The sequence below is a fragment of the Delphinapterus leucas genome, chromosome 16 (assembly GCF_059928025.1).
Source record: "Delphinapterus leucas isolate spDelLeu-1000000601 "Yukka" chromosome 16, BTC_Dleu_Yukka2, whole genome shotgun sequence".
In the NCBI taxonomy this organism is placed as follows: Eukaryota; Metazoa; Chordata; class Mammalia; order Artiodactyla; family Monodontidae; genus Delphinapterus; species Delphinapterus leucas.
The window spans coordinates 49,569,620-50,038,231 of NC_143144.1; the positions used below are offsets into that span (position 1 = coordinate 49,569,620).

General features: G+C 38.5%; 2 protein-coding genes and 1 long non-coding RNA gene across 11 annotated transcripts; 2 read left to right on the forward strand and 1 right to left on the reverse strand.

Annotated features, from left to right (window-relative positions):
- Positions 1 to 21,944: 21,944 nt before the first annotated feature.
- On the forward strand, positions 21,945 to 390,226 carry LOC149747281 (uncharacterized). The gene is made up of 5 exons (XR_016388110.1): positions 21,945 to 22,336; positions 39,295 to 39,432; positions 161,729 to 161,804; positions 304,081 to 304,167; positions 381,688 to 390,226. It is a non-coding gene; the product is annotated as an uncharacterized LOC149747281 (long non-coding RNA).
- Positions 96,877 to 419,377, reverse strand: RNLS (renalase, FAD dependent amine oxidase). 9 transcript variants are annotated; one of them, XR_016388107.1, is made up of 13 exons: positions 419,147 to 419,371; positions 418,158 to 418,263; positions 417,410 to 417,552; positions 409,414 to 409,572; positions 237,368 to 237,424; positions 204,511 to 204,684; positions 175,551 to 175,726; positions 120,911 to 121,027; positions 120,358 to 120,442; positions 119,604 to 119,703; positions 115,288 to 116,365; positions 106,960 to 115,119; positions 96,877 to 105,634 (listed from the first exon to the last, which is right to left on the reverse strand). XR_016388107.1 is itself a non-coding variant. In XM_089897869.1 (9 exons), the coding sequence occupies exons 1-9, from the start codon at positions 419,262 to 419,264 to the stop codon at positions 152,759 to 152,761; spliced, it is 1,131 nt and encodes a 376-aa protein (XP_089753995.1). In that variant the 5' UTR covers positions 419,265 to 419,374; the 3' UTR covers positions 149,876 to 152,758. The 9 variants fall into 9 exon arrangements, 6 of the variants coding, with proteins under 6 accessions (XP_089753995.1, XP_089753999.1, XP_089753998.1 ...); XR_016388109.1 differs by having other exon boundaries at positions 96,880 to 105,634; positions 115,288 to 115,695; XR_016388108.1 differs by lacking the exon at positions 96,877 to 105,634 and having other exon boundaries at positions 105,746 to 115,119; positions 115,288 to 119,703.
- Positions 419,378 to 437,288: 17,911 nt separating this feature from the next.
- LOC111172637 (gastric triacylglycerol lipase) lies at positions 437,289 to 450,924 on the forward strand. The gene is made up of 9 exons (XM_022569544.3): positions 437,289 to 437,390; positions 437,599 to 437,716; positions 438,251 to 438,449; positions 439,548 to 439,657; positions 443,806 to 443,942; positions 445,730 to 445,876; positions 446,845 to 446,916; positions 447,325 to 447,396; positions 450,428 to 450,924. The coding sequence occupies exons 1-9, from the start codon at positions 437,289 to 437,291 to the stop codon at positions 450,662 to 450,664; spliced, it is 1,194 nt and encodes a 397-aa protein (XP_022425252.3). The 3' UTR covers positions 450,665 to 450,924.
- The last annotated feature ends 17,688 nt before the right edge of the window (positions 450,925 to 468,612 follow it).

Sequence of the window (468,612 nt, forward strand, 5' to 3'; positions counted from 1 at the left end):
AAGGTTCCAGCTGAAGGAAATTGTCTTGGCTAATGTTAGGCATGTAGGAGAGGTAATATATAGCATGTTGGCTTCAGAATGATGGATTTGAATCTTGAATGTGGAAGTGCATCACTTCCTCTTTGAGATCTCTCTGCCAGAACACTGGGGTATGGGAAACTTCAAAAGAGTGGAATCTATGCTATACAGAGAGTCAGGAGAAGCAGGATCTAATCTCTACTCTGTCCCTAATTAATTCATTCAGTATCTGTAAGGTCCTGGATAAAAACTTTTTGAGTATCCTGATAAAGCTCACATGGATTTATTGTAGGAAAGTAACAAGGGATGCTTTAGTACTTGCAAGGAAAAGGACATCAAACTCTTCCCGGAGATCGTCTTATCTGTTGGTTAAAACATGTTGGCAATGTCTGGGGCCACCAATGCCAAGCCAGCTTGTTCAGGAGACTGAGGGATTTAGTAATGGGAAGACTTGATGACAGGTACTGTGGAGCATGGTGTGAGTGTCAGGAAACTTGAGTCCTGGCGTGGCTCATCTGCCCTATTATTGGGACTTGAACATCTCAAGTATCTTCCCTGACTTTTAGGGAAGTATTGATATCTTCAACCATCAGGGGAGTTAGCTGGTTTTGTGGTATCTGTGGATTTCTTCCAGCTTGGGCATTTGGTGGTTCTCTGATTTTTTCTGAGGAAGTTCCAGTCTCTGCATTTATTTCCACATGGAATTTTCATGGTCTTGAATGGACCAGCTCCTGGAATCTCATCATAAATAACTGTCTGTTAAGGTGACTCCCCTGTGCTATTTTGATCATACTGCTGAAGTGTAGTTGGGATGGCATATGTTATCATGTATTGCCAAGTGGAAACAGAGGAAGAAAAAGACAGCATTCATATTTCATTCAGGTTTCCATAAGGGGTTACACACAGTCCAATGAGTGAAGGGCTTGGAGAACTGGGGGCATTAGGTAATGGTAGAAGGTCTCTTTTTGTGAAATAAACAGGGTGTCAATAGGATATTCAAAGGTTAGGAAGTTGGAAATAAAGAAAAGTTGCAGGCAGTCCAGGTAGAAGACCTATGTCTCCTACTTTGTTGAAAATAAATTTTGGTTGATTCTTAGCTCAGCAGGAGAAACCTAAATCATCCCACTGACAGGATTCAGGAGATTTCGTGTCACGTGAATGTCTATTACTTTTCAGAGATCGTGTTCAGCATTTGACTCCTGCATTTTGCCTTGGTGGGCATATGCACCTTATAAATATTATCATTTTCAGGAACAAAGAAGCCCCTCGTGATGTATGAGATGCTTACATAAGTAGACACTCTGCGCTTGCTGGTTGCATGATTGAATCAATATTATGAAAACTCCCCTTTCATTATGTTCTTCATTGCCATTATGATTTTTTCCTCATATGATTAGATTTTATTCAAGTCTCAGGGTTGTTTTAGAACGGAAAACAACCCTGAGACTTTTCAACCAGCTTTGTTTAAGAAAGGTGAGTGTGGAAGATTGGGATAGGGAAGTGAGGAGGGGTCACTTTGTCCCAGCTAGATCCTTCTCTCTGAAGAGGATTTTTTGGATGTAGAATTAATTAGGCCTTTAGAGCAGAACAAGTACATCTTCTTCTGCCCTTGTTTTCTACCTTCTGTTTCCATGAAACCAGCTCGCTAGTCCCAACCACAAGCTCTAAGATTTAAGAGCTGGTGTGGAATTTGTAAACATCCCATCTTGAAGATGTTCTTCTAGGTTGCAAGAGCTCAGTTCAATGAAGAACACAACTTCCAAACAGCTTTTCTGGGTTCTTGTGACAACCTCCCACCTGTGGGAGGAGTTTGTATTCATACACTGAGCCTTCTCTACAGGCTCGGGTGGCAGGTCACATTATTCCTTGGCCAAGGCAGTAGTTTCTTCCCACAATTAGTACAACTAAACCATAATAGTAAGAGGCTTAGATAATTGTGGTTCATGTACCTGTGGTTTGTCTTTCTGGTTCGCAGCCAGGGAATCCCTGGGATTTACCAAATATTCTATGTAGAAATTAGTTGCTGATATAGGGGAATGAAGATTACATACTGTGATGGTTAATTTAACGTGTCAATTCAAGTGGGCTAAGGGATGCTTAGATGGTGGTAAAACATTATTTCTGAACGTGTCTGTGAGGATGTTTGGGAAGGAGAAACACATGTGAATCAGTAGACTGGGTAAAGAAGATCTCTCCCATCAACGTGAGTGGGTATCACCCAATCCTTTGAAGGCCTTAACAGAACCAGAAGGTGGAGGAAGGAAGAATTTTCTCTCTGTTTGAATTAGGATATCCATCTTCTCCTGCCCTTGGGCATTAGCACTGTCAGTTCTCAAGCCTTTGAACTCAGACTAGGATTTACACCATTGGCTCTTCTGGTTCTCAGGCCTTTGGGTTTGGACTGGAATTACACCAGCAGCTATCCTGGGCCTCCAGCTTGCAGACAGCAGATGGTGGGACTTCTCAGCCTCTGTAATCATGTGAGCCAATCCCTCAGAATAAATCTCTTTCTATATATCTATATATATCCTATTGGTTCTGTTTCTCTGGAGAATCCTAATTAATTCACATACTAAAGCTTTTTAAAATTACTACTACTGAGAACAATCAAATCCTTTGATTAATGCACAAGCATTTATCTTCTCAGCATGTAAAATGTGTCAGGCACTGGGGATACCTCCAGATTAAAGAAATGGCCCCTTATCTCAAAGCACTCTCTCTGGTGGGTCAGATTAATAAGCAAACCCCAAAGTACAATAGTGCAATAGTGTCAACAGGGAAAAGACCTGAAAAAGGCATCCCAAACTGAGGGCAACACGTGCAAAGAGCACAGCCCTAAAAAGAACATACCTTTGTAAGAACCACAAATAGTATGGGATGGCAAATGTACAGTGCATGTGTGTATTTAGGGGTAAGGTTGAATGAATAAGTGGTGAGGGATGAAGTTGGAGAGGGAAGAAGAGGCCGAGTCACAAAGGCCCTGCCTCGTGTACCATTTGAAGGAGTTTGATCTTTATCCTTTACTGATAAGGTGGGGAAGCATCCAAAGATTTTAAGCATGAGAATGACATTCACTCAGTAATTCAGCAGATATTACCAGGTACTGACTATGTGCCGTGTGGTTTTAGGTCCTGAGTTTACAGCAGTAGAGACTGCTGGGCTCGTGGCAGACACTATATGATGTGCATTTGAGAAGAAACTGTGTGGCAGCAACATGGGGGGTAGATTGGGCTTAGGCCAAGTGAGAAGTGAGAATCCTAGGCTCATTGTTTTACCTGCATGGAGACTGTCTGGGATGTGTTGATTGTTATTTTCAGCAGCCCCCAGAGTAGGACAGTAGCTTATTTGCAGTACTTAAAAAATTTTTTGAAACACTGTGACCTGGGTAGGTGCTCATGAGAAGTCTGATGAATCAGCAAGCAGGACATTTATAGAAATAAAAGTCACAGTTTTTATATAATAGGTGACTGAAAGATAGAAACACAAGCAAGACAGAAGTTGTACAAAGAATCTGGGAAGTGACCTTAGGACATACCTTCACTTAGGAAAGTGAAGGCAGGGAAGAGGTTATATAGCCAGCTGCCCGCCTGGGAAATGGAGTCTAAGCCCACTGGGGAATTCGGGGAGACAGTGTAGAACACAACTGTCTCAACTAAAGGGCTAGGAGGCTGGAGTGTTTATTTCACCAACTCCTAGCCTCTCAGTGGGTAAGGGCTGCTTGCAAGGACATCAACTTCCAGTTTGCCCTGTTCATGGACTAACCATACTCCTAAGGCCAGAGGGTCCAGGTGATCATGGTGATGAGGTGGATGCTAAGGAGGGGCAGCGATGGCATCTGTTGTGGGAATGAATAATTCTGGGGTGCTTTTCATTCATTCATTCATTCATAGGTACCGTACTCTGTATTTGCAATAATATGTATAAAACAACAATCCTAAGGATTAGATTAGGTTAGTGGTTCTCAACTGGGCAATTTAGCCCTTCAGGGGACATTAGCCAAAGTCTGGAATCATTTTTGGTTGTCACAGCTGGGCTGGGGAGAGTGCTACTAGTATCTAATAGGTAGGTCAGGGGTGCTGTTAAACATTCTATAATGCACAGCACAGACCCCACCCCTACACTGCTGTCCCAACCCCACAAAAACATATCCAGTCTGAAATGTAAGAAGTGCTGAGATTGAGAAACTCTGGGTTATATTACTGCTATTTCAGAAATAAGAACTCCAAGTTTCAGAGAAATTGAATAACATTTTTGGGCTTATAAACCCAGTGCATGGCCCAGCCAGGATTTGAATCAAGGTTTATCTGCTTCCAAAGCCCGCGCTTTTTGATTTATGTTGGTTTGCCTTCCAGAGAGAAATTGAGAGAGAGAGAGAGAGAGAGAGAGAGAGGGTGGGGGGGACTCGAATACCAGAGGCTCACTGAAAAAAGCCTCAGCATCAGTACTGGCCATGTCTTTTGGCCCAAGACTTCAAAGAAGCCTGGAGCTGGCTGGAACTGGAGGGAGGTGGGGAGAGAGAACACCTTTCCCATCTCTCCCTGGCTTCTCTTTCCTGGGCAAGTTGGGGCAGGCTCGGTGGGCACAGATCCCAGAACTGCATACCAGGGCTGGCAAGGCGCCCTTAGCTGGAAGCCCTGACTCCTTCCCAATGCACAAGGACGCCCTTCTCTGCCAAAGCTGGCTGGTGGTTCTTTCTGGAATGGCAACTCTCCCCATCCCCCTAGACTTGGGACAATCTTCTGGCAAGCATATGTATTGAAGAGTTACAGGTGGTGCAGACACGGTTTGGAAGAAATCCCAGCTGGGCCTCCTCCCAGGAGTCTTCTGATCACTCACCAGATAACTCTAGCTGTTTGCAGAATCCCAGGAATCTTCACTGCTCCAGGAAAGCAGCTTCAAGGGCAGCAAGAGCTTCTGAGAAGCTAGAATAATTCTGGAAGCTGAAACCGATTTGTCCTTTTGTCTCCTTCGGTTAGGACTATTTTTGCAGTACCACTAAGTTGTCCATTTTTTTTCCTTATGGTGGGAATGAATACAAAAATTAAGAGGGAAAAAAATTAAGGAGTGGGAAATATGGAGGAAAGAAGGAAGGCTCGAAACCTGGTGACTTGATCCAGGTACTTCCATGTCTCTGAAATTGACCTCTTTCTTTTTTGGGACGTGAAGTATACATTGTTTTTCTTTAGGCATAGGATATAGGCTCTTTTCAAGAACTTTCAGCTCTGTAGTGTCAAGTCTTCTGGTTTCCAGACCTACATCCTGCCCTAGGGGGAATTCACATCTATCACACATGCTGTTCCTGGTCTGTTTAATCAAACTTTCATTTGATGTTGGTTGGAATTTCACATGTGGATCAAGTATAGAAAAATTAAATGATTCCAGCAGCTTTAGTCTAAAGGGAATCATTAACCTTTGGCATCAAATAAAAATTTAAAACCTAGGACATCTCAGTAATATGCTTTTGGAGGCATCGAGTAGTAGCTAGTTTACTTGCTTATTCATTGTTTCATTTCTTGCACTTACTTGCCAAGTAGTCATTGAGTACTTAGCATGTGGAAGGCTCTTAGTAGAGGCTGCAGGGATATTAAGGTACGTATGATCAAGTTCTTTCTTGTCCTTGAGAGCTTAAAATATAATGGGAAAGGAGAGATAAAAAGCTATCTCACATTGCAGGATATAAATGCGATAAGAAAAGTATGAGAAAGTGCAGTGATTCTTTTCTGTTCTACGCTATGAAACAACTCTGGCATGGTGATGAGGCAGCAAACGTAGGCTACCTTTTTAAGAAAATAGGTCCTGCAGAGGAAGAGAAAAGAATCTTTTAGTCTGAGGGGTAAAGTTTGGGGAACATATGTTGAGAGGGTTTGGTTCCCAAATAATTGAAGTTGCCTTAATAACTTCTCATCCTATTCTCCCATAGGAGGCTCTTTAAAGCAGCTAACTTGTACTACATGTCACTGAACTCAAACTGTGGCCTGTGGACCACTGCTGGTGTGCAAACTGTTACCACTCCATGATGAGCTAAGTACAGAAATTGATGGTAATTGTTTAGAAACAGTTCGGCAATTTGACAGTAATTTAAGATTATTGATTCAACTCTAAAAAATTGGGGCCTGTATTTTACATATCTTTAAAAAATTTTACTTTCTAGTAGTTTATTTTTATTGTACTTTTCAAAAGTATCGATCTGTAACACATTGGAAATAAAATAATAAAAAGAGCTATTCCTTACCATCGATCGTTTGAGAAGCACCGTATAAGTGATTGCTACATCTGTCTTCCCACTAGACTATACGCTTCTTCAGGGCAGGAGCTGTATTTTCCATCTCTATTTTATTCATTTCCTCTCTGATATTTATTATTTCCTTCCTTCTGCTGACTTTAGGCTTTGTTTGTTCTTTTTCTAAGTCTTTTAGGGGGTAGTTTAGGTTGTTTGTTTGAGATTTTTCTTTTTCTTTTTTTAACATCTTTTTTGGAGTATAATTGCTTTACAATGGCGTGTTAGTTTCTGCTTTATAACAACGTGAATCAGCAATACATATACATATATCCCCATGAGATTTTTCTTGTTTTTTGAGGAAGGGCTGTATTGCTATGAACTTCCAAGAACTGCTTGTGCTGCATCCCATAGATTTTGTTCGGTTGTGTTTTAGGAGCTGTATTTTTCATGTTTGTGTTTCAGTCCCAAGCCTCTGAGTAGGTGCTCCTTAATTATCAGTCGAGTGAAATGGAAACGTATATGGGATTTGTATCAGTCATCTGTGCATTGCTTTCAACCTTTAAAAAGCCTATTTGCATTTTTCAGCTTGAATCAGCTCTTGCATTCGTACATTCATTACCTGTGAAAGCAGTGCTCAATGTGATTGTCCTAGTGAGACTTTTAACCTTCAGGGCTGCTGTTCTAGATTTTAGTGTTCTATTACTCTGCGAACGTGTGTTCCCTCACCATATCCATGTCCTCCATGAGCCTAAAGACCAAGTCCTTTCCACCCCTATTCTTTCTCCCTCACCTTCCAAACTTAGTATACTGATTGAACCTTTCCCTGTTTTATATTTTTCTTAAAAGGCAGAAACAGAAACTTTTTATAATGCCCACTGTTTTACTGACTTTTCATTCGTTCATTCCATCGATTCATTTATTCCACCACTTATCCCCCAAACATTTATTAAATACCTAAGATGTGCTTGACACTGTGCTAGCCACTGAGGGTACAAATAATAAACAATCTTCCCACTTTTTAGGATTTACAGTCTAGTAGGGGAGAGAGGCCTATAAATACAGAAGCATTCTAAGGAATGAAAGGTACTGGGATGGACAGCTATACAAGACACAGAAGAATCACAACATTCCAAGTGGTCTGTTCTAAGGTGGAATCCAGGAGCGGCACCACAGAAGAGGTGTTTCCTGAGTTGAGGTGTGAATGTGAGAAGGTGCTTGTCAAGGAGAGGCCCTGTTGGCAGAGAGCACTCGGGGAAGATGGATGGTAGAGGGACTGAGATCACAGACTCTGTGCCTGGTGCAAATTCTGACTATGCCACGTCAAGCTGTGTGACTTGGGCAAGTTAGTTATCTGAGCTGGCACACAGGTTCCTTCTAAGTCAGAAGGGAATACTAAGAGCCGCAGCTTCAAAGAGCTCTTGTGAGTTTTAAAGGAATATATACATATATACACATATATGTGTGTATATATACACATATGTATATAAAGTGCTTTTAACAACATGCGTTTAGGGAATTCCATACATTTTGAAATGAAGTTTTGAGGGGAACAACAAACCAAACAAGCCAGTAGAGTTTCACCAGAGCTCATATCATGTGGAGCTTTCTATATAGGCTAAAGAGTTTCCACTTTATCCTGAAGATTATGTGGGGTTACTGAAGACTCTTAGCAGGGAGTAATATGATCAGATGTGTGTTTTAGAGGGTTACTTTGGCTCAGAATATGGAACAGAGTGTGCAATACCAGAATTAGCAAAATCACTTTGGAGACTACAGCAATCTTCCTGATGAGACGTTATAAAAACATGGAAAGGGAGAGGGGATGGATTTGGCCAATAACACTGAGATCAAACCAAAAGGACTGAGTGATGAATTGCATGATGGGAGAGGGTAAGGCATGACTCTCCTAGAACCTGACATGATGGGTAGTTGGGAGGTAGGGCATGGTAGCTTTCACAGAGATAGGGGCTACCAAAGGGCCAGCTTTGATGGAAAGGTGATGAATAAGTTTGTACCAGATATGCCTTATTCACAAATTTATAACAAATATTAAAGTTAATTAGTGATAGCAATGAGGATTATGTCCTTCAGTGCTTCATAAGAATTATGCCAAGCACTTACTATGCATTAATCTTATTTAATTTTCTCAGCAAATATCCCCATTCTTCAGATGAAAACACTGAGGCTCAGACTGGTGAAGTAACTTGCTACAGGTCTTATAGCTAGTGAGTAGAGGAGCAGGGATATGGTCACTCCTCTGGGTGCCTACAGAGACTGCATTTTTATGCCATTACTTAGAAATTGGAGTAAATAGTAGGCGAGTTGGAATTTAGGGAAAATGTCAACTTCCCAAATGGCTCTATCTTTCAGAAGTACTTATTTTATTTTGTCCTAGCTTTCAAAAGCCTGTAGAGACAAGGCAGAGGAAACACCCAGAAATGTTCCCTGTGCCCCAGAGTCTCTGAGCTACTTGGGGGTGGTGCTGGCTCTTCCCTGTGGTTTTATAATGCATTTTCCTCTCCCAGCCTATGTTGAGACTGCTCCAAACAAATGGCAGGTCTGTTATCCTTCCACTAATGGGTAAATTTGTCGACTTACTCTATCTTGACAATTGTCTTGCAAGAAACTTCTAAAAATTTAATTATTGGGAATGTTTAGTCACTGAAAAGAATTTCAAAGGGAATTTAAAAACAAATAAACAGATCCTGTCTTACCTACCCAATAAGATGTAGTGGGGGCCCAATGAGATGATATGTTAACTTTTGAAAATTACATGCATTTATTCAAATAAATATAGAATATGTTATTAGATCTTGACTCTTGTGCCTTATAAGCAAGGGCATCTTAATGCAGTCGCTCTGAAGGAAGTTAAAGGAATAAAGTCTGGGCAGAGATGCTGCAGAGGAGGGACGTATAGTGGGTGTGTTGTTGATCAGACACAGCAGATTTCTAGTTCTGTGACCTTGGGCTAATTTTCTAATACCTCGAAGCCTCGGTTTCTTTATCTGAAAGACGGGGATACTCATAGAAGCTCCTTCTAGGGTTACTGGGACTATTGTATAAGCTAATATGGTACTTAGTATAGGAACTGCCACAGAGTCAAAGCAGCAAAAATAATAGCTATTGTATTCTTTTTCTTTTTTTTATTTTTATCAGGAATATAGGTTTATTTCATTAAAAAACAAAAGAAAACAGATTCATCCCCCCAAAGAGTACTGTATCCTTTAAAGCGGCAGCAATCACAAGGCACATATGTACAAAATACCTCAAGCAAAATAGAAACTAAACATTGAAAAATATATGTTATTTAAAAAGATGTTGAAGACCATTTGTTAATATGAACATATATTATAAGATGACATTTTAAATATAATTTTATAATTAATATAATGAATGAAAAGTCAGTGACTCTTCTATTATTTTTCTTGATCACCATCTTGATCTACCTGATAATTTCACCGGACCAGCTGGGTGAGCTCTTACTTGTCAGCTGCTCTGTGGCACAACTGTTCTGATAGAAGGCCAGGAGGCCGCCTGGTTGCTGACCAGGGATTTTCTTTTGCCCATTAAAGTGCTATCATGTTCTTTATGCAAACCATAAACACACTGGCAGGAAGGAGGCCCTCCCCCAGGAGGTTGCCATGCGTCTGGTTTCCTGCAGCAGTGGCTCAAGAGGCAAAGGAGTGGTTTCACCTTACTTAGGGAGAAAAGATTCTGCTGAGTTTCTAAGTCGGGAATTCCCCCAATTGGCCAGAGTGCTGTCCCTTTCATCACCCATGTTCTCAGGTTCTTCTGAGAAAAAAGAAAAAGAAAAAGAAAAACTAAAAAGGAAAAGGAAAGAGCTCAACTCCTCTCTTGTCCCAGATCGCTTCTTTAATTGGCTGGTTTGAACGTGGCCCCGAGTACCCAGTGGCCGCGTTAGGGTTCAATGACTTGATCAGCTGTTTGCACTAGCACTTGTCCTAGTTATTCGATACTTTTTGCTGTAGGTCAAAGTGACTAGACATTCTGGTTTTGCAGGGACTGTCCCTAGTGACATGGCTCCGAGTGTTCCTTTTTAGCCACCGTATAATGTAATGTGGCCCCTTAGTATTCCCCTAGCCTCACACAGACTGGAGACATGAAGTGATTGCTCTTGCAATATGTTCATTGGAAGGATTAAATATCACCCTTCTTTCTTTCTTTAAACAGAGGCTGGAATTAAAATGGAGAAGGTCCAGGGTAGCTTGTAATTGCAATCTGAAAAAACTGGGGACTCAAAAACCAAACAGCAATGTAATTTCTGTAGAAGAGGAGGCACAGATTTGGCTCAACGAGTTTGGAGAGGCAGGAGAGCGGCTTATTAGAGCAAATTGGAAATTAAGAATCAAACCCCCTCAGGAAAGTGGGTCCAAGCCAGTGTTAAGAAGAAAATTAATCAGAGGAAAGCCCTCAGATCAAGGCAAAGAAAGTGGCTCATGAAATAGAGAGTTCCAGCCTTGACACTCACTACAAAGTTTTGAGTAAACACTGTAACTGGATCTTTGCTGATGGTTTTCAATTTGACTTCCTACATTTTAAATGTATTATTAGCCAATGGAATTCTAACACTCTAGGATCAGAAGGGATGTTGGTGGTCATCTAGTCTAACTCCCAGATGAGGATATTTTGAAAGTGTGTGTACAGGCTGGGCTGTAACTGTGTCCCCATCCATGGTTATTATAATGAGATCTAGAGGATTACACTGGAAATTCTTTGTCCATTTGCAAAATTTAAATTGTTCTTGATTAGGTTGCTTCCCAGAACCTTTTTATATCATTTAGAATAAGATAAACTATGGTGGGGAAAGGTGCTTGAATGTTATCGTTGGGCTGCCTGCCTGCCTTTGAGATGTGGCAGTTTAAATGGTTTAGTTGTGGGCAAAGTGGGCACCTGCCATTTTAGAAAATGTGTGGCAGGGGGTCGGGGACATCTGACTTAGCCAAGATATTCATGGTCATCAGAAGCTCACAAGATGTTGAATTAACTGGTAATCACTGTGTAATTTCTGATACACTTCCTTGGGATTTTTGTATCTGATATCATAGGAAGAAAGAATCACAGCCTAATAATAACAATAATGAAAGTTATTATTACAGCAGCTACTTTTACTGAGTGCTTACCAAGTGCCAAACACTGTTCTAAGTGTGTGTGTGTGTGTATATACGCACACACACACACACACACACTTTGTATATATTTATGTAATTACTTGTTTAATACCCACTATGGGTACTGCTTTTCACATCTTGTTGAAGAAATCGTTCTCTACTCTAAGGTCGCAAAGATCGTTTTTATTTTCTTCTGAAAGCTTTATAGTTTTGTCTTGCACATTTAGCTCTATAATCCTCCTGGAGTTGACATTTACATACAGTGTGAGTTAGGGGTCCATCGGCAATTTTCTCCACAAATACCCAATTGTCCCATTACAATTTATTGAAAGACCATCCTTTTCCCACTAGTCTTCAGTGCCACCTCTCATACATTAGATCTATATATGCATGTGTCTATTTCTGAGTTCTACTGTTTTGTAGTTTTATTTATGTATCCTTGGGCCAATACTACCCTCTCTTAGTTACTATAGTATATGTAGTTACTACACTGTCTTTAAATTACGGCTTGGTAACCGGTAGAGCTAATTCTCTCACCTTGTTTTTCTTCTTTAAGAGTGTTTTTGCTCTTCTTTTCCCTTTGCATTTCCATATAAATTTTAGAATCAGCTAGTTAAAACCATAAAAATAGCTTGTTGAGATTTTTATTGGAATAACAATGACTTTTAGAGCAATGTGGGAACTGACGTTTTTTAATAAGTTCTCCCATTCATGAACATGGACCATCTCTCTTTTCTTTAATGACTCTCTCAGTAAAGATTCCTAGTTTTCCCCATAGTAGTCTCACGCATTTTTACCAGATTTATTCTTAGGAAATTGATGTTTTTGATGCTGTTATAAATGGTATCTTTCAGAAATTTTATTTTCTAGTTTTTATTGGTGGACTGTAATAATACAAATGATTTTTGTGTATTGATTTTGTATCCTATTATTCATTCTTACAATTTAATGCAGTTTCTTTTAGGCTTTCTATGTTCAGAATGATATCATAAGTTGTTTCCATATTGTGGCTATCGTGAATAATGTCTCAGTGAACATGGGAGGGCAAGTATCTCAACGAGATAGTGATTTCATTTACTTTGGATGTATATCCAGCAGAGGAATTACTGGATCATATGGCAGTTCTATTTTTAATTTTTTGAGAAACCCCAATACGGTTTTCCATAGCGGCTGCATGAATTTACATTCCCACTGACAGTGTGCAAGGAAGGCTCTGCACTTTGACTTTTAACTATCTCACCCACAAATCCACCACAACTCCAGTATGGATTTACAGCTTTTACTTTACATTTGGCAAATGCCTTAGGATTAAGCAACTTTGAACGTTGGGCTTATCTCTTTGGGTTCTGCCTTATCCCAGCTGTTGTCCCAGGAATTTGTTACTTTTTTTGTTTGTTCTTTAATACTTCTCTTTTTTTTTTTTAACATCTTTATTGGAGTATAATTGCTTTACAATGGTGTGTTAGTTTCTGCTTTATAACAAAGTGAATCAGCTATACATATTCATATATCCCCATATCTCCTCCCTCTTGCGTCTCCCTCCCACCCTCCCTATCCCACGACTCTAGGTGGTCACAAAGCACTGAGCTGATCTCCTTGTGCTATGCTGCTGCTTCCCACTAGCTATTTTACATTTGTTAGTATATGTAAGTCCATGCCGCTCTCTCACTTCGTCCCAGCTTACCCTTTCCCCCTCTCCGTGTCCTCAAGTCCATTCTCTACGTCTGCATCTTTATTCCTGTCCTGCCCCTAGGTTCTTCAGAACCACTTTTTTTTCTTCCTTTTTTAGATTCCATATATATGTGGTAGCATACGGTATTTATTTTTCACTTTCTGACTTACTTCACTCTGTATGACAGTCTCTAGGTCCATCCACCTCACCATAAATAACTCAATTTTGTTTCTTTTTTATGGCTGAGTAATAGTCCATTGTATATATATATATATATATATATATATACGTGTCACATTTTCTTTATCCATGCATCTGTCTATGGACACTTAGGTTACTTCCATGTCCTGGCTATTGTAAATAGAGCTGCAATGAACATTGTAGTACATGACTCTTTTTGAATTATGGTTTTCTCAGGGTATATGCTCACTAGTGGGAGTGGTGGGTCATATAGTAGTTCTATTTTTAGTTTTTCAAGGAACCTCCATACTGTTCTCCATAGTGGCTGTGTCAATTTACATTCCCATCAACAGTGCAAGAGGGTTCCATTTTCTCCACACCCTTTCCAGCATTTATTGTTTGTAGATTTTTTGATGATGGCCGTTCTGACCGGCGTGAGGTGATACCTCATTGTAGTTTTGACTTGCATTTCTCTAATGATTAGTGACGTTGAGCATCCTTTCACGTGTTTGTTGGCAATCTGTATGTCTTCTTTGGAGAAATGTCTATTTAGGTCTTCTGCCCATTTTTCGATTGGGTTGTTTGCTTTTTTGATATTGAGCTGCATGAGCTGCTTGTAAGTTTTGGAGATTAATCCTTTGTCATTTGCTTCATTTGGAAATATTTTCTCCCATTCTGTGGGTTGTCTTTTCATCTTGTTTACAGTTTCCTTTGCTGTGCAAAAGATTTTAAGTTTCATTAGGTCCCATTTGTTTATTTTTGCTTGTATTTCCATTTCTCTAGGAGATGGGTCTAAAAGGATCTTGCTGTGATTTATGTCATAGAGTGTTCTGCCTATGTTTTCCTCTAAGAGTTTTACAGTGTCTGGCCTTATATTTAGGTCTTTGATCCATTTTGAGTTTATTTTTTTGTATGGTGTTAGGGAGTGTTCTAATTTCATTCTTTTACATGTAGCTGTCCAGTTTTCCCAGCACCACTTATTGAAGAGACTTTTTCTCCATTGTATATTCTTGCCTCCTTTAACAAAAATAAGGTGACTGTATGTGTGTGGGTTTATCTCTGGGCTTTCTATCCTGTTTCATTGATCTATATTTCTGTTTTTGTGTCAGTACCATACTCTCTTGATTACTGTAGCTTTGTATTATAGTCTGAAGTCTTGGAGCCTGATTCCTCCAGCTCCATTTTTCTTTCTCATATTGCTTTGGCTATTCAGGTTCTTTTGTGTTTCCATACACATTGCGAAATTTTTTGTTCTAGTTCTGTGAAAAATGCCATTGGTAGTTTGATAGAGATTGCATTGAATCTGTAGATTGCTTTCGGTAGTATAGTCATTTTCACAATGTTGATTCTTCCAATCCAAGAACATGGTATATTTCTCCATCTGTTTGTATCATCTTTAATCAGTGTCTCATAGTTTTCTGCGTACAGGTCTTTTCTCTCCCTAGGTAGGTTTATTCCTAAGTGTTTTATTCTTTTTGTTGCAATGGCAAATGGGAATGTTTCCTTAATTTCTCCTTCAGATTTTTCATCATTAGTGATAGGAATGCAAGAGATTTCTGTGTATTAATTTTGTATCCTGCTACTTTACCAAATTCATTGATTAGGTCTAGTAGTTTTCTGAGTCTGGAGTCTTTAGGATTCTCTATGTATAGTATCATGTCATCTGCAAACAGTGACAACTTTACTTCTTCTTTTCTGATTTGGAGTCCCTTTATTTTTATTTTTTCTCTGATTGCTGTGGCTAAAACTATGTTGAATAATAGTGGTGAGAGCGGACAGCCTTGTCTTGTTCCTGATCTTAGAGGAAATGGTTTCAGTTTTTCACCATTGAGAATGATGTTGCCTGTGGGTTTGTCATATATGGCCTTTATTATGTTGAGGTAAGTTCCCTCTATGCCTGCTTTCTGGAGGGTTTTTATCATAAATCCGTGTTCAATTTTGTTGAAAGCTTTTTCTGCATCTATTGAGATGATCGTATGGTTTTTCTCCTTCAATTTGTTCACATTGATCGATTTGCGTATACTGAAGAATCCTTGCCTTCCTGGGATAAACCCCACTTGATCATGGTATATGATCCTTTTAATGTGCTGTTGGATTCTGTTTGCTAGTATTTTGTTGAGGATTTTTGCATCTATGTTCATCAGTGATATTAGCCTGCAGTTTTCTCTCTTTGTGACATCTTTGTCTGGTTTTGGTATCAGGGTGATGGTGGCCTCGTAGAATGAGTTGGGAGTGTTCCTCCCTCTGCTATATTTTGGAAGAGTTTGAGAAGGATAGGTGTTAGTTCTTCTCTAAATGTTTGATAGAATTTGCCTGTGGAGCCATCTGGTCCTGAGCTTTTGTTGGTTGGAAGAGTTTTTTTTTTTTTTTTTTGAGGTACGTGGGCCTCTCACTGCTGTGGCCTTTCCCTCCATGGAGCACAGGCTCCGGACGTGCAGGCCCAGCAGCCATGGCTCACGGGCCCAGCCGCTCCATGGCACATGGGATCCTCCCAGGCTGGGGCACGAACCCGCGCCCCCTGCAGCAGCAGGCGGACTCTCAACCATTGCGCCACCAGGGAAGGCCTGTTGGAAGATTTTTAATCACAATTTCAATTTCAGTGCTTGTGACTGGTCTCTTTATATTTTCTATTTCTTCCTGGTTCAGTCTTGGAAGGTTGTGCTTTCCTAAGAATTTGTCCATTTCTTCCAGGTTGTCCCTTTTAGTGGCATATGGTTGCTTGCAGTGATCTCTCATGATCCTTTGTATTTCTGCAGTGTCAGTTGTTACTTCTTTTTTTCATTTCTAATTCTATTGATTTGAGTCTTATCCCTTTTTTTTATTCTTGATGAGTCTGGCTAATGGTTTGTCAATTTTGTTTATCTTCTCAAAGAACCAGCTTTTAGTTTTATTGATCTTTGTTATCTTTTCCTTCATTTTTTTTTCATTTATTTCTGATCTGATATTTATGATTTCTTTCCTTCTGCTAACTTTGGGGTTTTTCTTCTTTCTCCAATTGCTTTAGGTGTAATGTTAGGTTGTTTATCTGAGATGTTTCATGTTTCTTGAGGCAGAATTGTATTGCTATAAACTTCCCTCTTGGAACTGCTTTTGCTGTATCCCATAGGTTTTGGGTCGTGGTGCTTTCATTGTCATTTGTTTCTAGGTATTTTTTGATTTCTTCAGTGATCTCTTGGTTATTAAGTAGTGTATTGTTTAGCCTCCATGTGTTTGTATTTTTCACAGATTTTTTCCTGTAATTGATATCTAGTCTCATAGCATTGTGGTTGGAAAAGATACGTGATAAAATTTCAATTTTCTTAAATTTACCAAGACTTGATTTGTGACCCCAGATATGATCTATCCTGGAGAATGTTCCACGAGCACTTGAGAAGAAAGTGTATTCTGTTGTTTTTGGATAGAATGTCCTATAAATATCAGTTAAGTCCATCTTGATTAATGTATGATTTAAAGCTTGTGTTTCCTTATTTATTTTCATTTTGAATGATCTGTCCATTGGTGAAAGTGGGGTGTTAAAGTCCCCTACTATGATTGTGTTACTGTTGATTTCCCCCCCTTTTTTTTATTCAAACAGAAAGTCACAAAAATTATAATCATCCTCTTCAGTTCACTCAGTCCCATGTAATTAATTTTTTTTTCATCTTGATCTTTTGTTAGCACTTTTATGAATTCATCAGTTCTCCATTAGAGTTCTGAAAATGCCTATTCATTCAGTTCAGCAGTATAGTCAGTTACCAGAAACCTGTACTTGTCAGAGTCTTTTCCATGAATTCCTTGAAGATGAAACCCTTTTATAGGAATATATCTGCAAAAGCATCAGAATACACCCAGAACTGTCTGTAAATGACAAAAGACTTAAAAATGACCATGGTTAAAGATTTGATGAAAGTTCATAATAATGCAATTGACAAGGAAATTTAGTTATTTCTGAGATATACATTTTAAAGTAATAATTAGAATTATGACTTATTATACTTATAAGATTTTTAGAAATTTCATGTAATGTCTGAAACATTCATATTAACATATTTCCATACAAATAACCCAAAGAAAGTTTAGTATTAGTTGTTTTGTTTGTTTATTTTTCGATTTCCCCTTTTATGGCTGTTAGCATTTGCCTTATGTGTTGAGGTGCTCCTATGTTGGGTGCATAAATATTTACAATTGCTCTATCTTCTTCTTGGATCGATCCCTTGATCATTATGTAGTGGCCTTCTTTGTCTCTTGTAATAGTCTTTATTTTAAAGTCTATTTTGTCTGATATGAGAATTGCTAATCCCACTTTCTTTAGATTTCCATTTGCATGGAATATCCTTTTCCATCCCCTCACTTTCAGTCTGTATGTGTCCCTAGGTCTGAAGTGGGTTTCTTGTAGACAGCATATATATGGGTCTCGTGTTTGTATCCATTCAGCCAGTCTGTGTCTTTTGGTGGGAGCATTTAATCCATTTACATTTAAGGTAATTATTGATATGTATGTTCCTATTCCCATATTCTTAATTGTTTTGGGTTTGTTATTGTAGGTCTTTTCCTTCTCTTGTGTTTCCTGCCTAGAGAAGTTCCTTTAGCATTTGTTCTAGAGCTGGTTTGGTGGTGCTCAATTCTCTTAGCTTTTGTTTGTCTGTAAAGCTTTTAATTTCTCCATCAAATTCGAATGAGATCCTTGCTGGGTAGAGTAATCTTGGTTGTAGGTTTTTCCCTTTCATCACTTTAAATATGTCGTGCCGCTCCCTTCTGGCTTGCAGAGTTTCTGCTGAAAGATCAGCTGTTAACCTTATGGGGATTCCCTTGTATTTTATTTGCTGCTTTTCCCTTGCTGCTTTTAATATTTTTTCTTTGTATTTAATTTTTGATAGTTTGATTAATATGTGTCTCAGCATGTTTCTCCTTGGATTTATCCTGTTGGGACTCTCTGTGCTTCCTGGACTTGATTGAATATTTCCTATCCCATATTAGGGAAGTTTTCAACTATAATCTCTTCAAATATTTTCTCAGTCCCTTTCTTTTTCTCTTCTTCTTCTGGGATCACTATAATTCGAATGTTGGTGCGTTTAATGTTGTTCCAGAGGTCTCTGAGACTGTCCTCAATTCTTTTCATTCTTTTTTCTTTATTCTGCTCTGCAGTAGTTATTTCCACTATTTTATCTTCCAAGTCACTTATCCATTCTTCTGCCTCAGTTATTCTGCTACTGATTCCTTCTAGAGAATTTTTAATTTCATTTATTGTGTTGTTCATCATTGTTTGTTTGCTTTTTAGTTCTTCTAGGTGCTTGTTAAATGTTTCTTGTACTTTCTCCATTCTATTTCCAAGATTTTGGATCATCTTTACTATCATTACTCTGAACTCTTTTTCAGGTAGACTGCCTATTTCCTCTTCATTTGTTTGGTCTGGTGTGTTTTTACCTTGCTCCTTCACCTGCTGCATATTTCTCTGTCTTCCCATTTTGCTTAACTTACTGTGTTTGGGGTCTCCTTTTTGCAGGCTGCAGGTTTGTAGTTCCTGTTGTTTTTGCTGTCTGCCCCCAGTGGCTAAGGTTGGTTCAGTGTGTTGTGTAGGCTTCCTGGTTGAGGGGACTAGTGCCTGTGTTCTGGTGGATGAGGCTGGATCTTGTCTTTCTGGTAGGCAGGACTGCATCTGGTGGTGTGTTTTGGTGTGTCTGTGACCTTATTATGATTTTAGGCGGCCTCTCTGTAATGGATGGGGTCGTGTTCCTGTCTTGTAGTTGTTTGACATAGGGTGTCCAGCAGTGTAGCTTGCTGGTTGTTGAGTGCAGCTGGGTCTTAGTGTTGAGATGGAGATCTCGGGGAGAGCTTTCACTGTTTGATATTATGTGGATCCGGGAGGTTTCTGGTGGACCAATGTCCTGAACTTGGCTCTCCCACCTCAGGCACAGGCCTGACACACTGCTGGAGCACCAAGACCCTGTCAGCCACATGGCTGAGAAGAAAAGGGAGATAGAAAGAAAGAAAGAAAGAAAAAGAAGGAAAGAAAGAAGAAGGAAAGAAGATAGAAAGAGAAAAAAATAAAATAAAAAGAAATAAAGTTATTAAATAAAAAATAAAAAAATTATTAAAAATAAAAAAGTAATAAAGAAAAAGAAAAATGAAAGAAGAGAGCAACCAAACCAAAAAACAAATCCACCAATTATAACAAGTGCTAAAAACTATAGTAAAAAAACAAAAAATGGACAGACAGAACCCTAGCACACATGGTGAAAGCAAAGCTATACAGACAAAATCACACAAAGAAGCATACACATACACACTCACAAAAAGAGAAAAAGGAAAAAAAAATCTATGTATAAAAAAAATTTTTTAAAAAGGAAGAGAGCAACCAAATCAATAAACAAATCTACCAGTGATAATAAACTCTAATTACTAAACTAAGCTAAACATAAAACTAGAAACCTGTCAATTGCATACAGCAAACCCCAAGTCTACAGTTGATCCCATAGTCCACTGCCTCAATTTTGGGATGATTGGTTGTCTATTCAGGTATTCCAGAGATGCAGGGTACATCAAGTTGATTGCAGAGACTTAATCCGCTGCTCCTGAGGCTGCTGGGAGAAATTTCCCTTTCTCTCCTTTGTTCGCACAGCTCCCAGGGCTCAGCTTTGGATTTGGACCTGCCTCTAAGGGTAGGTCGCCTGAGGGCGTCTGTTCTTCGCTCAGACAGGACGGGGTTAAAGGAGCCGCTGATTCAGGGGCTCTGGCTCACTCAGCCCTGGGGGAGGGAGGGGCACGGAGGGCGGGGCGGGCCTGCGGCGGAGGCGGGCGTGACGTTGCACCAGCCTGAGGCGCGCCGTGCGTTCTCCCCGGGAAGTTGTCCCTGGATCCCGGGACCCTGGCAGTGGCGGGCTGCACAGGCTCCCCGGAAGGGAGTGTGGAGAGTGACCTGTGCTGGCACACAGGCTTCTTGGTGACGGCAGCAGCCGCCTTAGCGTCTCATGCCCGTCTCTGGGGTCCTTGCTGATAGCCGCGGCTCGCGCCCGTCTCTGGAGCTCCTTTAAGCGGCGCCTTTAATTCCCTCTCCTCGCGCACCAGGAAACAAAGAGGCAAGAAAAAGTCTCTTACCTCTTCGGCAGCTCCAGACTTTTTCCCGGACTCCCTCCTGGCTAGCCGTGGTGCACTAACCTACCCTGCAGGCTGTGTTCACGCCGCCAACCCCAGTCCTCTCCCGGAGCTCCGAAGCCCAAGCCTCAGCTCCCAGACCCCGCCCGCCCCGGCAGGTGAGCAGACAAGCCTCTGGGGCTGGTGAGTGCTGGTCGGCACCGATCCTCAGTGCGGGAATCTCTCCGCCTTGCCGTCCGTACCCTGTTGCTGCGCTCTCCTCCGCGGTTCCGAAGCTTTCCCCCTGTGCCACCCGCAATCTCCGCCCGCGAAGGGGCTTCTAGTGTGTGGGAACCTTTCCTCCTTCACGGCTCCCTCCCACTGGTGCAGGTCCCGTCCGTATCCTTTTGTCTCTGTTTATTCTTTTTTCTTTTGCCCTACCCAGGTACGTGGGGGGTTTCTTGCCTTTTGGGAGGTCTGAGGTCTTCTGCCAGCGTTCAGTGGGTGTTCTGTAGGAGTTGTTCCACATGTAGATGTATTTCTGATGTATTTGTGGGGAGGAAGGTGATCTCCACATCTTACTCCTCCGCCATCTTGAAGGCCTCCCTGTTCTTTAATACTTTTAATGGAACATTTTGTTTTAATGTTCTATCCAGTTTTAAAAATTGTTCTCAATAAGAAGATTGTTCTGTTGTATTGGTGTTCATCTAGTATTTTTTTTTTTTTTTTTTTTTTGCGGTACGCGGGCCTCTCACTGTTGCGGCCTCTCCCGTTGCGGAGCACAGGCTCCGGACGCGCAGGCTCAGCGGCCATGGCTCACGGGCCCAGCCGCTCCGCGGCATGTGGGATCTTCCCAGACTGGGGCACGAGCCCGTGTCCCCTGCATCAGCAGGTGGACTCTCAACCACTGCACCACCAGGGAAGCCCTCATCTAGTATTTTTTAACTTTATTCCTTTTCAGCAGTGGAGATATTTTTTTCAAATAAAGTCTTAGATGGATTCATAATATATAAAACACATAAAAAAAGAGCCATGCTTAAAATTACACAGGTATCATTGGGCCATCCATCTCCCAGAAGCCGTTTTCCTTGTGGCGTGAGGAATTGCTTTCTGCTTCCTGTTTGGACCCTGAGTGGTCTGTACCAGTTTGGTTCCATTATACCCTCACCTTCCACCTTAACGACCCTAACCAGCACCCCTTAGAGGGCTTGATATATTAAAATATTATCAGGACACTGCCAAAGGGAATCATAAGTATTATGATATATTGAAATTGCTTATCTAACAAATTAATACTGGTGAAAATGTCAAATATTGATTCTCCTCCTAAGTAAAAGGCCTGGATCTCATGCTCTTCAGCTACCTTGCTATGTCCTGTCTTAACTTTTGGTCACTATCCTTTTGCTGCTATGAATCCTGTTCATTGTCCTTTGCCATCAGAAAAGTGGATTTACACACCTTGTCAAACATGTCCTTGTTGCCCTTCCTTCCTTCCTTCCTTTTAGTACTTTATTGATTTTTGCCGGTAGTCGAACAAACTAGTTGTAAACTAGGAAGTATCCTAAGTTCTCTGAGGCTCTACTCTAACAGAGCTGGTGAATAGGAATCTTTACAAGATGGTGAGTTGGCCATTTGAAACTCTTCCTCAGTGATGGAGTTAGAGGGGCAGGGAGGAAAGCACATGAACCCTGACCCAGAGTAGTTGGTGGCTAGGACCTATTTTCAATTACGTGAAATCAGAAGTAGAGTTACCGGACATTCTTGCTTTATGAAGTGGGAATGCCCTATGCTTTTTGCTTCAAAAGTTGGGTGGAATCCAGGTGCATGTGTAGGAATCTTCAGTAATCCATTAGAACATAATTTATTCATATTTTTCTCCCTCTCAAGCCATTTAGGGAGAAGAAAGCTTTGGTTTATTTCTCCTTTAAGTGAGGAAGATAAAAATGAAACCAACAAAACCAAACAAGTGTCTGAAATCCAGTCACTGAAATGACAACTTAGAGTTTTGCAAATGGAACAAGTCTTTGCATGGATATGAGAACTTGGCTCTGGAATTAAGACTGAGGGGTAAGCTGATGAGTTCCTAATCATATATATATATGGAGTAGCATTTCTTAGGCCAACTTTTTCACGCTCATGCACTGCTAGCAAAGAAGTTATTGTCAAGCTTTACTTTCAAAGTTTGTATTGTGAAAGCAATGTATTTTGTTTTCTAAATAGAACATTGTATTATAATATCGAATGTGCTTTTTCGAAATACTGTTCCTTGCCCCTACCCCCATATTGTCCCCCACTCTCCCTCTCCCTCTTCTTAAGGGTCACCAAACAGCACAATTCAACTGCCCCGCTCATGATACTACGAATCTACAGCCAGTTCTGGCAAAGTGTCTCAGGGTATTTTTCAAGGAAGTTCAACAGCAAACTTTGCAATGTTAAATAAAGTAGGGGAAGGTTTGGTAATTCTTTAAAAATATAATGCAAATGCAGTGGTTTAATTTTCTCAATGAGACACTTTTTAAAAATTGTCACTGTGACACAAATTATGTTGTTTGAGATCCATGAGATTCAAATGGACTATTGATATCATTATGATTTTTGACTGAGCAAAATCTTTCATTTAGCTCTCCCAAGCCATAGAAGATTCTAATTTTTTGTATTATGTCTAGTGGCTAGAAAAATAGATCATAGGAAAATGCGGGAAAAGGATACAGAGGCAAATTTTTCCTAAGTCAAGAAATATGCCAAAACAAGAATTCTTCACAACTCCTGAGCGCCTAATATAGACCTGGGTGTTTAGGTGATGTTTAGTAAATATGTTTAGACCAGCAATTGAAATTTCCTGTATAGCCTTATATATTTGAGGACTAGTCTTGCTGTTTTGTGGGGAAGATGTCAGATGAGGTAGCAGAGACACAGAGAAAAGTGGAATAATATAGATGTTGGTTTTAAATGTCATCTTCTGCCTCTTATTATGTGATCTTGGAAAAATTACTTCCCTCCTGAGCCTCAATTTTTTCATCTGTAAAATAGAAATTATAATACCTTGCGACATTATTATAAGGATTAGAAAGAGTATGTGTATAGACAACAAGGATTGCCGTATGGCAAGGGGAACTATGTTCGATATCTTGTAATAACCTATAATGGAAAAGAACTGGAAAAAGGAATATATATATATATATATATATATATATATATATAACTGAATCACTTTGCTGTACACCTGAAACTAGCACAATATTGTAGATCAGCTATACTACAATAAAAAATAACTAATAATAATAAATAAAATTTAAAAAAGAAACAGTATATGTAAAGTGCTCACCCATACTTGTCCCCCATTAAGTGGCAGGCACTATTATTATTGGTTAAAAAAAAAAAAAAAGAACAACAATATTAACTACAAAATTCTTTCATTGGGGAAAGGTTTCCCTGAGCTAACTCCCTCCTAAATCCCTACAGCAGAGTCTGGCTTCACCCCAAATTTCAAAAACATGTAGCCTTGGTGTGAACTCTGGACCCAGTCCCTTTTCTGTAATCTTCATAGACCCCAAGTTCATCTGACCCCAGAGTGCCTTAGTCAAAGGGGAATTAATGGGACATTTGGCCAAAAATTCTGAATGGAGATCTTCCGGGCACAGAACATTCTGGAACCCACAGTGTTTTATATCCTCTTCTCACAGTGGCTGGGGTCAAAGCAAAGCTGGAGGGAAAACTGTCTAAGGAGACCTGGACCCAAAAAAGGCCAAGAGTTTTAAATTCTGAATCTGTGTTGTGAACAGTATGTATTGGCATCCTATTTAGATTCCTTTTGGCACATTGGCTGGTCTTATTAGCAATAAAGTCAATTTAAAACAAATGAAACAAATTTTAGCAGTTGAAAAGTAATTCTTTGAAAAACCTTACTTTAATGATTTTAATATTACTTTTTAATGTTATTATATTAATTTTATATGCTATAGCTCAAGTGAGAGCAGTTGTCCCATTTAAAATTTGATCATCTTATTTGCAAATACAATTTTTAAAAACATTGAGAGTCATATAATTGGTAGAAGTATTTTCTGTTAAATTCCCTGGGTGTTTGTGGGGGGTATTTTCTTAAATTGTCTTAGAGGGGAAGTACTTTCTTTTATTCATCTTTGGATCAACAGAACCTATTTAGCATAGCGACTGATATACAAAAGATAATAAATAAAAGTTTGTTGAATAAATGGAAGAGCAAACCAATGAAGTTTGTTTCCAGCATAAAGTGGTGGAAAGAACATTCCACAGAAACCCAGAAGACCTCCATTTTGGCCTTGGCTTTATCACAAATTTTCTGTGTGACTTAGACAAGTGACTTAACCTCTCTGAGGCAGACTCGTCTGACATCGAGGCAAAGTAGTGTAATAATACTTATCTCATAGGGTTGTTCTGCTTGACTCATAAGACTGGCATGGGGTGCAGATGAAATAGTGAATGTGCTTTATAAACCAGAGTGCATGACACAAATGATGATTAAAAAATATATATAGAACTCTTTGCCATTTCTTAAATTCTCAGTCAAGATACCCACTAGTTTCTGAGAGGCCAGTCGCGTTGGGAATAGCTGATGTTCTCACTTAGGCTGTGTCATATAATGACGTAAATAATAGTAATAATATTGATAATGACTATCATTAATTGAGCAGTTATTACAAGCTACGTCTTGTGCTAGACATGGCACATTATTTTTAATCTTCACAAAAGCCCTGTAAGACAGGAGTTATTATTGTCTTTATTTTACAGACAAGAAAATGGGGGCTTAAGTCATATCCATCACTTGGTCTGTCTGACACCAATATTCATACCCTTTCCACTAGGCCATAATGCCCTTTACAAAAAGTTTTACCAGGTTTTGAGCTCCACTGTGATATGGGTTTCTTAACATAGCAGATTTCACTGAATCCTCACCACAACCAAAGGGGTAGGGTATTATTATTATCATCCTCATTCAACAGATGACAAAACTGAGGCCTAGAGAGGCTAGGTAACCAGGTCTGTCTGATTCCAAAGTGTGGCTATATTTACACAGTGCTAGAATTTGTGATTTTTTGTGTGTGTGTGATTATGTAGAAACACACAGTGGGATGCACCTAATTCTCTATTGTCTGAAAGAATGTAGTCATAATGTGTAACATTTCTCCCCTAGCAGGTGACCTTTTTCTTTGTAGAAAGAAGTTAAGGGTAGCATGGCTTCAGGGGAAACCTTTCTGTACAAGACAGAAAAGAACTTGAAAATAATCTCAGTGGAATTCAAGGAGGACGCTTGCCCTCCAAATTTTGTGCTGTCTCTCTGATTTGGGGAAATGCTCCTGTTAGGAATCTTCTTACCCAAGTAACTGCAGAATTCATACCCAGACTCCAGTGCTGCTAGCATGCGGGGTGGGACCCACGTCCTGCCGATCCCAAGCTCCCAGCAGAGTCATTCGTTTGGAGGGGAGGGAACACAGAACAAATGGGCTTGGTCTGAGTGCGGTTCTTTCCTTTTTGCTGCAGTGGTGTCTGGCATTCTGTGGAAGCAGCAGCAGAAGCGACAGCTTCCTAGGGGGTCTTAACATGCAGTTCCTGATGCAGAAGTGGCTTCGGGGCTGGTGGAAGGGTCCTACAGCAGGGATTGAGCAGAGTTCCTCCCTTTCAGTGCTTGGATTTTCTCATCCTGGTCTTGGGCAATGCTATTGGATGCCTAACCTTGATCGGCTTTTCTAACACCCCAGATCTTCTGTGAGCCTTTAAAAAAATAAAATTCAAAATATCTTCCTCCTGATTAAATGAGCCAGGTAGATTCTGTTTCTGGCAAATAAAACTCATGCCAGATTCAGTAGTCACGAAGTTTAGTGAGTAGGAGGGCTTGGCCACCTCAAGAGACTTTTGCCGTGGCTGTGCTCTGAGCAGAACGTCAGATCTGTCTTCTCCACTGTTCTGTGGCACCAAGTAAGGGGAACCCAAGCCCTGTATTTCTCAGAGTGCTTCTGATGCCGTGGTGTGCTGGAGCCTGCTTGTACTGGCTTCTGAAAGCCGAGTGTTAAAGTTTCAGGAATTTTATGAGTCTGTTGACAACACTGATAGCTTGAAATCAACTATGTTGGGAGTATTTATATTACAGAAATGAGCAAATGCTACAAATCAGGCCTCCCTCACTTCCCAGTAGGTTAAACATTTACCAGCCTATCACTGTCCCACTGTCTGGTAATTCTGTACACTTTGCTGCAAGATAGTTTGTGAAATGTCCTGCCCAGCCTCATTCAATGTTGATAGCTTTCTACGACTTTTACTAGGAATCAACCTCAAATCAGAAAACATGCCTTGTAAGAACTTTGCCAGCGTTGTTTCCTAAACCCAGAGAACCCTTCCATTGCTCTTCTGCCTGGCAAACTTCAAGAGCAAGAACCAATATCACCCTTTTTTTAGTCTTAACTGACTCCCCGGACGGAATCAATTATTCCTTCTTCTGAGCATGCCCCCCTCCCCCTTTAGCACTTGGCATATGAAGGCACTCACCTCATTATTGTTCTTTTTAAAACATTACATGATGCTTATACATGTCACGCTCTTTCCTAAGACATTCTAGTGCCTTAGATATATTCACTTACTAAATTCATATAACTGCCCAACAAGGGAAGTATAATTATTGGGCCTATTTTATAGACGGGAAAACAGAGGCACAGAGAGTTAGGTAATTTGTCCATGATCACACATCTTAGAATTTACATAGTCTGGCTTATGGTCTGTGTTCTAAGTACTCTTGTTTTTATGTAGCTGCCTTCCCGGGAGGTTGTAAAAGTTTATTGTTTGTCTTTTTGTTTAAGTGCATTTTGACGGCAAGATCTGAGCCTTACCCATTTTTGGATCTATAGTTCCAAGGACAGAACGTGCTACCACTAGGCACTGTGCACTCAACCCATATGCAGTAGAGGAGGGGATACATCAGCCCCTTCCTCCTTTTGAAGATTCCTACGTGGATGCACAATTCAAAAGATGGATAGGAATAGAGCTGCTCGGGAAGAAAAACGGCCCTGTGGACTTTATCATGCTTCTTGAGGCAGCTTCGTGGGCATCACTGTGGACCCTTAGGCTCTGACCACACCGTTGTGCGTATTACTGCGTTGGACCATTGATCCCAAGTTTCCATCTAGAAAATAAGGTCTCAGTTCCTGCTGCTGTTAGTGCTGAAGTTTTAGTGCTATTAGTGCTAGTGTTAGGGCTGTGATCTAGGGAGGGGTCGGACCAAAACAGAACAGAGAAGGAAAGCCATTTAAGAACAAAGAGATCCTCACTTCAAGGATAACCAGTTGCTTTCGACTGTGGGAGGTACCTTCAGGAACATTAGGATGGGAGAAGGGGAGACTGAGCTGAGATTTGGAAGGATGGAGCTCCACTCGCTAGAACACCATATTTGCTTGGTTGCACGAGCAGCAGAGGGCACCTCCCTCCCCTGCCACCAAAGCAACAGGCTATCTCCGATTAGGCCTTTCAAATGGCAGTTCCCACCCCCGCCCCCCCCCCGCCTTGGACTCCTCTTCTGGATGGGACACACTGCTCATCACCCATGATCCCACTCAAATGTCATTGCCTCGGGGAAGTCTTCTCTTTCCTCCCTGTGCAACACCTACTGCGTAGATGATCAGGGACTTTGTGGAATCCATAAAAGCATCTAGGACTATGGCTGATACAGCCAGCGCTCAGTAATTGCCTCCTGAATACGTGAGTTAAGGCCAAGAAAGAAAGGGATTGAGGAGGCTCTTCCTGTGATGACTTCAAAGAAACCATTCTGTTCTTTACTTGCATAAAGTAAATTTCTCCACCTGCTTATGGTCTTGGGGACATAGCCATATGTGCTCCTTTGAAAGCTCGCTCCCATCTCCCATCACATCTTTTTTTTTTTTTTTCCTGGCAGAAGATAACTGGGCTGTGGGAGATGAAGTCAGGCTTGACCCCAGTGTGAAGTGTGGGTCATGTGTCAGGGGGGAATGTTAATTGTCCTCCCTCTGTTGTCCCACCTCTCCAGGCACATCTCTGTTTATGCCATGACAGTTTCTTTACACAGCCAGGGCAGCGTTTGCCATCCAGGAAGCTGTGGAGAAGAGCATATATCCCAGTATGCACCAAGTCCAAACGAAGCATGCCAAGGGACAACAAGTGATAGCCCCAGGGGCAAATTTCTGGTCAATTTGGTCTGTAATTAGGCCAAGTTATTTCCTAATTCCACCTCTGGGGTGTCTCTAGGGAACAGTAGTTGCCTCCCATGGCTCTGTTGGGCATTCTCTGTTCTTCCTGGACAGCCCTGGGGTGCAGACTCTGAAGGAGACTGAGGATGGACACAGCCTATACAAGCACTCAGCTCACTGTTTAGTCTCAGTAATAGTAACCACGTGGTGCTGCAGAGGCCCTGCCATGCCTGGAGGGCTTGGGCCCTATTCTTATTCAACCAGATCTCTGGCTACAGCCAGGCTGAAAGTGGCATGGCCTGCTTAGTAACCCTCAATATCCTCTTATGGGATTCTCTGACTCAGAACTCAGACAGGATGTGATCTCAGCTTCTCGCATACCTTCACACACATGGGCACGGTCCTTTGTTTCCTCCAGTTTCAATTGGGGTGGGAAGAAATGCTAAACATGTGTGTGTGTAAGACAAAGAGGAATTTCTTGGGGAGGATCTTTGAAGAGACACTTGGCTACCTCTAGAGGATTGCTTTTCCTTCTTGACTTATTGCCCTATTTTCCAGCTGTCAGCCTTTTACCCAAGAGTCACTACCCAGTAGGCACCTGGCTGGTCTCCCTTCCTTCAGTGTCTTAACTCCTTGACTGCACAGAGGTGCCAGAGCCACTGTACTCAAGCACCGTTCCATCACATCCAGCTCTTTCTATCAAACCAAGTCCTCCCTTCCTCATCCATTCTGGTCAACAAAGTTGTCCATCAGCTTACCTGCATTCCCACCTTCCCTACCTCTTATCGTTCTTTCCTTTAGCTTCTCTGCTGCCAGCTGGTCGGTTTCCTTGTAGTTTATCCCATATCCTGTCAGTTCCCCCAAACTAGTGTTGAAGTTTATCCTTACTGGAAAGGACGTGTGCTTCAAAAGACCCTGAAAATACAACCATCATCACCATCAACACTATCATTACCATCTATTAGCACATCCTTTACATCAGGCACTATGCTGAGGGCTTTACATGAATTAATCCATTTAATCCTCACGATAATCCTATGATTATCCTCATTTTACAAATGAGAAAACTGAGGATCAAAAAGATTGAGTGACTTGTCAAAGGCCTCAAGTGTGCTAAGCTTATACCACATCAAGGATTTGAACTTAGATTTGTCTGATATCAAAGCCAGAACTCTTAATAATGATAACGTACAGTCTCCCATTGATCCCATGCTTTCTTACCTTGAATTCACTCTGAGTTTATGTATGTAGTTTAGGGTCCATCCTTGGGCATTTGGGTATTGGAGACAAGGAGGAATTTTTTTAGATCGGATGGTCCAACACCTTTTTTCAGTAGTTGAGAAAACTGAAGATTAGAGGGGCAAAAAAGCTTGTCAGAGAGTCTGAAGTAGGTTAATGGAAGAACCAGAACCTGGTCCCAGGTCTCCTGACTGAGGCACGTTCAGTGCTGGTTCCAGTACGGCACATAGCATCCTTTTGTGTTTTTGAAAATTCGTTCTCCATAGATTTCAAAATTATACATCTTTCCTACTCAATTATAGTACTAGTTAATTAAGGATAGAAGCCATATTTCACACTTTAAAAATATATTTCCAGTCTTATGTGAGATGTGGAAACGAAGTGGTTTGCGTGGTGGGCACTGAATGGAAAATAAGATGCTGGCAGTGCCTGACACATAGTCTGCTCAGTAAGTACTTTTCAAGTGAATGAGTGGATGAATGAAACGGTGTCAGGAACACTATAGTTGAATTTGAGCTGGGGGGTGTTTCCAGGAATATGGATGAAGTTTTGCAACAAAGGAAAAGCACCCAGCTTTGAATGCTGCTGACAAGCTGGTCTTTAAAGAAAATTACAACACATGTGTATGAAGAGATGAGTCATTGGAGAAGGGTTATTGAACCTGACAGGCATGGTGAAGAGAACAGCAGTGGTCTCTGACTGCTCAACAAATATGCTGAACATCTGCTTGGCATCATTGAGAGCATCTTTGCCTGCTGGCCAATGGGATGTGCCCCTGCATCAAGTGGTGGCCTCTCATGTTTGGCATTGTTCATCCAGGGCTCTGAAAGATGTGGTTACTGCAGTGGGTAAAGTGCCAGGTGTTTTGGCACTTTAAATGAATCACTTGAGCATCTTTTTAAAAGGCTGATTCTAATTTAATAGGTCTTGGGTATAGTCTAAGATTCTGTATTTCTTACAAGCTACCAGGTAATGCTGATGCTGCTGGTCTGAGAAATACTTTGAGTAACACAGTTCTAGGTGCTCCATGGAAAAATACTAGAGAATGCAACAAGTGAAAGTAGCTCTCGTTCACTTCTCAGCATTCTCCTCTGATCAAGGATCCCCACTCTGGACCAGCTTTCCAGCAGTGGGCTGGCCTCCTGGTGGGTTGGTTATGATGCCTCCTTGGGGTATGATTGGATTTAGGAGTCATAGAGACATTATGGGAATGCAAATCAAAGAAGCATCAAAGCTCATACTTCCTAGAGGTTTACACCTAAAATCCATGCAAGGAAGATCTAAGTCACTTAGAGATTCCTCTTCATTTCTAGGGCCTAGCACATAGTAGGCCATCCTACTAAAAATGCCAAATGAATGAACAAAAGAAAATGGAGGAGGCTTTGATAAGAAAAATCTAGAGTCATACTACACTAAAATTAACTTTATTTATAGGATTAAGAACTGTGCCAGAAAGTCAAATAAACAAAAATGGATGTTTCAAGAACCGTACCTTAACTCTCAGGCTTATTACTTATGGAAAAAATTCTAAGTCCTCACTCAGAGCCTATTTGTGCTTTTTTATTTTTAAATAAAAGAGTGAAATAGTTTATTATCAATATAAAGAGTGATGTGATATCTCACCTTTCGTAAGATTTTATAGTCTGCAGTTCACTTTAAAAATAGCTTTATTGAGATATAATTCACATATCATAAAATTTACCCTTTAAAAGTGTTATTTGTACTTATTTTACAACCTATTTTACAGAGCATGGCTGTCTTTAGTAGATGAGAAAAGGCAAGTTAAAGGGGTTCGGAGAGAACAGGAGACAGATAAAGGCAGGCAAAGGAAAAAGTGCTCATGGTAAGAGAGAAGGCAAAAATAATATTGAGAGAAGGCAAAAATAATATTAAAAGAAGCACAGAGATGTACCAGGAAATCCTGATAATCTGGAACTGTTTAGTTTGGTGGAAACCCCTTTATACTATGCTTCAAAATATCCCAAGAGGATGACTGTATACAAGCTGGGATAATAATGGATATTCGTGGTGATGTCCTTGAGTTGTCAAGGAGATGTTGAGTTATACTCAATGTACTCTGCTTAGAAAGCCCAGATAGCTGTGATCCATTAACAGATTTTCATTACAAGGGTGATAGAAATATATTTTTTAAAGTTTTGGGTGCTTTGAGGAGTAAGTCCTCAGCTCTCTCCACAATGAGTCAGTCCATGGGGATTCCAGAAAGTCAGTGTTTTTTGGTATGAACTTCAAAGCTCAGCCACATGCACTTGGCCCTGCTGGCTCATGAGAGGAAGTCTTCACCAGCACCACGTGTGTGATCAAGGGCATCCAGGCTTCCATGGTGGCGCATCTTCCTCCCATGGACACCATCCTTCCCTCCCATTTTGGACCGGACTGTCTCCTGAGATCCTCCTGATCTTAAAACTTAAACCTTTCTGAATGGGAATCAGAATGGTCCTGCGTCTGAGATGCAAAGAAAATGCTGGAAGATTTTCTGTCAAATTTTCCTTTGGTTTAAAAATCTGAAACTCATTTGCTCCTCTGACCCATCCCCAGATGCCACGGGAAGCAAGCACATGGATACACAATGCCAGGTTGCCACTGTCTTCAGTGCTCTTATTTTTGATTGTGCAGAAAGCTTCCTATTCTTTTTCTTTGAGGGGCTACACCATTGCAGTGTTAGGCAAGTCATTTTCTGAGCTTTGGTTTCCTCACCTGTAACATGAGGATGGTAATACCTGTCCTGGGCACCTCACAGGGTTAGCGTGAGGTTTATGGATAATTTTAAAAAGTAGGTCAAACATATTGAGTGCTTACTATTTTTTTCAGGCACCATGTGAAAGGCTTGGCATATATTATCTCACTTAATCCTTACATTAATGCTTGGAAGTCAATAGTTTTATTATCCCCGTTTAACTGATAAGGATATTTTAGCTCATAGAGGTGACTGGCCTAAGATCACCGTGGCTAAGAACTGGTGGAGCCTAAATTTGAAGATGGGCCCTCTGATTCCAGAAATTAAGTGGGATAATGCCTACAAAAGTGTTTTGGAAGCTGAAGAGGTCTTAGAAAGATATGAAGCTAATTCTGTCTAGGATTATTCTACAGGACCACATTGGAGTCCACCTCCCACCTTCATCTTCCTAACTTGGCCTTCCTACCTGGCCCTCTTTCCACACCACAGTGGACTTTAGAAGCTTCACAGCTTCTTATGCTGCTTTTTTCTGATGATTCTGGACCACAGACGTCTTTGGCTATAGGATCCTGGAGATCATTGCTGGGATTTGAGTCTTCGACATCACTGATACTTGATATATCACTTGTGTTGGCCTGAATCCTCACTGGGGAGACATGCTTCCCCTGATCTTTGGAAAGGAAGCATCCAAACTGTTTTCTCCTTTATCATTGGGAAATGCAGCCACTTTGCTTCAAGGATCAAAATGACTCAGATGACACCTCGCACAGATCCCCAGTGGCTGCTGTCTTTCTCTTCCCTTCCCTGTGCCCCATCTCATATGGAAAACTGCTGCCCGATCCTCTTAGGGAGGAAGGACCGTGCTGACGAGGGCCCCTTAGGGTTGTTGGAATAGTTTCAGGATTTGTGAATATTTCATCTCTGGACTGCCCTTTTATTGCAAAATGTCTGTTTCCTAGGGTATGCTTGCTCTACACAAGGAAAAAAATCCTCAGCCTCAGGTTTCTTCCTGGCTACTTCTGTTTCTTCCCATGGTCAATTCTAGTCATCTTTGCCCTGGTGTGTGACTCAGTCTAAGAGCATCTCAGTCTTAATCAAGTTTATCTAGCTTGTAAACATATATTACTTTTTTTCCTACTATATCTCACACAGACTCTCCCAAACTCTTAGCATGATTTTCTATTTAGGCTCAGAGCCACAGTCAAGTTTACAATCAAGGGCATTGATTGATTCCTCTTCTAGCCCTTCTGGACTTCCACCAACCCAAACCTCTGATGCTATCAGTCCTTTACCAACCATCACCCATGGAAGCCTCCATTGCTAGAGGATCTTTCTGACTGCCACGGCCAATTCCTCTTGCATCACCGCCTTGATAGGATGCCATCAGATCTATACCTTCACCATTTCCCTTCCAAGCCCACCATTCCACGTTCTGTTCCCTCCTTCTTTTAACTTGATATTTGCTTTTCAGACAAAGGTTAGGGAGAGCTGGTGGTGAGCACACAGCTGCAACCATGGAAGAAAGCAAGGCATCTAGATGATAGCATTACTTTTTCTCTAATCAATAATTCATTTGGAGCCAGAGTGTTTGAGGAAATGGAGACTCGGCCTGACATAGCCCTTCACAAACAAAAGAAAATGAGCAGAAGTCTAAAACAAAATACAGTTTGGGACATGGACCAAACAAAATGAAAACATCTTCAGCGTGATAAAGACTGTGTAAACATCTTTATGTTTCAATGGGATTGCTTTTGCAAAATGCAGGAGTATGGCTTATATTTTCTTTTGAAATGTATCTGTGTTATGTAAATACAGCAACCGTGGCTTTTGACTTGTCCTTGTATGAACGGAAGCACCCTAAAATCTTACATATTTTTAATGCTGCAATTTAATGGAGGGCAAAGGCTTAGGGCACGGTATCACAGCAAATAAAATGACCAGCAGAGGAGATTATTCTTCTTACAGATGAGGATAGGTCTTATCTTCCTCTGGAGAGGGCCACCATGATCAGGAATTTCAGGAATGATTAACTGGCTTCAAAGGTCCAGGGTGCCCATGTAACACTTGGGCCCCTTCTCCGTAAATGCATTGTTTGTTCCCCATCAGGCCTGTTCCTTGCTTTTTCTGCTCTCTCTCCCATGCCCTAATTTTAGTCACTTCATACTCATGTTTAGTTGCTAAACCTTGGCCCTTTTCATGTTCCTCCCATGACAGGTGACCATCTCAGCCGTCCCCATGAGTCACCCCTAGGTGAATCCACCAGTTTCCCCACAGAATGGTCCACGGCTGGGTCCCATTTCACCAGCCTTGCTCCTAGGCCCTGCGTCATCAAGGCCAAAGCCTGGTCTGCTCTCTGAAGCCTCAGAGCCCCAGCCTGAGGTCTCAGGGACCTGTGCGTAGCTCCTCTTCCTCAACCCATCCCAACTGGATCCCCAACACCCCTCTGCCCATCTTTGTTCTGGAGGTTCATTCCCTTCCTTTACCCCCTCCCCCTCCTTTTAGTTTTTTTCTAGAAAAAGTAAAACTGCCTTTGTTCACAGACAACATTGCCTATGAGGAAATTATGCTTTTAAAACATTTTTTTAAAATTTAACTATAGTTCATTAACAATATTGTGTTATTTTCAGGTATACAGCTTCAGATTCTTTTCCATTATAGGTTATTATAAGATATTAGGTATGGTTCCCTGTGCTCTACAGTAAATCCTTGTTGTTTATTATACATAGAGTAGCATGTCCCTCCCCCTCCCTTTTCCCCTTTGATAAATATAAGTTTTTTTCTATGTCTGTGAGTCTTTTACGGCTTTGTAAATAAGCTGATTTATATTATTGTTTTAGATTCGACATATAAGTGATAGTATATAGTATTTGTCTTTCTCTGTCTGACTTAACTTCACTTAGTACGACAATCTCTAGGTCCATCCATGTTGCTGCAAATGGCATTATTTCATTCTTTCATATGGCTGAGTAATGGTCGATTTTGTGTATATATATATATTTATTTATATATATACACACACACCACATCTTGTTTATCCATTCCTTTGTTGATGGATGCTTAGGTTGCTTCCATGTCTTGGCTATTGTGTATAGTGCTGCTATGAACACTGGGGTGCATGTATCTTTTGGAATTAGAATTTTCATCTTTTCTGGATATATGCCCAGGAGTGGTATTGCTGGATCACATAGTAGCTCTGTATTTAGTTTTTTAAGGAACCTCCATACTGTTCTCCATAGTGGCTGCATCAATTTACATTCCCACCAACAGTATAGGAGGGTTCCCTTTTCTCCACACTCTCTCCAGCCTTTATTATTTATAGACTTCTTGATGATGGCCATTCTGACTGGTGGGAGGTGATACCTCACTGTAGTTTTGATTTGCATTTCTCTGATAATTAGCGATGTGGAGTGTTTTTTCATGTGCCTGTTGGCCATCTGTATGTCTTCTTTACCCCTGATTTTTTTTTTTTTTAATATAGAAGGTTTTCCCAGAGTTGTGGGCAGGATTTCTCACACTGCTAACTCTCTCTTTGTCCTTCTATTTTCCTTTGTGTGTCTGACTCTCAAAGTCCTACAGATGCCCCTTACCTTGTATGAAATATCTGCTGTGAAGTAGTGTTGTCACTTTATAGTAAATAAAAACAATTTTTTTCTGTGACTGTATGAAGGGGCCAGAGCTTGAAATTCAGGAAACACCTAGAACCTGAGAACTGTAGCCTCAATGGGGAAGGGGATATAGAAGAATGGGGGAACAGAGTTAGACTTAACGCTCCCCTTCTCCGAGTGCCCCCCACCTTGCTTTGTTTCCTCTTCCAGCTCTCCTCCGTTATCACTAATATTCCAGCCTGTAGTTTCTAAAGAGCCACCACCTCCAGCTCTCCATGCAGTGCAGACCCTGGCCCAGCCCCAGGCAAAATCAGAGCCCTTTCTAAAAAGCAAATGCAGGTTAATTTTCACAGCAGGGGAGAAAAAAATTAAAAAATTAATTAATTATTGTTCTATCGAAATTTCTACTTTCAAAGATAAAGATTTCTTTGATTATGCATTCTTGAGAAAGCATTTGCTAAGACAGGCTGCTGTTTATGAAACAGAGAGTTTGCAGACCATGAGGACCAATCTTCCCTTATGGATGACCATGAGAATGGCAGGACATGTTATTTAAGGAACACAAAACAAAAATTAAAAAAAAGCTTTTGGAGGTAGAGACATATATTAAAGCAGTCTGTCAGTTGTTCTCCCTACTGTAGAAGTGTAGAGTTTAAAGTGTGTTTTACACACATACCTGCACACAAGCAATCAGCTGTCCCTCCTCTTTGTGGCCACGGGAGCCATTGGCCTTGGGTTCTCTCTGTAGGACCACAAGTTGGCCATTTCGTTTGGGGGTGGGGATTGGGGTGTTTTCTTGCAGGGGGAAAAGGATCTCATATCAAGTGTTGTATATTCTAAATTTTCAATTGCCTTCACTAGAAGTGGCACACTTCTGACCGTTTGGATGACTTAAGAACTTTGGCAAGGCTGCTCTGCATATATTTTTAGTCACATTCATCGTGAATATTCCCATACGTAGAGATAAGTTTGAAACAAAGTATTTTGTCATTCAGTGGCTCAGTGACACTCTCTTGACCAAGTTTGTCTGCGACCTACATATGTATTCTTTCTTTGGCCTTGACTCTTTTTGGCATCTAGATTTAGCTATTGGCTCTGCAGATTCTAATAATAATTTAGATCAAATTTTAGTTTACTTCTTTATTATATATTTGGGAACTGCTAAGAAAATAACCTATTCATAGCAAGATCCACGTACAAGATCATATATGTAGTGTTTAGTTTGCCGCCTACTTCTCTTCAAACAAAGTGATATCCAAAGGTACCATGCTTCATCCCAGTGACAGATGCCTTTTCAAACTCCAATTTGACAAAGAAAACTTTTTTTTAAAATATAAAAACAACCAAAACCAAAAAATCAATAGCTCATACTTTCTTGCCGTGCTGTCGTGTAGAAGTGATTGAACAGATATTGTTCATAGTGAGGTGGTTTGATTCTTCTCCTGCTGAGGATCCTCTGTCAGGCAGGAAAATCCTCTGATTTTCTTTTTGGCTTTCTTTGGCACAGTGCCATAGTTCATCAAAACAGAAGACTGTGATCAAAATAATGCTGGAGTTTTAAGGAAGATATTTCATTATATCTTTTACAGTGCAAAAAATAATTTTTGAATCACAGATGATGGAGCAAGAAAATTAGCAAAATAAAAATAAACAGACATGTGGTTCTCAAATAGCAGATTACTGTTCAGGAGCATTCCTGAGTAGGGTTTCTAACTATCTCAGGAAAAACTCAGGGTACAGGACTGAAGGCCACAGTCGTGGACACCCTAGGCATGGTTGCTCCAAATAAATTATGGATTTTGCCTAAGGCAGTGACCCTCTATCCTAGCATTATCCGAATTACATCTGTACAACATTATTCCTACAAGATGAGTAAAGTTTCTATGGTCGAAGGTATTTGAGACAAATTCACAAAGCTGTTAGCAGTCAGGACTCATTTAAAATGTTGTTTAACCCAGTATTTCTCAAAGCCACTCCCCACCCCTCTTTTCCCATATCAGACCTATTATTATCCTATGGAGGTAGAGCCCCACTGATGATACTTTGGGAAAAGGCTGTAACTCTTTACTCCTTGGCTCTCTTGTGTGGGTCCTGCAACCTGCATGGACCACCTGGTTGTTTTTATGAAGAGGGGTGTTCTTAAGGCCAGACAACTTTCTTACAATTTGATTCTTACAGTTTTGATTCTTCTGCTCATTGGCCACATGATATTTATCATTTGTCACTGAAACAAAGGGGAAGAAAAGTGGAAGATGCCCTGATGCTACTAAAGCATTGTGGCATCCTCATCAAATCACTGGGCATTCCATTCGCTCTTTCTTCAACAGTGGAATTCGGTGGCTGAACACCAGATTCTCTCCCTTCCCCATGGATTCTCCCAGCTCTGAGCTGCTGTGATTCTGAGGCACTGTTTCAGATTCCTCCTGCCCTGCCCCACCAGCAACCCCACATCCTTATACCCAGGAAGCATCTCTCTAGGGATTTACAGTCTGGCAAACTTTTTTTTCTTGGAATCTTCAATAACTGGTTAGAGGAGGTCAGTGGGCCCTCTGCAAGTCTTTAGAGAGCTCCAGTGAACATATTTTTGTTGGATTTCTGTCTTTAGCCTGCAATTTTCTGAGCAATCTTTCTTCTCTGCACCCGAGGCTTAAAGTTCATTTCCATGATATAAGTGGGCCACCAACCCAGGTGCAATGTCATCAGGTGTCAAAGTGCATATTTCTTCCAGACTGTAGCTGAGTTCGTTATTCAAGGTTATATCTCAAATAAAATGAAGGAAAGAAAAAGAAAATCTCACGGCCATCTCAGCTACTGTCTGGAAGTGAGATTTTCTTTCTTTTTCTTTCCTTCATTTTGTTTGAAATATAACCTTGAATAATTTCTATCCCAATTTGATTTCAAATAAATTGCATACATATAGAAAATGTGAAAAATCATACACACACACGTACACATGAATGCATTCATGGAGGAAACTAAAAATTACCCATAATTTCATGACCCGGGAATAATAACAGTTGACTTAAGGTCTTTACCTTTCATATAGCTCCGTATATATGCAAGAGTGTGCTTCTGCCAGGGACGTGGGGTCCCGCTTGCTCTCAATCATGCAGCAAGTGTAGGGGTAGGTCTACAGGAGGTCCATGGGGAGGCTGGGTGGTTAAATTATGCTGGTTAGGAGTTCAGGATTAAGAAATTTGTTTACCAGCAGATGTAAACCACCATAATGAGAATTAGTTTTTGCTCAGACTTGCAGCAAGAAGGATGAGAGCTGAGTCTTCATCTGCCTTCCTCTTCTAGGTTGTCTCCAACCCGGTTCAGAAGTCAGCAGGAAAGAAGATTGTTGTTTATGGTCCCCTGGAACTCCACCATCTCTAACTCTAACTCTCCATCTCACCTTGAGTCTTGTTGGACTGGCTGAACTGAGGACCAGGTGCAGTAAGTGCTAAAAATGCGACCCTCACCCCACCTCTTCCTTCCCTTGGAGTCTATTTGCACATTATAATGCAAGGGGAATTTTGTTTTATTATGGTGAGGAAGGAGAGTTTGGATTGATGGAGAGAGCAAAAAAGCTGGTATGAATAATATAGTGTCTTATCCCTGCCCACCTTTTACTGGATTTGAACGTTTATGGTTAGAGGGATGAGGGTCCCAAATCACAGAACCATTCAAGAGAGACTGTCAATTTCTGGGCCAACCAGAGCTGCTTTGGGCCCTAGTGACAAAGTGTGGTCCACAATTGGAGAGGAGGACATTTTTTCAAGCTCTGGCTCAAACCCGGCCGTAGTTTGGCACTCTGAGGATTGGAAGTGAATCCTGGGCACAGATGATGGGGTTTTGACTGTGAGCAATGGTGACAATGATGTTTCATGGTCAGAGGGCATTGACAAGTAGACCAGCATGCTGAATGCTGGGAGGATGCTGATGGTGGGATACATGAGACACTATTTTGGAAACTTCCTAAAATTATGGGGGAATATTTTAAGAGGGTCTAATTTCTAGGTGTTATCCTGGTAAGGATCTGGGTTGTGACAGCCATCCATTTATCTGATAAATATTGTTGAATGCATACTATAAGCCAGATATTCTTCTAGGTTCTAAGGTATCAAGGTGAACAAGGCAGAAAAAGTGCCCTTTCCCCAAGGAAATCAGACTCTAATAGGAGAGTTAGGGAGATAAATTGATGATGGTGTTGGTGATGATTACTTTTATTTGTCTGGTAAGGTCTGGGACATATATATGTGTTTCTGTGTGTATTATATATGTGTGTGTATATATATATATATATAGTACATATACCCATATGGATTACAAAAATTTATTTTTGAATTTTATTATTTTTTTTATACAGCAGGTTCTTATTAGTTATCTATTTTGTACATATTGGTGTATATATGTCAATCCCATATGGATTGGCCATTGCAGCGGGAGAGGCTGCAGTTCTCCTCAAGCCATGTAGAAGGGCCAGTGGCTGCCACAGTGCTCATGGTAGCAAAGCTGTGCAGGGTCTTGCGGTTGAATAGGAAGAGCAACTCTCTCATCTACGTGACTTGCCTTCTCCGCAAAAGTTCCCGAGGCAGTGTTCCTTGGGCCCCAGAGTGTCTCAGAGTTTAGTGAAATTACTTTCTGTTTTCCCTTCTACCCTCCCTCTTCCTGGGCCTCAGATATGACTCTAAGGACTGGATGGGGATGGATGTTAGATAATAACCTTCATTCTGCCTCAGCATCTCTATACCCCTTGAAGGTGCAAGCCTTTATTCCTAGGCTAACCTTGACCTGCCTGGTTTCTTCCCTCTGGCTGAGCTGCTTCCCAGGATGCTTTTCAGCCTCTCTCACCACCCTCAACCTGAACTTCTGTACCACTCGACCAGTGTCCCCAGACAAGCCCGGCTCTTTCTGATCCCCAGCAGGGAGCACAGCTCCAGTTCTCTTGCAGCCGGCTCTACCAGTGCTCCAAATATACCAGACCTTCCTGAACCCCCAGCAGTAAACATAGCATGGCAAGATGATCTCCCTGCTCTGATGATCTTAATAGTATTCATATTAATTTATATGTCCCCGATTGTTTCCTTAAGCTAAAATTCCTCGAAGTGAAATCTCTAGGCCCAAGGCTATGAACATTTTTAAGGATTTTGATACCTATTGCCGCATTTGGCCAGACATCAGGCTTGCTTTAGTATCAAACGTGTAGAGAATACAGACCCTGTTCTGTTTTGAGCAGAAGGGCATCTAGTGCACAGAAATTATATAAAACTGTTAGCATCAGTCCTCTCTTTGGTAGAGTAACTCAGTCACCAAAACGAACAACCCTCAAAAGCTCAGGGTCATTGGGGGAAAAAGTCACAAGCAAGTCTCTTATTTTTCTCCTTCCTACTCAACCGCCACCCCCTCTGCCCCACCCCAGTGGTCACATGGTGTCACAGGGCTTTGGTCCAGCCAGGTGGGAGGGCTGTTCTCTGACAGCCTGGGAGAGATGGGCTCAGTTATTTGTGCCAGACACACTCTGAGGGGCAGAGTCACTGTTCCGTGAATAGTCTGGAACTGGCGCTTTCATAGGACAGGGCTGCTGAAGGATTCCTGCGTGTCCCATCAAAGGACCAGGCCCTTTGAATTTCTTCATCTTTCTGGAAGCATTTGCTAGAGGTGTCCTCTGGAAATAGCACACATGGCCTGAGAATGGAGTCTGCTGATTGGAGGGGAGCATGGCTATCATGGGCCCTACTTGGGCTGGAAGTCCTGCCTGCTGTGGTGACCAACTCTCCTGGTTCACTCAGGACAGTCCTGGTTTTAGTACTGAGAGTCCAGGCAAACTGGGGCAGCTGGTCACCCTGTTCCCAGATAAGTGCCAGGCCCAAAATTTCCACCTTTGGGAGACTAACAAGTTAGACAATTGGAAGGTAGAGATAATGACTCTGGGGCAGTCTGGTTAAAATGTGGTGACAATAATTGGAGGCTGGAAACCAGAAGCCCTGCGCTGAGTTCCTCTCTTCTTCTTGTGAGTTCTGAGATCTTGGGGAGTTAACACTCTTCCCTGTGTTTCATTTTTTTTCACCGAGTAGTAAGCTTGCCCTGCCTGCCTCACAGAATGCCTGCGAGGATCATGCGTGAGGTTGCCCAAGAAAGCACGCTGTAAACTGGAAGAGCTGGGCCAGCATAACGTGCTTTTATTGTTCTAAGGAATTTATGGTTAATGACACGTGAGTCTCAGTGGTGATTGATTCTATTTTTTCTGAATTCCATTTCTCAGCCTCACATTTAGTTCAGGGTAAATGAACACACATGTCAAACGTCATAGACCGACTGGAGCAGAGTCTGAGTTGGTGGCGAGAGGGTGAGTTTCTAGCAGAGCTGCAGCGAACCTTGCAGAGCAGCTCTGAAGGCATCCCGTGAAAAGGCGGGGTCATTACTTCCGGTGCCTCTGGGCACCTCCACCATCTGTGGGTCTTCTACCCTCTGCTGTCTCAAAGAAGGGAGGATGAGTTTGGGGTGAAGGTGGATTGAAGATTAGTTTGACTCTGTCAGTCACAGAACAAGCTTTTCCAAAGATCCATCAGTAAATGACTCGAGAACGGCAAAAGGAGATGGGCTGCCTTTTTCCCTTCTCTTCTTTATTTTTTCCATTTTGTAAGAGCCCAATTTAGTGAAATGGGTCTTTAGTGGGTTGTGTTTTAAATGAGACACTCTGTGGAGCACAAAACATGGTGGGCCATGTGAATTGCTTTTTGTGTTCCGAGTTTTGGGTGCCCACATTTGCCTGACTGCAGTTCACTGCTCGAGAGAGAGGCATAGCATGGAAAATGCTGTAGGCACTACAGAGGGCCCATTATCTCAAAATAATTCTTCCCTTTGAGAAAGTCACCGCAGCCAGGCTGGGGGCACAGAACAGATGTGGCTCCTAGTCAAGAATACTTAGAACCCAAAGCAGAAATCCAACTATGGGAAGAGCTGACACCCAGGACGAAAGGCCATTGTTGGCATGGTCCTTACTGAGCTGTAGTGTCTAGCCCCTTGAAATGCAAATGCTGTTGTTTGCAGCACAAAAGCACTGATTTTCCCTTCAACAGAGCTTGTACTATTAAAATAGCATGTCTTGTGTGTAGTTGCCGCACATTCTTTCCATTTTTTTGTTTTCCTGTGTGAGTCAGAATGCAGATTCTCGACTAGACCAAAAAGAAAGCAAGCCATCTCATTTACATGGGCACGGAGTATCCACATCTGGATAGAGTTAGAGTGAGCGGGAATTATTTGCAGCATTTAAATATAGGCGTGCAGAGCTGCTTTCTCTTGACCATATGAGGCATTCACATATAATTCCATGAAAGAAAAAACGTAAAAAGTCTACTTCTTATTAAAAGGGGCTGTTACCAGGGTGATTCAGCCATTACACGAATGGACCCAAACTTACAGGAACTGACCCAAACCTGGAGGCAGACAATGAGTGGCATGAGGCCACCAGACTCTCACCACCCCTCGGATGCCCAGAGTTATACATCATTGTTGGAGGCATGCTAGAACCCACCATGTCTGTGCCAGGATGCTTGCAGGATCTGAGTTCTGTCCTACTTGGAATTCCCAAGCCTGGTAGTGAGCTACAGATGCTGGGAAAGCCGGATGGAAATCATTGATCATATCAGGCCCCATGCTGGATGAATCTTGGGCATATTAATGCCAGCACCGACAGACATGTTTTCAGTTCAAATGGGGAAAGAGAGACTACGAATAGCAGACACCCAGGTACCAGGAAAGAGAATATAAATAGCTGGCATAGGCACTAGAAAGACAAGGGGAAAGATAAATGGTTGCCTTCTGAAACTGGCGCTCATCAATACCTCATTACTGGTATCTAAGGAAGAACTGTATGGATTTTACAACTGAGCAGATACCTTCATCAGTGTGTGGATGGTGGTGATATTGCTAAAGACCTTAGTGAGGAAATTGGTAGACAAATATAGAAGATTATATCGTTAGAGGGCTAACTAGGCAGAAAATAAGTATCATTTCGTGGACTTGTTCTCAAAATGACTCACAAAGTGTTAAGACAAAGCTCAGCTCTATGGATTTGCTGAATCCCACTTTCTCTATGTTAGATTTGTGTCAGGTGCCATCTGGTAGAATTTTAGGCATCTGACCTTGACTTTGATATCCTTCCCTGGGTCCCCAATAGTCTTTTGAAGCATTATGGTAATGTTATTGTCTTTACAGGTGACTCCGTCAGAATTCCTTTTAGGGAGGGTATCTATCTTTATTTAGGAAAAATTCTTGGTGCTGTCAGTGATGAAAGTGAGACTTTGAGGGCATAGGTTCAAAGGGCCGAAGGAAACGGAAGAGAGAGCGGACCTGCTCTACCCTGGACACAGGCTGAAGAATGAGAGAGTGGTGATGGAGGAGGGAGCAGAGAGGGTGAGGAGAGAGAAGACCATGAGATTGGAAAAGGCTCCAGCCCTGCGGTTGTTGGGTGGCAGGAAGATAAGAAGAGCAATGTCTACTATCCAATTTGAAGTTGCTGTTGCTGCCGTGATGGAAATCTTGCCTCCCCAAAGCCATGGCTTCATAAAGTCAACCTCCCAGATGCAAATTGACTGAGTGAAGGCATTTGGGGGATCAATGAACTGGTTGAGTTTGATAAAATAATGAGTTGGGAGATAACGCATTAGCTGTGGAAATAGGAATTTGGAAGCAGAGGTACAGTAAAGGCTGTTAGTTCATTCTTAATATCCATTCTTTCTCTTTCCTATCATTAAAAAAACCTGCTGAGCTTTAGCTGGGAGCATTGTTATCCAGGTAGAGACTACATTCCTAAGCCTTTGTTAAAAGTTATGTATGAACATGTGATTAATGGATGGCTAATGGGTGGGGTAGAAATACTATGTATTATTTCTAGGTTGTGCCTTTTTTTTTTTTTTTTTTTTTTTTTTGCGGTACGCGGGCCTCTCACTGTTGTGGCCTCTCCCATTGCAGAGCACAGGCTCCGGACGCGCACGCTCAGCGGCCATGGCTCATGGGCCCAGCCGCTCCGCGGCATGTGGGATCCTCCCAGACCGGGGCACAAACCCGTGTCCCCTGCATCGGCAGGCGGACTCTCAACCACTGCGCCACCAGGGAAGCCCTAGGTTGTGCCTTTAAAAGGAATGAACATGCACTTCCCTGACTCTTTCCTCATTTTTGTTGGCTAGTAAGTGTTGGAAGAGTTGGAACACCCATCTCAGACCCAAATAGGGGAGTCCCACATTAAGGATGATAGCACTGTTCTGCTCGTCCTGGATTGTCAGTGTCTGGACTGTTGTATGAGAGAGAAATCCAATCTGAGACATCGTCAGTTGCAGAAGTCCTATTACTCAAGAAGAAAAACGCACATAGCCAATTAAGCGACGGCACAATGTGAAGATGCTGTTGATTATAAGACACATTCCCACTTCAGGATTGCTTAACAGTGAAAAGAATTTTATTTTAAAATTGTTGAAATGTGATAAATCTGTCTTGTTTAAGCCACCGCGCTTTGGGTTTTGTTGTGACAGCAGCTTATGCTATATCCTACCCAATACAGAATGTGCTATCAGAAGGGGCGCTGCCATAACAAAGCCAAAAATAAGTGGCTAGTGATCAGATAGCAGGAGGCAAAGAAAAACATTGCAAACTAGGAATCTGGTGACTCGTGTTATGCCGTGGCAGAATATTTGGGAAAATTGTCTACAGTGAAACCTTGGAAGATAAAATGGTTGGTGATAGATCCAGAAATTTTAGTGAAACTGGTTGGGAAAACTCAGAATGTTGATGTGTTCAACCAACCTTTCGCTACTTCTAGATTGATGACCTCAGGCTAATTACAAAAAGTGACTCATATTCTAAAGGGGCAGCTTTGGCAGGTGATAATATAATAGCCCCCAGACTTCCCAATCACATCCCAGGAAGACTTCTCATCCAGATAGTGGGAAGCGATTCAGAAGCCAAAATCTGATGAAGGGTTTTCTATCCCACTGAAACATATTGTTTCAGATGATTTCAAGGGAGCTAAAATTAGAGACACAGAGAGAGAGAGAGACAGGGGTGGAGCACAAAGATGAGTATAAGATCAGTTAAAAAAACCCCACAACTCTGGATGAGTTCTTTGGCCATAGTTACATATGCACGGAATCAACTGGAACCAAACAGCCAAAAGCATGTAATTCTTCCATTCCTCAAAACAGCCCTAATCCCCCAAATACGTCCCAAGCAGGAAGTGAATTACAAAAGCTGTACAGCTCCCAAGGAAGGTCTGCTCTTCGACACTCGTTTCAGAATAACAGAGAAGGAAGAACTTCTTAGTGGGCAGAAGCAGGATCAAACCAAGGACATTTATTCGGTCAGGGGAGGGGAACTTTGCTCATTGCTGTGGACAAGTGGCTGCTGTGTTTTTCCATTTTCCCTTTTCCTAATGGGAGTTTTAAATTGCAGTCTGTTAGTTTCTACTCTACCACTGTACATAGGGTGAGTGTGTGTGTATGAAAGAGGCAGATAGAACTTTAGCGGAACCCGAGGAGCTACATCTTGACCATGGAAAAGATTGCTCCTATTGGATAGAGCCCAGACTTGGAGCTAGAAACAGCAACCAGATGGGACATTAGGCTGAATCCCTCAGGGATGGGGCAAGTCCCAAGCTATTTGTGGGAAGAAGGGTGTGAGTGGATGTTGGAGTGGTTGGAGATGGGGACCGGGGCATAGACTGCTGGCTGTCCTCCATCATCCATTCTCTCCTCACTTGACTCATAGAATGTCCTTTTTGCAGTTAGACCTATGACAGCCTAGGTAACAAATGCAATTCCAAGCCTCTTTTGCAGCCAATTGTGCAATGCAATAAGTTCTAGGTAATGAGATGCGAGCAGACATTATATGTACCACTTCTACATCATGACTTTGTAAGGCATGAGCATGTCATTTCCCTCTTCCTGCTGCCTGGGATGCCGACGTGGTGGCAGGAACTGGACTAGTCACCTTGAACTCAAGCACATGCATTGAAAATGGCAGAGTGGCTTTACCTTCCTTATTCTGGCAACCTCTGGACCATTACTTGAGAGAGGATATACTTCTACTTCGTTTAAGCCACTGCTGTTTTGAGCCTTTTTATTATAGCAGCTGAGACTGAACCCCAAGAAACAGAATCAGTAACCAAGAGCATGCCCAGCCCGTGAATTCACAGAAATCTTCGGAAGGGCTTCTGCACTAGAGATTCAAGCCAAATCTTATCTATATCTCAAGGGGCAGATGAGGAGAGAAGATAAAATCTAAATCTCCTGTGGGCCTTCCATTTCCCAGAACAGCCCAGAAAACCCAGACAGGAAGTGGAAATGCTAATATTGCCTTAGCAGCTGAAAACTGGAGGCAACGTGACCTTCACTCTCGGCTCAAAGATGAGGGTAATTTTTATATGCTAAGTGTCATCAGGCCCCTTTCTGCCTCTATTGCTTATAAGCCAGTATTTTACTTCTGTCAGGGAGAGGCAAATAGGTCATTTTTCTTTCCTCACAGAAAATTTTATCCAATAGTTTTTAAACGAAGAGAAATGCAAAAAGATATTTTACTGCTAAATTTGTCAGTCACTGGACAAAACTGAGAAAGTTCTGTTATGGTTTTCTTGCGAGATCTTACACAAAACAATAATTAACATCTTGGGATGCTTGGAGCAGTCTATGTACGTCACCAGGATGCTGTAGCCACAAGTAAAATGGAAAATGTAACTTGCTTTGCTGACTCCAGTCAGGCTTTGATAAGGGCGACTGAAGTAAGTCTGAGCATATGGCCGTTAACTAAATGCTGATCCAATTGCTTATTTTCCCCTCGAGGGAAGCAGGAGTGACTTGATGGTTAGGGGCAGCAGTGGGACTGGAGCGTGGTCTCCCAACATCCAACTCACGGTTCTGCCTCACTCGGTCCCTTTAGAACTTCCACTGGGGACCTTATCAGGGGAGAGACAGTGTAGGACTCCCACTGAGATTTTCAGCAGATTGCTTGAGAGCTCTGAGTTGAAGTTTGTGATATCCACCCCTCCTTTTTATTTATTTATTTATTTTTAAAAATTTATTTATTTATTTTTGGCTGTGTTGGGTCTTTGTTGCTGCGCGCAGGCTTTCTCTAGTTGCGGTGAGCAGGGGCTACTCTTCGTTGCAGTGCACGGGCTTCTCATTGTGGTGGCTTCTCTTGTTGCGGAGCATGGGCACTACGCATGCAGGCTTCAGTAGTTGTGGCACACGGGCTCAGGAGTTGTGGCTCGCAGGCTTTAGAGTGCAGGCTCAGTAGTTGTGGCGCATGGGCTTAGTTGCTCCGTGGCATGTGGGATCTTCCCGGACCAGGGCTCGAACCCGTGACCCCTGCATTTGCAGTCAGATTCTTAACCACTGTGCCACCGGGGAAGCCCCACCCCTCCTTTTTGGAAGAAGCTTCCTCTCTTGAAGGTAGGTAGCCTTCTAGGCATTGAACAGATATTTATAGAGCATCAACTATGAGTCAGGTCCTATGGTAGGTGCTGAAGATACAGCAGCAAGAATCAGACAAAAATCTCTGCCCTCTGGAACTTAAGAGTAAACACAATAGATAAATTATATAGAATGTTAAACATGCAGTAGAAGAAAAGAAAACAGACAAGAGGGATGAGCAGTGCCAGGCTGCGGGTGGAGGCATAATTTTAAATTGGGTGATCAGGGTGGGCTTCCCTGAGAAGTTATTATTCCTGCAAAGTCCTGGAGGAAGTAAGGGAGTGGAGTGTGCCACTATTTCAATGAGGAAACCCCTGGTTGAGGGGAAAAGCCAACTCAAAGGCCCTGAGGCAGAAGGGGGCCTGGCTAGTTAGCAGAACTTTAACTTCTTGCACGCTTTATAAATGGTCATGACTCTCTTAAGGATGCTTTCTTTTCTTTTTCCTTTTCTTTTCTTTTCTTTCCTTTTCTTTTTCTCTTCTCTTATCCTCTTTCTTCCTCCCTCCCTCCCTCTCCCTCTCTTTCCCTCTTTCTTTGACTGATAATATCCTAAATAGTACTGCTGCCTCCTTTACATGGTTCTCTTACAAGTGCTATTACTATCACATATCAGACAGTGTTCCAAATGCTTTATATGTTTAATTCACTTAAACCTCACAACAGTTCTAAGAAGTAGGTAATATTATTATATTCATTTTACAAATTGGGGCACACTGAGGTTAAATAACTGGCCCATGGTACAGCAGGTAGTAAAGATGAGACAAGATTTGGACCCAAGGATCTTGGAACCCTAGGATTTTGGTAGGAAAGAACATACTTTTTTATCATAATGTTATAAGATGCTCCACCAGTCTGCTACTTATTGGACATAGTCTGCAGTCGAGTTTGAGTTGAGGTCAAAGGTCTTTGCTAGGTCTTCTAAGAATTAAGCCCACACTTGCTGACTGATTCTAGGTATGATCCCCGGGGTGGAAGTGGATCTTCCATAAACAGGAATAGTTGCTGAAGGGGAAAAACCCTCTGTTTTTCTTTAGAACAAAAACATCCAAGTTTCATGGGAATGCACCACATGATTTTTGTGAATTGAAGTCAATTTGGCACCAACAGAAATAACCTTAGGAACAAAGTTTGTATACAGTGTGTTCTTACGGAAACCACAGTTAGAATGTAGAGTAAACTGTTAAAGATAGACTCTTCTTTCTGGAATTGCATTAGCTGTCTTTGGGTGGGGACAGCAAATTGTTTCGTTTATAAGCTTTGTACATCAAAAGCTAGATCTGCTTACACTTTAAAAACCAAAAGGAGGAGAAAGACTTATTTTTAGCTATCTGAAATTTAAACCAAACCCAACATTGACATATGGAAGTCTCAGGCTACACCATGTCAGAAAATTTCTCAGAGATGACATTGAACAATAATATATTATTGCAGCTGTAGAAAGTCAGTGAGGCTCTTCTCTTATAACTTGGTTTAATGGCTACTGGGCCACTGGGATAAAGATATTGGATGTCTCAGAGTTAGGGCCGGCTGTGTGGGATTGGGGTTGTCATACGGGAACTGAGTTGAGTCCCATGAGAATGGGAATATCACTGGATCTAGGAGAAACATTTTCTCGCGTTTTGGGTGGGTCAGTCAGCTGGCCAAAGGGCTATATACTGCATTCAGCTTGTAAGAGAAAGGTTTAATTTTTAAGTTGTGTGTGTATGGGGGGCGGTGGTGGGTAGAGGATATACTTAAGCATTTTAGGTAAGTTTGAAAATATATGTTAACCTTAAAAAATTCACCAGTAATCGTCAGCCTCAAAAACCACTCAACATTTTTGCCTAGACCTTTCCACCTAGATAGATATATAAATATTGAATAGTTGTAGAGATAGGAACAGATACATAGACATATCAAACTATAGATTATTTTTACTCTATAAAAATGAATGAAACCATCCATACTGTTGAGCAGCCTGTTTTTTTTTAAATGTTTTTCAATATTTCACTTAGCATTTTTCCATGCCATTAGATATTTTTCAGCACCATTACTTTTATTGATACTCTGTTTAAGTCCATGCACGTTCCATGCATTACTCAACTAATACCTATTTTGGTAGGCCCCCAAAGATCAACATGACCTTATCTCTGGAATCTGTGACTATGTTAAATTACATGACAAAACGAATTTTACAGATGGAATTAGGGTTCCCAACTTTCAGATAGAGGGATTATCTTGGATTATTGGGTGGGCCGACTGTAATCTCAGAGCAAGAGGGAGGGAGAAGCACAGGTCATAGTGATGTGATATGAGAAGGACTGGTCCCACTGTTACTGCCTTTGAAGATGGAGGATGGGGGCCATGTGGCTGGTCTCTAGAAGTTGGGAATGGCTCTCAGCTGAGAGCCAGCAAGAAAATGGGGATTCCATCCTACTATTGCAAGAAAACAGGGACCTATTCTCCCCTACAACCTCCATAAGAGAATGCAGCCCTGCTGACACCTTGATTTTTAGCTCAATGAGACTTGAAGCAGAGAACCAGCCAAGCCCACTGCACCTCCTGAATTGTGAGACAATAAATTTGTGTTGTTTTCACCCACTGAGTCTATTGTAATCCATTATAACAGCAGTAGGAAACCACTACACCACTTGTATTTCTAGGTCATTTTCAATTTTTCACTAATGAAATAATGCTGCAGTGAACATCCTTCTAACTAAACCTTGAGGTACCTCTGATTATTTCCTTAGGATATGTTCATTGAAAGGGAACTACTGGGTCAGTGGTATATAAAAATTTCAGGCTTTTGATGTGCAATAAGAACCTTGTCAAGTTTAAAGAGCATGCTTTTCTGATTGGGTATGGAGCAAAGGGCTAAAGGAAGCCACCGTTCTTTTCAGCTATTGGTTCCAGCTGTTGGTTTCCAGTGTATACAAGTATAACTCTTTTCTTAGCTGGTCACAGCAGCCTTTGTGTTTTCTGTGCAGATTGAAATACCTGCTGCCTTAGTGGCATAATGGCCAACTCAAGAGATGTTTGAGAAGGTCTCTATGGTGAAGCTGCTCCTTAAATTTGGAACATTAGTCCAAGTGCATCAGACCGAAGTTTGGAATCAAAACGGAACTTGCTTTGCTCTTCAAATACCACTTATGCTGGCATTAGGGAAGGGTTGGGGGGGTAAGTCAAATATCCATTACTGGGCAAACAACTTGAAGTATGTTTCTTTTCTGGGGTTCTCTCCATACATATTAGTCAGAGTTGGTCATAGGCTAACTGCCTCTTTTATGAGCCTCAAGGGTAGCTGCCCTCAGATACGTTCAACCACATCAGAACTCAGAATTGTCATTTGGGAGGTTGTTCATCTGGATGAAGAATTTAGGAAAAAAAAATCCCCCCAAGGTCACTGGATGTACCTCAGCCATGGTCCCAGGACTAAGCCAGCACTCATCTTTCATGTTTGGGATAGCTTAAAGTTTAAATCAGCATTTGATTTCAGATCACGTATTTAACATTTTGGCTGTTTATTCTTTTCTGGAGGCACACACTGATCACACTTTTTTTTTTTTTGGATACAGAATGCACGGGGATAAAACTTTAGAACTAAGCTATTTTCGTATCTGAAATAATTCACAGTAAATAATGTAGTAGCCACATAAAAATTTTTCATTTTATAAAAGGACCCATTTCAGTATTCTTTTAAACAATACTGAAAGTCTCTGGGGAATCTATTGGGTTGGCCAAAAAGTTCATTCGGATTTTTTCCATAAGCTGTAACATCACACTTAATTTACAAAACTCAGAACCTATATATAAGTAGTGTATAGTGGGGGTACATCTCTCTCTTTTTCTATCTATTTCTGTCTCTCTCTGTCCGTGTGTGTGTGTGTGTAATTTTTTTTTAACATCCTTATTGGAGTATAATTGCTTTACAATGGTGTGTTAGTTTCTGCTTTATAACAAAGTGAATCAGCTATACATATACATATATCCCCATATCCCCTCCCTCTTTTGTCTCCCTCCCACCCTCCCTATCCCACCCCTCTAGGTGGTCACAAAGCACCAGGCTGATCTCCCTGTGCTACACGGCTGCTTCCCATTAGCTATCTATTTTACATTTGGTAGTGTATATATGTCCGTGCCACTCTCTCACTTCATCCCAGCTTACCCTTCTCCCTCCCCTTGTCCTCAAGTCCATTCTCTACGTCTGCATCTTTATTCCTGTCCTGCCCCTAGGTTCATCAGACCGATATTTTTAGATTCCCTATGTATGTGTTAGCATATGGTATTTGCTTTTCTCTTTCTGACTTACTTCACTCCGTATGACAGACTCTAGGTCCATCCACTTCACTACAAATAACTCAGTTTTGTTTCTTTTTATGGCTGAGTGATATTCCATTGTATATATGTGCCACATCTTCTTTATCCATTCGTCTGTCGATGAACACCTAGGTTGCTTCCATGTCCTGGCTATTGTACATAGAGCTACAACAAACATTGTGGTACATGACTCTTTTTGAATTATGGTTTTCTCAGGGTATATGCCCAGTAGTGGGATTGCTGGGTCATATGGTAGTTCTATTTTTAGTTTTTTAAGGAACCTCCATACTGTTCTCCACAGTGGTTGTATCAGTTTACATTCCCACCAACAGTGCAAGAGGGTTCCCTTTTCTCCACACCCTCTCCAGCATTTATTGTTTGTAGATTTTTTGATGATGGCCGTTCTGACCAGCGTGAGGTGATACCTCATTGTAGTTTTGACTTTCATTTCTCTAATGATTAGTGATGTTGAGAATCCTTTCATGTGTTTGTTGGCAATCTGTATATCTTCTTTGGAGAAATGTCTGTTTAGGTCTTCTGCCCATTTTTCCATTGGGTTGTTTGTTTTTTTGATATTGAGCTGCTTGAGCTGCTTGTAAATTTTGGAGATAAATCCTTTGTCAGTTGCTTCATTTGCAAATATTTTCTCCCATTCTGAGGGTTGTCTTTTCGTCTTGTTTATGGTTTCCTTTGCTGTGCAAAGGCTTTTAAGCTTCATTAGTCCCATTTGTTTATTTTTGTTTTTATTTCCATTTCTCTAGGAGGTGGGTCAAAAAGGATCTTGCTGTGATTTATGTCATAGAGTGTTCTGCCTATGTTTTCCTCTAAGAGTTTTGTCTGGCCTTACATTTAGGTCTCTAATCCATTTTGAGTTTATTTTTGTGTATGGTGTTAGGGAGTGTTCTAATTTCATTCTTTTACATGTAGCTGTCCAGTTTTCCCAGCACCACTTATTGAAGAGACTGTATTTTCTCCCTTGTATAATCTTGCCTCCTTTATCAAAAATAAGGTGACCATATATGCATGGGTTTATCTCTTGGCTTTCTATACTGTTCCATTGATCTATATTTCTGTTTTTGTGCCAGTATCATACTGTCTTGATTACTGTAGCTTTGTAATATAGTCTTGTGTGTGTGATTTTAACTTCCCATGATGTAGGATAAGTATTGCTTTTGCCACACCAGAAACTCATTTCTGAGAAGTAACTTTATCAACAGTGAACGTTTTTGTTATTTTTTAATTGGGACTCCAGCAAGTGAGTGCCCTCGGAAATGATACCATTAGCAAGTTCAGTGTGGAAAGGCAGCCTAGTAGAGTGGCAAGAACACAGACTTGGATTTGGACAGACTAGCTTTGAATCCTACATCCGTTAAGTTGCTCAGATACTAGTTGAGGGTATACTGTAAAGTTCTTACTATTTATGAATGTCACATCGAGCTAATCTAGTGATATGGATTCAAATAGCAATCAGTAATGTATCTAAGTTTATCTGTAAAGCTCAACATTCTGGAAGTCTCTGTTGCAACCATACATCTGCCTTGAGAAGTCTCTCTCTGTGGCCCTGAAGCCCTCCAGGTCTCCCACCAGGGTACCAATGCTCAGAGGCTGTGGAGAAAAGGCAGAGTGTTTTCAATGACTCCATGTTCTTTGTGGATGGGTGCCCTCTCCTTGTTCAGTCTTGAGACTATGGAGATAAGGGAAGAACTAGGCTTTTAAAATCTCCTGTTGCTCTGCCTTTCCTTCAGCATCAGCTGATCAGCAATATAGTCAATGAGGCCAAGGTTGTATAATAAATAATAGAGACAGAGTTTGTCAAAGAGCTCATAAATTCAGACTGGATGTGCCATCAAAAATGTATTAGAGAAGGAAGGGATCTAGAAGTACTGGTTTTGCCATTAATATCACTCACATTCATTAATTAATCATTTGTCTCTATCAGTTTCACCTTTTAAGTCCCTATCATCTCCACTCCATTGGTCACTAAGATATATGATCATTTTACCTTTGAAATATCTCTCATTCTATCCCTTTCTCTTCATTCTCACTGTCACTGGACTAGCTTCGATCTCATTTAAAATATTACTCCCTTAATGGTCTTCTTTCCTCTTTTATATTATTCTTTCAATCCATTCTTAATACTGGCAAGTTTATTTTGTTAAAACACAGATTAGACAACATGCTCTCTCTGCCTCAAAGCTTCTAAAGCATCTCCTTCTACATAACATATTCCAAACTCCTCACCCTGGTCCTCAGTATTTCCCATGATGTGGTTCCAACTTACTTTTCACATCTTATTTTGTCACATAAGGACTCAATGTAAATTGAGTGTTGTTTTCTTTACTCATTGGTCACATTCTTTGACTAAGCCCTATGATTCAATCAAATATGTTGATGTTAGTGCTATCCTAGATATTTTGAGACCTGTTATGTAATAAGTTAGAGAAAAAAGAAATGTCAGGCTTAAGCTAGCAATGAGAGGTCATTTAAAAAAATACAGTATTAAGTCTGCATCATTGGGCTCCAAAACCAATAAAAATTTAATCAACATCCTTGGAAATAAAAAAGGTGCATTGAAAAACATAGCCAAAAATATCTCCTGGTCTCGATTTTACTAATCAGTTTTAGTGGAACAGTCTTTTCTTACCAAGGGTCTGTTAATATTTCCAGGAAACAAGTCTCCAAGCTCTTCTTTCCTGGGAAGTATTGCTGAACTGTGAATTTCTAATGTAACAAGTCCGGAGATTATAAGTGAAGACCAGAGAAGATAAGGAAAGTCACAGTTTGAGGAATCCCAAAGTAAATAAATAAAATTAGATCAGCTGTTAAAATGAAATGAGAACATTCACCAGCTTGGTTGGCAAACACAAAGGCAGAGGGTTTAAGCAGACTTGAAAAAAAGCCATCACTTTTTAATAAACGAGCAGATACTAGGAACTTAAATAAGGGGTTCTGGGGGCTGCAGGCAATGGAAGCAGTTATGTTAGATCATGTATTTCAGCAGAAGAGTCACAGTAAAATCTGCTAATCCCATATTTTTAAACCATCAGGATGGAGTTAACATCTTCCATAAATGATATAATGTATAAATGCATAGCCAAGCACTCACACCTCACTATTAAATTCACATAACACCCTCCCTTTCCTCAAAGAACATGTATTTTACACATGTCATGTCTGTTCATCTCTTGCCTCATTATGAAAACCCAGAGGAAAAATGATGAGTGACTCAGTCAAGGTCACAGCCTGATGACAGTGCTTAGGAGCTGGAAGGGAACCCAAGACACCCCATCTAGTGCCATACACATGAATTTACACTGCTGGGTACGGCAATCACATGCATGTTTAAGTGATATCAGTGCTAAATGGTAACAAATGTAATGCTTCCCACTTAGGATATGTTCTTGGCTACCTCTATTGGAAAATATTATATGGAGATTTCTCCATGGTAAAAAAAAAAAAAAAAATTTTTTTTTTTGAGCAGTTTAAACAAAAAGGAACAAGATCTGAAGTCCAGAATATTCCCATGCCCATTTTTCCAAGGGTGGCAGTGGCTCTAGCAACCTCGCTTTACAGATGCTCTTAGGTGTGAAAGCAGAATTGCACAGTTCAGGTATTTTTTCTAGAGAGAATTATCAAATTCACGCAAGCAAAACCACGTCCTGCAACAGAAAGTAATGCCACATCACAAATTGCTTGAAAAAGAACAAAACTCTTTTTACAACATTGTGCACTCAAGTCTCATAGCTGCGTAACCACGTTGTCCCCGGAGCTGGGAAATGTGTAGGCACCGCAAGAGCTGGCAACAGGCCAGCACATCGGAGCCTGATCCTTTTACAGGCTGAGAAACACTGAAGTCTGCTATGAAGGCTCTTCAAAAAGAAAGAGGACTTGAGCATCCCAGGAAGGTAAAGGGACTCCGGAGGAATTTGTTGTGGGTATGAACTAATCAGTTCTTAGCACTGATCAGTCTATATAACAAGTTAAGAGGGGGCTGGAGAAAACCTCCTGAGGAGAATGAGGGGGTTAGCCTTCAACTTCCCCCAGCATACATTCTGATGGAGGCAGATGAGGGTGAGAGGGTGAAACAGATGTTTACTCCTCATTGTAGATACACGTGCTCCCCACATCTCAGCCCCCCTGCAGGTAGATGGCCCATAGGCTGAAACATTTGAAAGCTGATACAAATGAACTTATTTACAAAACAGAAATAGACTCACAGACATAGAAAACAAATTTATGGTTACCAAAGGAGAAAGTGTGGAGGAGATAAATTAGGAATTTGGGATAAACGTATACACACTACTATATATAAAATAGTATAGCACAGGGAACTACATTCAATATCTTGTAATAATCTATAATGGAAAAGAATCTGAAAAAGAATATATATATATATATATATATATATATTATAGAATCACTTTGCTGTACACCTGAAACATTCATTGTAAATCAACTATACTTCTATAAAAAAATTAAAATAAAAAATTTAAATAATTTTTAAAAAGCTGATATGCTTCCTTGAGCTTTCTCTTCCATTGCCATGGTGACCTTAAAACTATGTGTTCCCAGTTTCATAGCTATGGGATGCAAGCAGACTGAGTCTTAGGCTGCCTTGGAGGACCCTTGTACAGGCAGGCAGAGGCCTTGTGGGACTGAGAAGTAAGCCTTTCTGGGCTAAACCACTGAGATTTAGGGAAGTGTTTGTTATCACAGCACAACCTAGCTTATTCAGTCTAAAGCACACAGGACTGAGATAACTTTCTTGTTGTAAGGGAACTTGAATAATTATGACTAATATCTCACTTTTTTTTCTGATCTGTTTCTCACCTTCTCACTCTTAGGACACAGGGTTAAGTTTGTAAAATCTTGGCCAGTCCTTTCACATGGACAATAAGATGTACGTTTGGTATTAAATTTGCATAAAAACAAACATGCACCCTTGCAATACTGGCCCTGAAATATTGGGTGTGCCTCTATTGGTCACAGGCCTTTTTCTTTACTTGAAAATAAATCCTCTGCTGTTTCTTTATCTTAAAGTCTTTTAAAATGCACTTCAATTTGCTTGACATTCTGTGGATTTCACTTTTTCTTTTCGATAAATTATTCATCCATGGCATCTTTGAAAACATCCCTTCTCACCATGGCAGCATTAGGGACTTTTTTTTTTACTAAGCTGTTAATATGACATTTCTGAGGTCAGATGTATTCTACTACAATATCTATTTTTTAAAATCAGACTTTACAAGCAGAGTATTATATCAAAGGTGACTGTCAAGCAGAGATTGTGCTTACATGGCTTTTCCCTCTGGACCAAACCCTAAAAGGCACTAGAGCTACAAGGTCGCACTATGTAAGAGGTCCACACAATACAACCAGTGGCTGAAGTCTCACATAATTAAAGTCTCAACACTAATTTGTATTCCTTTTTGGATTTATTTAAAAATGAATTAGTTAGCTTTTTAGAAAGCCAACTCCAAATTCTAGGAAATACACAAAAGAGACAATTATTACAACAGTCACCAGCTGAACAATATAAGTAGAATAATTTAGAATTCATTGTTCATTTGACCTTTATTTTGCTAGTTAAAATGATCACACTTTTGGAGTCTCTTCTTAGTTGCTCTATGAAAGCAAAACTGTACCTTTTCCTGGTGCCAGAGTCTCGCTTTTAGATTTGAATAACCCCCTAAAATGATGTCGATAGAAACTTTTCTTTGCTGGTAGTCAACAGACATGAGTTCTAGTTCTTAAACTGAGTGTTTGATGATGACTAAGTGATTATCTGAAATTCAGTTTCATCATCTCCCAAGTTTTCTTAGTTCTAATATTCTCAGCTTTCAGGGTAGTGATGTACATTCCAAGGACACAAAGAAAACCACCTATATGTATGTATGTATGTATCTATCTAGATGAATGTGTGTGGATAGAGAGAGATAAAATAATATACATTTTTAAAAACATTTCAGATATGACTTTAAAAGCTTTTAAGGGAGGTTAACATTTGACTACCATTTTCTTAAGTCCTTCACTTTATAATTATTTACATTTTTCACTTGTGATTTTGAAGTGTCAATAACATGAGTATAACATGTCAGTAACATCCTTACATTCTATGTATTTTAGGTTGACCAACAAAGAAAAGTAACAATTTGGGTCTCTAAGGGGTTGTAGTAATAATTTTGCTATAGAGAAAACTTGTGATGAGATTTAACCTGAAACTATGAACATTACTCTTCCAAGACAATGGAAGTATATGGAAGGAGGGAAGGAAGGAAGGAAATTTCCATTAGGCTGGATGGGAAGCTTCCTGATGTCAGGGACTGATTCTTGGTTTTATTCCCCCACATTCACAGAGCCTTGCACTGTGCTTGGTGCATAGCAGGCAGTCAGTAAATATTTGTTGACTGAATGACAATTTCATAGTGACTGACTGGAGCAAAAGTTTTGGCATCGAAACAATCAATGACTGATTTTAAATTGTTCATCTCTTGACCAGGCATGCAATGCAGCGAAGTACTGGGGGATAGACGTTTATGGCATCTATGTTGTTCTTAGGGTGTAAGAGATGATTTTCTGTTTATTCTTTTATAAAGTTTTTGTATTTTCACACTTATGTTTTTAGGACCTGGAAACCTAGGGATATGGTAGGAGCCTGCTATTTTTCTTTTTTTTTTTTTAACATCTTTATTGGAGTATAATTGCTTTACAATGGTGTGTTAGTTTCTGCTTTATAACAAAGTGAATCAGTTATACATATACATATATCCCCGTATCTCCTCCCTCTTGCATCTCCCTCCCTCCCACCCCTCTAGGTGGTCACAAAGCACCAGGCTGGTCTCCCTGTGCTATGCGGCTGCTCCCCACTAGCTATCTATTTAACGTTTGGTAGCGTATATATGTCCATGCCACTCTCTCACTTCGTCCCAGCTTACCCTTCCCTCTCCCCGTGTCCTCAAGTCCATTCTCTAGTAGGTCTGTGTCTTTGTTCCCATCTTGCCCCTAGGTTCTTCACGACCCTTTTTTTTTTAAGATTACATATATATGTGTTAGCGTATGGTATTTGTTTTCCTCTTTCTGACTTACTTCACTCTGTTTATTCTTTGCACCTTTACAGGTGTCCCAATCAAGCGCGATGGGCATATTTAAAATACTGACTGCCTGCGCCTTTAACACGGCACCCCGCACTCCCCACATTCAAAGTACCGTAAGGATGCCGATGTCTGTCTCCTTCTGTGGGCCAGGGATGAACAAATGTTATCAGGAATGATTTCACACAAAGGCAGAGGGATAAGGGCCTCTGCCCTGGGATCGGCCCTAAGTTTTGAGGTTCCCGTTCTGTGGGACTCTTTCTTCAACTTCTCTGACCTGCTCTGGACCTTTCCTGCTTCCATTTTAGATACTAAACTCCTCAAGATGCATTTGTCTCCCTGGGTTTTCCACCCATCCTCTGCTCTGACATAGAGGGGAAGTGCCTCATTTTCTCTTTCTCTCTCTTTCTCTCTCCCTCCCCCTGGGCTTTTCACTCAGCATCTGCTCTGATCTTGGTGACCCGACTGAGACTTGAGCCATGTCTCCCTGACCCAAGCAGACAAGACAAACATAGGCAGAGCCATTAGAGACTCAGGCACATAAAGGGGAGGTCTGTGTGGATTACAGAGATTAGGGAAGATTTTTCAAAGGAAGTGGAATTTCAAGGGTGGATTAACTGTTTTCCCTCTTGCTCCTGTTCCAAATGTTGTGTGAACCCACGCGTAGTAAAATGGGACCTCTTCTGTATGCTAGAATATTGAGGTTTTCTACTTTCCATATATTATAAGGTTTTTCTGTTTCCCTTGTATGCTATAAACATTTTGTGATTTGAATGGGTTGGGCATAGGATTCTTTTTTTTTTTTTAACATCTTTATGGATGTATAACTGCTTTACAATGTTGTGATAGTTTCTGCTGTATGACAAAGTGAATCAGCTATACGTATACATATATCCCCATATCCCCTCCCTCTTTTGTCTCCCTCCCACCCTCCCTATCCCACCCCTCTAGGTGGTCACAAAGCACCAGGCTGATCTCCCTGTGCTGCGCGGCTGCTTCCCACTAGCTATCTGTTTTACATTTGGTAGTGTATATATGTCCATGCCACTCTCTCACTTCGTCCCAGCTTACCCTCCCCCTCCCCGTGTCCTCAAGTCCATTCTCTACATTTGCATCTTTATTCCTGTCCTGCCCCTAGGTTCATCAGAACGATTTTTTTTTTTAGATTCCCTATGTATGTGTTAGCATACGGTATTTGTTTTTCTCTTTCTGACTTACTTCACTCTGTATGACAGACTCTAGGTCCATCCACTTCACTACAAATAACTCAATTTTGTTTCCTTTTATGGCTGAGTAATATTCCATTGTATATATGTGCCACATCTTCTTTATGCATTCATCTGTCAGTGGACGCTTAGGTTGCTTCCATGTCCTGGCTATTGTAAATAGTGCTGCAATGAACATTGTGGTACATGACTCTTTTTGAATTATGGTTTTCTCAGGGTATATGCCCAGTAGTGGGATTGCTGGGTCATATGGTAGTTCTATTTTTAGTTTTTTAAGGAACCTCCATACTGTTCTCCACAGTGGTTGTATCAGTTTACATTCCCACCAACAGTGCAAGAGGGTTCCCTTTTCTCCACACCCTCTCCAGCATTTATTGTTTGTAGATTTTTTGATGATGGCCGTTCTGACCAGCGTGAGGTGATACCTCATCGTAGTTTTGATTTGCATTTCTCTAATGATTAGTGATGTTGAGCATCCTTTCATGTGTTTGTTGGCAATCTGTATATCTTCTTTGGAGAAATGTCTGTTTAGGTCTTCTGCCCATTTTTCGATTGGGTTCTTTGCTTTTTTGATATTGAGCTGCATGAGCTGCTTGTATATTTTGGAGATAAATCCTTTGTCCGTTGCTTCATTTGCAAATATTTTCTCCCATTCTGAGGGTTTTCTTTTCATCTTATGGTTTCCTTTGCTGTGCAAAAGCTTTTAAGTTTCATTAGGTCCTATTTGTTTATTTTTGTCTTTATTTCCATTACTCTGGGAGGTGGGTCAAAAAAGATCTTTCTGTTATTTATGTCAAAGAGTGTTCTTCCTATGTTTTCCTCTAAGAGTTTTATAGTGTCTGGCCTTACAGTTAGGTCTTTAATCCATTTGAGTTTATTTTTGTGTATGGTGCTAGGAAGTGTTCTAATATCATTCTTTTACATGTAGCTGTCCAGTTTTTCCAGCACCACTTATTGAAGAGGCTGTCTTTTCTCCATTGTATATTCTTGCCTCGTTTATCAAAGATAAGGTGACCATAGGTGTGTGGGTTTATCTCTGGGCTTTCTATACAGTTCCATTGATCTATATTTCTGTTTTTGTGCCAGTACCGTACTGTCTTGACTACTGTAGCTTTGTAGGATAGTCTGAAGTCCGGGAGCCTGATTCCTCCAGCTCTGCTTTTCTTTCTCAAGATTGTTTTGGCTATTCGGGGTCTTTTGTGTTTCCATACAAATTGTGAAATTTTTTGTTCTAGTTCTGTGAAAAATGCCATTGGTAGTTTGATAGGGATTGCATTGAATCTGTAGATTGCTTTGGGTAGTATAATCATTTTCACAATGTTGATTCTCTAACCCAAGAACATGGTATATCTCTCCATCTGTTTGTATCATCTTTAACTTGTTTCATCAGTGTCTTATAGTTTTCTGCATACAGGTCTTTTGTCTTAGGTAGATTTATTCCTAACTATTTTATTATTTTTGTTGCAATGGTAAATGGGAGTGTTTCCTTAATTTCTCTTTCAGATTTTTCATCATTAGTGTATAGGAATGCAAGAGATTTCTGTGCATTAATTTTGTATCTTGCGACTTTACCAAATTCACTGATTATCTCTAGTAGTTTTCTGGTAGCATCTTTAGGATCCTCTATGTATAGGATCATGTCATCTGCAAACAGTGACAGCTTTACTTCTTCTTTTCTGATTTGGATTCCTTTTATTTCTTTTTCTTCTCTGATTGCTGTGGCTAAAACTTCCAAAACTATGTTGAATAATAGTGGTGAGAGTGGACAAGCTTGTCTTGTTCCTGATCTTAGAGGAAATGGTTTCAGTTTTTCACCATTGAGAATGATGTTGGCTGTGGGTTTGTCATATATGGCCTTTATCATGTTGAGGTAAGTTCCCTCTATGCCTACTTTCTGGAGGGTTTTTATCATAAATGCGTGTTCAATCTATTGAGATGATCATATGGTTTTTCTCCTTCAATTTGTTAATATGGTGTATCGCATTCATTGATTTGTGTATATTGAAGAATCCTTGCCTTTCTGGGATAAACCCCACTTGATCATGGTGTATGATCCTTTTAATGTGCTGTTGGATTCTGTTTGCTAGTATTTTGTTGAGGATTTTTACATCTATATTCATCAGTGATATTGGCCTGTAGTTTTCTCTCTTTGTGACATCTTTGTCTGGTTTTGGTATCAGGGTGATGGTGGCCTCATAGAATGAGTTTGGGAGTGTTCCTCCCTCTGCTATATTTTGGAAGAGTTTCAGAAGGATAAGTGTTAACTCTTCTCTAAATGTTTGATAGAATTACCCTGTGAAGCCATCTGGTCCTGGGCTTTTGTTTGTTGGAAGATTTTTAATCACAATTTCAATTTCAGTGCTTGAGATTGGTCTCTTTATATTTTCTATTTTTCCTTGTTCAGTCTCAGAAGGTTGTGCTTGTCTAAGAATTTGTCCATTTCTTCCAGGTTGTTCATTTTATTGGCATATAGTTGCTTGTAGTAATCTCCCATGATCCTTTGTATTTCTGCTGTGTCAGTTGTTACTTCTCCTTTTTCATTTCTATTTCTGTTGATTTGAGTCTTCTCCCTTTTTTTCTTGATGAGTCTGGCTAGTAGTTTATCAATTTTGTTTATCTTCTCAAAGAACCATCTTTTAGTTGTATGGATTTTTGCTATTGTTTTCTTCATTTCTTTTTCATTTATTTCTGATCTGATCTTTATGATTTCTTTCCTTCTGCTAGCTTTGGAGATTTTTGTTCTTCTTTTTCTAATTGCTTTAGGTGTAAGGTTAGGTTGTTTATTTGAGATTTTTCTTGTTTCTTGAAGTAGGTTTGTATTGCTATAAACTTCCCTCTTAGAACTGCTTTTGCTTGCATCCCATAGGTTTTGGGTTGTCATGTTTTCATTGTCATTAGTTTCTAGGTATTTTTTTATTTCCCCTTTGGTTTCATCAGTGATCTCTTGGTTATTTAGTAGCGTATTGTTTAGCCTCCATGTATTTGTATTTTTTACAGTTCTTTTTCCTGTAATTAATATCTACTCTCATAGTGTTGCAGTCATGTTCCATGTGTTGGTTTGAAAACTCACACTGTGGAGCCTTGTTGCCTGGATGACACAGGCAAATTTCCTTCCCTGCTCCCCCTGCTCCCTCACTGTGTATCTCCACTGCAAAATAAACCCATCCTATCTGCCTCTTACGTATGATTCAAGGATGACATGAACTAATATTTTGTAAAGTGTTTAGAACCGTCCCCAGTACATGGTAAGTGCTTGTTGGATACCTCAGTGCCCATGAAATGTTGGTAGGTGTACTATTATAGAAGAAATAAATAAAAATATCTCCAAGTAAATAAATTCGTTTGGAAAATCTGGGTTGATCAAAGTAAAACACATTTTTTTTTCCTTTAGTACTTAAAACATTTAGTGTGCTGCTCTGCAGGAGGATTTTGAAACTTCCTTGGAGACTGTGGAAGGCATAAGGTATTATTTGGAATTTCCCAAGCTTACTTGACTATGGAGTTGTTTTCATGAAACACTTGCTATGGTCTCAAGGAACTCAAGTGCATCTCACGGAACACAATTTGAAATGTGGCTCCAGATACATGGAATTAGCGCCCCAGCTGTTCAGCCTTCATCAAAGGTCTCCTCTGTTGGTCTGGTCCTCAGACTCTTCTTATCCAGGGGGATGCCTGCCACTTGCTGTGTTGTCTTCTCTTCATTCTTTTCATATTTGTATAAAATCTGCCTTTTGTATCTATACTTTTACTTGAATAACTACTTGCCAATTTTAAAGATTGAGAATAGCTTAGATGGAGGCACCCTGTTGAAGGAAGCAACCAAACATCAGTCTCTACTGACATGGAGTTAAAGAGACTGCCTCAGCCCAATTACATGGCCCAGTGAACTTATCTCTAACTATCCCCAACCTGATAGCAAAGTGCTGGCTTTGTTAAGAAGGAAAGGTGGTCTGTGAGCTCCTGGGATTAATAAGAGTCGGAAATCTGGCTCCATGATGCTTAGGATGGTGGTGTTTTTGTATAAGCTAGAAATTCTTCTCCCCATACTCCTGCTATGACCTGCAAACAGCCCAATGCTCTTACCTGTCACCCAGCTCAATATTCAACAGGCCCCCCAGAAAGCCGAGTCTGCAGCTATAAAACGGATACTGAGCAGGAGGTAAAGGTGTGGGGCTAGACCTCCCCAAAGTCATATGGCTATTAACTCTGCCCAAGAACTGTTTAGAGCCCAAAGGATTGGATTAGGGGGAATTCCCTGGCGGTTCAGTAGTGGTGGGGCTCTGCACTCTCACTGCCGAGGGCTCGGGTTCCATCTCTGGTTGAGGAACTAAGATCCCACAAGCCGTGTGGCATGGCCAAAAAAAAAAAAAGATTAGATTAGGGATTAGAGCCTCCTAGGATCTAGGACTCAGGTGGCCCCTTATTACATCCAGAATAAAGTCCCGTATATTAGCCAAGCAGTCAAAACTTTCCCAAAGTGGGCCAACCTCACTTCTCTCCCTCACATATCAATGGGACCTTCATCTTCACTCTTCTGGGATCACCACCCCCACCATCAACACCCAGTACTTTGTTGGCTCTGAATCATTGCTTGAATAACCTTGTTTCTATGTCTTTGGTCAAACTCAGGCTTATTTTTAAGACCAAACTAAAAACTATCATACCTGCTTTCCCAATTCTTCTTCCTATGCCCACCTACCCCCTGCCCATCAGGAGATTCAAGATTCCCTGTTCTATTTACTGCGGTTTCATATGCTCCATTTTGAGTCCATTTCTCTCTACATCATGGCTCTTGGCGTCAACATGATCTCCACTCATAGAAAATAATTTATTTGAGGGCAGGGACTGTGTGGTTTTACCCATGTCTCTAGCCACATCTGAACAAGTTTAAAAATATCTGCTAAAATCAATCATTTAGAATCACTGATCTACTATGTTGTGGTTTCCTTTGTGTCAAAATTCAACATGCATATGTCTACGGGGAGCCATTTATTTTTCTTTGACTTAATCTCCTTTGGGCTAATTGTTTTGCAGGCACAGGTGATTTTCTTTATTCTTCTAAGCTTACTAAATATAAAACAGTGTTTAAATGCCTAAGAATGGCATTCAAGACCCTCTACTGTCTGGGCTCAATATACCTTTTGAGCACATGGAGAAGGGGTGTAAACTCTCCACATTCCCTTTGAAGAATCGCTGGGTCTAAAGCAGAGTTTCTCCATCTCGGCATGGTTACCATTTTGTGTGGGGTCACTTTGTTGTCGATGGCTGTCCTGTGCATTTCAGGAAGTTTAGCAGCATCTCTGTCTCTACCCACCAAATGCAGTAGCACCCTTCCTAACTACCCCCTCCTCCTGAGATTGGGATAACCAAACATATCTCCAGACATTGTCACTACTGGTTGAGGATCACTGATCTAGAGGTCTCCAATGTTTTACTCTGAATCTTGGGATAAAATGGCTCATGTCTACCTGTCTAACAACTCAGGTGATATCTTGCTCATCTTGAGCCAAACTGGGAATGAATGTCACCAGGGTTAGGCAAATGGTTTCTGAAAAGCAGGAACAGGCAATGTACTGTCATTCACTGGTACAGGCAGAAATAGGCCATGATCCAAGTGACATAGGGGTAAACCAAAGAAAACCAGAGAGGAAGTTAGATCAGCATTTTTGAGTCCTGTTCATCATGAACCACATCTTTTGGAGAGAGGATTATAAACGGAGATTGCTGGGCTATTCTCTGGACCTACTCTATTGAAATTTGGATTTTTCACAACTCCCAAGGGGATTCTTATACACCCAAGAGTTTGAGAACCAGTGTATTAGACAACAGTGCTTATTTATTTATCTTAAAAAATATTTATTTTTTAAATAACTAGGGACAGCGTATTAATAGCACACACAGAAAATGGAACTTGGCCTCAATATAATAAAAAATATTGTACCTTAACTTTGTTTTCTTCCTTTCTTTTTTTTTTTCTCTCTCTCTTAACTTAACTGCCTCCTAATACAATCCATATGTCCTGGAAAAAAGAAATCATCCTCGCCAGAATGTGAGGTTGGTCAGGCACACTTGAGTGAGTCTATCCACCCCGACACCTGGTGTGTGTTGGATCCAAGTTCCCTTCTGCACAATGTGGGCACCCAGTGCCCTTGCCACTCCCTTTTCCAATCTGCTTGGTCTGTGCTTCTTCTTTTTTCTGACCCAGGAAGAGATATCTTTGAGACTTAGAAGGAAAAAGAAAAAGCTCAGATAAGGTGCTCTTTGGCAAAAGAATAGGATAAAATGCATTCTGATTGCTTCTAAATGAGTTATCTGATTTGGGTCTGTGTTTTTATAAGCAAAGCCCCAAACTCTTAGCCCCCAGTTCCCCAGATGTAGTGCAACTAAAGTCACAGCAGCTCAGATTGTAACTACTTTCTGTAACTACCTTTGTCTTTCTTTGCTACCTTCCCTTGCCTGGTATCAGTGCCAGGCCCACTGTAGGAAATCTGTAACTCCTTGATGATTGGAATTCAGGGCTGCACAAACCCTGTAGGCCCTCTAGTTCGGGGCAAAAAGACACCTGGATGTTGGATTTTCCTACAGTCTGTAAGAGATGGGGAGCAGGGGGGTACCCAGACACTGCATGGACCCCTAGAAAGTGTTTTCCTAGTGTCCTTGCTCCCTGGGAACTGAAATAATCGGTATTGTGGTGCTTATCTGAATAAGACAGAAAAACAGAAAGTGATGCCGGGGGAGATCTCTATTGAAAAGACACAGCAATCCAGTTTTCTATTGGAACTGTAGCTCCCTAGTTCAAAAACAACCCCGTCATTAGAACTGCAGAGCCAACACAAGGAAATGTAAATACAGCGATATCCAGTAATGGGATACCACCAGAGGCTGACCCTGACTTCGGCAATAAAACCTGGCCCCAGTCCTTTCAGATTTATGTTTCTAGGGTCTTTCCTTTTTTGTTTCATTAGCATGCTTGTTCCTATTTGTCAAGCAGTTAGGCTGGTGTCTGGGTGTTTGCAGGTTATAGGGGTGTAGATAAAACATCAAACGGGGACTCTGAGACCCCAATGTAGAAGAACACATTTTCCACAGCCGTTTACCAAATGTTACTTTTATAGATGGTTGAAACTTGAGACTGGAAGGATCTCTCTTTTTAGCCAGGCTTGCCTAATATTCTGGCATCCTACAATTTTGTATACATTTTAAGGAAAAGGAAAAGGAAAAGGAAAGTGGGGCGGTGGGAGGGTTTGTCTTTCATTATCTCCCTTGGAGAAGTGAGGAAATGTGTTTTATTCATAGGCAAATTTTTCTGGCAAATCTTTTAAAAGTTAGTGGGATTTTATAGATCCTCTCTGCCCACTCCACCCCCTCTATGTCAGCCACTCCCCATTAAAGTCAGAAAATGTCTTTAGTAGACAGAATTATTGGCCTTGATTCTTGTCCACACCGTTTACTGTGTGGCTTTGTAGTCCTTCCCACAAAAGGCAGAGTGAACTTTTCCACTGCTGTTGACTTACTTTGGCCAATGGAGTGTGGGTGACAGGGAACATGTTCCAGTTCTGCACTTGTGCCTTAAGAAGCATCATTGCTCCCATCTCTATGTGAAGAGATTTCCCCAGGGAGCTGCTACCCCTCTACCTGAGGCCTGGATGAATGCATAGGTAACCTGCAGTCCAGAACCAAGTGCAGCTGGATCTAGAGCCACTTAGCTGAGCCCAGCCGAGATGAGCCAATACCCAGCTGACCTGTAGACCTCTGAGCAAGAGTAAATGATTATTGCTTTAATCTGCTGAATTTTGGAGTGAATTACTTATTAAGCAATGACCTTAGTCCCTTTATCTCTGCAGTTCATGCATTAATTCTCAGCTTAGTGTGTTTAAGGGCGAATGGATAATTTTTTCTGGCCCCTTCAAAATGCTGCAAGAGCTGGTTCTATATGTTGGCTTTGGTGACAACATGTTGTTAGCAACCTGCTCCTCTTTTAATGAAGAATGACTCAGGGGAAGGGACTACAGCTTCCAATCTCTATGTCCACAGCATTGAGCTTGTGCAGGAGACAGTCCAGTCTTGGAATTAAGTCAAGCTTCTGCCACTTAATCACTGGGTAACTTTGAGCCCATGAACCTCTCTGAATCTCCATTTTGCCATCCGTTGAGGTAGTTGGGAGAAAGGAGAGACAATGTACATAAAGTGCTCCACGTCGTAAGTGTTAAATAAATAACAGCTATTAAGTTTGTGGAATAAATCAATGAATGCTGTTTCTTATCAATGTTGGTGACCCTTTATAAGGTACCTACCTCTTACTTCCTGCCAAATAGGGCTCCTTCCCTGAGTTCTTTCCAGCGCCTGTCTGTCTGGGTCTGATATTGCATGTCAGCACCGTGTCTTCCTTCCCTAGTCCCTACTCAGTAAACTCCTTCATAGTGGTGTCAAGCAGTAGACTTAGCTTTTCTGGTCAGTGGGTCCTGGTCAGCAGCAGCAACAATGATAATAATAGACATTGAATGTTTACTAGGTGCCAATGCTTTGCAGACAAGGCACACCCCACTGCAGAGACAAGCAGGAGCCAAAGCAGGGTTGTGGGTCCCTCACCTCTCATTTAGATTGCCTCCATTTTTGGTGAGAAGCACTGGGAAGGGACGACATCCCCGATGACCTAAACAAGACGGCGTCACCCAAAAAGAATTCAAACTGGAAGAGATTGAGACATCATTCACTGACATGTTTAAAATCTTCCCTTCCCAACTACCCAGTGCAGTGGGGGAACTCCTGAGGAATATTAGATCAGAAATGAAAAAATTAAGAAACTACATCTCCTCTGCACACCTGAAGAGCAGTATGAGTGTGTGTGAGTCCATGATGTGGTAATAATAGTAACAATAACAGTATAAACACATACCAAGTGTTCACTTCATGCTGAATACTCTGCAGGCATAGTCTTATTTAACCCTCAACAAGCAGCCCTGCCAGGCAGACCTTTCTATTGTGGTCTTTTCCTTACTTCTGAAGACACTGAGTTGCAGCTAAGCTTAGTTATTGGTCCAAGGTGTCCTGGCTGGAAAGTGATGCAGTTCCCAGCCTGGGTGACTCCAGAGCCCAGATGCCTCAGGATTCCAGCATGCTGCCCCCTTATTGCTGTAGCATTTTGTGTCTATGTCCCAAATTCATCCATTCATTCCTTGTGCCATACTTATAGGACAAATGGTGCCATTCCATTTCTTTTCCATAGCAATGCTTAAAGAGAGCATTTAGTTTCTATTGAGCACTGATTTCTTTTCTCTTGGGAGCTCAAATACTCTTAAGACTGAGAAGGAACTAAAGGGAGCATTTGTTGTAGTAGATTATTCATGGTAAAGAATTTGCTGCACCCAGAGCAACAAAGATCCATTTGTGTGCAGACTGCAAGGGTGGCATCTGTGTCACACTGAATACCATAAGCAGAGCACTGAGAAATGAGCTTCTCCCCAGGCCCCATGGAGTGGTCCTCAGTAACGATGCTTTGTAGATTGAGTTTCTGGATACTTCTTAGCCCTTCCCCTGCTGTTCTTTCTGAAGCAGCCAAGAACTCAGCAGTATCAAAGCTAAAAGTCAATTACACTAAAATGAGTCTTTTTTTGCTTGTTTTTAAAACTTAAAAAATTTTTTTCACAGATATCAGTTTCTAGTTTAATATAGCTTTTGGTCTGGAAACAGTGTCTTCATGAACCTGAGCTTCCTCAGCACTCAGCTTCTTGTCTGAGTATGAAGAACAATCATTGGATATCCAAAACAGCCCTCTAGTTTTAAGAAAGCTGAATCTTTGCAGCTTTGTGAAAGAACAAACTTTTTTTATTTTTGGAGTCATTGCCATTGGGTAGATTTAATCATGTTGGAAATTGATTTTTTGTTTACATGCTGACTGTGGCAGATTGAAGATAGCTTGACACTTTCTGATTCTCCTCCCATGGAGCAGAGGGTTCTAGTTCTCCACCCGAATCTGCACTGGCTTATGATGTTTTGACCAATAAAATACGTGGAGGTGATGCTGTGCCAGCTCTGGGCTTTGCATTTAAGAGGACCAGCACCTACAGACTTGGTCTGTTGGAACACCAAGGCCCCGTGTGGAAAGTCTGGCTGCCCTGAGGCTGCTAGGCTGTGGGAAGCAGGAGGCACACGAGTGTCTGGAGGGTGAGTTGCCAAGTAAGGAGTGAGAGAGAGACAGAGAGAGATGGAGGGAGGGAGGGAGAGAGAAAGAGAGAGAGTGAGCGAGCAGAGCACCGAGGCATCTATTAGGTGGGTGAGAATCTCAGAATCTCAGAAATGGATCGTCCAGCCCCAGCTGGAATCAGAGATGAACCACCAGGCTGAACTCTTCCTAAATTCTTGACCCACAAAATTGGGAGCAAAATGAAAAGGTTGCTTTTAGCCACAACATTTTGGAGTAGTTTGTTACACAGTAATAGATAACCAGCTTTTCAACTGCTGATGATCATCGTAGCGAATCCTAAGAAATTTCTAAGGCGTGTCTTGGATATACTATCGTTCTTTGGATGTTAGAGCTGGAAGGGGTCAAAGACATCATCAGTTCCAATACCTTTATTTCACAGAAGAAACTGAAATCCATAGATGTTAAAACAGCAGGGCTGATAGCCTCTTAGTGGTAGAGCAAGGGTGTTAACCGCTGTTCTAGCAGCCTTGTGACAACTTTCCCAGATAAGACTGTTTTTTGGTCATCAAATTTCTTATGAGGATATTTACTGCTGCCACTAAATTCAGAATCTCTCATCACCCTCTTCCCTTCTCCCAGTGCCTGCGCTCCATGGCAGGGCTCCCCCCGAGGGGCCATAGTCTAGTCTGGGTACCCAGAAACCTACCTTTCTTCTTCCTCCACCTCATCCAGGAGCAGAGCTTATTCAACGTCAGATGTAGACAGAAAGGACACTGTGATTCACATTGTCAAGTTTCCCTCCTTCAGAACAGGAACCTGGGCTGTTCCCCTGAAAGCCAAGAAAGGGCAAACCCGAGGACAGCAGGATGAGGGCAGGCTGCTATGTTATCTGCCTCGTGACTGGGTGCCTGGATCCCTCAGGTTCGTCCCTCACTTTTCCACAGCTGCTCATGTGTCGCAAGTCAAAGCCCTGGATCCCACCCCCGCCACGCCGGCCCACACAGCTGTGTTTCTGTGGCCATGTGCTCTGTCCCGAAGTTAACCATGTCGCTTTTAAGTTCACAGGGAAGGGGCAGCTCACAGGAGACGCAGTTCAGCTGACTTCCCTCAGTTTAAACTGCTCTTGGTGGAGAAACCCCTGAAGAAAAAATCTTTCTGGTATTCTCTGTCATTGTTCTAGCTGAGATCCAGAATAAAGCAGTCTCCACTACACTTGCCCCAGCCTTACTCAATGAAAAGGGACTCTACCTTTCAGAGACTAAACAGTTTCCAAAACTGGAAAAAAAAAACCCAGCTGTGCAAATGATGGGGCTCAGGCTTAGTGGGAAAATTGGGGAAAATAGTTAAAAGTTATCCCCCCAATGAACAGAAGGAAAGAAAAAAAATATAAAGAGAGAAAAACATAAACCTTAGACTGGCATTTTCAGAGTGGTTCAAGGACCATTTGCACTGGAATGACATGGGATGCTTGTTAAAAATAAAGATTCCAGAGCTCCATTCTGGACCCCCTGAATCGGGCTCTCTGGGGGTGGAAATATAAATTTTCAGCAGCTCTCCAGGTGGTTCTTGTGCTCACTGAAGTTTGAGAATAGCTGCATTAGATTTATTTTACAAACAAATTTCATGAAACATTTTCTGAGAAGTCCATGCAAATTTTAGCTCTGATTTACTCCTCCCTTCCTAATGCTTGCATGTGCATGTGTGTATATGTGCGCGTGTGCGCGCACGCACGTTTTATAAACCTGTAATGGGGATGGGGGAAAGGCGTGGAGGCAGACTAATTTAAATCTCTCTATGTGTGGTTTTTAGACCTCAAGACTCACCCCCCTCCACTTTGCCTTATCTTCTCCCTTTAACATTTTTTTTATGCATGAAACATTCCCCGCTTCGGGTTTTCTGGCCACAAGGGAAATTCCCAGGTGCAAGAACCTACAGTCCGCAGCCTCAGGAAAGACTCTGATGTGGATCTTTGAAGGTGGAGGAACTTAAATATTAAAGGATCCACCAGGTGCCAATAGAGCTGAGCGGGAGTCCCAAAGGGGAATTTGTTTTCAACATAAATACTAATAATATAGTAATTGTGAAGCGAATATTTTGTAGTGTGTGGAGTGCTCTGATCAGCCCTGCCCTTGCTCTCTTGTGGGATGTCAGGGTGGATGAGGCAAAATAGGAAAATACGGGAAAGTGGTGACCTGGGGGATTTGTGCTGAGCGTGCATTCCTTTCTGTCCTTCACCCCTGACAATTTTTAGTTCCAGGCCTCATCCTCATTAACCCTGCAGTAAAGGAGCCTTCTGCAAGTGGTCCTTCACGTTGCAGAATAAAAAACCTAGAATTGATTACACAATTGGAAAGGCATCTGGTAAAAACACCTTTCATTCCTTAGACATAATGAAATAGCCAAATATTGCTTAAATGTATCCATTTTTCAAGATGGAGCTGGAATGCCAGATTCTCCATGAAGCACTTACTGCATTACAAATAGTATTATTATATTGTTAGCTTTTTATAGTTTATGTTGTTATACTATTATATATATAATATATATATTATATACATAGTTTGTAGTAATATTATTATACTGATTAATATTTTAACATTAACTATATTTTATAGAGATATAATAATATGCTAGTTTTAGTATGCTAGTAGTGTTATTACCCTGTATATTAATACCTATAGCAATATTACTATTATCAAGTTGAAATAATAGTAGCTGGGTAATAGAAACAGCTGCAACAATAAAGGCTAACATTTATTGAGCACTGACCAGGCGTTATGTCCAGCCACAAGCATTATCTCATCTAATGTTAACCACCATCCTATGAAGTGGATACTCCAAGTACTCTCACTTTGCATATGAGGAAGTGAAGTTTCTCCCAGCCAGAAAATAGCGAGACAGCGATTTGAACCCAGAGTCCATTTTCCCAATTAAGAGATCACCCCTCCCCACTCCTTGGGTCCAGACCATGATCTGCACTTTTGCTGGAACACTTGATCACCGTCTGCCTCTCTTTATAATGATTTATGAGTTTCCAGCTCCTGGAGGGCAGAATGCGATTTATCTCTGAAAGCTTCAGAGCCCTTAGCCCTGTGCCCTGAACACACAGATAAGTGCTGTTCAAATGCCTGTCTGAATCGGTTAAAATTCCACGCTCCCAACAGGGTCAGGCTTGCTGATGACAGTGGCAGCCCGTCCTCTCCTGTGTGCAGCACCAGGAGAGCACTGATTGCTTACAACTTATTTCTAGTGACAGCAGAAGGTATTTCCTTCATGATTTCTATGCTCGTTTCATTCAGCAAGGACCAAGGCAACTGTTACCCAAGCATTCACAAAGCGTCAATCAGGTTTAAGATGAGTTCCATTAAACTATACAATAATAATGAGAATAGTGATCATTGAGCGCTTACCACGGGCTGAGAACTATGCTAAACCCTCTGCAAAATTAATCTCGTAATCCTTATTGAGGTAGATATTATTATCTTTTTTCCATAGACGAAAGTTGAATAACATGCCCATAGCCAGCCAGCTGGTGAGTTGCAGTGTTTTGATTTGAAATCCTGTTTGACTCCAAAGTCTATACTTTTAATCATTTAATCACTATTCTAATCAACCTATTCTTCCCTTCCTTCTTTCTTTCCTTCTTCCAAAAATATTTAACGAATGCTTCTTCTGCACTGGGCCTGTGTCAGGTGGGTAATGCAAAGGTGAGCCGATAAGACATGGTCCCTTCCCTAACAGGGTATTAGGAGAAATCAGAGGTGAAATAAATAATTATAAAATATGGTGGTTAATGCTCTGATAGAATCTACAGTGTTCTGACAACAGATGCATAACAGCCATGACAGCAGCCTGGGTACCTGCTCAGTTCTTGAAGCTCATTGAAGCTTCACAGCATCCGTTTGGGCTGCGTGTCAGTAGCCCCCTTTGTATGTGACGATGCTGAATTTCAGAGAGGGCAGAGTAATTGCTCAAGGCCACACAGACAGCAAGTGGCAAACTTGCTATAAATTCCAAAGCTTGTGCTTTCCTTACCAGACAAAGTCACCCGGAACTAATATAAAGTAAACTAACCTGAAACGGCTGCCTTTCTCCATAGTGGGCAATGTGTTTTCTACTAAATAAAATGAAGTTAAATTTTTTCCTAGCCAAACTGTCATCCCTCCACATACTTCAGAAAAACAATGTCCAAAATTCCTGCTTTTTGATAATTCTTTCTGTGAGGATATGAAGGAAACCCATAAGATAACAGATCTCATAATTTCTTCAAGTTCTGCCGTAATGGAGTTTGCTAGGAAAGTTATTCCTCAGTTCATGTTTATTCAGATTTTAAACCTTCCCTACCTTGGATTAAAAGAAAGAAGCAGTAGCTTCATTTTGGGCCATGATGAACTGATCAAGGACCAGTAGTACTAAAGGCTGAAAAAAAAATACAGAGAAATATGAAGGTCCTTGGAATACGAGGTACTTGATCGCTGGTGCAAATTTAAGGATGTGAGGTTCCATGGGGTACTCGGGCCTGAACTGTTGATACACTGGAAGTTTCGAGGCATTTAACCTCTTGCTGGTCGTCTGAATTTTCTTCTTCTTTTTTTGTAAAATAAGCACAACAGCATGGAATGGCTTCAGAGGAAGGATTAACTGTCCTAGTGCTTTGAGAATACCACATATGCCCTGGAAGAGGAGATGAAAGGGGTTCAGAGGCAATATTCTCCTGTAAGGGCAATGGAAAACTTTCACTTCTCTGACAATGCTTTTGACAGGAGTTCAGGACTGCTTTTGAACCATTACTGAAACAATCAACAGAGTAGCAGAGTCACCTATGTAAGTTTTGCAAGTTTTACAGTCATTGGTCCAAATCGGCATCTCAGCTGTAATAGAAATTTTATGCGTGTACGGAGCACTGGGGCTCAATAGTTGTCTTTGCTCCTTTTGAGTTCCTGACATTTAATGCTGTAGTGGTTTCAGAGGGTCCAACAAAGCTTTTTCCCAATAGAAGTCTCTGCTAGCTTCCCGCTGTCCCTCGCCTGTGGTCTGCCCATCCACCCAGAGACATTCGTAAGCCCCAGCACTCTCAGGACATATCACACATTCTGAACTGCACCCTGAATTTTCGTGGTATCTGATTACATTTTAAAAAACTGTTCTCGTGAACAGTATTTGGATGTGAGACAGCTAATTTCCTGCATCATGTGTGGATTTCCAGAACAATGCCAGAGGGGCTAAGAACACTCTTTCTCTGTTAACGATACAAAAATGTTTTTAGCATCTGCCCAGGGCCAGAATTTTATCTTCTCCAACATATTAAAAACACTACGCCGGAGAGCCTGTGTTAAAGAAAGAGCATTTAATTAGTCAAGTGCTTTTGAAATCATCTTTTTGAGTTCTGAGATAGCATTGAAGAATAAAGGGCCCCAAGTGGCACTGACCCTGATTACTTGAAAGCAAAATTTAAGCGGAAAAGTCTGGTTTTCCTCTGCCCCTTTTCTTTTAACCCCCTTCTCTCCACGATTTACTCATTAGTTAAAGGTCAGCAATAGTTGGCTGATGTGGTAGACTGTTAATACATTGTGCTAGTGAAGGTCATTTTCATCTGACCAGTGTCCAAGCTAGTTCAGATTCAGAACTAAGCCATCATTTACTGTTTTTCTCATTACTCTCTAAAAGTATTCAGACATCCAATATTTTTTTAAAAAGAAGGCATTGATCTTCTGTGTAAGGAAAAGACAACCCTGAGTGAGGCTTATCACAATTTCTTGTGAGAGATGATGTGTTGTGAAAAAGTTCAGCAAGGGATTTGTTAGCCTTGCATGATATAAAATTTGGGATCTGAGGGATCATGCTATAAGTAAGAGGTTATAAACAGGTGACCCACAGGCTACATGGAACCCATAGATGTGCTTTGTTTGGTCTGCAGAGAACTTTCATCCAGCCTTTTAAAATGGGAAGAAAGAAAATATAGGAGAACATCATTATGACCTTGGGCTAGCCAAAAATTTCCTAGATAGAACACCAAAATCATGACCCATGGAAAAAAAACAGAAGTTTTTTTTCTGGCAAAATTAAAAACTTATGTTTTTGGAAGACACTGTTACGAGAATGAAAAATGAGTCATGTACTGGGAGAAAATATTTGAAAATCACATATCTGATAAAGGACATGTATAGAGATTACATAAAGAACTCTCGAAACTCAATAATACAAAAATAAAAACCCAATATAAATGGGTAGAAGATTAAATAGACACTTCACCAAAGAAGGTATATGGACAGCAAGAAAACACATAAAAAGGTATTCAACTGAAGTGGTCGTTAGGGGAATGCAAATTAAAACCACAGTGAGATATTACTTCACAGCTATTAAAATGGCTAAAATTTTTTTTAAAAAATGGCTAAAATTAAAAAGACTGGCCATACCAAGTGTTAGCAAGCATGCAGAGCAATGGAACTCTCATACACTGCTGGTAGGAATGTAAAGTGGTAACAGTCATTCTGGAAACAGTTTGGTAGTTTCCTAAAAGGTTAAATATTTAGCATATACATATATGCTTATAAAGTTGTATATTTTATTTTTATTTTATTTTTTTAGTGAAGTATAGTTGATTTATAATATGTCAGTTTCAGGTGTACAACATAGTGATTCAATATTTTTACAGATTATACTCCATTTAAAGTTATTACAGAATAATGGCTATATTTCCCTGTGCTGTATAATATATCCGCTTATTTATTTTATACAGAGTAGTTTATATCTCTTACTCCCTATCTTGCCCCTCCCTCGTCCCCTCACTGGTAACAACTAGTTACCTCCAGCCCTCTATAGCTATGTGAGCCTGTTTCTGTTTTGTTATAGACATTCATTTGTTTTATTTTTTAGATTCCACATATAAGTGATAACATACAGTATTTGTCTCTCTCTGTCTGACTTACTTCACTTAGCATAATACTCTCTGGGTCCATCCACATTGCTGCAAATGGCAGTTTTTCATTCTTTTTTATGGCTGAGTAATATTCCATTATATATACTTACCACATCTTCCATTCATTTGACGTGCTTATCAAGTTGTATATTTTAAATATGTGCAATTTATTATTTGTCAATTATATTGCAATATAGCTGTTAAAAGTTGGCATATTACATCTAAATTTTTTGGATATTGGGTTTCACTTACAAACTAAACAGGACACCAACAGGCTAGAGCAGGGGAGCCATGGCTTTCATTTGACAGGATGTCTCTCTTGTGTTCACTGTGAACTAAACTAGTTCTGCTTCACTTATTGAGGTTGCCTGCTCGGCCTTCGCAGGCTTTCAACTCTAGATCCCTAGGCTGCCATGCCTCTTGCAGGCATCTGAGTTTGCACATGTTCTCCTTGCTCCCCAGATTAAGTCCCCTTTAGATAAGTTTTTCAAGTGTAAGCCTGGTGTCAAAGATCACTAAGACAGAAGAGAATTAGGGAATTTTTGAGGCTGAAACACTTGTCTTGGGTCCCACCTGCAACCTGAGACAATTGTTCCCTTACCTGCTCAGGAGGCTGATTTCACCTCTTCAGCTCGTAAATAACGGTGGTCAGTATCAATCAAAGGAATGCTTTATTAAAAGAAAAGAAGAATTGATAAGGCATTTCTGTCTTCCATAGCTAAAATCACAGGGCTTAAAAGTTGAGCAGGGCATTTCCCAGTATGACACTCTGTCAGTCCTTGGATGAAGAGTCTCTTCATGCTGGGACTCGATTGGCCTGACAGTGTCCCACAGTCCCCATTGCTGCTTCTAGGGTACCTGTTTGCTTCACTAGAGCCTCTGACAAATCGCCTTGTGTTCCCTAGATTTTGGCACAGGGAACTCAGGAATCTCTGTGCTGATCTGAGCGATAGTTAGAACCCTTCCAGAACTCAGAGCCAGATTAGGACTTCCCTTTTTTTTGAGCTCTATGCCTTCTGTTTATGGCTCAGCTGCCTCAGCAGACTTGGAGACCCCAGAATGGGGTCATCGTGTCTGCTCAGCCGGATACAGCTCAGTCCTTTGATGTCAGAACTTGGTCTAGACCACAGGTTAACAGCACACTAAGTGACTGAAACTCCCTCGTGACTGAAACTCCCTCGAATCCCAGTGTGCTTTCCATCTGTCTACAGTGGAATTCTGTAACACTTCCTCAAGGGACCACTTCCTATTTACTCGGGTGCTGATTTACTCCTGGGTTTCTCTTTCAGAAGAGTCTCAGGCCTTTGCCATCTTTGGGTATTCATTCCTCATGGAGCCTACCTTCAAGTTTCTACATCCTTATTTTTCTTTTTTAAGAGCTGATCTTGCCATGTTGGCTAAAAGGAAATTTCCCATCATTTTGAAAATCAAAGCCCTGCAGTAATCTCGGTTTTCATTAGGCATCTGCCTCCATCTAAAATCTGCCTTCTTTAAATTAAGGGATTTCATCTGAGACTGGAGAACATCCTTGACTTTCTGTTTCTATCAAAACATGTATAAATGCTGCCTATCTAAAGAAGTGTATGATATTTCTACAAGTGCAAATGGTGTAACACAAAGCTTGGAGACTGGAAGTGAAAAGGGAGTAACTCAGCTTGAATCCGTTTCTGGCCAGATGAAATTTAGAAGACACCCCTTTTGTTATTATTATTTTATTCTTTTTGAGTGAATAGCTCTAGTCCCTTTGAAATGAGTGTCAGTTGGTAAGCAGAAGCATGCATGAGTACACTCTCTGTTCCACACTCGTGGAGGGACAAAACAGTGGTCTAACTAAAGCTTAAATTGTGAGAATGTATACACAGAGTCAGATATGATGGCTTTAAATTAATCACGATGGTGGCCACGTCATATTTTTCAATAAAGGGGCCAGCTTCCACTTTCTGAAACATGTCTGGAACTCTTCTTTTTTGCTAGTTTTTGTAAAACCTGCATTGGACTATTTTGAAGGTCCTCAAGAATGTAAAACTCTTTTTTTTTTAAGAGTTTGACTTTGGGATCTGTTATGGGTTGAATAGTGAACCCTCAAAATTCACATCCACCTGGAACCTCAGAACGTGATCTTATGTGGAAATAGGGTATTTGCAGTATAGTTAAATTAAGAAGAGGTCATAGTAAATTAGGGTGGGCCCTAAACCGTATCAAACGGGAGTCATTATAAGGAGAGTAGAAGAGACACAGAGACAGAGATGCACAGGGAGGATGCCATGTGATGATGAAGGCAGAGATTGGAGAGCTATGTCTACAAGCCGAGGGACATCAAGGATTATTAGGGACCATCAGAGCTAGGAAGAGGCAAAGAAGGATCCTCCCCTAGAGCCTTTAGAGAGAGAGCATGGCCTTGCTTCTGAAACGTTGATTTTGGACTTAGCCTCCAGAACTGTGAGAGGATTTCTGTTGTTCAAGCCACCCAGTGTGTAGCACTGGGTGACAGCAGCCCTAGGAAACTAATATGGGAACTAAGTTGGATGTCTGAAGGAGTAATCAAGCTGAGTAATTCTGCTGCTAGTCAGAAAAACTCCATGATTACCTAACAAGACTGTTTTTATCCTATCGATCTAAAACTGAACTTAGATGACGCAAGGAATGGCTGCCTTTGGTGGCCAGCACGCTAAGACTGGCGCTTTTTAGCATTATATCATTGATCCTCCTAAAACTGTAGTGTAATAGCTTATTTCCATTTTACAAGAGTAAAAAATCTAAGGAGTTGATAGGTTAGGAAACTTGACTATGCTCGTGCAGCTGGTGATGGTCAGAATTCAAAGTTTATGCTTCTTTAACTACATCACCCTACATCGCAATGTCTGAAGAAGCCTTCCAAAAATGTTTGAGCAATAGACACATCTCTGAACTAATTGTACCATACCCCAAGGTGATGGATTTGCAGAACAGCTCTCTTGAACAGTAAGTTCTGGTATTTTTGTTTAAAAGATTCCCTGTCATTACTTTATAACCACACCTTATCTATATTATGTTGAATTCTTTGCCTGCCTAACTTATATTATCACTCCCTGAGGAGGGACTGGGACTTCTTTTCCATCTTGCACAGAACTGAAGAAGCTGTCAACGCTTAGTAAATACTCAGTATCCAAGCCAGCACAGTGATCCCTACAAATTATGACCCTCGGGCTAGAAGACAAAAAAAAAAAATATCCTGTTGTGCAATTTTCCACTCTTTTAGTAATCTTAACAGTGTGGGTCATGTTAGTCCTAGTTTAATATTATAATCCAAATAACATTTGACTGAATACAGAGTGAGGCTAGGGGATCACCTAGGCCATGTATTCTAAGACAATTCATGGTAGCCGGCTGGGCTGTTTTGACCTTTCCAGTATTTGCAGACTGGCTGGTCTTTCTGTCCCTCCTCTGCCTACATGGCACATACCACGCACATAATATTAGAACAATGGTAACATTTTAATTTTTTTCTTCTTTTTTAATCTTGTGGAGAAGGACCAGCTGAGCCTTGTGGGTTGGGTACGTTGAGGACCAGCTTACATGTTTGCTGGCATTCCAATCCGAGAGGAGTCGGGCTTAAGTGTGTCCATGTCCTCTCCTCAACTGTGAATCTTTGTCATTCTCTGTCCCCAAAGAAATTGGCTCACCCCATGTAGAAGGGGTTATTTACAAACTGCCTTCAAGACTTCACATTTCCCTTTTTCTGTGTGTGAGTGTGTCTGGGTGAGGCATGTGCTGGTGTTCATGACGTGGCACAGAGGGAGGATGGCCTATGTTTGGTGCTAAGGGCGACCTTTCAGTTGAGCTCAATCTGAAAATCCTCAAATATTAATAACTCCTCTAAGAAGCATTTCTAGACTATGCACTTGATTTCATGCCTCCTTCTTTTAAACCTTTCTTTTTCTGAAATGAAACCTTTGACTTCTTTCCCTTCATTCCCCAACCTTCCCTTCCTATAGAATCAGTTGTACCTATTTTTTTCTTGTGAATATCAATTTCATTGTCTCTTGTTTTGTCACACTTTGTATTCAGAATTGTTTAATAATTAGTTGCTTTCAAGGTAAAATTCAGAAGCCTTGGCTTATCCTTCGAGGCCTACCACAATCCTCAATCCCCTCCTAACTTGCTTGTATAAAATTCATTCATTCATCCATCCATCCATCCATCCATCCACTGAGCAAAACTTTGTCGAATATCTAACAAGTGTCAAACATTGTACTATGTGTGGATAACAGAGTGGCAACACAGAGAAGACTGGTCCTTCTTCTCATGCAGCTTATAGGCTAGTAGCAAAATGGAACAATGAACATGATCATGCAGTGCAACAAGCTCTATGATAGAAAGCACGGGGGGCTATCAGAGAACATAGGAGAGACATAGAACCTGGACGCTGAGGCCAAGGGACTCTACAGAGGAAGTGCTATCTAGGCTGAAATCTGACCTGTAAATAGGAGTCAGCCAGGTGAGAGCCAGGGGAAAAGTTTTCTTGGTGAGAAATACCATGTCTGAAGCCCAGAGGTGAGACCATAGCACACTTGGGAATTGAAAGAGGTTCAGTGTAGCTGGAGGGCAGAGTGGCGTAGGGCTGGAAGGTCAGGATTGGGGGCAGAAAACAGATCCTGCTGGACTTGAAAACCTAGTGAGTTGGGACTTTGATCTAAGGTCAGTGAGGAACCACTTTAAACCCTTTTAAACAGGTGAGAAAACTGATAAGATTTATCTTTAAAAAGATTATTCTTGCTCCCTTGAGGACAGTGGATCAGAAGAGTGCAAGATAAAGGGACTGGAAACCCAACTGCAGGCTACAATCCAGACAAGAGATAATTGTAGGAACCAGGAGTAGAGAGAGCAAGAGATGTAGACAGATTAGAGATGTTTAGATGTCAGGCGGGTCCCAAATATGTCACACGATTGCACTCACACTCTATGTTCCCTGCCAGGTAAGCCTTGCTCCTTCTATCCACAGATTCAAGTTCTACTACACTGAGGCTCTCTCTATGTGAAGTCTTCTCTAATTTTCAACCCCAGTACCTGTATGAATGCTTGCAGGATTTTTTTCTCTGCACCCCCTTATTTCACAAAGAAAATTAATTTACAATGTCAGTTCTTGTTTCCTTAGCATATTTATTTTCTCAAGCGGATGGCGAGCAATATGGGTGGAAATCATGTTGATACATCTCTTTACCTTCCTCCCCCTCAGTATTTCCCACTTCATCTTGTGCAGGTGGATGAACCATAACATAAATATCTGTCCTGTTGACCAACTGTGTTGCTACTCCACTTCCAAAAATTCTCCAGGTGGTTCTCCTTCAGGTTTCACGTCAGACGACACAACCAACCAATCTAGTAGTTCGGTCATTCATTTATTCATTACCTTGTGCTTTTATTCATTCACTCAGCATATACTTATTAAATGCACTATTCGAGAGCTGACCTTTTACTAAACTATCCATTTCATTTGGGGTACTGTGCTTTTTATCACAGAGCCAGACCACTTCTCCTGTTTGCCATAAAAAATGAGGATTAAATGTACTGGAAATGTTTTTCTGCTGTAAGCATAGCTGAGCCCATGGTACCCAGATGAGCCATCTTATGGCATGGGAAGGAGCTAAGGTGCGACTGATTCCTTTGGCTTCCTAGATGGAGCGCTAGCCTTCTGTAGTTAGCAAATGTCTTGCCCAAGGGACTTAAACCTTGGTGTTGGAATGTGTTAATTCTGAGTTAAGCCTGTCTTGATTTTTAAACTGTTTCTAATGTTTACCCAGTAGAAGTCAGAATTAAATGGCACCAGATACTCCAAAATGCATGAATCAGAAGAATGTTAGAGCCCTAAGTCAAAGTTCTTAACATAAAGAAAAATTTTGCCTTTTGCCCCTGCTGCCCGCCCAGCTCTCCGTCTGCCATCACCTTGCACTCCATATGCTGCCAGGAACAGGCACCGGACTCACTGTGGTTTGGTAGTGAAGCTTCTGAGTTCCAAGATTCTTCTGAACTGTGCTTGCTGTGATTTTTATGCTAGCATTGAATCAAAGATCTTTTTTGGCAAAGAATTTGCCATATATGATTAAAAATAATTTAGGGGGCAGGATTTCTACCAGGAATTGAACAAACAATGTACTGTCTTATGCTGGTTCCAAATTCCTAATGCATCTGCTTTGTACAGTCCCTGTTTCATAAAACTACAATTCCTCATTTGTCTGAGTTCTTTCTGCTTGTGTGCTAGCAGAGTCACACCCCTTTATTTTTGGACCTAAAGGCACCTTCCCAAGTTTGGGAAAGCCTCTTACTTGAAGTCACAGAAGCCCTAAATAATGCAGTTGTTGCAAGCTTCCTTGTTCAACATTTAGCAAGCTACCCCATCGCTTTTCCCGATCAGGGCAGATGTTGTAAAACGGCTGACTCCTCAGCCAGTTGGCTGAAGAGACCTCCCAGTCCCTGATCCATTTTCCTGCCAGAGCCACCAGCTTGGAGTTTGATACCTTTCCTAGTTTCTCTCTAGAAACTCCCCAGTTGAACAGATGTGGCCACACAGCAGAAATCAGATGTTTTAGATGTTTAATTATTTTTATCTGAAGGTGCATCCTGAGTTTGTGAATCAACCTGTAGAAATCTCTAGGTTCAACACGCTTTTGTTCTGGGCCTCAATCTCTCAGCTACGATCCTAGAGGTTTTCCTGATATGCTGATGCCTCATTTAAACTTAGATATTTCTTGATTTTGTTTGTTTTTGATACCAGATCTTTATAGCGTTAGGTCACTTTAGCTGGCACGTAACAAAATCCTAGCCTAAACTGGCTTGAACAAAAAGGCAATTTATTGGCTTACCTAACCCGGAAAGTTCAAGGAGGAAGGTAGGGCGCAGGTTGATTCAGGGCTCACAGGGGATTCTCAGGACTCAGTTTCTCTCCATTTCTGGGCTCTGCCTCCTGCTAGCTGCTTTCGTCCCATGTTTCATGTGCAGGAGTAGTAGCAGTTGGCAGTAGTATTGTAGATACATCCTCTAATTTTCAGGTCCTGTGGAAAAAAGTGTCCCAAGATGTTCAATAAAATTCTGAACCTATCATTAACCAGAGTTTTTTTCACATACTCATCCTGAACCCATCACTTTGGCTAGGCTTAAGCTGGTTAGTGTAGAACATCCTGATGTGGTAGTCCTGGTAAAGAGTCCTAAACACAACAAAACAGAAGAACTACCCACCTCAACTCCCAGCTGGAGTGGGGAGCCTCTTTTTCTCTTTCCTTTACCCGCAAAGAATCCAGGTTGGCTTTAAAGGAGAGCCGACCCTCTAAAACCACTTAAGACCCAGTTATCAAGGTCTGAATGAACCATCATTATAAACATGTATATATTATTTTTACATTAATTGTCACTACTTTGCTTTTCTGTTTCTTTATTGTGGCAGAATTTGTTTTTCAGTTTTCTTTTCAGTTTTAGCTTTAGTTTTCTTTCCATTATGCCATATTTTAAAAATGGGGTAGTCTAGACTACATTTCCAAAATCCTTCTTTTAGAAAGTTCATTTGTCACTTTAGATGCCATTTGTAGAGGCTGAACAAATGAGTAGAATATATTAGCTTTTATCTTTTAATAAAGATTATGTAAAATTCAACTGTTAAAGAGATCTGCTAGCATTATTTTAAATGTGACATTTTGTCTGAATTGAGACTAAGCAGAGATTAGCATAAAAAAATCCTATAAAAGTGTTTGAGAAATTTGACTTAGTCAAGGTACTTTATATTGGCCTCCACACAATTGACCCAGAGCATTCTTCTTCCATCTCTTTGCTCCCCTCATCCTTATATGCTGGTCTAAGAGAACACCAAAACTTATCCATGGTAGTTATTCTTAATTTTGTTTTATAGGCCTAAAATTCCAGTTATACCACACACATGAAATTTAAATAGAAATTTAAATAGAAGTGAGAAAACTCCTACTGCCTCTATTATTATTATTATTACAATTGTTATTACTAATAATTATACTAATGATGGCTACCAATTATTGATTGCCGACTCTGTGCTAGTGACCAGAGAAGGTACTAAGATTCATAATTTAATTGAATATCGTCAACAACCTATGAGATAGGTAACACAACCAGTAAGTTACAAGCCTTGAGAGTTAAATACAAGTCTGCCTAATTTCAAAGCTCACGATTTTTGTTTGGCTCCTGTTAACTGATAGACTAGTCTTTAGGTCTATGCAACAGAAATAACGTTGCCTTGGGAAGTCCTTTTCCCTGGCCCTGATTGACCCATTCTGGAGAGAGGCTTCATTCACTTGGATGGCAGATAATGTGTCCTATGTGGCTGCTCTTCACATTTAGACCCTTCATTATGTCAGTCCTCACACAGGCAAGCCATCTGTACATTTTGCTATTTGATCATTACTTTGTTATGTTTGGTAAGGAAGAGATTAAGGATCTTGCTTAAGATGAGTCGGAAATGGTTGTAGTGTTCACAAAAGCTACATATTTCTATCTTGTGTCTTAATTGCTGGATAAACAGGGATGAATCAATCCATTCCTGGACTTCAGCACACTGTTATGGCCAGCAAGAATTCCATTAACAGTAGGCTCGAAGTACCAAGGCATCAGATGGGAAAGGCTCTTCAAGGAGAGTAGCTTTGCTCAAACTGCCTTAAGCAAACAAGGGAGTTCGTTCGGCTAACATCATTGCCAAGTTCAGCAGCGTCAACTTCAGGCATAGCTAGGTCTAGGGGCTCAAAGAATGTCATCAGACATCTGGGTCTCTCTACCTCTCGTCTCTGCTGTCCTCTCTTGACTTAGTACTCCAGATGACAGGAGGGCCCAGAGAGGCCTCACACTCACATTCTATCAGCTTTCAAATCTGGCACAAAGACAGTATCTCTTTCCTAAGAGTACTAGCCAAAATCCTGAGAATGACACTTCGGCTTGGCTTGGGTAATACACCCACCTCCTAAGTCAGTTACTGAAACTGAGGGAAAGAACTGGCCGGGCCTTTGTTGTATACTGTCCTCTGGAGCATGGGAGTGGGTTGAATCCCTCCAGAACCATAAATTCTGGAAATGTGTAGAACGATGGTTTTCCAAAAGAAAGTCAGGAAGAAGGGAAACCAAAGCAAGAAACCAACCAGCCAAACAACAGCAGCCATAAAAACGCAGGTGTCCATCATACTTCTTCTAGAACACAATTTCTCTATCTGGAAATAAATCCAATGTCAGAATCCTGAGCTGCTCGGTACCCACTGCTGGAGGGAAGCAGGCAGAGAAAGATGTGTTATGTGGGCTGCTGCCCAAGCATTAGTTAGGGTAACAGAGATGGACTCTGTGCATTCTAGTGACCCAGGAGGCCTGGAGGCTACAGTAACTAAGATGAGAGTGTGTTCCAACTGGGAATGTTTTCCAGTTAGGGGGATGGGTGAGAGAGAGCAAGATCTGTCCTGAGGAAAAACAGATTTATGTTCAAACATCCATTTGGGGTGATGATTAAACAAGACATTTAGAACACTTCCAAGCCCCTGCTGGGCTGTGCTCTTAAGATGTGACATTTGGGAGATAACACCCACTGTTACTAGTGCCCAGAAAATAAGGATGAAGTGGCAAAAAGTACATCAAACAATACAGGACAGTCAGGAACAGGAGTGATGTGGTGGCACTGAGTTAATTAGAGGGCTTTTGGAAGGGTGTGGATTCATAGAGTTGGCGGAAATCGCTTTTTCATCAGTTGAGTAAAAATATTAAAAAGATTTGGATTTATGTTTCAACATTTTCAATAAAAAAGAAAGATAACAACCCCCCCCTCCCAAATCGTGTCTTCCCACTGGTAGAAAGTGATCCTCACTCTATGAGTGGTATTTGATATAGAAAGCCAAGAAACCTTTGGTTCAGAGTAGGGGATACTAGGAACATAGTAATAAATAATAGAATAAATTACAGGCCATCCAGGAAAATAAAATAGATGGCCTCAGCTATAAAGAGAAACCCAAGTTAAGAAGCTGCTCTTGGAGTAGAGTAGTTATAGATCAAATAAAAATTCTTATGACTTTTTTAAACTCAGAAATTTAATTCAGTTGGATGTTAGAGAAAAACTCTTGTTGCTTTCAAATTTTAAAAAGGGGGAGAAAAAAATAAAAAGGTACCCTATTTTCTGGTTTCCTGTACTGTGAATAGTGCCAGAGATCTGGGCTCCAGGGCTAATGGATGCCACCTGGAATGGGTGCCCAGGCCACTTACAACCAGCCCTCAGCAGGGACTAAAGTCAGCACCTCCTCCATCCTCAAGTGGATGTCGGCTAAAGCAACCAGCCCTGTGCCTGTCAAAATATAAGCTAAGGATGGCGAATGGGATTAGAGCAGGAGCATAAGACCTTAGATGTTCCCAAGAAAAATGAATCGTATAAGGCCTGGCCTTGGGTGATCTGCAGCACATTAATCCCGCCTTTCCACAGTGGTGGGCGGGCTGCTGGCGATGTGGGCTGTAGATGGGAAGCACACTTTCCTGGGGTTTTGTTCTATTCTCCAGGCTCCTCTTAGGCACCAGAAGTATTCATTTCCTGGCACACGTGGGGATTTGGAATGCGGGTGTCCAATTCGCTCTTTGGACAGCTTGGACAGCTGGCTGGGCCCTGGAATATTTGAAAGGGCCAGTGGGAACCCACTGTTATGCGAGATTATGCCTGACCCAGCCGTCCTGTCTTTCTGACTCTGCAACACAATCATGGCCCTCAATTGACCTCTCCTTCCTCGATTCTCCTACTTCTGACCATTCCAAACGTTGCTGCCAGATACGTCTTCTTAAATCACCATTTAAAGTTGTGAACCCTTGTCTCGAAGGTTGGCAGGGACTCTTCTTTGTTTCCAGGAGAGTTTTGAATATCTCCATCTCAGTCAGGCCAGTGTCCCAACCCCAGCATCCTTCAAACACTCTGCTCATGCCTCCCTCCAAATCTTTGCCCATCTCTTCCCCTGGGCTGGAATGTTCCCTTGCACCCCTCACCCCCCTGCATCTACCTGCCCTGTCCAGACCACCCCAACTCTCAGGGTTTTCGTCAATAGATTGCTTACATTGTACAGTATCGACACAGCTCTTTGGACAATTAATTGTGCCCTTTTTCTCTTTTTATTTTTAGCACATTTTTATATACTTACGTTGATGAGACTATCAATTTCTTCCTCTCTTGTATCTCCCAGAGCAATGATCACACAGGAGATATTTTAAAATTATTGAGTAAATGAATACATAACTGAGGGGCATTGATAGCACTAAAAAATTCTTGTGATTCAAGTAAAACAGGTTAGAAAAATTACAGCCTACCCCCAACCTTGCTATTTCAAAATCTGAATTTGATCTACTAGTAGGTCAGTGTGCCCTTTGTACCACTTGTTTTAATTTGCAGCAAAAAAAGATACTAGAAACATCTTTCATCAGCAGAATATTTCTACTGTCCATCCTTTACTTAGAAACCTCTAGTGATTTTTTATCAGTACAACATTAATAACAAGCTAGCCCCTCGAGTTCTCTGTTCTCCCGACTCCTTGCTTTGATCGGCTCCCGCAAGCTCATCTGGTTCCTACCTCATTCCACGTCCTGGTTCCAGCCTCATTTTCAAGGAGGCTTGAGCAGCCAGTCTTTGCCCCTTCCCCCTCCCAGTCAGATGGCTGCCTTCCCTGCCCCCTGGGCAAAGAACTACGGCCTTCTGAAGTTTTATCTTTTTTTTTTTTTAATTTTTTTTTTATTTGTCTACTAGCTCCCTAGGTTATTTCAACCATTTTCATGGATTTATTTTATAAACTTATTTATTTTATTTTTGGCTGTGTTGGGTCTTCGTTGCTGCGTGCGGGCTTTCTCTAGCTGCGGTGAGTGGGGGCTACTCTTTGTTGCGGTGCGCGGGCTTCTCATTGCGGTGGCTTCTCCTGTTGCGGAGCACGGGCTCTGGGCGTGTGAGCTCAGTAGTTGTGGCTCACGGACTCTAGAGTGCAGGCTCAGTAGTTGTGGTGCACGGGCTTAGTTGCTCCGCGGCATGTGGGATCTTCCTGGTCCAGGGCTCGAACCTGTGTCCCTGCATTGGTAGGCGGATTCTCCACCACTGTGCCACCAGGGAAGCCCCATGAAGGTTTTTTTTTTTTTTTTTTTTTTGTGGTACGCATGCCTCTCACTGTTGTGGCCTCTCCCGTTGCGGAGCACAGGCTCCGGACGCGCAGGCCCAGTGGCCATGGCTGACGGGCCCAGCCGCTCCGCGGCATGTGGGATCTTCCTGGACCGGGGCACGAACCCATGTCCCCTGCATCAGCAGGTGGACTCTCAACCGCTGTGCCACCAGGGAAGCCCCCCCTCACCCCCATGAACTTTTATCTTTAAAGCTGTGTAAAAGCTCCTCTAAAGCTGGAGTACCAAAGTGGGGGAGGTTCAGAAATCTGATTTACCATTCGGTGTCTATGACTTGTTGAGATTAAAAAAATAAACAAAAGCAGGCATATTTGAAACATTAAAGACACATCAATTACTTCCAGCTTGTGCTATTTCCTTTTGAACTCTCATCTTGTGAATGTTATTGTCTCCCTGCTCCTGAGTGCCTTTGTCCCCTTCTTGGGTCTGAGCCCACCCTTCAAGGGAATCTCCCCCAGGGAACAGGAAGCCAGGGAAAGTGTAGCCGTCCCTGAACCAAGCTGGCGCCCTGATGGCTTAGCAAACCTTGCCTGCCACTCCCTTCCTACTGACAGAGCTGGCTCTCCACATGAATGTTGGAAATCAGAGCCACGGGTGGATGGAGCATCTTGACTTCCATGGCGGCCAAGCAGCCTAAGCCCTCCACCTGACGGTCCCTGATTCACAGGTGAGGGGGCCGAAAGCCCAGAAAGAGAATAGTGCTGGTGACAGCAATTGATATGCATGAGCAGAGGCTGGAATGCATCCCTAGGTCTCATTTTCGCCTTTGGTTATCCCTTGTTTGAAAATCTGCTTTCATTCGCTTGGAGTCAACTTCAGGAAGAAGGGGAGCCTTACAGGATCTCTGGATGGTCAGGGTCAAATCTTCAGGGGGGACTTAGCCCAGGGACAGCTGAGGTCAAGTGCTGAATTCTATGATCTTCCCTGGGACTTCAGTCTCGGCCAGGACAGTACCCAACTCGTAGTGGACTTGAGCATCTGTGAGAAATGCAAAGGTTGAAAGAACATTATTGTTTAAAGGGACCTGAGAAGCCAGTCTTCTTACATAGATGAAAAACCTGGGGCCCAACACGTATGTAAAATCCTTCTTGGATTTTCTTATTCATTCATTCATGTATTCTGCAAAGATTTATTTAGTGCTTACTGCATGCAAGGCAGAGGGTCCAAGGTCCCTATGCTTGTTTGTAGCACAACTGAGACCAGCACTCAGGGATCCTCATTCCTGGCCCAGTATTGCAGTATTGTTTTCCGTACAAAATGTCATAAGCCAGCATGTTAATTAGTTACTTGGCCATTCATCAAGCTCCTACTAAATTCTAAGCACTTGTGTGTGACATAATTATTTCAATCAATTTTATACCATCCTGGAAGATGCATGATGAGGAAACCGAGGCTCTGAGAGGTAGCACACCATGTTGGGATCCTGCACTAGTAAGCGGTAGAGTTGGGATTCAGTTGGGAGTCCATTTGACTACAAAGTCCAGGCTCCATTTTCACCACGGGGCGTTAGCTTCTCAATTGCTTCCAATACTCCATGCTCTAACGGGGTCGACCTCACTCCCCACCAAGGGGATCCCCTCCTTTTTACCAGCAGACCTTTGGGAATGCAGTTTCCCTGATGGGCATGCCCTCCTTTCTTCCTCTCTCCCTTATTCTCACTTCTCCCTTGGGGCTCACACCTTGATTAGCTCATACTTCAGGAATGTTTAGAAATGATGAAATCTGGCCACCAACTTTTAACTTAGCTGAGCTTACTGTTTGGAGAGCCATCATTCCTTCAAATGTGTTTTATTTTGTCAGGTTTTACTGACAAGCCCAGGTCAGACTGGCAAACAGGATCGCTACATAAACGTTTGTCAGTGGCCCTTTAGAAAATGGAGGAAGACCTTGACCTGTCTTCTGTCCTCTTGTCTGGAACAAATTGCTACTTGCCTGGGGGAGGGTTATTTGCGATTATTCAGCCAAGTCAGGGAATGCTCTGAATAATCAGATATTCTGATGAATAGGGTTAGATTACACGGATCATCAGCTTTCAGAGAATTAGAATGAAATGCACTTAACACAGATACTGTACTAAGCACAGTATACTTTTCTTGCTGGGTTTGGTGCTGATCCTGTGAGCACCGGTTATCACTGTCAGGAGTTGAGGTGTTACGGAAAGAGCCCTAGAAACCAGGTAAGTAACCTGCTAAGTGATTCCGAGGCATTCCATCTCTCTTTTCTGAGTCCTGTTTCCTCCTCTATAAAACAAACATGTTGGATTAGATTCAGTTTGGTATACATGTTGCATGCGTGCCTTCATACTCTGCTCCTGGGCCCGTGTCAGACATCACTAATCAACTGAGGCACTTTTTCCTTTGATCACTGACAGCCTCAGGATTCCTTTACACCCAATGTTCCAGCAGCAACCCTCAGTGGACTGGAGTTGGCACATGAAATGAAGTCTATTTGCTATGGTTGAACTAGATGATCTCTAGGGTCTCAGCTTTTATAAGTTGCCTGGAGCAAGTGCATGGTGGGTAGAAAGCTGGATGGTGGATAGTTTGTGGTATTATCAAGCATTAAGTATTTGACCACTCAACTGAGATTTTTTTTTCCCCCCTCAATCCACTGAGACCTAGGCTAATGTGGCTACTGAAAGCTATGGCAGGAATCGTATCTAAAATCCTGGGTGGGTAGGTCCGAGTGACTGGTGACAAGAGAGGTCTGGTCAGCTTGGCTCAATGCCTAAGGCTCAAGTCAGCTGTTAACTTCTCTTGGAGCCCCCCTCATAGAAATAGGCAAAAGTCATTAAGCCCACATCTGAGTTCCCTCTGCCCGCAGCACTAGGCTGGGATGTGTCATTCTATGTTATGGTTAGTGCGATGTGAAATACAAAACTCCTAGTGGATTATAAGCTTCTTGGAGTCAGGGAGGAGCTTCTAGTTATCTTTTGGATTCACAGATAACAGACTGTTTAACCTCTGACAGGTTACTTAACCTCTCTCTGCCTCGGTTCTTAATTTATTAAACAGGGAAATAATAATAGTATATACTTCTGGGGTTCATGGTGCCCATCAGATGAGATCATCGATGTAAGCACTTAGAAGGCCACCTGATATATTCTTGTTGTATTATTATTGTTATAAAATCACAGCCTAGCACAACGCCTGATGAACACAGCCCCTGATGTATGTTGACTGGTTGACTTTTTAAATGACCATCAGAGGTGAACATGCACCTTTGGAGGGACTCATCCAAGAACCGTCAGGGACCTGGATATGACAGGATCTGTCCACAAGACAGTGGGGAACTGAACAGGGCAGATTTTAGTACAAAGGGTCTGAATCCATCTGCCTTTAAGGCAACCAGAAACTGCTGAAGGGAGTCACATGACAAGGGAGGAAGCTCTGCTCAGTTTTCTGGGCTCAGGAAATTTTTATTCTTTTAACTAGAATCTTCTATATATATATATATATATATATATATATATATATATATATATATAATTTTTTTTTTTTTTGGTACGCAGGCCTCTCACTGTTGTGGCTTCTCCCGTTGCGGAGCACAGGCTCTGGACGCGCAGGCTCAGCGGCCAAGGCTCATGGGCCCAGCCGCTCCACGGCATGTGGGATCTTCCCGGACCGGGGCACGAACCCGTGTCCCCTGCATCAGCAGGCGGACTCTCAACCACTGCGCCACCAGGGAAGCCCTAGAATCTTCTATCTTTTGAAGCATATTCACAAATCATAAAAGTACTTTTGTGAGAACACATCATTCTTATCTCATTGTGTCCTCAAACAAACTTGTGAGTTCAGGCCCAAGGCACTCACCCCTACATGACTAATGAGGGGAGGCTGAGGCCCAGAAAGGTTATGTGACTTTCCTAAGGACACACAGCTTGTATGGGAGGCACAGAGCCTATGCTCAGACTCCCATCTCCACAATCTCCTCTATTCTCTCTCCTTCCTGTTCTCTCCAGAAGCATAGTTCAGTTTTAGGTTTCCCAGCAGTTTATTTTTCTAAATAGCATTGAGAAAAGGCAATTTTATTAATATATTAATATAAAGAATGAGTTGATGAGTGCCTTTTATCTTCCTCAAATCCTCCAACCAAAATATTTCCACAAAAGGAGTCTACAAAACATGCTTGAGCATGATTGGAAAAAGAGGAGCGGAACAGCATCTAATGCTTAATGAAATGTATAAGGGATAGAACTGGGCTTTTATTTGAAACGCAATGTTCATTTTGCTGCCAAATAAAATAAAACAAGTATGAAACAAGAACAAACCACTGTTGGACGTGTTTCCCTAAAGACTTGGACACAATGTGAAACCAGGAATTTATATGTTGCCTTTTTAAAAAAAAATAAAGGAACATGTACCTTTTGAGTAGACATGACTTTTAGTTTTCTTTTCCATGGTGGGACTAATTTTGCAAGAGACCAAAATCGATTCATCCCTCATTCCTCCTGGAGACCAGGACATACAATAAACCCATTTTCCAAAATGGCACCCCACCATGACTTGAGATGAGTGGGGCTGGGTTTGGACACTTGAGAGCCCCCATTCTCATCATCCTATGGCTTCCCTGATTAAGATGAGGTGACCCCAAGGGGAGCCATAGCTGGCTAAGCCAACGAGATCTCTTTCTTTAGATATTTTCAATTGCAGAGAGGAGGATTCCAGCTGGTGTAAATACTTGGTAGGGAGAACATGGAGATCGGAGCTAAGATAGCTACACTGGGCCACGTTCAAAATGAGCATGCAGAGAAAAAAGGTGAGTAGAGAAAGAGAGAAAAATGGAGTAGAGACAAAAAGCGTAGTGAAGGTATGAGAAGATATGAGAAAGACTGTGTAGGTCTTGAGAAACAGAGGGACAATTTTTCGAACCCAGATTCCAACTCCAGTCTAGGAGGTCTGGCTGGACTTCTTGTCCTAAGAGTCCATAAGTTTCCATAAGTTGCCCTCATGTCTTGGCAGAGTATGATATTCTATTTGTTGGGTAAAATATTCATTAAATAACCCTCCTTCTTCCTTGGGCTACTTTGAGTGGGTTTTTGCTCCTTACATCCAGAGGCTTTGGTTGGTATCATACAGCTTTCTCTAGCTGACGTACAGGTTGGTGGGGTTCATTCCAATGATCAGGTGAGGGTTTTTTCCTCTCTTTCTTTAATGTGATGTTTTATTGTACATTTAACATGTTCCAGAATCTGTGCAAAATATTTCACTGCATGATCTCATTTAAGTCACACAACAATTGAGGTTAGTACATACAATTTAGTACACACAATAATCAGCAATAAATACTACTTTAACCCAGTTTTATAGAGTAGAAAACTAAGGATAAGGGAAAGAACAACTGGGCTTCCCTGGTGGCGCAGTGGTTGAGAGTCCGCCTGCCGATGCAGGGGACACGGGCTCATGCCCCGGTCCGGGAAGATCCCACATGCCACGGAGCGGCGAGACCTGTGAGCCGTGGCCGCTGAGCGCGTCCGGAGCCTGTGCTCTGCAACGGGAGAGGCCACAGCAGTGAGAGGCCCACGTACCGCAAAAAAAAAACAAAAAAAAAAGAGTAAGGACAACTGGTCTGACCCAAGGTCATGCAGGTAGTACCTGGCAGAGCTACTAATAAAACCTAGAACTGGGCAGGTCATTTAACATTTCTTTGCTTCAGTTCCCTAACTGTAAAATGGGGACAACAGTATTTACAAAGAAGAAATGTTTTGAGATCTAAAGTCAAGAGGTAAAGATATAAAAGTGTCTAACATGGTGCCTGACACTCAGTGCTCAATGAATCTTTGTTTAAAATAACAATAAGGCCAGGGTTCTTAACTGAATTTCACAGATGGGCTCCAGATCTGTTTACTCCCCACCAGGTTACATGCGAATTTTATGTATATGACTATGTCCACTCTTTTTTTTTTTGCTCCTGGAGAGAGTGTTTGCTTTCAACAGTTTTCACCTAGGTCGGTGCTGCCTCAACCCCACTCCCAAAGTGAAAAATATATACTTTATAGGAAGATTAAGATCCTCCTTTGCTTCCAGTCATTACTCACTCAACTCCAAGAAGGAAGAGTTTTGCAGAGTCACGGTGAGCTAGGTGGAGTTTTTGTGTGATAAGGAAACAAAAAAAATGCTCGACTTCTACTTGGGAGTCCTGGCCCTTTTGCTTATATTCCACACTGCTTCTCTCACTTGGTGATCTGTGTGGCTAAAACTGTTAACACTGGGCTGTCTTGTATTGGGGAGATATTTGAGGAGAGGTGGGGTCTCTTAGGCCTCCCCATCCCAGGCAAAATAAATCCTCACAGGTACGTAGGTCTGAGCCCACATGTTGGGAGATTGGGGCCAAATCCTCAGGGGGTAATAAGTCTTCCTTTGTCAGCTCTCCTTATCACGCCCTTATTGTTGGTAGCTTTTCAGCAGGAGAGAATTTGAGGTCAAGATCCCATCTGATATTTCTCTGCCTCTCAATAAAATAGTTTAGCAATTTCTTATCATCCTTTGTGATTACGCACACATACACGCACATAATAGCAAAGTCTCAGGTGGAAGGTTTCCATCCATTTGACTGACTTTAGTTGATAAAGATCTAGATAACTTTATTTTCTATTATAGCTTCAAAATTTGGGAAAGTAATTCCATGAATAAAATCAGCCATTTTGTCTCTTTTTAACATATAACCCAAATAAGAGCACAGAATATTTATTGAGCACTCATTTTATGCCAGTAACTAAACTAGTGTGTTACATGCATTCTCTTTAATTCCTAACCACCCTATGAGATTGGATATATTATTATTTCCACCTGTAGACTAAGAAGCCATGCCTTGAAGAGGATACAGAACATCTCCAAAGTTACCTGATGGGTATTTGACTGGAAACTACAGTGACTAAACTGTCACTGGTGTGCTTCATGCTATGGTAGGAAGTGTGTGATGTGTGAGTGGAATCCCATCTGTGAGGACATTTGGGTTTAATTTTCGTGTCTCTCATAGCTGGAAAAATCAATTCTCAGTTTCTCCACCCAACAAATCAGGTATCCTGATACCTGCCTCCTCCTACATCAAAGATGAGGCCTCTCCCTGAGTGTGCACACATGCTCCCCAAAGACAAAAAGTTATCCAGTTTAGTTTTTACAATCCAGATTCTTAGAGATCAGCCAGCAATGTCATACTCTCTGAACTTAGTAGGAAAGAAAATCCAAATTTGTTACTGTCTATGGAGCCAGCAAGTATTAGAAATTAAAGTTTTACGAACATCCTCTATCTTCTTAGTTCTCTACTATTACACTGTAGAATTGTTGTATTGGTCGGCTGGAGCTGCCATAACAAAATATCATAGACTGGGTGGCTTAGACGATAGACATTTATTTCTCACAGTTCTGGAGGTTGCGAAGTTCAAGATCAATGTACTGGCCAATGTGGTTCCTGGTGAGGGCCTTCTTCCTGGTTTGCAGATGGCCACCTTCTTGCTGTATCTTCACATGGCAGAGAGAGGGAAGTCTCTCACTCTTCCTCTTTTTCTACAGCCACTGATCCCATCATGACCTCATTTAACTCTAGTTATCTCCCAAAGACCTCCCAAATAATATCTCTAAATTGAGGGTTAGGGCTTCGACATATGAATTTTGGAGGGCCACAACTCAGAACACAGCAATTGTAGTTTAAAACAACTGGGGACCAACAGAGGGTTAATAACATTATTTTACTGAGTAACTAATTATTTAAAATTAATTAAATTTCAGTATTTAACACAAAAATAGACTAAAGGAAGGTCCTTTAAATGCACTTAGCTATGCAAAATACACTGGTGTCTTATTTTTTTTCATCCCACTATGGACTGACAAAACTTTGTCATAAAGTGAATTTTGTAAACCATTGCTGTTGAAAGGTTTTGTATGACTTTACAGTTGAAGAGACAGAAAATTTGCTTTATTTAAAAAAAGTGTTTTGGAGTTCAACTAATTTGTGCAGAAAGTTTTCCTAATTTTTGAACTGTTGGAATTCTGCTCTGAGGCACTGCTTAGTGGCAAAGAAGTTGGGAACACTCAGTCATTGACAGACATTATAATTTAAGATATGTTTATTCAGCCCAAAGTCAAGGACATCAAAGTGGACAATTTTAGCTCTTTATCTGTGCATGGTTCATATAACCCTTGGTTATCCAGTGTAAAATGTTAATTTTAATCTTCAACAAATAATACTAGATAAATAGAATATCAATCTTTGATAAGTAAAACTAGACTCAGAGGTATTAACCCCTGCAAGTAATGTCTACCCCAACTAACTATATATCTCTGGATACAGTTGGAGAAGAATTTCAGCTATTTAAGATTCATAAGGTCCCAGCTCCAGCTGGGACTTCAAATCATGTTTCCAGAACACAAGAACACTTGATAAAGTTGGAGAGAAAAATTTTTTGAAAATATGTCACCAGGCAGCTTGGGAGTGATTTAACAGAACCATCCTACAGGGTATGAATTTAACCTTTGATCTCTGAAATGGAGGTCAGCAAATTTGTTTTTACTCTGCATCTCTTATAATCGACTCAGTGTCTGGGTAAATCAGTTTCTAAAGAGGAGGCTGTGTTTGCAGATAAGTGATACTTTCACCCTCCAATTTTTAACCACTTAACCCTCTCTTCCCTGAATTAAATTCTACTGCTATTCTCAACTTTTTGTGGGAAGGGAATCTAAAAACTTAAGATGCCATATATTAGAAAGAGGAAAATGCCATACTGCTGCCTGCAAAAGAAATAAAATGTCCGACAGAATGTTTTAGGGAATTTTTTTTCCTTCTAGGAGATGAACACATGAAAAGATACTGGTTTTTACCTATCAGTTCACCTGAAGTCTTCTTGCTAATAATCTAGGACTGGCAAAGTATAGCCCATGGGTTAAATCCAACCCATTGCCTGTTTTTGTAAATAAAGTTTTATTGGAACACAAACACACTCATTCACTTAGGTATTACCTCTGGCTGCTTTTGTGTTACAATGACAGACTTGAGTTGTTGCAGCAGAGATCATATGTCTCACAAAGTCTAAAATATTTGCTCTCGGGGCCTTAACACAAAATGTTTGCCAACCACTGCTTCAAATCAAAGAAAGAGGCTTGGAGTGGTGACATTATGAAAATACATCCTTAGCCCAGATACGCCAATGGCTTGGGGGTAAATGAAGATGGACATCGGTGTTCATCCAAATATTCACTTTGCAGAAACAGTCTGAGAATGACATTAAGGTGATGAAAAGAACAATAGTTGGGGGTGCATCCTAATGAGGTATAGACATAGTGACTAAAATTATTCCTCTGATTCTCCAGCAGTCTATCTAATAAAAATATGCTACGGTGGAGATGAACCCAGAATCTTCAGCTAATGTCAGCCATTTGGGAATAAGAGTTCCTTCTCTGCAGCAGATGTGTGGCTCAAAGTTCACCACGAGTGCACTCACAGAGAGAGCACAGCATGTGCTGTTCAGCGAGGGACCAGCACTGGCCTGTCAATGGAATAACTAATTTCGTTAAAGGACTTGGGGAAACAGTGGGGGTTGGGAGCTAGGCTAGAACTGGGAAAAAACAATTTTAACCCTTTCTGGGAATGACTGTTTTACTTCTTAAATAGTGATGATTCTGTCCAAGAAATGCCTATTGAATTTAAACCAGAAGAATGCCATGCGCTCTGTAGCCGTCCTTGCCAGTCATCCTACATGGCTAGCTGCCAGGAGGTTGACACACAAAGGCGATTGTTGCATGCATGGTTATTTCAGTCATAGACACTCGTCATTCCTTGAAATTGCTCCACTCTGAGGATTCTAAACTCCAACCTCCTCTTGCCCATCTTAGAAGTCAAGTGCATGGGCTGACGTGAGTGGACTCCCTCGATTTCCTCCTCCAGCCCAAACTGCCAGGTATTCATCCTGGGTCTGGATTTTCACTTCTCTCTTGGAAGAAGAAGGGCAGAGACCCACCTCTGGGCTTGAGCATTGCCATGTTCTCTGCCCTCTTTGAGACGTTGCTTTGTCATCTGCAGGTGCTTCCTTTCTAATGACTCTTTCTGTTTCCCTAACTAATATGCTTGGGTCTCACTTGCCCTAAAAATAAGAAAAACCAAAACCAAAACCATCCTTTCTTGAACTTAATGATTTTCTTTTGCCATTTTCCTGGCTTTCTTCCTTTTCACTATCCGTAGCAAGGATAGGACTAGGTCATGCTGTAATAACACACAGCCCCTACATCTCAGCGGCTTTCCACAACCACCCAACTTCTGTAAGGATGTACCTACACTGCTGCCACCTACTTCCTCTGTCCACTCACTGTCGTCCCCACCCACATCTTCTAAAACCTGGCTTTTGTCGCCATCACTCCACTAAAACTACATTTTGTTGTTGTTTTTAAATTTTTTTTTTCTTAAAATGGTCTCTTTGTTATCTCGCTAACCATATTTTCCCTGCTATTTCCTCCTTGGTTTCTTTGTAGAATTTGACCCAGACTTTAATCCCCTTCTTCCTGAAGCCTGTTCTTAGCTTGCATGATAGTGTTTGCAGGATTTTCCAACTTTCCCATGTCCTTTCTATACACTTTTTCTCTGTCTCCTTCACTCATTTCTCCTGCTCAGTGGAGGTTGTCCAGGCAGCTCAGACTCTTCTCTGCACTCTTTCTGTGCTCTCCCTGGGGCTTTATTTAGCCTTTAGCTTGGAGCATGGAACTCCTAGCTAATCCATCCATTCATCCCTCCCTCCATCCATCCATCCATCCCTTTTTCCAGATCTTGAACTACATTTGAAACTTTCGCTTGGATTACACTTGCAAATTAATGTAAATTCACAGCCTCTCTGTTAAACCAGCCCTTCTCCTTCCTGTTCATGGAACTGTATCAGTTAAAATGCTGTGGCTACAAGTGATGGAATATCCCAACTCAACTAGTCTAAAATATAAGAAAATTTATTATCTTAAGTAATGGGAAGTCTAGGGGCTTCTTTTGGCACTGACCTGCTCTGTGGCTCCTTTCCTGGTAGGGAGACTATTATAACATCCCTAATGATCATATTCACATACATTGGCCTCCAGAAAGAGAAGCCAAGTTTACTTTGTGTGTGTGTGTGTGTGTGTGTGTGTGTGTGTGTGTGTGTTTTAGAGCAATGAAATCTGTTCCAGAAGTCTCCCTAGCAGTCTTCCTTTTTGGTTGTTTAAAAAAATTAATAACAGCTTTATTGAGATATCCTTTGCATAGCATATAATTCGTACAATTCAGTGTTTTTTAGTACATCCACAGAACTGTGCAGCCATCACCACAATCAATTTTAGAACACTTTCATTGCCTCCAAAGAAAGCCTGTATCCATTAACAATCACTTTCTGTCCGCCTCTCCCCAAAGCCCCTGACAGGCACTAACCTACTTTCTGCCTTTACGATTTGCTGATTCTAAACATTTTGCTCAAATGGAATCACACAATATGTGGCTTTTTGCATCTGGCTCCTTTCACTTATCATAATGTTTTGAGGCCCATCCATGTTGGGCCTCCATGAATCAGTATCTCATTCTTTTTTATTGCGGAATAATAGTATTCCACTGTATGGACATACCACGTTTGTTTATTCGTTCCCTAATTGATGAACATTTGGGCTGTTTCCACTCCTTTGTTTCTATTTGCCAAGAATTTCGCCATATGCTCATGCCTAATCCAATCACTGGGAAGAAAATGGAGCCACGTGGATGTCTTGGACAAATCAATACCCACCCCCTGGGGCTGAGGATAAGTGCATCTTCTCTTAAGCAGTGGCCACTTAGAGAAGGGTGAATATTGGAACAAAATTGGAGGAGGGGAAGAGAGATGGGGAATGTGGGATAGACAAAAAACAGGGTCTGCTAAAGGCAACAATCAATACATTTTTAGTCCGAAAACTGGCTCGCTCTTCTTCCTGACCAGTGATCGCCAGTTGGTAGCCAAGCTTGTATGTTTGATCTCTGCAGTTCCCTCTCTCTCCCCCCTCTCCCCGTCCCCTCCTTTGCTGGGTGTCCCCTCCCCTGCCCCTTCATTCTCCTATTCTCATCTGTCTTTTTCTAACAACCCCCTGCTTACACCAGTCCTTCTCTTGTACCCTTTTTCCCCTCCAGTCCATCTTACACATCTTGGTGAGAGTACTCTTTTCTCACCAGCATTCATCTACTAGGAATAATGTCTCAGCCCCTGCTCAAAAGTCTTCTGCAGCTCCCTTGCCTATAAAACCAAGTCCAAATTTATCACTCTCACAGTTAAGGTCAGCCTCATAATAACTTTATTTATCTTCTAAGTTACAAATCCCTTTTTCTATTTATGAAAGTCCTACCCACTCTTTAAGACATCTCAAATAATAAGAGCTAACATTTGTTAAACTGTGGTTATGGTTACGTCTCAGCACTGTTCTAATAGTTATGGAGATAATTCCATTGATTGCTCCTAAGAGGTCTATGAGATCCCTCTCTCCCTGCCTCGCCTTCTCACTCTCTCCCCCTCTCTTTTTCTCCCTCTCCCTCCCTCTTCTCCTTCTTCCTCTCGCTCTCTTATTCCCACTTCTTCACCTAGACTTCCTGACCCCCAATACATTTTTGTGGTGACCTAATTCATATCCGTTTGGTGATGTGATCATTGGCTTCAGAGGGGTTCAGTCTACCAGACTGAATGGGGCAGGGTGCTGAAGGAGAGTGATGGCGTCATCCTTCAAATGAGTTATCCTTTCCAGGTGTACAGGGCTTAACGGCCTTCTAGAATCTGCATTCCCAGACTTCCAAGTCCCAGGCTTGAGTAGACTCAATTCTAGGTGTCACCTGTCATGTGTGACATGCCAAAGAGATACAATAATAACAACAGTTAATATTAAAGGAGCATCTACTATGTGTCAGGCACGATGACGAGCACTGTACATGCTCCAGTCTCATGTCACCCTCACGTCAACACTGTGAGTTCCTTCATTTTACAGATGTGGAGACTGGGGCCCAGAGAGGTTAAGCAATTTGCCCCGATGTGTCCCAGGCAGGGCGTGGCAGAGCCAGAATTCCAAACCAAGTCCACTTGACTCCAAACTCTTTCCTCTTTACCTCTCAGCCCCTCCACACTGCCTCCACAGTTGGCAAGCCTGATTGGATCGCAGTCTGCAAGCAATTAGCGAAAGCAGCTCTCCGGCAAATCTAAGAAACAAGCCAATCTGTAAAAGGGGAGGGGAAAGCCATCTTAGAAGAGAGAGCTTTTTTCCTCCCCAGCTGGTTGAGGGGGAGCAGTTTGCCACAGGCTGCTGAGGGCAAGGAAGGGGCGGAATGTTCACTGAATGTTCATTTTCCCAATTGTTTTTCTATGACATTGAGCTCACACTCCAGGGAAAATGCAGGGCCTGAACTGAAATGTCGTCCAAAGCCATTCAGCCAGGGCTTTAAAAGAATCTTTTGTTGGTGAAAATCCCTTTACTGTCCTGACTCTCCCTGGGCTTAAGGTTGCTTGATAAAGTACAGGATAATCAGTTCAATTTGAATTTCAGATAAACAACAAATATTGTTTTATTATAAGTATGTCCCATGCAATATTTGGGACATACTTATACTAAAACATTGTTCATTGTTTATCTGAAATTCTAACTGACCCAGGTGTCCTGTATTTATCTTGGTAAATCTGCCAACCCTGCCTGAACTTCAGGGAGAAGCCTGTTCCCTTCTGCCCTGATGGCTGACCAGAATCCGACAGGTTATGTCAGAATCTAAGGACGCATTCTGGAAGCTGCATGCTTATGCTTATTCTATGTTGTCCCTTTAAGGAAACTTAAAAAAAAATGATGTAGGCTTTGTATATAATAATGACAATCAATAAGACTAATAATCCTTTCAGGATCTGGGAAATGCCTGGAGGGTTTGGGGAAATCAACTTTCCACTCAAGTTTTTGGAAGCTTCTCAGTGTAATTTGTATTTAATAAAGAGCAGCAGCATCGCTGCCACAGCATCTTGGGAGAGCATCCCACAGAGGAAGTGGGAGAAGGCCCTCACTTCACTGGAGCGGAGGCCTCTTCCTCGGTATTAGGGCTGAATTCCAAGCTCAGCAAGACCAAGCGACAATGGAGGACCGGGTACAGGAGAGGGAAACGGGAGGATGGAGAAGGAAAAGGGGGCGGGAGAGGGAAGAGGCTTCGGTGCAAATTCAACATCGGTTTCTCTCTTGCGATGCTCCCCGCTTCCCTCTTAGTGATAAATCTGAGAGCACATTCTTGGCATTGAGACTCTCCTACTTGGACCCTTCTCTTTTCTTGGTTCCTGGCACAGTGAACTTGGCCATTTGCTGCAGTGATGGACCATTCCAGGGAGTGCCCCTTCTAACCAGCAGCAGCCCAGCTGTCAGAGCAGCCTCTTCAAAAGGGAAGACACCCTGGGAGGGAGAGTGTTTGCCAAGCAACTAAGTGGCCATGTTTCCAGGTGTTTAGTGTATGTATGTGGGTGTGCGCAGCAGCGAATACAAGAAGCCATTGTGTTCTGCACGCTGAAGCTGGCCAAGAGCCTGGTAGCCAGGGTGGGTCACGATTCACTGCAGCTCAACACATTTTTATTGAGCTTCTAAGTCCAATGCCCTGTGCTCAGCCTGTAGAAAATGTAAAGATAAGACTGATCCCTGCTTTCAAGGGACTCAAAATCTAATTGGGGATCAGGCAAAGAGACAGTAACATGACATGCAGAGCAGGGAAAGTATCCTCACAGGGGTAAAAGCCAAAGTTTTTAAGATGTTCGAGAGAGTGAAAACATTTGCATGGAAGAGAGATCAGGAAAGATGCAATGGAGGAGGTGGCATTCAAAACGAGCCTTGCTGGATGGGTGAGATTTCATTAAGTCGGGCATGGAGAAGATATATTTGAAAACTGGTGTTTTATTGTATTTCATATGGAAATAAATTCATTCTTAACAGATCTAAAATGAATTCCACTAACAGTAAGCACGGTCATACCAGGGGTAGTATTCAAAGCAGACTGGCTTGACCAATTTTATTATAATGTTTTCTCCTCTTGGAGTAGCCTTGGTGGTATCAATAACTGACATGGTTGGCTAGAACAAAACACCAAGCCCACGTGCCAGACGCGGTGCTGTGTGGTTTGTATACCGTATCTCAATACGACGAATGAATGGCAGCCTCCTGAATAATATTATCATCTCAATTGCAAGATTAAGAATATGGTCAAGGGCTTCCCTGGTGGCGCAGTGGTTGAGAGCCCGCCTGCCGATGCAGGGGACACGGGTTCGTGCCCCAGTCCGGGGAGGATCCCACATGCCGCGGAGCGGCTAGGCCCGTGAGCCATGGCCGCTGAGCCTGCGCGTCCGGAGCCTGTGCTTCGCAACGGGAGAGGCCACAACAGTGAGAGGCCTGTCTACTGCAAACAAAAAACCAAAAAGAATATGGTCAAGATGGACCTAAAGATGATCATACTAAGTGAAGTAAGTCAGAAAGAGAAAGACAAATATCATATGATATCAGTTATATGTGGAACCTAAAATATGATACAAATGAACTTATTTACAAAGCAGAAACTGACTCACAGACATAGAAAACAAACTTATGGTTATGAAAGGGGAAAAGGAGGAAAAGGGAGTGGGGGAGGGATAAATTAGGACTTTGGGAGTAGCAGATACACACTACTATATACAAAATAGATAAACAAGCTCTTACTGTATAGCACAGGGAGCTATATTCAATATCCTGTAATAAACCATAATGAAAAAGAGTATATATATATATATATCTGAATCACTTTGCTGTACACCAGAAACTAAGATAACATTATAAATCAACTATACTTCAATTTTAAAAAAAAGAATATGATCAAGTCAATTTATACAAATCCATCCCATCCACCCATCCACTCAGATTCAGGTATTCTTCCATTGACATTAAAAAGCAATTTCTCTATTATTTTTCTTCCTTCAAGTTTTTTTCATTGAGATACAATTTTTGGCAATGTGTAGATTCAGTAAAAATGACCAATATGGGTTAATAGATAGCTAATTTTCTCTATTTTTAAATTTATATTGTAAAAGTATTGCACAGGTGGAATCCTATTTGTAATGCATTTCAGTAAAACACAGGTTTTGGTTTTGGGAGTTATGTGCCCTTTTGAGCTCTTGTTATCACTGTGGGCTGCTGTATGTATAAATATAGCACATTTATATTAATTAAGAAATCAGGTATAGTAAGTTTTTGGTAGTTCCTGATCAATATTTGTCCACCTCTTTAGAAATTTTTGAACTTTCAGTAGAGTAGGTGATGATTGCTACTGAACACATATATTATACTTTAATACCTTAATAAGATATAGGAAGGTTTCTAATATATTTTAAGGAAACTGTGGTATAACATTGTTTGAACGTGGCTGGGTTTTGCTTAATTGTGGCATAAAGTTCTAGAAAAGAAAGGCCCTGGCTCCTTTAAGAAAGAGGTGGAGAGTTTTGGCAGCCTGTAAAAACTGTTGGCACACTCCTTGGAGCAGAAGCCACTTTCCAAGTCAATGAAGTCTTGATAAAGGAAGGAGAAGTAGAGCTCTGAGCTGGCTTTATGGGGGCCTAAGTAACCATTTCCCGATTTAGAAAAAAAAAATTTCACAGGGAAACAATATCATATAGGCCTTGATCGTTTAGCTTTCTTTATAGCTAATCATCTTCAAGGGATCAAAAGAGTTTTTCATTTTTTCTTTTAACTTACCAGCAAAAGGAAAGGATACCCTTGAAAGTAGCCCTCCAGATATATTGATGAGGGTGGGTACCAAGGTAGATGGTTGCCTTCTCGCAGGAGGGCTCAGCACAGAGGCTAGTCAGAGAGACAGTGGTACAAATCAGGCTCTGCGAAGATCTCAGGCAAGTGACTTGTTCCCTTCACATTTGAATTTCCCCATCCAGTAAACTGGCCTCCTGCTGCTACTTCATAGGGCTGATAGGAGAATGTATTTTCTTGACAGATAGGTATTGGGCACCTCTCGTGTATCAGCCCTCCTCAAATAAAAGAGACAGCTCCTGCCTCCATGGAGTGATTAAATGAGACGATGCCTTCAGAGTCCACCGAAAGGAGCCAGTACCTGCTGTGGGGAGGCTATTTTCCCAATGATAAGACGTGCAAGTGAATGTAAAGACCCATTTCCCAGACTTCTATTGGAAGAATATCCCGATCTGAAGCACTGATAAGAAGAGTGATACTTAGAAGTTCTAGAGTTTAGGTAGACTCCCAGAATGAGCTTTCCTTAGGCCTGGAAGTACAATGGCATTGGGCAAAGTGGGGGAAAGATCCCCAAATTATATTTCTAGGGTTGGAATTTATTTTTCCTTTCAACTTTCTTATAATGACGTACTTGTTATGTGTACGAGTCATTAGCTAATAAGTGGTTAAATCACGTATGTGGATATTTTAACAGAGTTTCTTCCTTCCTTCCTTCCTTTTTCCTCACTTGCTCTCTCTCTCTTTCCCTTCCCCCTCCCTTCCTTTCTTTCTTAATACAAAAAGCATCAAGACTAGATCTTGTACTCTAAAAAAACCTGATTAGCTCATCTACCGAGCATCTCTCATAACTAAGGATCCTCAGAAATGGCTGTCATGGGCCTACTAGAAATTAATCAACATCTCTGTCAACAGAAAACGTCACTGCAGTGTTGCAATATTTGTATAGTTGCTGTCTTATTTTACTGCATAAAACACATTATTCCCTCTTAAATACTGGTGTCTAAACCTAACTTGAGACCACAGAAAAGGTCTTCTGAAAAATATTTCTTCTAAGTACGGTCTATAAAAAAGTAGCAGAGAATGACGCTTTTTGTGTACTGCAACTTCAGCTGTCATATGGTACAGACCAGACTGTATTTTTAATATCTATTAATGAACAAATTGATCTGTCAACAAACAGTTGTTGAGTATGTACTTTGTGCAGAAACTCATGTTGGATCCTGAGGGGGTTACCTCCAAAATTTACGTAAACGAGAAATAAGACAGAATTTTCCCTTTGGGGACCATGAAGTTGGGAAGATCACAAAAAGTTAATTAACAACTCAAAGCCAAGTGATAGTTGTCCCCTCCAAAAATGACAAAGCAGAGAGCATTGAGAAGGCTTTGTCAGGGAAGTTGTTCTTCAAACACAGGTAGGGTTTAGGCAATTCATTTTCTAAAGCTTGTATAATGACAAACCAGGGACAAATGTCTTCCTAGCAACCTCAGCTGCCATGTGCTACAAAACAGACTGTATTTCTCATATTTATCAGCTAACAAATTCCTCAGTCAACAAGCATTCCTTGAGTATCTGCTTTGTACAAGAACCAATGCTGGATCTTTTAAACTTGTTTTTTAATTTTGGAACTTAATGAATTTCAGAACATATGTGTTGAATATTTGGAGGACAGATTTTTTCAACCTCTGTAATGTTCTGGGAGAAGTTGAGTTCAGCTTCCAAGAGCCAGCCTCCTCCCCCACTTCCCAGAGCCTCTGAGGCGATGCATTCAGCATCCCCCAGAGCACAGATCACTTGAAAGCCCAAAGTGTAAGAATGATGACATGCTGCTGAGCCCTTCTCCACTCACAAGCACTTTGCGTCTGAGTGAAAGGGAAGTTGAGGCTAGGAGACGGATGAATCTTGAGGGGCTACTTCCTTAAACTTCAAAGCAAGCAAAGTTCCAGGCATCAGACAATGGAATTACTTTAGTTTAGAAGGAACTCGATGCGCAATAACCTGGTAACTCCCGAAGTGAAAATACGGACTTGCTCCTTGTTCATTCCCAGGTCCACGGATCCAAGCCATGAATGAAGAGTGCTTGGCTCATTAAGAAGGACAGATCTGGGGGTGTGCTGTGGAGCCACCCAGTTTTCTGAGGCTGGGAGTGGGTTACACAAAGGGCCACAGAGTGAGAAAGGACGATGTTTGGAAATAGTTTTCTGCTTCCAGTGCTAAGATTGCAAGCGTTTTCTTAGCCCTGTGGAATTCCTCTAACAGCCTGGGGATTTCTAGGCTTCTGAGAAGCTTGAGGTGGTTGTTAACCTAATACACAGTCGAAGGGAGCCAAGACAGCCTCCCTATGCCAGCCGTGTGGTCGGATGTCTTCGTAAAAGGCTCTTTAAAATCCGGGGTGTAAGGGAATCCTTCTCTCCTGAACTAGGGCCTCTGAAACTGGCTCAGTGGTTCTTATCCTCATCTTCCTGCTTGCTTTGCTGAAGCACAGTGTAAGCAAATAAATAACAACCAATTGCTTAATGATTTTCATAAGGGTCCGTGTTTTCAAGGCAAGGGGCTCTCCTGAAATGTTTGATCTACTCCATATGACTCTGTTTTCCAAATGGCCGGCACATGTCGAGGCCTGCTGTCCTCTGGGTTACAGGAAGACGCCTTTGATGGGTTAACCACAGAGTAACTGAACTCTTTTTCAAGTCCCTTTCAAAAGTTCCTTTGTCCTGCTGTGGATCCTGCCCCTTGGATGGTTTCAGCAGGAGATTGCTCCTGGCAAAGGGTTCTAGTACCTTCTCCCTCTGATCTGGGTTTGGTCCTTAGGTAATACAGTCTGTAATCTGGTGTCCCAAATGTTTAAGCACCAGGCAGTTATGAAATAATTACCAAACTCTAGATGTTGGGTCACTCATACTTTTCTGGCACTTTCCACCCAACTCCACACCTGAATGAATTTCCTTAAAGCCCAATGAAGTCATTGTCATTCTCGTAGGGAAGCCCTGATCTCACTCTTAACAAAACTTGTTGGCAGCTGCCTGATGCTGCCTTCTGTAGGTTGTGACTGCTTTCAAGGTGGCCCTCCGTGCTCTATAGTCTTGTCCACTGGGTCCACTGCATCCAGCCTGGGAAAAGAATGAACAGTGGGATGTTTAACCAATGATTTCCTCACACTTTGCATATACATAGGAAAGTGGTGATCTAGTTTGGTTTATTTCTATAGATTTTGATATGATTCAGATCACAGCATACTGAGTGGGACATACATAGATATTAACAAGTTGGGAGGGAAAATTGAAGAAATGAAGAGGGAAGAAAAAGGCAATTCTTGTAGCTGCCAGCATGTGGACACAGTGCTTCGGGCACATGGGAATCCTTGAGGACCAAAGTATTACATTCTGTGATTTTCTATACAAATTAAATCTGTTGTGAACAAAGCTTAACTTTTAATTCAAAAATGTAATAATTGTTTATAAAAACATAACGGAATATATGATAGAGCAGGATTTAAGAAAAATGAAAATATCTTTCCCTCTTTGCTCTGTTTTCAATGTTAAAAATATTTGTATCGCTAATATTACCATTATTAGGTACTTCTTAACCCTAGATTAACTATGTACTTCCAAGGTAGGCTTTATTTTTTCTTGCCTGCTGTGCTGCTGGGTACCCCACAGCCTCAGCTTCTTACTCATTCATACAGTCTGTAAACTGCTGGTAGCTTTGGCCTGATTCAGTAGGTGTTTATCAAGTGGCGACTTTGCCAGGCCCAGCTCCAACGTGGGCTTCAAAAGCAGGTAGTGCTTTTCTCTCTCTCTCTGTCCTGCTATTAATTGAAATCCAGTGATGGCAAAAGCTCTTTTTCAGGCTGCTGAGTAGCTCTCTTAGTTATTTTACCCTCATGCAAGAGGACTTGCTAATTTCAGACAAATCTTCAAACTGCATTTTCAGTTTTGAGTAATTGAATTACCATCCACACAGCCACCTAGTGCAGAAAGCCAGGAGTCATAATGAACTCCTGTCTCCTCATTACGACCCTCCTCCCACGCCCAGTCAGTCAGCAGCTTCTATCGGTCTTCCTCCTAACTATGGCTGAAATCTGCTCTCCCCTCTGCCTCTACCATCAGGACTTTCCTCCAGCCTCTGAAGGCTGTGTCTCATACCTGGATTTGTCATGATGACCTCATAATTGTTCTCTTTGCCTCCATTCTCTTTCCTCTTCTCATCCACTCATTTCCTTTTTTGTACAAAGCTTAGATTGTCTTTACCTGAATTAAAATTTATTAATGAATAAGTCATGGAGCTATGATTCATACCAGTTGGCAAAGATTTTTTTAAAAATTATGAACAGGTGTCGAATTTCCCTGAATGTTTCCCATTATGAATTGTAATATGTCAATGTGATAAATTATATGATTGATTTTCTAATGTTAAACAATTCTTGCATGCCATGTAAAATATACTTTATATGACATTTATATATACACACTCATTTCGGATTTCTTGCTTACATTTATTCAGTATTTCTGCTTCTTTGTCCATATGTGAGATTGATTCTTATTTTGTCCTTCTCTGGCTTTGACATCAGGATTATAATGACTTTATAAAACACGTTGGCAAGTTTTCTCTCATTTTCTATTCCCTAGAATGGTTATTTGTGAGGGGTTATTATTTCTTCCTTGAAGTTTTGGGAAAAAATTGTCCACGTACTCCTCTGGAGCTAGTAGTCTTTGTGGTGTACTTTTGACTGTGGAGTTAATTTTTTCCCCTTACTGGTTATGGGTTTATTCAGTGTCAATTTCTTCTCAAGTTTATTTCCATAATTTATGCTGTCTAAAAATTGTATGGTGTATCTAAGGTTTCAAATATATTGCTCTGAAGTTGTTCACGTGATTCCCTTATGATTTTTAAATATTTACTTTTTTCTGCTTCAATGTCCCTGTTCATATCTAGTACTGTTTAGTTCTGCCTCTTAAAAAAAAACCAATCATGCAGGAGTTTGTCTATTTAATTACTTTTTTGAAACAACTGGCTTTTCATTTTGTTGATCAGATGACCAACCATTCATTCTTGACAGCACCGCAAGAGTAATTTTTTGGAAACTCAAATCCACTTTTGAAAACCCATCAGTGGCTCACCACACCACATTCTAGACCCAGCCTCCTAACTACTTCGCCAGTTCATCTCTCCACACTTAGCCTGTCTGCTCTCTCCTCCAGCAATATCAGATTCCTTCTGGGCCCCAAAATGTCAGCTCATTTCATGCTCTGTGCCTTTGTACAGAGTTTTCTTTTTTCCTCCATTATGCACTTAGTCAAAGTCTTTAAATTCCAGCTCAAGTTTTCCTCCTTTGTGAAGCTTTTCCTCACCTTTTCCTTCTCTCTCTAGGTAATTACGTCCCCTCTACCCTATTTCTGTGCCTTGTACCTGTTCCTATTTTTCATCTCTCATACTGTTTCGTTAATGTGTCTGCTTCCACTTCTGGACCGTGAGATCCCTGAGGGCAGGTGCAATCCATTTTTCATCTTTATTATTACTAGCACTTTTTTTTTTGGAATATTTGAATTCTATTTTTTTTATTTTTTTATACAGCGGGTTCTAATTAGTTACCTATTTTATACATATTAGTGTATATATGTCAATCCCAATCTCCCAATTCATCACACCCCTCCTCCCCCCCTTGGTGTCCATACATTTGTTCTCTACATCTGTGTATTACTAGCACTTTTAACTTGTTTTTCCTATCCCCATATCTTTCCTGTTTTCAAAAAGAAAGAGAAAAATGTAGAGAAAAGATGATATTATGTCTTTTTCCTCTACTTTAAGAGAGGTTGGCATCCACATCCTCCAACTTATTTGCTAACTAAATTAATTTCCCTCTTCCTGCTTTGTCGATGTGCACTTAGCACCGAGTCACCTGTGTACTAACATCTTTAACCTTCTAACTTTTCAAACCAATATTTTCCTCTTATAAGACCCAAACTATTTTATGTCTGGACATCTCAATGCATTTGAAATATCGGGGTATATATTGTCTTCCTCACAGAGAGTTTATTTACGAATATATGCACTATTTAATTAAAAGCGATGGATGCTAGTGTTTCACGACCAACCCCACTACCTTCATATTTAGGCAAAATATGGCAAGTAGGTAATTCAAAGAAAGCTCTGCTTCAGCTCATAGTTTTTCTTATCTAGGAACTTACACTTTACAGTAGTCGACCCAGATATGAATACACAAAATAAGATGCTATTTTAAAAAGGCAGTTAAGTGGTTCTGAAACATGGGAGTTAGAAACCTAGACTTGAATCCCAGTTCTACCACTTACACATCAAGCAAAGAACTATAATCAGTTCTAGCACCATCATACCCCCCAGGTACTTGTGAGGGTTAAATCATATAATGTGGGGGAAATGCCTTGCCCAGTGCCAGGAACCCAGCACAGTGATACTCGCTACCTTTTAACTGGCATGATAAAAAATCACCAATACACCTACCGTGCAAATGACAATTTCACATTTACAGCATTATTACGGAGGCATTCAGCATCAGCCTAATGAAAGAAAATCCTACTTTCCTGGAGGCTGTGCTTGCTTTCTGAACTTTTGGGCCTGGAGCAATACCTTTTGCTAACCCATTTTAGTTTCATTGTTTTAGTCAAAGGACAATTAATCAGACACTGGGATTTGGGAGTCTGGAGTCCCATTTTGAGCACGCACAGTCTGGTGACCTTGAACAATGAGTGGAATGATGCTGTTTTGGGAACATTTTTTTGCATTGCGCGGAAGGCAAAGCATTCGTCCTCTCCCTCCTTTCTTGCCTGCTCAGCACTAACTTGTCAGGACATCGATGTTTTAATTCACAAGAAAAATCCAATTCATGTAATATCTTTATCCCTCTATGAACTGTGGGGGAAAGGCAAGTAACCAAGCCTAAATGTTCAGCCAAAAGCATTTGCCAATATCCCTTTAAAGTAATAACCTCTCCGCAAGGCCAGCAGCCCTTTAACTGACACCTCATTTTGCGGCTGGAAAGAAAACCTTTTCTGCACTCTCTGCTCCACCTAAACTGCTCGGGAGCTGCAAGTCACTTTGTTTCTCCAGTCACCCTCGGCAGCTACATGCACCTTACCCGTCCCTTCACTGTCTAAGTCACGGGCTGAGGAAAAGTCCCCGTGGGAAGCGTGGATAGCCAGCAGCTGCGTTGGCCTGGCCAACTGAACTTCAGCTTGCTCGTTGGCTCAGCCCCAGGACTGATAAAGCCTTTGCTAAGCTTTAGATTTCCCAGGCTTTTGTGAGCAAAACGAAAGACTGCTTTCGTCTGTCCCGATGGCCCCTCCGTGTTCTTTGGGCCTGTTAACTCTTGTCTTGGGTAGCAAGAGAGTGAGGGGGACTGGGCCCGCTGTAGGGTCCACAGGCTTCCAGCCTTCTTCAAGTTGTCATTCCAGTGACACACACCAGATCTGAGTAGGACAGAGCTGCCCAGGGGGCCGCCCACCCCTCCTCCCCCTCCTTCCTCAGCCAAGAGGGCAGCCAGATCTCTTGTCAGCCCGATGGCATGACAGGGCTCGGGGGTGGGGGGGGATGAAGGGGGGCTATTAGGAGACGAGACCCATGCAGCATGAGCCTCGGGTCCAGCCCACACTCCTCCAGGGAGCGTAGCAATAAGCAGAAGGGTGCAGACAAGCCCATCTCTTGGGTTTGTTCAAAATGATTTCCTTCCAGCCATTGTTTTTGGAATGCTTTGCTGCGTTTCTTTAGAGTGGGCAGATGGCAGGATCCTGGAGGTGTAAAACAGCTACAAAAAACAAGATGATTCAAACAGAAGGAATATGTATAAACCCTGCTGGATCATCCTGATATTAATCAGGAGAATTGGCGCTTTTTTTTTTTTTTGGTTTCTTTTCCAGGATGTTTAAAGTTTTCACCGCCCCCTGCCCTTTTGAAAAAGAAGAACACAATGTATAAATAGGCCACTTTTAGGGCTTTGGCTGGGAAAACTGGTGTCGTTTTTTGTACTCAGCTTATTTTGAGGATGAGCCCAGTTGAAAGACTTTAGAATAAGACCACTTGCTTTGAGTCGATGGAGGAAAGCGAAAATGGAACCCCCATAGAGGCAAGCTGAAGCTGGGCAGCCAGGGCTGGTGCCATCCAAAATACAGGAACCGTGCCTGAAAGAGATAATTTCAAGTTGAGCTGTGGTTTACCACAGTGTCCTCGTGATCAGTCGAGTGGTCAGATGTCAGGGGTGACTGAAAATAAGTTCATTTTCCCACAGTGAAAGAAAAAAGAAAAGAAAAAAAAAAGAGCAGCTTTGCGCATACGAAACCAATACTTGCATATTTCAGAGTTTGGCTGGAGCAGGCTTGAAAATGTACCATCATCCTTGTGACTTTTGCGAAGACAGCTGAGGAAAAAACAACAGTTATTTGCTTTTGATTAGCCTAACAGTTTACCCACCCCACTCCCCCCTTTTCTTCCCTTAATGATCACAAGTAGTCTTTCCTGGTGTGATTGCTCTGTCCCATCGTTCGTTCTATTCGGAAGATCTTCCGGGAGCGAGGGTTACGCATTTATGTCACGACATTGCCGGTGGGGAGAAGAGAAGGAGTCTCAGACTGATCTCAAGTTGAAGGCTTTGGTGATCATGTGCAGCCAGACCTTCCTCCTTCCATCTCTGGCGCAGCCTGGCTTTAGGGTGGCAGCTGCCGAGGCATCTTTTCCTGCTGGGTGTGTGCAGGAGGACTCTGGGAATCAAAGCGTTAAAGTGTCATCTGCAATGGGAGAGATGGCTTAACCACAAATACATCCTGTGCTGGTCTAGTTATGTGTTACTGTGTGTGTGTGTGTGTGTGTGTGTGTGTGTGTGTGTGTACTTTTTTTTTTTTCCATTTCAAAACTCTTCTCTTTCATGAGCTCGTATCCTAAAATGTCTCCTTTCTAATTCAGTAAGAGGGATTCCATCCACAGTTCACCGCTCAGAACAGGGTGCTTTCTCCCATCACATCTGCCAGAGAAGCACTGAAAATCTCAAAGGTGAAAACACAGAACATCAAATCATTGACTGGAAGACCAAAGGCTTGATTTGGAAATCACACACCAGGCAACCGGAAATCCCACTGTCCTGGTGCCTCTTCTTTCTCTTTGTCTTTTCGCTCATAATGCATGCATCCTGACCTGATCTCACCGAGCCAGCAGCACCTTGAGCAATTCAGTGGCTGTAAAATCCCTTGCCGACTTTGTTTTGGCTGCAATTGCAACGCACATATGGGAGAATTAAGCTAAAACATCACAGAGCTAATAGCGTGCCTCTGTGCAGTGGTAGCAGATCAGTAGAAAAAGGTGACATCATGGATATTCCAGAACTTCAGGTCTGCAGTGCGAAGCGGCTTCCCTGCTGTACATCAGAGTCCAAACCTGGATCGGAGACAAAAACAACTCTCTCTTCTCATAAATATCTGCTCTGGAGCTCAAAACATATTCTAAGTGCAATGGCTCAGAAATTGTCCCTTTCCTTGGAGACCCATCTGATTTTCCGAATCCAGTCACAGACTTTTTAATAGCATGTCATGAACCTCTCAGCTCATTATTTCTCTTCAAAGGCCTCTGGTTTGCCAGCTTAGAGCCTGTGACGTGTTTGATGATGTGCTGTACCATAAATAAATGCATATAGTACATGCTAAAGTCCATCCTTCACTACTCTGGCTTTCCCACCAGGAATACTGCCATGTAATCAGGGTTGTGTGATTTGCAGCAATTCCTCTGGATTGGTCTTTTTTTTTTTTTTTTTTTTCTTTTAAACACACCCAGTGTGTAATGTAGGTAATAGAACAGATTTATCACGTTTATCTAAATCCCATTTTTTCTCTTCCTGTTCCTTCCCCTCTTCCCCCACCCCCCTCTCGTGTTTAGGACATTGGAAGTAAAGAGGGTAGGAATATAGACAGGCCCCCTAAACCAGCAATCACAGCTTTAACCATTCCTTACTGCAGGAAACCGACAGATTGGATAATTTACCATGTCTCTAATGCGCAGTGTTCCCTCGGATGTTTTGAAGTTGTGAGCAGACAACCATTTTACATGTGTAACCAGCCATGAAGGTTAGCATACAGAGTGGAGGTTATTGTTGTAATCAAATAAAGCTCACAGAAGCTAATCTGACATGTGTTTTGACTAATTTTTGATTGCATGGTAATTAGGCAAAAATGGTAAGCGATTGACCCAAATAACTGTCATTTGTATTGTTTTGTTGCAAATAATGTGACATTAAAATGGTTTTGGGAAGCGGGGGCGGGGGCAGGGACATAGGAACACATGAATCCTACTCTCAGTCAGACTCCTTTTCCTGCAGTCACAGAGGGAAATAGACGGGGAGGGAACAAGGGTGTGCAAAGGATCTTTTTCTTAATACCTGGGGCTGTGGACACAAAGCCCATTGCATGGCCCAAGGAAGCATCGCCAGAAAAACTGCCTTGGCTTGGGCTCCATGCTGTCCCAGGACTAGGACCCAAACAGTTCAGGTCTTGCTTATTGGCTGTGGACTACATCACCTGGGATCTTGTTAGAAATGTAGAATCTTGCAACTCCTCACTCCCCACCCAGACCCCTCAACCCTGCCACAGCTGAACGTAGATTATAATAAGATCTTTGCTGATTTCTATGCCCACTCAAGTCTAGGAAACACAGGCCCAGTCAACTTACTCTGTCTTCCTTCCCTAGATCAGTGGTTATCAAAGTGTGGTCCCTGGATCAGCAACATCATCAATACCTGCAAACTTGTTAGGAATGCACATTCCTAGGCCCCAACACAGACCTACTGAATCAGGAACGGAGGGCAGGGCCAGCATTCTGTGGTTTAAAAGGCCCTTTGTGTGACTCTGAGGCCATTAACGTTTGAGAAGGACTACTCTCGGCCAAGAGTTCTCAAGCTTTCAGATGCACTCAGATCACTTAGGGACTTTGAAACCTTCTGATGCTCAGGCTGATTCCAGGATCAATTGAATCAGAAGCTCCAGGGCTGAGCCCCTGGCATTAGCGGTGTTTAAAACTTCCCCGATGTAGAGCCAAGTTTGCGCGCCAGTGCTTCTGAAACTTCGGCGACCTGGTAAAAATACAGAGCTCCAGGCTCTCTCCTAGTGCAGTGATCCTGGGCTTCAGGTGATGAAACCGAAGTCTGAGAATGCTTCACCACTGCTTCTCAAAATGTGGTCCAGAAACTAGCCAGACCAGCACCCAGCCACCTGGTGGGAGCTTGCTGGAAATGTAATTTTCCTGACCCCGCTGCAAAGTACTGATTGGAAATCTCCAGGATGACGCCCAGATGACGCCTGAGTGATTCTGGTGCACACTGATGATTGAGAGTCACTAGTCTAGACCACCTTCCCTAATGTGCTTGTTTTCCAGGCTGAGCTTATCAGTGCTGGCCTCGTGAAAGAAAGACTGCTGAGAAACAAGAGGAGCTACCCAAGAACAGGTGTATTTATCCTCTTCCTACATGGCCCTTTCTTTAAGAAATGTGGTCCGTCCAGTGTCTTTGATTTTGACCAACGGTGCTCATAAAGAGTGGGGTAAGAAGAGTCATGGACTTCTTCTGAACATTAGAGGCAATGCCACTTTCCAGTTTTCCAGTATCTCTAAAGAGAAGTCATTTGAGTGTTTCCCATGTCCTCACATCCACAGCCAGGACAAGCTCACACACTGTTATTTAATTAATTTAGTACTCATTGAGATGCTACCAAACATGCTCTGAAGCGGTGGAGTTTGGTATCATGGCAGAGATGGTTTTAAGCACAGAAGTAACTCAAATAATCATGTAATTACAATCATGATGAGCACCACAAAGGAGAAATACAGGGGGCCATTAGAGGGCGTAATGCAGGCCCTAACTCACTTTTGAGTGGCCTGTGTAAAGCTGGGACCTGAAGGGTGAGGAATTACCCGAGCAAAGGAGCCGGAAAGCGAGGCTAGAGGAAAGATGTGTGCAAAGGTCCTGAGCTCGGGAAGAGCTTGATGAGTTCAAGGAGGTGAAGGAAGGTGAATACAGCCGGAGTGAGGAGAGCAAAGGGAGACAGTGGAAGGAGAGATGAGGCTGGAGCGGGCCAGGGGCTGGTTGATTCAAGGCTCTGATAAAAGACTGGGGATTTAATTCTAAGAAAAGACTGAAATGTACACAGGTGATCAAGCGTAGCTATGGTACACCCAACAGAACTACTTGGCCTCCTCTGTGGTAACAGAGAAGGCTCCCCTGATTGAGTGGCATGTGAGTTGAATTTGATGGATGAGTAGAAGGTAGCCTGGTGACGAAGGGCAAAGTGGGTGCTAAACAGAGGCAACAGCATATCCGAAGGCCTCGAGGTAGGAAGAACATGGTGAGTTTGTAGAAATGAATAGCAGAGCTGGACAGGCCTGGCATGGAGTCCCCAGCCTGCCATTTACTGTGTGACCTTGGGCCAGCTATCGTCGCTGAACCTCAGTCTTCTCATCTGTAAAAGTGGGGCAGTAATAGCACCTACCTCGTAGAGTTGCAGTGAGGATTAGGTGAAGTGTGTTAAAACAGTGGCACACAGTAAGTGTGCTTGTCAGCGCTCTGCAGAGAAACAGAACCAATAAGATAGATAGATGGATAGAGAGAGATTTATTATAGGGATTGGCTTACGTCCTTATGGAGGCCAGAAAGTCCCACGATCTGCCATCTGCAAGCTGGAGACCCAGGAAAGCTGGCGGAACAATTCAGTCCACGTCCAAAGGCCTGAGAACTGGAGAGGCAATAGTGTGAGTCCCCATCTGAGCCTGAAAGCCCGAAAACCAGGAGGACTGATGTCCGAGGGCCGGAGAAGTTGGATGTCTCAGCTTAAGCGAAGACAGGGGATGTGCCCTTCCTCCACCTTTTTGTTCTGTTCAGGCCCTCAACAGACTGAACGATGCCCATCTGAGGGCAACAAGGGCGCAGTTCTTTCCTCAGTCCTCTGATTCAAATGCTAACCCTTTCCAGAAACACTCCCACATACTGTTTTACCAGTTATCTGGGCATCCCTTAGCCCAGTCAAGTTGATCTATAAAGCTAAGCATCACAAGAAGTTCTTGTGGTAGGCAGCATCATTGACCCACTCAAAGATGTCTGTATCCCAATCCCCAGAGCCTGAGGGTATGTTATGTGACATGGCAAGAAGGAGAAGACGTTTCCTAACTGCTGACCTTAAAGTGAGATTACCCTAAGTACCTGGGTGGGCCCGATGTAAATTACAAGGGTCCTTTGAATGTGGGAGAGGGAGGCAGGATTGTCACTGTCAGAGTGATGTGATGTGAGAAGTTTCCACCTGCCCTTGCTGGCTTGTCAGATGAAGAGGCCACTAGGCAAGGCATGCAGGCAGCCTCTGGAAGCTGTAAAGGGTAAGACAACAGAGTCTCACCTGCAGCCTCAAGAAAGCAACATAGTCCTCCTGATACCTTGATGTCAGCCCAGTGACACCCATTTCAGACTTCTGACTTCCAGAACTGTAAGATAAGAAATTTGTGTTTAAAGACAACCTCAGAGCAGTCAGTCCGCTTACACGGTGGCTCAGGGCTCCCAACGAGAGTGTTCCATCTAGTATCAGGCAGAAGCTCCCTTTTGTGTCCTAGCTTCTGAAGTTACACAGCATCACACTCCTCCTACTCTGTTCACTGAAACAGTCACAAGTTCACCCAGATTCAAACAGGGTTGGTGGCGGGGGGTGGGGGGGGTGGCAGGGACACATCCCTCAATGGGAGAAAGGTCAAAGAACTTGGGGGTCATGTTTTAAAACCACCCATTCCTGGGTTAGCGATTTACAATAGGAAACTGCTCCATTTTCCTTACTTAGAATGTTTTCTGTTTTCCTGGTTGGACCCTGAACGTTCAGTGCAGTTATGTCCTCTACTAAAATTCTGTAAATTCCCCTGATTAAAATTGGTCGCTCCCACCTTTGTGCTACCGTGACTCACCATAACATTTGGAGAAGCTGTTCTAATCACGTACATGTTTCTCTCCCTCACTAGTCCATGGGCTCCTGGAGGAACTGAGTCTTATTTATCTGAGACTCTTTCATTCTTAGCACACACCTGGAACATAGTAGACAATAATATTTGTTGAGTGAATTAATGCATATTTTCCTCTAACTCCACGGATCACCAAAATCATTTTGCACTCAACACCTGGAGAAAATTGGTTGGAGGCTTCCACAGAGCTTTGTAAAGATTTTGACCCCTGATACTAAGCAGAGGTCATGAACTCAAGGGCCAGCAGGGCCTGGCATGTGTCTGAGTGAGTCAGGCAGTTATAGAGGAGACCAGGGGTGAGGGGGGCTGTGGCCAGTGTTCTCCTGTCTAAACAGGCTACCCCGTAGACAGCCCTTGTCAATTCATGCTGTCAGTGAGTGAGACTGTGGCTTGGTGTTTCAAGAACTTCTGATTTTGTAGAAGAAGCTAGAATCTTAACTTGTATATAATAATCTCCTGATTTTTAAGTCTTATGAAGTAATTCAAAAATTTAAAAACTGCTGTGTGGGCCAACACTCTGCCAGCCAAACCAAATGTAACCTTTGGCTGAGACCACACATCTGTGTCCTCTGATTTAAAGTTCCCTGGGAGTGATCCACAGATAACTTCATTAACCCAAACTTTAATGGCTTGAGATCATCATCCTAAAAATACAGTTTGTGAAAGAGGCATGTAAGTTTGTTAACTGGTTAGACTCTGTAACAAAACAGACAGTAATCTCAGAGCGTAAAAGAGCAAACTGCACATTGATTTGCTCCATTCTGCCAACCTTGATTGTTTTAAAAGCTGTAACCCTAAAATTCATGATAATTTTATCTGTTGAGGTCGAAATATTTCCTCCGTGTTTTGCCTTTGATCAAAATGCTTGCATAGTCAGAGAGAAGGTATAGATTGCTATCTAGAGATTAGATTACCCTTCCATGATTACCCAGAACCAAAAACGTAAATTCCAGGTTATAAAAGGAGAGCACTGGACTGGAAGTCCGGATAACTGCCTTCTAGTCCTTGCACTTGCCAGTGCATCATACACAATGCCCAGCATGAGGTAGGCACTCAGTAATATCTGCATGAATTTATACATGAAAGAATGAGCAGCAGCGGAATTTTGGACAATTCATCTCAACTGGTGTGTCCCTCAGTTTCCTTATGTGTACAATGAGAAATCTGAAACGGTTATTATTATTCATTTTTTTTGCGGTACGCGGGCCTCTCACTGTTCTGGCCTCTCCCGTTGCGGAGCACAGGCTCCGGACGCGCAGGCTCAGCGGCCATGGCTCATGGGCCTAGCCGCTCCGCGGCACGTTGGATCTTCCCGGACCGGGGCCCGAACCCGTGTCCCCTGCATCGGCAGGCAGACCCTCAACCACTGCGCCACCAGGGAAGCCCTTTCCCTGTTCGTCTTGACAGAGATGAGGTTGCTAGTCAACAATCGTCAGATAAAAATCAGCCAGTGAGTTTCTACTCGTAAGCAGCAGCTGGGTCACCTGGCCTGCCCAGTACCTCTTCCTTTACTTCTTTCCTCCACCCCGGACGCTTTCCCACCTCCCCTCTCTTCTCTCTCTGGTCTTGCAGGAGTTATTTATCCCACTCCCCCTGCTCCCTGGCACACAGTAGGTATTCTACATATTCAATGAATTATTCAGATTGACTTGACCAGTTTGTTCTGGCAGAAAGTTCTCTAAACCGCCTATCAGAAAGTCAGATTTGGTAATAATTCCTGGAAGAAGGAAAGCTTTTGTTTTCATTTCTGAGTGTCCAGCTCCTCACGCCATCCAGCTCTCCATGGAGATGTATAGGCTTGTGCTACTTTGGCAAACTCAGCTCACCACTGGGCTTCATGATATGTGGTGGGTCAGAGGCTGTGGCTGGAGGGTCTAGGGCTACAGTTTTTTTTCCCATCTCCCTCTGCCCACATCCTTAATTTCCTTTAGGACTCCTCAGATCTAGTCTTTGCTCTCGGAAACCTTCTCTGACCCTTCAAGATCCTGTTAAGTTTCTGTCGATGCACTAAATCCTTTGTCCTTAATCCCACGAGCATTTATCATCTTGTTCTGTCATTGCTTCTGTAGGTATCTTTTTCCCTTAATGGACTGTAGACACCTTGGGGCTGGACTGAGTCTTATTCACCATTTTATACTCAGCTCCTAGTGCACTCCTGGGCACAGAGTAGGTGCTCAATTAATTGATGACCTTACTGAATAGATGCCTCTTTCATAAATGTGTTAGGTAGATAACTTTGCATGTCTACACTCCATAGGACACAGAGGCCTCAGGCTACAGATAAACACTGCTGAAATTGCAGAAGTTGGTGATATTAAGGGTTTCAGTTAAGACAGTAGTTGTGGACTTATGGTTACCAGGGGATAAGTGGGGGAGGGATAAATTGGGAGACTGGGACTGACACATACACACTACTATATGTAAAATAGATAACTAATAAGGACCTACTGTATAGCACAGGGACCTCTACTCAATACACTGTAAAGGCCTATATGGGAAAAGAATCTAAAAAAAGAGTTGATATATTTATATGTATAACTAATTCACTTTGCTGTACACCTGAAACTAACACAGCATTGTCAATCAGTTATACTCCAATAAAAATTTTTTTAAAAAGAGACAATAGTTGTGGAAACAGAAAGGAAGTGTCTCTAGCTTGATCTTCTAATTTGGGCCTTGAATACTCGCTCCTTAGGGGGCAGTGAATTTCTCTGGAGCTCTGGCCTTATATAGTTTTGCTGAAGATAAAAGCAGAGTTTAAGGAAACATTTGGGCAATGTCTCAGGGCAGCCAACTTGAGCAATTTCAAAAACAATGTTTCTACTCTGCAGCTCGGGCTGTGGATGTGATTTGCCCACTGCATTTCAGAGCCTGGGGCACTGTCCAGGCAGGAGTCTCAGGGGTCTGTCTCTGGGGTAGGAGTGAAGCTCTCACAATGCTCTCAATGTTGCTTCATGAGTCTTTGGCTTTAACATGACAGTGACCATCTGTCCTGCCCAGTCCTTGGGGGAAACGCTAGGGGCAGCAGCACACTGACATTCAGGCTGAGGAAGCAGGGTGTCAAAGCCGAAATGGAGAGACTTTTCCAGGGTTATCCTCACTGCGTCCAGGGGTGGGACCTGGGGACAGAGTGCCAGATGGGCCCGGAAGCTGCTGGGGTGAGCGTGGGCATATTTGTTTCTATAGAAATGTTTCTAGAGGTCTGTAGGGCCTTTAGAAGTTGGCACCAGTCTTGCCCTGAAAACCATGTGGTGCGTTTCACAATGTTTCTGATGCCTTTTTATTTACCAAAGGAGTTTTCTGGTAGCTGCCCTGTCTTGGGCCTGAAATTCACTGATGTCCTGTGAAAATACGATGGAGACTTCAGAATTCTAAGCCAGGCATCTGCCTTTCCAGGAAGAGAGGGTCTGGTCACAGTATTCATACACCGTGAGGAATAAGAAGCTTGTCTCCAGTGCCCTTGGCACGTCCCTGCTCCCTCCCTTCTCTTCCCCAGGCCTGGATCTGTCCCCTGGGGCCTGGCTCTGAAGCCAGTTGTCAACTAATCCTTGCTAAGGTGTTAGGTGGCAACTGGCTCAAGGGTTAGGAGCTTTCCGCATTAAACAAAGTTTTGTTACTAAATTAAGGGGCATTAAAAAAATCATCACTGCAACATAAAGACAATTATTTCTTTACGATCCCTTTAGATCTTTACATTTATAAGTGAATCTAGTTATGCTTACAACTGCAACATAAAGACAATTTATAAGTGAATCTTACATTCACTTTACATTTATAAGTGAATCTAGTTATGCTTACAACATGTATGCAATATTTGTGTTTTTTTTTCACACAGAAGGACATTTCATACATTTCTTCACATTTCTAAATGCCCCATTTTCATCATCATAGTAGTTTGAAGGTACCTTTTATAGCAGCTGTACATCTCATGATGATTTCTAACCCCCATACCTGACTGCCCTCCCTCTCTGCCAGCATCCCTACCAATAAAGTGGGCCCCAGGTAGAGGAGGCCATCGTATAGCTGTGACCTATGCCTGACCTACGCCTGAGCCCTGCCGTGGCTGAGTGAGCAGGGCTAGAGCCAGATTCAAGGTGAGTCCGTCAGAGTCTTTCCCCAGAAACGTGAAATTAAGGCCAGGAAAAAAGACCTGTGTAGGTCTCTTTTTAGGGACCTGAATCTGCAATATGTCAGCTCAGGAGCTGAGAGGTGGGTTTTCTCCACCAATGACGTGGACCTGAGAAGAGAAGAAGCCGAGAGGAGAATAGAGCAAATGTGCAGACCAGGAAAGAGGTATCCTGAGGCCCAGGTACATTCCCGCCCTTGGTTTCTGTGAGACACACCTGTTATTTTTTTTATTAAGCCAGGTTCATTCTTTTTTTTTTTTTTTAAGAAGATGTTGGAGTTTATTAATTAATTAATTTATTTTTGCTGAGTTGGGTCTTCGTTTCTGTGCGAGGGCTTTCTCTAGTTGTGGCAAGTGGGGTCTACTCTTCATCGCGGTGCGCGGGCCTCTCACTGTCACGGCCTCTCTTGTTGCGGAGCACAGGCTCCAGATGCGCAGGCTCAGTAGTTGTGGCTCATGGGCCTAGTTGCTCTGCGGCATGTGGGATCTTCCCAGACCAGGGCTCGAACCCGTGTCCCCTGCGTTGGCAGGCAGATTCTCAACCACTCTGCCACCAGGGAAGCCCCAGGTTCATTCTTAATCATTTGCAAGTGAAAGAGTCCAAACTAAGTGTAGTAATGATATTATTGACTACATGGAGCATTTGCCATGGGCCAGCTACTCTACTCACACTGGCTCGTTTAATCCCTTCAGCTACCTAATGAGTTAGCTCAGAGATGTTTAGTCATTTTCCCAGGATAGTACACCTTGGTGAATTATGGACCAGGATTTGAACCCTGATCTGTCTGGTGCTACAGTCTTTGGTTTTAACTATTACCTTAAGTGACCTCCTAAGGTAAGTGTGTCATCCCGGAGGTGGGATGAATAGAAGGAAGAACCAAAATGCCCTCAGGAATACATTTCAAACACTCTACTTACAGAAAGAAGACATTTTGAGGCAGAAGCCCCTCCCTGCTCAGCCCCCTCAAACAACTCCATGCAGATGGCACTGCTCTTCCTGTGTCCTAGCTCCTGGCTGTCCTCGCCTGGACTTTGGTACCTTTGAGAGGGCTACCCTCTCTCCAACAGCAAGAGAAACCTGTGTTGAGTCAGTTCCCTGCATACAGGTGCTATCCATGTGTGGATTATCTAGGGTACATTTGCAAGGGTTCTCCTCATGCCATCAACCCCACACCAGAACCACCTTTCCTTGCCTCTGGGTGGTATATTCTTAAGCTGTTCAAACTAGTGCCCATCCCTCGTGCATTTATTCACTATCTACAAAATGTCAGTTGGCCCCAGTCTCTGGGCCTGTCCTAATATTGGGAGTACAAACAGGACAAATTAAACGCTATCTCTGCTTCCTTAGAGATCACAATGGCATCTGAAGACACTGCCTAACAAAATCACACATTCATACCAGATGTGAGGCACCCACAGGCTGTCTTGGGAGCTCAGTGAAGGGAGTAACTCTGTCTGAGGAACTAGGGAAGGCTTAATGGAGAAATGGACTTTGGAGGCCATGAGCTTTTGTACTAACCTAAGCAAAGCAAATTCACAAGTTGTGGTCCACTGTGATCAATCATCTGTTGGGAACCCATAGTGAGTTGCAAGGCTGTGTCTCCCCTTGTCTCCCTTCAAGGGCACCATGATCTCAGGAACTGACAGGATGGGTTTCAAAGCCCCATAATGCACTAAGGATTTCTAGCCAATCATCCAGGAGTATTGCCTCAGCAAAGAGAGAGTGTTTGAGTGAAGCCCTGGCTTCATAGTTCTCCTGAACAGTAGTACATCTCTTCAGAAACATCCATCCAGTGGAGGGGGAGGATGGTCCTCCCATGCTTGACATCTTCAACGATGGCAACTAGGAATCATGAGTATGTGCAGAATTTCTCTTCCTCCAGGATGGGTACAGGGGAGCAAAGTATAGCTGCACCAGAAAGGGCAGAAAATAAGAGTTTCAGGAAATTCAGACAAAACGAGCCCGTTGGGACTTTTTTTTTTTAATTCCAGGCAAATGACTGGATCAGAATACAGTCAGTGTTCCAGTGTAAAGACTCTCCCTTCTGGCTATTGATCTTGCAGTAATTCCGAAAGCTCTTTGCAGGGAAATGGTCACTCTTTCCCTTTACATAACGTTCATAAACGTGCAGGCAAATTAAATGTGTCATAGATGAAATTACCAACCAGAGTACCACCCGGCTGTCTCATGTGAGCTTGGTTTATGTATCCAGCGTTCTCCAGCGAGCATCACAAATCCACATAATGTTCCTGAGTGCTAAATCTGGAGCTCTGATTTAGCTGACAGATGTTTAAAATCACTTTTAGTTGGACAACTCCCTGAGGAGGACACAGCTGCAGATGTGGAAGAGCGCAAGTTCTTCCAGTTAAGGTCGGCGGGAACTCAGCCTGAAAGCCTTCCGTCTCCATCTGCCTTTTTCAGACAGGATAATACGGGCGAAGGAACATGTTCAGGCTGATTCCACCCACCTTTGGCCAAACCTCATCCCCTTGTTGAACTGTTGCCAAGATAGATGCAGAAGTTGCTTTTGGGCGAAGTATGGGTGCTCCAGGCAGCCTTAAATGAGTACAGAGGGGGCTACTAGCTCCTTCTAAGCAGGCACAATGCCACGTTTTGGAGCCTGCTTTGCCCTTCTGGTGGCATCTTAGGCCTGCAAATGAGTACGATTCTGGGATTTTGCACTTCAGGATCAGTTATTTAGATGTCGACGTCTCTGGGTAGGTTGAAGTCCCTGTGCTGAAGGAGGATGGAGAGGAAGATGGTGCCATTCTTCTTCACTCCCTCCTCCGCCATCCCAAACAGTTCCTCCTTCGTTTTTAAAAAACAACAAATTTAAAATTATCCTAGAAATTTCTTTGCAGAATCACATATTTTAGACTTGTCTCAAGACTCAGACTGAAATGGATTTGTTTAAAAAAAAAATTGTCTGTGTATTTGATGTGGGAGACTAGTGACCTTTGGTATTTTGTGTTAAAAAAAAAATGTTTGATGTCTAAAATTTCCCTACTGAGCTTGCATTGTTTCTGGTCCCCTTCCGTGATTTTTCCATCCTCCATCATTCTCCACATTCAAAATCAGTTCTTTATTTACTCAACAGAGGTTTTGACATAGTTATGAACTCACTCTGATGGCAGCCTCAAATCAATGTAAATCACATTATAATGTCAAAATTGATGTGATGTGAGAGTAAGTTAAACGATTGTAAACCAATTTTAGGACAGAGCCCAAGAGACACTCTTACACTGTCAGGAGAGTGGCAGGAAGGGATTAGTGGATGGATCTGCTGCATTCAGGGATTTTGCACTTCAGGATCAGTTATTTAGATGTCCCTGTGTGTACCAAGACTTCACTCCCGATTTAAAGTTCTTGTAAAGTCATCTTTAGACACCACAAAATACCCTCAGCAGAAATTGAGGGGCAGCTGGCTAGGGTGACAGAGTGGGTTTGGTTCATAATTTTTATGCACAAGGATGAACACATATTATGTCAAGTGGGTGAGAAACTGGGAACATACCAAACTCAACAAGTGCCAATTAATCCTGGGAGCCTTGTTTGTAACTGGTTAGGCTGAGAGGCCTGGAGCTAGGAAGATGGATTCAGGCATGAGATGAGTAGGGGATGCAGCAATAGACTCTAGGGTCAATGACGGAACCTCAGATGGATTCCTGTGCTAAAAATTATCAAAATCACACTTCCTGACTTCCTGGAGAACGTGCATTTTACTACATGACTCGGTCTATGATATTATCTTAGAAACCATGGATTTTCATCGTCTGGAGTGAAAGTGGGAGATTATATACCAATCCATTGCCATGGATAACTTTGGGAAGGTGGGATTGGAAGAAGAATGAGGAAGGTGATTCATCTCAAAATCAGATCTGTACTGTTTGGTTTGTTACAACAAACACTGATTCTTTTACCTAAAAAAATCCAATAGAATAATTAAATCACACATGCATAAACACACATTCCTCCTCCCAAAAGAAATTTCATTGGATGAAGAGTCAGGAGACTTTACAATTGCCTAGGCAAATTCTTTGACCTCATCTCTCAGGAATCATAGTATTTCTGAGAGAATAAAATGCATCAGCTGATATGGATAGTACTTTGAGAAGTTGAAAGGGAGTCTGGAATGTAAAATGTTACTGTCATTATTCTTGGTAGGACATAAAGGGTAGTTTATAAATATCATTGACTGACTGTGACTTTAACGGTAATTACTGTAAGAGAGTCTTTTAGGCATACATTTTCAGAGGACTTTGGACACCGAAGATAAATGTTTAAAACTATGCATTCTGGATCCTATTAAATAAAACCTAATTTGACTTGTAGAAAGAACAGTCTTTAAAGTCATGTTTGCACCCTGACTTCATAACTCATTTGTTTTGATACCTTTGAGTAAATTAGTTAATTTCTCTGAGCCTCAGTTTCCATGGCTATAAACAGAGGATATAATAATGCCTTTCTCCTAGGGCCATAGTGAGAAATACATGAGATAATTAATATTAACTGTGTAGCCCTGATATGTATGCTAACCAGGACTGCTCATTTCCATGCAAAGCACAATTATTATTTGATGATGGCAAATGGTCATTCTTCTCTTTTACAAGTGGACAGACTGAAATAATGGGGAAAGTGATAAACTCAAAGCTGCAAGGTGAGTTAAGGTGATGGTTAGTAATAAATCCCAGGCCTAAGATTTGGCCATTAGGTCATAATAGGAACCATTTGATCAAATTCTGTAGAGGTACTCCTACCTTGGAGTGTTAGGGGCTTGTGATGTCTGGATGTTGGAAGAGACAGGCTCATCCCTTCGCCAGAGACCTGGGGATCCTTGGCACAGAGGTCATGAGGAAGTGGGGGAAATAAAGTGCAGTCTCTGTTGCTCTGTTACCGATAAGCACAAATCTCTCAAGCTGAAGAGCACTGTGGATGCCCCTAGTTTCCCGCACATGGGAAGGAGGTAGGGGAGAACTTGCTTAGATATCCCCTGAAGGAATAGCTGCTCTACCAATTCCTGACAATGGCTGGAAGCTGGAAAGGAAGCAACAATTGGGATGCTCAGTGTGGAAGAAGATTGATTGCTTTTCTCCTTCTCTATTCCTTAGTGGTCTGGAAGACAAGCTCTAACATTATACCTAGCAGAGTTCGAATCCTCACTCTGCCACCTACCACCTGGGTGACCTTAACTCATTTATAAAAAGAGGATAATATTAGACCCTCTTGGTATTAGTCAGAAAAGGCTAAGTCATGCTGCAGTAACAAGTACAAAATATCAGTGATTTAAAACCACAGAGATCTATTTCTCACCCATACTGTATGTCCAGTGTGGGTCAGCAGAGGGTGACTGAAGCTTCCCCACCTTATGATGTTGCCTGTTCAACACAAGACTTTAGGGCCCACCACTGCAGGGGAAAAGAGTACCTGTTCTTGGGTAATTCTATGTGGAGGTGACATATATCACTTCTGCTTAAATTTCATTGGCCAAAGCAGGTCATGTGGCCATGTCTAAATTTAAGAAGAGAACCAGAAGCCTTGGTGAGCACTGGTAGTATCCACCCCTACCACACCCTCCCTTTAGGATTGTTGTAGGGATTGAATGTTACTGATATTGTTACAGTATTTTTAGTACCCACTAGAGCCTAGGCAGTAAGTGATTAAAACGATGACCAACATTGGGTCTCTGACTTTAAGCAGTTCAGAGTTAAATGGAGGGAATAAAATTAAACCAAGAGCCAAAATAAAATGTGGCAAGTGCTAAAAGCCCTGAGAACTGTGCATTGAGAGAATAGAAAAGTGATCAAACTAATCCTTTCTGGATGAATGGGTGGGGAATGTGCAGTCTTCGTGGGAAGTTTCACTGTGAAGGTGACACCTGTGAATTTTGATAAATGAAGGAGTTCCTATGGTGGTGAATAGGAAGAAAGGCAATCCAGATGGAGAAAGCAGCCTACACAAAGGCTCAGAGCAGAGGGAGTTGTTAGGGACTGAATGTTTGTGTCCCCCTCCCAAAATTCATGTGTTGAAATCTAATTCCCAAGGGGAGGATATTTGGAGGTGGGGCCATTGGGAGGTGATTAGGCCATGAAGGTGGAGCCCTCATGAATGGAATTAGTGCCCCCTCTTTCCACCTTGTGAGGATACAGCAAGAAGTCGGCTGTTTGCAACCTGGAAGAGGGCTCTCATCAGAACCCAACCATGCTGGCACCTTTATCTCAGACTTCCAGCCTCTGGAACTATGAAAAATAAATTTCCTTTGTTTATAAGCCACCAACTTATGGTATTTCATTACAGCAGCCTGAGCTGAGACAAGAGCACATAGTGAGTACTTTCTGGGAAATATAAAGAAGAAGGGTTCACACTGGGGAAGTGCAGGAGATGATGGTGATGGGTAGGCAGAGCCCAGACCAATGAAAACCTTGCATGTGTACGTCATAGATAGAAATTTTTCTAAAAAAAGATCACAGGATTACTGATCCTGTGCCCAATGGTATGTCTTAACCATGGGGCAGCATGGGGCCGTGGAAAGTCCTCTATCCTAGCCCCATAATCAGTTCAATTAGTTTTCTGAATGAATGATGCTCATTAGCTCTGTGACTTTTGGTATTTCAGGGTCTCACTGCCTTCATCTGTAAATGAAGGGGGTTTGAACTACATAAATTTTGAGCTTCCTTCAAACATTGAAGTTCGAGGAACGTGACTCAGATATGCACTCTCCATGGTGCTTCAGCCCCAGGAATACTGCCAAGCCAGTTTGACCAGATAATCTGACACAACCTCTCTAGTTTCCTCAGGCACGGTTCCTGGTTGGCGACCCGTTTTCAGGGGAAGCACAACTTTCTGGTATGGGTAATTTGATAATGACGAAAGAAGTATAAAACTTATGATAAATATGTAAATTCAGGCACTGCCAAGCTTATTTTTTGGGTTTCAGCAATTGCAACCCAGGGAAAAAAAATGTCTTTCTAATCAATTAAATCACATATTTCAAGGTCTTGTATGTCTCAGAACTGCTGACTCGACTTGAAATATAGTTTTGATCTTGCACTGTTCACAGGTGCCTAAAGGGGATTCTGATCAAGGCATTAAGTCTGTGACTTACAGAGCATCTAGCCTTATATTTGGTACTTTATCAAGACATTGTAATTATTGTACTTCATTCTGGCCTCTGTGGAGTCTGCCTGCATTAACGTCTGATTGACCTAGGCTGTTGGAAGCCCTCTGGCGTAATGGTTAAGAACGCAGCTTTCAGAGACAAACTGTTTAATTTCTCAGGGTTTCGGTTTCCTCATCTGAAAAGTTTCTAACAAGCAATGAGAAAATTGCTTAGAGCAGTGCCTGTCACCTCTAGTAATGTTAGTTATAATAATTATTACTAAGAAATTGAAAGTGAGGCAGATCAATAGAGATACAAGGATAACGTGGAGAGAACCTGAGCAGGTGGGGTATGACTCAGATGCAGAGGAATTATATGGTGGTTGGGAAGGGAGCAGGTGGGGTCTCTAAGCACTCAGAACAGCTTTGTTTTCCAAAGTAAATCCTAAAATCCTAATCCAACCAGATTTTCATATATTTGCATTTGAAGAATAATTATTCTTCACGGTAACATTGTTGGCAATAATGGCATTATCACAATCAAAGCGGATTTACTGGGAAGGTAATGGAGCTTAAGCTTCAGCCTCCCTCACCTGCATGGACCCCTTCTAAGGCCCTGCATTGAATTTTGTTTTCATATACATTTTTCTTTTTCTTAAAGAGGGCTGCCTCCCGCCAAACTTGTAAGCTCAGGGTCCCCCAAAGTCTGAATCAGCCCTGATCACAATGACTGGGAGATAGGGAAGTGTGGTTAAGGGTCCAGGCTCTGGACTCAGAATGGCCTGGGTTCAAGTCTCAGCTCAGCCTTTTGCTCCCTGGGTTAGTTCAGGCAAAAAAGTTAAGCACACTGAGACTAGATATCCTCATTTCTCCAAAGAGGATTATAAAAATACTACCTTCTTGGTAGGGTTGGTCTAAATATTAAATGGGATCATGCAGAAGTGCACAATTAATATTGGATACTGTAACTGGTTTATCTTCCCTTTTGAGTAAGAGGGGGGTCTGAGTTTACTTGAGTAGAGAATTGGTCTGTCATCCCATTAGGGTTTGCATCATGCAATACTTTTCTTTGAATCCCTTTTCCCTCATCTCTCAGGCATCCAATGGCTCAGGTTAGAGAAATTCACATAGAAGACATCATAAAAATTGTAGAAATGATTGTCATTTGTTGGGCTTTCTGATATGGGGCATTTTATTGACAGAAGATGGGCTGGTAAAATCTGGTGTGTGTAGCATTCCGAATGCTTTTTTTATGAGGCTGGTTAAGACAGGTGACTGTGAGCCGTGAGGTCCCTTGAATGGGCAGACAAGTCACTTCCCAGGATAGCTCACCGTCTCTGATGACAAAGATCTGCTTCTCTGCAGTCTCCCTTGAGAAGGTGAACGTTGAATTTGTAGCAGATTTGTGCAAAAAAGCCCTGTGGGGAAAGAAACACGGGCCAGTGGAAAGGACTCTCAAGGCTTATGCTCTTCAGAGCTTTGGAACTCAAATGGGAATGTCTGGGTCACTGATGATGCTGCTCCCGAAATAACTCCCCTGATTGCTGGCCGGAACAGAGGGCTTTTCCCCTTTATGATTAACACAGCATGTTGGATGCCCAGCAGTCCCAGAATACTTTGCACTCTTGGCATTCCAATTCTGTTCCTTTTTAAAGTGGTGAAATTATCCTCTTTCAACCAGGCCAACAGTCTAGAAGTTGCGAGTGAGACCTGGTCCTCCAGACGGAAAGATCCTATTCTGGTTTTGATGGTTTTATCATGTCACAGTTCAGACCCCTACTTTCAAGGCAATCTTCTTTCTTTTAACTACACACCCCACACACCTTATGCCAAACTGACTTCCACTTTTAACATCCCCGCAATGCCATATGTGGCTGCCAGGAGGGGTACCACTCGGATCTGCCTTCCGGACAACCTGCTGCGAGGGAGGTAGTTGGCTGGTGGTCAGTTGCTGAACTGAACAGATTGGGGACACTGGAGTTGGGCCGTTTCTGCCTGAGCCCTTTCTTCCTCTACCAGGCAGGCGGTCTTTGCTCTGGTGCCCTGGTGCTCACAGGGCCAGCCTGAGATAATCTCAAGGTTGCACTACCCAGTCTTCCTCCTTCCTTCTCTCCTTTCAAGGTGTCAGACCAGCATCGTTGTCTGAAAGCTCTCTACACCTGCTTCTGCTCCTTGTACTCTTTGCCCTTCACAGGCATTTTCCCTTCTACGTCTCATGGGATCTCAGTGTCTGCTTTTCAGAATGCCAAACTGATAGGTCACAAATTCTGTGTTTAATGAATTAAAAATTTCACAGAGTGAAGACCCCGGTAGTTTGGCAGATGTTTGAAGATACATTGCTGCCAACCCAAGAAACCACATAGAAGCGACGCTGCAAAACACAAGAAGTGGTTGGGTTCCTGAAGGAAAACACTACCCATACGTACACTAACCCTAAGTAGGGAGAATGTGTAACCTACACATTGTAGACATTTGAACAATATAGTCAGACCTCCACATTTTGGGTTTGGGTACATTTTAAAAAGATGCCTAATGAGGGAAGGGAGGCATGAGAAGGAGTGACGAGGAAGAGGGGAACAGAATCTGGAAACGGAGACGGAGAAGGGCAGACAGGACCAATGTCTTTGTAAGGGGTTCAGAGGCCACACTTGGAAAGGATGAGAGCCTGCCAGGGCTGGCTCTTCTCAGGGAAATCTGGATCTTAAATATCTTGGGAAGGAAGGAATTCTATGTGCTTATCATCATAGGGAGAAACTTTGCTGTAAGATTTGCTCATAAGCAGAAAAGGGTCTATGAATGGTTGGCAGTGGTCAAAGGATGCACTACAGGTTTACACTTTGTTTTAGTATGTGCTTTTCACAGACTTTTGAACTTTATTTTGATTTTTCTATTAAAGCAACCCTAATTGGATCTCTTTTTTACCTGCCACCAGTTCTAGGTTGGATTATTTCAATATCTAACTTCACCGTCTAGGGGACTATTGACAGTTTGGGTGGAACTATTCTTTGTTGGGCAGAATAGGTCTGCACCTTTCAGCCTGTGTCCACTAAATGCCAGTGGTGCCCCTGCCAACCAGTCATTGTGACAATGGAGAACTTTCCATACATTTCCAAATGCCCTCCCCTGCTTCAGGGATGTGGTACCGTGTCTGGTTGAGAAAAAAGCAATTGCCACTGACTAGATATGGCCCTAGTATGAAAAGGGGTGGGGAGGAGGTTGGCCCTATAGCTCCCACATGTTGTATATCTCTCTCACTTCATTGAAAGTTCCTTAAGGACAAGGACAACATATGTCACTTCTGTCCTTAGTGCTGACACAGTGCCTACCACATAATAGGTGGTCATAGGCCATGGGGTCAGGCACATTGGGGTTTAAATTCCATATCTGCCACTTTCAAGCTATTTTACTTTTTATTTTATTTTATTTCATTTTTTGGCCACGCTGTGCAGCATGTGGGATCTTAGTTCCCCGACCAGGGATCAAACCCATGCCCCCTGCAGTGGAAGCACAGAGTCTTAACCGCTGGACAGCCAGGGAAGTCCCAATGCCACTTTCAAGCTATTATCACATTGGCCATCTCAGTGTTCTTATCTGTAAAATGGAGATAATAATAGTGCCAATGAGCTGATGCGTGGAAAGCTGTAGATATAGTGCCTAGGGGAAAAAATCTTCAGTAAGTAGGAATTACCGTGCTACTAGGAATAAGCAATGTTGGTGGACTAAACATATATACATCAGAAAAAGCAACAATTCTTCCTTTCTAGGAATAGTGCCATGGTCATTGCATAAATTAGAACCTGTTATGTTCCAAGTGACGTAACCTGAGTCAGGTTGGTTTAAGCCAAATAAGAATTTATTGATTCACATAACTAAAAAGGCCAGGGAGGGATTCGGGCTCAAATGATGGCTTCAGTTCATCTCCATTTCTTGGCTCTACCTTCTAGTGTGTTGGCTTTATTCTTGACCTTCCTGTGGGAGTCCTGGCAGCTTCCTAGACCTGCCCTCTACAGTGGCATGGCTACAGAAGCTCTGGTGTCAGATCTTCTCAAATCCAAGTCCAGTGGAAAACTCTTGCAAGGTCCCAAGCTTCAGTCTGATGGAATGAGTTTATTTCATATTTATTTTACCTCGGTCCAGTTTCTGTGGCCAACACAGCGTGAAGCACTGATTAAGTCAGGCATAGTGGTGATGCCCCATCTTGGACCACATGGACTGAGGATAGGAAAAGAGAAGGTATCCAAAAGAAGTCTTTGGAAAGAAAGGCAATAGGTGTTAGGGAGACAATTGACAAATGTTCACTGGAGTCAGCAAATTGTTGGAGTCCACAATAAAAGATCAGTGAAACACAAGGAGGCATATCCTCTTTGGGGGAAAAAGCAAAATCCAGGTGAATCAAACCTATCAGATTTCTTTGGCAACTTTAAAGAATATTTTATAACCATGAGATTGAATAAAATGTTTTCATGCACAAGACTCTAGTTTAGCATTCACAAGGAGTGGGTGTGAATTGACAGTTCTCTGAACAAAGGAGTATTTACAATGGGATTCCTGAGAGCAGGTTCTTTACATGCGAACAGAATTAGTATACTAAACTAATGTCCTGTGCATGAAAGAGTTTTATTAGTTTTTTCTCCCTTAATTTCATACTTTTTTATTGCTTGTCTGTTGCGGTGGCAGAAAACCAAAGCGACAGTGACATTAACTAGTTCTGAGTGGTCATTCTCACCCATCATCAAACCAAGGCCTGGGCGAGCTCACTTCTAGAGGGTGGATTTGCTGAAATAGGACACTTGGGGTTCACAAGGTTTAGATAAGCCATTTGGACGACTGCCCCATGGTGGGTCAAGGACAGAAGTCACAAATTCTGAGGGGCATCTGCCACAGGGTCACAAAGTTCCAGAATCAGCCAGCAAGGATCTGAGAAGTCCTTCTTAGTCATGGTTTAAACTGTACTTTGAGGAACTCTCAGAGGAACCCAGGGGGAGTCCTGTTTCCACCTGAAGGCTGCTCTTCCTGTATGTGATTCATTTATTTACAAGACAATAGAAGATTTTGTCTGAATAACAACTTCCATGACTAAAGCATACTTGGAAATCCACTTATTTCACCCAAATCCTTTATATTCTGAGAAGAGGACCCAGAAGCCTTCTAAACTTTGAGGCCATTTTAGGTTATGGGAGAGAGATGACCTCTTTGACAAGAGGAGAGAGGGGTAAAAAACAAAAAACCCAATGACATCTATGTCTTCGTATATAATCTCTATCAATTAATTGACCTTTGTACTGCCTGGTGATTCTAAAAACCAAGAGATGCAAATTCCATCTGTTTGAATCCCTCCTGTGGTCAAGGTCTCCTTCCTACTAGACTCAGGGTCAGGTTTGTCTTCCAGCTTCTCTCCACACCTTTTATTCTGAAGATTTAGCTGACTTTGCCTCAGTCTTCAGGCCAGACACTCCAAGAGCAATTCGGGGCCACTCCCTGGCTGTTAGATACTGGCTTCCTTTAGCCTCAGTTGCTGTCTTGTGCCTCTGAGGTTTCTAAACCAAAAGTGGTAGCCAGGAGTGTCTTTGCTGTGACACTGTCTCGAGAGGGGACCCCATGCTTCCGTCTGCTCAGTGCTTCCCTCCAAGAGCAACTTGAGTCCGATTCTTCTCAGCATCCTCGGAGAAGGTTGCACAGTCCTTGTCAGCTAGCAAACACTCTGTAATGTTTGCTGATTTGCATCCATAAGTGAAATCTACCAGGGAAGAAGGCCCTTGTGAGATCCTGAGGTTCACTTTTTTGCTAGTTAGTGAGAGAACACATTTTTCAAATACTAATATCTCACACTGGATGGGAGATAGGCACCGTCCCAACTCCCAGGCAAATACCTTTTCAGGGTGACCCTTGCAGAGCCCGAGGAATGAGCTCATTTCTCAGAAGGGGGTTCTTCACCTAAACAACAGACCCTTGCTTTGGGGAATAGAACAAGAAATTCCTTTGAGATTTCTCTTCTCACGCTTCTAGAGAGCCGGTCTTCTGCAGGCGGAGATGGCTTCCAGGCTGTTCATACATAAACTGTGGCTGGCAGGCTGGTGGCCTTTTTGATATTCTGAGGTCTAGCAAAGATTTAGCTCCAAGGGGTCACCAAGAGGTCATGGTCTCCATGATTTCCTCTGTTATTTATCTTTGGCTTGTGGTACTGGAGCCTGCTTTTGATAGAGGGCATTTCTACCACAACTGCACAGAATCAAGAATTTCAGTGCTTTGGTTTGAGGTGGGGAAGGGTTGGCTTCTAAGGCTGTGAACATGTCACCGAGTGTATCTGAGAGTATCTCATTCTGCCCTTTTCTGATGAGCAAATTCATTTTGGGGGGTTTACCAACAGCAATTCCCAGACTCGGGTCAGGAAAGGAATCGTCCTGGTGAGGTCAGCAGTTTTTAGTTTGAGTAATTCCATTTTTCAGTTCCTTAAGAGATACTCCTCTTGCCACGAGACGGAGATGAAAACAGCATTTCTCAGGCCTCCGCACTGCTGGTGACTCACCTATGACCGCCCTCAGTGCAGCCAGGGGACCATTTATGCTGAACTAGCCTTTGGATTTCTCTTCTCAGTGACAACAAAACTCGCGTGGCCAGCTCACAAGTCAACCGCAGGAGCACCCCTGGTCTGGTCAGTTCAGCAGGCTCTCAGGTCCCTGAGAGGACTCCTCAGTGCATTTCATATGGGTTTGCTAACCCCACCCTATTTCATTTTGATTTAAGACAACCGTTCTCTCTCATCTGGGTCAGAAAGTATGGGCTGCATAGGATTTCAACCAGACACAAGGGGCCTGAATTGAACACCCAGTATTTTGGCCTGGAAAATTGGTTATGTTATGCCCTGTGTTCTTGTTCCCCCCAAAAGCATCTCAGCAAGTGGCAGCATTTGGTCTCAGAAGTTCCTTTCTTGCGGTGGCTCTACCTCTGCCACAGAGTGCCAGGACAGACAGTGTGCTGTGCTATGCTGGGTCCTTCAAAGAAAACGATGTGACATGCTGGAGACATTGCCATCTGTGGGAGACTGCAGCTCTGGGCTCTATGCAGAAGGAAAAGGAAGTGCCATGACGTCAGGAATATGGCCAGTGAGTCAAATTCCCAGAGCAGCCTGATGCTTCTCAAGGCAGTGGATGTGCCCCAGCATCTCAGCACACCCAGATTTGGATTAAGGGAGAACTGTTGGGTTCAGGGGCTAGAGAGGAAAAGAGAAGTGATATATTTTGTATATCATTTTCCAGCAGTGGTCTTCTACATGAAACCCAGTTTACTTAGTGACCCAGGGCATGCAAGCAAAAGTTTTATGAAATAATAGTGCCTCTTACTGTGTGTCAGCCTTCTTATTTTCTCTTTCTGTTTTTTTCTCTTTTTCTTTTTTCTGTTCTTTTAATTTAAAAACATCTTGGCTCACTAAATTGCTATTATAAACTACTATGGGTCAAAGCCCATATTTTGGAAAGCAGCACTGCATTAGTGTATATAAGCAACATCTCAGGAAATTTTATATAATATGGATCCCTGGGCCCTTCTCCAGAGATTCTAATGCACTCAGTCTTGGGTCCTCCAAATCTGCATTTTATGTTAACCCAACTCTAACGTGACCAGTGTGAGGGCAGGAAAGTGTTTGGATCTCTGGTATATATCCCGTGGTTTGAATACAGAGCCTAGTACAGAACAGGCCCTTGATCAATGTTGGTTGAATAAACGAATGAATGCAAAAGCATGCCTAGTGATTTAGATTTAAGTGGCCTAGGGATTACCATTGTGTTTGCTTTGTCTTTTAATTATCTTTTTTGGGGGGGCAGGGGGTTAACAGTTTATTTTAATAAAATTTCAAGCTTACTGAAAAGATTCAAAAATAGGACAGAGATGTCCATTTATCTTTTACTTAAATTTCTAGTTTAGCTACATTTGCGTTTTCTCATCACCTTATCTAATTTTTTTTTTTCTTCTGAACCATGTGAAAGTTAGTCGTAGACAAAAAATTCCCCTGTACTACTAAATACTTCAGCATGTATTTTTCTAAGAAGAAGAACATTCTCTTACTCGGGTTACAACGTGAGGGGCCCCTAGATTGGAGGTTAAGTGCCGAAATTATTAAACACTGGGCAGTGGTGATCTTCACGTGACTCCGTTCTCCATCCCAGCCCCATCCAGCATACTTCCCTTTTTATCTGTACTACTCTCCTTGGTTTTATAATGTAAATAATCAGACAATCTCCAGACTTTTGAGTCTCAGACTTGCTTTGAGTTCCCACACTGGAAGCAACCTTAAATCTTCTAATCTGCGGATTCTCCAGTGCAGAAATTATCTAGCCGCCTCTGAAACCACTGGAGACATTTAAAGAAAATGCAAATTTCCAAAGCTCAGCCTTGGAGCTTCAATTCAGATAGGTGGGGGGTTGTGTGGCCCAGAAATCTGTGTTCTGCCTCCTCAAGCCCCGTCTCCCTTGCCTTCCCCCAGCTGGTGATGGCTCAGCCAGAGCTGAGAAGCACAGCTCCTGTGACTTCTCCCCACGGTAGAATACTCTACTTAGTGATCACATTTCTCAGAATGGCAGAGAGAAGCCCCCAGAGGTCTGCTGCACATGGGAAAGTTCTGCTTCTTAGAAATTTCTTTCTCATATCAGCTTCAGTTGCTTTTCTAATGCTACTGGTCTTGGTTCTGCCCTCTGAAGTACCTTAAAACAAGGTCAATAGGCAGCCTGTCTGCTCCTTGTAAAAATACAGAAAAAGTATAAAAATCACTCAAAATCTCACCACCTTGAGAACTTTGTTAAGATTTTTATATTTTCCTATAGCCTTCATATGTGTTTATATATAATTTATATATATAAACGCATATTACACACACCTTATGTTTTAATAGAATGAAGATCTTAATACATTGTGGTTCTACTGTTACATATTTTGGGTTTTCTCTCTTAACATTATATCATAGAACTATTCGAAAGTATGCTTTGAGAGCACATTTTCAAATGACTGCATTAAATTCCACTGTTTTGATCTATTGGAATTTATTCAACCATTTCCTATTAATGTTTATGTAGGTTGTTTCCAGTTTTTCACTATCCTAACTAATGCTTAAGTAAACATATTACAAATTATTGTCTGCATCCTTGATTATTTCTTTAAGCTAGATTCCTAGAAGTATAATATTGAGTCAAAAAACATGCTTAAAAAATGTGATATATATTGCCAACTTACTATGCAGAGGTTGTGAAAATTTTAACTTCGAACAGTTTTGATCTCTTTTTAGAAGTTAGTAATTTTTTAAAGATGTCAATTTGGTAGGTTAAAACTTGCATTTTGCTGTGGTTTCTAACCTACATTCCTTTGTTTACTCATGAGGCTGGACATGATTTTTATCTATTTGTATATATATATCTATAAACATACATATATACACACATATACACATGTATATACACATATATACACACACACATATACACACACACATATATAAACACATACATATATACACACATATATATAAACACATACATATATACACACATGTATATATAAACACATACATATATACACACATATATACACATATATACACATATATATAGATAGATTACTTACCAGGCAGAGCATATTCGTGTGTGTGTGTGTGTGTGTGTGTGTGTGTGTGTATTTTTCCCATTTTGGGGGGCCATTTCTGTTAAATAGGATGTTAAGGGGTAAAGAAATAGACTGAATCTATTTTTCTGCTGGAGAAAGGGGGCCTCATGCTTCTCTTGTAGGTTTGTAAATACCCTCCTACCCTCTTTTTTACATGTAATAAATATCAATTTATTCTTCTCTTTTTTAACACTGTGGTAAAATATGCACAACGTAAAATTTACCATTTTAAAGTGTACAGTTCGGTGGCATTAAGTAAGTTCACGTTATTCTGCAAGCATCATCAGCGTCCATCTCCAGAATTTTCCCATCCTCCCTAACTGAAACTCTGTACCTATTAGACACTAACTCCCCAGCCCCTGACAACTACCATACTACTTTCTGTCTCTATGAATTTGACTCTAGGAAACCTACATAAGTGGAATTGTGCATTTATCCTTCTGTGACTGGCTTATTTCAGTTAGCATGACGTCTTCAAGGTTCATCCATGTTGTAGCATGTGTCAGAATTTCCTTCCTTTTTTAAGGATACGTAATATTCCATTGTGTGTATATACTACATTTTGTTGATGCGTTCATCTGTTGATGGAAGCAACTTGGGTTGCTTCCACCTTCTGGCAATTGTGAGTAATGCTGCTATGAATATGGGTGTACAAATATCTATTCAAGTCCCCGCTTTCACTTCTTTTGGGTATATACCCAGAAGTACGATTGCTGGATCATATGGTAATTCTCTTTAAATTTTTTGGGAGCCATCATGCCATTTCCCACAGTGGCTGTACCATTTTATATTCCCACCAGTAATACACAAAGGTTTCAATTTCTCCACATCCTCACCAACACTTTTTATTTTCTGGAGTTTTTTTGGTTTGTTTTTGTTTTTTTTAGTTTTGTTTGTTTGTTTGTTGTTTGATAATAGCCATCTAATGGCTTGGAGGTGGTGTCTCATTGTAGTTCTTTTCTCTTTAATCAAATAAAATATGACAGCCTGCCCTGATTTCCAGCAGCTAGATGGGAAATTCAATCTCAGTCATTTGGAGGGGGAGTCTCCCTACTTCCTAGAATCATACCAGTGCTTGGTGCCAGGAAATTAGAGGACTGTCACGTAATATCAAGGTCACCAGAATTGCCTGTGATAGCTCCTTGTCTACACCCTTCATGGCTCTTTGCTTCCAGGGAACATGTGTAGACTTGAAATGCGTTGGGTTCTGGCGCCATAGTGGTCTTGCTACCTCCTTGGGGATCTGCTACTAAGCAGGCTCCCCAGTCTCTTACCGCATCCCAACCTGGATGTACCCATTTTAATTATGGGAAAATTTCATCAGTTGCCTTCAAGGTATTCTTCACAATATTTCTTTTTTATTAATTTTCAAATTATTAAAAACATACAGAGTAGAAAAAATATATAACGGATTCCCTTGAACTCACAATTTTAATACATTTTAACATTATGCCTTATAAAAACTCTTGCACAAGTGTACAAAGAGACATGAGCAGGACATTTATTATAACAATGTTTGCAAGAGTAAAAAATTAAAGCAACTTAATGTCCATCAATAGGAAATGGCCAAATATATATATATATATATATATATATATATATATATATATAAAACAATTTCTTTATCCATTCATTCACTGATGGACACTTAGATTGTTTCCATATCTTGGATTGTAAATAATGCTGCAATGAACATGGGGCTGCATATATCTTTTCAGTTTAGTGCTTTTAATACTTCAAAAGCTATTTAAAATTTTTTTAATTCTTAAAAAATTTGAGCCAAAGTTTTAACATTTGTTAATAAGTTTTCTCTATATTAGGGATATTAATACTTTTACTATGAGCCATTTACAAGTGTTTTTTCATAATTGGTCTGTAAACTTTTAGTTTTGTTTTCTGGGGGTTTTGAATATTTACCTAAATTTTCCTTTCTTTTTTAAAGAGAAAATATATATTTGTTTATATTTGCCTCTTTAATCCATCTAGAAATTATTGTAATATATGGTATAAGAATAGTATCACATTTGATTTCTTTTTTCTTTCTTTCTTTCTTCTTTTTTAACCAAATAGTCAATTTTCCTTAAATCATTTGTTAAATAATTCTTCCTTTCTCATTAGTTTTGTAATGCTTCCTTTATCACACTAAGTGCTTTTATAGCCATTATTTCCATTGATTTGTGTCAGTTCTAGAATCAATAGTGAATTGTTTTATTTATCTAATTTTACAATATGTCTTAATAGCTAAGTTCAATGCTTATGACCTGCTTGCTCATAAACTTATCAGTTACATTCACCTGTCAGTTTTTTCCAGACGAACTTTAGAATTATTTTTTCATATTAACAAAATCCCATTGTGATCATGTTTAATCTATAGATTAATTAGAGGAAAATGGAAAAATTCATAATATTCAGTATTCCCCTTCAGGGACATGGTATATATTTCTACTTATTCAAATTTTTTAAAATATCATTAAAAATTTTTAAATGTTTGCTTGTATAAATTCTGTATATATCTTCCTGGAGATATTCCTTTGTATTCTATGTTGTTTGTTAATAAAAATATATAAAGATATATTTGCATCGATTATTATGGCATACAGAAAAATTATTGAGCTTTGAGTATTTATAATTCAGCCTCTCTAGTAGTGACTAGAAGCGTCTTATTAATTCTAAAAGTTAGTTCACCTGAGTTTTCTAGGAGTATAATCATATTGACAACAATTAGTAACCGTTTTGCCTTTCTTTTCCAATGTTCACATCTCTTAACTATGTTCCATGCCTTAATGCATTCCCTAGGAATTTCAAAAACATCGATGCAAGGATCTTTGATGTCTTCCCAATTTAATGTAGATGATTCTAGTAATTTGTTCTTAATTGTGATGTCTGTTATAGTTTTAAAATAGTTTTTTTTTTTTTTTTTTTTTTTTGCGGTACGCGGGCCTCTCACTGCTGTGGCCTCTCCCGTTGCGGAGCACAGGCTCCGGACGCGCAGGCTCAGCGGCCATGGCTCAACGGGCCCAGCCGCTCCGCGGCATGTGGGATCTTCCCGGACCGGGTCACGAACCCACGTCCCCTGCATCGGCAGGCGGACTCTCAACCACTGCGCCACCAGGGAAGCCCTAAAATAGTTTTTATCCCTCTAAGATAGCATCCTCCTTTTATGAGTTTACCATAGGTTTTATCAGTAATATATGTTAATTTTATGACAATTTTTAGCATCTGTTGAAATAATTATAAGGTTTTCATTATTGCTACTATCAATATAGTTTATTAAATGAACAGATATCCTGGTTATAGGCACATTCTTTTAGCTCTTTCCTCTAATATAGAGCTAATTTGTCAGAGTGCTGTTCACCCCAGATAATAAACTTTTCTCAATGAAGTGACACGTGCCAGTTTTTGTTTTCTCCACAATGGCCTCTGTATCATTGACACTTTATTTTTTGACAATCTTTTGGTTTGCAGTAAATAGTTTAACTGTTTTCCAAAGGGTAAATAAACATGGTTTATTTGAATGGTTAAAATATACTGTGTGAGTTTGAAGTTGGTGACTTGTCTTGTAGAAGTGGGTCCTATACTAGATCTAACTCTTGTCACCTTTAAATCAATTCTAATAAAAAGAATACCAAGAAAATAAAAATGTGAGCCAAGAAACCCTGAAAACATGTTGTTGGGAGGTGATAAACCAGAATGCAGAACATACTGCCACAGGAGCTATGCTGATTGTTTACACAGGGAAAAGCATCAATGTCCTCCCCTCCCCACTCTGGCACATGTGTGCATCACAAACACACCAACTACACAGAGAGGGCCCACTTAAGTATTATATTTCTAGGATTCTTTCTCTTGGATTTTTTTAGAATGTAGTGCTCATTTTCACTTAAGCTTTCCTTTTTTCAATCATTTAACCATTCAACAAAAACTTATTCAGTGTCTACTATGTGACCTACTCTGTGCTAGGTTTTGGGGATATATTTTAGACAAGTTAGACATGATTCTTGTCTTTATGGAACTTACATATTAATAAGTAAGACTTGAAAGCTTTTTCATTTTCATTTTTTTGTCTCTTGTCAGACTTCATAAGCTGTTAGTTTTTCATTTCTTTTGCTACATCTTTTAATTATATAACACAGCTTCCTAATTGCTGATGGTCTGAATGTTCTTGGATTATTCATTCAATATGTGACAGGCACTGTTCTGGGTACTGAGGATTCCAAAGTGAAGAAAAAAAGACAAGAAACTCTGTCCCCATAGAGCTTACTACATTCTAAAGAAATCCTGATTCCAAGGCTTTGCAAGATTCATTCAACTTTAATATGCCATGTATACCAGAGGCACTTAAAAAAAAAGAAAAAAGAAGTGAACCAAGCATTCAGGAAAGACAGAAATGCAGAAGTTGATGCAAGAAAGGATTTCTAGTTAATAATGATTTAAATTGAAATTCAGTTAACCTCCCTCTCCAGGTAATTCAATTGTCTAGTTTTTAACAAATTTCAATATATATGACTCCAGCTTTTCATAAAAAACACAAAAGACTCATCAGGCTTCTTTAGTCTGGTGCATTTCTTTGCTCAAATTTTTGGCTTCATAGGCAGAAATCTTTAAACAAGAGGCAAAATGATAAGTGAAATACAGGTGTTTATTAGGCAGTTTCAAATGGTAGAGCAGCTCTCCCATATTCTCCTTGCCTCCAAAAAGGACTTCCCAAATAGTGGGAGGCAGCACAAAGTAGGGACTTTCTGAGATCACCTATTGACTGAATAGAGACCAAACAGGGAGAATGTAGGTACTGTTGTAATTATCTCCTCTACTGAGGATAAGGTTGGTACATTTTTCTTCTATGGGATAATTCTGTATCAGCAATGTTTTACTTTGGTACTTGATGCAATTAAAATAAGAAATGTTCATTAGTTGAATCCATTCATTCATTGGATCAACAGATGTTTACGGAGTACCTCCTATGCGCCCGGCCCTGTGCTTCTGTGGATCTTGCAGTTTTGGTGGCAAGTAGATATTGAACCAGTTAGTACAATACGCACGTGATTGGTATCACAAGAGTGGGGAGACTAGATTGGCGGAGGAAAAACAGGATCCTGTGCAAGGTATGTTAAGGAGCATTACAATAAACCATAAAGCATTTATTCATTCATTCACTCAAGGGTCAGTAAGAATTTCTGAGGAAAAATGACTCTAAGGCCAAACTTACAGTGGCACTTCAATACAGTCCCCACTGAGTTTAATGACTAATGAACTGGCTTCCTAGCGAGATTTAAAGCTACCTAGAGGTGCAGTGATGGTTATGAGAGGGAATGATTTTCCTAAGTCGTATTTCTCTAAAAATAATAGTAATAATAACAGCTCACATTTGTTATTTTCTGTGTGCAGAGCACGATGCTAAGCACTTTACATAGTATATTCCATAACACTCAGAATAACGCTAAGGCAGGTAAACTCAGTATCCCCATTTTATAGATGAAGCTTCTGAGGCTCAGAGACGTAAGAAACTGGTCCAAGATTACACATCTAGAAAGCGGTAGGTTCGGGATGTCATAGAACTTACCAGGAGTTGGGCTTTTTAAAATGAAGGCCAGGGACAGGAAATGAATCTGCATACCTAGCCAAACATGTCAAGAATGTGAAATAACTCCCTCCCAGTTTTCACAGCGTTTCAGAGAGTTAAGTAAATAATCTTCAGCAGAATCCAATCCAAGCGTGCAGTTCTTTGCGTTCAGCACACATACTTGCCGAGGAGAAGACACCGTTCATTGCAGAGGATGCTTCTAGTTTACTTCACCCCTACTCCTGGTAATGACCTAGCCCTGGTTTCTCTTCAAGGACCACTTTAGAGCAAACCCCCCTTTCCCCAAGCGTCTACTTACCAAAAAAAAGAAAAAAGAAAGTGGCCCACAGCTGGGTTCAGGTAGCCCCTGCTGTTCTGTTTCATGAAAGTTTTGAAGAAACCTAGAGCTGTTACCGAGTTTCACCATCATTTAATCGATGGACAAACTCTCCTTACTATCAACTCTCCTACTTGTCCTACGCAAATGCAGAGGAAACTGGCCTTCGCAGGGGCCTCAGAGGCACCAGGAGGATCTGCTTATACTTTCTTCCTCCCTTTTCTTCTTTCCCTTCATCATCACTACCATCATCGCTATCATTTATTAAGCACTTACTGTGTGTCCAGTACTCTCTTAAGGTTTTATATATATTTAAGCCTCAGAACAATCTTATGAGGCAGCTACCACTAACTCAGTTTTCAGTGATGAAGGAGGCTGTGAGGCTATTTAACTGCAAGGTCACACAATGAGGAGCAAAAGTCTGGATTAAAACACAGATCTGTTTAACTCCAGGGGATGTGTTTTTAAGTGCCAAGCGGTACTGCTCCTCTTAAAGGACTTACAATGGGGCAGAGGATCACGGAACAATGGACCGGATGTGTGGATCTAAGTTATGCCTATATTTACATAAAGCAATAGGATGGAGATTTAGATGTTATTAATCTGAGGTCCATAGACCCTCGGGTGTTTAAAAATAGATTTTGGAGGGTTTGTAACCCCCTAAAACAGGAGTCAGCAAATTTTTTCTTAAAAGACGAGGCAGGAACTATTTTAGGCTTTGTAGGTTTTATGGTCTCTGTTGCAAACACCCCTCGCTACTGTTGTAGTGCAAAAACAGCCACAGATGATACACAAACAAGTGGGCAAGGCTATGTTCCAATAAAACTTTATTTACAAAAACAGGCAGCTAGCCAGCAGGCTCTATGTGCATCGTTACTTTTGTTGCTGTTATTAGGAGAAAATCTTATAGCTTTCCATAGCTTCTCTAGTAGGTTCAAAATCCAAGATGGCTAAGAACTGGTCTAAATGGTCTCCAAGTTGCTCTAAATTTAGACATTCCAGGATTCTATGATTCTGCATGCCTTTTCAATTAACACACTCTTTAGAAATTCTTTTTCCTTAGTAGGTTCATTTGATGGATTCTGCTGTGAACTCTTAAGTGGACTATAATTACTGTCTGTTGAGAAGGAAACACAGGACACAGTACCATTTCAACCCTCCCTGGCTTACCTGGCTGAAACACAAGGACATTCCAGACTGGATTATAGCAGCTCAGTCCTGAACTAGCTAGTCTGAGGTTTGCCAAGGCTTTTTCCTTTTCCCAGAGACTACATTCTGTGTTTCACTGAGCCTTCTCCACAGAAAGTATTCACTTATCCTGACCACTCTGATACACAGTTTGGATTCCTAGAGTCAGCCAGGTCTGCCCAGCTATGGTGTGGAGGGGAGGGATGCTGTCGGAAGTGTTTTCTTGATGGATCTCTGCTTCTGTTTGGAGACCCTCTCTCTTCCAAGGAAACATGGTTCTTTCTCTTAGGATTCCCAGTTTCATGAGATACAGCATCTTATTTACTATGTGCGATTCCACCAACATGTACCTTTACCATGCCTCCCACTCTATGGGACTTGTCTTCCCCTAACTAGCATCTTTAGGTGGAGATGGCTAATTATATTCCATTGTGTCCACCACAGAGTCTGATACCATGATTTGCATATATATTTTAGGTTATTAGCACTGAGATCCCTGAAAGCTACACATAGTTTTGAATTCTTGCATTACTTTTGAAAAATCAAAATAATGATTATCCTATCAACTTGAATAAAATGCAGCATTGGCTGCTTTAAATTTTAGAGAAAAGAGATTATATTAAAGCAAAAAAATTACAAATGCTATGAGTCATAATGTGATTGCATTTATATTCCAGATTTCTGAGAAGGGACACAGGATAAGAAGTAGGAGGGAAAAATAAGAGGGGAGAAAGAAATGGTAGAAACTAATAGAGGAGAGAATGAAACAAAGGGAATAGAGAGACAAAGAGGAATACAGAAGGAAACACTGAATGCAGAGGAAGCCTGTTTGCTAACCAACTACTGCTTGGTTGAAATTCAGTGTCATTAGGATACAGCCATTTTTCACAGCAAGTGCCCCCCAAAGAAGGAAATAAACCAGCAAATGAAAATGACGGGAATGTAAATCACTTAGCTAGTACTTACGGAGACTTTATTCTATATTAGATCCCTGTATACATCACATCAGGATTAGTGTTAGCTCTCTGAAATGAAACATCAATAAGAGGACCACATGGTGCTGACTGCACCTCCAACTAATATTTCAGTTCAGCTTTAATTATCATGTTCATCTGGCACCGGCATGGTGCCATGTAAATAGAAATGGGTCATGGGAGGCCTGGGTTCTTGTCCTGCATTTGATGATGTGACCTTGGTTGGCTAATCTCTGTGCCTCAGTTTCCTCATTTGTCAAATGTGAATAAGAATTCTCTGCTCTGTTTATTTCACAAGATGTTAGGAGGATGGAAATATATATATATATATATATATATATATATATGTATAAAATGCCAGATAAATGTAAAATTGACCTTGTTCTTTTTACTTAACAAGGTAGTAAGTAGGCGGAGGGGTGGTGATGGTGGCATTCTGCACAGAAGACTTGGTGACTCAATGACGTGTCTTCGTTTCTCTCAGTAATATCTGGTCTGGGATTATTACTGCTTTCTCGATGTTTTTAGGCATACTTTTCCCCTTCAGAAATGCCAGAGGTGAAAAATACTATTTGACTGCTATAATTTGTCACCCTCGCTGCCTGAGCAAGATGTGTATAGACAGTTTAGTAATTAAGCTTTTCAACCCTGCATCATAAAGTTTTATTCCAGCAAAGTCTATATTTATCAGCTAACAAGTATTAAATCATCCCACTGCTCAAGCCGTTTCTCACTTGAATATGCTCCTTTCAAAACAGAGCAGATTTCCTTGGCTGGTTTAATAAAAGTTCTTGTTTGGCAGTACTGTGGTGCTGTGTGGTCCTGTGGAGCTGACATACATACACCTTGGTAACTCTGCCAAAAGGTGCTGACCCCTATTTCTCAGGGGACTTAGCTGCCTTTGCCCTGGGTCATTTAGGGCATCCTGGCCATCTGAGGCTTGATGGCTTCTAGCACAAGATATTCCCATATCCATTTCAATTTCTAAAGAGGAAGAGGTAAATGAAAATAGAGAAACAAACTTTTGAAACATTTTCTTTCCTGATTTGAGCATCAGGGAATTGGTCCGTTTCTATCAGAGATGGATCTAAATGTAAAATGAATTTTCAAAATGATTAAATTAGCAAAGTAACAATGATCTACATACTAAGCAGGGTTGAGTGCATTCTCGTATTGCCATAGTCTTCTTTAAGCAGATGCACAATTATTAGGGAAACGCACTTCGAATGAATAGATATTAAAAGTCGTCAGTAATGGCTTAGAATAATTTCTGTAGGTAACCCACTCCACCTTATAAATCATTTTCTCTCTCTTCTTGCGAGTATATACACTCATGAGATGAATATAACACTGCTTTTAAATCTTCAGTATGCTTTCACTCAAATGGCTCCAGAATTATATTAGTTAAAAACAGAATAGTTACTTAATATATTTGAATGTACTATTTTACCATATTTTAAGGGTATAACCAGAATAAAGACAAATGTTAATCAAATATAGGCCAAAATGATGAAAGAAATCTCAATATTTTTATCATATCATGCCAGAGATCACAGTAATTTCCCTTTTCCTTTCTATGCTTTCAAAAATAAGTGATGTTAACCACATGTAGGCATTTCAGTTTTCCATGAATTGATTGCTGATAGGAGATGTATAATGACATTTCATAGAATCACAAAACCCACTCTGTAGTTACATAAACAAATTCTGCCTGTGCCTGTGTGTGTGTATGTATGATAGTGGGCACGTAAGTGTGAGATTTTAAATACTACCAAGCTAAGGAGTCTTTGGTTGAACTTTTCTCAGTTTGAGAGGCTGCAACAATTTCTTTCCTTTCAAAATGGCAAAACGGAACTCACCATTTCACTTTCCAAATTAGCAACAGGTAGCTTGTTTGGAAGGCTGGGGATCAATTTCTCTCCAGCCAGCAAGTCATGGGGTTGTCACTGAAGCATGTGGGTGATATGCTGAACCGCTAAGTTGGCAAATATTGAACTGTTTTAAGTGCATCTATTTTCTGGTTCAGTAAATTTTTTTGTATTAAATTCATTAAACTTGACAGAGTCTAAATGCCACAGCACATACTGCAGAGGACATAAAAGTAACAGCACTAGCCACAGGAGACAGCAAAAGGTAAAGATCAATATAATTTCTCTCAGTTTCTCTTTAATTTTTATCTTTCCTATTAAGACTGGATTTTTTTTTCCCTAAGGTTAAAAAGTACTGTGTGACTTGGAAAGTCAAGTTGAATCTGGTTATTTTCTGAAAATTTGAAGAGACATTTCTTTGTCAGTCAAGTTGCCCTCCAAACTGCGTTCTTAGAGATGATGACATATGTGACCTACAATTCAGGATCATTTAATAACTTGGAAGAGAAATGAGAAACAAAAATTACACTCTGTTATCCACAGTTTGGAGGAATCTTGTAGTTTGGCAATTTGTAAAAATACTGAATCAAGGACATACTTGAAGATTTATAATGAGGCCTTGATAATGATTATTCTTCACTTGGGATTGAAATTTTCAAAAGAATAATAAAGGTTTCTGAACATGAACTGTTACTTTGATTTGACATAATTTGGGGGGAGAGTCATTTGTTTTTCTTAAGCACTACTTTGCCTCCGACAAGGAGTAGACATGGCAATTCAGAAAAGTGGAGAAAAGTATAAAGTACAAGGAATTTCATTCTAGCATGAGTTGTAACTATTGAAACTATAAAATTGATTTTTTACTCCATATGAAAAATAACAATCAGTAAAGAACAATTTTCCGGTAATTTCTCTCAACAAAATATAAAACAAAATAATCAATGACAGAAAATTGTGAAAACCCCAAAGTACATGTAAAAAAATAAGAATACAGGTACTAAATATGATTCTTTAAAGCTTCCAGAACACATAAGGCAGAAGTGATGCAGCCATCAAAGTTGGACTGAGTAAATCCATCCCCTCCACACACAAGAAAAGGTTTGAGGTGAAGAGTCATTTGACCAGGAGAGTTGGCAGCAGCATTTGTAACCTGAAAATGTTAAAAAAATAATTGAAATTGACATTCTGTGCTCTGTTGTGCTGTCACGTCAATGTCTACCTGGGGAACGTTTCTCTACCTGGAGAGATCAAGGTGTTTCACAATGAGCAATGGAAAACTAAGCCAAGGCCCCTTGGCTAAGTTAAGGATTAAGTGCAAACAATATACATTCACAGTTTGACTAGCAAGGCTACATCACAATTTATAAAGTTCCAGATTAGTGCTAATTGTCATTCAGCTTGAAATTTTTCACCATGTGGAGGAAAAAAAAAGTGAGGACCTCCTCCTTCCTCTACGAATGAAAACATTTTCCTAAACCAATCAGTCACAAGGGCAAGGACTACTTTTCCTTTATTCCCACTAATTAGAACACCATATCCTTTTATTGTCAATTATGTACTGACTTTCAATCTTGGTAAAGAAGATAGCCTGAAAACATAGAATATTTCCAACTAGTTCCATAAATTGCTCCTTTCTGCAAATGTAACCATATCTGGTCTCCCTGGAAGAGCTGAAGAATTGCATGATTCTCGCCCAAGTGTTTACATTGAAATTTTTAAATGTTTACTTTTTCAGTTATTTGATAAGATAACCAGAAGTGTATTGAACTTCAAAATTAATAGGTCATGATCTGCTAAATTAGTTGAGAGTACAGTTAATCTTTTCATTAGGGAGAACAAAATTCATGAAATCATTCACCTATTATTGAGGACCTGCTATGTGCCAGACAAGGTAGATTCAAAAGAGATTTAAAGGGTCATGTCCTTAAGGAGTTTCCAGTTCAGCATGACTGCTGGCATATAAGTGTCTAAGGCCTAAGACAGAGTGAAAGGCAATGTGCTATAAGAACACATGGGAGGAGGCCAGCACACCTGACAGAGGACAGAGAAAGCTTCAAAGGGGCATGACTGGTCACTTCATGTGAGTTCTGATGGACACATAAAAGTTTGCCAGGGGAGGAAACAGGTATAGGGCTTTCCAAGGAGAAGGAGAAGCGTGTGTAAACATCACAGTCTATGGGTACTGTTTCGGAATCTGTGGGGCAGGTCACAGTGTGTGTGTGTGTGTGTGTGTGTGTGTGCGTGTGCGTGTGTGTGTGTGTGTGTGTGTGTGTGTTGGGGGAGAGGGCTGACAGGAGGAAGGGACATAACTGAGAGGCAAAATAAGAGGAATATTGTGTTTCAAATTTTAAAAACACAAAATTTATAAATAAAGTCTATTAAGAATTTAGAATTTACTATATATGCACCAAAAGTAGGGAGAATCAGCTGAAGTCTGGGACTTATTTTATTTTGTAGAACCAGGTTTATAATATTTGAAATGATGAAAAAGGTATAGAGGTTATTTCCTGGAAAAATTATTCTCTAAATTGGAATGTATGTTGCTAACAAGCATTCACAGCAAGTGGAATGAGCTGGAGATGAATGTATTTATCTTGGACACTGGTGGTTTGGCTACTGAAGCACCAAAAACTCCCTAAAAAACCAAATTACACAAAGCTATTATAAAGGCAATCTCACTTGGGACTACTTTCCCGCACAACTTCAGGGGGCGCCATTCACATAGACTACAACGTGGCAGTTCTGGTCTCCTTTATACAGTGTTTTCATGAAGAGTAATAGAATAAGGCCCATGAGGATTTGCTTGTTTAAAAATCACACCAAAAAATCAAGAAATGTATAAATGCTATTTGGATTACGGAGCTGATTTAGGTTTTTGATAGGCTGAGTTAGTATACGCTTTTATAATTTTTTAAAACCAGAAAAACTTTGCATAGATATTTTTATTTATATGCCATATTTTGCTTTAAAAAAAAGAAGTGATACAATTATTTCCTTCTTGAATCACTTAAGATATGGACCTTTAAAGACCTGTATCAAATACAAATGTAAAATGTTAAAAGTATCCCCTCACTTTTCTGGAGGTCACTTGATAGCAATATCATCTATCATAGACATAGCAGATAATCTTTTAAGAAAATTAGGTCATAGTTTTAATTTATTATGTTGAATCATAATTTCTTTCCCCCCCAGCTTTATTGAAGTATAATTGACAAATAAAAATTGTATATATTTAAGATGTAAAACTTGATGTTGTATTATATGTATACATCACAAAATAATCACCATAGTCAAGGTAATTGATAAGATCTGCTCTCTTAGCAAATTTCAAGTGTACAATACAGTATAATTAACTATAGTCATGCTGCTGTACATTAGATTGCTAGAACTGATTCATCATATATAACTGAAACTTTGTACCCTTTGACCAACATCTCCTTATTTTCCCTTCCCACCAGTCCCTGGCGATCACCATTCTACTCTCTGCTTCTATGCATTTGACTATTTTAGATTCCACATGTAAGTGAGATCGTGCACTATTTGTCTTTCCATAGCCGATAACCTTGAAATGGGTAGAAAAGACCTTTGAGTGGCTGAAATAGATAGCACATAGTACAGACACTGAAGCACAGACTTGGGTGTTCAATCGGAGCTTTTTAATCTCCTGCTTTAGATGGAATTTAAACAAGTTGGATGATTTGATTTGTCGGTGAAACACTAAGGGAGAAAGGAAACTGCTGGGCTCCTATATATTAGCGATTTTAGAACATGACAATTCGTAGTCTGAAAGCAAGGGATGCTGTAGAAACACTCGAAAACCAGACAGGGCTGGGAAAAAGCCTGGCAGTCTGGGGTCATTTAGTGGAGGGCAAATAACTTTCTGGCTCTTAATAGTCCCCAAGGGTACTAGCTATTAGTCTTCCTGCAATCATTAATGCTCATGATGAAGGCCCCAATATTCCAGAATCAACTCTAATATGCATAAAGTATTAATTGTTGGCATTTCTTGAATGTTCACTGCATAGCAAATGCGTTACGCGCACACCCCACTTAATTCACACAGCAACCTATGAGGTAGTTGCTATTATTCTCATTTATAGCTGAGAAAGCTGAGACTCAGAAAGACTGTTACTTTCCTGAGGACAGAAAGCTCAGAGGTGAACAAACATTCAAACAAAGCAGAGCTCCTGAACTCGCCCCTCCAACCCCTTCAGAAATGTTTCCATAAAGACTTAATTTAAGTAAGATAAAACAAAAATGTTTAATAGTCATCTGGAAAATTCACATAAATGGGATAAATCATTCACACATATTCATATACATATACCTATATGTGTGTCTGTGTTTATACACACACATATATAAATCTCCATTTGTAGTAAAGTTTTGATCCATTCCAGCTGACATCCCTGTATGGATAAACCATGGCACTGTTAAACATTAGACAAGTATTAAGCAGGAGGTAGCTTAAGGAAAAAGGTTCTGCCTAGGGGTGAGGAGGTAATTCATCGGTGCTGTGTAATTTCATTTGATGAGTGCTAAGTGCCGGATGCCAGATCACATGGCTGGAAAACTGGGCCACTGATTAGCCAGTCTGCAGTTGGGATGAAATCAATCTTGCTGCATTTAGGTGGATTCGCCCATTTTACAATTACCCAATGAGGAAAATATGAAAACATGAAGGGTGTGTTGGCAACCTCCTTCACCCATGTGAAGCAGAGAGCCCTGCAGTGGAGCAGCACGTAATTGTCAAAGCCACAATCTCTCACAGTAATGCAGCCTTTGGCTATGCTTCCAGCCACAGTGAGGAACCACAGCTCAATGACTGTGTTTAAGAGAGATGTCAGGGCTGAAACAACCCCTTGGAAATCCAGGGTGCTTGGGCTCACCTGTGTGCCAGGGCGGGTAAGAAAGAACTCAGCCTGTAGCAGCTGATACCGTGGGTCGCTAATATAATGGTTCTATATACTTAGGTGGTGACTGGACTGGACATACAAATTCAAAGCAGAAAAAGCAGTTTTATAGCTAAGTGATTTAAACCCATGTGTGTCTTGTGACTCCTCTCCACCTGTAGAATAAACTGCAAACTCCTCAGCCCCCCACGGAAGGCCCTTCATAACCCAATCTTACCTCCATCCAAGCCTGCCCTCTTGCTGCTTCTCTCACTTTTGCCATGTGTCCTATCTACATTCAAACTAAGGTTCTTCAGGCACATCCTCCTTTGTTGTGCTTCTGTGACTTTGAACAAGTCATTCTGCTTAGTGATGTTGTATTGTTCCCTCTCTTTCCTGCCAAGTAATTTGCTTATCCTTTAAGAACTAGCACAAATGTCACCTGCTCAGAGGTCTTCTTGCTCTGCCAGGCAGGGTAACTGCCTTTTCAGCATGTTATTTATATCTATTATGTTACTTGCTATTTTGCACTGTAATTATGTCCATGCCTGTCTCCCTTCCTAGACTGCATGCTCTGAAAAGTGAGGACACTGTGATGCACTAATCTTTGTACCCAAGGCTGAAAATGGTGTCTAGCCCACATGAAGTGTGCAATAAATGTTTATTGAGTTTAAAAAAAGACAGAATATCGTACACATAGTTGATCAAATGGTGTTCATAGGGAACCAGCTACACAAGAAGTGTTGTTCAGTGGCTCCCACAGAGCTGGCAGAAGCTCAAATGGAAGAGCTATTGTATTTAGAAGGCTCTCAGTAACGATAAATGTCTCTGCGAACTGCTGTATGTGAATGTCTCCTATGTCATGTATTAAATTAAACTACATAAATTTGCTGATTCTGTAGGTCAGAAATGGTAAAATACTGTCAACTTTTATATGATTTAGCCTAATAGTTTCTTTTTATAATGATTATTAATTGTGAAAAGTCACACAAAAATAGTCCCTTGGGGGTGAGAATGAAATTAAAGATGAAAAGAAAGAGGGAGGCAGACAAGTAGGCTAAATGGGTATTTCCACAAAATTATAGTTGATGGTTAGCAAAAAAATTCAGTGACACACATGACAATGTACCTTCTTTCTTCCAAACCTATGTTGACAGCTAAAGCTTGTCCTTGGACTGTCAGAAGTCTACCCATAGAACAATCTCATTGATTTGGCCTACACGGTGGCTCCATTTTAGGGTGACCAGTTCTAGTTGGCCGTTCAGCCCATTTGTTTACTTTCTGAAATATGGCACTAGGTGATATTCAAGTGACCTAGGCAAGAGTTAAGGTCCCATAAGCTTTAATCCTAGCTGTGCAGCTAACTCGAGAGAACTCAGACAACCTACGATCAGGTGCTTGCTGCAGCTTGTTACGGATGTAGATTATACTGCATTTCACTGAAGCTAAGGCATCATCAATATTTTAAGTACCAATGAGAAATTTTTAAAAATGGTGTCAGCATGACACAAAGCTTCATTTTATACTTACTAGAGAAGTTCTTTTAGAATTATCTACATGGAGATCTTTTGCAAACTAAAAAGGAAATAAAAGAGGAATAAGTTGGCTAGCTTTTCCAGAATCTTCACATTCAGAGTTTGACTTCTGTGAAGTACTCTTTCACTAAGGGTGTCAATGTGCACGCTCTTCCCCACACAACCTGTCCTCCGTGCAGCCTTGAGTGCTGGCCATGCACCGTTTCTTACAAGGGTGCTCCACTGAATTGTCCTTTCTGGGGTTTTCCTCCAAGACGCTGATACCTGTTCTCCAAGTTCTGATTGTGCACTTTCTCTCCAGTGGGAAAGAAAGGTTTTTAGGGAGGAACCAAGGCTCATATTCTGTCCTCAAATGGTCCTTAAATTATTTGTTACTTTAAATATCAAGGGGTTGCGGTGGTGGTCCCACTGTTAGACCACTAAAAGTAACCAAATTCACATGTGTGAACACTACATCCTGACTGTCTCCTGGTGCATACCGATTTGATGGCATCTTACAATTGATAAAATACGGCAAATATTAAATAGGGTAAGAGAAGAAGTACTTGTTATGCATTTACTAACTTACTAGTTAGTAAATGCATAAGTAGGACAAAGATACTGAATGGTAGGATCCTTTAAGCAGGGCCTTTTCAGGCAAGCAGCATCTCAGTGTCAGGATTTCTAAGGTCTTCAGCATTGCTGGTTTAAACCCTCCATTTTCTCAATTCACCCAAATGAGCAGCCTCAGGTGAAACTGACAGAGATGGACTGGTTATCACAAAATCGATTTGTTCATTCACAAAGGTAAATTTACCGATTCCAGAACCGAATCTTGTTGTCTGCCCAGACCATTCATCTTAGTAGGCAAATTTCCTCAACTGTAACATAGATTATAGGGGTGACACATGTGCTGTATCTCCTGACAGACATCACTAATCAATTGTGGCATTCTTCTCCACTGAGCCCAGAAGTGGCCTCAGTGTCCTTCTCACTTCATCGCTTCAGGCAGCCACTACCAGTCAATTGGAGTTGGCACTTGAGAGGGATCCTATATACCAATCCTGGATTAGAAGATTGCAGAGCAAACACGTAATTAGAAATAAGAGAATTAAATATTCTTTACTGTTTTTTTCCCCGCTTTTCCTGTTAAGCCACGAGAGTCTGATGCATTGCCTTTGTCCAAAGCAGAGATATTTCAATGCCAAGAATTAGAATCACATCAGGAGCCATTTCCTCTAATGATGCTGGAAGCTCAATTCCAATTCCTTCTAATAACCTTCTAGTAACCTCCTTCTAGACCATTGCCCTTCCATGGGTCACATCGGGTCTTTGATTGCTGGGTGAAAATAAAATACATATATTTTGGCTACAGCCATAGTTCTATAAAGCTGTGTGTTACAAGTATCAGGGCCTGTAGGAAGATAGAGTTGGTGCAGGTAATTCAAAACCTAAAGAACTTTGAAAGCAGTAACAAAAACAATAAAGTGACTAGCAAGATTAATAACATTTTCCCAGCCTCTAAATCTAGGGACATCTTTGCAGCCTAAACTCTGGGGCTTATGCTTCCTCCTTTGAGATGTAATAGGTCCTGAGGGGAAGCTGCTTCTAAAAGAGACCAATTTGACCAAAATTAAAAATATCCAGGATATAGCCTTCTTCATCAGTCCATCATTTTACCAAAGGGGAAATGTTATTTCATCAGCACTTACACTTTTGCTGAAGAGCATAACATGGTGGAAAACCCAGTGGTTCTTGAGGCCTCTGTAGCGGCCACTATGGCACTAAAGGAAGAGACCTCTGGAGATTTTCAGTTTTTTTCTTAAGATTTTCATATTTGCTGAAGCAAATATTTGTCTGCTTGTGAGAAAACGTAAACATGTACAAAACCAATACGATTCCCCTGTGGTACTACTGCCCTCCTATTTCTCAATTGCATTTGAAAGAATTCACATTAAAAAAAACGCTCTGGTGTTGTAAAAGACTGTAGGTGATTTTATTGTTTGCATATGTTGCTCTACATTCTTCAGGGTCACTTTATTTAAACTTGGGTATGCCTGAGTCTTGACAGCAGATGGAGATGTCTAAACCATCACTTGTGCTTTTGATACACACACTACATCTTTTGAATCGGTTTTTAATCAATTCCAATGTCAGAGGGTGACTTTCCTTAAACTGTCCCTGGATTTCAAGGAAATCTTATTGTCTCCTAGTTGCACACTAACTTGATTGGGGTAAGCTCTGAGTAATAATATCGTTGTGTTGGCATTTCCCCTGTCCATTGTGTTTGTGAGGTACTGACCACACGGGCAATATGAATAGCTAGGAGGCCTGAGATGGTATGGAGCTGATTCATACATTTCCTCACTTCCTCTACTCTGCTGCCAATGTAAACCTGAACCCATGCCATAGTACATAAACAGCAGAAATGGAATATTTGGTTAACTTATTCTTTTAGAGCCCCTATGCAAAGGTCAAAGGTAGTGCTTCCCAAAAGTCAATCTATGGCAAGAAGAGAAAAAATAAGAATTATGAACTTTTAAATAGAGCAAAATGTATTCTGTTTATAAATTGTTATGAGGTGATACCTTTACTACATATTTTTGGGTGGGTTATTCTTTGCATTAAATTCTTGTAGCTATGTTTTACTTTTTAAATTCTTAATTGCAGAATAAAAAGATAGCAATATTATATTGGTTCCCAAAATAGTTAGAGGGATTTTACTAGTCCATGAAGTAAACACGCTTGGAACCACTGCTCTGGGGTGAGGTGCTTGATGTGGCTCAGAGCAGAGTCTCTGTCAGCCTGAGGAATGTTGCCCGTAAAAGAGGGGTTGGGGAGAAGCAAAGGTCGGCTTTGAAAAACTATCAGTAATCTCAGGTAACACTGGACAACCTAAGTTTGGACTTGGTGAGTGGATGAGTAATTTTAAAAAATGGAATAAAATCTTGTGCAAAACTTCCCAGAAACTTGCACAACCTCCCTTTTATACAAATATTAATCTAGATAGACCTAGAATCTGGGGTAAAACATTTTGTTTGTTTACCTGAAGCGAAATTTTCAGGTAGTAATCATAAAAGGTGTGGAGAAAAATAGGAATGGGGGAAAAAGACTTAATCAAATGTGGAATACATACCTACCTCCAAATTGCAAGTACCTAGAAGGTAAATGTGGTTTGTATTGATTCTCTGTTTACATCTTCCCATTCTTACCGTATTCCCAAGGCATTGATTATAAGCATCTATATATGCCTGTTTACAAAAACAGGGAGAAATGTAAATAAATGAAGGAGAGACCATAACTTATGCTGATGTCAATGGAAATGTTTGTTTACATATTTATAGATGGGGAACTAGTCCAGGCACTCTGAAAAAGATGAGACTGTAGTGTTGTGTCAATAGTGAAAAACACTACTGACCCCTAAGTAAATTTCTGTGATACAGGAAAGGGAGATATGAGAAATGACAGTTGAATACAGATTTTTTTTAACAGTACAAAATGTTTTCTATTGGTCAAATTAAAAATGTAATGTGTCTATCCCTTTCTGTTATTTTTTTTAAGGTCCCTCTGGAGTTTGATGAAAAGGCAGTAAGATGTCGTTGATTCCTCTACATTTAACTCACCAAATTACAACTTGGTAAGAGATATTTGATTTTTAAAAGCCTTTTGAGTCCTCAGAAATAGAAAGCTATGGGAACTGTGTTTTATTCATTCTTGTATTTCCAGCATCTCCATTTACATCTCCATTGTACATGGTTGGTATCGAATAAATGTTTGCTCAAAGGATGTACGTACATGGGCGAACAAAAAACTAATTCAAACTTTTGAAAGCTTTAAATTCTCAGTGTTCAAGTGGTCTTTAAATGTGGAGGAATTTTTTTCTCTATGAAAATAACTTCCCTTCGTTTCTCTGTCTCTGAATTTTTCTTTTTCCTTCTGTGTCATCACACCTCACCATTCTAACTCCTTTCTTGAGCAACTTCATTGTCCAGGAAACAACTCTTCTGGTGTCCATAATCCTTGTGCTGACACTTATGTCATCACTCCTGGAAAGCTGAATTCTCTATCTCTAGCTCACATTTTGTGGAGTCCAGGCAAAGGCACTAGGAATATTTGAATCAGTCTGAACTTCAGATAGGTAGTAAAGATGGTTTCATACCCAGATAATTCACCCTCATCTCATAAAATGCCATTGTATAAAGAATACCTTGAAAGGGGTATAAAATAGAACTAGATGAGTGTGTATGTGTGAATGCCTATGCATGTGTATAAAGGGATATACAGATGTCTGCCTTTATTTCAAAAGATGGAGACCACAGTGACACAGTCTATGCTATTTCCATAGATTATAGCTAAACTGCGCTGAGCCTGCACAGACATAAAGTCTAAATAATCCTTTAAATAACTTTTTCCCTCAGAGATGGTAAATACATTCTTGAAAACTACAGGTGTGACAAAGGATAAAAAACACAATTTTTCTGGATGACCTAGCCAATTTATGTCTAATTATTTTATCTTTTAAAAATTCTTTCTTAGAAGAGTCAACTCTCCATGTGCAGATTTTTGTGGCACAGCCAGAAATCACAGACATATGGAATATATTTGTTACATTCTTAAGAAAAGTGTTGATAAGGATTATTTCTTAACCATATACCGCATATTATTGAAGATAAGTGATACTCAGAACTGGGATAATAATGATACATTCAGGGTGCTGATGATACCATTTAATCTATTTTTAGGTATATTTCCTTAAAAAATATTGTACCTCTTTTGGTCACTTGTGTTTGAGGCTCTCAATCCTATATTATGTTATAGTACTTAAAATTCATAAAGAGCTTTATCAACACATGGTTGATTTCCTGCAGAGATGGTACATTTTAAATTGGTTCTTATGTGTTATGTGCATCATCTTATCTTGCCTCTGTTCTACTCATCTCTCTAGTGTTCTATTATATTTAACGGTGATTTCATAAACCCGTTTCTTTGTTGTGCTTTAGGGAAAGGTTTGCTTGTATTTTGGGCTTCTGGCTACAGAGCTCTGTATCTGGTACACAGAGAGCTGCTGTAAAATTACTATTGGTTGCAATACCCTAGGTGTGAAGAAAGTGATGTGGTTTGGTCAATTCTCAGTGTAGCTTTTCTCTTTATTGGTATTTGTCTATTCTATTTTAATAAAACATTGTGTAGATGCAGGCAGAATGTGCCACAAATCAATTCTATGATCCATGTAGCAGCTTTAGCGGGCTCGAACTGCAAAGGACATACTTTGCTGAAATTGTATATTCAATTGGTGATGTCTACATTGAATTCTTTTAGACCTATTCTGCCTTTTAAAGTCCTGAAAACACTGGAGCAGTCTACTTTGATGAGAACTTATTCAGAACAAGCACACAATAAAGAATGAGATACTGTTTTCTCTATAGTACTGTGGCAGTAATAATGGACAAAACAACAGTCATATTACATTTCCCTTTAAAGTTTTTAATTTAATAGAAAGTCGTTCTGTCCTTCAGCAAGTTTTAGTATATTCATTCATTAACTCTTCAAATATTTGTTGTGCTCCTGGTAGCTGCCGAGCACTGTATAAGGTGTGAGGGTACAAAAACCAGTTCCTACTTACAAGGTGATTTAACAGACTTGAATCCTTTTGTTTTCATCTAAATATAAATGTTGCATCACAATCTCTCAAAGGATCCAATTGCTTGGGCTCCAAGGATGTAGAGGGCCAAAAATGCTTTATATTTTGAGTTGAGAGAGAAACTTAAAAAAATAATAATAATAATCTTTCCTACTCAGCTGAGTCTAATCACTGCTTCTCCCCCACTTAAGTTAATAGCTGCTTAATTTCCCACTAATTCAATCCTTCTTCATCCCTTCTCCCACTCCCTTTCCCTTCTTCTTGACAACCCAGAAGCATGGCCATTATTTCTTTCTGGTCCTCATTCATGTTGAACAGACCCAATAGCTTTTTGGTTGGGTTCTGAAATTATGGCAAAAAGACTGCAGCCATTTTGATCTTCAGGTCTAGAAACAACCTTCTTTCTACTTTTAATACTGTGGAAATAAAAGGGTCAATGCTTGTGCTCCTCAGACAATAGTGGAGGTTAAAAAAACAAGTGGTTTTTAAAGTCAGATTAATTGAGGTATAATTTACATACAGTAAAATGCACTCTTTTTTATGTGTACTGTTCTATAAATTTTGACAACGTACACAGCTGTGTAACTACCACTATAAAACAATATAGAGAACATTCTCATCAGCCTCCCCCAAATTCCCTTGTGCCTCTTTTTTTAGTTAACCCCATTCACCCAGTCACAGCCCCTGGCGTGAGTGTTTTGTCCCTACAGTTTTGCCTATTCCAGAAAGTCATACAAATAGAATAATACAGTATGTAGCCTATGAGTCTGGATTCTTTCACGTAGATAATGCTTCTGAGATTTACTCATGTTTATTGCAAATATTATCAGTTTGTTCCATTTTATTTCAGTGTAGTTTTGCATTTATGGATGTGCAACAGTTTTGACCATTACCAGGTAATTAATATTTGAGATATTTCTAGTTTTTGCCTATTATTAATAAAGCTGCTACAAACATTCACATATAGTTTTGATGTGGATATATGACTTCATTTCTCTTGGGTAAATTCCTAAGAGTGGGGTTGCTGGGTCATATGGTAAGTGTATATTTAACTTTGTAAGACACTGTGAAACTCTTTTCCTAAGGGGCCATGCCCTGCTGCACTCCCACAGTGATACGTGAGAATTCCAGTTGCTCCACATCCCCGCCAGCATTTGGGGATGAATTTTTGATCTGAGCCATTCTAGTAGGTGTGCCATGGTATCTCATTGTCATTTTAATTTGCATTTCCCCAAGGACCAATGATGTTCAGCATATTTTTGTGTGCTTGCTTGCCATCCACATCTCTTCTTTTTTTTTGTGGGTGGTAAAATACACGTAACATGAAATTTATCATTAGTAGTCACTGGCAAACATTTATTTTCTGTCTCTATGAATGTGCTTATTCTGGATATTTCACATAAATGGAATCATTCAAGATGAGGCCTTTGTGTCTGGTTTCTTTCACTTAGCATAACATTTTCAAGGTTCACCCATTCTGTAGCATGTACCAACTTCATTGCTTTTTATGGCTGAATGATATTCCATCTTATACCACATTATATTTATCCATTCATCAGTTGGCTTGTTTCTACCTTTGGCTATTGTGAATCATGCTGTTGTGAACATTTGTTTATACAGTTTTATGTGAACACATGTTTTCAATTCTTTTGGGTTTATACCGAGTATTGGAATAGATTGATCATACTGTAATTCTATGTTTGTTTTATTGAGGAGCTACCAAACTGTTTTCCACAGTGGCTAAACCATTTTATATTCCCACCAGCAAGGTACGAGCATTCCAATTTCTCTATATCCTTACCAGCACTTATTTTTCGTTTTTTAAAAAAATTATAGCCATCTTAGTGGTTGTGAAATGGTATCTCATTTGGTTTTAGTTTGTGTTTCCTTAATGACTAATGATGTGGGCATCTTTTCATGTGCTTGTTGACCATTTGTATCTTCTTTGGAGAAATGTTTATTCAAGTCCTTTGCCCAGTTTTAAATTGAACGGTTTGGCTTTTTGCTATTGATTTATAAGAGTTCTTAATATATTCTGAATAGTAGACCCATATGAGACAAGTGATTCACAAATATTTTCTCCTATTCTAGGGTTCTTTTTTCACTTCCTTGCTAATCCTTCTGTGCACACAAGGTTTGAATTTTGATGAAGTCCAAATTACCTACTTTTTTTTCTTGTTACTTATGCTTTTGGTTTTATATTTAAGAAACCACTGCTGAATACAAGGTCATAAAGATTTACCACCTATGTTGTCTTCTAGGAGTTTTATGATTTTAGTTCACATATTTATGTTTTCAATCCATTTTAGGTGAATTTTTGCATGTGGTGTAAGGTAAGGGTCCAACTTCATTCTTTTGTATATGGATATCCTGTTGTTCCAGCACTATATGTTGAAGAGACTATTCCTTTTCCATTGAATGTTTTGGGGAACCTTGTTAGAAATCAACTCACCACAGGTATGGGTTTATTTCTGGGCTCTTGATTCTATTCCATGATCTATATGTCTATTCTTATGTGATTACCACACTGTTTTGATTATGGTAGCTTTGCAGTAAGTTTGGAAATCAGAAAGTGTAAGTCCTCCAACTTTATTCTTTTTCAAGATTGTTTTGGCTATTTGGGGTCCCTTGCAATTCCATGTGAATTTTTGGAGTAGCTTTTCCATTTCTGAAAAGGCCATTGGGATTTTGATAGACACTGTAATAAATCTGTAGGTTACTTTGGATAATATTGTCATCATAAAAATATTAAGTCTTGCGATCTATGAACATGAGATAACTTTTATTTATTTATTTAAGTCTTCTATAATTTCTTTCAGCAATGTTTTGTGGTTTCATTGTAGAACTCTTACACCTCCATGGTTAAATTCACACCTATCCTTTGTGAAGTGCTCTTTCAAATCTTTTGCCCCATTTTAAATGATTGGGCCATTTGTTCTCTTATTACTGATTTGTGAGTGTTCTTTATGTATTCTGGATACCAGTCTTTTATCAGATATATGTTTTTCCAAGTCTATGGCTTGTCTTTTCATTTTCTTAACACTGCCTTTCAAAGACATTTTTAAAATTTTGATCAAGCCCTTTTTATCAATTTATTTATTTATTTATTATTATTATTTTTTTGCGGTATGTGGGCCTCTCACTGTTGCGGCCTCTCCCGTTGCGGAGCACAGGCTCCGGACGTGCAGGCTCAGAGGCCATGGCTCACGGGACTAGCTGCTCCGCGGCATGTGGGATCTTCCAGGACTGGGGCACGAACCCGTGTCCCCTGCACCAGCAGGCAGACTCTCAACCACTGCGCCACCAGGGAAGCCCTATCAATTTATTCTTTTATGGTTTGTGCTTTTTGCATGCTATCTGAGAAATGTTTGCCAAACCAAAGATTGTAAAGATTTTCTCCTATGTTTTCATCTAGAAGTTTTATAGTTTAAGGTATTATATTTAGGTCTATGATCCATTTTTAGTTAATTTTTGTATACAGTGTGAAACTTGGACTTTTGAATGTAAAAGTGACATATTCAGTTTCTATTTTGCTGCTCACTCATTGCGTCATGTTAGGCAAACCAGTCAATTTGAACCTTAGTTTCCTCATTTAAACAAAGATGCTTCCTGATCTGTCAGAATTGTTGTGAGGATCAAATGAAAACAAGTATAAAAGTACTTTCTAAAATCAGAGTATAAACGTTAATTATTATTTCTGACAGCAGCCAACAGAATGATGGTAGAAGAATGTGTCATAATTGGAGGAAAGCCAGATCTCAATTACCATCAGTAGAGTGAGTGTTTAAAAGCACTAGATTTTAAATAGACCTGTGTTTGAATTACATATTTGCCACGTCCTAGTGGAAGAACCTCACACAAGGCACTGAGCTCTCAACTCCCCAACTTTCTGACCTATGCAATGGGGAAGAAGTATAAACCTTCACAGGGTAGAGATGAAGCGAGTTACATACAGAGCCTAGTGAGCTACACAGAGTAGGGGATTAATAAATGGCATTTTTGAGAGAGAGAGAGAGAGAGAGAGAGAGAATGATTATGCATATACACTGTCTAATAAAATGATGATGTAGATTGTCATGGTTTATATGAATGCTATAACATGATGGCAAGATCAAGATGAAAAACAAGAATGTATCTTGCACTCTCCTGCCTCTGGGAAAGTGTACACAATGTTAGAACATCATTCCAACATCATTCCCTTTGCCCCTCTGACTTAATCTTGTAGGATTTAGCTCAAATAACATGTTCGTTTAGGAAGCTATTTATTACCACTTTCTCCTCAAATCCGCTCTGTGTGCACACAGTCCATTGTGTATCCCTTTCTTAAAACAAACTGTACCATATCATGATTACCTGCTTATTGGTCAGCCTTACTGATTATATGGGAAGGTCCTTGAATGAAGGGAGCTGTCTCTGAGTCTTTAGAATCCAGTATAATGTCTGGCACATAGTAGGAACTCAATAAATGTATGCTAAATGAAAAGATGAATATATATTATTAATTTCTAATGTCGGTATAAATAGCGTTTGTTAACTGAACTTTTTAGTTCAGCTTGTTAGTTTTAGAGCATAATACTGATGTCTACTCTAAACAGACCAAGTGGACTTCCCTTTATGGGAAAGGGCCTATTTCTTTTAGGTTGTCCACACCTATATAATAACATCCATCATCCAGTTTTCAGTAGTAATACTGGGCACAGATGAATATATTTTGCATTTGTACAGGAAAAATGACACAGACTCCTTTTTAAAGTTTTCTGTAAAGTAATGCTGTTCAAAATAGCTTTTTTGAAAAAGTGTGATGCTGACTACGTGGCAGGGTAACTTCCTGTCATGAGTACTTGAAAAAAAAATGATTTAATTAAATTCATATGTGTTAAAGCATTGAATAGCTCATATAATATGGAATTTTATGAAAAGGGGAAATATCTGCCCATAAACTTCAATGAAACTGTGACTGAACATCCCTAATTCAACGATCAGAATTTCTCAGCTGATGATCTCATGCATATGTAGTTACCTCAGAATAAAGTGAAGCAACTGGCTAGTTCTGTGCCAGTGAGAAAGAGGTGAGAGATTACTCAAAGAAATGCTCAGGACTGACACCTGTTAGATTTCCTGCTCTTGGTAGATTGGGTCATGCCATAGTCCATAGATCCCAAAGGGCCTGTTTTGGCTCTCCATATTACCATAAACTTACAGTACATAGGCAAGAATGCTCTTGTGGCCATAATTTCATGCCAGGAAATTGTGACCCATGTCATAAATTGTGTTAAATTACCATACAAGATAGTTTCGGAATGAATGGCAAGAAGCTGAAAATCTATAAGCTGAAAAAAACTGACAAGAGTTCCTTGTCCTTGTGTCTACAGGGATACACCACTTTTATCTCATCTTGTCTGATGTTAACAGTCCCTATGGTATGACTTAGTGTCACAGCCCCTGGCATTGAGTCAGTCCTTCTGAAATATCCTTGTCCAGAACTATTTGTGTATGTGAAACAAAGAGAAAAGACAGAGACTCTGAAAAGAGAAGAGAGTAAGAAAAAATAAAAAAGTAGGACAGCATGTGGGCATGAAGAGAGGTACCAGAAAAGAGAGCAAGAGACACACAGAGCTCATCTACTAAGAAATAACCATGGAATCACTCCTCTCCTCCTCCTCTTGCTACCCCTATTTAATAATATTAATTGAGAACTTGCTTTGTGCTAGTTTTGTAGTAACTTGCTTTGTGCTAGTTTTTCTACTGTGTTCTCTCCTTTTATTCTGACCACAACCCTATGAGGGAGGTTCAGTTGTACCATTTACAGGTGGGGCCCTGAGGCTTAGAGTTACAGTCTAGCTTGCTCAAAGGCACAGGGAGAGCTGAGGTTTGAACTGAAGTCTGTCTGACTCCAAAGTCCAAGATCATAATCACACCACGTTATCAAAAATCCAGGAATTACAAGACACAAATATGGGAGAAAAGTCTTAGTGGCAGAATGACCAAAAGAGCATGATTTTATCCTAGAAATAAATTACAAAACAAAACATCTAATGTATTTAACTGATAAACACAACTGATTATTGTCTTTCAAAGCACTTATCCTAGAAGGCCTTATGGTTAAATCTGTAGTGATGCACTGGCGAAGGTCTTTTAGGGGTAGCAGCTTTTAGAATCAGCTTACTAGACACGTTAAAACAGATTAAATACAAAGAGCTATATTTCCTTAGTTCTATAAAAACATTTAAGAAAATTGTCAAGATTGGTCATCCATTTTATTAAAAAGATTTAAGTCCAAATGACTTTGGTTGTTTCTAAAACATTAAATTCAAGCTCAGCTTTCAAAGACCTGATTCAACTGATTACATGCTGAGGAATATGTGTCTGACTCTGAAAGAGATGCCTGATCTTGTTAAAATGAGGGTGTGGCTTATTAGGGTGACTGACTATGTTGAAGGGGGCAATCATTTGGATTCATAATTTTGGTATATTCATACAATCAATCAGCCCCTGCTTTTCAGTTTCAACCTGCCTAAGAGAAGAAAATGAGGATAAAATAGAAAATACATAAGAAAGAAAAGGAAAAGATGGAAATATCAGTTACCACCTGATCTTCCAATGCTGAAATCAGACACAGCTACCGGCCAGAAATTAATCTCATGAGGGAATAATGTAAGTACGTGGGTGACCTCAGGCTTTTCTGTGTACACATCCCCCTCCAGACACCAAACACAAACCTCTAAAGAAAATTCTGGCCTTAAGCTGTTGCACATTTCCTCTTTTCTCTTTTATTCCTTCTAACTCCTGGGCAGTACTATGTCAACCAAGGTAATCAACTGGGGAAGACCTGAGGAAGCCAAAATGGGGAATTTGCATTGAAAAGGATTTACTTATCTAAGAGGGGGAAAAAAAGAGATAGAGTCAAAAGTGAGGAATGTGAATGGGAGGCTGAAGAGAGGAAAGAAAAAAAGAGATAAGCCTGCATGGCTGATTATCAGGGAAAACTCTGTGGAAAACTAGAGTTAAGGGTGCAAAAAGATTTGAGGGAGCTTCTAGAAGTGGGATATATAAGGAATGAGAAGAGAAACTTCAAAAAGTACTGCTAAGGATGATGAATTTTGGATATTCTATAAAATTTCTATAAAAGATACTAGTAAAGATGAGAATTACTTTACATTCCTTTTGGTTGTTGAATTTTGTCTCTTAGACTACAACACAAGACTGGGCTAATGAGGGGTTCTTGATTTGTTTGGGTTATAGGAGTATAACATTTACAGCAGGTGTCCTTAATGCTGGATTCATGGGAGGACTTATAGGTTGCTTATATTGATAAATTTTCATAATTAGATGCAATTTTGTGTTTATGTGTACATGTATATTTTGAAAGGATGAGCATCTTCATATTCATAGCTTTGATCAGATTCTTAAAGAGTTCATCATCCTTCTCCTTAAAGAATATAAAAGGACTGCCATTGAGGAGAGAGAAAGTACAGTCTCAGGGCAAAAGACCAAGTGAAAAGAACGTAACTATAGAAGATAACTAATTTCTAACTTTACAGCAGAAGCTTAATAGTCTAATCCAAATCCATTTATTTTTGCCAAAGATACCAAGGTATTCATTTACCACCTGACTCTCCTCTGCCCATCAAACTCCTCTCTTGATCTCCTTGGTATTTGAAATAGATTCAGTGATTTTTAAAAAATAAAGTAATCCATGAATGTGCTAAGTGAGAGAAAAAGCCACTGAAATTTTCAGGAACTACAGAAAGATGGGGGAAAATCAGCATTAAACTCGCAAGCAAATCATACATTTATTATAGTTTGGGAAAGGCATCATGATAGACTTGAAACAAAGGAAGGCATAGCGAATAATAATGGTGAGAGTATTAGGGTTATCAAACTGATTAAGTGTCCCCTGTCAATGTACGTGGAAAGGTGTTATCAGTTATTACTCTTCTGCTGAATGGATTACTATATCATACTTGTTACAGAAATCTTAATTCAATGCATCACAGCCTAGGCATCAAGTTATATTAACTGGATAAACATTTAAATAATGGAAGGTGAATATCTGCAAAAGGGAGGAACTGAGAATCATGAAAAAAATGCCATTGCTTTGTTATGTTTGTTTGAACCACCTACTCAAGTGTTTTATTCAAACCCCAAATGGGAGGCACAGAGCAGCTCCCAAGTCTTTCAAACACGCCTTCTTTCTTGATCTGCCTCTTTCCTTAAAAGCAGCACCCACAAAAAAGCAGCGTTATCCTACTCAAGACAAAAAGTTTGACTTAGTGTCTTAGGAGAAGGCTTTCAGCAAAGATTAGTCTCTAGGATTCCATGGGCAGAGTATTAGACATGTCCTAGGCATTCGTTAAATGCTTATGGAATAAACGACTAACCAAATGAATAAATGAACAACCACGTTTCACCCCCCTGCTGCCCCTGTGGATATATGACATTAGGGGCAGCAGAAGGCACAAAGAGCATCATCAGGGAAACAGAAAACTGCCCCCCCAACAAAGTACTCCCTTACCTCTTTCAGAGAGCAGCCGCTTCCTAAAGTGGCTGCTCTGAAAGCTTTAAAGGGCTGGTGCTCTCCCCGGAGGTTTTATGACAGGAGTGGGAGATACTGCCTCATAAAGGAATCTACCAAAGAATTCTGGGGGAAAGAAGGGTGTGCTACACAGAAATAAGGCTCCCCCCACCAAGATGTCTACATCCTAACCCCTAGAACTTGTAAGTGTTAAATCTCAAGAAAGAGTTAAGGATACAGCTGGAATTAATGTTGCCAGTCACTGGACCCTGAGATGAGGAGAGTGTCCCAGATTATGCAGATGGGTCCCATGTAATCACAAGGGTCCTTTAAGGAAGACTGAGGCAGGAGAAAAGGTCAGAGTGATGCAATATGAGAAGGACTTGACCTGCTGTTGCTGACTTTAAAGATGGAGGAAGGGGTCTCAAGCCAAAGATTGGGGGCAGCTTCTAGAAGATGTAAATGGCCAGAAAATGGATTCTCTCTTAGAGCCTACAGAAAGAAACACAGCCCTGCCGACACTTTGATTTTAGCTGAGATCCTCATTGAGGGTCTCACTGAGACCCATCTTGAACCTCTGACCTCCAGAACTGTACGATAATAAATTTGTGTTGTTTTAAGCTTCCAAACTTGCAGTAATTTGTTACAGCAGCCATTCAAAACAGAGGGTCGGTGAAGAGGAGGGAAGGACCTGAGAGGCAGGTAGACTAGTTTTGTCATTACTAGCCATGGGACCTTAGGGAATTTATTTCATGTCTTTGAGGCTTTGTTTTTTCTCATCGCTGTAGTGGGTTAAAAATAGCAACCTCATAAGGCTACTTTTGATGTTAAATGAGATCACATCTTTGAATCCCCCAGCTCCAGGCCTGTTGCACTATGCAATGTGGGTGTTCATCATTGTGATCTCTCTTCCTTTTTTTCTTCTCTACCCTCCACAGTCACTGAGTGCCAGGATGCAGGGTAGGCAATACAAAAGAAGAGAAAAATAAAATGCATGGAGATGGAGAGTCCAGCCTGAGAGGCCTGGGATAGGGAATCCATACCACCCACTGCTTCCTGAGGCAGGGACCCCAGTCCTGTAGTCTATCTAGGATTTTATAAAATGAGGGTTTGAAGGGCTGTATCATTTGTTTGTCAGTGAGAAAGAAGGGAAGGAAGCGGGTGGAGAGGGAAGAACAGGAGAAGGTATGGGTGAAGCAGGACAGAGGAAGGAGGAAAAGGAATGAAGCGTGAGACCCAGGCTGGAAGAAATAAAGGGCAGGATTCTCCTGCAAGGGGAATCAGAGATGAGGGAAACTTCAAAATCAGTTGGCTGTTCTTTCTTTTTTGTCCCTCTTTCTACACCATTCTTCTCTTCAGTTTAAGCACTATATTAGACCATATTTATACACAAACATTCATGAATTCATTTCAGGTAGAGCTTGTGTCCTGGGATGGCAACGGAAAAGGGTGAATTGACATTTATGTTAAATTTCAAGGGTTAAGATGAACCTTTTAAAAACATTGGAGAAGCGTTCTCTTGGGAATAATAACTGAACACTAACTAGCTAAATGTTATTAAGTCTCTGGACCTGTCACTAATTAGCCTTTCTCCTAAGGTGATATGGGAGATCTCTCTCTCTCACTCTCTCTATTGAACAATGTAGGTAAGATCTCTGCTATAATGACGTTATGTTCTGTAGAATGTTGGTCAAGGTACTATGAATAGTGGAAAATACAAACCTCTAAATTTGAATGACATCTTATTCCCTTTCAGGCTTTGCAGCCAATGTAGATTTCATGACTTTAAATGTACTGGGATAATTTCAAGGGAGAACATCCAAATTGTAATAAAAATCATTGTTAGAGTTTGGATGTACTTCGTGTTCAAAGATTTTTTTTATTAAATTTTGTGATATTGCACAACTTTGACTAAGTCATTTTGTGGGCAAGTCAAATCTATTTCTACTAACACATTAAATTTTAGGAAATAAGTAGATTTTAACCCATCTTTTCAGTTTATTAATAAATTATTTTGAGGAAGTCACAAGAAGAAACTCAGAAACTATCATTTCTTCTAAAAGAATGTATATAAATTGCGAAGTGACTTGCTGTGTAATATATCTACCTTCAAATTATATCAACAAGATTATTTCTTTGTATTCTTTTTCAGGCCAATTTAAGATTAAGTTAAATAGCACTTAAAGACATTAGCTATTGAGATTTTAAAAATTGTTTTAAAAGGAAAAAGTAAAGTCTTTTAAAGTGACCATGATGTGTTTAAGTAAATATTTTCCCAGAAGGTTCAGTGTATAATTTAACTTGAGAAGAGATGGGTAAACACGTAGACCTGCTGCAATATTTTAGGAAGTAATTTACCATTTCCTCTGATTTTGGAAAGTCCTTTAAAATAAACAAAATCTGCTGCGATTTCTCACAACCACTTTTTCTAAAGGCTTCACAGCTTTGGTAATCAATAGTGCTGGTAAGTCAGGTAATCAATGTGCTCAGAAATCTTAGGAAAAAATAGACAAGTCACTGCTCCTTTTCTCTTTCTGTCCTTTGCTCCATTGTCCCCAGATGACTTCACAACTGAGTTTACAGATCAAAAGACTTTTTCTATGAATACTCACAAACTTCTGCTGGAGTATGCAGAGATTTTCAAAAAAGTCAATATTTACTTAGTGTAAAGAGATTTTAAGTTTGAACTAGGAGAGCGATCAGCAGGTTTATCTAACCCTGAAAAAACAGCTCAACTAGCTGTTGCAGGTATTCATCTTTCTCCCCCAAACAGCTCTACTGGCAGCAGTCAAAACCAAAGTGGGAACTTAATAAAAATGAAAATTGTGGTAGCAAAATACACTTACAAGGTTAATTCGACATATTGCAAAAATTTGGGAGGTTATAGTGGTTTCTATATAACCACAGTACTGATTTAGAAAAACCCCAGAGAAACAGCTGCATTTTGATATATAACCTGCCTTGCCTGCATAGGAAACCCCAGATCTTCAGGGTATGTAAGTCTTGAGATGCTAGAATTTGAACATAACATCGGGAAAAATTATTTGTATCTCTTATTGAGAAATAACGGGATAATAAAACCTGCATGTAAACTTCTTTATTAGGCAAACACATATTTGCTCCCAAGATCATGTTAATTTCTTTTACTAGCGAGTGTCAAAGGATGAGAAAAAGTAAAGTCAGGTCTGATTGAGAAAACTGCACATACCACTGGATTCTCCGATTACCTGTGAATGTCTCCATTTCTGGCATTTGGTGGCAACTGGCTGAGGCAAACCAGGCAAAATATTTTCCAGCTGCTGGAAGATTAACTCCTGCACATCTTCAGTGCTGTGTTCCAAGTATGTAACTCCAAATGAGACAGTGGTGTGAATCACAAGGGAAGGCCCGATTTCCGATGACTCTAGTGTAAGAGGAACATAAAGATACACCTTAAAGTGGGTAACATGTTAGTGTCTCTCAGCATTTCAATCCGGATTTAAGAGTTGATCACAATAATCAGACAATAAATGAAGGGAAAACAGATTCTAATCTTTGAAGCATAAAATTAGGCTACTTCTGAAATTCAAAATCAGGCTTCACTGATGTGGAGGACAGATTCAAGATGCATTTTAGAGAACACACTTTCAGGTCTTGTTAAAGAACCTGAAGGAAGGTAAAATGACCTAATATGTACTGCCTTGGGTATAATTAAATTTATTGGTATGTTTCTCTCTCTCAACCACTAAATCATAAGCTTATCAGGGCAGGAACATTTCTTTTTTTTTTTTTTATGTTAGGGGTAGGAGTTTATTAATTAATTAATTTATTTTTGTTGTGTTGGGTCTTCATTTCTGTGCGAGGGCTTTCTCTAGTTGTGGCAAGCGGGGGCCACTCTTCATCGCGGTGCGCGGGCCTCTCACTATCGTGGCCTCTCTTTTTGCGGAGCACAGGCTCCAGACGCGCAGGCTCAGTAGTTGAGGCTCACGGGCCTAGTTGCTCCGCGGCATGTGGGATCCTCCCAGACCAGGGCTCGAACCCATGTTCCCTGTATTAGCAGGCAGATTCTCAACCACTGCGCCACCAGGGAAGCCCAGGAACCATTTCTTATACATAGCCTATATTCGCTTTAAATTCTGAGAACGAAGTAGATGTTCATCTTCTTAATTTTATGTTAAATGGATTGCAAAAATATCTTGTTGAAATTATATAAATGCCAGAATACCTAAAAAAACACCTTTCTCAAAACAAGCTTGACCTCATAATGTTCTTCGTCTTTTAAGCAGCATTAAAAATAAAAGTCTGAAAAAAAAAGTCTGCTTCATTCATAACATGGAGATACTTTCCTTTTTTGTTTGCCATTGAATTTTTTTGGCTATATTTTCACAATGAAAAATAACAAGTGCTTCATATCTTTCACTCTTTAGTAGAATATAGAAAATTGAATAAAGTTTGACATTGAAAGCAAAGTGACTGAGGCATTAGAGAATACAACCTTGGAAGGAATGTTAACCAAGATTTCCTGTTATTATTTTTTGTTTAAATCATGCAGAAGAGAAAAGTTGAGGGAAAACAAAATAGATATGAAATGCATGAAATTATAATATGAAAGTTGGTGCTCCCCCCTGCTGAAAGAAGAAAATACTAAAATCTATAAGCTACTGACAGGGGTTGGGAAGACTGATACTGAAAATTCTTTAAATTGGGATTATGAAGTTCTTTTCAGGGTTGTTATAAAAGGCAACAATCTCTTTGAGATAGGTTTGTACATCTTTACACAGAAAAAGTAATTTTACACAGAACAAGCCACTTACTTGCTCTGTGTCCACTCAACCTCTTTACTTTGTGTGTATGTATGTAGAATGAGAATAAGTTAGCATCTACCACACTGTTCTGTGGTCTGGATTAAACGACATAATGTGTGTGCAGCGCTTAGCACAGTTTCTGGCACAGAGGAGGTGCTTAAAAAATGTAAGCTATGAGAATAAAAGCAATATATCAGATATACCCAAGGGAAAAGTTCTCCTGGTGTTGTCCAAATGATAGGTGTGAGTTAATTTTTTGTTAGAGTACTTCATTTTCCTGTTGCGCTCTGGCTTATGAATTTTACAGCAAAATACTGTAAAAGAATTTGGGTCTCTCTTCTGAGAGAAAATGCTGTGAGCACTTTAAAGTGGCGTGTTCTCAAACATTTTAATATATATGAAGTGGGAGATCTGACTTCAGAATCTGTGCTGTAAATGCAATGGTAAGAAGATTGTCCAGTTTTCACCTCACAGTAGCTGGAACAACTTGAAAGGGCAAAGAGAGGACCCTCTCTTTGAACCTTCAGTGTTTAACTTGCCAGTGTCTACTTTACTGGTACCACACGGGAGTGCAAAATCTCAAATCTTTCACTGAATACCACCACTGTGAGAAACCTACTGCATACTGCCTCAGGGAGTGTTATCTATGTTGTCAGTTAATACATTCAGGGAGGCTTGTTAACAGAAAGGGGTGGCAAAAAGGTCACCCCTCTTCCATGAGGTTCCCAACCTTCCCAGAGACAGAGAAAGCTACTGGGTCAGCATTCGGAAGCAGGAGAGTTGGGGTTCTGAGTTGACTTATCTATGGCAGTCTTCAAAGGGAAACAAACTCAGCTGTGTGTGTGAGGTTGCGCTGACCCAGCCATTTGTTCTAGTGGGGAGCTCCTATAATTGCTAAGGGTAGTGATGGTGCGTTGCCAGGTTTCTCCCATTTACATTAGCCATCCACTCCAAGGAGAGCAATAAAAAAGGAAATTTAAGACCAAAAATGAAACAGTTCTTTCATAACAATGAGAGAACAACCTGGCTACTTGTTTTTATTGGAATCAGACAAAAATTTTTGAGAATTTCAATTAAAATTTGAACAGCTGCAACCTAAGACAATGAGTTTTAAGGGAAAGACCCTCAACCCCAAAATTAAAGGGTATTTTCAGAAGCTAAAGTGCAAAAATACAAATAGCCAACTGGAGTTTAAACGTGACCAAGGCTTGGAACTAGAGCACTATAAAAAGCCACAAATATGTTAATAGGATTCAGAGCGTAAACTCAGTGTAATCATTTATTCCTTGGTTCCTGAGAACGTAATGATGTTATCTTTCTTTTTCTTTTCTTCATTCAGTTTAACAAGCACAGCACTTTGCTTTTGGCATTTTAAATGTAAAGTTCATAGTAAGTTGACAACTATTTCTGTATGTTGGGAGATCAATGGCTTCAGTCAGAAGATAAGTTATTTGAACCTTTGCATCCTTAATAGCCCAGTGGTCTTGGACAACTTAATCTCTTAGGCTCCACTGTCTTCCATCAATTAGAGGGGTGTAATACTACTTACCTTATAAGGCTGCCACGGGATTAAATGGGTTTGGAGATTAAATGGGTTTAGATACATAAAAGCCTTCTTCAAATATAAAGTGCTATACAAACATAAGGCACCCCTAGATAATATTTTTGTTTTGACCTCTGTGCTGTGGTAAGAACAGCTTTAGAAAGGGATGACAGAGTTGACTTCTCTGAAAGTATTAAGACTGATTCTTATATTAACACCCCAGGAAGAGTGGCAGACTATTCCTGGGTAGAGGCACAGCAGCTTTTTTTATTATGGTAAAATATATATAATATAAAATGTACCTTTTAAACCTATTTTAAGCGTACAGTTCTCTGGCATTAAGTACATTCACATTGTTCTGCAACCATCACCACCATCCATCACTAGAACTTTTAAAATCTTCCCAAATTGAAACTCTATAGGCATTAGAAAGTAATCCCTCACTCCCCACTTGCCCCAGCTCCTGTCAACCACCATTCTGTTTCTGTCCCTATTAATTTGACCACTCTAGGTACCTCATATAAGTGGAATCATACAATATTTGTCCTTTTGTAATGGGCTTATTTCACTTCTCTCCAAGGTTCATCCATGTTGTAACAGGGGTCAGAATTTCCTTCTTTTTTAAGGCCACATAATATTGCATTGTGTGTATATACCACATTTTGTCAATGCATTCACCTTTTGGATATTGTGAGTAATGCTGCTATGAACATGGGTGTACCATTATCTGTTCAAGTCTCTGCTTTCACTTCTTTTGGCTGTATACTCAGAAGTGAGATTGCTGGATCATACATTAATTCTATGTTTAAATTGTTGATCAATCACCATATCATTTCCCGCAGCAGTTGCATCATTTTTTCATTCCTACCAGCAATGCACAAAGGTGCTAATTTCTCCACACCCTTGCCAACACTCGGTATTTTATTTTTTTAAATAGCTATCCTAATGGGTATGAAATGGGCACTGCATTCTTTTTTTTTAGTCTACAGTTTTGGGTGGGGGTCAAGAAGTCAACTCAATTTGATTGCAGGTAATTCTTTCATATCTCGATGCTTATATTGTTTTCTTTTTGCCTTTGGTGTTCTGCAGTTTTACTTGAATATTTTGAGGTTTTAAGTTTCTTTTTGCTTACTTTCTTTAACTTCATTGTGTTTTCTGAACCTGAAGACTCATTTTTGTCATTAATTTTGGAAATTGTTCAGCCATTAGTTCTCTCTATTCTCCCTGTCTCGTAGATACAGTACTCTACTTAGAAATATGATAGATATTCTCATTCTATCTTCATGTGTCTTGATCTTTTTATAATGTTTTCCCTCTCTATGCTAGATTCCATGTAATTTCTTCTGATTTATCTTTCGGTTCACCATTCTCCCTATATATGTGTTTATTCTGATGTTTAATTTGTCCTTTTAATTTCAAATTTATTTTGTTTTTCATTTTAAAAAATTCTGTTTTTCAAATCTGCGTGATCAGTTTTGATAGCTTCTTTCTCCCTAGTCACATTGTCAGTACTCTCTTTTATTTCTTTAAACACAATCAATATACTATATCATCTTTAGTTATTTAAAAATCTGCAATCTTTAGGAGTTTGAGTGTTTTTGTAGACCTATAAATACACACCAATCTATTAACATTCTTCTATTAATATTAATAGATATATATTAATAAGTACATTTTTTCATATTAATAGGTGCAATCAATCGTTGTTGCTCATGATGGTGTGTTTCCTTGTGTCATACGTGATTTTTTTTTTTCTATTGTGAGCCATGTTCCTATGGTGACCCTAAAGTTCCTAGGAACTTTGTCTCAGAAATTCTTTGAGGCCTGAGTTTAAAGATTATTCCTTTGGAGAGTTACTTTCATTTCTGCCAGATACCTTGGAGGCAATACTGCATATGACTACTTTAACTGGATTTTTAGAACATACTAGAAGAATGCATTCTGGCACCAAATCTGCCTGAAGGTGGATATGTGGTTTGGCATTTCAGGGGAGACATTTTATTTCTTTTTTGTTTTTTTCCACACCACTTAAAGATAGGCAAGCATCCCCACTGTCTCCCTCTGCCAGATAGGATATAGCAGATACAGATAAGTTCTTTAAAGCCAAAGAAGTGTACGTGTCCATGTGAATAAAGTTTTAAATCTAAAAGAAACAGGCTAATTTTTCTTGGAAAAAAAGTTACCAAAATTAACTCAATATAAAAGAAATCAGTATAAACTAAAATACATAAAAGAAATTGAAAACACAGTCAATAAATATTTAAAACAAAAAAAGACTCCAGGTCTTAAGTGTTTTACTTGTGATTTGTTTAAAATTGTCAAGCTAGTATAATGTTGATTACAGACACACACATCACATTTACACATATAAACACACACCAAACTATAGATCATTCTTCTATTAATGTTAATAGGTATGTTCTTTCATATTAATAGGTACAATGAAAAGAAACATGCTAATCTCAACATGTATTTAAAAGGCATCCATTAACAATTAATATCAATTAATGGAAAAAAGATACAACATGAAAAAAAGTGACTTTCTCAAAATGAGACAGAATATCTTCCTTAAGCGGTTGGTCTATATCATACTTTACTATGAAATAATATAGATTTTTCACAGTAAAATCAGCATAAACCAAGGATGCTTAGTAATACCAATGATATTTAACATTGCTCTGGTTAATGTACTAAGATAAAAAATAAAATTTATAATTAATAGAAGGAAGGAAAATCATGATTTAAAATAATAAGCCAACATAAAATCCATCAAATTAATTTTTAAAATTTGATATTAAATTGATTTCCCTATATACCAACAATAACTGGTAAGAAAAAAGTAATTCTTAATTATTCTACAAGTTTTTTGGAATTTAAAAATTGATTCTAGGGCTTCCCTGGTGGCACAGTGGTTGAGAGTCCGCCTGCTGATGCAGGGGACGCGGGTTCGTGCCCCGGTCCGGGAAGATCCCACATGCTGCGGAGCAGCTGGGCCTGTGAGCCATGGCCGCTGAGCCTGCGCGTCCGGAGCCTGTGCTCCGCAACGGGAGAGGCCACAACAGTGAGAGGTCTGCGTACCGCAAAAAAAAAAAAAAAAAAAAAAAAAGATTCTAAAGGAAAAATAAGGCAATGAGAATATTAAAAATTAAAAAGAAAAGATCAGTGAATGGAGACTTATTTTGCCATATATTTAAATGCATTATAAAGACACGGCAGTCAAATCAGCCTAGTACTGGCTGACAGTAATAGTCAATGAATCAGAATACATCTCTCTGGAAAAAAGTCCTAAAAATATAGTAAGTATTTAGTATAGGACAACAAACTTAACAAAGCAATGGAGGAAGAATGCATTTTTACACTGTCTTAGAAAACTGGATATGTGGACAGTTTTAAATTAGAATATTCCCTTCCCACTTCTGACCCAAATTTGTCACCATTTCTGACTACCTTCTTCCAAAATTATATGAGGAATCTACACTCTACACTCATATAGCAAGCTCAAACTTACTGAGACATCCCTATTTACATGCAAATACTTCAGAGACATTTTCCATCTGTTAAACTTTGTTTTTAGCCATATCTATCAAGGGGCAGAAGTTGGGTTCCCCTAAAACCAGCTCTAGATTCAATTTCTGACAGGGAAGTAGAGGATTAAAGAAACTTAAGGAGTGGCAGACACTATAGCTGCAGACCAAGAGGATCAAAAAATGCGTAAAAATGTTTCTTTAATTACTGATTCAATCAAATGAGCATGTGGGTGTTTAGTGCAGTTTGGTACCAAGAGAAACTCGGTTAGGGCCTTTCAGAAGCTTACATCTTAGTGGGGGAAATGGCACCTAGGCAAAACAGTTAGAGAGCCATTATCTCTAACTGGTATGATCTTGACAGTGTGTGCAAATTAAGTTCAGGAAACAGATTCCTGGGAAGAGAGAAAAGGGACCAGGCGTTGAGAGCCACACAGTTTGAAGGGGTGGGTGGTCAGCTCTCTTTCCTCCTGGCAGTGGTATTGGTGGTTAAGTTTCCCTCTCCCTCCCAATGTGGAACTGGCTTAACTAGACTTGCCCTCTAGCCAGGAGAGCTCTTATTGTAATTTAACTCCTTCATATGGCTCCAGAGCCCAGCAGCAAATGTAATGGAGAGTAAGTCAGTCGCATCAGTAAGTCCAGCAAAAAAAAGTAACTCACTCTTGATGATGAAAGCATAGCAGAGGGAAAGGGAAGGAAAAAGAGTGGGGAGGGGAAAAGGAGATAGAGATGGAGAGATACGTGCTCCTGTTGTCTCTCTTTCCCCTTCCAACCCAAACAAGCATCTAACAGTCTGCCATTTGGCATTCCACCTCCTTGGCAGCGCGTCTGCTGTTCTGTGTGTCTGCTGCTGCTGGCCCTGAATCAGGAACTAGGCCTCACTATTCAGAGGGACCACCTGCAGGTTTTATTTGCTTTTTAATAACCATCTCAAACCTATTTCTTGTATATAAGTTACAGAAGCCAAAATTCACTTACAAGAGCCCTACTCATGTCCTGAGCAACTTCATTACCTCCAACTTTATCTGCAGGAGGGACTTCTCCATCACTGAGTTGGAAATACTAGCTTAAAAAAAAACTAATATACTTATTAGTTTCTTCTCTTCTTTTGGTCCTTGACTTGTTTATTCTAGGCCTGTGGCTACTAATATATCTAGGGATGTATGCATTTGCCATTTTAAATAGAGGCTAAGAAGGAAAGTTTTAAAACTGATACACATGTATGTTTGTAATCCTTGTTATCCCAGGCTACATATGTTTGGATTTCTTATGTTTAAAAAGACACACAGACATCCTCTAAACAATTCTGTATAAGGTAACCATTCTGATAGGCATTTAGTTAAATATAAACAAGTGTGTAAAACCCCACACGATGAATTGAAAATAAAATGAGAATTCCCCAAAAGTTCATTCTTCCAGTTTCAGAAGATGTTTCCCTATAGCTCCAGTATAAACAAATGTATACAAATTCAGGAAATAATCTTCCAGCAAACAATGGAAAACTGTTCACAGAAGAGTATGTTTGCCTTCTCCAGCCAGCTGAGAAAGTAAATAACATTCACCAGTAATCCAAACTACTTGAATAATAAACATGTTGCCTATTTCCTCAATACCTAAGAGGACTGAATGCCTGAGGCTTTGGGTTGGGGTCAGGAGGGTGGGAACAGGGGCTGGGATGAGCTACTGGGGATAATTCTACTGATTAGAGGGGCATGGCTCTTCTGTGGCAACAGTAGCTAAATTTTTGTTTTAGATCAACCCTCCCCCACTTTCAGCCCAGATAAAGGTGACGGAAGTTAAACTGATCAATTAATCCATTCCTAAGTGATTAATTTAGCAATGGGTACATAACTCAAGGCAGGCCAGTCAAGTCAGTGAGATTCAATTCCTGGACTAGTGTTGAGCTTTTGGGGAAACAGGTTCTTTTTTTGTAAGAATTGGCACTGAAATGCTTGGTACTATGAATGAACCCAATCCAGCAGAAGGTAGAGTCAAGAAATAGACAGAAACTAAGTCTTCATGATGTTGACTGAATTAATCCAGACATGTCTGGAGCTTTACTCCTGGATTTTTCAGTAACAATACCAATAAGTTCCACCCCCTCCTATTTTGGGGGGGAGGGGATAAGCGAACCAAATTGGGTTTTATGTCATTTGTAACCTAAACTAAGTTAAATGTGTGAAGATCTAGTACTAAGTCTAGCACATGTATGCTTGTTCCTACAAATGCGTTTCCTTTCTTTCTTCTTTTCTCCTCCTGTCTGCCCTTAATCTTACTTTATATCTCCAATATATAAAGAAAATTAGATTTTAGCAGTTTCTTTAGAAAACTTGACCAATAATTATGAAAAAAAAAAAACCCAAAGCAAAAAAACAACCTTCTTCTGGGCCTCAGTTTCTTCATATGTGAAGTAAGGGGTTATAAAAGTTTATTATCTTCAGATCCCTTTCAGCTTTAATTTTCTGTGACTATAAAATGGAGGTCCAGGTAGTGGTGACAATTTGAGAAGTAAAGCTCATCCTTTCTCTAACCACTCCGTGCTGTCACTAGGGCAGAAATTCCTGGTCCTCAAAGAAGAGACTAAAACTAAGAATCCATAGGACCTATGTGATGAAAATACTTCTCTTCATCTGAGCTTTCTAAGCCTTGAGTTTGCCCTAGATTTTAGGGCTTTAATTTCCATCCCATTTTTGAGTTTAAATCCAGTGAGCAATTTTGTAGTATGGTAAGAAAACACACTACATTGTTTAAGAATTCCTTGGTCTGGATTCAGCTCTGCTACTACCTAGAACAGTTCTTGACATACCACAGATACTCAATTCACACACTGAAACAGATAAAAATTCACAAATGTTACAGCTCTGTGGAAAATCATGTGTAACTAACAATGGTTAAATTAACATATCCAGGATTGAGAATATTTTTCTTTTTAAAGATATATTAAGTTGGAATCAAGTTTATTCTGAAAATAACATTACTTTTGCTTACGTGTATTTTGATATATGTGATCTTGAGTGTGAGAACGCTAGGCCTCTTGAGATTCCTAATAACTTGAGCTATCCTCATGAAGTGTGTCATGAGTATGAATAGCATTTGTCATGTGAGTGATGGTAGAAGAACTGGATTTCCAAGGTTCTTTCATTCCCAGGATTCTCAATGTTGGGCTGGTGGTAGAGGAAGGCACTGAGAATTTGGCTCACCCAAATCTGGGAAGCGGGTGAGCAGAACATGTAAAATTTCAAATAACACATTTGGTGTTATTATCTCATCTTTAGAAATGAATTTTAAAAGCCACTGTTAATTTAAATATACAAATGACAGAAAGTATAGGTTAAAGAAGAATATGAGAAAGAATCTAGTTTCCAGGTATCAATCAACCTCATTGTGTTCTAGGGTAGGTGCTGGGGCAAGAGATAAGTCTCCATGGGGAGCTTTTATTAGTCTCTCCAGCATAGAGATTTTTACTTTGATCAAAAAAGTATGATTCAGAGATAAACAAAGCTCAGGCTGAAGTCATCGTTTTATTTAATTTCTCTAAGCTTTACTTTCTTCACTTATAAAAACAGGGATAATAATATTTACCTCAGAGAGTTGTTGTAAAGATAAAATGTAAAAAACAAACAAACAAACATAAAAGCACTTAGCACAGTGCCTGTCTTAATAAAGATTATGGGTATGGAGTTTAAAAAGGTTGAACAACATTGTTCTGGCTTTTCTTTTCATTCTTTGTTATTTTTCAAACTCCTGACGTAAGCTGTTCTAAATTCAGGCTATAGAAAAGTTCTCTTTGCTTCCTACGTACAAATATATTGTAATAGAGGAGAAATACATTTTCTTATTTGTAATTTGAGACATAATTAGCACACATACAAGCAAATATGTATACACTGATATAGCAAGAGGGAAGAGGAGGGTGACTCAAGGCTGTGGGGCAGACTCATGTTTTCCCCCCAAACCCAGATATACATTTTGGAAATCAGAGCTCAAGACTCACAAGTATTTCTACATTATGGAGGGTCTTAGATAACATTTTCCCCCATGAGACTTCTTGATTATTCCAATCACATTTAGCTACTAAATTGGAAATTCCAGTTTTGTTTTTTTTTTTTCAAATAATTCTGACCTTTTCAGAGAAAGCAATTTCTTAAAGACTTCCATTATGGAAAACCAAGGAGGCAAGATTTCCAGATTCCATGACAAAGAAAAATCCTTGCAGATCAACAGAATCCCTGTGGCAGAGTGTCTCAGGAGGTTCTGTGTCAGGGAAGATTTCCACTTGGTCAAGAATTCATGTTTGAATCCATCCCTCTCCATCATTCCTTAGGCTCTTGCCTTTATTTGGAGGAAGCAGATCTGGTTTTGTGAGACAGATCTCTCCAGAGGAGTACCTTTAGGCAAGCTATACAAGCATCGCTCAGAGAGAATTGTGGGTTTGGTTCCAGACCACCACAAAAAAGTGAAGATCATAGTAAAGTGAGTCACATAAATTTTTTGTTTTCCCAGTGCATATAAAAGTTATGTTTACTCTATACCATGGTATTAAGTGCACAATAGCATTATGTCTAAAAATATGTACATATCTCAATTTTAAAAAATACCATATTACTAAAAAAATGTTAACCATCATCTAAGTCTTTAGCAAGTTGTAATCTTTTTGCTGGTGGAGGGCTTGGCCTCAATGCTGAAGGCTGCTGGCTGATCAGGGTGATGGCTGAAGGCTGGGGTGGCTGTGGCAGTTTCTTAAAATAAGACAACAGTGAAGTTTGCCACATCAATTGACTCTTCTTTTCATGAACGATTTTCTCTGCAGCATGCACTGCTGTTTGATAACATTTTACCCACAGTAGAACGTCTTTCCAAATTGAAGTTAATACTCTCAAACCCTGCTGCTGCTTTATCAACTATGTTTATGTACTATTCTAAATCCTTTGTTGTCATTTCAACAGTCTTCACAGCATCTTCACCAGGAGTAGATTCCATCTCAAGGAACTACTTTCTTTGCTCATCCATAAGAAGCAACTCCTCTAAGTTTTATCATTAGATTGCAGCAATTTAGTCAAATCTACGGCCACCACTTCTAATTCTAGTTCTTTTGCTATTTCTACCACATTTGCAGTTATTTCCTCCACTGAAGTATTGAAACCCTCAAAAACATCCACTATGGTTGGAATCAACTTCTTCCAAAGTCCTGTTGATGTTGATATTTTGACCTCTTTCCGTGAATTATGAATGTTCGTAATGGCATCTAGAATGGCAAATCCTTTCCAGAAGGTTTTCAATTTACTTTGCATAGATCCATTGGAGGAATCACTATCTATGGCAGCTGTAGTCTTACAAAATGTATTTCTTAAATAATAAAACTCAAAAGTCAAAATTACTTCTTGATCCATGGGATGCAGAATGGATGTTGTGTTAGCAGTCATGAAAACAACATTAATCTCATTGTACAGCTCCATCAGAGCTCTTGGGTGACCATATTCATTGTCAATGAGCAGTAATATTTTGAAAGGAATTTTTTTTTTCTGAGCTGTAGGTCTCAATAGTGAGCTTAAAATATTCAGTAAACCATGTTGTCAACAGATGTGCTGTCATCCAGGCTTCATTGTTCCATTTATAGAGCACAGGAAGAATAGATTTAGCATAATTCTCAGGGCCCTCGGATTTTCAGAATGGTAAGTGAGCATTGGCTTCACCTTCAAGTCACCATCTGGATTAGCCCCTAACAAGAGTCTGCCTGTCCTTTGAAATTTTGAAGCCAGGTATTGACTTCTCCTCTCTTGCTATGAAAGTCCTAGCTGGCATCTTCTTCCAATACAAAGCAGTTTCACCTACATTGAAAATCTGTTGGTTAGTGTAGCCACCTTCATTCATTGTCTCAGCTAGGTCTTCTGGATAACTTGCTACAGCTTCTGCATCAGCACCTGCTGCTTCACCTTGCACATTTATGTTACGGAGATGGCTTCCTTCCTTAAACTTCGTGAATCAACAACTTCTGCTAGCTTCAAACTTTTCTTCTGCAGCTTCCTCACTTCTCAGCCTCCATAGAATTGAAAAGAGTTAGGGCCTTGCTCTCGATTAGGCTTTGGCATACGAGAATGTTGTGGCTGGTTTGTACTTCTATCCAGACCACTAAAACTTTCGCCATATCAGAAGCAAGGCTATTTCACTTTCTTATCATTTGTATTCACTGAAGTAGCACTTTTCATTTCCTTCCAGAACTTTTCCTTTGCATTCACAACTTGGCTGACTGTTTGGTGCAAGAGGCCTACTTTTTGTGGCCTCTCCTGGCTTTTGACATGCCTTCCTCACTAAGCTTAATCAGTTTCAGATTTTGATTTAAAGTGAGAGATGTGTGGCTCTTCCTTTCCGTTGAACACTTAGAGGTCACTGTAGGTTTATTAATTGGCCTAATTTCAATATTGTTGTATTTCAGGGAATAGGGAGGCCTGGTGAGAGGGAGAGGGATGGGGGAATGGCCGTTGGGTGGAGCAGTCAGAACACACACAACATTTATGGATTAAGTTCACCGTCATATGGGCACAGTTTGTGGCACACCAAAGCAATTACAGTAGTACCATCAAAGATCACTGATCACAGATCACCATAACAAATATAATAATTATGAAAAAGTTTGAAAAATTATGAGAAGTACCAAAATGTGTCACAAAGACACAGAGTGAGCAAATGCTATTGGAAAAGATGGCACCGATAGACTTGCTTGACACAGGGTTGTCACAAACCTTCAATTTGTAAAAAGTAAAATATCTGCTAAGCACAATAAAGTGAAGTGCAATAAAATAAGGTATGTGCCCATATAAATAAGGAGGACAGACCCAGGAGACTGACTTCAAACTAGAGAACTGTCTCTACCTTCTTCAGTGCAGCAGATACGGCCTCAGAGCTTATTACTGTCCCTTTAAAACAAGGTATATTTTTATATCCCTGTAAGTGTAACTCAAGGATTACTAAAGACCTGACTAGGAATACTGACCAAATGAAAAGACAGTGTCCTACAGAGATATTGATACTTCAATTCCACAAACACTTGCAGAACTAAAATAACAAGGACACAAGAGAATATCAGATTAAACACTGTTGAAATTTCGCTGATAAGGAATTCTAACTTTTTATCATTATGCTGGAATATGTTTAAATATTCCCTGGCAAAGGTAAGCAGTAGAAGAGCCGTCTTATTCACCTGAACACCTGGAACAGTGTCTGGCCCATAGCTGAAATGCAATAAGTATTCGAGTGTATGACTGATGAATAACTTGTGGAGACAGACAATTTGGGGAGCAAAGAGAACATATAGATATTTCTTTTCTTATAAGGATCATTCCCTTACAGTCAAGTTTTGGACTATAATAGTTTACTTTTGAGAGGAAATGTACCATAGGATTCTTTTAAAATGACCAAAACTTATAGGTTATATAGAAAAACCATGGTCATAAAATGAAATTATTACAAAATGAGCATTTTCCTCTATTACACATTAAAAGTCTTTGTAGAAAAGTGTCTGGGGGAGACATGAGAGTAAGACCCTGTAGATTACTAACAAGTGAGAATATTAACATAAATGAGGTAAATTAAAATTTAAGAAAAGCTTTTTTAATTTGGTAAAATATATCAACTATAGTATACCAATATGTGTGGTTTATAGTACCTTCATATAGCCAATTTTGTTTAATATTAGGAAATATATTTGAACTATTTTTTACACTCTCTGGCAGAGATAGTTCACTCTCACTAAATAGTCCATGTGCTCCCTGACAATTCCTAGTCTATGTGGCAGTTAAGCTGGAGCCATATAACTAGTCTTGGTCAGTGGACATGAGGGGAAGTGAAGTGTGTTCCATTTAGTCCAAGGCTATTAAGAGCTATTATGTGCCTTCCATTTCTTTCTTACCTTCACGCTGACTTTAGGGGCTCATGCTTCAGTTAGCAAATCTACAAGATGAAGTAGAGATGCCCAACCTGCATGCGACTTTGCGTAAAAGCCACAATGTGTCAACCACAAATGCCTTTGTAGTACCAAGATTCTGAGGTATGCCTATGAATTACACATCCCTTATTTCAGGTGTAGAACTTTAAAAATGATATACCTTGGAGATCAATGGACTTAAAGCATTTCATATTTTAGATCTGAGCCCAAATTGTTATCTTTTGTTTTCCTCTGTCATGTTTTGATTAGATCTCATTAACTCATTATTCATTTAACACACATTTAATTGAGAAATTACTATATGTGAAGCACTGTGCCATGTGCTGGAGATACAAAGAGGAGCAAAGCAAATTCAGTCTCTCCACTCATGGACCTTACAATATGAAGGTGAAAGAGACATTAAACAAATGATTACACAAATCAGTGTGTAGTTACTGAAAATTAAAATATAAGGTGTTAAAGAAGAGTATAATAGGAAACCCTAATTAAATTAGGAATTCAGGAATGGCCTCTGTGGAAGTAACATTTAAACTGAGACAGTCTAGGCAGAGAGAACAAAATGGACCATGGTCTTGAGTGGGAAAAACCATGGCAGGAATGAGAGGTGTGACTGGAGAGCCAAGTAAGGAAGGGAGGAAGGAGCTAGTGAAATAGGCATGTGCTAGACCAGGGGCTGGCAAACTAATCTGGCCTCCACGTGTGTTGGTAAATAAAGCTTTTCTGGAAGATGGTCACACCCATTCCTTTATATAATGTTTATATCTTGTGTGACACCAGCAGAGCTAAGAAGCTGCAACAAGAGACCGTATGGCTCACAGAGTCTAAAGTATTGACTAGCTAGCCTTTATAGAAAAAGTTTGTGGCCCCTGTATGAGATCACTCAGGATCTTGTAGGTCATGATAAGGATCTGAGATTTAATCCTATACGCAAAGGGAAAGCAATAAAGGGCTTTAAGTGGGAAAGCGAATGGCATAAACAGATGTGTTTGAAGAAGATCATTCTGGCGATGTGACAAATGAACTGGAAAGGGGCAAGTATGGAGAGACTAGTTAAAGTAAGATGGTGCTTGGGTTGTGACAGCAGTGATGAAGAGAAGTGAGTTCAATGAAAGAGAAAAAAAAAGCAAGGATGATTCCTGATTTGGGGCTCAAGGAGCTAGGAGACTGGTAGCTCCATTTTTAGAAACAGAGAACAAGTTCTGAATTTCCAAGGCAGGCAATCAAGAGCCAGCGCTTCACATGTTAAGTTTGATTATATATATATATTTTTTAAAAAAAGGAATAAAATAACTCTGGCAATCATATTCTGAATTCTACTTGCTTCCCAGGGCTGGAATAATCTTTCCTCCAAGTTCCTTGCAGTAATTCCTTTAAAAATTCCATAGATTCTACCCATTTAGCGAATGGGGCCACATTTAGTGGGACTGCTTATATTTCAGGATCTGTTTGGGAGAAGTTTTTTTCTTTGGCTAAGACCTCCCAAGTTTTAGGAAAACATCTATTTATCATGAGACACAAGGAAATTTTCAGCCTGTTGCAGCTTTTATTGGCACTGCCAAAAGGAAAGATGGAAGAGTTTCAATAGTCCTTTAATTGGGCCTACCCAGGTCCCCAGAGCAGGGGATTTGTCCTGACTCGCACTTGGTGTTCCAGGCCTCGCTGGAGTTCTTCCACAGTGTGTAAGAAAGCCCTGGTTTTCTATGATGACAGTCAACTAAAATGTGCCACTTTCCCAACACTCACCAGCAATAAGCAGTCATCCCTTATTATACATCGTTATTCTGGCCGACTCAGCATCATGCCCTATATGAAATTTTGTGTGTTGAGTGGTATTATGATTGGACTCTTTTCCTGAAATTGGGCAAGCATACTGGTCTGCTCTAAGGATATCACTTTATCACTGTAGTTGCATAATTGGGTTCAGCTTTAGACTTTTAACTGCTCAAAAGGATACCATGACCAGAAGAAATATATCTCTGGGTTGGAGGATTTGGCCTAATATCAATACTTTGCTCTAGTTCATTTGGTGCATTAAAGAGAAAGTTTTGCCTTGACATTATAAAATGTTGAATTTGAAAGACTGAGACTAATCAGATGAAGTTTTATTTATGATGTGTCAAAATATTTCTGGTGCTTTTGATAGAGGAAATTTACTGGTTTACTGTAGACATTCTTATCTCCTTTACTAATAAGACCAGTGAAATTATCCTTCCTGTTATATTTTGACAGGAAAAAAAAATTGAATCTGGGTATTTTGGCCAAAGTTCTTAAATCAAAGGGACTATAATCCTTTTAACAATATCCTTTATGATATTGTGAGCTACTCCTAAGAAACCAATATTATGAATATAGATAGTGGAAAAGGGAACAAACAGGCATTTTATGTTTAATAAAAAAGAGTGGATTAGGTTCAAATGAGCCCAAGGTTCTAAAATGCCTTTCCTGACTCTTTTAAATAAGGATATAGAATATCAACAACAAAGAATTCACTAGGTATATGTATAATAGAAATCTATTTCAGTGAGGAAAACTATATTTTAAATTCAAGGATGCTTCATTCTTACAAACATGAATTTGGAATATTTTATACTGAAGAATTCCCCTAGTCCCACAGAGCAGTTATAAATATTAATGGAATTTCAATAGATTCTTTTCAGATTCCGATGTTTAATATTCATTCATATTATGCAGGGAATTCAAGGTCCTGTGCAGTACATGTAGATGCTTCTCATTATCTAAATGAGCACATATATGAAGTCTGTAGGGGCAATGATTATTAAAAATAGCAGGGTCCACATATGATCTTAAAGGGCATATCAAAGCCTTCTCAGCTCACTTAATAACAAGAAAGTCATTGGTAATAAAACCAAACGACTCTTTAGGCTAAATTGATTCAGTAATGTCACATCTGGGCAAAATGATGGATTGGTGATTCTGGACAGAGTTAAAAATGCTAACTGATATAAAGTATTTATGAAGCACAATGAAGCGATTTCCTGTGGTGAGATTCTGCAGTCACACTTTGAAACCTGCTCTTGAATTAGTCTCAGCTTTGATTTGCTGACAACTTACTTCATAGTATCTAACTCCTCTCGGATATGCTGGAGTGCAAATTTTGGGGGAATTATTCAAAAAGGGATTTGAGATTCCATAAAAAGAAAGAAGAACCACATTTAATTTAATGTTCTCTGAGTTTAACACCTTATTCGGGAAATGAGATATTGTTTAACTACCCTAACGTGTAAGTGTTTTTATTTTTAACAGAAGATAATATAATTTAACTAAACTTGCACTATTGGCATTATCCTTCCCTTTTTTCTTTCTCAAAATGAAAAAAAGTTTATATAGCTGATAGACTGAAACCATAAAATAATTTATGTGACAACAACTGTAAAGACAGAATTTACTATGTGCCTCCGGTGTGCTAGGCATGGGGCTAGGAGTTTTGGATATACTATTCAACCCTTATTACATTTCTGGGAGACACTATTAACCTTACAGTACAGATAAGTGAAGCTCAGAGAGACTGAGAAACTTAACTCATGGTTACAGAGCTATTAGGTTGAATCACATGAAAATGCTGGTATTTGAACATTTTAAATTACAAAGACAGCAATATAATATAGTTCAACCTAATTCTAAGTATAGAGTTATAATTTGAAACTAGGTTTGTGTGATTGCAAAGTCCATGGAACCATGGAACAGAACCATACTTGATAACACTGGTTATTTTTGACCATCCATGATAATAAAAACCAAATCATGAATTATACAATAAGGAATTCACCACTTACCAAGCTTGGGTTAATATGAACTCATCATTTGTGGCAGGGTTCCTATGCAAGATATCATTTTAATTCCATTGAGATACAAAAAAGAGATAACTGCTAAACCATGGAAGAGAAATGGCACATTTGCAGAGCTTCTCACATATTTTCTAAGTTAAATATCTCAGCTGGAGCACAGTTGTTCTTCAACCAAGTATTTAAAAAAATCTTTCACAAAAAGAATGGTGGGATCCTTTGAAGTGTAACCTTAGAAATCAAGGTCTGTGTTACAGGGCATCATTCAAAGCAGATGCATATTCCCTAGAGACCACGGTAAACTTGTTACCAAGAATACTTGGATCTCTTTGGGAAGACAGCTTGATAAAACTTCCAGGTCTTACTGGCAACACCTCTGATACTACGTAGTCAAGTATTCCCCATGTAATAGGCATGGGACAGGGTCTCCAAAAGAGGCTTCTGATCATTCTAATCGCCAATAGCTCACATGTGTTTTTTCAACAGCTTGCAGATTTGGCAACTAGAGAGCTCATTCATTTTATATGATTTAGAGGGCAGTAGTAACAGATACCTAGGTTGTCTTAGGGGTGAACAATTTGCTGACTACCATTACTTTTCCTTGCCTGCTAAGTGGGTGACCAGTGCTGAAGTATTAATTCTCAATGTTATTTCGGAACAAGGGAAGGGCATCTCAGAGCTGCATAAAGGATGACTGGCTCAGCAAATATTTCCTGAGCACCGAATACACACTCCTGTTATGCCACGATGTTAGAGTCTATCTCTTATATTTTCAATCTTAATGGAGATAAGAGGGATCAATTAATGGATCGCATGTGTGATAGCGGCATGTATTCCTGCTAAAGGAGAGAGCTCTAATCTGGAGAAAGCAGCAGCTCTGCAAACAGGGCATATCAACTCTTTAGCCCATGAGACATTCAGATTGATCTGAGGAAGAATTCTTGACAGTGAGAAAAATGGTGAAATCTTTTCTGAGGGAGCTCTAGGCAAAGGAAAGTTTCCATCTCTTTGGTATAGTGTTGTTGTGGTCCCAGATAAAAATGGACCAGAATGAAGACTTGTCAAGCTCTCATCCAGTTCAACAAGTCTTTACTGTCTCCCAGGACCTGAGGCTCACAAGCTGTCTGAGAGTTACACAGTTTTACAAGACTATTCTCAATCTGCAGAGGTTCTGAGATGCCTCCAGAATGATGAAAACCAGGCCCTTGTCTGGGAAGCAGAGCACAGCACATCATTTTGAGCCCTGGCTTAAAACCCAGGGTGTTGACAGCTTCACTTCAGGCTGCAGTAAGGACTTAACTTCAAGATACTTCAAAACGTTCAGTCCCATAGAGAGAGCATTTTCCCAATTTCCAGCTCCCTCAACAGATTGACCTGGTTACAGGTATTATGGAAACAGTAAGTTGAGCTTGCTCTACTTGAGGTCCAGCTGGTGAGGAGTTCTGTCTGCATTCAAAATAAGGTTCTCAAACAGATGTGAGGTTTCTCCATAGAGACAGCAGACTCCAAATCTCTGCACAGGAACTAATGTGAAGAAACCATAAAGTTCCTAATAATTTCACCCTAGATACTCCAAAAAGTGTCTGGACTACGTTGATTTACAAAATAGCTCTCCAATAAAAAGCACCCATCGATTTAAAACAATTGCTCAATCCAGAACTATACTGAGGTGGTAGGGACTTGTGGGAGGAGGGTCACAAAGTAAATTATATAGCAAACGAGTTACAAGTCTACATAGCAATCCCTCGGGTCAAGCCAGAGTCTCTACTACTCTATGTAGCATTCTCTTTCCTCTTTCCCTTCTCTGCTCCTCGCCCTCCCCTTAGTCTCAGAGTGTCTGAAATTTTTTCCTCAGTTAAGCAAGACAATTTAGCTCTCCTTATTCTCACTCTCAAACTGGCATCTAATCTCTCCTAGGTGCTTGGCAGACAGAAGAGCCATCACTTAAAGGGATCATAATTACAAATAGCAAAAATTAGACGTCATTACATTTAATACAGCAGTGCCTTCATTACACGATAGCTACATACCAAGTTACTTGACTTTTGTTAGTGAAGAGATCAGAGGGACTGTGGCAGTTCCTACCTGTGCACCTCTGCTGATTTTTCCCTCCTTGAGGTAGACTGGCCTTCCTCACCTCCTTACAAAGCCAACAGAGGGTTTTCCCTTGCTATTGCCTTTCTAAATTGGCAGCGATGATGGCAGCCTCTCAGTTTTTCTGTTGTTCTCATCTATACGCTGTAAATTTCAGATCCATACATTTATTCATCATAAACAGTCATCTGATTCTCATTCCCCTCTTCTCCCCCTAATAGTGGATCCAAACTACACTCAGTCACCAACACATCTGGCTCTTGTGTTCTGGAGGAACTCTTGGACAACCTGAAGATCTTTTGTAAATCTCAGCCTGACAGCCACACGTTTAGGCCAATACCACAAGTGAAAATACCACTCTCAGAGGGCAGGGCAGGCAGAACACAAAGGTGGAATGTTGGCACAAGAAGAGACTTGCAGATGTAATGTTCAAGACTCACTTCGTAGTGTGGATGCTCTATACATCTCCGGTTTGGAATTGTTCATAATTACAGAAATGCCAGGCAGCTGTAGACTCTAGACTTTCTTTATCCTTTTGCTCACTGCTTCTTGGACATTTCACAACTTATTTGTATTTATTAAACCTTTTAGCAGCCCCAGGAGAAAGTTAAATAATAGGCTATGCTAAAGTTTCTGATTTTTTCACGCATTTAAATGTTCCATAGTCCCCATTTTTCATTTCTTCACCTGAAGAAAGAAGATTATTAGATTCATGTTGACAAAAGGTCCCAGGTCTAAAGCATCCTTTTAAAAGATCATAATATCGTCATGAGGCAGCATGACTCTCCCCAGTTTTGATCATACATGTGAGCTGTTGCTCTCTATACTCAATGCGTCTATTTATATTTATGAGGACTCATACTTGACTCCAAGTCACTAGTCCAACAGAGCCTCATGTATCAGTTTCCTTCAGAATTTCTCATTTGAGTAGACTTCATAAATGTTATGTTTCATGAGGGCAGAAACTATGGAATCCTCATTTCCAAGCAGAGTGCCCAGCACACAGAAGCATCCAATACATATTTGTAAATAATTATTTGACCGAATAAACTGAGAATGGAAAACATATAAACAAAATATTTGTGAATTCAGTTTTTCTGAAGGAAACTTCCATAAGATATATATTTTTCCCAGTAATACACTCCTTAGGATATTTTCAAGGTTTATTTTTGATGTTACATATTTAGCTGCTTTTCCACTTCCCTCTGTCTCTGGCATTGATTTTCAGACTGAGTTCACTTGCTTGGCAAGTGGGAGGACAAGTGTTATCGTGGATGTAAATCTTTCCCATAGAGGATAGCTTGATAGGGAAACCAGAGGCTGAAAGGGATCTGTTTGTTTTTACTTTATGTGCAAATGTTCTCCTTACAAAATGGACTGAGTTATCTCATTTTCTAAAGAAAACCGATTTTTAAAAGTGGCAAATATTACGTGAAATAAGAGTAATCTGTTTTATAATTTGTGCCTATTACTTTAAATGACAACATATGATATTCATTTTTATGTATACATATGTACATATGTTTTATGTAAGTACATTTATACATTACAGACATACATATATATGTGTATATATATACGTATACACACACACACACATACACACATATATATTTTTTCCTTTCTGAGAGAGCAAGGAAAAAGATTTGATATTACAATCATGTAACGTTCTGTGGCATCACTGTAATAGTGAGATGGATATTTGTAATTAGCACTTGACTGCTGTTTATTAAATCGCCTTAACAGATTCATATGGACAGCGTCAGTTACATAATTGAATTACAAATGACTATGTCTATAACACAGAAAACCCAATATTATGAATTTTGTAACTGGTTACTGCTTGTTATTTTAAGATGATGATTGCTGTCTTATCTGAAAGCTCTGTTTCTGGAGTTGATATTTTAAAGAAATAGCTTGAACTGGAAACCTGACAGTTTTTCATCATCCCAGGTCTTTTCCTTTCCTTCTCTCTCCCTTGTCCCTTTTTCTTCTCCCTAGTCCTTTTTTGTTCAACTTATAAAATGTTACCTATCTGGATTGCATTTTCTGCAACTTTAAGGACAAATAATCGCACAATGTTTCAAATCCAAAAGCAGATATTCTGTGTGGTCAATTACATGGCTATCGCTTAGTTGGAATAATCATGTACTCGCCTAAGTGAAGACAAGGTGACTGGATTTATGGCCCCAGGCCCATCCCAGTTATTTACAGAATTTCATATTATGCTCCCATCTTTTATAAAGAGTTGATGTAACAAACAGTTATACGGAATAATCTTTCTGCATCTTTTGTAAAAGAGCCTTTAAAGGCATTATGCATTATATTAGTGTTTGTTACTCAAGGATCCTAACAATACAATCCTTGAACATATAAATTCCATGTGATGCAAAAGTTTGTTCACTTGTTTTCTTTTTGGATGAGTCGGATTGTTTTCTTTAATGAGATATTTAAAGCTATGTAATTATGGTCATTGGCCATCGCATTTCTAGAGTTGCAGATTGTATTAATCTCCTCAGATTGCTGCCTATTAGTGATTGTACTGATCATTAACACTCTTCTAGATGGTGAACAAGGAAGGATGCTAAAATTCTGACCAATCATTTTGAGGGTTACTTATACATTTTGTTTATTTAAGCCACCCTGACTCCTATCTGTCCTGGTAATGTAGGGTTGCATTCACTTAAGTCAGGCTTTTATATTTATGCCTTTTGCTTTGGAGAATATAATATCTGAATTAAAGACTGGAATTATTAATTATAATATTAGGCACCATAGATACTGACATTATTTACTAAGTGCTATGTGAAGCTCTTTATATGTTTAAATCATTTCATCTTCGACCCTTTAGAGTTGGTATTACTTTCCTCATTTTATTGATCAGTAAACAGAGAGTTTAAGTAATTTATCCAAGGTCACACAGCTAGTAAGTGGTAGAACTGAGTTCAATATAGGAAGTTTGACTCCTGGCCAGTCTGACTCCAAATTTAAGATGTTGGGAAGGATCTCAGAGATCTTGGGAGGTGTGTAAAACTATATATATATATATATATATATATATATATATATATATATATATATATAATTTTCCCCTCAGTTCCCGGCACAGAGGTCCTAAATCCCTTGGAATTTCCTGGGTGATAGAAGTGTCTTTTGTTCTAATGAGGTAACTCTTGGGGGACTCCTAGATAGCTTCAGGATAGGGGATAGGGGTTGGTCACCAGAAAGACCAAGCCATGATTAGAAGCTTAGAACTTTCAGCCCCACTCTCTATCCTCCACGAAGGGAGAGGGGCTAGAGTTGAGTTAATGACAGATCATGCCTACATGTTGAAGCCTCCATAAAAATCTCAATAGTATGGGGTTCAGAGGGCTTCTGGTGAACACATCCTTCCTGGAGGTGTCACACCCCAACTCCACAGGGACAGAATGTCCTGCACATGGGACCCTTCTGGACCTCCCTCTATGTACCTCTTCATCTGGCTGTTAATTTGTGTGCTATATCATATCCTTTATTATACAATAAATCGGTAAGTGTAAATAGGTGTTTCCCTGAGTTCTGTGAGCCATACTAGCAAATTATCAAACCCAAGGAGGGGTCATAGGAACACCAGTTTATAGTTGGTTAGTCAGAAGTACAGACGACAGCTTGAAACTTGCAATTGGTATCTGAAGTGGAGGCAGTCTTGTGGGGTTGGACCCTTTGCCTGTGGGATCTGCTGCTAACTCCTCAGAGATAGTGTCAGAACTGAATTGAATTGCAGGGCACCAAGCAGGGATTGCAGAATTCCTTGAGGTGTGGAAAATCCATACTTCTGGTGTCAGAAGTGTTGTGAGTGTGGTAGGAGTATGAGAGTAAAGGAGGAACACACAGGAGTGTTTTCCCTATACAGGAGATAAATGTCTTTCACTTGTCCCACTGCTCCCCATGCCCTCTGCATGACAGACATTGCCAATTGTTGGTAGAACCCTTTTCTACTGAGTCTAGACCCAGTCTTGGAATTGTTTCTAGTTTTTGCCCCAGGTGATGATTACCTGTTAAATGATTGGCACCTGTGTTGAAATCTATTTATCATCTATGTAGATCTAATCTGCCTCTTTCACAGAAGGACTTATGCTAAGTGCTCCAGCAGAAACTGGCTAGATGTTCACCAACCCACTTTTTATTCTTCCTACATGCACGGGTAGACTATGATTCCAGCTTTCCTTCCAAATAAGTATGGCCACATAACTGTTCTAATCAATAAAACGTGACCCCTCCTGATATGTACCATTTCTAAGTCTAACCCTAAAAATATCCTATGTGCTCTCCTCCATTCTTTTCTTCATCCACTTGTTTGATTCCTACGAGCACAGTGACTCTGTAAGCCCTGATAGAGTCAAAGGGTGGAAGGAGTCTGGGTCTCTGAATCACCTCTTTGATGAAACCTACCTTCCAGTCATAAACACCTGTTTGGGTCTTATGTGAAGAAGAAACAGACTTTTGTTATGTTCAGGCCATTAAAATTTTTTATTGTGTTTGTTACAAAACCTATTGTTACAAAACAAGGGTCATACAAGATCACATCATTAGCAAGTTTCAGAGCCAGAATTTGAATCTGAGTCTTTTAAAGTCCAAATTCTTCCCACAGTGATAATCTTATTGATAATTTAAAATATTATCCATGTTAATGATAATTCACATGACCTTATTTCAGACCTTATTTCAACCTACATTGTCTCCAGTTATAACCCTACCAAGTTTTGAGTTCATCTGCAAAAAGTCTTCTTCCACCTCTAAAAAAACTCAGTATCTTCCCACTGATGACTTCAGGACTAGACTTCCCCATCCTCTCATCTGGCTTACAATTCCTGCCCAAGTACAAAGCATAAACGGTGACATCAAGTCAGGCTTTCTTAAGTGTGTCCTGGGGAACAATTTCTGTGGGATGTTAGCAGGTTTGGTGCCTAAATAAAATATTCCATGGTCAAGTACATTTGGGAAATCCTAGATTAAATAAAATGAGAAGGTGTCCTCTCTATAGGAATATCTTTTAATAGGATAATATGCCCTGAGATTCTCTAAAATAGCGGTAAAGTCAGTAGCATTTTGCAAACTTATTGATGACAGAGCCCCTTCACAAAGAGCATATCAAGGAACTGATGTTCCGTTGAACACATTTTGGAAAGCACAAGCCTACGTGTATTGGGTCATACCCATAATCGCTGGTATGAATCTAATACATCTTGGAATTTAGCCCCTCTGCCCAAGGAGACTTTTGTTTCTGGTTTGTGTACTGTCTATTCCTGACATTTGACAAATAATTATTCCTTGACCTTTGTCTGGTTTGGGCTACTAATCCTGTATCCTCTGGCTCTCTTCAAGACTTGACAACAGACTTTATTTTGTGGACAGCTCTGCCACCCTTTGTCTGTCTTGTTGCTGCCCTACCTGACAGAACACAAATGTTTCCCTTCATTGATTGTGTGTATTTATAGTATTAATTCTTGTTTCAATAGAACACCCCAAATAAAGGATAGAGTTGGGTAGTGTTAGTAACATAAAGAGACAATTCTTACTGGCCTACTTAAATATCAATGTCAATAAAATACAGTGGAGTTACACTATATGGACATTTATATTATGTGAATTCAAGTAGATATACTTAGCACCCTGGCCCCAGATAGTGAGAAAAAATAGTTTAAATGCAAGGCAGTTAGTTAGATTTTATGTTAGGGAATGCCATTACTGGGGGTCTCTTACATTTTAAAACTTGCATAATCCAAAATTAATTTTTCATAAAACTGACGAAGGAAGGTATTTCTTTGCTGTCTGAAGTGGCACCACCATGGGCTGTAGCAAAAACATGGTTCCCAATTCACCTGGCCCTCAAGATTTAAAATTGTGTGATTGTTAATATAAAAAAAGATTCTTTTCGTATTTCTATTATTTCAAAAGCTGCCAATCTTGTGAGAATTTATTAATATTTTTATGTTGTACTCTTTCAAATTTGCATAACTCTGATTTTATAAATTGCTACTACATAGTGGTGTGGGTGCTTTCACTCACCATCCCACTCCATTTGCACAGCGATTTAATCTGTTAGGAGATATGACTGCTATTTCTTTCTTTCCTGTGTGCCTTTCATAGTAGAAGATATTACTGTCCCATAAATGCAAACCAACAATTTCATCTGGCCTCACCCGAAGAAACTGAAATCTATTGAATGCTCGCAAAATGCTATGCTGAATTTACTGAACATTATGTTAGTCTCCAAAATGTCACGTAGTTTTAAGATATTTTCAAAGATAATTTTGAATATACATGATTCTTCTCTTTCTGTGCCAACTTTACAATTTTATCTCTCACATAAGATGTGAATCTACTTGAAGATAATGGACATTATTTGTTGCCAACCCAGCATCCACTATTCCCTCCTTTCTTCCTAACAAACCCCTATTTTAGTCAGGTGTCTACCCTCATATGACTAAAGGGAAGATGATCCTGATACCAGTTCCAGGAGTAGATCTTGATTTGTCTAAGGTTTTAATGGTAGTCCCACCCCCCCTTGCCAGTGATTGGTTTCAGACTGGTTGAGTAACCCAGTTATGACCTATGAGATACAAGATAGTCAGTTGAGGGGTTTCTGGAAAGATTTCCTTAATTCTCAGAAAGGGACTGAGATAGTAATAGTCCGTCTTCTTCCTAAGCCATGTTGCTGGGTCTGGATGTGACTCCAATAGTCATTGCCATCTTGCTACCAGTCCTCTGAGGATGTCAACATTAAGAGTGGAAGAGAGCAGAGATGGATAAACCCTAGGTCCTTGAAGATGTTGCTCTGTTATTGAATCAATCAGTCATGAAGTCTCCCCAACTTCTTCCTTTTAGATAATATCATCAGTTAGCTTGGGCTGCCATAGATTGGATGGCTTAAACAAAAGAAATTTATTTCTCTCAGTTCCAAAGAAGGAAGTCCAAGATCCAGGTGCCAGCTGATTTGGTTTCTGTGAGGACTCTCTTCCTGGCTTGCAGACGGCCTGCCTTTTAACCTTCTCACTCTCCTCACATGGCCTTTCCTTGGTGTATGCCCAAGAATAGAGTTCTCTCTCTTTCTCTTCCTCATTTTATAAGGCCAGCCTTATAATTAGGATTCCACCCTATGACCTCATTTAACCTTAATTACCTCCTAAAAGCCCTGTCGCCAAATATAATCACATTGGGGGTTTAGGGCTTCAACATATGAATTTGGGGGGATACAATTCAGTCCATATCAGATAATATAACAAATGTCCATATGTTGTTTAAACAAGTTTAAATTGGTTTTTCTGTTATGTATTACTAAATATACCCTAACAGATGTCATATCTTATGAAGCAATACACAAAGGACAATGTCTAATTCATGACATATAACAGAAGATCAAGGGCTATTTTCCTTTTCTCAGAACAAAGCAGTTGTCGAGTTAAAAATGGTTAGTCCATTGCTGTTACAGGGCATTTCATGAACTGCTGATTGTACATATATGTGGTATCATGTTAACATAAACAGTCCAGCCCTTAGGGAGTTTTAAGTTATAAAAGAAACATTTTTCTAAGATCATGTGCTCTGATATAAAAACCATACTCTAGCCCAGTTGTATCATTATAAAGTTCTGGCAAGCCAAGAGACGTTAGTTGGTGATTTTATCAGGCAAGACGTCTAACTAATGCTTGATGAAACCATCACTGCACCATAAAACACCGTAACAAATTGCAGTGACTATTCCTTTCAAGAATTTAGTCATTTTAGATCATTAACGTTTATTTCACAAAAAGCAATTTCTTAGCAATCACTACAGTCCTACAAATAAGAATATACTTTCACCTTTGTGCATGAAATGAATCAGTTATGTTTATTCTTGCAATTCAAATCTAATTTTAATAACTATCTTCAACAAAGAAGGTGGAGTGTAGACTTTATCCCATTCTAGTACAGTTCATATGAAACGTTTTACCTATTATTTTAGTTGCATTGTACACAAAGTAATTTTATGTAGTTTTCCAGGTGAAAATTAAATAAATACAATTATATTGAAGTGAAGGATTTTCATAACATAGTAAAATTCACTTTTTATATCTAGCCTGGGAAGTGGAAAGAGCAGCACTCGTCAAATTTTAAAAACAAAACCAAACAAACAAAAGCAAACTCCACCAAGAAATAAATGATGAGAGATAAATTTGCATATAGATGGATCCATATTAAAGCAATAGAACTTGGGCCATTTTGAAATCTTAAACCTTCTGACACTATTTTCATAAACTCAGTAATACAAACCATGTGGTGAATGATTTTCTGAAAAACTTTGCTGGTTTCACTGTGTATTTTATTATTGGCCAAATGTGACATTAAATTTTATCCCCTGTGGCTTGGAGTTAAATGCTTGCTCTGTTCAGAATGGCAACACTCAATTAAACAGCATTTTTCATGATCTACACCCACCATTGTTACTGTATTTAAGGGAAATAATGGGGGTACTGACCTATATTGCGTTTCTTATTATCAATGGAGATGAAGCGAATGCAGGGATTACTGGTGATGTACTGCCCAGCCCAAGGGACATCAATCTTCGTGCCAGCTTCATAAAAGAGGCCCAGCGCGTAGCGAGAGGAGTAGCTCACAGACTCCAGTTGCTGCCTTTGGCATTCACTAATTACTGTGGAAGAAAAAGTACAGGGCATCAAACTTTAAATTATCATCTTTCCTTTTAGTACATCAAATACAAAACTCCTTTAAACCAGTTCCAACTGTTTCTACCGACTCCAGCTCACTTATGATGAATTTTGAAAGGTAATGTAAAATAGCATCAGCTCTCATTTCTTTGCAGAGCGATTACTGTCCTTGGCACACTTGTTTTCATCAAGCTGTAGGTCCAAAGTCTTTAGACTGGCATTTAAGTCTCTCAAAATCTGACACCAAGTTGCTTTTCTAGCTTTGTGTCCTAATTATTATCCTGGGACTGGCTGGCAACATTATAGATTCCATACACTGAGCAGGGTTTTTGCCAACACTTAACACAAGCATTTCACCCTATTTTAACAACCACCATATAAGGTAGAATATTATTCCCATGTTACCAGTGAGGAGACTAATGCTCCATCTCTTACGGACTTCTTAAAGTTCTTCCATGTCATACAGTCATTTGTTTGCCTGTCATCTTTCTGTCAGTGGACTATCATAGTTTCTTAAGCACAGGGACCATACCTTAGTCTTTTTTGTTATAGTCCTCTACCCTATTAATTACAGAAATACAAAGGAGGAAAGTATAAAGAGAGAGAAAGGCAAACACAGACATGCAAAGTTAGTTAAAATGTAGGAGGTAAATAATCAACAAATGGAAAGACTGGGAAAGTAATTAGGCAGGTTTGGGTTCAAATCCTGACTCTACCACTTACTGGGTAGGTGACCGTAGGCAAGCCACTTATTCTAATTACAGTCCTTTTGTCTTTAAGTGGCAAAAATAGTACAGGATGCATTAATCTGTTGTGAGGATTACATGAATAATGCACAGCACAGTGCTTGGCATATGATAAGTGTTCAGTAACCATTTTTTCTATTAGAGAGAGAAAAATATTTAGCAAAATGGGACAATGCTCCATCCTGGGATGAAGAACGAAAAGACTTCCCTCACGTTTTAATTTCCATCTCCAGTCTTCCTACCTTTAAGGGTCTCAGGAAGCTGCTTGTTCATGTACCACATTAATAATTTGGGTTTCAGAGAAGGCAATAGTTCTATTCTGAAGGCTTAAGTCAGGCCAGTTCAGAAATGGAGCATATGAAAAATTCTCATTTAATTGGTGAAAAATATCCTAATCTAAATCAGTAGGGATTGGCAAACCTCAAGGATGGGGGTAACTTTAGCTAAACCTTAGAGAAGTGGCTTTAGGAGGAAGAGAGAAAACATGAAGGATACTCAAATTATTTAAGCACAGTAATAATCCTACACATTATCACAGCATATTCTTGGCTACAAACTAAGACCTCATTTAATCTTCACAAAAGTCCTGCAAGATCTGCCATTCTAATTTTACATCTCTGTGAAGCTGAGATTCAGAGAGGTTAAGTAATTTTCCCTAGGTTACACAGCTTCCAAGTCTGTGCGGTCAGGATGAAGCTAGAATTCCCGCATCGGAGTCATGCCCGTCTTCTTTACTCCACACTTCCCCTCCTGATCTGTAAGTTAGTCTGAGCTTCAAAATGAACTTTAGCATTTCTTTCTATTCTGACATTAATGGTTATTTTGCACTCAGAAGTAAAAGCCATCATTCCCTTGAACCATCATTTTCTGTCTTAATAAAAGATTTATCTACTTGATGAACAAATGATCTTTTGACACTGGCCTTGTTACACTCAATGTATCCTGGGCTTCATTTTATTATTTACTCTACTTTTAGAGTTATGGGGCCTGATATTATGCTTACTGCTTTCTGAGCTGGAGGAGGTGAAGGAGACTAACACTAGCAGTTGAGCACGTATTGTGTATTTGGGGGGTTATCACTAAGTTTCCCATTTTTTCAATTAAAAAAAATAAACCTACAAAAGAGTGAAGTCAGTTATTTAGCAACTGAAAGGGCCTAAAACTCTTTTTTGAAAAAAAATTTTTTTTTCTTTTTACCAAAACCGAAGGGTCAACTAGGCTGACAACCAAACTGGACCTTTTCCTCCCCGCCACACACATTTGCACATTTAGCTAGTTTTTAGACAAGCTGCCAAGTGGCAAATCCCACTGGGAAGACTTTGAAAAGGTAATTGATATCTATATAGAAACAGAGGTTAACCTTAAACACCCTTGTCTGCTTCAGGGACTCTACAATTCATTCTGAGAACAGGGAGGTGAGACTTTTGACTCAAACAATCTCAAATTCTGAACATATTCATTTACAAAAAAATTTACCTTCAGGGCCCAGAAAGTTTATCATCGTTGCAGGACCTAACAAAATGGTTTTATTTTGTTTGAAAATTTTTTTAATGCAAAATGCTGGAGGGAGCAGCCCTAGGTCATGGATACATATATTTTGGCAAGAAAAATAATAGGTTCTTTACTATTGTGTATTCAAAAGGGCCATATATCCACAAAATAAGGCTCATATAAAAGTGCCTGATTCCAATATAATGAATCTTTACCAGGACGTCATCCTCATTTAATTCTGAACCACTAGGATTATATAATCTCTGTAATTATACACACACAAACACACATACATGTATTATATATATATATAAAACATGTATGTGTGTTTGTGTGTATAATAATATATTTTACTTATATAAATATATTTTATATATAATATAAAAATATATATAATATATTTTATATATATTTTATATAATAATATATTTTATGGCTATCTGATGTAAATAAAGTGGCTATAAATTGCATTGAATGGGGTAGCTTACATTCGTACTTCTGTCAGTTAGGAGGACTGTCCTTATCCCATTCTCCTTGTGCCTATGCCTGTGTGTGCACACATGTATGTACATGTGGGTATGGGGGAGGGGAAGAACAGAGGGAGAAAGGAAGAGGGGGGGAGAGCAAAACAGAAGACCGGAACTGTACTCCTCAATAACGTCAAGTGAGTAATTTCATTTTTTTGTTTTCTAATGTAATTTTATTCTTTTAGTCTCCTAACATATAAAAGAGGGCTAGACATACATATTCTGCCTTATTTCCTGTGTGGTTTGGTGATGATCTCATTCATTCGTCATTGCCTACTTTATGGTGCCAGGTATCGTTCTAGATGTGAGGGATATAATAAAGAAAGATAAAGTTCCCGCTGTCAGGTAGCTTACATACTAGTGGTAGAGAGACCAATTATCAATAAATAACTAAGTAAATGGTATGTCAGTTGGTGATAAGAACTATAAAGAAAATTAAAGCTGGGTAAAGGGATGAGAGTGACAGGTCTGCGTAGTGAGGCTACTTTAAATAGGCTGTCAGGGATATATGTCTCCTCTGAGGATTTTATTCTGATTGACAGGGGAACCATTCCTACTGGTTATAAGCCAAGGACAAATATGACCTGACTTCTGCTTTAAAAATTATCATTCTGGCTATAGGTGAAGACTGCAGGGATGCATGAGAGGAACTGGGGCAAACAGCTATTGCAGTAGTCTTAGATGGGAGGTAACAGTAGAGAAGGTCAGAAGTGGTTACATTTTGGATGTAATATATGTGTGTCTGTATGTGCATGTGTGTGTGTGTGTGTACACATATGCATGTATAAATACATACCTTTGAATTATATATATTTTATAAATATATATGTACATGTATTATATATATACGGATGGCACATACACACACATACATATATATAATGTAATTTTAATTGAGGTTTAATATAACTACAGAAAAATAGGCCTTGAATTTTCATAAAGTGAATGCACCAGTATAATCACCAGCCAGATTAAGAAACAGATCATTACCAGAACCCCAGAAGCTACCTTCTTCCTCCTTTACAGGTACTCCTTGCCAAGGGTAATCAATAATCCTGAATTCTAACACCATAGATTAGTTGAGCTGTTTCTGAATGTCACATAAGCAGAATGATGTTGTATGTACTCTTTGTGTCTGGCTTCTTTCACTCAATATCATGCTGGTGATATTTTAATTGCTGTTACACGTAGTTGTACTTAATTCTCCTTATGGGATAGTATTGCTTATATGTATCTATCCATTCTACTATTGATGTACATTTGGATTGTTTGCAGTTTTGGGTGATTACAGAGGTACTGTGAAGAACATATGTATGTGCTTCTCTTGGGTGTATACTAGTACAGGAATTCCTGGATCGTGGGGTTCCTTATGTTCAGCTCTGGTAGCTACTGCCAAATGGTTTTCTAAAGTGTACCAATTTGTGCTCCCACCAAGGGTGTATGAAAGTTTAGTTGCTCTACAACTCCATCCACATTTGCTACAATCTGCCTTTTTAATTTGGGATGTAGTGATATCCCATTGAGGTTTTAATTTGTGTTCCATGACGACTAATATTTGGAAGCTTTTCCATGTTTATCTGGATATTCTTTTATGAGTGCCTGTTCAAATCTTTGCTTATTTTTCTTCTGGGTTATCTGCCGTTTTCTTATTGCTACGTAGGAGTTCTTTATATATTCTGGATATGAGTCTTATATGTGAATTATAAAAGCTTTTTCCCCCTCAGTAGCCTGTCTTTTTACTCTCTTAATAGTGCGGTTTGATGAACAGAGTTTTAATTATAATTTAGTACAATTTACCATTTTTTCATTTATAGTTAGCCCATTTATGTTCTGTTTAAGGACTCTGCCTACTCCAGGGTCTTGAAGATATTCTCTTATTTATTTTCTCTCAGAGCTTTATTGGTTTACCTTTCATAGGATTTTGGATATATTTTGAAGATAAATCAGCCAGAATTCCTGTTGGCTTGAAAAGGTGGTGTGAAGGAAAGAGATCAAATGAGAATACATGGAACACTACTTCTCACCTACCCTAGTTAATAAACAACAACTTTGTTGTTCTATAATTTTAAAAGTTACAATATAAAAATAAGACACTACATTATAAGCAACTTGAGGAAAAAGACTGTGCCTCATGACCTTTGTGTGTCCAGATCCCAGGACAATGACTGATGCAATGTGGGCATTCCATAAATATTGATGAATACATGTCTATTTTAGAATATTTGGAAAGTACACATAGGTATAAAGAGGCAAAAGGGAAAATAATAAACACTATATTCTCATTATCGAAACAGCTATCAATATTTTGACACTTTTTCTTCAGTATTTTCCTGACTTTTTCCCTTAAACATGGCTGTGACCATATCGTACATACAATTTTATATACTGCATTTTACAAAATATCTCATTGTAAACATAATTTTTAATGCCCCCATACAATTTTAAGGAATGGATGTTGTGTAATTTGAATTTAACCGCTTCATTAATGTTGGACATTTGTTTCCTTTTTGGTCCCTTATAATTAAAGCTGTTATGTACATCTTTGTGCATAGATCTTTATTTACGTTTCTGATTATTTCCTTAAGACAGAATATTGGAAGTGGAATTACTGTTAAATTGACATTCAGAAAGATGCACCAATTTACACTTCCAACAACAGTGTATAAAAGACCCATTTCACTGTTTCCTTGCCTGTGATTATTACATTTTCTCTTGATAACTTAATAGGAAAAACAGATCTCATTTTAGTTTTAATATATATTTCTTTACCGACGAGACTAAACATTCTTTGTATATCTACTAGTGCACATAGTCTCTTTTGGAAAAAAATCTGTTCATGTTGTTCTGCTAATTGGTCTATTAAATTCTTCATGTTTTTAAGTTGATTTTTATCAATGGGTGATATATTATAGAGATTCTCCATTTACTCTACATTATAAAATTTTTCCTGTGTGCTGTTTATTTTTAGTATTGTATATGATATTATAATATTTATTTAGATAATCTGTTTTCTCCCCTTCCTTCCTTCCTCCCTCCCTCCATCCCTCTCTCTCTCTCTATCTTTCATCTTTCTTTCTTTCTTTCTTTCTTTCCTTCCTTCCTTCCTTCCTTCCTTCCTTCCTTTCTTCCTTCCTTTCTTTCTTTCTTTCTTTCTTCTTTCATTTCTGAAGGTCTGTGTTTTCATAAAAAAGTACTGCTCTCAACTGAATTTCTCCTTACCGAAGGCTGATGTTTTTTGGCATGACAATGAATATTTCAATATAGATAGTAAAACAAACACCTTTTAGCATTAAGTTGGCATTCATTATCAATATTGTAGTTCATGGTAAATGTTCACATTGATGGTCACTCTGTGCTAAAAGCAGTAATCTCCTTCTTAGAAGTTTTCTTGTTTATAGCCAGTTATAGAGGATTGCTAATTTCCCAATTTGCTACCATATATAAAGAATTTCAGCTCAGGGACAGTTGAAGTTAGGAAGTCAATTTGTATTATAATTATTTAAGCTCTGCATCAGGGGATACTGGCTGCTCTTGATTTGCTTATTATTGCTTATATCTTTTATACTGAATTCCAAGAATGTCAACAAGTTTTATGCACAAATTCAATTCCTAATATTAGACCATCTAGTTCTGTGGGTACATGAAGCCAATAGTATTTTAGCCAGAGTAGCTGGTTTCTCTTTACTCAAAGTGGTTGTAGAAATAGTGTTGAAAGGCCCATTTTCCATGAATAGTTCTCCTAGCAGGCCAGTAGAGTGTGAACTTTCACCATTCGTGAGTCACCGCTCTCGTGTACAAGCGTCCCAGAGCCAGTCTCATTTCACTTTACCTGGAATAAATTGAATGTTCACGTGGACTCTGTAGGTATAGAAGTCATAACTCCTGGAAGCACATTTTCAAAAATAGTTTTCTCAAGCAATAAATCTAAAGTTTATTGGGGACAGACTTCAGCAGTTATATCTATGTGGGATTTCCCCAGGGAAATATTTCTTTCATCCTGAGAAGTATCTCTGGAGTCAGAAAAATTTGGATTTGAGTTCTGGCTCTGACACAGAATCTGTGTGATCTTGGTCAAATTGCTTAATCCCTCTAAGCATCTGTTTTCCTATAAAATGAGAATGATAACAGTGCTGGCCTTAAAGGATTGTTAAGAAAATTAAATGAGATAATATCAAGTGCTTAGCACAACGCCTGGCAAATTAAGTGTATTGCAAAAACCCAACACTATAGCTCTTGAATTTAAAAGCCTTTAGAGGTGTCTATATGTGTAACATACTTTATAAAAAATTTTTAAAAAGCCTTTAGAGGCAACATCCTAAGTTTCAAGCATATCAGGATAATACTAAAGTTATCTCTTTGGTAAGTGGAGTATACATACTGGATACACTTCACTTTTCAGAGCACAGGGTAAAAAAAAACAAAGCTTTTCTTTGAAAAGTAAGGAGTATTAAAGATGCTAAAACCATTTCAGATAATAGTTTTTGAAAAGTAAAATAAATTATGGGCTTCCTTAGCTATCTAATTTAGAATGCTGACTGTTTCAAAGATTTATCTTTTGAAAGGAATGAAAACCCATATTTTGTGTCATTATTCTAGTATGTCGGCATTACATTTTCTTAATCCTAATCCTATCCCAGGATTATATAAAAATGAAAGGTTTCAAACAAATAGACTTCTCTGTATTGTCTTTTGGTCACTTAATAAAAATATACTGATTAAAAATTTTGGATTAAGCTGGTTTCATACTCACATGTTTAGGGAGAACGCTAATCATTATCTGAATACAAATTTTAACAGGTGCATCATTCCATCTAGTTGCTACATATTGCTGTTTTCTGGAAGTCATTAGAACACATTAAAAATCATAGGCATCTTAGGACAATTAAGTTCATATCTAGTAAGAGAAGGTTATCATGTTTCCCAAATTTTGTGGGATCCTAAAATCAATGCATTAAGTGGCATTAAAAAGGGAAGAAAAGAAAGATACTTCCTACTCGCACTTCACCAGATGAATCAGAAAGTGAAGGAAATGTAAGAATTTAGGTGCTGACGTTTATTTGTCCCAGTGGGCATTCCAGAGTTGTGAGGTATTTGAGGGGATAGATACTAAATGGCTGTCTGGGTCAATACTGCCTTAATGAGAACATTTGCACTTCTCACAATTGTAAAGTTTCCTTCCCCTCATTTTGGTGACCAGGTATACCACTAAAAATGTATTTGGTTTTTTGAAGTTCACAGGGTATTAATATGTTGGAATACTATGTAAATTTAAAGAAGTCATAAACTGCATTTATTGCCTTGGTAAAAAAAAAATTCCATAAAACACTGAGACATAAAGATACTAAAGTTTCTAAGATCCAATAACACTTAATTGATCGTGACTTTATCTTACTTTGTGGTAAAAATAAAAATAAACAAGGCATTATTTTAGGAGCAAGTTCTTAGGCTTCCATGATTAAATAGGCACGTCTGCTATAAAATGTCTCTGCAGTACTGTGAAAGCGAAAGCCCAAACTGTTAGTGCTGTTACCAGCACTGATGATGAATCAGGTTCCCTCCCCTCTCCCCAGTGATCCAGGAGGGATTTTTAGTCCCTGCTGTTTCCCATCTCTCTAATCATAAGGAACAATCTGTCAAGGACAAAAAAAACATTGTTTTCTCTCTGGTCTCTGTTTCTGCTTTCTTGCCACTCTGTGAAAAAGAGGACTTAGCTATACAGATGTGCCTGTAGTTGGCTCTTCATAAAGTCTTTGACTTTCTTGCAATCATATGAAGTCTCCGCTGTTTCACAAACTCACTACCCACCCTCCTCTTTCTCTGGATGGAGGTTCTGTGAAACTAAAATGATAGTCAATTTTTTCTATAGCAACTAGTTCTAACCATGGGATTAGAAAAATAAACATTTTTTAATGTAGAAGCTGTTTCCTGAAAGAACGTGGGATTATTTAACTCAAGCATTGTTTACTGTAAGTCCACTATGCATCCAGCACTATGCCAGTCACCATAAAATACCTCTTAACAAAACGCTTAGAAGACTAGGATAGATTTTGGACTGAGACATTAAATAATTTTACCCTGGTTATTATCAATTTTATCCCTGGGAACCTTCTTTTTGGATTGCAGAATAGAAATGTGATTGGCTTTTCCTGTTCTCTTTGCAGAACACGTACAGTAAGTCTGGAAACCACAATAATAAGGTTGGAAAATGCTTGCCTTGTTTCCATACATTCTAAATTTTTAGATTATTATGCCATCATTCTTATTGTAGGAAAAGTGCTGAGTTTCAGATGAGAAAGAATATAATAATAAAGCATTGTGTGTACTCTTATACAAAATGTCACAGAATATCATACATATTTTACAGCTGCTCTTCCCAGCCTATCCATTTAATTACTTTATGGCCATGCCACTCATGAGCAATATAGTCATTCTAAAATTCATAATAGTAAAAACTTTATTACATGTCACCTCATATTTTTATACAGATATATATTTTTATATTTATGGCTAGAGTTAATTTATACAGGGGCAATGACTTGGAGAATTAATATTGTAATTCAAAACTTTCATAGTTTTAGAAATTAGAAAGCAATATTTGCTGGGATCTGGAATCTTCAGCATTAAGGCAAAATGTCAGAGTCTGGTGGTGTGAGCTCTAGGACACTCGGAAATATGTTCACCTTGTACTTTCCAAATCCGCCAGCATCTTTTCTGTTTACATAATAACAACTCCCCACAATGCTTAGATAAAGCCAAAGCAAATAAAGTGGACTTGGGAAAAAAAAACTGTAAGTGGCACCAGACTTCATTTAGTGGAAGCCTACAGCATTTTACTTATTTTAAAACCAGCATACTCCCATAACTAACAAAAATCTCAATTTGATGAAAAGCACAATTGTTTTAAAAGCTTTTTTGTTAATTTACCGGTAAAATATTGTTCATTTTTCTTTGTTATCTTTGTTTTGTTCCCATTTAAGTTTTTACTGCCAGGTTTCAATCATTTCCCCCTATTTCTCATCTTACCTTCACATCACTGCGAATGTTTAACATGAAAGATTTGACAGAGGTTATCCTTAATTGAACACTTGCATTTCTGAGCCTCAGCAAAAACCTTTCTGTGTATAAATAAGTGCATATCAATATAATGTGATACACATATTTCTCCTTACTGAGCGTCAGTTTCCTCAATCTGTTAAGTAGTGGTATGACCTAGCTTAAAGGGTTGTTATGAAGATTAGAAATTTTGTTCTAAATATTATTTTTAAAAGTTTTAGAAGTTTTATATTCTAAATATTATAAAATTATATATACACTTGGCACAAAATAGGGACAAATAAAAAGTAATAATAACAAGTATTGTTCTTGTTCTTGTTGCAGGGAAAGGGATTAACAAGATAGCCTTAACTGATACAGAAAGGTACAGGAAAGTATAGGAAGATACAATTGTTAAAAGGACATTTAGAAGTGGGAGCAAGGAAGGAAGAATACAGAATTTTTCCTAGCTCATCTTTGGAAAGATATAACTTTTATAGCCAATTGTATAGCCTCAAGGTGTTTGCTTCTGATCTATAACTTAACTTCATTTAAGCACTATTTTATAAAATTTATTAAAAAAATATTTTACTAGGTATGGGTTTTTACTAGGTATCTGTTATTAATCAAAGTTAGTATATAATTTATATTAATACAGTTAACCAAAGTATCTCTATAGGCTGGAACACAGTAGGTAGTTTTCTTCCTTCTTATGACATATTCCAGACTCATGGTTCTACCATTTGTGGTCAGAAACATAAATTCCTCCTTTGCTTTCCTGTCCTCAAATACCTGTTTACTCTTTGCTTGCAGGTAAATGTGTACATCTGCTAGGGCATGATCTCCATGATGGGATGACAAATGGGATCTTATTGTATTATTTAAAGAGCAAATTCCAAAGATCAACTCTTTCTCCACACCTGTGTCTGCTTAGGGACATTAAAATGGAGCTAGTCTCATTGATTACAAGCAAATTTAGAGTAATATTATTGGATTACTTGCTGAAATCTTTTCAGACATATCTGGTTTCACCCTAGGTTATGGATATCTCATGTATATGAGAATTCAATGGTAGATCCTTTTTCCATGCTTCCACCTACCCACCTCACCCTCACCTCCAGCTTAGGCAGCAAACATGCTGTCCTGGTTAGATGGACACCTGATGGCTTACACTTGCCACCTCCTTTCCTCTACTACAAACCCAAATACCTCCTCCCACTAGTCCTCTTCCTCATCCAAGTTGTCCTGTAATCTCTTCTTAGGTTACCAAGTGCCTTCTCTTCTCTTCCTCTTTTATTCTATTTATGAACAAGACATGGGCCACTACCACAATAACAGAACAGAATAATTCCTTGAGCTCCATTTTCAATAAATTGAAATGGCTTTAATACTTGGTGATGGAAGGATAAGGAAAGCCACATGTTTTGTAGAGATATTAGAAGTAATAAACGATCTAACTTGTAAGAGTTCCCTGGAGCCCTCTTCTGAATCTCACAAATGACTCCATCTACCTCCTCATCTGGCTTTTTCTCAATAACCAGTGTCCAATATAAATAGAACAATTGTATTGTTCTCTATTTTATTTGAGCAAATGAATAGTATTTCTATTTTATTAATGGTAAATAAGTTTTTGTGGGCAAGACTGAGATAGCAGATTAGAACATTGTTGCTGTAAGAATACACATTCCTAATTCAAAACAACCAGATTACCAACAGAGAGTTTATAGACTAAGAACTGCCTGCAGTGGGAACTGATTTACGCTCTGGTTTCTCACTCAGTACCAATTTTACTATGCTAGGTTGTCCTCTTTGAAGATGCAGGGACATGGTACAAAAGGAGAAAATCAGAATAGTCAGCCCATAAAAAAGTTAATTCACCTCTATTTCGAGTAATGCATATTGAGAAATTGAATTGAATGATGCAGTGAATAAAATATTTATTTCTTATATGTAATATAGATGAATCAATGTCACTCTCAGAAATTTAACTTTTTAATTTGCTAGCTTGGTATTTGTATTTTACCAGCAAGTGCAAAAGAATAACCTATCATTCTCTTGCAAGTGTCAAAGAGATGATATTGAGGGGAAAGCAGCTCCAGCTATTACTCCAGGATGGCTGGAAAAAGCAGGCACTCTTCATTTTTCTTTGCTAGTCCCTGAACCCCCTGCCTTTATTTCTATGGTGCCAAGAACCAAAATCATGGTGGGATTATGAATTTGCATAACAGTATATACAGCAATCCAGTTGTATGAAATTAATGCAAATCTTCTGCTATGTACCGTGTAGTTAACTATACAATTAACATTATGTAAATATCACAGGTACAGTAAATAAACATAAAATCATACATTCACATTAATAATACTGAAAGAACACAGATGGCTTTGGTAAAGAACACAAAACATTTTCTTTTTGGAAAAAAATTTTCTTTGTTCTAATAGTCATGGTAAAAATACCACCCTATATGCTAATACACTTAACAGGTAAAAAAACAACATAATACTTTAAACTTCACCAGAAATAGCAACCCATTAGTTACAAATCATTTATTAAACTTAAGAAACTCTTTTATATAGGAAAATTCTCTTGAAGCAAAATGATATTTGTATGGCTTATTAAAATCATGAAATTATCTGCATGAGTTTCTTGCTTTCTTGAATACAATTCAAATAATTCTTTAAAAAGCTCAAATACAAAATAAGGTGTATTCTGCATGTTTCTCTCTCTCTTCCTCTCGCTCTCCTCTCACCCCTCTCTTCTCTCTCTCTCTCTCTCTCTCTCTCTCTCACACACACACACACACACACACACACACACACACACACCATTTTTGTTATTCACTTCTAAACTTAACTCCAACTATAAAATACGGGGAAAAAATGCAATTTTATGTTCAGTAGTGCATATGCTCTAATGTTGAAGAGTGAGTTAAATTAAGGACAGAGAATTTCTTTGCTTTTGTTTACTTAAATGTGAAAATGTATAGCTATTTAAGTGGAGTGTGCAAAATTAGTAATTTTTCATATTCTAATAAAATGGCCAGTTTTTTGGGGGTTTTTTTGCGGTACGCGGGCCTCTCACTGTTGTGGCCTCTCCCATCGCGGAGCACAGGCTCCGGACGCGCAGGCTCAGCGGCCATGGCTCACGGGCCGAGCTGCTCTGCGGCATGTGGGAACTTCCCGGACCGGGGCACGAACCCCTGTCCCCTGCATCGGCAGGCGGACTCTCAACCACTGCGCCACCAGGGAAGCCCCTAACTCTCTTTTTAAATTGAAGTATAGTTGATTTACAATATTGTGTTAGTTTCAGGTGTACAGCAAAGTGATTCAGTTTTATATATATATATATATATATATAGTAATAACCTATAATGGAAAATAACCTATAATGGAAAACAATCTTAATATTTATATATAATATATTATATATATTATATAATAATCTGAATATTTTATGCACATATTTATATATATATTCAGATTATTTTCCATTATAGGTTATTACAAGATTCTGAATTATGACCAACACTTCAATCCATCTTTAATTTATTATTTTATATGGTATGAAGTAGGGGAAATTGAGCTCCTTTGAAGTGGATAGTCAGTTGTCTTTATCATTTATTTAAATAATCCATTCTTTATCCACTGATTTGGAATGCCTCTTTTATCAACTAAATTCTTAAACATATGTCTATTTCTGGACTCTATTCTGACTCACTGATCAATTTGACCATTTCTATAAAAATGCCATTTTATTTTCATTTCTATAGCTTTTTGGTATGTCTTAACATCTGACAGAGCAAGTAACCTAGGCTGGTTTATTCCCCATGCCTCCTGACACTCCAAATTTCTTCGTGAATTTTAAACATTTCATCTTTCAGATGAATTGCAGAAACAACTTGCCAACTGTCTTAAGAAAATTGTTCTGAGTTTATAGATTAATGTGGGGTTAAATGACATTTATTGTATTGAGTTTCTTCTTGACCATGAATATGGTATACTTCCTTATTCATCCAAGTCATCTTTTAGGTCATTCAGTAAAGTTTTAGTGTTTTCTTCATCCAGTCATGTACAATCCCTTGTTTGATTTATTTCTAGGTAGTCTACTGTTTTTGTTATTCTTGAGGATAGAAGTTTTTTTTTAAGTATTATATTTTCTAATTGGTCATTGTTATAGTATAATAAAAATACTGAATTGTGTGTGTATTTATACATATATGTATCAAAATATATTTTATATTTCTTATATTTAGCTTTCTTTTCTTCTATTTACTACTTTATTAGTGTAATAGGTTTTCAGTTGATTCCCCTTGAATTTCCTCTTGAATTATAAATGACCATCATGTCATCTACAAATAATGATAGGATTACCTCTTCCTTTCCAAAATGTATATCTTCAATTTCTTTTCTTTGCATGATTGCATTGGCTAGTGTCTCCTTTACCAGTGCTTCTTGAACTTTAATGTGCATGAAAATCACATGAGGATCCTGTTAAAGTGCTGCTTCTGATTTTAATGAGCTGCCAAGTGATGTAGACCACATTTTGAGTGACCAAGTCCTCTACCCTGTTAAGTAGTAGTGATGATACTGGTCTCTGTGTCTTACTTATGACCTCAGTAAGAATTCTAATTATCTGCCCATTTATGTAGATGAACAAATTTAAATATATTAAGGACCTTGCCCATGTGGCAAATGTCAGAGCAAGGCTCAGCCCTAAGTGAGCAAGTTCAAAGCCTTTGTTCTTAATATTTACTCTACACTAACTTTCTGTGATAAAAGAAAGATTAGTATTTGTCTAACAGAGCCCGTTTTAAAATGCAGATCATGTATCTATCATCTACTTTAGAAAATTTTGCATCAAATTTTTAAATTAACTTTAACATTTAGTTACTTAGAACAGGGGTTGGTAAAAGATACCCCATGGCCCATATCTGACCCCTACCTGTTTTTGTATGGTCCTCCAGCTGAGAATAGTTTTAAAATTTTTAAATGATTGAAAAAATCAAAACAAAAATAATGTTTTGTGACAAACGAAAATATATGTATTCAAATGTTGGTATCCATAAATAAAGGTTTATTGGAATGAGCCATGCTCATTTTTTTACATATTGTTCATTGCTGCTTTCCTCCTACAGTGGCACAGTAAGTAGACTGGTTGTGACATAGTTGGTATATGTTGCTCTTATCACTTTGTGGTGCTGATTAGGTGCACTACAAACCACACTGATGTACTTATGATTTGACTTTAAGTGCCATGCTGTATTGTGACATCTTTTATTATTATTTTTAAATTACCACTGCATACTCATCATGTCCAAATAAGAAGAGAAATGTCAACTTCAAATGGCAAGTAGAGTGGTGTGTGGATGATTCTGTTATCAAATTAGATGGCAAAGCATTGTGCTTATTGTGGAATGATACTACTACAGCTATGCTAAAAAATATACTTAGGCAATACTAGATTTAAATACTAATCACAACTCGCAGGAAAGCAATTGGTCATAAAATCAAAGAATTTTAGATGGAATATCTCATCACAGCAGAATTTTTTTTCCTTTTTTTACAAAAATTAAAAGTGAAAATGAGCCTTCAACCAAAGCAAGTTTCTGACTGTCTCCTTTGCTTCCTAAGCAAGGAAAGCTATTTGCCGATGATGAGTAAATTAAATTGTGTTTGACTGCAACAGTTGAAGAAATTGTCTAGACAAATAAACTTGTTTAAGGCTTGGCTTTCCAGGGAGAACAGTTGCTTGAAGAGTTCAGAATATTGGGAGCAACATCAATAGTCAATTAAAAAACAAGGCAGGGACTTCCCTGGTGCTCCAGTGGTAAAGAATCAGCCTTCCATTGCAGGGGACACGGGTTTGATCCCTGGTAGGGGAACTAAGAGCCCACATGCTGTGGGGCAACTAAGCTCACATGCCGAAACTACACAGCCCACGCGCCCTGTAGCCTTCGCACCACAGCTAGAGAGAAGCCTGCACCGCAATGAAAGATCCTGCATACCTCAACTAAGACTCGACGCAGCCAAACAAATAAAGACAACAAATAAATATTTAAAAAAAAAAAAAACAACGCAAATGATTTTGGGTGGTTTTGCCTGGCTCTTGATGAATTGACATATGTTACTGATACTGCTGAGTTGTTATTTATTTAAAGAGTCAGTCCTGTCTTTGAAGATACTGAACAATTATCTTCTATGAACTGTCTGCATTATAAAAACTATAGGTGAGAATATTTTTGAAGAAATTGAGAGAACACTAATTCAGTATGACCTGAAGGAGAATCTTCTAAGATGTGTTCCAAATGATGGTGGTAAAAATATCGGTTTTTAAGCAGAAAAAAGGCTTAGTTATATAAATTTACAAAGCTTATGAACTTGTAAGGCATTTTAAACCTATGGATATTCATTGTATTATTCACAAGCCAGTGGTTTGTGGAAAATATTTAAATATACCATGTATAATTGAAACAGTGTTCATGGTGAGCTTCCTTTATTTTTGTAGACTTAACCATTATAAATTCTGTATTTGTCAGAATAGAATCTAAATCTGCTATTTCTATACTATATAGCAGATTAATTGCTGAGCAGTGGTAAATTTTTTGTGATTTTTTTTGAGGGCCAAGGTTGAAATTTTTGTAAATGGTATGTGCTACCATCAACTACTATCATTGGACATTGAATGGATTTGGAAATAAGCTTTTGTTGAAGAATTGATACTGCTTCTTAACAAATAAAACCTAAAATTACAAGGCAAATCAGCACTTAAAAGTAAAACTTATACTGTAGTCATTTCAACGACAATTAATGTTGTTTGAATCACATGTAATGTTAAGCTGCTTTATACACTTCTTGTGCTGTCAAAAGTTAAAGAAAGCAAGGCCTCCATTTCCACATAAATATGCACCAGATATATTTTCTGAGTTCAAACTACAGTTCCAGCGGCATTTTTTTGGACCTTGATGCAAGTGCAAATGAAATTTCCATATTTCAAAATCTACTTAACTGTGCAATCGAGGAGCTTCCACCTCCCCTTCAATTGGAAGTAATTAATTTAACGACATGCTAAAAGGCAAATATCAGGAGACAAATCGGATAGAATTCTTTAAATGCCTTCCAAGCAATGAATGTGCTCAATTAAAATCATATGCTCATAGACAGATATTACTATTTGGCAGTACCTATCTGTATGAAAAGACATTTTCAAAAATGAAACATGTAAAACCTCATTATGAATCAGCATTAACAGATGGACATGGGCAACTGATTCTGATGACAGGAAACACTAACTTTGAACCCCAATTAAGTGAAATGATATCCATCCTCCACAATAAAAGAATTCCCTTCTTCTCATTAGGAGACCTATATTACAGAAAATTGTATTCAGTTGTTATTATTAAATTTTCAGTTTAAAAAGAAAAGATTTGTGGAAATTTGTTCTTTCTCTTGTTATGAAACTGCCTAAATAATATGCTTGATTTTGTCTCTTGGCCTGCAAAGACCAATATATTTACTCTCTAGCCCTTACAGAAAAATGTTGCCAATCCCTGACCTAGAATATTCTCTTATGTCTCTTGTCACAAGTGCCAAGTAAAGATAATTCTCAAAATCATCTTATAAGCTCATGTGTGTTGAGTGCTCACTATGTACAAAGCTTTTTCCTTGTGAGAGAGGCACTATTATTTCCAGTTTATGGCATGGAGCCTTTCCTAACGTTGTGTACGCTAATAACTGAATTAACCATGATTAAAACCTGGTGTTCCTGGCTGCAAAGCCTAGGCTGTGTGACCTTGGGGAAATTACTTAACGTCTCTAAACCTCAGTTTCCACATCTGTAAAATGAAGATTATAACTACAGTATCACCTATATCATAGGGATGATTTAAGTATTACATTAATATATGGAAAGCCCTTAGAATAGCTCTAGTGGAGGGAGCTATTCTTTTAGCATGTCATTAAATTAATAACTTCAGTCAGAAATGGACTGAAGGTCCAATAACAGAAAAAAGATCAATAAAATAGTTTATTCTTTAGAAGGAGCTGATGGAGAATAATTCCCAATTCAGCTGGCAAATAGAGCTTTTCACTCATAGAATCTGTGCTATTGGCAGAGGTTTGTCAAGAAAAAAACCCTAATATGTTATAAACATGCAAAAATTAAACACTACATTTAAATCTGACTAATGCAGATATACTAAAGTCGTTGAGAAAGCCAGTTGGGGTCATACCTGGCTTATTCTAACCTTTGCTACTTATAAGCGGTGTGACCTTGGCCAAGTCACTCAACCTCTTTGATCCTCAGTATTCTCCTTTGTAAAATGTAGATTATAAGTAGTTTACCATTCAGGAATGATGTGAGGATTAAAAAAAAAATCATGCATCAAAGTACCTAATACAAGGCTTGGTATAAGAATGAACTCAGTAAATGCTAGTTCATTTCCCTTGGCCTTTCTAAACTGATCCAAAGCAAAACTAAACAACAACAAAATCAACCAAAGTGAAAAACTCCAAACAAAAAACCCCCATCTTATTGATTGGGTGTTGGAGGATTGGGAGACTATTGGGAAGGAAAAAAATGAAAAGACCCTGCTAGAGCTGCTAGATAAAATACAGGACATCCAGATAAATTTGAATTTCAGCTAAACGCCATTTTTTTTCTTTTTCTTTCTTTTTTTTTTTTTAGTATAGGTATACCCCAAATATTGCATAGGGCATACTTATGCTAAATAAATTATTAACTGTTTATCTAAAATTCAAATGTAACTGGGTGCCAGGTATTTTTATTTACTAAATCTGGCAGCCTAGACACGACAGAATTTAGTAAGAAGCCTCTTGCCCTGCACAGCCAACCACCCCCAGAATTCAAAAGAGCCGACTGTGTTTCCAAGTCTCTAACTGCAAAAGCTTCAAGGAAAATGTTGACCCCACCCTCTCTGTCTGTGCCAAGCAAAGGGCCCAGACGGGAACCCCCATGTGACCGATTCTGCCTCCTGCGCGCGGCTCCGTGGGAGCTGGAGCAGAGGCTGCTGGGAAAACCGTGGCAGCCGGCCCACTGTCCCCTTGGGTCCCTCTGCCCCAGGCTTTCCTTCGGGCGGGGCCCTGCGGTTACAGTGCGGTGACTCTTTGTCACTGCACCCCTGCCACGCCCCGCTTAGTCCACCTGGAGGTGGGGGCGGGGTGAGGGAGAGAGAAAACAGGTTGGAGGAGGAAAGAAAAGGCTTATCAATTTAACATTTTTCTTCGCTGGGTTGTGCTTTGCTGTTCTGGTCTGCAAAACTTTAATTATTACTTTGATGCAGGGTGGCTGCCGATTGCCAAGCCTGATTTAGTAGCCTGCTTGCACAAAGTCCGACAGAGATTGCTTTTGTTGCACTTTCGAACAGCTCGTGAAGGTGGCTCTTTTACGTTGAGGAGGAAACTCTGTGGTTAAACTGTAGCCTAGGTATTTTTAGAGCCGTTACCATGTTAACCGAATTTCGTACATTTCACCTGCAGGATATGCAGTAGCGCTTAGGGCCTTCCTTAAACTCTAACAAAAAATATGATTTAACAGTTATTAATGCTGTGCTTAGGACCAACTACATGGTATTAGAAAAGCTACTCACCGAATACGTGGGCTGCCTAAGAATTCCTTTTTGGACGGGTGGTACTATGCCATCAGGGAGTATTTTTTTCCTTGATACGGAATTATTTGAAGGAACCTAACCAAAAGGCTAAAACTGGTTAGCTCTAAAGGTCAGAGCCTGAAGGCAGTGACCCATTTGTTAATCATTAAGCTTTTCTAAGCCGGCTCTGACAGAATTCTGGCTTTCTGCCACTTCTCTGGTCATTTTAAGCTGCAAATTCTTGTACTGTTTCAGTTTTTAAGTAGGTAGCAAAGGTTATGAGAAAGACATCACTTGTTAGTTATTTTTCCTTATCAAACGTCTTTAGGGTTTTAGAAAGCAGAGCTGTTCTGTGTTAAGGGAATCTTCTTAACATCCCAGCTATACAGCATTTAAAGATGGACCAGCAGATCCTCTAAAAAGGGAGGGTTTCTAGCTATTATTCCCATGTTAATTAGCTTCCAAAGATAAACAGGAAGTGAAAGAACACCCACTTAGCCATTAGGTATTAGTTCCCAAATCACTGCTATCCATGGTTTTCTTCAATAATCCCACCACTGAAAGTTGAAGAAACAGGAGCATGATAAGCACAATGTGTTTATCATCTTCTGTCATCAGTTAAAAATTGTAAGAGCTTTAAAATATTGTGAATGTATTTCGTGAAGCCCAATGAGGTTCGAGTGATATGTTTTCACTCCCAAATTTAATGCCAGTTTATGCTCTAGTCTATCTGAATTAAAATTGATTTGTACACTGAAAGCTCCCATAAACAAAACTAAATTGTATGTAGCCAGGGGACATTAAGCTGCTAAAATACTTGCTACAATATTGAACATGGAATAGTTGTTCTTTATTTCTTAAGGGAAAAAAATACAGTCAAATCTTGCTTATCCATAACCCAAACTTCCGGAAGGCTTAAGTATTTGGAATTGCTCCAAACCCCGAACGGGGAGTGGGGAGAGGGATGCAGAGGAAAGACAGGAGCAGGGAGGGGGAGAACGGGCGAGGGAGAGGGAGAGTGGGGGAGAGAGAGGAGAGAGAGAGAGAGAGAGAGAGAGAGAGAGAGAGAATGAGAACCAGCAGAAAGCAAGCAAGTCAGCTTTTAGAAGTAGACCTGAAGCCCTAGCAACACTGAAAAGAGACCTGGAGGTTACATCTGATTGGCTTACCAGCCAGAAGGAATGGTGAGCTCTGATTGGCCGGTGATGATGTCTCCAAATAACCAGCCTTTTTCAGGAAAGCAATTTATGTAGCAGAAGGGACAAGAGACAGAAGAAGCAGGCAAGAAGAAAGGAAAGAGAACAGGGCAAAATGAATGGCAGATTATTTGTAGCAGAGATGATGACTGAGATTAAAATGAGAAAAAGAATAACACCTATTTATAGTACTGCTTACAAGTTTACAAAGTGCTTTTACATGTAATCATTGATATTGTCTTCTCAAAGACCTGCAGGGCTCCCAGAAGTTAAAAAGCATGCCCTAGGTAGCTCAGCTACTCAGAAAAATAGTGGCAGTTTTCTGGTCACAAATCAACACTTTTGGTGCCACACAGGTGTTGTGGAGATGATTTGAAGTTGTCCTGCAGGACAGAGAGTAGTAAATGCTCTGAATGTAGAAAAGGAATCAGAAGCCACATCAGCCTGCAGTTTAGTAGGAAAGGTAAATGGAGGTGGGGGGACGGTTCTCAAACCTCAGACCTTGAAAACGCAGACATAGGGATCATATCTTGGGTATTTGGAAGAGGAGACAATAGTGGTACAAATGAGACTTGTGTCTTAAGAGCTCAGAGGGCAGCTCTGAATCTATTTCAGTAGGGTGTATCACTGTCTTCTTGCACTTATCATGTAGAAATTGGGTACCTATTACTTCCCACCTCTTGCTTTGAAAGCCATTCCTTTCTCAGGCCTAGTAAATAGCATCCACATTTACCAGTTGCTCAAGCTAAAAACCTGAAAGTTATCTTTGTCTTTGTTTTGTCCCCATATCTAATTTATCCGCCATGTAGATTCAATTTCCAGAATGTATCTTGAATCAGGCTACTTCTTTCCATCTCTGCAGTCACCACCATTTTCTCCTCCTGGACCAGTGCAATACCTTCCTACTTGATTTCTCTAATTTCTTGCACCCCATCTTCTCCAACTTGTGTCCCCTTCCCTTCAAACCCATTCTCTGGATCATGACACCTTCATGCTTAAAATTTGCCCTGAGAATATAACTCAAAATCCTTGGTATGATTTGGCCCCAGTTTACTGTGCAACACTCTGCAAACTCACCACTGTAGCCACTGAGGCCTCATTTCAGTTATTAAAACATACTGCAGTCTTTCCAGCTGAAGAGCCTTCAGTACTGCTGCTCCCTATCTCCATATCATCAATGGCTGGCTCTTTCTCCTGTTTCACATAACCAACACAGATAGGGCTTCTCACACAACCTGTCTAAGTAAGACTTTCCCTTCCTTCTCAGTCATAGTACCTTTTTATTAACTTCTGGTGACTCCTGAAATTCCGTATGTTTTTATTTGATTCCTTGCTTATCATCTTCTTTTTATATGTCTTCCCCCTACTCGTCACCTAGCTCCATTAAGGCAAAGACCAAGTTGATTTCCCTCACCACTGTATCCCCAGAGCCCACAACAGAAGTATGTGGCAGGTAGTGTTTGCTGAATGAATGAATATCAGGGAATTAACATACCCTGTGTGCCATATCACCTATGCACTCATGGAGCCATGGGCACGGTACACTGTGTTTCCTGTTTGTGCCCTGTTATTTGTTAATTCCTGTTGGAGGTGTGAGCACTGATACAGCTGCCATCATTTGGGAAGTTTTGTGGAATCCCAACACCATGAATTCTGAAAAAGGGAATGGAATCCTATTTGGGTTGGGACTTGAAGGATATTATAAATTCATTCCCAAGGTCTATTAGTAGTAAACAATTGAAATCCATCCTGAAATTGGTGCTTTACCAAAGACAACTATTTTGTAGCATGTAGGAAAGTGTGAAATTGGTTTGCCTCCTAAGATCCATGTGCTGAAAGGCATTCATTCTTTTTTAGAGCTAGAAAAGTAGAGGTCCCCATTCCCCAACAGTCAAGAAAACTGCCATTTTCGTGACAATTTGTGGAGCTCACATTGGCCATGATAAAGCCTGTGTCTATTTTTGATTTGGAAAAGTTGTGCCTATAAATGATGAACACAATCTTAGCAAAATGAATCATTCTATAGAGATTTTAAAATCACAGTGGAATCAATGTCTTGGTCAATATATTGCTGCTTTAATTACATTCGTTTCAACATTCTGGTTTTGGGGACTTTCTTATCTGACCTACTGCAGGTCCCTTTGAAAATGAAGTTTACCATGGTGCCCTCTGGTGGAATCCAATCTGGACATTTTTAAAACTAAAGCCTTGCGCTTCCCTGGTGGCACAGTGGTTGAGAGTCCGCCTGCCGATGCAGGGGACGCGGGTTCGTGCCCCGGTCTGGGAAGATCCCACATGGCCACTGAGCCTGCGCGTCCGGAGCCTGTGCTCCGCAACGGGAGAGGCCACAACAGTGAGAGGCCTGCGTACCGCAAAAAAAAAAAAAAAAAAAAGAAAACTACAGCCTTATCTAGTGAAAATGCATCCCTCTATGTTAAAGAAAAGGAGCAATTCTAATCAAAAATGTCCACAAACTATAAGAAGGGTTCTGTTGCTATTGAGGGACTGCAAGAAATATATGTCTCAGAATATCTGTTTGTAAATTCAGGGATACAGACTGCAGGGGTTGCAAAGGAAAGGCCATTATATAAATGTATGTAATTCCAATTCCGTTAGAATGAAGGCTCGGAGCTACAGCATTTCACATCACCTGGCAACATGGAAGCTGACTAATTAGGTATTATATTCAGAAGGTCAAAAGAAAGTTGTAGATATTTCAGCACTTGCAACAATATTTATAAAAAAGTCATGAACCCAAAAGGGAAGTAGAATTTGGTTGCATTTTACTGAGAACCAGTGGAGATTCATTTCATAGGACTTTTGTTATTAGATTCCTCATCATAGGTGATAAAACCGTAACATGTCCATCAAAAATGGCAAAGGTTACAGTGTTGGTTCCTTGACACTGTTGTGACTGTGAAATTTAGTGACTCCTTCATAAAGCAGCTCTCACTTATCTCCACAAGGGGACAAAGTGAAGGTCTCTTGGAGACAATCTGGGTTACATATCACAGGAACCCTACTCAAGGCATCTGAGTACCAGCCAATTATAAAAAGATGTCAATGGAATTACAAAGCCTTTAGCTGAGGACTTAGGGTCTTAAGATGGAGGGAAACAGTGTTATTCCACATAAATCAGTTTTATATTTGTTCATCTGAATGTACTAAATAAAACTCTCATTTAAAATAAAAGTTAAAAAGGAAAAAGAAAACAAAGTGTTTGTGCATCTAATCCATCAAAGTGTCTGCAAATTATTTAGTGATTATTTCAGCATTCAGTATTCCTGAAAGGTAGAATGTAGGGCAGAGTAAACAGTGAATTGTGAATATAGCACACTTGTATTTGATCAGCTTGATGCTTTTCTTACTGGGGACCTTTCTTTGAAAGTTTGTGCATATCAGATTAAAACAAAAACAAAAACAGCTACTAAATCCTCTAAAGCAGTGATTTACAAAGGAGTGGTACTGCCCTCTAGGGGGTGTTTGGGAACCATTTTTGTCAGGAGGGTGTCTCAAAGTGTATAAATGATTATGTGGCTGTTACTGACATTCAGTTGGTAGTGACCAAGGATGTAAGGAGCAGTTCCACATCATGCTAGATTTTCCCACCAACCATTCATGTACATTAATAAAAAAACCACCTGTATGTAATTATCTAAGCCTAGGACCAAATTCAGTTTTACATAAAAACACCAATATGCAAGGTTTTAATATACACTGAATTTTTCGGAAATGTTAGTCCAATGTAAATTGAGGAAAGACTGTACTTTGTTTTGTTCGGAATTTTATAAAGAATTGTTCAGCATTTTTGAAAATTGTAATATCAATGGTTATATGTGGTATGTGAGTACTCTAAGAGCACAACCATAATCATTTCTGTTTGTAATATCCAATTCAAAATGATTGTACAAAGAGGTGTGTTTGACTCTTTCATTATATCTTCTAGTGTAGTTGTAGCCAAGCATTTTCTATTATTCATATGTTTGTTATATTATAATTAATTATATTGATAGTTTTGAAGTTATGTGTATTGGTAGGTTATATTATCCATCAATTTCATTTTAGGAAGTAAAGGGTACCATTAAACATTATTTGTTATTAAAAGAGTATGCTGGAACACTTGAAAGGATGCTCAACATCACTAATCATTAGAGAAATACAAATCAAAACTACAGTGAAGTATCACCTCACACCAGTCAGAATGGCCATCATCAAAAAATCTACAAATAATAAATGCTGGAGAGGGTGTGGAGAAAATGGAACCCTCTTGCACTGTTGGTGGGAATGTAAATTGATACAGCCACTATGAAGAACAGTATGGAGGTTCCTTAAAAAACTAAAAATAGAACTACCATATGACCCAGCAATCCCACTACTGGGCATATACCCTGAGAAAACCATAATTCAAAAAGAGTCATGTACCACAATGTCAATTTCAGCTCTATTTACAATAGTCAGGACATGGAAGCAACCTAAGTGTCCATCGACAGACGAATGGATAAAGAAGATGTGGCACATATATACAATGGAATATTACTCAGGCATAAAAAGAAATGAAATTGAGTTATTTGTAGTGAGGTGGATGGACCCACAGACTGTCATACAGAGTGAAGTAAGTCAGAAAGAGAAAAACAAATACCGTATGCTAACACATATATATGGAATCTAAAAAAAGAAAAAAAAATGGTTCTGAAGAACCTAGAGGCAGGGCAGGAATAAAGATGCAGACGTAGAGAATGGACTTGAGGACAAGGGGAGTGGGAAGGGTAAGCTGAGACGAAGTGACAGAGTGACATGGACATATATACACTACCAAATGTAAAATAGATAGCTAGTGGGAAGCAGCTGCATAGCACAGGAAGATCAGCTCGGTGCTTTGTGACCACCTAGAGTGGTGGGATAGGGAGGGTGGGAGGGAGACGCAAGAGGGAGGAGATATGGGGATATATGTATATGTATACCTGATTCACTTTGTTGTGAAGCAGAAACTAACACACCATTGTAAAGCAATTATGCTCCAATAAAGATGTTAAAAATATTAAAAATTAAAAAAAAATAAATTTAAAAAAAGTATGTTGGATAAAAAAATAAAATTAAATTAAATTAAACAAAAAAAGAGTATGTTGGGGTGATATTGAAAAATACCAGAATAAGGAACTCTAAAAACCCTCTCATCTATAAAAGCAATGAAAATACTGGCAAAAATTGTCAGAATAAACTTTTTTCAGAACTCTGGGAATTAACCACAGGCTTGCAGCAATCAGAGGAGCTTTTCTTCAAGGAAAATGGCTGAATATCAGTAAAAATAGATTAGTCTGATTTTACCTTGCTCTATTCCCATCACACCCCTTCCCAGCTCTGCAATAATCTTGAAAACCAAGAGCCTGCAATCATGGTAAAAACCAGCAGCCTGGCAACCAATGGAGGGCAATACAGGGTTAGAGTTCCTTCTAAGCTCCATTCCCAGAAAAATTGTCATTATTTGACCTGTCTGATAGTTACCTGGAACCACCAGAACACTGTCTATATTTAATTTGACTCAGAACTTACCCACTCACTGTAAACAGTCTTTTTCTCAGTAGAAATAGTTTTCTATTATTTGTAGAAAGAGGGGCAATTGTTTAACATTACAGCTGCGAGATGTGGTAGATAATAATTGGGGCAAATAACAGAAGCTTAAAATGAAAAGCTAGGGAAAGGCATGTGCATAGGGATATTTGAAGAGCACAGACATATTCCTAGTAATCCAGAAGGCCAAGCACATGCATAGAGATGTGACCATATCCAGGGCTAAGTTCAGAAAAGAGCTGAAAAGAATCTAAACTCTCACTTCTGCCTAACCTTGAGGCTCTGTGAAAACAGGAAGTAAAAGCTAAGGCAGAGCTGCTCACTGCCTGTTAGAGTGTTGAAGATTCTCCCAAACACACACAGAGCCTGGGGGGACTCATTGGTTCCAGGCATTTAAGGAAATCTTTGTCCAATCATAAGCCAAATGCTAAGCTAGCCAGCAGAAACTCCAGTGGCCACCCATGATGAAGAAATCAGACATTAAAAAAGTTAGTTTAGAAAAATCAACAAAACAAACAACAACTGAGACAAACCACTGGGAGGTGGGAGAATCTGATTTTTAAGAGTTGTCACATTATATTATTTAAAATGTAAGTTTTCAACACAAAATTAGGAGACATGCAAAGAAACAAAAAGTATGGCTCACATAGAGGACAAAGTCAGTCAATAGAATCTGTCCCTGAGAAAGCCCAGACACTGTACTTACTAGAAAAAGATTTAAATCAGCTATTTTAGTTGTGTTCAAAGAACTGAAGAAGATTATATCTGAAGAAATAAAGGAAAGCATAAGAATGACTTCTCACTAAATAGAGGAGATCAATAAAGAGACAGAAATTCTAAAACAGAGTCAAATGAAAATTCTGGAGTTGAGAAGTAAAATAATAGAAGTGAAATTTTCACTAGAGGGGCTCAGTAGAAGATTTGAGCAGGTAGAAGAAAGAATTAGCAAACTTGAAGATAGATCAACTGATATTATCAAGTCTAAGGAAGAGAAAGGTAAATGAATAAAGAAAAAATAAACAAAGCCTCAGAAACCTGGGAAACACTATCAAATTACCAACATATGTATAATGAGAATCACAGAAGGAGAGAGGAGAGAAAGGAGTAGAGAGAATATATAAAGAGATAATGTCAAAAACATTCCAAATTTGATGAAAACCTTTACACATCTAAGAAGCTCAACAAACTTGAAGGATAAAATCAAAAAGAGTCACACCTAAACACATCATAATAAAACTGCTGCAATACAAAGACGAAGAGAACTTTGAAGTGGCAAGAGAGAATGACTCATCATGTAAAAGGGATCCTCGATAATATTAGCAGCTGATATCTCATCAGAAACCATGAAGTAAGAATACAGTGTCAATGACATATTCAAAATGCTGAAAGAAAAGTACATCAACCAAGAATTAAATATTCAGCAAAACTATCCTTCAAAAATGAAGGTGAAATCAAGACATTTTCAGAAAAACAAAAAACTGAAAGAATCCATTGCTGGAAGACCTGCCCTATTAGTATGAGTAATACTAATACTTCAGAATAAAATGAAAGGTCACTAGACAGTAACTCAAATCCACATGAAGAAATAAAGAGCACTGGTAAAGATAACTATATAGGTAAATATAAAAGACAGTATAAAATATTTTTTGTTTGTAACACTTTATCTGATTTAAAAGACAGCTTTATAAAGCAATAAATTCTAAATCTGTGTTTATGTGCATGCAATGTAAAATGTAATTTGTATGACTGTAACAGCACAAAGTAAGGGGGAGAGAATGGAGCTATATAGGGACAAAAGTTTTGTGTACTAATGAAATTAAGCTGGTATTAATCCAAACTAGATTGTTATAAATTAAAATGTTAACTGTAAGCCCAGAGAAACCACTAAGAAGATAACTTTTAAAAACCATAGTAAAAGAAACAGCAAGGGAATTAAAATGGTACACTAGAAAATATCTACTTAATACAAAAGAAGGCAGTAATGGAGGAATCAAGAAACGAAAAAGACATTAGGAAACTAGTAGCAAAATGGCAGACGTGAATCCTACCACCTCAGTAATTACACTAAGTGTAAATGGCTTAAACATTCCAATTAAAAGCCCAAGATTGTCAGATGGTTAAAAAACCTGATCCAACTCTATGCTGTCTACAAGAGACACACTTTAGATTCAAAGACACAAACAGGTAGAAAGTTAAAGGATGCAAAAAGATATATTATGCAAAAATAGAACTGAAGTGGTTATACTAATACCAGAAAAAAGAGTTTAAGACAAAAACTGTTACTAAAGACAAAGAAGGATGTTTACAATAATAAACATATATGCATCTAACAGAGTACCAAAATACATGAAGCAAAACCTGCCAGAAGTGAATGGAGATATAATGGTAAGAGACATCAATCCCTCACTTTTAGTAATGTATAGAATAATCAGACAGGAGATCATTAAGGAAATAGAGGAAGTGAACAACACCATAAACTGATTAGACCTGAGAGACATACTGAACACTCCACCTAACGAAAGTGGAATAACACATTCTTCTCCAGTACACATGGAACATTCTCTAGGATAGACCTATGTTAGACAATAAAACAAATTTCAGTAAATTTAAAAGGATTGATGTCATACAAAGTATGGTCTCTGATCACAATAGAATAAAATTAGAGATCAATAACAGACAGAAATTCAGAAATATGTGTAAATTAAACAATGCACACCCGAATAACCAAAGACTCAAAGAAGAAATAAGGGAAATTAGAAAATACTTTTCCAGCTTTATGGGATGCAGATAAGCAGTGCTTAGAGGGAAATCTGTGTCTGTAAAGCCCTATATTAAAAAGAACAATGACCCCAAATCAATAAACTAATCTTCCACCTTAAGAAACTAGAAAAAGAAGAGCAAACTAAACCCAAAGAAAGAAGAAGGAAGAAAATGATGAATATTAGAGTGGAAATAAAATAGACAATAGAAAAATGACAGAGAAAATCAATGATCTACAGATTCAATATAATCTCTATCAAAATCTCAGCTGACTCCTTCAAAATTCATATGGGAATTCAAGGGACATAGACTAGCCAATGCAATCTTAAGGGAAAAAAAAAACAGACGATACACTTCCCAATTTCAAAACCTACTGTGGAGCTACAGTAATCAAGACAGTGTGGTACTGGCCATAAGACAGACATATAGATCAGTGAGATAGAACAGGGACTCCAGAAATCAATCCATATGTTATGACAAATTGATTTTGACAAGGTGCTAAGACCATTCAATGGGAGAAAGAATGGTCTTTTCAACAAATGGTGTTGGGGCAATCAGATATCCACATGCAAAAAAATGAAGTTGTGTTTTAATATAGGTTTTATTATTATTTAGGTATGGCAAGACCAACAGATCAGGAGATGATTGTAACAGATAGTTTGTTATACTCACAGATCCCAAGAGAAAGGGGCATGCTACATTATGGGGTACCAAACGAGGAAGCATCAAGTTCAGTCAGGAGGTAGAGGGAGAGGGGGAAATTGTGGGCAAGACCATTTATTGTGGTTTCTCTGGTAAGTAACAGGTAAACCAGGATAAACAGGTTTAGAACTGGCTAATTTGAATAATTTTAGCAGGCTCTGAGGCACAGGGGCTGTCCCTAAATTGTATGGTACATGGCCCTGGGGTAATTAAGACAGGTGAATAGTAGCCCAGAGTGTGAGAGCCTGATGAAAGATGTGGCTGAATGTATGGGCTTTGGATTGGTTGGTTTGCATTTGAAAGGAACACTCAGGGTTGAATTGTTTATTATCTCTAAGAATTGGCTAACCCTGGGTGGGGCAATTTTTCTAGGATCAGCAAGACCCCAGATGTTGAATCATCAGAATACAGAAAATAAAAGACATGGTTAATACAAATTGGACCCCTGTCTCACACCATACAAAAATTAACCCCAAACAGGTCAAAGACATAAATGTAAGAGCTAAAACAATAAAGTCTTAGGAGGAAACACAGGTATAAATCTTCATGACCTTGGCTTAGGCAATGGTTTGTTAGATGCTAATAGTGTAAGCAACTAAACTAACAATAGATAAGTTGGACTTCATCAAAATGAAAAACTTTTGTGCTTCAAAGGACACTATCAAGAAAGTGAAAAGATACACACAGAATGGTGAACTATTTGCATATCATATATGATAGACTTTTATCTTAAAAAAATAAAGAACTCTTATAATTCAATATAATAAGATAAATAACCCAGCAAAAAAGTGGACAAATGATCTGAGTAGACATTTTTTCCAAAGAAGATGTACAAATGACTAATAAGTATATGAAAATATGTCAACATCATTAGTCATTAGGGAAATGCAAATTTAAACCTCAATGGAATAATACCACTTCATACCTCCTAGGATGGTCATAAAAAAGGGACAATAACAAGCATTGACAAGGATGTAGCAGCACTGAAACCTTCATACTTTGCTGTTGGGAATGTAAAATGGTGAAATGCATTTGGAAACCAATTTGGCAGTTCTTAAAAAATTATACATAGTGTTAGATATGACTTAGCAATTCCACTTGTAGGTATGTACCCAAGACAATTGAAAATATATGTCTACACAAAAACTTGTATATGAATGTTCATAGCAGTATTATTCATAATGGCCAAAATATTGAAGCAATCAAAATGTGGATCAAGTGATGAATGATAAACAACTGATGAATGGAATATTATCCAGCCAGAAAAAAGAATGAAGTCATGCTACAACATGGATGATCCTTGAAAATATTACTAAATGAAAAACAGGCTGACACAAAAGTCCACAAATTGTATGATGCCACTTATATAAAATGTCTGGAATAGGTAAACACACAGAAACAGAAAGAAGATTAATAGTTGCCAGAGGTGGGAATGGGGAGTGACCATTAATGGGCATAGAGTTTCTTTTCAGAGTATGAAAATGTTCTGGAATTAGATTGAGGTGATGGTTGCAAGTCAAAACACAACCTTGTGAAGGTACTAAAAACACTAAATTGTAAACCTTAAAGGGTGAATTTTATGATATGTGAATTATATCTCAATTAAAAAAAGAGGACATTGGGTTGATATTAGTTTCCTATGGCTGCTGTAACAAATTACCCCAAGCTTGGTGGCTTATATAACAGAACTTTACTTTCTTACAGTTCTGGAGGCTACAGGTTTGAAATCAGTCTCGCTGGGCCAAAATCAAGTTGTTGGCAAGGCTGTGCTCTCTCCAGAGGCTCTAGGAGAGAAGCTGTTCCTTGCCTCTTTCAGGTTCTGGTGGCTGCCAACACAATGTTCCTTGACTTAAACTTGCATCACTCTAATCTCTGCCTCTGTGGTCACAGTGCCTCCTCCTCTTCTGTGTTTTGTGGTAAATCTGTCCCTGCATCTCTCTTATAAAGGCACTTGTGATTTGATTTAGGGTCCACCAGATAATTCAGGGTAACCCCTTCATCTAAAGACTTAACTTAAGCATGTCTGCAAAAATTCTTTTTCCTTATAACATTTACAAGTTCCAGGGATTAGAACCTGATATATTTAGGTGTCCATTATTCAGCATAATAAAGGGTTTGATTGAATTAGGAACCACCAATCTATAAGATCACAGCTCCTTAGAATGATGTAGCGGAATCCCAATTTTCCTCCACCCTCCCTTTGCAGCTTTATCTCTTCCCCTTGGATTCTCTGATCTAGCCACACTGAACTTTATGCCATGCTTTGTCATCCTTTCATGCCTTTGTGTATATTGCTCCCTCCATAAACATACTCTCCTCTCTTTGTCACACTCCCAATCTTTCAGGTCCTTATTAATGACCTCGCTGTAAATCCTTTCACAGCTTCTCTAAGAAAAAGTGACATCTCTATCCTCTTTACTGCTATAGCACTTCTATTTTGACACATATCACTTGGTATTTTATTAATCTGTTTACATATTTGGTTATCCTGCTAGACCATGTTTCTTAAAGCAGGGACAATATAATGTTAATCTACATATGTGTTAAGCAAAATGCTTGGCATATAAAAGGCATAAAAACACATGTATTTTGAATGAATGAGTTAACAGTTGATTATCAATGGTCATTGTAAGTACCCAAGTAATCGCTGCTCATTAAGAACAGGCTTGAATTAAATTTTACTCATTCAGGACTTTTGCTGCTTGTGGAAATATCCTGCTCTCTCAATTTTTGAGAGTTATCCCAATGGTTCTATGTGACCTAGATTTGTTTGGAAGAACATTTGATTTTTTTTACAAATATGGATATGTAAATCAAATTTCTCAGTGTGCTATTTAATATAATTTCTTGAATTTTACTTCTTGAATATTATCATATTTAAATAGCATTCAATCCTGTCCTTTAACAAAATGTTTTAATTTTCCTTCAGAAAACAAGAATTCAAATTATTCTAGATGTTAAATTCCAGGACTCCCCCCAACTTTTTTCCCTCTTTCCCCATCACCCAAAGACTACCATTGACTTGTAAGGTAAATTTTACCTTTAGGAGAGACATCAGTTAGCAGAAGTGTACTTCTGATTATTCTGAGAAAATAAACTGAAAAATCAATGCAACAAGAACATAAATAAAAATCAACATGCTTTCCATAAACCAGAAGGATATAAACTCTTTCTAAATATAGTAATACCAAATAATTTATCCATTCTCAGTAAATTAGCCATAATAAATATTGAGACAGGTTTTTTAATCATATATTTGGAATTTGGTCCCAGAAAATATTGGAATAGTTGGACAGAATTCAAATACCTTTAGCATTCACAGTCTCAGACTGTCAAAACACCACACACTGGAATGGGGGGGTCTAATTGAATGAATTCTCTAGTAAACTAAAAGTTAGGCAGAGATTCTTTTTTCCTGATAATTCAAGATTCTGCATTGCTCAAGTATCATGATTATCATGAGCAATTCTCTAACAGTTCTGCTATAGGATAAAAGGTGTCAGAGATATAATTGAATATGGCCAGGCCCTAGGAAATACCATATAAGATGGTGTTTTGCATCACCTTTTTGATGTTGATTTGCTTATTTTTTAAAAGATAATGCAGGGAGGATTCTGGGCAGATACAGCACAGAAGTAATTATGTTCTATAAAAATAAAACAAGTAGGGTAGGAAAATTAAAAGCCTGCAGACAACATCTCAAACAAAATGAAGTGACAAAGTATCACACAAATCCTCATACATGGCTGCTGAAACCGGGAGAGTGCTCTGCATAATCCAATTCATAGTTAGTGCAAAGCATCTGTGATTCATTAGATCTGAAGGTGATGGACCCATCTGGGCCATATAAATTCTCAAAATTAACAAACCAAAGCTACCTAATAAGACAGAGTCTCACACTGTAGAGAAAGTTCTGGGAGGAGAACCCATTGAACACACTGGAGCAAAAGGATAGAGGAAAGAAAAGGGCCAGTCAAAAGTGGGATAGAGAGCAGAGGAAGCAGATCTCAGAAAGTATGAGGACATATTTTTGATCACACCTTTCAAAAGAAGGAGCTTCTCAAAATCTATTTTGCCTCACACCTCCCTTCTCAAAGTATAGGAAATCTCATTCACTGAAACTAAGCAGAATAAAACTGTTCATACAATGTTCTGTTCATACTGTTCATACAACAATAAGACAAATGAGAAGAGGCAGAATAATTCCCCTACAGATGATACAAACAGGCCAGAGAGTTATATGATGGAAGTTCCAGAGGAAGAAAACCAGAGCAACGAATAGAACAAATACTAAACATAGTTTTTTTTAAAAAATATGATCAAAACTATATATTGAAAGAGTGCATCACGTCCCTGGAACAATCAACCAAGAACAGCCATTGCTGAGATATATTCAAGTAAAACTTTGGGACTTTAATCGTCTTAAAGCTAAAAGTTTCTTTAAAAAAATAAATCTTTTGAGTATCCAAACAAAAAGACCAAGTCAATTATAAAGAAAAGAAGCTCAGATTATTATCAGACTCTTTGATAGCAATATTTTATGCAGAAGACAATGGGGTATCACATTAAAACACTCAAAGGAAGAAAAATGTGAGCCACGGATTTTATAACCAGCCAAAATGATTTTCAAGTAAAAAGGCCATATACAAACTGTGATGAACATTTGAGAACTCAGAAAATATTAATTACCTACACTTTTACTGAGTAATGTCTAAGAGAAGAAGGTTTAGATAAGCAATTATTGAAGAGATATTGACACAAGTAATGATGAGCAGCCCACTAGTTAATGAATTGAATTTTCCTTAGAAATAATCTAGCCAATAGACTAAAATATCACATTTTAAAAAATCTCTAATGAATTAATGGATCTTGGCAATGATCATTAATAGTCGACAAGAGCTTACCTCCTGATAGAAGAATACGGTATCACTTACTAAGTGATCTTCTCTAAATATGAATCTGAGTATGATCTGAATATGATCAACCTTCTCTATCTACCCATCAATTTATAGGAAATACTGGCTTCACATGAACATGTTAAGTAACACCATGGAGAAGCATTCAGCAAAATGCAGACTGTAGAAACTATAAAGGATAAACAACCCCTGGTTTCCTCAACAAAAAAAAGGCAAGGGAGAAAAAGAAAGGATTAAAAGGAACTTAAGAGACATAAATCTATTGCTCATATTGCAATTGCAGTTATAGTGTAAACTCTTATTTTGATCTCGATCAAACACACAAACTGTTACGCATACACAGATATGAAAATTAGGGAAATATGAACATTGACTAGCTATTTGATAATATTAACTAATTATTGACAGGATAGTTGATATTTAGAAATTATTGTTAATATTTGTGGGTGTATTTAACTATTGTGTTTATGGCTTTAAAGAAATTCACACTGAAATACAGATAAAACAACAAGATGCCTGAGATTTCCATAAAATAATTGTGGGGGACATGGGGACCTAGATAAACAAGTATGACCATGTACTAATGATTGCTGAATCTGGATTCACTATTCTACACTCTCTACATTTATATACATTTGCAGATTTATATCATAAAAATTTAAAAATAAAAGTTCAGTGGGGAGAACCTATTTTGATTAATTGAAGAGTGCTTGTAGATTTTTTTTTTTTCTGGCTAACTGAAACACATAAAGTCTTCCAGTATAACATAGGATAGAATTCTAGTTTGTAATGCCTATACTATTCATTAGTAACATTGTGTAATTTACAATAAAAGCAATTTTCTATTAAATTCCTTCAAATTTACAATTTCCATACCTTTCTCATTTGGCAGTCTTACTTGGAAACTTTGTTAGTGTAACATAAGGCAGGTTTAAAGGCTTCAGTGAGTTGTAGAAAGGGCATGCAACCGAGAACCGTGTGACCTTGGTTTCTGCCCTGCCTCTGCCCCTGGGAATCTCTGTGACCTGGCACAAACTGTTTAACCATTCTAAGTCTTAGTTTCATCATCTGTATAATGGAGGAGTTGGACTTAACCTTTTCTGCAGTTCAGACCTCTGTTATCTCTATTTTTTTTTTTGGACATTTTATTCTGAAAAACTATGAAAGGATTTTCCTAAAAACAGGAAGGAGTTTAAAACTATTTTCTAAACCCTTAAGTCATGGGCCAAATAATATTCAAAATGGAACAGTAATTTACCCAGAGAAGGAAGCATAATTTTGAATTAGAGAAAGGGGAAAATTCAACTCAAGTTTAAAGAGAAAAATCTGAAGATCATAACAAATCCTGATCTTATCAGGAAGAAGCAAACTGGTGCTACAACGGAAAACTCAAGCTTGATAACACAAGGTACATAAGTAACATAGTAAAGAGAAACCATGAGGTAACCTGGACACTTAACTCAGCATCACCCCAATTCCATCTAGTTTATTCTTGGGTAATTTTAGTAAAATCCAGTATACTTGGGATTATCCAAAACACAAACATACAAGCATTGAAAGGGTTACGAAATAGGCAAAGCTAAGGGAACTAGGATCAGTTGGCCCAGGGAAAAGAATGCTGGAGTAGAGGGAAGCTATAATAACAACCTTCAAAAAGGCAAAGAAATATTATCCAGATGAAGATAAGGAGCTGTTTTAGTCAGCTGGGCAGAGTCAGGGCTTATATTACAGAAGAAAGAATTATAGTTAGGTTTAGGAAAAACTTCCTGGCACCTGGGAAATTGGAAATGTTTCTTCTCTGGAGATCTTTAAGCACCGGGAAGGCAACTGACTACCTTGAGATGATTTTAGTGTAGGCTTCTTGAAGTTGTGAGGATAACTAAATGATGCATGTCTAGTGATTTACTTCCAAATCTCATAGATGTGGGTGAAAATAATTGCTTTGGTGTGGACTGCAGATACAAATCTGGCAGACATAGATCAGGCCTCATTTCCTTCTCTGATTCTTTCAATTTCCTGCTCCCTTGAACTATCATAATTGTCAACATCAAAAAGTTCTTATTTAGCTTTAGGTGCACGTGGAATATGCCAGCCCACTGCCAATAAAAGAACGTAATCTCCATCCTCTTGAGTATCTAGTTCCTTTCCCCAAGAAAAAATGCAACATAGTCATAGGGATGTAATGTACAGCACAGCACAGAGCATACAGTCAATAATATTATATTAACTTTGTATGGGGTATAATCCATGAAAATATCAAATCATTATGTTGTACATGTGAAAAAAAACCTTTTGTTATAAAAATGCAACACAGAAAGGCTGGCTTATGGTTTTCATTGCTGATTTAGTTTGATTTGTGATTCTTTTTTCTACAGTTACACTCTCTTAGGTTCCTTTATGGCTGAGAGGGTAAGAAAAAGAGAGATGACTGTGTTATATATGACTGATGTGTTAGGAGAGAACAAATACTACTAGTGCAGAGGAGGAGAGGGGCATGAGAATTAAGATAATAGGTGATTGGACTTCCCTGGCGGTGCAGTGGTTGAGAGTCCACCTGCCGATGCAGGGGACGTGGGTTCGTGCCCCGGTCCAGGAGGATCCCACATGCCGCGGAGCGGCTGGGCCTATGAGCCATGGCCGCTGAGCCTGCACGTCCGGAGCCTGTGCTCCGCAACGGGAGAGGCCACAACAGTGAGAGGCCCGCGTACCGCAAAAAAAAAAAAGATAATAGGTGACATCATCATAAGAGGAAAATGGAGGGAAAATAGCAGGAGTTAGTGTAAATAAATGAAGAAAGGCCAACTTTAGCTTCTTTAGTAGGTCAACAAATATTTATTAAGTGCTAGGAACAAAATGCAAATGCACGGTTCTAGTCTTCATGGTGCCTGCCACTGCCCTGCTACAGCTGCTGGCCTAACTAAGGGGATCATAATTACTGGGGCTAAAAAGGACAGCCATGCCCCTGCTTTGAAAGTCATTTTTAGAGCACTCTGATTTCAGTTTTAGTATTTGACTCTGTAATACAGGGAAATCTGTTTTTTTGTGGGCAAAACATGAATGACATTGGTGACCTGACTTGCAGACTTGGTTAACACACAGCATTAAATGCTTCCATCTAAGGAAATAGCTATTAGTATGAACTTTGGCTCTTCTGTCCTCTCTACTGCTTTGCTGAATTTTTTTCATACTTGCCTTTACCTCTGCCCCCTACTTCCAGTGCTAGCTCAAAAAAGATGAAAGAAGAGGCCAGCTGTTAAAGAGATGTACACATATCACATAAATGCAGTTGTTTAATGTGTTTAAACTATACCTTCAGCACCTCAGGTAAGGGTGTCTGGAAAGTGGCCAAAATACATCTTAAAAAGATAATCGTGGTGACTTACAAGGAAAAGAGTTGTTCACTTAGATGTGAAAGTTTTTCTTTTCCATTTCTTTTTTCTTTAATCTGTAAGCATTATGCAGTGAGATGAAACTTCTCCCTTTCCACATTTTAGATACTGAATAATACTGAATTTTCAATTTGGTGTTTTACATAATGTAAATTTTTTATTTGGAAAATTCTTTTTGGCTTATTGTTCAATAGTTACTTTTATAACTTTCCTTGTTCCAAAAAGGATTTGAGTTGGCTTATTGGTAAATTATTTCTTTATGAAAAGTACGATTTGTTTTAATTGTGTGTGTGTGTGTGTGTGTGTGTGCATGCATGTATATGTGTGTTTTGATAATGCATTGAGGAGAAAAAACCATAGTGGAGACCCATTTCTGAGAATACAATTTAAATAAGTAAAATAAAATTCAATTTACAAAAACGTTACTTTACACCAAATTGTTCAACGGTTCAAGAAATTATCTACTATGTAAAATTATTTACACATATGGTATGGATAAAAACAAATAAGAATCTATACACAAGGTCATTTAGTCATTTGTTGAATGTTCACTGATACCACCATTTCCAATCAGAGGGATCAGGAATGACTTCTCAGTTTCAGGTATTGTTTGTGAACATTTTCAGAGTAATGCGATTAGGAAGTAATATAATTAGCCTTATTTTCCATTTGGGATCCAAAATCAGGAAAAAAAACATGTGCAAGAACACGCATCTCAAGGCATTTGAAATGCATTTCTCCACCCTATGCCGTAAGAACAAAGTTCATGTACTAATATTAGATGAATCACAATTCCTTTCTTACTTCTGCAAGAGCCATCACATATATGAATCATTAATTTCAGTTTCAAATGATTTAAATAGAGCCCAGAAAGATTTTATGAGTCATTAGAGCCTCTGACCTAGTGATTTTGTATCTCACTCTCCACTTTCTTATAAGAAATCAATTCTAGACTGCAGGCCATCTCCCCTATATCTGACAATGAATGTCACTTATGATATTCAAATGATTAAATAAAGCAACAGAGTCAAATTAATCACTTACTATGCATATAAAATGCCCTTTACTTTAAGCTTCCAAACTGAAGGAACTCTGTCAGTTAGTTGTTTGAAAAATTGCTGGTGGAGTTGAAATTCATTTTTGATAGCTGACAGCTTTTTGTTTTCAAAACTTTTTAGCTTTCGTTTTTTAAGAGAAATTACCTGGAAGTCTGTCAGCGCAGTAGCTCTGGGTTCTACACTCTAAAGAGCAGGCTTCACTTATTGATATTTGTCTTAATATCTACTGCCATATCAAAGGTCAGCAAACTTTTTCTGTAAAGGGACAGATCGTAAATATTTCAGACTTTGTGTGCCATACAGACTCTGTTGCAAGGACTCAACTTTGACATTATAGCATGAAAGCAGTCACAGACAATACATAAATGAATGTGTCTGTGTTCCAATACGACTTTATTTGCAGAAGCAGAAGCCTGGCTGGATTTGGCCCAAAAGCTGTAGTTTGCCAACTTTTGGTCTATATAATGGCAATATTCATGAAACAGTGGAGAATACAGGAAAGGTTCTATGCCAAATTTAAGGGCACAGGAGTAAAGATTCAAAGACTTTTTTCTCTTAAAATTTCTTTTTCCAGTGTTATTGAGATATAATTGGTATATAACATTGTATTAGTTTTAGGTGTACAACGCAGTGATTTGATATATGTATAAATTATGAGATGATTACCACAATAAGTTTAGCTAGTATTGGTTATGTTACATAGTTATAATTTTTTTTCTTATGATAACTTTTAAAATGTACTCTCTTAGCTTCTTTCAAATATACAATAAAGTATGTCAACTACAGTCACCATGCTGTACATTCCATCCCCAGGACTTAGTTATAACTAGAAATCTGTACCTTTTGATCACCTTCACTCATTTCACCCACACCCCACCATCCACCCTAGCAACCACTAATCTGTTCTCTGTATGTATGAGTTCAGGTATTTTAGATTCCACATATAAGTGCTCCCAATAATTTATGTATGAACATTTAATCACTGTTCCATGTTCTAGAACTTATATATACCCCTATTCATTCCTTGCTTTTGAAAAGGTAGAATTTGTTTCCTCACTGGACCATGGGGAAAATATATGTTGCACGTGTGTTTGTTGTTAGGCGGACTCTAATTCTGTTTCACACCACCTTCATCATTGATTTTGCAAATCTGCCTACTTACTCCTGGTTGATACATTTTCACATACATACTTCATACTGGCTCAAAGTCCATGCTTTGTTTTCTTTCCTTTTTTTTTTTTTTCACTTCCATTCCTGCCAAAACACTGAAACTCATTGTTTACGTAATTAGGTCAACAAACATGTATTGATCATTCTAGGTGCCAGGCCCTATGAAAAACATGGGACACAGATACAGTCCCTCATGGAGTGCATACTCAGTTAGGAAGACAAGCAAAATTAATAGGTAAAACACAATGTATGAATTAGATAATACTGAAGCATGTCAGAGGGAGAACTAAATCTGCTTTAAGAAAAATTTTAAAAGATGTAATGATGAGCTGAATTTGAAGAACACACAGAAGTTACCCAGGCAGAAAAGGAGGGAAAAGTCTTTCCAAGTAGAGCAAAAGTCATGTGCAGAGGCATAGAGGTGTGTGAGCATACAGAGTGCTCTGGAAACTACAGGTGGTTCCACATGGCCAAAATGAAGGGTGTGGGAGGCTGTTATGGTTAATGATGCTGGAGAGATGAACCTGGGTCACACCATGCTTAGGAGTCTGGACTTTGTTCCACTGAAGAATTTTAAGAAGGAATGTGGTATAATCAGATTTGCATTTCAGAATGTCTGCAAGTGAGAAATAAAATGGAATCAATGAGAGATGTAAGACAGGGGAACTGTTGAGAGGCCATTCAAATATTTCAGGGAGGAGACGAGAAGGACCTGAAGTAAGATAGTAGTAGTGCAGATGGAGGGAAGGGGAATGAAAATAGAACTCTTATGTTGATCTTATTATTCTAGTATGTACTAGGCATGATGCTTTACCTTCATGAAATCCTTACAACAATAAAATAAGGAGGATGTTGAATGAAACTACAAGCACCTCATTTTACAGACGAAGAAACTAACTTGGTTAAATAATTTGCTCGGGTTTACAAGACGACAAACATGAGATTTGCACTCCTATCTCTGTGGCTCCAAGCTCACTTTATAAAGTTTTAGGAAATACTACACTATTGATAAGAAGACCAGGGAAGGTGGGAGTTTTGACAAATAGAATGATCAATAATATCAAATGCCTCAACAGAAGTTAAAAGAAGAAAGACCTGAACAACATCCAAAGGATGAGAGAGTCATGGATGACCCTAGAGAAGGGTAGTTTCCTTGGAGCAAGGAGGCTTGAGATCAGATGGCACAGGGAAGAGAGATGAATGAGGGGTGAGGTGGTATGGGAAGAACCACTCTCTCAAGACACTTAGCAATAATGAAAATAATCTTAAATATTCTGTAGCTTCCCAATTACTCTCTGTAGATTATACCTCAAACTACTGAACTACTTGACATATAAAAATCTTTACCCATGCTTAGAAAGGTATCTGTTAAACAGTGGGTGCTCTCTAAGTGTCTGTGGAATGAATAAACTTTCTTCTTTACAACTGATTCTGAAGAAAAACTAGAAATATTTAAAGTCTATGTTTTGGGTTGCATGTATCTTTTTGAATTACGGTCTTCTCCAGGTATATGCCCAGCACTATTCATTGCAGCACTATTTACAATAGCCAGGACGTGAAAGCAAGCTAAATGTCCATCGACAGAGGAATGGATAAAGAAGATATGGTATGTATATACAATGGAATATTACTCAGCCATAAAAAGGAATGAAAAGTGCCATCTGCAGAGATGTAGATAGACCTAGAGACTGTCATACAGAGTGAAGTAGGTCAGAAAGAGAAAATCAAATATTGTATAATGTCGCTTATATGTGGAATCTAGAAAAATGGTACAGATGAACTTATTTGCAAAGTAGAAATACAGACACAGCTGTAGAGAATAAAGTTATGGATACCAAGGGGGGGGAAGGGGGGTAGGATGAACTGGAAGATTGGGGTTGACATATATACACTGCTATGTATAAAATAGATAACTAATGAGAACCTACTGTATAGCACAGGGAACTTTACTCAGTGCTCTGTGGTGACCTAAATGGGAAGGAAATCCAAAAAAGAGGGGATATATGTATATGTATAACTGATTCACTTTGCTATACAGCAAAAACGAATACAGCATTGTAAAGCAACTATACTCCAATAAAGTTAATTTAAAAAGTAAAATAAAGTCTATATTTTGGACACAGATCTGTTGATGATGTCCAGCCCCAGAGAAGAATATTCATTCACTACGGTGTTTGAGGAATCTCTTTGGTTCCTTTAAAGGGGGGAGAAAATGTCAACTCCTGTTATTAAGAAGAAAATATAAAGCCAGATCCTTCACCTGAGGTCACATAATGTACCACGGTGGAGGTTGAAGACAAAGATCGCCTGGTTCCCATTCAAATGCTTCCAGTTACAATGCTCCCAAATCCTTCTGCTCTGGCAGTGTCTTTTTCTTTCCTTGATCTTCTTCTTCTGCTCCACTCCCCTTCACTAATCTACATATTATGTTACACTTCTGGTAATAGCTTTTGCTGACCTGCAGTTTTTTCCTCACATACAAACTAGATCTCCATTCCCAACATTGCCTGACATTCACTCACTCATTCATTCTACAAATACTAAGTATCTGTGTACCAACATTGCTTTTGGCATTGTGAAAACAGCAGTGAATGGCAGTGTGTTCCCTTCCCTCACTTTAAAATGAGCCCACGTTTAAGGGTTTCCACCTACTTGGTGTTATACTGACTTGATCTTACATCAACCTGATCTCACACCATCTCTGCTTTGTATTTATGGTCTTCTTCCAAGTAGCTGACCAAACGTTCACTGCTCTATTTGGAGCTTGGCCCGAACTCTTAAGCATCACTGAGGTGAAATGGTGGGGGGCATATTTTCCATTTAACCTTAAGGGCCTCTTCCTTCCTCTTTCAGATAGCTCCTTTCGGTGCTTCAGTGGTTTTTTTGGTTGGCAAATCAGACTCTTTTGCTTTGTCTCCAATTCTCATGTTCAGATATGTTTCAGACAATTTATCTGGTCAGATCTGACCCATTCTATTTTCTATTCCTTTTGCAGACAGTTACAAAGTTTTCCCATGTCAATATCTTCTACTCATAATTTGAGTTTAATAGGTCAGCAACTGAGAATTCTGACCTTATTTTGATCTTCTCATTTTATATTTCATAACAAAGGAAAACAGTCTCCACAGTCACATCTATACCAAAATTAAAGATATAGAAAATACTTTCTATCTACAGAAATTAATACAAATAACATGTCATTTTCTTATTTAGGCTGATTCTATGTACACACACCTTCCACTTTAAAGAAACTGTAAGGAGTTTAGTTCTGTTAGTTTATTTTTTGATGTCTGGTTACCATGAAGCAAGTATTCTGAATCCATTTGGAAAGATACACAGAAGGCTTACAGTTGGGTCTTCTGTTAATCTAAGTTTGTCTTGAGAGACTGTATCATTACTACTCCAGGAGTGTAATAAAAAGCTTTCCATGAGCATCAGAAAAAAGGTGGTCAAAAAGTCTTAGAGCTGAAGGGACATTACCCAAACTCCCTAATTGTCTCTTCCCCCCTGGTAACCATAAGTTCATTCTCTAAGTCTGTGAGGGTGTTCCTGTTTTATAAGTTCATTTGTACCATTGCTTTTTAGATTCCACTTATAAGCGATATCATATGATATTTCTCTTTGTCTGACTTTACACACTGCTATATTTAGAATGGACAACCAACAGGGACCTACTGTATAGTACAGGGAACTCTGCTTAATATTATGTAACAACCTAAATGGGAAAAGAATTTTAAAAAGAATAGATACATGTATATGTATAACTGAATCACTTTTCTGTATACCTGAAACTATCATAACACTGTTAATCAACTATACTCCAATATAAAATAAAAAGTTTAAAAAAAGAGATAAGGAAATTCAAATTGCATAATTTTACATATGAGGAAACTGAAGCTGGAAATGATGAGGTTGTTATTTAAAGACTAGTTCAGGGCATAGTTTCCACTTCTTTTCTTTGCTCTACAACTGCTTACTTCATGGGATCTTAAAATGCTATATCTACATGTGTGTGCGTGTACATACCCCTCATCAGATTCTTGAAGAAGATTATGGTTACTATTTGAGACTTGATTTTAGAGGTTCAGCATTGACTATGATGCCTTCTTCTGTGAAATCGTGAAATATATGTGTGCATTTTGCTTACTGTATGAACAGGAAAATTAAAAAAGCAGAAAGGCTCTTTTGAAGTTTTAGTCAAATGCAGTCACTAGCAACTTTTTGGACCTTGTTAACTCTTATTTTAATGACATATAGGGTGGGGGTTAGGAGTTGTAAGTATTGAAAAGACTCCCTTGCTCAGAAATGACCCCTCCAATCAACCTGCCCATTAGGGATTCATTTAGTTAACCAAACTTATCTTTTAAATTGATTGTGATTAGCTCACCAGATTGCTTCTGTGCCTCTTAGATCTAGTGCAATGAGTACATTGAAGTTTGATTTTGGGTAGGGAGGAATGCTTTTGAGAAGGGCAGGCAGAAAATCAGGCTGTGGGTGGCTAGAACTCTGGGAGAAATGGATAGAAAGGAGACTGCAAAAGTACCCCAAATCTCTAGTTTTCGAGGCTGCCTCCGACCAAAGTACCAGATGGAAAGCACACAGATAGTAAAAAGTATGTGTGAACAGTTACTCAGATCATGCTCCGGGCATGGTTAAAAAGGTCCAACTTTGAACAAAGATATTCCATGGTGTTGGAAAGGCAACAGAAGATCAGGGTGAAAGTTCAAGAGCATATGGGCAAATGAACCCATAATAGATGGTTTTATGAGATGGTAAAATATTTATTTCTCTTTGCCTGTTAATGATGTCAGCTCTCACCTCTCTCCAAATAAATAATCCCGGCTGGAAATAACTAGAGCTCATTATGAAGCACAGAAAGGGTATATGGCATTTGAAAGCACTGGAATTCAAGAGTGCATAGGTTGTGTTTATGTTCAAAAGATAGATTTTGACTGGATTGCCTGGATTGATGGTATATCCAAAATCTCAACCATGCCATTTATTAGACTGAGTTGATTTGTACTTTTTTGAATGGCCTTTCCCCCCAATTCCATCAATAAGGTGACTACAGTGTCACTGGTTTCTGTGCCTATAGAAATACTTAAAGAATAAAAGTTGACTTCATATACATTTGTTGGTTATATGATTGAGCTAGTTACTTGATCTTTCTAAGCTTCAGTTTTACTATCTGTAAAATGAGAATAATAGTAGTCCTGTCTCACTGAGTTGCTGTAATTTCGTTAGGATTAAATGAGATGCACACATACAAACCTTAGAATAGAATCTGGCACATAGTAAGCACTCAGTTACTGTTAGCCCATTACACTCTATAAAGGTCATCTGTTCTTGTTCCCAGACGAGAATGTACGTGAATTGGCTAATCTGAAAATCAAGAACAGGTGGAAGAGAAGGACATACCAATAAGGTTTCAATGGCAACAGTTCTGGTCCTCAAAGTTTCCCCATCCTGTGGCTGACCTGACTTCTGCACTCTTCTGTAAATCTAACCTGTGGGGCTCCTCCTGCCTTCCTCTCCTTGGACCTTCAGTGTTCGGACCATGCTTAGCATGACAAAGCCTATTTCTGCCCTTCCATAACCCTGACCTTGATTTTTGTTTCTGTATTTGCATCAGAGCAACTCTATCTTATAAGTTGAGGCACATTAAAAACTCCCACTCTCTTTTCCTTAGAGAAAATGCTGCAGTGAATTCTAAGTAGGTGAAGGTTTCAAAATTATTCAGTTGCCACCTGATAACCTGACCTCATTTCTTCTCTTTGCTCTTAGAAGAGAAACATGAGAATTATGTTAAATTTGCAAGGTGTATTAAATTTTTTTTGATAACTTTTTTAAACTTTATTTCTACCTGTATTCTTCAAATGTTTTACAACAAGCCTGTGCCATTTTTTGTGATGTAAGAAAACCTTCATTGGCAAATATAATCATATTACCCTTCTGCTTAAATTTGATATGTCCTATGTCTCCTAGCTCCCACCTTGTTGAAAACTGGATAAAAAAACAATGGGGGCGATTTGACAAATATTCTTATGTCTCTTTATGGCAGTAGAGTTGCTGAAAGACCGACTGAATTCTTGGGAACCCAGGAAGTAGTGTATTGAAGCCCCAAGATTATCTTATCCCTGTTAACATCTGGGGCTTAATTGAGGGCAAAGATCATATCTTAAAGAATTTTATGTTTATTGTTTATAAACCAGATTCTCATCCTATATAGCTCTATGAGAATTTCCGCAAGGGAGGTTTCTGAATTCTTTCACAGATTTCCCTGTGGGAATTCTCACGGAATTATATAGGACGAGAATCTGGCCTTCCTAGGCTTTATGATATGTTTGGAGAGGGGAGTGGGAGCTCAGCTAGGTTATTTTTATTTTCTGCTGAATTCTTCTGGGGGAAGTTGTACTTTTTGAATCACGATTGTATGTGTTTTAAAATTTCCAAAGACTTTTAAACAGCAGGGTCTAAAGAATGCAGTATTGTTTAACAGCTTAAAACTTGGATTCGTACATGTGGTTTGAGAAGATATTTCCCAAACCTTTTAAATTGGTGTTTCTTCTTATATGCTTTCTATAAGTAGAAAATCTTGGTATAATATACCATATTTAACTTGGAATTTAGATTTAAAAGCCTTTGATTATTGAAGTAGTTATTTTTTTCACTGACAAGAGTCCAAATTTATGGTGAATTATTATTAGTAAAACTTTACATTAGAACAGCTGTAAATAGTCTACTATGTTAATATGACAGGCAAATTAACAAATAGTGTAACAGCGTGAAACATAATACAGCATGTTTCCCAAAAAGGTCAAAGTGCCAACAGTACTGAATAAAACGATCCTCTTGTTTCTTCAGATGACTTGAAGGCCAGCTCCTGAAATATGAATTGTAGCCCTTTAAATGTATACATTATTATGGCAATGCTGAGGACTTCAGCCATAATTTCAATATCTCCCCTGGAGAACAGGAACACAGAAAGTGCATTAAAAATGTTCTTCATTTTCACTTCATGAAATTTCAAGCTTAGGACCTCAGCAAATCATTTTCTCTGGAATCTTTATGAGTTTTGGCTTTTTGTTGCCCACATAACTTTATGTACTGTAGACAAATTCTTTTTAAGATGCAGATATGAACACAGTTTTATATTCATGTGTTGTATAATTACTCACTTTCCCTTTTAGAGTTAGTGATCTGAAGTGGATATCCATGGACTTTTAAAATACATGAAAATATCCTTAAAAAATGAAGCTAAGGTTCAGCAATCAACTAGTAAATTCAGAATGGAAACAATGAGTTTTTTTTTTTTTAATTCCTTGCTGGAGATGCAGAAATAGGTAGCCACCTTTTTGTCTTGATGAAGCTAATGATTCATCAGAATTTCCTTTATTTCATGGCTATATGTGCTAGATGCTTTCACATGTTATTTCATTTTCTTCTTGCAACAACCCTGGTAGGTAGGCATAATTAATCCTGCTTTACAGTTGAGGACATAAAGGTTCAGAGGTAAAAGGACTTTTCCCAGGTCACTCAACTGGTGTGTGGCATGTTTGAGAACTGAATCCAACTCTAACACTGAGCTCTGCTCACTATAACACTGCACAAAGCTTAGAGTATATTAGGGATTCCCTGGTGGTCCAGCAGTTAAGACCCTGTGCTTCCACTGCAGGGGGCATGGGTTCGATCCCTGGTTGGGGAAGTTCCACATGATGCATGGGGCAGCCAAAAAAAAAAGTTAGGTAGTTATTTTGGGGGGTATTTAGAAAGCATGCATTGTTAGTCCACCATATTGTGCCATGTCTGTGCACACTTATTTCATTAAGACATTATTGAAAATAGCAGTATGTCCTCAACTTTGGCCATCTAAAATGATGGTATTTGTTTCACCAAAGGCTTACAAAATCTGTCTTAAGGAATATCCTGAATGAATGGCTAAAAAGGCTCTCATTCAAGGTAAGAATCAAACATACACTCTCCATATTCTGTTTCCATTAGCAGGATTCTCATGGAATTGCACAAGCAGTTCAAGTGACCAGGATATTAAGTTGGTTAAAAATCTCCATCTACTAGTTCTTTTTTTTTTTTTTTAATCTTTGCACAAACTATTTTTAATCTTGAAAATAAGCTAATGCACTGATTCCCTACAGCCATCACTGTGACTTTTAAAGAGAAGATGTTCCTGAGTTGTCTGTCATGGTTTTTCTGGTAGCTGTTGCAAAGGGAGCCCCTTCAATTGAGCCACAATGTCAGCTCAAAAGTGCAGAGATATCTGGGGTGGGTACAGTGACAGGAGCCATGGTGAAGCCCAGTGTCCTATGGTTGTTATTAGGGTTTCATCCTGTAAGTGGTTTTAGTCCGAATTCTGGATTTAGAACCCTCCTTGCACTGTACCTCTTTCTTTGGAGATTTTGAGGCTCTTTCTAATTGACCTGATTTCTTCTTCTTCTTTTTCTTCTTCTCTCTCTCCTTCATTTTCTTCTTCTTCTCCTTCAGACTCCTTCTTTTTATTCTTCATCAATATTTCCTCTAGCTCTTTCTCCAGTTCTTTATTTCTTATTAAGGGTATAATGAAGTTTTTCATTCACATCATCAAACTTCTCCTCTGCTTGTCTGGCTCTGGTTTCAACCTCTATTAACTTCTCCTGCGTGCATTCAATTATACCCACTGCATCAAGATACTTTGGGGCAATGTACTTTCATTAGCTGATTCTCTCCGAGAAGACAATACATCTGTTCCAGATAGAGGTTGGGAATGGACATTTTCGTGTACTCCAATGATTTGAATGAATTTTTCCTTCTCTGTAGATGTTGAAGGGTTTCTCTTCTGCTTTCTCTTCTTCCTTTTCCTCCTCAAGTTTCTTGTTCTCCCTATTTTCTTCTTTATCCTCTTTAAGAAGCTTGTCTGCTTCAGGCTCAGTTAATTCTTTTACAGTGTCAATTCAGTGGACAAGAAAATGCTATGGCTACTTAGAGTCACAGAGTAGGAGCACTTAATCCAGATCTGGTATTGGGTGGGGGTGAAAGAGAAGGTTAATCAGGAAGGTTTCCTGGAGGACATAATGTCTGAGTTTCTTCACCATCTACTAGTTCTTGCTGAGCACTCTCAGGTATATGCATATACACCAAAGCATAAACTGCACATTGGGTTTATGTTCCTGGGCTAAGGAGTCTTTACAAATGTAATGGAGAACTTTAGGAGTGACGCACTGAGGCAGATAATCTATGAGACCTAGAGAAGGAGCCTTTATGGAAAGGTCTGTGTTCTTAAGCACATGGACGTCCCCTTAAAACAAATTTTCTTTTATTTTTTTCATCTTTAAAAAAAATTTTTTTTTGGAGTATAGTTGCTTTACAATGTTGTGTTAGTTTCCACTGTACAGCAAAGTGAATCAGCTATATGTATACATATATCCCCTCTTTTTTGGATTTCCTTCCCATTTAGGTCACCACAGAGCATTGAGTAGAGTTCCCTGTGCTATACAGTAGGTTCTCATTAGTTATCTATTTTATACATAGTATCAATAGTGTATATATGTCAATCCCAAGCTCCCAATTCATCCCACACCCCCCATTCCCCCTTTTTATCCATACTTTTGTTCTCTGCATCTGTGTCTATTTCTGCTTTGTAAATAAGATCGGCTATACCAATTTTTTCAGATTCCACATATATGCGTTAATATATGATATTTGTTTTTCTATTTCTGACTTACTTCACTCTGTATGACAGTCTCTTTCTAAATGACTTTACTCTAAGAGGCTGGCGGGCTTACTCTCTCATGCTGATCCCTGATGGCTGAGTCTCAGCTTAAGCAGAGCTGCTCAGACACCACATTGGCTGACCTCAAGGAACAGTGTCAGGGTTAGGGAGATTACTTAGGACTCCTTGTAAGTCTGGCAGTTACTTAGATTTTTTGCTAAAGTCTATTGCAGGGTGAATGTGGCTCAGAATAGGGCTTTAGCGGCCCCCTCTCAGCCACAGACATGCCATCTAAGTATATACAGTGCCTTTGATATGCAAATGGAATTTCAAGGAGGTCTCCTAGCTCTGCCTTCCAAGCAAACTGCTGCTTCTAAAACCTCTAAGCCCAGAACTGGCACTGTCAAATAGGGAACATAATGCAGGAATTCTGCCTGAGAGATCAGTCACATCGCTACTGCCAGAAGATACACGTAAGCGGTCTGTGGTGGGGCCGCTCACTCTCTCAGGATCTGAGGACTCCACTGACCATCCAGAACTCTCTCTAACCTCTTCATGGAGGGTTAAGAGGTGAGAGGAACAGAGGAAAAGAAGACTGGGCTCACACTTTCTTTTTCTCCAAGTCACTGTCTTTACTTTCCAGCATTAAACCTGTTCCTCCTTTTTATTTATTTTAAATTTAATTTAATTTAATTAATTTTTTATACAGCAGGTTCTTATCAGTTATCAATTTTATACACATTAGTGTATATATGTCAATCCCAATCTCCCAATTTATCCCACCACTACAAGCCCCCCGCCACCACTTTCCCCCCTTGGTGTCCATACGATTGTCCTCTACATCTGTCTCTCTATTTCTGCCTTGCAAATCAGTTCATCTGTACCATTTTTCTAGATTCCACATATATGCGTTAATATACGATATTTGTTTATCTATTTCTGACTTACTTCACTCTGTATGACAGTCTCTAGATCCATCCACATCTCTACAAATTACCCAGTATCGTTCCTTTTTATGGCTGAGTAATATTCCATTGTATATATGTACCACATCTTCTTTATCCATTCGTCTGTCGATGGGCATTTAGGTTGCTTCCATGACCTGGCTATTGTAAATAGTGCTGCAATGAACGTTGGGGTGCATGACTCTTTCTGAATTCTGGTTTTCTCTGGGTATATGCCCCATAGTGGGATTGCTGGGTCATATAGTAATTCTATTTTTAGTTTTTTAAGGAACTTCCATACTGTTCTCCATAGTGGCTGTATCAATTTACATTCCCACCAACAGTGCAAGAGGGTTCCCTTTTCTCCACACCCTCTCCAGCATTTGTTGTTAGTAGATTTTCTGATGATGCCCATTCTAACCTGTGTGAGGTGATACCTATTGTAATTTTGATTTGCATTTCTCTAATAATTAGTGAGGTCGAGCAGCTTTTCATGTGCTTCTTGGCCATCTGTATATCTTCGTTGGAGAAATGTCTATTTAGGTCTTCTGCCCATTTTTTGATTGGGTTGTTTTTTTTTTTAATATTGAGCTACACGATCTGTTTATGTATTTTCGAGATTAATCCTTTGTTCATGGATTCATTTGCAAATATTTTCTCCCATTCTGAGGGTTGTCTTTTCGTCTAGCTTGTAGTTTCCTCTGCAAAAGCTTTTAAGTTTCATTAGGTCCCATTTGTTTATTTTTGTTTTTATTTCCATTACCCTAGGAGGTGGGTCAAAAAAGATCTTGCTGTGATTTATGTCATAGAGTGTTCTTCCTATGCTTTCCTCTAAGAGTTTTACAGTGTCCGCTCTTACATTTAGGTCTCTAATCCAGTTAGAGTTTTTTGTGTGTATGGTGTTAGGGAGTGTCCTCATTTCATTCCTTTACATGTAGCTGTCCAGCTTTCCCAGCAGCACTTATTGAAGAGACTGTCTTTTCTCCATTGTATATCCTTGCCTCCTTTGTCATAGATTAGTTGACCATAGGTGCATGGGTTTATCTCTGGACTTTCTATCCTGTTCCATTGATCTATATTTCTGTTTTTGTGCCAGTACCATATTGTCTTGATTACTGTAGCTTTGTAGTATAGCCTGAAGTCAGGGAGTCTGATTCCTCCAGCTCTGTTTTTATCCCTCAAGACTGCTTTGGCTCTTCGGGGTCTTTTGTGTCTCCATACAAATTTTAAGATTTTTTTTGTTCTAGTTCTGTAAAAAATGCCACTGCTAATTTGATAGGGATCGCACTGAATCTGTAGACTGCTTTGGGTAGTACAGTCATTTTCACAATATTGATTCTTCCAATCCAAGAACATGGTATATCTCTCCATCTGTTTGTGTCATCTTTGATTTCTTTCATCAGTGTCTTATAGTTTTCTGAGTACAGGTCTTTTATCTCCTTAAGTAGGTTTATTCCTAGATATTTTATTCTTTTTGTTGCAATCGTGAATGGGATTGTTTCTGTAATTTCTCTTTCTGTTCTATCGTTGCTAGTGTATAGGAATGCAAGGGATTTCTGTGCATTAATTTTGTATCTTGCAACTTTATCAAATTCATTGATTAGCTCTAGAAGTTTTCTGGTGGCATCTTTAGGATCCTCTCTGTATAGTATCATGTCATCTGCAAACAGTGACAGTTTTACTTCTTCTTTTCCAATTTGTATTCCTTTTATCTCTTTTTCTTCTCTGATTGCCATGGCTAGGACTTCAAAAACTATGTTGAATAATAGTGGCGAGAGTGGACATTCTTGTCTTGTTCCTGATCTTAGAGGAAATGCTTTCAGTTTTTCACCATTGAGAATGATGTTGGCTCTGGGTTTGTCGTATATGGCCTTTATTATGTTGAGGCAGGTTCCCTCTATGCACACTTTCTGGAGAGTTTTTATCATAAATGGTGTTGAATTTTGTCAAAAGCTTTTTCTGCATCTATTGAGATGATCTTATGGATTTTCTTCTTCAATTTGTTAATATGGTGTATCACATTGATTGATTTAGGTATAATGAAGAATCCTTGCATCCCTGGGATAAATCCCACTTGATCATGGTGTATGATCCTTTTAATGTGTTGTTGGATTCTGTTTGCTAGTATTTTGTTGAGGAATTTTGCATCTATATTCATCAGTGATATTGGTCTGTAATTTTCTTTTTTCTGTAGTATCTTTCTCTGGTTTTGGTATCAGGGTGATGGTGGCCTCATAGAATTTGTTTGGGAGTGTTCCTTCCTCTGCAGTTCTTTGGAAGAGTTTGAGAGGGATGGGTGTTAGCTCTTCTCTAAATGTTTGATAGAATTCACCCGTGAAGCCATCTGGTCCTGGACTTTTGTTTGTTGGAAGATTTTTAATTGCAGTTTCAATTTCATTACTTGAGATTGGTCTGTTCATATTTTCTATTTCTTCCTGGTTCAGTCTTGGAAGCTTATACCGTTCTAAGAATTTATCCATTTCTTCCAGGTTGTCCATTTTATTGGCATAGAGTTGCTTGTAGTAGTCTCTTAAGATGTTTTGTATTTCTGCGGTGTCTGTTGTAACTTCTCCTTTTTCATTTCTAATTTTATTGATTTGAGTCCTCTCCCTCTTTTTCTTCATGGGTCTGGCTAAAGGTTTATCAATTTTGTTTGATAAGAACCAGCTCTCAAAGAACCAGCTTTTAGTTTTATTGATCTTTGCTATTGCTTTCTTTGTTTCTATTTCATTTATTTCTGCTCTGATCTTTATGATTTCTTTCCTTCTACTAACTTTGTGTTTTCTTCTCCTTTCTCTAGTTCCTTTAGGGGTAAGGTTAGATTGTTTATTTGAGATTTTTCTTTTTTCTTGAGGCTTGTACTGCTATAAACTTCCCTCTTAGAACTGCTTTTGCTGCATCCCATAAGTTTTGGTTCAACGTGTTTTCGTTGTCAGTTTTCTCTAGTTATTTTTTGATATCCTCTTTGATTTCTTCAGTGATCTCTTGGTTATTTAGTAGTGTATTGTTTAGCCTCCATGTGTCTGTGTTTTTTACCTTTTTCCCCCTCTAATGATTTCTAATCTCATAGCATTGCGGTCAGAAAAGACACTTGATATGATATCAATTTTCTTAAATTTTCTGAGGCTTGATTTGTGACCCAAGATGTGATCTATCCTGGAGAATGTTCCATGTGCACTTGAGAAGAAAGTGTAATCTGCTGTTTTGGGATGGAATGTCCTGTAAATATCAATAAAATATAGCTGTTTTATTGTGTCACTTAAAGCTTACGTTTCCTTATTAATTTCCTGTCTGGATGATCTGTCCATTGTGGTAAGTGAGGTGTTAAAGTCCCCCACTATTATTGTGTTACTTTTGATTTCCTCTTTTATAGCTGTTAGCAGTTGCCTTATGTATTGAGGTGCTCCTGTGTTGTGTGCGTATGTATTTATAATTGTTATATCTTCTTCTTGGTTTGATCCCTTGATCATTATGTAGTGTCCTTCCTTGTCTCTTGTAACATTCTTTATTTTAAAGTCTATTTTATCTGATATGAGTATTGCTACTCCAGCTTTCTTTTGATTTCCATTTGCATGGAATATCTTTTTCCATCCCCTCACTTTCAGTCTGTATGTGTTCCTAGGTCTGAAGTGGATCTCTTGTAGACAGCGTATATATGGATCTTGTTTTTGTATCCATTCAGCGAGCCTGTGTCTTTTGGTTGGAGCATTTAATCCATTCACATTTAAGGTAATTATCAATATGTATCTTCCTATTACCATTTTCTTAATTGTTATTGGTTTGTTTTTGTAGGTCCTTTTCTTCTCTTGTGTTTCCCACTTAGAGAAGTTCCTTTAGCATTTGCTGTAGAGCTGGTTTGGTGGTGCTGAATTCTCTTAGCTTTTGCTTGTCTGTAAAGCTTTTCATTTCTCTGTCAAATCTGAATGAAATCCTTCCTGGGTAGAGTAATCTTGGTTGCAGTTTCTTTCCTTTCATCACTTTAAATATATCGTGCTACTCCCTTCTGGCTTGTAGAGTTTCTACTGAGAAATCAGCTGTTAACCTTATGGGAGTTCCCTTGTATGTAATTTGTCATTTTTCCCTTGTTACTTCCAATAATTTTTCTTTGTCTTTAATTTTTGCCAATTTGATTACTATGTGTCTCAGCATGTTTCTCCTTGGGTTTATCCTGCCTGGGACTCTTTGTGCTTCCTGGACTTGGGTGGCTATTTCCTTTCCCATGTTAGGGAAGTTTTTGACTATAATCTATTCAAATATTTTTTTCGGGTCCTTTCTCTCTCTCTCCTCCTTCTGGGATCCCTTTAATGAAAATGTTGTTGAGTTTAATGTTGTCCCAGAGTTCTCCTAGGCTGTCTTCATTTCTCTTCATTCTTTTTTCTTTATTCTGTTCCATGGCAGTGAATTTCACCATTCTGTCTTCCAGGTCACTTATCTGTTCTTCTGTCTCAGTTATTCTGCTACTGATTCCTCTAGTGTATTTTTCATTTCAGTTATTGTATTGTTCATCTCTGTTTGTATGTTCTTTAATTCTTCTAGGTGTTTGTTCTTTAATTCTTCTAGGTCTTCATTAAACATTTCTTGCATCTTCTCAATCTTTGCCTCCATTCTTTTTCTGAGGTCCTGCATCATCTTCACTATCATTATTCTGAATTCTTTTTCTGGAAGGTTGCCTATCTCCACTTCATTTAGTTGTTTTTCTGGGGTTTTATCTTGTTCCTTCATCTGGTACATAGTCCTCTGCCTTTTCATTTTATCTGTCTTTCTGTGAATGTGGTTTTCATTCCTCAGGCTGCAGAATTGTAGTTATTCTTGCTTCTGCTGTCTCCCCTCTCTGTTCCTTCTTATTCTTTTGCCTTTTTAAAGATGTAGCAATCAGAAGGGGGAGAAAAGCCTACTAAAATACTCAGATGCCTTTTGAAAAAAGATTAATTTCTCCCTTTCCTAAATTGAAGAAGTGTTTTTCCCTTCCTTGAGATTCTGTCCTGTTGCACGTGTGCCACTTAATGGAAAGAGCATCAGATTTAGAGCCAGGGAAAGTCCTGGTGTGGCCTTAGCTAGATATGTGGTTTTATCATCATTTGGTCATTATTTCATCATTTGTAAAATGGCAGTTTAAACCTATCTCATTGGATTTTGGGGAGAATTAAATGAGATAATGTCTAATAAGAGTGCCTGGTATACAGTAGGCACTTATTTTATAGAGCCAATATTATTAGCCTGGAGAGGTAACTGAACTTTGCTTTTCCTCTAAGGATCCTCCCTTTTCTGAGTTTCAGGTGGACAGGAAGCATTATTAATGTTGCTGATGATATTTTACCCATATCTCGTGATTTTGTGCATTCTGCCCTTTCTGTGCAAAGGCCTACCCACTTAGAACAAAATGAAGCTACTTTTCATTTACTTCTGGAAGAAAAACAAAAGCCTTTGATCAAACTAGCAAGCATTAACAATTAAGGATCCAAATGACTTCTGGTTATATAAGCTTTAACAATAAGTCATTTGTAATATAGTCTTGTCTCTCATGCAGAAACTCTCCAGAAAGTCTCCACACCTTCAAAAAGTTTCCCACATGTGTTCCACTGCCATCTCCCTAGACTGTGCTGTCTACACACATCTGGAGTTGTGAAGTAGCCTCTTAATTAGATCCCCTGCCTCCAATCACCCTCCTTTCTAATCCATACTGTAGCTGATACAATATGTATTTGCCCCCATTACACATGAGATTAATCAAGATCTCCGATGACTGCCTTATTGCCTACAGAAGGAAATTCCAATTTCTTAGCCTGGCAGTTAAGTCTTCATACAACCTAGAAATAACTTTTTGTTTCAATATTTTTCCTGTTCTAGGCAGTCTGGTCCACTAGTTTGCCTCAACCATGTTTTCTCTGACCTTTGCTGCTGGCCACTCTTCTGCCCAGAATGTTCCTCATCTTCCCCTCCTCCTCCTTTAAGAAGACCTCACAAAAGCCCACACATCATTGTTCTGTTTACTGTTTGTTACACAAGGTCACACTGTATTGTAATTAATCTTTTATGTACATGTCTTTTCGCTTCATCTTGACTTGGTTCCTCAAAGGCAGGATTTTTTTTTTTTAATCTCTTTCTAAGCCCAACACTTCTACTGTCCTTCATACGTAGCTAACTCTTGATGAGAATAAAGCTCTGGAGGGAAAAGCTCTACCTTTATTTAATTAACTTCTGCTCTATTTGAAACAGTCACTTAAATATTAAATGATAGCTCCAAATATTAAAGGTGGTCTTCCTATAGGATGAATAAGAATGCGCTATTCCTTGCTATCTAATCTTGTTTTCTGCTAACCTTGCCTTACTCAACACGCTCATGATTTTAAAACTGTCTTATGTTGAAGGATGGGACATACGAATTAGAAGCCTAGAAGAAAAAAGTAGTTTCCAGGAGGTATATAATCTTACTTCAGATGGTTACTGTTTCAAAACAAATCTACAGCATATAGCAAGTCACTAAAAATATATATGGCCTTTTCAGTATTTCTTTCAAGGATTTGGAAATGGAGTTTTTTGATGGCCCGGATTTCCTTTAATGGAACATCTGTTGTTGAAGTGTGCTGCTTCCTTACACTTTCTTCCAGATATCCGGAAATTCTGAGCATTAACTAATTTAAGCTTCATCAGGGTTCTGTTTACTAATTGTCACTAAATGTCAGGACATATAGCTGATCTTTGGTTTGAAGTTGTTCCGATTTCATAATTTAGCATTCCTTAAGTGAGATGCTTGATAGAAATCCCACAAAAATAAGATAAAAAAGGCAAAGAAAGGAATGATTTCCTTTTTGTTTTGTTATGGCCATTTTTCCAATTAGGTAGATTTTTATAAAGGGGACACTTTTCAAAAATGCAAGGAACCTTGGTGATAAATCCCAAATCACAGAATACTGGTTCTGTTTTAAGGTAAGATATTTGTATTTTTTCATGCTTTCAGAACATTTTACATAAATCTAATTTCTATTTTCCCTAATAGCACTGTTGATGACCCTGAGTTGTAAAAAGACGGCATGATTATGCTTGCGTTGAGTTTGCATTTATGCTACACACATGCTGACATGCAACCTGTCAGCATTTTCCAGATCTCTTATGCCGTGAGGACATGCTCTATTTATTTGGGCCCAGGAGTATTATTAATAGGCACTGTGATGCAACCACTGCTCTTAACACTTCTTTAGAAACTAATTTTGTGGAAATGGACAAAGACTGACTTTGTTAAGGTTAATTACTTAGTATTTGCCACATCTGAAGGAACACTGACTGAGAGAGTTGCCTTATTGAACAAGGAGTGTGATCCTGAGGTTATGGATTTAAGACTCTCCTGAAATTAGCATTGCTTATAATTGTAATAGATTTAAGTCGTATACAACAATTTCAAACTGAGACTTGTAAATGCTCACAAAGCCTACTGATTGAATAAAAGGAATGAGATGACTGTATTGGCAATCTTGGTATTTATCTGTTAAACCTTATTTGTTGCTTAGTCTGTTTTCAGTCAACTGGGCTGTGCATCGGTATTGCACATTCTCCTCAATTCCTTGGGTTGTTGCATGTGAATTCCTGCTGGGATTGCAGTGCTGCCTACAGCAGGTATGGACTTTCCCCTGGAAATATTCTCAGCTATCCAACATAGGATGGCGTAGGATCAAGAGCACAGCTTGGCACATTGGTAAAGAGTCCAGGCTCTTGAGCCAGGTGGCCTGGTTTTGAATCTGGCTTGGCCACCCACTAAATGTGTGACCCCAGGCCAATTACCTGTCCCTCCTGTGTCTGTTTTCTCATCTGCCATGTAAGGCCTTGCCTGAACACCCCACCTCCTGCCCCAACCACCCATCATTCTCCTTTACCCTGTTTTATTTCCCTCCATTGCTTTTATTGCCACCTGGCACATATGTGTTTGTCTGTTTGTTTGTTTACTCTCTGACCCCCTCCACTGGAACTGAAGGTCCATGAGTGCTGGAACTTGTCTTGTTTACCCAATACATATAATCATGCTTGGCACACAACAAGTCAATCTACATAAGTTGATGGAAGGATGAATGGATGGAAAATGGAGATAGAAGATGGATGGGCAAAATGTCGGTTCTCTGTGATGCTCCTGGAAGACTGACTAGAGTAAGCAGAGAAAAACTGAAAGTTCATCATAGGAATAAAGGAAATAATCCAGGAATGGGAAGAGAGCTTCATACTAATGGAAAGAAGAAAGGGATAGATGGCATTAAAGCAGTTTCATGGAAGTGCATGAACAGTGAGTCTCTCAGATGCAGGCCATAAGAAAGGCAGCGTGCCAAACTGAACCGAGGGAGAGGTTCATTGGAGGAGATGGCTCTATGCCTAGCTGATGACTTGAGGCAGCCCACACCAGTCCTAAAGTGTTCTGTCGGATCCTAAAACAAATGGGACGTTATTCTTTCCTCAGTGGATATACAATCAAAGGCAATGTTAATAAGGTGATGAGTGAAGGAAGCTGCTGATCTAGCTCCATGCAATGCTGACACATTATCCAGGTGGTAATAGTCAGACAATGAATAGATATAAAAAATTTTAATGCAGGAATGCAGAGTAAGGAAAATGCATGGGACCAGATGCTCTTGGCAACTGGGGCAGAAGAAGTGTCCAGTGTCAAAGACAACCTTGGTCCTCGGCACGGATCAGCTATCATTGTGGCTGCTCTGAGATTTGGAGCAATGGTTGGTAATGCTTTTCCTTTCATCTACATTTGAGGAAGACTCATTGACCAGGATTTAAAATATGAACAAGAACTTACATGACCTTCCAGCATCCTGCTTATTTACAATTCTTTACACTGCTTTGGATTTGGTAGCTCCATGTATTGTGATAATCAGGATGCTCAAATATATTGCCACACACTGTAAATCTGGGTGATATCCACGCCACAGTCATTAGCACTATGTTCCTGACAGGTTTGAAGAGGAGGAGGGAACTGTGCATATAACACTTCACCCCCATCTACACCTTCCCCACATTTCTTCAGAACAGATGGCAGAGAGGCATTAGTTGGCTCATGTTTTGTTTTGAAATGTTTCATTGTAAAATAAACAATTCTGCAGTAGAGTTTTTATTTGTTAGCACATGCAACTAGATTTAAAGTTAAATGCCCTTACCCCACTATGCTTGCCCCAAAGCATGAATCAAACAAAAATAAAAAGATGCATCAAACCAAGTAAAAAGAAAGCACAGAATCAAAAGGAACTAATAAAGATGAAACTCTACCTGCAACTTACATCTTTGTCCTGATGTGTTTCAGCACATCGAATTTCCCTATTTACTGACAAATTAATGTTTTAATTGTGCTGAGTTAGTTTTATTTTGCATTGCTGTCTGATGGTATAGACCAAGTCACCCCAGTAGCAATTATTTATTTATTATTGCACCAAGCGGGAGGTGCAGTGCTAGGTATAGAAGGGTAAGACACGGCCATTGCTTTCAAGGGATTTAAAATCTGGTTAAGTATTTTAATTGAAAAATGATAACTAAAAATATGCAACAGTACATACTAAGTGACAGCTATTGGTTTAGACAGCAGCTGCTATAGTAGGTCAGAAGAAGGTGAAACAACATACACTTAGAATAACAGAGAAGGAAATGTTCACGTGAGATGTGAGCTGAGATTCATATAAGTAGAGAAGGAGACAAAGGCATTCCAGAAAGAAAGGACAGTGAGAGTAAAGAAAGGCACAGAGACAGGAAAACACAAATTATGTTGGGGGGTGGCGGACAATGAACTATGGCAGGAATGGTGACACTAGGGAGGTGGGAAGTCCCACAATAGAATACATGAGACTTTCCCTGAAAATTTAAAAGTTCCAGGATTACCCCAAAACTTACTTGGACATTTACTCTGTTGCTGAACAGAGGGCTAGCATACTATACTTTGAATGTGACTTCATTCATTCATTCATTCATTCAGTTATGTGGCAGTTTACTGAACATTTCTGGGTATGCATTAGGTGCTGTAGATACAGTGAAGTTAGGATATGGTCCTTTGACCTCAAGAAGATGACAGTTTAACGTGGAATACAGAGAAATGCATGTGAATTACAACCCAGGTTGAAAGTTGTAGCCAGGTCAAAATTGGAGTACCTTTGATAATTTACGAAAACCCTGTTTTAATGAACCCTCATGTGAGTAACGAGGAAGCCCAGGGAGGGACTCATCATTATACCTTCAACAGAGTACAATTGTACTGACAACATATGGGGCCAGTATGTTGTATATAGATAACACTTTGCCCTCCTTCTTTTATTATTGGGAAAAAAAAAGAAAAAGAGATCAAGGGGAAAAAAGTCCTCACAATAGAAAGTCAAGACCCCAGAATAAACAGGTGCTTTCAGAAGAGAAACAATGAATACAGTCTGTTACTCCTAATTGCTAGCATTTAATCATAGTTAGCGCTTATCGAACACATATTACTTTCCTGGCACTCTTCTAGGTGTTTTACATGTATTAACTTAATTATCACAGTAACTCCAGGAGACAGGTATTATTATTATCCTTTTTTATAGGTACCTAGTGATTAGATAAAGTTGCCCCAAGCACAAAGTCAATAAGAGGAGGAGCTAGGATTCAAACTCAGCTGTGTTCTTAAGCAGTATGCCCTACAGCTTTCTCACATGTGGGAAGATCCCACTGGGTAATGGTGGTGCAGGGGAAGTGGGGGGGGGGCGCTTCAGAAAGATATCAAATAAAGATCATTTAAACCCAAGGAAAGTTAGAATGGGCGGAGCAAATCGATGTGACAGCCCATAGTTTTTGCTTTGTTTTGTTTTTACATTTTCTCATTTTATAACACTGTAGTTAGAATTAAATGTAAACAGGGGATGGTCTCTTTTAGATAACTCATAATGGTATTTAATATTGATTGAACATCTATATGTGCCTGGTACTCCACACAGGTACCATTATTATCTCCATTTTACAACAACAACAATGAAAACTGAAGAGACTCCTATTACATAGAAAGAGGTTTGTTTAATCTTTATCACAATCTACACAGTTAGCAAGGACTGGAAGACAGGTGTGTCTGACTAGTCTTTACCATCACACTACATATTAATTATATGTCCAGGTTATCGGCCTTGTTGATTTGCTGGGTTTGCCTTTCATCCACTAATCTGTTAGGATGCCAAAAGCCCTGCTGTGCTGGAGTGGAGTTAGGACATGGCACTGAGCGGATAAGGGTAGCTGGCTCTTTATGGCATTTTAGAACCAGAAGAACTATTTGGGAACCATTTGGGATAATCCATACCTCTGCCTCTACCATAAGTGTGGAAAATTGTGGCCCTCTTTCCAATATCTAATATTTAAATATTTATCAATGAACTATTCTTTCTCTTAAAGTAAGAAATTTTACCTACCTGACACATTTTAAGTTATAAGTTCCAGAAACCGAACTGAAAATCACACCTTATTTCAAGTTCCAAAACAAAGAACCATAATCATCAAAAGTACAGGATTTGGAGGTTGCACTATTTCTATTAAATTTCTGATGCCCAAATAAGAATTTATTTACTGTTTGATCCAAATAAGGATACATGCCTCAACAAAGGTATAGAACAGAGAGAAATTAGTCATATTCTTAAATTCATTAAGGGGAAAGTTAAAAATTATGCTTATTGGGTGTCTCCTACATGTCTGTCATTTTACACATTTTACAGTAACTCATTTGGTTCTCACAATGACATGTATATTGTGAGCTCATTTTATATATGAAACACTTGAACTTCAGCATGGTTAAATAAATTCCTCCTGCCCAGGTCAAACAATTAACAAGTGGCAGAGGCAACTTAGACACACCTTGGTACGCTCTCTCTCCCTCTCTCTCTCTTTTTAACTACATTGGCCTCTACTAGGAGAAAGAAAAGAAACCAACTCTCTGTTCCTGCCAGCATTGTTATAAAGACTAAAAACACAACAATAGAGAAAGAATAGAGAGGTTTATAGGCAGAAATAATGCAAATCAAAAAGGATAAAAACTGTTGCTCGTGTCAGACAAAACATGTACATGAGGCACTGGAAGTAAAGTATTTTACTTCCAACCATAGTTTTCCAACCTCTTGCTCCCTTTCTGTTTCTCTGGATGCCACACACGTATGATACTAAATTTGTTTTCCAAGGGAAAGGACTAGGATTACTACTATTAAGAAAATATAATTTTGCATTTCTCTGGATAGCTTTATAAAATGCATCCCCCCTTCCAAATGTTAAATGCTTGGCTATAATGTGAAAGGCTCACTTTTTATTCATTTACATTTCTCAAATATTGTCTTTTGCAGTAAGTATAGTGGTCTAAATTTGATTCTGTTAAGGACACTACTTTGGCTTTCAAATGGTTTATCCGTGTCTAGAAGCACAATTGAAGAATAATCTGACTGAGACTGATAAGACTGCTCATGTGGTTTTGACCCTTAGAGAGGATAGTGGGTGGATATTATCCTTTCTACTTTGTGCCATTCTCAGAGGACAGTCACAGATGTGTAAACAAATGTGAAAGAGAAATAAAGGGGACAGCCAGATTGTCAGAGATCCATTACTTTACCCCTGGGGTATGTGGCTATTACAGAACTGGGGCAAATGCCAAGAGCACTGAATTCAAAGGGAGGCTCCCTGAAGTGAGTCATCTATTTAGACAACATCAGAGGAATATCGGGTCAGCTCCTACTGGGTGAAGAGGTTACACCATGGGCATTTGGTAGTCACTTTGGGAATTGCATTAATTTACAGCAACCTGAGTACAGAGTGGCAAAGTGTCATTAAAGGCTAAGGCAAATTTATTTCTATACAAGATAGAAAGGGCAGTTGGTCATGCATCTTTTCCCGTTAGCCATAGTTACAAACATGGACGGTAGCCATGATAGGTTTGAAAGATAAAGGATAGATATCTAGTTCACTAAGTAATATCCTGGTGTCTCGAGAGAGTTGATACTGTCATTAATCTTTTCTTCTAGCAAAAACTGGCTTCTTTTTAAAAATCAGGGACAAATTCACCATTCTGTATAGAAAGGCAAAGTGAGACAGTAGAAAAACAACCAGACTCCAAGATCAGGGAACTTGTGTTAGAGTCTGGCCCTACCACTTTCTAACAATGTAACCTTGGGTAAGTAACTGAATCTCTCTGAGCCTCAGTTTAGTCATGTGTAAGGTGGGCATAATAAGAGTATCCTCTTTATAAAAGTTGCTGTATAATTAAGATGATATATAGAAAGCCCATCTGTAACTTTAACAATGTTATGCAAAAGTCAGGCATTGCTGCTATATTTAAAAGTTAAAAAAGAAAAAGGATTCTTAGGCAACGTAAGTCAATTTCAGTTTCCTAAACAAGAATGTTGAATGAACCTTGAGTTCAAGTTGATCTGTCTTCCAGGGCTAAGAAGGACAAGGGTGGTTAGAGTCATTTGCTAAGCTCAAGTCCCATTCACTAATTTTTTCTTTTCTGGATTATGCTTTTGGTGTTATATCTAAGAAATCTTGGCCTAATTTCAAGCCACAAATATTTTCCTTGAAAAGTTTTTTATAATTTTAGGTTTTATATGTAGGTCTATAATCCACTTTGAGTGAATCTTTTATATGTTTTGAGATATAGACCAGAGTTCTTCTTTTCTATTCTTTTTAGTGTATAGCCATCCAACTGATCCAGCACAACTTGTTGGAAAGATTATCTTTTCTCCACTGAATTGCTTTTGAATCCTTCTCAAAAATCAATTGTCTATCATAGTATGAGTGTGTTTTGTGTTTGGTAATTGCAATCATTGTTGCTTTTGTTGTGGTCATCCATTTAAAATGCTTGGTGTCAGTTTATTTATCTCTTGTAAAAATAAAATACAGTGTGTGTGTGTGAAAAAAAAATCTATTGTCTATATGTGTGGAACTATTTCTATTCAGTTCCATTGACAAGCTTTCTATTTTCATGCCAATGTCACACTGTTTTGATTACTGCAGTTTTATGATATTCTTGAAATCAGGTAATGTTAGCTCTTCAACTTCATCCTTTTTCCAAGTCGTTTTTATTATCCTAGGTCCTTTGCATTTACACGTGAATTTCAGAATCAGTTTGTCAATTTCCACCAAAAATCGCACAGGGAATTTGATTGGGATTACATTAAATCTACAGATCAATGTAGGGAAAGTACCGAGTCTTCCAATCAATGAAAAAGGTGTATCTCTTTATTTACTTCGGTCTTTATGTCTGTCAGCAATGCTTTATAGTTTTCAGTGTATGGGTCTTGCATATCATTTGTCAGATATATCCTGAAGTGTTTTCTTTTTTATTTTTAATGTTACTGTATATGTAATTTTTAAAAAATTTGATTGCTTGTTGTCAGTATATAAAAATATAATTAATTTTTGCATATTGATCTTAGAGTCTGCAATCTTGCTAATAAACTCACTCTCTGTTTTTGTAGATTTTGGATTTTCTATCTAGATGCTTATATGATCCGTGAATAAAGACAGTTTTATACCTTCCTTTTAATTAATTAATTAATTAATTTTTGGCTGTGTTGGGTCTTCGTTTCTGTGCAAGGGCTTTCTCTAGTTGTGGCAAGCGGGGGCCACTCTTCATCGCGGTGCACGGGCCTCTCACTGTCGCGGTCTCTCTTGCTGCGGAGCACAGGCTCCAGACGCGCAGGCTCAGTAGTTGTGGCTCACGGGCCTAGTTGCTCTGCAGCATGTGGGATCTTCCCGGACCAGGGCTCGAACCCGTGTCCGCTGCATTGGCAGGCAGACTCTCAACCACTGAGCCACCAGGGAAGCCCTATACCTTCCTTTAAATTTAGATACTTCCTTCCAATCTAGATACTTCATATTTCTTTTTCTTGCCTAACTGCAGTGGCTAAACCCTGAGTATAATGCTGAATAAAAGTGATGACAGCAGTCATTTGGTCTTTTATTATGAAGTATGATATTGGCTGTAGGTTTTTCATAGACACCATCATCAGATTTAGGAAGTTCTCTTCTATTCCTGGTTAGCTAAGAGTTTTTATCAAGAATGGATATTGAATTTTGTGAAATGCTTTCTTTGCACCTATTGAGATGATCATAGATTTTTAAAAGTTTCTTAACATAGTGAATTACATTGATTTTTTGCAAGTTAAACCAACCCTGCATTCTGGAGATAATGCCCATTTGGTCATGATCCTTTTTTTTACAAAGTTGGATTCCATTTGCTATAATTTTGTTTAGAATGTTTGTTTCTATGTTCATAGGAATATTGGTCTGTAGTTTTCTTTCAATGTCTTTGTGTGGTTTTGGCATTGGGGTAATAATACTGGTCTCATAGAATGAGTTGGAAACTATTTCCTCAACTTCCATTTTCTGGAAGAATTATGTAGGATTGCTATTTATTTCTTATTGTTTGGTAGAATTTCCCCAGTGAAATTATCTGAGCCTGCAGTTTTCTTTATGAGAAGGTTTTAAACTGTAAATTCAATTTTTTAAGTAGATCTAGGGCTATTCAGGTTTTCTACTTCTTTTTGAGTGACCTTTGGTAGTTTGTTTCTTTCAAGAAATTTGTCCATTTCATCTAAGTTGTCACATTTACAGGCAGAAGTTATTCATAATATCTCTTTATTATCCTTTTAATATCTGTAAAATCTGTACTGATGTTACCACTCTAATTACTGATATTGGTAAAGTATGTCTTTCTTATTTTCATGATCAGTCTGGCTAAAGGTTTATTAATTTTATTTCATCTTCTCAATGAACCAACTTTTGGTTTCATTGATTTCTCTATTGTTTTTGTTTCCTATTTCATTAATTTCCACTTTGATCTTTATTATTTTCTTTCTTCTGCTAACTATGGCTTTATTTGTTCTTTGTTTTCTAGCCTCTTATAGTAGAAGTTGAGGTCACTAATTTTAGACCTTCTTCTTTACCAATTTAGGCATTTAGTGCTATACATTTCCTCCTAAAAACGGTTTTAATAGTATTTCACACATTCTGATATGTTGTATTTTTTCATTCAGTTCAAAATACTTTATAATTTCCCATTTGATTTTTCCCTTGATCCATGGACTATTCAGAATTGTGTTATGTAGTTTCCAAATATTTGAACAATTTTCAGAGATATTTCTGTTATTGATTTCTAATTTAATTCCACTGTAGTCAGAGAATACACTTTGGATTACTTGAATCCTTTTAAATTTACTGAAAATATTTTAATGGCCCAGAATGGGGTCTATCTCAGTAAATTTTCCATGTGCATGTGAAAAGAATGTATTTTGCTGTTGTTCACTGGAGTGTTCTATAAGTCAAGTAAAGTTGATTGATAAGTATTATTCAAGTGTACTACATCATTGATGATTTTTTGTCTCTCTGTTCCATACATTATTGACAAAGGGGCATTGATATCTCTGACAATTATTGTGGAGATCACCATTTCTCCTTGCAGCTCTACGAAGTTTTTTTTCCCCCTATGTATTTAGAAACTCTTTAGGTATATGTGCATTTAGGACTCTTTCGTCCTCTTGAATTGGCTCCTTTATCATTACGAAATAACCTTCCTTACCCTGTTAATATTTTTTGCTCTGAAATCTAATGTTAATATAGCCATTCAGCTTTTTTTGATTAGTGTTAGCATGGCATATATTTTTAAATCCTTTTTACTTTTAATATATATATGTCATTATATTTGAAGTGTGTTTCTTTTTGGCAGCATATGGTTGTGTCTTGATTTTTTTAATTCAATATAACAATCTCTGCTTTTAATTAGGGCATTTAAACAGTTTACATTTAATGTCATGATTGATATGGTTTGATTTAGGTCTTTCACCTGCTATTTGTTTTCTGTTTTTCTCATTTGTTCTTTGTTCTATTTTCTCTCTTTTCTTCTGGATTAAATGAATTTTTTTTTTTTATGATTCCTGTTTCATTTCTTTTGTTGGATTATGGGCTATAACTCTTGGTTTTGTTATTTTAGGGATTGTAAAGCACTTTTTAAAGTCAAAAGTTTTCACTTCAAATACCAAGGAGCATATAAATCTGACCCCCTTTAAAAAGTCTGTGGTATGTGTCTTGTCTTCAATTTTTGAAGAGGTACTGAAATGAATGGACTGAAAAGATCATGCTAAAATGAATGTCTGCAATTCATAATCTTTTAAATGGAGCCAAAATGCCAGAATACACTTTACTGCTTTTAAACCAAATTCATCATAGCCAGTACAGAGCTGAAGTGAGATTTTGGAACCAGCTGAAAATTCTTCTTTTTAAATAATATATAGCTCTTAGTGATGCCATGCTGAATTTCTTGATAAGTTCTGAATATCAGAAATTGTGTTTACCCAGGCAAAACATTAATACCTGACACTGAAAACAATGAACTAAAAAGTCATGTTAATCTAGTAGTCACAGAAAGGAAATTGTTATTTCAGTAAAATAAGGAGAAACACTAGATTCAATTTTACGTATCTTTGTGATTTTCTGCTGAACATACAGATAGGTGTGATGACTTGAGTTGGGGGCAGAACAGAGAAATTTCAAGAGTCCTGTGGTGTTAGTGAATCCTGAGACCCATATATTTATAAGGTGAACATCTTCATCTGAGGGATGAAAACTAGTATTAGAAAACCCCAGTGGTCCAGACTTGTTCTTCTGAGTATTGCTGGAGAAGCAAGGCAGTGTGGCATAAGCATGCAGATTCAGAGACAGATAACTGGAGTATGAGTTTTCCTTTCATCACACTTAATCTGTGTTTGTGTTACACAGGATGTCACTTAATTCTCAGAATGTTTCCTTATTCTAATAACTAAATATCACACTTTAGTTATAATCTAAAAATCATAATATTTACTTTACAATGATTTGATGAGCATTAAAAGAGGAAATTTTATAGACAGCTATGATAAATTAAGCAATAGCAAATGTAAAGTATTGTTTCTATTATTTTCTTCCTTTGTTTTACATTAGAGCAAAAACAGAAGTAAGGCAGTAGGGATGTAATGAATAAGATAAAATTCCCTTCTTGGAGCCCAGATATTCATCTCAATAGCCCTGTGAACATATGGCAGTTGTTGTTATTACTAGTATTATTAACAACAATAGCTAATGAGCTAATGAAGGGGAAAGAGTGGACTTAGATCAAACCTCTTTATGCAGAGGCAATGAAATTTCACTTCAGTGATGCCACTCATTGTTGATACCTAATGTTTTCTGCTTTCATACTCTCCTACCCAGAGTACAATGATCTAGGTAACAGTACCCAAATCAAAATAATGTAATGCCGTGTGCTTATAATTGTTTCATTACAGGCTCTCCATTTTTTCTCCAGTTGACAATAACAGTCTCTTAGAGGTCCTCAGTGCAATGTGGTTTGTGGTATTTGAAGTGTCTACTAGCACTATTAAAAATCAGCATGGGCTTCCCTGGTGGTACAGTGGTTGAGAATCTGCCTGCCAATGCAGGGGATATGGGTTCGAGCCCTGGTCTGGGAAGATCCCACATGCCGCGGAGCAACTAGGCCCATGAGCCACAACTACTGAGCCTGCGCGTCTGGAGCCTGTGCTCCGCAAAAAGAGAGGCCGCGATGGTGAGAGGCCCGCGCACCACGATGAAGAGTGTCTCCTGCTTGCCGCAACTAGAGAAAGCCCTCGCACTGAAACAAAGACCCAACACAGTCAAAAAAAAAAAAAAAAAAAAATCAGCATGGTCTACTAGACCCCCCAGTTGATTAGACTCTTCTGTAAACTTCTGATTTGTCAGTGTTTTCTCTTTGATACAACTAGTTATCTCTCTTTTATTTCCAAGTACATTGCAGAACTACCTTAAAATGAAGATGCAAAACTTTTGGAGCTTTGAGCCCATACTGGAAATCTTTTGCAAACCTAAGGGCTAGTTCTTTGATGTATACTTGCATAACACATCAATGCATTATTGGATGTAGTCATATCAAAAACAAGCCAGGTCTTGCCATTTGTAATCTCCAATAGAGTAAGGGTGTGTGTGTGTGTGTGTGTGTGTGTGTGTATTAACAAGATGACTTTGAAAAAGGGCTAATAACAGGACCAAGGAAATTGAGGTAGTGAGGCTTAGTATAAAGGTACCTAGAAAGGTTGAGAATTAGGAAAGCTGGGTTCTGCTTCAGGTTCTATTCTGTGAGGTCTTGGAGTACAGGGGGGTAAAGCTTTTCTTTTATCCTGAGTTCTTATTATGTACCAAGCATTATTTGCTGCACATGTAGAAATATTTGCTACATGCCACTATTAGCTGTGAGTTCCTGGTCTAGTCACTTAACATTTCTGAGTCTGATCCCTCATCAATCAACTGGAGACAATAGTCATAAAACCTTACAGGCTATACTGTGGGAACTAAGTGAACTACTGAATGTGATTATATATAAACTGGAAAGCCTATAATGAAAATCAGAGTACATATTTGTTGGGAACACAGGCTCTGGCATCAGAGGACTTGATCAGAATAGATAGGATCTCAGATTTTTATCTGCATTCTTTAAGCTAATTATAGTTATTTCATCTGTGAAGTGGGAGTAAATATTGTTTCAAAATGGTAGATAGAATCCAGGAATCCTACTGTCTCCTATACAAAATCCTACGAAATGACAGAAAAGGTATTTTTTAAAAGAATTATAAAACCATGTAGCATTGGAAAATAAGGACTTGTGCTACCAAAAAGCTAGAGATTTTTAAGCATTCCTGAAAGTTAGAAATCAGAGACTAAGATTGGAGGAAACTATGCCCCCAAATATGAGGAGAGCACCCTGTGAAGATGAGAGCAGTTAAAAAATGTGCTCTGTGCTTAGAGAGAGATACATGTAGCAGAGGCATGTCTGAGTAATTTGCAAACTAACTTCTGATCAGCCATCTTGTTACTCCCCCACCTCAAATCCTCCATTTGCTGAAACAGTGAAAAAGGGCCTTGTGACTTGGAAGACAGGCACAACCAAAGATAACCAGAGACCTCTAAGAGGGGCAAGGCAACCCCAAGCCCAGAAAGAAATTTCCCAGCACACTACAATGAGCATATATTTCTCCTTTCCCCTTCATTCAAGAGCACCTGTAATTAGAACCTGTATCTTCTTCCCTCAACCCTCCCCCAAAAGATTTTCAAACACAAAGTGTCAACACAAATAAGAAACAAATTAGTAAATACTTGGGGTAAACCAAAAGCAACATGAAAAATATGAACAAAGGTCAACAAATTATACCCCCCAAAAGTACATAAGGAAACAGAATTAAGAGAACCAGTAGAATACTTCAATACTTAAATAAACATAACATTCTAAGAGAGAATCTAGAGGATAACAGCACCATAAAACAAGAAGAGACTGTTATAAAAATGAAATAATTAAAGAATGTGGAATTAAAAATTTCCAGAAAACATAAAATATGTCTCTGTAGACGGCTGGAAAGCAAAAGGGACACAGTTTCAGTGCAAAAGAAAATGAATAAAAAGGTACAGAGTGGGGATAATAATAGTGGCTCCTATTAGAGGATTAAACAAGAGAAACCATGTAAGATTGCTTAGTTCAGTGGCTACCACATAGGAAGGTTACAATAAAGAGCTACTTTATTACTATTATTATAGTTGTTATAACCATACCACATAATTCTTAGTTACTAATTTTACCACTGTTATTACATTATTTTATCACTAAAATGAGGTCTCAATTGTTGATTTCTCTGCAAGGTCCTAGATATAACACTCTAAGAGCTGATGACATTGAAAGGAAGATAGAGGCAGAAAGGAGCCAAGAAATAGGATGCCAGGCTCCTGGGGCAAGGTGATGACACCCATTAGATAGTTTAGGTGAGGGAATGTAGGAAGCAAGGTGTGAGGACAAGAAGGAAAGGGGAATGGGAATATAAAGAGGAATTCCTCCCCTGATGTTTAGGGAGGAGCATCTACCAGGCTGATGTTGTAGGTTCATTCTGGGCTTAAAAGTCTGATGGTACCAGGGGCCAGATGGAGGCCCCACGTCTGTCAGAGGCCACACAGAAGGCCAGCATTAGACTCATCCTATGGCTTCTCATTCCCTGCCCACCAAAACATCCTGTGGATTCTTTGGATCACAGATAACCTTGGACCAGATGTGTCTCCCAGGATGGTTCTTAATTAGAACAAAAATTTCAGGCCTCTGTCCTATAGCAATTCCACAGAGTAAAAAGGTTTTATATTTTATTTCCATCAAGGTCGACAAGGCCACTCACAATTTCTTAATCAATTAAAGCTTCTATCATTTAATATGGATACTGGCACCAAAGTAATTTTCAGTTTGCTTGTGAGAAATGCTGCCAGGCTACAGATCATTTTATGCATTCACAAACCCCTAATGTGGGCACACTAAGTGCTTTTTAAGAGTTACTTCTTTAAAACTATCCTTTGGGCTTCAAGTTGGTCTTTGTCCCTCAGAATTCTATCATTTACCCCTATACCTAAATAACTTTATATCAAGAGAGATATGCAGGACAGCTTGGGACCCATTTCTAGATGTTTTAGAAAGAACTCACTTAACACAATATTATATTTCATTATCATTAAGTATCCAATAATAAAATCAGTTTGCAGATACCATCTCCATTTCCATATATTATTTATACAAGCTTGAGGTTTGTAATTTCAAGACCAAAAATGTTGAAAGAAATTTGCATATTATTGAAATGGCATAATTTATTGATGAAGAACACAAATAATAGAGGTGATGCTTACAGCAGTTTGGAGGCTAATGTATAATTTACAACACTAAATGACTTCACGAACAAGAGTGAAAATTGCATGTTAGGCCCTGCCTGAGAAAATACTAACTATAAAACTAATGCATTTGAGCTTTATTTTTTGTAACAAGGAAAATTTGTTTGTGGGAAACTGATAAGACTATTGGCTTTCAATCTGTGAGTGTACAAAGAAGCATCAATTGACCTGAAGAGAAAAGACAGGCACAGTCATCTTCTTGCCTACCTGCCTCTCAGTCCTCCATCTATACCAGCCTTTCATTAACATCTGCATGTAGAAAGGATCAATAAAAGATTGTGTTTAAAGCCTCATAATTGATGGGGCTAATTTTTGTATCAACAATGTTACTCAAAACTAGAAAAATTTACAATTTGAAATAATTTATTTAGAATCAAGATATTATCATAAGAATTGCTGCAATTATTGTATCCAAGGTTTATGTCTTAGGGGGAAATCCAATTCAAAGTTTACCCAACATACCAGCTTCCAGCTCCCAGGATAACAGACTGTGTTGGACACTGTTGGAAGTCTTCCCAATTCTTACTCCCACACCCTACTTTCTGATAAAACTTTGATTCCATTTGACTACCCAGTTTAAGATGTCAGTCCTGTTGGCATCCTAACAAACACCTCCATGGATACACAGTGCTTTAGCTTAAAGCAGTCATTAAGGGCCAGGATTGCAGGTCTGGTGTTAGATTGGTAGGAGAGATAATCTGTAGCTGGTACTCTTCCAATCAAAGTACCTAGACCGACTTGGATTTCAATTATTTGCAGGGTCTGCCCAGACATGAATATAAAATGTTAATCATAATAGTATTATTCAAGATGCAAAGAAAGAAAAGCCCCATTCACTTTGACTTAAATAATAAGGAAATTATCTCACATAATGCAAGCCCACAGGGAGAAAAGATTTCATGTTTGGCTAATTCACTAGCCATACCATATCCCCCTGGGCTAAATTCCTTTTATCCGTCTCCTCTATAATCTGGTGTTGACTTGTTCCTAAGGCTGGTTCCTCTCCTCCTTGTTAGATACGTGCTCCTAGCAATGAGAACTACATAACTTCCTTATTCATGTCTCGCGTGAGAAAGAAAACCCCTGCCCCAACTATGCAATAAAAATCCTTCCTGTGGTCTGAAACTAGGTCACATGACCAGCTAACTAGACTTATTACAGTCATTACAGGAGAATCTGATCCTGCCTAGCTTAGAAATTCAAGACTGTCTCTGGACCTTGGGATGTGTTTAGCTTCCCTTCAGTCTCCTGGGCTGCTTGGGGGAGGGGTGGATACCTGAACAAATTCAGGTTCTGTTTGGAAGAAGGAAGGAGGGGTGGAAGCTTGGTAGGGAATCATCAGTATACATGATCTAAGGATGACAATTCTTCAAATTGTAAATTAGCATAAATAACCTCTTTTATGGAATTTTGAGTTAAGAGAAAGAAAATCACTTTCTTTTTATAAACAATCATGTGGTATAAATAATACAAATATGAATACTTCAGTGTTATTTTTCCTTTGGATCAAATGAGTTATATCATGATGACTTATGAATTGACAAATCAAGGAAAAATTCTTCTTTTTCATGTTTAGTAATGTACTTTTGGGAAACTATGACAATTTACAAACCCTCAGACTGAACAATTTCTTTCTCAGAAAATTCATTTGAATTTTCCCTTTGAAACCTTCCAAATTCCTATCTAGGCAGCACTAATTTAGAGTGAGCTCTTCCTTCCCGCCTACTTATATAAAAGTTGATGGTGATTCACTGAAATCCTGCTATGCTGATCATGGTGATTAAGGAGGGAGTGGAGTGCTGGGAAGTGGGCATTTTCTCAAGATTAAAAAAAAAAGTAGATACTGAAAGGCAAATTGCTTATGGGTCTTAAAAGTCTCCCAGCATATTTGCAGCTTTCAGTGCTATCCTCTCTGTGTGGAGAAGGTGAGGAAATGCTAACTCTGGAATGCCTGGTATTCCATGATTTGGGATATTTGGAATCAATTCTATTTCCACTGTCAAGCATAGGTGTGCTGTGTTCAGTCACAGCCTGCTTGGTGGGCACAGCAGTGAGGGGTGCATTTCCAAGTACGTGAAGTAATTCAAGGGGTATATGTTTCATGGAGAAGAAGTCATTTTCTAAGTAAATACAATCAAGCAAACATCAAAGATGGGCTAGAGATGCAATGGCTGTATTCAAATGTTACTGTGTTTATTCCATGACTAATAAACATAGAAAGGAAATGGAAAACCTTGACAGATCTTAATGGGGCTCCTGAGTAGGACAGCTCCCGGCTGTGATGCTCTCACTTACCCACGCAGCCAACTCGAACTTTTTGTGTGCAGGGAAGAAAATAGCTCCTTTGAGGCAGAGGCGGCAGGGTTACTATACCCTACGGTGATACCCTCGCAAAAGCTTCTCTGCCACAGGAATGACAAGCTCACATAATATGACAAGAGGCTGGAAACATTTCTTTGGAGTTTGTTAACTGTTGAGAAGCCCTTCTGCAGAGATCCTCCTGAGTCCTCAGTCATATGATATAAAACCGAGGAGGGGATATAATTCTTTTAAAATGTAGGTTAATACAATTTTATGGAGGATTTTGTTGTTGTTTAGTTGTTTTTTTGTTTTTTTTTTAAAGGCCATCCAGAGAAAACAAACAGTTTACTGCTCCAGGACATTTCTCTCTTAAGTACCTTTTGCATATATTATATAAAAACATATATACATAAATGAGTTTCCCTTATATTACATATCATAATTGGACATTTACCTGATCAAAACTTGGTTTTAACACCTCAGAATCTGGTTTAAAACGACCCCCCCCCCCAGTTGATACATCGCCCTGACTTTTCTTTCTTGTTAATCTTCTGGAAAAAGCAGAACTCAGTACTTATTCTTTCCTTAAGCCACAGAGTTCTGTGTTCATACTTTCCACTTGTTCCCCCATTACTTTTCCATCCTTAATTTACAGGAGCCACATCATAAGCACCTGCTGACTTAGCCCTCCTTCTTATCTCCTTTATCTCCTGGATTCTGTGCCTGTCTCTGCTGGCTCTCTTCTCCTCCCACTAGTTCCTTTTTACTGGTCTCTGAGGGCTCCTCTTCCTTGGCCTGCACCATGTTCCACAGGATTTTCTTCTTCTCCTTCTGTTTCTCCATGTTTTCATATTCCTCCTGATAGATCGTCTTGCCCAAATTCATGCCTCTAACAATCACATCAATGCTTCCAGCTCCACTAAGTCACAGATCCTAATGTGAAGCTCTCCACTAGACACCTCTACTTCATGTCCCTCGGGTGTGTCAAATTTAAGACAGCCAAATCTGAACTTGATATTTCCCCTCAAATTTGCCCTTCCCTAATTCAGAGATTAAAACTGCTATTTTCGTAATCACTGAGTGACTAGAAACTTCAGCATCATCCTCCTTTTCCTCAACTCCCAATTCCAAGGCCTGAAGATTAGACCTGCTATACATCTTCCATATCCTCCCCTCTGCATTTCGTCATCTGTACTCAGGTTCTTACCACTCATCTAAGTTTTGCAGTAATCTTATAACTTTTGTCCTAATTTGAGATCCACCTAAAAATGTAATTCATTCTCTACATTTTCGACACTGTGGCCAGAGTGACCTTTTAAAATCCTTTTTAAGGATTTCCTTAAAAATCCTTAAATCCTTTTATTTCTTTATAGAAATAATTTTCTTCATATTTTGCAAAGTTAAGTTCTTTATAATTCTTCACAGTTTTCAAAGTTAAATTCAAATTCTTATTAAGCATAAAAGGTCCTTCTTAAACTGTTTATTGAATACTAATCTCTCTTCTCTGATCACCAAAGACTCTTTATTTTTTCTAGGCACAATTAAATAGTTGTAATTCCCAACTATGCTCCCATTTATTCATACATGTAGATCCCTATGGATGGAATAAAACTCTCCTTGACATGTTGAACTCACTGAACCTTTAAAACTCAGCTCAAGTGTCACCTCCCCTAGGAAGCTGTTTTGGATTCCTCATTCTGATTTATATTTTTCTCCTCTGAGTCATCTTGGTTTACTTTCCACTTTCCTTTTACTACCTAACAGTGATTTTTATTAACTCATGAACTCATGAAGGACAGGAACTGTCATTCACCTTTTTGTCAACAGCTCTTGGTATTCAATACATGTTTGCTTAATGAATTAATGAATGAATAAACCCAGGTGCTCTGAGGAAGACAAAAGACTTTTCTGCCTTATTCTATGCCCTAAATAATTTTAAAGAAATTTAATACTGAGTCAAGAAATTAGAAGACAATTTAAAAATGGAAGGGCATATAATTAAATATGGAAAGTTGGTATGGGCCACTTGTGTAGCAAAATAATATTATGAAATCCACTGCATTTTTCCTTTTCTTAATTAAAAAAAATTTTGGTCTTTCTAACAATAAACTAAAGAAGATTGAAGTTTTGTGCTTTAGGGAAGGGAGGACACAAAGGCAACATCAAGAACAAAAAGTGCAATTCTTGGCTTTGAGTTCCAAAATAGGTCCTTGAAATTAGAGTCAACAGTTTTGAAAGCCAAAGAGCTTTTGATTCAGAAGAGCTGGGCCTTTTGAGAGGAAAAAATATATATTTGTAAGTTGCAGTAGAGTCTGGAAGATTTAAAATGTATAAGTTACATCAAGAATATTATAGTAGGGAAAGCTACAGACTTGATGCAAAAGGACAGAAAGAAGAAATCAACACCTTTCTTGGGATAAAGGGTGGGGCTTAGAGAGAGACAGGCAGAAGAGAGGAGAGAAGCTAGACATGAATATGGGATGCCTGTTCTCTGTCACCCATCCAAGGTTGAACACTTTCAGAATTACATGACGGAAGATAAGTTGGTAGAGCCTGGGAAGCCTGTGCATATCAGAAAATTCCCACCCTATCATGCCATCTGTGAGATAGTGTCCATGCAGATGGATCTGAGGTCAGGTTAAAGGATTTGAATTACCCCAACAAGAGGTAGGGAGACCAGCTGAGAGATTTCAGAGCCCTTTGTGGAAGGTCCACATGTACTGAGAGGGCTATCAGACTAGAAGTCATGGGAGGACCATGAATATCAGAGGAGGCCAACACAACAATACAGACCAAATGAAACCCCCAGAGTTCAGTGAGGAAAGAGGAGGCCTGCAGACCAATACCCTCCTTGGAACTCAGATCATCCATCACCCAAGAGAAAGAGAAGAAAAGGACGGAAAGGAAACTTGAATCAATAACCATGCTCACTGTTAATCAGCATTTGTGTCATTGAAGCACATGCTCCTTCTAAGATCTTTCTCTATATCTCCTTGTTTGATTTGAGTTTACTTGTTCAATGCTTTCCATATATTCTTTTGGATATTACCACTCTACTCTGTTTACATGGCTGCCTCTGCTACTAGTTTTTCTTAAAGGCAGAGACTCTTATCTTTGTATCCCCACTATTTACTATCACACAGCAATTTGTCAACAAATATTTATGGAATAAAAAAAAAGAAAGAATATATTGATCTGGAATATGGATAGTGGTTTGAATTAGGGATGTAGATTTCATGATGGCACATAGACAAGAGTAGACGCTATGGGAGTGGATGAAACTGCTAACGGATTATGCATAGAGTAAGAAGAGAAGATGGCTTATCATAGAAACACCAACACCAATGCTGAGAAACACCAACTCTTAGGGGTAAACAAAGAAAGAAGAGCCCATGAAAGAATGGTTGGTGAGAGAAAAGGAAATCAAGGAAGGGTATTATCCTGGAAGCCCAGGTAGAGAAAAATCCAAGAAGGGAGTACTCAACAGAGCCAAATAACAACTGGAAATAAATTAAAATAAAGGCAAAGAAATACCTATTGGATTTGATAATTAGGAGGCCATTGGTGACTTTTTCCAGTGACATTTTGGTGGCATCATGGGAGGAAGTACATTCAGAGTCAATTTTGTAGCTCAAATTTTTCCTATAGGTGGTTGCTGCACTGATTTCTGGGAAATATGAGGCACCAACTTCAGCTTCCTGTTTAAGACGTTCTCTAATCCCACTTCAGCTGGGGACTTTGTTCTTTAGGAGTCTATTGGGGTTTCATTAATAATGCTTTTATATCCACATGGCTCTTTGATCTATTTTCAATGGTTAGAATTTAGAGAGGTCAGGTATATGATTATAACCTTCAAACCTCCCACAAGGTCAACTCCTTACTGAAAGTTATAAAGCCTAACCCAGAATTACTCAGAGCTCAAATAAACAGAGGTGGTTAAGTCACTCAAGGGAAACATATTAAGGTCAATTACAGCTCAATATGAGTAGGTTTATCAGATTTCTTTCCCCTGTGACCAAATAAGCAAGAAGTAGAACTTGTTCCAAAGTGTGGGGATAAAGGTGGGGGTGTACCCGGAGGTTGATGGAGAGCAGAGAAGCCAGGAACACAGATAACCTGTGCCTATTTCCCTGAGAGTTAGTTAAGTCTGGACATGTTTCTTGCATGTAAACTATTTGATTTATACAAATACAATTCAACAAATATTTCTTCAGTACTGTTATCTGTCAGGCACTATTTTAGGAACTGAGAAAATAAAAAATAAACAGGATGGCATTTGTCCTCAAGGAGTTCACAGACTAGTAGCTAAGAAAACATACAAAATTACCATATGATTTTAAAGGTGTTATAAGAGTGGTACCTACAAAGTGGGATGGAGACACAGACAGAGCACTGCCGTTAGCCTGGGAGGGAGGTACAAACGGGAATGCTGCAGGTTGATAAGAACAGAGTGCAAACAAAGCAGAGGGGAGAAAAATCTTTTGTTTTCTAGAAAAATCTATAGAATTATATGTTCTAAACCTTGTAGGGCAACAAGTTCTGGGCTATTAAAACCTATTCAGAGAGGCAATTATTCCTGTAATTACCTCTAACTTTATGGCCTTATAATTCACTTTAAGCCCTCTCCTTTCTCTTTTTTCACAGAGGAAAAAAGTGGGAACAGACAGTTAACATGGTATTTACATTTCTGTTAGAAGTGTCTCCCAACAATTCTGTTATCTTCCAGAAAACAAAACAAAAAACTCCCCAAATCACTTTATCCCACTGCACACCCATTCATCATTTAGTCTTTTTGTTTTAAAATGAATTCTAATCAACCTCTAGTGAAAGGCTCCCAAGGGGCTTTAGCTCCAGTGAACATGAAACAGTTTTACCTGATGGGCTTAAGGGATGGAAGAAGATGTACAAGAAATCAGCAAGAACATTCTTTGATAAAACTAGTCCTAATCAAAATTCTTAAGATTTGGAAAGGGCATCATGTTTGTCTTACTGCCAGGGGACTCTCTTATTTCCTGTTTCAACTAAGTAACTTAGGAATGGTTATTTCCACAGTATTTCTCCCCATGCTAGGCACTAAATCTCAACTTATCCCAAACTGTGTTTCCAAGAGGGCTCAATAAACACCTGAATTCTTTAGCAGAATTAAAGTTCTTACAGTTTTCCTGAGGTACATTTCCAGCTTGCTTTTGTTTCTATTACATCTTCCCTTGATGAGATATATATATATATATATTTCTTACAATACTAAATTGGTAATTACTATGGAATCTGTATTCAAAAATTCACAAAAATATTGAGAGACAGAGAATAAAAAGTGAGTATGAGATAACTTTAGAAATAGAAAGGACTATAAGGACTATTTATTGGTAAGGCAAGACTGAGGTTCTATGGCTTTCCCACGGTCAAGTAGCTATTTACCAGTAGAGCTGAGAAGAACCAGCTGAAGGAACCAGGTCCCCTGCCAGCTACATCATAGGTAGGGATGCCTACTACACAATGCTAAGGGCAGCATTCACACAGAATGGCAACAACACACCCTGAATGTACAGCAGGGACCAGGCCTGGAACCAACCCCAGTGGGGACTTGGATGAGTCCTGTAACACAGTGGCCTCGAAGCCACCAGAAATCCATCAATTATTTCATTATTATGTTTAAGATGCCTTGCTTAAAAAAAAAAAAAAAAATCAAGGTGGGAGATATTCTGCCAGTTCTGGTTCCTCAAGAGAAGTGGGAGGTCTCAAGGTTTACCAGTACACCTCACCATAATAACTCTTATGATTTAAAAGTGTTTTTCTCACTGCTGTTCTGCCCAGTATCAGTGGCTTTCGGAAAGATCCTACTGAGTCATACTTGTAGGATTTATATAGCATAAGCCTTCTAAATGGTTTGATAAAGCAGAATAGAAAATAAAGGCAGCCTTCCTCCTCCACCCACATTAAAAAATAATCCACAAGTTTTAGGAAAAATCCCGGCTCTAGCTAAAATCCTTGAAGACCTGTGAAGACTCCGAGTTTTCCTCCCCACCATTACCCAGGAATTTGTGCAGCAGCGGCTTGAAGAATTTAAATTTGAGGCAGCCATCCTCATTTATGCTGTTGTTTGAGCGACATGGTTCATACTACACACCCCAGTGGCTGCCCCCACCAAACATAACATATAACGGTTGTTTTTATAAAGAGTTTGGAGATTTATGTAGCTAAAGGAGGTAATAAAGTGTGACAAAATCATAATACTAAATGTTAGCTCATTATCTGAAGCCTTGGTCCACCTCAAGGAGGAGAACAGCAGCAGGGGGCAGGAACAATGAAGATGAAGATGATGCAAATCATTAAAGAAAACCATTTGCTGCCTCAACTGCATAATAAAGCCGATCCAGCCTGCTGTAGCCCTACATTCACAGTAAACCTAATGAATTTTCTGCTGAATGAATGCAATGGCATTCAGACCAATGTAATGCATTGTCTTTGGTGTGAGGTCCATTACAAGAAAAAGGATGTGGGATCTATGGGGTTTCTGCTGTTGATATTTTGTGATTTTTAGCAGAGGGTTTATGTTTTAACTTGGACCCAGCGGGTGCAGTTTATTAGGATAAATTCCTCCATTAACTGTCAGTCCTCAATATCTAAATGTCTTTGTGAACACAGCGTCCAGATTTGACCTCAGAGGCAGCAGGCGGTGGAGAGGAGGCATGCCATCTGCTCGTGTTGAGTGCCCTACCACAGACGCACAGGCAATCAGTGTGCTCATCTTCCATTCTGGAGACTTCGGGGCCAGCCAGACTATCTGAAGATAATATGCCCTCTTATATGCACCGTTCAGCCTGAATGGTAGCCTTCTGGGTAGCCTCTCCTGATTCCCCACCCGAATCCTTTTCCCCCTTAAGGAGCCTGTCCTCCCAGGACATCCATTATGGGGTAAGCATAAGAGGGGCCCCTGTGCCCCTCTGGACTAGCCTTGCCTTCCAGCATGGCATATTAGCCAAATGGGTTTCAAATTGTTTTCACTGGTCTTGCCCCACAATTCTCCATCTAGGTGCTCGGCCACCTCCATTCTGCAAATGCCAGGCACATGTGCAGCAGAGACCTAGCAAAATCTACCACGTGCCATATGAAACAGTTGGCTCTTTTTGTCAATTCTGTTGGGCAAATACCAAATGGAGCATGGAGCTTCTTTTTTATGAAGCAAAGGCCCTCCTTGCACACAGTTCTTTCCTCCTCTGTTAAGACCTTCTCCCTCCTCTCTGTTCCTCTCCATCCGTCCATCTCCAAACACTTCCCAGGACCATGCCCACCCAGCCCCCAGGGCCAGCCTCTCAGGAGTTCTCCCAGCCTTACTCAGCAGCAAGAACCACTGGGAACAGTTCTCTGTTTTCTGCTGAATTCTTATTGTGCAGCAAGGACATACTACTTGGTTGGCTAATTTTCTTTTTCTATATAGACACCTTGAGTTCAGTGTGCTAAAACTCTCTGGAAAATGGGACTTTGTCTAATTTGTCATTCTCTCTCCCTATAGAATACTGCACAAAGACTTCAAAGAACAGTATTTGTCTATTGATTAAGATAGAGAAGAAAACCATGATAACAGTCCTCAATCTCGCTTTGAAAAGAGCAAATGTGATCCTCAATTCTAGTTTTGCCCAGGTTTATATTTTAGAGATGAGCCTCTGGCTAGAAGCCAAAGGGCACATTCTCCAGGGATCACTAGAAGATGGCTTATAAAAATGAACAGCAGAAGGCTTTTTGAGTGAGGAGTAAAAAAACGAAGGAAGGACGGAGGGAAGGAAGGAAGGGAGGAAGACAGGGAGGGAGGGAGGGAGGAAGGAAGGAAAGACAGACTACACCGTAGCATGGGCCCGCAGAGCTAGAACTTCAACTTAATGCTTCCAATATTTTTTCAGATACCAGAAATTCACTGTTCAATGGAAAATTATGGTGTGAATCTTTCTTTCTTTCACTTTGTTGTTGTTGTTGCTGTTTGGATGGTAGGGATAGAGAAGAGAGAGGATCAGGTGGTGAGGGTGGAGGGTGGGGGAGGTAGGAGAAGAAGAAGGGGAAATGACTGTTTTCAAAAAGATTTGCAGTAGATAAGGGGTTCTCCCCTCCCTTTTCCTTTACTTTTTAAATTTTGCTATTAAAAGATGCATTTTACAGCATCCCTATTTTCCAGCAGTTATGTCCTTTGATGGAAACATGTTCTGATGTTTATAGTCATTAAGTCTGTCAGTGGGTAAATTCAGTGTTCAATTTAGAGACATAGCCATGAGACCAAACCCACCACTTTTTATTGGAAATGTCAGGACTAAGGAAGAGAGGCAATTCATTCATTTTAAGCCTATATCGATGGAGCAGTTTGCTCTTTTTTGTCTGTTCGGTATTATGCCAGAGCAGAACTGCTGTGTGTACCTCTGCTACTAGAACGGTCCAAGCAGCCCGGGAGCTTGCTAATCAATTTTAGTTAGAATCAACAGAGCCCCAAGACATGGTTAAGAAACTCAAGGTTTTCAGTGATGATAGCTGAAAAGGAAAACAAATGATGGGGCCTACTCTTCTCTGTTTCCACACTCCTGGGAGGAGGACAAATAATGTTTCCTGCCAACAGAATGTGATGTACCAGTGACTTCTCTCCAGCCCAACTTCAGCTCTCAGGCCAGCCCTCTGTTCACTGAAAGGTACTTGTGTACCTACATAACGGTGCTCACGATTAAAGGGCACTGGATCACTTCAGACATTTCACAGTACTAAATACACTGTTAGGCAGAACTGAAATTGAGGTGACCTCTACAATTCCCAGCTCGGAAATATATTAGCCACTGAATAATTACCTCACATCCTAGACACATTTTGGTATCTTTCAGCCTGGCACTGGAAACTGAAGGCAAAAAGGGAACAAGCAAATACGGAGGGAGCATTTGTTGAGTTCAGCATGGTGCCGAGTCATTTACCAGTTTATTTAATTCTCACCAAATCCCACTGAAAGATGAGTTTTTATGCTTCTTTTACAGAAGTGGAAACTGAGGGTCAGAGGGGTAGAAGAACTTTGTAACCCTACAAGAAAGTGGTGTGGCCAGGAAAGATGCCTGAAAAGCATCCCTCCAGGGAAATCTGTTCGTTAATAGACAAAAGAGAAATCTGATCAGTATATTTTTTCTTCTTTTCTTACTTCCATTTTCTTTCTGGCTACATGAAGAACAATGATACCTACTTCAAGCATTTGTTACAAGGCATAAATGAAATAGCTCATGCTATCTCTATGTTTGTAGTTCCCTCTGCCTGACGTTTTTGCATAGCTGACTCCTTCTCTTCTTTCTTGTCTCAGCTTAAATGTCATTGTCTCCAAGAAGCCCTCCCGGGTTACCCATCTAAAGCATCCTCAGCCTCTTGGCTTGCTATCACATTTCCTCTTATCATCTTCATAGCACCTATCACAATTTGTAACGATCTCATTATTATCCATCTTCCCACAGAATGAAGCCTCCTTGAAAAAAGGACTGTTTCTATGTTGCTTATGCTCTACGCCTAGGGCTTAGCACAGCGCCTGGCATGCAGTTGCTGCTCAAAAATACTGGTTGAGTGAGAGCATGAACAAATAATAAATCACCTAGACATTTAGAGCTACTAAATACACAGAAGTTCCCTTCTATTTCCTCTGACAGTTTCTGGGTTCACTTCCGTTTGACCTCATTTTTCATCATGGTGACCAGTGATCCAGAACCATGTTACACTGAGATCCAACTGAAGCAGGAGAGGAACGCTAGCCTTGCTCCTGCTCTGTAGCAAAAGGACTTGGGCTGTTTTTCTCTTGTTATGGAAAAGAGGCCTTTCTATTTTGGGCCTGAATGGAGAAAATGTAAGTGGGTAGAAATCGAAGATCTGGTAACTCCTGTGTCTATAGAAGGGTTGAGAGACTTAATGATGGGAGGGAAGAAATGGCTCCTATTGTACAAAGAAACTTGCCCTAACGGTCCCCCATCTTCCTTAGAAAGCTTCTGAAATGCTTCTCCATGGTGCCAGTCTGCCCTTAGCTTGCAGGTCATAGCAACAGTCAAAAGCCCTCAACTTCTAAACTTAGGTTCTTCCCTCAAGACTTGGATCTATCCAGAGCTCAGATGGGGAAGGAAGGGTTGCCTGTTCTCGGACTGAGGAGTGAGAGGAGGCCCTCACGTGCTTTCAGCTGGGCTCTGCAAATTCAAAGTCAAGTGGGGGTGAAAATGGATGGTCTGACCACCTCATTAAAGTGTCTGCCAAATTTTAAGCTACAAGACTTTCTCCATGAAAGTCATCTTCTCTTTTACTTAGGTAACCTTTCAATAATTACAGCACAAAGCATTGCTCAAATGTTCGTGGTCCCTGTGAAGCTTTCCCTGGCTTTCCCAGGCACATAGAAGAGCTCTCTGATTTCCTACACCACCATCTCTGTGCCTTTTACAGGACTGACTTACTTTGTGTAATACTCACATTCTTATGCGTCTTGGACTAGTTTATGGTTCCATGGAGGTAATGTGTTTCATACATTTTTGCATCCTTCAATCAAGATCCCAGTATCTTGTCAGATGCTAGGAATATAGCAAGTGCACAATATATAGTTATAGGATATATATTTGAATAGTAGAATTTTGGAGCTAAAAGGGATGCCAACTAGTGGTTTGGTATTTTACAAAGCCCAAAGAAAGATGAAGTTATTGCCCCAGGTAGCTACAAAGTAGCAGATGGGAGATACTCTAATAAATATTATTTATTACTTGGAACTAAATCAGCATGATAAAGACTTCCCAAAAGTTTTAAAATCTAAAGCAATTCGAAATACTTTCTATCAAATTTTAATGTTTAGATTAAAAAAAAACTTTCACAGGGTTTCAAAAGATCGTATGTTTTATACTTCTGAGAATTTGTCAAATAATGATTGTCCTATAAATGTGTTAGTTTTTCTATAATCCTTGAAAATACCTGCTTGATAAATTCTAATTTGGGTTAATATTCACTACTTTATATTTACATATGTTGATAAAATGTTGACCAGATATTAGGTGTATAGACTATATTAGATAAAATTTGAAGTGAGATCACTTCTAGTTTTAAAATGCTATGCATCTATGAGCTCTTCTATGTTGATTCCATCTTAGTGAGCTTTTATTGGCTGCTTAAAATATTCCAAACATTATGTGCCGGACACTGTACCAGTTACTGGGGAAATAAAAAATACACTTTATTTATTTATTTTTGCGGTACGCAGGCCTCTCACCGTTGTGGCCTCTCCCATTGCGGAGCACAGGCTCCGGATGCACAGGCTCAGCGGCCATGGCTCACAGGCCCAGCCGCTCTGCAGCATGTGGGATCTTCCCGGACCGGGGCACGAACGCGTGTCCCCTGCATCGGCAGGTGGACTCTCAACCACTGCGCCACCAGGGAAACCCAATAATACACTTTAATAAATAAGATAGACAATCCCAGTCCTCAAATTACTCACAGTCTAATAGCGGAGTCAGGCATCAAAACAAACAAACAAAAAATTATTTTAATGAGTGCAGTTGTACAATGGAGGCATGTACCTAATACTGTGAGAACACAGAGAAGGGAATAATAACCTGCCTGGGAGGAGTTGGAGAATGCTGTCTTCTAAATAACCTTTTTAAATAAATTGGAGTTGGAAGTTGAGGATCAAGAACTTATCATAAATTAACTCAGAGTAAATGAAAATATTTGTCTTGCTGAGAAAAAAAATAGACGAGAGGAAAGCCTGCAAAAATCAAGGTAGTATCTCAAGGTGATGAAACAATTTATTATATTCTTAATCTCCAGGTAGTGTGGTCTTGAATTATAGGGACTTTATTTAAAAGTACATGATGGATTTAATGGTATTAAATGAATAATTCAAAGTAAATACTTGCCACCTGTATTTTCTTTTCTTGATAGATGGGAAACCATATTGCCTATATTTAGGTTTTTCTTGTTTGATGTAACTAATCAAAGAATTAACCTTTTCTTAAATAGACAGTGTTATGGGTTGAATTCACATGTTGAAATTCTAAGCATCAGTACCTCACAATGTAACCTTATTTGGAAATAGGGTTGTTGCAGATGTAATTTATTAAGATGATGTCATACTGGAATAGGGTGGACCCCTAATCCAATATAACTGGGGTCCTTTGATAAAAAAGGGGAAATTTGGACACAGACATGCACACAGGGAGGAAGCCATGTGAAGATGAAGGCAGAGATTGGGGTGATGTTTCTATAAGCAAAGGAATACCAAGGATTGTCAACAAACCACCATAAGCTAGGTGTTATGGACTGAATGTTTTTGTCACTCCTCCTGCATCCAAAATTCATTTGTTGAAATCCTAACACCCAAGGTGATAGTACAGTATTAGGAGGTGAGGCCTTTGGGACCTTGAAGAGATCCCTTGACCCTTCTACCATGTGAGAAGGCAGCCATCGTTTATGAACCAGTAAGTAGGCTCTCACCAGACACTGAATCTTCCAGTGTCTTGATCTTGGACTTTCCAGCCTCCAGAAGTATGAGAAACAAATTTCTGTTGTTTATTAGCCACCCAGTCTATGGTATTTTGTTATAGCAGCCCAAAGAACTTAGACACTAGGGAAGAGGCATGGAATAAACTCTTCCTCACAAACCTCAGAAGGAACCAACCCTGCTGACACCTCAGTCTTGGAATTTTAGCCTCCAGAACTGTGAGACAATAAATTTCTCTTATTTAAGCAACTCAGTTTGTGGTAATTTGCTACAGTAGCTGTAACAAACTAATACAGACTATAAATTCTTTTTAGGGACATGGTGAAGGACAATAAAAATTTTAAACTGGACTCTATACAATACTGGAACATTAACTCAATTGAGAAAAAAAATCTAAAGGAGTTAAGAAAGTACTACTCCTTTTCCAGGTTTTCTACCTAGTAACTCCCTAAAGCATTCAAATATATAACATATACTTTTTAAAATTTTTAATTTTAGGTCAGTCTAGCATTTGGCTAGAAAATTAAATACAGTTTTTATATCTCTTCCTGCTAGGTTCTTGGAAAGCTACTCTTGTGGTTGTGTGTGTGTTATTCTTTGGAAACTTAAATCTGTGAGGGCTTTGAGCTCTCAAAATAATTGGCTTTTACAAAGTAAATTTTTCTTTAACTTTTCCTCTTAAGGTATAATATCGACCATTATTTCAAACAAATAAACTTTGAGGATGTGGAACAATAGAAAGAGCACTGAACTGGCTGTCTGGAGACCAAGTGTCTAGCCTCAGTTTTGGCCCTAACAAACTGTGTGGCATTGGACCAGTGCTTAATTTTCAAATAGCTACCAGATCAAGAAAAACTTGGGTCAGAGTAGCTTTTGATATTGGCCATGACCCACAGTTTGCAAAAATTTCTATTGGAAGTGGATATGCTTCAAAACGAGAAAGAACTAACAGAAAGCTCATAAGAAAGGCACTGCAAATCGATATCATCAGCAAGGAAAGTAAATGATGGCGAGAAAAATATCCCTTTATTTTCTTCATTTTAACAAAAGAATCCCTGCTTATCATTTCCCCCTCCTCAGTGTACAAAGGCAACCTTAAAATATGAGTTAACAAAAGCAAATGATTCAAAGCTAGTATTTTGTTGTCTTTAAAGTTACAGCAGTATCAGATGATTTTATAGCCCACTGGGGCCAGAAAAATCACTTGGAAGCAGAGTGTACCTAAGTGAGCAAGTTGTACTACATAAAGTGGCAAATGATCTTAGACAATTACAGAAACCTTTATATATCAATCAGTACCCTGGAGACAGCCGATAATGTTGGCATATACTGCTAAAACTGTCAGCAATAAGATGTGAGGAAAACCCAAACCAGAACTTTTAACAAATTATGAGGTTCTGAAAAAGAGCAGAAACCTCTGTGGTAATGGCTTACATTAACAATACAGCTGCCTCTTCAAGATCCCCAAGTCATAAAACACTTAACAGTGAGGAACTGAAAGAAAAACATGTGCACACTACAAGGAAACCAAGATCAGGAGAAACTGCCTTCGTATGGGAGTATGGTGGCTGCCAAACACAATGTTGGAGACTGGCAGTCCCCAATGTGAAAGCAGACTCAACCATAACACACTCATAGGTAAGGGCCGCAAGTGGGCCTCGTCATCTCATCCACATAGCATGGTACCTAAAGGTGGTTCAAATTGGGATGTCTGGGTTTGAACCACTAGCTGCGATGACATAAGCAAGTAGCTCAATTTCTTTATATGTCAAATATAGCAGCAGTGAAATATTATATAATACCCATATAATCCATCATATAGGCTGTTGAGAAGATCAGATTAGTTTATGTAGGTAAATCACCTCGAAGAGTGCCTGGTAATTGAATATCCAATAAATGTTAGCTTTACTACTTCTGCTCCTATTGCTACTACTAGACAATGTCCTTGTCAAATAAAACAAGACCATTTTTTTTCCCCAAATATTCAGATAAAACCAAAAAGAATAATGGCAAATAAATTCAAGAGTTGTTATTTAGGTTCAAGTCCCTATGCTTCCACTTTGTTCATGTATTAATTTTGATTTATACAACAAATATTTATTGAACATGGTGCTAGGGCAGTGTGCTACATACTTGGGTTCCAACAATGAATAAGATACATAGTTTCTAAACCCAAAGGCATCACAGCCTAGTAGGAGAGTAGACAGACAGAATTCTGAGGAGTTATGTTTGAGCCATGTGGAACATACAGAGGGAGTACAAAGAGTGAGGAGGGAGGAACACTTGGTCCAGATTGAGTGGGTGGGGTGATGGTCAGGTGTCATTCCCTAGAGGTGACATCTGAAATAAAATGTGAGGCAATACTGGTTTAGTTAGAATAAAGATGGCCAATCAAATTGGGTAATACCCAGAACACCTTGGTTTCCTCTATCACTGACAAAGAGCCTAATGTATGTTTTTTTTTTAATTAATTGTTTTTGGTTGCATTGGGTCTTCGTTGCTGTGCACAGACTTTCTCTAGTTGCGGTGTGTGGGCTTCTCATTGTGGTGGCTTCTCTTGTTGTGGAGCACGGGCTCTAGGGGTGTGGGCTTCAGTAGTTGTGGCACATGGGCCCAGTAGTTGTGGCTCGCGGGCTCTAGCAGGCTCAGTAGTTGTGGCGCACGGGCTTAGCTGCTCCGTGCCATGTGGGATCTTCCCAGACCAGTGCACAAACCTGTGTCCCCTGCATTGGCAGGTGTATTCTTAACCACTGTGCCACCAGGGAAGTCCCTAATGTATGTTTCTAAAGTTAATGCCTACTTTTGTTTTTTCTTCTATTGGTGGTTGCTTATGGAATCTTTATGTGTCATGATTTTATATTTGCTCTTTCAAAGGAAATATTACTTTTAATGATTACAGCATATATTAGTAAAGAGTAATTTGCTTCAGTCATACTTATGTAAGGTCTTTTTGGATGCATGAAATCCTATAGGGCCTCGGGTTGACCACTACTGACCAATAAATCAGAAAATTTTCTAGACTTAGAGCCCTAGGGCAGAGCTACTCTGGGCACCAGTGTATAACTGGGTTTTTGCTATGCCACAGTCAGGCAGGAGGTAAAAGTGATGATGCTTGCATCCACTGTGAAAGGGAGAGAAAAAAGATAGGGGAAAGGAAACAGTATGAGCAGATGGGATGCTAATGAGAGACAATAGATGATGTATTGTGAGAAGTCTAATATTGTCCTGCTCAGTATGCCATTGGAGGAACAATCTAAACCAGAGAGAGGAAACAGTTCCTTTCTGAAAATGAGGAGAGGTTATCTCAGAAAAAGTCCCCAACACCAATAAGCAGAAATCAAGATTTTGTCATGAAATTGACCAACATTTATCTTAACACGTACTTCTGACAGAGACATTTTAGAAACTCCTTAAGAAATTTTCAGTGGAAGCCTACAAATAGTGAATAGGTTTTCTATTTTTCAATTCAGCTTTCTTCTTTTGTAACCCACCTTTTAAAAACTGTGCAACAGACAGGATCTTCAAAGAACAGAATTCTGTCCCACCCTAGTTCTGCACATAAAAAATAGCAAAGAACATTTTTATTCTTTCTTATTGAGTTGTGACTCTCAAAACGCATTTCCTTAATTCCAAGAGTCCACCAAATATTTGATAATTTAAACATTTGGTTTAAAAATATACAAACAGACTAGGTTTCATTTCTTAGAAATCAAGAGCACTTGAAGAACAAATAGAGAGAGATGCAAAGAATGCCTGAGCATAGTAGATATTTCATTCCTCTTAAAACCACACTTCACTTGCTCAATGAAAAAAAAATGTCCTTTTATTTTTAAAACCTCTTTCAAGCTGAAATTACCTATGTCCAAGCCATAGCCTAGAGCAAAATTTTACAGCTGAGTAACAAACCTTTTAAAACTTAGGTTTATAATGTAAATGCTGTCCAAGAGTTAATTACAGTGGGCTCCAATAGGGTATCATTTTTTTCATCAGCTTGGAGTTTGGAGACAACACCATCTTGAGGTGACCATATTTATTCCGAACTTAAGACTCTATAATTTCATTTTGTTGGGTTGTATGGCAAAAGCCAGTGAGCAGGGCCCTCCTTTCTTTACTTTATAGGCTCCGTTTGCACAAAGGTTTCAGAAAAGAAAAGTTCCTGTAAGAGAAGTTGGCATCAATAACAGTTTTAAATTAGGACGGCCTAAGGCAAAAAAGATGTCCTGCTTGCTCTTAAGGGAGAAATCACCCGTACACTCTTAAGAAGGACAAAATTTAATAAAAGTTTAAATCTTAACTGTCTTTAGACTTCTTTTAGGACTTTGACAGGGTAGGGTTTACTCTTCCTAGGAGGTCTGTTTTCTGAAAGAACACCTGGCACTTCATCAACAACTGTAGAATTTAGCCTGAGACCTAAGAGACTGGGCGAGATATTTACCAACCTTCTGTCCTAAGCTAGTGCTTCTCAAATACTAGAATCACCTGGGGGAATTAAAAAAAAAAACAAAGAACATCTGCCTGAGTCCCAACATTGGAGTTTCAGATTCAATTAGCGTAGAGTGTAGCCTAAGGGTCAGAAGACTTAAAAGCACCCGAGTGGATTTTAAGGGGCAACCAAGACTGCTCTATGTCCTTCTACTAAATGGGGAGACCATGGACCAGCAGCGTCAGCATCACCTGGAAGCTTATTAGAAAGGCAGAATCTCAGGCCCCACCCCAGACCTGATGAATCAGAATTTTAACAAGATCTTCAGGGATTTATTTGCACATTAAAGTTTAGGAAGCACTGTCTTTTACTACTACCACCCCCAAATAACCTCCTGACAGTCTGAGAGTCAGTCTTACAAGAATTCCAAAGTACTCACTAAAAATATGACCCACCTTACATTCTATGAAATAAAAATAGTAGATAGGGAGTGTTCTTCATCTGATTAGGAGTTGGAAAAGAACAGCAGGATAGGACTGAGACGGGTGTCTCGAAAGCTTTCTGAGCTCTGGATGCAGGACAGATACAGAGCCAGAAAGTAGGACAATGGGAGGGAGGGGAGAAGGGCAGGGAAGCCAGTGGCTGAAATGAGTTATGACTCATCAATGTTTATAATGTACCAGTCATTACATATTTTGAAAATCATCTGTTTTTCTGTTTTGCCCCACCTCCAGAGCACTCCTTGTCATTACCTGAAATATGCCAGGCTCTTTCCATCACAGGATCTTTGCACTAGATTTTGCCTATGCCTGGAATGCCCTTCTCCAAATCTTTGCATGGCCAACTACTCCTTAGCCTACAGATCTCAGCTTGTCACTTCCACAGCAAACCCTTCCTTGACTACCGATTCTAAAGTGCCCACCCAGCATTTTATAACATCATCCTCATTTTAATTCTCTTCATTGTACATCTTACATCTAATAACTTCCTTATTTGTTGGCTTATTCTCTCTCTTCACTCTTTAAAATTTATACTTCAGGTTAATAGGGACCTTGTCTTATACAGTGCTGTATCTGCATTCACTCACTCATTCAACTGGTATTTACTGTTTATTGGCCATCTATAATGTGCAGGTACAGTTCTAGATGCTGGGGATAGAGTACTTTTAACAGTGCCTGTCCTATAGTAACTGTTCAATAAATATTTATTGTCAAATTAACTCATACTCTTCTAAATACAAACACATTTTAAAAGGCCATTATAGACTATTCAAAGTGCTCTGAACTGGAGAATTGCAAATGCAGTTTCTAGTTACAGAGAGTTCATATTCTACTATAAACAATAGACATATATACACCTAACAATAATACAACCTGAAAAGCACTGAAGTAGCCTTCAGAACAAAAACTATGGGCATGAGAGGGGTGAGTCAAGAATTCTACTTAGGAAAGTATTGAGGGGAAGCAGTCTTTGGGGACAAATTCAAGAGGAGGGGACATTTCTAGTGTACTTCGAAAGGTAAACCAGGTGGCACTAGGCAGAGAAATGACAGAACATTCTAGTCAGAGGACCAGGCTATGCAAGAAATGTTAAAGAAAATGAAATGGGTGAAGAGGCTAATGGGGCTGGAAGGAAAGTTACATTCAGGAAGAAAGTGCCAGAAATAATGCTGGAAAGTCATATGGGGCCCAAATGTGAAAAGTATATTGTCAATGATATTTTGATTTGGTGTACCTTTATGAAAAATAATTTAGTTGTATGTATCAGGAGTTTTTAAATTATTCATTCTGTTTGACTCAGTATTCCCACTTTCTAGAATTTATTTAAGGAAACAATCACATATCTGGACAATAACTTATGTTTAAGAATGTCTATGGGCCTGTGGTGACCTAAATGGGAAGGAAATCCAAAAAAGAGGGGATATATATACATACGTACAGCTGATTCACTTTGCTGTGCAGCAGAAACTAACACAACGGAGATTGGCTCAAGATGGCGGAGTAGAAGGATGTGCTCTCACTCCCTCTTGCAAGAACACCAGAAACACAACTAACTGCTGAACAATCATCAACAGGAAGACACTGGAACTCACCAAAAAAGATACCCCACATCCAAAGACAAAGGAGAAGCCAAAATGAGATGGTAGGAGGGGTGCAATCACAATAAAATCAAATCCTATAACTGCTGGTTGGGTGATTCACAAACTGGAGAACACTTATACCACAGAAGTGCACCCACTGGAGTGAAGGTTATGAGCCCCACGTCAAACTTCCCAATCAGTGGGTCTGGCAACAGGAGGAGAAATTCCTAGAGAATCAGACTTGGAAGCCTAGCGGGATTTGACTGCAGGACTTCGACAGGACTGGGGGAAACAGAGACTCCACTCTTGGAGGGCCCACACAAAGTAGTGTGCACATTGGGACCCAAGGGAAGGAGCAATGACCCCATAGGAGACTGAACCAGACCTACCTGCTAGTGTTGGAGGGTGTCCTGCAGGGGCAGGAGGTGGCTGTGTCTCACCGTGAGGACAAGGACACTGGCAGCAGAAGTTCTGGGAAGTACCCCTTGGCATGAGCCTTCCCAGAATCTGCCATTAGCCCCACCAAAGAAACTCCCATAAGCTTAAGAGCTGATTTCTCAGCAGAAACTCTACAAGGCAGAAGGGAGTGGCATGATATACTTAAAGTGATGAAAGGGAATAACCTACAACCAATATTACTGTACCTGGCAAGGATCTCATTCAGATTCGATGGAGAAATCAAAAGTTTTACAGACAAGCAAAAGCTAAGAGAATTCAGCACCACCAAACCAGCTCTACAATAAATGCTAAAGGAACTTCTCTAAGTGGAAACAAAAGAGAAGAAAAGGACCTACAAAAACAAACCCAAAACAATAAAGAAAATGGTCATAGGAACATACATATCGATAATTACCTTAAACGTGAATGGATTAAATGCTCTAACCAAAAGACACGGGCTTCCTGAATGGATACAAAAATAAGACCCATATATATGCTCTCTACAAGAGACCCACTTCAGACCTAGGGGCACATTCAGACTGAAAGTGAGGGGATGGAAAAAGATATTCCATGCAAATGGAAATCAAAAGAAAGCTGGAGTAGCAATACTCATATCAGATAAAATAGACATTAAAATAAAGAATGTTACAAGAGAAAAGGAAGGACACTATATAATGATCAAGGGATCAATCCAAGAAGAAGACATAACAATTATAAATATATATGCACCCAACATAGGAGCACCTCAATACATAAGGCAACTGCTAACAACTATAAAAGAGGAAATCGACAGTAACAAAATAATAGTGAGGGACTTTAACACCTCACTTATACCAATGGACAAATCATCCAAACAGAAAATTAATAAGGTAACAAAAGCTTTAAATGACACAACAGACCAGATAGATTTACTTGATATTTATAGGACATTCCATCCAAAAACAGCAGATTACACTTTCTTCTCAGGTGCACATGGAACATTCTCCAGGATACATTACATCTTGGGTCACAAATCAAGCCTCAGTAAATTTAAGAAAATTGAAATCATATCAAGCATCTTTTCTGACCACAATTCTATGAGATTAGAAATGAATTAAAGGGGAAAAAATGTAAAAAACACAAACACATGGAGGCTAACCAATACATTACTAAATAACCAAGAGATCTCTGAAGAAATCAAACAGGAAATCAAAAAATACCTAGAGACAAATGACAATGAAAACACGACAACTCAAAACTTATGGGATGCAGCAAAAGCAGTTCTAAGAGGGAAGCTTATAGCAATACAAGCCTACCTCAAGAAACAAGAAAAATTTCAAATAAACAATCTAACCTTACGCCTAAAGGAACTAGAGAAAGAAGAAGAAAGAAAACACAAAGTTAATAGAAGGAAAGAAATCATGAAGATCAGAGCAGAAATAAATGAAATAGAAACAAAGAAAACAATAGCAAAGATCAATAAAACTAAAAGCTGGTTCTTTGAGAGCTGGTTCTTATCAAACAAAATGGATAAACCTTTAGCCAGACCCATGAAGAAAAAGAGGGAGAGGACTCAAATCAATAAAATTAGAAATGAAAAAGGAGAAGTTACAACAGACATCGCAGAAATACAAAGCATCTTAAGAGACTACTACAAGCAACTCTATGCCAATAAAATGGACAACCTGGAAGAAATGGACAAATTCTTAGAAAGGTATAAACTTCCAAGATTGAACCAGGAAGAAATAGAAAATATGAACAGACCAATCACAAGTAATGAAATTGAAACTGTGATTAAAAATCTTCCAACAAACAAAAGTCCAGGACCAGATGGCATCACAGGTGAATTCTATCAAACACTTAGAGAAGAGCTAACGCCCATCCTTCTCAAACTCTTCTAAAAAATTGCAGAGGAAGGAACACTCCCAGACAAATTCTATGAGGCCATCATCACCCTGATACCAAAACCAGACAAAGACACTACAAAAAAAGAAAATTACAGACCAATATCACTGATGAATATAGATGCAAAATTCCTCAACAAAATACTAGCAAACAGAATCTAACAACACATTAAAAGGATCATACACCATGATCAAGTGGGATTTATCCCAGGGATGCAAGGATTCTTCAATATATGCAAATCAATCAATGTGATACACCATATTAACAAATTGAAGAAGAAAAACCATATCATCATCTCAATAGATGCAGAAAAAGCTTTTGACAAAATTCAACACCCATTTATGATAAAAACTCTCCAGAAAGTGCACATAGAGGGAACCTACCTCAACATAATAAAGGCCATACACAACAAACCCACAGCAAACATCATTCTCAATGGTGAAAAACTGAAAGCATTTCCTCTAAGATGAGGAACAAGACAAGGATGTCCACTCTCACCACTATTATTCAACATAGTTTTGTAAGTCCTAGGCATGGCAATCAGAGAAGAAAAAGAAATAAAAGGAATACAAATTGGAAAAGAAGAAGTAAAACTGTCACTGTTTGTAGATGACATGATACTACACACAGAGAATCCTAAAGATGCCACCAGAAAACTTCTAGAGATAATCAATGAATTTGATAAAGTTGCAGGATACAAAATTAATGCACAGAAATCTCTTGCATTCCTATACACTAATGATGAAAAACCTGAAAGAGAAATTAAGGAAACACTCCCATTTACCACTGCAAACAAAAGAACAAAATACCTAGGAATAAACCTACCTAGGGAGACAAAAGACCTGTATGCAGAAAACTATAACACACTGTTGAAAGAAATTAAAGATGATACCAACAAATGGAGAGATATACCATGTTCTTGGATTGGAAGAATCAATATTGTGAAAATGACTATACTAACCAAAGCAATCTACAGATTCAATGCAATCCCTATCAAATTACCAATGGAATTTTTTACATAACTAGAACAAAAATTCTTAAAATTTGTATGGAGACACAAAAGACCCCGAATAGCCAAAGCAGTCTTGAGGGAAAAAAATGGAGCTGGAGGAATCAGACTCCCTGACTTCAGACTATACTACAAAGCTATAGTAATCAAGACAATATGGTACTGGCACAAAAACAGAAATATAGATCAATGGAACAGGATAGAAAGCCCAGAGATAAACCCATGCACCAATGGTCAACTAATCTATGACAAAGGAGGCAAGCATACACAGTGGAGAAAAGACATTCTCTTCAATAAGTGGTGCTGAGAAAACTGGACAGCTACATGTAAAAGAATGAAATTAGAACACTCCCAAACACCATACACAAAAAAACCCTCAAAATGGATTAGAGACCTAAATGTAAGACCGGACACTATAAAACTCTTAGGGGAAAACATAGGAAGAACACTCTATGACATAAATCGCAGCAAGATCTTTTTTGACCCACCTCCTAGGGTAATGGAAATAAAAACGAAAATAAACAAATGGGACCTAATGAAACTTAAAATCTTTTGCACAGCAAAGGAAACTACTAATAAGACGAAAAGACAACCCTCAGAATGGGAAAAAATATTTGCAAACAAATCAACGGACAAAGGATCAATCCCCAAAATATATAAACAGCTCATGTAGCTCAATATTAAAAAAACAAACAACCCAGAAGAAGACCTAAATAGACATTTCTCCAAAGAGGACATACAGATGGCCAAGAGGCACATGAAGAGCTGCTCAACATCACTAATTATTAGAGAAATGCAAATCAAAACTACAATGAGGTATCACCTCACATCAGTAAGAATGGCATCATCAGAAAATCTACAAACAACAAATGCTGGAGAAGGTGTGGAGAAAAGGGAATCCCCTTGCACTGTTGGTGGGAATGTAAATTGATACAGCCACTATGGAGAACAGTATGGAGGTTCCTTAAAGAACTAAAAATAGAATTACCATATGACCCAGCAATCCCACTACTGAGCATATACCCAGAGAAAACCATAATTCAAAAGGTACATGCAACCCAATGTTCACTGCAGCACTATGCCAGGTCATGGAAGCAACCTAAATGCCCATCAACAGACGAATGGATAAAGAAGATGTGGTACATATATATGATGGAATAATACTCAGCCATTAAATGGAACGAAATTGGGTCATTTGTAGAGACGTGGATGGATCTAGAGACTGTCATACAGAGTGAAGTAAGTCAGAAAGAGAAAAACAAATATCGTATATTAACACATATCTGTGGAACCTAGAAAAATGGTACAGATGAACCAGTTTGCAGGGCAGAAATTGAGACACAGATGTAGAGAACAAACGTATGGACACCAAGGGGGGAAAGCCGTTGGGGGTGGGGGTGTGTGATGAATTGGGAGATTGTGATTGACATATATACAGTGATGTGTATAAAATGGATGACTAATAAGAACCTGCTGTATAAAAAAATTAAAAAATAAAATTAAAAAAAAATTTTTAATTTAAAAAAAACGAGAGAGAATTTTTATGTGCATTAATAGGGACTGGTTAGGTTATGGTTCAGCCATATTGTAGAATCCACGTAGCTGTTAAGATTGAAGTGGATCTGTTTCTACAGTGGATGTGGATCGATGTCAGTAACATTGTTGGGTGAATAAAGTTGCAGAGCAATGTAAAAAAAAAAGAAAGAAAGAAACTAACACTACATTGTAAAGCAACTATAGTCCAATAAAAATTAATAAAAAATAGCCTATTAATGGAAAACAAAACAAAACAAAAACCCCAAAAAACAAAAAACCCCTCCAAAACCAACCAAACCAAAAAGAATGTCTGTGGTTAAATGGTTAACAGAAGCTTTCCCCCTTTCTTCAAGAGTTACCTGTGTAAAAAATTAATAAGCAGAAACCTAAATTAAATACAGTTGGGAGACCAAAAGAGGGGGGTCCTCATACCCTGTAATGATAGCAGAGTCCAACAGGAAGAAAGACTCCTCTTACTTTTTGGCAAGGACTCAGCCAAGGAAAAGCCATGGACTCTTTGTTTACCCTAGCCCTCCCAACTTCCTTTTCCCCTCTATAAAAGAGTTCTTCCCTTGCTATGTAGGGCCCTACACGTGCCTCACCATGATTGCAGACCCTGAACTGCAATTCTCTGCTTATTCCAAACAAACTCATTTTTGCTGGAGAAATAACTGGCTGTCTATTTGTTTTAGGTCAACACCTGGTAACCTGATGAGGGGGCGTGTCAAGTATGTTGACAACTAGTCAACACAACTTATGGGAAAACTGACCCTGGACAGGTAAGTGGCATCTATACTAGGAGAACTATAAATAGCTGACAGGAACCATAGCTTTGAGCTTCCCCGAGTGTGGCTCTTGTAACTGAACGTGTCCTTTACAAGGCCCCTGAAACCTATCCCTATGGATTTGCTGTAAGAGCTACTGGCTTCTTTAGGGGGGAATAAGGCCTTTAAACCAGGACAGATCCCACACTTACCTAATGTGCATCTCATCGTGTTGCACATGAATTACTATGGACCACTGCAAGGATTCCTATAGGAAAGGGATGACCATCACTGCCCTTCTAGCAAGCCCTGTTCCTATCCTATACCTTTTGGAGTAGAATGATGTCAAATGTGGCCTTGTGAGTCTGAATGTTGAGTTGAACCAAGAAGAAATCCTGATGCTGAATGTGCAACCTAGAACTTTTTAAAACCAAAACTGAGGACAGACTAAATGCCTAACAATGGTTCATTCACAACATGGACTATATGCAGCTCTAAAAGCTCATGTTTTTGAAGAATAACGTCAATGGAAAATAAATTTTCATGCTATATTAACTGAAAAAATATAATGTGAGAATAAATATATGGTATGTATATACAATATTTGTTTTTATAAAACCCACAAGGAGTTTCAATCAAAAAGTACAGAAAAAGAGAGTAAGGCAGCATATTAGACATCCTGTATTTTGTCACCTTTTCCCTCCTCTCTTCTTCTTGGGGCAACTAATTCTCCCCACTCTAATATTTGTGATTCTTGCCATTTTGGCCATCATAGAGCATAGTGCCCTGGCCACAGTACTCAGTCTATGTCCCAGGCTGGTCAATCAAGATATCTTATTTCCTTTTCCATAGTGGCTGTTTGGGGCGTGTTGCTCAGGTAGAGTCAATTAGAATCATTCCTGGGCATCTTGAATGTTCAAATATTGGGACAACTAAACTGAGGCTCTTGATTTCTCTTTGGACAAAGATGAGAAAATCGCTGCTGCCAGTGACCAGGTTGCTAAGATAGAAGAAGAGGCAATAGTTACCTTTCATTCTGTGGGCTTCCCGGGTATAGACAGTCAAGAGGAGTTATATGGTCACATAATCCAAGAAATACTGAATAAAGAAGGGCTTTTTTTTTTTTCAGGTCCTATTTAATAAACACATTTCCACTAGAACAAGGAGAGCATGCAACATGCAGTGTCTGTCAAATTTATTTAAACAACAAAACTTTTCTTTTTTTGCTTTTTCTTTTCTTTTTTGAGAAAAGCTGCTAGCATGTCTGCTGATAAGATTCATTTTTAGAACACAGAAAAGAAATGCTACTCTAAGAAAATAATGGATCAGTCCATTATTTTCTTCTTTGTGCTTTGCTTCATCTTATACATTTTCTACAACTAAAATATTATGTTTAATAAAATTTTGTAAATTATCTACAACTAAAAAATTATGTATATTTATATATAAAAGTATAATGATATTTAATACATTGTCTGCTTCTATCTGTGAAAGGATGCAGGCATGCTTTCCTTTCATAAATATATTAGTAGCATTACTAACATAATAATACTTTTTTTGCCCAAAATTTAGGATCAAGAGTACCTCCCCTTTTACCAATGGAGGCACACAATTTTTATTTTTAATTTGAGATCCCTGCCTTCCCTGTTTTCATATCCTTGCATGAGGGTAGCCAAGTTTATCATGTAATCATCATTCTAGCATATTAGGAGAAAAGAAGTTGTTACCTGTTCAGTAAATTAATGAATCTTACTGCATTTTTTAGTTCCTATGCAAATGTGTGTATATATAGATATGGCTTACAAAAATGGTAACATATTATACAATATTTTCATAATTTAATTTTAAACTTAATAATATATGATAGGCATCCTTCCATGCCAGTATACAGGGCTCATTAACAACTCTTTATTAGCCTAGTATGAATTGTAAGGATGGAGTCATACAGACCTTAGCTACGTGTCCTCATTTAACCTCTAGGTGCATCAGTGTTTGTCTAAGTGGGGATAATTTACCTACATGGAAGATTTGCTATAAATTTAAGTGGAATACTGTAAGTAGAGCACTTAGCACAGGGCTAGAACAGAATGTGCTCAGTAAATGGGAGCTTTATCATTGGGATTAGTAATAATTAAGGGATGATTCTATTAATATTGCCATCAATGGATGATTGGGTTATTTCTAATTTTTGCTTCTGCAAACAAGACAGCAACACATTCAGTACACCCTTGTGTAAAGATTTCTATAAAATAAACTCCAAAAAGTGGAACTGCTGGGTCAACAGTATGTTCATTTTAAGTTTTTCTAACACTGCCAAATTTCTTTTCAGAAAAGTGTTTTCAGTGGGCACTATCACCAGCAGAGGATGCTACTTGCTGCCTGCCTTTCTGGAAAGGCAATGTGGCAGGGAAGGGATTTTAGCAGGCACTTGAAAATGACTAGGCTATGGTGAGGCAGAAAAGAGAAGGCAGTCCTATGCGGGTGTGTCAGGAGTTCTCAACACCATCTTTTGGCTTGATGATTCATGAGAAGCACTCACAGGACTCAGAAAAGCTGTTATATTATTGGGTTATGTTTTATTACAGTCAAAGGATACAGATCAAAATCAGCAAAGGGAAAAGGCACAGGGGGGAAGCCCAGGAGAAACCAGGTACAAGCTTCTAGGTGTCCTTCCCAGTGGAGTCTTATGGGGACAAACTTAATACTCCCAGCAACAACATGTGACAACCCATGTGAAATGTTGCCAACCAGGAAAGCTCACTTGAGCCTTGGTGTCCAGGATTGTTACTGGGGGTCAGTCACAATAGACATGTAGAGCCCACTTGACTGATCTCAGCTACTCAGAGTCTAGCCACCCACTATAGCCAAAACAGGTTTTCACCATAAATCACATTGTCAGGATACACTTATCTGGTCAAACTGGTATGCCAAGGCCTCAGGCATACAAGTAGGTTTTTACCATAAATATAGTAGGGTCCAAGGCCTTAGGCATACAAAAACACTTATCAGGAAGAAAATTTCAGGGGTTCAGAGGTTATCTCCCAAGAGCTGGCCATGGACTAGAACTGAAGACAGGCATTTCTTTGGAAGGTGCATGGTTTGAACAACCCAGGCCTGCTGAGTTAACCCTTTTCTGCCCATGGGGAAATGGCATGAGCAAAGATAGGGAGATGGAAATGCATAAACCATGATTGAGGAAAAGTGTAAACTAGTATGGTTAAAGAGGAGAGCAGAGGGAGGTTAAGTGGAAATGTAGCTTGGGTCAAGAGTCTTCAATGCAGATAAGCATGGGATTGGGGACTATTAATTGATAGTGGTTTAAAAGCTGAGTTGGAGTAAAAAGAATCTGGATTCCAGGGAATATTTTGACAAGGCAGAAATAGGAGGTCCTGAAGCAGTGTGATAGCCATGGAGATGGAAAGGACCTGTGCAAGAAACAGTGAGAAGCAACCACAGTAAGACTTCAACAGTCAATGAAAACAGGTGGACAAAGTAAGGGGGAAGTAGTGTTAACGCATCTTCTAGGACTGTAAGTTCATGTGGTTATAGGTAAAAGCCTCTGTTGACAGAAATAAGGATGTCAGGACAGCCTCCAGATACATTCATATATCCGACAGCTATTTATCAAGGGCCTACTAAATGCTAAACCAATTGTCTTCAAAGTACAGTCCATGAACCACCTGCACTCCATCACCTGGGGAGCTTGCTGACAAAGCATATTACGCCCTTCAAGAGCTACTAAATTCAGTTCTCCAGGACAGGGTTTGGAAATCTGCATTTTCAACAAGCTTTCCAGATATTCTTATCATAACTAAAGTTCGAGATTCTCTGTTTTCAGCAGTTCCCAGAAAATCATTTGTATATCTGATTTTAAATATATCTCAAGTTGTGAAAATAGGAAGGAGAAAAAACGGTATAAAGAAACAGACACTTTTTTCTTTCAGGCAATTCAGGATGGGAGTTTCAAAGTTACGTACAAGAATGAGGCTGAAACTGCTACTGCACTTTTTTGGGGTGGCAAAAAAAATGGTGGTGGGCCTTGATGTTAGGAAAGGATGGCTAAATTGTGCAGACTTGGGCATGTTCAAGTGTATGGTCCAGGTATGCAATCTATGATTATGAAAAGCACAACTCTCCTTTAGCAAGTGTAACAAGGTCTTTTGCCCAGCACAGCCTAAAACTGCTACAGAAAAAAATAAGACATATATTTTGGAAATAAGCACATTTAAAAGATGCCTTTATATGTGAATCTTATTTAAATGTGGACAATGCTTTTGTATGTTTATGAAAAAGATTTTTTAAAAATAAGCAGCAAAGATTACAAGTGACAGCTCAGAGCTTGGTATATAAGACTAATTAAATAAAAATCCAAGTATATATATTTTCCTCTCTACTAACCTCTTTACCTAGCTTTCCCCATCCCCCGTTTTTTCCTTTCCTAAATGAGTCCTTTCCACTCCTGGTTGACAGTAAAGAAGACAGCATGCTCCAGATAAGGCAGCTTTCTTCATTTAATATAATGTTGATGGTTTCTTTCATTGAGTTTTAGCATCCTTCTGAAAATCTGGCAAACACTATGATACATGCTGTCTCCATTAAATGTATTAAAAGAACATTCAATCAGGAAATTAGCTAACTATTCTTTAAATAAATTATATTTGAGATGTTACATATAAAATATGATAATTCTGAGAGGAAATCAAATTATGCATAATATTTTAATGTACTGTGTTGAATAGAGTGAAAAAAGCATAAGCTTTAGAGCCAGACAGATATCAGTTTGATTTATGGCTCCAGATTCAGGGAAGTTATTTAGGCTTTCTGAATCCATTATTAGATTCTCATCCATTATCATCGTTTCTGAATGGGGCATCACTGGCATGTGAGGCAGGATAACTCTGTTGCATGAGGTGGTTCTCAGCATTGCAGGACAGTTCTCACCACTATACTCTTTGTTTTAGCTATTAAATCCTAGTAGCATTCCCAACTCCAACTTCAGGACAACCAAATGTCTACAAATTTGCAAATGCCCTCAAGGAGGTGCTTGTTAAGAGCAAGTGCCTTAAATGGATTATAATAATACCTCTTCAGTTGGAGCATTTTCCTGACACTTCTGAGTAAACAAAGAGGTAGTTAAGAGAATGCACTGAGGTCAGTCAGACCTGGGCTAAATCCCAGCCCGGTCAATAGTGGCTGTGTTGCTTCATCTAAGCCTGAGCATCTCATCTATACAATTATGATAGGAGCAATACCTGACACAGACGATTATTGTGAGAATTCACTGAAATAATGTGTGCTCAGCACTAAGCACTGAACCTGGTGCAGAGTAAGACCTCAGTCAAGCCAGCCATAGTTCCTACAGTCATTACTGTTATTAAAGCCAGGTGCCTGAGACTAAGGAGAGGGGAGGTGGCAAGGAAATAAGACACCTTGTTTAAGAAGTTCTGCAAAAACGAGAAAGTGGGAAATAAAAAGTAGCTAGAGAGCGTAGATTTGTCAGCTTCCCTCGCCCCGCCCCCCCAAGAAAGGAAAACGCTGTGTATATTTGAAGACAGGGAAGATAGAAAATGGTGAAAATGAGGCTGAGACTCAAGAGTATAGAAATGGCGGCTATGTGAAGAAATGTGATGAGGAAGCCAGCAGGCTTGGGCACACAGAAAGAAAAGAGATCACTGGCGTTCCGCTGGGGCTTTTCCAAACGTGAAGCTGTGGAGTCTGCCTACTTTCATGGGGATTTTCACCTATTCCACACTTTATCAGCGCCTCACTCTCAAAGCAATGGCCAGCAAGCAACAGAGCTGCTTTAATGTTATCAAACCAGGAGAAAAAAAAGAATCTGGACTTGAAAGATGTGCTGGTTTAATAAGGGAGACCAATCTACTAGGAAGTGAAGCAATCTCGTCCCCATAACTTGTTCCTGGCACTGGATCTTGGCCTCAGAGCTGATATCTGAGAGCCTTTCAAAGACCACTTTTACAGTTTCTTTTTGGATGCTTCTACTCCATTCATTTTTTTTTTTAATTTTTATTTTATTTTATATTTTTTAACATCTTTACTGGAGCATAATTGCTTTACAATGTTGTGTTAGTTTCTGCTGTATAACAAAGTGAATCAGTTATATGTATACATATATCCCCATATACCCTCCCTCTTGTGCGTCCCTCCCACCCTCCCTATCCCACCCCTCTAGGTGGTCACAAAGCACCGAGCTGATCTCCCTGTGCTGTGCAGCTGCTTCCCACTAGCTATCTAGTTTACATTTGGTAGTGTATATATGTCAATGCTACTCTTTCACTTGGTCCCAGTTTACCCTTCTCCCTCCCTGTGTCCTCAAGTCCACTTTCTATGTCTGCGTCTTTATTCCTGTCCTGCCCCTAGGTTCATCAGAACCAGTTTTTTTTAGATTCCATATATATGTGTTAGCATACGGTATTTGTTTTCCTCTTTCTGACTTACTTCACTCTGTATGACAGTCTCTAGGTCCATCCACCTCACTAAAAATAACTCAACTTCATTTCTTTTTATGGCCTAATATTCCATTGTATGTATGTGCCACATCTTCTTTATCCATTCATCTGTTGATGAACACAGGTTGCTTCCATGTCCTGACTATTGTAAATAGTGCTGCAATGAACATTGTGGTACATGACTCTTTTTGAATTATGGTTTTCTCAGGGTATATGCCCAGTAGTGGGATTGCTGGGTCGTATGGTAGTTCTATTTTTAGTTTTTTAAGGAACCTCCATACTGTTCTCCATAGTGGTTGTATCAATTTACATTCCCTCCAACAGAGCAAGAGGGTTCCCTTTTCTCTACACCCTCTCCAGCATTTACTGTTTGTAGATTTTTTGATGATGGCCATTCTGACCAGTGTGAGGTGATACCTCATTGTGGTTTTGATTTGCATTTCTCTAATGATTAGTGGTGTTGAACATCCTTTCATGTGTTTGTTGGCAATCTGTATATCTTCTTTGGAGAAATGTCTATTTAGGTCTTCTGCCCATTTCTGGATTGTGTTGTTTGTTTTTTTGATATTGAGCTGCCTGAGCTGTTTGTATATTTTGGAGATTAATCCTTTGTCAGTTGCTTTGTTTGCAAATATTTTCTCCCATTCTGAGGGTTGTCTTTTCACCTTGTTTATGGTTTCCTTTGTGGTGCAAAAGCTTTTAAGTTTCATAAGGTCCCTACATTTTCTTTAAGTACTTTTAAATGACTTCTTTAACCCTCAGTTGCCCTTTCGTTTTTCCTCTACCTTCATGAGTAGCACTAAAAAACCTTTTCATGTCTGATTTATTCCAATGTCCCTTCAGATCCTAATTTTACCTTTCTATGCCAAGAAGAATTTTCCAATACAATAATTTTAAAGTCATCCCTCACATAAACTGCAGAGGTTCATTCCAGATTCTCTGTGATGATCCAGAAATCATAAGAAAAATGTAGTCTCTGACTTCTAGGAGGTGGGGCTTTGTCTTGACCAATTGGTCATATATTTTTTTAACTAAAAGAAAAAAAACCATGATATTAGAAAAATGGTAACATTGACTACAGTGGTAACAGTATAGGGCATGTTTCAAAAGTTAAAAAATAAGGAAAAAAATCAAGTTTGGAGAATCATAATGCTGTACTAAAGCTGTGTAAGAAATAACTGAAAAGTTAAAAATAGCTATGGAATATTTTTTTCATAGTCTTCTCTACAGGACACTCTGCAGATACTCTACAAATCCAGGGATTTATGAGATCAGAGACTCTGCTTACCCTTCTCCTACCCAGGAGGTTTGCAATGAAGTCCCTGAGGAGTCCTGAAGAACCCAGACTTATTTTATAAGTTCTTCCCAAACTTATTTAAGGGTAGTATGCACTTTTTATGGAATACCTATTAATATCCCACAGAACTAGTGTTCTGTTGACCAATGTGGTGAAGGACCAGAATTTAGTTTTTGTCTTTGTTTTGGTTGTTGTTACAGTTTTTCATTTTTTAGAACTTCCAATCAATTGATGACTAAGATTTTTGTTAAATACAGAGGCATATGTATGGATGTCATTGCAATGTCAAATTACCAGGAAAATTTCTAAGCCCTTACTCTCAATCTCTGACTTATCCTATCCTAGATTGGTAGCAAAATGTTTGCAGATGGGCACTGGTCCATGGATTCCACAGAGAAGCAGCTGAGTCATTCACTGTGTACCACCCTTAAACTTGCTGGAATGCATATAGCTAGGAAGAGGACAAGGGAGTACATAAAATAAGCTCCCCCATAGTCCAAAATGAGTAGGTGACATATTGAAAAGCAACATGCTTTTATCTTGAGGAATGTTCATCAAAGCCACTTTCTAAATCAACAATCTTGTAGTACTTCAAAGCAGAAGTCTGGACACAGTATAAACTACCCTCATTGATTATTGTTTGAGAAGAATGCATCCTAAACATGAATCACTTCCCCTATAGATGTAGGTATCAGCAATAAAGAAAAGACAGCCAAATTCTTTCCATTATCTATTTTTTAAAAATCTGCATAAATGGGTTGAGAGGTGAGTAAGAGAAGCCAGTTCTCCATTTTGTGTTTGCTAGGGTACTGATGTTCACAAAACATGCAAGCCCAAGGCATGGTTAAACAGCAAATGCAATGTCGTTCCTTAACTAGTAAGGTTTGCCGGAATTCACATCTAATTAAATCTTTTTTGAACAAGGGATATGTCTCCGTAAGTGCTTTATGCTGTGTTCCTTTGCCACAAAAAGGTTGACTGCAATAATAGTATGACTTTTTTGCAGCAGTTAACTTACTATAATATACATGAAACTCAAATTTTTGGATTAACCCAAATAAGAATAACTTAAGCAAATTTTAGTTTTGTATCAATGTCATTAAATGATAACTATTTATTATTAGGAAAAGAACAGGAGAATGGCGCAGTGTGGCCTAAACTGACAGCAACAATTCAGGGACATTCCATGTCTAGATTTGCCTCTTAAATAGTAATATTCAGTATTTGTTCACAGAAAAACTAATAGAGCAACAAAGCAGGTGCCTATCACCTTGAGGAATTTCCACCATGGAGGCTAAAAATGATGGTGATGATGGTGACCACAGGGATGACAATGATAACAGTGATGGAAAGGAAAATGGTGAACAGGGATACTGATGATAGAGATGACAGGGCTGATGGAGATAAAGGGGATTCAGAGATGATGACAGACAATAACAGCAGCATCTCACCCTCCCTGATCATCCTCTGTGTGCCTGGCACTGGACTAAAGGTTTTATATGCATTGCCCCACTTAATTCCCACAATCTTCCTATGAGGTGGGCACTGCCATTGTCTCTGTTTCACAGCTGAGGAATTTCGTGGTCAGAGAGGGTCAGTATTTTGCTGACTTCACACAGCTATCCTGTGCAGGAGCTGGGATATGACCCAAGTTCTGTCCAACCCTAGAACACATACTGTTGCTTTCTAATCTATGCCACCATCCACTAGGTAATACTCTCTAGGAGTTCATAATACATGTTGAATGCATGCATGGAATTTTATGAGGCCATGTGGTCCAGATAGATTAATGTTTATCCTGGTTAGATTTTATCTTTTTTTTTTAAACCTACAAACATTAAAACTTGAGAATCAGCTGCCTCGGGTTCTTTGTGGACTAAGGACCACTATCAATAAAGGCTTTAGAATCTATTCCAAAAGGCTCTCATGTTATCTTTCAAACATTTTAAAAAACATTTACTTTCTCCCATTTAAACACATTCCTTGTGCCCGTTTCTTAATGTCTGCTTCCAGTGCCACAGTCTTCCTAGTCTCCAAGTGTCCCTGGCTTGAAAACATGAGGTCATCTGACTCTTCCCTCTCTCTTATTCCTTATATCCAATCAGTCTTTGATACTTGGCAATATATTGTCAACACTCCGGTCAGATTCCTTTCCTTTCTATTCCCACTGCCATCACGCCATTATGAAATCATCATCTCAGGCCCACTTGCTGATTTTAACTATATGGCTGGGTTTAATCATATGACATGGTTCCTCACTTCCTGTCATCTCAAGTCCAAATAACTCACTCTGTCACTAAAGATCCCTTTACATGTGGTCTCACTTCACCCCAACATTACCTGCCTCTAGTCATCAAAGCATTCCAGGGCAGGCTGGTATCCTTAAAGGCTCTCCACTGTTACCCCAAATAAAGAATGAACCCACAATATGCAGGCCTCATCCATCCTCAACTCAGCCTTTCCAGCTGCAAATCCCTAATTACCTCCAATTACCTTCTGTGGTAACACTTCCATTACTCTGAACCATGTGACTATTCTCACATGCTCTCATACTTACCCTGCAGCCCCTTCTTGGATTGGTTCATTTGTACCTCTCCACTAAGACCCAGGAATAACAGGCTTCCTCTGTGAACTTCAGCTTATCCTCTGCACAATCGATCCTTCCTCGACTCCTCTTCTATAGCATTTATCACCCAGTGTTGTCATTCTCTGTGCTTGTTGAACTCCTATCTGCTGCTTTTTCATATCACAGCAAATGGCACAGTACATGGCCTATAGGAGGGTCTTAATAAATGCTTATTGTATGAATGAATGAATGAATGAACTGTTCACTCCAAATATGCTCTCTTCATTCCTATACAACCCACTTATAATGTACTCCCTTCCATGTTCAGGCCATCTCTTTAAGAATGCTGGAACTACTTGTCTAAACAAGTGCAAACTGGCTTCTCCCTTTTCCTGACTTCACATAGCTTTAACTACATTACCTTGTATTGTTTCTATCTATCTATATAGATTCTATTTCTCCAGCCAAGTGAGGAGCCAGAGTACCTGGGTTTGAATCACATATTTACTTTAAATAGATTTGTTTGTCTTTGAATCTAACTTGTGTCACTGTAGAGAGCATATAGCTGGATCTTACTTTTTTAAATCTAATATGACAATCTATGTCTTTTGACTGAGATGTTTAGACCATTCACATTTAATAAACATGGGTGGATTTACATTTTTCATTTTGCTATTTGTTGTCTATATGTATCCTGTCTTTTGTTTTATTCCTTCATTACTGCCTTTTTTGTGTTAAGTGTATTTTTAGAGTACTATTTTAATTTCTGTGTTGATTTTTTTTAATGATTTTATTTGGAGTTATTTTCTTAATGGAGGCTCTAGGGATTACAATATGCATCTTGACTTATCACAGTCAACTGCAGATTACTAATAAATGAGTAAAATATAGAAAATTGGCTCCTTTATAGTTCCATTCCCTCTCCATTCTTGTGCTATTATTGTCCTATATATTACATATATATGAATGTATACATATATGTGTAAATGAAACAGTATAGTATAACTACCTTATAGAATATTATGACTTTTGCAGAAGTCATGAGTAGAAATATGCTTATATAGCCTTTTATATTAACATATATTTATCATTTCCAGTGTTTTTCATTTCTTTCTGTGAATTTGAGTTATCTTTTAGTGCCACTTCCTTTTAGTTGACAAGATTTCTTGTCCTGTGGTATTCTTGTAAGGCAGATCTGCTAGCAATGAGTTCTCTCAGTCTTTTTTTTTTTTTTAAATCTGGAATGATTTATCTCATCTTCATTTTTGAAGGCTAGTTTTGCTGGATATACAATTTTTGGTTGGCATTTTTTCTTTCAGCACTTTGAATATATCATTCAACTGCTTTCTGGACTCCATTCTTTCAAATGAACAGTCAGGCATTAATTGCATTAATTCTTCTCATGTCATGGGCTGTTTCTCTCTTACTGATTTTAAGTTTTTCTTTTTTTCTTTGTCTTTCAACAGTTTGAATATGATGCGTCTAGGTGTGTATAGTTTTGTGTTTATCCTTTATAGGATTCATTAAGTTTCTTGAATCTTTGGAGTAATGTTGGTTTTCAAATTTGGAAAGGCTTTGGCCATTATTTCATCAAATGTCTTCTTTCTCTGCTGCTTTCTCTCTTTCCTCTCATTTGGGACTCCTATTGCATGTATGTTGGTATTCAAGATGTCCCACAGATCTCCAAGGCTCTCCTCATTTTTCTTTTCCTTTTTTTTTTAAGTTTCATGAAATTTAATTTTATGTTCTGTCTTTGGGAAATCACATGAGGGAAAAATATATTTTAGGTAATATTAAACATTGCATTATCCATGCCATGAGAAAGAGGATTTGCCCTGGGAAGTGACCAGTACTTGGGTTCTGAATATGGCATTCAAGTTCCAACTTAGACACTGAGAAATCTACCACACTGGACTGCACTATCTTCTTTTTTCCTTTTTATTAAACCATAGATGAAATGCAATATTATATTAATTTCAGGTGTACAACATAGTAATTTGACATTTATATACATTACAAATTTATCCCCACAATAAGTCTAGTAACCATCTCTCACCATACAAAGTCATTACAATATTATTGACTATATTCTCTATGTTGTACGTTATATCCCCATGACTTATTTATTTTATAACTAGACGCCTGTACCTCTTAATCCCCATCAGCTATTTTGCCCAACTCCCAAATCCCTTCACTTTGGCAACCACCAGTTTGTTCTCTGTATCTATGAGTCTATTTCTGTTTTGTTCTGTTTGTATGTTTTGTGTTTTAGATTCCACATATAAGTGAAATCATATGGTATTTGTTTTTCTTTGTCTCACTTACTTCTCTTAGCATAATACCCTCTAGGTTCAGCCATGTTGTCACAAATGACAAGATTTTATTCTTTCTTATGGCTGAGTAATATTCTATTGTCTATATATACCACATCTTCTTTATCCATTCACCTACCAATGGACAGTTAGGTTGCTTCCATATTTTGGCTACTGTAAATAATGCTGCAAAAAAACACAAAGGTCATACATCTTTTCAAAATAGTGGTTTCATTTTCTTTAAATATCTAGAAGTGGAAATGCTTGATTGCATGGTAGTTTTATTAATTTTTTGAGGGACCTCCATACTGTTTTCCACAGTGGCTGCACCAATTCACATCCCCACCAACAGTGCATGAGGGTTCACTTTTCTCTACATCCTTGCCAAGACTTGCTATTTGTTGTCTTTTTGATAATAGCCATTTTGACATGTGAGGTATCTCACTGTGGTTTTGATTTGCCTTCCCCTGATGATTAATGATGTTGAACATCTTTTCATGTCTCTGTTGGCCATCTGTATGTCTTCCTCAGAAAATCAAAATCCCTTTGCTCATTTTTAAATCTGATTGTTTGATTTTTTTGATATTGAGTTCTGTGAGTATTTTATATATTTTGAATATTAAAATCTTGCCAGATATATCATGTGCAAATATCTTCTCCCATTCAGTAGGCTGCCTTTTCATTTTGTTGATGATTTCCTTCATGTGCAAAAGATTTTTAGTTTGATATAGTCCCATTTGTTTAGTTTTGCTTTTGTTGCCCTTGCCTGAGAAGACAGATCCAAAAAACATTGCTAAGACTGAAGGCAAAGAGCACACTGCCTATGTTTTCTTCTAGGAGTTTTGTGGTTTCAGGTCATACATTTAAGTCTTTAATCCATTTTGGGTGTATTTTTCTATATGAAATAATAAAGTGGTCCAGTTTCATTCTTTTGCATGCAGCTGTCCAGTTTTCCAAACACCATTTTTGAAGAGACTTTCTTTTCCCCACTGCATATTCTTGGGTCATTTGTCATAAGTTAATTGATCATATAAGTATGGGTCTATTTCTTGGCTCTCCATTCTGTTTCATTGATCTATGTGTCTGTTTTTGTGCCAGAGCCTTATTGTTTTCATTAGTATAGTTTTGTAATATAGTTTGAAGTCAGGGAGCATGCTACCTCCAGCTTTGTTCTTTCTTAAGCATGCTTTGTCTATTCAGGGTTTTTTTTGTGGTTCCATACAAATTTTAGGATTATTTCTTCCAGTTCTGTGAAAACTGTCACTGATATCTTGATAAGGTTACATTGAATTTGTAGATTGCTGTGGGTAGTATGAACATTTTAACAATATTAATTTTTCCAATCCATAAACACATAGTATCTTTCCATTTATTTGTAGTTCTTCTCTGTTCCTTTCTTCTCTCATTCTCCTCCCTTGTGATTTGATGACTTGCTTTAGTGTTAAGTTTGTATTCCTTTCTCTTTATTTTTTGCCTATCTGTTTTAGGTTTTTAATTTGTGGTACCCATGAGGTTCATATATTACAACATATGTATACAGCAGTCTATTCTAAGTTTATGGTTTATGTTAAAGTGCATTCTAAAAGCACTGCATTTTTACCTCCACCCAAGTTTCATGTTTTTAATGTCATATTTTACATATTTTTGTTTTGTATATTGCTTAACTAATTATTTTAGAGATAGGTAATTTTACTACTTTTCTCTTTTAACCTTCATACTAGCTTTATAGGTGGTTGACCCACTACCTTTACTATATGTTTACCTTTACCGGTAAGATTTGTTCTTTTACAATTATCTTGTTTCTAATTATGGCTTCTTCCTTTCCATTTAAAGAAGTCCCTCTAACATTTCTTGTAATGTCAGTTTAGTGATATGAACTCCTTTAGGTTTTGTTTGTCTGAGAAACTCTTTATCTCTCCTTCAATTCAAAATAATACTCTTGCTGGGTAGAGTATTCTTGGAAGTAAATTTTTTCCTTTCAGCACTTTGAATATATCATGCCACTCCCTTCTGGTCTGTAAAGTTTCTACTGAAAAATAAGTGGATAGTCTTATGGGGGTTCCCTTGTATGTAACTAGCTGTTTTTCTCTTTCTGCTTTTAAGATTCTCTCTTCAACTTTTGACATTTTAATTACAATGTGTCTCAGTGTGGGTCTCCGGTTTCATATTGTTTGGAACTCTCTCTGGTTTTTGGACCTGGATGTCTGTTTTTTCACCAGGTTAATGAAGTTTTCAGTCATTATTTCTTCAATAGGTTTTCTGTCCCTTCTGGAACCCCTATAAATGTGAATGTTAGTATGCTTGATGTGTCTTAAAGGTCCCTCAAACTATTCTCATTTTTAAAGTTCTTTTTTCTTTTTCAATTGGGTGATTTCCACTACCCTATCTTCTAGATCACTGATCCATTCTTCTGTGTCCTCTAATCTTCTGTTGATTCCCTGTGATGTAGTTTTCATTTCCCTTAGTATATTCTTCAGTCTGATTGGCTCTTTTTTTATATTTTCTATCTCGAAGTTCTCACGGAGTTAATCCATTCTTCTCTTGAGTTTGTGAGCATCTTTATGACTGTTATTTTGAACTCTTTATCTGGTAAATTTCTTATCTCTGTTTTATTTAGTTCTTTTAGGTATTGTCTTATTCTTTTGTTTGGAAGGTATTCCTTTCTCTCTTCATTTTGCCTAACTCTCTGTATTTGTTTCTATGTATTAGGTATATGAGCTATATCTCTCAGTTTTGAAAGAGTGGCTTTATGTAGAAGGTGTCCTGTGGGGCTCCATGGCACAATCATGGGGCTCCATGGTACAATCACCTGTGGTCACCAAAGCCAGGTGTTCCAGGGGTATCCTCTGTGTGGGCTGCATGCCTCCTTCTGTTGTGGTTGGGCTGCAACTGCTGTACGTTCATTGTTGGGCAGGGCAGGCCCCCAGCACAGCTGACTGGGAGGTCCAGCCATGACTGCTGCTAGTGCATTGATTTGTGGGGCTGGTCCCTGGTGCAACTGGCAGCAAGGCCTTTTGAGACTGTTGTAGGCACACTGGTGTGCAGGACTGGCCCCCTGAAGTGACAGCTGTTTTAGAAAGGCACTGGTGCCAGCTAAGGCTGCCTGTCAAGATAGGTTGTGTCTAGCCCCCAAGGTGGGAGCTGCTTTGGAGGGGGACCAGCACTGATTGGGACTGCTTTGGAGGGGCACCACCAGATGGGGTGGGGCTGGAGCTGCTTTTTTTTAACTTAAATTTTTTTTTTTTTACTTTTTTACTGTTTCCCTGGAGCTGCTTTGAAGGGGCCAGACAGGGTGGGTGGGTTGGGTCCTCATGGGAATGCCAGGGGGGGCACATGGTGTTAGGTAGGTTGACTGAGAGTGACAGAAATGGTGCCTGCCAATGCCAGGTCAGCTAGGTGGAAGAAAGTACAAAAAAATGGCACTCACCAGGGCTTATGTCTCCAGGGAAAGTTCCACTAGATTCCTGCCCCTCAGGTACCCACCCTAATATCAGTCAAGGAATCTCCTTGTATGACCCAAGTGCTTTTCAGGCTGTTGCTTCTGTGCTGGAACTTGGAGACAGTGAGTCTGTATGTGACAGTCTTGGTTTCCCACACCCCTCCATCTCTCCCAGACATAAGCCCTGCTGGTTTTCATAGCCAGGCATTATGGGGGCTCATCTTCCAGGTGCAAGTCCCCTAGGCTGGGGAGCACCATGTGGGGCTTGAATCCCTCACTTTTCAGGGAGTCCCTCTATGGCTGTGATATCCCTCTTGCTTGTAGGTCACCACAATGCGGATGTGGATTCTGAATAGACTGCATCTCTTCTCCTCCTTTGTGGCCTTTCACTTATATCCTTTGCTGTAGAAAATCTGTGCTGCTAGTTTTCAGGCCTTTCTCAGAGAGAGTTATTCTGGATATAGTTGTACTTCTGGTGTGTCCATTGGAGGAGGTGAGCTCAGGATCCTGCTACTCTGCCATCTTGATCTGGAACTCTCCATTTTTCTTCAGTCCTTTTTCTCTGTGTTCTTCATATTGGATAACTTCTATTGATCAGTCTCAAGTCCACTGATTCTTTCTCCTGCCATCTCAAATCTGCTCTTGAGTCACTTTAGTGAATTTTTCATTTCAGTTGCTGTACTTTTAACTTCAGAATTTCCATTTGAATCTTTTACTTTTTATAATTTCTACATACTTATTGAGATTTATTACTTGATTCATATTGTCATAATTTCCTTTAATTCTTTAAAAATGATTTCATTTAGCTGCTTTGAAGTCTTTGTTTACTAAATCCAACATCTGGGGATACTCAGAGACAATTGCTACTGACTGCTCCTTTCCTTAGTCACACTTTCTAGTCTTTTAACTTTTTGCTGAAAACTGAACATTTTAGATAATATATTGCAGCAACTCTGGATTCTGACTTCTCCCCCTGATGGCAGTGGTTGTTGTTGCTTTTTATTGTTGTTGTTTATTTTTTGTTTAGCAACTTGCCTGGGCTAAATCTGTGAAATCTATCTCCCAGTGGAGAGCAGGCCCTGATGTCCCTGCTCAGTTTTCTTTTATTACTCTTGCTCTAACTTTTAAACCTAGATCCCTAGGAGTCACCCTTGGGACTGAATAATTTAATGGTCAGCCAATGATTGGACTGAGGTTGTGCTCAAACACCTTGAGTTAGTAAAGCTTCTATTTTCTGATGGATAGATCTAACATTCAATAGTTTTTCAAGCATTAAGCTTCTCAGATTATTATATGATTTTGGTTTTCTACAGAACAAATGGTTTCTTGTTAGTTTTGTTTGTTTGTTTGTTTTTTTACAAGTTTTGTCCAGTTTTACAATTGATTTTTTGGGAAGAGGATTTGCCAAGCTCTTCCCTTCGCCACAGCTGGGAGTCCTTGAAATCAGGACTTTTACTTCATCTCTGTATTCCAGCACTTAAAACACAATAGGTTTGCAGTGAATGTTGGCAGAATTTCACTTTTAAATTTCCTTTATTTTAAGATGGATACGTTTCCTAAAGGCTATGTAGAAAAATTTCCTGTTAACTGTGATTTTTCAAAATGATAGCTACTGATTCCCTGATGACATTTATAGGTTCCCTAAATGTCACATGAGGCACATCACAAAAGCTGCTTATTTGAATAAATTTAATCCTTCTTGGTACTCTCCCCTCCACCTATTTATTGATATATAACATTGTATAAGTTTAAGGTGTATAACATGATGGTTTGATACATGTATATATTGCAAAATGATTATCTTGGTGTTCTTTAACTATTTCTTCTTTTATTCCAGCTATGTTTTTTATATTTCTGTTTCTCAAAGACCAATTACAATTTTTCTTGACAAGCTCTAGGTTCCATTCTGTGCTTACTTCTCTTTGTTCACAGCCCTTCCTCCTAGAGAATCAATAAACTCACACTACATAATAAGAAAAAATAACCTTCATATTTTATACTGTGCAAGTAATTTTACTCTAAATTAAGTTACACAAGAACTTTACAAACTGGTGGTAATAATGGAGAATCTTTTGCAATTTACCTAATTTTGCAAATTAACAATTAAGTGAATATAATAAAGATAATTAGGGATACTGTATCACAATATGTATTCTTTATTTTATCAAGAGTAACGTAGTTTTAATTATGCCTTGTTGAAGATACTCATAAATAATATTCAACTTATTATACCTCACAATTTTGAAAAGTATGTCTTGGTAACACACACATCAGCTGTAACTTATATCAACTCTCTTATAAGATGTGAACTGAAAGCAAATTTTCATAAGAATTATTAATCCTAAGTATGAATAACATAGAAGTTTATGAGGGTTCTCAGTAATAGCTTGTTTTAATCTCAATAGCTACCAAGCAAACTCTATTAGATAATTTAACAAATTTCAAAATTCTAAATCTTTATTATAATGACAAATCTTCTTCAAAAAGATAGGCTTCACTCTTGAGAAATGCACTTCACATATGTTGTGAGTGTTCACTGATAAAACACATTAACAAATTTAGAAGGCAACATTTGATATTTAAATGTGCATATTTGTACTTTCCTACTATTGCCAATCATCACTCGTCTATGGAAATGTGGGGCACAGAATGGGGACAGGAAAGATAAGTGAAATCCCTAAACACAGCATTCAATCTCTTTTTCCATAAAGGCTTTTAACAACAGGGAAAAAAGAATTTATTAGTTTCATCTCATTTCTTCTCTCTACTCCTATCTACCCCAGAAGACACTAATGAGAAGTGAAAGTGCCAGAAGTAGAGAAAAAAATTGAAGAAGAGAAAGAACAAAGTGCCTAGATAATACATACAGCAGCTAATGATTCTATGAATAATTTATTTATAAACAACCCTTTTCTAAACTTTCCATCAATCATTTTTTCATTAGTAACTGAAGGTAGAGACAAATAGCACACCTTTAAAGTTATTATATCTTAATTTCTTTGAAGTTGGACTACAAGCAGAGAGGGAGAAAAAGAAAACACAAGGCAAATAAAGCATGACAAATTTTTTAAATGGCCAGTTGAAATATATGTATTCAGGTCTTTAATTTCTCTCAGCAATGTTCTGTGCTTTCAGTGTATGTATCTCACACACAGTCAGATTTATCCCTAAGCATTTATTATTTGATGCTTGTTCATGGGTCAAAAGACTCAATATTGTTAAGATGTCGATTCTCCCCAAATTAATCTATAGATTAACAAAATCCCAACCAAAATCACAGCAAGTTTTTTTTGGAATAAATTGAAGAGCTAATTCTTAAATTTATTTGGAAATACAAAGAACCCAGAATTGACAAAACAACTTCAAAAAGGAAGAACAAAGCTGGAGGGATAATATTACCTGATTTCAAGATTTATTATAAAGCTATAGTAATGAAGACAGTGTGGCACTGGTGTAAAGACAGACAAGCAGGCTAATGGAACAGAATAGAGGGTCCAGAAATTGACCCACACATATACAGTCAATTGATTTTTGACAGTGGTGCAAAGGCAAGTCAGTGGAGAAAGAATAGTCTTTTCAATAAGTTGTTCTGGAACAACTAGATATCCATATGTAAAATATGAACTTTGTTCCATACCTTATACTAGATATAAGAATTAACTCACAGTGAATCATAGGCCTAAAATCTATAACATTTCTTGAAGTAAAGTTTGAGAAAAATCTTTGTGACATCAAAGATATGATTATAAAAGAATAAATTCATAAATTCCGCTCCTTCAAAATGAAAAAACTTCTCCTCTTCAAAAGATACTGTTAAGGAGAGGAAAAGATAGCCACAGGCTAAGAGAAAATATTTACACGGCATACATTTAATGAAGGAGTTGAATCTAATATATACATAAAGAGTTCTCAAGACTCAAAAATAAGAAAAGAAGCAACCAAATAAAAAATGCACAAAAGATTTGAATAGACATTTGCCAAAGATATACAGATGGCATATAAGCACATGAAAAGATGCACTGCATTATTAGTCTTTAGGCAAATGTAAATTAAAATCACAATGAGATACACACCTATTAGAATGGCTAAAATGAAAAAGACTAACTATATTCCAGGTTGGCAAGAAGGTGGAGGGAAGGTGGAAGAACTGAAACTCTCATACACTGCTGGTGAAAATGTAAAATGGTATAATAATTTAGAAAACCATTAGACAGTTTCTTAAAAAATTAAGCATGCACCTAAGATATGATCGACTCATTTCACTCCCAGGTATTTATCCAAGAGAAAGGGAAATTCATATTCATACAAAGACTCGCACACAAATGGTCACAGCAGTTTGATATAACCCCGAACTGGAAACAACCCAAATATCCATCAAGAGATGAATGAATAAATGCACTGCTATACACCCATACATAGAATACTAATAATCATTAAAAAGGAATGAACTATTGATACCTGCAATAATGAGGATGACTTTCAAAATAATTATGCTGAGTGAAAGAACAGAAAAAAAGAGTACAGACTGTATGATTCCATTTATATAAAATTCTAGAAAAGGCAAATGTATCTATAGAGACAGAAAGCAGATCAGTGGTTGCCTGGGAATGCAAGGGCTGGAGGATGGGAGGAGGAATGGATTACACAGAATCATGTGGAAATTTCTGGGAATTATGGGTATAATCACTATCGTAAGTGCTTTTGTATATAAAATTTATACATATAAAATTCATCAGGTTGCACACTTTAAATATGTACAGTTTATTGTATGTCAAATATACCTCAATAAATTTGTTTAAGGAAAAAAATGGCCACATGTCACCTGTTAAAAACTTCAGAGATAACTTTAAAGAAAAGACCAATGAATAAATTAGAGAAACTATAATATTAAAATATGAGAAAGTGGAATGAAAAATGAAATAAATATGAAAAAAGAGAGGTTGAAGGCTAAGAGAGCAAAAGTACCAGAAGCCAAATTTTCTGTGATTACTGTCATAGCAATGAGTGTGCTACATTCTTATGTAAAGACAGAAAGTGAAGTAATTTGGCTTCAATTAAAACATTTAAGGGAGGAATTTGGGTCATAGTTGCGAATGGCAAAGTAGCCAACATTTAAAATAAAGTGTATGCATCTGAATATTTAAAAGATTTTTTAAAAAATCTTTGTAGTCAGTTCGGACTGCCTGGCCTCTTTTAAATTCCGATGTGCTCTTCAGGACAGACAAATGGTTAAAGTGAGGATCATTATATGTAATAAGACATAATGTATACAGCAGTCTTGCCTTGAAATCTGAGAGTTCTAAGTCCTGGTCACAATTCCATTATGGATCAGAAGTCAGCTTGAGAGCAAATGATTTGTCTTTCTGATATCTTCCAATTTAAAAATGGGAAAAGAGAGGCCTGTGTTCTTTATGGGAGAGGTCAATTAGGGTTTCCTATACTTTCAGTTCCCTGGAGCTAGTCACTGCCCAGGTGAAGTTATTAATTAAATTGCATCTTTGCCTTTATCATTACTATTCTCATAACAAATGGTAAGTGTCCTCTTACTCCCGTTGCTTCTAAGAAGATTGCTTTTGTCTGTCAGAAAAGAAAAGAAAGAAATCAATCCTCCAGTACACTGACTGATTACCTATGTATTTCAGTGGCACTTTATCACCATGGTACCCAGGTTCTCGGACCCTGGCAATAAATTGGGAACAAGAACATCAAACCATAGCTCCCTGTGATGAGGCCAGTATGAATTCTAGAATTCGAGTCCTTTGAATCTGTTCCCTTTGTGTAAACAAGTGGAAAGCCAAAATGGATGCGGAGCCTATGTTTCCCAAGGTGATTTAAATTGGAACTTAATAGCAAGGACCTCATCAATTTGAGTTCCCCATTTTCTCACAAGAACAGATACCTCTTGCAGAGAGGGCCACGTCATGCATTAGTCCTGTTGCACAGATGCTCATGTTGGCAAATTCAACCAGTCATGTCTGTTGGATCTGTAAGACTCAGCTCATCATCTGAGATTTTAAGACCATCAATTTGTATTCTAGTTTCTTTTACATCAGAGCAGGGTATTCAGGCTGTAATTTCTTGTGAGACAAGAAAGAAAATTCAAAAGTCTGGCCTTGATTGAACTACAGACTCTTTTATGAATTACTGATTTTCTGTATTGAGCAACTAGAGGTGAGATATTGCTAGCAGGCTGTCCATTGTATGGCTACAGGGACCAGTTGTATTGGAATATTGATTAGAATAACATGAGAAGTCTCTTAAAACTTCTGAAACTAAACTTTCTGTATGGATTTTTGGCTAGATTTTTTTTTTTTTTCTTTGCGGTACGCGGGCCTCTCACAGTTGTGGCCTCTCCCGTTGCGGAGCACAGGCTCCGGACGCGCAGGCTCAGCGGCCATGGCTCATGGGCCTAGCCGCTCCGTGGCATGTGGGATCCTCCTGGACCGGGGCACGAACCCGTGTCCCCTGCATCGGCAGGCGGACTCTCAACCACTGCGCCACCAGGGAAGCCCTTTGGCTAGATTTTATAGGGAAAAATTATATTGTGAAATGGTAATTTCAATTTGTGCTCCTAATAGTCATCCAAAAGACATGGTTTAAGCTGATTTTGGAGCAAGCTGTAGCAAAACATTTACCTTTAGAAACTGAATTAGTGAAATTACTTTGCAGTGCCTCAAGATAATTCTCCACAATGTGATCTCTAAGTTTATTAAATATCAAATAGTCTGAGGTTATTTTAAAAGAAGTACATGTAGTACGCAGTTGCTTTAGTTGTAGCTAATTCTCTATTGCATAATTTTCAACTGAAGGACTTTCTCATCTATAACTTTTTAAGCTTATGAGTGGGAGCTCCTATAATCTTTACATAAAAGAACTGTGTGCACACAAAGTGAATGTTAGCCACAACTATGACAATAAATTACTAAAAGAGATCAGATGATACAGAAAGTTGTTTATTTTTTTAAAAGTCAAGAATCCTGTTTACTGTAGCAAATATAAACATACATTTTCCAGGAGTATATGTTCTAGCGCTCCTAAAAATAACTTTATGGACTGCAAGTTACAGTAACAACCTACTTAAAAATATGATATATTTATTTTTTAAACTTTATTTATTTTGGTGCACAGCCTTTTCAGATTCTCAGAATTCTAAGGTTGTACCATAGAGCATCAAAATATCAATCTCTTTTACCTAAAACTGGGATTTTCAAATTTTAAGTTTTGTTTTTCTTGTAAAATTTCATGAAGTGACTAAAGCTACATGATTAGGCCACAGCATGCAAACTGCCTAGGAGTTGTAACATATTAAAGCCTAAAATAGGAGGGAAAAAACAACCAAAACCCTGGGGCATTTCAGAACCTTATTAGAAATATTTTCCTTTGTTGTGAACCCCAAAATTGGGTTGAAATGGACTCTATTCTATCAGTTTCTGTTGTCTCTTGAATACACATGAGCTAACTAACTAACTAACTATTCCCAGAAAGCCTATTTAGCACTCTGGCCTGTATTTCAAAACTGTATTAAAGGTATCCAACTAATTTTTTATTAATAAACTATTCATTTATTAGTATTTCCTCATCATAATCAAGCAGTGCTGAGAGTACTATATTGACAGCCCCCTGCATCTGTGGAATATGTGGAAGGAAAAGGAGCATTAACTACCCATTACAATTATCACTGATAGCACCGCAGATCTTGAAGAGGTAGTAATGATGTGAAAAGAAAGCAATGAAGGACCATGACAATGAAGGCTAGTCCAATGTTTCCTAAAGTGAGGGTGCTAGTTCTTAGAGATGTTAAAGGGTATTAGAGTAAAAGAGAATTTTCAAAATAAGGTAAAATAAAATAAAAGGTTAAAATGGTAAAAAAAAAAAAAGTAGGTTTGAGAAGAGTTGGGATAAACAAAGTTAAATAGTTTGCCATACAGAAGAATTTTATAAACATGCATTATGTATGTCCAGAGGAAAACAGACTGTGTGAGAACCTCCCAATCTCATTTTATCAGGAACTCGACTCCCAGTCCCATCATCCTCCAGCCTGCAGAACATTTCCTAGGATACACTGTGGGAAAAGATGCTCTACTTCATTTTAGAAAGTAATGTTTGACGTAGCATCTAGTCCTCTTAAGAAACATCAGAAAAAGTCCAAAACACAGCCATTAGGGGTAGCTCTGGGAAATGGCATGCAAGCTGCTAATGTATTCACAAGAGTAAAATGTAAAATATTGACTTGCTTTTTTTTTTTTTTTTTCCAACATGACTTTTGTCCCAAGTTTTGTGGGTGTGCAGTTACCTAATCTTTTTCAACCTCATCATCCCTAAATATTTACTAAAAGACTATCTGTAGATGGTTCCTGAAAGAAGGAGAATGATCAAACTTAAAGACATGATATTTTCTCTTCTCTTCCAATGTTTACAGCAGTCCCCTTTCCCCCTGTATAAAGTTTTGAGTTTAGGATTTTTAAATTTGGAAAGAGAATAAAAGTATGAAACTAGTTAAATCTATTTCATAACCTAAAACATTTGTGGACAAGTGTTACCTACAATAACTGACATATTACATTAGTCAACTTTTTCTGTTATGTAAGAAATTAAATCAATGTAATGGACCTTTATTTTTCACTAGCTCACCAGCACAAGTCATCTCTGGTCCTGACATGTGTTTTTTTGCAAGCCAGCTTTAAATAGACCATTATGATAATCTGATGAATAGTTAGGAGAGATGATAAATGGATATTTAATGGGAGTTACATTTATTATAATTTTTTTTCACCAATGGTGTATATTCTGATATCCTGGCAAATTAGATAAGAAATGTAGTAAATGGATATTTAATAAAGGCTTAAGCATATTATAATCTTGTTTTTCCCCATATCATGCAGAGTATCTTTTGATGTTAACAGAAACTATATATAGGAACAGAGGGAAGCATGTAAATTGAGCATCAGTTATTAGTCAGTAAATAGCTACAATATGACATCAATTATTCTGTGATTTTTTTTAACACTCAGCAAATTATTCTCCCCTAGATCTCTTTCTAATTTGTAAGTTTTTCATTGTTTTTTTTCCCCCTGAACATATCTTTATTTTTTCAATGATGAGTGCTATACTTGTTCTTATAATTTACAAACCAGCACAAGACCACCACCTTATTGCAGGGTTATATCTATGAATTTAGGTCTTTTAAAAAAAAATGTGGGTTAATAATTTCCCTTCTTTCTCTCTCTCTCTTTCCCCTGTCCTGTTTTCTGCCCTCCCTTTTTGTTATAACTGCAACAACTTGAAAGGCACAAATCTCAACTACCCTGATTGTCTCCTTAGGTGTAATGGAGGAGGTGAAGTCATTCAAAGTTATAATTGTTCATGTTGCCTTTTACCGCTGCTGGCGACTGGGTTATAAAAATATTCCCAAACAGTTCTGAACACTAGCAGAACACAAGCAAGATGGAAAACCCTGAAAGACATTTAGATGACAATGTCTTGACCGCTGATTCTAAAATTAAACTAAAATAACACTGATTATACCTTGTCGTTATAGTATAAAATGAATGCCAGGAGCTACCCCACATATGCCCAGTAGACACACACACAAAAGTCAGGTAAGGGGATCTTGCACTGTTGGTGGGAATGTAAATTGATACAGCCACTATGGAGAACAGTATGGAGGTTCCTTAAAAAACTGAAAATAGAACTACCATACGACCCAGCAATCCCACTACTGGGCATATACCCTGAGAAAACAATGATTCAAAAAGAGTCATGTACCAAAATGTTCATTGCAGCTCTATTTACAATAGCCAGGACGTGGAAGCAACCTAAGTGTCCATCAACAGATGAATGGATAAGGAAGATGTGGCACATATATACAATGGAATATTACTCAGCCATAAAAAGAAACGAAACTGAGTTATTTGTAGTGAGGTGGATGGACCTAGAGACTGTCATACAGAGTGAATTAAGTCAGAAAGAGAAAAACAAATACTGTATGCTAACACATATATATGGAATTAAAAAAAAAAAAAAAGAAAATGGTCAGAAGAACCTAGGGGCAAGACGGGAATAAAGATGCAGACCTACTAGAGAATGGACTTGAGGATATGGGGAGGGGGAAGGGTAAGCTGGGACAAAGTGAGAGAGTGGCACGGACATATATACACTACCAAATGTAAAATAGATAGCTAGTGGGAAGCAGCCGCATGGCACAGGGAGATCAGCTCGGTGCTTTGTGACCACCTAGAGGGGTGGGATAGGGAGGGGGGAGGGAGGGAGATGCAGAGGGAAGAGATATGGGAACATATGTATATGTATAACTGATTCACTTTGTTATAAAGCAGAAACTGACACACCACTGTAAAGCAATTATACTCTAATAAAGATGTTAAAAAAAAAAAAAAGCTAGCCTGACAGAGACTTGCTTTCAAAGGCTAATATTACCAATGATGATGGGGATTTATCAGAAGACCATTAGATCTGGGACTGGAGAACTTGGCCCAAGTCCCGGTCCCATTGCTTTACTAGCTGTGTAATTTGGGACAACTCTGACAGGTGCCTATCAAAATCAGTAATGAACTTTTCTCTAGGCCAGACTTAATTGTTGATTCTTTTAAATTAAACAATCAAGTGGAAATTTCTGGAAACCAGCTAAACAGTTACTCTGCTGTACTTATATTCTATATTCAAGAGAATAATAAGCAACATTCAAATATTACCAATTTCTTTCTTTGTCTGAACAAATTTGGACACATCCCTGCCGCCCGCCCGCCCCCACCCCGCCTTAACTTTTTGCAGGTTAGACATTGAGATTTGCCTCCAATTCAGCATCTGCTTTTATCGGGGAAGGTGTTCTATACTTTTTTAATAACCTCTCCTACAACAGGTACAATCCTACTTCCACTACCTAATTTTAGATATGTTAAAACATCCTGCTCTGTTTTTAAGAAGCAACGTTAGACAATAAACTGTTACAAATTCTGGACAAAGATTTTGTATAGAGATTTTTCAATCACTGCATGTTTTACTTATTGCAAAAATATAAAATTTATCTTTCTGAGAAAGATGCACACAGATGTTGGTATGACTTGAGAAAAATAGTTAATAGCTTGAATTTGTTATCTTCTTCTTCAGACCCAAGAAGGAGGGGAGATCATTAGATAAACTGAGTGTGACAAGGGAGCTTTGGGTCTGTAAGTCTTAGACAACGGGTTGTGTTAGATGTGTAAGTTAAACATTCCAAACTTCAGTTATTATGTTTGTAAAATGTAGCATATAATACATTTGCTCTCACTACCTCCCAGACATTGTGTCAAAATAAATAATCTTCATTTAAGTGAGTGCAGCATACAGAAAAGAAGGGAAATCAAAAGGGGCTACCAGTGGCGGGTGGAGAGGAGGGAAATTTGGGGAGGAAGGGGAGAATGTAGAAATGGAAATGAGAGAGGGCAGTGTATGGGTAGAAGTGGGTATTTAGGAAGGAGTAGAGAAAAGAAAAGGGGAGAAACAGGAGGAAAACTTGGTCTGGATTTAGTTAGGGGGAAGCCTAACTAACAAAGGAATTCAAGATCAAGGGCAACAGGAGTGGAAATGAGAGGGTGTACCTTAGCATTTTTTCTTTTGGTTTAGGATTTTGATGAGTGTCATCTTCAAGTGGGAATTTTGAAAGGAAGAAAGGCAGAATGTATTTGAAAAACTGGGGCAGGACAGAGGAAAGCAGTTTTAAAAAGTTGTGATGGGAGATGCAGAAGACAAAAAGGGAAAGAAGGCAAACATTTTTAACTTGTCTACTTTGCCTTCCATATGGGGTGCAGAAGGCAAAGGGGATAGAAGGAAGAGGGGAGAGAACACTTATGCAGCTTCTGGAAGGGGAGAAGTACCCCAGAAGTACACTTTAAGGAAAAACTATTTGAAATTATCTATGAAAGCAGAGGGCAATTGCCCAATAGAGTGATTACAAACTATATTGCATGAATTAAATGCAGTAATTAAAACCCCTGGAATTAAGGAATTGATAGGATTTTCAAATTGTACATCTGGGATCCCTTGGTGGATTATATTATGAGAAAAGGATCCAAAACTTCCGAGAAAACTATTTAGAATTTCATTAACCTAGCAAAGGCTAAACCCAGTGCACACTTCAGGAATAGCATAGGAGAAGGAAGACTCTGTGGCCTGATGATTTACTTCTTTAGGTACTGAAATGCAGAAAAAAATAGCCCGATTGACTTTTTGACTAGAGAATATGAACTTGAGCCAGGACTTGAGAACGGGAGACAGAATGCTTTTAAGAATTTGATGAAACCATAAACTCTCTCCCAAGAAAAATGACTAAAATCTGCCACAATTTCAAAGCTTTCAAAGGCTATCTGTGATCATGTGCCACCTCCCTTTGCCACATGCAACACACAACAAACTAGATTCCTTTTCATTTTTTTAATTTTTTGGCCACTCCATGCAGCATGTGGGATCCTAGTTTCCCAACCAGGAATCGAACCCACACCCCCCGCATTGGAAGCCCGGAGTCCTAACCACTGAACTGCCAGGGAAGTGTCCTGGATTCCTTTTAAAGAATACTTGATTTCACGGAAGAGAAAGGTTAAAGCTGGGAGAGGCAAATACATGCTAAACAGATCAAGAAATGGATCTCAAAAAAAATTTCAAAAGAGAATTTCCCTATGGTGTACAGCTAGGGAAGTGTTCAAGCTTGAGAACTACAATTTACCTAGTATTTTTTAAGAGGCAACTATATGGAATTTTTGTGGTAATACAGATATAGCTATGGAGATGGCCAAACTGTGGGGCATTCTAAAAGGGAGGAAAGAATAGGTACACTAAAGGTTGAGAATCTCAAATTGAATATATTGCTTCCCTGGGAAACATATCAAAATGAAAATGCAAGGGAAGGGAAAAATGAATAGGCTATATAATGAGCCCCAGTGAGAATGAACTTGACTGCTAGCAGCTACACAGGCTGGGGGAGGATACAGAATATGAGGTAAATGGAAAATGAGTAAATTAATTTTAAAAAGTGAGTTCAAAGCTGTTTTGAAAGACAAACTGAACTTGTTGAAAATATTGGAGAAACACAACCTGAAGGAAAAAAAAGAATAATACAGAAAAAGAACACAAGTCAGTTTGCTGGAAGCAGACAAGAACAGTACAGAATTAGCTTATTTTCATGTTTTAGCGTTTCAAGACAAAAGTAGGAACAACCATAGAGAAGCAGGCTTCAAATTCCAGTAGCCCACACTGAAAGAGACTTTAAATAGCTTGATGAAGGTAATTTTCAAAAGTTAAAATGGGAGAGACACAAAAAGGATATAATAAATAAAATGGCAGATTTGGAGAATAAAAGCCTTGGATTTAAAACAACAACTAACAAGAGGAAAGTCTTTTACAAAGAAAGATGTCAAAGCCCTAAACTTGAGAAAGAGAAGTAGACATATTTGAGGATGTGGGCATTAAAAAGAAAGGGTTTTTTTGTCAAAAACCAGGAAGAGGGAGGAGAAAAACTAGGACAAAGCAGAAATGTCATGCGAAATATCTTATATAACAAACTGATGGCTTATGCCAGTAAAAGTTCTGGGAGAGCGGAAGCACCTGTCCAAAGGGAAGGTGTGAGGAGGAGGAGACACAACAACACCTGGACTCTTAATCTACTATAAAAAGATTTTTGGAGCCAACTAGGATTTTGGAAGAAACTCTGAGTAAAGTAGATTTATAAAATAGTGTTTGTCTCTAATAAAGATGTTAAAAAATAAAATAAATAAATAAATGCAGAATGAAAGAACCAAAAAATAAAATAAAATAGTGTTTGTGAGGCCATTCAGGAGAGAACAAAGTAAAGTCCTGGTCAAAGGAATAAAATTTATCTGGATATGATTTAAGCAAGAATCATTGATGGATGCTAAAACTAGTGGGTGGAAAGTTGGTTAAGAAACAGGATATTTACATAGTCTCAAAGTATCTCCCTACAAATTACTTATTAATTACAAAGAGGAAAATAGTAACTTAACAGTGGAGAAATCTGACAAACAGTACCTGAACCAAGTGATCACCACCAATTAACACCATCAAGTTAGCATCACCAGTGATGGGATAAATCAATATCATGTGTTGTCTAAACATAATATTCTGAGAACGACACAATATCACATCCAAACCCAAAATGCAAAACCTGAATCTAATCATATGGAAACATCAGACAAACCAAAATCAAGAGGCACTTTGTATCACAGCTGTTCACAACTCTTCAACTTTTCAAAAATATCAAGGTCATGAAAGACAAAAACTGAGAAACCATTCCAGATTAAAGAAAACTAAAGAGACGTGACAACTAAATGTAACATGTGATCCTGGACTGAATCTTGGAGCAGAATAAAAAAAAAACTTTTTATAAAGGTCATTACTGAGACAATTGGCAAAATATTAATAAAGTCTGTAGATTAGATAATCATATTGTATCCATGTTAATTTCCTGATTTTGGCAATTGTATTACAGCTATGTAAGAAAATGTCCTTGTTTTGAGGAAGTACGCACTGAAATATTTGTGGATATGAGGTATCACCCTGCAACCTACTCTCTAACAGTTCAGAGATTGATAAAACAAATGTGATAAAGTGTTAACATTTGGAAAATCCAGGTGAGAGATATACAGGGATTTTTTGCATTATTCTTGCGTCTTTTTTTCTACGTTTGAAATTATTTCAAAATGAACAATGAAAAACTCTCTGGAAAGAACAAACTGATACAGTTGATGAACTTTGATTGGATCCCGGGAAAAAACAGCCATGAGACAATTTGAGAGAATTGGGGAAATCTGAATACGGACAAAATACTAGATGAAATTATGGAGTGACTGCAGGTTTAACAATGGTAGTGTGGTTCTGTAGAAGGATGTCCTTACTTTTAGAAGATGAGGGTAAAAGTGCAACGCATGTGGAAGATTCCACTGTTGCTCACTAGATCTGGCAGCAGCAGCAAGGCACTCACCAGTCTGCACTGCTCTGCTGAGCACAATATTTCTTTTGTTCCTTAGCTGGGCACTACATTTCCCTGCCAGTGACTGTCTTGATCCCTGGGATGCAAAGGCTCCTATTTGATTAACACTGTTAGATGGGTTTTAAAGCAGGATTTCTTGGTTCCAATGAGTTCCAAATTTAGTGAAAATGGCCATTCAGCATCTCCTTATAGTTCTCTCTCTGCCCCTAGGACTCAAGCCTGTGTTTGTAACAGCTAATATGTTACAAGCTCTTACAAAAAATATTTGTTATTGTGACTGCTTTGACAGGGCTGGCCTTTTATTCAGGGCTGCGCATTGGATGTATTCTCCTCCTTTCCTACCCCCTCACAGGAGGTTTCACAGCTGCTCTGCAAATAGATTTATTTGGACCACCCCCACAGTAACTAGACAGACATGAATCCCAGAAGTGGACATGGCCTGAGTTATTCCTCAAGAAGCTTTTTAGGCTCCTTCCCTCCCCCACCATCTCAGCAATCAATTTCTTCCAGCTCTGTCCTAGCGCGTATGTCCTCATATGCCCGAAGCCCTCAGGGAGCCCTGCTTATCATCCAGCTGAGATCCTGAGAAGTACATGTAAGAAATAGGCAGACAAGCAAGAAGGATGTACTACAGTCTAAAGACAAGTGTCAAACAGAAGGAGGGAGTAATAACCTTCTGCATATATTTATAAGACATGCAAGTTTTTAGAAATTTTCCTATTGGCAGGAAGAGGCATGCAGAAAGAATTATGAAGGTGTATAATCATAACTATCCTTTACAATGAACCTGTAAAGATTTAATGAGAGCAAAGCTCTGGTTATGGTTAGAGTACAATTTTAATAGTGTTTTTCTGAGCAGCCATTTCTGTTGATGCACCAAATGGAACTTTTGACTAACGGGACATGAAATTTGAGAGCTCATTCTCAAATACATGTTAGCTCCTGCGGTAGTCTGAACAGGAGGCCATTGATTCATTATTTCACCGGAGGAATCATCTCCCACGCTAACTCCGCTAGAGACAGTGAGCAGGGCCACGTGTCTCACTTGGAACACTGGAATTAAGACAATTATATAACTTGTTCCAGCACTTATGTCAGACATGTTCTAGAGCTGAATGAACTCATCTGCTCTTGGGAGGTCTATATTTTCTAAACTAGAAGTAAACTTTTCCCTGGATAACTTTGGGAGTTAGTTCTGGACTATCGTTTAGGAATTCACAATGGGTTAATACTACTGCAGTCGCCTGGGTTTTTTAGAGTTGCACTCCAACTTTTATATCACTGTTTAGTTTCATTCAGGATAAAAGCAGTTCTTCAAAACTGCAGATACAAGCTAAGGCAAGCAAATCATGCTACTTAGTGTTGGTATTTCTCTGAAACTGAGAAAAATATAATGCTCACTCATTGGTGTTTAATCCAAAGACATATTTTAAATCACCACCCTTTTCAAAAAGTTTAGCTTGACTGTTATATTATTCCTATGATCTTACTCATCCCTTGAAGAGATTACTCACAAGCAGTGTAGTAGTAGAAGATATGTAATAAAAGTATAGCCATGTCTAGAAAGTAGATGAATTACATTTGCTTTCCTTTACCCTACATAAACAGCTATCTATATAGCGACACTATGGTCTTAACTCAGGAGACGATGCAAGATGGATTTATATATACTAAATACTATACCTAATTCATAAGTACTCAATAAAAGTTAGCTATTATTATTTTGGGTTTTTTTTTTTTGTTTTTTTTTTTTTTGCGGTACGCGGACCTCTCACTGTTGTGGCCTCTCCCGTTGCGGAGCACAGGCTCCGGACGCGCAGGCTCAGCGGCCATGGCTTACGGGCCCAGCTGCTCCGCGGCATGTGGGATCTTCCCGGACCGGGGCACGAACCCGTGTCCCCTGCATCGGCAGGCGGACTCTCAACCACTGCGCCACCAGGGAAGACCGCTATTATTATTTTGATGCTGCTGAACTAGGAGTATCTTTCTTCTGCTTAGCTATTATTAGAAAAACTTAATATCAACAATATTAATTAAATTTCATACTAAGGAGTAAATCATTTGATCACTTGGAGATATATTTTACCTGATTGATAGTTATAAATTAGCTGTAAAAGTCATTACCTTTAAATCTGTGTCCTTATCATTAAAATGGGAATAATACCTATTTCATAATTTGGTTGTGAAGAAAAGTGAAGATTCACAGCATTCAATTAAATGTTAGTTTTCTCCCCAAACCCTTATGCCTTCCACCACTATGCCTAGTAGCATACAATCCTATACACAAAATATATTTTAACTAATGAATGAGGCAACCCAATGGTAACAGCTGGGTTCTCAGCAGCGTAGGCTCTTAATAGTCTATCTCTCAGTGTTCCTGAGCAGAGCTGAAGAATTAAAAAACTGACTTTGCCCATCACATTCCTGAGCTTCTCTAAGGTCTACCATGACATTTCAGTGAGTTGATCTTGTGAGCTACAAGGTGTTAGTTTTTAAACTACCTTCGTCATTTGCACATTTTATAGTCAAAGCATATGGATTTCTTTAATCAATAACCTAAAACCCTGGCAATTATCAGAGCAGTCATCTAAAAATGAATGATTTTCAGCACTTGACAAGACTAGCTTGAAACATCTGATCTTTAGAAAAGCAAACAATGATATATTCCTTTATATTTTCAAAGCTCTTGTTATATTCTGCTCATCCAGACAGGAAATTTGCTCCCATATGATCTTCATTCCTTGCTGAGAGCTGGTAGCATAATGCGGAATCAGCCCAATTATTGATGCTCCTGTTATAACACTTTGTGCATATCTTTCTGCTCTAGTAGTTTGCAAGTTCCTTTAGGAAATATAGCACAGTGTGAGAACATCACTTCATCTTTCTATCTATCATACTGCTTTACCCATAAGGGTGCCCTCACTATAAATCCACAGAACAGTGTATATCAGATTGGAGTCCACCTATCACTGGAATCAGAAACACCAGAAATATTTGCTTAAAATGAAGAGTTTTTTATTCCACTGATTTATTCTAAATTATAATTGCTGGTTTGGGGACCCGGGAAGATTTTAACAAGCTCTGTAGGTGATTCTTACATAGAGTAAAGTTTGAGAACTGTCTCACAGAAGAAGGGCTACACGTTAGGAACTTGACGTTCCTTCTGATGAGCAGAAAACTTGATAGTTATCAGAAGAACTAGTCAATTTGTTTTAATGTTCAAAAACACTTATATTCCTTTACTGCAATAAATCTTGAAGGACAGAAAATTAAAAGAGGTAGGTTTTCTTTTTTTCCTCCTCCCCTCTTTGTTTTTTTTTACTTCTCATTATTGGAACACACACACACATACACAACACATATATATGTATAATAGTATGAGCTCTCAAGTATCTCTCCATCATCCAGCCTCAACAATCATCAATTTACAGCCAATCTTTTAAATCAATCACTCCACCCATTTCTTCCCACTCTAAATAGGGTTTGTTTGTTTGTTTGTTTTTTCGTTATCATTGTCCTAAAACATTACAACAAAAGCTAAGGTACTGAATAGCACAGATGTGTAAGATGATCTACTGAAATTTTATATTGGGAATAGTCATAGAAATTAATTTATAACCTGGAAAAGCATTAAAACTATAAAGCTGAGATTTGATAGAGGTGTAGTTCTACTCTGGAGAAGTACAAGATGGTTGTTAGGATTAAATGAGATAACAATTGTGACATTATATAGTACAAGTGCTATCACAGAAAAAGTGTTTTGAGATTGAAGTCTCTGTCAGACAATGTGGTAGTTTAAAGAATATCAGTATGTTCACAAATTTTTGACACTCCTCCCCCCAAGAGGTGGCGCTTATTCACCTTCCCTTTAGTGTCATCTGGACCCAGTGACTTACTTCTAGTTTAATTAAATATACCAGATATGACCAGATGACACTTCCAGTATTAGCTTATGAAAGGACTATGGTTTCTGCCTTGGATGTGTGCATGTGCTTTCTCTCATCATGCATTCTGAAGGAAGACAGCTATCATGTCAGAAAGTGGTCCAGGGGAGAAGGAAGCCAACTGTCATGTCTTGAGGATACTCAGGTGCCTATGGAAAGGCCCAAGTGGCAAGAAATAAAGGCTTGTCAGCAACCATATAAGTGATCTAGGAAGTGGATTCTCCAACCTCAACTGAGCGTAAAATAACTGGTCCATAGCTTTATTGCAACATCATGAGAGACCGTAAATAAGGCCAGCTAAAAGCTGCTTGCATTGGTTACCACAGCAAAAATTTGGAAGTAACCTAAAAGCTCATCCACAAGACACTGATTGAATTATCTATAATGCAAAATGGGATATATGTACTTCTGAGAAAGAATGAGGAAGATCTTTATGAACTGGTATATTCTGATTCCCAGAATATATTGTTAAATGAAAAAAAAAGATGCCAAAGAATGTGTATAATATGCTCCTTTTGCATAAGAAAGAAGAGTAAATGTACACATATTTGTTTACTTTTGTCAAAAGAAACATAGGAAGAATAAACCTGAAACTAATGAATACAAATGGGTTTGAAGCTTTTTGATTTTTACATAATTTTGACTTTGACCTTGTGAATAGTTTACATATTCAAAACATAAAATTAAATCAAAACAGTTGGAAAAACAAACCCTGAAATAGAATAAAAAGAGCAACAACTACAATAAACTATATCAAATTGATAACACAAACACAAAGAAAAATAATTTAAGAAACTTTTGAACACAGCCCTCTGACTATATATACTCTAGTAAATTCTAAGGACAAAAAAAATTACAAGGAAATCTAATTTTCTTAGTAGTTTTACTATTGTTGGTTGAAGTATTATTACTGTAATTCTCAATTTATTTTATATGGACTGGAGCAAATGAGCAAATATTTATGCATATACTTAAATTAAAAAATTTTTTTGAATGTTTTGAAATTTTTTTTGAGAATCAGAGTTGTTATTGTGGATGACTATGGATACCAATGGGGACTGGAGGAAGATGAGGAAGAACTCTGGTGCTGCATTTGAATTCATCACTTCTTAAAAAATTAAATCTTAGGTCTGTCCTCTGAAAGGGTGTAGGAGCAATGACACCCTGGTAGTAATTTAAAAACCCCAGGACCCAGACAATGGCTTCTAAATAATATTCCCAACAAAAAGAAACTAGTTGTCCTTAGAGGAATGGCTGATTCCAGGTCTAGAGCAGAAAAAGTACAAGGAGAGATTTGAACATCTTTTGCCAGACAACAAGAAAGTGCCCAGAAGGGGTTATCACTGGATAAACCTGGGAAAATTTGAGTCTCAAAAATAATAACAATGGCAATAAATCATAACATATTGAATTTTTAAAATCTTGAACCATAGTGAAACTCAGAAGAGGGGTAAGCAGGTGGGAAGGAGAAGTAAAGAGGGAAAAGGTGAGGGAGAGAGCAGAGAAACAGTATGAGAGAGAGAGAAACTGTACGTGTATGTATGTCTGTGGGAAGGAGGAAGAAAGAGAAGGAGGAAGAAAAACAATATTATTCTTCTTTAAAGAATAATAGAATAGTGACAACTGATTCAGACAAGGATTATCACTAGATGCTAAAACCAGGCTATTTAGGAATAGAAATTCACGGTTTCTCCCTGCAGATTACTTATTACTTACAGAGTATTATTCCATAGATAACTAAGTACAAAGAAGAATGATCCTTTACAATGGTGAGACCTAGTAGTCACCAACTTAATCAACCAAATGATCAAATTATCATTGGCAGAGGAACAACCTGCCACCTTGTGCCCTTGATGTGATGCAATTAAGAAGTACACAGGTCATCTATGTCAAAAATGTTTAACCTGGTGGTTCTCAAAGTGTGGTCCCTAGACCAGCAGCATCAGCATTAGCATCAGCATTAGCAATGCAAATAGGTCCAACACAGACCTATTGAATAATGAACTTTGGAAGTAGGCCAAAGAATCTATGTTTAATAAGCCCTCCAGATGTTTCTGAAACATGTTAAAATTGGAGAACCAGTGGTTTAACCTGAATTTAATGAGAAAACAGTGAGACAAGTTCAGATCATCAAATTTTCTACTGGCCTAAACTCTTCAAAAAAGTCAAGGTTGCAAATAACAAAAAAGTAGAGTCCAGGAGGGGTTGTAGGAGGAAACTTTAAGATTAAAGCTAAAGAGATTAACAACCTAATGCAATGAATTTTAATTGGGTCGTGAATTTAAAATAATAAAAAATAACCAGTTATGATATCTGCAACTTATCAACCTACTTTCAAATGATTCAGGAAAAATAAACAAAAACAAGTAAAAATAAACAAATACAAGATAAACAGGAATTATCTATATATAAAAAGAGAAAATAAATCTGAAACAATGGTAACAGTTGATGTATATAGATGTCATTGAGCTATTTTTCAGCTTTTCTGTAATTTTGAACATTTTCATAATAAGATGGAGAAAAATTAATGCAAAAAATATGTCTAGAAACCATAAGAAAGGTGAGTATTCTAAAAACAAAAAGTCAACACACAAAACAATTCCATAAATTCATTTTCACAAAGTGAAATAAAGTATTTTGAAGCAACTAAATGCTTGACAACTGAAGTGGCAGAGTTGAGATAAGTGGGTTAGTCACTTACTCAGCTCTGACATAGTTTTCATCCCCATATTTTATAGCCACCCACACGTGGACTATATTAAAAAGTGCTGCACTTCCAATTTTCCCCTTTACTACAGAGGAAATGCAGAGAGAGTTAATAACATCATCAACCATAAGCTTTTAAGGTCCAGCATCCTAATAAAACTGATGAATCTTGACTTGCAGCCTCAGCAGTTAAATTACTGCTATGAAAATCACTGCCAATGGCTAAGTTGCATGAAAGAATAATTATACATGTTTACTGTTAACCATCAGTCAAGTCCAAGAGCTATAAGATGAAATATGAAATGCAATTAAATGTGAATGTGTAATCTGAGGGCCTACCTGCCCCAATCTCTCTCTCTCCTCCCTACCTCCCACCCCGCCTCTCTCTCTCTGTCTCTTTCTCTCTCACTCACATACACACACACACACACACACACACACACACAAGAAATGAGTATAATATTTTCTTTGGATATTTTTCCTGGAACTTTAAAAAAGCTATTGAAAAATACAAGACAGTAAGTCCTAAATGACATCCCTAAAAGAAGGGGTCCAATCAACTGCAAACAAATCAATAAGGAAAGTGCTATGTTAATGGAAGTATTAAACCTTTCATTTTACAATCATCTGTTCTTGAGAAACTGTACTATCCATAGCAAGATGCTCTCCCCATATTTAAAGTATATGATTTACGGCTGACTTTCTTCTATAGCTTTTATGAGAAAGAATTTTTTAGCTCTCCCATGTGAGTTGCTAACATCTGCACTGATGAAAGAATTGAAAAGAGCAAAATTCACCATGGATTACCACTATCAGATTTTTAAAAAGAGAAGCAATACATTGTAATTTGAGGTACTGATAGTTTTTGAAGTATCTTCCAATGTAAACTTCAAAAGATCATAATGAATATTTAATTTCAATGTAGCACACGTTAAGAGTTCAAAATTGGGCTTCCCTGGTGCCGCAGTGGTTGAGAGTCCGCCTGCTGATGCAGGGGACACGGGTTCGTGCCCCGGTCCGGGAAGATCCCACATGCCGCGAAGCGGCTGGGCCCGTGAGCCATGGCCGCTGAGCCTGTGCGTCCGGAGCCTGCGCTCCGCAACGGGAGAGGCCACAGCAGTGAGAGGCCCGCGTACCACAAAAAAAAAAAAAAAATTGGCCACTAGGAAACTAAATCCACTGACAAAAGAATGTAACCACTTATTATATCCACAGGCATGATTTTGAGCTGTGATTATATGTAAATCAAATGTCTCTACAATTGATAACTGTAGGATTACTGGATATTTCTGCAACCTTAAAATAGAGCAAACAGTCAATAGTGAGAGGAGTTAATCAGTTAATGGATAGCAGTTGCAGCTGCAAAGTGAATTACCATTCTTTGAAAATCTGAATTTTAATCTTGAATGGTCTCTATACTATAAGGAAGAACTATTTTGAAGCCTTTTATTAAGGCTCTTGTCCTGTCGTCAGTTGCCAGCTGTATATCCATCAGACTTGGGGAAAAGTGCAAATTTCAACTGGTGAACAGCTTGAAATTGAGAGTTCTTGAGTGAAGGTTCTCAAGTGAAACAGGGATCTAGAAAGAAATTGTAGCCTTGTGGCTAAGACCGTGTTCTATGCAGACAGACAGGCCTCTGTTTGAATAACTCCACCACCTACAAGCTGTGTAACCTAATGAAAATTACATCAGTTCTCCATGCCTTTATTTCCACACCTGTAAATGGGGATATTTATCTCATGATTATCTCACGATTCCATGAGATAATGTAAAGTATCTGCCAGAGTGTCTGACACATAGTGAGTATTCAGTATATTGCTGTTCTTGTTATTTACCGTTATTATTTGATACAATCCTAATGACCTCTACTAGTGTTTCCCCACCAGTAGCTTGTGAATTGTGGGTGGTGGTTGTGATGATAGTGGCTTTGGTAACCATGGGGGTCGGGAGTTAAAAGACCACAGTCTTGGAACTCTGTGTCTGCTGGTCAAAGCCTGTTTCCTAAATTCCCCTCCACTGCTTTCCCAGTATTCTACCCTGTCTAGGAATGTCCCTTTGAGACAATGTTTACATAGAAGAAAACTATGCAGAAATTTAAAGAAACATTGGCATGGATAATGTCAAATATTCCCATTCTCAGCTTAATCCCTAAATATAACTGTTGATTTACTGATTTACTATCACTCTCCTCCATCCTTTCTCAAAGGCACTGCATATTTCCCTCTGGGTTTCAGGATGCAATAGTTTTCGAATGACTATTTTTCCTTTAGCAAGACACTTTTTAAAATTTTGTGTGTGTGGGGGGGAGGGGAGATGGCTCTTACACCTTTTCTAAGATTGCCCCTGTAGAGTTCTCCTCCTGTATTCCTGAGCTAAATTCCTCTGTGGTTCTTATTTGGCCTCCAGGAGAACAAATGCAGAACTTTAAAGTTCAATGTCACAACACTGATGAGTGACCAGGTGGACTCACCAGTTTCTTCTCTATTTATATGATCATGATTTTTGTGACAAGCTGGTCTTTGACACTGGCAAACAAAGACAGGCAATTTTTGCCCATTGTCCTAAATAAAAGACAGAATTGCTTTTGTCTGTGAGCTCCATGAGAAAACAGACCCCATATATTTTGTTCTTCACTGCATTCTTAACACCTAGCATAGTGGCTGGTGTGGGTAGACATTGGGAAAGTATTTGTTGAATAATAGAATGAATGGCAGAAAGTAAGAGACAAAGTAAGAGAGAAAGGGAAGGCAGAAAAAAAGAAAAAGAGCAATTCTAGTCCCAGTTCTGAACTCAGAATGAAATATATAAAATTGATTGCCTTTTTCAAAAATGCCACAAAATGGTTAAGTTGAATGTTTAAAAACAGTTTAGGTTAAAAAAAATGAAGGATTAGGGTACAACTCAAAAGTAAATGCAAAACGTGATTATACAGGTGATCTGTTCTCTACCAAGGACACAATTATATAAAAGTAAGGAGGCTTAAATAGTAACACCTACAAGGAAGGATATCCTTACAACTATGATTATTAAATACCAAAATAGATGCCAATTGGTGATATAATCTTTCTTCCTCAAATATTTTTGAAAACACAAGAGTGATACCCATCTGCCTGGAACAATTTAGGAATATTTCTGCCAAGATGACTTATCAAACCCCATTCCAATGCTAATAAATTTTTCATAGTCTCCTTTCTAGCTATGTCCAAATGGCCAATGTAAGTAATCCCCTAGGATATTAACATTTGGAGTACATGTGCCTACTGAGGCTTTTAATATAAATGAACATTTAGAGAATAATTTAGGATTAGAAGTCTCAACCATTTCACATTTCATGAAAGTATGTCAAGTTTATGTCAGATTTTTAAGTGAGGGACTATGTTTTCCCCAACAGAATAGCATGGTATGTATATAAATTGAATGCACGCTTGGGATAATAAGCAACTGTATGGTGTAATAGAATAGAAAACACCACATTTAAAAAATTATAACAAAAAACATTTGGGCAGATAATTCTAACCATCCTGATAATAACAGGTTAAAAAAATAGCACAGAAAAAGAGAAAAGAAACCTTTAAAATTTTTCAATTATTCAAACTAGCAAGAAATTATTTAAAATTTTATTTTAAATAATTTTAATTATTTAAACTTTCCACTGACTCACATCACAAGCAGCTTCAGAATAAAGCTTTGCCAAACTTCTCCTGTCCCTAAAATGCTTCATTCCATAGGGATCAAATTATAGCAACATCTCTATTAATAAAGAGGATATACTGTATTATCCAAGAAGAAAATAAATAACAGATAAGCAAGTTAATATTTATTAAAGGCTTACCATGTGCCAAGCACAATATTCATTAACACCTAACATACACTTACAACTTTAATCCACATAAAAAGACTATGAGGTATATACAATTATTATGCCCATTTTACATATGAAAAAACTGAGGCTCTCAATGGAAACAATAGGAAACATAAGCATACAGATTAGGGTGAGGGAGAAATCTATCCATTCTAAAATGTGGATTCTCAAGGTAGATAGCTAGTGGGAAGCAGCCACATAGCACAGGGAGATGAGCTCGATGCTTTGTGACCGCCTGGAGGGGTGGGATAGGGAGGGTGGGAGGGAGGGAGACGCAAGTGGGAAGAGATATGGGAACATATGTATATGTATAACTGATTCACTTTGTTATAAAGCAGAAACTAACACACCATTGTAAAGCAATTATACTCCAATAAAGATGTAATATATATATCAAAAATATATATATATATATATATCTCACTAGGTAGGAGTGGTGGAAAAAGAGTCTGCAGACTAGCCTTCCAGGAACAATGCCCCAAGCTAAGCTGCAGAACTGGCCTGATGAAAAACCACTACCACTGCACTGGTGCTGCCCAGCTAGAGGTGCCAGTTTCCTTCCCAGAAACCAGCACATGCACTACATCTGTACCAAACAAGCCCTGAACACTGGACAATGACACCATCCTTGCGAGCAAAACGGACTCTACACCTCCCTCTTCTCTCTTCAAACCTTATACAAGTACCTCTCATTATTGGAGCCTGGACCTATTCCAGAAACTCAAAGAAGCCTGGAGAACAGTTTTCTAGCTTCTCTTTTGAGGGTCTTGCAAGGAAAGAAATTCCCTATACACAACAAGGGCATTTGAAATGCTCTGCACAGTCAGAAAACATGAAAGCATCCTTTGCAATCACAGCAGATTTTTGAATACTTAGTACCAAAAGTAAGAATGCAAATAATTTCATTATTAATTTTTTGTGTTAATTACATGCTGCAGTGATAATATTTTAGATATTTTGGGTTAAATAAATAGATCTTTAAAATTTTAAAAAATAATAATAAAAATAAAATGTGGATTCTCTAGGGCATTATCTCCCTCCCTCCCTATCAAGCCAATCATTGGTAGGTTCCTGGCCTTTAGCTGCACTGAGACGTTGAGGCCCTCATTTCTCAGGAGAATCATTTCTCAGTGATACACAGGCCAGGAGTGATTGCATCAGCTCCCTTACTTCCTAAGTGACCAAGATGTGGGGTGTGAAAGAGAGAAGTTAAGAATAATACCATAGTTTTTGGCTTGAGCAACTGGAGTTAGATAGTAGTGTCATTTTCTGAAATGCAGAAAACTGTGGGAGAAACATGTTTGCAAAGGGAAAAATCATAAGTTTACTTCGGATGAGTTAAGTTTGAGGTGCTTATCAGACAAGCAGGTGGAGTTTCCAAGTAGGCTGGAGTTCAGGGGAGAGATCCAAGCTGAAGATGTACATTTGGGACTTAAAGTCATGAAACTGGATGAGGAGGGTGTAGACGGGGAAGGGAAGAACATTAGGTTGAGTCCTGGACACTCCAACATTTAGAGGTCTAGAGAAGATCAGAGAAAATGAGCAGAGGACATGAAGATAAAAGGTAAGAAAGATAAAAGGAGTGTTGTCTGGGAAGCCAAGTGAAGACAGTATTTCAAGAAGGACGGAGTGAGAGTAATCTACACTAAGGTACCCCAGGTAGGTCAAGTATGATGAAGGCTGAGGACTGATAGCTGGATTTTGCAACCTAGAGATAGATCACTGACTTCCTTGACAAACTGATAGTCATGCTGTAGATAAAATTTTGTTTCCTATTTTTTTCACTTGCCATTAAACACTCTTTGAAACCATATTTTTAATGCCTGCATAATATCCCATAGTATAAATGTACAATGATTTATTTAATCAAATTGTTATTGTGGATACTTAGATTATTTTCAATTTTTTACTTTTGTAAATAACAAGGCAAAATCATCCTTGAATGTAAATCAGTCATACTATATTTAAGTGAATTCAAATGAGTACTATAGCATGCATTAAAATAGTACAAAATACAAGGGAAATTTTGCCACTAAATAGCATTTACAATTACATTTATTATTCATAACATTTATATTATTTATTATAATATTTAATTCTGTAATATTTAATATTAAATAGAATATTTATAATTATTACTATATTTACAATACAATATTGTAACAAAGAAGGTGGGAAAATCCTGTACGTAGCAATCCCTTGACAGTGCTGACTATTCTTATCAGCTATTAGTATTTTCTTTTTTGAAGGAGGGTGAGATTTAGAGAAGAAAGTGTTTGCATACTTTTATGTCAGCAACAAGTCCCCTTCTGCCATAATTCTTGCTGCAGTAAACTGTCAGTGAAAGTTCTATTTGGGAGGTTTTTATTACATATAAATAAGGTTTTCTTCATATGTGCATATAAAATATAAACATGACAATTTATAATGAAAGTGCTCTACAGTTCACAAAACATTTTCCATTCCATTTCTTGACTGATGCTCAGAAAGTAACATGGGTAACAAAAGCTCCCCATTAAGCCCGTTGTCTGAACTTGTCGTTTTTTACTCTTCTCTATCCTTCCCCATACATGGTCACAAAGAAACTCATCTTCAAAATCATCCATGGCTCCTAAATGTCTGTAAGATAGAGTTCACAATTCTTAATGTGGCATCTAAGTTTTCTTCATAATCCAGCCTGTCATTTTCATTTTCATTCTCTCCCACTACTCTCCACGATGCATTCTGCACTCCAGCTACTCTGTACTGCTTGAGTTCTCCAGTGAGCACTTCCCTTCCCACCTTTGTGCCCTTTGCTCAGGCTGTCTCCTCTGCTTGGAATACAGTTCTTCCTTGCACTACTTGGCAGTGCAAAAGGCAAAGGTTTTGGAATTAGTAGACCTATGTTCCAGCTGTGCCTTCTTCAGGTACTAGTTGTGCAGCCTTGGCAAATTTTTGATCTTCTCAGAAACTCTTTTTCTCAGCTGCAAATGGTGACAATAACGCCTATCTTGCTGGATGGCAGTGAGAATTATATAAAGTAAGACATCAAAAGTATCTATTATGTTTTCAAACTCTACTTTTGAGTAGATAGTAAATGCACATGACTCAAAACTCAGAAATGTATGAAAGAATATATCTCCCTTTCATCCCATCCCTCAGATGAAGTCCCTTAACAGAGGCTATATTTTTTTCCAATTTTTTGCACATACTTTAAGATATTATACACAAATGGCGGTGTACATACACAGTCTTTGACATCTTTCTTATTTCACTTCATAATATATCTTGGAGAGTCTTCTCTGTCTGTACATAAACATCTGTCTTTTCCTTTTTTTAAATAGCTGTAGTTAGTGTTCCATCATATGGATGCACCATCATTAGATAAGCCATTCCCCTATGGATAGACTTGAAGATTACCAGCAATCTTTTTTTCCCAAATATTTTATTATAAAGGTTTTCAAATATACACAAAAGTTTAATTTTGCAGTAAACACTCATACACCCACCAGCTAGATTCTATAAATAATATTTTATTATACACTTGTGTTATCACATATCTATCCATCCCTCCTATATTTCTATTAATTTCAGAATATGTTGCAGATATCATCACATCTCCCTTGAAATACTTAATGTGTAAAATTTATTATTAGATATTAAAATTTTGCTATTACAGTTAGTGCTGCAGTGAAAAGCTGTATAAACACTATTTCACATTTGTGTGGATATTTCAATTAGAAATTGAACTGTTAGAAATTTGTACTTATAATTTTGAGGGATATTGCCAAACTTTCCTCTGTCAAGATTGTAACAATTGACACTTCCACCAGAAATGTAGGTATCTGTTTCTCTTTACCTTTATAATACGTTATCAAATTTTTAAATATCTGCCAATACCAAAGGTGAAAATATCTTGTAGTTTTATACTGTATCTTTTTTTTCATGTGTTTAAGAGCCACTCATATTTCTTTTTATTTCAACTCTCTAGTCCTTTGTGTATGTTTCTACTGAATTACTGGCCTTTTCATACTGATTAGTAGAACTCTTTATATTTTAAGGAAACCAGCCCTTTGTACTATAAGCTGCAAATATTTTTTTCAAGTTTTTCATTTCTGTTTTGATTTTAATATGACTTATTTTCCCAAGCATAACTTTATTTTGTTAATTTACTTCCAAGCAGTACTTCATACTGATTTAGTATTTCTCCATTACTTACTGCCTCAGTCTCACAACTGCTTCACTCAAACTCTACTGAATTATTTTCAGGGTCTAGATGTCCTGTGTCTTTCCCACCTATGGGATCCTGTACATGCTGTTTCTTTGTGGAGCATTCTCTCAGTTTTCTTCTCCTGGCTGATTTCTACTAGTCATTCAAAACTTACCTGAAGACTGCTTCTACAGTAAAGGTTTATCTTAATGCCCTAATTAAGTGAATTAATTCCCTAAATAAGTGCCTTATGTGCACACTGATCAGAACACTATCCTTCTGTAATGTAATTAACTACTTTCTTACTTTCCCCTCTAGATCTTTGGGGAAAAAGACTGTTATTTATTCATTCATCATTGTATCTTCAGCCTCTAGCCAAGTACCTGGCATACGAGTAGGTGCTCATAAATGTTTAAGGAAAAAAGTAAGAAAAGAAAAAGAGGAAGGAGCGGGGACAGTGGGAGCAATTACATAAAAGGTGTTATGGGCAGAACTGTACCCCTCCAAATTCATATAATGAAGCCCTAACCCCCAGTACCTCAGAAAGTGACTCTATTTGGAGATGGGGCCTTTAAAGTGGTGAATAAGGTAAAATGGGGCCATTACTGTGGGCCCTTAACCCAATCTGTCTAGTGTTCTTATAAAAAGAGGAAAATTGGACACACAGAGAGATACCAGACATGCATGCAGACAGAGGAGAGACCGTGTGAGGACACAGGAAGAAGGTGGCTGTCTACAAGTCAAGGAGAAAGGCTTCAGGAGAACCTACTGATGCCTTGGTCTTGGACCTGTAGTCTCCAGAACTATGAGAAAATAAATTTCCATTGTTTAAGTCACCCAATCTCTGGCATTTTGCTATAGTAGCCCTAGCAAACTAATACACAGTCCTAGAAAACAAATACAGAGGGTTAGAGGACATAGAAGGGAAGATGCCTGGGTTAGGGTCTATCTAAGTGTAGTGCATTAGAGGCATATGAAAGATTCATATGTCCTGGCAAGTATGTCAAACTGAGAAAAAAACGATTCTTTATTTTCCATTCAGAACAAAGAGGAGAGGGTGGTTTTAAATTAAAACCTCTGTTCTCTAGATTATAATGTGAACATATAATTAAATTTGATCTTGATTGGGTAAGGCTCTCTCAGTTATAATTCTCATGGATTTAAGTCATAAACTATAATGGACTTACATGGTGTGAGAATTTAGTCTGATTATAATAAGCCACTCAAGCTTAAGGAGGCACATGCATTCACAGCAATATTGCATTGTTGGGACTGTTGAGAAATCCCTATAATTTTTAGTCTGTCTATAAAGTTGGATGGCATTTTATGATTTAGTGTTTCCCTCTTCACTACTGAGTTAGTTTCAAAGAGATACTTTTCTTAGAAAATGAAATTTGACACACTGGCATACTCAACGGCATTATGAAAAAGGAAAAATTAATCATGGAACATGAAGTTCTTGAGAGCTTTTTTGTGGTCGTATGTTTCATCTCTTATCATGGCCATATTTTTGTATTAAAAACTATATGCTAACTTTGAAAAACTGTCTATTTCCCTTCATATTTTGGGTAAGTCAATATATCTATGACAGTATATAAATCATTAAGTGAAATCAAGTAATGTCTGGTTTTCATCTCAAAATATGACTGAAATATGTGAAATTATATTCTGTCTGTATTATGATAGCTATGACCAGGAGACGACATGGTTAATGTCCCTGACAGACTATAAAATCACCCAGCCAGGAATGGTGAAAGCTGTTAATCAGGAAGATAACCTTTGAAAGCCTTGTGCCTTTCATAATGGTTGCTAGTTAAATATGAACATCTGGGAAATCGTTATGAATTCATTGTGCATAAATCTATTGCCTATGTACAGAACTCCTTTTTATCACAAACAGACTTTCCATAATAAGGAAAGAATAAATGTATCAACTTTTTTTCACCATACACATATTTGATGTACCATTTATTAACAAAAATTGACATTGCCCTTGGATGTCCATAACGCTGGCTATAAAATGGGGATAATAATATTTAGCTGAGAACATATCTAAAAGGTTTAATGTTTTAACAATGCTTTGAGAATTTAAATGCTTTGAATGTGCTAATTTTTATGATGTCTCAGAGGTTCACTTTAATATTTATCTTATGATATATGAAGTAAACTGAGTGAATGGCCTTCTGTCTTACACATACATACATACATAACATAGGTTGATAAATTTTCGTGATTTCCACAAGCCAGTCCTTATCCTTCTAATATTTTTTACTAGTAATCTAGAAATAATCTTTCAACATGGGCACTTATACCATTCAGTGAAGAGGTTTCTTATAGACTTCTTATAGACACAAATGCTGAAGGCCTAAATTACTTATGAAAAGTGAAAAGCCAAAGAGAGTCATATAATTTTTAACTGAATAAACATTCTCCCACCTAACAAAACTTGATTATCAATGCCAGAAGATTTTGAGAGGCAATTCTCATGCCATTTGAAAAGGAACACTGAATTTTACACAATAGGAAACAATGAACAGATTACAGTTCTGCCTAATGGTGTTAAGATACTAAAACTCTTCTGTTATAAATCTTAATTTGCTGAAGTATATAACTAGGACAGACCCTAATCCCAAATGAAAATTAATTGAAAGTTGTTTTTAAAAATATGGTAGGAGGCATTTCTCTTTTTAATGCTGCCAAACAGAACTGACTCTGGACATTTCTTCATTGCCCTTTCAGCCAACTTAGACCATAATGAGAACCAGTCCTTTTGTTTTTTAATCCAACAACTTACATAAAATTTAAAATCTAGATTCTTTACTAAAATACGTGAAAAAGGGCTTTCAAAAAGCTTGGCATTAAGGGTATACATATTTATCCATAACAGTAAGTAACATACATATGTATAATATAACCCACAGGCAAAATAATAGTGTGCATCTCTCATTTATACTTGTGGATAAGGCATATCTATTCCCTAGAATAAGCTTTCCTGTATTAACATTGGAGAAAAAATTATTTCAATACATCAGTATGAAAAAAAAAATCATAGCTGAAACAGAACGCTAAAATACTATGTAAATTAGGTCAGAAAATCTTACGAGAGATCCTTATAACATGTCATTTAAAATTGTAATTGAAAAAATATTTGTGTAATTGGTTTGTTACTCATCTCCCCCATTAGTTTGTGAACTGAGGTGCTAAAGTACTTGTTTTGAAGAATCACTGTTTACATAGAGAGAGGGAGAAAGGGCAAGTAAGAACTAAGATTTATTGCCTACTTAGTACAGGTCAGCTCCTATGGTATAGAAGCTTCATTTCGTTTAATACTCACAACAGCTCTGGACAGAAAGTATCAGAGTCTCCATAAGCAGCTAAGAAACTGAGATAAAAGAGATTAAGTGACCTTCTCCATTAGCAGAGCCAAATCTAGGACTAGATCCCAACCCAGTACTTTTTCCATTTGGCCATGGTACATCCTTAAGGAAAGCAAAGATACGCCTTTTATAAAGGATTGATTGGCTTTTGTTTTTATAAAGCAGAAAATCAGTACTTTCTCCAGCCTCCAACCAGTGGTTCATAAGCTTTACTGCTCATCAGAATCATCTGAGGAGCATTTAAAAAGTACCTGGGTCCCACAGCAAGAGACCCTGATTCAGAAGGTCTGGGGCAGGCATTTGTATTTTTAAAAATCTCCGTAGGTGAATCTGATGCTTATTCAGGCTCGAAGTTCTGTTCTTTTCCAAGTCTAGCAAATGTTCCATCCCTATCCTTTCCTAAATTATAAACATCTTGAAAGGGGAAGATTAGAAGTCTATGCAAACTAATATCTTCTGTACTTAAGTTCCAGGCACTGTATAAAAGGGTTTCATATATATTACTCCCACCCCCTCACATAATCTCATTTAGTAGGCAGTAGACATTGGAGCAATGCTTACCTATGCCCAGTTACCAATTTTTTAAACTTATGAAAACAATAAAGGCATATCTTATTTCTAAAGCACACCTTATGTCTCTCTTAAATATTTCAAACATCACTGTTCAAGATTTAACAAATCTTAAAAAAAAAAAAAAACAACCACCCAGGGAAAAAGCCTTTCTCTAAGCCCAAGAAATTTAAGAATTCACATTGTGCTGCTTCCTGACCCTACCTATTAAAGTATCTATAATCTCTAATGCCCTGCAAAGCCCTTTGCAAATATTTATGGACCTCCAAGGGTTCTCTCATGGGTGCTCTTGAACAAGCCCTGTCAGCTACTACATGTGGTCTGGCACTTCCCTCTTCTGCTTTGGATAACCCTCACCCTCATGATAGCTGAAATTAGGCCTCTGAGGTCTTCCATGATGTGTAAATGTGTTTATCAGCTGCCTCTGGTTGACAGATGACTGATCTGCCATCATAACCTGCTGGACACTGCTGCCTCTGCCAAGTACTGTGCCCGTTTCCAATGAATACCACTATCTCCTGTTGCTTTCCTGCCAGTGAGCCAGCTCTTGAAGCTAAAGTTGCTTTGGGCTGTCTGAAGTTCCTAACATGTAGAAGTTACTCTGTGTTGCATGAAAAGCAGCTGGGTGGCTGGGGATGTCTCATTTTCTGATTCAGTGTTGATTTTTCCACGTGAGTACAGAAGCAGTACTGTTCCAAAGGCTTCCAGGACTTTAGTGTGGAGCTCTCTGCTTCTCTTTGTAGGTCCCTCCTGCCTATGTCTCCATACAATTCACATGGGAATTTAAGTGGGAATGGCTGGTAGATGAATCAAATGATAGACACAATATTCTCAGAAGTATCACTCCTAACACTTACTAAAGCTTTATTACTAGGTTAACTTTGTCTAACTTCATCTTCCCTGCAAAGGCATTCTCTCTCCACAAGTTCTATTTAGTCTCTCCTATAAACTGTCTTCTGGCTGATCAGTTGCACCAGTCCAACAGATGTGCCCAGACTGTCTGTGATGGGCCTGGCTTAGGTCCAGAGTAGGGACCACCACGATACCTACATCAACGTGAGACTGGTTCGTAGAGTATGAGATAAGAAAAGAAAAAGGTGGTTGCAGTGGTAAAGGGGCACTTTACAATCTTCTTTGCCTTCCTCTATATCTCATACATAGAATATGAACTAGCCACATCCCTGAATAAGTATCTTCCTGAACACATATACAGGAAAAACTTCCATCTGGAGGAAAAGTTCTGAATCCACAGTAGAATTATGTCCCCAGAACACTGGCCTATTGAAAACAAAGCTGGGAGAGCTGTAGTAAGGGGTGGGTTATCAGAAGCTAAGATTCTATGCAAACATCAGTTTTTACTAACTTATCAGACAGTCCTGGAGTTTTGGTTTGTTTTTCTTTTTTTTCTTCTATGGATCTGTTCTTCACTTCTGCCTCCATCAAGGTCCATCAAGGTCTTTGCTAGGATTTTTTGTTCTCTCTCATGGGTATCTTTATTTCCTGTCCATTTGTGTTGTCTTTTTCAGGCCTTGCTGGGAAATGTGCTTAAATGTTTTTCTGTCCAAATCATCCTGTTCCTAAGTTAGCCTTCTTTAGTTCAGATCCTAACCACAGGTACTCTTTTTCTTGTCTCAACTTCAAAGATATTGGCTTTTAGGGAATAGATTGGATGGTACTGAAGGAGGGTAGGAGCAGTGACAGAGGCAGGATTGTAAAATAATTGTGTTTAATATTGTGACCCTGCCTTCTTCCTGGGTTTGTGTGTCTTAAAATTTTGGGACTTTATCTTGTAGATGATGGGGACGCACTGGTGGGTTTTGAGAAGTGTGAAGTGTGATATGATGAAATTGTCTGCCCATAATGGGTAATCTGGATTAATGAAGGGAGATGTCAAAACAGGTTATTAGGATACAATGGAAGGAAAAGGGGACAGAATTTTTTAAATGAGGTTTTAAGTGGAGGATGTATATGTCAGCAATAGAAATGCAGCTATCAGAACTGGCAAATAATTTGGGAGAGAATAAAATGTACTAAATTTGGGGTAAAACACATTTCAGATAATGGTGTTTGAGGTGGCTAATGATATAGAACTGGAGCTTAATAGAGATGGTATAAACATAAATACAGAGAAAAAGAGTTAAAATTGTTGCACAGGGTCACATTACCAAATAAAAGAACATAGAGAACCGAACACCAAGAACCAAATAAACCCTGGGAACACCCACAGTCACCAGAATGGAAAGTGAAAAAAGGAGATTCAGATTTTAGCCAAAAAGTGGACATTAAAGAGTGACTCTTGTTAAACAGAACAAGAAGCAGTAACTGTTGCTTCATTTTTACCCTGGAGTAAAGGCTCAAACAAGCTCTAGCAGGCTTAGTTCACTGGCTGGCACTACACCAGAACATCACCCTAATGTTGTCTTTGAAGACTCTTCTTCTGATTGGGGTTTTTTTATACTTCATTAATTGCATTTCCCTAAAATGAGTCCAATGCACTCTTGCCTTGGGCTGAAACAAAGTTATATTTATCGATACATTAAAAATGTGCATGGTAGGACAGGCAGTGCCTAAAATATAGGGGTTTAATAAACATATGGCAAAGGAATAAGTGAGGGATTAAATGTGCAAAGCTTTAATTCAGCACAAACTGGGTGTAGAAATTGGAATACTGAATAAAATTCAAAATGGCAATAATATTGTAGAAGTTGGCCAATAGATGCAACAATAAAGACTGAATAGAGTAGATTTTTCTAAGTAAAACCACTCTGAACCAGTAAAGATTTAGCAATGGTATTGAATATCCATGACAAAAAAAACCTGGGTCCCTATGAAAACTGCAGGTTAAATCTGAGCCAATGATGCTATGCTATAATTTAAAAACCAAGTTTTGTACAAGAGTATTTTCAGCATGTTACTGATAGGAAATACAGGATAATTACCCCTTTAGGCTCAGCACTGGGCAAGCCTTAATAAAGGTACTGATTAGCTTCAGTTTTAGGCCCTGAACACATCTATAGAGGATTTGGAAGGAATCCCAAGGGGACTGATCAAAGAGATTAAAGGAATAAAAAATGATAAGAAAATTGTCCCCAAACAGAAAGACAAAGAAATGTGGTTTATTTAACCTAAGAAAGAGAAGGCTGATAAGCAAGTAACAGTCTTCAAGTATTTTGCCAATGTGGCGAGCAGCTGTTCTATTTCCCTGTAGGCAGGACGAGAAAATGAGCTTCCACAGTGGAGGAAAGCAGGCTGCACCACTGGTTTTTTCCCAAAGAACTTCCTCCCTGCAGGGGCTGCAGTGTACTGTTTGAGAGGACCCTAACAGGCAGTGGCATTTCTCTTTCTCTGGTCCCTCCTTAGGGAGGGAATGTGCAGTTATGTATCTAAACAACTGTCCAGGGAAAAGAGAGAAATTCTATAAACAGAGAAATCCTTTGCTAGCTTTATAGTCCTCAAAATCATCTCCCATACACTTAGGCATCAAGAGATGTGAGAAGGAATTTTCTTAAGATTCTTAAGAGGGTGAATTCTGAACCTTAAATCATATAAAATATTTTTTTAAAGAAAATGTTGCCACTTATTAGCTATAAGTCTGCTCTGCCCTACTGTGCCACTCAGAAAATAACTTTATTCAGTTAACTATATTCCTAGCCAAGGGTAAAAGGACACTCTGCTTGCCATTATTCTACAAAATTGGAAGTTTGCAGACTTTCTGAAAATAAGTTACAACTCTTCTGAAAGGAATTATTCAAATGTCAGTGTAAGCCCATAAAGCAAAATGACTAGATGATGGCATTTTTATTATTGCCCTGTTCCAATTCTTTTCTCCTTTAGAAGTAAGGGATCACTTTACATCAGGTTCTAAGCTCAGGAACATTCGGCTTCAGTCCATCCCTCTGAATTTAGAAAATTACAAGGAACAAAATGAAAGATGACTCTCTCCCATCTCTTTCTTGGACTCCAGAATCTCAGATTCATGAGTCATTAGACTTTTTGAGTCACAGACCCAATTTAAAAAGAAGCCAAGGAAAGTCCTTTGGGGTTACTGTATGATTCTCAAGACAAGAGTGGCTTCAGAATCACCTGCAGAATAGCAGAATCGCTATTCAAATTATAAATTCGCCCTTTCCTCCCTCTCTATTGAGCCAGGACAATACATAAGGGGAATGAGTGAGTAGCAAGCTCATACCTCATTCCACCTACATTTGCTTGCTAGATGCATTTCACTTGGGGGTTATGGTCACTCGGCTGTACTTTGGAATAATGCTGTATCCTGGTTGAACAGCAGCTTCCTGGGATGTGCTAATCTTGCAATAATTTCTACTTGGCTTTGGCCCATGTTTCTGTTTTAGCTTTTTAAATTATATCTTATGGTAATTTTTGACCATATATCATTTCTTCAAACTGATTAATTAAAACAAATCCTTTAGGTGTCTTGGCTTCTGTCCTCTTTCCTTGGATGCAGGAAATGTCCCTGAGGGCTTCCTGTGCCCTGTTCTTCTTTCTATCCTGTTCTGTAACAGCAATAGAACCATTTGCCCCTCCAACCTCAATTGGTCAGTTTTACATATATGTTGTAATCTTAAAAAGGTTCCATGTATTTGGGGTCCAATTTAGCAACAGAAAACTTGTTTACCTTAATATCTAGCATAATATAGTTAAGTATAGTACAGTATATAGTAAGTACTTAGTATTTGGTGAATAGATGTGTGAATGAATGACCTGTGTCATAGTCAAGCTACTGGCAATTTTCTGTTTTATAAAGTTCAAAATAATTTTACTCTGTTACCTATATTCTCAGGCAATTGTAAAAGAACATCCTATTATGTATTAGCTATTTAAATTTAATTGAAATTAAACAAAATTTAAAATTCAGTTCCTCAGTCACACTATTTCAAGTGCTCAATACCCACATGTGGCTGGTGCCAACCACATTAGACAGTGGAGATACAGAACATCTCCATTATCACAGAAAGTTCTACTAAACAGTACTGGATTAGACCACTTTCAGATTTATCAATACAGTATTGGCTTTCTATATAATATTGTGCCAAATACTGGCTGTATCTAACCTTTCAGTATACTTCAAGAACTAAAACTCCTTGCCCTAGTCCAAAGCAGATCACACAACAGTTTATTTCCCCAATCTGGCAACACAATGACAAGAAACATCTAAACTCCACATAAAAACTATAGCAAGGAGAAACTTCACTTGTCTAAGTCACCTAAGGAGCAAAAGACATTGCTGTGTGTGTGTGTGTGTGTGTGTGTGTGTGTGTATTTGTGTTTATATGTATGTGTGTGTATATAAGAGATACTTGAATCAAAGATTTAAAGCCATAATTAATTTTTTCATTCTATATTCCAACCCCAAATTTCCTGTTGATCATCCCCAGCATGAAATATATTCTACAGAACAGAAGGAAACCTGTGAACCTCTTCTTTTCACAACACAATAAACTTTCTTCACATTTATAAAGGACCTAAGAAAGCCCTAAATAACTGCATGTAGAGCACCTAAATAATAAAACAGTTCAGATGGCTGAATCTATGGCAATGCCTAAAGGCATTCAAAGCTAAAGGGAGAGTATTTTCTCTAAACAGGTTTTTAGCAGGCCTCATTTTTATTTAAAAAAATTTTTTTTGTTAATACAGAACTAGGTTCACAAATAATGCTCCATGAACTTGCAATAGCTTAGATGTACAGTTATATACCTATATCTATCTATATTTATAAACACACACACACACACACACACACACACACATACACACAAACACCTACTGCCATTCAAATTGATCCTGTGATGAAGAAAGTGATCCTCAGGTTTCTAGGTCACTATATCTTACTAAATTAGATATTCAGGTTTGTTATTAAGATTTTACAAATAAATATTTACCCACAAAGAAGAATAATTCAGTTCAAGTGGGTGGTAAAGAATATTATTTTTTATTTATTTGACTAGAGTGCTGCTGTGGGGTACAACTAGGCTAGTAAAAACATTATGTGGTCTGGTATATTTCTTTACTTGTTTGCAACATTAAATCACAGTTTTAGCAGACACTAGAGATTATAATACTTCCTAGTAATAATACAAATATGCATTAGCTGCCCAGGTCTCCTCAGTCTCTTAGGAAATCACAATATGACCTTCACTAAAAAATCTGGCCCAACGCCTACAGAAGCCAAACAAGATTTGTGGGATGATGTGAAATCCAAGTGAATGTGCTTACCGAGGTGCAATGAATCTAGTGAAGCAGCACCTTAACCCTTGTTTAAATCTACTTCATCTTCATAATCTTGCAAAGGATCATAACACCTCAACCACTGCCAATGAAGGTCAAAAACAGATTCTGTCAGAGCAGTGGCTAAGACGGTGGAGTAGGACCTTGAGCTCACCTCCTCCCACAGGCACCTCCAAAATTACAACTATTTACAAAGTCACTATCTATGAGAATGACCTGAAGACCAGAAGAAAAGATTTTTCACAACTAAGATATAAAGAAGGAACTATAATGAGACAGGTAGGAGGGGCAGAGACATGGTATAGTCAAGACCCACACCTTGAGGTAGGCAACACACAAAAGGTAAGACAATCACAATTGCAGAGGTTCTCCCCAAGGAGTGAGGGGTCTGAGTCCCACATGAGGTTTTCCAGCCTGGAGGTCCTGCACCAGGAAGAGACCCTAGGATGTCTGGGTTTGAAGGCTAGCAGGTCTTGCATATAAGAAAGCTGGAAGACTGTAGGAAACAGAGACTTCACTCTTAAAGATTGCACACAAACTCTAACACACTCTGAATACTAGTGCAGAGGCAGTAATTTAAAAGGAGACTGGGTCAGACCCATTTGCTGATGTTGGAGAACTTCCTGGAGAGTCAGGAGGCAACCAGGACTCCCCCTGGGGACACAGACACTGGCAGCACTCACTTTTGGGAGCTTGTTCTACCATGAGGACACTGGTACTAGCAAGCACCCTTTTGGAGTGCTCCCTCTAGCTTATTAGTGCCAAGCGCTTACCCAAACCAGCCATAGGACCTCATAAACTATGCATCTAGCCATTCCAGGACCTGGCTCTGCCTACCAATGGACCAGTGCCAGCCCCACAATCCTCCAGGCTGCATAGTCAGTCACACCGGAAACCAATTCTGCCCACTAGCAGACCAACAGCCACTGCACTTGTAGGATCTGGCAGCCAACTGGGCCAGGGAACAGCCCCACATAACACTGCTCCCACAGTAGTAAGCCCTGCCACAACAGAAGGGTCCATGAAGCCCACATAAGGGGCACCCCTAGAACATATAGCTGTGGTGACCAGAGGGGAGTGTGCTGCTGGGCCCCATAGGACATCTCCTATATAAGACCACTTTTCCACGATTGAGAAATGTAACCAAGTTATGTAATACATAGAAACAAACACAGAAAATTGGGCAAAATGAGAAGACAGAGAAATATGTTCCAAACAAAGGAACAAGACAAAACCCTACAAAAAGAACTAAACTAAATGCAGATAAATAATCTACCTAATAAAGAGTCCAAGGTATTGATCATAATAATGCTCTATGAACTTGGAGGAAGAATGGATGAACACAGTGAGAAGCTTAACAAAGAGTTGGAGAATATAAAGAAGAACCAAACAGAGTTGAAGAATACAATAACTGAAACGAAAAGTACATGAGAAGGAATCAACAGAAGATTAGATGATACAGAGGAATGAATCTGCAAACTGGAAGACAGAGTAGTGCAAACCACCCAAGCTGAAAAGAAAAAAGAATTTTTAAAAAAAGGATAGTTTAAGAGACCTCTGAGACAACATCAAGTACACTATCATTCACATTATTGGGGTCCCCCCAAAAAAGAGAGAAAGGGGCAGAGAACTTATCTGAAAAAATAATAGCTGAAGATTCCTTAACCTGGGAAAGGAAACAGACATCCAGGTCCAGTAAGCACAGAGATTCCCAAATAAGACCAACCCAAAGAGGTCCATACCAAGACACATTATAATTGAAATGGCAAATATTAAAGATAAAGAGAGAATCTCAAAAGCAGTAAGAGAAAAGCAACTAGTTACATATAAAGGAACTCCCAAAGAACCATCAGCTGTCTTTTCAGCAGAAACTTTGCAGGCCAGAAGAGAGTGACATAATATATTCAAAGTGATGAAAGAAAAAAAACTTACAACCAAGAATACTCTACCTGGCAAGGCGATCATTCAGACTTGAAGGAGAGGTAGTGTTACAGACAAGAAAAAGTTAGGAGTTCAGCGACACTAAGCCAGCTTTACAAAACTGTTAAAGGGACTTCTCTAAGCAGAAAATAAAAGGCCACAACTAGAAATATGAAAATTACAAAAAGAAAAATCTCATTGGTTAAGGCAAAGATACAGTAAAGGTAGTAAACCACTTAGAAATTTAGTAGGAAGGTTAAAAGACAAAAGTAGTAAAATCATCTATATCCACAATAAGTAGATAAGGAATACACAAAACAAAAAAGATAAAAAATATGTCAAAAACACTGAATATTGGGGGGCAGAATGCAGGGTTGTTAGAATTTGTTTGACTTAAGAGACCATAATCTTAAAATAATCACATATATATACAGGATGTTATATATGAATCTCATGGTAATCACAAACCAAAAACCTATAATAGATACACATACACAAAAAATAAAGGAATACAAAATAACACTAAGGAAAGTCATCCAATCACAAGGGAAGAGAACAAAAGAAGAAAGGAACAAAAGGAAATATAAAAATACCAGACAACAATTAACAAAAGAGCAATAAGTATATACCTATCAATAATTCTTTAAATGTAAATGGACTAAATGCTCCAATTAAAAGCCACAAAGTGGCTGAATGGAATAAAAAACAGGGTCTATATATACACCACCCACAAAAGACTCACTTCAGATATAAAGACACACATAGACTGAAAGTGAAGGGATGGAAAAAAATATTCCAAGCAAATGAAAAACGAAAAGAAAGCTGGGGTAGCAGTACTTATATCAGACAAAGTAGACTTTAAAACAAAGACAGTAACAAGAGACAAAGTACACTACATGATGAGAAAGGGAACTATCAAACAACAAGATATAACAATTGCAAATACATGCACCCAACACAGGAGCACCTAAATATGTACAATAAATATTAATAAACATATAGGGAGAAACTGATAGTAACACAATCATAGTAAGGAAATTTAACACCCTACTTACATCAATGAACAAATCATCCAGACTGAAAATCAATAAGGAAAAACTGGCCTTAAATGAAACATTAGACCAAATAGCTAATAGCTATATATAGAACATTCCATCCAAAGCAGTAGAATACACATTCTTCTCAGGTGCACATAGAACATTCTTTAGGATAGATCACATTCTAGGTGACAAAATAAGTCTCAATAAATTTAAGAAGTTTGAAATCACATCAGGTATCTTTTCCAACAACAGCTGTATGAGACTGAAAATAAACTACAAGAAAAAAAAAAAACAAATATGTAGAGGCTAAACAAAATGCTCCTAAAAAACCAATGGCTCACTGAAGATCAAAGAGGAAATTTAAAAAATACTCAGAAACAAATGAAAATGGAAACAAAATGATTCCAAGTCTATGGGATGCAGCAAAAGCAGTTCTAAGAGAGAAGTCTATAGCAATACAAACGTACCTCAGGAAACAAGAAAAATCTCAAATAAACAACCTAACTTTACATCTTGAAAGAGAAGAACACACAAAACCCCAAATTAGTAGAAGGAAACAAAAAATAAATAGCAGAAATAAATGAAATAAGAGACTAAAAAAATAATAGAAAAGACCAGTGAAACTAAGAGCTGGTTCTTTGAAAAGATAAACAAAATTGATAAACCTTTAGCCAGATACATCAAGAACAAAAGAGAGAGGGCCAAAATAAATAAAATCAGAAATGAAAGAGAAGTTACAACCAACACCACAGAAATCTCCAAAGGATCCTGAGAGATTACAACAAACAATTACATGACACTAAAATAAACATTCTAAAAGAAAGAGATATATTCCTAGAAGCATATACTCTCCCAAGACTAAATCAGGAAGAAAGAGAAAATATAAACAGAGCAATTGCCAATAATGAAATTGAATCAATAATAAAACTTTCAACAAACAAAAGTCCAGGACCAGATGGCTTGACAGGTGAATTTTACCAAACATTTAAATTAGCATTAACACCTATCCTTCTCAAATTATTCCATAGAATTGAGGAGGAAGGAATGCTTCTGAACTCATTCTATAAGGTCAGCATGCTGATACCAAAACCAGACAAAGATACCACAAAAAGTGCTCTTTGTACATTACAAAAATTAGCACATAATTTCAATTATAACCTAAATTTTATTTATTACAAGAAAAATAAGTTTATGTTTATAATTTTTAGTTTCATTTTTCAAGTTAAAATCCCAATCAACCCTTTAATTCTTATTTACTATGAAATTTTGGTCCCTGTTTGATGTGGATTCCCCTTTTCCCTAGTACCAATCATCCTTGGTTAGAGAGGACCACCAAGTTTTGCTTTTGGCTTAGGATATAAGGAAGTGATAGAAGGAGGGGATCTTGAAGGATGGACTGGGTCTTAACAGAAGTGAGGAAATACTTTCTATAGAAAGAAAGAAAGTTAGGAAAAGACACAGAAATGGAAAAGTGTAGATATGTCAGAAGGAAAAGAAATAGATAAATTCAACTGAAAGGTCAGTTGAAATCAGACATAAAGGAGCTTTGAGGGCCCACTTTTAGTTGGTATGCACTGGGGAACCCTTCAAAGTTTATATGCACAGGAGAATAAAATAATCCGAGGTTCTCTTAAAAAGATTACTTTGGTTAGGAGCATTTTGTTTAACCTCCACAAATTTCTGTTTTCTGCAGGTTTTTTTTTACTTCTTGTAGTTGTTGAGGTGAAGTAGGATTTGACTAGTAACAGAAAGATCCCTTAAGGAGCTTCTATAAAAGTACAGGCAAGAGGTAAGCAATACAGGGGGCCATGACAGAGAGAATGATAAGCCAATGGGATGACATTGCACTACACATAAAGGGAGGAACAGGTTTGGCGAGGAGAGCAGATGCTGAAATTATCTTTGTACAAGTTGAATTCCCAAGCAGCCTGAACCCCAGGTCTAAATCTTGGAGAAATCAGGGTTAAAAATAAAGATTTGGGGTCTGCTGCACAGAGAGGCTTGGGGTAAATGAAATTGGTAACAGAGAGAGCAAAGAAAAGGAGGGGATTTAAGACAAAGCCTTGTGTACTGCCTATATTTTAGGAGGAAGGAAGAGGAATAGTTAACAAAGAAGAGAGAGAAAGTGTGATCACAGTTAGAAGGAAAACAAGGAGAGTTCAGCTCCAGAGTAGCCAAGGGAAGATGAGCTTCATATAGGAGGCACTGAAATAAGGAGGGCTAAAACTGAGAAAAACTTCAAATGTGATGACGAGGAGGTCATTGGGGATGGCCTTTAAGAGAATGGCTTTACCTGAGAATTAATAAAAGAGGTTTAAATTTGTTGAATGGACCTGCTCATAGACTTATTAAGCTGGAGACCTGCAGCATTATGTGACAGAGAAGCCCCGGACTGGGTGCCATGAAGCATGGGTTCTATCACTGAGTCTCCTGAGTAGCCATGTGGCCCTGTAATGGCCATTTAACCCCTCTGGACATTAACCTCCTCACTTGTAAAATAAAAGATGGCAGAGACTTGGGAGAGGAGCTGGAATTGCATACTACCTACAATTACAAGAAATAATAAAAAATAAATTCCTTCTCCAATGAACAAACTATTGAGAGGTTATTAAAAGCATTGGCTTTAGAGCCAGACACATCTAAAATTGACATTAGCTTGGGCGCCTAAGATCTATAGTATTAGACAAGTGATTCAACCTCTAAACTGTGGTTTCCTCTTCTGTCAACTGAAGTCAATACCAGTACCTCCCTTGCAGGCTGTAGTAGAAATTACATGAGGTATGGAAAAGTATTAGTATAGTTCCTGGAACTTAAAAAAGGTTCATAAATATTTGTTTTCTGAATGAATTAATGTCAGCTAGTATTCTTAGAGAGGATCAGAAACAAGACAGAATCATGCAAGGAAGAGCACATGAAGGGGGTGAGAGCTTGAAATAAATAAAAAGTGAGAGGGAAAGGGCAGAGGTTTACAGAGACACGAATGAAAAGTCAAATATCAGCTGGGCTCAAATGCTAGCTCTGTCACATAGTGGTAGTGTGACTTGAGAAAGTCGCCATTTGAAACAAAAATGGCAGGTTCTTTACCTAAATTAAGTCTGAGAATTGGGTCCATGAATGTTAGCTATATGGTTCTTGGTTCTTTTTTTGCATATTTGTAACACTTCATAATTTAAAATTTTATTACTTTATGTAAGTTTCAGGTGTACAGAATTATAATGCACCATCTGTATACACTACAAAGTGATCACCACTACAAGTATAGATACCATCTGTCACCATACAGTTGACCTCCTTCACCCATTTCTCCTACGCCCTAACTCCCTTCCCATCTGGTAACCACTACTCTGTTCTCTGAATCTATTAGTTTGTTTTTGTTTAATTTTATTTGGTTCTTTTTTTTTTTTTTAGAGTTCACATTTAAGTGAAAATAGTATGGTATTTGTCTTTCTCCATCTGGCTTATTTCACTTAGCATAATACCTTCAAGGTCATTCCAAGTTGTCACAAATGACAGGATTCCATTTTTTTATGGCTTAGTAGTATTTCTCTGTGTATATACCACATATTCTTTATTCATTCATCCAATAATGGACAATTACATTGTTTCCATGGCTTGGCTATCACAAATAATGTGAAATTAACACAGGGGAGCATATATCTTTTCAAATTAGTGTTTTTGTGTTCTTCAGATAAATGCCTGGAAGTGGAATAGCTGGGCATTTGCTGGTTCTGGTATTAAGTTTCTTTAAGGAATCTGCATACTGTTTTCTGTAGTGGCTGCACCAACTTACAATCCCACCAACAGTGCATGAAGGTTCCTTTTTCTTCACATCCTCTCAGACATTTGCTACTTCCTGTCTTTTCCATAATGGCCATTCTAACAGGTGTGAAGTGGCATCTCATTGTGGTTTTGATTTCCATTTCCCTAATAATTAGTGATGTTAAACATCTTTTCATGTGCCTGTTGGCCATCTGCAAGTCATCCTTGGAAATATGTCTATTCAGATCCTCTATTCACTTTTTAAGTGGATTGTTTGTTTTTCTGTTGTTGAGTTGTATGAGTTCTTTGCATATTCTGGATATTAACTCTTTATCAGATATATATCTTCTCTCATTAAGTAGGTTACCTTTTCATTTTGTTGATGGTTTCCTTCACTGTGCAGAAGCTTTCTAGTTTGATGTAGTCCCATTTGTTTATTTTTTCGTTTGTTTCCCTTATGTTTGGAGTCAGATCCACAAAAACATAGCTAAGATTGATGTCAATGAGGTTACTGCTTATTTTCTCTTCTGGAAAATTTATGGCTTCAGGTCTTACATTCAAGTATTTAATCCATTTTGAGTTAATTTCTGTGTATGGTTAAGACAGTGGTCCAGTTTCATTCTTTTGCATGTGGTTGTCCAGTTTTCTCAATGAAATTTATTGAAGAGACTATTCTTTCTCCATCGTATGTTCATTCCTCCTTTGTTATAAAGTAATTGTCCATATATGTGTCGGTATATTTCTGGGCTGTCAATTCTGTTCCATTGATCTGTGTGTCTTTTTTTGTGTATGCCAGTACCATATTGTTTTGATTACTGTAGCTTTATAGTATGGCTTGAAATTAGGGAGCATTATATCTCCAGCTTTGTTTTTCTTTCTCAAGATTGTTTTGGCTATTTGAGATATTCTGACATTCTGTACAAATTTTAGAATTATTTGTTCTAGTTCTATGAAATATACCATTGGAATTTTGAAGGGATGCTTTGAATCTGTAGATTGCTTTGGGTAGTAGGAACATTTTAATAATATTGATTCTTCCAATACATGATCATGAAATATTTTTCCATTTATATGTGTCTTCAATTTATTTCATCAGTGTCTTTATAGTTTTCAGAGTACAGGTCTTTCACCTCCTTGGTTAAATTTATTCCTAGGTATTTTATTCATTTGATGCAATTTTAAATGGGATTGTTTTCTTAATTTCTCTTTCTGATAGTTAATTATTACTATCTAGAAATGCCACAGATTTCTGTATATTGATTTGGTGTCCTGCAACATTACTAAGTTCATTTATTAATTCTAGTAATTTTTTGGTGGAGTCTTTAGGGTTCTATGTATATTGTATCATGTCATCTGCAAAAAGTGATGACAATTTTTTACTTCTTCCTTTCTGATTTGGATGACTTATTTTTTCTTGCCTAACTGCTGTGGTTAGGACTTCTAAACTTCTGTTGAATGAAAGTGGTGAAGGTGGGCATCCTTGTCTTGTTCCCAATCTTAGAAGAAAAGCTTTTCACTGTTGAGTATGATGTTAGCTGTGGGTTTGTCATATATGGCCTTTATTATGTTGAAATACATTCCATTTGTACCCACTTTGTTGAGAGTTTTTATCATAAATGGATGTTGAAGTTTCTCAGATGCTCTTTCTGCATATACTGAGATGATCATATAATTTTTATCCTTCATTTTGTTAATGTGATGTATTACCTCGATTAATTTGAGGATGCTGAACCATCCTTGCATCCCTGGAACAAATCCCACTTGACTGTGAGGTATGATCCTTTTAATGTATTGTTGGATTCAGTTTGCTAATATTTTGTTGAGGATTTTTATATTTATGCTCAACAAGGATATTGGCTTGTAATTTTCTTTTATTTATTTATTCATTCATTCATTCATTTATTTATCCTTCTCTGATATTGATATCAGGGTGATGCTAGCTCTGTAAAATGTGTTTGGAAAGTTTTCCTCCTCTTCAGCTTTTTGGAAGAGCTTGAGAAGGATAGGTATTAAATCTTCTTTGAATGTTTTGTAGAATTTGTCAGTGAAACTGTATGGTCCTGGGCTTTTGTTTGTTGAGAGATTTTTTATTATTGTTTCAACCTCCTTACAAAAATTGGTCCATTCTGATTTTCTATTTCTTCATTATTCAGTCTTGGAAGATTGTCTGTTACTAGGAATTTGTCCATTTCTTCTAGGCTGTCCAATTTGTTGGTGTATAGTTATTCATTGTAGTCTCTTATGATCCTTTGTATTTCTGTAGTATCAGTTTTAACTTGTCATTCATTTCTAATTTTATTTGAGTCCTCTCTCTTTTTTCTTGGTTAGTTTAGCAAAAGATTTGTCAATTGATTTTTATTTACCTTTTCAAAGAACCAGCTCTTAATTTTACTGATCTTTTCTAATTTTTTTAGTCTCTATTTCATTTATTTTCTCTCTGATCTTTATTATTTCCTTCCTTCTACTAATTTTTGACTTTGCTTACTCTATATTTTCTAGTTTCTTTCAATGTAAAGTTAGACTATTTATTTGGGATTTTTCTTGTTTCTTGAGGTAGGCCTGTATTGCTATGGACTTCCCTCTTGGAACCACTTTTGCTGCTTACTATGGCCTTGGTATGTCATATTTCTATTTTCATTTGTCTCTAAGTATTTTTGATTTCTCCTCTGATTTCTTCTATGACCCATTGGTTTTTCAGTAGCATGCTGTTTAATCTCCACATTTTTTTCTTTTTTTTTTTCTTGTGAATGATTTCTAGTTTCATACCATTGTGGTTGATATGATTTCAATCTACTTGAAAAAATACTATTAACTGCAACAATATTATCTATGTAACATAAGTATTATGTGAGGGCAAAATAAAATAATTGTAAAAAATATTATAGCAGTGTTTTTTCCACACAGTTAGTCCTCAATAAACAGTTGCTGCTCTTATTTACTACTATAAGTATCATATAATTACTATACCATTCTAGGAGACAGAAGTAAAGTAAAGAGGGAGAAGTAAGCATAAGTATATAATGTGTATTAGTAGGTATGCAGGGTGAGAGGAGGTCAGTGAAAAGGGCAGAAATGAAACTAGCTTGATTGAAACCAAGAGGGCTGGGTAACTAAAATGTTAAGTTTCTGTGATTTAGAAAAAAATTCTACCAACTCAACATGGTACCTCTGTTTCATTCATGCTGCTCAGAAATTCTCAGTTATATAAATTTTTCATCAATAAAATTGAGAAATTAAAATATGTTGATGATCTCCTATGTATATATAAATTTCTCACCAAGTAAATGTACAAGACTCTTCATAGGAGCACTATTTGTAATAGCATCAACTAGAAAACTACCCCAATGCCCATCAACAGTGAAATGGATAAAGTGTGCTATATCTACACAATGTAATGCTACAGAGCAGTAAGACGGAACGATTTTAATAAGATAATTCTAACAAGTAATGGTAAGTGAAGGAAGCTAAACTCTTGTAAGGGCACATACTGTTTCATTTCATTTAAATGAAGCATGTAACAGGCAAATAAAAAATCTAGAAGTCAGGGTAACAGCTACTGGGAAGATGGAAGAGTTAGTGACTGGAAGGGAAGGCAAGTGAGGCTTCTCAGGGTGCTAATGTGCTCTATTCCTTAATAGGAGTGCTGGTTATATGTGGGTATGTTCCATCTGCAAATTCATCAAGATGTATACTTAACATATGTGCACTATTCTAGATATATATTACATTTCAATAAAAAGTTTTTTTAAAAGGCAGGAAAAAAAGATGGTGTTGATGATGACAATTTTATAGGTGAATTCTTTCCAAATCTAGGCTTCCCAGGAAACTTTGGAGGAGAAAAGAAGAATGATGTACTAGTTGAGCCACTTGAGAGTTTCAGTAGGAGAGAAATGTAACTGACATTCAAGAAATGGTTAATGTAGCACAACTGTATGATCACAGAATCATCTGTGATTCTGACTGGAAAAAAAATTTATCATCGGAGATTAACCTGTGACTTTCACAATTAATGAAAGTGTCTGGCATCCACATAGGGCAAGATTGACTCTGGGCCCAGAAGTTTGCTGATTTTGAAATGGATTTTAAGAAATAACTTTATTTAAAAGAGTTGACTAGAAACAGCTGCACTTTGTTATCAGAATAAAAATCCACAACTATTCTAAGATTTCAAAAAATATAACAAACAATGTGACCTCATTAACCCTTAGAAAAGACATTTCTGCCATGGTTGTATTTGATCACCATTTTTCTCTCCTCAAAACGTCTTTTAATGCCTGTCTTCAGAGATGTTTCCAGAAAAGTCTAAAGAAAGCAGAACTTGAAAGAAAGAATAAAATACTCTTTCATTCCTAGTGAAAAACAATGCTAGTAAAATCTGATTTTCTTTTTTTAAATGTTTTGAGCATGTTCAGTTGCAATTTATCCTTAAGAGGGCTTAACTATGGGTCGAGGCATTTAAAAAATAATAGAAAAATTTAGGAGATAGTTTTAGACATTATCCTGTCATTTCCTTTGTTTTCCACATGAAGGAACTGACTTAAGAAAATGTATGAAGAAAATGTATGTGACTGCTGACTTAGGTTACTTAGGTAAATTATAACATCTCCTTGTTAAAAAATGTTTAAGAAAAAAGTTAACTGGCCCTTTTTAATTATTTGGAATTACTTCTCCCCAAAGGCGGTGGCCAAATAGGGTGTCTTCCAGATTTATGATTTCATTTTCTTCTCTACTTCCATAAACAATATTGAGAGTCTCTAATGGGGTGACACATTCTGTGCCCGCCAGAAAGTGTAGCTCTAAACCATGGTGAACATAAATATAGTTTCAAGGGATTTAGAAATTGTTTCTACAAAGACTAAGTGATGTAGACAGTTGATAAATTAACTAGCTAAGTCAGGCAAAAAATACCTCTAATTTTTAAAATGGAGGAAAAAAAGACCTTCAGATTAGCTGTTTTCTTATTATCTGCAAAACTGTGTGATTGTATGAGTGTTTACTTTGTTTAGGTACAGCTCAAATGCTTTCTTGTTGAATAATAACACTACCTTACAGTCAAAAAAATTTACAATCTACAAAATGCTCTCACATATAGTACTCACATATTATATTACATATTGAAAATACTAGGAATTTGGGGAATAGGGCAATAGCAATTAAGATGACAATGGAGAATTCAGAAAACCATAGCATAAACTCTAATCTGAGAGCTCTTTAAAGACCATGAGTCCAAATTCATCACACTTCAAAATAAAGAACAGAACCCAGAGATTTGGAATGAGAACTTTTCCATACAATACGGAGTCACCACAAAAACTTTTAGTTTGGTCTCTTCTCTCCAGAGCCCTACTAGAGTATAAGCTCATCTAGCAGGGGTGCTACCTGCTTTTCCACCACATAATGCCCAGCATCTAGTGCAACATCTGAACCACAATGGTTACTCAAGTAAAATGTGTTGAATGAATTAATCTCTGTAAATATCTAACTTGCTTTTTAAACATGAACACATCTAACACTTTCTTGAATCTAACTTCAGGTTCATAACTTTGGAGTTAATGTAACATACTCAGAAGTTAAATCATTTAAAATAAAGATTTACTAAAGTAAACCTGTATTTACCTTTAAATACCTGTCAAGCTATTATAATGTATCAAATGTTCATAATCTAATTTTTCAATATTCACATTCATTTATTCCATCAATTGATTTTTTTAACCACCATTTATGGACAAAATACTGTGTTATTATTTTAATAATATAAGCCACAAACTAACAAAGATGAGTTAAATTAGATACTGCTTCCACCAGAATAAAGTCAACATAATTTCAAATATGAAATTTATGTTGTGATAAAAAGTATTTCAAGTAATTATCTGGTTTTCAAAATATAGGTTTTTTCCTATTTTGTGAAGTCTTACTTTGTTAACAACACATTTTTACTAATAAAAGATGTAGTTTTAAAAAATGCCTGTGGAACTGTTATGCTAGGCTATGCTATCATGACTCCTAAAAAATTACAAGATCACATACTCCTCCAAAAGTCGACAACAAGCATTTCATAAGCTATTATGGAGGCTATCAGAACAGCAGTTGTATTCAGGTTCAAGGAAGTGAAAATTTTCTAAAACAAGGCATCCACTACTCACTATTGGACGTGTTGACTATGAAGTATTATATTTTGTCAACAAACATGTAAGAACTAACACATACATACAATTATGCTGTTGCAAAAGTGATGTTGTTATACCAAGTTATTACTATTATTGTAAACATTTTGAAAAGTCCCCTTCTGGAATTGCTTTTAGAGAACACAGCTCATTTTCTGAATATCTGCAAGGATAGCAAATCTTTTCCCTTTGAAAGTGGAAATAATTTTAGAGGAGTCAAAAATTATTTAGGCCATGGCTAGAGAATAGGTGTGTATCTAAAAGAATGTGTGGCTGCAACAGCAATTTGAAGAATTTTTCCAGGGTGGCTCCAAATTCCCAAATCCATTCTCATGCAGCTTCAAAAAAATACTCTGTTCTAGTTTCATTTAAAAGAATTAACTAGAACTTTTTAAAAGAACTTTCCAAAAGTTTCAAGTATTTTGAGAATTGTGGAACAAGTACAAATTTCCAGAGGAACTCTCTCAAGGACAACACACGTTTTTTAATAAAGTATATATAAATAACTTAAAAACCAAGTCTCATTACTTTGTATGCATGCCACGTATAGTTTCTTCACATGTCAAATCTAGATTAAGCAATGTGTGTGGTGATTTGCTAGACAGAAGGATAATTTCTTATCCTCAATCTGAAACAGAGTTTTAGAAACTACAGGTTGCTCTCTCATGATCAGGAATCACATTCTGATATAGTGTGGTCACTACAGGTCTCTTCTTACTGCATTTCTTAACTATATTGAAATTAAAATTCTAGAATATGGTTTCAATAAAAGAAATGCCAACTTCTACCAGTTGTCTCCCATGATAAGGTTGCTGACTGTGAAAACTGTAGTCTGAGTATTTCCATTACACAGAGAGGGAATATTTACACTTTGTGAGCAGTTTCAGAATGCACTATAAATCAATACACAAATTGAATTCTCTAACTAAGTTTTCTAAATTGCAATCAAAAGTTTAATACTTTGGGCTTCCCTAGTGGCGCAGTGGTTGAGAGTCTGCCTGCCGATGCAGGGGACACAGGTTCGTGCCCCAGTCCGGGAAGATCCCACATGCCGCGGAGCGGCTAGGCCCGTGAGCCATGGCCACTGAGCCTGCGCGTCCGGAGCCTGTGCTCCGCAACGGGAGAGGCCACAACAGTGAGAGGCCCGCGTACCACAAAAAAAAAAAAAAAAATTTAATACTTTTTTAAAAAAACAAAGCTACTTCGATAACAACTGAAAGGAACAATGTGTCTGTGTACGTCTTAACTCTTTTTCATCACAATGCAATTCATTTGCTTCATGTTGATTTTGGCGAATTCTGGCTTTTCTCAATGAAAACAGATACTTGGCCATGTTCTGAAATTAAATGCTGAAACATGATGAAGCATATCCTCGAATTCCCACATATCCTTTTTTATTAATATGTAGTATGTCATACAAATGACCCACTGCGTCTGACACATTCAACCCCTTTGGACTTCGACAAGTAGCAACAAAATAAGAAGCACATGAAACTTTCTAGACTGTTCCAAGAATTAGTCTTGAGAACACATTGTACTATGGTGCACCAGAAATCAGGAAATCAGCGTGGGAAGATTATGTTTACAAAAGAAAATAATTCTAACCTTTTTTAGCTTGAGAAGACAACTGACCCTAACAACAGCTCCTTCTTTGGCCTTACAATTTATATTTCTATATTCTGGTCAGATCCAGGTGTGGGTCAAGTTGACCCCTGAGACAAGGAGAAATATACTTGTTGTGCCACTTTGAGTCAACATATAGTACTAACAAGAACTTCCTACCTTTGATGTTTACTTGAGGATACTTTATGGAGGAGGAAGGCTCAGCGGCTGAAGTGCCTATCTGGTGAGGGTGGAGGTTTGAGGGACAAAGGGGTAGGAGTGATAGGAATATTAAATGGAACCCTCCACAGCTCACCCAAGGACATAATGAGACATTTCTGAGGGTAGGGGGGCTAAACTGGGGAGAGACACCTTTGCATTTTGCTTGGGGAACCAGTCATGGGACTATCAAGTCTTTCCACTGAGTTTCTGCTTAATTACAAGCCTTGATTAAAGATGGATCCCTGTGACATAAAAATCCAAGGTTACGGTGAATGGAGAGCTAGCACATCAGATTAATGCAGGCTCATTTTATAGTTCTCCCCTCTCTAAGTCCTTAAACCTAGCATCTTGGAATCAGCTCTGGAACTTAAGCCTGAGGCTACATTCAAGCATGATTATTCTATGCTGCAGGCACAGGAATTCTGGTGAGAATTGAAGGAAGCCCAAGGAGCCAAGCATGTGACTGGGAGTGAGGAGCATGGATCTCCCTTTTCAGTTCTGTTGTGGACTCATTAAGTGCACTTGAAAAAATATGCTCCCGTTTGCTCTCATTTCTTCATCTGAAAAGACAACAGGTACATCTTCTGGAGAGGGTGACATTCACAAATCCAGCACAAACTTTCTTCTGTCAATGTGAAGCTTTACTTAGTGTGACACCAATGACCTCATAGTGAGGCCTGGGCATGGGGCAGAAAAGGTTAAATGATTAATTTGCCAAATTCAATTGCTAGGAAGAGATGGGACAATTCCAGGCAGTATAAATCAGCTATGCATTTAGAAACTATTATCAGGAGCACTAGACAGCACTGCATTATGCTCTGCAAACCACAAGTGATGTCAAAGCTGCGAGGCTGCAGGGCTGCCAAAGGCTCAAGCATGGTAATAGATGCTAAAATTACTGCTGAAGAAGCATATTTGATTACGGAGGGACCCAAGAGAAGTAAAGCCCTTGGAAGGCTTCCCTCTGAGTTTTACAAGAAGTAAGATAAACAGCATCTCCAACTGTAATCATAAAACATAATAAAAATGCTCTGAGCTCTCATAGGACCTGCAAGAACATCTCCCTTGAGTGGTATAAAACCATTCCATTCCTAATACACAATGATGAAGACAAAGTTACCCCCAAATTGAGGCAAAGTCTAGTTCATGACACAGACAACTCCATGAGGAGTCTTTTAAAACTGTGATTTTAAAAGAGGTGGACTTATTTAAATTGACCCAACGTATGCGTTCCCACCTCTCTGCCCTTTCCCTTTATCCTCAAGTCTCACTTATACAATCCTTTTGCTCAATATTTCCAGCCTAATTCCTCATGATATTTGATGAACTGATGTGGCTGCCAGCTTTCTCCCAACCCCCACCTTCCCTCCATCCTCTACCCCCTCCCCCATTCTCATACCCAGCTCCCCATATTCCCACCCTAGGTCTTGCCCAAGGTCTCTCTCCTGTCATTTGTGAAGTGGAAAATCCAAACGCTAATAACTGTCATAAAGAAAAAAAAAAAACAAAACCCTACATGTGAAGAAATTCATTTCAATATTTTTTTAAAAATACTTTCTAAAAGTGGTTATCTAGGAGTTCCCATTTTCTTCTGAAACTTCTTAAATGTCACTTCATACTTTCTCCTTATATATTTTAAAATTCAGATGGACCAATAGGTAATCTAGTGGCTGCCTAGTACAATCCAAATTATCTTTTTAAGAAATTGTATCTAGTTAAGAAAAACACATAGGAGATGAAGAAGTTTAGATAAAATGTCTCTGGAAAAGCAAACCTAAAATTCACAAAGACATTTATTTATCAGAAACAATTGGTTAAAAGGTACTACACAAAAACACTTTATACACCTTATAAAATATTTATAAATTAATCATAATAAAATGCAAGACATGCCAACTGCAAAGATTTTCAATGGCTTCAAATGACAACAGAAGGCACCTTAACCACTGGGTTCCTATAAGCTAGTCTACATGAGAACCAGTTCCTAAAATAGGTCTCAGTGGCCAACTGATCATATGAAATCTGAATGACCGAAAAGGAATTAAACCCCCCTAAATAAAATATATATTATTTGCTTTGTTTGAGACACCATAAAAGTTTTGCTTGTAATTGGATAAAGTTAGGGGATATTAATAGTGTGATTATGGAGATAGCATTTTATCCAAAATATCTATTTTCTGTTAAGTCTGAAAAATTCAAGGCACAACAGTCAGGAAAAAACCTGACAAGGTTTGTCTAATTATTTTGCTATCAAACTAAAAGTTTTGATTTACAAGAAACTTTTCAGGGTTCTTCTGCATTCTGACAATCCAGAAATGACTTCAACTTAAAGTGTCAAATGTGGCATATGAATAAACAACTCTGAGAAGAATGGATGCTCTGCTTTGCTTAATTTTGAAATAACAAACCACCATGGATGCCTGAATAACATACACCACTCTATGAGACAAGGCTTCCATTCCTTAAGTGTACTTACATGAATGGTGACTTTTCAGTCTTCTTTCATGATTTAGGTGGGAAATATCACCACGGAAAGGATACTCTTATATAGAAGACAGAATTTTGAGTTTGATTTTTTTAAATAAGCATGCTGTTTGTGATGTACAGTGCAGAATGGAGAATTAACATTCCAATCTCACGACCTATACAGTCGGTCGTGACTGGTTAATCCCCATTTGGCAGCTGTTTGATAAAGGCAGTAACACTCCAGGGTGTGCTATCCTGGATACCTCTGCTTTTTTGGGTCTCTACCATTAGCACCTTTTCTGATAAGGTCCTTTGCTGCAGCACTGTCTGACTGTAGAAGCCCCCTTCTTATTAGCTAGAGCTGTCCGTCCGAACTCATTGTTTCTCAAGCATTTCACAACATAATCTCTATTTTCAATGCAGTAAACCACTAAGAGGCACCCTGTATCTTATCTCAAACTTCACTTTTCTAGAACACTCACCAAAAACTTAAATAAAGTAAACAGAGAAAGACATTTTTTTAAGAAGGGAAAAGTAACAATGTAGAGTCAGTATAAATTTAACAGCACAAGTCAGCATTATACTGCTATTCTGTTAAAGGGCTGACACTTTAGTTCCCAGGAACTTCATTTTGTCAAAAACATCAGTTTTTCCATTCTCCCCAAAATCAATCTACAAATCTAATGAAGTTCTAAGAAAAAGCCTACAAATTGGTATTCAAAGGCATAATCAAGAATAGTCAAGACAACTTGTATCAAGCAAGAAGGAAGATGGATGTTATCAGATATTTAGAGTTTTACACTTTTATAAATCCATAGTAATTAAGAAAGTATGGTATTGGGCATAGGATGGTTAAAAGGTCGATGGCAGAATAGAAAGCCCATTTATGAGGAGGAAATTTAATACTGGTGTTTTCCTTTTTCTTTCTTCATCTATACCACATTAGAACATTTTGAGGATGATTTTACTCAATTTATACAACCCTGCTGTTTCACTAAAGTAGCATTTAATAGAAAATTTGTTTCAAAGCAATAAATTAATATCCTGACAACCACAAAAAAATCAGTTTTTGTCAGTTTATGCCATGATATATCTATCTATGTCTATATCTAATTAGAGACAATATGAGACTTGCTGTTTCAGGAAAAAAATACTCAAATGGATACACTTCGATTAACTGGAAATTTTATATAAAAATTTCTTTATCAGCAGTACTAACAAATGATAACAGTTAGCTAAGATGATCATTCTGAAGTATTTCAAAAATTTCAATCACCTATTCACTCATTCAATAAATAATTATTAAATAAAAAATTACGTGTATGGTCACATGAAAGGAAGTGTCCTAAATTTGGGGGTGGTATTGAGAAAAAATATATATGATAAGTACAATGCCATTGAGAAGTAATTATAAAGAATGGAGAATATATTCAATATTTATGTATTTTAATGGCAGGAAAATTCTGCAATTACTTCCACATCAAGAATGAAAACTAAAATCCAACCACATAATTATCCAAGTATTGTAAGTATATCTGTCTGTGGCATATTCATATTAATAGATCAAATTTCATATTCACTTTTTTTATATACCTATTGTGAAGTCATTTGTAAACGCAAAGGACTATTTTGACACTGTTGCTTGGTCAGAACATTTTAAATTGTTATAAAAGGAAAAAACATGCTTTGCTTATCTTTCCACCTACCTGAACCAGATATGAAAAGAATAAAATTCTAAAATAAAGAATGGTGACTTTTAAAAACTCTCAACAGTTAAAATAAAGATAGAGCTCACTGGTTTAAGTTGAGAGCAACTAAGTAAAAGAATTAATCATTGACCTTTGTTTTTACTGCAGATAGACACAGTTTTTCTTACTTTCATATGAGAAATAATAAGTCAATGAACACCACCACTAAAGAAACTTCTGATAATGATAGTGGTTAAAAATATTCGGTTATCGGCTTTATGTTAGGGATTAAATAGAAATTTTGTAGTCTAATCCATGAATCAGAAAATTTATGTCATATGTCAATGATTAAACAAGAAATTATCCAGGCAAAGAATGTTGAAATCTTTCTTAACTAGTCATAAACTTATTATTGAGCAGGCTAAATAAAATTTCAGGATAATAAGTGTTAGAAAATCCAACAATATTACTTCAAAGACAACAAGAATTTTCAAATCATAAACTGATTGCTTACCAAGAAACAAAAATAATGGTTAGACAACAGACTGTACCATGTAAATGACAAGAAAAGAATGATAGAAGGATTATGCTGGACCAACAACAGATGTCTAATAAATACTTACTGAACTAAGTTTATTGTATGTGGCTATGTGCATTAGTGTGTTGAGAATGAAAGGTTGAGGAGAAGTGAGTGTGAGCTTTTTCATTTCATTATTCTAAAGCAATGGTCCTACAGGGGATATCAACACCTTGAGATAATCTTCAGAGATATCAGGTCCTTATCAAGACTTCCTTTTCCTATTTACTTTTAAATTGTTTTCCCTCTTTTTACATTGGTTTATGAGAACACTAATGATCCAAGTACATGATCACTGAGCTCAAAGCAGAAGTTGATATGGAAGAGCTTCCTTCCATCTGCCTGTCCTGGCATGTGCATGTTAGTACTGGTATGCTATCTTGAACTTTTTGAATTTGAAAAGCACTCTTCTCTTCAAATAATTAGTAGGGTTTTTACAAAATTTACTAACAGACACATCCTTGCAACATGCTAAGTGAAACTAATTGCAGATAAAGTAGATTTTATCTCAAAGTAAATATCTTTCTAAAATATCAGCATTTTGAAACTTCAAAGCAATTTTGGCTTTTCCAATTATGGGTTAGAATATAAGTAATCTTCTATGAAGGGGCAAGAGAATTATCTTATTCAAGGTCTATGCCTAAATAAATTCCTAGTCACTTCCAAGTGAATTGCTCAAAAGTTCTTTTAAACAAGTTAGACTCTTAGAACTTCACCTAGCAAAACTGTAAGGATGTAAAGATTACTTATTCCAAACTTTCAGAGAAAGCAGTCAACTGGAATTATTTATGAGAGAAGAGAGGCAAATTCCTCTAATTCCTACGTAGAGTATTCAGTTAGAAATGGATGTAATGTTCAATATGACTATCATTCTTAGGTGAGAATGAGCTAGTTTCATGAAAAACATTATTACTAATGAAAACAATTACTGGGTTTATTAGTTTTCTCTTGCTGCCGTAACAAATTACTGCAAACACAGTGGCTTAAAATAACACAATGTATTATCTTACAATGCTGGAGGTCAGAAGTCTGAAATGGATCTTGGGCTAAAATCATGGTGTCCACAGGGCGTGTTCCTTCTTGAAACTCTGGAGGGGAATCTGTTTCTTGCCTTTTCAAACTTCTAAAGGCTGCCCACAGTCCTTGGTTTGTAGCCCCTTTTCATCTTCAAATCCAGCAATCATATCTTTCTGAACTTTGCTCATGTCATCACATCTCCTTATTGGCTTCTGATTCTTCCCTCTAGCTTTCACTTGTAAGGACCTCCGAGATTACATTGGGCCCACCAGATAATCCAGGATAAACTTCCCATCTCAAGATCCTTAACTTAATCATATATGCAAAGTCCCTTTTTCCATGTAAGGTTCCAGAGATTAGGAAGTGGACATCTTTGTGGGGTCATTATTTTCTGCCTAATACACTGGATATCAAAATATGGGAAGTGAAAGATTGTCCATCATGTCTTTCTATCATGGTTCTACTATACTTGTAAACTCATGGTTCATTTGTGCAGTATAAAAAGCAGGAATAGTGAGAAGGAGTACAGTGTAGTGGTTAAGGCCTGGCCCCTGGATTCAGCCTGCCTGGTGTTCCAATCCCAGTTCACTCATTAACTCTGTCACCTTGGGCAAATTACCTAAATCTCAATTTCTTCATCTTTAAATTGGGGTAATTGTACCTATCTCTTCATGTTGCTGTAAAAACTAAGTTACTAAAAAAAAAAAAACTCCAAAACAAAAAACTAAGTTACTTACCATTTTTGAAACACTATCATATCAGAAGTATATAATATCAAAATACCTATATTATCTTTTATTGTTAAACATACTTAGATCTTTCTTTCAGGGTTTCAGGTCAGAGGAACTGTTATAATAGTTCAAAATTTTTGCTCATGTTGAAGCTATGGAATCATTTGAGTTACCTACGTAGGACATCAGTTTTACCAGGAATAACTTGAGATTTTAGTGCAAATTCCAAATAACCATCATATGCTTTGGTAGTAGCCTGAGAAACTAAGAACTGCAATATTGAATATGATCATGAAAATTTAAAGTTGAATCAGAGAATGAGGTTCCTTTTCTTATTAACTATCTTTATTTTAAAATATCTCCAATCTCTTAAAACAGATCACATTGGCTCACAATTTCCTTATACTTGAATACAGAAGAGTGACTGGTGAGGAAGGTAAGTTTCTGAGCCCTGATAAATTACACAGTTGTAAATATTTGTTTCTTTTTATACCTGGATCCATTGTTTTGTGACTCTTCTTTACTGTGCTGTTTTTAAGGACAGAGACTATATTTAAATATATGACATACAATATGTGTGTTCAAAATATAGACATCTGATAAATGTTAAATATCGTGTCAGTCCCCCCTCCAATAATTTCAATAATTTATATAGTACATTTCATTAGAAGTTTAAAAAAAATTTTATGAGTAAGCTACTATGAACAACATTGTGGAAATAAATACAAAGCCTCCAGAGAAATGTCTCCAAAAGCCAAAGTATATTTATCAATACACTCCCTAATCCCAGAATCCTCAAAACATTTCTGGAATTTCTTGGCATAATCTCCATTTCAGATTTTGTGACTTCTAACAAAATTTCTCATATTACTTTCCAACCATATTTTATTTATGACCCAAAACCAGTTTCCCCTGGCTTGGAAAAGTCCACTTTACTTAGTCATCAGTCAAGACTGAGGGCCTGTCTTGAAATATCAAAGGGTGATGACCTATTACCTCCGAAGTTAATATAAGAGTAGGCAAAACTACAATCGTGGAAGAAGAATTCTAGATGAAAATGCTTGAGGAGGCAGCATCACTACAATGAGTCCTACATTAACTAATTTAAAAGATAAACTAAGTAAATTTTTAAAAATTACTTAGGTACACATCATGAGATAACTAGTTTTATTACATTTTTACAGCATTATAAATACATCCCTACACATTTATGAGAACATTATATATTTTTAAAAGTCTACACATTCAAAGATCAATTATAGAAGCATTATAGAAGCATTCATTTAACACACCTATAGTATCTAACATTCTGCTAGGCTTCAGAATACAAGAATAAAGGCACACTCCTGGCTGTCAAAAAGGTGCCACATTAATAGCATCAATCATGCATTAAGATATGGTTATTCAGAATCATTAATAAGGAGAGTGAACTGATACACATGAATGTATGGCATAACTCTAGTTTCACAATTAGGGGAGAGATACTGGCAGCACTGAATGATTAGATTCAGTGTATTAAATGCGTAATAGATTGTATTCAATGTGAAAAATCCCGGTGAATGCTCCCATGCACACTTGGACACAGGAACACAGGAAAAGCTAGAGTTTTTGTCATATACTTGTAGCCTGATACTATCTCATCTCCTAAAACTTGGTCCCATATATAACAAAATAAAAAATATTGTCCATCATGTAAAGCTATATTTGAAAAATATCTAAGGTGCCTATTATTTAATTTTTTTCATAATACAAGCTACAAAATAGGGGACTAAAAGAAATCTTGTTTAGAGGAGATAAACAGAAGGGAGTGAAAAAGCAGTGTAGGAGAGATGAATTTAAAGAGGTAGAGAAATGCCACTCTAGAGTCAAGCTGGAAAGCCAGTGTTACAGCCAATTGATCAACTGATTTACAAAATCAGGAATGTTTGGTGCTGAAAGAACTTTAAACATCATTTATCCCAATCCTTTCATATCATGGTTAAGGAGATTAAGGCCCAGAAAAAGAAATGGTGTTTTGTTTTGTTTTATTTTGTATAATTGCAAACTGAAATCCAGTTTTTAAACTTCTTCATGTATAAAACATTATCAGATTTGAAAACAACTAATAATGAAACTTTTTTTTTTTTTTTGCTCACGGGCCTAGCCGCTCCACGGCATGTGGGATCTTCCCAGACCGGGGCATGAACCTGTGTCCCCTGCATCGGCAGGCGGACTCTCAACCACTGCACCACCAGCGAAGCCCGAAACTTATTATTGTTAGAGTTGGTTCTAAACTCATGAGTTGCTTCAGAATATAGCCAAATAACAATGTCTTTAAATTCCATTCCTCCTTCAATACAATATCCACAGTCACACCCATCCCTCCCCGTCCACACACACAATTCCCAAACATTTTCTGTTTTTTTGGTTGTTGCTATGTTTCGTTGTTGCTTTGGATATACCATTTTGCAAATGGGAGAAAAGCCCTACCCAAATTTCTGCTGTATTTCATTCAGTGGTTTCATTGTACAAGTAGAATTGCTTATAGAAATAAAAATTATTTATGTTTATAAAACTCCAGCTAGCCATCAAAAATATAGTAGTTTGCTTTTCTTTAATGAGAGTTCAGTGAAGGGACAGGGTAGGTAGAGGATTCTTTTTTTCCTTTGGTAACTGATTTTTTTTTTTCCCTTCAACATAATGTAGGTACATAGTAGGTGATGAGATAGTTGAGGCTAAAGAGAGTGCAAATTGAAGTCTTATTTTTTCACAGTTGTCCATAGTGGTAATCAGGTACACTGAGGATTTTATAATTCAATTAATTAATTCATTCAAGAAATATTGCTTGGGGCAGTGTAAGGTGGCAGAGATAGTATAAGACTCAAGAAACTCAAGTTTAATGGATAAAAAAGGCAAACTAACCATTATCTAAAATAATAATAATTGAACCTTGGTTTAAATACAAGCCTTTTTTTTCCTCCCCCATAATCTAATGTGCTCAGGAAAGGTGCAAGCTTGTTAACCAAGATGTTTGTAAGCAACAATGAAGTTATTTCTCTCTCACTCACCCACATTAACATTTTCTAAACATACTTTCTGACATCAATATTCTATGAACTCATGTTCGAATAAGTCACATTTCAAACAATGATCACACACACACATCTGCCTTTTTACAGAATCATTTTGGATTAGATTTAGATTGAGAAGGGATCTTGGAGTTCTAGAGGTCAATGGTCTCATTTTACAGAGGAGGAAAATGAAGTCCAGATAGACTGGCATTCGCCCAAAGTAACCATTTAGAAGCTGATACTGAGAATTCTACATAGAATTCTACATTCTAATTATTCTAATTCAATTTAAGAGTTTGTTCAGTTTCTCCATGGAAAATACATACCCATAAGTTCCTCTTTCTCAAATCACGAACTCTTGCTACACTGAACTCAGAAGGCAATGGCTCAGCAACTGAGCCATATGGGCCAGCTGTACATCTCCTTCATTGCATCATCTCTTTATGCCTGATGTCCTCAAGCTACCAGAGACCACAAAGCACTAAATAAAGACAGAGAACTACTCTACCAAAGCAAGCACAGATTGTCAATGTTTACCACTTATGATTGAAGTCAAAATATCAAAACAAATCTTTTATTAAAAATCAGTGATAAATTTTTATCAAAATTTTAAAAATATTTCCAAAAGCCTAAAGAAGGAAAGCACTCTCCCCAGTATCCCTCCCCTTAAAAAGAATTCTACTTTCAGATGACAGAGAAAAATTAACTGATGCAGACGGCAAGATCTGAGAAGTTTGGGGGAACTTTGGTCTGTCCATGGACTATCAGTCATACTTACTTATAAAAATGTAGATCTCTATATCTTAGCTTGTTAATGACATCATCGGGCATCCAGATTTTGAGAGTTTGAGATTGTGCTCAAATGAAAACTTCTACTGCTTATGATCAAAATGCACATCCATTTTTCACAAAAAATTTTGAAAGCATTCAGATTTAGAACGGATCTTGGAAAGAATGTGTGGTAGTAAAATAATGATAGGCTTTGGAGTCAGTATTTTTGTTCTTCTAGCAGGTAGTTTCATCACTTTACTTTTTTTAACATCTTTACTGGAGTATAATTGCTTTACAATGTTGTGTTAGTTTCTGCTGTATAACAAAGTGAATCATCTATACGTATACATATATCCCCATATCCCCTCCCTCTTACGTCTCTCTCCCGCCCTCCCTATCCCACCCCTCTAGGTGGTCACAAAGCACAGAGCTGATCTCCCTGTGCTATGCAGCTGCTTCCCACTAACTATCCAGTTTACATTTGGTAGTGTATATATGTCAATGCCACTCTTTCACTTCATCCCAACTTACACTTCCCCCTCCCCGTGTCCTCAAGTTCATTCTCTACATCTGCGTCTTTATTCCTGTCCTGCCCCTAGGCTCTTCAGAACCAATGTTTTTTTTTTGATTCCATATATAAGTGTTAGCATACGGTATTTGTTTTTCTCTTTCTGACTTACTTCACTATGTATGACAGACTCTAGGTCCATCCACCTCACTACAAATAACTCAATTTTGTTTCTTTTTATGGCTGAGTAATATTCCATTGTATATATGTGCCACATCTTCTTTATCCATTCATCTGTCGATGGACACTCAGGTTGCTTCCATGTCCTGGCTATTGTAAATAGTGCTGCAATGAACATTGTGGTATATATATAACTCTTTTTGAATTATGGTTTTTTCAGGGTATATGCCCAGTAGTGGGATTGCTGGGTCATGTGGTAGTTCTATTTTTAGCTTTTTAAGGAACCTCCATACTGTTCTCCATAGTGGCTGTATCAATTTACATTCCCACCAACAGTGCAAGAAGGTTCTCTTTTCTCCGCACCCTCCCCAGCAGTTACAGTTTGTAGATTTTTAAAAACATTTTTATTGGAGTATAATTGTTTTACAATGGTGTGTTAGTTTCTTGTTTATAACAAAGTGAATCAGTTATACATATACATATGTCCCCATATCTCTTCCCTCTTTCCTCTCCCTCCCTCCCACCCTCCCTATCCCACCCTTCTAGCTGTTCACAAAGCACTGAGCTGATCTCCCTGCGCTATGCGACTGCTTCCCACTAGCTATTTTACATCTGGTAGTGTATATATGTCTATATATACACTACCACTCTCTCACTTTCTCCCAGCTTACCCTTCCCCACTGTGTCCTCAAGTCCATTCTCTAGTAGGTCTGCGTCTTTATTCCCGTCTTGATGCTAGGTTCTTCATAACCATTTTTTTTTTCTTTTTAGATTCCATATATATGTGTTAGCATATGGTATTTGTTTTTCTCTTTCTGACTTACTTCACTCTGTATGACAGACTCTAGGTCCATCCACCTCATTACAAATAACTCAATTTCGTTTCTTTTTGTGGCTGAGTAATATTCCATTGTATATATGTACCACACCTTCTTTATCCAATCATCTGTCGATGGACACTTAGGTTGCTTCCATGTCCTGGCTATTGTAAATAGAGCTGCAATGAACACTGTGGTACATGACTCTTTTTGAATTATGGTTTTCTCAGGGTATATGCCCAGTAGTGGGATTGCTGGGTCATATGGTAGTTCTATTTTTAGTTTTTTAAGGAATCTCTAAACTGTTCTCCATAGTGGCTGTATCAATTTACATTCCCACCAACAGTGCAAGAGGGTTCTCTTTTCTCCACACCCTCTCCAGCATTTATTGTTTGTAGATTTTTTGATGATGGCCATTCTGACTGGTGTTAGGTGATACCTCATTGTAGTTTTTGCTTTGTTTTGTTTTCCTCATTGTAGTTTTGATTTGCATTTCTCTAGTGATTAGTGATGTTGAGCATCCTTTCATGTGTTTGTTGGCAATCTGTATATCTTCTTTGAAGAAATGTCTATTTAGGTCTTCTGCCCCATTTTCATATTGGGTTGTTTGTTTTTTTGATATTGAGCTGCATAAGCTGCTTGTATATTTTGGAGACTAATCCTTTGTCAGTTTCTTCATTTGCAAATATTTTCTCCCATTCTGAGGGTTGTCTTTTCGTCTTGTTTATGGTTTATGATTTGTGACCCAAGATATGATCTATTCTGGAGAATGTTCCATGAGCACTTGAGAAGAAAGTATATTCTGTTGTTTTTAGATAGAATGTCCTATAAATATCAATTAAGTCCATCTTGTTTAATGTGTCATTTAAAGCTTGTGTTTCCTTATGTATTTTCATTTTGGACGATCTGTCCATTGGTGAAAGTGGGGTGTTAAAGTCCCATACTATGATTGTGTTACTGTCAATTTCCCCTTTTATGGCTGTTAGCATTTGCCTTATGTATTAAGGTGCTCCTATGTTGGGTGCTTAAATATTTACAATTGTTATATCTTCTTCTTGGATTGATCCCTTGATCATTATGTAGTGTCCTTCTTTGTCTCTTGTAATAGTCTTTATTTTAAAGTCTATTTTGTCTGATATGAGAATTGCTACTCCAGCTTTCTTTTGATTTCCATTTGCATGGAATATCTTTTTCCAACCCCTCACTTTCAGTCTGTGTGTGTCCCTAGGTCTGAAGTGGGTCTCCTGTAGACAGCATATATATGGGTCTTGTTTTTGTATCTATTCAGCAAGCCTGTGTCTTTTGGTTGGAGCATTTAATCCATTCACGTTTAAGGTAATTATTGATATGTATGTACCTGTTAGCATTTTCTTAATTGCTTTGGGTTTGTTATTGTACGTCTTTTCCTTCTCTTATGTTTCCTACCTAGAGAAGTCCCTTTAGCATTTGTTGTAAAGCTTGTTCGGTGGTGCTGAATTCTTAGCTTTTGTTTGTCTGTAAAGGTTTTAATTTCTCTGCCAAATTTGAATGAGATCCTTGCTGGGTAGAGTAACCTTGGTTGTAGGTTTTTCCCTTTCATCACTTTAAATATATCCTGCCACTCCCTCTGGCTTGCAGAGTTTCTGCTGAAAGATCAGCTGTTAACCTTATGGGGATTCCCTTGTATGTTATTTGTTGCTTTTCCCTTGTTGCTTTTAATATTTTTCCTTTGTATTTAATTTTTGATAGTTTGATTAATATGTGTCTTGGCCTGTTTCTCCTTGGATTTATCCTGTATGGGACTCTCTGCACTTCCTGGACTTGACTGACTATTTCCTTTCCCATATTAGGGAAGTTTTCAACCATAATCTCTTCAAATATTTTCTCAGTCCCTTTCTTTTTCTCTTCTTCTTCTGGTACCCCTTTAATTTGAATGTTGGTGCATTTAATGTTGTCCCAGAGGTCTCTGAGACTGTCCTCAATTCTTTTCATTCTTTTTTCTTTATTCTGCTCTGCAGTAGTTATTTCCACTATTTTATTTTCCAGGTCACTTATCCGTTCTTCTGTCTCAGTTATTCTGCTATTGATTCCTTCTAGAGAATTTTTAATTTCATCTGTTGTGTTGTTCATCATTGTTTGTTTGCTCTTTAGTTCTTCTAGGTCCTAAACGTTTCTTGTCTTTTCTCCATTCTGTTTCTAAGATTTTGGATATCTTTACTATCATTACTCTGAATTCTTTTTCAGGTAGACTGCCTATTTCCTCTTCATTTGTTTGGTCTGGTGGGTTTTTACTTCGCTCCTTCATCTGCTGCGTATTTCTCTGTCTTCTCATTATGCTTAACTTACTGTGTTTGGGGAAGTCCTTTATGTAGGCTGCAGGTTCGTAGTTCCCGTTGTTTTTGGTGTCTGCCCCAGTGGGTAAGGTTGGTTCAGTGGGTTGTGTAGGGTTCCTGGCGGAGGGGACTGGTGCATGTGTTCTGGTGGATGAGGCTGCATCTTGTCTTTCTGGTGGGCAGGACCGCATCCGGTGGTGTGTTTTGGGGTGTCTGTGAATTTATTATGATTTTAGGCAGCCTCTCTGCTAATGGGTGGGGTTGTGTTCCTGTCTTGCTAGTTGTTTGGCATGGGGTGTCCAGCACTGGAGCTTGCTGGTCATTGAGTGGAGCTGGGTCTTAGTGTTGAGATGGAGATCTCTGGGAGAGCTCTTGCCAATTGATACTACGTGGGGCCAGGAGGTCTCTGGTGGTCCAATGTCCTGAACTCGGCTCTCTCACCTCAGAGGCTCAGGCCTGACACCTGGTCGGAGCACCAAGACCCTGTCAGCCACACAGCTTGCTCTCAGGAGGCCATGAGCTGGCTGGGTTGCGTGGGGTGCGTGGTCAGTTTCATCACTTAAGAAAGTAATTTTTATCTCCCTTGTCTTCTCCTATATAGTAGGAATAATAATACTGGGTTGTTTTAAGGATTATTGACAAGATATAAAATATCTAGCACATAAAAGATGCTCATAAATTGGACCTATTGCTATTTACTTTAGTTTTAAATTCCCACTGGCCAAATGTTTGAAGAACGGATAACAGCAAGGGAATGAAAGGGAAATAAACCTTAGCAATAAGTGCCAGACATGTGACAAATACAAGTTAAACAACAGCAGTAGCAGTTTCCTTTCATTGACCACTGATCATGTGCCAGCAATTTATTAGGTGCTTTAATACATTATCTTATTTAATCTCCCCCAGTGCCCTGATGAGGTAGGAATTATCACCTCAATTGTATAGAATAGGAATCAGGGAGTTAGAGAGGTTAAGTAGTGTGCCCAAGGACACATAGATAAGCAGCAGAGCCCAGACTAGGAAGAAGGGCAGAAGAAATGGTCAGAAGTTGCTCTTAAGACCAATTATATATTAAAAAATACATATTTCAGAAGCAACGAGAAGAGAAATGCAACAAATATTCCCACTATGAGCTCCTTAAGAACTGGGGCTAGGGCTCATTAACCTAGGTGAACTCAGAATCTGGGACAATGGGACAATTCCTGGAATACAGTGAGTGCTCATTAGATGTATGTGTATGATAGTTAATTGGAAAGCAATTGGCAATGGGGGCAATAAGATATCACAGTGTCTCAAAGCAAAGTCTTTGGGATGACAGTAAATATAAAAGGTAGAGTAATGAGAACATTCATGCATAAGGACAATAGTCACAAACTAAAAGTATCTTTATACATCTACTGTCTGATAATGACTAATGTCTATCCATAGAGCTTTTCCCCCGTTATATTATTATATAAAGATTTCAATCACTACGAGTAGTATTATCTTAAAGTGTGTAGGGCAATGAGGAGGATATACACACACACACATACACACACACACACACACACAAACACACATCTGTATTTTGGGGGTAGCCTAAAATTCACTCCATTGTATATGGGAAAAAAGTCTAAATGAAAGAAAACTCTCTGTAAAAATTTTAAAAATGGGGCTTCCCTGGTGGCGCAGTGGTTGAGAGTCCGCCTGCTGATGCAGGGGACACGGGTTCATGCCCTGGTCCAGAAGGATCCCACATGCCGCGGAGCGGCTGGGCCCATGAGCCATGGCCGCTGAGCCTGCACGTCCGGAGCCTGTGCTCCGCAACGGGAGAGGCCACAACAGTGAGAGGCCTGCATACCGCAAAAAAAAAAAAAAAAAAAAATTTAAAAAATGAATCAAGAGCTTAATTCTCTTTTATTCAAATAATATCTATAATTTTAAGTCATGACAAGATAAATTCATGATTATGTTAGATTTGGGCAACTACATTTATACAAGTGTAACCTCAGTAATTGGATAGCTTGGTCTTTTGGTGGGTGGGGTGGAATGGGAGTATTATGAAAACAAAGAGAACCTCAGTCTATCAAAATTTTCAAAGAAAATAACACTTTGGCCAAACCAAAATTCCCCACAGCAACAACCTACATACAGCCACATCCAGTGACTAAATTATGTTTATGCTTTTCTTAAGCAACAGAGTTCATTCTGACAATTTATCTACTAAGACTTGCGCCAGAAAACTGCCTATTCATTTTCTATATTCTGTTTGGCAAACAAAGCATGACACATAGCAATATAAAAGAAAAATATAATCCCAATATGCATGTGCAATCATTGTAGAGAAGTGTTCTAAATTGTCTTAGGCCTGCGGCATTGGCTTTCCGAACAGCATTTAAACACTGCCACATGCTGTTCATCTGTGTATCCTGCAGCCTGTGGGCACCAGCCTGGCCCCAACAGAAGAATGAATCATACGCCAAATCTATGAAGCTGTTAACTCTTCAAAAGCACCAACTGATCTTGAAAAAGGAAAGTATAACAATCTTGAGAATTAGTAATTCTTTAAGAATTAGTAATTTCTAATTAAGATTCTATGAAGCACGCAATTGTAGTCATGACATAGCACTCTCTGTGAGCACCCTGTTTTCTGTTAAACAGATTTTATAGATAATGTATTGAATTTACTAATGTGCTTGAATTTTTTATTTTACAAATTTCATTACATTCTTTATCAGTTCTAATTGCATGTGGTACTACATAGGAACCATGTTCACTAAATATATTAGTTTCAGTATATCTTTCGTAGTCTAAAGTCAATTATATACACCTCTTCTAAAAGTAGTGTAACATCCAAATGCCTGTAATGTACTTCAAGGTAGAAATCATGTTATATTCAGTTTTGTTCTTCTTGTGGCTGATGAAAGAGGAGACTCTGAGAAAATGCTTGTTAAATTAATAAATGGATGAATGAATAAGCATAGTTCAGAATTTCAGAAATTTCTAGCAAATGACTACCACATCCTCAAAGAAACTACCATTGACTTCTTGTTTCCTTTTTATAAAAATAATATATTTAGAAAGAGATTCAAACAAGTTGTCCTTTTTACATCCTCTTCCCATATTCAGCAACAGCATCAGCTAAAACAAAGGCACTAAATATCCTTGCTGATCTTAGCTACTTCGATCAGAAAACTTGAACCAGGGTGTGCTATACTATGTTCTTGTCTAAAGACCTTAATTTTAACAAAATCAAGTATAAAACATTCCAATTAAAAACATGTCAGTTTAGTAAATTGAAAAAATCTTAGGTAGCAACATCATAAACTCAGTATTCACTCACTTTAGTCATTTATTCATTAATTCAAATACTTAAAATATCTAATGTGCTTAGAGGAGATCAAGTGCTAGAGGGAAAAAATATTCACTGGTCTTATTTTAAAGTCATAATCACTAACTTCAAGTGGATCTTAATGCTGCCAGGCTACCCTCCTTCATTCTGCTCAGTTCACTCCCCTAGATGACTATGTCACACCTCTCCTCTCCCTTTAAACCTTCAAAACCTCCTGCCCCTCCCCAATCTCAGCTGATGATCTTGCTTCTTTTTTCACTGAGAAAACAAATCGTTCAGAAAAGGACATCCACAGGCTCTCATCTCCAAATATATCATCCCGTCCCCACCTGTGCTCATGTGCTCTGCCTTCCCTCCTGTTATAGTGGGAGAACTGTCTGGCTCCCATCTAAGCCCCCATCCTCTATCTCCTCCTCAAGACCATGACTCCTGTAACTGTCAAATCGTGGTCTACAACATCAATTTCCCCCTTTCTATTATATTCTTTCCAACAGCACACAAACATGTTATAATGTATCCCATCTTAAAAATATAAAACAATAAAAACATGATCCAACCTCCTTCTCTAGCTACCAGCCCAATTCTTTGTCCCCCTTCACAGAAAAACTCCTCTAAAGGATTGTCTAAACCGTGACATTCTCAGTAGGAGTAATATCACCCTCAAAGGGCAAAAATTGACTCTTGAAGGACAAACAATTCTTACTCTTTTTATATATAAAGCATATATATATATATATATTATGTAGCAAATATAAAGTATATCTATGATATTATAATTCCATTGGGGTGGGTGGAGGACAATTAGGAAAAAGTGTCTAAAAAACTCTTTAGGGAGATGATAATGAAAAAACCGATTGAGAAACACTGGTCTCACCCACTATCTCAATGTCCTCTCTTCCTGTTTCTTCTTGAGGCTTCTCCAATCTGTTTTTCATTCCTAATACCCCATAGAAACTACTACTGTCAATGTCACCTATGCTTTCCATATTGCTAAATCCAATGGCCAACTCTTACATGAAATTATAGGCAGCATTTGTATAGCTTATCACTTCCTCTTCCTTCAAACATTTTCTTGGCACCACTGATACTTAGTTTTCTCCCTAACTATCTGAACACTTGAGATCCTATATCACGAAGAGAACTGATGCAAAAACTATTGATTATTGTACATCTGGCTTGCAACCATTTTTCAACACACCACCTGCTACAACCCAAGCTACCCTCATTTCTGCCCTGTATTTTTATAGTATCAGTCCATCTGATCAACTCAACTCTCTTACAGTCTAAATTCCACACAACAGCAGGAAAACACCTCCTCAAATCTAAGTTAGATCACGTCATTCCTTCAATGGCTTTCTATCTCATGTGGAGTAAAATCCAATGTCTTTATCGCAATCCACAAAGCCCTATATAATTGGGCCTCCTGCTTCCTCTCTGCTCTAACCTCCTACCACTGCCCCTCCTTATGCACTGTAAACCAGCAACAATGGTCCCCTTGTGAAACTCCTCATTCCTTGGGGCTTTTCTACTTGCAGCTACTTCTGCTAGGATATCCCTCCAGATAATCTCATGGCTCATATTTTCACTACCTTGAAGTCTCTGCTGCTCAAAAATCACTTTGTCACAGGTCTGTTCATACTATACAAAAGTACTCCTGGTCACTTTTTATTTCCATATAGCAGCTTCATTTTCTTTCCCAGTACTTACTATTATCTCACATAGATATTTTACTTATTTTTCCTCCTCCCACTGGAATAGAATATTATAGAATATTATGCCTCCTACCACTGGAACAGAAGTTCCTTAGAACTTTTATTGTTTGGCTCACTGCTGTATTCAGGGTGTCTAGAACAGTTTCTAGCACACAGTAGATGTTCAATAAATATTTATATAATGAAAAAATAAATTCAACATCTGAATAAAATATTACAATTGCCATTTTAAAAAAATAAAACTGGAATTTTAATTTCTCTCCTTGGAATAAAATTTTATAATCTCATATGCCTGTGGCAAGTAAAATTATAAGAGCTCACAGAAATGGAAAGCAAACTCTGCTTTGGATATAGTAATTTTCTTTGTCTATTTCATGGAAGAAATTTTGGGAGAGACTGATATTTAAATAGCTTCTTCAAACCAACAGAGAATTCTACACTGGTAAACATAAAATGTTCTGTGCTAGCTACTCAAGTATTTTTTTAGATTCTCCCTCTCATTCTTTTCTAGAAGCAAACATTGAGGTCAGAATTAAAAATGTCAGACTCTGGAAACTAGATTTCAGAAGAGTGATAGAAGAGCAGAATGTCTGGTCAGCAGATAGCCATATCTCATAGATCTGATGCAACAGAATAAGAAACTTCTTAAATTAGATACATTGGTGGAAAAGAAAAACAAATTTGAGAAAAACCTTATCCAATGTAGAATGTTGGTATTCTTCTATTACTCTCTTGCTCTCTTTAATCTTAAATGTTTAAAATTACCTGTTCTGGGCTTCCCTGGTGGCGCAGTGGTTGAGAGTCCGCCTGCCGATGCAGGGGACATGGGTTCGTGCCCTGGTCCGGGAAGATCCCACATACCGCGGAGCGGCTGGGCCCGTGAGCCATGGCCGCTGAGCCTGTGCATCTGGAGCCTGTGCTCCACAACGGGAGAGGCCACAACAGTGAGAGGCCCATGTACCGCAAAAAAAAAAAAAAAAAAAAAAAAAATTCCCTGTTTTAAAATTAGTAGTTGATTGTGGTAATACGTTCTTATTTGTGTTTAGCACATTTTATTTGAATCTTCAGATTTTTCTACCAGAAAGCTAAGAGTCTTAGTTCTCAAATTTCTTCTCTCTTTAAAATGTCTCTGTCAGCCAGAAAGCTAAGAATCTTAGTTCTCAAATTTATTCTCTCTTTAAAATGTCTTTGCCAGCTCAGATGGGGAAAAGTTTAATTCAATTCAGTTGGTGACTCAGTTGGTGATAATGACGCAATTCAATGAATTATAGCTCTCTGCTCTTTCATCTCACCCCATCTCTAGTTTTGACATTTCTTTTTAAAGCCTTTCTGTTATCGAAGAACTCTGAATGAAAAATAGAGTTCTAAGTTTGGAAGGAAGTACACAGCAGTAAGACAGCATTAAGAAGGAATCTTTTCTTCCTTTAGAGAAGCAACCTTCTGGCCTAGTTTCAAACATCATACATCTATTGACAGCATGTGTACAAGAACAAAAAAGTCCAAATATTTACATCATAGATGCATTTATATCAAGCATGGGGAGATCATACACATTAGTGCCAGATAAAGAGGCCAAAAGGTACCTTGCCCCAATTACTAGAGCCTAGAGAAAATCTGGATTCCAGATCTGCCACCCAAAAGCTATGTGACATCAGACAAGTTATCTTAATTTCCCTGAGTCTCACTTTCCCCTTGCATAAAATGGGATAAAATAATGCTCATAAGGTGACTGTAAAGAGTAAAAGATATACTGTAGGTAAAATGCTTAATGATAGAAATTCACAAAAACTCTGTTTGATGGTGGTTATCATCATCATCACGAAGTTAATTCTCTTGCTCTTTTTTTTTTCCCAACACAAGTAACTCGTTCCTCAGAAGGACATTTAAGTAGGAAAACTCCCTCTGTCCTGTCAGGACCTGGAGTGTGTAATAAGCACAAGTATTGATAATATCAGTGCCAGATCACTCTAAGCTCCAAGGTGAATGAAAGTCTCTGCCATTTCTGCTGACTCTCAAGTTTTGGGAGGGTGGAAGAGAGGCAAAGATTAGCTTGGGTTCCCTCTCAGGCACTTAGAGAGAGAATATAAGATTAAGTGGAACCAACTCTCCGTGTCTAATATTTTTTAAATAATAATAAGGACAAGTAGATGAGGCAGATACGAAAGGTGAAGATCAAGATATAATAAATAAAAGGAATTTAATAGTAATAATTATTTTTTTGGTCTAAAATTGAGATCTCAGTTCATAAGCTTGCAGGAAGCCCAACAGAACAGCTAATATCTAAAGAAGTTTAGAAATTGAATTATTTCCCCTCCTATGGAGATGGTCTGCTGGAAAAAGCAATTAAGCATATTATTCGATGAATAAAGGACTTTTGTTTCCTGTGCTTGTAATCAAAATCTTTTCATCAAAATCTCAAGGAAGAATGAAGAATTTAAACTTCTTTTAGTAAAAAGAATTGGTTCTCATTATTCCATCAAGGATGATGGGAGATTCTAGAAGTTCTAGGAAGAAGGTTGAAGGCATTCATTATGAGTAATATTTTATCATTATATTCTATGGTACATAATAAGTTCTGAGATTATGCATTTTTGTAGTATAGATTACCAAAGCTCTAAGTTAAGTGTCTGTTTAAGGAGAGTATATGTGTTAAGATTAGAAGCCTTTTGAACAGTGTTCCCCAAGTCCTCAAATGTTTTTTTCCTCCCAATCCAATTAGGTAAAGTCGTTTCCCATCTCAATGTATCTAGTCAGGTTTTAAAAGGTAGATGCCATATTTTTTGATGAACTAGGACCTTTGTTGTTTGTTCAACAGATGTTCACTGCATTCTGCCCCAAATCCACATTTCCAGCTTTATCTCCCCCAAATTCCCCACTGCAAAGCCTTTACTCCCACTAACCCAATCTATTTTCAGGCTCCAATATATAAAACAAGTGTTTCTACTTCCAACTTTTTGCTAAGACCTGTTTCCTCTCCAAAGCCTCCTCTTCCTCTCCCTCTGCCTGTCCTTCATGATGTATTTCAGACTGGTCAGTATCCACTGAGTAAATAGAGACTGGAGGTGTACATGTGTGAGGCGCTCACAAGCAGTAGGTAAGTCAGAACCAGCTCCTGTCTTCTTATGCTTTATATTCTTAAATTCTACCAGGAAAGACACACATTGCACAATGGATTAAGCCATTAGTTAATTACAGTTGTGATAGTGTTAAAACATGAGGCGCAGGAAACTAGGCTAACATGTAATGGGAGAAATAGCCTGGTCTTGGTGGTTGGGAAGATATTATTGTGGAAGCAGTTTTAAATTGAATTTGAAGGCCGGGCAGAGGGCTAAAGCGGGGCAGAGGGAGGTCAACAAGCAAACTTTTTTGATGGGGGCATGGTTATTATTAAATTGGGATATATTAATAAAAGCATAGTAAGGAAATTCTTGCCTTCCAGACATTAAAACTGTAATAGTATTTTTGCTCCTTTATCCTGGCTCTCTGTAAAGTTAGGGATAAAAAGCAATAAAGAAGCCACTGGAGAAGGACCTGGCCATCTGCTCTCAGAGTTCTGAGAAATTACCAGTAAGAACTGGCCTTACTGCTCTGAGCCCCACTACCCAGTCAATATAGGAAGAAGACTCAAGGGGATATGAAAGCTCTCTCAGGAATGTCATATTCCTGGAGATAAGTTTTTTCCCCAAATCCTGTGAGCTGGGAGGAGGTGATTCCCCTTCCTAGGAGGTCCCCAGAGGATAATTCAGAAACAAACCCTGGGGAGGGAGCTCCAGGAAGGTTTGACAAGGACCATGTTTTCTGACTACGTACTTGCTGAACTGCAGAACCTGCAGGGGCTGGGGCAAAGCTCTGCTGGTGTGCTGACTTCACTGCCTCTAGGCTATAGGAGGGGTTTGTTAACAGCCCCAGAAAGGCTCAGTGTGAAGCTGAAATCTGCCCACTGGGCCAAGAAAACACACCACACACTGTCTACATGGAACCAACACTAAGCATCAGACAACAGGAATGAAGCGCAGGGAAGCCAAGGCTACCTTCTTACCACCAACAAGCTGCCAGTCATAGGAGCAATCAATGTCTCCTGGAGAATATAGTCTGAAGGTGGGGGTAGGTAGATATTCAAAGACAGACTGAAGGGGTGTGTGTATAAAACAGACCCCACAATTCACTCTGCCACAAGCCCCTAGTACCACATACAGGTCTACCTGGCACTGAAGTTCAAAAATAAACACAGCTGTGTCTTAAAAACCAAAATGAGACTATTCCAACAGCCAAAAGTGACTAGAAAGTTGGAGCAAATGATCAAGATGTCATTAAGGCACTCACTCTCTAGAAAGACATGGAGTTCAAATAGGGAAGTGTGAGGGCAGTTCCAGGAAAAAATAAAACTTCCTCATGTTTACACCCATATAGTTCAGACTCCTTAAAAATGAGTTACAACCACAAAGTGATTATAAAGAAAATAGTGATGGTTTGGCAAAGGAGTAAATAAATGGAACAGAATAGATATCCAGAAACAGATGCAAGTATGTAAGGAACTTATCATATAGCAAATGTGGAATTTCAATTTAGTGGGAAAAAGAAACTCTTATTAAATAAATGGTGCTGGTAAAATTGGTACCACTATGGGGGAAAATGCCCACAAAGCTAGATCCATATCTCATACCTTATAAAACACATATTATGTCAATAGATAAAGATTTAAATGTAAAGCATAAGAATTAAAATTATTAAAATATAATTTATAATATTTATATGACTTTAGAGTGAGAGAAACAGTTCTTAGCAAGTCAGGAAATCTATAAAAGAAAAGATAGACTTGACTAAATAAAAATCTTAACAAATTATTATGGCAAATAACATAAACAAGAGCAAAATACAAATAAATGGTAGTCTGGTAGATATCTGTAATACCATATGAAAAACTTTAATATCTCATATATAAAATGCTCCTAAAAGACAAATAGCCCACTAGAAAAGAAAGTGTAGGAGATGACCAGGACATTTACAAAAGAGGAAATCTAAATGTCCAATAAACTTATGAAATGAGGCTCAATCTCACTTTCAGTCAAGGTAAATGCAAATTAAAGCAAGAATGATGTACCTGTTTTCATTTATCAATTTGGCAGAAATCTTAAAAAGATTAATAAAACATTAAAAATGTCCAGTGCAAATGAGTATATAGAAAAACAGGCATTCTCAAACATTAAGAATGAGTATCATCACAAAATTTTTGGAAGGTAATACGGCAGTATGTATTAAAACATACAGAGCTTTTGACCCCCAAATTCCAATGTTGGTATTTTATCACCCAATTTAGCAATAAACAGGAATAAATAGGAAAAAAAGAGAAACCACATGAATGCTATCAATAAACAATGAGATGAAAAACTAAATTCTGGTACTCCCAAACTAGAGAAAATCATGCAGCTGTTAAACAGAAATAAATTAGAAGTATTTATCCAAAGGAATTAATTTAAAATGCCAATTTCAAAACAATACATTTAGAAGGTGCCCATATGCCTGAAGCAAGGTGGAAGGGCACTCACTACACTGTTAACATCAGTTACCTCCAGGGAATGGGAAAGGAAGACAGCACAGGGATGAATTACTAATTCAACTTTGGATTCCTTCATTTTTTATAAGATTACTAATCAGCTTTGTCATTTAAAGTAATAAAAAATATACTTGGGGAGAGGAAAAAATAGGACTACTTAATTTTTTTAACTTACCCAACAAAATGTAATACAGTAGACATTCAAAAAATATTTGTGGAATGAGGTAGAGAGAAATAGGAGGGAGATGGGATATGTTTAAATTTAAGTGTGTTTGTAAGGGATAAGAAGATGACCATTAATGGAATGACAAAGCACTGTAGATCCTATAAATAATGTGAGGAAAGGAATAAGAAATACTTGATAAAGCTGGCAAGTAAGAAAGTGGAAAAAAGTGAAAAAAAAAGTAAAATAAGTAAGTAGACATAGATGTAAAGGATAAATACAATATAGTTATTATTCCAATAAATGTAAAAGTGTTGAATTCTCCTATCAAAAGAAACAGACTTTTCATGTTAGATTTAAAAATTCAGCTAGGTGGTGTTCTCTGTAAATACCTAAATAAACATAAAACAACAAAAGTGATATTACTCACAATCTCTACAAATATAAAAGATTCCCCAATATGCCTAATAAGAAATGTGTAAGTTCTTAAGATAAAAGCTACAAAATTTTTCTGAAGGACGTAAAAATACCTAAATAGAGAACTTTGATTTTCTTGGATGAGAAGATGCAGTACTGTAAAGACATAAATTCTTCCTAAATTAACACTCAAATTCAATGCAATTCAAATCAGTAGTCCAACAGGATTTTTTAATGCAACCTTATTCTAAGGCACACAGAGAGAAATAAAACATCAGATTAACAAAGAAAACTTAGAACAAAAGTCATCAAGAGGACCTTATTCTACTCTATATGAAAATAACTGTTTACATCCAGTATGGAGTTTAGTGCAGAAAATTTTTGTTTCAGATTTGCACTATCAAAGCTACACTTTGCAAACTTGGAAACCTCCTAAATGTTCATCAAACTGGTTTAATACATAAAGGGAAATACAAAGAATAGAACACTATATAGTAAAAATTATGACAAATGTGAACATTCACTGGCATTGAAAAAATTTTCCTAAGATATTATAAAGTAAAAAAAACATTTTATTTCTACCTTAAAAATACCTAGAAATATGTATTAACTGGGTTAAGATCCATGGGGCTGGAATTATGAATGCATTTTATTTTCTTTTTACTTTCAAGTTTTTCATCAATAAAGTGTATTAATTATAAAATAAAATTCAAATTCAAAAATCACATAACATTAAAAGAAGAAAGATACTGAACAATTTTGTGTATGTCAAGTACAGCATTAAGGTGCAAATTGGTGGTAGAATATCTGAAACCAGAGTATGTAGCCAGAGGTTAGAAAGGAAAACAGAGTGAGGTGACAGCCTGAGGAGCTCTGTTTTGCTTGCTAGAGCACCGATGTGAGAAAAGAGGGGGAGAGTACATAGGTGACTACTGAGAAAGTGGTTATTTACTAGGACATCTTTAGAAAGTTAAAAATGTACCCCTAGGATTTTTAATAGTTCATTAAAAACCTACCATCTGTGAATTTACTGAAACTTTTAAATGACTACACTTCAGGCGAACAAGTGTTTCAATTTTTAAAATGTAAGCCAAGTAAGCATTTTTTAGATGCAGTCAAATAAATAATATTTTATTGGATTGAAAACTTCTGTACTTTGAAGTAAAGTGGCATTTTCTTAGTCTAAAACTGTGTACCTTAAGGCTTGAAGGTTTCTGTTCTTCTTTTTGTGGTTGTATTCTAGAATTTTAATAACAATTTCAGATTCTCCTAATTTATAATTAAATATACATGTATATGTATACATATATCTCTATTGCCATTGTAAATCTCCATTGTACAGCTGTGGAGTTTTATATTTCTAGATAAAGGATTTTTCATTTCTTTTAGACTATATTCATGTATGCATCCTTTAGTTATTATAGTTTGCATTCTTGAGACCTATAGGCTTATTACATCTTTGCTATAATATAGCAACCAGAAATTAAAGAACTCACCAAAATAAGTCATTTAGGGAAAATCAACTCTCCTTTCTCCACCCTCCAATCTATGAAAGAGATGCTCACTGTTGTGTTTCTAAAGGTTGGGATGCCTCCCGCCTCACATACAGACACGCGAAAGTGAAGTGTCTTTCTTTTTCAGAGTCTTAAGTTGGATTCAGCTAGTGGATTCCTGAAAGTGGGAGTAGGTAGGGAGTGGAGATGAAATGTTTAAGGGACAGGGGTTTGGGGGAGAGAGAGAGAGACCTGGCTCTCACTTGTATACCCAGCCCAGCTGGGATCTTGCTGCAGAATGCCTTTGAAGCATGTCTCTCACCCTGGAGAGCAGTGGAAAGATCTCAGTGTCAGTACAGTGTTATCCCTAGAAAGGCATCCCTGAGTCCACACAAGGCAATGTGTCTAACCCATGTCAGAGGACCAGGGCTGGCCCAGCCCCACACAGCAGAGGAGGAGCAATAATGATGGCAACCTTATGGACTTACACCCCACACCTCCCCTGTTTTCTGGCACTACAAAAGCCTGGGGCTCCTGTGTGATCCCAAAGGGAAGGGAGGCAGCTCTAATGATGACTGAGGGTGGGTTTCCTGTCAGGTGGATAAAAAGATGCTCTAAGCAAATAATTTGTATATTTAGAGAAATGAAGGAACAGACGATCCTTTGCACCCTAGTGTTGTAAATTTTAACTCAAGATGACCATACGATATTCTGGATACAAATACACCATTGTTTTGCACAAGGGCAAAGTAACGTTTCTCACTGTGTTTCCAATATCCTTATTACTGATATCCAAAATCCTTACTAGGATTTTTCTGGCTGCCTTTTTGTGGGCACACATTTGACTGATAATAATGAATCATCTACAGAGACATCTCCCCCACTACCATTTGCTTATTCATAACCAAGAGCTCAGACCACATCATCTTATAAAAATGCTTTCACATCAGTTTCCCCTAACACAGAACTTTTACAATGGTCAGACGTAAAGCTCATCTGTTATTTTTGTGCCCACACACAGCTTCATGAGAACACCTGGCCAATGGGCATGGCATCTTCTAAATTACTTGAGTTAGCATTTAGAAAAATGTCAGGAACATGGGGACACTTAGGAAATATTCCCATAATGATGCTTCCTCAGAGGTATGGGTGATCCTATGAACAGTGTGCACGGAAGTCACGCAGGTGGGGGTAGATCTTATGACAAGGTGTCTATTCTCTTACTCTGGTACAGGTTTGGGGGTGTGGGGTGAAGAGGTGAAGGAGGGAGTGAGGTTGTACCTCCCTCTAAAAGAGGTGGCTTTCATAAAAATGTCGCTGTTGACTTGTGAAAAAGCTCCAAAAATGACTTACTCCTGTTAAAAAAGTGATCAGTTCGTTAATTAAAAGTTAATTAATGTAGAGTTTTCAAGGCAGTTGTCATGTTCTTTCACAACAAGGAATAGGTCTGTAATGTATCCTACTTGTAAAACCCTGAAAATAAAATAGCCACCTTTGTTTAATCCCCAACACCAAGCATACAACCCTTTAAATAGACATCTCAGACCTTTTCCTTAACGGTAAAAAGTCACAAACACTAAAAAGTTACTGGGAACATTAACTTTAATACTTCTAAATCCTCTACTCAGATTACCTCATGTAATCTTCACTGTAATCCTATGTGGTTAGATAATGTTATTTACCCTCATTTTAGTAACATGGAAATCGAAGCTCAGAGAGGTTAAGCAACTTGCCCCAAATCACCCAGACAGTAAGTGGCAGAGCTGGGTTGCGAATCCTGGCTTTGTCAGTCTACATTCTTCACTCCCTCCACAGAGTAGCCAATGCTAAATAAGTAGTATAAAACCCAAGTGCTAGAGAAGGTTCTGAACGCTTTCCCTGAAGCACAGAGCCCCCAGGAAGCTCTGAAGAACTCAGAGGCCCAGAGCTAGATCCTGAAGGACAGAGAACACAAAGGATGTGTCAAATTGTTCCAGGCAACGGGAGCTTTGTGAGTAAACACACAGATGAAGAATGTGTGGTTCATTCAAGGAACCCAGAGGAGACCAGGATTCCTCTAGAAAGGAGGCCAGCTAGATGACTCTCCTTGCCTCTCTCAACTCTCTTTTTGGCTACTCTCCTGATCTGTGGCCACATGCTCAGCATGGACCACACTTTTGTCTGCTTTCTGAAGTAATGTTAGGGGGCTTGAGGGCTTTGGCCCAAAATTAGCAGTGTTTTACGGGGTAAGGGTAGGGCAGGACTAGCACATTTTCTCCCCGGAGGGTTACTGACATGTTTCTGCTCAGATGAATATGGTTCTCACCTCTATGGATTCATCTGGTCAGAGCAGGAATGCACGTGAGTCTACACGGGGATAGGAGCAGTGGCTCTCACACGGAGAGTCCAGCTCCAGACCCAGTCTGTCTCCTTCTCTCTCTGTGTCTCTCTGCCTCTGTCTCTGTCTCTCTTTCTTTCTTTTTTCCTTCCTTCCTTTCCCCTCCCTTTCCTTCATTCCTTCTTTCCTTTCGTTTCATAAAAAAAAAAAAAAAAAATTAGCATTCTGGTTTTAAGGATGTGAGATAGCATACCAAACTATAAAGGAAGATTATTCATTAGGAGACCTTTAAAAATATGCATTCCTGGGCTCCCCTGGTGGCGCAGTGGTTGAGAGTCCGCCTGCCGATGCAGGGGACACGGGTTCGTGCCCCAGTCCGGGAAGATCCCACATGCCGCGGAGCAGCTGGGCCCGTGAGCCATGGCCGCTGAGCCTGCGCGTCCGGAGCCTGTGCTCTGCAACGGGAGAGGCCGCAACAGTGAGAGGCCCGCGTACCGCAAAAAAAAAATTAAAAAAAAAAATGCATTCCTTTAATATAAGCATGTGGAAGAAAACCTGAGGAGCCCTATGTCGGAGGCGGTCTGATGTAGAGAAAAGAAATTTTCCATGCTCCTCATTCCTCATAATCACTTACCACATCCCACCTGTTTTATTTTACATTGTTTATCCCACATCCTTTCCACTGCCTCTGCCACTTTCCTAGCAGGAGTATGAAAGAACTATGGCAGGAAAGTCAGGTTTGTGGATTTCAGGCCCAGATGTTCCATTACAGTTGATGAAGAGCTCTATTTAAGTGTGTAGGCAACATGAAATCAAGACAATAATGATATTTGAAAGGCGCCTGCTTTTTTCTTGACCATACTTTCTCCTGTCCAGCCCCTAATAAATTGTATGAACTTGTACAGGGCAGACAATGTCTTAAATTCCTCATCGGGGTGGAAGAAGCAATGAGCCTCAAGCTTCCTCCTAGTCCTAAAATTCTATGATCCGTCCAAGGTTCACGCTTTCATCCTAGTACCGTGACTCAGGGACCAAGCCAGGACCAGTAGACTCTAAGATTAGCTGAATTCTAGGAGCTTATAATCAAGTTGGGAAACAAGACAGATGCTCAGCCATTTGGCAGATACTGACTGAACAATAATAGTGGTGTGTGGGTCTGCATGCACCTTGGTACTTGATGCTGGGTGGGGATGCGGTGGTCTATAGGAGTTCTTTCCTCCTGGATTTTATGGTTTAGTGGGAAAGAAACTTACTGGAATATAAGAATCATAATAAAATCTGATAAGGCAGAATGTCCCAAACAGGCCTAACTGGGAGGAAAAAATTCCCATAAGGTGCTTGTTAAAGGTATGGATTCCTGGGCCTGACCCAAACCCTAGCAATCAAAACCTTCTCAAAGGTGCCCCTTAAGTGTTTTCAACTCTCAATCTTCATGAGGCAAGTTTGGAAAACATGGTGATCAAAAATGAGCGGGACACGGCGGGAACTCACAAATACATGAAACAATCAGTATTAGGGTAGTCTGACACCGTGTATAACGGTGGTTACATGTGTGGGCTCTGGAGTCACACTACTAAGGCTCACATCTCAGCATCACCACCAAGAATGGAAATAATAGTAATTAGGATTGTTGTGAGGATTAAGTGAGCTAGTTTTTATAATATTCATATATAGAGAGTAGCACTGTTATAGAACCAGATGGCAAATCATGAATCATAAGAGGTTAACTATATAGTTCATAAAGCTTCCCTGTTCTCCTAACTGGGAGAATGTAGTAAGTGTAATAAGTAATTGCCAAAAAAACCCTAGTTCTGTTTCTTTTGTAAAAAGGAAAATAGGGAAAGGGAGGATGGATAAGGGAAAATCCAGACCACACTGTAATCAAAAGGGAAGTCTTTCATGTAAGAGATGGTACTATATTGATTCTAAGGGGTAGACATGATTTAAAAAGAGAGACAGAGAGAATGAAAAGACAAGCACAAAGAAAGCCAAAGACACAGGGCTGCTTATAGTTTGTATGAATGTGAGACCTGTAGCACAGCCCTAGTTCTGTCACTAATTAGCTATGAACTTTTGGGTAAGTTAATTATCATGGACCTAAATTTATTTCTTGGTGTGAATGGAGTTTTTTGAATTATATCATAGTTTTATAGCCTATATTTCGGTCATCTTCATAGTCTCTAGTTAAAAAAATTTGGAGGGGAACTGCAATATATACTGCGTCCACTAGATGGCAATAGATAGCTTTGTAAATGGAGGTCTTTCACAGAAACTGAAGATGTCTAATAAACAAGCAAGAGTGTATTTAAGGTTCTCGAGAAACAGAGAGGTGACATGAATTCCTCATACTGAGGTCCTTATTGAGATTTATAAGATAAATAGAAATCATATGTTTTTAATCCCTTTGTTTTAGACCCACAGGTATTCAAGGGTCATGTTAGGACATTCTGTTTTAAACCTTTACTGCTAAAATGGGTTATTTCATAACAATGAAGCAAACAAAGAATTGCTTGCATGAGGTCCAATTCTGAACTGAGCCAGTAAAACCCCCCAAAGATCCTTACTCTTAATCAAAAGTACTAAGTCAATCATTCTTAAACTTTTTCATCATAAAGAGCCTACATATCCCACCACTAAAAAAGAAAAGGAAAAAAGATCTATTTCCTCTTCAGCATGATACACTTTTTAAAATTGTGTCACCATTATCATTTTTTATAATAAGAGTAAACTATCCTTATTTTTAAAGTTATGACAGTTCAAAAAATTGTATCAAAGAAGATGAAAATCATCTTCAAGCAATAACAATGTTACTAAACTATTTTGGATAGATAGAAAAGAAATAGCAATACATCCTTTTATCTTTTTTAAATTAAAAATATTTTTATATCTTCCCATGTTAATAAATATATTAATGATCACTAGCATTTAATAGTTCACAGCTAAATATTTACAAATTTTATTCAATATACTTTAACTAAAATGTCTGGCCTTCTGTGACAACACTTTCCTTCACAAATTGACAGAAATGGCCCCATTTAAAGATGAGTAATGATTAGACAGGGACCTATGCAGAGAAAATGAGGAAGACAGCAGAACATACAGAACCTAACAAATGAGCTGATGAAAAATACATATCAGAAAAATTTTTCCAGGAAGCAGATTAGTTCAACAAACACTTAGGCAATGACCTGAAAACAGTGAAGGAATATATGACCTCTTTGAAACAATATCTCAAGGAAGGGAGCAAAAGGAACACATTTGAAAACTACATGAGTGACATAGAGGAAGGCTAGAAATAGAAAATAAAAATAATGCAAAGACCAAAACTGACAGTGAGTTGAGACAAACGGCAGATACAGAAGGGAGATACTTTGAATTTTTTAAGATACTCTGAGATCATAATAAATGGAACAGATATAGATAGATGGTCATGTAAGTATTAGAAGGAAACAGCTGAAAATAAGGGAAAAGCTGAACCTTCAAATACAAAATGCACAACACGATTCATGAAAAACTGACACAAAACTATTAACAATAAGATATATCTTTATGAAATTACTCAACTCAAAGATAACCAAATACAAAAGAGGTACTTCTAAAATAAAATATCTCTGAAAGGCTAAAAGTAAAAAGGATGCACCAGACAAATGAAAATAAAACAATGAGCATCTCATTTATCAGTCAAGAATGATACGAAAGCAAAACAAAATGAAAATGACACTAAAGAAAGAACTTAAGTTAAAGGGTAAATTTTAATGAAGAAATACTATGAATCAAATAATGTGGTATCAAAAAAATCATAAAGCAAAAAAATTTGTTTCCCAAAACCCCAGGAAAGACAGAAATACAATAATAGTAGAAGAATTTAAGTTATCTCTCTCAGACCAACACAGTTCAGCTACTCAAAAAATAAGGATAAAGATGATCTAAATAAAATTATTAATTAGCAGGCCCTTAAACATCTTAGGACTCAGTCTATGCCATGGTATTATATTTTATATGTCATTTAATACAAATATTGAGAAATAAATGCAACATTGAAGGGTCTCCACATACAAAACTATGTAGCTTTAAAAAATTGGAATATGTAATTTACAGTACCACTAAATATACTAACCAATAACTGTGTTTTAGTTAAGTTACAGTATGTTATTTAACACTCTCAAAATCAATCCAATTATTACAGAATCCGAGGCAATAAATTATCCTACTTTAAAGTGACTTTGGCAACACACTAGAGGTAGACCCATGAAAGAGATCTTTGAAATTTGTTTTTTACTTTGCCTATAGCTATCTAATAAACATTCCAATCCTTTCTATATGTCTCAGACTGTACAACAAAAGAAGCTATATATCGCTACTGCATGGTAGAACTGATAGTCAAACTGCTTTCAACATGTAATATGCAGCTACACTCTTCCTCAGAGAACAATCCCTATTACAGTTCTAAATCTAGGATCTATAAATGATATTCATTACCAGTTTTCTTTCTAACAGTGGCATAAAAGGCTATTTCTCAATCAAATCCAATATCACTTCAGTCATGCCACCAAGTCAAAAGCTACAGGCATGTCACATCCCCAAAGCCTTGCCACCATCACCAGACTCTGCTTTGTTATAACTCATGGACTTCAAAGCAAGATGAGGTATCCTCCAGAAATCAATGACTTTGATGTGTCAGGGCCAGTCAGACATGATGAAAGGGAGGAGAATAATCAGTTAAACCTGGCATAGGTAGATACAAAACAGAGCTCTAGAAAAGCTTTTCTTAAGAATCCAGGTAACAGGGAAATCTATAGAGACAAAATAGATTACTGTTTGCTTAGAGTTGGAGGCAGAGATGGGGGATGGAGGCACGGAGGTGAGAGCTTTAGGATATGGGGTGTCTTTCTGAGGTGATGAAAATATTCCAAAATTGAGTGTGGGAATGGTTGCAGTATGTCGTTGGATATACTAAATACCATTGAAATATACACTTCAAATGGATGAGTTGTATGGTATGTGAATTAGTCTCAAAGCTGTTTTTTTAAAAAGGAGGTGGGAGAAGCCAGGTGAAAGGTGAGTCAACAAATCACAGTCAGGGAAGAACATGAGACTCACATTCAAGAACGATCCAAGGTAAGGTTTACCAGGCTTGTCACATAATCAATGCTTATATCATAAAAACCTCCTTTATTCCAGAATGGCCACAAAGAGACTGTTCTTCTTTTGGGCCAAACTACTACATCTCCATCAAAAATACTTACTTCTTAAAGGCAAGGAAAAAAAGAGAAATATTCCATTTTTAACTGGGTTTTTAAAAATCTGGATTTCAATTTGACCTAGACTAATATAATGAACCAGACCATAGTGTCAGTTTTTAAAACATGCAAATCAGTAGAATCCCTAATATACCCTTTGCTAAGTCAGTTAAACTGAATTCACGCTCTCTCAAAGGGAGCCCATTCCCTAAGGTAAACAGTGCAGGCTGAGACTCACAGTTGACGATGTCACCTTGAAGCTGCAGAATCTGGGGAGCTGGCATCGTGAGGACAGCAATATCAAACTGCTCAGGGGAGCCTGTTTCCCTGAGGACTTCCCACTTGTCATTTCTCAGGTTGATCTGGGTCACACATTGTCTGAAGTAGACATCAGCACCTGTTCCAAAAGCAAAATCATATTCACATAATCAGGATTTTCCATACGAATGAGAGGGAAGAGAAGAGTCACAAACTGGATCCACTCAGATGAATAAAATGGAAAAGTTCTTCTTGTACAGCCCCTGGGCTTCACTTTCTTTACTTTCTATCTCATTTAATGGGAATCCCTCCCTTCTGGCACCCTTGGACCTCCCTAACAATGCCTGCTCTGGGGAAAAAATAATAATACTACTACAATTAATAATAATAGAAACCATAGATATCTTTCATTAATCATCTACTGTATGTCAAGACTATGCCAAACACTTGATATACATTATACCAATTCATTTCCCAGATAAGGAAACAGATTTAGAAATGTCACGCCATGATTTAAATCCACATCCACCTGACTCTAAAGTTCATTATCTTTGTAGAGCAAGTATACACCTTAGTAAAGCTGTAAAGAATTCTCTCTAGTAATACCAAGAAAGAGCAATATTCCCTATTAAAAGTATCAATATTCCCTATTAAAAGTATCAATATTCCCTATTAAAAGTATCAATATTCCCTATTAAACCTGAAAAAAAAAACTCTGAAGAGAAATCCAAGTCTCATCGATGGATCAACTACCTTTATGACAAAGAATCAAAATGAAGAGAAATACAATCTGGAATATCCTCTCATAGCATTTCCCTTATTTGCATTTATCACAAAGATATTTTAATAATTATTTGAGTAGTTATATGATTAATATTTTCTTCCCTTTTAATTTGTAAGCTCCATAAGCCACAAATTATGCCTGCTTTTTCTATATATAGCATATAAAGTATTGTACTTGGCATGTACTAGGTATTTAATCAATATTTGTTTAAGAGAATGAATTATGAACCATAAACTGAAAGATAGGAAAATATAATTGGATCATTAAGTCTCCTTGGTATACTAGTACTTACCTCACATTCCAGTTGTGAGAAAAATTTGATGTTAAAGCAAATCTACTTTTATTTGGCCTCGTGAATAGAAAAGAAGTAAATAAAAATGGAATAAGGGGGGAAAAGCACAATGAAAGATCCTGTCCATCACTGCATGGGACACCTCATGCTCCTAGCCACTAAACATCCAGCTTAAATCCAAACTTTGCCATGAAGCTTCCTGTCCGCGGCTACTCCAGCTCAATGTGATCCTTCTCATCTCGACAACCACTGCCTTTACCACTCCTTCTGACATTGATCCAAAGTATCTCTATGCTTTAGATATGTCTTATCTATCCCAACATACTCTCTCTGGCTCGTCCATGTCAGGTCTCCAGATTTCATATACCTTTACATCTTTCACATTCCCTTGAATAACTCTACAACATAGTAATTACAAATTTTTTTAATCAAATGCAAATATAGTAGACACAACGAGGCCCAGGGGTCAATCTCTTTGAGGCAATTAGCATCATTCTGCTCAAAGATTAGAGCAAGGGCTTCTAAATAGTGCTTCAACTTGCCTGAGGGTTTCTCTAAGGCCCCTCCCCTGGGAAGGCACAAATAACTGGAGCTTTCAACTCACACCCACCATCTCCTTTACTCCAACCAGAATGGCTCCACTTCCCTCTGTTCTATTGATTAGGAGGTCTCACCCCTCACTTGCCTCACTCTAGTCCTGGCCCTGACTGGGACCTCAACTAAGTCAACTGACTTTATATGTTTCATTCAGTTGTGTTTTCACATAATATTCCCTTTGAAAACAGCATTACATTGGTTTTGGTTTTGGTGGTGAGTAGGTGTGTGTGTTTAACAGAATTGAAGTCCACTAACTAGAAATTCTCCATATCCAGTCAAACGTCTTGGACATATATCCCAGGGGTCCCAAAGTGTTCTGCAAGATGTATATCAGTCAGCACCAGCAGCACCTTGGAACTTGTTAGAAATGCAAATTCTCAGGTCCCAACCCAGACCTACCGAATCAGAATCTGGGGATCAGGCCCAGTAGCCTGCATTTAACAAGCCCCCAGGTTTGTTACCATGTACTTTAAAGTGTGAGACCACTGGGGTAGATAGATAGACCCAAATCTAACACCACCACTGGCAAAGTCACTCAAAAAATAGCATTTTCCAAGAGTTAGGGGCAATGGTATAGCTGCTCTGACTAACCAGGAAGTTTTCCTGTCCAATTGCTAGGAGTCAGTTTCAGGGAAAGTGGCATTTCCTTGTGAAAGTAACTAATAACTTTTGAAAGGACCACATGACCAAATCTATAGGCTCTGGAAAATCATTTTTAAACACTTAAAGAACTAGATAATATCTCTCAATCTGAGCTTAGTAAATTTGACCATATCCCTCTCTTGCATAAAATCCTTCAGTGGTTTCCCACTGCATTTAGGATAAAGTATAAAATCTTAACGTTGCTTACAAAGCCCCTTATGATCTGGCTCCTGCTTTACTCTTAAACTTCACCTCTTACTGTTTTCTCCCTCATTCACTACACTCCAGTCATGATGACCTTTTCGTTCCATAAATGCACCATCTTCCTCCTACTTTAGAACAGTTGCAACTTGATATGCCCACTGCATGCAATTCTCACCACTCAGCTGTTGGCCTAGTTCACTCTTGCTCACCTTTCAGGTACCCATGGAAACATTAGCTCCTCAGAGATGCTTTCCCTGACACATTTCCCATACCTCACTCCTCTCAAACTCACGTTAGTTTAGGTCCTATTATTATAGCTCTCTCATAAGGCTCTCACTCTTTCTTCTTAGCATTTATTATGTACCCTTTTTATGTGTGTGAAATTAGTTTTTGTCTTTTCCCCCCACTACACTCTATATTAACAAAGGCAAGGTCCATGTGTTTTATTTACCACTATTTCCCCAGCACATATTTCATAAAAATAAAAAAGTCTGCAGATAACTACAAAGCTATCAGAACACAAAGAAGTTTTAGCCATTTTACAAAGGCAAATATGTTTCTGTTATTTATTTATTCAATGTGTATCCCCTGCCTTCTTCCATTTTAGAGAGAGAATCTAAATTCATTTTCCTCCAATAATTTCCTACAAAAGGTTTCAGTTCAGAACTGCTGAGATGGACCTGAAGAGATGTAAGCAATGTCTAACTAAATGCACTGCTTAAACTGCGGAGTGCTTATCCAAGCCTCCTGGGCTATCTTCTACCTTCTCTCTGACAGACACTGTTATGGATGAGTGCCATGATCACCCGCCTAGGAGAAATTTTGAGACAGAACTGCCCAGCCTTAATTGTCTTACATCAATTTTAGAAAGAAAGTAAACACAAAAGTAAAAGGGGAGAAAATGATAAAAATTATATATTACTAGAAAGAAATCACACTAGCTGATAGTATCTGCAAATTAAACCATCTTTTCTAATAAATCGATCCTGTCAACTTTGACAAGTTACATTGCCCATGTTGACTTTTGATTGTTAGTCAATGTCCCTTTTGAAGTAGACGGTAAAATAAAAACAAATAAATGCAGCAACAGTTCTTCCTATGGTAGGCCAAACTAAATAAAAGATGCTCACCCTGTCCTGGAAACTAAATTCATCCTCCTATGAATGATTTAATAACATGGGCCTTATTCAAAAGCAAAAGGACTTGGTTCATCACTGTCTAAAGGTCATAGGCAGGAACCAGCAGGTGACTGATCTCCCTGTTTGCATAAAGAAGTAAAATGGCATTACTCCTTAGTAGCCCCTTCCCCCTGGGGCAGGGACTAACCAATGAAAGAGGGGGACTAGGGGAAGGGCACTATGAGTTTGTTCTCTTGAGCCAGGTGTCCATTGACATGTAGAACCAGGGTAGGATGGGAGCAGTCTCTCATACTGTAGGGGAAAACCTGGAAAGGAAAATATGTTAAATCATAGGTATGAGACCCTTTCATTGTCCTCCATGAGATCATTAAAAGGAAATGACAACAGGGTCAGCTTAAAGAGAGTGCTGGTCTCTCACTTACTAGTTAAGCCACCATAAGCAAAGTACTTAACCTCCTGGAGTCTCATTTTTCTCATTAGCACATGGGGAGAATGATAACCACCTTGAATGGCTATATGAGAATTAGAAATGATGTATGTTAAGAGCCTAACATAGTATCAGATAAATAGCACTTAACAAATGATAGAGTAGCTTTTGTTCTTTTGAATTTCTCCCACCGCCAACAATGACAACCAAAAAAGTAAAACAACAGAAAAAGCACATTTTACTTACTCAAGAAGATTGTATTAATTGGGAAGACAGGCAGTAGGTAAAACTGATGTCAATAAACGCAGTTTTCTCTGTTATAAGCTTAATGTGAACACATGATGAGAACAGACCATAAGGTGAAGAGGCATGTGCCTATTTCCTCCTGCCCTTTACTACTTATTCTGGGAAACTGGTCTACTTAAATATTGGCTTTAGAGAGTTGAACCTATTCTAAAGCATACCTGATTAGACATACCCAATACAGATAATTTCCCTGGAAGTCTAGTCCCAAACTAAATAAAACTGGTTGGACCATCAGACTGTGGGGTTGTGAACTCAACTGATCCCAAAATGTAGAGTATTTTTTGGAATGACTTGGCAATTTGGGTTCTTATGCGCTGAGCACATGCAAAGGTCAGCTTCATTCAAGTAGACCATTTTTTAAACTAACATTTATCAAGAGATTTCTATGTACGTGGCCTATTATTTGCTTAAATTGACAATGAGTGCATTATATCCTTTATTCCTCACAAAACTTAGTACTAGGTACTGTTATTGCTCTCATTTTTCCAATGAAAGAACCAAGGTATAGATTTTAAAACTTTCCTAATATTACATAGCTAGGAAATGGTGGTAGAATGTGAATTTGAATCCAGGTCATTCTGATTACAGGGACTCTCTCGACTTATATTGTGGAAACAACTAAAATAAGATAGAAACCATTTATAGCACAGAAAGCTTTAAAGAAGTTTAAAGAATGCTTAAATGGATATAATTATAAAATTTTAAATGGTATAGATAGGGTCTACAAAGCCTCTAATAATGGATCTGGGTAGAGGGTGGAAAGACCTCTTGAAGCAGTACAAAGATAATATTTAAATAAACTAAGAAAAAGTTTACATACACTCAAAATATGTAGACCTTGAACTCAATTATATAAAAACTCATTTTAATAAAAAGCAGAAAGTATGTCACAAAATGGACTTATTGTTGATTTATATATCATAGTGACACTTTCCCCTGCTATTTTTCTGTATTTTCCAAATTTTCTACCAGTAGTATGTAATTCTTTTTTAAAAGTTACTTTTGAAATAAATATTTTACATAGTGATAAGAAAACCTAAAGTACTCACACTCTGAACAGACTGTACAAATTGAAAGAATAAATAGGTTTTTACAAAGAATTGGCTAAATTAGAATGAATATATGTATATTTATATATCTTAGAAATCTAAATCTATATCACTATACCTACCTACTATGTACAAGGTACTATTAGATTCTGTTTGAGCTACAAATAATTAAATATGACCTCTTCTGCCAAGAGTTTCCAAAGCAAAATTGGAAAATAAAGCATATATTCCCCCAAACATGTAACACAAAAGGGTGTAGGTACAATGTATTCAAGGAGTGTCCCTCAGCTATATGAGGCAGGGACTTTGGTTCATGTATCATTAGTGCCTAAAACAGTATATAGTAAGCACTCAGTAAATGTTTATTGAATGAATGGATGTATGCATGCATGGATGGTTAGATATATAATACAATTAGTAAGTACTTGGAAATTTTAGTAAGTATGCACATCTAATTTGGGTTAAGTAAAAATCATGATGGAAATGAGATTTTTTTTTTAAAGTTGTATGGTGGCAATATATGAAGCTGACGGTGACATTCTACAAAATGTCCAAATGCTGTCACCATCTGTGATGGTTAATTTTATGTGTCAACTTGACTGAGTCATGGGGGTTCCCATATATTTGGCAAACATTATTCTGGGTATGTCTGTGAGGGTGTTTTTAGAAGAGATTAATATTTAAATTGGTAGACTGAATAAATCAGGTTGCCCTCCCTAACATAGGTGGGTATCATCCAATCAATCAAAGGCCTGAATAAAACAGAAAGGCTGACCCTCCCAGGAGTAAGACAGGCAGTAGGTAAAACTGATGTCAATAAACGCAGTTTTCTCTGTAATAAGCTTAATGTGAACACATGAGACAATAAATGAGAACAGACCTATGTTCTGTTCTGTTCAGTTCGAAGACGATAGCCTTCTAACTGGGACATTGTTTTATTCTCCTGCCTTCAGACTTGAACTGAAACATCAGCTCTTCCTGGGTCTCAGGCTCACCAGCCTTTGGACTGGAACGGTACCTTTAGCTCTCTGGGGTCTCAGGCTTTTGGACTGAAACTAAACCATCAACTCTCCTGGGTCTAGCAGACCTTCAGACTTGCCAGCCTCCAAAATCACATAAGCTAATTCTATACGATAAATCTCTATCATATATATATCGTGTATATATATCCTCTTGATTCTGTTTTTCTGGAAAATCCTGATGAATACACCATCATAGACTAAATCCTAGATGGAGAAAGGGCTTCACCCAGAATGGTATTTACTATGTCCTCATGTTGTATATTCAATCTCACTGGCCCCTCCCATGCCCAGTATCAAGGATTCTCAGGGTTCCCAATTAGTAATATTTGATGAAGGAGACCAAAAAAAACAGTAATTATTCTAGAAATAGCTTATGAAACAAAACAAATACTCAGCCTTATACCTTTCCTCAGTGCTCTTCAGTTGGGCAATTATTTATGATTCATCAAGAAGCCTATTTCTGTTTTAAAAAATAAATCATTTATCATCCAAGATTATTTATCATCTTTTTCAAAAAAGTCCATTTTAAAACACTTATAATAAACATAAAGAACAAATGAAAATCCTCATAGAAAATGGGCAAAGGTTATGAATAAGACATTCACAAGAAAAAAAAAGCACAGATGTGGTTAGCAAAACAAAGATGCATAAACTCACTCATAATTAAGTAAATGCAAATCAAAACACAAGGAGATACCATTTTAACCCATCACATGGGCAAAATTTTTAAATTTCCATAATATCAGGATGTGTGGAAAGAGACGTTCTCCTTCACTATTGATGAGATATTCTTTAAGAGGAAGAGATGGCACAACCTAGTTAAATAAAAAATGCACATACCATTGACACACCTACTGTACTGCTAGGAACTGATCCTACAGATATGCTTTCACAAGTATGTCAGGGTTAAACATTGCAGTAATATTTGTATTAGCATAAACCAAAACAACCCCTCATCCCCCCCAAACAATCTACATGCTTACCAGAAAGTTAACAGTTAACTACATAACAATACACACATACCATGTAATACTGGACAGGCATTGAAAAGAATGAAGCACACTGAATTTGCTGATATGAAAATAGACCCAAGATATGATTCACTCTATGATTATGCATCAGTCAGGAGTCTCTAGAGAAACAGAACCAATAGGATATATATAGACTTAGATAGAGATAGAGATTGAGTTATTATAAACATAGATGAGAAAAGTATAGAATGGCTTATGTAAAATAAGCTCGTTTCTGTTTTAAAAAAGAATATATACAAATATATGAATAGGTAAATAGAGACAGCCACATAGAACAATAGATAGATGCATAAACATTTTTCTGGAAGCATATATTGGAAACAATGATTACTTTAGGCGAAGACAACTAGCTATTGAGTGGTGAGTAGGAGAACATTTACTTTATTTTATAACTTTCTTTATAGCATTAATATTTACTTATGTGTATAACTTTTATTTTAAAATGCTAACTTTAAAAGAAGGCAGAAAAAATTCTCTTCTCACCTGATTCTTTCAAGTAATGGTTAATAATTGAAGAAACTCCGTGAGGTGCCACAAAGTTACAATCTCCTTCTTTCATCACCATTCCTTCAATAGGAGAGGTCAGAGGCTTCAAAACACCAGGAGCTAACAGTTCATCATAAAAACTGAAATAAATCAATATGTATAACATAACTATAAGCTATACTTAGCTCTAAATACTATAGTCTCTTCCAAGAATTCTTAGAGATTACAATCCTAAATAATAACTAGAAATCTTCTATGAACAACTCAACATATGTTTTATGTTAATAAAAACTATAATTCAGGTGAAGAATGGAAATGTTTTGAGAATCCATAGTCTTTTGCTAATCTTAGTCAAAGGTCTGTTTTCTCATATATTTCAAAATTAAAGACAGTGAAAATCAAAAGAAAGATATTCAATACACCAGGTTTAAATCTGGTTAAGATTGACTTCCATCACAGCTATCTGTCCTCTTCCTCAGCACCAACATATGAACTCTTACTTATTGAGCCCTTACTATGTTCCATGCAACATCTCATCTGATGGTCACAACAATTGGATGAGGTATGTATTACAATTTCCCCGCTTTACTCAGGTTAACCTTTTACTGCTAATACGATCAATGATGATAATATAATTTCACTATATTACAAGAGTCAAAGTTTAACCCTGCTAAAAATGGATGATTTGTATCTTTTTACATCCTACAACCAGTAAGACTGATTCCACCCCTTTCAACTGACTCACCTCTGGTGTTTTTTGGCATAATGAGGAGTGCAGGTGATGTACTGGGCACCCAAGTCCACTGTGCTCTGTGGATTATGAGGACTGCTGGCTGTGGTCATTCTTCCCCCTTGAATTAGTCCCCAGGAAAATGTCTTAGTGCATTAGAATGAACCTTTTGCAGTTGACGCTATTCACCCCAGGTTACCACAAATAGATTACTTAGAACTGTTTTAGGAAACATTTTAAATTTTTAAAAGAATTTTTTACTTTCATAATAATATATTTTTAAATATTCTGTTTTCTCCAGATTACAGACATCTAGAAAACGTTTTTTTATACCGAAGATTTTGTCATCTAACATTGTCAGGAAGTAATTAAGAGACAATTTGGTCACTGAGTGTGAGATATTTTTTTAAAAGAACTCATGAATAACGCGCCACCCTTCAGCACTGTGACTGAGGCATCTATTTACCTATCTGAGTAAAAGGAATGAACGAACGGACAAAAGAAAACAAAATAATGAATGAAACGTCAGAATGAACGAATCAACGAATGCTTTCCCTCTTGCAGTCAGATTTCAGGAGATGGACAGGATGCTGTCAACTAAATCTTCGTAAAGTCTTGGTCAATGGGCACTTGAGGATTCTCATAATCTAGAGATAAGCCTCCAAGGCACAGAGCGGCCAAGAAAAAAATCCGTTTCTTAGCGACAGCGGCAGGCCCAGGATTTGCAAACTCCAGTCAGGATCCCTCCCAGGCCGCTCAGGCCGCCCTCTGAAGCGCTCTCGGCACTCCCGCCCCACCCCCCAGCCCAGCCGGGGTCGCCGCTTCCACCCGCGCGCCCTCTCAGGCTTTACGGGCGCCGGAAGTCTCCGATCACATGACCAGAAGCCCGCCGAGCTGCTGGAATTTCTTCACAGACTTACCCCGGGAGGGGCCACGCCACCTCAGAAGCCATGGTCCCCGCCGGCTTCTTTTCCCCCCCCCGTTTCGGCCGGGAGACGACCCACCTGAGTCCCCGGCCTTGTCCCACACAGCGAGGTGCAAAGGACGAGTCGCCGCCTTCCTCAGCAGCGCTGCGCACAGGCTTCCCGTCAGCCCGGCGCCCACGATCAGCACCCGCGCCATGGCCCGCTGTCTCCGCGGCGGGGTGGCCAGCCTGCAGTAGGTGGAACAGCCAAAGTTCAGCGGGTTAGAGATGTCGGCTCCGCGCTCCGGGCCCCACCCGGCCCTTGAGCAGTTCCTCGGCTGGCCTGCAGGGGGCGGAGAGGAGGCGACCGGGGCTGAGGGGATGATAAGCGCTGAAGACCAGCAAACCTTGGCTTTCCCCTTGGTTTGAGGGCCAGGAGCTGGCTTCCAAGACAGGCTGGCCCCATCCGATAAGCTGTGAATTCCAGCCTGCCCCTCGCCCCCTGTAAACCTGTAAATCATGTAGGTTAGAGTGTGAGACCCCGCCTCGCCACAGGGCTGGTGTTGATTACCGCGGAGACCCAGCCCAAGGTAACTTACTAGGGTAACTATGCCTTGCTGGAACCTTTGCTAGCTTAGTATTCTAAGTCCGAACGGAGCTTACCAGCGATGCCAGAGCCAGCTTTTTTCAATAGACCTTAATGGCTACTATTCACATAATAGGAAAAGAGTTTTGGAGAGATTTTCTTAAACTAGCCCTCGGGCTTTGTGTAAGGGATATAACATTTTTGAACCTCAATTTCGCCATCTGTGAAAGGGGGCCAAAAAATTCTACATTCCAAATTGTTGAAAATTAAAGATACTTGGTTCACCAGAAAATTTTAGATCACTCATCTCTTCAGTAGATATTAAGTTTTATGTCAAAACACATTCCAAATGCTATAAAGGGACATGAAGATGAGCAAGACAAGGATTCATGCCATTACCACTAGTCTTTGTTTTTTCTAACGTTGCCCTGGAGGTTCTCAAGGAAACAATAAAAAGCAAGGATAAGACTGAACTATTAAAAAATAAAAAACTAAGTTACCCTGAATTGCAGATAAACTATTACCTGGAAACCAGAGAAACTTGAATAGCTATCAGAATTATAAGAAAGTTGACAGTGGTAGCCAATTACAACGGAAACATTAAAAATTAGAAGTTTTACTTTATGTACACATCATGAAGCAATTACCAGGCATCAAGTTGGTAATAGATTAATATTACATATATCTAATAAAAGATAATAGAACTAGAAGATACAGATGAACATATGTAACCTAACAAGACATTCCTAAGCAAAGAAATAAAACTGAACATAAAAATGGAAATGAAGAGAAAAACATCGAATACGTAATCATTTACAAATTACGTTCAAAATATACAAGACAAAATACAAATAGTAAACAAATTTTTGGAGCATATGAAAGATGAAAGTTTCACACCTTATTATAGAAAATCTTTAGATAATTTTTTATTGAAGTATAATTGATTAACAATATTAGTTTCAGATGTACAACATAGTGATTCAATATTTTTATAGATTATATCCCATTTAAAATTATTTCAAAATAATGGCTATACTTCCCTGTGCTGTATATTCTTGTTGCTTTTATATTTTGTACACAGTAATTTGTATCCCTTAATCCACTACCCCTATCTTGCCACTCCCCCTTTCCTCTCCCCACTGGTAACCACTAGTTTTTCCCTATATTTGTGATACTGTTTCTGTTTTATTATACTCATTCGTTTATTTTATTTTTTAGATTCCACATGTAACTGATAACAGAGAGTATTTGTCTTTCTGTGTCTGACTTATTTCACTAAGCCTAATATGCTCTAGGTTTCATGGAAGACAATTTTCCCACAGATGGGGCGGTGGGTGAGGGAGGGAATGGTTCAGGTGGTAATGTGAGCAATGAGGAGCAATAGGGAGTGGCAGATGTAGCTTCACTCACTCGCCACTCACCTCCTGCTGTGTGGCCCAGTTCCTAACAGGCCCTGGACCAGTACCAGTCCACAGCCTGGGGGTTGGGGGCCCCTGCTCTAGGTTCATCCAGATTGCTTCAAATGGCAGAGTTTCATTTCTGGTTTTGTTTTTTTTTTTTTTTGCGGTACGCGGGCCTCTCGCTGTTGTGGCCTCTCCCGTTGCGGAGCACAGGCTCTGGACGCGCAGGCTCAGCGGCCATGGCTCACGGGCCCAGCCGCTCCGCGGCACGTGGGACCTTCCCGGACCGGGGCACGAACCCGTGTCCCCTGCATTGGCAGGCAGACTCTCAACCACTGCGCCACCAGGGAAGCCCTACCACACTTTCTTGATTACAGTAACTTTATAGTGACTTGATTAAATCTTGAAGTCAGGGAAAAGTCCTCCAACTTATTCTTCTTTCTTAAAATTTTTGAATAGTCTAGGTTCTTTGTCATTCATATAAATGTTAGTATTAGCTTGTCAACTTCTACCAAAAAGTCTGCTGAAATGTTTACTGTGACAATATTCAACATATGGAAAAATTTGAGGAAAATTGACTTCGTAAAATACTGAGGTAATGTCAGGATCAAGGTGGTGAAAGATATGCCTCCTTTTTGTCCTCCTTTTTAACAGCTAACAATTGGCACCCACCCACAAACAAAATACTCCTTTGGGAGTTGTGAAATCCAGCACAAGGGACCCAGGAGAAGTCCCACCCACTGTTCATCTGGTAATAGACAGACATACCTCCATATGGACTGCAGAACTAGCAGAAGCCACCAAACCTTCCACAGTCTCTCTAAGCCAAGGTTGGGAAAACCTGGGAATGCTGTCGATACCCACAGATGAAAAAGACTTTGTAGAAGTCCAGCCATCTGGAAGGGAGAGTCCAGCACACCACTGGAGAAAAACAAAAACCAAAAAAAACCCCAGCACCTAGAGTCTGTCATACAGAGTGAAGTAAGTCAGAAAGAGAAAAACATATTTCTCTATGTGTTATGCTAACACATATATATGGAATCTAAAACAAACAAACAAAAAAGGTTCTGAAGAACCTAGGGGCAGGACAGGAATAAAGACATGGATGTAGAGAATGGACTTGACACAGGGAGGGGGAAGGGTAAGCTGGGATGAAGTGGGAGAGTGCCATGGACTTATATACACTACAAAATGTAAAACAGATAGCTAGTGGGAAGCAGCCACATAGCACAGGGAGATCAGCTCAGTGCTTTGTGACCGCCTGGAGGGGTGGGATAGGGAGGGTGGGAGGGACACACAAGAGGGAGGAGATATGGGGACATACGTATATGCATAGCTGATTCACTTTGTTGTGAAGCAGAAACTAACACACTATTGTAAAGCAATTATATTCCATAAAGATGTTAAAAAAAGTGCGAGTACTAATAAAATATTTTATTCATCTCATGGATGCTTTCCATGCCATGGTGATTTTGATATTTTTGACAAGAAGAGAGCTCTTTGAAACATAAACATACGTCTTACTAGCAATGAAACAATCTTGAAATATTTGGGCAGGAATGAACTGAGTTGTATGATACGCTTTTTTGGTTGGGGATAGGAGGAGTGATACGGTGTCTGGAGAAAGGATTGTAAAGATGCTTGACATACTTTCTGGCCAAGAAGCCAAATGAGAACTTTTTCAGTTAGTCCTCTTGGCTGGACTGGACTGGACCAGGACTTCTCCTGTCCCACCTTCTATATGAACCAGGACCTGTTTTGAAGAAACTGAATATATTAGTATTCTCTCGTATGGAAAAGAGGAAAAAATTTTAAGAATCATTTTTTATTATGGATAATGCTTGCCTTAGGACCAGTAGTTCCAGAGAGAAGTTTGCCAGTTGGTAATTAATATAAAGTGTCAAAAGCCAAAAAGATATGTTTTATTGACTGCCAGGGTTGCATTCATTTTCAGTCATAAATTGATCTAAAAGAATCTGAGTCATTAACATATGATGCTGTAGGATTGAGTCATTCCTCATGTGTTCAAAGCCCAAGATTAATCTGATTTACCAAAATACTTTTGTCTCTTTCATTTATCTGTCGCAGAGAGCTGTCCAGTAAGGTAGATGTCTAACAGCCACATGTAGCTATTTAAATTTAAATCGAAATTAATTAAATTAAATTAAATGTTCAGTTTCTCAGTCTCACTAGCTGCATTTCAAGTACTCAATAGCCATATGTGGCTACTGGGTACCATACTGGAAAGCACAGATAGATAACATTTCCTTGTTGCAGAAAGTTCTATTGAAGAGCTCTGGAAAAGGAAGAGAGCAAAACATGAGAACTGTAAACAGTAGAGTTATCAAGGTTTAGAACATTCCACAAAAAAAAATCCCACAAAAGAAGCAGAAAAAGAATAGATAGTTTATAATATCAGTTGGAAGGGACTGGAAAATACTGCCAGAAAAATTCAAGTTGTTTGTCATTGCCACTGACTCAGGTGTTGAAAGCCTTTCCAAAATGATAAGAGTCTTAATTTTTATAGATCCTCACAGGAAATATGCAAATACCCTCAAAGAAGCTGCATTGTGTGATGCAACTTAATACTGATTGTGAAAGTATCTCTCCTACATTATATATTCAATATATAGTAATTGGTAGAATTGTGAAGATATCCTGAAGGCACTAACCATAATATAGGGCTTCTGAGAATTAAGGCGACCTGTTTTTAGTGTTCTTCTCAAACTAGAATTCTGTCTAGATCTAGAAGTTCCCTTCCAATGCAGCTTCGTATAGAATTTGCCAACAACTGAAGCAAGAATGTTTGAAGTTAAAACTTGTTTGTGTAACATTTTTATTTATTTATAAAATAGAAAATAGGAATAGAGCAATATTTATTATAGATATACTACAGATGGAAACTGTCTACATAAAATTTAATTGTTCTTCTTTTTCTGGTTCCTTTAAGTGTAAGATTATGTTATTTATTTGAGATTTTTTTGTTTGTTTTATGAAGAAGGGCCTGCATCACTATTAAATTTCCTCTTAGAACTTCTTGTTGCATCCCATAAATTGTGGAGTGTTGAGTTTCCATTTTCATTTGTCTTGGGGTATTTTCTTATTCCCTCTTTGATTTCTTTATTGTCCCATTGTGGGTTTTTTTGGTAGCATATTTAGTCTCCATGTGTTTCTTCTTTTCCCATTTTTCTTTTTGTAATTGATTTCTAGTTTTATACCATTGTGGTAAGAAAAAACGCTGGATATAATTTCAATCCCCTTAAATTTGTTGAGACTACAGAGAAATCAGCTGATAACCTTACAGGGGTTCCCTTGTATATGACCCTTTGCTTTTCTCTTGGTGCCTTTAGAATTCTCTCTTTAACTTTTGCCATTTTAATTATGATATGTCTTGGTGTGGGTCTGTTAAGACTCTGTGCTTCCTGGACCTAGATATCTGTTTCCTTCTTTAAGATTGGAAAGTTTTCAACCATAATGTCTTCAAATATACTTTCGATACTCTTTTCTTTCTCTTCTTCTGGAACCCCTATAAGTGTGAAAGTTGGCATATTTAATGTTATCCCAGAGATATCATATGTTGCTTTCATTTGTCTTTCTGTCTGCCATTCTGATTGGGTGATTTCCATTATTCTATCTTCCAGATCACTTATGTGTTCTGTTTCATTTAGTCTGCTATTCATTGCTTCTAGAGTGTTTTTTATTTCAGATATTGAATCATCTATTTTTGATTGGGTCTTTTTAATACTGTCTAGTTCCTTGTTAAAATGATCTGTGTTTAGATCAATTCTCTTCCCTAATTCAGTTAGCATTTTTGTTACCGCAAGATAATTCTTTATCTTGTAAATTGTTTATTGGTGTTTCATTATTTTTTCAGGGGTTTTCTTTGCCCTTTCAATTGTGAATATTTCCTCTGCCTTTTCATTCACCTTACTTTCTCTGTCTCTATGAATTTTGTGGAAACAGTTACCTATTGTGGTCTTGGGGGAGTGTTCTTATGTGGGAGTACCTATATGCAGACTGCATGTGCCCAATGCCTTTGGTGGGAGAGCTAGATTTGATGTGGACACCAGTCATATCTTTCCTCAGGAAGTGCTGGCAGTTATCACCCTGGTACCGTGTGTGGCTGGTGATAGAGAAGCTAAAGGCTGTGTAGAGAATGAAGCAGGACTCCCTCTCTGCTCAGTGGCTGTCACTGCCCTATCAGGGACAGGGTCTACTCTCAAGTTGCTGAGGGTTGGGCTTGAGCTGGTTTTGTCCCCTTTAAGTGTGTGTTTTTTCTTCTCCCTGTACTGGGACCTTTGCCCCAAAGGAGAAGAGTGCTGAAGCAAGTGGAGTGTGTGTGCTTACAGAGGTCTGATGATCTGCCTGTGTAGGTGTCCGTGGTTCTGCTCAGATGCAGCCCACAATCACATCGTTTCCCTAGTCAGAACTGCCCCAGATCTAGTGCTGCGCTGTGGAGTGGAGTAAGCGTGCCCATGTTGCTTGGGCTGGGGCTTACAGCAAGGCAGTCATGGAAAATCTGGCACCCTGCTGCCATCAGAAGTCTGGGCTGCTTCTGGGGCACTGCTTGAGTAAGCGCCAACAATGTAAAATAGTCAAAAGGGAAAGACATCCAGTTATAAGCTAAATAAATACTAGGAATGTAATGCAAAACATTATCAATATAACTAACACTGCTCTGTGTTATATAGGAAAGTATTAAGAAGTTAAATCCTAAGAGTTCTCATCACAAGGCACATTTGTTTTTCTATTTCTTTCGTTTTGAATCTGTAGGAGTTGATAGGTGTTCACTAAATTTATTGTGGTAACCACTTCATGATGCATGTAAGTCAAATCATTATGCTGTGCACCTTAAACTTACACAGTGCTGTATGTGAATTATATCTCAAAAGATATGGAAGGAAAAAAATTAATTGGAAACTTCTTCTTCCACTTTCTTTTCAAAGAAAATTTCAAAATTTCAAAATTTCTTCATTTCCTTATCCTTGCTCTCCTCCCTTCCTTCTCTTCTCTGAGTAAATAAAGCTTTAAAACTTTGTGGAATTCCCTGGTGCTCCAGTGGTTAGGTCTCCACTCTTCCACTGCAAGGGACACAGGTTTGATCCCTGGTTGGGGAACTAAGATCTGTGATGCAGCCAGAAAAAAAAAAAAAACTTAAAAACTTTTGTATAATGAAATAAGAAATGAATTAAAGTGACTTTTACACATCATAAAATTAATTTCCCCAGCACTGCTGTAGGCAAAAACTTTCAAATGTATATAACTTTATTAATTTCAAATCATTCCCTACATATTTTAAAGTATGTATCTTAAATATATCAAGTTAAAGTATCATATCAGTATAATTCAATTAAATACACGAACTCACAATCATATCTTTATTATGAAATGTTAGGACAATGAAAAGCTTATTCCTATAGAAATTGTGCTATAAAACTAGTAAAATTCAATCATAAAATGCTAAATCAAGCCCAAATGTGGTGTCGTCTTTTTGTGAAGTTAATGTAATGGATCGGACAAGCATGTGTAGCTATCAGGCCAAACATCAAGGGTCTAGCTTTAAAAACCAAAAACATCAAGATCCAAGCTAATGGTTTAAATCACTTGGTGCTGGTTGGCCATTCTACCTTATGTAGCCATGAGAATGATTCGGGGTCCCATGGCTAGCTAGGATTTCAAGGCCATGTATAAAAATCCAGAATCTCCTCATTGGTTTATACATGTTTCCTTTTCTCAGTTTGAAGAAATTGGGCCACCTTAAGTCTCCTTGCTTTCTGAAACACTTGCCTCCTTTTTCACTCTGCCCTCCACTACCCAACACCATCTGTCCATGGAAGATAAAAACTTAGCCAAGATGGGCCACAAATATTAGGTCTTGTCTAACTTGTAACTGTGTCCCATGAAATGTAAACACTCGATTTGCATACATACTATATCTTTATTCTTACATTCAGTTAGGTATCATTTTTCCCAAAGGGATTATGGTAACTTCACCTCTGCCAACAAAGAATTCATGTCAAAACATATCAGATATGCCAAAATGTTATATAAGCTGACAATATTATCTTCTATCGCATTGTCATTAACTACTTTTATTTTAACTAAAGCAGTTGAGAACATTTCATTTTACTTTTCTAGACCCTGCCCCACAGGTGCTTGGAAAATTTTCTTTCAACCTTTTGTATTTTCTATGTCACCTTTCAACCTTTTGTATTTTCTATGTCACCTTCTATTTTACTCTTCCCTACCTCTGGTTCCCTCTTTCAACAGCTCCGGAATTCACTTCACGCATTATGCATCCCCATGGATGGCAGCACTGGCAGGAATTCTTATTAGCTATTCAGTAGTTGTTTGAACAGTTGTAAAAGTCTCCCGGATATTTCCATGCATTTGTGAGCATCCTAACCTTTAGCTCCTAAAGACACTGTTGTCCAAATCTACACAGTACAAAGACTCTTCATAGTACTGGTAATCCATCTGTTTATTTTGTATGGCAATAGCTTCTTTAGAAAAATTGCACGTGATCTCACTGAGCTACAGTGAAGTCGTTCCCGCATACTACAATGTTTTCCCTAGTTGGCATTTTCTGGAAATCTGAAAAGGTACGTCTATTGAACTGAACTATGGAAGTGACTGTTAGTGTACTTGTTTTCTGACTAGATATTAATTGGAACTATCCTGATAAGTTTTTAATATCTTTATGCATTTATTTTATCCTACAAGTAAACGTAAAGTTTCTGGATCAGCAAGACTATTGTAGCAATAAACACATCAGTTCCTCATGCCTCAATCTGTTCCCCTTCTGAAGCTGTATTATGATTAGGCCCATGGCACAAAGGATTTCTCTTGTGCCATAGGAGAAGAACCCTAGACTTATGAATCCAGCAGTTTAAATAGGAATAGGACAGTTGTTTAGTTGCCACCTCACCTCCTGGGAGAGGGAAAGAAAACTGCTCCACTGGAATGTAAATGGCTGGCTCCATGACCCAGAGTTTCATCCATCTTTGAATGTGAACAAATTTTCTCAGGGAGAGAAAAGGGAAAGTCCCTACCACAGAATGAAAGCAACTGATTCCAGGGAAATAAGATTTATTACTCTTTGAATGGGAGCAAATCATTCTAGGTCTAACACTTTTTAACTTCCAAGGCTTGTCCTTTAATTCAAGTTGAAGATTTATTTGCTCAGAAAGTACTAACTAGGCAGAAATATTAAAATATTCATTTCTGCAAAGTACCTTGTGTACACCGAGTAAACTTGAGTATAGGATCAGACAGCCATAGATATATTAGGTCAGAGATAAGTTAACTACAATCTCCAGATACTACTTTTAAATCTGAGAAGCAACTTAATCTTCATCTACTGAGCACTATCAGGCCACAATACTGAGTTCTATACCAGGTAGTGCAGATTACACAGGTCTAGCATTTTGTAAGGACATATATGTCATACCTCACCTTTCTGCTAAGCATCTCTTCTGTAAACAAGAATATGGATAAATGAAAAAATGATATGTTAACTTCTCTCCCAAAATAATAGTTTTCTCACATTATTTATTCCTTGACAGAACTTTAAATTAATTACCATTATAATGTATCTGTAAGTCACACAATACAAACTATAATGTCTTTAGAGTTCATAGGTATATTGCTATCTGTGGCTCAGTAAAATATTTTCTCCGTAGGCTTATTCTTTTAAAAATGAATGAATAAGTTCAATGGATTTCATGAAGAATGTAGTCTATTTATATTGGGAGTTTATATGAAAATATATCATGTGTAAACTAGGTCTAGAAAGATCACCATAATAGATGTTTAGGAGTTACGCTAAGATAAACTTCAGAGAGTGGGAGAGGTCATAATCTTCAAGACCAAGTGAGTGATGCCTCTGCTAGGGCCAGTTAAGTCAGATGGTATCAATAGGTACTAATTCAGGAAAAACAAGATCAAGACCAGGAATTCCAAAGAAAGATAAAACCAAGGTCCAAGCTTCATAACACCCACCCCATCTGCTTGAATTACACCTTTGGAATGAGTGCAAAGATCATTCTGAAAAAAGGCCTCTCTCTTATTCTGTCTACCTTGAAATATAATTGAAATACATTAATTTATACATTTTTTCCTCTTTTTTTTATTGGAGTATAACTGCTTTACAATGTTGTGTTAGTTTCTGCTGTACAACGAAGTGAATCAGCTATATGTATTAATTTACACATATTTAAAAGGCACAATTTTATGAGTTTTACTACATGTATACATCCAGAAAACTAATATCCTAATCAAGATACCAAACATTGTCATCAGCCCCAAAAAGTTTCCTCATGCTCCTTACTAATTTATCCCTTTATAATTGTCCGCAGCCAAACACCGATCTAATTTTAGTCATCATAGATCAGTTTTCACTGTCTATAATTTTATATAAATTGAATAACACAGAGGTATTTTTTTGTCTTTTTAAAAACAATGTCCTACGTTTATTCGTATTATATTCAGAAGCACAAAGAAAACAGAGCTTCTTTATTTTCAATTTACGGATGCAACGTTCACCTGAGGCGCCCCCCCACCTCCACAAACACACACACACACACACACACACACACACTCACTCCTGAGTGTCTGGGCAAAGGAAGGTGGTGGAGGCCAATACAGAGTAATAAATTTATTCCAGGATGGTAACATTTGTCCATTATAATAGATTGCATGTATTTTAAATTTACATATTTTCTTTCAGATCATTCAGTTCTCTCAGATCCACCTTTTCCCCTGCTCCTCTCGAAATCTGATTGCTCCTCTCCAAGCCAACCTGGAGTGACTGTGAAAGTCACAAAACTTAAGCTTCAAAACCCTCACTTGCATAAGTCCCTTCCAGGGCTCTCTAACTGACTCACAAGGTGATATATTTTTACAAAATTTGAAAATCAATATATAGTAACCACAATTGATGAGGACCATTGGATGTTTCCACTCTCATTTCCTCTTTGTCACTGTTCCCCTTTGGTTTGCTAGTGCTGGCATGGCCAATGGAAGTTTTGGAATTTGCCTATGGACACTTAGCTGAGAATATATATAGTCTAAATATAGGGTAATATATTTTTGTAGTTTGCAGTAATTTCTGTGTAGGTAAATTATTTATAACAGTCTTGAAAGGCTTCTAGGAAAAATGTAGTCAGTTTAGAGAGTACTTAAGTATTTAGGGCGACTTGAACTGTCCTGAAATTTTGAAGCACACATATGACAAAACCTTGACAGAGGGCTTTCCAGATTTGACGGCAATGATAAAAAAAACTCATGGTATTACTAAACTATAAGTTGTGAAGTCGAAACGAACTTTTCTTAAACTGATGCTATTTTTTAAGAAATTAATTTTAAGTAGACAATTTTTGAGATATAACATAATGATTCGATTTTTGTATAGTTTGCAAAATGATCACCACAATAAGTCTAGTTAACATCCATTACCACACATAATTACAAATTTCTTTTCTTTTGATGAGAACATTTTAGATCTACTCTTTTAGCAACTTTCAAATATACGATACAATATTATTAACTAGAGTCACCATGCTGTACATTACATACCCATGACTTACTTTATAGCTGGAAGTTTGTACCTTTTGATCCTATACACTCATTTCACCCATCCCTACCCCCCCCACCTCTGGCAACCACCAATCTTTTAACTATGAGTTCAGTTTTCATTTGTTTGTTTCTTGAGATAACATATAAGTGAGATCATATGGTTTTGCCTTTCTCTATGACTTACGTCACTTTGGATAATGTCCTCGAGGTCCATTTATGTTGTCCAAAATGTCAAGATTCTTTTCATTTTTATGGCTGGATTTTTTAGATAGATTGGTAGGTAGGTAGATAGATAGATAGATAGAGATATCACATTTTCTTTATGCATTCATTCATCAATGGACTTATATTGCTTCCATGTTTTGGCTATTATAAATAATGTTGCAAAGAACATAGGGGTGCATATTTCTTTTCCAGTTAGTGTTTTCCTTTTCTTTTTTTTTTTTGTGGTACGCGGGCCTCTCACTGTTGTGGCCTCTCCCATTGCGGAGCACAGGCTCCAGACGCGCAGGCTCAGTGGCCATGGCTCATGGGCCTAGCCGCTCCACGGCATGTGGGATCTTCCCGGACCAGGGCACAAACCCGTGTCCCCTGCATTGGCAGGCGGACTCTCAACCACTGTGCCACCAGGGAAGCCCCGTTTTCCTTTTCTTTAGATGAATATCCAGAAGCAGAATTACTGGATCATTAATACTTCTGTTTTTAATATTTTGAGAAACCTTACTGTTTTCCATACTGGCTGTACCAATTTATATCCCCACCAATGGTGCATAAGTGTTCCCTTTTCTCCACATCTTTGCCAAAACTTGTTATTTCTAGTCTTTTGATAATAGCCATTCTAAAAGGTATAAGTTGATATCTCATTGGGGTTATAATTTACATTTACCTGATGATTAGTGATATTGAGCACCTTTTCATGTACCTGTTGGTCATCTGTTTGTCTTCTTTGGGAAAATGTCTATCCAGGTCCTCTGGCCATTTTTTATGTTGAACTGTTTTCTTGTTATTGAGTTGTGTGAGTTCTTTATATATTTTGAATATTAACTCTCTATGAGATATAATTTGCAAATAGTTTCTCCCGTTTGGTAGATTGACTTCATTCTGTTAATGGTTTCCTTTGCTGTGCAGACGCTTTTAAGTTTGATGTAGCCCTGCTTGTTTATTTTAGCTTTTTTTGCTTGCCCTTTTGGTGTTAAATACAAAAACATCATTGCCAAGATTGATGTCAAGGGGCTTATTCCCTATTTTTCTTCTAGGTGTTTTATGATTTCAGATCTTACATTAAAGTCTTTAATCCATTTTGAGTTAATTTTTGTGCATGGTATAATATAGTGGTCCAGTCTCATTCTTTTGCATGTGGCTATCCAGTTTTCCCAACACCATTTATTGAAGAGACTCTCTTTTTTCCACTGTATGTTCTTAGCTCTTTTGTTGTGAACTAATTCAGCATATATGTGTGCATTTGTTTCTGGGCTCTCTATTCTCTTCCACTGATCTATGTGTCTGGTTTTATGTCAATACCATACTGTTTTGACTACTATATCTTTTTAATATAGTTAGAAATCAGAACGTGAGATGCCTCCTGCTTTGTTCTTCTTTCTCAAGATTGCTTTGGCTCTTTGTGGTCTTTTATGTTTTCATACAAATTTTAGGATAGTTTATTTCTGGGGAAAATGCCATTGGAATTTTGATAGAGACCGCATTGATCCTACAGACTGCTTTGGGTAATATTGAGAATTTAACAATATTAATTCTTTCAGTCATGAGCACAGAATATCTTGATGTATATCTGTGTCTTCTTCAATATCTTTCATTAATATCTTATAGTTTTCAGTGTATAGGTCTTTCACCTCCTTGGTTACCTTTATTTCTAGGTATTTTCTTCTTTTCAATGCTATTGTAAGAGGGATTTTTTTTTTCATTTCCATTTCTGATAGTTCATTTTTAGTGAATAGAAATGCAACACTTTTGTATATTGATTTTGTATTCTGAAACTTTACTGAATTTGTTTATTCTAATTTTTTTGATGGAGTCTTTAGGGTTTTCTATATTTAATATCACGTCATCTGCAAATAGTGAAAGTTTTACTTCTTCTTTTATGATTTGGATGACTGTTTCTTTTTTTCACTCCATAGAATGATTTTGAGATTCATCCATGTTGTTGCATGTAATAGTAGTTTACTCATTTTTATTACTGAGTAGAATTCCATTGTACGGTTATAGAAATATTTTGTTTACCACACTGTCTTGCTTATAGTACCTTTACAGTAACTTAAGTCTTGAAATCAGAGAGAAATACTCTGACTTGGTTTTTTTCTTTTATTTTCTTTGAATATTCTGGTACTTTGTTTTTTATATTTAGTATTAGCTTGTCAATTTCTACCAAAAAGTTTGATAAAATTTTTACTGGGATTCTACTGAATATAGAAAAAAATAGAAAAATTTAAGAAAAGTTGACATTTTAACAATACTAAAGTGACATCAGCATCAAGGTGATATAAAATGTCCCTTCTTTTCATTCCCCTTTTTAACAACTAAAAATCAATATCCATCACAAACAAGAAAATCTCTTTGGGAGTTGTGGAATCCAGCACCATATTACCAGCAGCCCAAGAAAAGTCTAACCCACCTGTGCAGCTGGTAGGCAGACACACCTCCGTATGGGCTGTGGAACCAGCAGAAGCCATTGAAACTGTCCCAACTCTTCATAGCTGCAACTAGGAAAACCTGGGGAATGCCGATGCGGTCTGACACCTGTGGATGAGAAAGGCTTTATAGAAGTCCAGCCATCTGGAAGGGAGATTCCAGCACACCACTGGAGAAAAGAAAAATACGAGTTTGAACACACTAGAGAGGATCCCAGTATACCAGTGCTGCCCCTGTACTGTATTGTACACATAACATTTTGGTTAAGGTGGTAGACCTCCTATTAAGTGTTCTTAATAAAGCAATATTTCAATAAATAAAACTTCCTTTTTTCACATGTGCAATACTTTGTATTAGTTATTTCATAATTTAGGCAAAAACAACCATCAAAACCTTTTGATAAAAGTTGTTTTTCTCTCAAATTTTGAAAAGTATACCGGGGGTCATACAGACTGTTTTAAGGTAAATATGATTCTTTATGGGTTCAAGCGCTCCTACCCAAGTATGGGAAAAAAATTGATTTCTGCCAGAATCAAGAAAACTCAGAGAATGAGGATGTTGGAGGCAGTTTCAGGAGGTGACAAATCAAAAAGAATGAATCTCTAAGGACATATTGGAACCATATCCTCTTGTGAATTTACTGCTTATGCAATATTTGACTTGCCATTTGGCAAATATGAGAGTTCACTGGAAATGCAGTGACTTCACATTTTTAGGAAAGGTCACCCAAAACACACACGTGTACGCCTATATATATATGGGTATATAGTGAGAGAGAGAAGGAAGAAGAGAATTAAGTTTTTCATTTACCTTCAAGAAAGCATTCAGTGTGGTGACAGTGAGTATGACTCTCTGGTGTTATAAAGTTGACTTAATATACTTCAAAATTAATATATTGATATGTTTTGTGAACTTTATTTCTACCTTAGGTAAAATATAATTTTCCATTGAATTTTTTAACCTTGATTATATGTATATAAAATTTTTTTTCTAGGAAGTTTCTTCTCTCTTTTTCTCCTTTGGTGACTGATTTCAGGACATTTGAAAAAAAGAAAGAACAAGCAATGCTCTGAATGTATAACAGGAACAGGCTGTATTACCAACGGGCTCTACCTCCTCACTATGCAGTTTCTAACTTGAAATCAAACCTGACTGTTTCTCAAACCAATATGGGTAGAATGGTACTCTATTCACGATCTCTATGGGAAGTGGCAAGGAGTTTGAAAACATATTCAGTACTTATTAACTATTCAGTATTTATTAACAATGTATGTGGGGTATTTTGGAAAAATTCATTTATTTTAGTAATTCAAATAACATTCAAGGAATGTTTATGGTGTTTATAGTTATGAAAAAAAGCCAGTTTGGCAGACTTAGCCAGATTAGGTCCCTCACAGTCACCAATCCTAGTATCTTATATAAATATCACTCTCCTTCACTCTCCCCCTCTCACGCCTACCTCTTACCTTCCTTCCTGCCTTCTCTCCTAGTCTTCCTCTACCGTCAAAACCTGAGAGCTTTGAATTGAGCTTTTTACAACCTTGGTCAAAACAACATACACAAATTTGTTTCTTAGGGAACAAATAATCCTAATAAGCCTTGCTGAGGTTCATATAGTGAATGAGAAACAATTTTTATTTTAATTTTTGATAAAAGATAACGGGCCATAGGCGGCTCTTAGGAATAGTGGGGTAAGTCAATTTAAATTTAATTTTAGCTGTTAGTTAGAAAGTAGGAGGCTAACAAAGAGACTTATTAGGTTTCAGGAGTACTACTAATAGTATAATTAATTTTCATTTATTGAGCAGCAAATGTTTATGGAGCCAAGGACTGAGCAGGGTGCTGTATAGCTGCCTTGGTACCTAGTCATCCTTCTGTTTGACTATATCTAAAGCTTCAGTTTATCTATGGGATTTTAAGAGCAAGCACATAGGTCCTGAGTAGACCTGAAGTAGAAGGGAATGAGAAATGCATGGACAGTACAGGTAAGAGAGCAAGTATAAAGAGTTGGTACTGCTGAACTATCACTACATTGTAAGTCTCTTGAAGGCAGAGAACATGCCATTCCTTCATGTATCCCTCAGGCTAACCATTTCCTTGTCGAATAAACATGTCAAGTTTAGAACAGAAGACTGCAGCTGTGGAAACTACAGCCACATTTGGATATGATGGCTTCAAATAGAGGGTAGGGGAAAATAAAAGTCTGAAACTTTGAAAACATTACAAGGTTGCAAATGGAATACAGTGGAGCATTTCCAAGGTCAGGGTGGGAGCAGGATTATGCTAGTGCAGGCATCCCTTAGGAAAAGTATCCATTAGGGAGAGGGGAAAAGTTGATGGAGATCTTTGCAGTAGGAATTGAGAGGAATCAGGACACCTAGAAGTTCAAAACAGAGCAATGGTCACTGATTAAGTAGTATGCATCATGTGTAGTATAGCGAGTGAACAAGAGTTATTTATTAGGTCATCTCTGAATCCAGGTACTTTAAGGCAATAATATAAAAATTTCTCTGTATTGTCATCATCTGAGTAACATTTAGTCTGCCATTCTGTGGGAATTAAAGGAAGTTCTTACATACAAAACAGACAGACTTCCCTGTTTTATTCACAGTTTCAAAAAAGACGATCATTCCAGGTATTAATTTTCTCTCCCTTTTCTGACAGATGGTGTATCAGTTTCCTAGGACTGCCAGAACAAAGTACCACAACTGGGTGGCTTAAAATAACAGAAAATTATTGTCTTACATTTGGGGAGTCTATAAATCTAAAATCAAGGTGTCTGAAGGGCCATGTTCCCTCCGGAACATGTGGAGGAATCCTTCATTGCTGCTTCCTGGTTTCCGGCGGTTGTCCAGCAGACTCTTTTGCCCCTTGGCTCGCAGCTGAATAGCTTCAATCTCTGCCTTTATTGTCACACGGTATTCTCTCAGTGTGTCTCTGTCTTCACATGGCTATCTTCTTAAAAGGAGACCACTCATATTGGATTAAGTGTTCACCCTACTCTTGTATTTCCTCATCTTAACTTAAATTATGTCTTTAATAACCCTATTTCTAAATGCAGTGACATTCGGAGGTATTGAGCTGAGGACCTGAACATATCTATTTTTCGGGTTGTCAGGGGGAAACCAACTCAAACCAAAACAGATGGTAAATGGTAGCTCTGACATCAAGGCTACAAGGGTAGGCTGATAAATAAAAGGTCCTTTGGGAAAATAGAATCGTGTACAAAGCTGAATAAATTAGCAGAATAGCAGAAGTATTATAAAAACCTACTAATTGACAAAGTGATGAGAAACAAGGAGAACAATAGGACAAATAAGGTAATAAATGGAAAATCTATGAAGCAAATAGCAAGGCAGCTCAATATCATGACTTTATGTTATATTGTAACATTTACTACATGCAAATTTTTTTATTCTCCTGTCAATTTGTTTAGATTATTATTAAAGTGAAGGTACAACATTTTGAAACTCAGAGATTTTGCAGACACTCATGACTAAGGCTAGAAACCTGGTTTGAGAAATGGGTTGGAAGGACAGACAATCCTGGGGAGGTGAGCAGACAGGACTACACTGCTGAGTCCATTATGATGGGGCACAATGTGCGGCTGGACTCCTGCCCTCCACCCGCCCCATGCCCCAGCTCCCCAGCCCTCTCCCTGTGACAGGCAGGCCTGAGAGTGTCCTTCCTGTGGTTTTGATCACATGGGAATCCACAGGTTCCAGACAGAAATCAAAGTCCTTCCTTGATGAGGGATCCTGGACTGGACATGCCCTTTTCTGGGCTTTGGTCTTCATCTGAGCACATGATGCACTCCACTGCAGGATTCTTTACACATCTGTCTCTCCCCTCACGATGTGGTGAGTTCTCTGAAGACAAGACCCTGTTGGATCTCATATACCAAGCACTGGATCCTCGGACCCGGGTTCTCCTGCCATCTGCCAACCTTGATCCCTCTGCGGCGAGTCCTTGTTCTCAGGCTCTCCTTAAACACAAACATCATGCAATAACTTTTTTCCTCTAATAGGTTGAAAATGTGGTGGCTACTTGTAACAATGTGTTTCATCCACATGTCTGGAAATTCATTTTGTTTCCTTGGAAAAAAAGCGATGAACCCTGAAGCCAATATGAATATTGTAAGTTATTCATATCACTAATATTTAAAAAACACTTCCAAAGATATTGATACTATTGCTCTCATTAATCCTTCATGATTTATTATAAAGTCTGAAAGATTTCTTTACAAAGTAGATGTTACCCCAACCAATAAGAAATTCTATTTTAAAAATCCAAAGTGGCCAAGTATACTCATGAAGTTAAATGTTTTGTCTTTTCTGCATTCAGAGTCAGATGATTTCCTACTGGGGTTACCGAAGTGAAATGCACAAAGTTATAACTGTGGATGGTTACATCCTTCAGCTCTATCGGATTCCTCATGGGAAGAATGATGCTAATCATTTGGGTAGGATTGGTGTGGGGGAAAAAAATGAGTGTCTCAAATCCTGAATCAAATACATTCCAGTCAAAAATATTCTAATCATAAAACACTAGATTAAGTTACTCAAAAAAAACCTGAACCACCTTGGTCTCTGAGATTAAGCTGAGGGTCTGAGTGATACCAGATTTACATTGGTTTCTCTGATGTGAAGCGCACTGGCCCATGATTTTAGTTTGTCGTGCTGGGTGGAAACTCAGAGCCCCTGAATAGAAGACCCACTTAATTAACATAATGCTGAATTTCCTTAGAATATAATTTTTTCAATAGGTTTTTGAGGTTTAATTGGCATACAATCAACTGCACATATTTAAAGTGTACAATTTGACATGTTTTTTCATCTGAGAAACTGTCACCACAATTAAGATAACGTATTCAGAAATATTCACCTCACCAAGCAAACGTTTTTAATTCTATTCATATAAAAGCCTGTTTCTATCTTCATGTTTATCTGAGAATAAGGAGTGAGCTTATAAAGATTTTAACAATTATCTTCTTTAGGTCAGAGACCTGTTGTGCTTCTGCAGCATGGTTTCCTAGCATCGGCCACAAACTGGATTTCCAACCTACCCAACAACAGCCTGGGCTTCCTCCTGGCGGATGCTGGATATGATGTGTGGCTGGGAAACAGCAGAGGAAATACCTGGGCCAGGACAAATTTATACTATTCACCAGACTCAGCTGAATTCTGGGCTTTCAGGTAAAGAAAAGGAACGATTGAAAATAAATATTGAGTTAAAAAGCATGGGTATTCACTGCTTCCAGCCTAGCCTCATTTTAACAAATTACACTCCAAATAGGAGGAGAAGGATGCCATCTTCATTCTAATACATTTTTGGATTCTTCCTTACACCTCATTCCAAGGGTAGCCTTTCCTCCAAACTGTCTGTGATGCCAGTAACCATTGTTACGGGATTCCCTAAATATGCTTTTCCACAAGGAATGAGCGAAATGACTGAAGCAAGGAAATTTGCTGCCCCCAGCAGATTCTGAAGGAACATCCACAAGGATTACTAGAAGGTTAAACCCAGTTGGGGTTCATGAACAGCACCCGTCATCATCAGTATTCAAGTGGGGGTGGGGAAGACAATGAAATTCTGACACCATGGGGAGATTATCAAAGATTTCCTCTCACTGGCCCTCTTGTGCCTTATTCCTAGAAATTACTAATGGAAGTGGAGAAGAGAATTTGCCTGATGACGATGAGGTGCAAAGGTGCTCTTAGAAGTTCCAGGAAGTGAAAGAAGCTCGTGTGTCCCGAGTGTAGCGAGGAAGAGGGCGAGTGAGAGGAGAGGAGACTAGAGATGCTGACAAGGGCCAAATCAGGCCAGGCTGCATAGGTCTTGGTTAAGGCCTTGGAGCTCATTCTAAGTGTAATGAGAAGCTCCTGGAAAGTTTTCAAAAGGGGAGTGGCATAGCCTGTTCTCGTTTTCAAAGGGTTTTTCTGGCTGATTTTTCTGTTCATATTACATGGCAGTGGAACACAACATACAAATGATTATTAAATCTGACATTCAGGTTCAAGGGTAGAAGTATTCCCCAGCTACAGCTACTATTGTGTTTGGATTAAATTGTAGCTGTGCTTCAGAAATGATGTGCTGTGCTTCAGAAATGATGTCAGCTGTTTATGAGAAGCCACCCCAAAAAGCCCCTGACACTCACTAACAGTCTATAAGCAACAATGCTTAGAGAATCTAGTTTTCTATTTTTCAAAGGAAACCTTACCTTAAATAGGTTGACTTATAGAAAGTAGAGCAAGGAAATGTATTCATTTTTATTTTGTCTTTTTTTCTTGCAGCTTTGATGAAATGGCTAAATATGACCTTCTATCCACAATCAACTTCATTTTAAGTAAAACTGGACAGGAGAAGCTACACTATGTTGGCCATTCCCAGGGTACCACCATTGGTAGGTAACAGCAGTTAGCAGGTAGTTTAGTTCATATAGACCCCTTTCCAGTGGTTATGCAGACATGCTGGTCATCATGCTAATTGCTTTCCATTCATTATATAATGTCTACAGCAACCCAATGATGTAAGACCATTATTATTCCTACTGTATATACAGTGAAACTAAAGAGCAGGTAAATAAATAGTTCGTGTAAGGTAACACAGTTATTACAAATAGGGTAGCTCACATACCAGGTCAGGAAATCTGATGCCCAAGCCAATGCTCTGAAACTTTGTACCACACAGGCTCTGGTCTCAGTTTATTCCATTCATTCAACCATATTTATGGGGCACCTATAATATATCCTAAGAATACAGCAAAAATTAAATAGTTTAAAATCTCTGTCTTCCTACTACTTATACTCTAGCAGGAGAAGGTAGAGAAAATAATAAAAATTAAAAAGTAAAATACATACTATGCTAGATAATGATAATACTATGAAAAGAAAAATAAATCAGGGGGTCAGATTAGGGAGCATCAGAGGGGTACACAGCAATTTTATACCAGGAACACCACCAAGTACTTTCTAAGTAAACGTGAAGGAAGTCAGTGAGCCAAGCTCATACCTGGAAGACTGATATTCCAGGAGGAGGGAACAGATAGCACAAAAGATCTGACACTACAGCACACGCAGCACATTCAAGGAACAGCAATGGGGCTGTTCATTGTGTGGATGAATCAGATTGAGAGAGACAAAGATGAGTTGGGTGGGAGTGGCGAGGAGGGCCGACTATTCAGGGCTTTTGAGGCTGTTGTAGGGATTTTTGCTTTCTCTCTGAGTGAAAAGGAAACCATAGAAAAGTTTGAGTAGAGGAGTTACATGATCTGACTTGTTAGCAGGATCCTTCCGGTTGTTGAAGGAAAACAGGGCTGGAGCAGAGAAAGCAGTCACTGAACTCTTCCTGTACCCCAGGGGAGAGATGATAGTGACCCAGAAGAGGGGGTGGTAAAGATACCTGGTTAGGTTCTAGACGTATTTTCTATATATATATAGAGGGGTGGGTGGGGGGGACCAGCAGAATTTGCTTATGTAATGGATATGGAGTGTAAGAGAAAGAGGAGTCATGGATGACACCACGATTTATGGCCAGAGCACTGGGATGATGGAGATGCCATTAGCGAAGACGAGGGAGACAGTAAGAACAGCTGAGGTGGTGGGGAGAGCAGGGGCCCAGTTCTGGACCCAAGTGTTAGGTGCTATTGGAGATCCAAGTGGAACGTCAAGCAGTCAACTGTAGATACAAATCTGGAGTTTAGGAGGGAAGATTGGGCTGAAAATACAAAATGTGAATCATCAGTACATGAGACAGAATGCAATAAGCAAAGAATTGAGCTCAGACAGAAAAGAGGAGGGGTCCAAGCCCTAAGGCCTGGGCCACAATTGATTTGGAAGATGAGGACGAATCAAGTGAATAAACTGGAAAATAATGGTGACTGTGGTGTAAGGGAAGCCAGGAACGTCTAGTGTTCTGGAAGGCAAGTAGAGAAAGTATTATTAGGAAAATACTGCAGTCAACTGTGGAAGAGGCTTTGATCAATCGTGTGAAATGAAGTCTGAGAACTGACCCTTGGTTCTGGCAACCTAGAAGCTATAAGGGAACCTTTCTAACAGCAACTTTGGTGGAATGGTTGGGACAAAAGCATAATCAAGGAAATTTAAGAGACCATGAGAGAAACTGTAAAGGGAAGAGAAAGGATGAAAGCAGAAGGGGGAATAGGAGATTATATGGGAGAAATAATGGTGTATTTTTTATGTTGATCCTCACTGTCAGCCAGTGACATTACTTCCTACTACAATTCTAAACAATCCCAATGTCCATATATGGGCATATTCAGGAGAGTGGATGAAATGCTTGGTAGAAGCCTGTGGAAGTTCTCTTCCCACTGCTTGTTCATCCTAAAGCATGGATCCCACTGGTAGAATTTTAGACAGAAAAAAGGGTCAGTGAGGAAGAGCTTCCCAATGTTTCTGTCATTGTGTAATATGTTATGGGCCCAAGGAGATGAGGATTTGTGCTATTTTTTTTTTTTTTAATAAAAGCACTTTTAGAGGAAAGGGCAAAAAAGCAGGACTAGGCAGAGGGAGAAGTTGGGCAGTGATGCAGTCCCCAAAAGTCCTCAGCCAGCTCTGTATGACATGGCTCTTCAGAGTCTTCATCAGTGGAACTAGCTGGCTGGTCCTTTACCCATTTGTTGACCAGTCATTCAATGCAGGATGACCCAGGAAGGGACCTTGGGTTCTCCTGAGCAAATGCAAAATCAAAAGTCTCCCTGCAGCTTCAGCTGAATAAATGCCTTGGACTCGAAGAGAAATCGGGGCAATGAAGAACAGCAACAAAACACATGGTTAACCATGGATTCAAATTCTTTGTTAAAAAGTGAGAAATGTTCTAGATTCCTAAAATTTACTCCTTTAGTTTCCAAAACTATCCAAAATTTAACCCTTTTGGATGGAAATCTACCTCAACTTATGACCGATGTCCATGCTTTTTTAAATAGAACATGTTGAACATAGCTTAACTTTTTTCAATGATATAGGGCTATAAAATGATTGCATTTAGCTGAAATGCAACAATTTCCTTAGGAGTTATTGATATCAATAGAACTGCTTGTCCTGACACAAAATAACTCCAACCTACCAGTCTCTTGAGTATTTAAATTTTGCCTTTCTTTCATTTGAACTTCTTTTCATTCTTCTTTTTCACCATTGGATAGCTTGTCATTATGTCACCATACTCATAAATTTTGGGAAATTTTTTTCTGCCTTCTAATTTACATCTTCCAATCAATCTGCTGTGTACTTGAAAGTTAGATAAGTATCCTTGATAGAATTGTGTCTAAATGGGATTAAGTTTATTCTGAGAAGTCACCTGTCCTGACCCTATATGGACCCATGGACACCCACTCAGGCTCCTTGCGTGTGATTCTTGCTTACTCTGGATGATCTGTTGGCTGATATCTGCAGAGTTAGGCAACCAGATAAAGAATCCCTTAATAAACAGAGTGCTCTTGGAAAGACCATTCTTCCTCCATTGGGATCAGGCTGGATATTATGTAACTGAGGCCGTTGTATAAGTCGGAAAAATTTTGTTTCAGGGCATTATTGAGTCTCGTCAATATGTCATTATTAACAGTAGGGAGAGATTGTCCTATGTAATTCAACTGTGAAGAATTTAAGTTGAGGGCTTCCCTGGTGGCGCAGTGGTAGAGAGTCCACCTGCCGATGCAGGGGACACGGGTTCGTGCCCCGGTCCGGGAAGATCCCACATGCCGCGGAGCGTGAGCCATGGGCCCGTGAGCCATGGCCGCTGAGACTGCACGTCCAGAGCCTGTGCTCCGCAACCGGAGAGGCCACAACAGTGAGAGGCCCACATACCGCAGAAAAAAAAAAAAAAAAAGAATTTAAGTTGATAATTCTTTGATTAGAACCCAGTCTATTTATATGCTACTGTTCATGAAAACAATTAAAAGCAGACGGGCTGAGAATGTTTATTGTATATAGATGCTGGAATTATCTCGGCTTCTCATTTGTCAAGCATTTACCATGTGACTAGTTCCTGGTAAATACTTTACATGATTCACCTCAAGTATTTCCTAAACAACCCAAGGAAGCATTCATTATTACATGCATTTTTAGATGAGGAAACAAAGGCTGTTAGAGTTTAGGTGACTTTTCCAATGTCACAAAGCTAATAAATCACAGAACCAGGTTTCAAACTCTGTTTGGACACATTTCAAATTTGTGCTTTAACCTTTCCACTTATATACCCTACTCATATTAAATGTTAATTATCTCATTGTTATGAGATTAGATAATTTTAAACTGAACCAAACCTGTTGTAATAGAACGTTTTTGTTACCACATGATTATTCTAAAGTTGGCCTATTTTCTAAAATCAGATAAAACAGTTTATTATAACTTTCAAAAAGTTCTACCCTCATGTTCCCAGAGAGAATCTATGAAAATAAAACAAATATACTAAAATCTGATCATTCTGTCGATTTCAGATTGTCCCAGATGGCACCCTTAGTAAATCCAAAGTAATGTCACATTGTAAAGCATACACGCACACACACACCTTTCACCTTTTGTTGTTCTTTTTCAGGTTTTATCGCCTTTTCTACAAATCCCACCCTGGCTCAAAAAAGCAAAGCCTTCTATGCATTAGCCCCAGTTGCCACAGTGAAGTATACCAAAAGCCTGTTGAACAAACTTTCACTCATTCCTCCCTTCCTCTTCAAGGTATGTGATTCCCTTTAACTGGGTCTAAGATATTAAATTGTTTGTGTATTTCAAAGTGATGGAAAGAGAACAAACACCTGGTGGACAATCATGTTTATATTCAAGGATGGAAATTAACATGTTTATATTATTTCTTGAATAGCACTGACCATGGTTTAATCCCCATTATAGTTTATGAGATCCCCACCGATTTCTTTATTCTCGATTACTTTGTGTGGATTAGCAATGCCTGGGAGAGTTTTTGCTCCTTCCATGGATGTTTCTTTACCAAGCACCCACACAGGTCTTCAAGGCTGTGATTTCCCCCCCAAGACCAGGGAAAGGGAAATAAAAGCAAAAGAGTCAAATGAGAAGCCTAAACCACCTGGTCCAAGAAAAGTGGGAAGAAGAAGGATAGGAAAGAAAAGGAAGGAAAGGGAAAAGGAGAGAGGGGGGAAGATAGAAATGGTGAAGTGAGGCAAGGACTCGGAGACCACTTATCATAATATCCTTGGCTTTCCAAGCCTTTTCCTAAGAGTTCCTTCCTCTTTAAATGGGGATTTCATAGGGCAGTAGCATAGATTTCAATAAACTGTAAATATTATGGAGGCATACATGGTAGGGAATTAATAATCTTTCCTTTTTCCAGTGTTTAATCACTGACTTCTCCCACCCACCGAAACTAACACATACACACACATACACAGGCTCCTTTAGGAGAACAGTTTACCTCAGGCTACAAAATTTAATGGTGCCATTTTCTTCTGTGGTTGAGTGCTATTCTTTTTTTTTTTTCACTCAATTAACACGCATGCCTAAAATCTAAGAGATTTTACCTACAGACCAACTACATTTGTAAAGCTTTTACTCAAAATGTAAAATTGTGTGATGACCCTGAGTATGTTTACAGGTTGCATTGATTCAGAAATTGTTTGTTTCTTACTCATATTCAGATTTTCTGACAGGCAATGTAGAGAGAGGTTTTTAAAAAAGCATTAGACCTTAGGTCAGAGGCTTGAGGCTCAGATCAAGATTCTAGCTGTAATCCAGTTCTCGCTAGACCAAGATCCTGACTCTTCATTAGCCTTATGTTCTCACGTATAAAATGGGGATAACAGGGTACAAACTACCAGTTAAAAAATAAGTAAGTCACATGGATATAATGTATAGCACAAGGAATAGAGTTAATACTTTATAATAACTTTGTATGGGGTATAATTTTGAAAATATGGAGTCTCTCTGTTGTACACCTGAAACTAACATAATATTGTAAGTCAACTATACTTCAATAAATTAAATAAAATGGGGATAACAAAGTGTCTACTTATTTTAAGAACAATTAGGGTGTGTCCTTTCAATTTTTAAACTACCAAGCCTCTTTGTCTTCTTAAAGGTTTTGCTGAAAATATGGCTTAGAAGTCACCATTTCCCATCCTGATTTTTTTTTATTATTTATTGCCGAAATCACACATCTTGGCACTTAATTATGATATTCTGCCATGTTGTTTTATGAGTTTATTCCCTAACTCCTATGGCCCCAACTAGACTGTAACTCTGTGTCTTATACTTCTCAGCACCCAGTGCAGTTCTCAATGCAGCAATTAATACTCAATACTCATACCTGCACTGTCCATTCCATATCTTTATTGTGGGGATTCAATGAGAGAGAGTATTTAAACCTCTTAAGACAACATATAGAAGTATGAAAATATAATGTCTATTCCCATTTGTACCAGTAAACAAGACAAATTAATGTCTTTTCTGCAGCTTGTTATTTGCAAATCTTTAATGATGCTTTTATTTTTCAGATTCTATTTGGTAACAAAATGTTCTACCCACACAATTTTTTGGAAAAATTTCTTGGTGCTGAAGTGTGCGCCCGTGAGATGCTGAATGTCCTTTGTAGGAATGCCTTGTTTGCCATGACTGGATTTGATAATAAAAACTTGAACATGGTTTGTATGCATTGAAATTTCTATTCTGAATATTTTGAGCAACCCTCATGATTACTTGTCTCATCATCACTTAGGAATGGTACTTTATTAGAACCAGGAGTCACTTCAGAATTCTGTCCATGATATGCAGATAAGCCCACGAGAAATCACAAGTCATTGCTCGCAGTTTTGTTGCCTCCACATTTCTTCCATCACCTCACTGTGCCCTGAAGTAAACAGCTTGTAGGAAAAACAAAACAAAACAAAAAACTCCCTACTCACTTCTGATCACCTGAATAATTGGTGTGACATTTAAATTCTGTGAGCGGAGGCATTGAACCAAGTTGTCAGGTTCCTCTGTAGGAAAAATATGTCTAGATATTGAATATTACTTTAAATATTTTTAATGCTGATAGTCATCTCCATACACTTTCTAAAACTTGTTTCAGAGCATTTATGTAAGATCTTGTCCACACTCTTTACCTTCTATTTCATTTGCTTTGCACCAAGTGGATGTTTAAAAGCACATATGACAAAACGCAGTATCAGAAAGTAGTTAAGAATATGGATTCAGGGTAAAAGCCTAAATTCAAATCCTATCTTTGCAGCACACTTGAACTCCTCCATCTTGATTTCCTTATCCATGAAATGAGTTGTTGTGAAGATTAAATGAGCTAACATATGTAAAGTATATAGAACATAGTACAAAACAATGCTCGTAGTATATCATGTTTTGCTACTAATAGTATGATACACTGACACCTATTCTCCCTCAAAATTGTTTAGTTTAGTTATATACCCTCGAAATTAGCCCATATAATCACAGTTTGCAAGCCATAAAGTGATGTACAACTTTTTTGCTCGTATCCTGCCAGTAATGCTGCCCATAAAACTTGATCTAGATCAGAAAAAGTTAAGTCTTAGATGTTTGTGAGAAACTGAACATACATCTAAGTGCGCATGTGCGTGCTTGTGTGTTTGCTTTCTAGAGTCGCTTAGATGTGTATCTAGCGCATAATCCAGCAGGAACTTCAGTTCAAAACGCCCTCCACTGGAGTCAGGTATCACTTCGAGCTGCTAAAACTTTTTTTGTGGGCCAAACCATTAACAATTTACCTAAAGCACAGTCTTAAAATATTCTGTCAAATGCTTCTAAAAGGGAATTTTTCTGGCACGTGACTACCAGATGAAAATATCTATCAATCCGTGTGAATGAAAATCCTACAAAAAACAGCTGCTTTGGGTAACAAGAAATAAATGATGATTATGACTTGAAATTATTTCAAGCAAAGCTGCATTTAAACTTGAATAAATTGTTGTGGAGGATTAATAGTCTATTTTTGGAATGAGAAAAAAATTTTAAATAATATTTAAATTAAAAGTAGACTACTTGGAAAAGTTGGCATTTTATTATTTACATAGCCAAGTGACTTTTTAATTTCCTTGTGTCTTTAATTTCTCTACATTAGGCTGTTAAGTCTGGGAAGTTCCAAGGTTTTGACTGGGGAACCCCAACTCAGAACCTACTGCATTATAACCAGGTAAGCATCTTAAGTTGAGGTTATTTGCACTTTGAAAGACAAAGATATAAAAAGTTAAAGATGAAATTATGATAACTTTGCAGGTATTTTCCAAAGGAATGTTGTTGCCTAGACCTAGCCTTAAGGAAATTATAAACTAGATGACTCTATCCTTTGAGTCTTTTTGTCATGTGGAACATCACACTGGTCTCTAATTCCTCCACTGAGCCTTCACGCTCCAGTGTCTGTGCTCATTCAAGCTGCCCTCAAAGTACCACACCACTGCAGTGAGAACCTTCTAGATCTTATCACCCCTCGCTGCATTAGACAGATCTGCCCTGTATCCCAGACCCCCGGCATGCTGTCTTCTCCTTTCCAAAGTGCAACTAACTGTTATAATAAACCAAAATAAACCAATAACTCCTTTTTTTTTTTTTTTGGCTGCTCTGCGAGGCTTACCAGATCTTAGTTCCCCGACCAGGGATCAAACCCAGGCTCCTGGCAGTGACAGTGCAGAGTCTTAACCACAGGACCGCCAGGGAATTCCCTAAACCAATAACTCTAACTGTTCATGGGATAGAGCTGTAATCTCTGGTCTTCTTAAACAATTTCCTATCCTTTGTTGATGGGCAGAGAAGTTTTCTCACCATATTCCCAGACATAAAAGAAGGATGGTATGCTTGCAGTTCAAGGCTGGAAATATTTTTCAGCAGACAAGAGCCTTGCATGCAGGTAGACATACTGAGCATTCCTCCCACTTGTAGTACAAAGAAGCCAGGCTTTGGAGTCCATCGTACCTGAAGTTAATATAAGTTGGGACAATAACTTTTCATCTCTCCACCCAGACTCAGGGAGTTATTGACAGTAATTAATGGGTAATGTCAGCTCAGGATAAACTCTCAGATTGTCACAGGCTAATTTTGAATGAGAGAATTGCTCTGTGTTTTTTTGGTAATTCTTTCCCCTTCTACTTCACCCCACATCCAATTTTCCAACCAAGTAACAACCCTATTAATTTTCGTCTGCTTCAATGACTCAATATCTACAAGGGATTTATATCTTTTCACCATAATGTCTTTTGTGTGAAAAAGATGGCCCAGCCTCCTTGTTTTTACATCTCTGATGTCTTTAAAGAGGTTTTCTGAACACAATCAGATCAAACATTTGTTGTAAAGACTTTTCCCCCCAACCATCACAACCTCAAACCCCCCAGACACAGACTCTATCTTTATACTGGGCTCTAATAACAGTAATCAGAGACTCCGTCTTGAAGGGCCAAGTGGGGCATGAAACACCCACCCCCAATTCCATTCTCCCTTCAACAAAGCCAAACTCAGGATGGTTTCAACTGACTGAGGGAGTGACACTAATTTAAGAGCCAGAAGCTAGGTTCTGGAAAACACTTTGAATAGTGGAATATGAGTAAAGAAAAGTAGGTTTATTCTTATAGATATTCTCCACAATTTTCCCTTTTCTTCAACATATAAAGGAATATAGTAAAGTATTAAAATACTATGAAAAAATTGCATATAATAAAATATTTTTCTTTGGTGAATTGGCTATTACATAAGGATAAAGAAAATATTCGTAATAGAATTCTTGAGAATATCGTCTTTAAAAACTAACAAAATTCTCTGTGAACTGTGGGAAAGTTAGCGGTGATTCTCTTGTCCCCTTGGCCTGCTTTATGAATCTCTAAAATCTTTGTGTGAATGGAGATTTTGTAGAAATAGGAAATGGGGCTACTGATAGATTTTCTCAGAATTTGAACGTATATTTAGTAAAATCAGGCAAGTATTTAACAAATACAGCTCCTTAAATGAAATGATCACCTATGGAATGACTATACTGGGAGGCCATACAAAGCCAAAATAAATGACTCAGGACATTTTGAGTAACTATTTGTGTAGAAACTATCTATCACACTTAAATTCAGTCACATTCACTTCCTTCAGCTTGAGTTGAAATCTAAGTTTTTACTTTGTAAGAATTATTATCTAAAGCCCACCTATTCAAAGCATGGTCCAGGACCAGCAGCCTCAGCATCGTCTGGGAATGTAGAATCTAGGCTCTTCCTCCAGATATACTGGATCAGAGTCTTCATTTTATTAAGATCCCCTAGTGATTCACAGGGCCTTTAGAATTTGAGAAGCACTGATTTAAAACATTGCATCCATGTTCCTCTGTGGATAAAGGTAACTCTGAGCAATAATTGTTAAGATTTACTTATGAAACTGGGTCATGCCACTTGTGACAACATGGATGGACCTTGAGGATATTATGCTACATGAAATAAGTTAGACACAGACAGATAAATATTGTATGATCTCACTTACATGTGGAATCTAAAAAAAAAAAAATTTAAAAACTTCATAGGTACGGAAAACAGATTGGTGGTTGCCAGAGGCGTGGGCAAAATGGGTAAAGGTGGTCAAAAAGTATGAACTTCCAGTTATAAAATAAGTACGACCTGGAGATGTAATGTACAGCGTGGTGACTATAGATAATAATACCGTACTGTATATTTGAAAGTCGCCAAGAGAGTATATCTTAAAAGCTCTCATTGGGCTTCCCTGGTGGCGCAGTGGTTGAGAGTCCACCTGCCGATGCAGGGGACACGGGTTCGTGCCCCGTTCCGGATAGATCCCACATGTCGTGGAGCGGCTGGGCCCGTGAGCCATGGCCGCTGAGCCTGCGGGTCCAGAGCCTGTGCTCCGCAACAGGAGAGGCCACAACAGTGAGAGGCCCGCATACCGCAAAAAAAAAAAAAAAAAAAAAGCTCTCATTATAAATATATATATAAAAAAACTACATGTGCTGGTAGATGTTAACTAGATTTATTGTGGTCATCATTTCACAATGTATACATGTATGGAATCATTGTAGTGCACCTGCAACTAGTATAATGCTATATATCAATTATATCTCAATTTTTAAAAAACTAGGTTAATGATATCTAATCTACCCACTGAGTAAGTATTGAGTTTCAAGTGCAGTTACTTATAAAAACTCTGATTCTTAAAACTCTGATTCTCTTCCTCTGGTGTTTTAGGCCACACCTCCCAACTACAATTTGACAGCCATGGATGTACCAATTGCAGTATGGAGTGGTGACAATGACCTGTTGGCTGACCCTCAGGATGTTGGTCTTTTGCTTCCAAAACTGTCTAATCTCATTTACCACAAGGAAATTCCTACTTACAATCACTTGGACTTTATCTGGGCAATGGATGCACCTCGAGAAGTTTACAATGAAATCATTTCTATGATGGCAGAAGATAAAAAGTAGTGCTGGATTTAAAGAATTATTCATTTACTTTTCCCAAAACGATTTCTTCTCTTCCACATAGTTTTCTGTACTGTTTTAAATGCAATGTTTCTTTCTGTAATTCTGACTTTCAAAATATATTAGCATCCACAAACTTTTCACTGGTCATTTTTAATTGAAAATAATTTTTTTAAATTAGATTTTTTTCACTTGAAAATTTATCTAGAAACTCTTGAGTGAACACAGTCTTGGGGAGGTGAAACTTCCCTTCCAATCCTCCCATTCAGTTTATCTTCTAAACTCCAGGTAGATAATGAGCCATGAATCATGGGTGTTGCCAAAAGACAGTCTTGGGGTTGAGTATTGATACCTCGTATGCACACTTGAGATTGAGTAAATTGTTTTCTTTCTATTGTCTATTGTTGCTAAAGCTCAGTCTCTCCATCTGTGCTATGGGGATATCACTTGCTCTTTTGCTTGTTAAACTCCATGAAAAGGCAAATTAGACTGTAAATTGAATTGAGGTCAGCTCACTTTCCCTTTCTAGGGAGAAAAGAACAAGGGTAGCTTAGGGAGCAACAGGCAACCCCCAGTTCAGGAAGGTGGGAGGTAAAGGATTTCTTAACCTCAACATTATTGACATTTTTGGACAGATAATTTTTTTATTGTCCTGGACATTGTAGGATATTTATCATCATCCCTGGCTTCTACTTACCAGATGCCTTGAGTACGCACACCCCCCAAGCTGTGCCTCATATATACCTCTTAACTTGCACCATCATACTGTTGCTCACATTCCCCTCCAAAATTCTTAATTTATTTTGGGTTTACAAGTATGTATCCATGCTCTGTGCATAACTCATAGGAAGACCAATATATCTGAACAGAGAACTGTGTTGTAATCTCAAGCCTACTAGATATAATACGATTCACATTTTTAAAAGTCAAGATATTCTAAAATTAAAAGATGCCTAAGCATTACCTAGTTTAACCCCATCATTTTCCAAGTGAGGATATTAAAGTCCATAAAGGTTGAGCACCTTAATAAAAGATGTACAACGGCATTGTTAAAATCCACACATTCTAGCCCAAGTACTCTTCTCTTTCTGCTGCACAAAGCTGATGTACATAGCTCTGTTGTACTTTCAAATTAAATATTTCTAGAGTTATCTGAAGGAGGCAATGGAGTGAGGTGGTGCTGAGGTTTTTCTAAAGCATTATTCGGAGTAATATTGGATATCTGAGTTCCTAGGCTCTACACAGACATCTAGTATGAGAAAAATGCCGGTTGAATGTGAGCTTTCTCTGCTAGTGTGAAAGAAAGCAGAAGTAGCTAGATAGATGTTAGAATGAGAAAGAAGGAATAGAGGAGAGAAGAAAAGTAAAGAGTGGAAAATATTAGAAGGTATTGACATATACACACTAATATGTATAAAATAGGTAACTAATAAGAACCTGCTGTAAAAAAATAAAATAAATAAAATAAAATTCAAAAAAGAAAAAAAGAAAAAAGGAAGGTATAGGAAGGGATTTGTGCTTTCAGATGCAAACCTCCTCCTCATCTGCTTTGTTATGTCTCAGTTGGTCATTGTTGTAGCCCTACTCAGAGATCAGATTGCAAAAGCCATATATAATCTTAGCCAAACAGGGGAAAATGTTTAAGGCATACAAGGAGGATGCCACTGTAGAATTTCCTTTTGAAAATAGCACTTAGGAAAGCAAATTAAAATATAGATGAGATGAAATGTCTGCTTAAATAACCCCACCCTAAGTAGTTTTTCAGATGGGTTGCTCATAATAGCAGTGAATCCAAAACCTCATCAAGGATATTAAATTATAGCTGAAATAAACTGTAAAACAAGTCAAAGCATCATAACAAGGAGATGTCATAGTAAGCTCTACAGTAAGTATGGATCTATGCTTCAACCTCAAAGGGTGGTTGTGAGGATTTCCATATTCATTTTGAACGACTATATTGAATGGCTACTCTGTGCCAGAGAGTTTAATATAATTAGTGTATGATCATGATAGCACTCAACCAATATGACCCATTATTACTTTTATAGCTCCAAGGCACTATCTATTAAGTTAATTTTGTTGTTCTTACGTACCAGACAATCTTAGCTTCAAGCTGGACTAACCTACTAAGTGAGAAGTTCATAGAACAGTCAGTATTAAGTGTATGATCTACTGAACAGCAGGTAATTTCTCTGCACACATAAAGCACTGATATTCTGGTTCATTGAGCCCTTCTTGTGATTTTGGTTGGTATAAAGCAGTTCCTCAAACCCGACTATCTTTAAGTACTGAAGTCATATTAAAAAACACAGAAAGCCAAAGTTTACACATAATTATGGATCCAAGTTAGACCCAATCTGAGGGACCAGTTGGCTTCCATCTAAAGATTTTATCTTACTATACACTTTGGAGCTTAGTGAATCATATTTCTCTGAATGTTAACCCTCATCTAATTATTTCAAGGTTTATTTCTGAGACTGAAAAAGCATTTGAAAAACACTTTCTTCTTCTCATATTCGTGTGGTTTGCCTACTCATTCTTCCAAAGTTTTCATCTCATCTATCGTATCATCCAGTTGGCTCTCCAAACCAGGGCTGCTTAACTTGCCGTATCTGTGAGCTTGAGGTTTCAGTGAAACACTTATGCTTTTTTAAATGTCCTTAATTCAAGGTCTCTCTACAAGTCCCAACAATCTACTGCTCCTTACTTGAGAGAACACAATCCATGTATGTCAGCACACTCAGTAGCACCAGATTACTTAGCTTTACTATTTTATTGTTCAACTTATGTCACTATAGCAAGGCCAGTACCTACTAGGTGGAGATTTATGATACAGGATTATTTACTGGGAGTCGGGTGACTCTGCTGGTGAATCCTTATGTCTTCATCATAAAGATGTTAGATTAGGTTATAGAACACTGAAGAATATATGTTCATTATGTACAGGTATACATACATATTTTTACAAATGCATATTATATATTTTATGTGTATAAATATATACATAATACATCATGTATAATATTATACATATGAAATTATGCACATATTTATGCACAAACATACATGATTTGCTGAGAATGTGAGTACACAGTCAGCCAGGTACACAGTCAGAACAAGAATTATTTTTCCTTGAATAAATATACTGCCAAACAATTTTAATCATTGAAGTATTAATATACCCTTTCTGAGAGCTTCAGATTTTTCATTTTAATGAGTTTAGGATTCTATGTTTCACACTTTTCACTTTGAAACATCTCATAGCATACATTTACTATTCTTCAGAATTCTAAAGGCTGATTGAATTTAAAACAGCTCAAATCACCAAAGGAAATCAAAAGATTAGAAGATCTGCAAATGGTTTGGCTCTAGAGCAAGTTCAAACCAAACAAAGAGGTGAGAAGATGTGGAAATGATATCCCGGAGTTATTTTATATGCCTTCTGCTAAAGCCTGTCCAAGCAATGATATAAAATATGGCTGAACTTATTATCAAAACAGGGCAAAATTAATCAATTGGGTTCAATATTTTAAAATAACTTCTTGGTCTAGTATATCTGCCCTTCTTGTGGAAAATATTTATATCCATTTAGTAAGCTTAAGTTGTACAGAATACACTATATTAATATTCATTTAATAAATATTTATCAAGCTAGACACTGTTCTGGTTGCAGAACAAAAGACAAATCTTTTGCCCTCATAGAACTTATATTTTAGTGGTGAAGGTTGGTAATAAAACATAAACAGATAAATGTATGTATGTATATTATGTTATCAGGTAATAGAACCACTGATAATAAAAATATAGTAGATAGGTGAGTAGGAAGCACACAAGGCACTATGTTAAATAGAACGATCAGGAAAGGTCTCTTTGAGAAGTGACACCTGAGCAGAGAACTGACTAAAGTGAAAGAATTCCAATGTGTTTGAGTGTCCTGGTCCAGTAGCTCTGATCTGTCACAGATGTGACTAGTCTTGCAAGCTGGCAAGGTAACCTGCCACAATTTCACAGATGTTGGCAGAAGACAGGAAACCCCCATTTCAAAGATAAAAGACTCTTACTCGTAACACACACACTTCATGACCTTCACATTCCCCTTGATCTTCAAGATCCATAGGGATAATGTGAAAGCAGGCCTAGATGAACATTGGACATATAGTGTATCTATGTCACAGTGAGGATCCCCACCCTTAGGAAGCCCCCAGTCTTATAAAGGCAGCTGTTTGCAAACCTGTCCAGTCTCTGCCCCCAGAGAGAGACATTTTCTTTATCATACTGGTCAAGAACAAACCTGCCCTCTACCCTGGAGAGAGACAGTACTTCTGTCTTTCCAGGCTGTTTGCTTTACAAACATCCTTGAAAAGATAGTCTGGAAAAAAACTGATCTGAGACGTATAGAAATACTCTGGAGAATAGCCTCTCAACATCAACATTTAGTGTACATCAGAATCACCTGAAAGGCTTTTACAACCACAAATTGCTAGGATTAAACCCCAGTGTTCCTGATTCAGTAGGTCAGGGGTGAGTCTAAAAATCTGCATTTCTAACAATTTCCCAGGTGACACTGATGCTTCTGGTCAGAAATACTTACTTTGAGGGCTTCCCTGGTGGCACAGTGGTTGGGAGTCCGCCTGCCGATGCAGGGGACACAGGTTCGTGCCCTGGTCCGGGAAGATCCCACATGCCGCGGAGCGGCTGGGCCCATGAGCCATGGCCACTGAGCCTGCGCGTCCGGAGCCTGTGCTCCGCAACGGGAGAGGCCACAACAGTGAGAGGCCTGCGTACCGCAAAAAAAAAAAAAAAGAAATACTTACTTTGAGAATCATTGTTCTAAATCTATTAAGAAGACACCTTGTGTTATGCTGTTGTTGATTTGCTTTCCTTTGGCTAGGCTTTATAATCAGAAACTCACATTTCTAAATACTTATACCTATTGTACTCTTTATGTCATTGACTCTGGTAAGTAACACATTTCTTATTAGAGACACTTCTCATATCTTATAATGTGGTTCAGCTTTGTGTCTTTTATACTTCTATTTCAGACGAACCTTAGCCGTTATTGATGCTGAAAACTCGGCTTCTGTGCACCGGTGCCAAATTGAATCTCTGAGACAGAGTTTTGGGTGAAGTAGAAAGAATAACTTTATTGCTTTGCCAGGCAAAGTGTTAACGCAAGTTCGTGTGCTCAATGTACAGTGAGGCCAAACAAACTGAAACGTAGGAATTTGGAGCAGAGAAAGGTTTATTGCAAGGCCATGCAAGGAAATGGGTGGTTCATGCCCTAAAAGCCCCAAACTCCCCGAAGGGGTTCGGCAAAGCACTTTTAGGTGAAGGAAGGGGGTGGCAGGGTATGGGATCAGCTTGGACACAATTCTCTGATTGGCTGATGGTGAGATAACAGGGTGGTGTCACAGGGGTTAACATTATCAATCCTTAGGTTCCAGGAGGCCTGGGGCTATATGCTCATGGTCATCAAGTAGTTAACATCTTACATTTTTTTTGGGGGGGGGCACAGTTCACATCTGCAAAACAACTCGGGAATTGTGCATCAAATACTATTATCTAGGTACTTCAGAGAGGAGCTAACAGAGGATACGGGGAAGGCCTGTCCCGGGAAGGCCCCATAGGGTCCTGCTTGGTTACAAAAGGGGGACAGAGTGGGCTTGTGCCCTCAAAACTGTGTGTCCCAATGTGGGGGGAGGATTTGGTGAGGAGTTTTATAGCAATGGTTCAAGGGCGGGGTTGCTGATAAGGATCAGGGTGCATGTGGGGCTTGCACTCCTTTAATCTGGACTCAGGTGGTCTCCTGATGAGCTTCTGTGATTCTCAAGGTTATCAAACTGTGACCTTCTCTCTGGAATGAAGAATGCTTCAAGTAGTTAACATCTTCCATTTGTTCAGGGTTTTAGTTCTGCAGAAGAGCTCAAAGATATTGTTATATGTATCCGTTGAGGCAGGACGAGGATCCTGTCCCAAGGCTGCACTATTGTTTCTTGACTGCCCCTCCCTTGTCTCTGCATCCCCTCCCTTCCCTGATTAACAACTGCTTGAACTTGCCCTTTGGAACTCAGGGAAGGTTATGGAGGCTAAAGCCTATTTCCAGCAAACAAGAAATGGTGTACAGAAAGGCTTCCATGCCCAGGAGTCCCACGGGGTCCTGCTCGGTTTCATTATCAACTTCAGTTTATCCAGATATGAAACAAAGAAACAGTTGAAATAAAAGAGAAAAATTTTTGCTCGTGATATTATCTTAATAATCTTAATGGTAATTTCATGCCTAAAGCTGATATAATGACATTCCAGTCTATAACTACAAGGTGCACTGATTGAAGCCCAGAACTGCAGGAGATAAAAAAATTTCCTCTACCCTTCTATGTTCTTTGACTGGTCTAATAATCAAACTGACATAAGACATATAAACAGGAGAAAACCAGATTTAATTATGTACATATGGGGACGCCACAAAGACAATGAAACCCAAGGACAAGGCAGACAACTGAGGCTTATATGCTATCTTGGGCTAAGGAACAGGATAGGGGCTTGGGGCTTTCAATGGGTGGAGGTGACTCACAGGGCGAGGAGGGCAGATGTTTGGTAATTTGATGTTTGTCCTGCCACACAGATAGATCATTCAGATAAAAAGTTATCTCTTGGTAATAGCTCTCTTTCTGAGTTAGACCCCCTATCTAAATTGTTTTACCTTGTTATTGAGTCTGCTGGGTGTGGCTGCCTTCAGCTCAAAATAGTCTGCATAACAAAGTGGCATATTTGGGGAGGCTTCTTCTGAACCTCTTCAAATTCTTTCAAGAGTGATGATCATTTTCCATCTACTATAACCTATTCTTGGTTTCTTCACCTATAAAAACATTTTGAAGTCAAAATTGAGTTTTAAATAAGATAATAATGATCTCGGAAAGGCAGCAGATCTTATTTCCCGGCCCAGGAATTGAACCTGGGTAGCCTGGATGAAAACCAGGAATCCTAGCCACCAGACCCTCTGGGCCTTGCCCCCAGTGAAAAATGCATTTCTCCAGGAGGCAAAATCTGTAGAAACAGGTGCAAAATTAATTATTAGAGACATAGCACAACAACAAGTGGGAGAGCACACAGAGAAACAGCTTGTTTAGTTAAGACAGAAGCAAGGCAAAGATGCACACCCCGAGAGAAAGGGTGTGGGCGTCCGTCCTAATAAGGAGTAGCGCAGTGAAGAGGCGGTTAAGTCACTTATATAAGTCAGTTCTTCTGGGTCTTTGTTTACCTTTGGCCAATTATCTGGTTTCTTTTTCCACCTGACCCGCCCTAGCCTCCCCAACATGCGTGCACAACTTTTTTCCAAGGTGGATTCCAGCCCAGAGGCCTAAGGTACGGTCTTAACATCACATATTATGGGGTGGTGCCCCCTCCTTTTTGACCCCCAAGAAGCCTTTATGCACAGGTGCAGTGTCTCCCTGTCCCCAAGGATGGGAAATATGTGACCTGTTGGTCCTTTACTCAAACAAGGGTTAGCCCCTCTCTGTTCCTGCCATGACTATTATCTTAAGAGGTACACAGGACACAAAGTCTGGCTTCTGTTGTTACTTCCATTTCGGTGAGCAAACAGGAGGCTGATTTTAAATGTCTAACCTGGATCCCACCTATCTCCTGTCTCAGGAAATGCAAACAGGAGACTAGTTGTAGCTGTCCAACCTGAAGCCCACTTTTTCCTGCCCCATGAAATGTAAACGGGAGGCCAGTTGTAAATGCCTAGCTTGGGGCCCATCTATCTCCTGCCTCAATCGTATTTAGGTATTTCAGATTACACACAGATCCGGAAACCTATGCCATTAATATAAAAATATGATTAATGGTTACATGAGAATTCCTGCAGATCTGGCAGTGTTTTTTGTTTTACAGCTCTAAAATTTAACTGTTTTATGAAATAAATTCCTTAAGTGGCCAGAAGGGAACATGCAGCTAATAATCTTAAGAGAAAAACACTTACTGTTATTTAAAATAGTATTCTCATATTCACAATCTATTTTCAAAAGAAATGTGTAGGAACTATGCAATTACCCAAATTTGACACTAGAGGGAAGATTTGGAAATTTGCTTCTGTTTTTCCTCTTAATCCAGGGCATATACATTTTATCAATAGTGGTTATGCTCATTTTATGTAGTATGTTAAGACCCTGTGTAAAAATTGTGGAAAACTTATCTTAAAAAATAGGAATTGAGTTTTAGAGAAGTTCACAAACTTAAGGTAGGGAAAATAAGCACTTTGCTAAGTATTAATACTTGATAATGGCATCACAATTCCCGCAAAAATACTACAAAAGTGACAATATTATACCAATCTTAAAAAGTAAGGATGCTGAAGATAAATTTTGTGTGCAAAATCTCGCAGCAAATAGTGGAAAGGTAATTTTAATTCAGTTCTGCCTGACTCGAAAACCCAAGTTTGTTCAATATTCCACACCACCAAATTCTACACCCCAAATCAAGTCCTAATACAAATAAATCTTTCACATGATACCATGCTACAAGGTACATTTTTACCTCTGTTATGGTTCTTACCATTTTGTTTTGCACAGTAGGCATGTTTGATGTGTTTTTAATCACTTCTTCTATGTTTATAAAGCCTATAAATTCAGGGAACCCAGTTTGCTTCTTTTTATATCTTCTCTTCTGCATGGCACAGGCAGAAACATAGGAGCTTTTGTTTTAATTATTGAAGCTTATCATTATGTGCATCTGTAATTAATGCCTTTACTAATTTTGTGCAACAAAGAATTGAACAAATTTTTCTCCATGTGCCTAATCTGTCCATTTCTTTAACGTGCCAGATTCTCTTAAAATCACATATAAATAGCAAACATATAAATAACATATTTACATGTATAATAGCAAATCACATATAATAGCAAACAATCATTACAGCACTTATTCCTAAACTTAATATAAAACTTATAATTCTCTGAGTTTGATTTACTTCATCTCTTATTCGTTATTTTTTTTTAATTTTAGTTTTGGAGTTTTCAAATGTAACAATTGAGAAAATACTTTAACCCCCAAATATCTATAGTCCAGCATAAATCATTATTAGTATATAGCCAATTTTGTTTCATTTATATCCCACCACACCCAGCAACAGATTGTTTTGTTTTGTTTTGTTTTGTTTGCGGTATGCGGGCCTCTCACTGTTGTGGCCTCTCCCGTTGTGGAGCACAGCCTCCGGACGCACAGGCTCAGCAGCCATGGATCACGGGCCCAGCCGCCCCGCGGCATGTGGGATCCTCCCGGACCAGGGCACGAACCCGTGTCCCCTGCATCGGCAGGCGGACTCTCAACCACTGCGCCACCAGGGAAGCCCAACAGATTGTTTAAAAGCAAACTTCCAGACATCATATCATTTCATCTAGAAATATCTTATTATATAACTTTAAGACATAAGACAATTTATAAACATAACCACAATATCAATATCACACCTAAGCACCAAGCAAATCAAAAATTCCTTAATATTATCAAATATTCAGTCAATGTTCACCTCTCCATGATTGTCTCATAAATGTGTTTTTTACAATTAGTTTGTCCAAATCAGGACATAAACACTCCCGTACACTGTATTTGGTTTATAAGTATCTCAAGACTCTGTTTATCCCAGTTCTTCCTTCCTGTTTTCTTATTTCTTTTTTGCCATATATTCACTGATGGTATTCTCCAATCCCAATAATATAATCCATCCTTGAGAATACTTTATATTAATTCTTTTTTTTTACCAAGTGCAATCCTTTTCCTCTAAGACAGTAAGGTATAACCAATTTATAATCCCATTTTACTTTTTAATGTTCCCTTTTATTTTTTTCCAAAAATGGCCACATTAAGTTCAATCTATGCAAGTGCTATATTCCTAATAAAATTCCACTCCCCAGCCCCTCTTAAACACATTTTCCTACCATATAACATCAATACTATTAGGCTCATCCTCAACCTCATGCTAGAGCTGGACTATTGAACCCTTAGTTTTTTGACTCCATCTCTCCTGATTGAATCCAACATAAGAAGCCTCTCACAATTTCCAGCTTTTGATTTAACCAACAGAGGCTTAATTCCTAAATCAGAATCAAGTTGATTTCTGAGTTTCTTTTAAAAAAGTCTTTTCCCTCATGATATGACAGACCTGTAATATTAATAATATCCTTATACAAGCATACCTCAGAGATATTGTGGATTTGGTTCCAGACCACTACAATAAAGTGAATACCACAATAGAGTGAATCACACATTTTGTTTGTTTGTTTCCCAGGGCATAAAAAAGTTATGTTTACACTATACTGTAGTCCATTATGTGTGCAGTAACATTATATCCAAAAAGACAATGTACATTCCTTAATTTTAAAATACATTATTGCAAAAAAAATGTTAACCATCATCTGACAATGCAGGATTGCCACAAACCTGCAATTTGTAAAAAACACCATATCTGAAAAGCACAATAAAGCCAAGTTCAATAAAACAAGGGTATGCCTGTACATTTTTAAAAAGAAGCAACAGGTTCAAAATGGAGTCAGTTGTGTTAAGCCCCATGTCTGCAACGAAGACCTAATTGCAGTTACAGCCTCACCCAGGAATAAGACTTTTAACCAGTCAGTCTGGAATTACATGGCCAGCACTAATGAGGTAATCCATCCGATAAACACCTGCCGTCTCCCAAAGGAAGATCATCTTGCCTGAAATAATCCTTTCTTTTGTTTATGACTACCTTGCCCCAATCCCTTTCTGCCTATAAAAACCTTTCCTTTTCTGCCGCTCTTTGGAGCTCCTTTCTATTTCCTAGATGGGATGCTGTTCAATTCATGAATTGTTGAATAAAGCCAATTAAATCTTCAAATTTACTTAGTTGAATATTGTTTTTTAACAGATTTTGTTAAACACAGATATGGCACCCACGAACCCTTTTGAGTTCTTTGTCTTCTCCCCATTTCCAAGGGCCGTATGTAAGTTCCTTTCGTTTCTGAGGTCCACTCTCTTTGCATGGAGCTTCTGATCTAATTGACTTTCCAACACAGGGCAGGTCAGCTTGAGCTGACAGATGGTTCTGATTGGAGCCCAAGCCCTTAACCTTTATTCCAGATCACAATTGTAATTTAATTAATGAAAACTCTTAGCCCTTAATTCTGTCCTAAGATCCACTTGGAAACTGTTAGTGGCAGTTCACAGTTCCCCATTAATGTAGAGCCCCCAGTTCGCAGTCCCCAATCCATCCTTTCCCCAGTCCAAGTTTCCATGGTGGGAGTTGGTGGTGGTAAACCCAGGGCCTTCTCTTGGCCAGGATGTAGCAACATCTCTTGGTTACCTGATACATTAAGATGCACATGTTTATTTTCTTTCTTTTGTATAGTTAAAGGCTACTGCCAATGGGAATCTTAAAAGCCAAAAAGCCACAAAAATTGGTGAGCATGGATTGAGTATTTAGAAGCTGTTAGAGCACTTACCACCTAATCTAAAGACTCCTGTGTTAGGATATATTGATCACAGAGTGGGCTAGATTGACACTAGGTAACCCACCAACCTCAAGAAAAATTTTGTGCAACAGGTTACACTGTAAAACATCACACAATTCCCAACCCGGTAGTGCATACCTTTTAAGTATCAGTTTGGCTCTGAGAGCCCCCAAAACTTCACTAAAATAGATAAATAAATAAATAATAAAAGATGGGACCCTTAAATTCTCAAGAGTTAAGCATGCCACCTTCCAGCACACCTGCTTATTTTATGTCTAAGAACTATGGTCCTAGAAGGTATAAATGTCTATGAAAGTGACAAAATCTTACTCAGAGCATCTAGATTTTAGACAAGATCTTTGTTTTGTTTCCTCAGAACTTAGCTTGGTAACCATCAGGTTGGGGGCCCCAAGATGTGGCTGGACAGACATATGGGTTCTCCTTATTTGCAGCTAAGGGTCCTACCAAACTACCGGCAGCCCTCAGGGAAATTACCATGGCCGTTATGAGGAACATTCCAATTAAATAAGATCATTTTAAAAGCACACTTGAAAATAAGATTCCCAAAGTAACAAACTGAATGGGATTCTTCATAATTGAAATTGCTTCATTAAAAAAATTGTTGCAAAGGCTAATGAAAATTAAAGACACAAGGAGTACCCAAAACAAAAAACAAGAGACTGACGTCACTCCTACTGCTCTCCTCTCTCCTCTTTCATTTGAGTACTCATTCCAGTAATTCTCTGTCTAAATTGTCTTTCCATTATAAAGAGACCACAATATTGTAAATAAAAGGCCGCCTAATTAGTGACAGTCATATCTACCCTTAAAGGCACCCTCATATCTAACCTTAAAGGACAGCCACTGTATGGTCCCTCCAAGGGTCAACAGGACTCTGAAGGATTTTCTAGTAAACTGCTAGTTATTTCCTGAAATAGTCAAAAGAAAACTAAAATTAAAATTAATTTAAAAAACCTTTCCAGGGCTTCCCTGGTGGCACAGTGGTTCAGAGTTCGCCTGCCGATGCAGGGGACACGGGTTCGTGCCCCGGTCTGGGAAGATCCCACATGCCGCGGAGCAGCTGGGCCCGTGAGCCATGGCCGCTGAGCCTGCGCGTCCGGAGCCTGTGCTCCGCAACGGGAGAGGCCACAACAGTAAGAGGCCTGCGTACCGCAAAAAAAAAAAAAAAAAAACCTTTCCAAATTTTGGTGGGTACCTAAGCTACAGATGGTATCCTGGGAAAACTAGCAGAAGCTCGCAAAGGGTGAGAATTCTTACCAGAGTCAGCTGTCCCAGATCTCTGTCTGTAGTACCACGTAGAAAGAGGAAAATAAAATATCTTTTGCACTCTTACTGGGGATATCACTTGAGTTCAAGGTGTTGTTCAATACTACTGGTTTGCAGGGCAGAAATAGAGACACAGATGTAGAGAAACAAACGTATGGACACCAAGGGGGGGAAAGTGGCAGGGGCTCGGGGAGGCGGGGTTGATGAGTTGGGAGATTGGGATTGACATATATACATATATATTTGGGATTGGGATTGACATATATACATATATATTTAGGCTGATTACTGTGCACTTTTGGGGATAACTGTGCTGTCAGTCTGAAGTGATTGAGCCAAATAGCACAGCCAAACATTTGAGCTCTTAATAAAAGTATTTTGACCATATGTATAAAATAGATAACTAATATTTTGACCATATGTATAAAATAGATAACTAATAAGAACCTGCTGTATAAAAAATAAATAAAATAAAATTCAAAAAAAAAAGTTGCTCAATACTGCAGAAATATTTATTATTTGTCCCAGCTGAAAACTGACAAGATATTTAAAAGAATTTCATTTAAATTTTTGGCCTTTTCCCGTAACCTAAGATGAAACTATGTTACTATTGCAAAAATATTACAACTCACTGAAGGCTCAGGTGATGGTTAGCACTTTTTAGCAATAAAAGATTTTTAAATTTAGGTATGTCCATTTTTTTTAGACATAATGCTATTGCACACTTAAATAGGCTACAGTATAGAGTAAACATAACTTTTATATGCACTGGGAAAGCAAATAAAATCATGTGACTTGGTGTATTGTGATATTCACTTTATTGCAAGTGATCTGAAACTGAACCCACAATACCTCTGAGGTATGCCTGCAAATATGCTATAATCAGGAAACCTTCCTTAACTCTTGAAAGTATTGGTGATAGTTAAAACAATAGCTGCTCATCGAAAATCCTTAGACTCACTGGCCAAAGTTGTTCTTGTAATACCCTAGCCCTGAATTATCTTTTAGCTGAGCAAAGAGTTGTCTGTGCTGTGATCAATATCACCTGCTGTACCTGGATTGACACTTCTGGGGATGTTGAAATTCAGTTACATAAGATCACTGAGCAAACCAGTTAGCTTAAAAAGACTACTCCCTCGGTGGGTTCTTTCTTTGACTTATCTGATTTTGATTGGTTTGGGTCTTTGCAACCATAGCCTCCAAGTGCACTCCAGACATCAGGAATTATTCTGTTTATAGTAATCATGGTAGTTCTACCGGTGCAATGTACTCTTTCAAAGGCTTTAAATGCATGTTATAGCCACTAAGCTCAAGCACATGGTCTCCTTAAGACAGGAACATCAAAAATGGAATGAAGAGAATGATCAACTAAAACAAGAGTCAACCTGAAACTGTGACCTGGGACTACAACAGAGATTCAACAAAAAAAGTCATGACCTGTGAATACCACACTGAGGATCATCAAAAACTGGGAGAACTCCAGAGCAGTAGCTGCAAGTGGCACTGGTATCTTAAATTTTGATCACATCTCTCAATTAGTTTGAGAATCTGATCAAAAGTGGGGAAGTGTTTTAAAAAAAGGCTCAAAATGAAGTCACTTGTGCCAAGTCTCATGTCAGCAAACCAAGACTTAATTGCAGTTTCAACCTTTCCCAGGAATGTGAAATTTAACCAGACCATCTGGAATTACATGGCCAGCATTAATGAGGTAATCCACTTGATCGACCCCTGCCTTCCCCCAAAGGAAAGTGGCCTTGCCTGGGGAAGTAATTCTTTCATTTTTAAGACTTTCTTGTTCCATCCCCTTTCTGCCCTTAAAAGCATTTCCCATTCTGTAGCTCTTTGGAGATCCTTTCTATTTTCTAGGGAAGATGATGCTGATTCATAAATCATTGAATAAACCCAATTAGATCTTCAAATTTACTCAATTTTTTTTTAACAATATTTAAGAAGTTGTTGTCGTTCCCTGAATTTCCACCCTCTCATCAAAATATCGAGATATGCTTTCAGGAATAATTAGGATGTAATGAGGTTTTCTTCCTGGACTTGTTTGGTTACTCCTTTACCCATGTCAGAATTTGATTTCATTTACATCACCTATGAGCCAACTATTCTTATTAACAATTAAAAGCTCTTTCTGGAATCTTTATTATATTCATTGAATAAACAGCATGGTGGAATCAGAAAGACAAATCTTTCCAGAGGAGGCCTGATCATCAGGGATATAGGAAGGTGGTTAAAAATACCTGCCACTTGTTCTGCAATTGCTGCAAGATTTCAGTACAAAGTCATTCTTATGTGTTCTCAAGTTATTAAGGCAAATGTCCTCATTCAAAAGTATTTCCTGAGCCCAAGTTGCAAATGATCCAAGGTATAGTTCTTCCTGTATGTTAAAGTTGAACTCAGTGCATTCCACAATTAGGGAAATACATTTAGGCTGATTACTGAGCACTTTTGGGGATAACTGTGCTGTCAGTCTGAAGTGATTGAGCCAAATAGCACAGCCAAACATTTGAGCTCTTAATAAAAGTATTTTGACCATTAAAATATCTTAAAAAGCTTACTGATCTTAAAGTCTTGGTTAGTTTATACAGAAGACATAAACATAGGCTCATGAGAAGATTTTTTTCCCCCCACTGTTTAATCCATATATTTTGTTCTTTATTGCAAGGCAGAATATTAGAACATATGCTTTAGAGCTGGGCCCAAATCCAGATTCTGATTTGTGACTAACGGTGTCAAAGGGGAGCAAAATTTGTCACCCCAAGATATGACTCTTTGGCATAATGATTATTTTAGGCTGATTATTTTTAAGAAACAGTACACATAGGAAAGGCTCTAAAAACTGAGTAGAAATTACCATTTTGTACGAGACATTTACATTTATAAGGGAAATCTCCATTGGTAAGGCAGTCTCCCTCTCTGTAGTACTAGAAAGAGAAGAATGACTCTAAATCTCTAGACACTCTTAGGTATGGAGAAGACAACAACTTAACTGTGCATAACTACCTACCCCTTGTTACTGTGTTTTGCTGTTCACCTCTCATAATTCCTCCCCCCTTCCAAGATCTTGTTTTGTCCTTAGCTTGAGGTGGTATTTAAGGTCGTGGCTTGGGCCATTTTTGGGAGTTACTCAGTTTTCCAGGGTCTCTCCTATGTTGTATACAGGAGGTATACATGTTATGAAACTTGTTTGTTTTTTCTCTTGTTAATCTGTCTTTTATTACAGGGGTCTCTCAGCCAAGAACCTACAAGGTTAGAGGGAAAAGTATTTTTTCTCCCCCTCAGTGTCAATTTTGGATAGGTTTTCTATCATCTCAAAATTTGAGAATGTTTTATAATGATTCTTTCTAAGTGTGATGATTTTCCTCTAAGATCCCAAGACCTATCCAATTTGTTTTGCCATTTTAGCCTTTAACATACATGTACGTTTTATTCTCCACTGAATGTATATTATTTTTATTACATATCTTACAATGTGTTATACATTATGTTTTTCTATTTTATAATTGCTTTTAGTCTATCTGTTCTGCTTTGTAAATCTGTGGTCGATTCTTATACTATGCTACACTCTTAAAAAATTTAATAGCCTTAAAACACATTTTAAAAGATGTAAGTGCCCGTCCCTCAGTTCAGGACCAAGGAAAGAACTTCAACAGGGCAACTTGGAGAGGGTAATGTATATACCCTGCACTTTGGGAAACAGCAGCCTGATGTCTGACTCCACCTGGAAGGCTAAAGATCTAGAGATTTCCTGACTGGCTGCACTTTAAGCTAGGAAAGAAGAAGTGGGATAGATGTGGGCAAAGGAGAGACAGTCATCATAGGCTTGAATGGGAGAAAATATTTGCAAATGATATGACTGGTTCATATCCAGAATATGTAAACAACTTATACAACTCAACATCCAAAACAAAAAAAAAAAAAACTGATTTAAAAAAAAAATGGGCAGAAGACCTAAATAGACATTCTTCCAAACAAGACATACAGATGGCCAACAGGCATAGTTCATCATCAGAGAAGTGAAAATCAAAACTACAACGAGCTATCACTGCACACCTGCCAGAATGGCTATCATCAAAAAGGAAAGTTGTTTATAAAAAAGCCCCTATAAAATTTAAAGAAGAGATATTTGGGTCTTGCAAAATCCTAAGTGATTTCACTTCATGATATGCCAAAGCATGCAGGTGTTTTAACTGGGCACTGTAGCCCGTCCCATTCACAAGCATAGTACAGGGTAAGAAAAGCAGGGGACAGAATGAGATTTATTACAAAATACCATATGAAAAGCTCATATACAATGCTATGTTACAATGACTCTTTTGCATAAAACGGAGGTTGAAAATGTAGGAGTGGAGATCGGAGACAAAGATTAAAGGCAAATTATACGAGATAAGAGTGAACAAAACAGTAGAGGGCCCTTACATGGATAAATAACTCATTCACTATAAAAATTTCCCAATGACAATGATCTGGATTTCCTTTGCCAAAGGATGCACTGCAGAAAATTTTTGGTAAGATGTTCAACATGAACTATGCAATACTTGGAAACCTTACCTTCCCATTTCTTTTGCTCAAGAATAATCTGATTTTCTAGCATAGACTGGATTCCAGTTGCTTATGTATTGCCAACATATGTACTGTCTATCCATTTGGTTTTGTTTTTCTTTTAGAGACTCAAAATGACATGTTAGCAGAAGGTATTGCTTGAAAGTGTAATTGACTGTTAAAACCATAGGGGTACAAAACTTTTCTAATAAAGCAAATAAATCTCTAAACAATTTTAATTAAAGTGCTGAAACTATTAGAGTAACAGAAGCAAAACCAATTCCAACTACAATTTTGAATCAAATCGACTCCAATCTAATTACAAATTGATACAATCCAGAAAAACTTGAAGGTGTTTTAAATCAGCCTCTTCCCACTAAGTTCTGGCTGCCTGACCAAAATGCAACTTCTGAGACTATTGGCAGCCATCACCTATGAGTTAAGTTGACATAGATATTCCTGAATCAATGATGAAAATTCAGGAAATAATTCCGGAATTCTCTTCCTCCTCTTCAGATGATTTTACACATGTCAAACGTTAATTTTGGATCATTTTAGCAGTTTGGTTGATTTATTTTAAGCAAATTAGATCTGCACTCTTGTAAGTATGAAAGTGGAAAATAGAAATCTATG

Coding starts and splice junctions, on each gene's coding strand:
- RNLS (XM_089897869.1), bottom strand. CDS start 419,264: ATGGCGCGGGTGCTGATCGTGGGCGCCGGGCTGACGGGAAGCCTGTGC. Junction 175,727..204,510: donor TAATAAGAAACGCAATATAG/GTCAGTACCCCC, acceptor CTCTTACACTAG/AGTCATCGGAAATCGGGCCT. Junction 152,912..158,183: donor ATTCTAAAAGAACTTCTCTA/GTAAGTATAAAA, acceptor TAACATTTTCAG/GTTACAAATGCTGCTGCCAA.
- LOC111172637 (XM_022569544.3), top strand. CDS start 437,289: ATGTGGTGGCTACTTGTAACAATGTGTTTCATCCACATGTCTGGAAAT. Junction 437,717..438,250: donor GAATGATGCTAATCATTTGG/GTAGGATTGGTG, acceptor TATCTTCTTTAG/GTCAGAGACCTGTTGTGCTT. Junction 443,943..445,729: donor TTCCTCCCTTCCTCTTCAAG/GTATGTGATTCC, acceptor TTTATTTTTCAG/ATTCTATTTGGTAACAAAAT.